General features: G+C 37.4%; 2 protein-coding genes, 1 non-coding gene and 1 pseudogene across 9 annotated transcripts in view; all 4 read left to right on the plus strand.

Annotated features, from left to right (window-relative positions):
- The first annotated feature begins 323 nt into the window (after positions 1-323).
- RFX3 (regulatory factor X3) lies at positions 324-333,798 on the plus strand. Of its 7 annotated transcripts, XM_055144130.1 has the most exons (20): positions 324-554; positions 35,898-35,965; positions 51,769-51,842; positions 136,193-136,317; positions 189,712-189,809; positions 217,820-218,078; positions 235,847-235,921; positions 244,838-245,019; positions 250,785-250,904; positions 269,242-269,363; positions 271,064-271,176; positions 275,929-276,044; positions 276,483-276,637; positions 280,619-280,716; positions 284,225-284,374; positions 293,709-293,917; positions 305,848-306,001; positions 326,864-326,926; positions 327,838-327,880; positions 331,651-333,798. In XM_055144130.1, the coding sequence occupies exons 2-20, from the start codon at positions 35,922-35,924 to the stop codon at positions 331,887-331,889; spliced, it is 2,439 nt and encodes an 812-aa protein (XP_055000105.1). In that variant the 5' UTR covers positions 324-554; positions 35,898-35,921; the 3' UTR covers positions 331,890-333,798. The 7 variants fall into 7 exon arrangements, with proteins under 7 accessions (XP_055000105.1, XP_055000110.1, XP_055000115.1 ...); XM_055144135.1 differs by lacking the exon at positions 326,864-326,926; XM_055144140.1 differs by lacking the exon at positions 35,898-35,965.
- A 53,761-nt stretch (positions 333,799-387,559) lies between these two features.
- Positions 387,560-576,716, plus strand: part of LOC101538484 (histone-arginine methyltransferase CARM1-like) — a 306,619-nt gene continuing 117,462 nt past the window's right edge. Inside the window, exons 1-4 of the mRNA XM_004600332.2 lie at positions 387,560-387,830; positions 500,840-500,965; positions 567,424-567,530; positions 568,795-568,899. Of these exons, the coding sequence (XP_004600389.2) occupies positions 387,665-387,830; positions 500,840-500,965; positions 567,424-567,530; positions 568,795-568,899 (504 nt within the window). The 5' untranslated portion in view covers positions 387,560-387,664. The remainder of the gene's footprint in view (positions 387,831-500,839; positions 500,966-567,423; positions 567,531-568,794; positions 568,900-576,716) is intronic.
- LOC129401441 (U6 spliceosomal RNA) lies at positions 483,390-483,486 on the plus strand (annotated as a pseudogene).
- On the plus strand, positions 552,661-552,764 carry LOC129401027 (small nucleolar RNA U13). Its single transcript, XR_008628054.1, has one exon. It is a non-coding gene; the product is annotated as a small nucleolar RNA U13 (small nucleolar RNA).

Below are 576,716 nucleotides of genomic sequence, written 5' to 3' on the forward strand. Positions count from 1 at the left end.
GGCTCTGGGGCGTCTCTGCTCAAAGCTGACTGGGAGTGGCCGCTCTCGCTCCTCTCTCAAAGTATCCCGCACCACGTCCCTAAAACGTCTCTCGCTTAGCCAGCGCGAGGAGCTGCGTCCCCTCCGAAAGAGTCTGGGGGAGGCGACCCCGGCGCCGCCAGGCTTAAAGGGCCGCTCCCGGAGCCCCAGCCTCAGAACCCGGAGCACGCTCGCGCCACCCAGCCCGAGTTCGGGGCTGTCACTCAGGGCGCCGAGCCGCCCCTTCCGGCGACTCGCCGGGCCCGCCTCCCCCCCTCTTCCCTCCCCCACCCCTCCCCGTGCGAGTGTCTCCCTCTCCCTCTCGCTCCCTCTCTCTCTCCCTCTCTCTCTCTTTTGTGAGTTATAGCAACCGTTGCCTTGTGAATCAAGCGCCATAGTCACCGTAGTCCTGGCGACTGTTACCCATCAACAACAACTACTCCTCTCCTCCTCCTCCTCCTCCTCCTCCTCTTCCTCCTCCCCACCACCACCATCTCCATCACCCACCAACAACACCACAATAATCCACAGCCAAGGTGAATATGCTTCGGTCTCTACATGTGTGTGAATGCGTGTGAACGCGTGTGTCCGTGCGTGTGTGTCCGTGGGTGCGAGCTGAGTGTGGCTGTGCGGGGGGCTCACTCCTGACCCCGGGGGGCTGCCGCTGTGGCGCGCCTGCCGCGGGGCTCCGTCCCCCGGGCTTGTTTACAATGGACCGTGCGCGCCGCGGCTGGGTCGGGGGTGTGGGCGCCGCGCCGCCCGCCCGCCGGCCCCGGCCCTCGGCGGCCGCGCTTCAGGGATGGAGCGGGAGCTCGGGGGGCTGCGAGCGAGCGAGCGAGCGAGCGGGAGAGGGAGCCCCAGTTTTCCGCTGCAGATGGTGGAGCTCTTCCACTGAGGTCTGGTCTGAGGAGGAGGGTCAGGTGAAGAGCGAGATTTCGCCCCCCTCTCTTGAATTTTCCTCTCTGGCCAAGCGGCGGGCTTCCCGGTCTTTCCAGAGCGAAATAGACAACAATGTGCAGGGGGGCGGGTGTGGGGGACCCGAGAGGTGGTGTGTTGTTGTTGTTGTTGTTGTTCACTTGTGGGGCCTTGTTAGGGTTTTGTTGTTTTTCTCCTCGTACAACGGGCAACTTTTCCCACCGCCGATCCCTTTCCCCTTTGGCTCCTCTTTGCCTGGTGCCAAAGGGGCTGCTCGTCTTTGGCCCTCAGCTGCTGCCCGGTTTTCTCTTTCTTTTAAAACTGTGTTTTCTTTGTGCTGCAAACAGTCTTTAATATCCATTCTGCACTCTGCCCTCCCCCCTCTTGCCGCTCCCCCCCCCCCCCGCCACCCCTTCATGCACACCCATGGAAATCGGGGGGCCTCTACGCTGGTCTCTTTCCTGCACTGGGCAAGATCTTTATTTAAAGTGTGTTCCCCCACCCCCCGAGTGAGTGTGTGCGTGTGTGTGTGCGTGCGCGCGTATGATTGCCACCGGACGCAGGGCATCTGTGATACTTGGGTTAGTAGTTATTGACAGTGCTTTATCCTGCTTGCGGGGATGGGAGGGGTGCTGCTGGGAGGTTCCATTTCACTTTGCTGAACCTCCCCTCCCGCCAGTGGAGTGGGAACAATTTTCCCTGTGGTTCTGCGACTTGGTGTGCGATAAATAGGGAAAGGACTTCAGGCAGCTCAGCTCGGCGAGAACTCAGTTTACTGTGTTATTTGTGACAGTTAGGGCACTTGAAAGAGTTTTCCCCCTCCCCTCCCTTCTTCATCTCTGTTCGTTTTCCTTTGAGAGTTGAAATTGAAGTCAAGTTGTTCATAAAGAATGTATGAAGCTTCTCAACTTAAAACGTGTGTATATTTTACTTTCTTTGTGGTTATTAAGATCTAGGCATGTGTGTCCTTAACGTATTCGGTGTATTTACTTTGGGGGTGTTATTTAGACAGTGACTTAAGCCTGCTGGGAGAACTTTCTCCTTTTTAAGTCTGTCTTTGAAAAATCTTTTCTCGCTCTAGATTTTACTACTAAGGAGTCCTCAAATAGGACTTGGTTAGAGGTAACCAAGTTTTAGGGATCCTGTAAGTTTGTTCATTTTTCAGCCTAAAAATTACCAGTAAGAGTTTTGGATAGTGAATGTGTGCTATAACAAAATACAGTGCATTAAAATATTTGCACATAATTTTGAAGCTTCCAATTTGGATTTCTAAACATTCTTATTTAAATAGTTCAACAGCAAACATATTTGATTTACCTGGGAGAGTTGCCTGTGAATAATTTGACAGTATTAATTATTCTTAAAATCTTCAGTAAAACACTTGGGTAATTGTAATCCTGTTAAAAGCTAGTACGTCTTTAAAAATAATAGTTGGAGTTTAAAAAATAATGTCTTTTTTCAAATCATTTTCTTTGATAACTATCTTAAATGAAACTGATAATTTTATTCTAAATTCTTTCTCAGGGCATTCGGATTTCTTTTTGTTTATTCACCCCCTTCCCGACCTGGGTCCCATGCAAATCTCTAATACTAACTTGTATCTTTTTTTCTGTTCAGATGAGTGTCAAATGCCTGAACACTTTTGGATGGTGAAGTTCCTGGGTCCTTTAAACTCTCTCTGAAGTTAAGAGGAGTTTTGCTGTCTTGAGACAGTTTCAGACATCATGCCATTTACATAATAGATTTTCAGTTGAGTAGATTATTAGCTATTATGGTTCAGTATTTTTATTTGCGGTGTGCAATAACTTTTTTGAGGCATTTCACTCATTACAACTCATTATTCATTACGACTAAATTTATATTTTCCATAATTTAGATCTTCATTCACAGCTGATTTGAAAGCAGAACCTAAATTGAATTATTATCGATCCATCCTTCAAAGCACTTCTGTGGTATATAAGTTGTTGTTAGAGATTTGTCTCAAGTATGTTAACATTATTCATATGGACAGGTTAAGTTATAACCAGAAATAACTGATAAGTTTGAAGAGTTAACACAAGATACTTAGCCCTTCATTAAAAACATCATATATTACCTTCGATATTTTTTCCTAGAGAGATTTTACTATGTATATTCTTTTGTGTTTGCAGTTTTTAGACTAATAGAAGAAAGTGACAGCACTTCTAAAACTTCAACTGTTAAATAACAATTTAACCTTAAACAACCTAAACGTATAACTTGTTCTGAGTAGCTGAACATCTGTGATTTATTGCTTATCATAATACCTACCAGCTTTCTTGGATTATTTTGCCTATGAACTTAAATAAATAAATAAATACACATATGTATGTAGTACATAGTGAACTTAATCGCATTCTAATATGCATGATTGAACAATCCATGTTTTTGGTATATGAGGTAATATTCCCATAAATTTAAATATTTCTATAGTATGCAAATAATTTCATACCTAATCCATTCAGGTGATTAAAGATTTTTAATTTATAAATTAAATATACTTAAATACCCAAGTTATTTTATCCTAAATAAATTTAATGTTGATAATTTTGTTTCAAATGAGCACTTAAAAGAATGAATTGTATGTAAGATAGGTGCTATGTATTATAAAATGAAAATATGTGTTGTAACATGTTTCATTATCCTTGAAATGTGGATGTCTTCTCTGTGTTTTTCTCCAAACTTCCAACTGAGTAAATTAGTAGGTGGATATTACTTTTTTCAGACGTATGTATGTTTAAAAGCCTGGATATAGCATTCAAAGGGGTAATATGAGGAACATTAACAAAAAAGTATCCAAACAGTGTAATAGTGTTTCTTTGTTTTTGTGTTCTCTATCTATAGCAAGAACAGTGCTACTACAAAGAAATAAACTTCTGAATTATGGAGAAACTTTAAGAAGTGAACCTTAATTTATGAAGAGTCTGTTGCTTATTTTGTGTTGTTTTTATGTAGAGCCTTAAGTTAAAAATTTGGGCTATTAATAGTTTCTTTTGGGATAATTTGACTAGAAATCGTGGTGTTTGTACACACAAGTAAAGTTACTATCTTAAGGTTTTTAAATTTCCCTCTCTTCACAGGTGCATAGTGTTCCTGTGTTTTGGGAATCTAAGATTAAGTAAATTTGACTAAAACTAGCTTGTTAGGGACTCATGGTTGCTTTAAACAGGTGTCACTCTCATCATTTCTAGTGCTTTGTGTTGGGACTTTTGGTGGTTCACAAAAGAGTTGTCTAAAGCAGGTGGCATCTTTTTTTTTCTTTGTAAAATAGACTTTAGTTATTTTTCTAAGAAGATGCTTTTGTAAAGTAAAAAATTGGAAGTATATTAAATCAAAGTTTGTAATTTAACTAACCTAAGTTATTTCTGAGTCATTCTATTTTCAAGTTGCCAATTCTTTAACTCAACACTTAAGCATTTTATTAGACTTAATGATAAATTCCTTTTGAATCCAGAGAAAGTACACAGGGCACGTTCCATGCTTAAGTACGACAAATTTATCTGAAGCAAAAAGTCAAATAGGATTTGAATAAACTGAAATTTGGTTAAGGTGACAAGTTTCATCATCCCAGTCTTTAAAAAAACCTTTTTTTGCATGGTATTTTAATTTGAATGATCAATGTTTGAATTGGTATTGTTTTTATTCATTGATTATTTAAAATATTTTCTAACATTTTCCTGACTTTTATTGTGCCATAGTTTTTAGAGCTCTATTAAATGTTTCAAGTATTAATGTTTTAAATATGTACTTGAGTAAATAAAGGAGTATCAACCTATTGATTTCTAAGATTTATTTTTACTCTGATCTCTCCTTTTGTGAAAATTTTGTATGTATTATAACAAATGCACCAGAGGGTGCTATGCTGTTTGCAACATGAGATTATCATTACTAAGAATGTGAACTGATTAGAACCCTTATTTAAAGAAAAAATTTGATACATATGCATTCAAGCATATCATAGCCTTATTTCTGAGAAGTATAAATTTAATAAACTTTTAATTGTCAGTTTGATATAAAAGCCTGTTTCTGTACTAGTATATATATTAACAGAGCATAAAGCAATATTAAAGTTGATACCTTTGATACAGTTTGATGTTGACATTAATTCTATAGGCTTGTATACATTGATTATTTTGTTGGAATATTTAATATTAAAAAGTTTAGTTTAACTTAACCATATGCTTTTGCAGGATGTCTTTGTATTCTGTGAATTAGGTATACTGGAACACTTTTGTACATAGTGATTTACTTTCAATGGTGAAATATTTAAGAAAGTGTGTGGTGATATTAGTTATAGTGATGTAAACAATAATATTAAAAATTATTTAGAGAATTCAGTGCCACTTTATGCAAAGTAATCTGGTTTGATTATTTTAATACCACCTTACCTGAAAAATTTTAGTTTTTTTTTTCTTTGTCATGTACTTTTTGAGAGTGATCATGTATTGCTTTTTTGTATCTTACTGAGTACTTGTGGAGTTAGAACATTTTAAGCATAATTATTGTAGCCAATCTTTTGGAATTCTTGTATCATTACCTTTTGGAAAGACCTGGGGGCCTTTGAGCCATACCTGGCAGTGCTCAGGGCTTTCTCCTGGCTATGTGCTCAGGGATCACTCCTAGCATCACTCAAAGGACTACATGGGATGCCAGGAATAAAACCCACGTCAGCCTTTTTAATGCCTTATCCTTGTAATATCTTCTGGATCATATCATTAACTTTTTTTCCACTTAAGTAAATACTCTTAGAGAGAAATACTGAATCTGTGGTATTTGGTATCTCCTCAAGGAAGTTTTAGAAAGGTAAAGTTATAGCTATAAACATTTTCCTCCAAGCAATGGATTTATATTACTATCACACATTTAACTATAATCAGCAAAATGTGATGTTTTGTAAAAAATAAATAAGGCATACAACTTCAGGTTTTGGAATGCCACAAAGAATCTAAAACATCAACGGAGAGATACATTTAAAGTATTAGTCTTGGGGCCGGAGCGATAGCACAGCGGGTAGGGCGTTTGCCTTGCAAGCGGCCAACCCGGGTTCGATCCCCGGCATCCCATATGGTCTCCCGAGCACTGCCAGGAGTAATTCCTGAGTGCAGAGCCAGGAGTAACCCCTGAGCATCGCTGGGTGTGACCCAAAAAGCAAAAAAAAAAAAAAAAAAAAAAAAAAAAGATAAAGTATTAGTCTTGTTTTGTGTTTTTTCTTAAAAGCTGTATTTGCAGTTTATTGCAGTATCAACCACTTAGATTTTTAAATTGTTATGTGAAAGTTGTGTTTCAGAATTTTTGTATTTGAGGTTTAAATTTTTACATCAAAGTATAAGGTTTATTTTCTGAAATAAATAATTTTAAAATTTGAAATATATATGGCATATCAGATAGGTTTGTTTTTTTCTTTAAATTGATATATAAGAATAATTTGTTAAGAATCCAACCCTTGGGACCTGATAGTACTGTGAGATGGCACTTGCCTTGCATGCAACTGATCTGGTTTGATCCCAAGTACCACATAGAGTTTTCTGAGACGATCAGGATTGACCCCTGAGCAATTACTTATGTGGCCCACTGCCTTCCCCCACCAAAAAGACAAAAAAGTAAACACAGTCCTTATAGTCAGGTTTCGGATTAATTTATAGCTCTCCTTATAGTCAGGTTTCGGATTAATTTATAGCTCTCAGACCCTCGAGAAATTAATTGGCTTTATTTTAATCTCATCCCTCTTATCTCAAAAATAGGATCAATGTTACCTGTCTGCCATGTGGAGTTTTTTTGAGGATTAAAGTTAGTAATTCATATAATGTATCTTGGTCCAGTATTTAACGAAAAGAGTATATGTTGAATACAGGGTGGCTACTTAACATACTGTTAGAAAATACCAAGATAATATCTATTCGAACCATTTTACCAGTTAAGAGTTTTTATATGGGCTGGGGGTTTTGAAAAACTTTACCTGTTTATCTACCTTCGTAGCATAATTGTTCCCTTCTCTTCTGTTTGAAAAATAAAACAATGACATGGTGCTATTAATGTTTGATAAGCAGTCTTCTTATTACTCTAAATTATTAGGATGCTGTCCCAGTGTTATATTTTAGTTTAGCTCTGCCGACTTAATGTCATGAATTCTTTCTTGGATAACTTTTTTGATGCAGGGATCTCAGACCGAGGACTAATGATGCAACATTTTATAAACTCTTACAGTTCCTGTTACCTAGTTCATTATCCAATTTTTATTTTCCTTCTCAAAATTCATTTAAAAACTGAGTCCTAGTTACAAGCTTTGTCAAAAGTTTATTTACTAACATATAATGACAAGATAGTCTAGACAGGTATGTAAAGATGAATCTATTAAAAATTATTCCTAATTTTTTAATACACTGCTCTGAATTGTTATTTTACTAAGTGTCAGCAGATATGTGAAGTCACTACTTATATGCCTGCATCAATACCTATCCCAATCTTGAGGTTTAAAATAATCTTGAGGTGCTATCCAATATAACATAAATATAATATAGGATATATTGAGGAAAGATGTCACCTTTGTATTTCTTTCAGTGTTACAGCTGTCTAGAGGGAAATTTGGATTCAATATCTAAGGTTAGTCTTAAGAAGCAGTTTTTCTATTTTTCTAAACATTTAAGAATGAAACATTTTTTTTTTCATCTTAAAAATCTTTAATACCCCCAGTCTTTCTCAGACTGGAAATGTGATTTATACATTTCAGTAGGGATTTTACCTGATCATCTGTCACTTTTTTAATGCTGACATACTATGTATTATACAGACTTTTTGCGTCTTCTCTGTGCTGCTTCTCCTTTCTGTTAAGAACTTAACCATTTTTATTGGTAATTAGCCCCTTACAAGTAGGCTTACTCTTAGCTCAGTTATCTTTTCTTTCTCCAGTGAAATTGACACATTTGTAGAAGAACTTTTGGAAGATGTGTTAGGAAATGTGACTTAGATGGTAAGGTAATAATATTGTTAACATTTCTATCATTGATTATTTTTTTGTATTTCTCTTCAATTTACTCCCCTCTTGAACAAACACATAACCTTTTTCCACTAATGATATAAAATTACACTAATGTAAGTTGAGCATGATTTTGCCTCAGAGGGTACCCTTCTAAGATCTACAACTAAGCATTTTAAGTAAAATCTCTAATCCAAAAATACTTTTATGGTGGGGTGGGGGTGGGAGGGACATACCCAGCAGTGCTCAGGGGGGTACTCTTGTTGGTACTCAGGGGACTATATATATATATATATATATATATATATATATATATATATATATTTCTTTTTGGGTCACACCTGGTGATGCACAGGGGTTACTGCTGGCTCTGCACTCAGGAATTACCCCTGGCAGTGCTCAGGGGACCATATGGGATGTTGGGACTCGAACCCGGGTCGGCCATGTGCAAGACGCATGCCCTACCTACTGTGCTATTGCTCCAGCCCCCTCAGGGGACTATATGGGATGCAAGGCAAGAGCCCTACCTGTTGCACTGTCTCTACATCCCCAAAATACTGTCCTTGAAAGTCACACACACTTGCTCACTGCTGACTTTCTGTGATTTTTTTTCCCCCATTTCTTTTATTGGATGTTATAATGTACCAAAGAATACTTCTTGCCTCTGCTTTACAGTTTTCAGTCAAGACTGCTACAAGTTCCTGGTGTTTCCTATTTATATAAAATTGGACAAGGGATAGTAGAACTTTAGCCCAGAAAAATTTAGAACAAGAAAGCTGGTATGAAAATAAACGTATTTTCAGTGATGAAAGTATGGCGAGACACTGTGGAAGGATAAAGGTTAGAGGATAGTTAGGCTGATATATAAATGTCTTAAAAAGTGCCAGCCAAAGGAAGTCAAGAGGAGAAAAAAGGTTCTGTTCTGGTACTGAGTTGGCTGCCCCCCCCCTTTTTTTTTTATCTTCTTTCTGTCTGTCTTGTTTTTGTGCACACTCTGTACTCAGGAGTCATCCATGGTAGTGTTCAGAGAACTGTGTGGTGCTGGGGATAAGACCTGGGCTTCCAGCATATAAAAAAACTTGTGCTTCAGCCCTTTGTGCTATCTGCCTTTAAAACCCTGCCTTTAAAACTTTAGGTTGGCCACTTAAACTCTCCAAGTCTCAGTTGTTCCATTTGTAAAGTGAAGCTTTAGAGCTGTGTGACAACTAAAATTCCTTTCATTAATAGTTGGTGATTCCGGGGCTGGAGCAATAGCACAGCGGGTAGGGCATTTGCCTTGCACTCGGCCGACCCGGGTTCGATTCCCAGCATCCCATATGGTCCCCCGAGCACCGCCAGGAGTAATTCCGTAATTCCTGAGTGCGTGAGCCAGGAATAACCCCTGTGCATTGCCAGGTGTGACCCAGAAAGCAAAAAAAAAAAAAAAATGGTGATGCCCTGGTTAAGACTGTTGATGGGAAGTGGGAAGTATGCCTATATTATGGAGGCAGGATTTGGTGTTTCTCTCACTGATAGAACTTCAAAGGCAGTATTTTGCTTGCCTGCTCTTTCTTCCTGTAAGAATAACAAAGAAAAAAAAATCTAGAGCTTGGGTCCAATAACCATACCTATGACACAGACTCAAAGTTTCACTGTTTTGTTGGCCTCTTTAGGGAGCTGTGGCCAAGTGCCCTGATTTCCTCACCCACATTGGAATTGAGGGAGTCTCACAGCTTGAGCTCCTGCAGAGCCAGCTCCTGTAGATCTATGTGCCAGACAAATGTCTGACAGTTGGGGTTTCTTGCCTGTTGCTCACCAATGAGAGCAACATTTAAAACAGGACATAATTTCCCTAGTATGTGTGGATAAGATATTTGACAAGGTGGGGGATGGAGGGATATATGGACAGTGTTCACATCAAAAGCAATAAAACTTATCTTTTTCCTCATCTCTTTTCCATTTATTAAAACCATGATTTTTTTCTTCCCTGTATGATATTTAGCTGTTTTTGTTTCGTTTTGTTTTTGGGCCATGCACAGTGATGCTTGGAGTTTACTCTTGGCTCTGTGCTCAGGGATCATACCTAGTTGGGCTATGTGCAAGGCAAACACTACCTGCTGTAAAAATCACTCTGCCCCTATTTACCTGGTCTTGCAAAGGGAGAAGTTCCTGTTGAAAGAGTTGGGGGCTGTTAGAGTAATTGGGGAACCAAGCCTGGGATGCATTGCTATTATTCACATTAGTATTCTTTTATGAATTTCCACTTGCTGCTTTTAAAAAAAGTTTATATTTAGATAAGCATATTTAGATTTGATAAGCAGAAAAATTATTGTGTATTTTTACTAAATTTTATTTTAATGTTGACTTGGCAAGTAGACTTATCAAGTTTCCAGCATTGTATAAAATAAAAGGAAGAGTTTTTACAATTATTTTAGGCAAGTAATATATTCGTCTTATTTCATGTTTCTCACTAGTATTACAGTCTCTGAAAATTGATTATTTTTTGTTTTAAAATTAATGTTATTTTTAATTGATAAAAGCATTTAAACATCTGAAGTACAGTTGACATTTCAATACTTCGTACCATTTGTACGTTTCTGTATAATAGAATGGAGCACATTCTCAAAAATGTATCTGTCCGTCTTCAATCAATATAGTTAATAATGCAAAACCATTTTTAAAACTGTCAATTAAATTCCATGCTTTATTTTGCGAAAGATGAGGGAGGTAGCTGAAGAGGGGCAGGAAGAAAATATATCTTTAGAAATCATATCCTGTTTCTTCTTTAAAATGCAAGTGCTTTGAGTATTCTGTTGACTCGGGGTTGTAGTTTTCCTGGATTGTAAAGTTTTGATGAGGGTAAGGATTGAAGTTGCACTGGGGTCATGAGAATGAGACACTGAACTTACTTGGATGTTTCTTCCATATATTTCCCCCCCCCCCACTATAGTACTCTGCACAAAGCTCATCTTTATGAGTATGGACATTTTACTCCTTTGTATTTCTCAGTGATTCCTTTACTCAGACTGATTGTATTGTATGTGTTCGTCCCTTAAGATATTAGTGGATCTGAAATAATACTTTAGGGGTCCTTTTAAGAATCTTCTAAGTATATCATTTGGTTCTGCTGAAAGAGTGAGAAAATCTACTTGATGTGTTTAATAATGAAAATAATTTCTTAAATCTATCTACATTTTGTATTGTTTTGTGTATATTATGTTTTATTATATTGTACACATAGGATTTATAATATACATTGTTGTTTTGTGTGTAGTGTTTTTTAGTTTTAACTAGGTTTACCTCATGTTTAGACAACATTTAAGATAACCAAAGAGTATATAATATTATTTCATTGTTTCCTTTCATTGATTGGTATCAAATTATATCTGATGGTAATCTTGGGCTGAATTTTAATGAAGTAGAAGTTTATGGATCATTATTTAAAAACATGAAACTTCCTTTGTGATCTGAAAACCACCTTTACTATTTAATTATACAGTATGTATTTTAAGTGCCCAGTGAAAACCTAATTTGAAAAATTAATACACACATGCCAGATAAAATTACTTCTATGTTTTGCAACATGGTTGTAATCCAAGTTTCTAAATAGCTTTTTATAACTTTTTTTTACAAGAACTATATTAGGGTGTGATTATATTAAGAAAAATAGAGGTTAGATTAGATACTGTGTTTTGTGTGTATATGTGTATGCAAGCCATAGAAAGTCATTTCAATGCACATTTTATTTGTTGATATAAATTGCTATCAGTATTACTTTTTTAATTGGTTTTTGCATTATATGTAGTTTAGAGCAATATCTGATCCACCTGAAGGCTATTTTCTTGAAGCAAAGAAAATTGGGGGAAATATCTAAAAAATTCTTTGAATTACTTTTGTGTGATTTTGGGAACGGTTTATAATACTGTCTCATACGATTTTCAGAGGCCACCTTTAGTTAACAAAGGCTGTTAATTCTGAAGTTGAATTAAGTTATAGTTAAAGATAAAAATTGTAATTCATTTTCCAATTATAGTAGGCTAGGATGTTGTACTGCTGGATCAACATTTGATCTGCTTCCTTATTTTTGGAAATCTGCTGAGTTTTGAAATTTAAACCCTTTTAAATAATGTTGAATGAGTAGAGCTACATAATAGATGTGGGTTTATATTTCAGCAAAGGTTTGAGAGCCATATGGCTTATAAGTAAGGTGGGATTTTATTTGTGAAATTGGAAGAAAATGTATTTTAGTATTTTGCTTGTGTTAGACGTGCGTGAGCATTTATTGATGTTGATAGAAATGTGACTGTGGTCTGGGGTGCAGATCATAGTAATTTATGAGACCTCATTAGTGAACATGGTACTTCAGTCACTTAAGGCTGTACATGCTAAACTTGGAACTAAAGACTTCATATTGGACAATATAATCCTCGATATACTTTTGATCATTTACACTGCAGCCTGGAATTCCCAAACATATAGTACCTTTTTGTGTGATGCAGTATCTTTTAATTTTGGAAGTTCTGTTTACCTTTTGGTTTATGGACCTTAGAATGCCACTACATGAAGCTCTGTGCCCACCTCAGTCTGAGGGAAATGGCATATGAATGAGGGTAAATAGGGGTTGGAATATATAGTTATGAAAACTGGAGAATGAATAGCTATTGATATACATACAGAGAAAAAGAAGCTTCAATTTAGGGACTATAAAAAACCCAGTTTGCCTTGTTCAATGTATCTAGTAATGCTACCAGTATTATTAATTGCATTTCTAGTTTCTGATCCAAAGACATCTAGCAAATATGCTTGATAATTGTATATGTTAATCTGTGTGCTTGTCATTTTATGTAATTATCCTTTAGAATGAGGGATTAAATAATTTACATAATACTTATTAAATATGAGTGTATTTAATGGCAGATATTTGGTTAATATAGGGATCCTGAAATGGGTCATATTTCTATTGAGTTTTAAAAAATATTTTTGAAATATTTGAATATTTTGAAAGAAGTAAATGAGATATATTAGATGAAAATTTTATATTAGCTACATATGAATTTACTTATACCTTGGAAGTATGTACTATATTTTTAAGATTTCAAAGTATAGGGGCTGGAGTGATAGTACAGCGGGTAGGGCGTTTGCCTTGTACGTGGCCGACCCGGGTTCAAATCTGAGCATCCCATATGGTCCCCTGAGCACCTCCAGGGGTAATTCCTGAGTGCATGAGCCAGGAGTGACCCCTGTGCATTGCTGGGTGTGACCCAAAAAGCAAAAAAAAAAAAAAAGATTTCAAAGTATAGAAAACTGAAAAATGACATGATTGGAAATCAATAAGGATGGAAAAAGTAGATGGTATTAAGAATATAGTTAAATAAAATTAGATAGTTTAAAATAAAGATAAAATTAGGTAATATGAATCAGTTATATAGTACGAGTGATGAAATAATGGGTGGCTAGTATTGTTTTGCCTTACTCTGTGATTTTAACTAATAAGGTAGGCTGGGGAATAAACTGTACTTAAGTTTCATATGGGCACCAAATAAAAAAACCACTTTTTGTTGGAAATAGTTATAATCAGGCTTTGAAAACTTTGACCTTTATTACATGGGGTTTCATTATTAGTATTTTAATAATAACAGGGAAGCATTAAATTGAGATGCTGTATAAGAAATTTCTTGTAACTGATTACAAAGTTATCATATTAGTATACAAAATGTAATATAGTTGGGATATTTGCTTAGCTTATATGATATTTATTTTGACTTTTGGGTCTACACCCAGCTGTACACAGAGCTTACTCTGCGCCCTGTACTCAGAGATCTCTCTTGGTGGGCTTGGGGACCATAATGGGGTGTGAGGGATTAAAATCTGGGTCATCTTCTCGAAAGATAAGTGCCCTACCTAAAGTACTGTTAATGTAGCCATACATAGTATATTTAAAGACATTTACATTGGGAATGTCCGTATGTAGAGGAAAATTATACCTTAAATTTATATTCTTAAAATTTTCTTAGAACTTTAAATATGTTGAAGTAGAGAAAACAGTATGATGAACCCCAGGTGAACATCAATTTAATAATCAGTACTTTCTTTTTTCTTTGAGAAATGTAATTTGAAATACTTGTTTTCTGAAATAAATTTTGTTTTCTTTGCTTATCTAAGAGAAGTTTCAGTCAGATCATGAATACTTATATTTAAATATGTTCAATACAAAAAAGATAAAAGTGATTAATCCTCAAGTTGTTTTTATTTAGTGCAACATTTTTAAATCAGAATTTTTTTTCCTAGTTGTTGGTGAAATCTTTAGTACTTCTAGATTCTTCTTGAAATCTGACTTAACAATTTACAAAGGAGCAAGCACAGGAACAACAGCCCAGGTTGCAGAATGCTGGAGCATGTAGGTCTTGTGAGTTTCTCTTACAGGTGAAGTAGGGTTACTCCTTTGTAGATCATTTTGTAGAAAAGTGTTACTGGGTAGATTTTAGTGAACTATTGCAGGTTGGTAAGGAAAGAGAGCCAGTATTTTCTGGAAAGTTACCTTAAAGTTATTCTAGTTACTGAGCCGTAAAGAGTAGAAAGGAAGCACTTTCCATAGATAAGAGATAATATTCTTTTAATTTATGATACTCAAAGCAGTTAACTTTTTTTTTTTTTTTGCTTTTTGGGTCACACCTGGCAATGCACAGGGGTTACTCCTGGCTCTGCACTCAGGAATTACTCCTGGTGGTGCTCAGGGGACCATATTGGATGCTCGGGATCAAACCCGGGTCGGCTGTGTGCAAGGCAAACGCCCTACCCACTGTGCTATTGCTCCAGCCCCAGCAGTTAACTTTTTAAAATCAGTTCAGTGAAGGAGGAGGGTTCCTTAGGTTTTATTTACTGAAGTCAGGTATGGTTGAAGCTTCTTTTTGAAAGTTAGTCTTTTGCAAAAGAAAAAAACACATTATTCATGTTGGAAGTTATTCTGTAATGAGCAGACAAATAATGAGTAATGTCATTTTAATAAGTAACACAAAGTGTAGATCTAAATATTTTAAAAAGCTGGTGTTTCCTTGTTGTTTGAATCTAATTAAGCAATTAAGACTTGAGAAGTAAAAACATACACTTAACTAAGGCATTTTTATTTTTTTATGCCACACCTATAAGTGCTCAGAGCTTATTTGTGGCTTTGTGCTCAAAGATCACTCCTGGTAAGTCTCTGAGGGTCATGTGCCTGGGTAATCAAATCTGGTTCGTCCTTTTTTTTTTTTTTTAATTTTTATTAGTGAATCACTGTGAGGTACAGTTACAAACTTATGAACTTTTATGTTTGCATTTCGTTTACATCCCTCCACCAGTGTCCATTCTCCTCCACCAGTGTTCCCAGTATCCTGGTTTGTCCTTGTGCAAGGCAGTTCCTTACCTGCTATACTATCGTTTCCAGTCCTGGCCTATGTTTGTTTGTTTATTTATTTATTTACTTTTATTTATGTAAAGTTAAACTTCTTGACTCTGAAAATTGTGAAAGTTTCCATTAAAATGTATATAACTTAATATAGAATCTTTAGCATTAGGTATTTGTACTCCAGGTTAACCAGCAAAATAGCATAGTAAAGAGGTATAAAAATAATCAAAGTGATGCACTAATTTAGTGAACTTATTTTATGTAACTAAATTACTGTATCTATTTTTAAATTATTATCTTTCTACCATTGGAAATGTTTATGTTACAATATAATTCTGCATATTCTTACATATTTAAACTTTCCAAAAGTAGAAAGAAGGTGGGTTATATACAAGAAAATATCAGTTCAGACAAACTTCTAGTATAACCTTGTAGAATAAAAGATCATGAAATATACAGACTAACCTTCAGTACTATAGAAGATTTTGCTGTGAATTTAATGAAATATCAGTGTAAAGATTTAAAATATTTTTTATACCTTTAGAAATCTTTTTATTTTAAAGAAGATTATTCTCCCCCACACCTGCTGGTGCTTAGAGCTTACTCTTGGCTCTGCACTTAGGGTCTAAAGGCAGGGATTGTGTGGGTTGCCAGGGATCTACCCTAAGTTATAAGGGTAATCCTTATCCTTATAAAGGCTGTGTATAAGGCAGGCACCCTAGCCACTGTACTATTCCTCCAGCCCTAGAAATATTTTCTTAAAAAATTCAGACAACGTTGGTTTACAAGACTGGATATGTTTTAGGGGCATAATCTCACACCTCTTCAAAATAATGTTATCATGCCCAGCCTACCATCAGTGTACCAGCATCCCTTCTACACTGTCTGTTGGTGCACTCTCCCCTTTTCAGGCTTCTCCCCCATCAACATCTTAAGCTTAAAATCAAATTATAATTTTATTTGGCTCTTTGTTATTTTACATTCTTTATAACATTAGTAAAAACTGGTGAATTTATTTTGGTATTGAAAAACATTTGATTATCACAGCACTTATTATTGAATACAATCAAAGGATAAGCTCTTCCAGTGTTATATGGATCTACTTGTAGAAACTTCCAAATAGCAAGTGATTTAATATTCTAGTTTGATACCATATAAAGGAAAGCTTTATCTAAGAACTGACCCATATTTTCAAAATGACCCAGTTAGCATATAGCTAAACTTTTGGGTCTAGAATTAGAACCTCAAATACCCTTTGATAGATTCTACTTTCCTTAGAGGCTGAACTTCAGTCTTTTGCCTTGTTTCTATTCTATTACCATAATTTTCTGATCCTTTATTATATCTGGCTTTATGCAGCTGACCAAAAGGAAAAGTGCTAGTGCATAGTTAAAGAGGTGAAAAGTCTGTTGTGCTTCTAAAAGACACAAATATATTGTATTACAGTAGAGATATAATTAGAATGTTTTAGTAATAGATGTATTGAAACAATTTGGTGATTATCTATTTCAGCCTTCTCTTACTTAAAGAGAGAATATTTTAGATTAAATAATCTGCACAGGCTTTTCAACCAGTGTTCTGTCATAGCTTTTAGTTTTAAAGCCTTCTGTATTTAGTATACTTGTTTATTTTGTCTACAAGTTTGAACCCTTGTATGTTTAAATTTTGCTTTCTGAAAAAATTAATTTTTAAAAGTTTGCATTCAAATCGGATACATTTTTAAATTAAAAATTATTTGTTATAAATATTTGTATAAAGACTACTTTCAGAATGATACAGAAATAAAATTTATAAATAATCATGAACTGTTGTAAAGTAGGAAAACTATATTTGCCCTTCTTAAAAATACTATAATTTTATTCTTTTTTTTTTTTTTTTTTTTGCTTTTTGGGTCACACCCAGCAATGCACAGGGGTCACTCCTGGCTCATGCACTCAGGAATCACCCCTGGCGGCACTCAGGGGACCATATGGGATGCTGGGATTTGAACCCGGGTCGGCCACGTGCAAGGCTAACGCCCTACCCGCTGTGCTATCACTCCAGCCCTTATAATTTTATTCTTAATATTTATATTCCCTTTTGCTGGATGGTATATACACATATATATCATAATTAATATAAAGATAATTCTCAGGCCTGGTATGTTTTCTCTCCCCTCCCCCCCTTTTTTATGAGGGTAAGAATGGTGATATTCTAATGATTGTTAGGAAAAAATCCTTTGAGTTGCTAATTAAAAAAAAAAGCTGGAAACATTTGTTTCTATGGGTCATTCTTTTGTGAAACAAAAGTAAAATAACTGGCAGCTTGACATAAGCAGTACAAGTTGAAGCTTGCCCAGCAGGGCTTTAAAGGTGTTGCAGTGCTCTAAAGTAAGAGAAGCAAAAGAATGAGAATGTGAAGAGACTGCCCTTTATGCCATAGCAACCAGAAGCAAAACCAGAAGTCATGCTAGTGAAAATACTTAATTGAATTTTAGAAGGTTAGCTTGTTTACTGATTAAGAGTTTGAGTCTATGGCAGGAATAAGTGTTTTTCAAGATTTTTATGTCATTGTATGTCATGTTGTTTTGGAATTGGAAGTAAAATTATGAGGTCAGACTTGAAGTTAATTTTTATATCTTGTTTTTTGATAAAGAAGCACAATTTGTGTATCAAACTCATTTGATTATATTATTTGAAACACTTCCTCTAAAAGAGACCAAGAAAATGACAACTGAACTTTCTAATGGTAACTTGATGCTCTTACTAGTCTGGCTTGTGGTACCAAATCTGAAAGGATACACTTATATAAAACAGGAGTACATTTCCTTTAGGAGAAAACCATTTGTCATTCGCTCTTAACAAGGTAAATCCCAAGGGGCAGACCTTTCTTGTAAAAGCATTCCCTTTGGATTTATTCTCACCTTCAATAAAAATGGAGATACGATAAACAAAGGCATGATGAAATATTACTCAGATCTTGCATTTTTGCCTAGAAGTTCCTCATTCTTAGTGCTTATGATTTTATTTTTCTAATCTGATGCTGCTGTTTCATGTAAATTTCAGGACTCAGTAACAATGCATTAAATTGACTTTGCTTTGGATTAATTGGAGAAAAGTGGTTTGGGGGCTAGGGTGAGGGAACGGAATTTTAAATAACAATTTTTTTCAACTAACTATATTCCTTATCTGCCATCATGCCTACTTTCCTACTAAATGAAATGGAAATTATAAATATTAAACATGTAATTTAGGTGAGAAGAATGTGCTAAGTACTTATAAGACTTAAATTGAGATTTGAAAATAGAGGTTCGGTTACCAGAGTAACTAATACTAGATTGCTATATTTATTGGCTGTAAACAAGAATTATCTAAAAAATGGAATGCGGTCTTAATATCTTGTGAATTTATAGTCTGGATAAATTTGTATTAAACAGTTTCTAGATGTGGCTTAATAAGGGGCCAGAGAGATAGTACAGAGAGAAAAGTGCTTGCCCTTGCACTCAGCTAGTCAAGGCTCAATCTCCGGCCTGCATATGGTCCCCCAAGTCCCACCAGGAATGATCTCTGAGTACAGAGCTAGGAATAAGTCCTAATTATAGCCTAGAGTGGCCCCCAAATAAAACAAAACAAAACAAAATAAAAATATTAAATTAATAAATACCATAAAAAGAAGATAATTTGGTTGTCTTCGGAGAGCCCACAGTTAATGTTCCTGTTTTAGAAATATGTAGTGTTCCTTGCTTTCTGTTCATCAGAATTATTTAAGAAATATTTTTGAGTCTTAAGTCTATCATAGGGTTTGCTATTAGAATTCTTACCACCTAATACACATTTTCAAACATTTTTGCCACTCTGCTCTGTAACTTTTTTGAGAGCCTGGCTTATACTATTATGTAATTGAAGCATGAACTTTGGAGTAGTTTAGGTTTAAATCCCAGCTCTACTGCTAACCAGTACTTAAATGATAGGCAGAGACTACTTAAACTGAAATAAGTGTAACAAAATCTACTTTAAAATATTGTTTTATAAGATTATATTAGATGACAGAGGCAAAAAAAACCCCATTTTATTTGGATCATAAGTAAATGGCAGTTGCTATACTTTTCTTTTTTCTTTTTGGGTCACACCCAGTGATGCTCAGGGCTGACTCCTGGTTCTGCACTCAGGAATCACTCTTGGCAGTGCTCGGGGAACCATATGGGATGCTGGGAATCAAACCTGGGTCTGCTGTGTGGAACGCAAACTCCCTACCTGCTGTGCTATCACTCCAGCCCCAGTTGCTGCTATACTTTTATGTATGGTCACTTGAATACTGTGTTTTTTTTTTTAAATTTTTTAATTTTTACCTTTTGGGCTAGAGTGATGCACAGCGGGTAGGGCCGTTGCCTTGCGTGCTGCCGGCCCGGGTTCGAGTCCTCCGCCCCTCTCAGAGAGCCCGGCAAGCTACCAAGAGTATCTTGCCTGCGCAGCAGAGCCTGGCAAGCTACCCGTGGCGTATTCGATATGCCAAAAACAGTAACAACAAGTCTCACACTGGAGACGTTACTGGTGCCCACTCGAGCAAATCGATGAGCAACGAGATGACAGTGACAGTGATATAGGGATTTTTGCCTTTCATTATTCTTAGAATGCATTTCCCATCCTACTTAAATTGATCTCTCTTACAGTTAGAGTAGTTCCTTAATTGGTAAGTTCACTGTAATGAATTTTCTGTTACTGATTGGGAATAGTTATTTCCATTTTTGTTTGTAAGTGGTTGATCTCTCCAAATTGAAAGTTTACTGAGGACAGAGGATATAATTTTTCTAATACAGCACAAAACCCAATGCCTTTTGCTGTTATAAGTGATCATTATATAATGATTAAGCCTCAGAGTATTTAATCTTTAGATCTTATCAGATTATTAAAAATCTGTTTTTGCCTTTTTTTGGGGGGGTCACACCCGGTGATGCTTAGGGGTTCCTCCTGACTCTGCATTTAGGAGTTACTCCTGGCAGTATTCGAGGGACTATATGGGATTCTGGGGATCGAACCTGGATTGGCTTCGTGCAAGATAAACAACCTCCCCACTGTACTATCGCTCTGGCCCCAAGAAAACTTTTTTATTTTATGATTTCCCAACCATTTTTTAGAATGACTATTAGAGCAATGCATTGTTACTGTAAGTGGATTTGTTCACTTCATGTTTTTAAAAATTGATTTTATTACAGTAGAGGTATACAGCAGGTAGGGTGTTTGCCTTGCATGTGGCTGACCCAGGTTTGATTCCTCTGCCTCTCTTGGAGAGCCTGGCAAGCTATCGAGAGTATCTCACCCACACAGCAGAGCCTGAGAAGCTACCTGTGGAGTATTCAATATGCTAAAAACAGTAACAACAACAGTAACAACAGTAACAGTCTCACATGGAGATGTTACTGGTACCCTCTGGAGCAAATCAATGAGCAGAGGGATGACAGTGATGCAGTAATATAGAGGTATTACAGTAGTTAGATATGTGGTTACGTTTGTGATTCGCTTCCCCCCACACACTACCAAGAGTTTTACTGTTGAAAGATACAGTTATCAGCATTGATGCTAACTGTAGAAACTTTACCCTAAGAAAAATTAAAAAAAATGTTAATCTAGCTGTCACTCATAAATATACACATCAAGTTTCTTCTAATCAGTGTATTTCTTTCTGTATCACCTCTTGATGAGTGTTCTACTAGTTGCGGATAGTCATCTTAATTGCACTCTAAACTCAAGGGGTTCCCTTCAATTTCTAGAATCAGTTAAGTTGTTGTAAAAGCTCATTTTTACTTTTTGTATTCACCCATTTATTTATTGAGAAAATACTGCATGCATGTTATGGATTAAACTGTGAATTATTATAGAAATCAACAGTGAACAAAACTGATTGGGGCCGGAGAGAGAGAGAGTAGAGGGCTAAGGCTCTTGCCTTGCATTGTGGCTGACCCCAGTGCGATACCCAATACCCCATATGGTTCCTTGAGCACTCTTAAGAATGATCCCTAAGCACAGAGCCAGGAGTAAATCCCAAGCATCACTGTCTGTGGCCTCAAAATCCCTCTTCCTCCAAACAAACACACATGCACAGCCCCCCACCCCTAGTTTATAAGGTCACTGCTCTTTGGAGCTTTCAATCCAATAATTGGGGGTAAGAGTAAGAAAATAAATTAGTGCTGTAGTAGATGATTGTAAATGCTTATGAAAAAGAGGGCATATAGAAGGTTGATGATAAAGATAGAGGAGGTTGCAATTTAAAATAGGATGGTTAGGAAGACTTTACCGAGACATTTGCATAAAACTTGATTGTAGTAGATTTTTTATATTAATGTGGTTTTATATATTAATGATACTTTGATATTAGCCTCCTAGTGAGTCCTAATTATTTACATTGTTCTTAATACTTTATTTCCTGCCTATTTGCTACATTTTGTTTGTATTGTTTTTCCTAAATATACTGCCTACATTTGTAAATATATATGTGTGTATATGTATATATATGATATTTGGTTTGTTACATATATGTTTAAATATTAAGAAATAAAGACCCTTTTGAAAACTGCTCTTAGTTTATTTTGGGGAGGAAGGAAGGACATAGTGGAGTATACCCTGTTAGCTTCCAATTTGCAGGTTCTTTTGAAACATCTCTATTACTTAAATTTATTCACAAAATCAGAAAGAATTAATACATGTAACCGAACTGCTAGTTATACTGTTTGTTTATATGACTAATTTTAACTGGAGAAAGAATATATGATAACTCTGATTGGTTGCTTTTCAGTGTGTTAGAAGTTAGATTACCATGGTCTATATATTATAGATGTCGTATTTAGTCATCTTCAATCATTAATTTGTAATTTATAATTTAACAACAAATTATTAAACAATATAATATATTGTATATTATAACATATAAGGTACTATAAGTTTATAATATCTTATATGTGAAAAATAAAAATGTGAGGTTATTTAGATAAAAAAATTACCAGTGGAGGCAAATTGTCTTAAAATTTGCTATTTTGACAAATTATGCTTGTATTTTTAGGATGAGATTTTCAGTGTACTAAGAATCACTTTGTTTCAATTCCATGTCAAATATTCAGCAGCATATGCTAGTCATTTATTATATAATACACAGTTTTCTGGTATTTTAGATTATACTGTGTTGAAATGCATGTAAAATTTTAGGTATACATAATGTAATACATATTTTTTTTTAAAACTTGTAAGTTAAGAGTAGAAATTACTTTTGTGTCTTAAAATACAAATACTAGGAATGGAGAGATAGTGGGTAGGGAATACTTACCTTGCACATATCTGACCGAGTTTGATCCCTGTATACAGTCCCCTCAGTACGGCCAGGAGTAAGCCCTGACTTTAGCACCACAAAATGTGGTGCTAAAACATCGCCCCCCCCCCCCCCCAGAAAAAAAGCCCTAGCTTTATCTGTTTGAATTTGTATAATTGTAGGTGACTTTAATCCTGAGTCTGCATCTTTGAAAGTTGGTTAAATATCCAAACTTTAGTGCTTGAAGTTTTGAGTCAGAATGACCACATTTTAGCAAATGATAGGCCAGAGTTTATAAATACCTAGTATACCTGCCATTATAAATTACTATCATCACTGTCATCCCGTTGCTCATCGATTTGTTCGATTGGGCACCAGTAACATCTCTCATTGGGAGACTTATTGTTACTGTTTTTGGCATATCCAGTACGCCATGGGTAGCTTGCCAGGCTCTGCCATGCAGGCGAGATACCCTCTGTAGCTTGCCGGGTTCTCCGAGAGGGGTGAAGGAATTGAACACGGGTCGGCTGCGTGAAAGGTGAACGCCCTACCGCTGTGCTATCGCACCGGTTGGCTATTATAATTATAAATGAAAAAATATATAAGACAAATATAATATTATTTATATTTCTGTTGTTTATGAAAAATGTGTAAGCAATAGAAGACCTTAGAAATTAACAAATCTCATTATTCCTCTTTTCACCTTTTAATGAAATAATTTAGATGTGTAAAAATAGAATTGTCTGATAAAATAATAAAATGATTTCCTATGTACACTTCAGTCTGGTTTAATAGTTCACATCTTGTGGTTAATCTTTAATTTAGCTATAACCCTTCACTTCCCACCTATTCCATTTTTATTCTCCTCACATTTTACCAATGGAGAGAGACCCAGCCTGGATCAGGTTTAGTGCTCAGATTGCCAGTTCATTGCTCTGCTTCCATGCTTTGTTCATCTCCTTTGTGGATGGATGGAAGAAAAAATGAAAAGAACAAAGGGTAGTTCCCTGACACATATCTTTTAAGAATTTGAATTGTAAACTTTTATATTTGTAGTTTCAGATTTTAAGTTGAAATCAAAAACAAACTTTCAAAATTGGTAGCCTCCACTACAAGCTACAAGGACAGTTTGCTAGTACTTTGTGAGAATGTAACATTTATCTCAATATTAAGATGGTTTCTTTTCTTATGCTTTCTATTCACAAAATTTATTTTACTTTCAAAAATTTGTGTAGTATATATTTTTCTATTTTTTCCTTGATCAGGGTCAGATCCAGCCTTGCCTAGAGCTTTCTACTTGGTGCTTGGATTACTCATGGTGGGGCTTGGGGGCCACATGTGCTGGAGATCAAACCTGGTTCTACTGCATGCAAAACAAGTGCCTTACCCACTGTAATATCACTGCAGTCCTAAAAGTTTTTTTTCTAATTTAAGAAGTTTTAAATTATTTTAATTGATACCACTGTTCGAAATGAATATGTCACATTCCTTGTATACATTTAGTATTAAATTTTTTCTTCATTATTAGTATCTGTAAAGACTTGGTTAAAGACATTGTAAACTTAATTTAAACACATTTTGGGAAACATTTTTGAAGGAAGAATTAATATTTATGGCTCTGGTATTTTTTTCTTACAGCTAATAAAACACTACTGACATAAAGAACCTATACTTTTAATTAAATTTAATAAAATTTTGAAGGTTGAATGCAGTTCTATTAAAATACTCATTGAGGATATTTTTAAATAGAGTAGGTATGTATAAATAGTCAAATAAGATGTTACAGGTCCAAGAATTTTTTAGAAAGAGGCATAATATGTTGGATGAATATATTATTCTCTTTAAGTATATAGTCCTATGGTTCTTCGATACCACACTACATACATAATTATTGTAGCTTTGATGACAGAGGAACCCAGAAAACACCAATATGCTCTTTTCCAGTGAGACTTCCAATGTGGGGTAGCTATCCCTGTTGAAAAAAAAATAAATTTTGTTATTTATATTTGCCTCATTGCCTCTTAGTTAATGATGCCTGACCTGATTGGACATTCCGTATTAATTCAACCAATTTAGAGGTTTGATTATTACAATTTAAATTCTAGTTTGAGTACACTTGATAGTCACTGACCAAGTACAGTCTGTTTTAGAAATTCACCTAACACATGTGAATTTGATACTCATAAGTAGAATCAGATGCCAGTAATTTTATGACTGTTGTGTTGTTTGTATACATTTAATGTTTTATTATTTGAAAACTCAGTTTCATTACTTTCAAATAGGTTTTCGAACATTAGTTCCTGAGACTTTTGGTTTATTTTTTCTTTGTCTGAAGTGATAGTTGAGGGATCCTTACATCACTTCATTGTACAATTAAATTGCATCTTCTTGTTACTAATTACTAGTCTTTACGTAATAAATGTTACAAATATCAGAACATTGAAAGTATTTTCTGAGTTTCTGCATGCATTATGGCATAAAAGATGAATTACAGGAAATAAAGTTAATTTATGATTATTAAAATTTTGTATTTGTTTTCCTTTTCACCTTATCAGTATAATGAATCCTCTTGTTTCTCTTTAAAAATGTAATTCAGTAAAATGAATCCTCTGTTTCTCTAAAAATGTAATTCTATTTTTAGAACATTGTTTCTATCATCCTTTTTATCCTGTTTCTCCATTTGCTCTCTTCTGCTCTGCTTGGCTTTACTTAAAAGCTTTTTTTAGTTCTAAACCTTCTTAGCTAACTATTCTTTTCCTGCTAAAATCTCACTTCTTTGGTCAATGTTGCCTTTGCTTCCCTCAGCCTATTGCAGTTCTCTTTATTATTGGACTCTTTGTCTTTCTTTTTTGGACAGTTTTTCAGCATTCCTCTGTTCATTGTTTCTTGGTACTTTTAGATAAATAGTTAATTTTCTTTGCTTCCTATGGTGTGTAATGAGTTGGGGGCAAGAGGGGGAAAACCCATTGAAGCACAGATATTCATGGCTTTAAAAAAAACAAGGTAAAACAATAATATTGTGAAGTTGGCAGATTCTTTAAAAAGTGCTCCCAATTCTGAGTAGTTATATAGGAGGACTAAGTATTGCCATGAGTAGAGAGAAAATGTTGTGAGGTTTAAAAAAAACAACTTTATGCTTCAGCAGTACTAGGATAATCAAAGTACATCATTTCCAAATACAACTTGGAAGGTACTGAGTAAATTTTCATGGTTTATTATAGAACCATACATTTACTTATATATTTGGCACTTATTTATGTGGTCTTTGGAATTTTGTGATAGACATGGTATTTTATCTTCAAATACTTTGTGATAATATACCTACTATACAAAGTGTTTACAAATTTTATTAGAAATTTGCTCTTTCCTTTGCCCAATAAAAAAAATCTTTGTTTAGCAGTATTGTAGATTACCATTCTGTTTTCTTTTTTATATTCAGGCAGTTCTTGTTGTAGTGAATTTATGCAAGTAACTTTTATTGAGTGTAAATCTTTAAAGTTGTAAAATATGGTATCCATGATAGAATTGATTTTTATTAGTATAAAGTTATTACTGACTGAAATATGGATGAATATAGTGAGGGATTGTTTGGTTTTGCTTATGACTTTGAGCTCCTAGGTTTAGTTAATTTTTTTCTATTAGAATTTAAGTTTTATATATACTAATGGATTAGGGTGAAGTTGAAGATTCTTAATGATGCTTGCTTTTTTTTCTCTAGAAACTTTCTCAGTTCACTTATATCCATTATAACCTTTCTGGGACTATATGGAAGAAAAAAAAATCTTGGGAATGGTAGATGGTGTAATTGAAATGTAGATCATAATCTGTTCTTTGTTTGTTTTACCAAATTAGTCAGGGATTCTGAGGATACATTTTGAATATTTGTGTATGTTTAGCATTTTGTTCCTTTGTTAGAAATCTCTCTGTGTGACTTGTTTTTAATAGGATGTGTCTTGAATTGTGGGCCAATCACTCTTGAAAAGTATTAAACCCTTTAAACACTCTGGTCAGACCCATGGAGGGAAGCCTACAGGTTTATTAGCACTCCTTATCCTGAAAGCACAGCATACCCTTCTAGGTTGCACAGCAACAGACTCCTAGCAACCATAATAGATTGAATTTCTCAGAGTGACCAGGCCGGATGTAATAATAAAGCAAGAGGTACAAACAGTTGTCATGGTTTTCTTTTCAGTGTTAGCTAGTTTGATTTTGGGAAGCTTAGCCTTTCAAAATTGGGCAAACTTATTATAAAACTACCACTGTTTGTACATAGGACTTTTGATATTTAAATAATAAGTATAGTACCAAGTTTCAAAAGTTTCTGGTTAAAAAACAGCATGCTTGAAATAAAACAAAAGCTAAAAGGGATTACAATATAAAAAAGTTTTTGGGGAACTTTTTTTTAGTTTGATTTTTATTTTGCATATAAAATTGAACTAGCAAAATTAACACAAAGCATATGCCTTTAACATAACACTTGTGCTATCTTATTGGGATTGTTTAATTTTAAAATAATTTCTTAGCTAATAATAGGCAGTTTTATTAACTAAGAAATTAAGTGGATATTCATATGTTTGAATTTATATAAATTGAAGTTTCTATAAGAAAAACAGTGAACTCCATAAAAAAATTATTTTAATAACTATGATTTTAATGCTTTTATGATAACAGAGCAGAGAAAGGAAAAATAAAGCAGTAAAATCTATACATCTTTCACAAAACTGTGATATTCCTAAATGTGTAATATTGCCCTATAACTTTGTCAACATTTCTTAAGTATCTTTTAGAGTATGTTTGCTTATGTAACCATGAAAAGAAGATTAATTCAGATACATTCACAACCATGTAACAAGATGCCTCCATCAAAAGAAACAGATCCACATATTGCTGCTCCAGTTGGAAGTAGAACTACAGCCTTTGACAGCAATAAGCTGTAAATACACACACATGTTAATACCCTTGATTTGTTCATCTTTTGTGTCAGCATTTGGAAAAGATTGTTAAAGTGGCAGTTATAGTAAAGACTGGCAATTACAGTTAAGAGCAGAAATTAGGTATTTTGACCTATTATATTTCATTAAAAGACTTCCTTATTAAAATGGCACTGCTTACTCTCATTACTTGACAGCTGACCTAAACAGATTAGAAAATACACAGCTTTAGCTAAAGGTAGAATCAACCTCTTGAGTAAGTGCATGGCATAGAATAAGACCTGATATAGTATAGACTATTTTCTAAGCAATGAATTGCTTTAGGTAGAGTTGTTTATCAGTGACTAGGTGGCATGCTTTTTTGCATTTCTCTAATAATAACTTGCCCATGGTGGCATTTTCCCATTGAGATATTTTAATATACCCACTGAATACCATACTGACTTCCTTCTAGAGCTTCTTATTATGAAATATCATAGGTCCAGGGGTCAACATGGCATCATAAGCAGATTTTTTTTTTTTGCTAACAGATGAAAACCCCATTTCATCAAAGGTCTTGTCTGACCTTTGCCAGACAGAATTTGAACTCTTCTGATTTTTACTACTTTATCAATTTCTGAAATATTTAAATGTCCCTTAGTAATCCATTCCAATCATGGTGAATTAAATATATGAATTTAGGGATCACTTCTGTAACATAGTTTTGTCTGCTTTCCCACAGTAAAAAAAGTGATTGTTATTACCTTGAATAGTATGGTAATACTACCTTGTTACTACCTTGAATGATATTAGTGAAGTTTTGCTGCCCCTTGTTCCACTTATATTTTAAATCAGGACTGTATAGTACTTTAAAGGACAGCCCTGTTTCTCAATCTAAATTTTTGTTTTGCAGTTAAGTTTGACTTGGTATATATTCTGTCTGTGTATATCTGAGTTTGAAAACATAGACACAGCTCACTTTTTTTTTGGTGGGAGTTAGGAAGAGGGGGTGGGAATGAGACTCCCAAGCAGTACTCAGAAGCTTGAGGCATGGTGATACTTTGTTAAATACACCAGATGGTTCAGTGCTGGGCCTGGCCATGTGATGCTGCGTGGGTTCAATAGTGTTGGGGACCACCAGGGCTTGTGGTCCTGAGGGTCACCATGGTTATACCCTTTGGTGTTCAGAGGATATCTTGAGCTGTACCATGTTGCTTGTGTGGGAAGGTGCTACGTGGTACTGGGGAATGAAACTTGGGACTTTCTACATGCAAGGTATGTGCTCTTGTGCTCTAGTATTTTTAGCTATCTTAGTCCGAAGCTCACTCTTGAAGACAAAATCAAAGATTCACTATAAAGATTTGTAGGAAGAGTTTCTTCCTCTTGAGCACATTTTTTTTTTTTTTTGGTTAAGTATGTCACAGTTTTGTAGTGTTTGTATGGAACTGTAAACTTTCACAGAGACCCCAAATATACTATGTAAGACACTCATATACCAGTTCTGTATACTCAGATGTCCTTAAATTCTTTAGCATAAATAAAGGAAAATAACTTACTTGCTACATAAGATCTGTTACCATGCAGAATTGTAGGAAAGATGTGAGTCTTAGTCTTTTATAGTAAGATCTATGTGTGATTGCTGGTCTGGTCATTTAATAACTGGTTGTCATTAAATTCCCTAATAACTTTGATCTCAAGATTTTTTAAAATATAGGATTAATAATTTATTTGATGGGGCTATAATACAGTAAAGTGAAGTGTTAACATAAGTTCATATAGAGAGCTCTACGTGGCAGTTTACTGTTAGTGCTCAGATTGTTGTAGCTATTATTGCCATTATTATGTTTAGCTTACTTGTAGACATGAGATGGATTTGCAGGAGAGAGTAGCACTGTAGCACTGTAGAACCATTGTTCATCGATTTGCTTGAGTGGGCACCAGTAACATTTGCATTGTGAGACTTGTTACTGTTTTTGGCATATTGAATATGATATGAGTAGCTTGCCAGGCTCTGTTGTGCAGGCGGGATACTCTCGGTAGCTTGCCAGGCTCTCCGAGAGCAACGGAGGAATCGAACACTGGTCGACCGCATGCAAGGCAAACACCCTACCCGCTCTAGTACAGGAGTGGATGTGAGGGCGTCCCTCCGAAAGCTGCTCGCTCCGTTGAAGAGGATGGCCTTCCCCAATAGAGACAGACTGGTCTTTGGTTGAGGGTATATGAGTAGCTGCGCCCCCCTGCTAGAACCTCTAAACAAGCAGGAGAGAGTAGCCGCTGAAAATAGGAACTTGAAACTACATGTAATTATAATTCTTTTCAAGGAGTGATAGGCCACTTTTTCAGTAGTTCTTTAGAGAACTTTCCTAAAGTAATCCTTTGTGTTCATGAATTCAGATGTTGGGACAAGATCTTTAAACATCATAGGAGCTATAATTGATGATAAGAGTGTACATTTGGGGCTGGAACAGCAGAGGGGGCGCTTGCCTTTCCATAACTGACCTGGGTTCAGTCCCTGGCATCTCATATGCTTCCTCAAGTTCTCCCAGGAGTGATCCCTGAGTGTAGAGGCAGGCGTAAGCCCTGAGAACCTCTGGATGAGACCCCCAAAGAAGCAAAAGTATACATCAACAGATGAAGTAATTATATCCTGCCAGAGGCTAGCATTAAAAGAATAGGATGACTTAGTAAATACTTAAAGACAACCTTATTTAAACATGTAGACTGTCCAGTTTTGCTTCCATGTAAAAAACTATCAGAGCATAAGTGAACCGTTTGTCCGGCCTTTTGTTAGGTTTTTACATTGGTGATATAATTGGAACTGGATATCAGTGACTTCTGTTGAGAAGACCACCGCAGGATTACAAGAAAAGTCTGATTGCTTTTGTTGTTTTAGGTTGAGTCTCAAAAGTGTTCAATGCTAGTCAGGAGAGATAGTAGAACAGGAGAGAGAGAGATAGTATAGCAGGTGAAGAGCTTGCCTTCTCTATGACTTAGCAGGAATGATCCTTGAGCAGGGAGGCAGGAGTACCCTGAGCATAACTGGCTGTGGCCCCAAACCAAAACAGACAGCAAAGACCACAAAATGTTTGATGCTCAATGTTGGTGAGCAAAGCAGTAGTTTTAATTTTAGTGTATGCTTTTTTTTTTTGCTTTTTGGGTCACACCCAGCAATGCACAGGGGTCACTCCTGGCTCATGCACTCAGGAATCACCCCTGGCGGTGCTCAGGGGACCAAATGGGATGCTGGGATTTGAACCCTGGTCGGCTGCGTGCAAGGCAAACACCCTACCTGCTGTGCTATCACTCCAGCCCCCTGTGTATGCTGTTTTTTTTTTTTTATTTTTTTATTGAGTCACCATGTGGAAAGTTACAAAGTTTTCAGGTCTCATTTATACAATGCTCGAACACCCATCCCTTCACCAGTGCACATATTCCACCACCAAGAATCACAGTATAGCTCCACCCGTCCCCCCACACCCCTAGCACCCCCACCACCCCTAGACCCCCTTGCATGTGTAACTGATGAATTTCACTTTACTTTCACTTTGATTGCATTCAATATTTCAACAAAACTCACTATTATAGTTTGGAGAGTCTTCCCCCCCCTAAAGTCAGACCTGCTGAAAAGGAAGCATTTGGCAATTTGTTTTCCATTGCTGAGAATGGAGAGGTATGAGGTCGAGTGACCGCACCTAGTGGCCTCAGGTTTTGGGTTTTTGTATTTTAGTAACTAAGTCCAGAGAAATATCTGCCAGAAGTTGCATCACTGCAAACTTGCACTTCTCAATTATATTATATTCCACATATGAGTGCAATCTTTGTATGTCTGTCTCTTTCTTTCTGACTCATTTCACTCAACATGATACTTTCCATGTTGATCCATTTATATGCAAATTTCATGACCTTGTGTTTTCTGACAGCTACATAGTATTCCATTGTGTATATGTACCAGAGTTTCTTTAACCAGTCATCTCTTTTTGGGCACTCTGGTTTTTTCCAGATTCTGGCTATTGTAAACAATGCTGCAATGAACATAGAAGTGCAGATGCCATCTCTACTATACCTTTTTGCATCTCCGGGATATATTCCCAAGAGTGGTATTGCTGGGTCAAATGGAAGCTCAATTTCTAATTTTTTGAGAATTGTCCATATTGTTTTCCAAAAGGGCTGAACGAGTTGGCATTCCCACCAGCAGTGAAGAAGAGTCCCTTTCTCCCCACATCCACGCCAACACCGGTTGTTTTTGTTTTTGGAGATGTGGGCCAGTCTCTGTGGTGTGAGATGATATCTCATGGTTGTTTTGATCTGCATCTCTGCTGTTTTTTAAAGGTTCCACGAAGGCAGTGATTTAATGAGAATAGTCAATTGAAATTGAATAGCCTTATGTCTTCTTGACCTTTTGGCTAAGATCAAGTGAAATTGAATGGCTAGTAACTAAAGTGGTTATTTGGTTTAGCCAGTAGCTACCTATTTCATTTCTTTAAAGAAGGTTGTTCGAGACTAAGTTTAAGGAAAGAAAGAGGTAGAGAATATGCTTAATATTTCTTTGATCTCCTGTAGGAGGAGATTACTAGATTAAAATGATATAGAGAGGTAAAGGAAACTTGCGTTAAATCTTGTGTAGCCAGTTTTTGAGATAAATTGTCACCAGTAATTCTGCGAATGCTAAACTAAAAAATTTTTATTTCAATTCTGGTTACATACTTACATAAGAAACTTACAAACTGTTTAATGAAATCAGTTTAAGGAATTGCCCAGAACATTGCAAAAATTTTAATTAGAAATACATATTTATTCTGATTGAAGCCACTTAGAAAACATAACTGGTTTTATATAGTGTATTGCGGCTTATGAACATGTAGAACATAATTGTACTCTTACTACTTTATGTTCAGCTCAGGCCCAACACATTAGCTTCATACTGCATAGAACTTTTTCTCCCCCAAATCAAAGTTTTACTTTATAGTTAGTTTTATTCCTTCGTTATTAGTACTTTGAATAGTTATTAAGTAGTTGAATTGTTGGAAGATTTTGTATGTGTACACATATACACACAGACTCATACAGACACACAGATTCTGGCTTCAGTGGTTAGAGAAGTCTACAGAAGAAGCTAATATAGATGATGAATCTTAAATGTTGTTTGGGAGGCGTATTGGGTATGTAGCACATACTATATGAGTTGATGCTGTTTTATTTTAGTATAAAGATTTTGACAAGTTTTTAAGAAAATAATGAAGCAGATGGAGTGGGAATGAAACCAGGTTAAGGATTTGGAACTGATAGTGCAAAACCAATCAATGTGTATGTTACAAAGTGGATCAGTTGTTATGATAAAAGTGATCTTTCTGGGACGTATAATAGCCATGTACTTTAGTAGGGAATGGGTCTCAAGACAGGTAAGCCCTCTCTTGAATCTTCTGAAAGCAACTATAGAGTGAAGAGTATGGGCTTTTAGTGCTGAGGAACTTGGTTAGAAACCTCGTTTTGCCATTCTATTACTTTTACTTTATGGATAAGATATAGATGTCTGTATATTTTTTATAAGGGTATAAAAAGTGCCTAGCATATATAGTTTCTGCCACCACCCTTGGTGCAAAATGTTATTTGTGTCACTTTTATTACTACTACTTTTATGGCTGCGACTACTATTATAATTATTGTTTAATAGGTTCTAATGAATATTGGAGCCCAGGAATTATTTGAATCATGGCTTCTGGTAGAATTATAAGGCCACTGAGAAAGGACAGTATTTGAAAGCAGGGAAGGTTAGATATGAGTGCATAACAATAATATTTTGCTCACTATTGTGTACAGCAGCACCTAATTCCAGCATATTGATGAGTGCAAGAGATTGCTTCAATAAATGTTTAAAGTTAAGATGAAGACATTTGTATAGGGACGTCAGAGATGAGAAGTATATAGAACATAACATAGAAAGAATAAGGAATCTAGTTCTTGTGGGACCTGTGTACATCTTTAAGGGAAGGATTGGCATCTTAATGTGCAAGCTAAGTGCCTTTTTAAAATTAAAAAAAATTTTTTTTAATGAATCACCATGATGTACAGTTAGACTTACAAACTTTTGTGATCATATTTCAGTCATAAAATGATCGAGTACCCATGCCTACATCAGTTCAGTACCGTTTTTATTTACTATTTGTAGCTGTGGTGCTTAATCATGGGGAATATCTCAGTGCAGAACAGTTTGGAGTAGCATTGATGCACTATGTGGCTTCCAAAACAACAATGAACAAAGCAAAATCTTTTTTAAATGAATAGAATATCATTTTAAATGCTCTCAATTTAAAATAAAAAGTAGATTATGGCTCTAAAAGACAAATTGAATTTTAAGGTAAAAATGATAAATGGCAAAGGCAAATTTGTATTACTAATGTACCCTATGGTAACTTGAGGAGTTGTAATTCAGGAAGTAAATGATCCCGAGCAATTTTGTTAGTATGAGTATAAGGTGATGAAAATGTGCTCAAAGAGGAGATTTTACTTGTAACCTGTTGGAAAGAAGTAGATGAAGTCTTACTGTAGATTAACTAGATTTTTGTAACTTGCTTTGTTTTTTCTTTTCTTTTTTTTCTTGGACCACATCTGGCAGTGCTCAGGGGTTATTTCTGGCTCTGCACTGAGGAAGTACCCCTAGCAGTGCTCAGGGGACCACATGGGATGCTGAGAATTGAATCCGGGTTGGCCAAATGCAAGGCAGACTCCCTATCCTTCTGTAATCTCCAGCCCCAAATTTTCTAGTTACTCACTGAAATTAGGTATAGGAGGAGGGTAGTTGGGGAATAGAGTTAACCACTTAAGTAGGTAAAAATTATAATAATTGTAGGTATGTATAGCTCAGTTGTTTCACTCAATTATAAAGTATTTTTTACTTTGTAGTAAATATGTTTGATAAAACTGTTTCAGAAAATACATTTTAGATTTATAATAAAGTCACAATGTCTGACAGTGGGGTTAAAAAATGCCAAGTTCCTTTTTAGTATTCTGGTGTTAATCCTGGTGTGGATTGTTACATTTTTGCTGCATTTGACTTCTAATTGCCTAAATACACAGCAGACACCTGTGATTATTTTAGTGATACCTTGTCTTGTCTTGTTCAGGTAACCCCAAATATGTGTGTTTAGACTGTTTCTGTTCATATATACTCAGCTGTGCCTGTTTGCTTTGTTTCTTCTCTAAGTTTAATGGGCCAACATAAAAATTTATGGCAACTGTCACTTAATGTAGCCTTTACTTTTAAAGAAAAAAAAGAAAGCAAACAAAAGTAAATCATGCTAGGCAGCTATGTTGCTGTAGTTGATTCAAATATGCTCTGTACTCTGAATTTAAAAAAGGCATGATTATATATAAATGAATACATTTAAATATATTTTTCTATTGTTGTTATTGTAAATTTACCTTATTATCCAGTAAAAGTCATTAAAGTGGTCTTGCCTGAGTCAAAGCAACTCTGATACAGCACATGCTCTGTTTGTGTAAGTCTGTCTCCTGGTTTGATCCTCAAAACACTTTCACCCCTCCAGAACAAAGTAATCTTGACCATTCTCTCCAAACCAAGTTACTACTTTTTAACATTTCTATAAAGCTGGAAATGCATTTGTGTCATATTAATTTCCTCCGCTTTGTGAAACAGGTTTATGCATTGTGATTCTTTTCAATTTTTTTTTGTTTGCACTTTTGAACCACACCCAGTGCTATTCAGTGACTGTTCCTGACTCTGTGCTAAGGTCACTCCTGGTGGGCTTGGGGTCCAAATGTGGTATCAGGGAACTAAGGGGGTCAACCACATGTGAGGTAAATGCTTTACCTCCTTTTCTATCTCTCTCGTCCTTTGTTTAATTATGTTTAAGGGATGGATGACCAGAGGTATGTCACCTGCTTAGACACTCTCACTTTGCCTTAAGCTATGTATGTATGTATATATGTATGTATGTATGTGTTTTGTGTCTTGTGGTACTTTAGAACAAACCTAAACCTCATGCATGCAAAGCATGTCACTTTACTACTGAATTACATCTGTGCTCAGTTTTCTTTGTATTTAAGAAATCAATTGGTTGATGTTCAGATTTAGAATTGTGTCATCTCTTAATTTTCACAATTACAAAGTACACATTATTTCAAAAATAACTCATTTTATTTTCCCTCATATGTGTATTTCCTAAGTATTAGAATAGTATTATTTGAATCTAATTCTTTTGAAAAACAAATGTTGTCTTTTTGTAAAATCAAAGCAATATCTTCCTTGTCTAAATGAAGGGAAAGGAAAATGTAGTCAAAGAATTTTTAAAGATTACTTACAAAAATTAATATTAAAATGCATTAATTTGAACTAATAACATAGTTTCTAGATATCAAATTATTTATTTTTATGTTAATTTGATTCTTCTTGCTTTTAATATTTTAGGCCACTTGGTCATTCTGGCATTTTATGGTAGAGAATACATTGATTTTGACTCATGGAAAGAATATGAGGTAATTGATCACATATTATCTATAAATGATGAACTATATTTACTGTGTGTACAAAACAGTATTTTAATGTCAAATATGGTATCTCTTGTCCACATTTTTTTTAGCAGTTTATATGAAAAATAATGAGATTTCCCTTTGGTGATGATTATCAATAGAGAATATACTAAGGATTTTTCTCCTATACACTCAAAAAAATAAGATAAAGTTCTTCAGATTGTGGTTACAATTATTATCTTAAAATGTTTGCAATAGTATATCTCTTTGTTGCTTCATAGAAACCTTTTCTCCTTCTTATCCTTTTCCCCAACCTGCCCCAGTTTAAGGTAAGTTTAAAGACATGCTGCTTGAAAGTAATGGCTGGTACAGAGTATATAAGGAAATAATAAGAAACAGCATTGAAACTCTTAATAATGTGAAATTTCAATTCGCACAACTAAGGGTAGTTTAAAAATTACATACTCATAAGACACCGGTCTTATCTTTTCCTGTCCATTTATTATGTACTTATGGATTACTCTGCATGATGCGTGAGTTTGGCATTCTGAAGTATAGTAAACTAAGTATATGTAACAAATGTGTATTCATAAATGTTTTGTACTCTATAAAATATTTTATAACCCATTTTTTTTCTTTTTGGGTCACATCTGACAATGCACAGGGGTTACTCCTGGCTCTGCACTCAGGAATTACTCCTGGTGGTGCTCAGGGGACCATATGGGATGCTGGGATTTGAGCCTGGGTTGGCCACATTCAAGGCAAACGCCCTACCCAATGTGCTATTGCTCCAGCCCCTATGACCCAAATTCTTAATCGGAGTACATTTATGATAGTAAATTAAGATAACAGATAGTTAAAATATGTAGCTAAGCTTAATGAAATCCAGCCAATAGAATGAAAATCCGTGGTAGGGAATCAGTGGACATAATTAATTGATAGAATAATTTTCTAGCATACTGCTGATGTCATAATTCCTCTACCAAATAATGGATTTCTTATTCAGGGCTCTGTATCAGTTAGGTGTATGAGCTTCTACAACAACAGTATTGTAAAGTGAGACTTTCCATTGACATTCAGAAAGATGAAAAGAGCAGGATAGGGCCAGGTTGAAGGAAAATAGGCAGTGGAAGGGATTACAACTATAGGCTTAGAGTCAAACTACGTGTACCCTATTTACCATTGTCAACTTTTAAGATGTTTGCACTTGAGTTACTTCTTTCTGCGTAGTCGAGATGCAATTACTTGTCCATTCAAGAGGATAAAACGACTATTTTAAAACTTCTTTATTTTCTGCGGGAAGTAAATGCACAGTACGCTGGTTTACAGACTCAGACAAGATTCAAGAGAAATATGCTGGAGGTTCATCTTCTATGGGCTGGAGCTATAGCACAGCGGGTAGGGCGTTTGCCTTCCACAAAGCCGACCTGGGTTCAATTCCTCCGTCCCTCTTTGAGAGCCCAGCAAGCTATCGAGAGTATCTCGCCCGCATGGCAGAACCTGGGAAGCTCCGCGGCGTATTCGATATGCCAAAAACAGTAACAAGTCTCTCAATGGAGACGTTACTGGTGCCTGTTTGAGCAAATCGATGAGGAATGGTATGACAATGATACAGTGATATCTTCTATCTCAAACCTGTGGTCTTGCAAAATTCCTTTCCAGGCCATAACAAAAATGATTGTTTATATTTCCAAAATTTTGGATTCTTTGTATTTCCAAAATTATGGATCTGTGACTGCAAGAAAGTGGTTGAACAGTTTTGTGTTTAGGACCATGGCAATATGAGTTAAAACAAAACATAATTATTCTGGGAGTTATAATTTAAAAGCCATAATAATCTTTATCACTGAAGCTGGAGAGATAATATAGTGGATAAGGCTCGTGCCTTGTTTGTGGTCAACCAGGTTCAGTCCCCAGTATTCCATAGGGTTCCTACCCCTCCCACACTCTTCCTCAAGCCCATCTGGAGTGATTCTCAAGCACAGAGCCAGGAGTAGTCCCTGAGCACTGCCACGTGTGGTCTTCCTCCTTTCCCCAGGAGGAATAACATTGACAAAGATAGTATATTCAAAGGAATTTAATTTTATATTTCTCAAACCATTACCCTTATCTGTATCAAGGGAGTCTGACAGTCCTCTTAACCACTCAGTTTTTCTAATTGAAAACATCTAATGTGGACTTTGATGTCATGTATAATGTAGAAGCATATATGGACCTGGAAAATAGAGTATATATCTTTTGAAAATGCTTACAAATAATGTATGTATGAGTTGTTTGGAGGAACTTTTAAACAAAATAAAACCCAGTAGATGTGTCAGTAGAGTAATTCTCTTAGAAAAGCAGTGGACATGACATTATCATGAATTATCCCAAGGAACAATAGTGCCCTATTGTTACAGTATCTATATTTACTTTTCCCCTCCATTTTAACTTGCCCTTTTAATCTTTTTTAATTTTTATAGTATTAAATCCTTTCTTGTATTTCAAATATAAAAATTGCCTTGGGGAAGGTAGTCGTACGGAAATCTGTTCTTACATATTGCATAAAAGTAGGAAAGTAATTATACTTTAGAGTAGGTCATAATTTAGATGTTATTTTGTATAGTATCTTATTTAATTTCTCCCATCTGATCAGTTACATAAAGTGTAAGGGTTGTTTCCATATTAAGGGACAGGGAAATGGAAACTGAGAAATGCAAAAATGTGATTGAGGTTATACAGCACACTGGTGGAAAATCAAGCATGTAACCCAAATCTGGTAACTCTTATCTTTAATGGTCTCCTCTGCTCTACCAGTAGTTTTTGAATTACATTTTCTAAGCAAATTTTTTCAGGAGCCACCTCAAGGAATGTTATGGTCTGCAAAACAGATCTACTCTGTTTAATTAGTGTAGTTCATCAGAAAATAGGAATTCAGAGTCATTGCTCTTTACTTGCAAGGATTATAGAGTAGGAAGGTATATTTCCTTTTGTTCCTGTATATCAACAAGAAAATGGTTAAGTTATGCATTCTTTTTTCTATTAGTATTGTGAATTTAGAAATAAGAATTAGCATTTTCCTTTGCATCTGCTCCTATTTAGTCAATAAACATGCAAAAAATACACAATTTCTACCAGGTTCAATTGAAATAGTATCATTTAAAGCATAAAATAGGAAAACTGACCTGTTCATTTACCATACCATGACTTGGTCATAAAGTTATATATTAATACGCATCATAATTTTAAATAGAATTTAAAGTTGTATCTATATTCCCTAATCTGGGTGGTGGTTGCTTACATTGTTGGTTTATTTTTTGAGGGGTTTGACTTATGCTTTTACTTATGCTCAGGGTTCTGGAGCATAACTCCTCATAATTTTCATCTAACTGGGCTAGAAAATTCAATGTCAGATCCTACTTACAAAGCTCCAGTACATGTTCCTAGAGCTCCAGTACTTAGGGGGCATGAGGTGTCAGGGGTCAAATTTAGGTCTTTGTACGTGCAAGGAATATATTACTGACTCCTGAGAATCTCCTGAGCCCCTATTACAGTGAATTTGGAGAGTAATTTGTATAAGTTACTTTTGTGTACAGACCTTTGAGAATGTTAGATTTTAGTAGTTTGAGAGAGAGAGAGACAGAGACAGAGTCAGAGTCAGAGACAGAGTTAGAGAGAGACAGACAGAGACAGAGTCAGAGAGAGAGATAGAGACATAGACAGAGTCATAGTCAGAGAGGGAGGGAGAGGGATCAGAACCAAGTTGACTCCAGGCAAGACAAGTGTCGTGCCTGCTGTACTATCCCTTCGTTTTGTGTTTGTGTGTGTATGTATGTATGTATGCATAAATGTGTATCTATAAACAGCAACAACAAATACACATGTATATATGTACATATATATGTATGTTGTGTTTGTGTTGTAACGAATCTGGAGTATCAATAGAGAGTAATTTGTTAGATAATGTCCCTTTAACAATTTTGAAGAACAGAATGGTTATTCGACCAAATTTTCTTTAAGGTCTCTACCATGTTTAATATTCTTCTTTTAAAATTGTACCAGTAAGTAGTTGGAAATGTAATAGCTAAACGTTTAGTTATTTGTAACTAAAAATTGTGTATGTGAGTGTGTATATATATATATATATGTACACATATATATAATTTATGGAGATATTTTTACTTTTGTTGAGACAGTTTGTTAAATTTTGGAAGTGTACTGTACCGTTTTTAAATTAAAATTTTGTTTTTAGGGCAACACCTAGGTATGCTCAGAATTTGTTCCTGGCTCTATGCTTAGGGATCTCTCTTGGAGTGACTTTTGGGATACCATGTGTAGTGTCTAGGATCAAATCTGGCGTGGCTGTATACAGGGGTATTTCACCCACTGAATTGTCTCTGTGAGTGCTCTTTGACCAGTTTTGGTTGTATTTTGGAGTCTTACTTTGTTGTGCTCAGGGTCTACTTTAGGCTTGCTCTTCAGGAGTCTTTTCAGGCAGTACTCAGGGAGGCATCTTGAATCAAAGCATGAACTGCAGACTGTTAAGCTATCTCTCCAACCCCAGTGCAAGTTATCTTTTTAATTTGGGGAGCACTGTAGGACCGTTGTCTCGTTGTTCATTGATTTGCTTGAGCAGGCACCAGTAATGTCTCCATTGTGAGACTTGTTACTGTTTTTGGCATATCAAATACGCCACAGGTGGCTTGCCAGGCTCTGCTGTGCAGGCGGGATACTCTCGGTACCAGGCTCTCCGAGAGGGGCAGAGAAATCAAACCCGCGTCTGCCACATGCAAGGCAAACACCTTACCTGCTGTGCTATCGCTCCAGTCCTAATTTGGGGAGAGAGAACAAAAACATCCTTGATCTGAGACATAATAGAATTTCTGTATCATTTATTTATATTTTAAAAATACTGATGGGTCTAGAGAGATAAGAATACAGTGGTTAAGGCACTTGCCTTACACATGGCCTACCTGGGTTCAATCCCCTGCACCCCATATGGTCCACAACCCCACCAAGAGTGATGAATGAATACAAAGCAAAGAGGAAGCCCTGAAAACTGCTGGGTATGCCCCCCAAATTAAAAATAAAATGGTAAAAAATAAAATGAAATAAAGATACTTGATGAAAATACTAAAGAACATTAAGAATGTAGTAATGTAGCTGTGTGCTTTGGCATATGGAAATTGCTTATATATTTTTGAGTTTGGTCAAACCTGAGTTTTAACCTTAGTTCATCCACTCTGTAATATTGTTATGTAATTACTATGCCTTGTGGATTTGTGAAAATTAAATAGGGGATATTTGTAAACTTTCTAATTCATTACTTGATACTGAGTACCAAGTGATACTTTTTATTTTCCCTGAAAGTATTAAAGTTTCTCCAGGTGTTTAGACCAGGAAAAAAGGTAGAACAAAAGAGAATGAAGGAGAAAGTTTTATTAGAATCTTTTAAGTGATAGAGGTCAATATACTTGCTTTTATTAACAGCTCAAAATTTGCTTCATCCTGCTCAGATAAACAAAAACTTGCTTATTTTGCTACATGAAGGAGAAACCAGTTCGGTTCTACCTTGAACAAAAAAATCTTAAATACCCAATCCATTTTTTTTTATTTCCACAGGAAGAAAGTTGTGTAGTTTTAAGTAGGAAACCACATGTGAAATGTGAAGTAAAAATAGTAAATGTTTTCTGATCTTAACTTCTAGAGACAGTCGCTTTAATCAAAAGGAAGCAGATGTTTATTTAAGAGTTCAGTGTGTCAGGTGCATTATTTTCTTTCATTTGTTTTATGGTCAGTGAACTTTAATTTGTTTCATTTTGGTTGCAGCATTATCTTCAGTTCCCCTTTCACCAGTACACTTCCATCTCCTCTCATCCCTCCATACAACTAATATAAGTCAAGTTACTTTCTTTATTTTGCTCTGTCTTTGTAAATTTAACAACTAACATTTTATAACAATAAGTTTTATTATTAATCCCACCTATGTGCCAGGCACTGTATAAATACTCTTATACACCAGTATCTCTGCATTCCTCAAGAGAATTATGTACTGACTTCAGAATTTCAGAAAACTAAAATCAACCACTTCCTAAAGTAGTAGGGTGTTTTTTGCTGTTGTTATTGTTGTTGCTTTTAGGTCTGATGCTTATAACAGTTTACATATTATTGCTTTATTCTTGAAAAGCTGCTTCCTGTTACATTGCTACTCCCCCCAAAAGAGTGTCTGTAGCCTGCTACAATATCCCAAGGTCCCTTTATTTCTGTGCTCCACTCCACTTAGTGATCTCAAACTCACTGAGGCAATAATTTCAAGGTTTTCAATGTAGCGTCTTAATTCATTTTAATTTTCCCTAAGCTTGGGGAAAAAATAGTTGCAACACCTAGACATAAGTCTGCTTATTCTATGCTTTTGAACATTCATTCAATTTAGAAATGTTTTATATATGATTAAATTGCTGATCTAGATCTACATCTGGTATAACCATATATATGTATATGTATATATGTGTATATATACATACATATATATTATATAGTACTCTTACAATTCAAGGTAATTTTTTTAGATCACCCTGGACTAGACCTATATATATATATACATATATATATATATATAGTATTCTTACAATTGAAGGTAATTTCTTTTTAGTGTTGTGAAACTCTACTGAAGGTACCAGGAGCAACCTGGAATAGACCTACAGTTCTGGGGATCACCTCATGCAGTCCTGAGGACTGAACTCAAGTCCTTTACCAAGCAAGGCATGTGTTCTATCACTCAAGCCATATGTCTTTGGCCTTAAAATTGAAAAAGTTCTGAGTCAGGTTATTTGTTTAGTCTATGGGGTATTTAGATAGGAGATTGTGATTCTATTTTATTATTCCATTTTATAGATTAGGAATCTATACTTTCTCTTATGCTTATCTATATCTTCTCTATACTCTTATGCTTTCCTACATATTTTGGATAGAGATGTTAGATTATAGAATTTCTGATTATAGAATTTCCCTAAGTATAATAGTCACATAGCTCATTGGTAGAAAACTCTAATTTTTCTATTGTCATTCCCTTTTGTTTTATATTGTGTGTATTTCAGGGCTAGAAATTGTTTCTTTTGACTATTCAACAGGTAATTACTTATGCAGTAAGCTAGAAATACAACATTGAACAAAATAGTTATGTTCTATGTCGCCAAGGGTCATTATTGTCATTGCTAATGGGATAGTTTTGCTGCAATAGCCATATTTCAGCTTATTGTAGCACCTGTAGCCAAAATGCCATGAGAGCCATTTATGACAACCAAAATGGCCCCTAAAGCTTCCAGATGGCTCACATGGGGCATATGATGGTACATCTGGATGATACTCAGACTCTTGGTCCCAAGGATAGTAGTTGCTCATTTCTTCTGCTAGATTGAGTAATTGATTTTAAATATTTCCTTTCTTTGTAATCCTGGCTTCATGCAAAGTAAATAATGCTGAGTGATCTACAAAGCAAAGAACCAGAGTGCTACACTTTGAGTACAATGAACAGAATTGAAAAGCAAGCTTAGTTGTGGATAATCTTACCCATGGCTAATTGAGAATTCTTATTATACTGTGCAAATAACAAGCATAAGCTCCCAAGTTAACATACCGAGTGATGCTGGATTTTTTTCTTTTTGACCAAATCAAAGTGTTAAGACTTTACATATGCAAATCATTTCTCAATCACATAAAATAGCACTCATATGCCAAATGTGTTCTTCAGGACTTAAACATTCCTGCTTCACTTAAAAATTTTAAAGGGTACTTTAAAAGGTATTACAAATTCTAAATAAGTAGAAACAAGTATGATTTGTAACTTTGAAATTGTCATTTGATAGATAAAACATTCATTATCAATTATTTAATATTTTTATTAAAATATTCTCAAAAATTTATAGAGCCTCAGGCTTAAAATAGTTGACATTAAAAATTATTGTGTTAGGATTATAAAATAACTTATGAATAGTATATGACTTAAAACAAAAAGCTGTAAAGAGTAAAGTAAAAAAAATAATCGTTTTGTCACATTTCTGGATTTTTCTTTCTGTGATTATATATAATATATGCTGTTTTGGTATTCTTGGGTCTGCTTTTATCTCACATATGCTGTTCCTTCCCTTCCACAAACACAAAAATACTTGTACTTTTTGTTTTGTTTTGTTTTTCTTTTTTTTGGGCTACACTTGGTTGTGCTCAGGATTTACTATTGACTCTGTGCTTAGGGGTCACTTTTGGCAGGGCTAAGGAACCAGATATAATGCTGAGTATCCTGTGCCTATGATATGCAAGGAAAGTGCCACACTAGTTATACTATATCTCCAACTCTACTTGTACTTTCTCAAAAAAATTGATTTATTAATTGATTTTATAATTCAGGCATTTATATCTTTTTTTTTTTTTTTTTTTTTTGCTTTTTGGGTCACACCCAGCAATGCTCAGAGGTTACTCCTGGCTTTGCACTCAGGAATTACTCCTGGCAGTGCTTGGGGGACCATATGGGATGCCGGGGATCGAACCCGGGTCGGCCGCGTGCAAGGCAAACGCCCTACCCGCTGTGCTATCGCTCCGGCCCCGGCATTTATATCTTGAATATATTTTCATGGTAGTATTTCAATATGAATTATTTTTATCATCTTGTTAAGATCATGTAGTTATACATTTAGACAGTATGTACTTTTATTATGGTTGATTATTGCATGCGTATCTGATATAACTGCCTTTTTGAAAAATATGAATTCCTTTTTTTTGTTTGATTTTTGGGCTATAACTGACTGTGCTCAGGTCTCACTCTTGATTCTGCACTCAGGAATCACTCCTGGTGGGTGTGATGGGGGCCCATACCTGGTTTTAGGGATCAAATCTGGGCCAGGAGCATGCCAGGCAAGTGCCTTACCTGTATACTCTCTTTCTGGCCCTAAATGAATTTTTTTTTTTTTTTTTTGGTTTTTGGGTCACACCCCGCGATGCACAGGGGTTACTCCTGGCTCTTCACTCAGGAATTACCCCTGGCGGTGCTCAGGGGACCATATGGGATGCTGGGATTAGAACCGGGATCGGCCGCATGCAAGGCAAACGCCCTACCCGCTGTGCTATCGCTCCAGCCCCTCTAAATGAATTCTTATCAATGAAATTTCTGGGTGGTATATTTTTATCTGTGACCAGAATGATCTTTAGAAAGATGTCATTTTATAATAGTAGTGCTTTAATGCTCTGTTTATAAGTACATTCTCTGCCGCTAAGGATGATCATATCTTAGAATTAAGTTTTTTTTTTCCATTATCTCATTTTTGGAGTTGTTTTATTTAAATTAAAAACCTTAAACGCATATGTATCAGTCGCTTGTATTTCTTTGGGGGAAGGTGAGTGGGGCTCCTGCCAGTGCTCAGTGAGTCCAAGCGCCATACCTAGTGATAATACTTAGAACTGGCTTGAAGTTCAATGCTCAAGGCCTAGTAATGTGGCTTGCATGGTCTGGTGGAGTTCAGGAACCAAGCAGTGCCAGGAAAGTCATGTGGTTCCAGATATAGAACGCAAGTCCTCAGCATATATTTCAACATGTACTTTAACTTCTTTGAGTTATTTTTTAGTTCTGGATTTTTTTTTTTTCTTTTTGGGTCACACCCGGCACTGCACAGGGGTTACTCCTGGCTCTGCACTCAGGAATTACTCCTGGCGGTGCTCAGGGGACCATATGGGATGCTGGGAATCAAACCCGGGTCAGCCTCGTGCAGGCCCTACCTGTTGTGCTATCGCTCCAGCCCTGGATTTCTTTTGAGTGTCAGTTTATATCTTTAGTCTGTTTTTCTGTTGGTCAGTGTCTTCTCTTTTGTTTTTCATATTTTAAATTGTTTCATAGTATGAGAATATGAACTTGTATCTGTTTTATATATATAAAACATAAGTATACATTGATACAAACATCAATATGTATAAAAATATGTTGATATAAACACAGACCAATACATATAAACCATATATATAGCATATATATAAAACAAAATTTTTTGGTAAAAGTATGTTGTTTATATCTCATTGATTTTCTTGGTTTTGTTTTTCGGGCCACACCTAGCAGTGCTTACTCCTGGTTCAGTACCCATATGTCTTACCTGGGATCTAACCTGGGGTTGGCATGTGCAAGGCAAAACTCCTTACCCACTTATTACTAGCTCTCTGTCCCTATTTTTTGGGTAGGGTCACTAATGTTTTATTTTCATAATCTTACATCATAATATGACCATCAAAATGGTTCACTAGATAAAGTATTAGAGGATTTTGGAATGAAGTTAGTTTTCCGTTTTTTTTTGACAGGGTTGGGGTGGGTGGTTGTTGGGGCATACCTGGCTGTGCTCAATCCTTACTCCTGACTGCTCAGGGATCAGTCCTGGCGGGCTCATGGGAACCATATGTGGTGCCAACGATCAAACTTCTCAGATAGTCAGACATGTGCAAGGCAAGAACCCTTCCCATTGTACTATCTTCCAGAACCCAAAATGAAAGTACTTTTAAAATGGGAAGCTATTTTGCAGCTGAGAAAGGTGAATTACACATACTAGTTTTCCAATGCCATTATTATTAAAAAAGCTGCATATAAAAATAAGTAATATTTTATAGTTTGATAGTGTCAGAAGACTGCTTTCAAAGTAGATATTCCTAGCTTTATTTGTCTCTACTATAGGTAACAAATATTTATCAAGAACCTTTGGTATATTAGCCTTTAATAATGGATTTTCTACTTACTAGTATTTCGACCTTGAGAAAGTTAAAGTAGTTAAACTTTTTATTCAGTTTATTTGTTAAAGTTGAATACCTTGAGTTATAGCCTAAGTAATAGTTTACCTGGATTTTATTGGTAGCCCCGACATCTAACATTAAATCATAGTATGTGTTACTATTCTTTATTGTATTATAGCATAATGTAGTTGCTCTGATAGCAATTTAGCATGAGGAACATTTATTATTATAATTTTATACAATGGAGAATGAAACCTAGGTAGGTTGACTATACTTATAACTCTACACTTATTATTACACTTACATATTCTGTTAAGTAAATAGCATTTTCTTATATATGTACAGCAGTTTAGTTTTTAAAGCTAAAGTGGTTTTTTCTTTGTTTTTATTTTAGAGTGATTTTTCCAAGATCTTGTATTATAAATCAGGTTCATATATTTTTCCACCTATAGTGAAAATTCTCAGTGAACTTAGATTGACTCATGCTAGATATCCAGCTTAGCACAAGTGTCACTTACCAGGGGAAGTAGTTGTATGCGTTGCCACATGCAAGGGACACAAGTGCATAACTGGACCATGCCCAGATTGAAAACATAAGTGTTTTTTTTGGTAATTCAATACATTTTAGGGTTTTTACACAGTAGAAAAATAAATGATAAGATGTTTATAAAAATAGATGTTTTTCCAAAAAATTATTTTTACCTAAAAGTAGTTGATAGTTTTTGTCTGTTTTTAGCTTGTCAAATATAAGTCAGTGTTGAGAGAGCTAATAGTAATGAATAACTCTTTCTTTTTACAGGTCAGCTTATTTTTACCTTAATGACACAAATTTGGTTGTACTTGGGTAAAGCTGAGGCAAATGCAATTTCTCTATACTGAATCTCCAGAGAAATCTGTAGGGAGATGGTTGCTTTTTAAATTCAGGTCTTTGTTTCGTCTTCTCTGTTGATTTTTTTACTTCCAGTCTTCTATGACTCTTTTTATCCCTGTCAGTTGAATTGGATTTGGACTAGACCAGTCAAGTAAGAAAAGATGAAATAGCATTTCTGCCTTACTTGAATTTGTTCCTTATTCAATTAAGACTTGGGAGGCCTGTGGACTAGAGAGTAGATCTAATGTCAGATACCACCTTAATTAATTGTTTTGTCATTCATATAGTAATTGCAATTACAGTGAAATAGCTTGTGTGGTTGTCCATCTCACTGGTCAGGCTTTTTCCCTGTGTTTAACCTTAAACGTTATGCTACATAAAATTTTTCTCCAAGTTTTTATTATACCTTGATAGGAAAATTTGTAATTGGAGGGACTCAATATTGTTTATGTGTTTTAGTCTGAGTTTGATACCCAGCAGTGCTTCAACGCCCCCACTCCTCTGCCCCAATAATGAAATCAATAAACCACACTATAAATTTCTAATAAAATATTTTGCTTAAATTTATTTTTTATGTCTTAATAATGGATGAAATAGAGTTTAAAATATTAGTGGTTAATTTGCTTCAGTGTTGGAATTAGGGCCTTAGTGGCCTTTCTTCTCTAAAGCAAAACAGCAACTAGACAACTAGAATCAATCATTTTAGAATTCTGGAAATTAGCCAGAATTAGAGAGTGAACTCAAAACTGCCTAAGGTAAAATGACTGCACCATGCAGTGGAGTCAGTGACAAACTTGTAACTATTCCCATTTCCCTCCTTTCCCCAGCATAGTATTATTGTAAAATCTGGCAGCATTATATATTATACAGATACCTGACCACTTTTGCACATCCAGAAAGAGAACCAGCTCAGAGTACAAATGATATATTTTTTTTCCAAACTTGCAGCTCCCTGGGAAAATGTTATTCTCTGAGTGGTTGGCTATTTGATTTGACTCAGAGCTGAGCGCAGTTGAAGGGAAAAAAAGTATACCCCCAGGGCTTTGCTGAAAACAACAGCAACTATTGGCAGCATTTCCACTGCTTAAGGCTGTGATCTCAGTTGGGTAAAGAAAGCCTGGCCAGAAATTTAAAAAGGAATCCTGGAGCTTTAGCCAGCCACATAGGAACTTTGAAGAGCTCTAACATATTTCCAGGTATCTATTAAGGCTTTCTGATATGCAAGGCTGTACACATGCCCAGGAAAGATCAAGAAATGGAGATGTTTCTGTTTGATTCTGAGACACCGTGTAAGTAGAAATGAAAGACAGCACTGTTTTATAAGCAGACTTAGGTTTGAAGGTGTGATGGCTCATAAATATCCCTTGACAAAGGTGAATGACGTATAGGCTAGGCACTTAAGGAAGTCTCCTGACACCAATTACTAATCACAAAATTATATGGATTCAGGTATGACTCCTATAAAAACGAGGTTTAAAAATAAAAACATGAAAAACAAATTTCAAGAGGGACCAGGGAGATGGTACCGTTCATCATGAATCTAAAGAGGGACCAGGAAAATGGTATAAGTCTTGGGCACATGCCTTTCGTCCTTATCCTATCTCGGGTACTACTTAGCCCCCAGATCATGCTGGGTATAGCTCTGGAAGTTCTTAATTCCACTGGATGTGGAACTGATCATTTCTAACATACAGAGCCTAAGCAACACTGAATCTTTGGGCCTTTTTATTGCTTCTCTGGCCAGATTTGTTGAATTCCTGGACTAAACCCAAGGTCTCCTTAACACCACTAATCAAACCCAACAGAAAAAAAGGAAAAAAACCTAGAGGATTCAGTGAATGAATACTACATTCAGTAATAAAATCTTGTATAATATATAACTGAGTATAGAAGTTCATAACACTGAGTATAGAAGTTCATAAGACTTCTAGGCAAATAGTGGCATTAAGAAAATGTGCAATGTCAGTGAGTTTTAAAAAAAAAACACTTGGTTAAGTTAGGTATGGAGGATTCTAATGAGGTGTGAAAACATCTAAAAGGTTTTCAATAAAAATATATATAAATTTGAAAGTAAACCATATGTACAGAAACAAAACAAAACAAGTAGGTAACAGAAAAATGTCCAGTCAGAAGCCCAGATTTGGACATAATAGACTGTTCTGTTAAGTCAGCTAAAATATGTTTGTTCAAAGAATTAAATAAAGTTGTGTCTCAAGAATAAAGTATGAGAATGTTGTCTCACCAAAGATAACTCAGTAAGCAGACATACTTTTTAAAGAACCTTATAGAAATTATGCAATTTGAAAGTGAGACACTATCAAGTATAGCAACATATGTGTAATGGGAGTCTCAAAAAGAGATGAGAAAAAGTTTAAAGAAACTTTCCAAACTTGATGAAAATTAATCTATACTTTAAAATACTTGCCATATTCTAGATAGAATAAGCCCATAGTGATCTCCCTTAGACATACCATAATCAGATTTTCAAGAGTCAAAAACACATCACATTGAAGCAGCAAGAGAAGACTAACTTTTCATCTAAAAGGTATCCTCAATAAGACAGGTAGCTGATTTCTTGTCAGAATTCATAAAGGCTAAAAATCCTTTTTAAAAGTGTTAAAAAGAGCAAGACTGTCAACTAATAATTCTAGTTTAGCCAAGCATTTAGCCAAAGGTGGAGAAATTAAGAAATTTACAAAAAAATAATTAGGTACAAATTTTGTCATTAGAAAATTAAGAAGTTCCCTCAAGTTAAAGGATATCAGACAACAAACTCATGAAGTTTAAATCCATATAAAGAAATACTGAATAGTGGTGTAGGTATTAAAAGCATTGCATATAAATGCATTTTGCTAACTTTTCCTTCATTTTAAGATCCAGCTGGAGAAAGCAATAGCCATGCAGCTGTGTCCATGGGCTTATAGATGTTTGGTTTGTTTGATAATGATAAGAACATAAAGAAAAGAAGCAGGTATATTGGAGGAAAGTTTTTATATATTATTGAAATTTATAATTTATTCAGGATCGAACACTTAAAGTTAAAATGTTAATTGTAATTTCCAGGACAACCATTGAGAAAATAACTAAAATAATATACTGAAAGAAGCAAGTGAAAGGACAAAATTGGCATACTAGAAATTTTTGATTTAACATGAAGAAGTCAAAAGCTGCAAAATAAGGGCACTGCAAGTTCATATATACCCTTAGGGAATAGAGGTTTAAGTTTGTAATTGCCATGTTGTTGATATGTTTATAAGTTTTTAACTAATACATTTTAAGTAAGTTACTGTTACCAACAGACTGTTAGTTCACAGATACTCTTTTAGGGGTTAATTTTACTATACTTCCACTTACCAATTTGTTTATATATATTTTTTGTGACTTTAAAACAAGTTGTTATTCTATAGTAGTGGAGCTGTTGCACTAATCCTGCATATGGCGTAAGAACAAGTGAAATTTGTGTGAAAAGATTCTGTTAACTTCATAGTTGGTGGTTTTATTTTTTGTGACCATATCTGGCTGTGCTCAGGGCTTACTGCTGACTTAGTATGAAGGGATTATTTTGGTGGGGCTCAGAGGACCACATGCAATCCCAGGGGTCAAACCTGGTTGTCTGGGTGCAAGAAAGTGTCCAAACCACTATACTATCTCTCCAGTTCCATAACCTGGGGTTCTTAAATGATAGCTTGTTTTCCTGAAGATGAAACAGCAATATATGGAAATGAGAGGCATTATTTTTTCTGTAAATTTTGGTAGAAAAAGGGTAATTTTTCTTCCTCTAAGATAGATTCTCAGAGGAATTTGGAGAATAGGAGAGAGATTATGGAAAATGGCATCTGTAGGGAAATGTACATAGGCAAGATCGAAAAGAGAAATGTTCTGGACAGTATATTGCATGAGCTTCAGAGGTATTTCTGTCTGCATTTTCCATATATTGTTGCTTCTTTTTCCATGGGGGCCCAGCCCAGTGGAATTTTACAACAGGGATTGTTCAAAGTAGTTTAGAGCTGTCACATAATGTATTTCATATGCTTTCAGAAAATAAAACAAATAAAACCCATGTTTATCTTTATGGTGTGAAGAAAATTTAATTATATCAAACAATATATGTAATTTCCTAATTATGGGAAAAGTGATTAGATTTTATTTTACTGCTTATTTAAACTATCATTTAAAAATGAAATTCTCAATCTGTTTTCAGTCCCAGCACTGTTGAAGAATATAGCACAGTTGCATCAGTAATGATGGCTCACTCAACTGGGAGCATCTCTCTGGGTGAGAATAAGTAATATTTTAAAAGAACTCCAAATGATTCTGATATGGCATACCTATTTTCCATAATAAATAGCGAATTTAAGAGATTATTTGAATCTTACATAAATTAATGTTTAAAAATTAAAATGCTAAAATTAAGTTGAATATTGCAAGATTACTGTTTTTATAAGCAGAAGTTATATTGAATTTTTTCAATATTTTTCTATTACCTTTCAGTTTTTAAGACATTTTCATTCCTTGTTTTTAAGCCATGTTAATCATTTTTAAGTATATAGTTCAGTAATGTTAACTGTGTACACTGTTAACTGCTGTGCAACAGATGTCTAGAACATTTTTATCTTGCAAAACTAAAACTTGGTACCCATTGAAGAATAACTTTTCTTTCTGGTTCTAAAAGTTTGACTGTTTTAGATATCTCATAAAAATGGAATCATGCAGTATTTGACCATCTGTGATTGTTATTTCACTTAGTTCTTAAGGTTTATCCATTTTGTAGCATATGATATTTCTTTCTTTATTGAACTCAGGTTCATTTATTTTTAAGAATTGAAATTTGATGTATGATTGTGTCCTAGTCTGCATTAGTGTTTCATTAATTTTTATTGTAGTTGAGGTAACATAAACTGAATAATATTCTATGCTGTACACATATCACGGTTTCTTCATTTATCCATTTATGAGTATTTAGATTGCTTCCATGTCTTGGTTACTGTGAACAATGTCACTGTGAACTTGGGTGTACAAATCTTTGAGATCTTTCTCTATTTTTATTTGGGGGACTGTACTTGCAATGCTCAGGGGCCATTTCTTATGATGTCCATATGGTGATGGTGATCAAGCCCAGAGCTCCTTGCAAGCAAAGCTGTTGCATGCTCCAGTCCTTTCAGTTATCTTCTTGACCTGTTTAGACCTGTTTTTTGTTTCATTTTTTTTTATTATGTTCCTTAATGTGGGATTGCGAGATATATATTAATTCTGTTTTTAGTGTTTTGAGGAACCTCTGTACTGTTTTTAAAAATTCCGGCATCATTTTACATTCTCATCAATAGCACACTACGATTTCAGTTTATCTTAGCTTCTCTTGTTCTTGTCTTTTTGCTTTCCAATTATGGGGGGCGGGGGCTGGAGTGATAGCACAGAAGGGTAGGGCATTTGCCTTGCACGAGGCCGACCCGGGTTTGATTACCAGCATCTCATATGGTCCCCCAAGTACTGCCAGGAGTAATTCCTGAGTGCATGATCCAGAAGTAACCCCTGTGCATCGCCGGATGTGACCTAAAAAGAAAAAAAAACCCCAAACTATGGGTATATAGTAACTAATTCTAGGCTTTTAGTATTTTGCTTAGGTCTTATTTTCTCAAGAAATGAGATACTTTAGAAGATTTACAAGATTTTCTCTATTCTTTATAATTCTTTATACTGTGCTCTCAAGCACTATTTGAAATAAGTGCAAACAGAATAAAATAGCAACAACAAAAAGAACAAAGTGCCCTAAACCTATTAGATTGGTTATATAAAACTGGCATTTGAATTTCTTTATAGTTTAACAAATATGATGTTTTGGGGCTGGAATTTCTATGATACTGTGGGAATGCATCACTATTTGATAATGCATATCTAAGATACTCTTTTTGTCACTCCTGTTTTTAAAAGGACAAGCTTGCTGTAATGGTTGAATAATGGGTGATTACCATCTTTGGGTTGGTTCTTCTGCCCTGTTCTAAGCAATCCATAGTGCAGATTATTAGATGCATTAGACTTCATTGTAAGCCTAATGCACTTCTTGGACATAGTTTCAGGAATACAATTTTAAACCCCTTCAGTGTTAATGTATACGATCACCACAAAAGTACCAATTTCTTTCTATCACAGTTCACTGGACCCTTTTCTCAACCTTTTTCTCTTATCCCTTCTTCTTGTTAACTTCAGCTATTTTATTAGCTAGGCGGTTGTTTTGTTTTGCCTTTGTAAGTGGAATATTTTGCATTAATACCCAAATCTTTTTCTTGTGGTATAGGTTTGCTGATTAAACTCCAGGTCTTCCTTAAATATATCACAATAAAGAATTGCCAGTTTATACTTTTCACTGCATCACTGTCATCCCGTTGCTCATTGATTTGCTTGAGCGGGCACCAGTAACGTCTCCATTGTGAGAGTTGTTGTTACTGCTTTTGGCATATCAAATATGCCATAGGTAGCTTGCCAGGCTCTGCCTTGCAGGCAAGATACTCTCGGAAGCTTACCAGGCACTCTGAGAGGGGCAGAAGAATTGAACCCGGGTCGGCCACGTGCAAGGCAAACGCCCTACTCACTGCGATATCACTTCCGCCATACAGTTTATACTTTGTTTATTTTTATTATTATATTTTTGGTTTATGGGCCACATACGGCATTACTCAGGGCTCACTCCTGGCTCTGTATTTGGGAATCGCTCTGCAGGGCTTAGGAACGTGTATGGTATAAGGGGTTACACCTGAGTTGGCTGCATACAAGTGCCCTACTGGTTCTAAAATGTCTCTGTTCTCTATACATTGTATATTCAATGTAGACTAAATTTTAAGGAATTCTGAAGTAATTGTCTTCCAAAAGTGTGGTTTCCAAACAAGCATTATCAGTATCATATGGCAATTTATTTGGTTTCACCCCATCCATAATAGTTCAGAAACTGAAGGAGTGGGACACAGTACTTCATAATCTCCTCATTTTAACTTCGAGGTTTTATGATTTTCCTCCTCCTCCTCATCATCGTCATCACCATCCTGTTGATCGTTGAATTTCTCAAGTGGTCTCAGTAATGTCTCCATTCGTCCTAGCCCTGAGATTTTAGAAGCCTCTCTTTACTCGTCCTTCCCAATGATGCCACATAGGAGGCTCTTTCAGGGTCAGGGGAATGAGACCCAGCATTGTTACTGGTTTTGGCATATGAATACACCATGGGGAGTTTGCGAGGCTCTCCCATGTGGGCAGGAAACTCTTGGTAGCTTGCCAGGTACTCCCAGAAGGAGAAGTAAGCTATAAGATGTTGCTCGGCCTCGAAGTGACTGCTCGTGTCTGGGAGCTTGGTTTTAAAGTCTCTGGATGTTGGCCACTGGTGGGATTACACGGTGCTGGGGGCAGTCCCTGGGTGTGACCGCCTAGCTACTGGAAAATGGGAAATCTGGGTGCAAGAGGCCCAGTCCTGATCCAAGCAGGCTTGGAGGTCTCAGCCTCAGGTCCCACACACCTGGGTTCCTCTGCTGGTACCTTCATGCGTGAGGCTCATCTGAACGTGTGAAGAGAGGCCTTGAGCATGGCTGTGGCTAGGCTCCAGAGGGCTGCTTGGGGCAGGGAGGGAAGTTGGAGCCCACCCCCTCTGAGGGGCCCCGGGGAAGACAGCCAGGCGCACGAGCAAGAGACTCTCTTAAAGATCTATTAAATATATCTCTAAAATATATCTCATAACCATATAAATGTCCTACATCTCTGCAGAGCCTCAATTTAACTTTTTACCTCTGCTATTTGAAAATACTGCCTAAATGGTCTCCTAGTTTCTACACTCTTCTTCAGCTATTTCTTCTTTTCAAAGTAAGTAAAAGCAATCCTTTAAAAATATACTAAACCCCCCCAAAATATACACAAAAAATGATTTTCCTCAGTATTTTATTTTATATATTTCAAGAACAATGTTTAGAAATGGCTTGCCTTTATCAAGTTTTTTCAAAGCTTTTAACTTTATATTTTGTTAGGAGTTTGGGGAGCACACCTAGTGGTGCTCAAGAGAAATTCCTTACTCTGTGCTTGAGGGACCAACACCAGCAGTCCTTGGGAATAAATTTAGGTTATCTGTTCTGTGGCAAGCACTTTGCCTTCTGTGCTCTCTTTTCAGCCACTGGCTCAGTGGTAGAGCACATTCTTTGTATGTAGAAGGCCATGCATTCTATCCCTTCCTACGCAAACACACGTGCAGGCGCACACACACACAAACACAAATAATGATTTAAAATTATATAATGCCTTCTATATTTATTTTCTTGGCTTACAAACTATGAAGTTAACTAATAATTATAAACTCTACACTGAGATTTTTATGACAAATAACACTGGTTCTGAAAGCATACTATTCAACATTTGGGAACAGAACTGAAGATTTTAGAACAAATTCTACAGAGTTTTCAGTGTGCCACAGAAATCTGTTAAAATGGAGTGGAAGTGTGAATTGATACAGCAGGTTGGTTATTAGAGGCTGGTTAGGAGAACTTCCGATATATATGTTACTCTGCGTAATAATCAGTCTTTGCAATCTCTTTTTCTTTATTGACTTCAGTTCAGTATCAGACTCTTGTTGCCATGTAGATAGCCATCTTGGCTGGATCCAGATGTGTTTTTAATTCTCATATTCTTTGGTCAGTATTATGTAGAAAGCAGGAACCTATTTATTAGTTCATTTGGAAGATGTGTGTGTGCCTATCATTGATAACTATATTATTGATAACAGGAAATGATATAACAGTTTATATTTAAAGTGGAAAAGATTTTGATATGCTCTTTTCTAACCCAATAGTAGCTCTTTCTCCAGCATATGATGCCTACTTTGATTTGGAGAAAGTCAGTCTATGTGGGGATAATACCATTTAGCACATCATTATGGCTGTTTCTACCAAAGTGCCAGTAAAATATTAGACCATCATTGATGGGTTACATCTTGCTTGATATTGCTTGATATTGCTATTATTGCTCCACTGTAGCATTCTAAATGATTTTTTTCAACTGAGCTGTTTTTTAAAGTGTATGATATATACATATACATTGGTATTTATGTAGGTTATATATAGTTTGATTTGGGGGTACATGTAGGGGTGGCCAGGGCTTATCCTGACTCTGTGCTTAGAGATCGCTCCTGGTAGTAATCCAGGGGGTTGTAAGAGGTGCCAGGAATAGAATAGCTTTGGTCAGCCGCAGGTGCACGGCCAAGCACCTCCCTGCTTACTATTTACTATCTTTGTCTCTTTGGCCCTATTTGTGTGTGTTTTAAGCACATAGCCAATCTAAACGGATCAGAGTTTAAAGAGTGTGTGTAAATTAATTCTGGATCGTCCTTTAACTGTACTAGTTTGTGCATAGTACTATAGTGAAATATTTTTTAAAAATTACCTTGCTAAGAAACTATTGCATGACACATCAGGATAAACCAACTTTATTAGTCTCACAGAACTATAGATTTGTTACTACTTTTTATTCTTCAGTGACACAAGCCGTCTACTACACCAATAAAGTAATAGCTTATAAGTATTTTTTTAAAGTACTGTGTAAATGATTTAGACTAATGTCCTAGTGATAAGTTTAAATCCAGTTATTTTATACATACCTTATATTGTCAGTCTATATTTAAACTTTAGTTTTCTCTCTGAAGAAATGTCTGTAAAAAGGATGAAATTTTTAGTTTCATGCAAAACTAAAGACAACCAAGAAAAATTCAACAGAAATAGTAATTATTGAATAGGTAATTTGAATTGTAATTATAAGCCAGTGATATATGTTACATCATTTTATAGTTACAATATACTTATGCAGTATCTTTATCTAAGTTTTCTATGTGGGAAAGATGGATTAAGAAAACTGATTACTTTCCTAAGGTCATTTCACTAGCAGTTGGTAGAGCTGGATTTGAACTAAGGTCTTTTTAATACAATAGGCCAAGCTTTTAAATTCTGCTTTACACCTTAATATCTGTTGCTTTAATATTCTTGGCCTGCTTTCAAAAGCTTCTCTTCCTGTCTACTCCAGAGATAACATTCAATATCTTGACAACAGTGACCTTTCTAAACAAATATAGAGTGTTACAGAACCAGATGGCCCAAGATTATGTTTTATTTTTCTGGCTCAAAATAAATTGCCTGTGCTAAGACTGATAAAGTCCCAAAAAGACCCTTCTGTGTCCTAGGACTTCATCAGGCCACATGGCCAGTCATTGCCTTTTATCATGAGCCAGTCATGAGTACAGAGCCTTATGGCTTCATACCATAATTTAGATTAGGGCCTAATGAAAGGGCAAGAAGCTACTTTACTAAATGAGATCAGTTTTGCCTTCAGTAATGGTTGTACATTTGGGTTGAAAGATTCTGAGAAATCAAAGACAGAAAGGCCATAGTTCTGTCAGTTCTATTAGAGTTTGTAAGCCAGGAGAATACCAGTTTAAAATTTAACAAATTATCAAGTTGTCCATCTTTTTCAGTTGTGTTCAGATGTTGGTAGAATTTCAAAAATAATCATAAACCTTATTTGTGATCAACATCATGGAAGGGCTCTTATTGTTGGGTTTAAAGAAATATTTTATGAAATTTATTGGAAGCATTAGTTACATCAGGCATAAGCACATATAAACATAATGTTTTCATTAGCTCATTTACACTTAGTGAAACTTAGAATTAGAGAGTGAGCAAGTTAATATAGAATAGGCATTGGCAAGTTGTAAAGATATATTGTACCAGCTTTTAATTAACAGTGAGGTACAGGGACTGGAGCCATAGCCCAGCGGGTAGGGCATTTGCCTTGCACACGGCCTACCTGGGTTCGATTTCTAGCATCCCATATGGTTCCCTGAGCACCTCCAGGTGTAACTCCTGAGTGCAGAGCCAGGAGTAATCCCTGAGCATTTCCAGGTGTGACCCCAAAAAGGAAAACAACAACAACAACAACAACAACAACAACAACAACAACAACAACAACAACAACAAAACACCACCCCCCCCAAACCCCAGTAAAGTACAGTAAAAGAGGAAACACTCTGGGGGTTGGAGAGATAGTACAGGGTATAAGGAGCTTGCCTTGCTGTCTCTCATTTGAATACCTTGTACCACATATGGTCCCCCAACCACTGCGAGGCGTGGCCCCTGAGAACATAGCTAGGATGTGGGTCAGGAATATTGAGAAAAGGCTTCCATCTAAGGCTAGTTTAAAAGGATAGCTCGATTTAAGAGGATTTAAAAACAATTTTTTCATGTCATTTGATTTTGTCTAGTCTTTTTTGGTGTTTGGTGCTGGGGACAGGAAATGAGGTTTGGATTCTTCCTGGCAGTACTCAGGATTTACTCCTGGCTCTGGGCTCAGGGATCACTCCTGGTGGTGTAAGTGATCCTAAACCCCTGTTTTGGTTCTAACATTTCTTATTTTCTAAGATTTTATTTGCCTTTATTGATTTTATACTGGGTTAGAATGTATTTTTAAAATTCGTGGTAATGTAGAGGGCGTTATTTTAATACGGAATTTTAAAACATTAAGTGTGTTCATATAATAATTTCTCTAATGAAAATTACAAGAGAAAACTTTTGTCACTGGAAACAACTGAGAATATTTAATGTTCACAATCAAGATTATCTTTGTCTAAGTTAGAGTACAATGTTGAGATTCTGTATATATAGATGATAAGTTTTCCTCCCGACAAATGTATTCTTTTTAAAAATTATTTTAAAAGTACACAGATATTTAATCCTTAAATTTGAAAAAAGCAAACAAATTATTTTTAGCTTGTCAATTCTAATGGGACTAGATTGAAAAGAAGATTGGTGGCTAGTAGAATGATCTGTGAGCATAGAAGCAGATGATCAAGATCAGTGTGAACTCTCTTTCTTTGGGACCATTTTTTCTCCTCCTTTTTGTTAAATAGAAAATGTAATACTTCTCAAAGTAGGCAGTAGCATGCCCTGATGGGTGCTGGAACAAGCCATTCTGGGAGTGCCCTCTAGTACCCCATCTGGTGCAACTGAAGGGTGCTTAGTTTGTTCTCTTGAAGAAGGTAGGTAGATTTCTAGGGGGAGGTGATTCCCCCCCCCCCCAAAAGTAAGCAGTAGACCTAATAAGTTTGGAATTCCTGCTAACAAATATCATTGTAAGCTGTATTTTTAGAATATGAATTTTTGGGAAAAGGCTTTTTATCAATCTAAAATTTGAACTAAACAAGTAGGAAATGAATATTAGAAGAAATTTGAAGTTTTTTATGGCATTAGAGTTGCTTGTGAAAAGGGATATAAAATCTGTAGTTTATATTTTTCAACTTGTTTTCACATTCTTTAGAATGTTTAATATTCTGTAATGAAGTTTTGGTTTTTTTCAAAGTGAAAACAAATGGGCAAAATACGAGAAATATTTTCAGTTGTCCAAGGCTAATATTGACTTAAATAGGTCTAGGTCTTCATGGTTGACAGCTGCAGATAATTAGCTTTTTTTTTTTCTTAACAAAGAAAGCAAATGGAGCTGCAAGACTTTCATTGCCTTTTCTGTCACCATAATAATAATGTATGTATTTAACTTCTGCAGTTCCTTAAATTGATTTAGTGCTAAGCTGCCTACATTGCATATAATAGGAGTGACAAGTGAAAGCTGCAGCACATATTTGCTTGGCAAAAGAGAGCAGTGATTGACAGTCAAGTTCCTCTCTACAAGAAATAGCAGTCTTGTGAAGCACAAAAGGGACCGGATACATACATTTTAAATTCGTGGAGCAGATTCATAAAATGAATTTAAAAAAATAATTGTCTCGGTATATTTGTATATCTGTGTTTTTGGCTTTGAGTAAGGGGCACAGACGGACAGAATCTCACGTGACTGCTGATCTTGAGGAATTTCTACTGAAGCTTCTGAATATTTGTAATTTAAGATTGATACTTCCAAACTATAGAATCAAGTTTGTATTCAGTAACTGAAAATTTCAAGAAGTCAAATAATGCATCTCGTCAAATGAAAATTTTAAGACTTTAGGTTGTGCTACTCTGCAATGAAAAGAATCACATTTACTTGTTTGTAAAACTTGTTATTTTTTTAAAAAGTATTTGTATAAGACTTTACTATTCTCTTGCTCTAGATAGTAAGTGTGATTATTTTTCAAAAGTGGTCAAAATTGTCTGTAGTTTCATTGTTCCTACTTCACGTCCATAATTTGTGGTTGAGAAGAAATTTGATAATTATTGTATAATAATGTGCTGTGAAGAATCCAGGATACTGGGATTTATACCATACTAGAAAGGTGCTATTTTGGTGGCAACTCTTCTCTCTCTGTGGGGCAGTGGGGAGCCTTATGTGTTCTTGTACATTGGCAGCCTCTGCTGGCCATTGCAAAGAGCAGCATTGAATTCTTTCCACTCCAGGTTGCACATAATTTTACTTGGGCTAAACTTCTTTGGTTTTAATCCTTTTGCTATTCCCCTTTTTTAAATTGATTTGGGGCATTGCCCAAGTGGTTCTTGGGAGGCCTTAGGGCCCAGCCAGTGATTCTCTGCCCACTGGCCAGACAGTTCATTGCAAGGTCCTGAGAATAGCTACTCAGGTCCTGAGGTGCCAGGGAAACCCAGGCCTACCCTTACGGTGCTGGGGGCCTACAGGGTCACACTTGGTGGTGGTTAGAGGGGTCTTCAGGCTGTATCCAGAGAATCTGGGAGTACTGTGTTGTGGTGGGAATCAATCCTAGATAGGGTGCATGCTAGGTGTTGTACTAACTATATGATATTATCTCCTGATTGTGTCCTACCTTTAATTTATTTATTTATGTATTCATTTTGTTTTGGGGCCACACCTGGCAGTGCTGGGCTTACTCCTGGCTCTGTGTTTAGAAATCACTCAAAGAGGTATTCCGGATTATCACAGTGCAGGTTGCAAGACAAGTGCCTTACCTTTTGTATCTCTGGATCCTGTTTTCCTCTTTTAAAGACTAACTTGTATCTGTTGGGTCTCAATTTATATTAATAAAATTACTAGTCTATCTTGTTGTTAAACATCATAAGTGAATGAAATTCACTGTCATCCCGTTGCTCATCGATTTGTTCGAGCGGACACCAGTAACGTCTCTCATTGAAAGATTTATTGTTACTGTTTTTGGCATATCCAATACGCACGGGTAGCTTGCCAAGCTCTGCCGAGTGGGCTTGATGCTCTCGGTAGCTTGCTGGGCTCTCCGAGAGGGGCAGAGGAATCGAACTCGGGTTGGCTGCGTGAAAGGCAAACGCCCAACCGCTGCACAGCGGAGAGCCCGGCAAGCTACCGAGAGTATCAAGCCCGCTCGGCAGAGCCTTGCAGGCTACCCGTGCGTATTGGATATGCCAAAAACAGTAACAATAAATCTTTCAATGAGAGACGTTACTGGTGCCCGCTCGAACAAACCGATGAGCAACGGGATGACAGTGATACAGTGAACCTGAGAGGGTTCCAGGTCATACTGAGCCACGAGATGGGATATATCTGAAGTGAATGAAATTATTTAGAATATTAGAAGAAGTTTTGAGTATAACCCTACCCTGGGAAAGAATTTGTTTCTACTCTGAAATATAATTCCATCGAAGGAGAATATTAAAGTGACTGTAGATTTCATGTTTTGTAAATTTTTCTTTTTTCACTTTACATTCTATTTACTTTGGTTACATTCAATATTTCAACACAATCCTCACCATTATTGTTAGGAGCACCCCTCTAGAGTCAGATCTGTTGTGAAGGGAAATGAGGTCGCGCGGCTGGGGTTTTGGATTTCTGTACTTTAACAACTAAGTCCAGGGAGATTTCTTCCGGATATTGGATCATTGCAAGCTTGTAAATCCCGTCTGTGGTCGTCATAATATGGCGTCCCCATGCCCTTCATCCCTGGGAAGGGACAGGCGAGAGAGAGAAATACCTTTCCCTTCCTGGGCGGGCATGGGGTCGCGGCTTGGTTCTCTGGCTGGAGACATTCTGCAAGTAGCTGCCCATGTTGAATTTGGTCCAGCTGGGTCTGGATTCACACTCCTGCAGCTGCACATCTCAGCGGAGGGAGGGGCCAGTGCCTCCCACCTTCCCAAGAGCACCCTTGAGTCCTTTTGCTGCAGTTTTTGTCTATAATCCAATCCGTAAAATTTTTTTAAATTTTATTTTATTTTATTTGCTTTTTGGGTCACACCTGGCGATGCACAGGGGTTACTCCTGGCTCTGCACTCAGGAGTCACCCCTGGTGTGCTCAGAGGACTATATGGGATTCCAGGAATCGAACTCGGGTTGGCCGCATGGAAGACCAACGCCCACCCGCTGTGCTATTGCTCCAGCCCCTCATGTTTTGTAAATTTTAAAATACTTTTTCATTTGCACACCCTTGATTAGGCATTTGTTTTTCAGCAAATAACCCTGATCCTCTGAAAAAAAAAGCCTTAACTCAGTAGATTTAATTAAATCTGTATTTTTTTAAACTTTAAACTTAGCTTTATCAACTATTTTAGAGATTTTCAGAAAGTGGGTATAAACTCATACTGACTGTATGATTACAAAAATTTTGATTGGTAGGGGTTCTAGAATATTTTTGCGCATAAATAATTACTAATATGTCCATTAGCAATAAATTGGGTTATTTTGATTTAAGGGGACAAGACTTAAGATATTTGAGTAAATATTTTCGTGACTGGAGAAAAATTTTTAAACAAATTAGATAATTTTTGCAACAAAATAGATGTACTTTTTGACATTTCACTTTTCAAAATGACTAGACTGGTTCTTCAGTTATCTTAGTGTCTATGTATTTTCAAATAAGACACCCATTTAAATTCTTTTGTACTTAATTAAAGACAATGACTTTCATTGCTACAGTTCTCCTGTGTATTCTTAGAGTTCTATAATAGAGTACTGGAACATTTCCTTGCCTTTTATATTCCTGCTATTTAATTCAGCTCATACAACCTGGTTTTATATATTTGATGGAAGCATTACTTTCTCTTTTTTTTCTATTTAAAAAAATTTATTTTTCCCTTACACCTTATAAACACTGTGGTTTAGATTTGTTCATGATGATTTGTTACAGACATTCAATATCTCAATACAAATCCCACCACCATTGCACCTTCTACCACCATTAACTCCAACCATCTCATAAGCCTGTCAGCATAGCAGACCCTCAATAATTTATTTTATATTGGTTGTTATAATCTTCTAAAAGAATGATCAAGAGATGTTTTCTTAAAAGAAAGTCAGTGAAGATTGTTTCTCTCACCAAGGAGCTATTAAGTCCCTATATAAGAGATTACTAGGATGTTGTTATAGGTTAAACTTTCTATGTTGATATTTTGTTACTCAAGATTGGGTGCCATATAAATTATACCCCATCCAATCTGACGTGATACTCTGGGTTTATCAGTATTGTAGAGTTTGAGGTGTTATGTGACTGCAAATGTGACCATGCCCCAGGAAATAAAAAAATTTTAACAGGCTGATACTTTTGGAGTTAAATTTTTAACTGGGTGGTGTTTGGGGGCATATGCATGATTGTCAGGGTTTCCAGAAGTACAGGGAGATGGGGGTGGACGTAGCCCATTCCCCACTCTGAAAGCCCAGAGATTTCAGTCACAAAACCTGCATACCTGAGTTTTTCAACTGATTAATTTCTGAATGAGGCTTTTCTTGAGCAGTGGAGTCCAGCAGAGTTTGGGCAGGTGCTGGGGTCACCTGCCCCACTTGAGGTACCCTGGATGACTCAGTCTTACATGGGGCCTGGGAGAATCTCTGCATCTTGTTGATCACTCTCAAGATTTATTTATGCATCTCTGGATCATGGCTGGTGAAAGAGTTTACATGGCGCTGGAGGTGGTTTGTGGGTGTGACCTAAATTGTAATATTCCTGGCAGTGACTGGAGGAGCCATGGGCCACTGCCCTGCCTCACACATGGAGCCAACACAGGGGTGACCAGCTCCAACTATGGGCCGTGGTGGCCAAGTCCCATCACATCCTAGCGGGGTCAAGATCCCTACTAGGACACCACCTTCTGCCTCAGCAGCACAGCCAGCACCCATGGATGGTCATAATGGACGATGCCAAGAGCAAATTCGGCACTGTGCCGGCAGCCTAGGGACCAGGAAATCAACATTGCTTTCTTAATAAAAGAATTGCTTTTGTAAAGAAAAGGAGCTAAATAGCATGTAGAGATTGGCCCAAGAAAAGGGCACTGTGCTGGAAGTACAAAGACTTTTTTATTTTAGAAAGGTGTATTTTGTGCAAAAGGCATGCATTATATATAAGGTATACTTTTACATAAAAGTATATATACTAAAACTATTAAATCAGTCTATAAAATCATTTATTGTGGAAAATTTTTGAGATTATGTGTATGAAATAACTGAGTTCTTGAGAACTTTATTAGTGACAACAGAGTTGTCAATTCCTAAGTTAGACTATTTCTAAACATATCCATTTCTGTTCTGTACCTGGCATGTAATAAATACTCAATAAATGTTTCTTGGAAAAATGAATCCTCTTTTCAATCTTACCTTTTATTTCTCTAATTTTCCAATTTAAGAAGTCTTTACTCGAGCTATTGAAAATGTTCAGAGTCACATCTATGTGAGTGTTAGTCTCATTCATCTTTTTCAGACCTGCTGCTATGCAGAAATATTCAACTCTCTCCTATTTGTTTTTTGTCTTTTTCTTTTCTTTTTCATAACAATCGTACTGTATCATTTCTCCCGATTTGGTACATATGCAAATAAAATCATCTGTTGTGTTTGCCTTCTTCTCTGGTATGCAGTATAATAATAACTTTAATTTTGTATTTTTCTTCAAGAAAAATTTAAATGTGGGCTTGCTTTTCAAGTCAGTGTTCTCTCTTGAACACTTATTTTGCTTCCTTATCTGTATTTTTCTTTGCCTGCCTCTTTCCACTCTGGAGGAGCCTGTTTTCTCACTTGAGCACACACTTCTACCTTTCTCTTCTTTCATATCTCTCTAAATAAATTTCAATAAAAATTTCTTGCTTCACAAAAAAATGTGATTTGTCAAAATAAAAAATACATATGGATAAAAAATAAGTGTTTTTCAGGAGGTAAATTTTAGAACAGAGCAGACTAAGGTTGTCAGAAGTGGAATACTAACTAAAATTCTGACATACCAGGGCTGGAGTAACAGTAAAGTGGGTAGTGGGTAGTGTGCTGCTTTTTGCACTTGACTGACCTGGGTTTGACTGATGCTATCCTCAGATGGTCCCCCAAATCCACCAGGAGTGATCCTTGAGTTCATAGCTCAGAGGAGTAAGTCCTGAGCACCAGCAGGTGTGTCAGCCAAAAACTGACTAAATAAAATGAAATGCTGACATGCCACCTATAATCTGAAACTCTGATTTATAGTGTATAGATTTCAAATTGTAATGGCTGTAGTAAGATCCCCCCTAGAAAAGAATGCTTTGCATATTATATAAAGAATATTGTTTTTAATCAAATATCTTATAAAATATAAACATTTTAGCATGTTGGTTCTTATAGCTTTTTTTTTTGCAACAGAAAGTGAAGAGGCATTCAATTTATATAGATTTTATTAAAATATTTTTACCTGATTTTTATTATTTGAATTTTTGTATATTTAAATCAAACAACTTGTGACTGTTTCCCAGATAGCAAATTATTAGTTACATATGGGTCAGTTATATTGCATCAGTGTGTCTTTGACATGTCTTATTGCTTTTATTGGTTTTATTAATATATAATTTATAAACAATATAATAAATTTAACTGTATAATTTAATGAGTTATGACAAATGTAAACAGTGATATCGCTATCACAATTAAGATGGTGAGCACCACCCCCAAAAGTTTGTTTCTGTCTCTGCATTCAATCCTCCACACCATCCCCTATTCCCCTAATAATCATACATTAACTTTATATCCCTGTTGTCTTGCCTTTTTGTAGAATTTACAGAAATTGAAGAATATACTAAATAGTTTTTGCTTTTGGCTTCTTTTGGATTATACTTTTATTTCTAAGGCCAATCAGCATATACTTTTATGTCTTTAGCCCCCATCCAGCAGAGGTTGGTCACAGAGAATGAGACAAACACATGGGACAAACACAGGAACTGTCCAGTAAAGCTTTAGGTCACTGGGCAGCCATCAGTGGTCTCAAAGTCTGGCCTTTTATACAATACAGTATCACTCCTCCACAACTTCCCCAGGCTCCCATCTGGTCAGCCTCTGTTGATAGAGACATTAAGGGCGTTTAGCACTTAATGGGTTCGTGAAGGTCAGTGGCTGGGGTATTTTACACAGCTATCTGAGGCCTTCTTAAAATAGAATAAAGTCCTGACAGTTTTCTATTCTATTTTTGCTCATGTTGTCCCTACAAAAGATCCTACGCAGTTCTGTTTTATACTTTGCCTGGCATATTTTTCAGAGGCAGTTATTTGTTGTTCTTTTCTTTCCTACTACATTATTCTTTCCTGGGTGTACATTTGCAAATCCCTTGTAGTCTATTACCTGAACTTTCTTTCTTCTCTAGAAGCATATCCCATGTTACTAAACATGTACACACATTGTGCAAGTTTTTTTGTTTGTTTTTCTCTTTTATTGCTAAGTGTAATTCACTTTATGGGTAAACTAAATCAGTTTATGCTGTTTAGTAGTTAATGGTATTTGAACTGTTTCTAGTTTTGGCTGTTATGAATGAAACTTTTATATGTATTTATTACACATATTTTTATAGGTATATGCCTTATTTCCCTCAGATAAATGAGTTGAAGATTGCTGAGATGTCCGATAAGGGTGGATGTGTGTGCACACACACACACAAACATACACATGTACTTTTGAAACTTTTCAAACTGGCTGTATGATTTTTCATCCGCACTGTTTTTGAGTGTCAAAAGCTCTGCATACTTTCCAATACATGCTGGTTTTTACAGGACTTTTAATTTTGTTATAGTTCTAGTAAAACTGTAATGGTAACTCATTGTAATTTTAATTTGTATTTCCTTAAAGTCACTAATGATTTTAACATCTTTTCATATGCTTATTGGCCATTTGCATATATTCTTTCAGAAAGGATCCAAACCATTTTCCTATTTATCAAACTTTTTATGTGTCCCTCGTATTTAATTTTGTTTAGATATTTACATATTCCTTGTACAAACCTTTTGTCAGAAATGGTTTGAAAACTCCCCATACTTCTTGATGCCTGACTTTTTTCAAGTGTCCTTCATAGCAGAGAAGTCTAATTTTGATTTGATTACTAATTTAAGTAGTCTAAATAGTCTCACTTAAATTATTTTTTATTCTAGGAATTTATAATATTATTCTTAGGTTTTTTAGATATATTTTGTATTTTAAAATATGGTATGAGTTTTAATTTAATATTAGGAAATTATTGCAATACAATTTGTGAAAGATTAATTTCTTCCTTGAATTGACTTGGCATACTGAAAACCATATACATTTGGATGTATTTTTGTTCTAAACTTTATATTATTGTCTTTACAGTGGTATGATACTTTATTGTCATTGCTATATAGTTCAAAATTATAAAGTCTGTAACTTTCCACTCATATTTAAAAGTTATATTTGCTATTTTAGATACTTTCTGTTTTTGTGTACATTTTAAACTTGTTTTATTTTTAAAAGACTTTTGGGGATTTTGATTGGAACTGAATTGCTTTTATAGATTGCTTTTAGGAAAATAAATATTCTGACTATTTTGGATATTTTGATTGTGAATGTGATATATACTTTTATTTAGTTCTTATTTAGTTTCTCTCACCTTAGTTATTAGTACATACTTCTTATAAATGCTTTTTAGTTATGTATCTCTAAGTATATCACTGAATTTAAATACTAGCATTAAAGGCTGGTATTCAGTATGGATAAGTACCAATGTTCTGAATATCAGAATATAAAAGTTTATTAAAATATACCTTAAAATATATGAACTTAAGAACCTTGTAATGTTACTAAATGTACTATTTCTAATATATTTTTTGTAAACTAGGATTTTCTGCCTAGACAGTTTTGTCTGCAATAGACACTTTTGCTTTTTCCTTTCTAGTTTGTCTGCCTTTTGTCAATCTGTCTTATGCCACCTTACCTAATGTATTCATTAGAACCATTGTTGAATAAAAATTGGGAAGGATATATTTTCTTCTTACCCTTAGAAGGAAAACCTTCAGACTGTTTTTGCTGTACACTATTAGTGATAGATGACAAATTTAACTAAAAAGCAAGATTCTTTAGCCATTTGGAGTTTCTGTGTTTGGAAACTTAATGTATGATGCTTGAGTCAAACTGTATTATCTCTTCAGTGTCACTGCATCTCCCTCCCCAACTTAAGACTGATAAGTTGCTTGGTTATTTGGATTTGACTGAGTTGGGTGGTTTTTACATGTTGGGTTTAAAACCATTCTGTCTTCATGCAGAGCACATTCTGTGAGTTTTATTATCAGGATAATAAATGCTATTTATCACCTATTAACATTGTTTTAGAATAGTGGGAAATTGGATTATATGAATAAAAATGAACCAGGCAGTGTATTAAAGAATACACTTTAATTCAAAGACTCAAAACTTAGTTTGTTTTCAGTAAAAATGAGACTTTTACTCTCTTTTTTTCTCTTTTGCTTTCCATCAAGAATATTAATGTTTCAACATTTTGTACAAAAAGACTTAAAATATTTGTTGTTTTGCTATGTAATTTTGTCTGTAGATCCCCTGAGGACAACTCTATATGCCCCATAAATCATCTATAATGAGTTTTCTTTGATAAATATTAGGTGACATTTATTAGAATAATGACATTTCAAACTTAGCTGAAATGTTTAAATCATATAAAGAATTTTATAAGATGTTTAAAAGTCTTTTTTACTTTCCTTCTTATAACAGTTATGATATAGAAATCTCTCCAGTATAAATTTGCTGAGTGCTTACTTTGCATTAAAAACACCTACTTAATGAAATAAGATACAAGAACCAGTAGCTACAACTAAATCATTGTTGTTACCTAGCATGATCATATTTTATGAAGTATCTTGCCCCATGAGTTACATTTATGTTTATTTACTCTCAAATGATATAAAAAGCCAAGTTACAAATTACCCTGTTAAATATAGCAGCAGGACTACTTTAATACACGTTTTAAGTAAATATTAATGGAAAAAAAAGAAAACAAGAAATATTCCATCTCAAGGACGACTGTTATATAGTGCACTGGGAAATGTCAGATTTTGTAAGGTCTCATAACCTGTTATTTTGGAAGAAAAATCATTCTGGGGAATATTAAACATATCAAAATCAAATCAGAATACAACAGAACTGTTAAGCCTTTGTAATTGTCTGTATTTTGTACACATATTCAAAATATGTGTACTTAGGGATAGTTAGGAAATTGGTTATCTATTAATCATGTTTCTCAATCTAGAAATATGTATGTATACTTAAAAATTATAATAAAATAATGAGCAGAGTTTTGGATTTTTTTAATAATGAATTTGTCTAGCTTATAACTGACTGCTGTCATGTCTTTCTGTAATTAGTGATTTAGCATGTTGTTTGATGACCAGTTTTGTTTTTGTTTTGGGGCCACACCTATCTTCTCAGGGCTTACTTCTAATTTGTTTTTTATTGAATTACCCTGAGATATGGTTAACAAAGTTTTTATGATTGAGTTTCAGTCATACAATGGTTGAACACACATCCCTCCACCAGTGTACTCATTCCATTACAAATGTTCCCAGTGTCCCTCCCACCACCCCCACCCACCCCCTACCTCTCTTTCCTTCTTACTGCCTGGGGCCTTATTGTTTGCAATACAAATATTGAGAGGCCATTATGTTTGGTCCTTTATCTACTTTCAGCACACATCTCCCATCCTGAATGATCCCTCCAACCATTTGACTTAGTGATCCCTTCTCTATCCCAGCTGCCTTCTCCCGCAGCTCGTGAGGCAGGCTTCCAATTGTGGAGCAACCTTCATGGCCCTTGTCTCTACTGTCCTTGGGTGTTGGTCTCATTTATGGTATTTTATATTCAACAGTTGAGTGCGGTTATTGTATGTCTCTTCCTCTCTTTCTGACTTATTTCACTTGGCATGATACTTTCCATGTCTATCCACTTATCAGCAAATTTCATGACATTATCTTTCCTAACAGCTGCATAGTATTCCATTGTGTAGATGTACCAGAGGTCGTCTGTTCTAGGGCACTCCGGTTGTTTCCAGATTCTGGCTATTGTGAACAGTGCTGCAATGAATGTACAAGTGCAGATGTCATTTCTACTCTGCTTTATTGCACCCCCAGGATATATTCCCAGAAGCGGTATTTCTGGGTCATGTGGAAGCTCAATTTCCAGTTTTTTGAGGAATGCCCATATTGTTTTCCAGAAAGGTGGACCAGTGTCTGTTCCCACCAACAATGAAAGAGAGTTCCATTCTCTCCAAATCTATGCCAGCACCGGTTGTCTTTTGTCCTTTTGTATGTGTACCAGTGTCTTATGTAAGGTGATATCTCATTGATGTTTGGATTTGCAGCTCCTTGATGATTAGTTATATAGAACATTTTTTCATGTGTCAGGGCTTACTTTTGGTCTTGCTCAGGGATCATTCCTGGTAGTCTCACTTGCATGTGGATTGCTGGGAATTGAACCCAAGTCATCTACATGTGCTTGATCCACTGTTCTATCTCTCCAGCCCCTGTTTGAATACTTTTAAAAAATCTCCCTAATAATCCACTGTCATTTGGGAAGGTGAGAGGTAAGGTATTTAACTCAGAGATTCTGTGAAGTTTCTTTCCATTTAAAGTACACAAAAAATAAGATGACTAAGTGGTGTGAATAAGGCTCTACAATTTTAGTATATTAGCTTCAATGTTAACGAAAAGATTAGAAAAAAGGGGTTGGGAAGATAATACAGAGATCACGGTTGTTGCATGCATGGGACTTAGGTTTGATTCCCTGCAGTATATGGCTTCCTGAGCATCACTGTTTTTGCTCTGGTTGCCATGCACTGTAGAGCCCTGGCTTGGTTACCATCCAGTCTGGTTGGTGGAGTATTACCAGGAATGCTCATCCAGGCACTGCTTGGGAGATCTCTCCTGCTCCCACCCCCCAAGGGGAAGATAACTTGATCATTGGAAAATAGATATTTCAGTTACTCATTTTAGATTCTGTTGCCTTTTATTCACCATAGTGGGCGCCTAGGAGTGGGAGAATGGGAGGATGGGGACATTGGGACAGTGATAGAGGGAATGAGGGTGTGGTGTTAGAACATTGTATACATCAAACCTTATCATTAATAGGATTCTAAATGATGGTGCCTAAAATATCTATGGAGACATAAAGATCATGTCAAATTTATAGGATGTATAAATTAAAATAGACATTCCGATAGCTGATGTAACAAGGAACAGATTTTATTTAGTGCTTGAGTAAAATAAAAGTATATATGTCAATAATTTTTAACCTGTGAATATGTAGTTGATATATGGTGATGATTTTTTTTAATAAACAAGGACTTTTTCCTAATGTTAAATCTGTTTTTATGACTGTTGCTACTAGATTTATTAGCCTTATGTATGTGTGTATGTTGAGGTGGAAAGGTATTTGTTTTATTTTAAATCAGTCTGTAGCAGTTTGCTGAGATGCTGATTTGCATCTCATAAGAAAATTTCAACTTTAATAAATATAAGTTGATATTTTGATTCCAGAAGGAGAGATAGTATCTACTAAGTAGCTGGTAGGCATATCCTATAATAAATATAATGTGTGTTTATTTACATATAAATCGGATTTCTAATACATATAAAGTATAGCTCAACACCTCTATCTACATAGGAGTCCCAGTACCTAAAACCAAAATTCCAACCAGCCACTACAAAAGGACCCTCTCTACTTATTTCTCTTTTTCATTGATATATGCCATAGTTTCATAAGGCAGATTAATGATAGAAAGCAAGGAGAAGATCCCAGGTCAATTCAAGTACTTTAATATGTTACCATTCTTTGAAACTGTAAACTCCTTAAACTTTCAGTATTCCATCATGTCAGTTTATAGTTCTTTAACTTTTTTTATATTATAAAAGCTGTACATATTTTATGAAGAAAAAAGGAATTAGAATCCATATCTTATCATCCATGGAAGGTCTAGATAACCTTTAATCATATTAAAAATAGAATCATGAGAGTTATTCGAAGAGTACCATATTTTAAATTTCACTTTCCATTGAATTATACTTTCTTCTATGTAGTAAGGTGGGTAAGAGAAAGTACCATAGTTTCATGAATCTAGGAATTAAGTTTTTGTTGGTTTACCTGTTTTATATTGTATCTGTGACCAAGGGGCTTCTAAGTGTAATTTTCTTTTAATTCACATAATCACTTAAGTTATGTCCCTTTTGTTTCCAGTGTTAGGGTTTCATCTTTTTTTGTTTCGAGGAGGAAGCGGTATTGCTTTAGGACCATACGGTTTCATCTTTTTTTGGTTCGAGGAGGAAGCGGTATTGCTTTAGGACTATACTTGGTAGTATTGAGGGGCTACACCTGATTTGTGCTCAGGGGAACCATAGGTATGTGGTGTTGAGGATATTGAACCAGGATTGACTGCAGGTAAGGCAAGCACCTTACCCTTATACTGTCTCATTAGCCTCAGTTTCATCATTTTCAGTGGAAAAGTCATATTCTTTAAATTCACTGAATTTATTTACTAGATTTTGTTAACCAGATTTCTATTGATAAGAATGTAGGTTAATTCCATGTTTTGCCTATTGTGAATAATTCTGTTATCATAGGGGTGCAAATGGTTTTGAATTAGTGTTTTCATGCCCCTTGGATACTATATTTCACTACATAATCATCACAGATTTTATATTTCTCATTTTTCTTCATGTGAGATGGTGCCATTATATAAAGCTTCCAATAATTGTGTTTGTGTTACTTAAACTAATTTTTTACTAAACTGTCTTTGTTGCAGTAGGATGCCCGGAATACTCATATGTTAAAATTGAATCATCCAAATTGATACTTCTAGCTTGAAGCCTGGAGAATTGCTTTTATACTTACCCATAAAGAGAACGAAATGCTTTGCACATTAATCTATCACTGACAAATTGCAAGACGATAAGAATGAGTCTTACCTTATCACTTCGCTGGCCTGCTTGCTCACCTCATACCTTATGCTACTTCGTTGCTTTGAGTGACAATAATGTTGGTACTACAGTGTTCTATATAAACTACTCAAGTTGTTTTTAGACAATACACTGACAATACATGTGTCCTAAGAATTCTGTTAGTGGCTCACAGTATTCTAGAAGACAGATGTGCATCCATATGCCACTTGTCAGTATAAGCAGTTTGGAGAAAACTAATGACATAGGGCTGGAACAATGGTACTGTGGGTAGGGCATTTGCCTTGCATGTGGCCCACCTGGGTTCGATTCCTCCATCCCTCTCAGAGAGCCTGGCAAGCTACCCAGAGTATCCTGCCTGCATGGCAGAGCCTGGCAAGCTACCCATGGCGTATTCGATATGCCAAAAACAGTAACAAGTCCCACAAGGGAGATGTTACTGGTGCCCGCTCGTGAAAATTGAACAACGATGACAGACTAATACCATAAGACTATTACATGATGGAAGATTTTAAATCAATTTTTTCTCTGAAAAAATAGGGTACCATGATTATGCAGTAGCAGTGTTTACATGGTAATAAATAAGATAAATATCTAGAAGTGGTATCATTGAATTATAAAGCACTTTTATTGCTTTTTAAAGGACTCACTAAATCATTTTCATAGCTCTTTTTATATTTCCATTAACCTATGTTATCATCATTTTAATCTATATTTCACCTTCATTTATTGTTTCTAATATATTCTGATTTTGCGGCCACACTTGATTGTACTCAAGACTTACTCCTGACTGTGCTCAGGAATCATTCCTGGCAGGACTTGGAGAACCATATGTATATGGTACCAGTGATCAAACCCGGGTCAGTCACATGCAAGGCGAGTGCCCTACCTGCAGTACTATTTCTCTGGCTATTTTCAATATTTTTGATACAGACCATTCTCATTGTTTTAAGGTGATACCTCATTATTGTTTTATTTATATTTCCATAGTAAATGATAGTGGGTAATTTTAGTATGTCTCTGAACCATGTGTATATCTTCTCTGTAGAACTGCCTATTTAGGTCTTTTGCTTGTTGTTTGATTGGGTTGCTTGCCATTTGTTAGTAAGTTCATGAGTTGTTTATATATTTTGTGTATCAGCCCCTTGTTATTTGCCCCTTTGTATGGTATGCAAATGTATTTCCCAGATTGTTAGATTGCTGTTTTGTTCTTGTGGTAGTTTTGCTGTTGTTGTTGTTTAGAAGCCTTTTAATTTCATATAGTTCCATATGTTTTTTTTTTTTTTTTTCTTTTTTGGGTCACACCCGGCTATGCACAGGGGTTACTCCTGGCTCTGCACTCAGGAATTACCCCTGGCCGTGCTCAGGGGACCATATGGGATGCTGGGAATCGAACCCGGGTCGGCCGCGTGCAAGGCAAACGCCCTACCCGCTGTGCTATCTCTCCAGCCCCCAGTTCCATATGTTTATTGCATTTATTTCTCTTGCCGATGGAGTTGTCTCTAAGGCCATTTGATTTTGACGGGTTTTTGTTTTTGTTTTTAATTAGTTTTAGGGCCAGAGCAATAGTACAATGGGGAAGGCATTTGCCTTGCATGTGGCCAACCAAGTTCTCTCCCCGGCATTCCATACGGTCTCCCAAGCAGTGTCAGAAGGAATTTCTGAGTGAAAGCCAGCATTGCTGGATGTGGCCCAGATCTTTCTCCCACCTCAAAAATAAGAAGGTTCAAAAACTATTTTGTGGAACTGAGTTTTGAGTACATGATCTCACATGCAAAGAAAGCACTCCATCACTGAGATACACTGCTGTTTGTGCACCCTATTAGAGTTTCTAATAAGGGTGCCAATTTTGTGGTTTTACATTCTTTAAAATCGTTTTTACATTTTACCGATTGTAAAATCGGTTTTACATTCTTTAAAATTGTTTGTTTGAATGAGAATCATTTGGTAGAATTCTTTGATTCTAGGATAAGTAGATGAATGGTGTTACATAAATCATATTACACAAATAGTTGTCACCTGGCACTAGGGCTTGATGAAATTTTAAAATGTTGACTCTAATGTTCAGTTTTGGTTCAGTAGAAAGTCTGTATAGATAAAGCATAATGCAAGATTTGTCTTGCTACTGATGGGGCTCATCTGAGTTTATTAAAGATGTCTCTACTGTGAGCTCCTAGTACATAATCATCTCCGTTTATATTTTGAATTGTTCGCCCCTTTGTTTTCCCATTGGAACACTTTAAAAAATGAACACCTTAATTTAGTGAATCCCTTATCTGGCATCATTCAGAAATACAAATGTTTTCAGTAATGTTTTTTGAAGAAAGTTATGTTTGCATTGCTTTTATTTGTGCTATCCACTCCCTATTCAATTTTGTCTTTACTTTCATCTGTTACAAAATGTTTTGTATCTATATTTAGTTTATTCTGATTCCTAAATATTAAGTGTCTTAGCATGTTCAGAAAAGCATGTAAAGAACATATGCTCTTTGACTCTCAGTAGTCCCTGTCACTAGAGGGTTGTGTACTTTGTACTTTTTCTAAATTTTGCTATTTGTATTTTTTAAAACTTCTCACGTATAGGAAAACTTTTTTTATTATCTTTTGACCTCAAATATGCATATATTCATTTAAATTTCCATTCTAATTTTCCATTCCACTTTATCTCCCTACCAGTAACTAACACGTGAATATAAAAATCTAAATGCTTTTATTTACAAGTATTTTAAAGCTTGTACATACGTTTTGTGGGCACACACACTGCATGCACATTGTATTTTAATTTTGTATTGCTGGTATTAGACTTTAAATCAGTGTTTTCCAAACTGGGCAGTACTACCCCCGTGGTGTCAGAGCAAACTTTAGATTTGGAGTTGGGTAGATGGAGGACTGGTGTGATTGGGTGATACTATGTTTGTTGTCCTAAAGAAGGTAGATTTCTAGGGTGGCATTGAATGAAAAAAAAATTTTTTTCTCTGAAAAGGGGATGGTAGGCCAAGTAAGTTCAAGATATGCTCTAGATACTAGTTTGTGCTTAGTATTATTTTAGTTTTATTTATTTGTCTATCCTTGGTTTGGGGACCATACCTAGTGGTGCTTAGGGCTTACTCCTTGCACTGCTCTCAGGGATCACTTCTGGCAGGGCTCGAGGGATCATGGGGGGTATCTGGGATTGAATTTATTGACTATCTATGTGCAAGGCAAGTAGACTACCTGCTGTACTGTCCAGTACTGTGTTTAGCACTATTTAAAAGATTTATTTGTGTTGGTGGGTACACATCTTGAGTTCTAGCTTTTGCATAATGTTTTGTAGAGTTTGCTTAGGTTGAACATAGGTATTGAACATTCAGATGACAGTGGCTTTTAATGACCATCCTCATTGTTTTTAAGCTGTCTTAATTCAAATAGCTTAAGTCTCAGATAGATGGAGTTGATCATTCTTTTTTTTCTTTTTTTTGAATCACACCTGGCAGTGTTCAGGGTTTATTCCTGGCTCTTCACTCAGGAATTACTCCTGGCAGTGCTGGGGACCGTATGAAATGTTTGGGTTCAAATATAGGTTGGCCACGTGCAAGGCAAATGCCCTACCTGCTGTACTATTACTCCACCTTAGAGTTGATTATTCTTATATGAAAATAGTATGCTTATAAAATTTTGTTTATGTCTCTGGTCTTGAGATGACTAGTTCCTCTCTGTGCAAGGCTATTTATGGATCATATCCTTGTGCAAGACCTAAGAGGCTATGCATATTTCATGTAGTTACTCTGTACTCTATTCTCACATTCACTTTTTAATATAGAAGTCTCTGTTTTTGCCTTAAAGTGGGATATAACTTATTTATTATTATCATTATTCTTTGCTTGGGCAATACTCCACTATGCTCAGGCTCTGTACTCAGGAATCGCTCCTGGAAGTGTTCAGGGAACCGCATGCGATGCTGGATTTCAAACCCAGGTTGGCTGTATTCAAAGCAAATGCCTTACGCACTGTACTGTTGATCCAGTCCCCAGTTTGAATTTCTATTTTTTTTTATTGAATCACCATGAGAATAGTTACAAAGCTTTCCAGTTTGTCTCCGTCATACAATGATCAGACACCCATCTCTTCACCAGTGCACATTTTCCTCCACCAAGAACTCCAGTATACTCCCCATCCCAACCTTCCCCCTGCCTTTGTGACAGATGATTTCCACTTTACTCTCTCTCCACTTTGATCACATTCAATATTTTGACAAAAGACCCACCATTATTATTTGGAATTTTCTCCAACAATCAGACCTGCCGAAAAGACATCATTAGATAATTTGTTTTCTATTGCTGGTTATGAAGAGCATATGATGTTACGCGTGATTTTGGATTTCTGATATTTTAGTAATAAGTCTGGAGGAATTTCTGCCAAAAGCAGCTGGGTTCCGAGATTGGTTTGTGTGCCTCTGGGATCATGGCCATTCAGGAGCAGGAGGAACCGTTGTGGGCAGTGACTTGGGACCTCTTCGGGGCAGGGAGAAGGGTCGGTTCCACCCCCATCCCATGAGGCCCCAGTCTTGTCACTGCAGTCTCATACCTGGCTGTCCAATAGTATAGAATAGAATTTAAGTACAGGATTCTGAAAAGGTGGCGGCCACGCCACCAGATGGAAAAGGCAGAAGGGACAAACACCTTTCCCTACGTGGGGTAGCACGGTGCCGTAGTTTAATGCTCAGTCCAGATGCATTTCTGCCAGAAGCTGTTGAGTTTCAAGATTGGTTTGTGTGCCTCTGGGATCATGGCCAGTCAGAAGCCAGAGGAGCCATTCGTGGGCACTGACTCGGGGCCTTGTCAGGGCGGAGAAAGGGCCCCAGTTTTAATTTCTTGAACTAGACCTTAGACATACTTGTATTCTTTGCTTTACTTTGGTGAAATTCAGAACTTACTATGAAATGCAGTATTGAGTTAATGAGATGTATTGAGAGGTTCAAAGTAAAATTCTGATTTTATATGAGAAAAAAAAGATTCAAGTAAGGGAAAGTTGAAACATGAATGTAAAAAGTATGGAGAAGAGTGTGGTCGAGATACTAAGGACCACACATATCATGCTCATTTCATGGAAAACAAGAAAAAAGAGGAAATGTTACTTGGGACAGATACTGTAATAACTAGCTTTTGGTGTGAGGACAGAGCTAAGGAACTCCTGGTTTGGTGTCAAATTTTCTATCAAAAAAAAAATTAGTATTCAAAGTTAGTGAAGGAGACAAAAGATGATAGCAAGGGTAGGTATTAAAGTAAAAAAAAATGATGCTGTAGGATAGCTCAATTGTTGATATAAAGGATTTAGTGATCTTTTGGTCATTAAATTATGCTCAGAACCTGAGGTTCCAAAAGATAGTCTCCTTGTGTATACTATTTAAGTTTTTTTTTTTTTGTAAAAAGTAAAAGTAGAATGAATGCCCTTGTCAGATTAGTTGGCATCAAGTCTATCCCTTAATTGACCACTAGACAAGTAATAAAATCTTACTTAGAAAGAGAACATATGGGTTCACTGTGTCATGAAAATGTGGCTGGAGAGATCTTATGGTGAGTAGGGCACTTATCTTGCATGTGGCTGGCTCAGTTTGATTGCCAGCATCCCATCGTTTGGCTCAGCCATCATGTTCCCTCCATCTCTTCTCGTCCTCCGGCACCCCCTTCCCCCATAAAACAAACAAACCTTCATAATTGTTTTTTCATGTAGATGGAGTTAATTGGTTTTAGCAAGTTTTCTGAATGGATGTTTCATGATACATTTTGAAATACATAGTCAAACTAACTGCTGTTTGGTAAAGACAGATTCAAAATGGGTTGAAAAAACTGGATGGTTTGGAGATATTTTTATTAATATGACATGAATTCTTTCACTGTGATTTTTATCACTGACTTGTATAAAACAGGTAAGTCATATTTGGATATTACATAAAGCTGGGAGTGAAAACTAATAGTTTGAGGAAATCGGGTTGGAAAAAAGATTAGTCATCTGAAATGAAAAGTCTATAATAGATATTAGTTAAATTTTTGCTTATAGGTTTGTTGAATTATCCTAATAGTCAGAAATCAAGTAGACTTGTCTGAAGAGCAATTTATGTAAAGATGATCTGGGAATTTGTGATGTAACTGTCACCTGCTATGTGAACTACCTTAGTAGAAGTGCAGGAGATAGCCTCTATTGGTGAGAGAATACCATGTCTTTCAGGCTTAAGATGTGTCTCAGGATTTCCTTATTAAAAGAATATTTCAAAGAATTATAGTGATTTTCTTACTAAAATGTAACATATATTTTATTTTGTTTTATTTTTGTGTCACACCCAGCAATGCTCATGGGTTACTCCTGGCTCTGCGCTCAGGAATTCCTCCTGGTGGTGCTTGGGGGACCATATGGGATGCCAAGGATTGAACCCAGGTTGGCTGTGTGCAAGGCAACTAACTGCCTTACCCGCTGTACTATTGCTCTGGCCCTAACACATGTATTTCTATTACATGTATATACATACATTTGTATATGTGCATTTTGTGTATTTACATATATACTTATTTATGCATATGTTTTGTATATTATATGTTTGTATAAATTTGTATATATACACTTGTGTATATATGCTCTATATGAATATAAGAATCATCAAAATAATAGCCATTTGTAAATATTTAAGGACTTATTCTCTATTTACTCATCTGTTAAAAGAAAGTATTACTGTAGTGCTGGAAATTGTGCCTCGCATTAATGAGATATAATTATCACTAAAACTAGTAAAAGATGACTTTATTTATTATTTGTTCACATATTTAACATACTGCATCCACTCAACAAATATTCACTAAGCAGTTAAGATGTTCATATGTGTTATTCTAACCAGTATTTTAATGAAATTTAAATTTGTATGTTACCACCAGTTTCAAAAGTCTGTATCAATTATATAACAGGCACGTCTGCAGTAAACTGACAAAACACAAGATATTAGTAAGACCTAAAAAATTAATAATGTTATTGCAGAATCTCAAAGATAATTTCTGCTGTTCATTCTGAATTCTTAATTGTGGTTTATAGTCTCATCCTTGAATATTTTACTTTATGATCCAAAAGAATTCAGTTCTAGATACATTACCAGTACTGTGTGATTTCCTAATTTTTTCTTATATTTTGAGACATTACTGTGCAGGGGAAAAAAACCTACTGTTTATCTAGTTATTTATTGTTTTTTTTCTTTAGGGAGTCAGAAATAATAATTGCTGATAACCAGTTGCATTTGAAAACCAGTTGAGTGGTGTTAACGTTTAGAAGTTGTTTCTTCGACCAATACCTAAGTCGGACATCACACACAAGCGAGAAATGAAATATTCCTACAAACTTTCCTTCATACTCCAAATGACACCAATAGAGTAGGAACTATGTTTAAGACTTTTGGGGCTGGAGCGATAGCACAGCGAGTAGGGCGTTTGCCTTGCACACGGCTGACCCAGTTCGATTCCCAGCATCCCATATGGTCCCCTGAGCACCGCCAGGAGTAATTCCTGAGTGCAGAGCCAGGAGTAACCGCTGTGCATTTCCAGGTGTGACCCAAAAAGCAAAAAAAGAAAAAGACTTTATATACATTTTTATGTAATCTTTCCAATACACTTATGAAGTATGGCTGTTGTTTCATATTCTCAAATGAAAAGGCTGGGGTTTAGTGAAGTTAAATAATTAATTAAATAAGTAGCCTAAATTCCATCCCTTTCCACTTTTGATTCCAAGACTGCATATTATTTTACAACAGCTGACGTATTGTAAAAGAACTTAGAGCCAGACTAATCTTCTGGAGCCATGCTTCTTCTTCCTATGGTTCTCTACAAAAAAGGGAGACAATACACAGATAATAGATACAAAGGTAGAAACGAGGAACCTATGGTAATCCCTGACTAATAATTGATTTTTCATTTTTGCTTTTGTGACAAGTTTTTAAATATTTAATACAAATAAGTAAAAAAGAATTCATCTAGCTCAAGAGTATTTACGGTGTAAATCATGTTTCCCTTCCAACTCCAAACTCCTGTTTTCCCAGATAGAGGAAACCACTGTGTCTAATTTCTTATGATTCTTAGAGCAGGCATGAACTAATTTGTTTTTAAGTGACATTTGAACAAATTAGAAACAGCTAGTTCTGACACCAGGTTGGCATCTCAGCGAGGCCAGGCCATAGAAGACTAGGACTTGTATGCAGGTGAAACAATGAGGAGAATGCAGATATAATTGTCTCACTTTATAGATGAGGAAATTAGTTATTTGAGTCACAATGAGAGTTAAGTATAGAACAGAAGTTAAGTACAGGATTCTGTATAGAAAACTCATCTTTCCATTTAACTAAGTGCAAATGATTTTGAATTTGAGAATGTTAGGAAGAGTTATAACATATATATATATATATATTTTTTTTAATTTGGAATAAGCTTAGGTCCCTAGGAAGCTGTAAGGAAAGCTTGTGAAGATTTTAACATTTTTTTTTTTATTAACTGGTTTCACCACTACTAAGTTATGCCTTATCTTCCTTTCTTAGACTTTAAATTTTTGGAAGGAAATAACTGTTCAACTCACATTTAAGGAGTTACATTGTACCTCCTTGGGGATGGAATATCTACACATATAATTAGGGTTCTTTTCTATGAGTTTTTTCCGCTTTTCTTATTTTTTAATCTGTTGTGTTTTATAAAGCATGAACAAATGTATATTTCATTGTACAAAGTTTTCTAATTTTTGCCACTGAAAAGTTTCTAATTGGCTCATGTCACTTTGATAGTCCCTGATAGTTGCATTTGCTTTGTTTGGTTTTATTTTTCAGTGTCCCTGTTTTCTGTCACTACTGGATACATCAGACTCACTGTGGTATTTTCTGCTCCTTTCTTAGCAGTCATTTTTCAACCAGAGAGTCCTTTTATTAGAAAAGGTTATTTGAAACTTAGATCTAGGCACCAAATTTAATGGACAGTCTTTTAAAGGCAAATACTGAGTACAATACAAACTTTTAGTTATTGTTGCAGTTACTGTAGTGCTTTGTTTAGTTTTTAGTGTATTAGTGTATTGTTTAGTTATTGCAGTGCTGAATTAGGCAATTCAAAAATTTATTTGTTAATAATGCTATACTATAAAATTTACTTAAGGGAATGAAATAGAATAATACTAAGATAATATAATATTTGAAGGTAAACTAAGCAATATCAATTTATTACTGTTAAAAATAAAACTGGACTAGAGAAATATTACAGTTGGTGGGCGCTTGCCTTGCTTGCAGTGGACTGGGGTTCCATATCCAGCACCCCATGTAGCTACCTGAGAGCAAATCACTCCCACTAGAGTGTGTCCTGTCACAAAGCCAGTGGTAAGCCCTGAGCACAGCTGGTGTGCCCCCCCAAATACATATATAAATAAAAATAAACCTGTCCTTTGTGACACTTTGATATACCTTTGTAATGTCCTTGATCAGAACCTGAGGCACAACTTCAAAACAGTTAATATTAAGCAGATATGGATTAACTCTTGGATATTAGATAGATCTTATATTCCATTACAAAAATTAGTAAGCATAAAGTATGTGAAGGAAATGTAATTTGTGTTTAAAGACTAATACGTTTTTTACATTATTAAGCATTTTAAATTTGCGTGTTAACAGAAAATAAGGAGAATAATACTATAGGATAGGAAATTATTACAAATGAAAAAAAGTCACCTGGTCTGTGGTATTAAATGATTTAAATTATTCCTCAAAGATATTCCCTATTACATATCTGGCTTTACTAATTTTAGAATTGCGAGTTTCTTAATTTTGAATACTTGCAGGTAAATCAGCTTTTTTTTGGGGGGGTTGAGGGGCTAAAGGATTTATTTGTGTTTATTTGCTTTGTTCATTGTACTGTTGAACATTTCTTGAAAACTTGTTTTATTTTTATTCCCTGCTTTGCTAAGGCAAGTATACTTCTTTTCACCCGTTAACATACACTGTTTCAGCAAACAAGTTGAGTTTCTGTAGCTCATCATGCAACCAGGTCAGTAGAATCACAGGATCTAATCCGTTAATATACAAAGTTTGTTGTGTGTAAAGTAATGTTTTCTAAGATTTAACCAATAGTTTTTCATTAGGGTATAGTCATCAGTATTTGTCCTTATCTTTCATATTTCAGTTATCTCTCATTGTTTAATTATAAAGACTAGACTTTTAAATAAATAAAAAGTGTCAAATCAAGCTGATAGTGTGCAACTGCAATTAGTAAAAAGAACATCACTAATGAGGAAAAGAACCAGACAAGTAAAAATCTGAAGCAAAAGTAAATCAAATTGCCTCTAATGAAGAGCAAACATAACTCAAATCACAGGAAAACAAGGCAGAGATGCCTAGGGAGCCCTAAAATAGCTGGAAAACCTCAAGAGGTATGAAGTTGAGTGTAGAGATGAGAATAATAATAATAATAATAATAATGATAATAATAATAATAATAATAATAGTATAATAGCATCTTGGAAACAAGTTACTAGCAAGGAGTAAGGCTGACAGAATTTTCCAGGGAGGATGTGAGAGGCTGAGTATTTTCATTAGGGTTAAGTGGAAGTTGTGAAGCAAATGAAGAATTGAGAAAAACTAACCAGGGATGTGTTGGAGGGAGATTTAAATGTATTAAATGTTCTCCTATTCTTGATGTGCAATGTCATTTAATTCTTAAATCAGTTCTTTCATGTATTATATTCTTTAATTCTTACATCAACTTTTTGAGGAAAGATGTTATTAGCTATAGGAAAGATGTTATTTGCTGTAGTCCGTTTTATAGGCAAAGGAAATTAGGCATGGGGGGGTGTTGAGAATATTATATAAAGGACGCAGTCGAGAGTTGGAGGCATCTGAGGTGTAGGCTTAAAAATCTGAATTTTTAATTTCAACGAAGTTTGAGGGATCAACAGACAAAACCACTTTAGTGTAGAATATGTGTAGACACTTAGTGCCTAGGCAGTCATCACTTCTTTTTTTTCAGTACTGGTTGAAAGAAGTTTTAAATATTAGCTTTTAGGATTAAATAGTTTAGAGCAGTTGAAGAATGAAGTTATGGTAGGCTCTGTAGTGAAAGTAACCTTGGAATGGATGGGGAAGTGATGGAGATAACTGATAGAGGAATATTAGAGATTGATTAAAAGGATTAGACATTGGTTTAAAGGTGGAGATCATTTTATTTGGTCCACTAAATATCTTTTTCAGATTTGTTTTGAGATTCGAAGGATTTTTGCAAATCAAAGAGTGACTTTTAGCATTTTTTTTATTGTGGAAGGGGGTGAATTTTAGGAGCTACTCTTAAGTTTCTGGCAAATTGGCTGTTAGTATGTTTTTAGATTTGTGAATGGGAAAATAAAATAAGAAAAACACTGTGAATTGTAAAGATGTAATGTTTTTCAAATGGTGTGTTTTTGTTTACAGAATAAATCAGAAGCAAATTAATCATGTCTGTAGTTCTTGAAGTTAAGTAGAGTGAGTGGGGGTAAAGCATGATTTAATCTTGCTTTAATGCTGGCCAAATCTCCTGACTGACTGTTTGTCCTTTTTAAATAAAAATGGCTTTTGTGGTTCCTTGTCTTCCCATTAGCTCATAGTTGAGAGCTCTGTTAAGTTGTCTATGAGATGGAGTGTATTAGGCTTGACTGATTAAAATTGTTCCTGAGAGATTAAGCAGACAAGGGACTTTTAGTATAATTAAAAAGCATTGTTGGCCTTTATAAAGATGATGTTTCAAAAAGTTTTGAATTTATATCCACCTTTTTAGAGAAGTGTGTTTATGTATGTAATTAGAGGCCAGTTCTCTCATGAAACCTTTTTAAATTTATACATGGTATCCCTTTCTTTTATAGACTATTCTATTATGCATGAAACAAGAAATAGTGAGAAGAGCCAGAACTTGAAATTTAGTACTGAAGCATTTCCCTTGAAAGATAACCCCATGTGATATGCTAAACAGTTACCTCCTTAAATTAACCAGTTTTCTTTATAAGAAGTAATGCGTGAGCAGAGTTGAAGGTAGAAAAGGGAAAAACAAAAAACAAATGATATAGCCTGTTTTCAGGCTAATCTGTGAAAAAATTGCACCATCTTTTGGAAACTAATCTCCTTTTATTTAATGGGCATCTTAGCCCAAAGTGTTTTATTTTTCTTTTCATTTTATAGTCCCAAACTTTTCTTTGTTGTTTTTTAAATTGATCAGTTATTATCCCCATTTTACTATCATGTTTCAGAAAAAAAAAAGATTACACTTAATGTGATTTAAATTGGATTCTTCTTTGTCCTTTTAAAGAAAAGTCCATGCTATACATGAGTACTTTATAGAGCACTTCAGAGTTTTTCTTATATGTTTTTTAAAAATACATATTTTAGTTTGTCTTTAGAAAGAAACCTTTCTAGCCCAAATCAAAATGTTACTGTTATTATGATGTGGCATTTTAGAAGAGAAGAAAATAAGCAAGGTGTGAATTTTTTTTAACCTACATGTAAAAGGCATTTGTTTCACAGAGGAACAATTTCTTGTGACCATTTCTTTAGGAAAGGTATTTTCTTCAGTCAGTAAGCAATACTTTGTTTCACTCAGATTATTTTAGAACTTTTCTCATGTAATTAAAATAATTTTTTTGTTTGCTAAGAGTGGTTCTCAAAGCTTCTTGATTTTAAGTTTTGTCATATTTTGCATTTAAAATTTACAGCCCAATTTTAATGTGAAAAAAACAATAGTCAAATTATTTCTACCAGCTTTGGGCAGGAAAAAACTATATAAAAACTATTTAAAGCCCACTAAATCAAAATAACCATAAATTATCCCAGTTACATATTAAAACTTATTTTATAAATCTAATTAAACTTACATTTACTGGTATAAAAGTATTTAAAAAAATTTTACTTTATAAGGTAGTTCCCAATATTTGATTACATTTACTATTCAAACATTAATCCCACCACCATTACACCTTCCCACCACCATATTTGGGATGTTTTCATACCAAACCCCAATCCCTGTCCCAAAGCAGAACCGAAATAATATATTTTGTATTGTTTGTTGAAGAATGGAGCCTGAAATCTTAGATGGTGGGAGTTTTCTGTAATGTCTCATATTATCTGCAGGAGGAGAACTGAACCAGGTTACATCTAGAAGTGGTAAAATCTGTGAATAGTTTTGTTTGTGGGAGGAGGTCACAAAAAGGCTACTCAAACTTTCTTCTTAACAGTTAATCAGAGTAGTCATAAATCCCCTGGTTTCCAGCCATTGTGGTATTTTGGTTTAGTACTTGTATACTTTTTTGTATAAATTACCGTTATAATTTATTGTCAACTAGACAATTAAGTAGACTGAATAATAGTAGTTTCAATTATGACATACATTGGGATGAAATCATATGGTATTAATGATGTGCATACACTTTACATAATTATGACAACCATATTTCTTTCTCATAGGCAGTATGTTTTTTTTTATATGGCAAGAATAAAGGAAAACATTTTCTTTAGTATTTAATTTCAGATACTTCTGAAGTATGTTCATATAACTGGTAATTCATCCTGTCCTTTATTCATCCATTTAGTCAGTAACCTTTGAACTTTTTCTATATAGCAGGCATTGGGCCTTGTGCTGGTGATAAAGAGGTGAATAACGTTTTGAGAGGATTTTTTGGAAGCATATTTCACACATAATTGTCCATGTGAGAATGATGCACTTGCTAAAGAAAGTGCATCTAATTTTTACTAGAATGTTGAGGACTTCAACAGAAGAAAAAAATATTTTTAGAACTATACAAGTTAAAGGATTATTCACCTGACCTTAAAAAAAACATGTATAAACATACAAACAGCAAGTATAAACGCATTATATTTTTTTTAAGACTTGCTATTATTGGGGCTGGAGCAATAGTACAGTGGGTAAGGCGTTTGCCTTGCACGAGGCCTACCCGGGTTTGATTCCCAGCATCCAATATGGTCCCTGAGCACTGCCAGGAGTAATTCTTGAGTACAAAGCCAGGAGTAAACCCTGTCCATCGCCGGATGTGACCCAAAAAGCCAAAAAAAAAATAAATAAATAAAAGACTTGCTATTTTTTTTGTGTATCTGAAATATACAGGAGAAATTATTTGAAATGATGTTGGTCAAGTAGACAGGAAAGTCTCATTTACATGTTGATGAGTTTAAACTAAAGAAGTTACACAGCATTGGAGAAATGCAGTTGGATGAGTTAAAATTTGTAGTTTTGAAAAGTAATTGATCATGGAGTGAGCAGCAGACAACTCTTCAGTCAGCTATCCTGGCATTTAGAGATAGACAGACAGGTTTGATCTCAGGTCCTCAATCTGGAGAGTCTGGTTGCTTCCCTCCATTTAAGATTTTTCAACAATAAACAGATATGATAGATGTCTTGCAGTATTGTCAAGTGTCTGTATTCAAAAACTCCTAAAGTTTCTAGATCTATAATATATTCAATAAATGGTAGCTATAATTGTTATTGAACACTTGTTTAGGGTTATGTAGTAAATATAGATATACTTTTCTCTTAAGAAATGTTTGTTATTCTCTGTAAAAACAAGATACACATTTACCAACTATGTTTATCTTTGAAGTCTTCCTTTCTTCTGCTATGTAAAAGAGAACCCTGTTGAAGATTAATAATGTGCTTATTAACCTTGCCCATGTCTCCCACATATCCATCCACATAACCAGTCAAAATATTTGATATTGATAGTTCTATGGTCTGTGGCTATGGTGAATAAAGTGTCTACTTGGGCAGAAACTGTTTGGTTTTTTTAACCAGTACATTTTAGAACCAGGGTATTATGTCTCATCTTAAGTGGGAATTCTTTAGTACCTCACTTAGCCAAGTGATAAATTGAGTCTCTGTTTAAACTTTTTTTGTGACTGTGAGAAAGCTTTGCCTTAAAAAAAAAATCCATGCACATTTGGACAGTTTGAATTTTCACAATATTTGAGATACAAATTGAGTACCTGACTCAACTTTCTTTTAATTTCTTATTTGTGAGTACTAGTATCTCTAGAGCATATATATAGAATTTAATTAGCTTCATATTTGCTAAACCATTATACCTTTTTTTAGGTTTCTTATTTTCACAATTTTCCTTGCTTTGGGCTTAATTCTTTTTTTGGTTTCTTAAGGGAGAAGCTATTATAGATCTTTTGTGTTACAGATTTGACTTAAGTGCTATCATAGTGAAATTTCACAGATTTTGATACATTTGGTATATTTTCATACTCATTTAACTTACTTCTGAGCTCCACTTTTAGTTTAGTTTTTTAAAAACTCAGTTTCTCTGAACTTCCATCAACTTTTGGTTTAATAAGTATCTTATTAAGTTGTAAAATATTTGGCGGTTTTCTAGAGATCTTATTCTACTATCTTCTAATTTTATTCAGCTGTGATCAGAGAACTTACTTTACATGATCTGAATCCTTTTAAATTTGAAACTTTTTATGCTGACATGTTGCATACCTTGGTTCCTAATGTAAACAGAGTAAGTGCATACTCATTTAAGATTATTATAAACTCTTGATGAATTGATCACTTTGTCATAATGAAATTATCTTGTATATCACTAGTAATTGTTCTGTTATTGAATTTTTAAATTATTATAGTTTTTGTAACATAATTACAGTGGTATTACCATTAGTAGTTGTGATGTACAAAGTTACTAAACTTTCCCCACCAGCAAAGTGCACCAGACTCTCCCTCACTGTATTTATGCCACTTCTAAGTCTACCCTCTCCATCCTTTCCCCAACTGTTTATAATCTTGGTTTTATAATCCAGACAAGAGTTTGTCATTGTTCAATATTGTCTACACCCTTGTGTTGGTTTTTTCCTAGATATCTCCCAGATGATTGTGATCATCTGGTATTTGTCTTTCTTCCTCTGACTGACATTATTTAATATGGCACCCTCCAATTCTATTCAAGTTGCAGCAGTCTGCAAGATTTAATTCTTTCTTAAAGCTGAGGATTTTTTCTTGATTTTGGTAGTTCTGGGTATTAAACATGGGGCCTAACACATGTGTAGCATTTATTGTATCACTGGGACTTATCATCTGTCCTGTAGCTCTAAAATTAGTGCTTTCTAGTATTAGTGTTGCAGGTTATACTAATAAATTTGCGTTGTTTTGACTAGTGTTACTATGCTTTGTCTTTTTATGTCCTTTTAGTATTCACCTATTTGCCTTTATATTTTATTTATACTTAATAAAGGCAGCCAATTGTTGGGTCTTGCTTTAATAGGAACTAAAAATATCTGTTTTCTTTTTCCCCTTTGGTTTTTGGGTCTGTATATAGGGCTTACTTCTGATGGTACTTAGGACTTTCTCTGGCTGTACTTAGGACTTAATTCTTACTCAGCTCAGGGATCACTGTTGGTGGATCTCAGGAGACCATATATGGTTCTGAGGAATGGAAGACAAGTACCTTACCTGCTGTACTACCTCTCTGACTCAATAAATGCATTTTAATGGGAAAGTTTAAATTACTTAGATTTACTATGATTGTTGATCCAGTTCATTCTAAGTCTGTTATTTTGTCGCCCTAGTATTTTTTCCTCTTTATTCCGTGTTTATCCTTATCATTCTTTGGTTTACTTGTCTATTGTTTCCCTCAGTATTTGTTGACTGTTTAAGCATTCTGGTTGTCATCCTGGGTTAATTTAAATTTATTTCAAGATAAATGTAAATATTATGTTAACTGGTCTAAGCCCAATATCTAACATCTCCCAAGTGTTTTTGACTAGGAATTTATAGGATTTATTTTACTAACTCTAAAAAGTTTGATGTTTTATTTGCCTTAATAGTGGTATTAGCAGAGATTAATGAACTTAAGCATTTTTTAGGATTTACTATTGGCCTCTGTACTTTTTGATTCTCTTTGTAAAGAGTTGACACTTCAAGCCTGGAGTTCTCACTCATGAGGACCATGTGGAAAGTGTCTTTAAGGAACGAACTTACCAGTTTTTATCTATTTTGAATCAAGATCAATTTTTTATGTTACTTTTGGAAAGGAAAACGAAAAAAAAATATTGCATGTGGCTGACCCCACTTCAATCCCTGGCATCCCATAGGGTTTCCCAAGTAGCACCAGGAGTAATTCCTGAGTGCAGAGCCAGGAGTAACCCCTAAGCATCACCTGTGTGACCCAAAAAAACAAACAAAAGATATTTATAGTTTTCATCTGTCCATTCTTTGCTAAATAAAAGAATTAATGAAATATTTAGAAGCTGTTGAAGCATTTTCCTATTTGAAAGTATATCCAATTTTATTCATCATAGATTGGGGCCAGAGGGATAGTACAGTGTGGAGGACTTTTGCCCTTCCACACACTGGCCTTGAGTTTGATCTTTGGCAACCCATATGGTCCTCTGAGCACTCCCAGGAGTGATCCCTGAGCAGAAAGTCAGGAGTAATCCCTCGATACTGTTGAGTGTGGCCCCAAAGCAAAAAAACCAAAACATTATAGATAGGTTTTTCTCCAGGTTCATATCATTTCTTTGGAGAAGTGAGTGCCATGAAGAAGGTAGAAAGGAGAGCTGTGATGAGGTATGAATTATTTTGTGTTTATTATATGGCTATTTTTTAAGATTTTGGAATAGACAGATTTCAGGTATGAGATCTATAGGTGACTTCCCAAGAGGCCTGTATTTCAAATAGCTTTATGTACCTATAAATAACTTTCATTTACTTATTTGAAATAGCTGTGTTTGTAATAGCTTCTAAAACTGAAGAAAAGAACTTTTTCAAATTCCTTCTTGTCCATAGTTGCCTTTTTCTTAGAAGCATTCCTTGAAGTAGCTTTGTCACTAGAGGACTTTAATTGCATTAGCTTTAGTTTATAGAAGATACGTAAATCAGAACATTCTTGTTCATTTTGTTTTCTGTCTATACTTTAACATTTCAAAGAAGCAGAATGTGGCACATCCCTATTAAACACAGGTGCTTTCTGCCCTGTTTACTTCAGACAGTTGAGTGTCTACACTGGTTAGTACTGATGATTTGTAAGCTGAAGAACGGATGCCAAAAACTAAAAGTCTCTTGAGTACAGTGGAGCCTATAGTCTAGTCTCCATGAATATTAGGGCATTCTGCCAACTAAAGCTGGCTTAATTCTGCAAGCAGGAGCCCTTTGCAGAAGGATTCATGGTAATTAACCAATTCAAAGTGAAATATTTTCCTTTCATTAATTTGGCAGAAAACAACTGAGTATCTACAGCAAGAATGTTTTTGACATTTTCATTTGCTGCTTGGAAAATAATGGATACTTTGAATTGTGCTATAAAAGAAAACTGTTAGAATTTTGTCATTTCCATTCTAACTCTAACACAGATGTAGATTACTCAATTAGCAATTTAAAAACACTAAGCAGAAATTGTTGGCTCTAGGAATGACCAGAATTGCATGGTATTTTGAGATGATTGAGATGATATAGGAGATGTTTAGGGAGTTTCTTGGATTAGACCCATTGATTTTTGCATCTTCTCTGTATGTTTGAGTAAAAATTCCTGTTGGGTATGATAATTTTCTTCACTTTAAATATTGCATAGAGTTTGTCTTCTCATATTTCTTTTGGATTAAATATTTATTTCAGTAAACATTCTAATATTAGCCTTTTATTTTTAAAAGTAGTTAGCTTAGCCAGCTAGGTTGAAGGAGTTTGAATAAGTTTGAAACTGAGTGTCCAGTGATAGCAAAATTTTCCCTGGAGGAATTATAGAATTATTTATGTTTTAGGATTAATAAGTTATATGTTAATGTTGTGTTCCTTTCAGTGAAAATGCTACTTCATAACAGTCATGTCTTTGATTATTAAGCTTTGATTATGAGATACTTGATTATTCCTCAGTTTAATATCCTTCAGTGATTTGGGTACTTTCTACACTATGTATAATTTTTCTTCTATACAGTCTTTTAAATCAGTAGACATTCATTTTAAATGTTATTATATATGTAATCTTATTTATAAAACAATTTTTATCTATACACAATATATAGACAATATAAATATACAGATGGATACACACAAAAGTGGTTTATATATGTTTCTTTATATATAGATACACATACAAAAATTGCTCTACATGTACATACACATATATACATACATATGTGTATGTATATATACATATATACGCACACACAAACACACACACACACACACACACACACACACACACACACATAGTTTGAAGCCATAGTCAGTGATGGATGGGGCTACTCCAGATTCTGTGCTTGGGTTTTCTTGTGTAAAGGTTTTCTCTCCTTTCAGTGTTGGGGGAACCGTGTAGTGCCAGGACTGAACCTGGGCCTCCTTCATGCAAAACATGCACTCAACCAATTGAACATTCTTAGGTTCTGTTTTTTCTCATTTAAATATCAGAAACCCATTTAAATGTATCTGAAAACTGAAATTTTAATAGATACTTGACTAACTCCTGGCTCCCAAGGAACAGCGTGTTTTTATGAAAAAAATAGGAACTTTTCATCAGAAACCTAAGTAGAATTCTCTTTATCTTTTACATTTGCTTATATCTATATGGCTTTCCCTCCTACATATTCTATAAATTTACTTTTAGTTTCACCTGACCAAATAATTGCCAGCCACTGCCCCTCATCAATAAAGACCATTTTAGACAAAGTTCTTAGTTTCAAAAATCTTGAAAGAGTAACTAAATCACTTTGGGACAAGGTATTCTCTTTTGTTCTAATCAACTGTTGCTGGGAGGGTATTATTATAAAGTAAAAAATTGGTAGGTGTGTCTCAGCTAAAAAAGACCTTTTCCTTAAGAAGTAACTGCTTAGGGGCTGGAATGATAGCACAGCGGGTAGGGCGTTTGCCTTGCACCTAGCTGACCCGTGTTCAATTCCCAGCATGGTCCCCTGTGCATCGCCAGGTGTGACCCCAAAAAGAAAAAAAAATAGAGAAATAAGTAACTGCTTAGTAAAAGTAGGACAACAGAAGAAATCCCTCGTGATCATAAATTATCACCAATCCTTTCAATCCTGTATACAAAGAATATATGTATGTTTATATATTGGTACAATCTATATATTTTTGATTAAAAAATGAATTCAACTTCATGAAGCAAAGGGATCTAAGAAAATCCAATGGTTTGCTCTTAGTATGCTGTCTAACTTTTTGTGCAGCTTCAAGTCAGAAGCTGCTTTTTGTAGCCTAACTATTGAACTTAATTGTAAGATTTGTTTTGAGTGTCACTGAACACTTTTGACTCTGAATTGACACTTGTAGATAACTGGCCCTGGTCTGATCCCTGGCACCACACATGATAATCCAAGAACTACCAGGAGTGATCTCTGAGCACAGGAGTAAGTCCTGAGCACAGAGGGTATGACTCAATAACAAAAAGAAAATTATGTTGCTACAGTGAACATATAATTTCTGTTAAAAGAAATATTCTGTGTTTGAGCAGCCTTGAGTGATAAATGAAAAGATCCTGTGAAAGTAAGTGATAGTGGTAGTCTAAGTCAGCTAAGGAATTTTAGTGTGATCATCTTAGTTCTTCAAATGTATTGTGGGTTGAAAATCCCCGCTTGGAGTTTGTGGCTTTGTAAGCTTCTCCACCAAACTGAGGTCTTTGAAATAGAAAGTGACACTAAGTGGCTTTGAAGTAGAAGTCCATTTCTGTATTGTAGATAGCAAATATAAAACAGCTGTGACACAGCCGAGAAGAGAGCATCTATTACTGGGTAATTTAAAGAGGCTAGCGAGATGTTTAGCTACCCAGAGTACTATCTATCTAGTATTATTCAATTAATTTTTAAGTGAATTCACTTCAAGCAAGCCAAAATGATCAGACAGAAAAGTGTTAGATATGACATTTACATCTCTCAAGAACATAAAAGGAAGAGTGCCTGGTGCCTCACACCTTAAAATTAGATAAAGAATACAGATTTTGTAAGAGACCACATTTCTTAAAAATCTGAAAGTAATTGCCAATTTATGTCCATTTATACATGTCTCTATGCATGTACATATGCTCAGTTGTAATTTATGGCTTGATATTAAAAGTTCGGAAATGTTAAATCTTTCACTGGGTCAAAATTTTTATTCTGACTTTAAAAGTAATTATAGGCCAACTCAATACCCCTATCGCAAACCACAACACCCAAAAGGAGAGAGAACAAAATGGAATACCCTGCCACAGAGGCGGGGTGGGATGGGGTTGGGGGACGGGATTGGAGGGTGGGAGGGATACTGGGTTCATTGCTGGTAGAGAATGGACACTGGTAGAGGGATGGGTTCTCGAACATTGTATGAGGGAAACACAAACACTAAGATGGGTAAATTTGTAACTGCACCCTCATGGTGACTCACTTATTAAAAAATTTTTTAAAAAGGGGGCTGGAGTGATAGCACAGCAGGTAGGGTGTTTGCCTTGCACGCGGCCGACCCGGGTTCAAATCCCAGCATCCCATATGGTCTCCTGAGCACCGCCAGGGGTCATTCCTGAGTGCATGAGCCAGGAGTGACCCCTGTGCATTGCTGGGTGTGACCCAAAAAGCAAAAAAAAAAAAAAAAAAAAAATTAAAAAAAAGGTAATTATAGGCCAGAGCAATGTATACCATGTAGGGTGCCTGCCTTACACCTGGCCGTCCTAGGTTCCTGTGAGATGGTAATATTATCACAGTTTTGTAGATGAGAAAACTTAGGTCCAGAGGTTAAAAAACTTAAAAAAAAATCCCAAATCACAAAACCATAAATGGGCATAATAAGTATTTGAATACTACCTACTGGGCTCCAGCAGCAAAGTTTTAAAGGGCTTTTGTTTTTTTTCTGGTTCTTAACCCAGTTGCATATAATATTAGATACATAAGCATCCATCTTTTCTGCATTTTAACCTATTTTAAGGAATTGGACGTGCTGAAAATAATTTTAAATGCAGTAATTTTCTAAGACATATTATTCTCTGAAGAAAATCTTGGGGCCGGAGCTAGAGTAGTGCATATGGAGCCCTTGATTTGCATGCAGCCAGCCCAGGTTCAATACCTGGCAAGCCATATAGTTACCTGAGCTCCACCAGGAGTGATCTCTGAGCCCCTGAGTGCAGTCAGGAGTAAGTCCTGAGCACTGCTAGGTTACACACACACACACACACATACACACACACACACACGAAAAAGTAATTACAACTGAGACTACATGTAGAGATAGTACAAGGTTAAGGTACTTGCCTAGCCTGTGACCCTTTATTGGTTCAAATCCTGGCACTTTATATAATCCTTTGAATGCTGCTAGGTGTGGGACTTAAGCACTGAGACAAGTGTATTCCCTTCCAAACTAAATAAAACAAAAAGTACGTACACTTGAGCTCAGTGGGTATGTCGGCAATGTTATGTCTCAAGCGATTTTTGAATTAGTATATTAACTAACTGAATTAAGTAACCCATGCTTTCCTAAAAACGTTCTTCCTCTGTGGGATGATTATTGCACTCAGTGTTTAAAAATACTAAGTTGTAAATTTTTTTACTTAATGCTTTTATTTACCTCCTTCCCTTTGTTTTTTATGTCCATGATAGGGAGTTGCGCACACAGTTGTGGCATATGTCCATTAGGTTGGGTGCTCACCAAGGGTCATACACTTCAGCTGTGCTCACACACATACTTGGCACGCTGTTGTGGCTCCAGGGATCTCAAATTTCAGTGCCACTGGTGTTGCACTCACTTTATAGGGCAGTTGTGGGGATAAACCTAGCCTCATGCCTACTTGACAGGCAGGGACACTCTAATTGAACCTCTAAACTTTATTTTGTTTGTTTTGAATTCATGTTTAAATCTTATTTGGTTAACAGGTAACAACTTCCATAGTTTTAAATATAAAAAAAGAAGACCTTTATTTCTCTGTTCTCTGGAGGTTGAGATTAGATCAACTTCAGAAATTAGAAAATAAGAAAAGTTCTAATTCTACTAGTGATCTGTCAATGAAATGATTTATTAAATTTTCTGATTTGTGTCAGCAGGTTATATATACGTACTACTAGCATTTCAGGTGTCCAACTGAGAACCAGAAAGTCCACACTTGGGCCAGAGCCACAGTATAGTAGGTAGGGCATTTGCCTTGTTCTTGACACCTGGATTTGATTCCTGGGTACCCCATATGGTCACCTGAGACTGCCAGAAGTGATCTCTGAGTGCAAAACCAGGAGTAACCCCTAGCACCACTGTGTGTGACACCCTCTCCCAATTTTTTTCAGTTTCAAATTTTCAGCGTAAGGACTACATCCTAGAGTAAAGCATACTCCAAGGTCTACTCTAACTATTTATAACTAGTTAATAATAAAATCTACATGGAATACTGTGCAGGCTAAGAAAGAACAGAATCATGTAGTTTGTAACAACATGGAGGATGGAAGTAGAATACCATGATGAATGAAGTCAGTAGGAAAGGGATGACCTTTTTCATAAGAAGTTTAGAGATATACAGCAAGGTAGCAACATAGGACCAAAGGCCACAAAATGGGAGAACCAATACACACAGTTGAGGTGGGGGAACATTGGAAGGGATTCTTAGGAAAGGAAGGGGTGATAGATATGGTGTTGGAATTATGTGCTTGAGAAACTATCCCCAATGGCTTGGTGTAAATTGCAGAATCTCCATATAAAATGAAATTAAAAACTGCATGTATGGTAAGGAAAGCTCCCCTGGCAAGCTTCCTGTAGTGTATTCTTATGCCAACTACAGTCACAGTGATGGGTCTCATTCTCCTCACCCTGAAAGAGCCTCTAATGCACTGTAAAGCACAATTGGGGAGGACAAGTAAAGAGAGGCTGCTAAAATCTCAGGGCTAGGAAGAATGGAGATGTTAGTGGGCCTGCTTGAGCAAATCAATGATCAATGGGATGATAGTGTTAGTGATAGTGATGGTAAGGAAAGAAAGAATACATACTCCCCTTTTTCCCCTTCTCTCTCTCTCTCTCTCTCTCTCTGTCTCTCTCTCTCTCTGTCTCTCTCTCTCTGTCTCTCTCTCTCTCTCTCTGTCTCTCTCTCTCTCTCTCTTGTTGCTGCCATGATCAGGGGTTATATATACTTGGGTGCAGTGCTTGCACACTTGGTGGTGCTCACTGTGGGTCACACACTTAAGTGTGGTGGTTCCACATGTGCTCATCAGAGGTTGCCCACTTTGTTATAGTGCCAGAATTCCTGTACAGCAGAACTGCAGGGATTTTTACTCAACTTATGGGGGTGTGCTAGAATCAAATTCAGATGCTTTCCCTCTAAGCTGTTCCTGAGCCCTCCAAAGATAGAAATTAGATTCTGCCAAGCTAAAGGAACTCGAGAAACACTTTGAGCTTTACAGAAAAATCTTCCCAGTAAGACATAAAAGAAATTCAAGATGTCCAGCTAGTAATTATACTGCCTGAGAGCAAAGTCATTACCCTTCAGAAGAAAATGGTCAAATCAGTATCCAAGATCTGTTACTCTGTTGTGCTTGCTATATTGTCTGTAGCACTGTTGTCCAGTTGTTTACCGATTTGCTCAAGCAGGCACCAGTAATGTCTCCATTGTGACTCTTGTTGTTACTGTTTTTGGCATATCAAATACGCCACGGGTAGCTTGCCAAGCTCTGCCGTGCAGGCATGATACTCTTGGTAGCTTGCCGGGCTCTCCAAGAGAAGCAGATTAATTGAACCCAGGTCAGCCATGTGCAGGGCAAACACCCTACCCACTGTGCTTATCGATCCAGTCTTATAATTACACTCTTAAGTTTACATAATAATGGAATGGCATAGCGATGCATTCGTAGAATATATTTCTCATATACAGTATGACTTATGATTGTACAGTGTGTCACACTTGGGCACATCATAGTCCAGTGATCATTATGATGGTGATGGGGAGATTATTAAATGTATTTAGCTACTATTTGGAAGGAACAATTAAGTTCATTCTGTGTAACAAAGGATACAGTGGGAGGAATGCAGAGCTATTTTCTAAATTTAAAGGATATTGTTTTCTAAGACAGGTCTGATCTCTACCTAAAATTTTTTTGTGTCTTAAATTAAGTTGTGACTGATTCTTTCTAAGAGAAAAGCTCAATCTTTCTTCCTCCTCTTCCCCATCTTTCTCTCATTTCACTCCCACTTCTCTTTCTTTTTCTCTATTCATAAATATATTGCTATATATATGCTAGCCACATAACCTAGATTTATCATATGCTATATCATCAAGATTTGTGTGTATATTTTATCATGTATATAAAATGTATAAAAATTTTAAGCTAAATCCATTATAGCTGAAAAATAATTCACAGACATGAGCATCTTTTGTAGTACATACTTCTGTATTGTGACTCCTGAATGCCGATTTTTTTAAAACAAAACTGTCAATTAAGTGTTAAAATAGCCAAATAATACTTATTTTTTCTTTCTCTTTATCTTATGGAAAATATTTCCCTGCCAACATTTGTTTTTACAGATAGATGTGTAGCACTGTTATCCCGTTGTTCATGGATTTGCTCAAGCGGGCACCAGTAACGTCTCCATTGTGACTCTTGTTAGTGTTTTTGGCATATCGAATACGCCACGGTAGCTTGCCAGGCTCTGCCACGCAGGCGGGATACTCTTGGTAGCTTGCCAGACTCTCTGAGAGAGATGAAGGAATTGAACCCGACTTGGCCGTGTGCAAGGCAAAGGCCCAACCCACTGTGCTACTGCTGTATTCCGATAGATGTGTAAATTTGGAAAATGTTTTCAATCAGGTACTATTTGGGCAAAATGTAATTAAAGTGATTTTTGTATAAGAAAGTCACTTAAGACAACTTCTATATCTTAGGTTTTGTTTTATTTTTGTTTTACTGGGGGACTGCGCTTGGTGGTGCTTGGGGGCTTCTAGCAGTGCTTTGAATAACATGCTGTGCTAGATATTGAACCCTGGCCTTTCACATGCAAAGCATGCACTCCAGCACTTTGAGCTATTTTCCCTGATCCCATTTAGGTATTTTTGTTTGAGGGACAGAGGGTAGAATCTAAAATGGTGCTTTGAATTCCAAAGTTATGAAGCCTAGTAACTCCTTACTTATCTGTAAATAGATCCTTTATGTTTTTCTTTAATAGCAAAATTTTTAAAAATAAATTTGGCCAGGGGCTGGAGTGATAGCACAGCGGGTAGGGCGTTTGCCTTGCACGCGGCCAACCCGGGTTCGAATCCCAGCATCCCATATGGTCCCCTGAGCACTGCCAGGGGTAATTCCTGAGTGCAGAGCCAGGAGTAACCCCTGTGCATCGCCAGGTGTGACCCAAAAAGCAAAAAATAAATAAATAAATAAATAAATAAATTTGGCCATTCTAAAGCCAGTTAAGTTTCATTTTATGTTTTTTTTCATACTTATGTTTTATTTTTGGCTAAATATCTGATTAAATTTTTTGTTTGTAACATTAGTTTAACTTTAGAAGAAAATTCCACAGCACTTTCTGAATTAGTTGTGCAGTTTTACATTCCCACCACCAGTGTGTATCACCAGTGTGTATCTGCATTCATAGGTTACTGGTTCTTTCTGAGGAAGGGGTTGTTTGAGCCACATCTGGCTGTGCTCAGGGCTTACTCCTAGTTCTCTACGCAGGGATCTGAGGTAACTGAAGAAACATGTGTAGATATCGTCAGTCAACATATATACTATCTCTCCAAACAGAGATGTTTTTGGCAGGAAAGACATGGGATTTGGACCACACCAGCCAATAACTAGGGGCTGTTCCTGGCTCTGTGCTCAGGGGTTACTTCTGTTAGTGTTTATTGTGGGGTCTATGTGTGGTGCTGGAGAAAAATTCTAGTTTGGCTGCACCCAAGGGAAGCACCTTATACACAAACTATTTCCCAGGTCACTCATAAGATTTTAAGTGTAACATAATTCTTTGCATATTTTTTATGGTATTAATTTGAGGTTATGATAGCAATCATAGGTATTCACTCTCCCTTGAGTTTAAATTATCTGGTATACTGTTTTTTGTGGGGAGGGACCATACTGGCCATATCCAGTAATGCTCAGGGTTATTCCTGACTCTCTACTGAGGAATTCTTCCTGGTAGTGCTCAGGGGACCATATAGGATGACAGAGATCAAATCCAGGTCAGCCATGTGTAAGGCAGAAGCCCTACTCCCTATACTGTTGCTTTGGCTCCTGTTTATGGTATAGTCTTATGGTTAAGAAATACCTTGTTTCCATCCTCAGGGATCCCGTCAGCCATCATTGACTTAGTGATGATCCCTTCTCTATCCCAGATGCCCTGTCCCCCAGCTAATAAGGCAGACTTCCAACCAGGGTCAGTCTTCCTGCTCCTATCTCTACTGTCCTTGGGTGTCAGTCTCATGTTATGATATTTTATATTCAACAAATGAGTGCAGTCATTCTATGTCTGTCCCTCTCTTTTTTAGTCACTCCACTTAGCATGATATTCTCCATGACCATCCACTTGTAAGCAAGTTCATGACTTTATCTTTCCTAATAGCTGACTAGTATTCTATTGTATAGATGTACCAAAGTTTCTTTAGCCAGTTGTCTGTTCTTGGGCACTTGGGTTGTTTTTAGATTCTGACTATTGTGAACATGCAGGTGCAGATGTCATTTATACTGTACTTTTTTGCAGCCCTGGGATATATTCCCAGAAGTGTTACTGCAGGGTCATATGGAAGCTCATTTTCTAGTTTTTTTAAGGAATATCCATACTGTTTTCCAGAAAGGCTGGACCACTCTGCATTCCCATCAGCGATGAAAGAGAGTCCCTTTCTCTTCACATCCATGCTAGCACTGGTTGTTCTTATTCTTTTTGATGTGTGCCAGGTGTGAGATGATATCTCATTGTTGTTTTGATTTGATTCTCCTTTACGATTAGTGATGTAGAGCATTTTTTTCATGTGCCTTTTGGCCATTTGTATTTCTTTTTTGAGGAAGCCTCTATTCATTTTTCTTCCCATTTTTTGATGGCATTGGAGGGTTTTTCTTGTACAATTCTACTAGTATCTTGTATATCCTGGATATTAATCCTTTATCAGAGGGGTGTTGGGTAAGTATTCTTTCCTATTCTGTGGGCTCTCTATATTTTGGTCACTGTTTCCTTTGAGGTGCAGAAGCTTCTTAGTTTAATGTAGTCCCATTTGTTTATGTTAGTTTCCACTTGCTTGGTCAGTGGTTTTTCATCCTTAATGATGCTTCTAGCTTCAGTGTCATGAAGGGTCCTACCTACTATTTTCCTCCATGTGCCATATGGATTCAGGTCTGATATTGAGGTCTTTAATCCACTTTGATCTGACTATTGTGCCTGGCATTAGACAGAGGTCAGATTTCAGTTTTTTCAGGGAGCTATCCAGTTTTCCCAGCACTACGTGTTGAAGAGGCTTTCCTTGTTCCACTTCACATTTCTTGCTCCTTTGTCAAAGACTAAGTGGCCATATATTTGGGGGTCTGTGACAGGATATTCAACTCTGTTCCATTAGTCTGTGGGTTCCATGGATCTGTTTCTGGTCCATGTTATTTAATTTGTAAATCACTTAGAAAATCTTTAATTCTCAGTAGCATTAAAGGGCAGAAAAAAGGTGCTTCTGATATGGCAGTAGAAAGGTTTCTCCTTTACTATCTAAATATTAAATATTCACTTATAAACATAGTACTGTAAAATAGAGTAGATCTACTCCATGCTAGGGTAGAAGTGACAGTATTTTTACCTTTGACTTTATCTTTCCAGAAATGATTACAAAGACATGTACCTCCAGTACCATCAATAACAAGACAGTGCCCAAGTTTATTTTCACAGTTAGTTCTGCAATGGTAGGAGAAATGCTTGTGTTGATTCAGTCCTATAGGAATCAACCCTATAGGACTGAAGCAGAACTTCATTTTGGGGTGTGTGGAGGGGTGTTGAGCCACAGCTAGTGGAGCTCAGGGTTTACTCTTGACTTATTACCAGGGATCTGGTACTCCTGGTGGTGCTCAGGGACCTTTCACAGTGCTGGGTAGCCAAACTGGGACCTGTCATATATTGTGCAAAGTCCTCATCTGTACATCTTTTAGGCCCTAAAAGCAGACTTTTGGGGGGATGGCAGGGGAAGAATCTTCATTGATATTCATGGCAGATATGCTGGGATGGTTTGGCTATACAGTTTTTATTTAGAATAAATCTCATGGATTAAGCTTTGTTTCCAACATTTTATTTTATTGATCCTGCAATAAGTATTCTTGCATTCCTTGGCCACCTTTTCTATTCTGTATGGTATCTTTACACCAAATCCCCCTTTTCCAAAAAGTTATTTTTATCAAAGCACTGTCTTTTTGTCTTGTGGAGTGACTAATTCCCACCCACAATACTATTGATCCTGTTGATGAGTTTAAGTTCCCTGCTGGAGATCACTTTGCAGTGGTCTCTGTGTTACTGTGTTGGGATAGAGGTGCAAAGAGGCAGAGAAAGATAAAGTGTAATAGAAGAAAAGATGAAAAAAATACAGGATTACTCTATTTCATTTGTACCTCTCTATCTACAGTAAACAATCTCATGATGAGATCTTACTATCTGTAAATTAGTAATAAAAGTACTTCTTGAATCATTGAATTACTGGGATGATCAAATGATTTCATGTGTAATGAAGGACCTGAAAGGCTGTTTTAATCTATTTATATTCTATAGAATAATAAACAGGATTTAGTGTTTGTCTCAAAAATGCCCTTTTCCATGTCCTTTATTTTCATAAATTAGCTAGAAAATGTTAATAGTGGCTATGTATTGATTGGCTGTGTATGTCTGGTAATTTAGATCTTCCCTTTTTTCGTGTTAAATTTTATTTTGTTTATATGAAAGCAGTTTTAACAGTTACATACAGTTTGGGACCAGAGAGTTAGTATAGTGTTTGCCTTGCATACTTGTTGACCCCACTTCATATTCCCCATACCACATTTGGTATTCTGAGCACCACCAATGGTCTCTTCTGAGTCTAGAGTGGTGGCTGGCTCCTCCTGAGTGTCACCAGGTAAGGCCATCCCCCAATAGTGAAACATATAACTAATCGGGTTTTCTTCCACCTCATTTTGCTAGCATTTTCCACTTGGTTTTGATACAGTTTTTTTGTTTGTTTGTTTCAGTTAAGAACACATTGTGAACACTTGATGCAATTATCTGAGTAGTTCTTTAGAGGTTTATTATTTTGCTTTTATTTGCAGCTAATTTTGCCATTCTCGGTCTCTTCATGCTCAGTCAGTGTAGTCATAGAGCAGGAGACCAGAATCAGGCCTGATTATTTAGTCTGCTTTTTATATGACACAGTTAAGAAACGTTTCCTTCTGATATTTCCACAATTTCAGTTTCTGGCATAGTCATCAATCTTCACAGAGAAAAGGATCCATATTTTTGGTTTCATCATTGACTGAGCAAGTTAGAATATAATGGATTTAGGTGACCAATAAAGTTTTTGATCATGTGGTGAAACAAGGAATGAAAAGAGCTGAGGAGGGAAGGAATGGGACCCTGATTAAAGGAAGTTAGGGAAAATACAATAGTTTACAATGATTTATAGATATAATTACCAACAGTATCTTTGTAAAACCTGCCTCATCTACATGGGACACAGCTATATAACTGAAATATTTGGAAATCGACAGCTATTTTTAAGAAAGTTTAAATCAACTTCCTACTAATATATTGGTAAAGTGTCCTTGAGACAAGTCTCTTAAAATTATAATTTTAAGAGTATGTGTGGGGCTAGAGGCAGTTAGGACCAGCATGACAATAATATTTGGAAATGATCATTTTGGATAGAAACTGAGTTTTGAAAGTAGATGAAAGGATATAACTGTTAACTTTCCATTATCTGTATTGCAAACTATAAGGCCCAAAAGGAAAGAGAGAGATGTGTGTGTGTGTGAGAGAGAGGAGAGAGAGAGAGAGAGAGAGAGAGAGAGAGAGAGAGAGAGAGAGAGAGAGAGAGAGAGAAGAGAGCAGTGAGAGTGGAGAGAGAGACAGAGAAAGAGAAGAGAAAGCATTGAGATAGTAGAGAGAGAGAGAGCGAGAGAGAGAGCGAGAGAGAGAGAGAGAGAGAGGGGGGGGGGAACCTGCCATAGAGTCAAGGGGGACAGGGGAGGAGGAAAACTGGGACCATTAGTGATGGGAAATGGTGAAGTGGTGAAGGGCTGGGTGTTGGAACATTGTATGACTGAAACCCAATCATGAACAACTTTGTAACTATGTATACCACTGTGATTCAGTTAAAAAATTGAATACATAAAATTCTTGCTTAATTTTTCTTGTAAACTATAGTTATTAATAAAAATGTCTGTAACTTCTTCATTGACTTGTTGGGTCAGATAATGTGTGTAAAAATGCTTTGTTCAGTGGTAAAGATCTAGCTAAATATTGAGTTCATCGATTTGCTCAAGCAGGCAACAGTAACGTCCCCATTGTGAGACTTGTTAATGTTTTTGGCATATCGAATATTGGTTAAGGTTATAAAAAATGAAGATCACAATCAGTTTTTAAAAACACCTTAAATTTTTGTTTTAGGCTTTATTTCCCCCTAGTTTTCTTCATTTATTTTTAAATTTTTTTAATTAATTCACTGTGAGGTACAGTTACAAAAATTTCATGTTTGAAATTCGATCATACAGTCATCAAACACCCATCCCTTCACCAGTGCATGCTTTCCACCACCAAAATCCCCAGTATCCCCCCTACCCCCTACCCCCCACCTTTCCACACCTCCCCCTGCCAGTGTGGCAGACAATTTGCAAAATACACTTTCTCTATTTACCTTCAGTATTTCGAGACTAGTCCTACTGCCCCCATACCTGCCGAAAGTGCAATGCTAGACAGTTATGTTTTTTATTGCTTGTTATGGATACAATATAAGATCTAGGAATTCTAAGATTTTAATAATTAGGGTCTGAAGAAATCGCTGCAGCAAGTTGCTTGGGTTCAACATTCCGTTGTGTGTCTTTGGATCATAGCCACGTGGGAGCTTAAGTAGATGGTGGGCGATGTAGCGTCATCTCAGAGTCTTATGGGGATGGGGGGGCGAAGGAGAAGGGCCCACTCCTCCCCTATCCCAGGAGACTTGGGATTTACAGTCACCGCGACTCGTACCTGGAGCTTCTTGCTGGCTTCTATGAAATGGCGGCCGCTGGAGCTCTTAGAGGGTGGGCAGAGGGACAGGACCTGCCCCAGTCTGGAGCAGCCTGGCGGAGAAGGCCTATTGTGAAGTCCCAGGCCATCTCTGCAGCAAGTTGCTCGGGTTTGAGATTCGTTTGTGTGTCAGTGTTAGTCTTCTTTTTTTCTGGTTTCTGCTCTCTTCACTTGTAGGCATTAGATTTAGCGAACAATACTATGTCCCATTAGTATTTTACTCGTGAATGATGATTTTCTTGACCTTGGTCTTTCTCCCAGTGGTGAATGCTAGGGTTTGCGTTGTTCATTTCAAAGGCAGGAAGGCTACGCACTTGATGGGGCTTTAATTTACTTCTGGCAGACTGAGGATTCATGGAAGCAGAAAAGCAACCTAAAGGAACTAGTGTCCTGTGGCTCTCCATGTGCTTTCTGCTTTGTTTAGCTAATTTCACTCATTGACTATGTGGACATTCATGACAAACTTAACTTTTTTACTTTGGCACCATGTTGGCAATGCTCAAGGGTTACTCCTGGCTCTGCACTCAGGAATTATTCCTGGCAGTACTCAGGGAACAATATGGGATGCTGCGGCTAGAACCCAGGTTAAAACTACATGGAAGGCAAGTGTCCTACCTATTATACTATCTCCACGGCCCCTAAACTTAACATTTTGAGCATGAACAGTCCCCGTGTGGCATGAAAAGAGTATGGAATTTATAGGTGAAATTTTACTTATATTATTAAATGTATGAATAATTCATTCACCCAATTCCCTAAGCCTCTGACTTATTTCATAAGTATTACTTAGACTTATTTGATATTCTGTTACCTTGTTGATTGAGGCATATGCTCATTCACTTGATCTTAATGGGGCTTTGATATCATGTCAAAAAACATGCCATGTCTTAAAAACAATAGTTTTTATTAAAATATGAAATTTTGGATTTATTTAGTTAAAACTTGTTTACCCTCTCTAGAACACATAGGAGACATATGAAATTATCTTCATTTATAAAAACTTGTCCTTTTGATACTTGAAGACATTAGAAAGTATAATTATCTAAATTTGGTATTCTTTACAATTTGATAGTACAGCGTCTATTTTTGTGCATTTAGTAATGTATGCAGTGTTGAAAGCATTAAAGTTACATAAAATAAAAATGTGGAATGCATTTTACATTTATTTTGTTTTCTTTATAGCAAATGTTCAAGTGGTATACTGCTGAATTCTGCCTTTTGTCCAAATACAAATTTAGAAGTGTTTTCTCTTTTAAAAGTTATTGTATTTGAATCTATAAATTCTAGCTTAATCAAGCACCTTGTAAAGAATCATTGATAGTAGTAGGATAACACCATACTATCATCTCGTACATGTGATAGTATTTAAGTATGTTGTTTGATACAAAATACTGCATGTAATAGATAATATTTCACTGGATCATTGTCTCTTGCTTTGAAAAGAAATTGCTCCAGCTTTGTTTTGACATGGCTTTCAAAGAACTTCTGAGTTTTTTTCCTTAGCATTTATGAATTGGAAGAAACCCATTTTTTCCTCCTTTTCTGTGCTGATATTCTGTTTTAATTGATGTCACCTAATTAAAAATTAAAACTCATTGTCTTGACTAATAAGCCTCAAGTAATTATAAATCAACACTATGTAATAATAGTTGTCATTTATTGAGCTCTGCTATGTATGCATCAGACAGTGTTGTAAGCCCACAAAATGCATTTACTTGCTTAATCCTTAGAATCACTTTATGAGATAGGAACTATTTATTCTCACTTTACTCCCACTTATATTTGAGAAAACTGAAGCATTGGGAAATTAAGCAATTCGTCCAATCTTCTGATATTGGTTCTGGTCAAGCCAGAATATGAATTCAGGCAATGTGGATCAACAATTTAGTACTCTAGATTATTATGCTATGTCTGCCAATACAGAAAGTAAAATATTCCCACATTACAGAAATCAACTATGTACACATCTGTTTTTTAAATTTGTCTTTATTTAATAGATAAAAATAAACATTAAAATGCATTTGTATAATGTAGATTAACAAAGATTTTTTACTTAAAAATGCTTACTAATATAAACCCTATGAAGCAAATGATATATTCTTCCTGGAACTATTTTCTTTGTTAATTTTGTGAACTTACAAATATTAGATTCCTAGGGTTCTTCCAGTTTTAATATTTTATAATTAAATCATCTTTTAAACATTTATTTTGAGGGATTCCACACCCCAGCAATGCCCAGAGCCTACACCTGGCTCTCTGATCCAGACTTACTCCTGGCTCTCTGCGCAGGGATTACTCCTGATGTTTGGTTCATGGTACTTGGGGGACCATAAGCAGTTTTGGGAATTGATCCCCAGCTGGCTACATGCAAAGCAAGTGTACTACCCACTGTATTGTATCTCCAGCCCTCTTTTAAATTTTTTTTTTATTTTTTATTTTTCTGACTTCTAAAACCAGTTGATTGATTGGCTCATTTAACTTGTTCCCTCCACTCATATTTATTGGATAATACAGCATCTCACAAAGTGTAATATGTTATATGGTCCTTTTATTTGGCTCAAAATACTTTCTAAAGACTATATTTTTTCTTAGAATCATGAATTATGTACAATTACATTTTTCAGTTTTTCTAACATTTTTATTACAGATTTCTACTTTAATCCTATTATTAGACAACTTAATTTATAATATTGACTGGCATTTATTGATAGTTGTTTTGTGGCCTCAATATTGTCTGTCTTTGCTAAATATTCTACATGTACTTGAGGAGCATATGTATTCTGCAGTTGCTGGAGAGTTGTGTAAATTCAGGTTAGGTCAAGTTGGTTTTTAGTGTTTCTGTAGCCTTGCTAATCTCTTGTCTACTTGTTATGTGAATTATTAGCTGACCAGTGATGAAATCTCCATCTGTGATTTTACTATTTTACTATTTGCTCTAGTTTTACTTAATCTGTTTTGTAGTCTGTTCTGATGATAGGTGCATAAACATTTACGATTATTAGGTTTTCCTCTTTTTTCTTTTTTCCTTTTTTGACACATCCAGAGGCACTTGGCATATGCTCGTGGCTGAGTGCTTGGAGAGTCACTTGTGTTGGTGCTCCAAGAATCGTGCAGTTCTGAGAATCAAACTCTGGCCCCATGCATGCCAATAATACCCTCAGCCCTTTGATCTATCTCTCTGACTCCAGTTCTCTTAATGAGTTGATTTTGTTTACTATTACAAAATAATCCTTTATTCTTTCATTTCCTTCTTGGAAATCTTTGCCATTAAAATAGAATGCTATGTCTTTTCAGCCCTTTTACTTTTAACCTAACTTATTATTTTTTAAGTAGATTTCATATTTTTTTTAAAAAAGTTGTTTCTTTTCTTAGTGGGCCCTTTGCATTGCTCTGTGCCCAGGGTTTACTTCTTGTGATACTTGAGCAGATAGTGTGAGCATACTAGTTTGATGCTTGACCTGGCAGTTCTGAGGTCCACTGTAGCTGCACCAGGTGATGCTCGGGGGTCACCAAGATTAGTCATATTGTGTAATGCTGGGAATGAAGTCTGGGACTCATACCTGCTGGGCATGCACTTGACATCTTTGAGATATCTCCCCACATTAGGTTGTTTTATTGTTTTTGTTGTTGTTTAATTTGATAGAATCATATGTAGTGATACTGGGGGCTGGGGGTTGCTGGAAGTCACTCCTAATGCTGAATTGGTGATGCTTGGCCTGATAGTTGATTGCTTCTGACAACAATAGTGGGGTGGCTGGCCTCCAAAGCTGAGGATAAAGCATGCATAATCAGGGATTGAACTCAGGCCTCAAACTTGCACCATATGTGTTCCACCACTTGAATTGTTACTGCCCCTGCCTAGTCTGTGTGTGTCTCTCTTTCTCTCTTTCTTTCTCTCTTCTCTCTTTCTCTCTCTTATTTGATAATATTTCATTTTATTGGTGTGTCTAATTTACATTTTGTGAGTGTTGATATGGTTAGCTTTAAATCTATGATGTTGATATTGTCCTGTTATTGTGTCTTTTTTCCTTTTGCTTTCTTTTATTTGGCTATTTTTCCCTCCTTCCTTTTCCCTTTTTGTTGTTGCAGTGATTGAGAGCCACACACATGCTAGATTGTGGAGCTCACACACTTTGTCATGCTATTTACCATGTCTGGTACATCTGCTTGGGTTCTCACATACTCTAATGCTAACTCTCTGGGTTTCATTTACTGTAATTGTGGTTCTTGTACAAGAGCTTGCTGAGGGTGGAGTGGAGGTAGTTGCAGGGGGTGGGAGTGGGTGTTTCACTATTTATGTTGTAGCTGCTAAGCTTGCATATATGTGACTGTTGTGGGTCAGAGGCTCAATATACTGTTGGCAATGTATTCTGGGGGCCCAGGAAGCAGAGCCTCTGAGATTATACATTGCTTGTGTCACAATGATGGTTGAAGTCAAGGCTCTGTGCTTTCTGGGCAGACTTCTTTATTCTATTTTGTCATCCCCTTGGTTCCTTGAAAATTACTTATGATTCTATTTTAACTTTTTTATTGTTTGCTGTTTTGTTTTGGGGTGTTGTTTGCTGCTATTGTTTTGTTTAGGGGCTACCCCTGGTGGTTCTCAGGGTTTCTGTTAACTGATACCAAAACAGTCAGTTGCAATTGGGAAAATGGTAATGTGGAGGAGAGAACCATACTGGAATCATGTGTCATGTCTATTGAAACTTGCAAAATACCTCATTTCAGGTGCCTTCTTGCTGATTTGTTGCTTCCATAAGAATATGAATAATACCCTTCCTTTTTCTGAACAAGAAAACTAAGGCTTGGCTTAAATTGACTTTAATAAAAATCAGAAACATGCCCAGCATGGTATAATGTCACAAATGCTTGTCTTTATGTCAGCTAGATATAAATTAGAATTCTTACACTATTACTTGCTAGTTGTGACCCTGGACAATTAACCTCTCTAATTTTATGCCTAATAACATGATAACACCTAATTGAGTTGTATCATGTGCTCACATATAGCATTTGTTTTCTACCTTGATTATCAAAATTAAATGAAATATTATTCAGAAAGAGCCTCATTAAACTTGCTTTGAAACATTTTGGTACAACAAAAGTGCTTGCTATATAAGGACTATGGAAGTTGTTGCCTGACTCCCAAATAAGTTTTATTTTTTTAGTTTCACTGTAAATGATGTCTTCTTGTGTCAGTTATACAAACTTAATTGTTTTTGTTTTTAAAAAACTTATTTATTTGGTTTTAGAGCCACATTTGTCAGTACTGAGGGACTAACCTCAAATCTGTGTTTAGGGAACCATATGGTACTAGGGATTGAACTGGAGTCAGCTGCTTGCCTGACAAGTGCCTTACTTCTTTGACTGTATCTCTAGCCCGAAAATTTTGAAATATTTTGCATGCAAAAAAGGGAAGAAGTAGCTAACGTATGTGTGATTCTAAGTTATTGTGATAGTTAAGTAGATTTTGGAGTTTACAGAAGATCTAGACAGTGAGTTAAGTGCCAATAGGACAAGAAGCTGAAACATTCAGAGGTACTTTTTCCTATCTTGTTGGAATTGATATAGAAGTTGAGGGATCGGCACTGATGTTGTGTGAGAAAGAAAATGAGTTTATATAGGATCAGAAAATGTAAAGGAGATGAAAGACCCGGGCTAATTGATTTGAAAGTCATTATACATGTGAATACTGAAGCCCAAAAATGATATCCAATATAGTGGCAGCAGATTGGAGCGAGGAAGGACAAGGATATATCTTAAATGATAATCCTGTTGGAACAAAAAGAGACGTTCAAGGAACTTTTGCTCAATTTTTTTTTTCTGGATATGACAAAACGAATAAAGACATTAACAAGGTAACCTCAGTGAGTGGTATGTAATGTGAAGAGTGTAACAAGGTCGAGGGGAAATTGCTCAGAAGGCTGGTGTGATGTCTGATATGCCATAGTATCACATATTTCTCTGAGCACTGCCCAGGCATCCAAACCATCAAGCCCCTATTGCTTGGCTTCAGTATCAGCAGGAGTAGTCCTGTGATCCCTGAGCACCACAGTATGCTTCTCCTCAAATTAAAGAAAAATTAGAAAGGAAGATAGAGTATCCTGGAGAGGCATGCTATATGGGTTGGCCTGGAGGCCTCGCTGCAGGAGCCATTGACTTGAGAATCAAGTGCTAAGGGGACAGCTTTCTGAGGGCAAAATATTACCCAGGTGGAGGGAATACTGAGTGTGAGCCATCTGTTAGGACTAAGCCCACAGATTGGAGGACAGAAAGGCTGCCGACTTGAATGAAGCAGCATGTGTAGAGAGCAGAGTGGTTTTCCGGACTGGTTAGAGGGCCGTTGTACAGAGTCAGTTTAGAAGTGCCATTTAGGTGCTGTGCAGGGATTGGATTGGAAACCAGGAGATCTGTTGAGAGGCTATAGTTACTGGAGCCAGGAGATATTGTGGCCTTTCACAAGCAGATAGAGACAAACCTGTTTGTTTGGTTTTAGTTTGGGGGGGGGGTCACAGCTTGCAGTGCTCAGAGACTATTCCTAGCTCTGTGCTCAGAAGTTGTCCCCAGATGTGCTCAGGGCACCGAGCAATATAAGGGATCCAACCTGAGCTTCCCACATGCAAAACATGCCCTAATTCCATCGAGCTATCTCTCTCTCCTCCACAAGTAATTATTTCTAAAGTGGAATCACAATATCTGCTGATGGCTGGTGTGGGGCAAGAGGATGAAAGATGTGGTCAGTCATATCAAAGGTTGTGAGAAGCTGAGTAACACGAGCAAATGAAACTGATCCTGTTCACGGTAGTAATAACAAAGATGTGGCAGAAGCAGGAACATGGGGTTAAAGAGAACACTGGAAAAGAATGACTCTGAAGCCTTCCAGAATAAATGAATTGGTTCTCCTGAAAAAACTAGGGCTTTTGATCACTAATAAATCAGAATGGTAACCCTATCTGTGAGGCAGGAAACAAACTTTCCTTGCCAAGAATTTTTAAAAGAGGACCAGAGGGATAGTACAATGGGTGAAGGAATTGCCTTGCATGTGGCCAGCCTGGGTTCTATCTCTGGCACCACCAGGAGTGATCTCTGAGCCCCTGCTTTTCTCATTTAGCCAATTTTGTATTTAATAGTGCCCGCATTTAATGAGAGAATAATGGTTTAATTTATTATTGGTGTGAAGAATACAGGCATAATTGTTTTATTCTTTAATATATCAGGAACTGTTTTTGTACCTATTAAAATATTATCTTAATGCAGTGTGCTCTTTTATTGAGACAGCAAATATGGCTTGGGATCCATAAACTGCTTTGTGTACTGAACTTTCAAAAAATGTTTTACGTCACTGACTTGGTAAGGTTATCTTCTTAAAAGTGTCATTCCAATGTGTCTGTGGTATGTAGAATAACTGCATGAGGAAATGTAACTTTGAAATGTGCCTGTCAAGGTAGCAGGCGGTGCGGGGTGGGAGGCAGCATGGGAATACTGGTATAGGGAAGTTAAGACTGGTGGTGGGATTGGTGTTAGAGTATGCCCAAGACTCAACTGTCAGTAATTTTATAGGTCCTGGTTCTTTACTAATTTTTTTTTAAAGGAAACGGGGAAAAGTGCTATTCTCATAACAATAGAAATTTTCAATTATAGAAACAAAATTTTCATTCCATTAGCCTGGACATAGAAAAAGCATGTGGAAATTTTTAGCAGATAGAATATAGCAAGAACATGGATTTTGTAGGAAATTGGAGTTCTACATGGGCGCTGGTGTTGTTTTACCAGTGGCATAACTGGAAAAATATTTAGGTCTTTTTGGAGTCTGTACATTATAAGAAGTAGAGAACACACATTTTGTACAGTTATTGTGGAGTGAAATATTTGGTTTAGTCATAGGAACTATTAGTAAAATTATATCTGTTTTTTTGTTGACTGTAACTGAATAGATGAAGATGGAAGAAAATAATTTTTATTTATTGGGAGAATCTTTATGGTACATAATACTTTCTTTATACTACATATGGAGGGTGTAATTACTACTTTTTTGTTTCTTGATTTATTGCTTTAGATTCATCCTCAGTAAAATGTCATGCTAAAAAGCATAAAAGACTTTTTTCACTGCAGACTTACAGTTGTTTAAGAGAACTACTGTACAGCAGAACTTCACTTACCAGTTCCTCCAACTATCTCTATTCTGATGGTGTTAAAGCAGTGAAATTGTTGGGTTAAACTCTGCAGTCAGGAGACAATTTGTTTCTTGTCCTCAAAGCAAGAAAGAGGAGCAAGAATGAGTTCATGAGAGGAATTGTGTCCAGGATCTGTAGTCATTTTAGATATATTTTTCTGCTAAGGTTTTTTCGCCCTCTCTCAATTTAAACCTATACGTTATAAAGAATATACTCTAAATACTGAACGTGGACCAGTTAAAACTAAGGGAGCTGGTACTCTAGCTCAGGGTAGAATGTTTTGAATGTGTACAGACCTTGGTTTAGTCCCTGGTGTCTGAAAAAAGAAAAAATTCACTTGAGCATTTCAAACAGATCATAAACTATACTATAATAGTCCTAAAATATTCATTTGACCCCTGTGTAAAAATAATGTCGACATGTGTTTTGCGGAAGAGACACAAATCATCTAAATCATGAATGTTAATTATTATAGTCTTATAATGTTTTACAATACGCTTTATTGAATAAATTAAGTGTAGAAAGTTTATTTTTGTATTAAGTATGCTATAACAAATATTTTAATAACATTTCCTTAAAATGTAAATATTTTTATGTGGGATTTTTTCTTTTAGTAGTGAAACTTTTAAATGCAAGAATTAGGCATTGCTATAGAACGATATTTTGTAGAAATTTAGGTGTATTTTCCAAGAAATGGGATTTTACATATTTCTGTTTTCTTTTGGTGAGGGTATATGCCACGTCCCATGGTGCATAGGGGACCAACTGGTGCTGAGGTAGAACCAGAGGCTCCTGCTTGTGAAGCATATGTTTTAGCCTGCGCCACTAGTTTCCTGCCACTTTTAATTGAGTTTTAAAAATAAATTGACTGGAGAGATAGTAAAGCAAGGAGGGTGCATGTGACTGAGCTGGGTTCAATCCCTGTCACCCTCTATGGCCTTCTGAACACCACCAGGAGTGATCTCTGGGTAAAGATAAGGAGTAAGCTTTGTGTACCACTGGATGTGGCCCCCAAACAAATAATAATAATAAAAACATACAAAAGTTTTGTCTGTAAATCTAATCATAAGTGCTTTTTTTATTTAACCAATATCAAACATGAGAATCTCTTAAAAATTATTCTCCATTTATTTAGCTCACAGTAAACATATATTCAGTATTGTTTATAGCTTTATTAGTATTGTTTGAAGTTAAAATTAAATTATGCTAAAAATCAATCTTTGAGTAGAATTACCAACAAAGATAGTTTGTAAAAAGGATAAAACATTTTTTCCTGAAAGTTCAAATATCATCGCAAAATTCCTTTTATTTCTAATTGTACTATAATAATAAGGTTGGCATACTTTAAAAATGGGACTAGGTTTGGGTTATAATTTAAGTGGTTAAGGCCTACTACGTTTGATCCCCAAGTACCATTGACCTGTGCTGGGCTGAACTGCCAGGAAAGAGCCCTTTAAACAGTAAAATAGGCCTGAGGTGATAAGTACAGCTGATAGGGTTCTTGCCTTGACATGCTGACCTGGTTTGATCCCCTGAATCCCATATGATCCCCCAAGCCCAACAGGAGTGATTCCTCAGCAGAGCCTGGATAAGCTCTGAGCACCATTAGGTATATCCCAAAAACCAAAACATTAAAGTCTGATAATGCTTTAAAATGTACCCCCTGCTTTGGAAATGCCAGTCAAAATGGTGAGCTATCACCTCACATAGGGACTGGCACACATCTAAAAGAACAAGAACAACCAGTGTTGGTGTGGATAGTGGATAAAGGTGCCCTAAGCCACTGCGAGTGGGAATATAGGCTGGTCTAGCTCTTCTGGAAAACAATATGAACATTCCTCAAAATATTAGAAATTGAACTCCCATTTCACCCAGCAATTCCACTCCTTGGTATGTACCCCAAGGGCCCAAAAGTACAGTGCAGCTAAGACATCTGTAGTCCTTTTTTTGTAAATGTTTATAAAATAAAGATGGAAAGAGTAAAATAAGCACTTCAGAAGTTCAGCAACTGTTATCTATGGAAATCAGAGAAAACTGAGTTTTTGAGGTGGCTTCCAGAGATGCAAAGCACCGGTAGCAAAAGCTATTACCTTGTTCCAAAGCACGGGTACATTTTACTTACTTATTTTTAATATTTTATTATATCACTGTGAATTTTAAAGTTATTTGTGAATGGGTTATTCATGATTGATTCCTGAACATAAACACAATCCATAATAGCCAAAATCTAGAAGCAACCTACGTGTTCAAGAACAGATAACTGGATAAATAAACTATAGCTCATAAGCACAATGGAATATTACTTGGTCATAGAAAAGATAAAAGTCATGCAATTAACTATTCTGTGGATGGAAATGGAGAAGTATCATGCTGAGTGAAGTTAGAGGGAGAGAGACCTACACAGAATGATACCTCTCATATGTGGAATGTACAGAAACACAGTAGTGGAATAACAAATGCCCAAAGGCAAAAGAAACAAAACACATGAGAACTGGTCTTCAAAAGGAAGTATGCCACTTGTGGATAGTGTGAAGGGATGGGACAATGAAGGGAACAGTAGTGGAGGAAAGCGTTTAACCAGAAGGAAGAAAGGGAGACGAAGGTAGTAATGTGCATGAAACCATATCAGCAACAGTACTGTAAACCACAATGTCAAAAGTTATAAAAAAAAATGCTGTTTATAGAAGCAGGCCAGTGGGTGGGAGGCATATGGGAGTTAGTGGGGGATGCTTTGCTCTGCTGGTGGAGGGAAGTAGACACTGGTGAAGGGATTGATTTTGGAACATTGTATTACTATCCGAATAACTTTATAATTCATGGTGACCTAATAAAATATTTAAAATAAGTAAATAAAATTGTACCTGCTGTTTGGAACCAGGTAATAACTTTTACTACTGTCACTTTGTATCTCTGGAGGCCATCTCAAAACTTCAGTTTTCCCTAACTTACATGAGTAACAGTTGCTGAACTTTAGAAGTGCCCATTTCACCCTTTGCATCGTTGTTTTATGAACTTTTATTAAATACGTTTACTTTAGGAAAAAAAATATTGTCCTCTTAGGGGGGAGCGATAGCACAGCGGGTAGGGTGTTTGCCTTGCAGCCTGCTGACCTGGGTTCGATTCCTCTGCCCCTCTCGGAGAGCCCGGCAAGCTACCGAGAGTATCTTGTCTGCATTGCAGAGCCTGGCAGGCTACCCATGACATATTTGATATGCCAAAAACAGTAACAACAAGTCTCACAATGGAGATATTACTGGTGCCCGCTCGAGCAAATCGATGAGCAACGGGATGACAGTGATACAATGACTGTCCTCTTAAGAAAGGACAGCAAAATTAATAAATACTTTCTTATTAAGTTACTGCTGGTTTTGCTTGTTTTACTTATTTACTGCTGAATACTATTTATGCACTTGAAAATAAAAAAGTAGATCTTTTATAATATTTAGGGGAAAATAAATATGACCAAGAGTACAGGAGTTAAGGTGCTTACCTGGCCAATGGTGGACAGGTTTGAAAATCTGACACTTCATATGGCCCCCTGAGAATGCCTGGGGTCACACCTGAGCACCCAGACAGCTCTTGAGCACTGCTGGGGCTATTTTCTGTTAGTAATTTTTAAAAAAGAAGCTAAAATCTGCAACTTATAATATCTATAGAAAAAGGGGAATGTTTGTTGAACTTTATCATGAAGATTTAGACAGGTCATCCAGAATCTGAGCGATGTTTGGGCTTCGGCATGAAGGGTCTGCCCAGCCTTAGAGTCTGAATCCACGTTATTCTGAGTACCGGATATGGAAAGTAACACAAGGATAGTGTTAACATTTATTGGTCTTAATATAAATCATCTCTTTGGTAGTTAAAAAAGTATATGCCAGTAATGTTTGCAAGCGACCATTTGATTTCACAGTAATTTTTGTTTTGTGACATCAAATACTTAAACATGTTTATATGTAAAAATTGAAAAAAAATTAGCTTTTTTTATATTTATAATGATGAAATGGTAACTCTTAAGATTAAATCTATAGGAAGGGTCAAAACTAGTTCTCAAGATAAATACAAATAAGTTTGAAGAAATGAAGTTGTTGAAGAAATAAAGCAGTGACATTGTTAGCTCAGCGTTTTAGAGTGGATGTTACATAGTTATTAGTAAACTATGGACTTGAGTAGGTATTTTTTTGGTTAAGTGTAGCAGAGAAGGAAATGGATAGCAACTGAAAAGAAAACTATAGAAACAAATGGGGAAAGAGGAAGAATGACTATTTGATTAACTTCCTTTTTAAAGTAAATTCTACTGTTGTTTTAGCCTGGGGAGGTATCAAGGGCTGGAGCTTGGGTTTCACATGTAGGTATCCCAGATCAGTTCCATCACCAGTACCACATGGTCCTCTGAGCACCACTGGGGAGTGACCCTTGACAACAGCACTGGGTGTGCCCCTCCCCCCCAACAAACCACTGTCACTGTATCACTGTTGTCCCGTTGTTCATCAGTTTGCTCGAGCGGGTACCAGTAACATGTCCATTCTGAGACTCGTTACTGTTTTTGGCATATCAAATACGCCACAGGTAGCTTGCCAGGCTCTGCCATGTGATCGGGATATTCTCGGTACCTTGCCAGGCTCTCCAAGAGGAACAGAGGAATTGAATCCAGGCCGGCTTAGTGCAAGGCAAACGCCCTACCTTCTGTGCTATCACTCCAGTTCCCCAAAACAAACCAAACCAAAAAAATTGTCTTACCTAAATAAAGAGAATATATTATTCAATGTAGAGTAAATTTTTAAAATTTAAAATTTTTTTTGGTTTGGGACTGCACCTGGCTGTGCTCAGGGCTTACTCTTTCTTTGCTTGTGCTCAGGGATCAGTCCTGGCTGTGATTGAGGGACTGTATGGAGTGCTGTTGGTAGAACCTAGGTTGGTAGCATGCATATGTAAAAGCAAACACCCGAGTCAGTGAACAGCTTCTTTGGCCCCTTGAGTAATTCGTATGGAAACTCCATATGAAAATATCTTTTCAGTTCCATTTAGAAAACATCATTCTTCTAAATCTGGTTTGTGAAAAAGAAAAAAAAAAAGATTCCTTAGAATCAGGACAAGTAATCATCCCAAAATTATATATTTTATAATTTTTAAATATAATATGTAAATCTTAGTTTACTAGTTTGTTATAAAAAGTAAACAATTTACATTGGCTTTATAATAAAGCTTATGCATAAAGTAAAAATTTTGAGTAGGTTTTTGAGTAGGTTTTACTAGGAGATACTTGCTTCTAGCTTTCATGTGCTTCAGTATTTCAGAAATATTACTTATATGTAAATTACATCTAGACAATTTATGAGCTAATAAAACCAACTGTATGTATCAGGTGATTAAATCAAGCAGTGTGGTTGCTTTTGGAGTTACATTTGTAAAAACAATTTTAAAAATCTTTTAAAAAGACAACATGAGAATAATATGTAAAGGGGTAATTGCAAAACATTTAAATTTGGATAAATAATACAAGTGTGGAAAGCTTGTAAACCTGCCATCTAAAACTGATTACCTTTACAAGTATTTCAAGCTATTTGACAGTGAAAAGTGCACCTCATACAAGCTGTTACACAAACCATTACGTTTAAAAGATTTCTGTCTCACACCTCAAAATTACACTTATTTGCTCAAGTGAAAATTCAGAATTTGTTCCCTGTTTATTTTGGTGGCAGTTACTGAGGTGTTGAATTTTCCTTTTTCTTTTCTTACTGGCAAACTAGAAATTAGTCTTTTGGGTTTCTTTATTTTATTGTAAACATAGTTTTTATATTGTGGATAATACAATAAAATTCTAAGACATAAGTATTCAGTTGTTCTGTATACTAATAAAATACTGAACCTGGAACATCAAAATGCTCCAAATTCTGAGAGAAAAAATTAAAAGACACCAAAAAACAATTTTGCAAGATGATCCAGAATCCCTTACAGAATTTAAAATCTAGTAACCATTTTAGTTATTATCTCCACAGATACACGGTTTACCTTACTTGAATCTTGTTAAATACCCATACACAGTGCCTTATTCATTTATGTGAGAAAAAAACTTGGAAGCGTCTAAGAAACCCTCTTATTTTAGGATAGCATTCTGCATGTTATGAGAATTTCTCTCATTGTGTAATAAGGACTTTGAGCTTCTGGCAGGCCTTCCTACTTCTTCTTGAGTGCCTGCCTTCTTTCTTCTCTTATAAATCGTGTCTGTTAGAAAGAGCTGTTGACTGAGAATTAGGAATTCTGAGTTCTAATGCCAACTTCAATACTAACTAATGGTTCTGTTTGATATATCAGTCTCAGTCTCCTTTAAAATGAGGGCCTGATCTTCAGTATACTTTAAGATGCTGTAATATTAGGAAGCTAGGTAATTATCCAAAGAACGTATTTGCCCAATTCACTGAAAACTGTCGCACACAATTTATTAGATGTTTATTTTTTAGATGGATAGTTTTCTTAAAAGAAATGTATTGAAATACAAATTAACATAAATTAAAATTTTATTTTTTAAAAATTTCTCCTGTGAACTGCCTGAAATGTTTGTAATAGCTGCATATGGTTCACAAATCATACTGTATGAGATTGTTTAAAATTTTTAGCATTTTCCTGTGTAGTATTAAAGCAATTTTAAGTATTTAATTGTAGTTTCACCTTAGACATTTTGCAACAGAAATATGTATCAGTTTACGTCAGCTAAGTGCCAGATTTATCACTGATAGTTATTATGTTGAATGCTTTGCAATTACTTTAAAACAAAACATATTCATCTAGTTGAACTAATTCATCTAATTAACATTTGCGGATTAAGAGTTCAGAATACATTTAATGGATAAATGGTGCAAGAAACAAACCTTCCCTATTTATAAACCCTACGGTTTTCACATAAATGTCAAAGAATTTACTTTGATTTGCTTGGGTGCAAGCAAATCACAGTGCCCTGTGATGCTTATGCTTAAGGGCTTTGTGCCTTGGGGACCATATGCAGTACTGGGAATTGAATGTGGGTCCCCCGCATGCAAAGCACGTGCTCTAGCCTGTTGAGCTATCTCTCTGACCCCCCCTTTATTTTTTTGTTGGGGGAGCATATCTGGTGGTGCTGAGGTCTTACTCCGGGCTCTGCACTTACGGATCACTCCTGCTAGTGTTCAGGGCTCTGTATGGGATGCTGGGGTCTGTACCTGGGTTGGTATGTGCAAGGAAAGCAGACTGCCCCCACAAAGAAATATTTAAAGGCCTTTTAGAACTATTTTATCCACTATAAATTAAGTCATCATTGTGGATGGGTAGAATGATGACTTTTCAGTGAATAGACTAAATGATTTGGCATAATGATTCTTGAAAAGTTTAACAGTGTTACCATATCCTGCTAGGGGTGGGAACATTGAGGCTATGATGTAAGAGTACCTCTGACTGGAATTAAGTGTTTTATTATCAGCTACACCCTTGGACAAAATTGGAACCACTTACAGTTCCTGTGTGTATGTGTACGTGTATACTTGTGTGTGTGTGTGTGTGTGTGTGTGCATGTGAGAGACTCCTACCACAATTGAAGCATTGTGAGAAACAGTGTGACTCCTACCACAATTGAAGCTTTCTGAAGCATTATAGATATACAATAAAAGGTCTCTGTGAGACTGAGAAAATTTTTACTTTTCTCATCTGATTACTGTAATAAAATATTTCCCATATGAATACTTGACTAAGGAAACAAAACAAATTGATCTAGGAGTGTAATGATTTAGTTAGCATATAGTAAGAAAAGATGTCCCAGTGCTTAAGCAAATAAAGATGGTGGTTGTAATAGAGGATGTTGACTTCATGAAACTGTATGGCACTTACCTTTTCTTGAACACTGTTCTTGTTCTGCAGCCTTCCTTAAAGCTCTCTCTTTTTTACACTTAGTGTCCTTGATTGCAGTGCCATTGGGCAGTAGGGTTAAAGATTTTGCTTTGAGTTACTCATGTCAGTTTATGACTATGTAAAAGGACAGTCTTTGAAACTTATATGAAAGACCCTTAGTTTCACCAAAGCAGTTATTTTTGTGAATGAATTGCTTTTACCCTTACTTTTGTCATCTGAAAAGCTGCTACTAGTCATTCTGTTCTTTTCAGGTAGAATTAATGGTGGGCATCTGAGAGCTCAATTTAAAGATTTAAAAAAATAAAAGATAGTTTGTTTGTTCAATACCTTCTGAGCCTCAATTTAAATTTCAAGAAGCATATTTGTTTTGACAACTCAGCAGAGATTGTATAGCACTCACCTGATTCAGTGTTTTTGTTATTCCTTGCTGAGATCTATAGAATGGAATAGACAGCTATCTCTTGTAGGTGCTGAAAATGAATTTTAGATTTATTTTTTGTTTGTTTTGTGGGCCACTCCCATAGTGGCTTACTGAACCTGGGTTGGCTGCATGCAAGGCAAGAGCCTTATATGCTGTACGATAAGGCCAAAGTTTTTTTTAGGGGATAATATATCTTGGAAAATTATTAGTTGTTGTAAAAAACTAAAGCTCGGCGAGGAGCGTGTGCACTCTTGGGCTCTCCGGGCAGCTCTGTCTCATCGCCCGCATTCGGTGCTCTGGAACCGCTGTGTATGGGCTGGATCGGGATGGCCATTGGCCAAGGACATGCAAAGGAAAAACGAGGACCAAGCTGGTTGCTGATTAGTTACTGTTTATTCAATCTTCCATCTTTCTTACCTCCGGTACTCCCAGCTCAGTCCTCTCTCTGGATCTACTGCAGCCTCTCTCCCATCTCTCTCCTCCCTTTTTCCTCTCTCACCCTTGCCCCTAGGTTACACACTGCCAGGTAGCAAAATCATCATAAGAAAGCCCTTCCTGAGGGCTGTCAGGTTTAAAGGGAACACAACCTAGGGGCTTTCCAAAGCCCTTCCTGACTGCCAGTAGGCAAAATACCTCTTAACGTTTTTTTCTCCTCTCCCCATTCCAAACACTCATTAATATCAAAAATACTAGTTATTTTTGTATGGACATAGCAAGAGATACATTGAGGCTTGCATGGCAGCTCTCCTGACAACATCTTGCCACAGGCTCAGACTACAAGCACTCAGGCCAGATTAATCACTCCTAACCCTAGCAGGGTCCAAATCTGGTTATCACTATTTGGATCATGACAACATTTGTCCATGATCAAGCTCTTAACTTATAGTTAAGCATTAGGCACTTTGGCCAGGCCCATCTCAATGCCAGGGTAGCACACAACTCACTGCTTGCCCTGGGTCCGTCTCGTCCCTCGTTGGGACCCTGCTTTTGGGGGTGCTAGGAAGTAAGGGCAGCTAAGGCTTAGGTCCAGAGAACATATGGCCAGGAGGAAAATATCATGTAGAGTCAAATGACTCCCAGGTTACAAAAGCATAACATTTGCTAAGTCTTCCTGTGTCCATACAAAAAGGACATTGCTCTGAATAAACTATGCAAAGGACTCAAGGAGAAGAGAAAAACATTATTTACAAGTCAACAGAACACTGAGAAAGAAGCTACAAATAAACAAAGAGGAATAGGAGCACTGTGATGGGAGTAACCCAATAAACCTAAACTACCTGAGGCTATGTTATCCTACAAGCTGTGTTAAAATTTTTTTCAGCATGTTCAATTCCTGTGACATAGAAGTTTAAAATGTTGAAAGGATGGATGCTTCATAAGCGTAATATCATATGTGACTGGGTTAAGAATAAGAAAGGAAGAATAAATCTTCAAATATTTGCTCTTGGAACCAATAAGTATTGTTTAAGTTGTTACTTTGCCTATTTATGACTTTGTGACTTGGGTATAGAGTCTTTTGACCTTTGTATCAAAGTTTTCTCATCCATAAAGATGTGGTAATAATCATACTTACCTCATAACATTTCTGGACAGATGAAATAATGTATTTAAAGAGTTTTTATAAGTGTCTTAACTAGTTTGTAACTAGACTTCCTTAAATATCTTTGTGTGTGTGTGAAAAGTTTCAATGATTATTAAGAGAACATAGAAGAATGTCAGTTGAATGTTGCCAAGCTCAAATAAATTTCAAGTGGTTAATTAATGATGAAGTTAGAACAATTACTATTAGACTAATTACTTATTCTTAGCATTTCAGCTATGAGAATTAAAGATCTCTGAGTGCTTCTGTCATATAAAAACAAAAGAAGCATACTAGGCTACCTTTTCAAAGATGACATGATTAGAGCATTGTATCTGAATCCACAACTGGTGAATCAGATATACTTACTAAAACACAGTAAGTGATGTTTCAGGAGATTCAGATCAATTGAAGATTCATTTTCTTACTTGAATTATTTAATCATTGTTTCTTAACAAAAATTTATACACAAAATCTATTTGTGCTTATAAATCTTAGAATATGAAAATTAGAAAATTTTTCATAATGAGTCAAATGTGAAGTTATATTAGAAAATTAAGAGGTAATATTTTTAATGAATTTGATGAAAAATGACTCATAGAAAATATATAGGGAATTTATGCAATATAGCATATACTAATAGAAATGTGTTTCATTGGGGTTTGAAGATTACCTATCTTGTCTATTCATCAGTTCATGCAGCAAATTAAATATCTTTTGTACATTAAGCATTATTGCACATTCATGGGTGAAAAAAATAAAGTGTTTCCCAGAGTGGTTGATGCTGCCACCTTCGGGGTGATAAAATGAACTAGGGGAGCGGAATGTAGTAGAGCAAAATACAGTAGCCTTGGTTGTAATTGGGGGTGCTTTCTGTTTGATGAAAAGAGAATAAAGGGCCCGAGTGATAGCACAGCGGGTAGGGCGTTTGCCTTGCACGCGGCCGACCCGGGTTCGATCCCTGGCATCCCATATGGTTCCCCAAGCACTGCCAGGAGTAATTACTGAGTGCAAAGCCAGGAGTAACCCCTGAGCATCGCTGGGTGTGACCCAAAAGAAAAAAAGAAAAAAAAAGAAAAGAGAATAAGTTTCCTGAATGTGTGTGATGGAGGGGCAGGGGCAGAAGTGGTGGGTGCTAGGTGTTGAGTAATTATTTTTTTCTTCTGAAAGGAGCTGTGGGTCAAAGAAATTTCAGGAACCTCTGCTGAACCATGTGATCATGATTCTTAGAATCTACTTGAAGAGACAATTATACTGCAGTGGGATTATTGCTATACATTTAGTAAAGAATAGGATGCTATAGGAACTACCCAGAAAAACTCACTATGAGCACCAAACCAGGGTTAGACTTGGAGCACTTTTAGGCGTGGTTCCTCCCACCAAAAAAGAAAAAAAAAGTCCCTAGGGAGGGGAAGAATTGGTTCTTTGGCTCTTCTTGAGGTAAAATATATCCTGAAATCTGCAAGATAAAGATACGAAATGGCACATTTTTTTTTTTAAACAAAGGTAACTGCTAACTGCTAAAGGGAAGGATTTAGGGTTGGGGAATTGAGAGTAGTTCCACACATGGCTGGATTGTTTATACTCTTCAGAAAATTGTATATACTCTTGAAGACAGCAGGAACTATGTTCTAAAGAGCCTTATAAGCCTTGTTAAAGAATTTGCAGTTTATCCTGGGGGAATCAGTGACCTGTTGTAGCAATGACTTGAACTCTGAAAAACAGGAGTGCAATGAATCTAGAGTACTGAGATACATGAATAGGTTTTTGAAGAGATGTTGGAAAGCAGGACCACTTGACTTGGTGATTAAGTTGGGAGATGAGAGGAAAACAAAGTTCGGCTCTTACTTTTTACCTTCTTTTGTCCAGGACTATCAATAGGTTTTGAATTAATTGAGGGCAGAACCTGTGTATTCCCTATAACATGTAATAGCAGTTACTGGCAGAGGTTTAAGAAGATGAAGAAAATTTAAGTTGGGATGTTTTAGATTAGTAGGAATGGTTGTATTTAATAAGAAGGCTACTGGGAGAAGATTCAATAACCATATTCAAAATTGTAACTTAATAAAAGGATGCGGATTGACTAGAGTTACTATTTTGTATTATTTTTGTATAGTCAATAATTATTACAGCTGAATTCTTTAAATGGTAATGGAAAAGCAGAAGAGACACCCCAGCTCAACTATCAATTGTTATACGTTCCAAAGAATAGTATTTTAAATTCAGTGTAATTGATTTTAAAAAGTACTACTGATTTTTAGTTTTTTCTCTTAATTTGTTGGCTTATGTTCTTTAATCTGTTCTACTAATTTTAATTTTTTGTCCATATCTTTTTATCCTAGTATACACTAATGCATGTTATAAGTCAGTTCAAAAATGTCTTTAATTAATTGCATCGTTTTATCGTGTTTACAGAAGTTAACGTGTATGTGAATCTATAGATTTGTTTTTGAGCACATCCACACCCATTTTCTCTACATTTACTGGAAAAAAGACAGTAATAAGAATTTAGTTCTTCAGAATGCTATACATTTAAAATGGGGCATATTGTTTCCATTATTAACTATATTATTGTTTTCCTTTAAGATATGTTGGTCTCTTTGAGTCTATAATTAGAATCGTTATGATCTGTAAGAAATTATATTTTCCATTTTTTATAAAAAAATGAAATGACAGAGAAAAAGTAAAAAATCTCTTATGTGGCAAGGGAATTTAAGAATATTGTTATTGGAGCCTTTTATTTGATATAAATAAAATAAAAAATTTCTGTACTTGCCTTCACTCCCTGTAAAATATCAAGGAGTATGTTCTCTTTAGGGCACTACTATTACATGTTTCTTTGTAAATTTTTAAGGATTTTTACTTACCTGTTCTTTTTCTTAGCTCTAATCTCACCTATCATTTATAATCAATCCAAAAGATCAAGTAATATGAGAATTTTCAAGTGTGAGCACAGGGAGAAAAATAGAAAAATTAGATGAGTAAAGTTTATGGTATGTAGAAAAAAAGTGAGCATCCATTACTAGGGCTAGTAGAAAAAAGGTATACTTGTTAGCTAGTGGAACTAAACACCTAAATTCTTTCCCTACAGCATCCTTCTAAATTGGAAAAAATGGCAGAAGAAGCGCTACTCTTATCAGCTACTCTTATACAGTGAAACAAAATTAATGTTTATTTCCAGAATCTGGATTGGGCATTAATTACAGGGCATTGTCATAAGGAAGAGATCTTATTTGGCATTTGAGAATTATTACCATAAATTTTCCTTTTTCATCAGATGTACCAATGAAATTAGTGCATTTGGAGATATGATCTTCAAATATGTATTTTAAATAACCAATTTCATTATTGAAAATGTTGCTTTTTAAAGTTTTCAAGTGTTTAAGCCATTTAGAATAAGAAAGGAAATGAGTTCTTGTCCAGCAACTGAACAGGTCAACATGTACCAAATCTTTTAACATGTATCTAGCTAAGAATTATTTTAGGGTGCAGAATTTAAAAATGATTTCTTTTGGATGGCTTCATTCTGAGTTGATTCTGTAGGGCATGTATTTCTAGCCCTTTGAGCCCTCTTCCTGGACAAGTAGTTCTAGTACTGACTTCTAAATATTCTTTCCGACTCACTCTAGAATAGTGCCTGGCACATAGACTCAAATCAGTTTCCCCTGAAAATGTTTTCTGATCTCTGCTTTGGGTAGGATAGAATGTGGATCTCTCATAATGTGGCTTCTTTGGCTATCATAGCTCTTGGTTCACAAAGTAGCCCTTTTGTTTATTTACCTTTTGTAGTTTGGGGATCATACCCGATAATGTTCAGGCTTTGTGCTCAAGAGTCACCTCTGGTGGTATTCTGTAGATGAGATGTGGTGCTGGTATTGAGCCTGAAGCATTTGCATGCAAAGTATGTGCCTTACCACCTGTACTATATGTCTGGTCTTTCTATAAAATATTTTGTGAACACATAGTACAGCTGTCTTTTAATCCATAATGTGCTTTTCCATACCATAATAATAATAGCTTTAATGACTTTATAAAAATAAAATTCAGTCACTTTCTAGGTTTTGTATGTATTTCCTATTCATGTGATATTTTGTTTTTTTAAATTTAGCATTCCTCTTCAACATCTTAATAGATTTTGTCTCTAAAAGTTAATTTCAGAAAAATTCAAAAAAAAAATAAAATTTTAGTAGTAGCCACACTGCTATTTGTGTGTGTGTGTGTGTGTGTGTGAGAGAGAGAGAAAGAGAGAGAGAGAGAGAGAGAGAGAGAGAGAGAGAGAGAGAAAGTGAGAGCAACTAGGACTTAATAATAAGTGTCATTGCTTAATATTGACTTGAATTCTGGCTTTATCTTTTAAGAATTGTAACTCTAGGCAAGTTATGAAATATTCCTAAACTTTAAAATGGAAATATTTGTCTTAGAGATGAAATTAGGGTCCTGACATCACAAAGTGGTACTGAGTAGATGACATCACTAATAATAAAGGAGGTTGATTTATAATTAAATGCTCAGAATTTTAAATTTTTTTATTTTAAATATTTGGTCATTTAGTAGGTTCTAGTCATTCTTAGCATTGGATTGACCTGAGGGAGAAATACTTTAATGGCTTTGTGTCATATTTTAGTAAGAATATTTCCGAGTGTTGCATTACTTTGTTCTCTGACCTTTTTTTCCAGTGGGAAGAATATAGGATTTCTGGTAGTTTCTGCTTCTTCTTTCTTCTCTTTTAGCCTTTACTAGGAAAACCCTAGATTTTAGCATATGCCATTAAGGAAAGACTGTATGAGCACCATGAATTATAAGGAAAAAATGCTGGAATGGTATTTGGAATTGATTGCACAAACACTAGCAGTTGGTTCTTATTTTTCTCAAATTTCCTAATTTCCTCTGCCTAATAATGGCATCTCTTGGTGACTAGAAATAAATAATTGCAAGATAATTCTTTCATCATTTTAGCAGTTTGATTTTAATAATCTACTGATTGATAATTTAAAAAGTAATTTAACCATTAGAAGTAGAAATTATTGCAGTATTTTGATTTTTTTTTCTCTACTAAAGAAGCAGTTTCTCATAATCTATTCTGAGTCAAGGGAAGAATTTGTTAAGGGAAAACCTTTGTTTGAAAAGTGAAAAAGTTACCCAGGCAACCTGTATATGCTACCAGTGTGCTGATTAATCATCTCCAACATTAATCACTGTCATCAGTTATCACTGGAAGATGACTGCCAAACAGTCTACACTATTATCATTCCATCACTTTTCTACAGATCAATTTAGTACAAAAGATTAATTGTACACAGTCATGAGGATTGCAACACCAAACCTAAATAAAGAGGCAGAGCTTTTATAATATAGAAAATCATGAATTTTCCTTTCACATCCCTTCAGTACTTGATTTATTGATTTGATAAAGGCCTATGTTTTACAGTGAGTACATTTCACAAAGGTGTATTTTAAATAAAAAGGCTGACTACAGTTTATAACTTAACCACTTTCTTTCTTGTGTGCTAGGTGGAATAGGAAAAAGCCAAGTCATGGTGTTTTATATTTTTAGGTGAATGTATTAGCTCAGTATATTTTTGTCAAAATTTCAATACATGAATTAATCATATGACTTTAATTTCTCATGTGATTTTAATATTCCCCATTGTCTTACTATTGGGCATATTAAAATATATATGCCTAATATGTGCTAATATAATATGTATATAGAATATCTTCTTTGAAAGCTATTTGAAAATAACTGTAGAGTTTTTCTTCAAAATTGGAATATTAATGCTTTTTGTTTTCTATTGCAAATAGCAGAAATACATACTTTTGATACTAGTTTTTATCTTCAGAAAATCGGATATCTTTATCCTTCCTCTCCCCAAACCATTGCTTATTTAAATTGTCTAATTTAAGAGATCTTAATTGGAATGCTTGTTATGGGTATGGATACTTATATTTAATGTTCAAAGATGCTGATACTCAGGGTATTAATGCGGTTTTTATGCTGTAGAATTTTAGTTGTGGTTTTGAACCTTTTTTAAAGAGCATGTCAGTGTTAAAACTTTTTTCTAATTGAAAATCACTTTTATTTTTGAAGAATCAATCTTTCTCTTTTATTCCTGTGATATGAAATAGTTTTCCAAATAAATAACTAATAATTTGATGTAACATTTTAGGTACTATTTATTTTTACCAAACCTATTGACTACTTATAGTATTGGCTACTTTCAAACAGGAATTAGATTTAGCATTTTTTGCTTTTCTATAAAGAAATATTGTTGCACTTGAAAATTAAAATGCATGTCTCTTCTCTACTAAATTAAAACCTGTTACATTCTTCAGTGTAAAAAAAAATGGCAATACAGGCAGTTTAGTGGAACTAAACTTTGCAGACTTTGCCTTTTCAAGAGACTGATTTGTTTCTGGATGAGAAACCCAATAAAAATTAAATGGATGCTACCTGTTTTTAAGCTAGCCCAGTTATATAGTTCTGTTTGATAAGTAATTGATTAGGTCAGACTATTAAACCATTTAATTTGGTATGTACATTGTGTGTGATAAAAGGAATCCAACTGTGAATTTGAGTGTATTAAATAATCTTCAAGAAGTTCCACAAAGAACATTTGAATGCCTTGAAACTTGCAATAACGCATGTTTGTTCCAAACACATTTGCTTTGCCTAGGTTTTGCCCATCAGGTTGAAGAAATGCTAATCTTGTTGCATTCAGCAGCTGGGTTTTTGCAATATTCTTTTCCTTCTCCTAGGGGTTAATTAGCCTTCTTTCAAAATGTGGCCTATTTAACTGTAGATTCGCATGATTCAGACAGAGCTGGCTGTACAAAGCAGAACCATGAACAGGCGGGTGGGTCCAACTGCTTAATTAGCCAGAATAAAAAGGTCCTTTGTCAAACAAGCATCTGTTGCTCTTGACACACCTGACAGCCACATTAGGCAAGGATGACTAGACTGAAATTGTGCATGTCTCTCCTGCAAGAATATACAGCTCATTTACATATGGGCTGCATCATGGACAAACTGCAGGGGCTTATTTAACTTATCAAAATGGATTAATGTGACTGTATTTGTGGCTGATAAACAAATATCACTTGAAAGGAGTCTGTGAAGGAACTAAACTAACTAAATTACTCCCAAACATAAACACCACACCAGAAACCACTGCTCTGTGAAAGAGAACACCTCAAATGTATACACAAACCTTCATGCTGAGTTTAAGACAAAGCTTACAAATGAGGCTTGTAAAGAAAATACTCTCATGTGATGATCCTTACTTTGCAAAGCTGTTGGAAAACTACCAGAACAGTCAAATGTGTCTATGGGTTTTAAAAATTTTCTTAGCAAAATTTGGCAGGAGGGTTATACTCCTCAAACATGCTTTAAAGATTCTAATTGAGCTCTCAGATAAGGTCTTCAGAATTAATCAGTTGAAATGTTTCTGAACAAAAAAATAGGTTAAAAAAATGTTTTCAGTAGAGAGAGAATGATTTCTCGTTTTGGTAATTTGGGAGGGAGGTTGGCCATTCATGGTTGTTAAAAATATAAATGCCATAGATTGAGAATCCCAGAGACAAATCTTGGGACTTTAGCTTTCGTCTGGATGCCCTCTCAGTCACTGTCACTTTCATCCTGTTGCTCATCAATTTGTTCGAGCGGGCACCAGTAATGTCTCTCATTGAGAGACTTATTGTTACTGATTTTGGCTAGAGTGATAGCACAGTGGTTGGGCGTTCGCCTTTCATGCGGCCGACCTAAGTTCGGTTCCTCAGCACTTCTTAGAGAGCCTGGCAAGCTACCGAGAATATTGACCCCATGTGGCAGAGCCTGGCAAGCTACCCGTGCGTATTGGATATGGATATGCCCTCTCAGTACGTTACTACAAAGCAGGGAACACATTGATTAACATCATGGTTTTAGATTCAGACAAACCTAGGTTTTAGTTTATTCTCTATGTCTTGTCAACTAATTTGGCTTTATAGCAAGTCATTTCATCCATTCATACCTTAGTTTTTTTCTTTTAATAGACATAGTAACCTTCATTATAGGAATTTTCTGAAGATAAAATGAAGAATATATTGCAGGTACTTAGCATATTGCTGGCACTTGAAATAGGACTTGTTCAATGAAACACCTATTAATGGCTATGATATTTAGGGGTTGTTTCTGATTCTGTTAAGCTATGACATGTTGGTAAAGAGAATTTTTCCTCCATGTTGGGGAAGACAATAAAATCAGAATGAAATTCTAATTGAGAAAAACTGGCAATAAAGCCTAGAGACTAATTTCTTACTAATAGACACGACCTTGTAATCTAGGAACCCAGGACACTGGATAGTAAACTATTTGGGAGTAGACAGGTGTTCTGGGGTAGTTATCTATTGTCCTGAATTTTATGTGACAATTTTCATGTGATAAGTACATAGAACCAGAGGTTGGATATGCATTTACCTGTGACACTTCATGTTCTATCAGTCTTATTTTCCTTACTGTGTGTTCTGTGAAGATTGAGTCTGTTAAGTCATTGAAACTTTTGCCTTCTTTCTCATTCTGAAAGTTAACTAGTTTACTGTTTATTTTTAAAACTTCATTTCTATATGAGCAACACCTGATAAGAAACTCAAAAATTGTAGTGTGGTATTTATTTTAGTGCAGAAGTTTTACTGTTATATCCAAGCCTGCTTTTCCTTCTAACTAGTTATTTCTCTTTAAGTGACTTAACATCTCTGAGCTTTGTTGACTCATACTAAAATACAACTAAGTTTTCCAGTATTCTGGTTACACATTTCTTTTAGTAAAATAGTCAAAGCTTGTATATTTTTGTGCATGAAAGAAGTGAGTCTGTATAAGTGTTATGAGAACTGTCTTAAATCCAAAGAAAGAATGTTCTGTTTCAATCTGAATTTATAGGATTAGTTTGCCATTTATTTCCCCTGCATAACATGGACCCAAAAGCCTAGAGAGACCACACAAGTAAATACATATAGTCATTTCAGTAATTTGTTACTGTAAACTGTAAACAAATTACTATAAATACAGTAAATTGTTACATGATAAAACTATATCATGGCCTTCCCTTTTATAAAAATATAAAAAACGTTTATTTTTCAAGGGAATCTGCAAATTATTTTTTCATTTGTTTTCATTTGAGGGCCACACCAGGTTGTGCTCAGGGCTTAATCCTGGATCTGTGCTAAGGGATAATTTCTGGCATTCTTAGGATACTGTATTGGGTCTTAGGGATTGAATCTGAGTTGACCATATGCAGTACAAGTACTGTACCCATTGTACTATCACTCTGGCCTGGGAATCTGAAAAATTTTAATGGCACATTATCTAATTATTGAGAGTTGGCAATTAATTTTAAATTCTGTTCACTCTGACTAAAAAACCAATCGGTAGCTTAAAATAGTCTATTGGTGACCAGTTTCCAAATCCATGCTTTTTATCTTTCTTTAGTAAGACCCTCTTCACGTCTTTACTAAGAGTTGTTAGGAATTGCTTTAAAAGTGTATTTGGTTTTTATGGGGACTGGAGATACAGTACAGTGTGTAGGAAATTTGCCTTGCACATGGCTGACTTGATTTCAGTCCCCAGCACCCTATATGATTTCCCAAGCCCATACAAGTGAAATAAGCCCTAAACCCCTACCCATTTTGTTTTTAAATAAATAGTCTTTTATTTATATTTTAGTATATCTTTAATTTACAGAAGTAGATGCCAAAGTATGAGTCATCAGATACCAAAAAAAAAAAAAAAAGATATGAGGACTGGTTTGTAATAGACTCTATAGACATGAGAGAAACAGTGTCAGTGTTTCTCTTTAATTTTAATGAGAGCTTTGATAAAGTTCTCAGCTTGCACTGTGAAAGACGGTTTAATTTCAGTTCTTCCCAAGAAACTCATCCACCCTTGACTGAGCAACTTAAGCAAGAAGCCATATTTGGCCCCCTCTATTATTCATCTATACACTAATCAACAAAGGCTAACTGCCATATTGGAGGTGGAAAGTCTAAGGAAACCTCACTAATGAAGATACTGTTTCTGTTACCTATGCTAAGGCATCACTTCACTCTCACTAATAGCTTCTCTGCTATAGCACAAATGTCATCGATAATCTTTAACTATACAATGAATCAAAGGATACCGGCTTTGCTTTTGGGGTGTGTGTGTGTGTGTGTGTTTAGGGTATTTGGACTTATCTGTAAGAGAAAAAAGGAGAGAGGCATAGCCAGTGTTTCCTCATCCACAAAATTTGAGAGCCGTTCAACTCCAGCAAGCTTAATTAGACAAGTTTTCTATAATGAGTATTGCTATTCTCAAATATTTTTAGGCATACCTAAAAATAGTATCTTAGTTTTAGTCAAAGTGCTGTGCCATGTGTAGAGTCTGTATGTTAGGTGCTAGGTTTGGGGTGTTGTTTTTTTTTTTATTTCAAATGAGCCACTCTTTGGGAGCATTTACATAGAAATATGGATTTTCTGTTATAGAAAACTGGAATAGCTGGCTGGTACAGATTAGTTTTCTTCAGATTCACCCTACCCACAGTCATCATCACTTTCCTTTTATTTTTGAAGTCCTTGGTTTTCTATTGTACCAGAAGTTTTTTATCCACAAAGGGAAATTAAATCATGCCAATTACATTGTGTTATTGCGTGGATTGATTTATGAATTAACATTTTGAAAATTCTCATCATGCTAAACACTCAATCAGTACTGTTTGTTACTGCTATATTATTTGCATGTGCTAAGATTTATTCTGTTGCTTTAGAGTGTTGACAAACAATAGAATGAGAATACTCAGTAATGTCAATATCAAGGTCTTGAGGGGAAAAAGTACAGATTCCTTGTGAAAAAGACCTGTCCCAGATCTATTCCTCTCATCTTCAGGAAATCATCACTTCTCACCTTTGGGCTAAGATCAAGTGTAATATCTGTTCACCTTGATCAAGTCTTTTAACCTCTTCTTAGGCTTTCGTTTTCTCATTTATAAAATGAGAAGAGTAAGTTAGATGCCTTAAGTGATTCATTTCTCAAATTGAATGAGATGATAAAAAAGCTTTTGGGTGGGAAATAGAAGATGTAATGCTTTCACAAAAAGGTTCTGAGAAGGGTTAATTTTCTATCTGAAAGAACTGAATACTCTTTCAGAATTTTCTTCAGGAAAAGTACTGCTCACCATACTGGTCCCAATTTTAAACCATATTGCAGTGTTTTTCTCAATTAAATATTATTCCTCCTTCCCCAAAAGAGGAAATCAGAATTCTAGTCCTTGCTTCGAAGCAAAAAAGTTAATATATGTTATTTTGACATATATTGACTATCAGTAGCAAAAAGTATGTCAGGGCTTGGAGTTCTTAGAAATCACTTGTTAAAATACACACTGCAAAGTTTGATCCTGTGTTGGTAGAAGAAAGCTTAAATGTGCCATATTAAATTGTGAACAAGAGAATCAGATTTCATATCTTCATTTAAAAAAATTTTATGTAATAGTGGTCTTTCCCATCTTTTAAAATCTTAAACATTATTGTTGTTAGCTTTATTTCTGTAACAGTGTAATGATTTTAGTATCAATACTATCATGGGAAGAGAAAAATAACTGAGCCCTGGCTAACTTTTGGAGAATGTATCAATTACCCTCCAATATCAGTTAGGTCTTAGATACACTTTTTAAAATGTCATTGAATAATTAGAAAGTTGGTATGGATCATGAAATATTTTTGCACACCTCTAGTGGCATTGGACTGTGATTAAAAAGTATATAGAAAATACTGCTTGAGATTTGCATCCTGTTAGGGTTTGTGTTCTAAGAACTGAGTATTTTGACATAATTTTGAACTATAACTTGTAAATGTGGTTAAAAGTCTATGATGAGGAGTGCTAAGAAAGGTAGATTTCAATGAAGCTCAACCTTAACAGCCTCAAGATAAGGATTCTAGAACCATGGGGGTTAAGATATAGTTTAGAGATATATATTCACTTGCTTTATGTGCCAGAGGCTTAGATTCAGTTTACAGGCACCATATGATTTCTGAAATAGTCCGTGAGCATCACTGGGTTTAGCACAAAAACAGGAAGGAAGTGAAAAAAGAGAGGGAAAAGGGAAGGAAAGACACATTCCTAGTTGTGATTTAAGGAAATATTGCTAAGTAATTTTCAGTAATTCTTTTAGAAACATGCACAGATTAATGTAACAGTAAGCTCGGTTAAGAGGTACTCTTTGAGTTGAAAGTCCGTATATGGATTATTAGGAACAAATAATGCATCTGGTCATGCAAGAGGAATATTTAAAACTTAATTTCTATTTCAATATATTTCAGAGACCATCATGCAAACATCAGAGACTGGGTCGGACACAGGTTCGACAGTGACTTTACAGACATCTGTGGCTAGTCAAGCAGCAGTGCCTACCCAGGTGGTCCAGCAAGTACCAGTACAACAACAGGTAAGAAACTGCTTCTCTCAGACATGGTACCTTGACTTCTGTTGTACTGAATCTCTAATAGAGCTGTGTCCAGAGATGATTTGGATGATTTTTTCTGGACCGATGAGTAGGTACTAAGGTAGGTTTAGTTTAGTTTTTTTCTTTTTTTAATGAATTCAGTGATTCTTATGCATCTCATTGATTGCTGTGTGTGTGTGTGTGTGTGTGTGTGTGTGTGTTAAGCTCTAGAAATGGAAGATGAATGTTTAAGAAGAGTATTTGTTTCTGATCTGACCATCCTAAAAAGTTTTTTTTTTCTTACTACAACTTCCCTTCTTTATCACAACTTATTTCCTCAGTATTAAAATGCCAGCAATCATATTTTCATATGCTCATGGTATTGACAGTTGCATTCTATTAGGATTTGAGTTCTGAGAACTGAATATTATGACAGTTTTGAGCTGTAGTTTGTAATTTTCATGGTTCATGGAAGTACTTACTGATGGAGAAGAATGCATATACATTATAGGTAGGAATTTTTGCCTTTGAATTATCATAAAAAGTGCCTGGTGGACATTATGGTGACTGATACAGTTATGTTTGTTTGTTTGTTTGTTTTTTTGTTGGGGAGCCATACCTGGATGATTTGGTCAGGGCTTACTCCTTACTCTGCACTCAGGAATCTCTCCTGATAGGCTCTGGGGACCATATGGGATGGTGGATACTGAACCCAGATCAGCTATGTGGAAGATAAGTATCCTACCTGCTGTATTAACGCTCCAGCCCCAGATGATAAGTGCAATTTAATGAAAACTAAGTTTTCTTAAAAGTCTGGAGATCTGACTCATCTTTCTAAGAAAACTGAGAATGAATTTATCATCACATGTTTACTACAGGGGCTTATTCATAAAACACTTGGCTTGTTTCGGAAGGATCCTGATAAAATTATGCTATTCATGCCAATTATAGTTCTACATGTAGATTGTGAACACATTGGCCTATAATTTTTCTTCTAAATGGCAAGAAAATGAGTGAGAAGGATCATGTCATAAAGCAGTTATCTTTAGGTATAAGATTTGCCTGTAATTTCCCAGTATCAAGAAGTTTCTAGTAAATATTGCTCTTGAAATTATAAATAAGTAATTAAGAAAAAAAGAAACTCAGAAGAGAGATGTAGAATGGGCTGAAAGTATGCTAAAATTTCAGAAAAGGATTTTTAGTCTCTGTAAGCAAAAATATCTAAAAATTGGTTCATACTTAGTTTTGAACTCTTCTTAATTCTAACATATGTGCATGTGCACACACACACACACACACACACACTTTTCCTTGCCATCCCACACTTATGGTTTATTATGTTAAATTACGTAGGATTGTAATCTATAACAGTTTTAAGCTTTCGGCTCCTAGTCACATTGTGTGTGTGTGTGTGTGTGTGTGTGTGTGTGTGTGTGTGTGTGTGTGTGTGTGTGTGTGTGTGTGTTCTGGGGCCACACCCTGTGGTGCAAAGGGCTTACTTCTGTTTCTGATCTCTGGGATCACTCCTGGTGGGGCTCAGGGGATCATATGCAGTGCCAAGTCTTAAAAAACTCTGAAAATGTTTAGAATGACATATTTTCAGTTTTCTAAAATTTCATGATGACTTACCTTGATAGGTGCATGTTTCATATGTTGTGCTGGAAACTTTAGGGCTTTTTTATTCTGAACATTAATAATCTTCAATTCTGGAAAACCTATAGTTTTTTTTAGTTTTAATTTTTGATTGTCTCCACTTTTATTTTTCTCTTTTTCACTTTTTGGACTTTTTTTGTTCTGTGGCGAAATTCATATTTCAATGGTAATACTTTTCATTTCTGTTTTAAGAGTTTTTAAAAATTGCCTACATATTTTTTTGCTTCCTGATTTTATTCCTGATCATATAAATTCCTGATTGTATCTCTCTAAAGATATTAATTTGGTTTAAGTTGTTGAAATTTTCTAGTTTTTGGATAGGTTTTCTTTTAGGCTGTTTTGTCTTCTTTTTTCTCTTTTATTTCAGAAGATTTTCTCAGGTTTCAAGTGTTTACCTATATTTTGAAACATGGGCAGATATGGTCAGGTGTGTTGCTAAGCAGTAAAGCACAGTCTTGCACATGTATGAGGTCTTAGAACGGTTCCTGGTCCTGCAGTGTCCCCAGTGGTCATGAGCACTGCCTGGTGTGATCCTTGCCACACCTACAAAGGAGAAATAATTTTTTTAATCTAACAATAAAAAATTGACTTGAATATATGAGTGGACCTTGTTCACTTTCATATGGGTCAGATAGACTATTAAATTGAGCACCCTCTGATACTCAGTATTTGTATTTTCCTTCATGGACTGATCATTTTTTTTAATCATTTTATTTAATTAGTGATATTTACATTACTGCTACTCATACTTCTTATATAAATATATCATTCTGACACCACAGCCACCAATGGAGAAGAACCTCCTTCCCTCCACTAGTGTCCTAAGAATGCCTCTCACCCACTTCCCCATGTAAGCACAGTACTGTAGACAAGAGTTTTCAGTTTTTATGATTGAGCATTTGCTCTTCCCTTAACCATAATTCTTTTTAATCTCATATTTGGGATAGATGTTTCTCTCTCTCTCTCTCTCTCTCTTTCTCTCTCTCTCAATTGTGAGGTGGTGGCATCTACACACATAGGTAAATAGAGCTAAACTCTTAGAATTCCCCAATGTTGTCAGTGATAAGTTGAGAAAGTAACTTTTTTCAAAAAGTGTATCTGTAGAGGCGTATAAGTTTTCAAAATTAATATTATGAATAATTTAATGCTGATTAAGTTGTAGTACATTTTAAGATTCACATTAAATAGATTCTACAAATGTAAATTCTTGTAAGAGTGAAGAAGAGAGTTAAAAAAAATTTAAGGGGATAGGCTCTGAGATTTCTGAGATGTAAAAAGTGTGTTTTATCCTAAGAAAGGGAATATTGATTTTGTGTTATAAAATATTGTATTATGTCAAATGTCTTAAATATCTGCATTAATAAGAATTATAATAAGAGTTATCTGTGGATATAAAAAGTACCTGATAAGATATAAAACATTTAATATAAATGAAATGTTGATTAATTATTGTGAATGTATAAAATCACTTAGCAGGAGAGGAGTAAACAACCTTTCTTACTCTAGAAGAGGGCAACCATTAGCGCCATGAGTGAATGCCATACTCAATACCTAGTGCTGAGGAAATTGTCTTTCCTCTTAAAGAAGCTCTTTTAATGCTTTTTGCAAGCCTGGTTTTAAGGTTGTGAATTCCCTAAACTGTTACCTGTCCCAGAAGCTCTTTATCACTCAAATCTGAATTTTAATCTAGCTGGATAGAGTATTCTTGGTGTTCAGATCATTAAGTTTTTATACTATGTCTCTCTATTCTCTTCTGGTTCATAAGGTGTCATTTGATAGAACTGCTGTGAATTTTATGGGCTTTCCTTTTCTAATGTAAGTTCCTTTTATTGATCTTACTGATTTCAATATTCTGTATCTATCTTTGGTTTTTGTCATTATGAATACACTGTGCCTTGGCAAGTTTATTTTCACTGGTACCCTTTAGGCCTCTTGAATCTGGTTGCCTGTATCCTTCAAATCTGGGAAATTTTTATCTATGATTTCTTTAACTATTATATCTATATAAAATTTGCCTTTCTGTTCTTCAGGACTCCAGTGATTCCAATATTGTTCCTTCTGAACTCATCCCATAATTCTGGGCATGCTAATCATTTCATTTAAAGTTCTTTTTTACCTTTATTGTTTTCTAGCCATTTCCCCTATATTTTCTTGGGGCTCCTTGATTGTTTTCTTTAGCTGCTGTCAACTTGCTGCTCATACTTCCATTTTTTTTCTCTCTCTCAAGTAGCATACTCTGTATACTATTTCTGCTTGTAGTTTTTTCATTACTCCATTCATACTTTCTTGTGCTTTGCTGACTAAATGTGCCATCATTTCTTTGAACTCACTAAACATCCCCACAATGATGTAACTGAAGTCATAGTCTAGTCTGCAGATTTACTGAGCTGGTTGGTGCTGGTTGAGATATTTGTATTTTCGTTTCCATTTTCTGAGCTGGTGGTCTTCTGTGCATCTTCCCCTTTGTATTTGCTGTGTTCCTGCTGTGCTGAGTATGAATCCTTGCAGTTATTCCCCCTGGGGCTCTCTGAGGAATTAGGCTGGAAATTGTTCTTTGCCTTGTGTGCCTGTCTTCACCCAGTGATAGGAAGTATAACTGTGAGCAGTGTGAAAAATTTTATGAGGAGCCCTTATGCAACTGTGTGTGTGGCTGCACACTTAAGAGATAAGGAGCTAGAAAGTGTGGACCTGTTGAAATGTCGAGTTCAGGTTCTGAGGGTGGAGATTGTTCTGCCTGGTATTGTGTGGCAGTGAGCAGAAGTTCAGGAGCTATAGAGCTGAGTCTGTTGAAGTTGTGAAGGTTGGGTCTCACTAATCATATTTTTTAATGAATGCTCTTCCACTTTTCAGGTTGGTGGGAGCTGGTTAATGAAGAGAGTCAGTTATTTCTTACTAATTTACTTAATATCTCTCTCTTTTTTTAAGTAAGCTATCACCTGTACTTGTTTTTCTCAGTGCAGAGTTTGAACTAAAAAATAAAACTATAAACTTTCAGTAAAACTAGGGAAAAAGCAGGTTACCTCATCTCCTGAAGTCTGTAGAGTGGATCTGATTGCTTCTTAAATAAAAACTGATTTTTATTTTGATTTTTAAACATCCCCATTTAAATTTTAAACAGCTGGGAGTAAACCTTGAGCACAACCTAATGTGCCCACCTCCACTCCCCAAAAAGTTAAAGTGTTACCAGAAATGAAAAACCACTATCATCAACCATAAATGAAAGATTATAGATTCATCCATATACACACTATGTTTATTTTCTCAGGAAAATTTATCTCAGAACACTTGAAGCACACTTTGGAAAGCATAGTATATGCTCTATAGTTCATTCCTAATAGAAATGTTTTTCAGTTCCTTCAAAGTTTACCCTTTCCTCTAGGACATTCAAGATAGGCAGTATCTTATTTCCCCTAAACCAAGTGAAGAAGGTGAAGATTTTTATTTTCTTTTTTGTCAGCAGTCTTTTATTTCACATAGTGGGTTTGTGTGATGTTTTCCCTGAAGTCCTTCCAGACTTGAATTCTGGTATTGTTTATTCCCACTAGAACGGTTATATTTGAAGCTCCCCAGTGCAGTCTAACTGTCTCTGTGGATGTAAATTGTCTATAACTAAGATTTGTGTTATAATAATTTCTTGCTTTGTATCCTACATTTTTAATGTACTGATTTTATTTCATTGAATACCTTTAAAGCTATAGTAGCTTTTCAAAGCTTCTAGCTTTGGTCACTGAGTCAGGATGATATTGAAATCATGACACTGATGTATAAGATAGACTTTTTTTTTCATCTTCAGCTTTCCAATGTATCTTTTCATTCTGATTCAACTTTCTTTTTTTCTTTAATTTTAACGTTAATTATTTATTTATATTTTTTGGCACTGCTTGGACGACTCCTAGCTCTGTACTCAGGGATCACTCCTGGCACTGTTTGGCGCCCATATGGAATCCCAGGGAATGAACATGAGTTGGCTTACTTGTAAGGCATGCACTCTATCTACTTTCCTGTCTCTAGACCCTGATTCAACTTTTAATTGTGTTTTGCTATGGTTATTTTTACTGTAATTAATTTTCATTTGTTTGTTTCTGGACCATACCTGGCTAGACCTGGGGTTACTCATAGCGTAGCACTCAGGAATCAGCCCTGGCAGTGCTCAGGGGACCCTATGGGATGTTGGGGATAAAACTTGAGTCTGTTGTATGCAAGGCAAGAGCCTCACCCACTGTACCATCTCTCTGGCCCCCAGCTATGAGTAATTTTTGTTACTTTTATTTATGTGATGCTATATGTATTGAAAGGCTGGAGCGATAGCACAGCGGTTGGGCTTTCACCTTTCATGCGGCTGACCCAAGTTCGATTCTTCCGCCCCTCTCGGAAAGCCTGGCAAGCTACCAAGAATATCGAGCCCGCGAGGCAGAGCCTGGCAGGCTACCCATGCATATTGGATATGCCAAAAACAGTAACAGTAAGTCTCTCAGTGAGCGACATTACTGGTGCCTGCTCGAACAAATCGATGAGCAATGGGATATGTATTGAAATATTAAGGTTTTAAATTATAACATATAGTTACGATTTTTAAAAACCTTTTGATTCTGATCTTATTGTATAACAGGTGCCAAATAAAACCTTGTTCTAATTTCTATGATGTTTCATTACTTGGTATAATCAATATTTACCTCTTTTTAGACTTTCTGATTTGGGAATAAAGATTTCTGAGCAAAAATATCAAGGACTTGCTATGTTATAGTTTATCAAACTGGATATCTTAGAGGTTTTTGTTAGATTACAAAATACCACAATCTTAGCTTATACATATAGATATTTTGCCCAGTTTTCTCTAAACACTCTGAAAATCTCTTACTTAATCTTGATTAGAAACTAAATGGAAAAAGCAAAAACAAACGAAACATTTACTTTGCTTTGGGCTGGTGTGATAACTCAAAGAAAGGATGAGCACATAATTTCATGCTGGAGGCCTGGGTCTGATCTGTGGCATTGTATATTTTCCTGAGAATTATCAGGAGCAGCCACTAAGCACACAGCCAGGAGTAGCACTGAGCAGTGGTAGGTTTGATTTCAAAAACCTGAAATAACAACCTCCCCCAAAAAATTTTTTTTGAATTAAGGCATTTCTTTAAACTATGAGTACAAATGAGCTGTCACCACTTCACTTTATCCAGCCTTGAATGATTTTTAAGAGTTTCATATAATGTTGGTCATATTATGTCTAAAACTGAACCTACTTTCCCCAGAACTGAATTGAAAATCTAGGTAATGGAGAATTAAAATACCTTCGTTATTACTCTTTTCTCACATAGACAACCAATTTAAATTATTTTCAAAGTAGAATATAGAAGTCAAACTTTAATTTTTGTTTTAACCTTGAACTCTACAAATGCCACTGACATTGAGAATAATTCCTAAACCATCTTGGATGAGGGCTTGTTCAGCTTTTTGTTGTTGTTTTTCATTCAAATGTCCTAGTTTCAGCTGCCTCCCCAAGGATGGCTATTCTCTCTACTGTGTTTCTGCCTGTGCTCTGTTTTCTAGAAAATGGAAAATATGTCTTTACTCTCAAAGTTGGCAAGTATATTGTCTCTAAATTGCTTTTCCCAAATACAACATATTAGGAGCAATGAAGCCCTGGGGATGAGAGTCTTTGTTACTGCTAGTGCTGCTGGGGGAACCATGAGGTATAGGCATCAAACCCAGGCTTCATGCATGCAAAGTATGCGTTTTTTCAGATGAACCATTTCTCTAGCCCTGGAGTCTTGTGATTACCCAAGGACTCAGTTTGCTTCTGGAAGGTCTTTGATATGTAGCTGGGACTTTCTTTTTATGTTAAATACTGATTTTTTTCAAGATTGTATTAAAACAAGGTTCTTTATTAATCACTAACCTATCTTGGCAGTGACTGTTCACTATTTGCATTTTTAAAAGAAAGGAGTAACTATGTTACTACATTTTCCTGTTTGATTAGCATCAGTTTATCAGATATTTAGAATTTCCATGTAAGTTATGGTATGTCTCAAGAGTAAATATATTGACCCTGTGTTCAGTTAATCTTGAGATACTTTGGCGAAGAGATCCAGTCAGAAATGTGAGATTATAGGCCATGTATGATCTCAAATTGGCTGAATTTTAAACAAATGTTTTCTGATATATCAGTTTTTAATTATAAATCATAGTTTAGATAATATGGTCATAAGAGTGTTCAAGTTTGTAGTATGGACATACAAAGTTACTCTACACCACCATTACTGAAGTGCCCATAATCCTTACACCCTTGTCCAATGTCACCATTAGTCCCAGCTTCCTTCTCTCTTATCTCCTTATAAAGGTTGTCAGTTCTGATTTGGTGTATCTGGGGCACCTTGGTGATGGTAAACCAAGGGGTTATTTTTTTGTGGGTATCTTTCTATAATACTTTAACATTTACAAATTAAATCTTAGGAACTATAGTTTGGTAAGAAGATAGCTAGAATCTTCGCTTGAAACCAAAGTTTTGATAAGGCACCATTTTTGTCCTCATTTCTGTTGCCATATTCTTATGATCTAGCTTATCATCACGCTATAAAGGAAACTTTGATATTTAGCAATGTACCCATGAGAACATTATTTATATAGAAGCAATAAATGGTAATTAAGAGGGTAATAAAAGATTGTCTCTTAAAATTATGTTAAGAAAACATAAAATACATTCATAAAAACTATATAATACATTAAATACATAAAATAATATTCTACTGGGATCAAAATTTGATCAATAGCTTTTTTAATGGGCCTCTTTTTTGGTTTGGAGAGCTAAGCTTGTCTTTATCTTTCTTTCTTGTCAGGGTCAGAGATTTCCTTTCTATGCATCCTAGCTTTGATGAACATGAATAGAATTCATTTGTGAGAGCATTATCTCATATAAGCAATTGAAACAAAGACATTTTTCTTTGGTTTGCTTTTATTTGGTATTTGATTCTCATTGACTTGCTTTCCTATGGGGACAGTGTTCTCATAATTAAGACCATGGCAGACTATTCTAAAAGATGAGTTTATGTTTTAAAATGAATTCCAGTTTAATGTCTTTTTAAAGAAAGAGTAATTTAGAATCCTAAGCAAAAGACCGTTTTTGAAAATTATTATTATTGATTCACCATGAAATACACTTACAAAGCTTTCATGATTGAGTTTCACTCATACAATGATCGAACACCCATCCCTCTCCACTAGTGTACATTTTCCACCACCGGTGTCCCCATTATCCCTCCCGGCACCTCAACCTCCCCCACCCCCTGCTTCTAATAGCAGACATTTTCTCTTTTTCTCTCTACTTTGAGGCCTTATGGTTTGCAATACAGATACTGAGAGGCCATCATGTTTGGTCCTTTACTTTCAGCATACATCTCCTACCCTGAGCAATCCCTCCAACCTTTATTGACTTAAGTGATTCCTTCTCTATCCCAGCCCCCGCTCATGAGGCAGGCTTACAACTACGGAGCAGTTTTCCTGGCCCTTGTGCCTACTGTCCTTGGGTATCAGTCTCATATTATGTTACTTTATATTCCACAAATGAGTGCAGTCATTCTATGTCTGTCCTTCTCTTTCTGACTCATTTCATTTAGCATGATACTCTCCATGACTATCCACTTATAAGCAAATTTCATCACTTCATCTTTTTTAAGAGCTGTGTAGTATTCCATTGTGTAGATGTACCAAAGTTTCTTTAACCAGTTGTCTGTTCTGGGCACTCAGGTTGTTTCTAGATTCTTGGTATTGTCAATACTGCTGCAATGAATGTACAGATGCAGATGTCATTGCTACTGTGTTTTTTTGCATCCTCGGGATATATTTCCAGAAGTGGTATTGCTGAGTCATGGAATCCCAATTTCTAGTTTTTTGAGGAATGCCCATATTGTTTTCCAGAAAAGCTGGATCGGTAGGCATTCCAACCAACAGTGAAAGAGAGTCCTTTTTTCCCCACATCTCCGCCAGCATTAGTTGTTCTTGTTCTTTTTGATGTGTGTCAGTCTGTGGTGTGAGATTATATCTCATTGTTGTTTTTATTTGCATCTCCCTTATGATTAGTGACATGGAGCATGTGTGCTATTTTCTGGTATTAGATGATATCTCATTGTTGTTTTTATTTGCATCTTCCTGATGATTTGTGATGTAGAGCATTCTAGCCGTTTGGTTTTTTCCTTTTATTTTTTTTTTTGAGGAAGTTTCTGTTCATTTCTTTTCCCCATTTTTTAATGGGGTTGGAGTTATTTTTCTTGCACAGTTCTACTAATGAAAAGACCACTTTTTAAAGAACCAGAACCACTCTTAGTATGCAGTAGAAAAGTGAAATGTATAAAATGTATAGAGTATGATCCCCACCACTGAGTATGGTTCCTAAATGTAGCTCAGAGTGATTTCTGAGCATAGAGCTAGGAGGAAGCCCTAAGCATAGATGAGTTTTAACCCCCCATTCATTTGCATATTAAGACAAATGAAATTCAGAATTACTCAAACTTCAATATTAAAAATAAAACCATAGATTTCTGGTCAAGATGGTGGTAGTCCAGTAACAAGCAGAAAGTGGATGAAGGGCTAGCAGCTCTCAGCACTCTGAACAGCAGATGGGGTCACAAAATTTCTCTGTGAGTGAATATGGGCACTCCTTTGATATTCTGTCTCAGGGAGAGTGTCATTCTACTAAACTGGCCAGTCGCTGTCCAAGGAGTGCCAACTGGGAGTGGGACTTGTGAGGATGGTGGTGGCACAGCCGCCTGTAGGCAAAGCTACTGCAGCGTTCAATGCTGTAGGCAGCTGCAGAATTTTAACTTGTCTGAATAGGGCTATTTGGGTCTAACCCGGCACCACCACAGAGTACAGATCCTGGAGTTGAGGGAGCACTTCAGGTTCCTTCTGTGGGGCCCTATCGATATGCCCCCAGTAGGTGGCCCCACCACCGTTTCGTCCTGAACCAGCCCACACCACCCATAGCATATTGTGGAGTAAGACTTCTCTGAGTGCTGTCTGGAGACCCAGGATGAACATGTACCCCTGGTCACCCGGGCTCTGCTGGCTGGTAGCTACAGCGTACTCAGAAAGGTAGCAGCCCTGGCTTGGGTCCTGGTCCCTGCCAGGCTGCTGCTGCTGCTGTCACTGTGGTCCAGGGGGCGCAGGGCTGCCAGCAGGTTAATCTGGAGTGAGTGCATCAGCAGCCTGATGTTGCCTTCAGGCTTCCTGATACCCCCAAATCACCACTGTGCCTCTGACTGTGCACCAGACTCTAGCAACTCAGGACCAAGTTCCTGAGAAATTAAACCACCATAAGTTAGGCTCTTTACGGCCTTGCTTCAGAGACTCATAAATGAATCTCGAAAGAGATCGGAAGCCGAAATTAATCTTGGCCCTGCGCAAGGCTGAACAGACTAGGGTAAATTGAGTGGGTCAGCCCACTACCCACACAAAAAGAGCCCCCAGCAGCCACTTGCTCCCACAGTCCACAATCACCACCTGCCCCCAGCTGGGCTCCACCATCTTGGGATGGATCTCATCAAGATATTAATCTGCTGAAAATTTGGCCATGAGGATTTTTTGACTGAAATCTCCAGGCTTTCTCCAGGTCAGGATGGCTACCTCCCTGACCCCAACCTCCCTGTACTTCTAGAAGCCCAGGAGATTGGTTGTGGGAAATGTACACTGGTTGGGTGTTGGAACATTGTATGACTGAAACCCAATCATGAGTTGCTTTGTAATGGTCTATCTCACAGCAATTTATTTATTATACATATATGCATATGTATATATATATATATATTCATTGTTGTTGTTGTTGTTGTTTACTGGGGAGGGGCTTGGGCCATACCTGATGGTGCTCAGGGTTTAGTCCTGGTGCTGTGCTCAGGGATCACTCCTTGTGGGGCTTGGGAAATCCTACATGGTGCTGGGTTTGAACCTGGGTTGGGATACATGCAGTGCCTTACCAACCTACTGTCTCTCCAGCACACTGAAAATCCAAGTAAGGTATTTTAAAGAACAACTGTAATAAACTTAGCTGTTGTGACCCAATATGAAGCTTCTTTAGTTGACAATCTCTACAGAATATTCATAAAATAAGATCTCCTATTTAAATACCTTAAACATTATCTTTGGTTTTCTATTAAAATATTTTTGAAGTGCTTTCTCATCTGGAGTTAGATCTTTGTGATCAGGTCCGTATACTGTATATGTATATTTTCTCAGTTTGATTATTGGGCTACAACTGGCTCTACTCAGGGTGTTCTCCAGGCTCTGTGAGGGAGTGCCATCTGGGATGTCAAGGACTGACTCCAGTCACCTGCATGCAAGACAAGCACTCTCTATGCTATAGTATCTCTCCAGTCCCTGAATATTAACGAAGAGTAAGTGAAGTTGGTACTGTATTAGATACTGGGACTATAGAGGTAATTTAACATGTCACCTTAATTTAGGAATCCAACTTTTGAGTAAGATGTGTGTTGTTGTTGAATTAGATATAAAGTGGTCAAAAGTAAAGATGAAGATGGTTCATGGAAGTTAGGATCAGTAATGTCTTCACCATCTTATATCATGGCTGTGACTTCCAATCTCTGAGCAGCATGTTGAAAAAAAATGCAGCACATACACATACATACATATACGTAATTTTGATAGAGAAAAGCATGATAGAATTCAAGTGAAAACAGGGACTCTGTATCAGGATAATAAATTTATTAGTTTTTACTTTTATTGGTTTTATTGTTAGTAGTGTTGCAGCAGATCTGATGTTCTTTCAGATTTTTGTTGATAGAGACAAAGATTAACATTCCAACATCTAGATTTCTTCAATGTTAGAAATCTTATTTCATGCTTCACATTGGTAAAGGAGTTCAGGAGCAACCTCTATCCTTAAGGTTGCAACCCCAGCAACTCAACTGAATTCTACAGAGAACCTGTACTTATGTATATTCTATAATCCTGCCCATTAGCCATTTCTGCTATCTGATTTTATTATTCCCTATGTAAATAGAGTTTTGTAGAACTGGCCAGTTGGGTTGCATGTGCCCTTGAGTAAACAGGGTCTGTGAAATGACCAATTGGAGCTCTTGATTTTCTGACCCTACCGTCTGCATTTCTTTGATAACAGTAGTACTCGTATGGAAATTATCAGGTTACTTTAAAGGGAAATTTTAGACTCTGTTCTATGATATGGCCTTTGTTCTCTCTTTGCTGACTTTCATAGGTTTATTTTGTATAGCTATTTTAGTGTTACAGGTAGTTACTTCCATGTTCTCTACTAAGCAATAAATTATGGTTTTCCTTATATTTCTCAAACTCAGTATTAAGTTAGAGAACTTTCAGACTCTAGATTAGAATGTGTGCTTTGTCAGAGCCTCGGGAGTTATATTACTGTTCTCAGTCCTGGATAGACACCTGGTGCTGTTTCCATATTGATCAGAGAAAATGCCTAAAGATTTCTCTAGTGATAAGATAAAACTCTAGTATATTATTAAGTTCATAAAAGATAAGGATTTTGAAGCAACTGTGGTATTGTGATAGGCTGTAAGGCTTTATAAGTCACACTCAATAATATATTTATGTATTCTATAACCTGATTAGGAGTTTATTTAATGAAACTATTAAAAAGGTTCTCCCAGTAGAAAATTTTGAACAGAAATTTTTCTTCTTTAACAAATTATTCAGCTGATTCAATAATGTTCCTAGACATAAGTATATACTATATTTCCCATGGTTATTACCAATTATTAAATTAATCAGTTTCAACATTGGCACTTTTTTCACTTGGAATGTTCAGTATCTCCTATAAAATTTTCATATGAGTAGAAAGTAGAAAATTTTAGCATAACTGACATTTATGTTTACATATAATTTGAACAATTTGAACTTAATTAAGACAGAGTACTTCTCCTCTTTGCCAGCAATCAGAGAAATTCTTTATCTGTGCTAAAAATACACTTGCTGTACTAGATTTGTTTATAGCTAGCCTCTTTATCTCAGTAACAGAAAGAAAAACTTAAGTCCAAATTAAAATGATTATTTATAGTTCAGTATGTTCAGAGAAGTCTTTCCAGGGGAAGTGACTTTCAAGCTGAAGTTTGACTGAGGGAAGTATTCACATAGAGAACTGGTGTGAGAGTACCTGATGACTTTTTGGAAATAAGACAGGGTCAAACCATTTTAGACTGAGACCATTTAGACTGAGAACGGATGGATAGTGCCAGATGAAGGTACATATTAGTTGAATACTAGCTGGCAGAGTGTAAGCTTTTAAGTTTTTCAGTAGTGATTCTTTATTCGAGATTGCACACCATTTGACTTTGTGAGAAATCCAGTTGAAATCATGTGCTGTCATAATAATATTTGCTTTCTACTAAGTAGTATATATTTTGTATATTCTCTGCGCTTGATTCTGGACTCATTATTGCTAAAACTTAAAATAATCTTGAGCAAGAGATGCTATTATCTCCCTTTTATAAGTATGAAAACTGAGGCTCAGAGAATTCTAATAAACTTACTTTGAATAATGATCAATTTGACCTTGACTCTGTGCTTACATCAGGAGTAGTGATTATAAAATGTATATGTATTGAATTGGTGGTGTACATTGGGTTTTTCAGGGAATAAAATGTGTTTTTATTATCTAATTAATCTCATTTTTAAATTGTTTTCTTTCATGGGACAAGTGAAAGCTGGGAGAGTAGTAGGTACTCTCTAGCTTGCTTGCTTTCTTGCTCACTCTCATATAAATAATCCCAAAGGAAAATAAAAAGACAAAAAACTGAGCTCTTCTGATTGAATTATCATGCATATTGGATGGAATGGGACTGGGGATTGGTTAACCTTATCTTCTAGCTTTCTCTTGTCCCTGATTGTAGCTCCTGAGATGTACTTGGCATAAGGTTGGAAAATTTTCACAGTCTCCTTTTACTCTTTTGTTACAAGATAAATTGTTCTTTTTCAAGGGGACTGTTTCCATCAGTGCTTTGAAGACCAGAGTAGCTATTCTCAGCAATCCTAGGCCTGGTGATTGGGTGCTCAGAACAGATACGATGCTGTATGGGGTCCCTGATATTAGGGGTCACTTGGTGATGCACAGAAGCCATGAGAGCACACCGGGTATGCTTGAGTTTTACTAGAGCTACACACTTAGACTTGGGAAATGGTGTGATGTTGGGATTGAACATCACAGTATCAAGGTGTTGCACAAGGTAGGCATGTGGTCCACCACCGAAACTGCATTTTTTTTCTATCATCAGAATCTTCATATTTATTTTCTATATCAGAAGGTTAATTCTTAGAACACTTAATATGTATCTTTTATATTCATACACCAAAAAATAAATATTATCTTGCTTTTTTTATCCAGGGCCAATTCTAGAAATAGACACAGGTAATGACTGTTTTTTTCCAAACTTGTGTTGACATCAGTCAAAGCCATTTCTTCAATGACTGATGATTTGTTTTCCTTATAGTTCTTATGAACTGATTTACTATTTAGAGCAAATCAGAGCTACCCTCTTTATCCCATCTACCTATTGTCTCAGTGTTTAATCTAAACCCAATGTTTACATAATATAATTTTCATGAGCCACATTACTTGTAGGCATCATCCAAGCCCAAATCATCTAACTGCAGAGCTTGAGCTCTATCAGACAGAGATAAAACAACTAAATGAATTATTACAAAACAAGATTTTAAGTGATTTAAGTTTGTTGATGTAAGTAAACTAAATAGTACACTCATGGCAAAGGATGTACATTATGTCAAGGAGTCACTTTAGTACATTATACTTTATAAAATTATTTTATTGTGTATTTTTATATAATATATAGTTAAAATATTTGATATAATATTGCATAATATGTTATATTAGCACATTTTATTTTGAGCAAATCCCATTGGAAAGATTAGCGAGGCAAAATAGAATAATGTATAAAGGGCTATTTGCATGAAATAAATAGCAGCTCTAAATTCATTGAAGCCTTCTCTAAAAATCTACTTTAAAAAACATAATAAATATAGTCCTTAAAAATTGATGGAAAATATTAATGTGAATGTAATGGGATGTTATTAAGATATTCTGAGAAAGGATATTGGGATATTTTGTATAATCCTGAGGCCTTTTTAGAAACTTGAAATTATATTAGAAAACATTTTTTTTTAAATAACAGCAATCTGAATTAAGTGATTATATGTGAGATTAATCCCAAAATCTATCATTAGACATGAAACTTATTTATTATTTTTATTCTAAATAAAGCTCGAAGTCTTGCTCTATGCTTGTGCTTGTGCTAACCAGCAGAGTTCTGTAAAAAACTAAAGCATGCCTAAGGGCATGTGTTCCAGGGCTCTCCAGGTGGCTCTGTCTCACCACCTGCCTTTGGTGCTCTGAAGCCTCTGTGTGTGGGCTGGATCAGGACAGCTGTTGGCCAAGGACAGGCAAAGAAAGAACGAGGACCAAGCTGGTTGCTGATTAGTTACCATTTATTCAATCTTCCATCTTTCTCATCTCCCACTCTCCCAGTTCCATCCTCTCTCTGGATATACTGCAGCCTCTCTGCATTCTCCTCTCTCTCTCCTCCCTTTTGCTCTCTCCCCCTTGCCCCTGGGCTACACACAGCCAGGTAGCAAAATCATCATAAGAAAGCCCTTCCTGAGGGCCAGGCATTCCAAAGCCCTTTCTGACTCTTGAGGTGTTTTTCTCCTTTCCTTAGTCCAAACACTCATTGACATCTTAATACTAGTTATTTTTGTATGGACATAGAAAGAGATACATTGAGGCTTGTAAGGCAGCTCTCCTGGCAACATCTTGCCACAGACTCAGACTACGGAACTCAGGCCAGATTAATTATTCCTAACCCTAGCAGGGTCTGAATCTAGTTATTACTTTTTGGATTATGACAGCATTTGTCCATGACAAGCTCTTAACTTATAGTTAAGCATTAGGCACTTTGGCCAGGCCCATCTCGATGCCAGGGTAGCACACAACTCACCGCTTGCCCTGGGTCCGTCTCGTCCCTCGTTGGGACCCTGCTTTTGGGGGTGCTAGGAAGTAAGGGCTAGGTCCAGAGAACAGATGGCCAGGAGGAAAATATCATGTAGAGTCAAATGACTCCCAGGTAACAAAAGCATAACACTTGCAAAGTCTTTCTGTGTCCATACAAAAAGGATATTGCTCTGAATAAACTATACAAAGGACTCAAGGAGAAGAGAAAAACAATATTTACAAGTCAACATAATACAAAGAATTCACAAATAAACACAGAGGAATGGGAGCACTGTGATGGGAGTAACCCAATAAACCTAAACTACCTGAGACTATGTTATCCTACAGATTTCCTTTAAAAACATTGTCTCTTACTGATGAGTAAATATCTTTTTAAAAGATAAATGTCTAGAAAAAAATGAACATTGAGGATTTTGTGTAATATTTTATGATCCCCACCAATGCTCCATTCTTGATGATTATCAAAAAAAAAAAAAACCAACCAGAAGAGTATGTAAAGTAAGAAAACAGTTAAAATTGATCATACTGGTGAACACTACTTTTAAATTATGGATACACCTGGTGAACTTTAATAATTTACTAGAAAATGCAAACTAAATTATTCTACAGATTTTTAAAAAGTGTAAGGAGTTGCATATTAAATTCAAAAAATAGCCAATTTTCAATTTTTATTTTTAATTACTGTAATACATATCTGAATAGTATGAAGGACTAGGAAACCATTCTATACCAACAGTGAAAAAAACCGGATATGTCAAATCTATTGACTTAAAGGACTGGAGTGGTAGCACAGCGGGTAGGGCGTTTACCTTGCACATGGCCGACCTAGATTTGATTCATCTGTCCTTCTAGAAGAGCCTGACAAGCTACCGAGAGTATCCTGCCCGCACGGCAGAGCCTGGCAGGCTACCTGTGGCATATTCCATATGCCAAAAACAGTAATAAAAAGTCTCACAATGGAGACGTTACTGGTGGGATGACAAGTGATACAAGTGACATAAGTTAGAATGCCAAGCATACTTTGATAAGCTACTTGAGCAAGTTACTTTCATCTCTGTTCTCATTTTCTTGTGTTTTGTGGAGCATATGTAGCAAACAATGTCTAAGAATCTGGTATGTAGCAACAACTGTGCTAGAATGATACTATTCTGATACTAGGATATAAAGATCTTAAGATTAGATCCAAGAGACTGACAGGCAAACAGAAGGTGCTGCAATGATTGATACTTCCTGAAACACACACACACACACACACACAATATTTTAGGAGGAAAGTGCATGATACAGATTTACAATTTAGCAGGAAAGTCACTTGTCACTTGTCACTTGTCATACCCTTGCTCATCGCTTTGCTCGAGTGGACGCCAGTAATGTTTCCATTCGTCGCTGTCGCATTCTAGTGTAGCCCAATGGCATCTGCTCACTCCAGGGACACCAAGAGCCTCAAACCGTTCATTCAGGCTCTTGACGAAGAAGCCTGACCATCTTGTAGATGGGCAGCCACATCTTCTGTTGACATCCCATGGAATCCAGTCAGTAACAACTCTAGTCCAGCAGTCTTCTCGAAATCTAATTATGTGTCCAGCCCATCTGATTTTCAAGGCTTTGGCAAACGAGACAGCATCCCTGATTCCTGATCATCAACGGAGGTTGGTACTCCAGATTCTTTCTCTCACTTGAGTGAAATGTGATATTCCAAGTATAGCTCTTTTGATTCTTCTTTGGGAGACCCAGATATCATTCTTAATCTTGTTTTCGTCGGGCCCAGGTTTCTGAGACATATGTTAGTGCTGGAAGAACAGTGGCGTTGAAAAGATGTGCTGAGAGCTGGAGGTTCTTCGTCCTCTTAAAAACTTCTTTAAAGCTCTTGAAGGCATTCCACGCTGCTCTTTTCTCCCTGCAAGGTCAAGTGTCAGGTCATTCATCATACTGAGTTCTTGACCTAGGTACACATAACTGCTGCATTCGGAGATGTTCATTCCATTGAGAGTAAATGGAACATCAGGAACTAGTCCTTTTTTATGAACATTGTCTTTGTGAGATTCAGCTGTTGTCTGACCTTTCCACACTCATGGTCGAAGTTGGCCAGCATTCGTGCCACTTGGCTAATGTTTGGATGTTATTAGAATGATGTCATCAGCAAAGTGGAGATGGTGTAGTTGCCGACCATCTATTTTCACTCCCATTCCTTCGCTTTCCAGTCATTACATGACGTTCTCAGAGAATGGCACAGAAGAGTTTTGGTGAAATGGTATCGTTCTGCCAAAATCCTCTCTTTACATCAATGATCACTTTCTTGTAGAATGGTGAGATCCTGGTGGTGAATCCGTAATACAGCTCAAGGAGGATCCTGATGTGCTGAGTTTCAACACCCTGTTTAGCTAGGGCTTCGATGACTACTTCATTCTCAACAGAATGAAAGGCCTTCTTTAAATCAATGAACATTAGACAGAGTGGCCTCTTGAATTCTCCTGAAACCTCAATGAGCTTGGTCATGTATGAATATGGTCAGTCATGTTGAATCCTTTTTGGAACCCAGCTTGCTCGTATGGTTGTCCTTCGTCTAGTGTTCTGCCAATCCTATACAGGATGACTCCAGTGAACAACTTGTAGAGGACGGACAACAGGCAGATCAAAGGAAAGTACATGATATAAATTGCAGGTGTACCATTAGATGAAATCATGGGTGAAATTATGAAAAACAGCTGATGATGGTGATACTTTACAGAATTATAACCCAGCTTTAATGTTTTTATTTTTGAACTTGATCATTTAAAAATACTTTATTTTTACTTTATTGATTTGTTGGTAACATCCAGTAATTCTTAGGTCTTACTTTTGACTCTGCACTTGGGGCTCATTTCTGGCTGGCTCAGAGATATGTGGTGCTGGGGATCAAACCCTGGTCAGCCACATGCAGGGAAAATGCTCTGCTGCTGTACTGTTACTCTGGTCCTGAAATAGAAAATTTATCCAGAATTGTTCTTAAGTTCAAATGTGAGTATCTTTGTAATGGTACTAATGTAAATTGCAAAGCATTTTGCAAGTATGAGAATAAATTCTGATTCATGTATCAAATACTTTACTAGGAAGTAAGAAAAATGATTGTAAAGAAAAGTGCTTCTCAGATGTGGTATATGAACATACATATTATTTTTGTGGGCTGGAGTGATAGCACAGCGGGTAGGGCATTTGCCTTGCACATGGCTGACCTGGGTTCAATTCTTTCTTCCATCTCGGAGAACCCAGCAAGCTACAGAGAGTATCCCACCCTCACAGCAGAGCCTGGAAAGCTACCCGTGGCATATTCGATATGCCAAAAAAATAAAAGCAGTAACAACAAGTCTCATAATGGAGACATCACTGATGCCCGCTCAAGCAAATCGATGAACAACAGGACAACAGTGCTACAGTGCATTATGTTTGTGTGGATATTTGCTTGATCTATGAAGAAATCATGTGTGTATATTAGGTTATCTGAATTGCTACGTTATGACAAAGGTGCCCATTCAGTTGTAGAGTGTTTTCATATTTGTTTAAGATTCCTTTCATGCTAAGTAACTTGGGGAGAAATAAAAAAAATACTGGCTAAGGCAAAAGATATTACTAATAGGTTGAATACATAAGGAGCTTTGTAATGGTAGTTGACTCCACATTGTCAGTCTATCATATGTGTATACATGTTCACATAATATTTTATTGAAAACTGAAAGGCAGTAGTCATTGTCCCAGGGAAGCCTATCTTATCCCCAGACTAGATTTTCTTTTATATACTTTCCCATTCAAGTACGCCACGGGTAGTTGGCCAGGCTCTGCCTTGCAGGTGAGATACTCTCGGTAGCTTACTGGACTCTCCGAGAGGGGCAGAGGAATCAAACCCGGGTTGGCTTCGTGCAAGGCAGGAGACGTTACTGGTGCCCCCTCGAGCAAATTGATGACGATGACCTTGACAGTGACTTTCCCGTTCCCTTGGATCTTTCCTTTACAGACTAATTTATTACTATGATTTTAATTGAGTGATTATTGTATCTCTAACTAATCTGTACTATAGCACTGTAGCACTGTTGTCTTGTTCGTGGATTTGCTTGAGCAGTCACCAGTAATGTCTCTATTGTGAGACTTGTTGTTACTATTTTTGGCATATTGAATACACCATGGGTAGCTTGCCAGGCTCAGCTGTGTGGGTGGGATACTGTAACTAAATGATCCTGGGACCATTTCTTCTTTTGCTCTTCTTACAGGCCACTCTAGCACATGCGGTATGACATGATCAATGAATTTTGTTAATTTAATTTGTGAACTAGGCAATATTGATGTGCCTTTTATTAATAGTGATTGGAAATACTTAATTGTAAATTTAGTGTTAAATAGACATACCCACACTCCATTTAAAAATATTAATTTCCTAATTTCATAAAGGATAAATGGTCTCTGTTATTTACGGAGGGAGGTGGGGGACACGTATCTTGTGCTGCACAGGATTTTCTCCTGTTTGTATACTCGGGGATCACTTGGGTGGGGCTTTGGGGACCATATGGGGTGCCAGGGATCAAACCCCGATTGGCCATGTGCAAGGCAAGTACTCTCTGCACTGCAGTACCTCTCCAGCCCCCGTGTCATATGCTTTAAAAGTAATATGCATTCTAGTTTTGTGCAAAAAGATACATTAAAATGAAAGAAAAATTCTTAGAATTTCTATTTCTTAGTTTTCACCATATATATGTATGTATATATATATATAGGATCTAATAAATCATATAGTTTCTTGGTACATCTTCTGTGTTTCTGTTAAGGTGCATTAATGAATAATAGTCTAGTTTAAATTGAACTAAGTGGCTTTATATGTATATGCATATATCACTGTATCACTGTCATCCTGTTGCTCATCAATTTGCTCAAGCGGGCACCAGTAATGTCTCCATTGTGAAAGTTGTTACTGTTTTTGGCATATCAGATACGCCACGGGTAGCTTGTCAGGCTCTTCTGTGCAGGAGAGATACTCTTGGTAGCTTGCTGGGCTCTCCGAGAGGGATGGAGGAATCGAACCCAGGTCAGCTGCGTGCAAGGTGAACACCCTACCTGCTGTGCTATTGCTCCAGCCCATGTGCATATATATGTCATAGATATCCTACAGAATGCATCTAACACTAATTTTTAGTACTAATTTTGCAAGCAAGATGACATTAGATGATTTATTTTAGGATGTCTCTAATCAGTTTGTTTGAGAGATCTCAGATTTTTCTTTTGTAGATAGTATGCTAATTTAAATCAATTTACTAAGCATAAAATGGTTGCAATGTGCCACCGGCCCAGGTAGGCAAGATGAATAAGCTCTAGCTTAGTGAAGACTTACTCTATGACACTCAGAATCAAGATGAATAAATATGTACAGATGATCCTGACACATGTTGACCATGAAGTTTCAACATTCCAGTGTGAGATCACAGAAGAAATTGTCTTTCATTCTAGAGAGAAGTTAAAAGCCTCTAAAAGGAAGGTGACAGGTTTATGAATGCAAGAATGGTTTAACATTCAGAAATCAATCAGCATAATCCATCATATCAACAAAAGAAAAGGTAAAAACCATATAATCATATCAGTAGATGCAGAGAAAGCACTCAACAAGATCCAGCACCTGTTTTTGATGAAAACTCTTTCCTTAGGAACTATTTTCATTTTGCAAAACTAAATGTTAGTCACTTGTATCATTTGTCATCCTGTTGATCTTGGATTTGCTCAAGTGGGCGCCAGTAATAATTTCCGTCCCAATGGGAAACCAGCAGGACTGATCTTGATCTTTTGTTCAAGAAGGAAGACATCCACAACATTGGCAGCTATCGCCCAGTATACCTGTTGTCCGTCGTCTACAAGTTATTCACTTGAGTCATTCTGAATAGAATAGGCAGAACACTAGATGAAGGACAACTGTGCAAGCAAGCCAGGTTCCAAAAAGGATTCAGCATGATCGACCATATCCACACAGTGACCAAGGTCATTGAACTTTTGTGAGAGTTCAAGATGCTGCTCTGTCTAATCTTCATCGATTTAAAGAAGGCCTTTGATTCTATTGAGACTGAAGCGGTTATCAAAGACCTAGCCAAACAGGGTGTTCAAACTCAGTACATCAAGATCTTCTGCAAGCTGTATTATGGATTCACCACCAGGATCTCACCATTCTATAAGGAAGTGATCATTGACATAAAGAGAGGGGTTTGGCAGGGTGATATCATTTCACCGAAACTATTCAGTGCCACCCTTGAGAACGTCATGCGACGACTGGAATGGGAAGGAATGGTAGTGAAGATAGATGGTCAGCAACTACGCCACCTCTGCTTCGTTGATGACATCATTCTAATAACACCAAATATTAACCAACCAGCACAAATGCTGGCCGACTTCAACCTCGAGTGTGGCAAGGTCGGACAACAACTGAATTTCACCAAGACAATGTTGATGAAAAACGAACTAGTCCCTGACGTTCCATTTGCTCTCAATGGAATGAACATCTCCGGATGTGGCAGCTATGTGTACTTGGGTCAAGAACTCAACCTGAGGGAGAACTGCACAGGAGGAAGAGAGCAGTGTGGAACACCTTCAGGAGCGTTAAAGAAGTGGTTAAGAGGACGAAGAAACTTCGGCGCTGGGCACATCTTTTGGATTCCACCATTCTTCCTACACTAACATGAGCCTTGGAGACCTGGGTCCTACGAAAACAGGACGAGAACTCTATTTGTGTCTCCCAAAGAGGAATCAAAAAAGCTATACTTGGAGTATCATGTTTCACTCAAGTGAGAGAAGGAATCCAGGTTCTGACCTCCATCAACGATCAAGAATCAGGGACGCTGTCTCGTTTGCTAGGGCATCGAAAATTAGATGGGCCAGACACATAATGCGATTTAGAGATGACCGCTGCCGCTGGACTAGAGCTGTTACTGACTGGATTCCATGAGACATCAAAAGATTGCATGGCCGCCCACCTACGAGATGGTCAGGCTTCTTTGTCAAAACCCTGAATGAATGGTTTGAGGCTCTTTGTGTTCCTGGAGTGAGCAGAGGCAGTTGGGCTACACTAACACACCACAGGGACAAATGGAGACTGTCACCTGCCCACAAATGTTAATACCCATTGAAAAACCCCTGTTTCTCGTGATAATTTGTACTCAACTTCTGGGCCTGTGGATTTGGTTATTCTGGTAGCCAGATAATTGGAATCATAATAGAATTTGAATCTTGTGTCTTATTTAATTTATCATAATGTTCTTTTTTTTTCTGTTGACAAGTATACTTTATTATTGTTTACATCAGATATATCAAATGACTTTTATTTTTTTTATTAATAGTTTATTTTTAATTAGTGAGTCAACATGAGGGTACAGTTACAGATTTATAAATTTTTGTGCTCATGTTTCCCCCATACAAAGTTTGATAACCCATTCCTTCACCAGTGCCCATTCTCCACCACCAGTAAACCCAACATCCCTCCCACCCTCCCCAGTTCTGTCTCCCCCCACCCCACACTGCCACTATGGCAGGGTATTCCCTTTTGTTCTCTCTCTCTGATTAGGTGTTGTGGTTTGCAATAAAGGTGTTGGGTGGCCATTGTGTTCAGTCTCTAGTCTATGTTCAGTACGCATCACCCTTCCACCACATGACCTCCAACCACATTTAGCTTGGTGTTCCCTTCTCTGAGTTGCCCAGAATGAGAGACCAGCCTCCAAGCCATGGAGACAACCTCCTGGTACTTATTTCTACTATTCTTGGGTGTTAGTCTTATAGTCTATTATTCTATATTCCACAGATGAGTGCAATCTTTCTATGTCTGTCTCTCTCTTCCTGACTCATTTCACTTAGCATGATACTTTCCATGCTGATTCACTTATATGCAAACTTCATGACTTCATTTTTTCTAACAGCTGCATAGTATTCCATAGTATTCCATTGTATAGATATACCAAAGTTTCTTCAACCAGTCATCTATTCTAGGGCACTCGGCTTTTTTCCAGATTCTGGCTATTGTGAACAGTGCTGCGATGAACATATAAGTGCAGATGTCATTTCGACTATGCTTTTTGGCTTTTCTGGGATATATTCCCAGCAGTGGTATTGCTGGGTCAAATGGGAGCTCAACCTCTAATTTTTTGAGAATCATCCATATTGTTTTCCCAAAGGGCTGAACTAGCCAGCATTCCCACCAGCAGTGTAGAAGGGTCCCTTTCTCCCCCCATCCTCTCCAACAGCGGTTGCTTTTGTTCTTTTGGATGTGTGCTAGCCTCTGTAGTGTGAGGTGGTATCTCGTGGTTGTTTTGATCTGCATCTCTCTGATGATTAGTGATGTAGAGCACTTTTTCATGTGCCTTTTGGCCACTCAGATTTCTTCTTTGACAAAGTTTCTGTTCATTTCTTCGCCCCATTTTTTTGATGGGGTTGGATGTTTTCTTCTTGTAGAGTTCAACCAGTGCTTTATATACCATATATTGATATCAACCCCTTATTGGATGGGTATTGTGTAAATATCCTTTCCCATTCTGTAGATAGTCTTTGTATTCTGGTCACTGTATCTTTTTGCGGTGCAGAAGCTTTTTAGTTTAATGTAGTCCCATTTGTTGATCTCTGTTTTTACTAGCTTGCTTAGTTCCGTGTCATATTTGAAGATACCTTTATCTTCAATATTGTGGGGAAATGGAAACATATCCCCTGCTCATGGATAGGGAGAATAAACATTGTCAAAATGGCAATACTCCCAAAAGCATTATACAGATTTAACGCGATCCCTATAGGGATACCCATGGCATTAAAGACCTCAACATCAGACCAAAAACCATAAAGTACATTGAAGGCAAGGTCAGCAAAACTCTCCACGATATTGAAGATAACTCAGATGAACCTTAAGAACATTATGATAAGTTATCTTCAATATCGTGGAGGGTTTCCTTCATTTTGTAGACTGATATCCAACTGTTTATATGTACTGGCCTTTTACTTTTCTCTATTTATGTTGAAGGACATGACTTGCTTCTGCCTTTGACTCATACAAATTGCTGCTGTGAACATAGGTTGGTGTTACAGCATCTATTTGTGACCCTGTTTTTAATTGTTTGTATATATATCAACGAGTGAAGATGCTGGCTTGTACAATATACTCTGGATTCTAAGATTTTTTTAAGTTTCAATCAATACTGCTTGCCTTCGTAGCTATACCATTTTATACTCCCAGTTGTATAAGGGTTTCATTTCTCCATATCCTTGTTACAATAGTTTTTCTCTCCCCCCGCCCTCTCTACCTCCCTCCCTCTTTCTTTCTGTCTATCTATGACCCTCTATGTCTTCTTTACTCACTCTCATCCACTCACTCTCACAATTTCTTTGATAGTAATCATTCTAATAAATGGTGTTTTTGCTAATTAAAATAGATTATTTAAAATAGGGTACTTTTTCTCACTGCCTAATATTACTCCCCCCCCCCACTCTCCAAAAGCAATTTTCTTTCTTTTGTACTTTTTTCTTTTCTTTTCTTTTCTTTTTTTTTTACTTTCCTCCTCCTATTAAATAGGTCTGTATATAGAATGAATCTTCCTAGAACTCCTTTGAAATTACAAAACTGGGAACCTCGAACTTCATATTTACTTATCCATTTTATTTTTTAAAGAGATAAAAATAAAAAACAAAAGCAGAAGCACAAATCTTATTTTGGCCGTATTATTTTAAGGTAAAGTAACAGGTCCAGATAAATGACTGGGCCTCAGCCACACAAAATTAAGACTAGCATTTCTAACTACAAAAAGTTTCTGAAACTGTAGAGGTATCAAAGAAATTTGATTAGTATGTAGCAATTTTTTTCTGAGTTAGACTAATTAGTCTTTTCAGGATTAATCTGTCATGTAGTATAATACCCTCTTAAGTGTGGAATGATATATGTTCTATTGTAATGTGAAGTGATTTTAAGTGGTCTTATAAGTTTCAGGGGTTCTGGGAGAGAGCTTTTAGAATGCCCTGATCACATTGTGAGGAAATTATTTCCTCTTTCGTTCGGTCACTCATTTCGAATAATAAAGGTCAGTTTAATTGTAATTTGTTTAACCTCACAATTAAATATTGCTAATATTCCCTCCTTTCCAAAATAAAAGCACATACACACTTAAAAAACTATGAGAAAGTTCATAATTAGACAAAGTTTACAATTGTTTACCTGATATTAAATCGGTGTTATTTATTTAATTACATGTATTATGGAGCGATAGCATAGCGGGTAGGGCGTTTGCCTTGCATGTGGCCGACTGGATTCAATTCCTCCATCCCTCTCTTAGAGCCTGGTGAGCTACCTAGAGTGTCCCGCCTGCACAACAGATCCTGGCAAGTTACCTATGGCATATTTGATATTCCAAAAACAGTAACAACAAGTCTCACAATGGAGACTTTATTGGTGCCCACTAGAGCAAATTGATGAACAATGGGATGACTGCTATAGTGCTACATGTATTATAGTAATAAAGGATAGAAGCTACTAATTTTTATTTCCAGTTATGGTTTATATATATACATATGTATAAACTAGTAAATTTTAAATAGGGAAATAATTTCAAGATTTGACAATGGGACCAAGTGAGCTTATACATTGTATGAGTATTACATTGCATGCTAAGTCCTGTATTTGATCCTTGGTACCACAAAATAAAATGGAATTAGACTTTAAAATAAAGTATTGTGAATATGTGCATGGTCTTAGTTTGATGCTTAAATGTATAGTCTGATACAAATATATTAGAACACATAGTTTATTTGGAAAGTGACTATTGGAAATGTCATGGGGATATTGAATAAGTGGGGAGTTTTGTGTAGTACAATTTTATTATACAAGTTACAACTCTGGATAATTAGTGATGAACCACATTGGGACATTTTGGGACTCAGAGTTTCTTTTCTCAGCTATTCTGTCTGAGGAATACCTTCCTGACAGGTGTGGATGAACACCAAGTGGATGCTAAGGAGGATTCTGTGAGATCTCTCTGGCAAAGAAATGCAGATACTGTAGCAAGAAGTAGACTGGCACATTTTGAAGGAAAAGATAATCATATGTGGAGGTGGTTTAATCAAACATTTACTACATGTTAGAATGACAACTTTCAGTAATATCTATTGTAGCTAAATATTTTCAGAGCTAAGAATCTTATAGCTATCTATGTTGTAAGGCTGTAAAGTCTTGATACTTCAAAAGAATTATTTTTTGGGGGAAGCATCTACATAGAGCCCATCATTTGCTCTTTTGAGTGCATCTTCTTGTTTGGGGGCTATACAGTTTTGCTCAGGAATTTCTCCTGCCTCTGTGCTTAGGGGTCACTTCTGGTGGTGCTAGGGATTAAACTATAGTTGGCCTTACCCGCTGTACTACCTTTCTGACTGCTAGCTTATCTTCTTAGGTCCTTTTGTATATGGACAGTTCTAGTATTACTTTATCTTTTTGATGAAAGACTTATTAACTCCCATCCTTGCCTTCTATTCCCAAATTATTTTAGGCTTTCCTTGTTAGATTATTTCCAAATTTATAGTACTCACTTCTGGATTTTGTCCAACTTATCTTCATCTTACTTAAGTTGATGAGCCTACTTTCCATAACTGCTTTTTTAAGACAGTACATTTATTGAAGCCTTATACAATTTAAATTCATGGCCAGATATAAAACTTCATAATTTATTAGTAATTTATTATTACTAGAATGGTAATTCTAATGCTTTTGGTTATACAAATTACTGAAATTATCTCCACAGTCAGCATATCTGTATCAATTATTTGATAGCTATTATAATATACTTTAGAGCTATAAAGTAGAAACATTGATTTAATAGTAAGTACTTTGTTCTAATATAAAGTATTAAAATTAAACTGTAGGAATTGACTGTGCTGCAAGGAAATTGAATTAGTTACATTATTTTGTAAGTATCTAAATTCATTTGCTTTGCCTTGCTACTACATTCATTGCAAACCAAGAAATACTCAATTGATGATACTATAAGCAGAAACATCCTTTAAAAATACCGATTCATGGTAAATTGTGAGAGCAGTTTTCTGTTTAGAGAAATCACCCTTGACTGTATCAAATAATCTTCTGTCCATAATATACAGGAATCTGTATATACTATGTATAGTATATTATAGCATGGATATCACATATACTATGCATGTGTACATCTAAAGATATGGGTACACAATTGCAAGTAAATATGATAACTGTTATAATTTCCCCCTTTGAGTGAAATAATTTGCACGTTCCCCCGGAGATCTCTCCGGCCCGCGGAGAGACAACAGTGGAAAGCGCTCCTAATTGGGTGGGTTCTGTGAGCGGTTCCGATCTGAAATAAACTAGTGAGGATAATAAATAGGGGGCCCAAGACGACACATGCCGATCAAGGGCAACTTTATTAACAACCATGCTGGTTTTATACCTTTCTTAGCAGGGGGTTGGTACATAAGTTGTCAATCATCAGGGAAGTGTCTTCTCAGACCAAATAAGGAAAGGTTCGGGGCATTATTTGGTGGGCTTACAACATTCTCCAAGAGTAGATTGAGAAATAGTGGGGAGAGGAAGGCAAGGGTTTATCTGGCAGGAGTATCTGGCAGGAGGAATGCACAAGGTTTTTAGTGTAGAGGAAGGTATTCTACTTTAGGGCTTTATGGCGTCTCTTAGTTAACTGCCCTGGGCTACTTTTACCTCTTGAGTTTGGCTATTCCAGGACAGCCCCAGCCGAGGCCGGTGTTCGGCTCCGGCCGGCCGGGTTTTCGGCCCTGGTGCTCATGCCTCTGCAGAGCTGGTGGATGTGGAACGAGCGGGAACCAGAGACGAGCTTTAGGAATTGGGGTTCCAGCAAGTGCTTGCACCCATGTATGGAGACTGTGAACTAAGCTTTTGCCCCACGCCGGCAAACGGAGGAAATAACCTTCCTTCTTGGTCTCTCTCCCCTCCGGGAGAAGGCGTGGTGTCCAACATTTTGTGGGTCCGTTGAGAAGGTATGAACTTTTGGCGCGGAAAAAAAAAAAAATGTGTGCTTCGAACTTGAAACAGCCGAGGGATTCCGGGGCAGCCCCAGCCAGGGCCGGTGCTCGGCTTGTAATGATTCATTTTCAAACTTAAATCTTCGCGGACTTAATTACTATAATACAGAAATTATAACTAGAGACAGCTTTAGGAATTGGGGTTCCAGCAAGTGCTTGCACCCATGTATGGAGACTGTGAACTAACTTTGGCTACATGCTGTTCCAGGAAGGGAAATGATTCATTTTCAAACTTAAATCTTCACGGACTTAATTACTATAATACAGAAATTGTAAAAATTTTATTTCTTCATTCTCATCAGTGGAAAACTTATTATCAAATATTTCCCTTTTAATAGAGCTATATTCTTAGGGGATAAATTCCAACAAAAATAGTGAGTCTGTTTTGAAACTCTAACATCAATAGTGAGTTATGTGTTGAAATCTGGAATGTAATCAAGGTAAAGAGAAAAGGAACTGAAATTATCACTCACCTACGGGGTGGGTTGGGGGGTGAGGGGTGGGATGTATACTGTTTTTTTGTTTGTTTGTTTGTTTTGTTTTTGCTTTTGTTTTTGTTTTTATTGGTGGTGGAATATGGGCACTGGTGAAGGGATGGGTGTTTGAGCATTGTGTAACTGAGATATAAGCCTGAGAACTTTGTAACTTTCCACTTGGTGATTCAATAAAATAAATTAAAAAAAAAACAATTATTTATTTTATATCAAAACACAATAATTGAAGAATTTTTCTTTAAATTATTCATTGTCATTTCTATAAATGCTTTACTGTTTTATTAAGGCTACGTATCATTATGAGATCATTAATTACTCCTTGCCTTTCTGAGAATAATACCTCTTCTCACTAAATATACACAGTTGGGACCATCACCCCGATCATATAGATAAATGTATAGGAGTTATCTGGACCTTGTGAAAGAGGACTCTAATCTCAGTTTGAAATTCACTGTCACACTGTCATTGTGTTGTTCATTGATTTGTTCGAGCAGGTGCCAGTAATGTCTCCATTCGTCCTAGCCCTAAGATTTTAGCAGCCTCTTTTGCTTGTCCTTCCCAACGGTGTTGCATTGGAGGCTCTTTCAGCATCAGGGGAATGAGACCTATCACTGTTACTGTTTTTGGCATGTGGAATATGCCACGGGGAGCTTACCAGGGTCTGCCTTGCAGGCAAGATACTCTTGGTAGCTTGCCGGGTTTTCTGAGAGGGAGAACTAGGCAGTAAGCTTCTGGGAGCTTTGTTTTATAGTCTCTGGATCTTGGCTGTTGATGGGATTACACAGTGCCAGGGGTAGTTTGTGGGTGTGACCACCTAACTATTGGAAAATGGGGGATCTGGGCAGAGGGGGCCCAGTCCCGATCTGAGTAGGCTTGGAGATCTCAGCCCCGGGTCCCACACACCTGGGTTTCTCTGCCAGTTTCTTCATGCGTGAGGCTCATCTGACCATGTGAAGAGTGCCCCTGAGCATGGCTGTGGCTGGTCTTCGGAGGTCTTCTGGAGGTCTTCGGCTGCTGCGGCTCTGCTCTGGGTGGGGAGGGACACTCAATCCCTCCCACAGGCCCCCGAGAAGACAGCCAGGTGTGGGGGTAGGAGACTACCAGTTTGAAATTAATTTGTTTATATTAGTATGTGTCTTTAATATAATGGAGGAAAAAATATTTTATAGGGGGGCAGAGGAACAGTACAATGGATAGAGTGTTTGCCTTGCACACGGCTGACCAAGGTTTGATCCTGGCACCTCATAAGGTCCCTCAAGCCCACCAGGAGTGCCTCTGAATGCTAAGCCAGAAGTAAGCCTAGAGCACCACTAGATGTGGCCCCCAAACAGTAATAATAATAATAACATTGAGTGTACATCCTTTTTTTTTTGCTGTGTAATTTTTAATGACCTATTTATGATGGGGTTCATAGACCTTAAATGATGCAGTTCAGTTTGTTTTATTAAATGGTCATTTCCATATTTTGGGGTACAAAAGAAACTACCCTGTACAACTCTCTGTTGTATGGTTATTACGGGTATTTGTAAGAAATATCTGTGAAAGGGATAGTAAAACAAAGTATGCAGATTTAATTTAGTTCCAATTTTCCAGGTTTTCACCAATATCCACAAAAAAGGAGATAACTTAAAGGACAGGTTTATGTATAAGCAGTCTTTTTTTAAATATTATGTATTTTGCCTTCCTGGCTCCCCATCCCAACCCATGATATATATTAACCTTTTGCTGATGATTTTTTGAAAAATACAGATATTTGCAGCCTTATGAGTTTTCCCCTGGAACTCTTCAAGAAGTTCCAAAATTTACAAGTTGATTTTAAATGATTTCAGTCTTTCTGTGTCTTGAGAATAGATTACTTTAATTTAGCAATTGTGTTCAAATATTTGAGGCAATCTTATAGGTGGGACTGAAAGTTAGTTTGATAGCTTGCAGCTAAAGAGACATTTTATGAAACTGTTTAAAAGAAAAATCCCCAATATCTGATCAGGAGTTCTGAGGGCAGCCAGTAGAGGAGATTTATAAATGAGTCAAACCATTTTCAGTTGCTAAGTTTTCCTTGGATATTATGTTTTGATGTCCTCAAATATTTAGAAAACAATCTTCAATTACCATGATTGTTCATGAATAATCATTCTGGAAATCTGTCTGAAGTATACATATCTCACTCTCCATCTTCAACCTTCTTATTTTATAAAAAAGCACAGCTTTTTTAATCAATCTGAATAAAAATGATTGGGAGAAAAGCTGTCATTTTTTTGTTTGGAAAGTCATAGTGAGAAAAACTCAGGAAATACTGCACTTCACTGGTAAAAACCTAAACCCTGAAAAATTATTAAGAAGCCTATAACTTGGGTCCTCAAAAAATAACTTTACTGAAATGTAATTTTCTCACCTTTGCTTCGGCTTTACTAAATAACCACTGTCAATTTAATTTTTTTGCAAACTAGATCACATTCTAATAAATTTAGTTATTTTGCATATATATAGTAAAAGCAGAAATAACTATATAGATCTCTTTAGTTTTCTCCCTGAAAATTTTATCAAGAACCTAGGATTGAGCTTTATGGCTTCTTTTGAACTCAGGAGCAATGCTACTCACATTAAATTCCACAATGACTCCTTTGTTTAGGGTTATACCTCTATTCTCAATGGTGTTGCCAGAATGTCTTGGGGTTTCTGGATCTGGCAGGGGGCTACCTTCATTACCTCCTTACTAGACTTTTATGCAACGTTTGTCTATTCTCTACACTGGGTTTTATTAGGTTTAATTATTAAAGGCAATGCAACCATTTATGTCATTTACAAAAAAAAAGAATTTAATGTTGATTTGTGCAAACATATTACATAAAAAATAAAATTATTATGTGTCCAGGCCAACAGATAGCTAAAAGAAGTAGGCATGGTTTAGGCATGTATAGTTTGTATAAATAGAAAAAGGTTTTTAATGGTCATAATTGAGTATCTTCTGTAACATAGTTGATAAATTTATAGCTAACTGTGCTGGTTATTCCAGATAGTCCTTTTAAAAGCACATTTAATTTCATTTTTATTATATTTCTAAATTGGGGCTATGTAGATAGAATTACTTATAGTTAGGCAATCCAGAGACCAAATTAAAAAATAAAGGGGAAGCACTAGGAGAAAACCTGGCATGTGTGAAAACACCTTAAGTTTGATGATCCCCAGCCCTCCATGTACTTTTTTCCAAGTACTGCAGGGTGAGATGGATATATCTGGTGGCCCTTAGCATCACTGGGTATGAGCACAAACTGAGTAATTCACCGCATGTTCTTAGGTGCCTCTTCAAATAGCTTTACTAAATTAGAGGACAATGGGAAGGTAAAGGGAAAGTCAGTCAGTGAGATTAACCCAGGAAGGTACAGTAAAGCAAAAGTATTTAGATTTAGTTCTTAAGGAGAGATTTACTTTATTTTTTTCAATTTTGGTTTTTGGGCTACATCTGGTGATGCTCAGGGGTTACTCTGGCACTGTGCTCAGGAATCACTCCCAGCAAATTTGGAGGACCGTATGGGATGCCTGGGATAGAACCAGAGTTGGCAGAATGTAAAACAAGCACCCTACCCATTGTAGTATCACTTCGGCCCCAAGATTTATATCTTTTTAAAGGTAACAATCCATTTTGCCATTTAGGACCCCCCCACATATCTTCGGATAGCTGAATTTTTTTCATTCTCCCAAAAGATACAGGATATGTTTATCACCCTAAATATTGGGTCTTTGGATCTTTGTCATTGCCCTCTGCAGAAAGCCCTATTCTAATTTACACATTACGTATTAATACATTTACATTTTAAAAAATAGTATACCCCATACAAGAATTTAAAATAAATGAGTAGATATTTGAAGATTGTTCGCATCACTGATAAGCTAAAAAGGTGAACACTAATTAATATTAATATCGTGACACTAAAAATTATTAGGAAAAGTAATTATGAATAATTTTAATCCTACTTTTTGACTTTATATTTTGCAATCTGGATTAATACTAAATTGGACCCTAAATAAAATAAAAAGATACAGTTAATGACCTGCTTGGAGATCACTTAAAATTTTTTATCATTTCAGATGCCCTAACTAGCCATCATAAATACTTGTTTGCAGTCTTCATCGGTCAATAATTCAGTTTAAAATTATGAAATTATTTATTTAAAATTATTTTAAATTAACTTATTTATTTGTTGAGGGGCCTCCCACGCAATCCTCAGGGAGTCCTGATGATTCTAATCCAACAGTGCTACACAGTTCAGCGTTCAGATGGCAGTGTAATGTTATTTTGATTTTTCTGATGCTGGAGGTCACTATATTACACTCCATAGTGCTGGACTGAGTAGGGTTCCAGAGCTATCTCAAGCCATGCTTAAGGTCCCCTTAAGCATGGCTTGAGATAGCTGATACTTGAGGTAGTGATACCCAGGATTTAATTTGGAGCCTTATGCATACAAGCATTTAAAATTTATATAGCACTTTGAGCTATCTTCCTGGCCCCTTAACATCTTAATGATTTATATCTTCAGTAATTTCTCTTAGACTTCAAAATATTTTTGTTTCTGCTAATGTAAAAGCATTCATCTTCTAAATAGTTACGTTTTCTTACATTGTCACTGTGTTTATGACCTTATCTTTTTTATTTTCATGGAAGCAGTCTTTTCATAGTGGAATTTATTCCTCACATTATGATGAATTTTATTCTAGTAAGATAGAATATAGGTAGGATTACTAAAAAAGAAATGTATCAAGTTAGAAGAAATAAAATTGATTTATTTAGGAATGATATGGAAATTGAATTTTTTCTTCTCCTTTCAATATTGTCTTTGCTGTTTTTCTCCATTGGTGTGCTATTTGCTCTTTGCTGCTTTGTGTCTTGGTCCTTGGCAGTTCAGACTTACATGTTAGAGGTTTGTTTGTAATGGTCTTCTTTCCATAACTATATCCTTGTTAAGGATTTTCTTGTAACAGGTATTGCAATATCTAATAAAGAAGAAACACATCATTCCTGCCTTCCTGGAGTTCTCTTTTAAAACTAAATTCTCCCTTTCTCCTCTACATTAAAACTAATTAAATGAGCATTGTTTTTGCAAGCAAGTTAGTATACTTAAGTGTAAATGAACGACAAATAATTTGCATCTATAAACTACAGTGCTTAGCAAAGCATTAGCTTTAAAGGAATCATTCCTCATTGGGAAGTTCCAGGCAGTTTGGCAGGCAGATTGGGAATAGAGTTTAACTTCTTCAATAGCTGACAAACAAATAGACCACAAATCAAAGTATAGGGACACCTTGGTAGTTAGAGCAATAATGCCTTTTGTTTAATGAGTCACAAACCATGAATACTTCAGTAGCCCTTTTTGTGCATATGACTGATAAACTCACCTGTCAAAACTTCAATAAAAGTGCTATTGCTTTTATTACAATTTTCTTATATTTCTAAGAAATTTGAGTTTTAGCAAGAACAGTATTGGATAACTCAGTAAATTCAAAAACTATCTCACTAAAGGAACCAACATTTAATACTTTTTTAGTTACCAGGTAAGCCAATATTTAACTATCACAACTTTATCTTAACAGCTCTAACAAGTAGTTAATGTTTTCTAGTTTTGTTATTTTCCTTTTTTATTCAGGTATAATTGAATATGATATATATTATTTGTTACTGTGTATTATAAAATTTTTACTGCAATAAATCTAGTTGAAATTTTGGTAACTTACTGCCATACATATATATATGATTTTTTGCAGTGATATCTTTCAAGATTTAAGATTTTCTTTCTATAGTTTTCCAATAAATAATATTGTATCACTGTATCACTGTCATCCCGTTGTTCATCAGTTTACTCAAGTGGGCACCAGTAACATCTCTATTCCTCTCAGCCCTGAGATTTTAGCAGCCTCTCCTTACTTGTCTTTCCCAACGATTGGAGGCTCTTTCAGGGTCAGGGGAATGAGACCTATCGTTACTGTTTTTGGCATATCAAATATGCCACGGGGAGCATGCGAGGCTCTGCCCGTGCCAGTGGGATACTCTTGGTAGCTTGCTGGGCTTTCCAAGAGATGACAGTATATACTGTCATTCTGTTGATCAACGATTTGCTCAAACGGGCCCAATAATGTCTCCATCCATTCTTGCCCTGAGATTTTAGCAGCCTCTCTTTACTTGTCCTTCCCAACAGTGCTACATATAGAGGCTCTTCAGGGTCAGAGGAATGAGACCCGTCATTGTTACTGTATTTGGCATATGAATATGCCACAGGATACTTGTCAGGCTCTCCTGTGCAGGAAGTAAACTCTCGGTAGCTAGGCTATTAGGTGTCGCATGGCTGCATCATGGTCGAGTGCTTCCAGGAGCTTGGTTTTGTAGTCTCTGGATGTTAGCTGTTGATGGCATTATAATATTGTATATTAACTATGATCACCATGCTGCTTATTATACTTCTATGACTTTTATAACTGGAGGCTTATACTTTTAGATTTCCTTTTACCTATTATAGCCACCAATTTGTTCTTTTAATCTATACCCCTTATTTTATGTTCTTCCTATAAATGAGATCATACAGAGTTTTGTCATTTTCTGACTTAATTTGCTCAGCATAATACTTATCTATAGAAGGTTTATTTGTCACAAATGACATTCTTTTTAAAACTAGTTTAATAATATTCACACACAAGTGTATGTGTGTAAATTTTCCTTATCCATATATCTTTTGATTGACACAGGTTGTATCTTGGCTATTATAAATAATTCTACAATGAACATTGGGGTATTTTCAAATTAAATTTTTATTTTCCTTCAATAATCACCCAGAAGTAGACCAGCTAGATAAAATGGTGGTTCTTACTTTCATTTTTTTAAAAGTACCTTCATACTCTTCTCTGTAGTGGCTGCACCAATTTGCATTCCCTACAGCACTGCACAAGAATTCCCTTTTCTCCACATCCTGCCAGCACTCATTATCTCTTGTCCTTTTAGATGATAACTATTCTAACAGGTGTGAGGTGCTATCTCATTGTGGTTTAGATTTGCATTTCCCCGGTGATTAATGTTGTTTAATATCTTTTCGGTGTACCTGTTGGCTGTCTCCACGATTTCTTTGGAAAAAATGTTTTTGTTTTTGTTATTGGGTTCTCCGTGTATTTTGAATATTAACTTCTAATATTCAGATACATGATTTGCAAGTATTTTCTCCATTCAGTGGGGTGCCTTTCCATTGTGCTAATGGTTTCCTTTGCTTTGCAGGAACTTTTTAGTTTTATTTATTTATTTATTTTCAGCTTAGGTGCTCCTGGCTTTATTTTATTTTTTTCTCTAGTTTTGGGCATTATGTTTTGCTCAGATGTTCCCACCACTATTCAAGCTTGTCTTCCAGGGACAGACGCTAGATCATTTATTTTTTGCTCACTTTGCATATCAGGAAAGGTTGCGAGGCCGCATCAGTGGCCAGGTGCTTTGGGGAAATAGTCCTAATAACCACATATCAGAGCCAAGCTTGTAGAAGCTCATGGTCGCTGGAATTCTGGAGAAGGCAGGGAGATTGCACCTGCTCTATCTGGGGCATTCCAGTGATATCAGCTTGGTATGGGGCCCAGAGAATTCTCCGATGTTGTATTGTTCACCAGGACTCTTCACTGCTGTGTACGGCAAGATGGCACTGGGAGGCGGGAACTTTTTAGTTTTATGCACTCTTAATTTTTATTCTTATTCCTTTCCTTTTTTAGATCAAAACATTTATCACCAAGACTAATATTAAAGAAGCAATTACTATTTTCTGGAAATTTATGGCTTTAGTTCTTACATTTAAATCCATTTTTAACCATTTTTACTAACATACCTGCTTTACAGTAGTGTTCATTATACTTCTCATGCTTACATCATTCCAACCCCAGAGACATCATCACAGAGCTCACTTCCCTCCTCCAGTGTCTTTACAACACCTACCAATCCCCTTCTATGTAAGTGCAGGTCTGTAGATGAAATATCCAATTCTAATGATTTTGATCATTTCTCATTTCCATGTTATGTTTCTTTTTTTAGCCCACATATGCAAAAGGGTTTTCAAAAAATTTATTGTGGAGGTGAATTCAGGAACTAAACTGAAATTCCATGAGATTGTCAATGATTAGTTGATAGAATATTTTTAAACTAAATATTTATTTTTATAGTTATATGAATTATAAAAGTAGTTTTATGAACACTGTATTGACACATTAAAAATTATATGAAATAGATAAGTCCTGCAAATGTAAAATTTAGTAAAAGTGGGAGACTTAAAGAAATTTTCAGATTAAAATCAGCATAGGCCTATAAAAGTATACAAGTGTGTTATACTAAGAAAGGAAATACTGGCTTTGTGTTAGAAAATGCTATACATACTACCTAAGTGTCTCCACTAAAATGCAAAAAAAAAAAAAAAAAGAAAACTAAATACCTGATTTGACAATAGAACATTCAGTAAAATGTAGTGTTAATTCATTGTTGCATATATATGAAGTCCCTTAGCAAGCTTGGAGTAAACAAACTTTCCTTAATCTGGAAGAGGGGAACCATAAGCACCATGAGTGATTGTCATACTCAGTGCCAAGTGCTGAGAAGTTTGTCTTTGTTTTTGTTCTCTTTTTTCATAAAATGTTCCCTTCTTTTTTTTCCAAAAAAAAATAAAGATTTCTCTAACTTCTACTTTGAGTTTCTTCCCCACTTCTCCTTCATGTTTGGTCAATCAAATAGCAGCCTCTAAGAGCTGTGTTAGTAGCTGTGTTTATAAACTGCTAAGAGCTCTTTCCTATCTCTTATAATTCTGTTAAAATAAGCTGAAGGCAGTTTCTGACAATTCAAAGATTTGAAATGTTTGATGTCAATCAAATGTGTAAGGATTATTCTAAGAGAAAGAAACTGACATCATAATGAAAATTTCACAAAGAGACTAGAATCTTTCTTAGCTAAACAATAAATTTAACATTTATAGATGATTTTATTTGCTTGTGAGGGGGATTTCTGTTTAACAGAAATGTGATTCAGGGGGCCATAATGATAGTACGGTAATGTAAGGTAAGGGTCTTGCCTTACACATGGCAGACCCTAGATCTATCCCTGGCTTCCTGTATGGTCCCCTGAGCAAAGCCAGGAGTGATTCCTGAATCCAGAGCCAAGAAAAATCCATGAGCAGTGCATGGTACGGCAAAAAAAGAAAGGGATGAAAAGAAGGGAGGAAGGGAGAGGAGAGGGAGGGAGGGAGATAAGAAATGTGATTCATTTACATTTTCTTGAAGCACATCCAAAACAATATAATTTTTGTATAAATTTTTCCTGAGTTTATATTAATTGAATCTGTTAAACTGGCACACTTTTCTGGGGTATGTAATTTGTTTGGTATTCACTTCTTTAAAAATGATAAGAATTATTTTAAAAGTACAATTATAGCGTATCTGCACTGCCACATTTGAATTGTAGTAAGAGATGCTACCATTTAAATATTTGCCAATAAGGCCCCTTGCAGGTGACCTGAGACGGAGCCTGGGGATCCTCGAGCTCCTGCCCTGGTGGGACCCGCTGCTGCCTGGGGCGGGCCCTGAGGGCAGTGGAGAGGCGCCCCTCCCTCACCAGCACTGCATCCCAAATGCCCCGTGGGCCTCAGCCCCCTTACACCGCCCTGCGCCCCACCTCCTAGAGGCCGGAGGGTCCGGGATGAGCCACTGACAGCACCTGCTGGGGAGGGCCCAGAGCAGCCAGAACAGGGTTTAGATCTCTCCCAGGTCAAGGGGAGGCCGTCCATGCCGTTGAACCCTGCGCCTCCCTGCTTCCTTGCCCCAGTGCCACACTCTGCCTCCTCTGGAAAGAGACTTCTTCCTCTGACGCCTGCTTTACATGCAAACTGTACTTTCTCCCTGGTTTGGTTTTTTGGACTACACCTGGCTGATGTTGTACTCAGGGGTTACTCCTAGCACGACCAGGGGACCATTGGGTTGCCAGGGATGTGACCCAGGTCATCATGGTGCTATCACTCACACCCCTACACTTTTTCCTTTTAAAGTAAAAGATTTTTATTCCCACTACAATACAAAGTTGTATTAGCATTTGTCAAAATTACTTTCATTTGGAAAATATAGCATTATCCAACAAGAAGGAAAATAAGTTCAAGAACTTAAGATCTGAGATATTTTCATTTTGTGGGTACTTTGAAAGTCTCCCCATTCCCCGGGAACCATCAAATAGACAATGTTCAGCGTTGTAAAAATGAAGGTTTGACCACATAGGCTCAAGAATTTTGGAGAGAACAATGCTCTGGACTCCAGACCGGCCGACAACACCAGGGTGCCCCAGATGGAGAAGGTGCAGTCTCCCTGCCTTCCCCAGATGGAATCCCGGTGACACTGAGCTAACTAACATGGCTCTGGTATGTGGGGACCAGGACTATTTCTTCAAACCGCCTGGGGGTACTGGAACTGAGAAATTCCATCCCAGCTTCTAGTGCGCCCCTTGCCCTGGAAATCACACCCTCAACCTGCCCCTAGCGCCATCTTGCCATACTCGGCAGTGAAGAATCCTGGCTGGTGGGCATTGGAAGCCAGAGAATGCTCCAGACCCCAGACTGGGCTGACAACACCGGGGTGCCCCAGACAGAGAAGGTGCAGAGTCCCCACCTTCTCCAGATGGAATCCTGGTGACACTGAGCTTCTACTAACATGGCTCCAGTATGTGGGAACCGGAACAATTTCTCCAAGCCAAGCAGCCGCGCAACCTTTTCTGATATATAAAAAAAACGCTCAGGAACAGCTCCTCCACTCCTAAGTGGCCATGATCCCAGAGGCACAGAAACCAATCTCGGAACACAGCGGCTGCTGGCAGAAATGCTCCTGGACTGTGAACAAAGCTACGGCCCTGTGCAGCCCCGTGAGTGGAAAGGGTTTTGTCCCTCGGTCTTTTCCCCTTTGTGGCAACATAGTGACTGCCACCTTTCAGAGTGAATTGGACAGAGCCGTAGGAGCTTGCAGTGATGGGGCATGTGGAAAATCTCTTGATGTAGGGGGCAGAACCGCCCCTGCTCCCCACCCAAATGAGACTGCAAGCAGCTGCCCACGAACAGCTCCTCCACTCCTGAACAGCCATGATCTCAGAGGCACACAAACCAATCTAGGAATCCAGCAGCTCTTGGTAGAAATACCTCTGGACTTAATTACTAAAATACCAGAATTCCAAAACTGTGCGGCCACTCTTGTGGCTGTGCAACATCATATGCTCTTCGTTATCAGCAGTAGAAAACACATGATCTAATGATGCCTTTTTGACAGGTCTGATTGTTGGGGGGGGGGGGGGGGACTCCAAATAATAAAAGTTGGTTTTCTGTGGAAAATTGAATGTAATCAAAGTAAAGAGAGAGTAAAGTGAAAATCATCTGCCACAAAGGCAGGGTGTGGAGTGGGAGGGGAGGTATACTGGGGTTCTTGGTGGTGGAGCATGTGCACTGGTGAAGGGATGGGTGTTTGATCATTGTATGACTGATACTTAATCCTGAAAGCTTTATAACTGTTCTCAAGGTATTTCAATAAATAAAAAAATAAATAAATATTTGCCAATAAGACTATTAATTTCCTTAGTTTACCTAATATCTGGACTGGAGTGATAGCTCAGTGGTTAGGGTGTTTGCCCTGCACGAGGCCAACCTGGGTTTGATTTTTTCATCCGTCTTGGAGTGCCCAGTAAGCTACCGAGAGTGTCCCACCCACATGGCAGAACCTGGCAAGCTACCTGTGGTGTATTCCATATGCCAAAAACAGTAACAAGTCTCACAATGGAGACATTACTGGCACCCGCTCGAGCAAATCGATGAACACCGGGATGACAGTGCTATGACAGTGCTACCTAATATCTGTAGACTATAAATGACATTGTTGTTTATATATATATATATCCTGGGGATAATTTTTTTACTTCTTTCGCAGAGAATGGATAAATTTCTCATACAGATATTGTAATGGTTAGATTTCATTACTGATGGCATTCTGTTGTATCTAGTATAATATTTTAGAAATTAGACCAAGAACATTTGTCATCATTGAACAGTTAAAAATATAAGAGAAATTTTGCTTCTTCCTTCTAATTTTATCTTTGTCCATTTCAGTTTCAATTTTGACTGCTTTTCAGAGCTGCAGCTATAGTACAGTGGGTAGGGCATTTGCCTTGCACACGGCCGACCTGGGTTTGATTCCTAGCTTCCCATATGGTTCCCCCAGCACCACCAAGAGTAATTCCTGAGTGTATGAGCCAGGAGTAATGCCTGTGCATCGCCGGGTGTGACCCAAAAAACTAAATTTTGACTACTTTTTATTAGAATTCAAGAGTAGTTAAAATATTTGTTTATTCGCTTCAAAATTGTTTATTTATTTTGGGAAGAATGTTTACATTAACAAAACTTAATTTCCTGTAGAATATATTTAATATTTCCTCCCTCTCTCCTAAGGACTTGAATAAAATGTGCAATAAAATGTGATAGTTTAAAGATTTCACAAAGTTGAATGTAAACACATATTTTGGGCATAATAATAAAATCCCAACAGGATGTTAGTTTCTTTTTCTCTTTTAGCAGTGCTAAAGTGAATAACAAAGTGTCATAAAATTATAGAAACCAAGTTTATAGAATTTTCCTAAAATTATAAATAAAATGACTAGACTAGTAATTCAGTAAAGATATTAACATAAATGAATGTATAGCATAACAATATCAAATAATATCTGAGCAAATTGAAATTGAACAGTTACTTTAGGAGAGAAAAAAATAGCTTGATGTCTTTCTAAATTTTTAGTTTTGGTTTTTAATGATTTATTAAAAGGCAATACAAATGATCCCAACAGTTTACCTATTTTTGAAATAATAATCTTTCCTTAGTGGTTTTATCATATTTTAAAAGTACATTTATCTATATTTAGAAAATATCATGAATTTAAAATAGATTCACTGATAATTTCCTTTGCCATTTTCAGGACCTCATTTAATTTTGTATAATTATTTAATATTAATATTGTTTACAACTCTTTGAGGTCTTTGACAGAGCAGTATGAAAAATGTTTTTGCTCTGACTATGAACTTGAAAAAGGTGGAGGTGGGCTGAAATTCTATTACTCTCATTTTCATTGCTGTGACTGAATTTGTAAGTCTCTTTACATAAATTCTGAAGTAAGAGTTCTTTTCCTATCTCTTTTCTGTCTTTATTCTGAGGCAAAGGGATAATTTCTATGTTTTTCTTTTACAGTTCCTAATAACAGGGCCCTGCTGTCAAAAGGAAAACCAAATAAATAATCCTTCACCTAAAAACTTACTAAGCAAAAAACACTCCAGGATCTTAATTTCTGATTGGTAGCACTGTAGCACTGTCGTCCCATTGTTCCATTTGCTCAAGTGGGCACCAGTAACATACACATGTATGTTAGATGTAGGTAATTTTCTCTTTTTCTTTGGTTTCTTTTTTTTTTGCTTCCTCCACTATCATTATAACATTGAAAAAGTACTTTATTTAATTGCAGCAATTATGTACATTTCTATTTCAAGGAGTTCCCATAACTGTAAATAGTGAATACGTATGAAATTGTAATATCTTCCAAATATGCTGTAATTAATTCAATATTTGTACTATGTAGTTCGGACTGTTCAGTTTGGATTTCTCATTACTTTGTCAGTTCTTTAACTTGGTAGATAATCATGTCTTTATTTTTCCTTGTACTATGAAGTCTCAGTGCAGTGACGGGATATATTTATATGTTTATGTCGTAGATGTGTTATTCAACCTCATCATATTTTTGATTTTCACAGTTTAACTCTATGTTATTTATTAAAACTTTATGAGAGAAATCTTGATATACATGTATTATCTTATTTATGGCTGAAATCAAGTGACATATAGAGATCAAATGACAGATGTAGAAGATAATATTCTTATTTTTTAGTTAATTCTAAAAATTATTCAAGATGTATTGTAATTATATATGGTTACACAGTGCCATTGCATTTGTATTTAATATTTTTGTATGTTTGAAAAAATCCTAGACAGAATAGATGGAATTTTTAGAGAAAATAAAATTTCTCATTTTTATTTTGCACCAATAAAATTCTTACCTAAAGAGAATAGTTCTCATTTAAAAGCTGCTTTAAGTTTCATTGACCTCTTTTTTGTTTCTGTTTTTTTGGACCACAGTTGGGCAATACTAAAAGGCTTTATGCTTAGACACCAGGTCTAGCAGTGCTTGTAGACCACATGCAGTGCCAAGATTCAACCACTGTCACTATAGCTATGGCTGTAGCTATGGGCAAGGCAAGCACCTTAACCTTAGTGCTGTCTCTTGGCCTAGTACAAAGGCTTTAAATTAGGTCTTCTGTTTCCAAATGAACTGATTTTTTTCATTTCACTACATTAGCTCCAATTGAATACAATTCATTGACAATATGTTGATACCAAGCCATTTGCTGTCATCTGTATTAATGAGTCCTAAGAGAAAACAATAAAAGAGGGAGACAGTTCTTCGTGGGGTAAAATAAATAAGACTTCTTAGAGAAACTAAAATTTATCATTTGGTTTTTTTGACATATTTATTATAATTTTTAGTTTGGGGGTCAAACCTGGCTGTGCTCAGGGCTTAGTCCTGGTTTGTGCTCAGGAGTTATTTCTGAGGTTTTTCAGGAGATTATATGTGGTGCCAGGAATCCAATCTGTATCAGCGGCTTGCAAGGCAAGTTTTACAGATGTACTCTCTCCTGACCTTTACTTTCTAAAAAAAATTGAAGTGTTATTAATTTGCCAGTTGCATTACTGTTTTACCATTTTATTTATAGACTGGAGCGATAGCACAGTGGGTAGTACATTTGCCTTGTACGTGGTCGACCCAGGTTCGATTTCTCCTTTCCTCTTGGAGAGCCTGACAAGCTACCGAGAGTATCCCGCCCACATGGCAGAGCCTGGCAAGCTACCCCTGGCATATTTTATATGCCAAAAATAGTAACAAGTCTCACAATGGAGACATTACTGGTGTCCGCTCGAGCAAATTGATGAACAATGGGACGACAGTGCTACAATGCTACTATGTATTTGAGGAGTACAATATACCTTATTTATATTTTTATTTGTTTTCTCAAGGTCTTTTGATATTATAACCATATAATAATTTGTCTTTTAAAACTTATTTTTCATACTCTTATTTTTAAACTGTATATTTAAAATGTATTATAGTGAAGAGAATATATTAGAGCTTAAAATATTTTTACTCATTCTGACCATCAAAATTCAAATTTTCTACATTAAGTAAAATTACTCATATGATTATATTTAATGTAGAATCTTTCTGTTTTCCCTTTTTGTCACTGTCACTGTCACTGTCATCCCGTTGCTCATCAATTTGCTGGAGCGGCCACCAGTAACGTCTCCATTGTGAGAATTGTTACTGTTTTTGGCATATCGAATACACCATGGGGAGCTTGCTAGGCTCTGCCGTGCGGGCGAGACACTTTCGGTAGCTTGTGGGGGTCTCTGAGAGTGGTGGAGAAATCGAACCCGGGTTGGTTGCGTGCAAGGCAAATGCCCTACCTTCTGTGCTATCGCTCCAACCCTCTTTTTTCCTATTGTATTTTCATTTCCTCCACTTTTGTCTCCTACTGAGTACATTGTTTTTTAGTCATTAAACTTTTTTAGTTTGGGAGACACAACTGGAGATGCTCAGGTATTACTCCTGGTTACTCCTGGGGAACCATATGGGATGTCGGGGATTGAATCTGGTTGGCCAGTGCAAGGCAAGTGCCTTACCATCTGTACTGTTGCTCTGGCTCTGAATTGTCAAACCTTATCTATGCTACTGGCTATATATTTTATCATAATTTTAGTATGTTTATTATGTATCTTAACTATCACAACCAATGAAAAAATTTAATACTTAATACAGAAAATAGCATACGAAGCAATATTTTCATAACACATTTTTGCTGCTTTTTTTAAACATACATTTATTTTTCATATTTATGGTTACTCAATATACATTGTAACTTATTCTATGTGGTTAAGGATTACTAACATAGTGGGGTTTTTTTTTTGTTTGTTCATTTGTTTTTGCTTTTTGGGTCACACCTGCCGATGCACAGGGGTTATTCCTGGCTCTGCACTCAGGGGTTAATTCTGGCGGTGCTCAGGGGACCATATGGGATGCTGGGAATTAAACTTCGGTTGGCTGTGTGAAAGACAAACGCCCTACCCACTGTGTTATCGCTCCAGCACCTAACATAGTATCTTTAAGATGAGGAAACCAAAAAGAAACTGAAAACAATAGCAACTTCTCCAAATTTTCTCATTTCATTATATAAAACCATTATTCATCTCATATTATTTTTCCACAAACCATAAGAAATTTCTTTGACATTACCTTCCTTGGAGGTCTGCTTATGTTTGTTAAAAAAATTATTTTTCTTGAGCCAGAGTGATACTACAATAGATAGGGTGCTCGCAATTGACCTGGATTCAATTCCTGGTACATATATGGTTCCTTGATCCCCACCAGGAGTGATCTCTGAGCACAGACTGAGGAGTAAGCGCTGATCACTGCTGGATGTGGCCCCAATGCCTCCCCCTCACTTCTCCAGATAAAAACTTTTCCTTTTGTTTTGAAAGATATTTTACTGGTTATAATTTTTTTGTTTTTATTTTTTAACTAGAGAACTGTGGTGTAGAAAGTTATTGATAGTTGAGTTTTAGGCATATAATATTTCAACACCAGTGCCACCTTCCCTCCACTAGAGTTCCCGTTTTCCCTCTCCACCCATCCCCACATGCAAACTTGACAAGCACATTATAAAGTTTCACTTAGGTCTCATGTTTTTAGTTTTGTTGAGTCTGTTTTTTGACTGTATGACTATACCACTTTCCCATATCACCAGTATAACTGAAGTCCTGATGCCTATTCACCCATTACTTCTATTTCTTTTCTCTCCCCACTGACCCCTGCCCTCACCCCCCAATTTCTTTCCTTCTCTGTCCTTCTCTCTAAATACCGGGTTTAAGGGTGATCTTGACATTCTGTTACTGCTTTAATGATGTTATTTATCTTTTGCTTGATTTTGGACAGTAAGTTTTCTGTCCTCCTACTGTTTTTGTTAACTTGCATATAAATTTTCTCTTTATCACTGGTTTTGGCAGTTTATGGTGACAGTTTACTCTAAGTTGGTGTGGTTTCCTGATCTACACATTGGTTTACAGTGAACTTTTAGAGTTATCTGTTTATAGTCTCTATCAAGGTTGAAAAAGTTTCTACTACTTTATTTTCTATTTTCCCTTTGTACTACAGAATTTTTCCTATAATTCATTTAACTGTTCAACTTTTCACACTTACTCAGACATATAAGTTTTTGTGCTGATAATTATAAAATATTCTTATGGGCCAGAGAGATGAAAGAGGTCTTATGGCACTTGTGTTGCATATGGCCAACTCAGTTTTGATTTTTGGAACTGCGTGTGGTTGCCCAAGCACCACCAGGAGTTACTCCTGAGCACTGAGCAAGCAGTAGCCCCTGAACACCTCTGGGCGTGACCCCAAATGCCCCCAAAACAAATGCACAAGATAAGTGGTAGAAGAATCAAGGTGATTGTTTTGCATGCAGCCAGTCTGAGTTCCCTGAGACACCTCCAGGAATGATCCCTAGACACAGGACCAACAATAAGCCTTGTCACTGCCACATGTAACCCCCAAACCTAAAATAAGAGAAAACAAATAAAAATAAACTTTTGAAAATAATAATGTATAGTAATTCCTCCGGTGATGACTATTTCTGTAGAAGAAAGCACAAAGACATCAAGTAGTATATTTGCCTGTTTGTAAACTGCTTTCTTAGAAAACAATTTTTTTATGTTGATATTAACTCTTAGGCACCAGATAATAGGAACCAAGGACTGTGAAGAACTATTGACTCCATATCTATGAGATGAAGATAGTAGATAGTTCTAGAACATTGCACCAAAACATAAAGCAGAGGTGTTAAGATAGGGTATACTCTCTCTGTTTGAAGGGAGTGCTATTGAATAAAATGGGAATGTTTTAACAAAATAACGACTGTTACTGTGACTGAAGAACATGTAATACATTTAGAAGCCAAGATTCATGAGGGTGTAAGTAAATCAAATCAAGTTAAAAACCACTTTGTTCATTTTGGGAGGGAGCTAGGGCATAAGATTATTATTTAACTGAAGTTGGAAAGACAATAGAGACAAAGACCAGGAGAGTTGGTTCTTGAAGGAATCCTTCGGTATGGAAGGGGAGAAATAGTTCAGGAAGGGAACCACAGTGACAATGAGAGAAGGAAATAATCACTCTAGACCAGAATTAGGTGCTGGAAAAAGATAAAATTTTATGCATGATTGGATAATCAGTAACAGTATTATTCCCATGGTGCCTTAAAGGGGGAACAAAGAACTAAAAGAAAAAAGGAAAAAATGTCATAGAGGCAGGATGGGGGTGGGAAGAAAACTGGGAACATTGGTGGAGGGAGGGACCACCGATGAAGGAATTGGTGTTGGAACATTGTACACCTAAAACTCAGTCAAGAATAACTCTATAACTTTGTACTTCATGGTAATTCAATTAAAGAAAAAAAGGAAAACTTTTTTTTTTTCAAAAAAGATCATCATTTTGAGCAACCATAAAAGATTCAAGGGACTAGAGTGACAGAACAAAGAGTAAGGTGTTTGCCTTGCATGCAATCCAGATTTGATCCTCAGATTCCAGGCATCCCATATGGTCTCCTGAACCCACCAGGAGTAAGCCCTGAGCACAGCAAGGTGTGACCCCCACAACAAGAAAGAAAGAAGAAAAGTCAGGCATTTAACCAACTCTTCCTATACAAGTCATTTTTAAAAGCTACCAGATAATAAGACTTCTTTATAGAAGTTTATGAATAAATAAAGAAGGAATACTGATTAAATTACTACAAGTTAGTAATCTTATTTGAATTATCACTAGAAGATGGTAAATATGTTCTGATAAAACATTAATAGAAATAAAAAGTATAGTAATGGCTCTAGCTGAGAACACTTGACTCCACTCAGAAAAAGAGACAACCAGTTGCTGTATGCAGCTGATATGATGTAATAGAGAAGATGTTGCTTTTCAAAAATTAAACCTGTTGCAGATCCTCGATCAAGATACCAACTTAAAAGAAACTGAGAGATAAACTTAAAAATTGACATTCCAAGGACACTCTCAGAAAAATCTAGAATTCCAGAAATTGTGTGAGTTAAAATAATTCAGTTTCATTAGAACTTAATGATCAAACATTAAAAAGGATAGGAAAATAAGATTAAAAGAGAAAGATAGTAATTGAAATTTTTATGAATCCTGATTTTTTATTTTTTTAAATTATTTATTTAAAGTTTTTGTTAGTGAATCACTGTGATATACAGTTACAAAATTATGAACTTTTGTGTTTGCATTTCACTCATACAGTGATCGTTTACCCATCCCTCCACCAGTGCCTATTCTCCTTCACCAATGATCCCAGTATCCCTCTCAACCACCACCATCTCATCCCCCACCACCCCACCCTACCTCTGCAGCAGGGCATTCCCATTTGTTTATCTCCTATTGGGTGTTGTAGTTTGCAGTAGAGGTATTGAGTGGCCTTCATGTTTGGTCTACAGTCTACTTTCAGCTCACATCTTTCTATCAAATGGGTCCTCCCAACATCCTCTACTTGGTATTCCTTCTCTCTATGAGCTGCCTTTTCCCCCAGCATGTGAGACCAGTTTCCAAGCTGTGGGGCAGACCTCCTGATCCTTATCTCTACTACTCTTGGGTGTTAGTCTCCCACTCTGTTATTCTATATTCCACAGATGAGTGCAGTCTTTCTATGTTTGTCTCTCTCTTTCTGACTCATTTCACTTAACATGATACTTTCCCTTGATCCACTTATATGCAGATTTCATGACTTCATCTTTTCTAATAGCTGCATAGTATTCTATTGTGTAGATATACCAGTTTCTTTAACCAGTCATCTGTTTTTGGGTACTCTGTTTTTTTCCAGATTTTGACTATTGTAAACAGTGCTGTAATGAACATACAAATGCAGATGTCATTTCTACTATACCTTTTTGCCTCTCCAGGATATATTCCCAAGAGTGGTATTGCTGGGTCAAATGGGAGCTCAATTTCTAATTTATTGGGAATTAATAAATTCGTCCATATTGTTTTCCAAAAGGGCTGTACCAGTCGGCATTCCCACCAGAAGTGAAGGAGAGTCCCTTTCTGTCTACATCTGCGCCAACACCAGTTGCTTTTCTTTTGGATGTGAGCCAGTCTCTGTGGTGTGAAATGATATTGCATCATTTTAATCTGCATCTCCCTGATGATTAGTTATGTAGAGCATTTTCTCTTATGTCTTTTAGCCATTCGGATTTCTTCTTTGAGAAAATTTCTGTTCATTTCCATCCCTCATTTTTTTAAAAAAAAATTTATTGAATCACCATGAGAAAAGTTAAAAAGCTTTCAGGCTTAAGTCTCAGTCATACAATGATCAATCACCCATCCCTTCACCAGTGTACATGTTCCACTACCAAGAACCCCAGTATACCTCTCATCCCACCCCCACCCCCTGCCTGAGTGGCTGATAATTTTCACTTTACTTTCTCTTTACTTTCATTACATTCAATATTTCAACAGGAAACTCACCATTATTATTTGGAATTTTCCCCCAACAATCAGACCTGCCAAAAAGGCATCATTTGATAATTTGATCAATTCATTTTTGCTGGAACTTAATTCCTGTAGAATGTTTCCATTGCTGAGAATGAAGAGCATATGAGGTTTTGGATTTCTGGTATTTTAGTAATTAAGTCCAGAGAAATTTCTGCCAGAAATCACATCATTGCAAGCTTGTACCTCTGTTTAGTGGGCTTTATAAGATGGCAGTCCCCACGTCGCCGCCTGGGAAAGGAAAGGCCAAGAAAGAAAAACCTTTCCCCTCCGGGGCGGAATGGGGCCGTAGCTTAGTTCACAGTCTAGAGGCATTTCTGCAAGAAGCCGCTGGGTGCTAAAAGCAGTTAGTTGGCCTCCAAGATCATGAGCATTCAGGAACAGAGGGGCTGCTCTCCATCCCCTGTTTTTTTATGGGGTTGGATGTTTTCTTCTTGTAGAGTTCAACCAGTGCCTTGTATATCCTTGATATTAACCCCTTATCAGATGGGTGTTGGGTGAGTATCCTTTCCCATTCTGTACACTGTCTCTGTATTTTGGTCACTTTCTTTTGAGGTGCAGAAGCTTATTAGTTTAAGATAGTCCCATTTGTTTATCTCTGTTTTCACTTGCTTGGCCAGTGGCGTGTCATCTTTGAAAATACCTTTAGCTTCAATGTCCTGGAGGTTTTCGCCAACCTTGTCTCCCATGTACCTTCTGGATTCTGCTCTGATGTTGAGATCTTTTTTTTTTTTTTTTTTTTTTTTAAATTTATTTATTTTTAATTAGAGAATCACCGTGAGGGTACAGTTACAAGATGTTGAGATCTTTAATCCACTTTGACATGACTTTCATACATGATGTTAGGTAGAGATCTGAGCCCATTTTTTTGCATGTAGCTGATGGATCCTGATTTTAATAGCCAACTGTAAGAAGACATTGGAATAGTCAGAAAAATTTGAAGTGATGGGAATTTCAGTATGCTAGGAATTTGTTAATGTTTTATGTGACACATGAAAAAGTGCTCTACATCACTAATCATCAGAGAGATGCAGATCAAAACAACCACGATATACCACCTCATACCACAGAGGCTAGCACACATCCAAAAGAACAAAAGCAACCACTGTTGGAGAGGACGTGGGGAGAAAGGGACCCTTCTACACTGCTGGTGGGAATGCCAACTAGTTTAGCCCTTTTGGAAAACAATATGGACGATTCTCAAAAAATTAGAGGTTGAGCTCCCATTTGACCCAGCAATACCACTGCTGGGAATATATCCCAGAAAAGCCAAAAAGTATAGTCGAAATGACATCTGCACTTATATGTTCATCGCAGCACTGTTTACAATAGCCAGAATCTGGAAAAAACCCAAGTGCCCTAGAACAGATGACTGGTTGAAGAAACTCTGGTACATCTATACAATGGAATACTATGCAGCCATTAGAAAAAAATGAGGTCATGACGTTAGCATATAAGTGGATCAGCATGGAAAGTACCATGCTAAGTGAAATGAGTCAGGAAGAGAGAGACAGACATAGAAAGATTGCACTCATCTGTGGAATATAGAATAATAGACTGTAAGACTAACACCCAAGATTAGTAGAAATAAGTACCAGGAGGTTGTCTCCATGGCTTGGAGGCTGGTCTCTCATTCTGGGCAACTCAGAGAAGGGAACACCAAGTAAAATGTGGCCGGAGGTCATGCGGGGGAAGGGTGATTGATGCGTGCCGAATATAGACTAGAGACTGAACACAATGGCCACTCAACACCTTTATTGCAAACCACAACACCTAATCAGAGAGAGAGAGATCAAAAGGGAATACCCTGCCATAGTGGCAGTGTGGGGTGGGGGGAGATGGGACTGGGGAGGTTGGGAGAGATGCTGGGTTTACTGGTGGTAGAGAATGGGCACTGGTGAAGGGATGGGTTCTCGAACTTTGTATGGGGGAAACATGAGCACAAAAATGTATAAATCTGTAACTGCACCCTCACGTTGATTCACTAATTAAAAATAAATTATTTATTTAAAAAAATGTTTTATGTGACATCAGTATTGTGTGTTTTTGTCAATAGTAGCTCTTATATCTTAGAAGTTAGTTGGAATATTTATAGTAAAAATTATACAATCAGCAGCTTCTTGTAAATCATGAGGAATAAGTAGAGAGGTCTAATGATTATCTTGAATGATGGGGCTTATTAGAGTATTCTTTCTTCTCTTGTGTGTTTGAATTCCCTGTTATGGATTGTAATTAAAAATTTAACTTTCAAAGCTATTAAAGAGAATTTTATAGTTCCACAAAATATGCTAGGAACTTTCAAATTTTTACTCTACACATGTAAAACGTTATTTGTTCCAATTGTAGATATGTGTCCAGGAATGTATAAGCAAGGGTGTTATGAATTTATTCAGCATAAGTGCTTTTGTTGATCTGTCCCTAATATATACTTTTATTTGAAATGGCATGGATTTAATTTTTTTCGTACAATATTTGTTTTTCAGGTACAGCAAGTACAGACTGTGCAGCAGGTACAACATGTCTATCCAGCTCAGGTGCAGTATGTGGAAGGAAGTGATACCGTCTATACCAATGGAGCAATGTAAGTTTATGTGTAAGAGGTTTTTAAGTATCACTTGGCTGATGAAAACTAATATGCTTTTTATACATTTCACATGCTTTCTCTTCACAATATTTAAGTTGTTTCCTTGCATCACTGTAAATTTTAAAATTAGAAGTTATTGAAATTAGGCTGTTTTAAGCTTTGTGTTTACTAAGAGTATATATTCATTTTTACTGGAACTTAATTCCTGTAGAATGTTTCAGATATCTAAGATTATTGGACTGTGGATATTTTCTCTCATCCATTCGGCTGTCTCTTTATTTTATTTTATTTTATTTTATTTTATCTTACTTTTGTTTGTTTGTGGGGAGCCACATTTAGCAGTGCTCAGGGATCACTCCTAGATGACTCCAGGGATCATTATATGTGGTTCTGGGGATCGAACCAGGTAGGCCTCAAACTAGGGAAACAACCTACCTGCTGTATTATCACGCTAGCCCCTGTCTTTTTATTTTAATCTGGGTTTCTTTACCATGCATAAGCTTTCTTTATTTCTTTATTTTGATGCAGTCTCCTTTGTTTATTTTTTTAATATTCTTTGCTAATGAAGTTTATTTAAGTTTTGAAGATCCCTTTAAGGTCTATACCTGGAATGTTGTTCCTGTGTTCTTCTTGTATTTTATGAATTCTGGTCCAGTTTCAAAGTGCTTATCCACTTTGAGTTAACTTTTGGAAATTTTTGAGATATAGATCCAGATTTATTTATTTATTTTTGCATTTGGCTATTCAGGTTTACTAACACCATTTGCGAAAGATATTCGCCTTTTAGATTATTATTATTATTATTATTATATTATTTTGAAAGAGGCTCTTCTTGGTCTACTTCATGCATCTAACTTCTTTTATTTTTTAATTGAATCACCATGAGATACAGTTACAAAGCTTTCATGTTTGAGTTTCAGTCATACAATGATCAAACACCCATCCCTCCACCAGTGCACATTATACACCACCAATGCCCCCAGTATACCCCACCTGTCCAACCCTCCCCGTCTCCATGGCACACAATTTCCCCCATCTCTCTCTCTACATTGGGGCATATGGTTCATGCATCTAACTTCTTTATCATGAATGAACTGTCCATATATCTGAGTCTTTGGGCTCTCAGTTTTATTGCATTGGTTCGGCTTGTCTTTATTTCAGTACCACAGAGTTTTGATGACTATAACTTTATAGTGTAACATCAGGGAATGCAATTCCTCACATATTTTTTCTCAAAATTGCCTTGGCTATTTGCAGAATTTTATGATTCTGTTAAAATTTTAGTAGTATTTGTTCTAATCCTTGAAGAATTTCATTTTATTTTTATAGGGATTTAATCAAATCTTATCTTTGGTTAGGACAGTCATTTCAACGGTCCTAATTCTTCCAGTCAATGAGCGTGGCATATTTTCTCATTTCTCTTTTCTATTTCTTTCAATTCTGATTTGTAGGTTTCTACACAGAGACTTTCACATGTTTTGTTAGATTGATTCTAGGTATTTGATGCTTTTGAACTCCATTTCAAATGGAGGTGTCTTTTTAATTTTTTTCTCGCCTAGTTCATTTTTTTTTGCATATACAAATGCAGCAGATACTTGCTGAATTGTAATCATCTACTTTGTTGTGTTGATTGTTTCTAAGAGTTTTTATTAGAGTCGTTGGTGTTGTTTGTGTATATTATCACGTTATCTGCAAGTAATGATAGTTTAGTTTATCTTCCAATTTAGCTGTCTTTGATTTTCTTTCTTGCTGATTGCTATAGTGAGCTGCTCAGATACAGAAACATCCAATGTCCATAATTGTGATATATGTACAAAATAGAAATAGTGAGTAAATAAGATAACAGTGAGTACTTAAAATAGTGAGTAACTAAGATACAGAAACAACTCAATGTCCAAGGCAGCTAAACAGGTAAGGTAATTGTGATACATGTGCAAAATTATGAGATAAGAAAAGATCAAATCTTAAAATTTGCTGCACCTTGGCTAGAACTAGAAGTCATTATATTAAATGAAATGTCAGAGGGAAAGCATATGCCAGATTATCTCACTTACCTATGATGTATAAAGAAACTAACCAAGGGAATGGATACAATTGAATGATGATAAACCCTTGACTTATGAGCAAAAAGTGAAACCACAAAGCAATGATGAGAAGAGGGGCTAAAAGAGGTGAACTAAAGTGACATAATAACAACATGAAGGGTCTTGGCATTTTGGTGCTGGTGAAGGTCCAATAAGTAGCCTTGTGCAACAAAACTGTAAAAGTTATCACTGCCTGAACCAGGTTATCTTAAATACAGTAAATAAATAAATAAGGAGAGTTTCTGTACATGTTGCCTGTACACTAATACAATACTAATTTTAAAATGAGGTATTTATGTTAATCTGTAAGTCCCATGAGAGTAGCAATTTTTGTGTTTTGTGTGTGTTTTTTTTTAACTGCAATAAATCTAACACCAGAAGAATATTGGATGCTTTGAAAGAGTTAAATTATTTGTTCTTACTATTAACTAAAAACCTAGAACCTAGTTTATGAACTATTTTTATAATCATGGTCAAAATAATTATTCTAATATCTAAAACAATTAATTCAGGACTTGGTACTAAATACATGATACAAAACAGAAAGCTCTTGTTGACCTAACCCTTACCTCTTTCCTTACCTTTTTTTCTTACTTTTGATTACATTACCACTTCCTTTAAACCTCTAATTCATATTAGAAAAAATTCATTTTCCTACCTTAGCATTTTCCTCATTCCTACTTCTCTAGCTTTATCCTCCACCTCTTTCAGAAACAACCAGTGTTGCAAATGGTCCCCAAATAGTCCCATATCATTCCTTGTATTTTGAAAGCCCTGCTTTTTTCCTTTCTCTTGTACCTAATCTAGTTTGTACAATAATATTTATGTATGTGTGTATACACTTACACACATTCTAGATATATAGAGAATGGGTATTTATATATACTAATATGTGAACACCCAATTCCCTCTGTAGTTAACTTATCCTTCCTCTGTAGGGTAAATACTATGTTCTTTCTGACTTTCACTTCAAGCATGGTGCTATGCATACTGGTTGTATAAGGTGATTGGCACATAATACAGGGTCACTAAATTTCTGTTACTCTAGTGAGCCTATAATTATCTGCATAAAACATACCATAACTATATTTACTTGTGAATAAGCAAGACCACATAGAGTTTACATTTGGGATGTCTACTTAAGCTCAAATTTCTATTGACATTTATAACAGCAACAACAAAAAAATGTGATGCTTACTACTTAGACCTTTGGCTATCAGGAAAAAAATAAATAGATACTAGATACTGCTAAAGGTCATTCTCTTGTATTGTGTTTTTATCCTTGCCTGTGGTATTTCTTTTTAAGGACCCCAGAGGAAAGTTATTAATCAAGCCGATATCACTTCTTACCTAATTTGTTCTCCATTTCAAAGATATTCTAAATAAAGCTTTGCCAATCCCCCTGGGAGTACTTATTTCCATAACTACTGTCTGTTTCCATAACATTTCGTCTTACATTTATTGCTATATTCTATCAGCTGAGAAATATAGAACATCTGACAAATAGAGGTTTCAACAAATTAGAGCTTTTGCTGTTGTTAGTTAAGCAGCTAGGTAGCATATTTTTAAAGTCATTGTAACTATGGTGTTCAAATAAGCCATATGGAGAAAATATTACAAGCTGATATATATAGCAGAGGGAGCACAGCTGGATGGATACATCATGAAAGTTACTCCAGTAGATCTCTGGCGTCATACAATGCAATGTATTTCTAGGGGATAGGGCAGCTGGCTCTATTGTAAAGAAATTAATAATATTGAGAATGCAAGAGTAGGTACCTTGGAAGCTCAGTTCATCAACCTTAAGTTTAATTCAGCCAGCTTAGTTTTTTTATGGTGATTATATATATATATATGTATATATATATATATATATTTATTTTTAAATTAGTGAATCACCATAAGGGTACAGTTACAGATTTACACATTTTCATGCTTGTTTTTCCCTCACACAATGTTCGAGAACCCATCCCTCCACCAGTGTCCATTCTCCACCACCAATGAACCCAGTATCTCTCCCACCCCCCAATCCTATCCCCCTCACCCCACCCCGCCTCTGTGGCAGGGCATTCCCTTTTGTTCTCTCTCTCCTTTTGGGTGTTGCGGTTTGCAATAGGGGTATTGAGTGGCCATCGTGTTCAATCTATAGTCTACTTTCAGCACACATCTCCCCTCCCGAGTGGGTCCTCCAACCACAGTTTACTTGATATTCCCTTCTCTACCTGAACTGCCTTTTCCCCCAGCATGTGAGGCCAGCTTCCAAGCCATGGAGCCAACCTCCTGGTACTTATTTCTACTATTCTTGGGTGTTAGTCTCCTACTCTGTTATTTTATATTCCATAGATGAATGCAATCTTTCTATGTCTGTCAGCCAGCTTAGTTTTAAGCTTCTAGAAAACAATAGAAAATGTACCTTTTAAATAATATGCAATGGCACTTCCTCCAAGTCTGTTGCTGATACTCGTTTAGCAGCTCAAGGATATCAGGAGAACTAAGATTTTTTTTTGGTATGACTTAAGATAAATGCTTCAGTTTAAACTATCTCATCTGCAATGGATTGGTACAGGTCCTAAGATGTAGAAGGGTTGAAAATCAGTGGTCTATTACTTCAGTTGTAACTGCCAAAGAGTGTGTTAGACAAGTGACTGTCAACTGTGTAAAAAAGAATACAGATTAGTTGCAATCATTGACCAGTCCTCCTAAACCCTATTTACCCTGTCCATGGATATTATTTTTCTACTATATATGTTTTTATATGCCACAAATGAATGCAGTCATTCTCTATCTATCCCTTTCCTTCTGACTCATTTCACTCAACATGATACTCTTCATGTCCATCCATTTATAGGCAAATTTCATGACTTCATATTTTCTGACAGCTGCATAGTATTCCATTGTGTAGATGTTCCATAATTTCTTTATCCATTCATCTGTTCTTGGGCACTCAGGTTGTTTCCAGATTCTGGCTATGGTGAACAATGCTGCAATGAACATCGGGGTACATATGGTGCTTCTGCTGTGTGTTTTGTTGCCCCCCAGGTATATTCCCAGGTGTGGTATTGCTGGGTCAAATGGGAACTCAGTTTCTAGTTTTTTGAGAAATGTCCATATTGTTTTCCAAAAAGGCTGGACCAGTCGGCGTTCACACCAACAGTGAAGGAGAGTCGCTTTCTCCCCACATCCATGCCAAAACCAGTTGCTTTTGTTCTTTTGGAAGTGTGCCAGTCTCTGTGGTGTGAGATGATATCTCATTGTTGTTTTGATCTGCATCTCTCTGATTATTAGTGATGAAGAGCAGTTTTTCATGTGCCTTTTGGCCACTCAGATTTCTTCTTTGACAAAGTTTCTGTTCATTTCATTGCCCCTTTTTCTGATGGGATTGGAGGGTTTTTTAGCAGCTCAAGGATATCAGGATAACTAAGATTTCAGCCAGTTCCTTGTATATCCTTAATATTAACCTCTTATCAGAAGGGTATTGGGTGTGGGACTGAGGATAGGTAAGATAGAAAGAGACTGCTATGACAATAATAACTGGGAATGATCATGCTGGACAAGATCTGAATGTTAAAAGTAAATAAGAGATATTCTGAATAACTTTTCAGTATCAGTATTGCAAACCACAATGCCAAAAAGCAGAGAGAGAGAAAGGGAGAGAGAGAGAGAGAGAGAGAGAGAGAGAGAGAGAGAGAGAGAGAGAGAGAGAGAGAGAGAGAGAGAAGAAAAGTGCCTGCCAAAAAGGCAGACAAGGGGGTGTGGGGGCATGATGGGAGGGAACCTGGGGATACTGATGCTATGAAGTGTACACTGGTGGAGGGATGGGTGTTGGAATACTGTATGACTGAAAATCATTAACGGCTTTGTAATACTCAAAAAATGATAATAAATTTTTTAAGAGAAACAATAAATAAAAAAAGAAAACGCTGTAAAAAAAAAGAAGAATGAGAACACTTATTTAGACAGCAAGAGGGAATGTAGAAGAAGAGGAAGCTGTGTGTGCATTTGTCACATGCATACACGCTATGTCCCTGCACACCCATGGAGTATGTACCGGAAACTTACAGCTCCTTTTTGCTTTCATCTCATATCCCATGACTCTGTCAAACAGTAATGGTTGGCTGCAGGGGAATCTGGCAATGTGAAATTGTAGCTTTCATGTCTTTAGAATAATAGGAGGCAGCAAAGGAAAGGGCATTTAGTGTGATTGTTAGAAAATAAACTTTATAGATGCTGAGCTATCGTTAATCCAGAGTAGTTGTGAGAGATACTAGTGTTGTGAAAGATATATTACTTCTTTCCCTTTTTTTAAGCCTCCAAAATAGTGATACTGACCCCAAGTACAATATATGGCATTTGAGAAAGAGTAAGCACTAATATTCTCTACCTCTACTCAAGGAAAATTATGTATACTCTTTATATTTCAATGTTTTCCCCTGTGATTCCAAAGTTTTCTTTGTGAAATTTTTGAACTTCCCAGCCCTAGACTTCCCAGCCCTAGACTTCTAGGTTCTTCTCTTAAACTAAGTATAGTGAAATATATGGATTCATCCATTCATGTAACTTGTCACTTGTGATCCCTGTTGCTCATCAATTTGCTTGAGCGGGCACCAGTCACATCTTTATTCATCCCTGTGGTGTCCTAGAGTAGCCCAATGGCTTCTGCCTGCTCCAGGAATACAAGAACCTTAAACCGCTTAATTAATTCCTAATTCTTAGAAAAAGAGCATCTCTTGATGTGACTGTTTAAAAGTATAGGGCTTGTTTTATGCATAAGTGATTCAAGTTAAACATCTAGTCCAACATGATTTTCTGTGGCCCAGCTTAGTTGTTAGATCATGACTAATGATGCCCGTAGGATATGAGTTTATTTACCATAGAGTCCAGTTATCCTAGGTCTATGTGGACCAGGCTTATCTCTTCAACCCTAGCCAATTGTATGACAGTTGTGTATTTCTTTTTAATTTTTTTATTAGTGAATCGCCATGAGATACAATTAGAACTTACCAACTTTCGTGTTTGCATTTCAGTCATACAGCGATCGTTTACCCATCCCTCCACCAGTGCCCATTATCCCCCACCAATGTTCCCAGTATCCCTCCCACCACCTCCACCCCCTCCCCCACCACCCCACCCTGCCTCTGCAGCAGGGCATTCCCTTTCGTTCTGTCTCCTTTTGGGTGTTGTGGTTTGCAATAGAGGTATTGAGTGGCCATCTTGTTCGGTCTGTAGTCTGCTTTCAGCATGCATCTTTCAACCCGAGGGGGTCCTCCCAATAGCCTTTCCTTGGTGTTCCCTTCTCTATCTGAGCTACCTTTCCCCCCAGCAAATTGTGTATTCTTTGATTGAAAGAAAATTCATCTTTAAAAACCTTTTATTATGAAGTATAATTTTTGATTGGAGAATCTGTAGTATCATTTTCCTTTCATTGAAATTTAAATGTGGAGCCAGAGAGATAGTACAGGGGTTAAGGTGCATGTCTTGTATGTGCCTGATTTTCATTCTAACCCCAGCACCCCTGGATCAACCTGAGTATTTCCAGGTAAACAAGAACCTAACAGCACCACATTCTCAAGCCCTTGAATTGAACTGCCATCTGGTTACCCAAGAATTAATTGGGAAACTCCCAAAAAACTGTATAAATGGACATACTGACATAAATTCTGCCCAAAATTATAGTCATTGGTAGATTGTATATTTGGGGGATTTTCGTCGTTGGTGGTAGTGGTTGGTTGGTTGGTTTTGGGGCCACACCTGAAGCTGCTCAGGGCTTACTTTTGGCTCTGTACACAGGGATCACTCCTGCAGGTTCGGAGGACCATATGGGATACCTGTGATCAAATTGGGTTAGCCATGTACAAGGCAATTTCCCTACCTGCTGTATCATCTCTCCAGACCTACATTGTATATTTTTTCTTAAATATAACAAATCATTTTTTGTAACTTTTTACCTTTTCTGTAATTTTGTAGTGCTGACATTTTGCTACAATTTTTCCCTAATGTTCATTTCATGAACTCATTATGCTTCTTTGATTTGGCACATTTCTATGTGTATTAGGAAAGGGTATTCCACATTTCCTTAGTTGCATACTGAATGATGCGACTGGTGGTTGATACCTAACTTGTATCACAGTAAAATTCTTACTTCTATGTGACAGTACATGCATTTTTTGTTAATGATACTCCTACAATAGAAATATAAATATCATGAACTTTCAAACGCCAAGTACATGGCCATACAACCTATCATACTTAGTAAGGAATGGTTCACATATACGCATTCATGCCACCAACATTCCCATGCTGTGTTGTCATAATTCACAGAGTCTCAGTCAAGAGGTGATGATAGCCCTCGCTGAGATGTGTCATCACTTATGAAAATGTGTAATCATTATAATTTGATGATATTCAAGTGTTTACCTAGTTCTTGCTGTGAAGATAGACAATTACTGCCAGAATAACAGACTTAAAACTGAGTAAGTGAGCATATATTTTAACTGAACAATTGAGACTTTTCATAGTGCCTGAAGTTTGGGTAGAAAACCCTTTTCACTCAAGGGAAAAGAAATTTAGTGAATTTTATTCTTTATGGTATTGTATTTTCTTATGACATATGGTTGATTGACACAAAATCACATCTTTTTATGTTTTTTTTTTAGTTTTTTTTTACGGATAATGATTCTTAGTCTGTATCTCATAGGAATTTCTTGATGGTTTTAAAATTTCATCTTATACTTTCATCGTTAAATTTGTTTTATGATGGTAGAATGCTTTTTGACTATTCATTAAAATCTATAGAAAAGTTTTCAACATCATAGGCTGGAGAGAGTGTAAAGGGCTGAGCATGTGCTGTGCATGACAGAAGATTTGGTTCAATCCTTGGTGCATGATCCCCTAATCACTGACAGGAGTTTCCTTTAGCACTGCTGGTGGCCTCCAAACAAACAAAATTTAACATCACATGTTTTAATTAAATAGGTTTCAAGAAAGAAGGTGATGATTTGACTGCACTCTTTTCCTTTTTATTTTTCCATTAATAAAAGCAAATAATGTACAATAAGACCATATGTTCTGTTGTTTTCATGTTCAGTAGTTTGACATCTACAATAGACACTTCATATTTCTCTTCTTTGTCTTCCCTATTTTTACAAAAAGAATTAAATCATGCTTTTTCGGCTTAAACCAAAGGTATTTTCTTAACTGAAATGAGAATACCTATTAGAATATTTTCTCTCACTGATTAGAGTAACCATATATAACATATCTATGCCTAGTTTATTGGTCTGTAAATTAAGAATTAATAGTTTTAAAGTATTATTTAATATTTAAGACAGGTCCAGGAATGGGAGAGGAGAGAAAAGGGAGTAGGAACTAGAGTAATTGTATTGTTTGAAAAATCTGAATCACTTTTAAGTATAATTATAAAAATAATACAAAAGGTAGAATTTGATTTAAAAAAATCTTTGCCTGCACGAATCTCTGGAAATTAGAAGTCTTTGGGGGAAATATGTATTTGAAGAGGTTGGAAGTCAAGGTATTGCAGCTCACATGCACTGAAAAGTCTTTGAGGATATGAACATAATCCCTTGGCTATAGAAAGTCTAAACCTGATTCACAGGTCTGGAAGGATTTAAAGAGGATGGTATCAACATGTCTTAGTGGAGTGGTCAGGAGGAGTCAGACTAATAGACTTTCCTCTCAGAGAGTCCCCAAACTTCCTTTAGTTTAGCAGTGAGCCTGACTTTGGATATGACCTGTTTGCCTGGACTACGTATATACGTGCTGTAACTGCTTTCATCTGTTTTTGAAAATCCCACTTGACGGTATATTCATTTCTAACAAGTGTGTGGTGTGGTTTTTGTGTTTCTCTTCACAGTAAGGTCTCTCAGGATTGACCACGTATTCAGTCGTTTGCAATCTGGCCTCCTCCTCTGCATTAAAATCAAATTTGTCTTCTTGGGGTCACTGATGACATCTAGTTGTTAAAACTTAATAATACTCTTCTGGATTTCTTAATTTGTTTTTATTTTTCTAATAGCCAGTCAGCTACTCTACCCTTAAATCACTATCTTCTTACAGCTTTTCTAACTGTATTAGTTTGGTTTTTTTTCTTGTTTACTCGATTCTTTATCTTAATATTCTTTATCTTAATATTTGAAGGTAATTTTATGTGAAACTGCCTCTACTCAGAGATCATATTTGTTCCTAAACACGTGTGTTATCTGTCAGTCTTTTAATGTAGAGTTTAACCACACTAGATTATATATTAACATTGTATTTATATGTTTTTATTTGGGGGGTTCACGTATTATTGATGAGTTTTTCTTTTAATTTTTAAAATAATATATTGCAGTGTTTACTACCATATAAACACCACACTGTACATTAGATTTTTAGAAAACTTACTTCTCTTGCAAATGAAGTTTTATACTCGTTGACAAACATCTCTGCCATTTCTCCTACTCCCTACCTTCTGATAATAGCCATTCTAATTTATCTGAATAAACTTGATTGTTTAATGTTCTGCTCAAAATGAGACCATACAGTAATTTTTCTGTCTTAAAAGAAAGTCATCTAGTTTCATCAGTGTTTTACAATGATAGTCTGCAATCCAGCAATTTAAAGTCTCTTCATTTATTGATGGATTCTTTAATTGTTTTCTGATTATTGTGAACACAAGGGTGAAGATACCTTGAGATACTGATTTTCTATTTTTTTTCAAGTTACCAATCTGGTCCCAGATCTGTGGTAGGTCTAAAATATACATAGACCTGTGGAACAGAATGGAGATCTCAGAAATAAATTTGTGCATGTATGACCAACTAATGTTTGAAAAAAATAATCCAAGAATACGTAATCAGAAAAGACATGTCTCTTTAATAAGTGGTATAGAAAAAAAATGATATCCACATGAAAAGATTGGAACTGGATTCCCATCTTAAACCACCCATGCATCTTAAAGGCTTAATTCTAAGACCGGTAATTATAAAACTTGTAGAAGAAATAAGGAATACACTCTTTGGCATCAGTCTTGGTAATGGTTTTTTTTTTACATATGGCAACCAAAACAATAAGCACATTCAAGTACATCGAACTAAAAAGCTTCTGCTAGCAAAGAAAACATCATTTAAAAAAGAAAAGGAAAAGTCAACCTATGGAATGAATAAAATGTTTGCATACCCTGTATTTGATAAGGAGTTAATATAAAGGAACATACAAGTCTGGAGAGATGCACAGTGGGTAAGGTGCTTTACCTTGCACATGAGTGGCCCAGGATTGGTCCTCACTTCACATACCCTAAGCACCTCAAGGAGTGATCCCTGTACACAGGGTGAGGATTAAACACTGAACACCACCAGGTGTGGCTTAATTTTAAGCATATACACAACACACACATGCACACACATATATACACATGCACATATACATATTCACACACGTATTTGTTTGTATATGCATATACATTGTATATATATATGTGTATACATGTATATATGTATTGGCTTTTAGGCCACACCTGGAGGTGCTCAGTGTATACAAATACATGTACATATATATGTATAAGGAAGAAGACAAAAATGGGAATGAGAAACATAGCTACATGAAATATTACTCATACCCATTAGTCTTGAGGAAATACAGATTACAACTAAATGAGATTTAGATTTCAAACCTTGTGGAAATGATTATTACAGAAAAGGCAAGAGATAACATGCATTGGTAAGGACGTAGAGAGAAAGGAGTACTTATAACATTCTTGGTAATGCTACAGCCATTATGGAAAGCAGTATGGAGATTGAATTGCCCTATGATCTAGTTTTGTTTGTTTTGTAAGTTTAGACCAGTGTTTCTGAATCAAAACCTTTAATGAGTGAGGGAGCAGTAGTACAGTGGGTAGGGTGCTTGCCGTGCATGCAGCCAACCTAATGTCATTCTCATTTAGTACCTTAAACATTGCAGGAAGGGTTCCTGAACGCAGAGCCAGAAGTAAGCAAACAGCAACAAAAATTCTTTAATAATGCCATTTCTGCCAAAGTTAATTAAATTCTTTTTAAAAAAATTTTTTTTAATTAGTGAATTACTGTGAGGGTACAGTTACAGATTTACACAATTTCGTGCTCGCGTTTCCCTCATACAATGTTCAAGAACCCATCCCTCCCACCCCCCAATCCTATCTCCCCCCACCAACCCTGCTTCTGTGGCAGGGTATTCCCTTTTGTTCTCTCTCTCCAATTGAGTGTTGTAGTTTGCAATAGGGGTGTTGAGTGGCCATTGTGTTCAGTCTCTAGTCTACTTTCAGCAAGCATCACCCTTCCTGCGTGTGGTCTCCAACTACATTTAACTTGGTGTTCCCTTCTCTATCAGAGCTGCCTTTTCCCCCAGCATGTGAGGCCAGCTTCCAAGCCATGGAGACAACCTCCTGGTATTTATTTCTACTATTCTTGGGTGCTAGTCTCCTACTCTGTTATTTTATATTCTACAGATGAGTGCAATCTTTCTATGTCTCTCTCTTTCTGACTCATTTCACTTAGCATGATACTTTCCATGCTGATCCACTTATATGCAAAGTTCATGACTTCATTTTTTTTCTAACAGCTGCATAGTATTCCATTGTATAGATGTGCCAAAGTTTCTTCAACCAGTCATCTGTTCTAGGGCACTTGGGTTTTTTCCAGATTCTGGCTACTGTAAACAGCGCTGCGATGAACATATAAGTGCAGATGTCATTTCGACTATACTTTTTTGCTTCTCCGGGATATATTCCCAGCAGTGGTATTGTTGGGTCACATGGGAGCTCAATTTCTAAGGTTAATTAAATTCTATATTTACTTCTTTGACTTTGTTGAGAGGGCAAATAACCCACATGCGTTATATACACCTTTTTAGAACAATATTGTGAACCTTTTTACTACAACTCAAAATAATTACACCTTTTTAGTACAACTCAAAACTACTAAAGCAGTGGAAAATTTTGTTATTCTTACATTGCTGCCACAGGACATAAGACTCACTTCTTACAGTAGACTTTGACTTTGTACAACACACACTGTGGCTAAGTATGTGGCTCAAAGTATTGTGTGCATGCCTTACCTGGTGCATTCCTGAGGTTGGATACTTGGCAATATGTGAGCATCAGTAAAAGTGACCTTTCTCATCCCAGGGCACGGCCTAATATGGCCAGTTCTTCCCAGCCTTTCTAGTGTGAGCCTCTTGAAAGAGCTAACGATGTTTTTAAAACATCTTTTATAAAATTAAAAAATTATGTTTTAAAAAATTTTCATACTAAAGGTCAGAGAGAGAGAGAGAGAGAGAGAGAGAGAGAGAGAGAGAGAGAGAGAGGAGTACAACACATAAGGCCTTGCACATCGCTGATGTGGTTTTATCTCCTGCACCATACAGGGTTGCCCAAACCTCTCCTGGAGTATCACTGAGCAGAGAGCAGGGAGTGATCTCTGAGCACTTCAGGGTGTGACTCCATAACAAAACCTAAAACAAAAAGAAAACACCACACCTCACCTTTAATATTCATGAAGTAACTCTTTTCCCCCTTATGATTTTGAAAATTGGCTTTATGTTTTTGCCAATATACTGGTTCTCAAAGAACAGTTAACAGATCATCAGCTGATGTCAGTTAACATCTCCTGAGAGCTCATTAGAAATATCAGTTTTGGGGGCTGGGAGCGATAGCACAGCGGGTAGGGCGTTTGCCTTGCACACGGCTGACCCGGGTTCGAATCCCAGAATCCCATAAGGTCCCCTGAGCACCGCCAGGAGTAATTCCTGAGTGTAGAACCAGGAGTAGCCCCTGTGCATCACCGGGTATGACCCAAAAAGCCAAAAAAAAAAAAAAGAAATATCAGTTTTTGATTCCCAGAATTGGTTCTGCCACTTTAGGAACTTTGGATCCTGCAATCTTATGTTTTCACTAGTCCTACAGATAATTCAGGTGGATCCTGAAGTGTGATAACCACACTGCTTTATTATAGAAATAGGGAATTTAAATGCAGAAATTAAGTATAGATACTTAAAAAAATTAAGCCTAAATACCTTTCTATAGTGGTAATAAGATGGCACAGATTTATTTATGATCCCAATACTTGTATCTTATCAACAGTTATAGAAATAAAATATTATCTATGAATCAGAAAGCTAGTTAATTGTTACAATAATTATTATCAACTTTTACTAATTCAATTTGCATTTTTTCCTTAAGTTTGGCAGTAGTTCAATAAAATTCTTAAGTTTTTACTTACTTTTTATTCAATTAATTTTTTATTAGGGCACAGTGATTTACAAAGTTACTCAAAGCCAAATTTCTGGCACTCAGTATTCCTAAATCAGTCCACCACTAGTGTCAGCTTTCTTCTTCCACTATCCCCAGGTTCCTTCTCACCCCCAGCCTGTTTATTGTTTTAACAATGCAAATAAGTATCTCTTTGGAGACTTAGATCAAGGCACATGTTTTATTAGTGATGTTCAGTAGACTCACTACTCTTAGAGTCCTTTATAAACCGGTCTTCTCACTTTTATCAGGACATATTCCTTTTGCATCCAATCAGACATAGAATATTCAAGAAAAACTGCCTGTCCAAACTCAAAGAAAAAGGGGCTAGAGCGATAGCACTGGCATTAAGGTGCTTTCCGTGCAGCTGACTGGTTCAATCCCTAGTACCATATCATCTCCTAAACAACACCTTGAACCATGGCTTTAGCCTGTTGTCCTGGTGTCTGAAAGTGTAAGGAGGGACTCCCAGGCCTCTGAGCATCTTCTGGAGTACGCCCCCCACAAAAAAAATAATAATTATTATTTAAGTTATACAGGGTGCTAGCCTGTCAGAGTTTATATCATGCATGAATACAATATCTTGGATTCCAAATAATGTTACTTTATGAAGAACTTTGTTCATCCACATTCATAAATTTCCTAATAGGCAAGTAGTTTGTAGTTTAATCAGCAGACACTGATTCTGGCTTATTTAGCTAAACAAAGAATTTAAATATTTTTTAAATGTATTTAGTCACTATAAAATTAGAGTCATTCATGACTGGGTTTCAGGCAAGCAGTAATTCAGCATTGGTCCCTTTACTAGTGTTCATTTCCCTCCATCAGTGCCCGCCTTCATTCCATTTTTCTCCCATCCACTAGTGTGCTTATGTTTTTGCACTGTAGTTTACAGTGATGTTGCTGATAGGATTTCATACGTAACACATTACCCTCTCCTTTTTCCTGTGGGCTAAACACTTTCTTCCACCATAGGCATTGTTCCCTCAATGTCCTATTCCCTAGTCCCCTCAAGTTGCATGTTTCCTACTGAATACCATTTCTCATGTTCTTTGTTTCCATTATCTTTAGGCATTTGTTATGCCCAAAATTATTTTTCACCAGTGTGCTAAAGAATCAGGCTGAGCAAATATATGTACAAGTAACAGGCAGTAGGTGGATAAAAGAAAAAACCATAACATAAAAGTGGTCCACTAACCAAAATGCCAAAAGGAAAGAGAGCGATCAAGAGAACAAGAAGAAAAGTACCTGCCATAGAGGCAAGCCAAAATGGGGGTGGGGAGGGGTGGCAGGAGGGAAACTGGGGACATAGGTGAAAGGATGGGTGTTAGAACATAGTATGACTGAAACCCAATCATGAACGGTGTTGTAACTGTGTATCTCATGGTGATTCAATTAAAAAAAAAAGTAGTCCACAAAGGACAGCACACCACTTCAGTTATCCCAAACATTGTCTACCTTTGCTACCCTTAGATTCTTCAAATGACCGTGATGGGAAAGGGACTGACAGCTAACACCTAACTTGTATGATTTACTTACTGCTGATTAAGTGATGTGATACACCTTTTTCTCTAAATACAGTTCTCCATAGCTCCCTTTTATACACCCAAATTTATACACACACATACACACACAAACACGAACACACACATATATGTATCAAAAACTGCTATTTTTGGTCACTTTCAGTTACTTATTTCCTTAATTTAAACATTTTCATTACACTGAAATACCTTGCAATACTATCTTTCCTTCCTTCCTTCCTTCCTTCCTTCCTTCCTTCCTTCCTTCCTTCCTCTCTCTTTCTTTCTTCCTTTTTTTCTTTCTAAATATATTTCAGAGTGATTTCACATGATCTACCTCCAATTTTGTTTTATTTGCCCCTCCCTTTCCTTATAGCTTCCTGTTACCTCTCTGTCCTCAGTACTTCATTAAAATAGTTTTTTGGCTAGAACATTCCTTTCTAGCTCCCCTCTTTTTATGCTTCCTTACTCTGATTTAAGCATAAAACAAAATCTTAATTTCTTGCCATAGCACATAATAATGGTTTTCTAATTTTGTTAAATAGCATGTATAGCAACATATTGGATATGCATTGTATAAACAGATAAAAATATATATGGCCATGCATACACATGTGTATATCTAATCTGTGATGACAAGTTTCTCAGAATAATTCTTTAATATATATTATGCTCTAATGTTAAGTAGTATTTTTAAAATACTGTTGTGATTCATTAAGTTGTGCATCATGATCTGCAGTTTCAAGGCAAAAATTACCTTCTGACTTGGACTGGGTTTGGTTGCCCTCTTGTTCTTCCTTCCTTTTTCTGTCCTCTGCTATGCCCCTCGTAATAGCCAGGCTAAGTCTAGGGCCCCTGGGTCATGCTGGATCTTATCTGTGGTCAAAGGAGAGGTTTGAGGGAATGCAAAGAGGGTCATACACCCACGTCCCCCATCTTGTGTTCCCCCCACCTTCCCCATGTACTTTCAGAAAGTGTCTGGCATGGAAGAGGGTCCCCAGTTTCCCTGTTGGCTTACTGTTCCTCTGCCTCCTTTTTTTGTGTGTTTTTATAACTGTCACTAGTTTAGCCACTGTTTTAGTTGTACATATTGTTCTGAAGTGCCTGGCCTGTCCCTTCAGTGAGCCATGCCCACCCCGTATTGTAGTGAGAAGCTGTTTTCACAACTAATTTGTCTCTGAAAATTGTTTGTTTCAATAAATAGTTCAAATGATAAAAAGGAAAAATTAAAATACTTGTTTTCAGGGCTGGAGAGATGCACAGCTGGTAAGGTGCTTGTCTTGCATGCATCCAACCAAGGTTTGATCCCCAGCACCATATACAGGAATGAACCCTAAGTATAGAGCCTGATTATGGGTGGGTGTAGAGAGAGAGAGACAGAGAGACAGAAAGAGAGATTTGTTTGTCACAAAGGAACAGAGAAAAAACAAACCCCAAACTAACATGGGGTCTGACTGCATAACCAAGGTTAGTAGAGGGGCATCAAGTAAACCTTGGCAGTAAATTACTGGTAATCTATTTACTGACTTGTATGATACCATATATTTGAAGAGGTGTGTTCCTTGTGTGTGTGTTGTGTGTGTGTGAACTTGTACTCCTAAAGCACAGTGTTGTACACCAGTGTTACCTATAAAAAATTGCACTATCTGCATATTTCATTTTTACTTACTTTCAGTCCTCATTTATTCTGTTATCTTTTTCCATTTTAGCTTTTCATTCTAGACTACCTAAATTCTTCAAAAAACAACAGCGTATTGATTATGTTTTAACTTTTGCACACTATATTTGCTTCCTGATTTGAGTTTCTTCTACTTGTCCATGGGGCTGACTGTTTTCTCACTTTTAGTTTCATTTTAAATGTATTTTCTTCAGGGTTAACATTCTTTGAACAACCATATCTAATACATTGTCTCCTCCCCTTCTTACATTTTAATATTATTTTTCTCTTTCATAGACAAAAAGACTTCAGAGACTGATTGTCTCATTTACTTTTTTATTTTGGGCCACCTACTTCTTACATTCTGTAGTCTTTTTGACAGTAGCGGTTGTTTCTTTTATTCTAGGTGTCGTAATAGATTCTCAGTAAGACTTTCTTAAATGTATACAGAGTATCCTAAAAATAAAACATTGTGAAAAATTATAATGATCAACATTGCTATATTCTGTTTCATAATAGATTTTATGGTGTTAGCTTTATATAATATTTTTTTCATAAACCATTTTCATACCATTTGTTGATTTTTTAGTTGACTAGCTTATTAGTAGGGGGATATTTAAAACCTGGGTAAAACACAAAACATGTAATTTAGAGATACTACATATATGGACTTGTAGATAACGTATCCAAAGTGAGAAACAGAAAAATTGGTTATAGTTAGAGTAAATTATAAAAGGATCCTGGTGAATAAGCAAGCAGAGAATATACAGAATTATACTTAAGGCATTTGCTGAGGCATGATGGGATGCAAACCACTAATTTACTGAATTTAATGAATCATGAGTCCTGACAATATACAATCTTAGAATAGTCAGCTTTGAAGCAGCTTCTATCAGAGAGTATACAAATATCTATGTTTACATTCATTTTTAGATATATATGCAGAATAGAAATATTTCTTCCATGAAAATACTATGACATGTAAAAAACTAAGCACGCTGAGGGGCATGTGCACTCATGGGCTCTCTGGACGGCTGTCTCACCACCCGTGTTCGGTGCTCTCGAACTGCTGTGCAGAGAACAGATGCCCAGGAGGCTGGATGGGGATGGCTGTTGACCAAGGACAGGCAAAGGAAGAACGAGGACCAAGCAGGTTGCTGATTAGTTACCCTTTATACGATCTTCCATCTTTCTCATCTCCCACACTCCCAGCTCTATCCTCTCTCTGGATCTACTGCAGCCTCTCTGCATTCTCCTCTCTCTCTCCTCCCTTTTGCTCTCTCCCCCTTGCCCCTAGGCTACACACAGCCAGGTAGCAAAATCATCATAAGAAAGCCCTTCCTGAGGGCCAGGCATTCCAAAGCCCTTTCTGACTCTTGAGGTGTTTTTCTCCTTTCCTTAGTCCAAACACTCATTAACATCTTAATACTAGTTTGCTTTAGCTTTAGCTATCCATGGGGGTTTATTGTTCCATATGAATTTCAGGAGTGTTTGATCAATTTCTTTGAAAAACTTCATAGGTATCCTTGTAGGGATCACATTGAATTTGTATAATGCTTTGGGGAGTATTGCCATTTAGACAATGTTAATCGTCCTTATCCACAAGCAGGGGATGTGTCTTCATTTCCTTATGTCTTCTTTTATTTTTGAGGTAGTGTATTGTATTTTTCTTTGTACAGGTCCTTTACCTTTTAGTTAAGCTGATTTCGAGGTGCTTGATTTTCTGAGGTATAATTGTGAATGAAATTGCTTTTTCTTCATAGCATTCCTTCTCTTTCATTATTTACCTATAGAAAAGCCATGGATTTTTGGGTATTGCTTCTGTAGCCAGCCACTTTAATATATAATATATAAATCTATTGTTTCTAGAAGCTTCTTGGTAGAGTCTCATGTCATCTGCAACAGTGATTGTAAAAAACTAAGGCTCGCCGAGGCGCGCGTGCTCTGGAGGGCTTTCCAGGCAGCTCTGTCTCACCACCCGCGTTCGGTGCTCTGGAACTGCAGTATGTGGACTGGATTGGGACGGCCGTTGGCCAAGGACAGGCAAGGGAAGAACGAGGACCAAGCTGGTTGCTGATTAGTTACCGTTTATTCAATCTTCCATCTTTCTCATCTCCCGCACTCCCAGCTCTGGCCTCTCTCTGATCAACTGCCACCTCTCTCACTTCTCTCATCTCTCCTCCTACTTCTCTCTCCCACCTTGCCCACTAGGATACACCCAGCCAGGTAGCAAAATCAACATAAGAAAGCCCTTCCTGAGGACAGGGCATTCCAAAGCCCTTCCTCACTCTTAAGGTTTTTTTCTTTTCCTTAGTCCAAACACTTACTAACATCTTAATACTAGTTATTTTGTATGGACATAGTAAGAGATACATTGAGGCTTGCAAGGCAGCTCTCCTGGCAACATCTTGCCACAGACTCAGACCACAGCACTCAGGCCAGATTAATCATTCCTCACCCTAGGGGGGTCCGAATCTAGTTATCACTGTTTGGATCATGACAGCATTTGTCCATGATCAAGCTCTTAACTTATAGTTAAGCATTAGGCACTTTGGCCAGGCCCATCTCGATGCCAGGGTAGCACACAACTCACCACTTGCCCTGGGTTCGTCTCGTCTCTCGTCGGGACCCTGGTTTTGGGGGTGCTAGGAAGTAAGGACAGCTGAGACTTAGGTCCAGAGAACAGATGCCCAGGAGGAAAATATCATGTAGAATCAAATGACTCCCAGGTTACAAAAGCATAGCATTTTCTAACTCTTCCTGTGTCCATACAAAAGGACATGGCTCTGAATAAACTATGCAAAGGACTCAAGGAGAAGAGGAAAACAATATTTACAAGTCAACAGAACACTAAGAAAGAAGCTACAAATAAACACAGAGGAATGGGAGCACTGTGATGGGAGTAACCCAATAAACCTAAACTACCTGAGGCTATATATCCTACAATGACACAGTATTTTTATACAAGTCTGACATAGAACAAAAAGAAACATTTTTTTTCAAATGTGAATTTAGTTCACAAATACACAATCCAAAAATAGCTGCTTTCAATCTGATATGCCAAAAATTGAATAATTTTCTCAAGTATTTGTTTTGAAAGTTAGGCGGGTATGATAGTATATAAGCAGTAACTCATGGAATTCATAATACTCTGAAAGACAAGATGATCTAAGTTACTAGTGATGTAGGCAGGTAGGTAGGGAAAGGCCCCTGGCAAAGAAACTTAGATCATCAAAGTCTCCGGGGAGGAGAATCCTGAGACTGACCCACCCTGTGGACACAGGAACCACACCCGATAAGACCTTCAACAGACTCTGAGGATAATAGACCCCCACCCTGTGGAACCGCACCTGATAAGACCTTCAACAGACTCTGAGGATAATAGACCCCTCCCCAGGAGGTTCCCCGAAAAAGGCTATCACCACTCCCAACCTCCCTGGTAACCTTAGCAACGAACTTATACTTGGAAAGAAACCGCATGTGGGTGGGGGCAGGCTGTAGAGAACCTATAAAAAACAGCCCATTAGTCCATTCAAGGCTCCCTCCATCTTTGGAGGAGCCCGCGTTCTTTCTTGAGCGCGTTACTCCTACTGCTTTTTCCCTTTCCACTTATCTCTTCCTCCTTCCCTAAGACCTTCTAAATAAAGTCTGTTACTTCACTGTTTGTCTACTCCTGAAATTCTTTTCCGCGAGTGAGGCAAGAACCCAGTAACCCTGGGTCCCGGGTGTTTGAGGCGTTGGAGAGAAAGTGACTGTCTTTCTCCTCCCCGCTTCACGAAAGTCACCCGTGGGGCCCACCGACGTCACTAGGACATAAAGAGTCACTATTTCTATCTCCTGGAAACACCTGAATTGTCAAGCAGTTTCATGTTATGTAGCTTGCGCCTGGCTGTCTTCATTGGGGCTCCTCGGAGGAGATGGGTTGAGTTTCCCTCCCTGCCTGGAGCAGAGCCCCTGCATCCAAAGACCTCCAGAACCAGCCACAGCCATGGTCAAGGCCACTCTCCACACGTTCAGATGAACCTCACACATGAAGGAACCGGCAGAGGAACCCAGGTGTGCGGGACCCGGGGCTCAGATCTTCAAGCCTGCTCAGATTGGAACTGGGCCTCTTCCGCCCAGATCCCCCTTTTCCAGTAGCTAGGCCGTCACACCCAGAAATGCCCCAGATGTCATGTAATCCCATCAATGGCCAGCATCCAGACACTATAAAACCAAGCTCTCGAAAGCGACATCTTATAGCCTAGTTCTCCCTCTCAGAGAACTTGGCAAGCTACCGAGAGTTTCCTGCCTGCATGGGAGGGCCTGGAGAGCTCCCTGAGGCATATTCATATGCCAAAACCAGTAACAATGATGGGTCACATTCCCCTGACCCTGAAAGAGCCTAGTGATGTCGGTGGGCCCCACAGGTGACTTACATGAAGTGGGGAGGAGAAAGACGGTCACTTTCTCCCCAACTGCCTCTACCACCCGGACCCAGAGTTACTGGGTTCTTGTTTCTCTCTTGGAAAAGAATTTCAGGAATAGACAAGCAGTTAAGTAAATAGATTTTATTTAGAGGTTTCTGAGGGAAGGAGGAAGGGATAAGTGGGAGAGAGAATAGTAAGAATAACTTGCTGAAGAGAGCTTTAGACACAAAACCGAGCTTTAGACACAAAAGTATGAAAGCATGAAAGTACACAACTCAAGAGCGGAGATGCAGGCGACACATGTGCTCGGCCACGCTGGAGCAAGCAGCACATGGGCTCAGACAGCATATGCATGCCCTTCCTTTGTTCAAGGTGTCTTTTATAGGGTTTCTTCAACCTGCCTCCATGTGGGGCTTCTTTCCATATAAAAGTTCCTTGCTAAGGAGGTTATCAGGGAGGTTGGGAGTGGTGATGGCCTTCTTTGGGGAACTTCCTGGGGAGGGGTCCATTATCCTCAGGGTGGCAGATGGTTTCCTCTGGGTCTTTTGTTTTCTTGAATCTGCAAGTTTTAAGAGTCTCCTTGCCAGAGACTCTGTTAAATCTAAATTTTCATTGCCAAGGGCCTTTCCCTATCTACCTGCCTACATCACTAGGATGAATGGAGACATTACTGAAACTGCTCAGAAAATTGATGATCAATGGGTTGATGATGATGATGATGTAGCTTTTTAGACAGTAAAGGTTTCTCTTTTTTTCCCTAGATATCAGTATAGTTGCTCAGGTAATAAGAAAAGAAATGTACACAGACTAGGATCAGAGAGGTAGCTCAGGGGGCTGGAGTCCTGCTTTGCATATAGAAAGCCTGGGTTTGATCCTTGTCAGTATTATGGTGTCAAGCTTGCAATAGACTTTTAGTACCACCAGGTATAGTCGAAAAGAACTTTCATCCCTTGTTCATCAATTTGCTTGAGCAGGAACCAGTAACATCTCCATTGTGAGACTTGTTACTGTTTTTGGCATATTGAATTTGCCACGGGTATGTTGCCAGTCTCTGCCGTGTGGGTGGAATACTCTTGGTAGCTTGCTGGGCTCTCCAGAGGGATGGAGGAATCAAACCCGGGTTGGCAGCATGCAAGGCAAACACCCTACCCCCTGTACTATCACTCCAGTCCAGTCAAAAAGCAAGTTTAAAAATAAAAGTATACACATTGCCTGATTAAAAAAAACATTGTTAGAAATTATAATGATTGGGGGTTGGTGAGATAGGTAAGACTCTTATCTTGCATATAGTCAACCTAAGTTTAATCCCTGGCACCTTATATGGTCTCCTGAGCCCTGCCAGGAATGATCCTTGAGGCACACACAAGGAGTAAACCTGAACACAGCTGGGTATGGCCCCAAGTGTCCCCCATCCCCCAGGAAAAAAATCATAGTGATCAACATTACTATAATCTATATCCACAATATATTTTATAATATGGACTTGGTAAGACTGGGACCACAATCCGGTCATATTTGGAGATTCTGTCCTTATTCAAGCACCACACTATTTCAGTCACTATGGCTTTGTAGTTTCAGGTTAGGTAATGAGATGTCTCCCAGTTTCTTATTTTTCAGTATGGTTTTGTTTATTTAAGGCTTTTTTGGGATTCCACACATACTGCATTATTGATTGTTCCATATCCTTGAAGAATGCTGTCTGAATTTGGATAGGGATTACATTGAATCTATGTAATAATTTGGGTAGGATGGTCAGTTTGACACTATTCATGCTTCCAATCCAAGAGCATGGAATGTTTTTCCATCTTCTAAGGCATTCTTTTATTTCTTTCTTAAGTATCTTAAGGTTTCATGGTATAGATCTCCCACCTCATGTTAAGTTGTTTCCTAGGTACTTGATATTTTTGGACACTATTTTAAATGAGATGTACACTGATCTTTTTTTCGCTCTGATTAATTATTTGTATATAGGAATGTGACTGATTTTTTTGTGTATTCACTATAGTTGACCACTTTGCTGTATTGGTTTATTGTTTCTGGGACCTTTGTGAATTCTTTAAAGTCTTCATTGTATTTTATCATATCATCTGCAAATAGAGATAATTTGACATCCCTTTTCTGATTTGGGTCCCTTTGATCATATTCTTTCTTTCTTTCTTTTTTGCTTGATTGCTGTTGTTAGGACTTAAAATACAATGTTGAATACGAGTAGAAACAGTGAACATCTTTTTACCATTAAGAATAACTTTGGCTATGGGCCTTTTGTAGATAGCCATTACTCTCTTTAGGAAGGTTCTTCCCACCCCTATTTTATTGAGGGTTTTTAGCATGAATCAGTATAAGATTTTGTCAGAGCTCTCTCTGTTTTTGATTGGTATGATCATATGATTTTTGTCTTTAACTGATGTGATGTGGACTGGAGTGATAGCACAGCAGGTAGGGCGATGGAAAGTGGCAGCACCATGTCCTGCATGTGTCAAAATTTTTATTTTAAAAAATTTGATTGAGATGCTGTGCTTTACAGTGCTGTAAATAATGATTCTTAATGTGTGTAATTCTAAGATTAAATTATATTCTTTTAAGCAATTTAAAGGAAAGTGGAAAGTTATTGTTGTATCACATAGACATAAACTTAAATGACCTTCTCTTTTTAGTGAAATGTGTAACCAACAGGGTTATTTTGTTTCATCAAATAAATTTTATGTAATAAAAGAAAACTGTAAATTAGATTTCCAATGGAAAATATAGAGATGAAGAGAACTGTATCTGTATTTTATGTTTATTTGTTTGTTTGGGGGCCACAACTGGTTGTGCTCAGGGCTTACCTCTTACTCTGTGCTCATGGGTCACTCTTAAGGGACTGGGCTCTCAGGGATCGAATCTGGGTCGACTATATGCAAAACAAGCCCTCACCTACTATATTATCTCTCCAGTCCCTGTCTCTGTATTTTAAATGACATTTTTCACATGTGAAAAAAAATTCTCCATGAATTTTGTTTCTATCATCAACCCAAATTTTTTTTGCAGTGACTCTTTCTGGAAAGTAATAGCTTTCCCCGGTGTTGAAACTTTCAGAGAAACCTTTCATTCTACTAAAATTTGCCTTATAAATTATAATCGAAATGTAAGTTGTAATGAGTTTTAAGTGATTTATTTAAGTGGCAGAAAAATCTTTGTTTAATTTAGCATAATTTTCATCTTTTAATCAAGCAAAAATGTTTCAGAAATTTATGATATTAGGTATTTCAAATATACTTATAATAAGTTGTATTTTTATTTGCTGACTAGTAAGTCTGTGTATCAGCAAGTATAGGTGTATGTTGAAAGTACAGTTAAAAATAAAACATAATTTCATTGGAGTGTAAAGACACATGAGGAAATTAACAAGTGTTCAGAGCTTTATTTTAGGAATATATAAGATATTACGAAAATGTAGATATTAAAAAATAATATCCCTTTGAGGAGTGGTCATGAAGAGCTAAGTGTGTGTAGGTAAATAATTCTGAGATGAGAGGACAGTAGAAGAAAGTTGAAGAAAGTCGTTTTAGTAGAAGGAATCATAAGCAACAAATATGGGGGTTGGCATTGATTCTCCGGGGTCAGTTAGAAGATCAGTGTGAAATGAGTAAAGAAAGTATTTGTGAGCAATAGGGATATGCACTTTGATGGTAGAGTATCCCATGTCTTGGATACATGAGACCTGGGGTAGATTCCCAGAGCCACTTAGCCACCGAGGCAGGAAAATGGCATTGGAGGATGTAACTAGTGCCATGTCTGGAGGTTACATAGCCATGGACCTTGATTCTTGAAAGGCAGACAAAATGTTTTTTAAATTCTTCTGAAGGAGAAAGAGAATCATGAAAAGGCTTATAAAAAATATTTTTATATATATAGCTTAGAAAAAATCCTGGTAGTGAAATTGAAATGGGTAGGGGAAAAAACATTGAGAGTAAGGCAAAAGTAATGGGTAGGGGAAAAAACATTGAGAGTAAGGGAAAAGTAATAATATGTCAAATATTGTGGGTTAGGTCAGTGAGTATGAGAGCTGAAAAGAGAGGTGGAGAATTACTTAGAGGGTAAAATTAGCAGAATTTAGTAAGAGTTAGCAATAATTTCCAAGCCTAGGAATAGGAAATTCTGGAGATAAGGCTGCACAGAAGGGGAATGTAAGAAAAATAACTTTCACAAATTAGTATACTTAAATTTTACATGTAGGGCCTCCTTATCGTATAGAGTACACTACAAGAAATAACCAGAAACTTTAAATTCTGATTTTTTATGCTTACTGTATGGCTATAACTGGTGACCACAGAAAGCTGCTGACATTCAAAGTGTTAGAAAAATGGACCATCCAACAGGTTTATAAGCATTAAGAGTCAAAAATCAAACATGGAAAATAATTGTCATAGGACGTTTGCATATAAGTGGATCTACATGGAAAGTATTATGCTAAGTGAAATGAGTCAGAAAGAGAGAGACAGACATAGAAAGATTGCACTCATCTGTGGAATATAGAATAATAGACTATAAGACGAACACCCAAGAATAGTAGAAATAAGTACCAGGAGGTTGTCACCATGGCTTGGAGGCTGTTCTCTCATCCTGGGCAACTCAGAGAAGGGAACAGCAAGTAAAATGTGGTTGTTGGTCATGTGGGGGAAAGATGATGCGGGCCAAATATAGACTAGAGACTGAACGCAATGGCCACTCAACACCTTTATTGCAAACCACAACACCTAATCAGAGAGAGAGAACAAAAGGGAATACCCTGCCATAGTGGCAGTGTGGGGTGGGGGGAGACGGGACTGGGAAGGGGGGGTGGGATGTTGGGTTTACTGGTGGTGGAGAATGGGCACTGGTGAAGGGATGGGTTATCAAACTTTGTAAGGGAGAAACATGAGCACAAAAATGTATAAATCTGTAACTGTACCCTCACGTTGACTCACTAATTAAAAATAAACTATAAAAAAAAAAAAAAAAAAAAAAAAAAAAAAAAAAAAAAAAAAAAAAAAATAATTGTCATAGGAATGGAGGAACAAGTGAGATTAAGACAAAGAATGTATACACTTAGAAAACGTTTGAAAGCATAGACAACAAATTTACTGAGACATGAGACTAAAGAGAACGACCAACAAAACTGAGAATTTATTGTTTGAATTTTTTAAGATAAAATTTTTAGGTTCCTAACTATAGTTCCTCTTGAGAGTATATAATTATTTCCAAAAAGTATAAACAAAACTTATGTTGAAATGTAAATGATAAGTACATGAAAATGAGAAATCAATAAAATAAGCTCAATTTGATCAGAAAAATGGAGAAAAGGGCCAACAGTTTAGCAAACAAGTACTTCTGCAGATAGATCAGAAAAGATATAGAGTGACAGCAACTTTCTATCTGGATAATAAAGTCACCTTAATTGAATTTTAATGAACTAATTCCAGACACCTGACTACAGTTGTTGAGAAGTGGGACTGAGGGTAGGAAAAGATGACATAGTCACCACACCAAGGAGTAGCTTGGGTGCAAACGAAAGAGTTATAGAAAGGAATTTAGTGTTCAAGGTGAGTGAGCTCTTTGTTCAAGATCCTTCTGCTGTTAATAAAAAGAGCCAGTCAAGTGACCTCAGTCTTGGTGGCTTATTGCAATTTCAGTATAGCGTGGGAAGTTATCTTCTGGATTTTTAGTCACTCCATATAAAACTTTCCTAAAATTGGTGTTTGCAGAAAATTTTATAAGGAGTTGGGGTCACTCAGATTTTTTGGAAGGAAAAGACCTTCTTTGTCAGAGGCAGATGCTTATAGGATGCAAAAACTCTGTAACGCTATATAAACTCTATCACATCAACACCGCATAAAAGTATGGATGTATTTCCTAGAAGAATGTATCTTTACTTTTGAAAGTAAACCCAGCTACTAGGGATGAAGTATCTTACAAAAAAAGCAAACTTTCCACATTCCAAAGGCTAAGAACAACTGATACAAACATTCACAAAAGTTAAAGTGAAATGACATGAATAAGCTAGTAAATTTCTTTCTTTCTTTTCTTTTTTTCCTGAAGCCGAACAACAACTTATCCTTACACAGAAACACAGATGTACAGCCAAAACACTGGAGGGAATTACTTTGATACTCAAGGAAGTTCTGCACAGGTGACTACAGTGGTCTCCTCCCACAGTATGGTGGGGACTGGTGGGATTCAGATGGGCGTCACAGGAGGACAACTCATCAGCAGCTCTGGAGGAACTTATCTAATTGGAAATTCAATGGAGAATTCTGGTCACTCAGTGACACACACTACTCGGGCCTCTCCAGCGACAGTGAGTATTTGAGTTTTTGTTTAACTTGTTGGTAGTTTCTGTTGTACATTTTCCTCTATAGAAAGAAAGAAAAATTTAGATAAGCTTGCACAAGATGTGTTGAGAAGTTCTACTATTGAAGAACTCAGAATGTACAACATGTAATATTAGACCCAGATTAATTGGTCCCCATATGTAGTATAATACAGAATAATTGAACCCAGTATGTAGTACATATATACTGCAGTAGTATATTATACAGTAATAATACAAAAGAGTAATAATAGAGAATAATTAGGCCCAGTATGTAGTACATATATGTACTAGACAGAATGCTGCTGGTATGTATTCAATGATACATGAATTGAGAAGTTTTTGAGATAGGGGATATTCAGTTCATAATGATTTGAATTAAGGTTTCTTCAGCAAAACTCCATAAAATACTTTCAATTTCCACATAAAGAAATGTTAGGCCAGGGTGAAAGTATAGCAAGCAGGGCTCTTGCTCTACATACAGCTGACCTGGGTTTGATCCCTGGAACTCCATATAGCCCCCTAAGCACCTCCAGGAGTAAGCCATGAGCACTGCTTAGTGTGGCCCAGAATAAAGCAAAATAACAAAAACACAAAGAAAGAGATTTTATATTATGCTTTTTTTTACTGGATTTTTCTAAGACAAGAATTAAGTAATAAAGAGGATTAAATGTAATTTAATTTGGAAATTTTACCTCTTTCATCAGTAATATTTTTCCTGACTCATTACTAAAGAATTAAAGAGAACAGCATTTGGAGAAATAGCAATTATCAGACCTTAGGTATTTATATTTGACCATAATCACAAGCCCCTGTACTAATATATATATATATATTTTTTTTTTCTTCCACCCCCCAGTACCAGGGATCAAATCCAGGGCCTCACATATGTAAATCACACATGTTTTTGCTAAGCCTTAGCTTCTAATAATATTCAGCTGATTTCACTTTTAAGATAGAAACCCACATGTATTTTTTTCTAATGTACAATGAAATCCATATTTAAAAGGTATATTTACCCTTGCAAACGTAAAATAAAACTGTTACTATGTAAATTCATTCTGCCAGAGAGAGATTTTGTTAAGTAATGAAGAAGGTAACTTTAATGAAAATATTTGATTTGACTCTAAATCATGATTATGAGCATATTATTTTTTAGTAACACACCTGTTTTTGAGTTTTCAAGTTTTGAATGTGTTGAAATAGTAATGGAAATTGAAAGCTGAGTAATTTTTCATGTTCAAACTCTATATCCTGAGCTTTCCTTTTTTACCTCAAGTAAGGAAAGCATTTAGAATCACCTACCTCCAAAACTAATGGAATAGATTTTTTTAGCTCTTTCTGTAAAAATGGGCTCAGGATATGATTCAAGTGCAAGTACCCCTTTTCCTTATCTTACCATATAGTTTGTTCATACAGTGACAGTTAAAAACAGATGTGCTACAAAATCTTGAGAGGCCTCTCATTTCTCGTTTTACTCATTTTCCTCAAGATGTAACATGCTTATTAAGTATATTCTTTGTATATTCTTTTTATATTTATAGTGATACTTTTTTTCATATTTTCATGATCAGTACCTTTTCCTTAATCTATTTTTAAAATTCTTTATTTTACTATCTAATACTAACATCAGAATACTAGTCATTCTAAATGGAGAGTTTATTTTGTATAATTTTTGTATTTGGTTTTGAAGCACTTTTTATGTGTATTTATCTCTGGCTTTTAATAATACTTATAATGGTATTCTAAATCTGTTAGTCAAACCAGTATTTATATTTATGTAGAATAAAAATGTAGCCTCTCTGAACCTCAATTCTCTTATCTATCAAACAAGGGGTTAGTTAAATGAAACAATATTCTAATTTCCTCCCAGCTTTAAAATCATAGTACTCACAAAAGAATTGTAAAATATTGTAAAATATTTTAAATATAGAAATAGCTTTATATTTACTATAAAAGAAAAAGAGGTTGGGGTCAGAGCTACAGTACAGTGGGTAGAGTGCTTTCCTTGTAGGCAGCTGACTCAGGTTTGATACCCACTACCCCATACTACCCATCAGCAGAGCCAAGAGTAAGCCCTGAGCACTTCTGGGTGTGACTAAAAAAACAAATAAAAGGAAAAATAGGTAACATAGATAACATTACTTTAAAACTCCTGATCGGAAATCCTTTATGGTAAGGAAGGAACTACTTTAAATATACAAGATGTTAAGAAGACAAAAAATATGAAAAATGGGCCTGTTCCACTTTCATCCCACCTTCTCTATGCTGGCATACTATCACTCTAGCCCCAACTCCCTTGTACTTCTCATTTTCTAGGCATTTCTGTTTGTCTTCACACTGTAACCTATTAAATCTCCCATGAAGTGGATACACTTACTAGCTACCTTACTTGCTACCTATTAAATCTCCCATCAAGTGGATATACTTACTATACTAGTATTATCACTAATTTCAGGTAATATAAATATAGTTGTAAGCTTTAAGAGGGTATATTTTATTTCCAGTAAAGGGACTAGGCTTTGATCTTCTAGTTAGATTATGATAAGAGACATTACCCTTTAAGTTGTTATGACACAACTTTGATGTATAATTCTTGCTATAATGGGGAAATTAAGCTAACACTTTAAATAACTGAATTATATTAATTAGATAGTGAATGGTTATTTACAAAGAACCACCAATTCATAGTAATTAATTTTACATGCTAATACTTTTTAAAAACATCAGTATTTAATGTAATTTTCAAGGATTATTTAAGATTAGAAAATCCCCCTTTAGTAAAAAATTAAAAAGTAAAATTAACTTTTCAGGAAAAATCATAAAGGTCCTCTTCATTGTACATTTGACAGTGGAATATGATAGATGCATATTATCTAAATATACACCTATTTGTATTTATTATGTTCCCTTGCATTTATTACTAAATTTTTTATTTCATTTAAATTACCCTCTCTATTGGAGATCTTCATCAGCTTAATTCACTGTGAGGTGGTATTTCTGTTTATAATTTCACATCTGTTAAAGTAGTTAAGTTCCCTGAAACCTATGTAGGAATTTCTTTCATCCTCCTCTTAGTTGTCTACAGTCCTAGAAATCAAGATCAGTTCGATAAGTGCAGGGAATTTTTTTGATTTCATGTGACTTTTTCATTCAGTGTTAAAAACCATTAAAGTAATGTATATTAGCACATTTTTAAACAACTTATTAGTCCAAACTCAAGTGACTTAATCCCCTGCTCCTCCATCTTTATTCTTTTTATAACAAGCCTCACAATGGAGACATTACTGGTCCCCACTCGAGCAAATCGATGAGCAACGGGATGACAGTGATAGTGATACAGTGATATAAATTTTAATTTACTTTTATTCTGAGATAACATGGTTTACAGTAGTAAAAATTATCTTTCAGACATGGAATGTTATTGCACACTACCTACTAAAATCTTTTCTAAACCACTGTGCCAAAGTTCCTCTCATTACCCCTCTTTCCTACCAATATTCCCAACACTTGGTAAACTCAGGTGAAGCAGAATTTTACATTAAGGTCCAAGCAATTTCTTTGTAGACACTGAAACAGATTGTGCCATCTAAGTTTAGTTTCCTGGCTGTTATTATTGTTTATCCTTACTACCCAGAACTTACCTGATACAATCTGATACAACAATTGTGTCTTGATACAACTAATTGTGTAGGAATAAAGCCCATTTTGTGACTACTATTCCTAACTGGAAATAGCCCACTGGAATATGTGGAATGTCTGGTCATTTAGTTCAGTTTATGTGGTACATTTCGAATGCTTAACATAATTACTCAAACAATAGCAACACAAGCAGCAACATAAGCCTGATAATTCTTCAATGAGCAAAGTTCCTACTACAGTTCTTTGAATACTAGTCCTGGCTTTTATGTTGTTTTTCTCTCATTTGGCCTGGCCTGTCTCTGTAGAGATATTTTAAGTTTATTGGAAGTATGTCCTGCCACAACAAAAATATTTGCACTAATGTGCATAATCTTTCTCATACCAATAAAAATATGATCATTAACAAAATTTCTAAGAAAGATAAGTGATTAACCCTTGAAATATCTTACAAAGTTGAAATATTTAATATACAGTGGCCTTTCTTGAAAGGTCTCTATATTGCTAATGGGGAATTTCTGTTGGGCATATTATTTATTTTAATCTTATAAACTTAAATAAAAAATTTACATAAATATATTTTAACCTTTAATTTTTAGCTTTCTCATTTTAAGATACATATAAATATCTTTCAAAAGATGCTGGTAAATTAACTTTTTTAATGAATGTATTATTATATTAAGTAAGCTGCAAAAATTCAGATTTGGTCAGAATAGTTTCTTTAGTTCTTTCATTAAGTTATTAGAATTCAATTTGTAGACGTTATATGTATTTGGATATTTTTATTTATATAAATATATACACACATTTATTTCATGCTGATAAATGTAGTAAATTAAATTTGTTATTAGATTATGTAACTTTGGGAAGGTGCTGGTTTTTTTGTGGTGCTGATGATCAAATTCAGATCTCATACGTGCATGACATAAACTTTTACCTCTAAGCCACACTGCTAACCCCAAAATGCTTTCTCTTGGAATATGAGCTCTATTATGAGCTCAGCTAAGTTACTACTTGAAGAGATGTTTTATAATAAATTAATAGCAAATTTATTAATACTTCTGTAATATAAAGACACTGTGTAGAAGAATTGGCTTTCTCTTATACTCTGAATTCATTATAGTTTGATCCTTTTTCTAATTACATCACCATATTTTCTTATGCATCTTATTAGAAACAATTTTTTCATTATTTTTCTGTATAACAAAATCATTTTTGAATTTTAGAACCTGAAATACATTTTGAATTTGAGGATCAAAAATGTGTGATTGTAGCTAGTGATATTTCCATGCTTTTGTCCACATAGTTTATCTTAAACAAACTATAAAGTAATATTTGTTTTCTTACATTATAAGATAGTTATTTATAACTAGAAATTACTTTGATAACTAGATAAATTATTTTTAATGTGCATCACATTTGTAGTAATAGTCTATATGAACTGTATATAGGAAATAGAAAAGTGATGCTTACATCCAGTCCTAACACTATAGTAGAGAAAAGCAATGCAAAGGAATCATTTAAATATATATATTTATGTCTTTCCAGCTTCATTTTCAATAATTATACATGTTAAATTACTATTGTTGTAATTAGATTTTACTGATAGATATAAGTAAAATGTGTTAAGTAATACTTTTCTTTTATCTACTTTTTTGATGTACAATATTTTAATTTGTATAGATGAAAGTATAGATGTTAATTGCTGCTATGTAAGCAAAATTTGGCCTAGTTTATATAATTTGTACCAACTTAACTCATTTAAAAATTACTGATGCTTTTATTTATCTGTGTACTTACAACACATGTATATAAACCTGATATAAGAGAATGTTTTCTCTTTTAAAAAAAATATGTTTAGTACCCCCTGGAAATTAGGTTGCTTTCTTATTCCATTGTTGTAGTGGGCCAATACCTAATTGGTTTATTTAATTTTTGTTTGTATTTTTGGGATTTTGTACCACCCTAAGTGGTGCTCAGGAAATTCTTTGGGTGAGCTTTAGGGATCCTTAGGGATCATTCTTTTTCATGCTTTGAGAATATGCAGTACGAAGGATCAAACCACGGCTTCCTTAGATTGAATGGAATACATATATTAGCAGGAGGCAAACTACCCATATAGCTTTCCAAAGGAAAAAATTTTTAAACTGATACACGTTATTAGTTAATACAGTTTAGAGATAGAGAAGCAGTGTAGACATATGAGATGAAAACTTCTTTTTCAATAGATAAGTATTGAAAAAATTTTAAGATAGAAGCATGCATAAATTATGCATAAATCAATTATTTAATATGAGAGATAATATTTTGCTTTATTTTATTTGGGGTCCCCATCTGACAATGCTCAGGGCTTACTCCTGGCTCTGCACTCAGGAATCACTCCTGGGGGTGCTCAGGAAACCATATAGGATGCTGGGAATTAAACCTGGTCCAGCCACATTCAAGGCAAGCATCCTACCTACTGAACTATCTCTCCAGCCCCAGTACTTGTTTATTTTAAATAGTTTTCTTAGTCTTACAATTATTCCTAGCCTCAGTGGTTTTAAAAACAAAACTCCACTTATTTTGGTAGAAACTGGTATATCCATTCTGATCTTAGCATTTCCCGTTTTCTGTGTCCTGTTTTCCCTAGGCTAAGCCGAAACCTCAAATGAAATCCCTCAGAGAGAATACTATGAATCTTCTGTTTCTCGCACTAAATCCTAAATTGACTGAAGGTTCTGGGACCTCATTTTAAAAGCACTTAATAAAATAGGAATTTGAGTGACTCGTACTCTGTCACTTCATCTATATTCTATTCAGCTGTCAGTCAGTTCCACACTGCTCTCGCTTTAAAGTTGATAAGATCTAGAGGCAATAATTTTATGGCTAAGGCTGTAAGACATTCCACTCTGAAAAATCTTGATAAACTCAAAGGTTAAGACAAACAGAATAACAGGGGCTTTCAGCCTCCCTTGCGCATAGCCAAATAGATTCCCTTGCATTTATGGAGCAAAATACGATGAGTTATTATATATTTTTAGCTATTTTGTACTAAAACAACATTTCAGAGCACAGTTGTGTTGTAACATGCCATAAATGACTGACTTCTTTTCACATTAAATCTAGATTAGGAAGGTTTAGCAATGTTTCTACATTCTACATATAAGTATGGAAGTTCAGGTGACCTCTTAAGAAATGTCTGATCCTTATGTTTATAAATTAAATTTCAAATTACTAGTTTGAAACTAGTTTCAAATTAATTTATTAGTTTATAGAATTTGATAAGTAAAAGTCACTGATATTTCACACTAACAGAAGTCAAGTAGTCCAATACACCAAATATTAAATGTATTTGGTGGCAAATTAAAATTTAGTATAGTCTGTGAGTTGGTATTAGAACCATGAATTTTAATACTGCCTTGTTCTGAAAAAAGACTGAGACTTGATGCTCATGTCAGCTATAATAGATGCCTTTTTTTAACAAATGCCATCAGGCACAAATATTTCATATTTCAAATACAAAGTTTAAAGGTGTAGAATTGACAAGAGATATTTAACCAAAAGAAGTTTCCAGTTGTAAGTGAACTAATCAGTTTTTTCTAAAAATTTACTATTTTCATGGTCAGGGAAATTGTACAGAGGTTATGGTGCTTACCCTGCATGACCCTGTTTCAATCCCATAACTCAAATACGGTTCCCTGAATGCCAATAGGGCGACCCTTGGGTATATAACCAATAGTAAGCCCTGAGCACAGCCAGGCATCAGCCCAAAACAAACAAAGATTTTTACTGTTTGATAAAAAGAACAAAAGTGTTATTTCTATAAGAAAGTCATTGTGGTGAGGTTTACAGTGACTTGTAAAGACAAAAAGGTGATTATTATATGCTAAGGATAACTTATTCTCTGTGATTAAAATTTATCCATTGAAACTTTCTGTTGCCTTGACCACTTGGAAATCTTCATCATTTTAAAATGAAAGTGATGAAGTATTTTAAGTAATACCATATTTAAATCTTTTCCTACTAGGAAGTAAATCCTGTTTGCTAAACCATTTAACAAATTTAATTTTACTTGTCACATCTCATAACGTAGTTTTATTAAACATTTGAGTTATTTTTACTTGTTCTATTCATGTACTATTTTGATATAAGAGAAATGATGTTGAATTTAGGGTGATAAATCCTAAGTTCATAACCAGTCTCATAGTTAATACCCATGCAGTTTCAAGAAAGTCCTTATTCCTCGAGATATTTAATTTCTAATCTCCAGGGAGATAGTCCTGCTTGATTCTTTCAATTTCACAAAGAATCTATAAAGATGAAATAATAGTGCAAAAAGGTTTTATAAAGCATAAAACATTATCATGTTATTTTTAAAAACAGTTTAACAGTTCTAGAAAGAAAATAATTTATTCTATGAGACCTATTTAAATTATAGTTGAATATCTTGATCTTGACCTTTAGTTTAGAGAAACGGTTTAAAAAGTTATTTAGAGTGAAGAGAATATGCCTCAATATATAATAACTGTTGCTAATCTTTTTTTCCTCTCTTAATATCATCTGATAGGTTAATATTTATATTAAGAGAAAGTATTAATTGCCTATATGTGTGTATGTGTATATTTATATATGTATAATGCATATATATATAAAAATCTCTTTCTGGGTCATTACATTGATGTCCATAAATGTGTACATAAATCACATGTCCAGGGAGCTTAATTTTTGTCACACAATTCATTACAAACACCCTACCACCTCTTTTTTCCCCCCTACATTTCAAACTGAGAGGTTTACTTCATTCTGCATCTTTCAGTTGCCCCTTACATGAACCTTGTTCTCCAAATAGAGCACCGTATAGACTTCAGTAATTTTTATTGGTAATTTTGTAGGGAGGAGAACTAAGATTTCAGCGTCACCAGAGAGCAGTCCTTACTCTGTACAAAATTCTTTTTGCACTGCTTTTTCTCTCAAATTTATCCAATGGTTATAGATATATTTGTCCCAGATACAGATTCTTCCCTGTCTTCTCTTAATTTATCAACCCTTCAGGAAAATTGCTTAACTCTGGTAGCAACTTTGCAGATCAAGGCTCCATACTACAATAAGGGTTTGAGTCCTTTGTTTTTGCTTTGTTTTGTTCTTATTTGGAGGCCACAACCACAGTACTTAGTGCTTACTCCTGTCTCTGTGCTCTCGGATTACTCATGATAGGTTCAGGAAGACAGTATTGGGTGTTGGGTATCAAATCCAGGTGTGCAAGGCAAGGACCCTACTTGTTATTCTGTGCCCCAGCCCCTAGTTACTTCTTTTTGCTTGGGAAATGGGAGCACAAACACAATTACCTATGGAATATCCAGTTATTAATTGGCCCTCTTTTCCCCACTCCCATCCTCTTTACTTAAGGCTTCAGTGGATTTTTCTTTGTGGTCCTTTCTGATTCTTTTAGCTGCATACCTCACAAGATTCAAGGTGACTCATGTGCTTAGAGACTCCCCACATGTCCTTGATTCTAAAACAGCAAATATAGAGTTTAGGGGACATGTTTCTCAGACCAGGTATCTATTTCCCATCAGATGGTAAATGCCCTATTCCCTCTGTGTTCTTTTCTCGGATTTGCTGTATCTTGGTAGAAGCTCAGCGTGCTTTATTTTTCTGTGTCTTCATTGTGAAATATAGCATAGCATCTCCCTGGCCTTTTCTGAATCTCATACTAATTCCTGAAAAATCCTGAAAGATTTCCTTTACTGACACAACCAAATCTTCCCACAGGTATGCATGCTTGAAAGACTCAAATCAATAGAGATTTCTTTTGCTATACAGATCTATCATTTTTTCCCCTCACATCTACTACAGAAACTAAAGTTTTACTTACTACTTTTGGTCACATTTTTATCGTATTGTGATCATGCCACTTTTTGTCACAAAAAATGTCTCTAATTATCACTACAAGCTTAATTTTTTTAAAAAAAAAAGGTAGAAATAAATGCACATATGTCATTCCTTGGCATTCCATTTTTTGAGAATTCTTTTCTTTGGGAATCCTGAGTCCTACCTGTGACTTACTTTAAATCCCCAATTTCTAATGACCCACATTCAAATACTTTTGTGTTATTTTCACTCTTTCTTTTCCTAAATTTCCTCACTTACAACAAAACTTAACATGGCCAACCCATGTTCGATTCCTCCGCCCCTCTTGGAGAGCCCAGCAAGCTACCAAGAGTATCGCGCCCACACGGCAGAGCCTGGCAAGCTACCTGTGGCATATTCAATATGCCAAAAACAGTAACAATAAGTCTCACAGTGAGAGACATTACTGGTGCCCACTCGAACAAATCGATGAGCAACGGGATGACAGTGACAGTGACAACAAAACTTACAGAAATGATGGGGCAGGAATCCCCTTATTCTTTGATAAAGTTTAATGTTCACTTAACTATTCTCTGAGAAATTGCTCAAACCAGGTCTTGGTTTTCAAATTATGTTCATGGTACTTGTGGCATATAAATAACAACACACTGAACAGAGGTCTCAAAGGTCTTTTCATCTTCCTGCTGTGTCAGATAAGTGTGGCATATGAATGTAGGAGATCCTTCATATTACCTAAACTTTAGTTCATCAGACTTTGCTAGACATTCTTCTGGAATAGCATTTGAGGTTTTGAATCCAACTATAATTCTTTGGACTGGTAATTTTTTCACTGATATAGTCACTTTTCTACTTAGACAACTGCCATTCCCCTAGCATTTCAGTGGCCTTTCTAAAGATAGTGCAAATTATCATCTCTGGTTTCTGAAAATGTTCTGCAGTAACACTAGACCCATGGTTCCTATCTTTAGCTGATATCCATCTTTGGAATAGACATATGTTTGTGGGAATCCTGTGTTAACTGTTGAGTTTACAAGGATTTAAGCCATCCTAATTATATTGTTGAAGATCTCCTTTCTTACCCAAAAGTTTGTCTTCTAAGTAATCATATGCCCATAGTATGCCCATAGTTACTGAAAGGTGGTTCATTTTCTCACCTACTATTTCACAGAGAGACTTCATAAATCTTACCCATTCTAGTAATCTCATTTAATGCTCTTCAGCCTATCTTTCCAGGCTGAACATCTAATCTTAAATGGAGAATCTCATTATATGATCTCAAAGGAATTATCTTATTTTGAAGCCATAGTCAGGATCCTCATGAACCAGTCTGAACTCCCAAGCACTGCATGCCCTAGCATTAGAAAATCATGGAGAGGATGGATAACAGCTTGCTCCTAGGTTGATTACTTACTTAATGTAGAACACTTTTTCAGATAGATTTTTCAAAAAATAAATCAATATATTGCCATAGTCTGAAGTTTTAAGAAAAACTGGAAGCTGTTAATTTGTCATGCCCACTTTATAATTCTAAAAATCAACATAGGTACTGAGACAGCACTTCAGGTAGTCAGGGTTATATGTTTCACATGGCATGTATGGTGAACCAGGTTTGAACCATGGCACTAAATGACCTTCTAGAGCCATTAGGTATAGTTCTAATGGTCCTTGAGTACCATCAGAATTGCTTTAGCATCCTCCAGCAATGTCAGGCCCTGGCTAGATACATTGAACTGGGTTCACACATTGAACTGTTGAACCCATTTTGCCCCATATGGGAGTGGTCCCTAGGCAACATGAGCACTGCTTTGGAGTGCTCATATGCCCTCCAAAAATATATGTGTAAAACAACTTTGACTTCTCTAGACATAAAGAAATTGTCTCTGTATCATTAAACAGAAAAAGGCAAAAATGCTTGAAAGACAAGATAATCTCAGAGAAAGTGTGTATATGTATTTGCTAGTCTGTGCTCACATGCACCGGAGCAGCACTCAAGAAGGGGTCTCTGGCACACATCCAAAAAAACAAAAGCAACCGCTGTTGGAGAGGATGTGGGGAGAAAGGGACCCTTCTACACTGCTGGTGGGAATGCCGGCTAGTTCAGCCCTTTTGGAAAACAGTATGGACAATTCTCAGAAAACTAGAGGTTGAGCTCCCATTTGACCCAGCAATACCACTGCTGGGAATATATCCCAGAGAGGCAAAAAAGTACAATCGAAACAACATCTGCACATGTATGTTCATCGCAGCACTGTTTACAATAGCCAGAATCTGGAAAAAACCCGAATGCCCCAAAACGGATGACTGGTTGAGGAAACTTTGGTACATCTATACAATGGAATACTATGCAGCTGTTAGAAAAAAGGAAGTCAAGAATTTTGTAGTTAAGTGGATGGGCATGAAAAGTTTCATGCTGAGTGAAATGAGTCAAAAAGAGAGAGACAGACATAGAAAGACTGCACTCATCTGTGGTATATAGAATATCAGAGTGGGAGACTAACACCCAAGAACTGTAGAAATAAGTACCAGGAGGTTGACCCCATGGCTTCGCGGCTGGCCTCACGTTCCGGGGAAAGGGCAACTCAGAGAAGCAATCACCAACTACATTGTAGTTGAAGGCCATGTGGGGGAAGGGAGTTGCGGGCTGAATGAGGGCTAGAGACTGAGCACAGCGGCCACTGAACACCTTTATTGCAAACCACAACAGCTAATTAGAGAGAGAGAACAGAAGGGAATGCCCTGCCACAGTGGCAGGGTGGGGTGGGGGGGAGATGGGATTGTGGAGGGTGGGAGGGACGCCGGGTTTACGGGTGGTGGAGAATGGGCACTGGTGAAGGGATGGGTTCCCGAACTTTGTATGAGGGAAGTATAAGCACAAAAGTGTATAAATCTGTAACTGTACCCTCACGGTGATTCTCTAATTAAAAATAAATAAATTATAAAAAATAAATAATAAATAAAATTAAAAAAAAAAAAGAAGAAGGGGTCTCACTGAATCCTTAAATTAGCCTAACCTTCAGGTTAGCACAAGACTTCTTGTTAATTTGATTATAATAATTTGCTGTAGAGTTGAAATTTCAATATCAAAATGTCAGTATTTTTAGAATAAAGATCATGCAGCAGAAAAGTGAACAGAAAAACATTTTAGAATCTATTCATGTCAGTGTGTTTAATATGTATATTTGAAATGTTCTAATCACACAGTGATAAAATAAAGGCCGTTGTGTTCAAGTTCAAATAAGTCATTGACAAACTTTGTAGTTTACATTCCCCACATTTAAACATATAATTCAAATATATATTTGCAAGTCATTTCTATTTCTTCTCATTGCTACCTCATTATGGGACTTTCACCTCACTACTAGATTACTACCCTGTCTTTCAAGGGGTTTTTCCTGTCTGTATATTGTTTGCTTTCTATAGTTTATCCCAGATTAGCATATAAAGATCAGATAAGTCCCTTTCTCTGGGTTTTTTAACTATGTTTTATGTCCTATTTAGTTGCAAATTCCAACCGGGAAATCATTTTTCTGACTTAGCTTACCTATCCCTAGAGCAACTTCAGCCCTTAGACAGTTTTGCCCTTCCTTGATTTTACACTATGCTATTTTATATCTGTTCCTCTGTTTCGTTTTGTTTGTACACTGCCTACTTGTGCACTACAAGTTCACTAACTTGCCCTATTGAATGTCATGCATTGTCATTTCCCTGCTAAACAGCCATCTTACCTAAATTTCTTCTAACAGTATCAACAAGAGCTAATTATTCCCCACGTCCCTTCTCGCCTCAATTTTCTGGTAATATTTATTCTAGTTATCTTCATTTAGATATAAATTCCTTTTATATTGGTAGATTCATTTGATCACTTTAAATTAGATTATAATGTTTTGGTTGACAAGGCTATGTGAACAATATTTTGAAAATATTTGTGCGTTTTTCTTTCCATGCTTACTCATACATATAGAGCCAACACTGCATCTTGCAGACAATAGTTTCATGCTTATTTAAATAGAATAAAAATATATGAATTTTTGCCAGTCTAATAATTTCCTGTTATCAGTAAGCTCCATAGTCTTTCTGATAGTTTTTAAGGTCTTATTTTTAGCCTTGCAAGCCCTCATATTTCTTAAGTTTAAATCACTTTCACTTCTAACAATCTTGCCAATCAGCTATTGAATAATTATTATTGCATAATGCTGCTATGATAGAAATCTTTGTTAAGGTTGGAAACATTTCCTTGAGAGGAAACATTTCCATATGTGAACATATTGAACATTTGGACCAATAATCTAATGGATCACTGATCCTACTTTTAAGCAAATTTTCCATCTGCCTCACCTGATTGTCGTTTCCTTCCTTAAATATGACAGAGTACTGTGGAATATAATTTAACGTTAAGTTAAGACATACCCAGGGGAATTTGTAAAATTTCCTAAGGATTCAATTTAGTGTTTAAGAAATTAGCAGTAACTTTTATCTCAATATTTGGTATAAAATGCTAGTGGTGCATTTTTCTTGATATTAATCAATCCCCAGATGCTTGAAAATAATATGCTCAAGTACCTAAAGCCACAATAATATATAAAGTTGACCAGTTGGTCTTAATTTCAATTGTTCTTACAGGAATTTCTTCTAATGAACTAAGGGATTATTAGTTTTCATCTTCATCCCTCTCCCTTCATCCATATACATAACTATAGATCCCCATCCTCATGAAACCCTGAAAAGACTGGATCATGGGATGTTTGATAGGAGTTATATCAGTAATCCATTTAGAATATTGCATATAATTATTCCTTTGTTGATTTCATATCAACATTTTACCTCACTTTTTCTTCTTTCCTGACTTTGTTGTTTCCCTGGCTCTCTTTCACCTTCACTCTCTCTATTATTGTAATAGATAACAATAGATATTAATCTTGTCTGTGGTCTTTTGCCTGAAACCTTCCTCTCAACAAACATTGTTAGGCACATTTTATTCCTTAACTGTTTTAGCCTTTGAACTAGAGGACTCCATACATAATACCTAACAAAACATATGTCAGAGCTTTATGTGAAAGCATATACCACTTATATCTCTTAAAACCTAGTATTGATAAGTCTCCCCTGACTCTCCCACATACCAAACTAATTTCAGCCACGTTTTAGATCTTTGTATATACAACATATTGTACCATACAATCTGGACCTCTTGCTATTTGACAAATACAGACACACCCAGTGCTTTTCTGCCTCATTACTCATTGGGCCCGTCTTTCCTCCTAGAATAAACACCTGCTTCCCATTTCTGGTTACTGAATACTGACATCTTTTAAATATTGGAATTTTAATTTGGTACATTAAAAGTTTTGAGAAGTGAAATCAAAATTTTGTGCATTTACTTTTGATCATTTTCCCATTAGTATTGTTCTTAGTTTTTATCACATCCTCACAAGAGTCAAGAGAAGTTAAATTTTTTGTCACATATGAGCTTATATTTATATAGAAATGTTACCTATATAGCTTATATTTTTATAGAAACCTGACTTATAAGATAGTAATATTGGTTGGGTTATGAAGTTGTTTTCTGTTACTGTGGTTCCCTACAAAATACGATATATGTTGTGATAGGTCCCTGTTAGGAATAAAACCCATCCCTTAAAAAATGTAGTTGGGGATATGATCATTTCATGAGATAATTACTTCATTCACTAGTTTTATTTAATAAATATGTTAAATACATATTATGGGGTTTTGTGGAGCTTTGCTTTGGAGAGGTATGTTTATAAGAAACTTTTATCTAAATTCTGTCTATCCCTTTGGACCAATTAATGTGTCTAAGATTTCATGGATATTTAGAAACAAATAGTCTTCCAATTGGGCTCCAGCATTCTGTTATAAAGCTGTTCATCATATTTTGCTCATTATTGATTGCCGGTATGTCCTGTCATTCCCGCTTTTCCTCTTTTCTGTTCCCGGCCTCTACAGATTTGCACAGACCAAAGTCAGTTAGTTCATAAAATTGCTACAGGGGAGCTACTACATCTTTAGTCTTTATTACAAAATAACTACAGAACTGAAATTCTAAGATCCAGAGAGTTACTTTGCCTCTTGTTAATCCAGTTTGACCCAGATTTTTTTTTCTAGATTTTATACTTTACCCAAAGCTCTTTAAAAAAATAAAAATGAATAAATGACCAGAAATGAGAGAATCATTTCCTAACAACCTGGCCTTCAGGCATTGTTTGAAATCTGGGACCACCATAAAATAAACAATTTTAGCAATAAAAACATAAAATTTTTTTCAGTGGAACTATTGATTCATCCAACTACCAATTGTTAAGACTTCAGAAATACTGAAGCATAAGTCTTTCATTCAGAGGCCCCAAGATCAAGTCCAGCAGTACATGGCCCATCAAGCATGGCCAGCGTGGCCCTTTTAATCCTTGAGCACTAACCAAAGAACCAAACCCTTCATTATTCTGTTATTATATTTCTGACAATATTTTCATATAAACTTACTTTTTATTTAAACTTGTAAAATTACAAAATAAGAGACCAGCTTTTGTTTTTATATGATTGATAGAAATCATATTTAATTTAATTATACTTAATTTCTTAATACTTAATTTCCACACTCAGACTTTAAAAGAAACATAGATATTTTAGCCTGTTACAGTTTTAAACAACTTCTTCATGTGCATGTATATGTGTGTGCCTGAGTTTTCTATTTGAAAACAAGAGCATTTTCTCTTTCCCTTTTATAACATGTAATATTAAGGTCCCTTATCATTTTCACTGTTTTACATTTTGGTAAAATACTTGTTTGCTCATTACATTTACATGACTTTCTGGATCTTTTTTTCACTTCTGCATTATAACTCCCAATTTTATTTTCAAGTATAATGTTAAGCTATATTAACATTTGAGAGATTGATTTTAGAAACCAGTTTAATTTTATGATAAAAATATAGAATAGTCTTATATCATTGTATAAATTTACTGTTTTCAGAATATTTATATAATGTTTAACCAAATATTCTTCTCAGTGTTACATTTTATTAACACTAATAAGAATCTAATTTGAGGAAATAATACAAAAGAGAAGTACATGATTGATTTCCAAGGTTAGAATAAAATTAGGTTTAATGCTTAATTGAACTGAATAGCCTATAGATGGTTACACTACAAAAATATGTAAATTTATTAGAAAAATTAAAAACACATTTGCTAAGGATATATTCTTCTTTATCTTTGTCATTGTTGGGAGGTGGTGCAGTGCAAGTGTCAAGAAATTACCCTAATTTCCATAGCAAATTTAAAACATAAATAAATGAACTGTGTTTTAAAACATTAAATATTTTTTAACTGCCGACTATAGTAGTTGTGGTAAAGTTGTTTATATAAACCAAGTATACGTGTGCAGAACCTGTTTTAAACTTTGTGTTATAATGAAATAGGACTTGAGTAATAGATACCTTTAAATATGAAGTGAAGAGTGCAACTCATTTGTTATTGGCCCCAAGCTACTTCATTAGGTGCTATGATTGCTTGTTGTATGCTGAGATTACATAGACTAGAATTGTTTCTGCTGTTGCCCCTTTTCTTTCTTGGCTCTGAATTTCTTTTCCTCTTCTGTATTCCATTTCCACTGTCATTTCTAATTACTCTGCCTCACCACCACATCCTAAATATAATATAGGAGCCATGATTTAATCTTAATATGTTTGTTCTTACTAATGACCCTCCATTTCTAAATTTTGATACCGGGTTAAGTAAGAGAGAGATGGACATATTCATAAGTTTTCAACATTAATAGAGTTATCTTTGAACATTCACATTAGAATGCTAATGCATGTTAAACACAAGATCTGGAGTATAATTTTTCCTTCATGACAGAATAGAACAAATATTAAATACTCTAAATGAGAGACTATTTAGAGAGTGGTTTCTATCCCACATCTGGAACCTTGAAAGTCAAAATTATTCTCTATAACCAGAAAATTTCACTGGATTCCTGTTCCTCAGGTCTCCAATCTGATTATAATTACAGGATGTTTTAAAAGGTCTACTTTTACGATTGGACATATTATTAGCATGCTTTTTTTTAATTAATTCTTTGTGGTTGGGGGAAATGGGGAAAGTACACATTTTAGTGAAAACTATTCATTAGCCACCATTGAAGAAGAAAACTGAACTTTAAAAATTCTTATTCAGAAATTCTTTGGTGAGCCTTTTATTACTATCTTGTCTTGAGCCCTTTTTTTTTTTAATGACATCTTTATCAGATTGAAATGGCGATTGAGACGCTGCAAAAGTCTGACGGTCTGTCCACTCACAGAAGTTCTCTTCTCAACAGCCATGTAAGTTGCCTCTTCTTCACGTAAACTAATCTCTTGCTTGTTCTGCATGTGTTGCTTGCTTCCTAATGCTTGTTTTATTTATTTATTTTGCTTCTTAACCTTTCTTCCCTAATGAACTCTATCACTTAATGGCTATTTTGTACAATGGAATATATAAAACATAGAACCCCCAGTATATTGCTTTATTAGGTTTGTACTGTCTTTGGGTACATGTATAACATTACCAAGTTAATAACAAGCTGCCGTTTATGTTTAAGAAGTAAAATGGGATTTTAAATATTGAAAATGTAGTTTGATATTTTTTTATTCTGAAACAAATGCTTGTAATTTATATTTCCTGTGTCTGAGATTGAGAATTAGTCTTATTTACTTCTGAAACCAGGAATACTCTGTTTGGTTTTTTAAGGCTTATACTGCCTAACCCTATGATAAATTATTTGAAAATGATCATTTATCAGTAAGAAAATATAATATGGGCATGAAACAGCTACCTAGATAAGCTGAGGTCCTAAAAATTAAAAATGAAATGGCCAAAAAGAATTGATGCTGAAGAAAAGTTTAAAAATTACTAATAATTAAGAATAATCAGGATGCTCTAATTATTTCTTTGAAATTTTTAACCATTAATATATGCAACATTACTATAACATTGGTAAGTGTGGCAAAAGTAATGACTGTTTTGTGAAACTAAAACTATTTTAAGCAGATATTCAAATCTTGGGGCATCAATGAAAATAAGTAAAAATTATTTTGTTGCTTTTATTTCTAAATTATGAGAAAAAGAAAACACACCAAATATTCAATATTCAATTCTATTTAAGATACTCTGGAGCTGGAATAGTAAAGCAGGTAGTGCATTTGCCTTGTACAGCCTACACAGGTTTGATCCTGAGCATCCCATATGTTCCCCAACACTCACCAGGAATAAATCCTGAGTGCAGAACAAAGAGTAACCCCTGAATACCTCTGGGTGTGCTCTAGAAAACATAAGAAAAGATATTCTAATGGTAAACTGTTATTTGTGATAATAAGAATTTATTTTGTCTCCCAACTAACAATGTACTCTTAAATTTAGAAATAAAATTGTCATTGTCAATTAATTCTTCCATAATATTTTGTGACTGAAAAGTTCAAAATTGAATCAAATCAGATAAATGCCATTTTTAAAATAAGCTTTTAAAGGTCTAGAGAGATAGTATACAGATGAAGATACTTGCCTTGCATGTAGCATACCCCAGTTTAATCTGGGCACCTCATAATCCACAAGTACCACATGGTTTCCTGAGCTCTGTCAGGAATGACCCCTGAGCACAGAACCAGGTCTAACCCCCAAACAGCTGCGTATGACCAAACACACCCCCATTTCCAATGAAATAAATAAATAAACCAAAAACCTTTAGTATAAACTACTGCAAGAGTGTTTTCAGTAATCTTTAAAATATTTAAATTTTTTTGAACTTCGTATTCTAGCATAATAAGTGACTTGTGTTCTGACACTTTTTTTTGAAGAATTTTTTTTTCAAGTTATTAAGAAGAATCCTGATTAAAAAAAAAAAAGCAGATTTGCCAATTTGGAAAATGCCTACAATTTGAGTGAAAATCATGGATAGAGTTTTCAAAATATTTTTTGTGATAGCTTAAATATTATTTTCCCATTTAAGAAAATTCATATTAATATGCAACTCTTACATGTTTCATAACTATATTTCTGCTGTATAAGTATGAGTTTATGAGTGTGTAAAATCTGACTTTACTGTATATATTAGGGTGTATGTTTGGGGGAAGGATGGTTCTAGCTGATATTTGTGTTTTGAAAATGACTGGTGAAAACATTCTTCCCTCTTCATAAAGAATATCTGGGACAATAGGAGGTTGAAACCTTGAAATTTCAAATTACCTATTTAGAACTTTTGGATTTATGTGAATTTGGACTTTAATATTCAGTTCACATTTTCTTTACATATGAGATCCGTGGTTTCTTAAAATGTGTGACATTTAATTTTAAGTATATCCATTTTGATTACTCCTTTCATGAACAATACTGTGGAACATGTTTATTTGTATATTTTTATTGATTTGTTGACTTGTTTAAAAATTTTCAAATATGTTCGAGTTTCTGTGATATTGTTTTCCTATTGTCAGATTCATGGAGTGTAGTAGTTAATGTTAATGAATGTGTAAATTAAGCTGCATAAACATCAGATGAATGTTTGTTACTCCCTGGCTTTATGTTTTGTATTATGCAGCATGGCAAATCATCCGTATTGTTTGCAGCTATCAGAAGCTTTTCAGTATATTGAAAAAGAAGGTGTAAATGTTGTAAATTCAGTGGTAATCTTTTCCTTGATATGCTGATACATTTTATTATAACTTGGAGTTACTGTTAAAATTTATTTTAAAACACATTTATAGTCAAGTGCTTAGAACTACTGAGTCTTAAGATACGTGTAAAACAGTGGAGAAAAATCTGTGTTTTCTGCTGCAGTCAAGTTTCTTTTCCCTCAACACTTAAGAAGAGCCTGCTGTCTAATTCTTCTTGGAAAGTTTGTGATGCTCCTGTGTCTTATTAGCCCTATTTAACTAGAGTAAGCTGCTGCGTGCATTCTAGTTGATAAGCACCAGCTAGGGGATCTTTTAAATCTGTTAATCTAATCAGAAATTTTTAGCTCTGTAGAAAAGTAAACATATGTGGAGAACTTTTATGAAATCTTAACTACTATAATTTCCCATAAACTGTGGCAATTTTAATCTTGCTACATTCAACAAAATATTGAAGTTTGTGACATTCTTTGAAGTGGACAAAATTTCAGGTTTATATTGCTAGTTTTCTGATTTACCAGTTTCTGAAAATGATTATTTGATCAATAGATGGGAAAAATGATCAAAAATGGATGTCTAGTATTTACTAGGTTTTTTTGTTATTGTGTTGTTTCAGCTTTTTGAGTGGCCCGGGGGTTGTACCATAATTGGCAGAGCTTAGGAATCACTCCTGTTTCTATGCTCAAGAGTTACAACTGGTAGGGCTGGGAACCATATGTATTGCCAAGGATCAAACTCAGCTTGACTGCATGTAGACAGGTGCTTTAACCCCTACTCTAGCTCTCTAGCTGTGCCATATTTACTAACTTTAAAAGGTGGGCTTCAGTCATAGTATTGGAAGTGAAAACCAGTTGTTATTCCATTTTAGAATATAGAATACAGAATTTTCTCATTATGCAATTGATTATTGCAGTAATTTTACAGGTTCCTTTTAGGTAAAAATCAAATATGCCCTCTCATTAGAATCCCACTGAGTGCTTTTTAAATAAAATCTCTCTGTAGATTACAAGATGGAGTAGGAGTTTTTTAAATCTATTTCCCTTTCTCAGTATAATAATTAAGAGTATTTAGTACTGTTGTTCTGTCTAATACCATCCAGGGCAAAGAACTACTTCTTACCCTATAGTGCCCTCCCATTTGTGACCAAATTTACACTTACACTGATCACCATATTTTATTACATTAATGAAAGTAACAACTGTTTTAGCATTAGGTTCTCATTGTCAAATAATAGATATTAATTAACAGTTGAGTGTTCAAAAAATAAGTCCACCATTGCATCCTTGGTGCATCTTATATAGTAAGTGTTCACTAGATGTTTGCTAAATGAACGAATATAAGAAATAGAATGGGATAGATGCTAAGTGCCTTTGCCAGTTGCATGTGCTCTTCTGTGAAGTCATACCTACATTTTTTTTCAAATGTACTTTAGTGTTTCTGTTTTTGAACATTATTGATAGAATTGGAACTTTCAAAAACTTTTAAAAGTATTCTGCCTACCATTTGAGTTAAATAACATATGCAAACTATCATTTCTCCAGATGTGACCTTCAGTTTAAGAGTGCTAGACAAAGTGGTTTTATTCCAGTTTTATACTTTAAAAATTTTATCCAGTGGTAGTGTTATTCATCTCATAATATTTGATGTGGTGCTTTTGGTTTTATTTGGGGGTATTGAGTCTATTAGTATAATCATTTTTATTTTATAAGGTTTTATATCTGAAGATGCTTTGAGTAAATGATATATAGTCAGCCTACATTAAATTAGAATGCCTTAGTTCTCTTCATTGAAGATTTATAATTATTTCATACTCATCCTCAGTGTAGTTAATGAAGTACATCTATGATAATGTAATATAAATTGATACTTAATGTTTATATTGTTTACAATTTTGGATATATTTGCTTGTAAATTTAAATACAGAATGTTCTTAAAATAATTGTTCTCAATTTTCACATAATGTTCTTCAGCTTGTACATTTGAGAAAAAATTCATTTAAAGTATGTAAAAGGATATAGTCATTTATTTTATACACTTAAAATCTAGCAAATAATTATTTTATAATTTTTGCTGGTGTTAGCTGCTCAAATGTATTCAGCTCACAGCAAAAACATGTTTTATATCCATTCCCCTTTGATTTTGCTGTATTGTAAATATGTTATGATAGAAATAAGACCTGTCAAAATGCATATCATCAGTGAACTGAACTTAAAGGAATTCTAATGGGTAATAATCCATCTGGGAAAAAATGCCAAATGTTATGTTTAGATGTTAATTGGGGAGTACAATCTGTACTTTTTTTTAATTTGTCAATCAGTATTTCCCTTTGGGAAAAATTGGAACTGTTCATTTTCCTTAATCTATTCTGATTAATATAGATTAAATGCAAAGGTTGAAAGATGCAATTATCTTGTTTTCCATCCTTAGATAAATTTATTTCGTTCATTAGTAGAATAATCAGGTTTTAAAGATAAAGGTTAAAAGTTCCTATGGTATTTTATGGGCCTTTAAAACCATGAATGTAAACAAATGTTTTATAAGACATTGTGTAAAGAGTAGCAAAAATTGTAATAGCTTAGTTCTAAATGACAATATGTTCAGGTATTGAATTCTGGTGTTCAAATTCAATGTATTAAAGACAAAAACCAAAGGAAAAAGTTTATCTTAGAATCATCATTACATTTCCTTGGGAAACACATCAAGTATATGGTGTATGTCTTCAGGTTACATTGAACTGCCAAGTTTTCTCTTACAATATAATTAGTCTTTTCTTTGATCATGTTTTAAACTGAAATATCTGATCTACGATTTTATCTCTGTGTCAAAACTTGAAGATTCAATGATGGCATGTAGAATGCAGATTTTTAAAGCCCCTCTAAACCTCAGTATCGTATCTGATTGATCCTAATTCAATTACCATGTATTTAGTAGTTTTTAGGATAACCAAGCCTAGTGCAGTTATTAGCAAGTTTCCTAATGAAACAGCCATGACTAGCAGAGCTACCTTCAGCCTTCAGAGTTGTTTCTTTCTTTTCTCGTGTGTGTGTTTTTAATTTTACAAAAAGGAGAAAAGGAGAAGCCTGGAGATCACTTTGAAAAAGGAGAAGAGGGTAATGTGGAGGTAAAAACTCTGCACTTTTGTTTAAAATTAATTATTGCCACTTTTCAAGAGTAATGTCCTTAAAACTAAGATTTTTTTTTTTGCTTTTTTTGGGTCACACCCGGCGATGCACAGGGGTTACTCCTGGCTCTGCACTCAGGTATTACCCCTGGCCACGCTCAGGGGACCATATGGGATGCTGGGATTTGAACCCGGGTCGGCCGCGTGCAAGGCAAACGCCCTACCCGCTGTGCTATCTCTCCAGCCCCCTTAAAACTAAGATTTACTCTATAGGTCTGTATTCTGCTCATTAATAGAGGAAGGGATGATTGGATTTTTAAAATACTTAGCTGCTTTGGCTTCAATTAGTATGCATTATTGTATGAAGATACATACATATCATACATACATACCTTTGACATTTTTATCTACACATATTTTTCCCATGCTTATAGATTTGGGTTCTTTATTAGATAGTTATAAAATATTGCTGTTTCCAATAATTTATATTTTTTCAGCATATGTGACTTTCTGGAGGTTTTGTTCTTAATTTTTCCTGTTTCTTCCCATATATTGAGTCTATATTCCTTTCTCTAGTCTTTGTTTTGTTTTTCTGTTTAATTACTATATTAATAATCCCATTGGAAGTCTCTCTAATATCTGTAACAAAACAAGAACCAGCAATGTTTTGTGCAGTGTGGTTCACCAGAACTACCCTAATTCCATCCAAGTGAGAAAACAATGCTGTCAAAATCCATTCTTTTATTGGGGTGATAAGATATGCTTGTGATACCCCATTTTGTATGTCATAGGGTTATCATTTGCATTCATAATCAACAAATCCTTAAAATTTAAAAAGAATCACTGAAGAGATTTCTTGAGTGTCCTGCTTCCCACCCCCAACACACACACACACACACACACACACACACACACACACACACACACACACACACACACACCCCAATAGCTGGCAAATTTCTACACTGTCTTAATAACATGTTTCCCTCCTCTGTTTTTCCATCAGTTTTCTCCTCTTTTACACTAAATGACTATATATAAGTGAACTTATTTTGTTTGTGATTTGAAATACTCAGAAGTAATGTATGAATGCGTCTGGAAAAAAATTGTTTACTGATAGTAAGACTACAGATGATTCATATATCAAGAATCTTATCCTAGAATGTTCTGTCATTACAAAATTGAATGTTTATTTTGTGTCACCTTTTTACAAATTATATTTGGGGAGGTTATAACTGTTACAGAGGCAATAGTTTGTGTACTAAACACAGTCATGTTTAAATGTACACCTATAGTTAGGTGCTCCATAGACACTTCCAGAAAATTAATTTTATACAAAAAGTATTCTGCTCTACCATATTTATAATGTTGGAGGCCATATTTTCTCAACTATATGTTTAATTATGTAACATCATGTAGAAATGTTTAGTATGGAAATAGTTCTGAAAAACTTGTCATGTTTAAAAAAGTAATTTAAAAAATATTTTTAATGAATTTTCTTGAGAGTCTGAAGATTCTAAGTCTAATACCAGAATTATGTATGCAAAGTGTAGAAATTCTTTAATTCATTTGAAGGTACATGCTGTCTTTTTTGGAACTTGATTGCAAGTTTTTAGATAACAGGAAGCTATATCATTAATTTTTGAATCACTGTGTGTCTAGCACCTTGCCTACTTCATAAAGTGATTCTCAACATTTACTTGAATTGATTGTAAAACCATCAACTCTAACATTTCTTATATGTGATGTAGAAATTTTGTTGAAAGAAATCATCTAAAATAGTTGCTGCTTTAATGAATATCCCAACTGGTATACAAGTAATTAGAGAACATACTGGAGATCAGACTCAAGCACTGAGACAGTATGTGACCTTATGAAAGTACTCTGAGTCTATTTAATTCTCTTTTATGTAGATCACAAAAGGTTGACAATTTAATTTTGTTAACATTGAACTTGGTTATATATACATACATATCTGTCTATCTGTGTTAAGAGTATCTTAATTATTAGCTATATGTCAAAGAGTATGGGGTTTTTTTTCTTTTTATGGGGTGTGGATAGTGAAGAGGATCTTCCCTGGATGATTTTCTGCCAACCAGAGCCCAGTAGTTCACTGCAAAGGCCTGAAGATGCAGTGTTATTCACACACTGAAATGTTGGTGATTTATTTAGGCTACTATTAGCAGAGTTTAGGGGCCTCCAGGATATCACTTGATGATTATCAAGAGACCAGGTGGTGCTGGGAAAGAAGCCACATTTGGTCACATGCAAGACGTGTAACTTAAACTGTATACTGTATCACTGTCAGCCCATCATTCTATTTACTCGAGCAGGCGCCAGTAACGTCTCCATTCGTCCCAGCCCAGAGATTTTAGCAGCCTCTCCTTACTTGTCATTCCTAATGCTGCCATGTTGGAGGCTCTTTCGGGGTCAGGGGAATGAGACCCGTATTGTTACTTTTTTTGGCATATCAAATACGCCACAAGTAGCTTGCCAGGCTCTATCTCTAAACCGTCTACTATCTCTCCTTATTCTTTAAGTTTTTTTTATTTTTTCAAATAGAAGACCCATAGAAATTTTAATTTAAGAGGTTTTGGTTTGGGGTTTTTTGTTGCTTTGGGTCAGCACCCATTGGCACTCAAGATTTACTCTTGGCTCTGTGTTAAGGTACACTCAGTCCTTGTTGTGCTCAAGGAACCATATGCAGAGCATGTGCCTTATCCCCTGTCCTATCTCTCAGGCCCCACATGATTTTTTTTCTTTTTTTTTTAACTGAATCACCATGAGCTACAGTTAAAACTTTCATGTTTGAGTTTCATACATTGATCAAACACCTGTCCCTCCACCAGTTTACATTTTCACCACCAATGTCCCCAGTATCCCTCCCACCCCCAACCACATGATTTTTTTAAAAACTAGTGCCCAATGAGCTTTATTTCTGGAGATAGAAGTGATTTTTATTCTAATGCCTATAGAATTTTTTTGTAGTAAATAATATTATCTTGCATTTATTTCAAGTAAGAAATCAGATACTATAAAATTGATACAAGACAGCCTGCTATTTGTATGTTGTAATAAACCAACAATTTGAATAAATATAATGTTCCATGCTGCCACCTTTGGTAATATATTTTGTTTCATGGCAATTGCAAACTGTATTTATAATCAGTTAATGGAATTATTTTAATTCCCTGGAGACATCTCCAAATAGCATTCCATATAGGAAATACTAGTATTTTTGCATTGTGCTTGAATGTCTGAAGGAATGGGCATGGTATGAAGTCATAAATGATGTTTGCCTTTTATAGTGTTCCTGAGCATTTTCAGGTCAGATGACCTGTAAATTGCAACAGTTTGTCTTATTACAAGACTTGATGAAGATCTTCTGAGATTTTCGGTGTATTCTGTTTATAGTGTCCTGTAATTTTGGTAAATGATATGTTTTTTTTCTGTGTTTACTGTCTTACTCATACTAGCTCCAGTGGCTGTTGGACAATTATGAGACAGCAGAAGGAGTGAGTCTTCCCAGAAGCACTCTATACAACCACTACCTACGACACTGTCAGGAACACAAACTGGACCCAGTCAATGCTGCTTCTTTTGGAAAACTAATAAGGTCAATTTTCATGGGGCTACGAACCAGGAGATTGGGAACTAGGTTAGTATTGAAAAGCAAGATAATAAAATCATCTTTTTCAAGCTGGACTAATTCAGTTTAGTGTGTGAGCAGCAATGCTTGATTACAGAAAGCATATAAAGGAAAAAATGAAGAATTAGCTTATTTTTATAAAATCCCTCAGAAAAAAAGAAAGGTCATTGTGCAATGATACCACTAAACCAAATGATGGTGTATTGTCCCAGACATCAACTGAGCAAAGCTTTGAAAAGAATTGAAAATCATATAGAAATGAGCCAGAGAAGATTTATGTATGATGCTTTAAAAATAAATATCAGTCTTTCCTTCTTCTATAAATATTAAATAAATGTGAATAAAGTGAAATGGTAAGTGGAAAGCTATAGCTCTTGATTCTAGTTGATTTACTCTGAAATACTATAACATAACTATTCTGTTGATATGCACCAACTAGGAATTTAAGACTGACATTTTTATTTTCATTTCTGGAAACCAAAATGATTTAGTGAACTTGCAAATAAGGTTTTTGAGGATCAAGCAATAGTGTATGGGTAGGGTGTTTTACAACTAACCTAGGTTTGATCTCGGCATCCCAGATCCTGAGCACTGCCAGGAGTAATTCCTGAGTACAGAGCCAGGAGTAAACCCTGAGCATCACCAGGTATAACCCAACAAGCCAGAAAAAATTTATTTTAAAGGAAAAAAATGTTTTGGAAGCTTTCATGACATGGTTTCAATTTGTCTGCTTTAAACATTTAAAAAACTCTTAATGTGAACCATATATGTATGGAAGTTCTCATATAGTAAGTGTAATTCCTTCACATGGAAACCAGTAATGTGAAGAAGATTCTTAGTTTTTCTGTTTCCTTCCTTTTGAAATAAATGAGTGTTTTTGCTAATGAAAAATGAAAATAATATTAAAAACTGTGAAACTGTATATTTGCCTCTCCATACTTTTTACAAGTTATCATAACATCATTAAGTATATGGTAAAGATGAATGTGTTTTATTTCTTAAATATTATAGTAATCTACATTAGCAAGCATAAAACTAAAGATATACTGCAAACATTAGATAATAGACCTGTAATTAATTACAGGTCACAGGTTTGTAGCATCCTAGTAGAGAATTCTTAATATTCTTTAAAAAAAATAAAAGCTTGAAAAACTTCACAATAAATTTATATTGAAAATACAGTGTGTTGATTTTATGATATATGCAAGTCTATGTGTATTTAGAATGTAAATTATTCTGCACAAAATTTTCTTGACTTTATGTGCTTGTACAGTATTCAGGTTGCTGGAGTTCAGTTCTCTCATAAATATGCTTTCTTCTACCTATACTTTAAAAACTAGTGTATTTTAAACTGAGTAATATGATTGTCTTTTCAGACTAAAGGAACTAGCTTCTAATCCCTAGGAAAAAAGCTTTTTGTTTCTCTAGTATTTTTCCCAGAATCACAAAAATTGTTATGTGGAGACCTAACCTACTCTCTCCTAACTGATGGCTCAATAGTTATGCATACCATGCCAATATTTTGAGACTCTGGGCTTTATACAAAATTCTGATAGCTGTATTGTTGTGCACCTTTTGTTACTCAAAGGATTTCAATGGATCCTATTTTGAGACTCCATTCAAACCTTGAAAGATATCTTTGAAACAGAAAGGAACAAAATTGAGGTTGTTTGGGTTTGTGAATGAGTAGAATCCATACTTTAAATACATATTGTGGTATTTTAGCTTTTACCTTTTGATGCTCTTTTCCCCCCTCTCACTAAATAGTAGTTATGTTGCCTGATTCCTTTAAATTTGTATGTAGTGTTTGCAATTAAGGATGGAAAGCAAAGCCTAGAAAAATAAGGAACAAAGAAATTTGATCAAGAAGAATTTTTAAAAAATACAGTGTTATAAAGGTAGTAAAAGCCTCTACTTGGTTCCAGAGATTCTACTACAGAAACTTTTACCTCTTGATTTTTATTGATAAACCAATGAGCTGAAAAATATAAATCATGAGGCAAACTCTCAGATTTTTTTTCAGTTGATAAAATTAGTTTACTGTATATGTTTTAGGCATACAGTTTCCTTCCTCTTAAAAATATGTTACCACAGCAGAACTACAAAGTTAGGTACTTTTCTAAAAGCAAACTATCTGTAGATTGGTTATTTATCTGTCAGTAAAAGTATCTCTCATGCCAGATCTACAGTTTTTCTGAAGTTTGGCTTGAAGTAAAATATAAATCTGCTTTGTTTCTAAATGAAGGCAAATCAAAAGGTAGTGTTTATTAGCTCCCACCTACAATTTTGTTTAAGCAAATAAGATCATGAAACATGCTGATTTCCCCTCACCATCTCTAATGGATTACTAGGAACCACCTCCTCATACACCTAATCAAAATACTTATTTGTAGGAAACTATAAAGAAACTAGAGACTAAAGTCTCACAAGAGGCCTCATTTTGCTTTGCACCTTTGTCATTAGCTATATTCCCTGGTGAATTTCACCTGCTCCTAACCCTTGTCTCTATGCCCAACTATTTTCCAGTTTGAATAAAAGAACATTACTAGTTGGTTTGTGGTATATCAGGAAGGTTTTCTGTGAGTTCTTTTTTCTTTTTTCTTTTTGGTTTGTTTGTTTTTGCTGTATTCTGCAGTGGATTTGGAGACAGGGTCTAATTCTCTGCAAAAAAAAGGGCTTTTCCTTTCCTTTTTCTTTTTTCCTCTTTTCCTTCCTTCCCTCCTTCCTTCCTTATTTCTTCCTTCCCTCCTTCTCTCCTTCCCTCCTTCCTTCCTTCTTTCTTTCTTTCTTTCTTTCTTTCTTTCTTTCTTTCTTTCTTTCTTTCTTTCTTTCTTTCTTTCTTTCTTTCTTTCTTTCTTTCTTTCTTTCTTCCTTCCTACAGTTCTTTCTTTCTTTCATTAATTTTTATTAGAAAGCCATTGTTTACAAAGTTACTGAAAGTCATTCAGTGTTAGGCATACATAATTCAACACCAATCCCTCAACAGTGTCAACTTCCCGCAACCAGTGTTCCCAGGTTCCCTCCCCATCCCAACCCTCACTTCACCCCTGCCTGTCAACTTGAAAGGCACATTCTGAAGTTTCCATGGTTGCAGCTTAGATCCCAGGCTTTCAGTTCTGTTGAATCTGTATTTTGAACATATGGCTATACCTCTCACTCGTATTACTGGTATAACTGAAGCTCTTATGATTGTTAAACCATTACTTCTTATTCTCTTCTTTCCTCTGTGATTTCTTTCCATCACTGTCTGTTTTCCCTCTAAATACTGGGGTCCGGGATGATCTAAGCATACCCCACTTTTGCTGCAGCATTTCCTCATCCAGTAGTCTATATTCCATAAATGAGATCATCCTGTGTTTGTCTTTCTCCTTCTGGCTTACTTCACTCAACATGATATCTTCCAGTTCCAACTACATTGTAACAGACTGCATGATTTCATCATTCCTTGCCGCTGTATAGTATTCCATTTCTATGTACACTACATCTTCATAATCCATTCATCTGTCATTGGACACCTAGGTTGATTCCTTGTCTTAGCTGTTGTACTGATTTAATGTCATTATGAATAATTATGTGCATATGTCCTTTTGAGATTTTTTATGTCCTGGGAATAGATGCCCAAAAGTGGAATGCTGGGTTATATGGCAGTTCAATTCTCATTTATTTGGAACTCTCTATACTGTTTTCCACAGGGGTTGTACCAGATAACATTACAAACAGCAATGAATGAGTTCCTTTTCGCCACATCTCCACTAACACAGATTGTTCCTACTGTTTTTGTTATGTGCCGTTCTCACTGATGTGAGATGGGATTTCATTGTTGTCTTGATTTGGAGTTTTCTGTTTTTTTTATTTAGAGGTCGAGGGGAGGGCACATGATGCTCAGGGTTACTCCTGGCTCTGCACTCAGGAATCACTCCTGATGCTGCAGGAACCATATGGAATGCCAGTGATCAAACCCAGCTCGTCCATGTACCCACTGTACTATCACTTTCACCCCTGCAGGGCCTTTTTCTATAATGATGAACCATGACTTTATGTACTGGATTATTTTTCTAAATTGATGTAGTTATTTTAAATACTGTGTTTTATAAAACTAGCCATATTTGCGTAGTACTATTTTAATGATTTTTAAAATCTGTAAGACTTAATACATGAATATCTTATTTTAGAAGTAGAATCTTATTCTATTTTCATATAAATTTTATTTATATTTTTATGTTTTATATAAGTATTTTCATTAAATGTTCATGTAAATATACTCCTCTTGAATTGTAGCAGATACTTATTAATGGTGCTAAGTACATCAGAATTATAATCATTAACGCTGTTGTAAAACCATCTAATCTAAACTGTAATAATTGCAATAGCAATAAATAAAATATGTTAAAAGAGAGAAAAAGTACTTATTGCTATACGAATATCTATCGATGAGCAACAGGATGATAGTGACAGTGACAAATATCTATATGTGTACATATCTTGCTTTATATGTGTATATTCTTAGATATACTTGCATAAACCTATTTTCTCTTTATAAAATGTAAATGTTTAAAGTGCTACTTTTCAAATTTCATTAAATGCAAAACTTTTATCATTTTCAGTGATAAACATTCTATTCCAATTAGAAATTTTCTATTCTCAAGGAGAAATTTTCTTGTGTCTATTCTGAGCAATTTATTCAGTTTTCAGAACTGCAAGAAAGGAGCCCCCAAAAGAGACTAGGAGATAGTAGCTCCAAGGCAAGAAAGAGGGTGCCCCTTACCTACCAAGGATCCTAAGTTCTACCCACAGCTCTCTGCATAATTCCCAGAGCAGTACAGAACCTTCAGAACCACACAGCTGGGTTGTGTAGTAGCTCAAGAAATGCCCCCCTGTGCTGCCTGGTACTGCTTGGTTGGTTCTAAAAACAAAAGCTACAACAAAAACAGAACACTAATCAAATATATTTCAAAATGAATAGACAAAATGCCAGCATCTTTCTAGGTTTCAAATATTTAGCAATAGTTTTCATTACATCTTATGCCAAGGAAGTTATTTCATTTCACACATCACCCTGCAGAAATAGAAGTAGAAAAATAACAGGCTTATTTAAGACAATAACATTAAATTTTTGTGTTTCGGGGCTGGAGCGATAGCACAGCAGGTAGGGTGTTTGCCTTGCACGCGGCCGACCAGGGTTCGATTCCCAGCATCCCATATGGTCCCCTAAAGCACCACCAGGAGTAATTCCTGAGTGCAAAGCCAGGAGTAACCCCTGTGCATTGCCAAGTTAGACCCAAAAAGCAAAAAAAAAAAAAAAAAAAATGTGTTTCATGTAAACACTTCAAAATATTATATATTTTTTCATGTAATTTATATAAATTTGCTGTGCATCCATTTATCCTGTTGGTAAAGTTTTATAGTAGCACTGTAGCACTGTCATTCTGTTGTTCATCGATTTGTTTGAGCAGGCACCAGTAACGTCTCCATTGTGAGACTTGTTGTTACTGTTTTTGGTATATCTAATATGCCATGGTTAGCTTGCCAGGCTCTGCTGTGTGGGCAGGATACTCTTGGTAGCTTGTCGAGCTCTCCGATAGGGATGGAGGAATCAAACCTGGGTCGGCCATGTGCAAGGCAAACACCCTACACACTGTGCTATCACTCTAGTCCCAGTTATAAATATAACTTTAATATATGCTATGTTTATTATTTTCAAGAAGTTACTTATCCTGTATGATTAATATTAGTTTGACTTTTTATCTCTGTACTGTCTCTTTTCTTTCATAAAGAGGAAACTCCAAGTACCATTACTATGGGATTCGTGTCAAGCCAGATTCCCCTCTTAATCGTCTACAAGAAGACATGCAATATATGGCTATGAGACAACAGCCCATGCAACAGAAACAAAGGTAAACTCTAGAATTATTGACACGATTAAGTTATATCTTTCTTTGGGTGTTCACTCTTGTTATTTGGGGGGTAGAGGGAATAAGACAAATATCTGTGTGTGCAAATATTGGCATACCTTCTCTAGAAATCAAATATGATTGAGAGTTTCAGTCATCTGATTTTTTCCATACACTTTAAATTACTAGTCAGTCACCCTGCCCTTTTTAATTTGTGTGACTTTTTCTTTTTCAAACAGAAACTAAACACAAACATAAGAAGCAAATCTAAGCAAATACCAACTGGAGAAACTTATTTTGACTGTTCATAAGTTTTTTGCTCTTCTACACATTTCTCAAACCATTCTGTTTTATGCAATTTGAATTATCATGGAATTATTGGGTCTTCTATTTTTGATGCAACTTCCAAAGTTATATAATTGTAGGTATTAGAGTTATAAGAGATCTCAAGCATTCATGGATGTATGGATGAATGGATGTATGTATGCATGCGTGGATGCATGGCTGAATAAATGGATAGAGCTTTAGAATAGCTCTCAGGATTCAATGCTACCTAATAATAGTAAAAGCATTAAAAATAAATCTTGCATTTCCAGTAAATTCCAGAGATGTCAAATGATTTGCATAAATTTATACTATTTTATAGCCAAGGACCTACTAGTTCTATGTTACTTATATCACATTTTGAAAAAAAATAAAATAAAAATCCTTCCCTCTTTGCTAGTATAGCATAGCTATCACAGTAATTGTATTTTTTTTTCATTTAAGAAGTCATAATTAAGTAGAAGAGAGGAGGAACATAATTACTTATATGATCTAAGTTTTTAATCTGCTTAATTGGCTTGTCTGGAATAATTCATACTGTGACCAGATCTCTTCATCTGTAGGAGCATAGTCAGAAGCATTAGATCTAAGTCACTGCTGCAGAAAGAAACTTGTTTGTGGGTTTAGTCTACGAACACTTAGTAGGTCTCTAATAAGTGCTGATTGTTGTGTGCAGATGTAAGACTCATGCTTACCTTTGAGGAGTTAGAAATTGAAAAGGTGGTTGGAAGGTATGGCTGCATCAGGATATGATTTGGTGTTAAAAAGCCCTCTCTGTATGGTTCCCTGACTCCATTTCAGGACAATAAAAAATAAATTAAACAGAAGGGGAAGTTCATGGGAATTTTTAAAAATAATTTAATTAGAGAAATGTAAAGAACTATTGAAATATAGAAGAACTTCACTAAACCCTTTGAGAGAAGGAGGGTAAGGGTGTTATGTAGAGAAAGTGCTCGAAGTAAAGACTTAGAAATACTGAGAAAAGCAAGGTACGTTCAGAGGGAATCATGTAGAGAAAAAGCATCTATGGGTAAAGTCTATGATGTTTCTGGTAAAGGGTCCAGAGAATTGATGAGGTTAGTATTTCAGGAGGAGAATGAAGAAGAGGCTTGTGAGTAGTTTAGTGAGAAATAAAATTTTTATTTTTATTTTATTTGTGGTTGGGGGGCCACACCCAGTGATACTAAGGGCTTTCTCCTGATTCTATGCTCAGGGATTACTCCTGATGAGACTCGGGGTACTATATGGGTGCCAGCGATTGAACCCCAGTCAGCTGCATGCAAGGCAAGGGCCTGACCCACTGTCCAATATCTATTCAATCCTGATACATAAAAATTTTAAAGTAATCTGTATCACATATTAAGGAATTTATATATAACGCTTGTAATAAACTTGTTCCTTGTACAAAAATAGCTTTGATTCTCAATGTTTGAAGCAAAACAGTGAAATATTCCAATGTTTTCTATAGAAATTGCACTTTGCTTTGGGGCAAGACATATTAAATAAGAAACAAGAGATAAAGATACTTAAGTGTTTTTACCACAGTCCTCATTTCTAGTGCGAGTGTTCCATATTGAAGAGTCAGTCCCATGATCATCCATTATAAATAGTTTTCGCAGGGATTAAAATTTTGTAATTCATAGGTGTTCAGTGTTTCTTTAAAATTACTGACCTCTAGTATCTGTTTATAGCCAACAAAGACTAGGAAGAGCTTAACAATAATAAACAATAGAGCAGTAACTTTTGCTGTAAAAGATAATGCTTGTATGAGTTATATAATATGTCCTGGATTCTATTTATATATATATTGCACATATATATATAAATATAGATTATGGGCTGGAGCAGTAGCACAGTGGGTAGGGCGTTTGCTTTGCACGCGGCCGACCCAGGTTCGATTCCTCAACCCCTCTCAGAGAGCCCAACAAGCTACCGAGAGTATCTCACCCACAAGGCAGAGTTTGGCAAGCTACCCGTGGCATATTCGATATGCCAAAAACAGTAACAACAAATCTCACAATGGAGATGTTACTGGTGCCCGCTCGAACAAATCGATGAGCAACAGGATGACAGTGATACAGTGATATCACTGTCACTATTATCCCGTTGTTCGTCGATTGACTCGAGCAGGCACCAGTAATGTCTCTATTACACTCAGCCCTGAGGTCTTAGCAGCCTCTCTTACTCGTCTTTCCCAATGATTGGAGGCTCTTTCAGGATCAGGGGAATGAGATCTATCGTTACTGTTTTTGGCATATCGAATACACCACGGGTAGCTTGCCAGGCTCTGTCGTGACAGTGATATATATGATATATATATGTGTGTATATATATATATTAGTGGTAATATGAATTTTACTCTCTGGTGTGGTCTCTGAATTTCTGCAAAGAAGTACTGCACAGTGAAGATGATGGTGAGATAAAAAAAAATATGAGGGGCTGGTGAGATAGTATAATGAGTAAGGTGCTTGTCTTGCACATGGCTGTCCAGGGTTCAGTCCCTGGCAATCCATTCAGTCCCACAAACACTGCCAGGACTGATCCCTAAGCTCAGGGCTAGGACTAAGCCCCAAACAAACAAACAAAAAGGTATAGACCTGCAAGAGAAAGAAGAAAAAATATTAATTAAAAACTTAAATATGAACAAAAACCTTGATAAATTGCATCTAACACAGCTGATAGCTGCTTTTCCAGGGACTTGCAAAGAATCTTAGCCAAGTTTTCATTGAGCATTTTAGGGGATATTTTTAAATAAAAATGTCTTAGGTAAGCAAGGCTCTCGGAAGTTTACTTTTGAAATTGATTCTAGAACTGGAAAGGTTAGTGGTCCACAAACCCTTCCCTGCAGATAACCTTAACATAGTGATCAACATAGTAATAATATCACAGTAGTATGGACATTTTAAGAAGTAATATAAAGTTATCAGTAATGCTAATAAATTATGCTAACTTTGTTTCATACGTATTTGTTTTCACATTAGATTACAAAAAAACAAAGACATTCTGAAACTTTGTTTTTTTACTGATGAAAGTCTGGATCTTGAACTGTTTCTTTTGGAACGAAATTTGCTCACTAATTGTAGTGCTAAGTGCTTTTAATGTAATGAGCCCACATCGGGATTTGTAAGAGAGAAGGTTTCTGTTTTTCTCTGAAGGATTCTATCGATTGGCAGCATTGACAGGTTTAAACTGAAGCCAATTACCCTATTTGCAAAAAATACTTGGACTTGAGAGAACATTTATCTCCCTAGGTACGGATGTAACAGTTAAGAGTATTTTCCAGATGGAGCAATAGTACAGCAGACAGGGAGTCTGCCCCGCACATGGCTAACCCAGGTTTAATCCCGGCATCCCATATATTATCTGAGTACATCTGTAGTAATTCCTGCTGTAGAGCCAGGAGTAAATCCTGAGCATCACCAGGTGTGGCCCAAAAATAAGCAAACAAAAAGTGTTCATGTTCAAAACAATGAAAAGGTAGTTTTGAATAATTTGTCTTTGTAACTTATAAAAGATAATTCTCAACTTTAAAAATTTTTAAATAATTTAAAATAAAGTTTTAAATTTTTATTAATATTTTAGATTCAAAATGTGAATAAAAAGTTTTATTTATTTTATTTTTTTGGGGGGTCACACCCAGCAATGCACAGGGCTCACTCCTGGCTCATGCACTCGGGAATCACCCCTGGCAGTGCTCAGGGGACCATATGGGATGCTGGGATTTGAACCCGGGTCAGCCAGGTGCAAGGCAAACGCCCTACCCGCTGTGCTATCACTCCAGCCCCATGAATAAAAAGTTTTAAATAAAATAAGATTATTCCAAAACTCAAGTGATTCTACAAATATCACTGTCACTGTCATCCCATTGTTCATCGATTTGTTCGAGCGGGCACCAGTAACGTCTCTTATTAAGAGACTTATTGTTACTGTTTTGGGCATATCCAATACGTACGGGTAGCTTGTCAGGCTCTGCCATATGGGCTCCATACTCAGTAGCTTGCCAGTCTCTCCAAGAGGGGCGGAGGAATTGAACACGGGTGGCAGCGTGAAAGGCAAAAGCCCAACCGCTGTGCTATCGCTCTACAAATATATTAGAATTAATTTAAAAGCCTGCCATTATTTTTCACATATAAGCATAAAGTTATAATATAGATTTAATAGATTTAATATTTTATGTTTTAATATGTTTAAATGAGTATATTTATAAATAAATTTCATAGTATATTCTATCACTGTCACTGTCATCGTGTTGCTCATCGATTTGCTCGAGCGGGCACCAGTGACATCTTTATTGTGAGACTTGTTACTGTTTTTGGCATATCAAATATGCCATGGGTATCTTGCCAGGCTCTGCCGTGCGGGCGAGATATTCTCAGTAGCTTGCCGGGCTCTCCGAGAGGGGTGGAGGACTCACACTCTATGAGCATTTAATTTCATTTATAAAATATTTTGATGTTATAAATATGTTTTATATATTCAGTCAATAATTATTTTACTGGGGGCTAGAGCGATAGCACCATGGGTAGGGTGTTTGCCTTGCACGCGGCTGACCCAGGTTTGAGTCCCAGCATCCCATATCGTCCCTGAGCACCGCCAGGAGTAATTCCTGAGTGCAGAGCCAGGAGTAACCCCTGTGCATTGCCAGGTGTGACCCAAAAAGCAAAAAAAAATAATAATTACTTTATTAATATTTAACATTCCCAAAATTCAAGTTGTTTAAATGCCTAGGGTTCTATATATTCATCTTTCTTAGTGTAAATTTAACCTCTTACATGTTCTTTCATTTTAGTAGTGGGTGTGGCATTTGGAGCACACCCAGTAGTACTCTGGGACTGCTCCTGGCTATGTATGTATTCACAGATTATTCCTAGTGGTGCTAAGGGGACCGACCATGTATACAGGGGATGGAACCAGATCAGCTGTATACACGGCAAATACCTTAACCCTGTACTATCTCTCTAGCCCTCATTCTTTATTTTTTAAATTTATTATTGAAGCACCACGCGATACACAGTTACAAAGTTGTTCATGATGAATTTTAATCATACAATGTTCCAGCAACTGATCTTCAGTGTAAACTCCCTACCACCAATGTCACCAGTTTCCCTCTCACTACCCCAACCCAGCCTGCCTCTTTAACAGACTCTCTCTCTCTTATCCCTCTCCCTCTCCCTCCCACACCTCTATTGGGAATTGTGGGGTTTGCAATATAGGTACTGAAAGGTTATAATGTATATCCCATTAACTCCTTTCAGCACTCAGTTCTTGTTGAGAATGATCATTTCCAACTATTATTGTCATAGTGTTCCCTTCTCTGCCCTCCCAGCCCACCCCCACTGGTAGCAAGCTTCCAAACATAGACCAGTTCTCCCAGGTTTTGTTTCTACTGTCCTTGGGTATTAGTCTCATACTATGTTGTTTTTTTTTTATATCTCACAAATAAGTGCAGTAATATGCCTGCCCCTCTCCTTCAGACTCATTTCACTCAGCATGATACTCTATGTGTAAATCCATTTGTGAGCAAATTTCATGACTTATTATTTTTGCAGCTGCTTAGTATTCTATCCTGTAGATGTACCATAATTTCTTTTTTTTTAATACTTTATTTATTTTTAGTGAGTCAGCGTGAGGGTACAGTTACAGATTTATACATTTTTGTGCTCATGCTTCCCCCATACAGATTTCAAGAGCCCATCCCTTCACCAGTGCCCATTCTCCACCACCAGTAAACCCAGCATCTCTCCCACCCTCCCCAGTCCCGTCTCCCCTCACCCCACACTGCCACTATGGCAGGGTATTCCCTTTTGTTCTCTCTCTCTGATTAGGTGTTGTGGTTTGCAATAAAGGTGTTGAATGGCCATTGTGTTCATTCTCTAGCCTACATTTGGCACGCATCACCCTTCCCCTGCATGACCTCCAATCACATTTTTCTTGGTGTTCCATTCTCTGAGTTGCCCAGAATGAGAGACCAGCCTCCAAGCCATGGAGACAACCTCCTGGTACTTATTTCTACTATTCTTAGGTGTTAGTTTCCTAGTCTATTATTCTATATTCCACAGATGAGTGCAATCATTCTATGTCTGTCTCTCTCTTTCTGACTCATTTCATTTAGCATGATACTTTCCATGCTGATCCACTTATATGCAAACTTCATGACCTCATTTTTTTCTAACAGCTGCATAGTATTCCATTGTATAGATGTGCCAAAGTTTCTTCAACCAGTCATCTGTTCTAGGGCACTTGGGTTTTTTCCAGATTCTGGCTATTGTAAACAGTGCTGCGATGAACATATAAGTACAGATGTCATTTCAACTATACTTTTTTCTTCTCTTGGATATATTCCCAGCAGTGGTATTGCTGGGTCAAATGGGAGTTCAACCTCTAGTTTTTTGAGAATGGTCCATATTGTTTTCCAAAAGGGCTGAACTAGTCAGCATTCCCACCAGCAGTGTAGAAGGGTCCCTTTCTCCCCACGTCCTCTCCAACAACGGTTGCTTTTGTTCTTTTGAATGTGTGCTAGTCTCTGTGGTGTGAGGTGGTATCTCGTGGTTGTTTTGATCTGCATCTCTCTGATGATTAGTGATGTAGAACACTTTTTCATGTGCCTTTTGGCCATTCGTATCTCTTCCTTGGGAAAGTTTCTGTTCATTTCTTCGCCCCATTTTTTGATGGGGTTGGATGTTTTCTTGTAGAGCTCAGCCAATGCTTTATATACCATTGATATCAACCCCCTATCTGATGGGTATTGTGTAAATATCCTTTCCCATTCTGTAGATAGTCTTTGTATTCTGGTCACTGTGTCTTTTGCAGTACAGAAGCTTTTTAGTTTAATGTAGTCCCATTTGTTGATCTCTGTTTCTACTAGATTGCTTAGTTCCATGTCATCTTTGAAGATACCTTTATCTTCAATATCGTGGAGGGTTTTGCCGACCTTGTCTTCATTGTACCTTATGGTTTGTGGTCTGATGTTGAGGTCTTTAATCCATTTTAATCTGACTTTTGTGCATGGTGTCAGGTCCAGGTCTAAGCCCATTCTTTTGCATGTGGTTGTCCAGTTGTGCCAGTACCATTTGTTAAAGTGGAGCTTTCCTTGCTCCACTTCACATCTCTTGCTCCCTTATCAAAGATTAGATGATCATACATTAGAGGTTGTTTGGAGGGGTATTCCACTCGTTCCATTGGTCTTTGGCTCTGCCTTTGTTCCAGTACCATACTGTTTTAATTGTTACCGCTTTGTAGTAGAGTTTAAGGTTGGGGAGGATGATGCCTCCCATCATCTTTTTCCCAAGAATTGTCTTAGCTATCCGTGGGCATTTATTGTTCCATATAAATTTCAGGATTGCTTGATCCATTTCTTTGAAGAATGACATTGGTATCCTTATAGGGATCGCGTTGAATCTGTATAATGCTTTGGGGAGTATTGCCATTTTGACAATGTTTATTCTCCCTATCCATGAGCAGAGGATATGTTTCCATTTTCTCATATCCACTTTTATTTCATGGAGTAGCGTTTTATAGTTTTCTTTGTAGAGGTCCTTTACTTCTTTAGTTAAGCTGATTCCGAGGTATTTGATTTTCTGGGGCACGATTGTGAATGGGATTGCTTTTTTCATGTCCCTTTCCTCTGTCTCATTGTTTGCATATAGGAAGGCCATGGATTTTTGGGTATTGATTTTATAGCCTGCTACTTTACTGTACAGGTCAATTGTTTCTAAGAGTTTCTTACTAGAACTTTTAGGCTTCTCTAGGTATAGTATCATATCGTCTGCGAATAGTGAGAGCTTGATTTCTTCCTTTCCAATCTGAATCCCCTTAATATCTTTTTCTTGTCTGATGGCTATTGCTACTACTTTGAGTACTATATTAAAGAGAAGTGGTGAGAGTGGGTATCCTTGTCTTGTCCCTGATCTTAGAGGGAAGGCCCTTAGTTTTTCTGCATTGATTATAATGCTTGCCATAGGTTCGTGATAGATGGCTTTGACTATCTTGAGGAAAGTTCCTCCAAAACCCATTTTGGTGAGAGTTTTTATCATGAATGAGTGTTGGATCTTGTCAAATGCTTTCTCTGCATCTATTGATATGATCATATGGTTTTTGTCTTTACTTTTGTTGATATGATGGATTATGTTGATTGATTTCCGAATGTTAAACCATCCTTGCATCCCTGGGATGAATCCCACTTGGTCATGGTGTATGATCTTTTTGATGAGTTGTTGGATTCTATTTGCTAGTATTTTGTTGAGGATCTTCGCATCGGTGTTCATCAAGAATATTGGTCTATAGTTTTCTTTGTTAGTGGTGTCTTTGTTTGCTTTTGGTATTGGGGAGATATGTGCCTCGTAGAAACTGTTCGGAAGGGTTCCTGTCTTTTCGATTTCCTGGAAAAGCTTGAGGAGAACTGGCAACAAGTCTTCTTTAAATGTTTGGAAGAATTCGCCAGTGAATCCGTCTGGACCTGGGCTTTTGTTTTTGGGTAGACTTTTGATTACAGTTTCGAGTTCCTTGATATTTATGGGCCTTTTCAGGTATTTCAGGTCTTCTTGGTTCAGTCTTGGGAGATTATAGGAATCAAGGAATTCGTCCATTTCTTTTAGGTTCTCTTGTTTTGTGGCATACAGACTTTCAAAGTAGTCTCTGATGATTTTTTGAATCTCATTGGTTTCTGTTGTGATGTCCCCCTTTTCATTTCTGATTCGATTTATTAGGGTTTTCTCTCTTTCTTTCTTTGTGAGTCTTGCTAGCGGTTTATCAATCTTATTTATTTTCTCGAAGAACCAGCTCTTTGTTTCATTGATCTTTCAGATTGTTTTTCGGGTTTCCATATCGTTAATTTCTGCTCTTAAGTTTTATTATTTCTTTCCTTCGATCTGCTTTGGGTTCCTTTTGCTGGTCCTCTTCTAAGATCTTGAGCTGCGAAGTCAAGCTATCAATATAAGCCCTTTCTTCCTTTCTGAGGAAAGCTTGCAGAGCTATAAATTTTCCCCTTAACACAGCTTTAGCTGCGTCCCATAGGTTCTGGTAGTTTGTGTCTTCATTCTCATTTGTTTTGAGGTATCTCTTGATTTCTTCCTTGATTTCCTTCGTGACCCACTCGTTGTTCAATAGTGAGCTGTTTAATTTCCAAGTGTTTGATTTGGTTCTCCGCATCTGTTCGTGATTAACTTCCATCTTCAGTGCATCATGGTCTGAGAAGATAGTTGATACAATTTCTATCTTCCCGATTCTATTAAGGTATAATTTGTGACCCAGAACATGGTCTATTTTGGAAAATGATCCATGTGCGCTGGAAAAGAATGTGTATTCTTTCTTTTTGGGGTGTATAGCCCTGTATAGGTTTATTAGCCCTGTCTCTTCCATTTCTTCCTTCAGAGCCATTGTTTCCTTGCTGGGTGTTGTTTTTGTCGATCTGTCCAGAGGTGATAAAGCAGTGTTGAAGTCTCCTACTACTATCGTGGTGCTAGTTATGTTCTCCTTAAATTCTGTTAGGAGTTCTTTTAGGTATTTAGCTGGTCCTTCAGTAGGTGCGTATACGTTTAATAGTGTGATTTCTTCCTGTTGATGTACCATAATTTCTTTATCCAGTCATCTGTTTTGAGGCCCTCGAGTTGTTTCCAGATTCTGGCTATTGTTTATAGTGTTACAGTGAACACAGAAGTGCAGATGGCTTTTCTGCATTATGTTTTTGGGCCCCTAGGGTATATTCCCAGGAGTGGTATTGCTGGGTCGTATGGAAGCTCAGTTTTTAGGTTTTTGAAGAATGCCCATATTGTTTTATAAAAAGATTGGACCAGTTGATATTCCCACCAACAATGACTTTCTTCTTTCAGTTAAGAAATTCTCCCCTCATCTGTATCAGCACTGATTGTACTTATTCTTTTTTTTTGCTTTTTTTGGGTCACACCTGCCTATGCACAGGTGTTACTCCTGACTCTGCACTCAGGAATTACTCCTGGCGGTGCTCAGGGGACCATATGGGATGCTGGGAATCGAACCTGGGTCAGCTGCATGCAAGGCAAACGCCCTATCCGCTGTGCTATTGTTCCAGCCCCTGTTCTTATTCTTTTTGATGTATGCTAGCCTCTGTCTACCCTCATATGTTCTTATAATAAGAAAATTCAAGCATATGCAGTGATTATTTAACCAAATAAAAGTAAAGTCTTAGACGTCAGTTTGGAATCATAGTAGTTGATAATTATAATGATCATTGTTTCATACAGCATTGTAGTTTTTATATGGTATTTTATTTGAAAATTTGATGGGGCAGTAGAAGAAATTTCCACTTAGCTATAAAATAGATTTCCAGCTCAGCCACTATACAGAACATAGCCATGACTCTGGAAATAGAAACAGCTTCTAATTGAAAAAACAGGTGTCACTTTACCTAGCCTTCTAGCTTAATTGAAAAAGTAAAGCCACCTTCAAGCCATTTACCTAAAACAAAGGAGAATATTAGAACCATTTAATTCATACGTTATAATGAGATGTAACAGTTGATGAGAGAAAATTTAATTGGACAAGACCTTCTATTTACTTTTGGTTATTAAACATAGCAGTCTGTGCACATAGTGGAGACAAACAGAGCTAGGCAATCTAAAAGGCTTTTTGAGTATCACTTTGGTGGCTAAAATATATTCTAACAAAGTTTAATAACTTTTGCATATTGATGACATTATAACTTATTAAGAGGAAGTAACTTATTTTCTCTCCTTAAGGAAAACAGGAGAATTTGTAATAGTTGAGTTTTTTTTTTTTTAATACCTTCAGTTGAGGGCCTGGAGAGGTAGTACAGTGGGCTGGGCACTTGCCTTACATGTAAAGTGCCCAGGGTTTGATATCAGCATCTCATAAGATTCCCCAAGCACTGCATCCCATGTGATTCCCCAAGCGTTGCCAGGAGTAATTCCTAAATGCAGAACCAGGAATAACGCCTGAGCATCGCCGGTGTGACCATCCCACTCCCCCACCCCCATCCCCAGAAGAAAACCCTTCAGTTGAAAATATGTCACATAAAATAATTTTGAGTTAAATGAAGTATATTCTAAGTTTCAGTGAAATTTACTCATGAACTAATTTGCTTATTTTAACGTCAACAATAAATAAGTTCAGATTTTATTATAGAAAAATAGATCGGGGCTGGAGCGATAGCACAGCGGGTAGGGCGTTTGTCTTGCACGCAGCCAACCCAGGTTCAATTCCCAGCATCCCATAAGGTCCTCTGAGCACCGCCAGGAGTAATTCCTGAATGCAAAGCCAGGAGTAACCCCTGTGCATCGCTAGGTGTGACCCAAAAAGCAAAAAAAAAAAAAAAAAGAAAAAGAAAAATAGATCATTTAATTTTAGCTCTATACTGATTTTTGTTGCAGTGTATTGTTTTTAAAAGAATTTTTATTCTTTTGGTTTTTAGGACACACCTAGCTATACTCAAGACTTACTCCTGGGTCTATGCTTAGGGATCACTCCTAGCAGTCTCAGGGGACTATATGGGATGCCCAGGATCAAACCAATTCAGCTGCATGTAAGGCAAGCAATTTGCCCTCTTTATTCTCTTCAGTCCGTATTGTTCATACTTAAAGTAGCACATACAAAGTGTTAACACATATAAGTTTAATTTTTCTTCCAACTCTAGACAAAAGGGGTAAAATAGAGCCAAATGCTTTCCCTAGACTTTCTAAGTAAAACTAGAATATGTAACAAATAGAACTAGTACCCAATCCTCTTTAAAGAATTTTACCTAAAGGATGTATAGTAACCCAAACAGAAACATACTCAGGCAAATTTCTTTTTAAGTTTTAATAAAGTACCATGATTTACCAAGTTACTCATAATACAGTTGTTTCAGGCATTAAATGTTCCAATACCAATTCACCACCAATATGATCTTCTCTCAACCAGCATCCCCAGTTTCCTACCCGCCATCTCAGCCTGCTGTACCCTTACCAGGCACAAACAAATTTAATTCATATTATTATAATAAAAGGCAAGTGGAATTATCAAAACTTAGATAAATAAAACTCAGTTTGTGGTATTGTTATATCTCATAATGGTGTTACTGGAGTTATTGTCTGAGGTTTTTTTGGGCTGGTTGATACAAGTTTTGCCTTTTGTATTATTGTTTTCACTTATTAAGCTTGGCAGTCTTCTACACAACTTTCCTATATATTCACTGGGCTGACAGTCTGGTGAAATTTGAAGGTGTCCTGCAGCCACATTTGCAGTCCAGGATCTATGAAGCTGGAACAATTTAGTGACTTGGCAGCTTGATGAGGCTCAGTTGTAAAACTGGACTGTTCCTATGTTGGAGGGTGTTCGGTGAGGCGGTGCATTACTGTACCTTCAGGTAGAAAGGGGAATATGCCTGCCTCTGTTCTAAGAATGTCCCAGAGTTTTAGCTAGGATCCATCCAACTGGAAATATTTGGCAACATCATGGGTTTTTGTTTTTTTTTTTGAGATTAGTTGTGGAGCTGGGCAATTTCTCTGCTAGCAAGATTGCCATTCATGCAGATGGGGGGAGGGGGAGAGGTCGTACTTCTTTCTAGAATTAGTATTACAGAAATGGCCAGCTATAGTTGGAAGAACTGTCATACATATCTTAGCAAGCATATACCAATTCTATACAATTATCAGTGCTCCATGAATATGTTAATTGAGTGAGTAATTTACAGCTATTTTAGCAAACATTGTTAACATACACCTTACCCTACTTTTCCCAAATTTTTTATTATAGCTGTAATTAATATTAATACCTCAGTGAATACAATGTTTTCTCCTCTCCTTACCCAATTTTATAAATGGAAAACTAGTAAAGAGATAAATACTCAAAAAGTTACCAACAAGAATTGTAAAGATAGAGTTAACTCTCATTAACTGGCAGGACTGATCTTAGAAATCATTTAGACATAGACATGCCTAGCGTGACCTCAAGGAGTCAGTACTGTTCTAAAAGATTGGAAGTCTTTACCTTCACTATTTTCTTTCAGTATGTCCATGTTTATATTATTATATTTATTTCAGACCTCAGGTCAACTGAAGACTTTATTTGGAACTGTTTTTCCAAAAGTAATCTCAATATTCTGGTAGAAAATTCTGACATGGTTTCTCATTTATAAGTTAAGTAATTAGATTTGTTCATGCAAATCAAATGATTATGTACTTCCTAGGGTTATGGGCATAATAATGAATGTATTTGCCTGTAGAGTTCGGATTTTGCATGTGTGTTTTCCACCTGCTTCAAAGGTGCTTTTTCAGATACTTCATTATTATGTTGGAAATTTCTTCCATTTGATACTATTAGTTGAACATAATTGTTAGTATATACCATTCTTAGCCTCTCCTTAAATTCCTTCAGTGCCTGTACATGTGAGATTATTGACAAAATTAGACATTATTTTACAGTAAAGTTACAGCTGTCCAAGTTCTAAATAACAGCTTTAACTAACCCCATGAGGGAAGATGCCTAATAATTTTCCAAGTTTTCTTTGTTAGTGATAGGATTCATGAGAACACTTAGCTATTAAAGCATTACAGTTTCTTTGATTTCTTAATCATTAACAACTTCAGCTCTGATTGCCCATGGAGTTGCAAGCTGTTAAAATTATCATTTGTCTCTTATTAATTTTGAAACCAAGAGCTGTTTCTTCATTTGATATAGCACAGGTCTTTCTCAGTACACCCACAACTCATAAACAGTATGAATCTGGTTTAAAAAAGCTTAATCTAAAAGTAATGAATTTATGAAGTAAATTAAGATACAGTAGAATACCCTCAAAAACTGAAGACTTCCGTTTTCTGAAGGATTTGGCAAGGATTTTTTTTTCAGTAGCTCTCTCCTGTTTTTAAAATTTACCATTTAAATGATGATTTTTTATTAAGATGGTACACATGTAGGAAATTTAAAAGATATGTCCTGACTAAAAGGCCAATTGAAAATAGCTAATACATTTCTGCACTATCATATAATTCAATAGACTATTTCTTATCTTGTAAAAATTTTGTTTATACACAGGCTTTTAGAAACCATATCCCTACTGTGTTGGACCCATCATAAATGCTCTAAAATAGTAAATTGATGTATATTGAAGCCAGTTGGTGATAAAATATATTACCATGAGCATTAATTTATGTCCTCTATTCAAAGCTACTACTATACTCCAAATATAGTTTACTAGGAAAAAGTTGAAAACTAACAACTTAAAAATTTTTGATGTCATTAATATTTGAATGTCCTTCAACGTTGAACTGAAGGAATTTATATTAGGGCAAGGAGGTCCTGTGAACAACTGTTATAGGCTACCTAAGAAGTGTCTTAGATGCTTATTAAAATAAGAAACTCCTAAGATCCATTCTCAAAATTTTTGGTGGACAGATCTTCGGCCAACCTAACATTTAAAATTTTTGGAAGGCTACCCAAATGCTTTTAATACTAATTTAGATACTTTTAATGCTATTTAAATTTTTAAAAAACTACTCAATTTGATATTTTATTTTCAAAATATAAGACAGTATCAATGCTAGCTTTCTAATGACTCTTCTTGGCTTCCTGTTAATCTCCTTCCTTCCAGAAGATCCAGCTCTCTGCCATGGTCCTAGGGATAGGAATATTTCCTTAGAACCAGACTTCAGGAAAATGAAAATGTAGCTTTCTTCAGTCTAATAGTTCTGTGGATTCCTTTTGAATACTAATCCAACAGTAATCAACAGGCTCTGGATATGCTACAACATGATTTATTTCATAGAACAAAACAAGAAAAGAAAAAATGAGCACTGCCTGGAAATTATCTCTTACTCTATAGATTTGTACTTATATTACTTTTATGTATGAACCATATTTCTGTTCTTCCTGACATCATTCCTCATAGCACAAACCCTTCCCAAACTTGTGCAAGAACTTTTTCTGAGGAGGCAGCAATGTTGGATTCTTTGAGATGCTATATACTGATAGGGAAATTAAAGAATAGATACACTTACATATCCTTACCTAATTCATTCAATCCAATATTCACCTTGATATCCATTTACCACTAGTTTTTGAAAAACTCATTTTCCAGACCTAGCTATATATATACATATATACATATGTATATATATATTTCTTCCCCTTCATTTCTGTTAAATTTGTTTTTATGAACAAGCATGGTTTCTCCAAAATCTGTCAGCTTATTTCCTTTTTCACCTACAAACTAATATTGATATATCATTTTATTTACATTGTAGTATACATACAAATAGTGTTTTTTATGCAGTGCATTTTGTTATTATTATTAGTCATTATTATAGCACAGTGGGTAGGGTTTTTGCCTTGCATGCAGGCCGACCCAGGTTCCATTCCTCCCCTCCTCTCGGAGAGCCCGGCAAGCTACTGAGAGTATCTCGCCCGCACAGCGGAGCCTGACAAGCTACCCATGACATATTTGATATGCCAAAAACAGTAACAAGTCTCACAATGGAGACGTCACTGGTGCCCACTCGAGCAAATCGATGAGCAACAGGATGACAGTGACAGTGATATTAAAATGTAAAATAATTGAAATTTATAAGTATTATTTCCATTATCTCTTCACTAGGGTTAATAATTAAAATTCCTTTTTGAATTTGAATTATTCAAGTGTTTTGCTTTTTAACCCAGAGAATCCCAAACTTGACACGTTGAAGCATGTTAAACAATTTGACCTATCTTATTAATGATATAAAACTACATAGCTAAACAAAAGGAATCAAAATCAAATAAAATCTGGAATTGACCAATGAGAATAAAATAGTTCTCTAAATATATTTCCTAAAAATAAAACCTTTCTTCTAGAACATAATGGTTAACTACTCCCTCACCCAAGTGTTCAAGCTACTTAGTCATACATATATGTAAAGGGATGTATGTTCTTTTTTGTAATTTATTTTTTCTTTTCATAGTTCTTTGTGAAATTATAGTACACAAGAAATAAATATAGATATAGCTAGGAGTGATTGCTTTTTTTCAAGTTTAATTTGTCTAAGTTTTTATAGTATTCTAGGTTGAATCATTTTCTGAGGCACCCTGAGCATCAGTTTATGCAGTGTTCCACTAGGTCCATTTGATTCGTATCCTTTGTCAAAGTGCAGGCATTTTTAGCATATGCCGTGCATGATTAAGTGACATTGTTATTCACTGTCACCTCATATTAATGATGTAGTTGTCTTAATAAGCCAACAGTGTAAGAGTCAGTTATCTGGATAGTGAGAATATTAGGTGGTTTTCTTTACAAATATAATTATAAATAAAAAAGGAATGCAAAGTTCAAGAATAAAAATGATAGTAACTAATAATAAATTTATTGTAAAACTTAATTTTCTCATGTTTTATTTTCCTACTCTTTTAAATAAATGAAATTTTTAAATTATAGTTTCTTCTTATTTCTTAATTTGTATCTGCTTATCATTAGAGACTTGTCAAATTTGGGTTTTTTGTTTCATTTTGTTTTAGTAATTGATTTATTTGTATAGGTATAGTATTTATTTCCAAAGTATTCTTTCCTTTTTGCCTATGCTGCTGATGTACATTTTCTTTGTCTTATAAAAAGTACATAAGTTTGAATGACTAACATCTAAGATAAAATCATAAATGCAACCGATTTTGAGTCCTTTTTTAAAATTTAGTAAATTGTGTTTGTAGCTGGATTCTAGCATATATTTTGCTGCAAGATGTTCCTTATCATGTTTATATTTGCAGATGTGGATAGAAGTCAAGGGAGATAAATATGTGTTCAGATGCATAAGAGGTTTTAAGAGATAAGCAATAAGAAAAATTCAGTGTATAGAGTTTGTGACTGAAATATATTTGGGAGATATTTAAATGAATGTCATTTGTCAACATGCCTCAAATCCTAGTACTTGAGTCTTAGTTCAGATTAAGGTCTCTGTATTCAAAATACTATTCTCCTAATCTACAGGTCATTTAAAGCTATGTTCCAGCTGTTTTAAAACCATGATCTTGGACTTCTTTTCTGTTGCTATCCAAAGAAATGTTTCATAACTTTTATTTCTTAGGTAAATTTCTGAATCAAAAAATGATCTTCTGGGGGCTGGAGCAATAGCACAGCAGGTAGGGCGTTTGCCTTGCACTCGGCCAACCTGGGTTCGATTCCCAGCATCCCATATGGTCCCCTGAGCACCGCCAGGGGTAACTCCTGAGTGCAGAGCTAGGAGTAACCCCTGTGCATCCCTGGGTGTGACCCAAAAAGCAAAAAGGAAAAAAAAAGGAAGAAAGATCTTCTAACTCCCTCTCCATTTATTTATTTATTTATTTAAAATTTACTTGAATCACCATGAGATACTTACAAGCTTTCATGTTTGGGTTACAATCACACAATGATCAAACATACATCCCTCCACCAATGCACATTTCCCACCACCGATATCCCTGGTATACCCTCCCCTTTCCCAACCTCTCCCTACCTTCATGGGAGACAATATTCCCCATACTCTCTCTCTACTTTTGGGGCATTATGGCTTGCAACACAGACACTGAGAGGTCATCATTTTTGTTCCATTATCTATTGTCGGCACGTGTCTCCCATCCTGACTGGCTTCTCCAGCCATCATTTTCTTATGATCCCTTCTCTATTCCATCTGCCTTCTCCCCTCCGCTCATGAAGCAAGCTTTCAGCTATGGGGCAATCCTCCTGGCCCTTGTATCTACTGTCCTTGGGTGTCAGCCTCATGTGATATTATTTTATACTCCACATATGAGTGCAGTCCTTCTATGTCTGTCCCTCTCTTTCTGACTCATTTCACTTAGCATGAATACTCTCCATGTCTATCCATATATAAGCAAATTTCATTGCTTCATCTCTTCTAACAGCTGCAAGGAATTCCATTGTGTAGATGTTCTCACCTCAACTTTAAAACTGTTAAAGGAACAATCCTATAATTATCACAAGACATTTAAGAAGATAGGTTAAAATTGAATGCCTTGGAAATTTTGTGTAGCCAAAAAAGCAAGGAATAATTGGTTTATTTGTTTTTTTCCCATCTAATATTTTTAGGTACAAGCCTATGCAGAAAGTGGATGGGGTTGCAGATGGTTTCACAGGAAGTGGTCAACAGACAGGCACATCTGTTGAGCAAACTGTAATTGCCCAAAGCCAACATCATCAACAGTTTTTAGGTATGTTAAGGTATAATATTAATAGATGCTACTAGGATTTTGAAAACAATTGAATAATAGTAGTACTTTCTTCAAGTACAATGTCTACTACAAATGTTAATTACACCAATTTTTTTTGGTGCTGAAATATGCACAGTGAACAGTTTAGTTCACTTTTACTCTTTGTCTTCAAAAGAGCTAATTGTTAAAAAAAATGCAGGGTACATGAGACTTTCAAATGTGTATGAATTAAAAGCTCATTGCTATGAAATTGTTTTTCAGACTTGGTATTAATCAGGCTTTTCTGATCAAAATTGTGTTTATTACTTAGTTGTTACTTCAGGTGCCAAAAATATTTTTCAGTTCCTCTGTTAAAGTTAAATTTGTATTCAGTTTAATGTTAAGTTAAATATTCAGTAAGATTAGTAAAAAAAAATTATAAACTTAAAGTATTCCAAATACGACACAATACTTAACAATTTTTTATAGTTTTCAGATGGTATACATGTTTTTATTGTTTAAGGAGTTAAGACTGGAACTTTAACATTACACATAATTCCTGTCACAGCCAAAAGTGCAAAATTATAATTTTAATTGACAACTCTTTAAGAGATGAAATTGCATAATTTTCATAAGGTACTTCAAAATAAGTGAAAACTATCAGATAATGTGTGTGTGTCTGTGTGTGTATGTGTCTGTGCGTATGTATATTATTCTATGTGTACTTTCTGACAAAGACAACAAAATGGGTGCCCGGGTTAGTATAGCTACTGAAGTTGAAAACAGTAGCAGTCCTTAAACTAAAACTTCAGGTATATTCCTTGGACCCTTGAGCTCTTGATAAGAATTCTTTTCATTATGTGTTTTTATTCTACCTAAAATTCTTTTGAATATGAAGGCATATTCTGGATTACTAGAGTTCTGGAATGAACACATTACTGCAATTTTAATTTCCACCAGTGTATCTGAATTTATGATAGGACAGCCACCATAGTTAGTGCATTAATTGTCCAGAGCAAATGAGAGAAGAACAAAGAGCCGTCATTAAGCCTTCATCCTAAGAGAAGACTGAATGATGACCTAGTGCTCTGTATGGAGGAAAGTTGTACAGCTTAGTAATAGGAGAACCAGACACCATGAACAATGTGTTGGTTAAGGCATGTCAGATCCCCTGCATCCTGTGCCCCAAGAGTCAGTAAGATATTCATGTTTCAAGGGGTGATTTAATTTAGGACTATAACATCATCCATCATATCAGATAATGTTTTTAAGTTTAATGTTATTTTGTAGTTCTTGTTGTATCTTTTTTGACTTCTCTACTGTATGATTATGAGAAGGGTCTGAGTATCATGAGTTTAAAGTTACTTACCTTTTTATATACCTAAGTAATATAGTAATCAGAAAAACTGAAATTAATACTAAGCCAGCTTGAGATCCTTTTCTTCTGATAAGAGTCTTACATTGAGAGACACTGTGATATTATTTTTAGTATAGCTACTGTGAAAATTTTGTTTCTATAAAACTTTTAGTATTCTCTCTGTTTTCTTGTGCTGACAGTGTTGCTAAGTTTTACACAGTATACTAATATGAAAAGTTCTTGTACCTTGGACCTCTGACCTTTAAAATTTTTTTCCTTTTTAGTCTTCTTAAATTTTCCCTCATTAATCTGCAATTGGCACCATCCACAATAGCTTTTTTCTGTTGTGTTGTCATGGTAACAGATGCATCTCGAGCACTTCCAGAGTTTGGAGAAGTTGAAATCTCTTCTCTGCCAGATGGTACTACCTTTGAGGATATCAAGTCACTGCAGAGTCTTTATCGAGAGCACTGTGAGGTAAGTATTTTCAAACAAAGTATAAACACATGCGAAGATTTGCCAGACAACTTGCTAAAACAAAATAATCAAACTTCATCTTAGATTAGTTTCTAATTTCTTTGAGCACTTACAATAAGTTAATTTCTCTTTTCTGTGTCACAGTAGAAAAATGAGGGATATGGGAAAGGGAAAATAAAGTTTACCTTCCATCTTAATATATTCTAGTGTTTTTTTTTTTTTTTTTGGTCTTTTTGGTTCACACCCGGTAATGCTCAGGGGTTACTCCTGGCTCTGTACTCGGGAATTACTCCTGGCAGTGCTCAGGGAACCATATGGGATGCCAGGGATTGAACTCAGGTTGGCCCATGTGTAAAGTAAGTGCCTTCCCACTGTACTTTGTTCGAGCCCCAGTGTGAATATTTTGATGCATCAATTCTAGGTAGCTATCCTGGGTGAAACAATAAACATAAAATGAAACATGCAAATAAGAGTCATGACTATAATATCTGTATTAAAGGTTATGAATTTTGTATCTAGTATCTTTATAGATTCTAAATTCATGAAGGTTGTAGTATTTTATAGATACTAAATTCATTATCCTTGTGAATTTAGTATCTATAAAGGAACTGGTAAAATATGATATCCTATAGAAAATAGTATGCAGCCATTTAAAAGAACAACCATCCTTAAATATGCGATTACGGAACAAGCTCCAAAATTTATTTGTAAGGGAAAATGGAGGAACAAAACAAGTGTGTGTAGCATAGTATCTTATTTCTTCAGAAGAAGTAATAAGAAATTACCAGCAGTTTTCATTGCCTCTCTGAAGAAAACTCAGTCTTTGGGACTAATAGTTCAATATATCCCTTTTATCTCCTAAAGTTTGCACCTTGAGTGTATATTTATATAAAATATTTTTTTTAGCCAAAGATTACGGTGGTTAGAGTATTTACCTTGTATGTGACCAACTCAAGTTTAGTCCCTGGCACCATATATGGTTCCATGAGCCCCCACAGGAGTGATCTCTGAGTGCAGAGCCAGGAGTAAGCCCTGAGAACCAGATATGGCCCCAGAACTACACTATAAATACTTTTTTAAAAATATATATATAAATGTTTAACAAAGCATTTTATGGGTTCTTTTTAGGCTTCCTTAGGACTCTAGCCTTTTTGTTTTTGTGGTTAGTGTTTCTCTGGGCATGTTCTTTGCTTTTTTGGGGGGGGTTCACACCCAGCGATGCTCAGGGGTTACTCCTGGATTTGCACTCAGGAATTACTCCTGGCGGTGCTTGGGGGAACCATATGGGATGCCGGGGATCGAACCCGTGTCGGCCACGTGCAAGGCAAACGCCCTACCCGCTGTGCTATCGCTCCAGCCCCTCTCTGGGCATGTTCTATCCCCACTCCTATTTCCTTTCTTCAGATCATTCATTCAAATTAGCTACACATTGTCTCCAAGAAGTGCACTCAGTCCAGGCCAATAAGGTAATATATCTACTGCTCACCTTATAGAAGGAGAATAAGAGATGCAGTAAGAATTGTTCTAGTGTCTCTCCTTCTGAGAGAAGAGTCTGTTTGAAATTTAAGTAGTGTTGTTCAGGTACTATCTGTGATGTGCTTAGTAGTAAAAGATAATCCTTTTTATTTCCTGGCCAATCATCCTGATTGCTGACAATGCAGTGTGCATTGAGAAATCTCAGCTCATAGCATCCACAAATTTTTTCCCACTTTAGAATAAGAATGCTTTAATGAATCTGAGTGCTTGTCAAGGGTGCTGTATTATTAATACCGAAGAACAAGTTATCTTTTTATTAACAAACCTTATGCCAGAAGTATTCTTCAGCATATCTTGTCCATTTTTTCCCAACATTTTTATGATGATGAAAAATACTTAATACTCATTTCTCATTGATAATTGTGCCTTTCTGAATATTTGATAATTCTTAGATAATCCTTATATTTCTATATAAATATCATGTATATTAAAGAATATATAAAATTCTCATGCATTTTTTCACTAGTCTGTGTTCAGACGAACATTGCTTTAATCATACCAACCTGCAGACAGATAATTTGTAGTTCTCAGGCTTCTCATATTCAAAATATAAGTTGGATTTAGTTGTTTAAATTATTGAACAATGTACAGTATGATTTATCTACTTGAAAACTCTCCCCAAATTTTTGTTGGCACTTGGCAGAATGATCCCTATTTAATGCAGAGTGACCAAAGTTCCTGTCCTCTCCGTTGGTGCAAAGTTACATATGTTAAAAAAGAAAATTCTGTTATTTTTTTTCTTTTCAACTTCACCCCAAAATTGGGGAGGCACCCAGAGACTCTTAAGGGTTACTTCTGGCATTGCACTCAGGAATTACTTCCGGCAGTGCTCAGGGGACCCTCTGGGATGCCAGGGATCAAACCATATCAGCTACATACAAGGCAAGCTCCCTACCCACTGTACTATATTTTCAACCCCTAAACTTCCAAATTTTTGAAATACAGGTGTCTGAATCTCATATCCAGAGCTGTAAAATGATTTATCCTAAACCAATAGAATAAGTATTATTTTGAAATACACTTACCTATATATTTTAATGTGAACATCTTTTGAAGTGGGTGTACAAACAATAAAATGTTTTATTCACCTGTTAAATTGTCTCAAATGAGGGCCTAAAAATCATTTGAGGTAATTTTATTTAAAGTGATTCTGAATCTTAGATGTCTCAGTCTTTTATTTGCCATATTTCACTTTACATTTCATGTTGGTATCTGTTTTCAAGGAAAATTAATATACCTGTTTTGTATATTGTTTATGATTCTCACAACTTTATTATAACATTTGTAAGTATTATGAGTTCTGTTAGGAAAAAAGCCTGAGCTTATTCTATAAAACTCTAATCTGGATTTCAGTTTGTTCCTCTGTTTACTGCCACACCCGGAGGCACTCCTGGGTTACTCCCCAGTATAGTTCTTGGGGGTTGGTTCCAGTGGTACTCAAAGAACCATGCGTGCCAGAGCTTGGTCCCAGGTCTTGCACATGCAAATCATACATTCCAACCCCTTGAACCATCTCTCCAGACTAGTCTTTTTCTTTTAACATGTGTGTAATATTCCTAAAGCCAAGCCAGAGATATAGTATAGCAGGTAGGGCATTTGCCTTGCATTCAGCCAACCCAAGTTTGATCCCTGGTGCCCCATATGTTCCCCTGAGCTGTGTCTAGTGTTGGCTCCTCCAAAAATATCATTAAAGTGTTATAGAAGGTATTAATAATTGTTTCATGTCTCTGGAAATATCTCTAATAATGCACCTTAGCCATAGCTGAGAAAGTAGGTATAATTTGCTCCTTGAGACGATTTTGGGTTTGCTTAGGAGGAGGAACATCTCTATGCATTTGGCTTTTAGTACTTGCATACTGCATTTTTTCCTGATGTTAATGAATGGGGGAGGAGTGTTAATTAACTTGTTCCTTATTCCACTTTCATGATCATACTACTTGCGCTATTCCTACTGGTTCCCAAAAAGGGCCTTCAAAAGAATTTAGCTGACTATTTGATTTGATCTTAGAGTATTTTTGTATTGCAGTTTAGTTTTCTCTATACTATGTATCTGGCCCTATCTACAAAGGTAGATCACACTTCTATAGGTTTTCTTTTTCCTTTTTGACTGAAATGCTTCAAATGACTCTCAATTGCCCGTTGTCTTTTAGCTCTTGTGAATTTTGCAGATCTTGACAAGGGCTGTTTTATACCTGTCCTCATTCTTAATGCTGACACATTTTTTACTGACTGCTTCTTTCTTTTATGCTCAAAATAATCTCAGAATCACATATTCTTTGCACAAACAAGTTATTCTTTGATTTTTCTGACTGCCTTTTTATTTGAAGGCTAATTTACAAACTAATTGCGATGACAGAGTGAAATTAAATATGATCATCAAAAGTTAATGAAAGTAGCAAATTTTAGCACGATCCAAAAAAAAGTCCTTGATACAGCTGGCAAATGGTTCTGAGAGAGAAAAATTATGAAGGAGGTGAACCCCATGTCCCCAAAGTTTGTAATAGGGATAGTTTTGAAGCTGCTCTGTGAAGTGGATATGCGGAGACAGGAGTAAAGGATGTTATTGTCAGACCAACCTGAGGTAGGTGCTTGTGCCCTTTATCCCTAGCCACTTGCTGTCCTCTGAAGTCAGCCTGACTATAGTTTGTGTCCTCACTTTTGCTTCCTGGGAACACTCCTAAACCCAGGTCAGCAGCCTTAGAACTAATTTAGTTTAGCACCCACCTGCAACAAGCACCTCTGTATTCTTCACTGTTGCCCTCTTTGATAGCCAGTGGACATATGGGGCCCAGAAATGACTTAATGTGAATGAAATCTGTATTCTCTGCCCTTTTGGGTCTGAGAATAGGAAGATGGGCAGCAACCAAAAAAGGTAGAAGGAGGTAGAGTATAAAGGAGTGGAAGAAAAGAAGAGAAGAAAATGGAGGGAAAGGAAGCAAGCAGGAAAAAAAAAGATCAGAGATCAAAATAAAGGTGGGATATAAGGCCTTTAAGGGAGAAATATTCTGCTTAATTTTTCAAGTCATTTTCCTCTCCTTTTTCCTAACTAATCTCTTTTGTTTCCCTATTTCATGAGACAAAATATGATCTAGTTTTTCCAAGATTATTTAAAGTGTCTTTAAATTCCGTTTTAGTTCCATTACATTATGCTTTCTTCACACATCTCAAGTGGGAATACTGTTGGAAGGTGATACTAATTAGAACTTTACTTTTTAGGCAATATTGGACGTTGTTGTGAATCTTCAGTTTAGCCTAATAGAAAAATTATGGCAAACATTCTGGCGCTATTCTCCCTCTACTCCAACTGATGGCACTACCATTACTGAATCAAGGTCAGAATCAGTATGCTTTTCAGTCTATGTTCATGGTTGAGTAGATGTCACAGCTAATAAATTGGAGATATGTATACCAGTTGTGAACCTTACCTGATGACATTAAATGAATAGATTGAAATAAACCACAAACTGCTCTCTTGAGGATTCAGCGTGTATATTATAGCTCCCATATTTATTGATTTCGGGGACTGCGGTAGAGCTATTTCATCCTCATGGAATTACTATCATATCTGCCTTTCATGCCGTCAGAAGGTATTAATGTGCACAGGCAGCTCTGGGGGAGTATTTTATGTATCCAGCTGTATCGCACCAGTGCAATGGTGGTATAGTTCTAACCTCAGTAATATTTGATGAACTAAAACTATTTTTAAAAGTCCATTTTCTTTTTTTATCCTCATTTGCCATCTATTCATTTGCTACATTTATTCACACCAGCAATCTGAGTGAAATAGAAAGTCGACTTCCGAAAGCAAAGCTGATAACTCTGTGCAAACATGAGTCTATCCTGAAATGGATGTGTAACTGTGACCATGGGATGTACCAGGCTTTGGTGGAGATTCTCATCCCCGACGTCCTTAGACCTATTCCTAGTAAGTTAAATGCAGACAAATACGGATGCTTTTTGTTCTCGTACATTCCACCCAGGAAGTTTGGGGAAGTGACATTGCAATCTATACTGATTCTTATCTCATTTAAATTTGCCAAATAGGAAACATGCAACACAGTATTGCATGACAGCAGCCTAGAACAGAACTGCAGTAAATGGGGAATGCTTATTTCCAAGTTTTCATTTTATTTTTGAAAAGAAAAGTGAGCTTATGGGTGTGACGACCCCAATGACTGATTGCAAGAATATTTTAGGCCTTTTAAGCAGTATTTTGCCCAAGGACACATTTTTTTTTTCTTAAAGTCAAAAACTTTTGAAATCTGTAATTGCGAGCCCTGCCTCTTTTATGGTTGCTTTTGATTTGAAATGATTTGTCTTGGATTCCACTGAAGTTGAATTCCTTTATAAAAGCGTTTACTTTGTCACCTACATCATGTTAAAAACTACAAATGCAGTTTCCATTAACAATAATGGTTAGCTGGCATTTTAAGAGAAAAAAATTCTATGTAACTTCACAAGCATTGTGTTCCCACCATGAAGCAAATAGAAATTATACAGATAAGTTAGATTACTTTTTGAAGTGATGATGCTTTTAAAACTACCTTGTAGCAAACAAGCTATTTTCTGCAAGTTTCAATATAAATGCTTCTAAGGATACTTATGTTAGAGGCAGTTGAAATGATGTGATGCCTAAATTTTCATGATCATATTCTAGTGACCTTAACTTTTTAAGAAATAGGAGTTCCATTCTACAGTGACACTGATAAAGTAAAAGCAGTATTTTTGCTTTTGAAATTGGCAACCATTTATGTCAGATACACTATTCAGTTTATTAATGTTAAATATTTGAGTAAACATTTAAGAATTTAGTAGAAAAATGTTGAAAATACTAACATTTATATGTTTTTATTTTTTCTAAATATGACAAATAAGAAAAGATATGAGTTCTTTGATATAGTTACCTCAACCTAAAATATATTGCTAAGAAATGCATGCTCATATAATATACATAAGTTTGTGTAGGAACTGATTTTTTTTTTAATCTAGCTGCCATGATCTCATTTTTATTGTTGCTTTCTACTCTATCTGCACCATACTTTCTTACTAAAGATTTATTTTTAATGATGTTGTCATGGAAAATTTTGATGTATAAATTCTCTGCTGATTTGTATTCCTGAATCTGACTTTCCTTGTTATTGTCTTGCTCCCTGTGCTCTGAATGATAATCTCCAGAGATATTTAAGAGAAGTTGCATAGGGCAACTCATTAGCCTATAACATTTTACCACTGACATAAAATTTCTCTAATGAGATACAAGCAAAGATGTTATTGAACACTTTAATTTCTAAGACAAACCAACAATATCAATAATTTTTAATTCAAAACTATTTTGCTTCTATGCTAACATCACAAAATTTTACTCTTGCAAGCTCAATAGTTACCTAACTATCATGTCAATTTTATTTGACTTAAGCCCCATGGATTAAGTACATACACATAACCTTTTGCAACTTTTGACTTAAAAATCAACCTATTCTAGCAAGGAGTTTGTCTTACATTCAGCAGACACTTCTTCTTTTCATGCAAATATAGTTTTATTGCATCTCTGAAATTATAAGATGAAGCAATGTGCTATCCTATTATGTAATTTGGACATTTAATTACCATTCTACAATAAGACCTAACAAAAATAAAGCTTAAAATGCAGTTTTGTTGACTGTCTTCTGATTGTATGCATTTTACTATTAATTATGTGCACGTTATGACAAGTTAACTTTGGAATAGTCTTAAATTTCAAACCACCCATTCATAAGAAATAGTTACCAGAGCCAATCGGCACAATTTGATCTGACATGAATCCCTATAAAGAGAGAAAACTTAATTTTATTTCTAAAAAATGGTTTTTTTTCTGGTACTAGTCCTTCACTCACCATTTACTATCCAGATGGGATTCCTTTTTTTAGCCCCCAAAAGAGTCTGCATATCACACTAATTTAAAGTCAGCTTGAAGCTACTATATTCTAAACTACACTTAACTGAGTTTTTTTAAATTCAGTGTAAAGAATTGTATAAGAAATCAACCATTGGTAACAATTATGAGCTTAATTTAAGGTGGCCAAAATGTCTTTTAGTACCCCCCCAAAAAAAGAGATAGGGAACAAGATATAACTATTTATATGAAAGATATTTTTTATTTTAAAACCTAGTTTCAAATTGTTGTAGATAAAATAAGACTCCTACTAATTTATTGTCAAATGCAGCTTTTTCTGATGTTTTTTTCATATTAAATATCTGTCATGTATTTGTTGTAAAAATATGCATAATACAGGTAGTCAAACTGAATCTGTAACAATATTTTGCTGAGTTTTTAAAAGAAGTGTTAATTTTTTTTCACTCTTTTTCATTTCCATTCATGCCTGTCCTCCATGGTTCTAGCACACAATATAAAAGGATACTATTTCACTTTTTTTGCTAAAGTTCAAAGTTTTGGAAATTTCAAATTATTAGTACTAAAGAGATTTCTGTTTGGAATTTCCATGTGTTTCAAAGAGATGCTCTTGTGCTTGAAAGTCTGCATTTCTTGAGTGTTTTTCTTAATCCAAAGTTGGCCATTTCAGTTTCTTATGTCATCTGACTACATTTATATAGGTTCTATAAAATTAGTTTTATCATTGAATTAGTAAAGTTGATATATTTTGCCAAGTAACTTGAGTGAACTAAATTATTTCTCGCCCTACTTTTTAAAAAAGTAATACAGAAACATGCCAGACTTAGTTGAGCACAGAAAGTAACACCAAAGACTTGGATCCCATCAGTAACCTTAATATTCTTGGGAGACTTGGGTAAAAGATATAGCTTTTCTTTTGTTATATGATAGACTAAAATTTTAATGCATAGCAACATAATAAAGATTAATTTTATGTTGTGGGTGCCTCAGCATTTGCTTACTCAGTATTTAAAACAGCCTACTATACTTGTGGGTCTTGGGCACAAATGAAGTAAAAGACGTTGGCTAGAGTATTTGATTAATAGAATAATTTTGTTTATTACACAATAATCTTGGTTAACACATGCATTCTTGTAAAACAACCATAGTCATCCCTGATAACTAAAAATGCTTCTGATCATCCTGTGACAACCATAGAAGATGTTCTCATGGGTCTTATCCCTATTTCAGGTCTTTTTAAAAATTTTTATTTGGGGGGAAGGCCACACCCAGCAATGCTCAGAGGTCACTCCTGCCTCTGCACTCAGGGATCATTCCTGGTGAGCTCAGGGAATAATATTGGATGCTGGGGATCGAACCCAGGTTATGCCAGGGATCAAACGTAGGTTGGCCACATGCAAGGCAAGTGCCCTACCTGCTGTACTATTTCCATCATCAGCTATTTCAGGTCTTACTAGATAATGTAAAGGATATGTAATGAACTAATTTTGAATAGCAGTCTTATCATATTGATATTTTATCTCTGCATAGCAAGTATATCAGAGAATAGTTATTCAAAATTTTCAGATCAGGCAATTTTAGTTTTTACCTTTCTAATAAGAGTGAGAGATAACTACTCTAATCGATATGTTCTAGTATAAATAGATGCAGAAAGAGAGAAGCTTTGCATTCTCATTTTAACTAAAGAAATGAAAATAGATTTAAAAACTTGACAAACCAGAATGAAGAATTTGTAAAGGCAATACTTAGCTTTTGAACACCTAGCAATTCATGAAAAGTGTTTATCTCAGATAGAAAATTCCATAACTATTTTCACAACTGGTATATGTTGCTATAAGCAAAATTCTCATACTTGAATGCTTTCACAGTTAGGAATATTATTAAAGTTTTGGCAGTAATGACAATATAAGTTCTGTGCTACTTCAAATTTTGTATACATCTGTTTTCCCTCATTCTGGCATGAGGATTAATGTTCTTTGGTATCTTTTTTTTCTGCTTTTATTTTTTAACATTTAGGTGCCTTGACCCAAGCCATTCGAAATTTTGCAAAAAGCCTTGAAGGTTGGCTCTCCAATGCCATGAACAATATTCCACAGAGAATGATACAAACCAAGGTACACCTTAAGGTCTTAAGTTTTCCTTTGTGTTTGGGAAAATGTTAATAACAAGGAAATTTATATCTTCCCTATCAGATTATATTGTGTTCCATGCTGATATAATATTTATATAGAACATTCTAAAACCAATATTTATATTTGTAACTTGTAGTCATGAAGCTCTAATAAAAAACTTTCATGAGACATTTGGTAATGCTTCTTTTTAAGAGACAAGAGAAGCATTTTAAACATAGTATATTGATAAGACCTTTTCTAAAGGATATATTTTATGTTATTTAATTTCACATACTAAAAAATTTTCAGATGGGTTCCTATATAAAGAAAAGTGTAGATTTTCTGTTGTGAGAGCCATTCCCATTAGTGTGTGGAGAAGCCACTAGGGCCACCTGTGGCAATGCACCTGTGGTGATACCAAGAGGTTGAATGCATGCATGGGATGTACTCAAACATTTCCGCCCATCCTCAGCCCAAGTTTTATATTTTGTTAAATCCCATATACATTTACTACTCACTGAAAAGCTCCTATAAATGTAAATTAGTATTTTTGCTTTTCGGTATGTTTACTTAATATAATGGTTCTGTAAAACATTTGTCAACCATGGCCATTGGGTGCTTTTTAGTACTTCAGAATATTCCAGAATGGGCACAGGTGAAAAGCACGTAAATGAACAGAGGTCATGGCGTGACACTAGGAATCCAAATGGTAGCGGAGTTAGGAGGGGGCATAGGAAAGAAACAATTTGGAAGAGGGCCACAGTCAAAAAAGGTTGAGAAGCATTACTTTTGTAAATCAAGTAATCATTTCTTAAAGACCAATTATGAGAAAATCACTTTTCTCATAATTGGTCATTACTTAGATGGAGATAGGAATTTTTTCTTCAATTTTACCTCCTTCTGTATCCCTTTTTATTGCTTTTAGGAATTTTGCCCATGGCAAGGTTGGACTAATCCTATATAAACTTTAGCAAGTCCTATTTGTGACTTTTTATCAGTGATTATTATTGGAGTCTTAATTACTTATCTCTGATTAGTAATTAGATTCTAATAATATATTACTAATCTGTGATTAGTAATTTAGACTCCAGTTTTAAGCTTGAGCTTTTGTTTTGGAGACATATTTGATAGATTAAAACATTTTAAGTAATAAGTCAGTGGAATCACAGGGCACTCCCAGTTCTTTAAAGCTCCTTAGCTTAAGATTTGTAATAATACTTTTTCCCTCTAAAATATTCTCTCCAAAATTCATAGAAGGAAATATTTCATTGATATACTTTCTTTAGACTCTTGCTTTAGAGCCATGTTGTTGATGCAGTAAAGCTAGCACTGCATTTGACTCTTTATCTACAATGAAAATTAATGGAATTAAGCACTTAATTCCTCAGTCATCTCATATAACTAAAGTCACCATGGCTGACATTACTGGGCAACATTCACACAAAGCATTTCCATCATCGAACAAACTTGTCCATGGTGGATCTGTTCTAGATTACCCATTGAGCTGAGCAATAAAAGGAGGTGATACTTGATTATGATGAGGAAAGCATGCTGGAGCCATAGCACAGGGGGTAGGGCATTTGCCTTGCACACAGTCGACCCAGGTTTGATTCCTCTGCCCCTCTCGAGAGCCCGGCAAGCTACCAAGAGTATCTTGCCAGCATGGCAGAGCCTGGCAAGCTACCCGTGGCATATTTGATATGCCAAAAACAGTAACAACAAGTCTCACAATGGAGACGTTACTGGTGCCCGCTCGAGCAAATAGATGAGCAACAGGATGACAGTGACAGTGAGGAAAGTATGCACTGCAACTTGCGGTAACTTTTAGTCATAACAGCTTCCAACAGCTGGAGATACCTCCCTTCTCAGTGTCATCAAAATAGATATGGCAGCGATCCAGCTACAATGACTGCCATTTCCTTGGTCTCCAGAGTTGATCTGGATGCGTTACCTCAGTAACTGATGTCTTCTGTTATTCCTCATCACTGACTTGCTGCCTTTCTTCAACTGAATACATATTAAATGAAGATGTCTGTCTAAGGAAACAACATAATTAACTTATGACTCTAAGTATTGTTATCAAAATGCATGGGCTTATGTACTAATTACGTGGACTATCCTTCAAATATTTTCTGTATCATTGAGTAAGCTATGTAATATCAGTAAGTCATGATTCACCTCTACTACTTAGTCAATTGATACTCAATCAGATGGCTCTTACTTTCAGTGATATGATGCCATGTCATACATTCCTACAAATATAAATGTTCCTCAGATCTAAAATATTTTCATGAGCTCATGAGAGATATTTACCTAGCATTTTTATTGGGTTGAGGGCATTATCTTTGATTTTTTTAAACATCATCTGGTTCGTTCAGAGCCCATCCAAGGAGAATTTGAAGAGAGTTTAAGAAAATTGAAGAGAGTTTATGAAAGGTTCTGCTTCCAAAGGTGTTAACAGAAATAAGAAAACCAAGGAGAAATGGTGAAGCACCCCAAGACTAGCAGTAGTGGGGATTTCTGACCATCCCAGTACATTAAGGGGAAACAGATGAAAGCTCTGGCGATAGAAGATCCACTCCTATTCATGTGACTGGAAACTTAGAAAAGCCCAGAAATAATTAGAAAGTTCTTCCAAGACTGAAAGAGAAAGCAATGACTAAAGGGGAATAAAGACCTCAGCCATCTTTTTGTTTTGTTTTGTTTTCATACTTTAGTCTGAAAGTACCTGTCATTCACCAAGCCCAACTGAAAGCCATGGATGGCATCACAAAGGCTGCCAGTATCATCTATTCAGGCCTGTTCTCCTAGCATATAGCAGTAAAGGACAGAAACTAGAATTTGAGGATAGAAAAGAGGAAAGAAAAAAGGGCGAATGAAGATTTCATGAAAATTCTCAAAAGAGCTTGTTGCTTGTATCTGATAAGTACATTAAGCTATACATTTTCAAATAATACCTTTGAACACTTTCCTCAGATGTCCATAAAATAAGGTATATAAAACTAAAATACAGTAAAGTAAAATAAGGTATATAGAGTGAATCGAAATGACAATTCCCTGAAGATTAGTAACGGTGATTTTTCTTTAATATAGTGTGGGACAGCGTAGTTTGGTTTCCTATTTAAAAAGAGGGAAAAAATGTATTTGCCTAAGTTTTAGTTAACTATCCTGCAGAGAATATAAAAGAAATGAAAATCAATGTTTCTCTTACTTCCCTAGACAAGATCATTTCTTGCTATGGATGAGTGGTTGCTTGCAAGATTGGTTTAATTAATTCTGCACTTAGGTGTCAAGAATGTGGGAGTTTGTTTTAGTCCTGACCTCAACCTTTTCAAAAGGAAAAATAATACTTGGTTTAGAGATTTAAATGCTACAATTTATGAGTAAGCTCCCTGACCAATTTTCAGAAAGGGAAGCATTTAAAATTTAGCTAAGGAAAAAATTAGGAGATTTCAATGGTCTCTCCAACTGAAGGGGGCAGGGATCCCAATTTAATTGGATTTCTTTGCAGGTTGCCGCTGTAAGTGCCTTTGCCCAGACTCTGCGAAGATACACGTCGCTCAATCACCTGGCCCAGGCAGCTCGTGCAGTGCTTCAGAACACTTCTCAGATCAACCAGATGCTCAATGATCTCAACCGTGTTGACTTTGCCAATGTCCAGGTACTTTTATATATTTTTTTTTCAAAAAGAAATTTTTTTAATGAGGAGATAAAGTTTTTTTTTTCTTTTAGACCTTGGATTTATTCTCATCACTACATGTGGCAGTATTTGTGCTTACAGTATCCCGATAGAGGAAAGTTTATTCATATTAAACACTGCTTCTCTGCTTTCTGGTTAAACTCTGTTAAGATTTATAGTAGTGGACAGCAATATAATATGTCACCAGAATTTGCTAGTTAGTGGAGTGAAGGCAGTCACAATAACTGAAATTAGATGAGATTAAATTCTTCCGTCTAGCTGTTGCATCTTGATCAAGTTACCATATAGTTTCTATTTTAAATTATTGCTTACATCTTGAGTAATGTAAAGACATTTGCACTATGACGAACCCAGAGATACTTGTTTTTAAAAGTCTCTTCCCTGCCTGCCTCATGAGCTGGGGAAGAAAGCGGCTGGAATAGAGAAGGCATCATTAAGTCAGTGATGATTGGAGGGATCATTCAGGATGGGAGACATGTGCTGAAAGTAGATAAAGGACCAAATGTGATAGCCTCTTGTTATTCATATTGCAAACCATAATGCCCAAAAGTGGAAAGAGAGTATGAGGGAAATTGTCTGCCACAGAGGTAGGGGAAGGTTTGGGAATGGAGTGGAGGGGGATTGGGAACATTCATGGTGGAAAATGTGCACTGGTGGAGGGATCTATGTTTGATCATTATATGACTGAAACTCAAATATGAAAACTTTGTAACTGTATCTCACAGTGATTCAATTAAAAAGTCTCTTCCCACCTTTCTTGAAATAACTAAGAACAAAGCTGCTCTAGTTTAGAATTTACTGTAGATGCTTAGGACAAACTTGATCATTTGAAAATAATTAGGTAGAGAGAGAGATAGTTCTATGCGTTGAGCACATGCTTTAAATGCTGGAGGTCCAAATTGCATCCCTAGCTGTGTAAACACAAAAAAAAGGAGGCACAGCGCAGTGATGCACTATCTCTCTCCTGCAGCCTGCGTTCAGTAGTCTCAAGCCGCTTCCCCCACCCTGGGGAGGTTGATGATGATGGGCAGGCGAAGGAAGGAACAAGGACCCAGCTGGTTGGTCTCAGTTGCAGTTTATTCCATTCCCATCTCCATTCTCCTCTGATTCTCCTCCTGCTTATTCCTTCCCCATGCTACTTCATTCTTCTCCTCTAGATCTGGATCTCCATCTGGCTTCTCCAGATCTGCCCCACCCCCACCCACTTTTACAGCCTAGTTAAATCCCAAAGCATGAGGTGTTGGGGTTTACACATAGGTGTGGTCACAGTCAATTGGGGTAAAGTTCTTTCCCTCAGGGGATTCTGCTTCTAGGACAGATTCTCTTTTAGTAGGGCACCACCCAAGAGCAGAATCTCATGGGTATGTTTCTCCTCTCCTTGTCCAACAAACATATAAGCATTCATAATATTAATCATTTTGTATGGACACAGTAAGAGGTGCATTAAGCTTATAGAATTGCTCTCCTTGGGCCATTTCAATCTCAAACTACAGTACTCAGGCCAGATTAGTCTTTTCTATCCCTAGCAAGGTCCTGGTCTTATCATTACTTTTGAATCATGACAGCATTTGTCCATGATCAAGCTCTTATAGTTAAGAATCGTGGCGCTTTGGCCTGGCCCATTTTGATCCCAGGGTAGCTCACAGCTTGGCCTGGGGCCTTTCAGTCCCTCTTTGGGACCCTGCTTTTGGGGTGCTAGGAAATAAGGACAACTGAGGCTTAAGTCGAGAAAGCAGATGCCCGGGAATAAATAATATTCAAAGCCAATTAAATCCCAAATTACAAAAGCATAATATTGTCTCCCTTTGTCCATACAAAAAGGACATTGCTTTAAACTAAACTATTCAAAAGACATAAAGAGAGGAGAAAGACAATATTTCACTCATACGTATAAAATCATAGATTTCTGAGGAATCTGACTTTACAAGTTAACAGAGTCAAGATTGGGGGGAAAAGGTGATAGACCAGTTGGGGAAGAAAGCATGGAGAGGAATTTACAGATAAACGCAGTGGAATAGAAGTGACTCGGGAGCACTGTGATAAACCTGACCTTCTGTGGCAAGGGGAACAGGACATACCAATGTTGTCTTACAATGTTCAGAGATTATTACCAGATAAACCTAAATTCTTTGTGGCAAGGGAGAAAGGACAAACCAGTGATATCCTACACCCCGTACCACATGGTCCCCTGAACACTACAGAGAACCAGCCCACAGTTAGTATGGTCACACTTGATGTGGCCTTCCCCCATAAAGAAAATAACTAGGGATAACGTGCTTAACTATTTTGATAGTTAATGAAAAAGATTATTTTTAGCTTGATGGTAACTAAAAAAAGTAAATTTTTAAATAGCTAATTTAGAAAAATTATTATGGAATCCTTGCATATATTTTATTTTAGATACTAAAACATGAGACTAATTATTACTTTACAAAAACAGTATCATTATTTACCTAGAACACAATCAATGAAAGAAAAACTACAAAATCCAAATCAAAATTTAAAGTTTTTGTGCTTCAAAAAAGATCACCTAGAAAGTGAAATCACTACTCACTCATAGAATGAGTAGGACTTATAAATTACATATCTGATTAAGAAGTTGTATACAGATTATTTAAAGAACCATTACAGCCCAATAATTCAAAAAACAACCCAATTCAGGAATTACTATGTGAATAGACATTTCTCAAAAGAAGGTACATAAATGCCCAATAAGCACCTGAAAAGATGCTCAGACTTCATTAGCCTCCAGGGAAATGCAAATCACAGCCACAGTGAGATACCACTTCATATACACTGAAAGGTATAATCAAGATAACAGATAATAACAAGTGTGATGAGGATGTGAAGAAATTGGAACCCTCAAGCACTGCTTGCTAATTGGAGTAAAATGCTGTAGCCACTAGGGAGAACGGCCTAGCATTTTCCTCAAAAGGTTAAAATTTGAGTTGTAAGACTCAGCAGTTTCACTGCTAGAAATATTCCAAGAGAATTTACAGGTACTTAAAAAAGTTTAGATGCATGTTCATAACAGTCTCTTCACCTTAACTGCATAAAAGTGGAAATATCCCAAATATAAACTAACTGATGAATATATACACAAAATGTGGTATGGCCATCTGATGGAATATGGTTTCACATCAAAAAGAAATGTTTGCTAGTCGGGCCCGTGCTCGGCTCCGGCCGGCCGGGTTTTCGGCCCGGGCGCCCATGCCCCTGCAGAGCCGGTGGGTGTGGAACAAGCGGGAACCAGAGACAGCTTTAGGAATTGGGGTTCCAGCAAGTGCCTGCACCCATGTATGGAGACTGTGAATTAAGCCTTTGCCCCACGCCGGCTAACGGAGGAAATATGTAATTTCTGGCAGAATTTTCCCAGGACTTTATACAGAAATCCAAAACCGCGCGGACGCTGCCGCGTCCGCGCGACTTAACATTTATAATTGTCATCAATGTGAAAGGGTTCCATTTGAACAGGTCAGACTTGGGGGGGAAACTCCAAATAATAACAGTAAGTTTTTGTTGAAATATTGAAGGTTCTTAATGTAACAGCCACCTCTGGACTATGAGCTAAGCAAAAGCCCCACGCTGGCCAACGTGGCGTGGAGTACACCATACTATGAGGCGCAGGAAGGGGGATGAGGGGGAAAAATTTAAAAAAAAAAAAAAAATGGAAAAGGAAAAAGAGAAAAAAGAGAGAGAGAGAGAGTTATGTCAACTATAGTGAGTTTTGTGTTGAATTATGGAATGTAATCAAGGTAAAGAAAAAAATGAAGTGAAATTCATTAGTTATACAGTAGGGGGTAGGGGGGTGGGGGCGGGGGGTAAACTGGGGTTTCTGGTGGTGGAATTTGGGCACTGGTGAAGGGATGGGTGTTTGAATATTGTATAACTGACATATAAACCTGAGAACTTTGTAACTTTCCACATGGTGATTTAATAAAAATTAAAAAAAAAAATGTTTGATACATGCTGCAGCCTGGGTGAACTTTGAAAACTGTTAAAGGAAACAAATCAGATGTCAAGGATCACATGGTTCATGATTACATTTAGATGAAAATGTGCAACACAGAAAAATCTATGAAAGCAGAAAGTAGATTAGTGTTTGTAAAGTTCGGAGAGATTGGGATATTGGAAGATGACAGGAAAGGGATATATACAGGTTTCTTGTGGAGAAAATGAAATCAAATGTTTCAGAATTTTGTGACATGGATATAAATTGAATATACTAAGAAAAACTATTTTGAATAAATTATATGCTGTGATTTATATCACATTAAAATATTTTAAACAATATGAATTCTTAAAAAATTTAACTTTTAATCATTCCATGTCCTTGATCTCTCAATCTGCAGCCCTGCTCTTGTTTAATCACCAAATATATCAAAATATAATATTTGGCCTCAGTTCATTTTAGGATACTCTAAAGTTAGTTGTTTATTCTCACTTACTGATTAGGCTCAAACAACTGATATCTGTAAACTTAAAAAAATCTTTTTATATATTAATACACAAAGGCATGTGTAATCATAAATGCCAAAAACATAACCTTTCCAAGAACAAACTGTCTGGTTTTCAAAGCCATTACCATATTTCAGTGGAGTTTACATTAACTAATTCTAGTGAGAATAGTGAAAGTTTACTTTGCCTTAAAATGTGTACTTTTTTTTTCATATCTGTATTTCAAGACCAGAGCAATAGTACAGTGGGGAGGGCGTTTGTCTTACACGCGGCTGATGTGGATTCGATTCCCAGCATCCTATATGGTCTTCTGAGTACCACCAGGAGTGATTTTTGAGTGTAGAGCCAGGAGTAACCCCTGAGCATTGCTGGATGTGACCCAAAAAGCAAAAAATTTAAAAAATCAAATCTGTATTTTATATTTTTATTTCAGATTTTAATGAGCCTTATTTTGCTTGTCTGTTCGAGCAACACTCACCAGTGCTCAGGGCTTACTCCTAGGCTCTTCACTCAGGGATTCCCTCCTGGCAGGGCTCAGGGGACCATAATAGATGACAGGGATCAAACCCAGATAGTTTGTGAGCAAAGTAAGCATTCTACCCTCTGCTTACCCTCTGTAAGTCCCTGAGTGAGATTGACTTCAAATAAATCAAATAAAAGTGCCTTAAAGACACAAACCAATCTCGGAACACAGTGGCTGCTAGCAGAAGTGCTCCTGGACTATGAACTAAGCTACAGCTTCATGCCGCCCCTGGAGGGGAAGGGTTTTTGTCCCTCTGTTTCCCCCTTTTTGGCAGCATGGCAAATGCCACCTTTCAGAGCCTAGACAGAGAGGTAGGAGCTTTCAGTGATGGGGTGCGTGAGAAATCTTCAATGGGGGGATGGAACCGGCCCTGCTCCCCGCCCAGACGAGACCCCAAGTTGCCGCCAACAAACAGCTCCTCCACTCCTAAATGGCCATGATCCCAGAGGCACACAAACCAGACTCAAACCCAGCAGCTGCTGGCAAAAATACCTCTGGACTTAATTACTAAAGTACCAGAATTCTAAAACTGCGCAGCTGCTATCGCAGCTGTGCAACATCATATGCTCTTCATTATCAGCAATAGAAAACAAATGATGTCTTTTTGGCAGGTCTGATTGTTGGGGGGAAATTTCAAATAATAATAGTGAGTTTTCTGTCAAAAATTGAATGTAATCCAAGTAAAGAGAGAGTACAGTGAAAATCATCTGCCCACAGAGGCAGAGTAGTGGGTGGAATGGGAGGTATACTGGGGTTCTTGGTGGTGGAACATGTGCACTGGTGAAGGGATGGGTGTTTGATCATTCTATGACTGAGACTTAAACCTGAAAGCTTTGTAACTATTTTCACAGTGATTCAATAAAAATAAAGTGCCTTAAGAAAAATTGGGGTAATAAGTCAAATTGGGGTTTTAAAGTGCAATTTAAGCTCAATAATATAAATTCATATAAAATTATTTCTGAATATACTTGAGAAATATATAAAATTTTGTTACTGTATGTGTGTGTGTTTGGGCTGGAGTTATAGCACAGCGGGTAGGGCATTTGCCTTGCACATGGCTGACCTGGGTTCGATTCCTTCGCCCCTCTCAGAGAGCCCGACAAGCTACCGAGAGTATCTCTCCCACACAGCAGAGCTTAGCAAGCTACCCATGGCATATTCCATATGCCAAAAACAGTAACAAGTCTCACTATGGAGACTGTACTGGTACCCGCTCAAGCAAATCAATGAACAACGGGATGACAGTGATGTGTGTGTATTTCTTTTCTTTTCTTTTCTTTTTGTAATGCTGAGGAATAGTTGACGGTTGGTTGGTTTGGGGACCATAGTCAGCTATGCTCAGGCATTGCTCTTAGTGGTACTTGTGGGACCATATGTAGTGACAGGAATGAAGCGCTGGTTGACTGTATGCAAGACAGGTGCCTTGCCAGCTGTGCTATCTCTCCATCTCCAATAATGCTAAATATTTATGTTCACACCTTCACACATGCAGAGCAGGTCATGTACTCTGAACCATACTCCTGGGCCTTTTAATATTTTTATATGCCTGTTTATCTGCAGTTCTATAAAGTATTTATTTCAATTAATTTATACCTTTGAGTTTATTCTAGGTATAAATACCAACTTTGACACTATCTTTGCATATTAATGGTAATTTATATACTTATTTTCTACTCTTTCCAGACCTACCAACTATAAGGCAGTTTTTTTCCCCTCTTTTTATTTTGGCCATTTCCTGGACTCTTAACACAAAATTTCTGAGAATTATTTTGACAGCATATATTGAAGTCTACTAATTATTCTTAGATAATTTCATCATATCAAAGTAAATACATGAGGCTTGGGAGATAGTTTACATGGGTTAAGGCACTTGCAAATTGGCAGCCCCAATTCATTTGGCACCACATATTAACCCTGAGCACTGCTAGAAGTGATCTCTGAGCACAGATCCAGGAGTAAGTCCTGAGTACCACTAGATATAGCCCATAAAACAAACAAAAAAACCAAAGGTAATTTCAAATAAATTCTGCAACAGTTCATGCAGAAAAGAGAGCAAATAGTACAATGGGTGGGGCATTTGCTTTGTATACCATTGACCCAGGTTTGATTCAGGCACCCTGTATAATCCCTGAGTCCCACAAGGTATGGTCCTGAGCAAAGAGCCAGGAGCAAGTGCTGAGTACAGCCAGGTATGGCCCAAAATCAAAATAAAATAAAATGATCCATGTGAGTAATTATCTTATTTTGAGAATTTGAAAAAAAGTTCCAGTGGAAGTTACATTTTAGAATTTAACATAAAAAACAATCATTAAAGTATGCAAACTTATAGGATCTTTAATTATGGCATTATTTCTAACTGAAAATAAATGTAATAAACACTAATCTCTAACTTGGACTTTATTATGTAAATAACCATGTATTCATAACACTAAAGCACATTCAACCGTTGAGCAATAGATAAAACTCCAAAATTGCTTACATGGTAATTAATTTAGCATGTATAGTTAAACTAAATATACCATTAATTAGAATAATAATGTGGTCCTTTTTCTTTTTAAATATTCATATACAGTAAATATTTAAAGGCATTTGAAGGGTTAAACTAACATACCATTAATTAGAATGATAATGTGGTTCTTTTTTTAAAAAAATATTCATACACAGTAAATATTTAAAGGCATTTGAAGGGCAGTTATGTTTGCATGTTGTGGTTTACTCAGTGCTTGAATTTTAGATCACTGTATCACTGTCATCCCGTTGCTCATCAATTTGCTCAAGCGGGCACCAGTACTGTCTCCATTGTGAGACTTGTTACTGTTTTTGGCATATGGAATATGCCACGGGTAGCTTGCAAAGCTCTGCCGTGCGGGCGAGATACTCTCGGTAGCTTACCCGGCTCTCTGAGAGGGGCAGAGGAATCGAACCCGGGTAGGCCATGTGCCCTACCTGCTGTGCTATCGCTCCAGCCCTGGATTTTAGGTATACTTCAAATTTTGTTCCTTATTAATAATTGGAAACGTTAAAAGAAACGTCAAAGGAAATAAAATGAATTGAGTTTATATTGTACTTGAAGTATCTTCTGTTTGAAATATTTCTTGAACAGGTAAACTTCATAGGATCAAGGTGTACTGGTACCCAAGGCTAAGATTAAGGTTTTATTCCATTGAAATAATAAATTTGGACCTCAGAATACAGAGTTTTTCTATTTGTTTTATTTTGAACTACACCCACTGGTACTCATGGTACGTTTGCTCCTAGAAGTGCAGAGCAAGGGGTGAAGAACCATGTGTAGCTAGGGTTCAGACCTGGGCTTCTTGTTTGCAAAGCCTGAATACAAGCCTTTGAGCTCTCTCTCTGGCTCAGTAGGTTTTTAAATCTTTAAATACAGCATACTGTTGGAAATTTGAAATTCAGGGAGACGTCTTAAAAGTAGGTTTAGAATTTCCTACATTCATTGCTATTACCAACATGAAACTTCTCAGTCAGAACCAGAAGGAATGCTATTGTAATTCAATTTCTTGGCAGGTACTAATCTCCAGTTTCTCAATAGTATTATTTGTTGTTAGTATTGTTTTTCAGTTTTATTAATTAAACTGCATTTTTATCCTTGCCTTGGGTAGCCCTTGAGATTTCAAGTTCCCAATACATAAATCTTGCATGGCAAATGCTTCCTCATAATACTATTCAAGTCTGTTTCTGTTTTAATTCTGAGAGATTACTTTAGGCAAATTGAATCAATTTATCCATTTGACTTATTCCAAATACTCTTAATGAATGGTCTTTAAAGTGTTGTCTGGTGGAAAAATTGAGAACTATTGAAGGAAATACAAAATATAACTGAATGTAAGACCATGTGTACCATAGGTTCAGGTTTTATTTTCCTTAAGTGCTCATATATTTTAATCATCATAATCATCATCATCATCTTCATCATCATCCCATTGATTGTCGATTTTCTTGAGTGGTCTCAGTAACGTCTCCATTCATCCTAGCCCTCAGATTTTAGAGCCTCTCTTTTACTCGTCCTTCCCAACAGTGCCACATTGGAGGCTCTTTCAGGGTCAGGGGAATGAGACCCCTTACATTTTAATATACTAATTAATATAGAAAAATCAGGTCAAGCTTCTATGTCACTTTTTCATAATCAAAAGCACTTTTTATTACTTTCTTTATTAACTGTCAGATTCTTAGTGTTTTATTGTTTAAAGCTATCACTACAATTTCCTATTCACTCATACGTATGGTTTGTGTGATCACATTCAATGAAATGATGCTGAGTTGACCTTTTTCTCTGCTTTCTGTGGACTGTGCCAGGAGCAGGCTTCCTGGGTGTGTCAGTGTGATGACAACATGGTTCAGAGACTAGAAACAGACTTCAAGATGACTCTTCAGCAGCAGAGCACCCTGGAGCAGTGGGCTGCATGGCTTGACAACGTGATGATGCAAGCACTGAAACCCTATGAAGGAAGACCCAGTTTTCCTAAAGCTGCCAGGCAATTTCTGCTAAAATGGTCCTTCTACAGGTATCATCTCAATTTTTTCTAAAATTTGTTTTACATATTCTATTGATAGTGGTTACTTCATTCAACGCAACTCAATGATTCCGTTATGAAATTATACTAAGACATTGAAAACAAAGTTTTTGTTAGGAAGAGAAAGCCTCTTATTCAAAATTCTTCAATTGTCAGTCTTGACCATTTGAGGTTTCAGTCTAGATAATGGGTTTGGCCAAAGTGAAAAAGGAGCTACACTCCTCCCTCTTGCAAACAAACATTTTCTAGGCTTCTTTTTGTAAGGCTTTATCAACACTTTTTTTTTCATTTCTCTAATTCACTAATTCTCAAACTGGTGTGTAGACTAACAGGATAATTGTGACTTAGAAAGATATTAGACATGTGTGCCCATTTCCAAACTCTGCTGGAATCAGAAACTGTGGAGGTGATGCCAAGAAATCTCCACTTTTTAAAAAGTTGTCCACATTATTCTGAAGTATGCTTAGAACCATTTGGTTAATTTTCTAATTTGTCAGAATTAATTTGCTTATCAAAATTAATTTGCAGGGTTGATTTTTGGGCCACACCTGGTGGTGCTCAAGGTCTACTCTGCTCAGGGGTCACTCCTAGCGTTGCTCAAGGAGTCACTTATGCAGTGCCAGGAATAGAACCAGAGTCAACCACATGCAGGATAAGCACTTAGACCCTGTATTATCTTTCTGGTCCCCAGAGTTAACTTATTAAATATTTTTAAGGCACCTCTCCAAACCCCATTAACTCAAAATCTTAGTTATAAGGAATATAAGTACTGTAAGTTCTTTTTTTTTTTTTTTCAAAAAGCCTCTGTCCCTCAGAGAGCCTGGCAAGCTACTGAGGATATTCCTCACATGTGGCAGAGCCCTACAAACTACCCGTGACATAGCTGATAGGCCAAAAATAGTAACAGTAACAAAAACATGCTTTTTGTGTTCCTGGAGCGAGTAGATGCTGTCAGGCTGCACTGACATGCAACAGGGATGAATGAAGACATTACTGGTGCCCACTCGAGCAATCGATGAGCAGTGGAGTAATAGTGATAGTGATATTTTTTCTTCATATATATATATATATTTTTTTTCAAAGACCTTAGTTCTGGAGCCCTAGAGATAGTATAGGGGTTAAGATATTTTCCTTGGGATGGGGCTGACCCAGGTTTGATCCCCAGCACCACCAGGAGTAAGCCCTGAGCAATGCCAGATTTGCCCACAAAACTAAACTGCACTGTAGCACCATTGTCCCATTGTTCATGATTTGCTGGAGCGGGCACCAGTAATGTCTCCATTGAAAGGCTTATTTCTGGTAATTCTAATGAATAATCAATACTTAGTAGACATCATATTTTATCAGTTTTTGACAAAATAATACGATATAAATATGTATGTTGAATGTAACAAAAACCTCTGAAAAGTCCTTCAAGTTATATGTGAAAAAAATTATTGAGATGAGCTATTGACTGGAGGCCTACCTCAAGAGTTAAAAATTGTGTGTGTTTTCAAGCATACAGTAATGCAGTTTTTATTACTTAGTATGTGCTTATGCTCAGATTTAAAAGCTCATACTTTTCTAAGCTGTTGATGTTTTATACCAATAGGCTGGTTCAACTCTTCATGCCATTCATTCTATTCGATAGACCTGAACTCTATGTCTTAAAATCTTTTTAAAATGAAAATCATAATCAGGGAGAGATGTTATAGGGGTTAAGATACATGTCTTACCTATAGTCAATCCTGGTTCGATCCCCATTTCCCCTGAGTGTTGCTGGACACAGTGCTTGGCATCACTAGGTGATGTGGCCCTGGCATCTCAGAGTCCGAACAGCACATCATCCTCAGGTCCTTGCATTGAATCACCTGTCCAGTTGCTGCAGTTGCCTTCCTAGGGTCCCTCAGCACTGCTTGGGAGTTGTGTCATTCCCCACCCCCCACCGCCACCAAAAAAAAACAAACACTATTAAGACTAATAAGCATAATAACATCTACTAATACAAATTCAGTATTATCCCCATCTCAAGAAAGAGATAAAGGCAAACATAAATAAATTGTGTAGAACTGTGAAGTGGAGGTATACACACTAAGTGTGTCATTGGGTTTCACTATTGTCATCAGAACATCAGTTGAATCTACAGCTTAGCTGTGAGAAGAGAATATAAATGAAGAAGTAACAGAGTTTAGGAAGTAGTAACCTGTGAATCCAGAAAACCCAAATTGTAGGATTTCCAACTTGTTAGACCATCTTTGTAAGAACAAAACCAGTTTTTGTTGTTGTTATTGTTTAGTGGTGGTAGTTGCTTTCTTTTTCTTATTAGTGAATTCATTTTTTCTCAGAAGGTTTGGTCCAATTTTTATTTCTTAAACTGATGTAGAACTATAGATCTACTATGTCCTGCAAATAATTTTCCTGTGTTTACCCCAGAGTCAACAGCAGTGAAAAAAACTACAAGTTTTTTGTTGCTTTTTCCCCATTTTTTTTTTTGGAATGGAACATTTTCATAATTCTCTCTTACCTGTTTAATACCTTTGTTCTCAAAAGATGCTATCTTGTTTGCTCTGTGACCACCTAGTATGCCTCATAAAAGCCATACTAAGTTTGGATCTAGCTGTTAATAAGAAATCAATTAATGGGAAATAATGTTTCCTTTAATATGTGGGAAATAGTTGAAAACCACTCCTCAAAGTAGATGCAAAAATAATAATGATAGTAATGGAATATCTAAAATTCTTAATTGGGGAATATTTCTTTAGAAGATTTACAGGTACTCCTCTTGTGCCTCACCCCTTCAGAAAACCATAGAGATGAGATATATATTTTATGAATGATTGATGAAAAAGAGATACTAGCTTTTTTTTTTAAATCCTCTGTGTAGGAAAAGAAAGTTTCTTTTTTCTTTTGCACTACTTTTTTTATTTTTTTCAGACTCATCCATATTCCTTTTTATGTTTTTCTTTTAACCTATATTTACTTGATTTTGCTTTAGAAATACATCTGGACCCTTTGTCTCCATCAAGGTTTGTTGTGGTTATCTTTAAGAGAAAGCAAACTACTTGCTTGTATTTCTTGTTCTCTGCAGATATACAGATCCAGTAGATGATCACTTGCTTGACCTCTGTCCTCCACTGAGTTGGGGATAATTGGTTTATTATTAGACACATTATGAGTATGATTATTATTTTCATTTCAAAAAAACTTTTAAGGTGTACAGTTCAGCGCCTCAGAAGGAAAGGTGCATTCAGACAGATTATGTATCTCCTGTTGGTAGACAAAGTCAATAACTCAGAAATGTAAGAGCCTTTAAAATCTAAACTGTTCTACTGAGTCCCAAGAACAAAGTAGTGAAAACTACACAATCAGAGAAGCAGAATTAGAGTATTTTTTAAATGTTTATTTATGTTAGAATAAGAACTAGGTACTTTCCATCATTAAACCTGTTGTGTTCTGAAGTCAATTTCTCTTACAATTTATTTTTGTTCTCTGTACATATTCACATGTACGCAGATATCAAAGTGAACTCACAGATAATCATGACAGAAGCAATTGATAAATTGCTACAAACAGTTGGTGCTCTATGTAATCACAAAAGGGCAGCAGCACTCTATCTCTCCCGCCTCCTGGCCCATGCTCCGTAGTCTTATGCTGCTTCCCCCACCCCTGGGAGGTAGATGGCGATGGGCAGGTGAAGGAAGGAACAGGGCCAGGCTGGTTGGTCTCAGTTGCAGTTTATTCCAATCTCATGTCCATTCACTCCTGTCTCTCTCTCTGCTTCTCCCCCTGGCTCTGGATCTGGATCCCGAAACCCCCAGCTCACTCTTACAGCCTAGTTAAATCCCAAAGCATGAGGGGTTGGGGCTTATACATAGGTGTGGTCATAATCAATAGGTGTAAAATTCTTTCCCTCAGGGGATGCTTCTTCTAGGACAGATTCTCTTTCAGCAGGATGACCCACCCAAGAGCGGAATCCCATGGGTGTGTTTCTCCTCTCCTTGTCCAACAAACATATAAGCATTCATAATATTAATCATTTTGTATGGACACAGTAAGAGATACATTAAGCTCATAGAATTGCTCTCCTGTGGTCATCTCAATCTCAGATTACAGTGCTCAGGCCAGATTAGTCTTTCCTATCCCTAGCTGGGTCCTAATCTTGTCATTGCTTTTGGATCATGACAGCATTTGTCCATGATCAAGCTCTTATAGTTAAGAATCGTGGCGCTTTGGCCTGGCCCATTTTGATGCCAGAGTAGCGCACAGTTTGCCCTGGGTCCTTGCAGTCCCTCATCGGGACCCTGCTTTTGGGGTGCTAAGAAATAAGGGCAACTGAGTCTTAAGAAAGCAGATGCCCGGGAATGTACTACCTGAAGCAAATTAACTCCCAAGTTACAAAAGCATAATATTAACTGTCTTCCTGTGGCTATACAAAAAGGTCATTGCTTTAAAGTAAACTATTCAAAAGACATATGGAGAGGAGAAAGGCAATATTAACTTATAATACAAGTTTAGTGTCCTAAAAAGATCTGACCTTAAAAATTAACAGAGTCTGATTAAGGGGAAAAGCTGATTAACTGGTTGGGGAAGAGTGCATAGAGAAGTAGTTACACATAAACAAAGGAATGGGAGTGATTCAGGAGCACTGTGATGGGTATAACCTGATAAACCTAAGCTCCTTGTGGCAAGCGAGAAAGGACAAAGCAATGGTATACAACAGTGCTCCAAATAGAGGCCTTTCTTGCTTAACCCCTCTGTAAAGGCCATTGATGGTTCTCAGGAAGATGAGGGAGAAAAATGCCACCATCTTTCTAGGCAAAAATAAAGAAATAGTGGGGTATTTGTAGGTCTGTGGACAGCAGAATAGAACCTTCCAAATATCCATTACAATCTTATAATTCATTGTAGTTTTGGTAAGATGGTGACATAGTGTTAATTTTGCTGGCATTGATGTACATAATTGCACACCTTCACCATCACAAAGTGCCCAAGACTGTCCACCATTAACCTTATGTCAGTTCTAGTCTGCCTCTTCCTTTTCTAAGAATGGAATTTGTAGCATGATTTTGTGAGTTGCAAGGAGGCATAGGGAATCTAGTTTACCTGCAATTGGATAATATATAAATTATCACAAAAATGAGAGTCTTTGGAATGAACTATAATCATCATGCAAAAAATAGCAGCTGGGCCCAAGTGACAGGTCAGCAGGTAGGGCTTTTGCCTTGCATTTGTCCCACTCAGGTTCAAACCTCGGAACACCATATGGTACCCCCAGCACAGCCAGAAGTGATTCCTGAATGCAGAGCCTGGAGTACCCCTTGAGAATTGCTAGGTGTGGACAAAAAACAAACTGTAGCACTGTCATCCCATTCATTGCTCATCAATTTGCTTGAGCAGGCACCAGTAACGTCTCCATTGTGAGACTTGTTGTTACTGTTTTTGGCATATTGAAGATGAAACGGGTAGCTTGCCGGGCTCTGCTGTGCAGGTGGGATACTCTCGGTAATTTGCCAGGGCTCTCCAAGAGGGACTGAGGAATTGAACCCAGGTTGGCTGAGTGCAAGGCAAACACCCTACACCCTACCCGCTGTGCTATCGCTCCAGCCTAAAAAAAAAAAAAAAAACTAAAGGAAACAAAATAGTTAGCATGAGGGAAATAGGGAAAGGTGTTCTCAGTTTTCTTCTTAAGAAGGTTATGATATATCCCCAGATACATGAGAAGCAGATTGAGAAATGCATGTTAAAGTATATGTTTCAATTTCCAAACATGAATAAAAAGTTAACCACACAAAGGCGTTTCTCATCTATTACAACCTAGTTAACATTTATAATTCTAATTTCAAAAGTAGGTGAGTTCATGGTAGCTTAGCAACATGAAATTCAATGGACTCAGTTTCGTAACATATTTTACAATAGTCTGAAATGGACAATAGATTTCCAATTAAACTGGTAATTGTGTCGCTTAATATTTGGCTTGTAGGGCAGCAGTCCAATGCAGAAAGAATAAAAGAGACTGCATTTAATAATATAGCTTAACTAATTCTTTTCTTTAATTTATGACAATAATTTTATGGTGTGCTTATCCTTTTTTATTATTACAACTGAAGACCATTACTATTTTGATTTTCCAACATAATTTTATATTACATATGCTGAAATAAAGTGAGTGTCAAACTCTCTAGAGGTTTTGAAGTACCTGAAACAAAATTTAAAACCTTAGAATGGTGTATGTGCACCTTCATTGTCTCTCTGCTAGTTGTCTCTAGATTCATCCAGAACTCTTCTCTTTGCTGACTCTACCCACACTAGCCTCCTGGCAGGTCTTTAAACACATCAGGCCTTGTTCTGCCTCAGCTTATATTTGTCTTCTTCCTGCCACAGAAGCTCACATGTTCTCATGACTCACTCCCTTTACTTAAATCAAGTTTCTGCTCTGATAGTCCCTGCTTAAAAATAATTTCCCTGGAGCTGGAGCAATAGCACCGCAGGGAGGGCGTTTGCCTTGCACACAACCGACCCAGATTCGATTCCCAGCACCCCATAGGGTCCCTTGAGCACTGCCAGGAGTGATTCCTGAGTTCAGAGCCAGGAGTCAGCCCTGAGCATTGCTGGGTATGACCCAAAAAAGCAAAAAATAAGAACAATAATAATTTTCCTGACATCTTTACTATTTTGTGCCTGCTTATTTTTTTGCAATAGTTTTTCCTTTCATAATGTGAATGCTATTGAATTTTGTCTGACTTGTCCTAGAATAATGTACCGGGAAACATTAAGGACACAATAAATACCTATTGTGTGATTGAGTTAAAATTCTTTTGAAAACAATCTCTTGTGCTATTAAGAGAACTTCATATTATTAATATATTTACCTTAGTTATGTCTAGGACTTCAGGGTTATTGCATTTGGAAGAAAATATAAAGGCCTAATTTTAATTTAGAAATACATGTGTAATTTACTATTCATATCTGTATTTACCCTGTAGATACATTGGCATTCAAGTGACTGGGGATTAATTTTTCTATGTTAAAATGAATATCGGACTGGAACGATAGCACAGTGGGTAAGGTGTTTGCCTTACATGCGGCCGACCCGGGTTTGATTCCTCCGTCCTTTTTGGAGAGCCCAGTAAGCTACAGAGAGTATCCCGCCTGCACAGCAGAGCCTGGCAAGCTACCTGTGGTGTATTGGATATGCCAAAAACATTAACAACTCTCACAATGGAGATGTTACTGGTTTGCACTCGAGCAAATCGATGAACAACAGGATAACAGTGACAGTGACAGTGAAAATGAATATCAGCTTTTAAAATAAGCATTTCATTATAAAATACCCATTCACTTTAGAAAACATAGGAAATACAAAAACTATGATCAGAATAAGCTTGAATATCTGTCACTGTCATCCTGTTGCTCATTGATTTTCTCAAGCGGGCACCAGTAATGTCTCCATTGTGAGAATTTTGGCATATCGAATACATCAGGGTAGCTTGAGTATACTATACATTTAATGCCCAGAAACAACCAGTAGATTAAGTTTTTAAAGTGTTTTATATAATCAAAATATGGTTGTTTACCATAGTTTATATCTATGTATTTCGCTTAACATATCTTGAGCATTTCTTATCATTAAATATCTTTGGATGTTTATTAATTAAATTAAATAATTAAGTAATATTTAATTTCTCATAAAATTCCACTGTATGTCTTGTATATTTTGTTTCTTTATTTTAGAGCCCTTCGGTGGCATGGCATTGTGAAATAATATTTTTAAGTACTGTAATGATTACTTTGTATAAAATTACATATGTATCTTTAGACAAATTCTGGTAAACTATTTTGAACTTTTTAATATGGCTGATAAAAATTTAATAATGTGAATGTGTTTTCTCAATCCTAATAAACTATTAAATAATACCATATGCTTTAAGCCTTAAGTTTTCATGTTAAGTAACTCCCACTATGTATTTTACTTCTTTAACTTAACATTATAACATTATTTCATGTTACCGTCTCATGTCCAGCCTACTTCATTTCTTCAGACTTATTGCATAACATTTCATATAGAAATATATCTTAATTTAATTAGAATTCTGCTAATGGACATTTCATTTCCTCCCATTTTTTCTCACTGTTGTAACTTCTGTTTCACTTAAATTATCTCTCTGACATTTTAGGTAAATTTCTAGAATAAAAATTTCAGGTCAGTAGGTTTATACATTTTTTTGACATGCTGCCAAATTATCTACCACAGATTTTTTGAATTTAAACTGGTAGAAAGAATAAATGAAAATTCTTGCCTGAAATCTTCTACAACATTCTAATCTTTTGATTTCTTACAGTTTGAAAGATGATATATGTTGTCTTAGTTAAATTTCCTTAAAATTTGAATAAAATCAGATATGTTTTTGATCTCATGGTATTAACCATTTATCTCCTGTAGGTTCTATTTTAAATATTTGCTGTCTCTTTAGCTGTTCAGCTAAAGAGATATAATCAGGAACAAATTTTTGCTCTGCTTTCTTAATTTTTCAAAATTATTGACTCCAGGTAATTAGATTTGAATTAGACTAAAAACATTATGCTATAACTTTCTTGGGGGCGGAGAGGGGGAGCCGCACCACCCCAAGAGATACTCAGGGGTTACTCCTACCTGGCTCTGCATTCAGGAATTACCACTGGTGGTGCTCCAGGACCATATCGATGCTGGGGATTGAACCCAGGTTGGCTGCATGCAAGCTAAACATCCTGCCACTGTACGATTTATCCAACCCCAGCTTATTATTATTTTATGCTGTTTTTTCCAAATAACAGCATACTCTTTTCTATAAGAAATGTTTAATTTTAAACAACTATTATATTTTTCATATTTCATTAATAAACTTTTTAATTAAGGCAGCATGATTTGAACCAACGATACTAAAAGCAGGAGATCCAAACTACAACTGCCAAACTTAAAAAAATATATAAAAATTAGTTTACACGGGGCTGGAGCAGTAGCACCGTGGGAAGGGCGTTTGCCTTGCACGTGGCCAACCCGAGTTCAATTCCCAGCATCCCATGTGGTCCCCTGAGTACCGTCAGGGGTAATTCCTGAGTGCAGAGCCAGGAGTGACTCCTGTTCATCGCCAGGTGTGACCCAAAAAGCAAAAAAGAACCCTAAAAATTATGTTTTCAAAATGGGTGATGATGTATCTATGAATTTAGGAAAGGTATACATTGAGCGAGAAACAATTTTGTCATATATTTTTAACATAAATTACTATATGTATAATACACACACACACACACACACACACACACACACACACACATATATTGGCTTGGGAAGTCCATCTCATCGTGTTCCAGGCTTACTCCTGACCCTGCAGTCAGGAAGCACTCCTGGTAGGATTCAGGAGACCTTGTGGGATGCCATGGATTGAATCTGGGTCAGAACATACAAGGCAAGTGCCTTACCTACTGTATTACCTCTCTGGCCCCATATGTTAATATATTTTAGTAATTCATTTATAAAGTTCCAAACTAAAATATCATCCACTAGAACTACTGTTTGTATAATAAATATTAACATAATTATTACTTCTATCACTTGTCATCCTGTTGATCATCGATCTGCTCGAGCGGGCGCTAATAATGTAACATAATTATATAAAGTAATATAATACTGAATAGTTTTCTAAGAATTCCATATGCATTATTTTACTTGACTCTAAAGCTCATCTTGAATCTCAAAAAGTTGACTGATATGGTCATAATGTCATCTGTCACTGTCACTGTCATCCCGTTGCTCATCGATTTGTTCGAGTGGGCACCAGTAACATCTCCATTGTGAGACTTGTTGTTACTGTTTTTGGCATATCAAATACGCCACGGGTAGCTTGCCAGGTTCTGCCGTATGGGCAAGATACTCTTGGTAGCTTGCCGGTCTCTCCGAGAGGGACGGAGGAATCGAACCCGGGCTGGATGTGTGCAAGACAAACACCCTACCTGCTGTGCTATCTCTCCAGCCACATAATGTCATATTGTGATAAATATGAGTCTAATTTCCAATTCATGCATTATTTTCTTTTTAGCAAAGAAATTCAGAGAAACTCATCGTTAAGATTAACCCTCTGTTATCTAGATAAATGAGGAACTATGTTTCTTGTTTCTCATTATTTTACAATCACTTCCCTTATTTAAGGCCATATAATTCAAGTATTCTAGACATACATTTACTTAATTTGAAATTGTTAAATAAGACCAAAAGAATTGCTTTTATTTTCACCCAAGAGGAAAAATTTAGGGGAAATTAATTGAGATCAGCAGAGAATTTAACAAAGATCCAGAATCAGTATCCCAAGCTTCAGAGTTTTAAATGTCCATTGATGATGCTACAGTCAGCTATTAAACTCAGTTTACACAATAGCACTGTAGCACTGTTGTCCCATTGTTCACCGATTTGCTCCAGTGGGCACCAGTAACGTCTCCATTGTGAAACTTTTACTGTTTTTGGCATATCAAATACACCACGGGTAACTTGCCAGGCTCTGCCATGCAGGCGGATACTCTTGGTAGCTTGCCGGGCTCCCTGAGAGGGACGGAGGAATCAAATCCAGGTCAGCTGCATGCCAGGCAAACACCCTACCTGCTGTGCTTTAAAACATATATATATACACATATATTTATTATATTTTAGTAACCCTTAAGTAAATTAGCAATGAAACAAACCATAAGTATACTCTTTCTTTCCTTTCCCTGATATTTTACAATTATTCTGAGTTATAAATACTTTTAAAACTTATTTATATTGAAATAACAGTTTACTTGGAATTTATAGCAAGTCAAGGTTAGTAATACTCTTTTATGAGAATACTCTCTTCCTTCTGAGAATATAATGACTATTTAGTTTTCCAAGTTAAAAAAATTCTAGGAAAGGTTACTACATAAAAATTACAAGAAGGCATATATACACACATGCACACCATGTTCACACTTCTTATGCTTCCTAGAAACAAGTTTGCACTGCATGGACAACAGTTGATGCATCTTCAATGAGACCATATTTTACTCGGGATTCATTTCTATTTAAAATATATTTAGTTAAGTTAATCCCTAATACATATCTCAGTGTATTTTGTAAATTTAATGCTCTTATTTAAGGATGCATTATTTTTTATGGGCTCTTTTTGGGAGGGGTGGTTCTCACCTGGCAATGCTCAGGGGTTACTCCTGGCAGTGCTGGGGGACCATATGGGATGCCGGAGATTGAACTCAGGTTGTACATCTGCAAGGCAAACACCCTACCCACTGTACTATTGCACTGGCTCCAAGGATGCATTTCTTAATCATTTTATCACATCTATTATGGAAAATTAAAATTCCTTCTTACACAGAAAACTGGAATTATTTAATAAATTTGCCTCCAATAAAGTGTTCAGGCACTTCTGTACATATTCTCTTCAATATTGCCTAATCTGGGAGTATTACTTATTATATTCGGTGACCTTAGTATGGCATATTTTCTCCAAAATGTATTTCCAGATTATCCTCAGTAGGGAGAGAAATAGTGTTTTCTTATAAATAAAAATTTCCTTGTGAGTTACATTTTTTTATAATAGTGATGAGTTGTCAATTTTTAAAAGCCTTTTTAAAAAAATTCTGACCCATTTGTAAGTTTTGTGAATTCAACAGACCTGCCTATAATAAAATGTCTTTCTCGGTCATGACCTTTAAGATTCTAATAAAGCTTTAGATAATACTCAAGTGAGATTTACCTCTTGACCATCTTTTCTGAATAAATTAAGCCAGCTGCTTCCAATAATGCAATTATTCTGTGGCTTATTGTACTCTAAGAGGAATGCTGTGTGTAGAATGCCTTCCTCTTTTAAGAGAAATTTTAAATTAAGCTCTAATCTTGGTCACTAATATTAGCTACATATCTATCTTTTCTCTTGAAACAGCTCAATGGTTATTCGGGACTTAACCTTACGCAGTGCTGCTAGCTTTGGCTCCTTCCACCTGATCCGTCTACTCTACGACGAGTATATGTTCTATTTAGTAGAACATCGTGTTGCTCAGGCAACGGGAGAGACCCCCATTGCTGTCATGGGAGAGGTAAGAGAGGCTAAAGGAGCTATGACCCCCGCCCCTCCAGAACTTTAAAAAAGAATTATTTAAGGCAAAATTCCTAACCAGTGAATCTTAGACCCTGAGTGGAGCTGTGGTGTTATTGCAGAGATCCCAAATCCCTCTGCTCCTTTGTATTTTTAAAATGAGAATCCTTAAAGTGTAGACTGGAGTATGTCAAAGTCCATGGGGTTCTCATGGTATTATAAAGGCATCCATGCAGAAGAAAAAGTCCTGAAAATCAATGGACTAGAATGAATTATTGAATGGAAAATAAGGATACTTCTTATAAAGCTAAGGACGGGGAATATACAAGGGAAAGTGAAGTTAATATGTATTTATACTCTTTTTTCCAAATACCCCAAAACAAGATGAGTGATTCTGTTTCAGAAACATAATACTTATGATCATGAAGATGATGATAATGGTAGCTAGACCATTGGGACAGTGCATAATATTCTTAAGAACTTTGTATGTAGATAAACATTTGTCACTACAACTCTGCAGTTGATGCTGTTTTATATTCTTTTAAGATAATTTTCTGAGATTCATGTAGAAAACTAAGACACAGAGACTAAGTAATTATATAGTTAGTAGTAGTGAAGACCTGTTTTGAGTACCATCTGATTTTAAAATCCATGCTTCTAGTCACTAAAGATGTGGCAGATGCAGAAATTTTATTCCTCCCAATCACTGTACAGTATTCAAATACCTCAACAAGTGTCAAAAAAACAAAGTTCTGAGGTTAATATTAATAACAGATTATTAATATCATGTAAAATAAAGCAAATGTTTAGATGATTCAGAAGTAGTTCATTGTATTGAAATCAGGATACTTTAGATCTTGCCAGATTATACCAGTTTAGACTATAACACAAATTACCCAGAAAGAAAAATAGGAGGTCTGTTCATTTTTCAAGTTATGTGTATGTGCCTATTTAAATTTAGAAATGAAAATAAATATTAGATGCTTTTCTAGTTAAATAAAAAATGATAATAAAAATATTATTGATGGAGGAGAATGGGCACCGATTGAGGGATGGGTACTCAAGTATTGTATGACTGTAACACAGGCACGAAACTGTAACTGCACTCTCATGATGACTCATTAATAAAAGAAATAAAATAAATAAAACATTAAATACCTCAGGAACTTCTATAAGTACTCATATTAATATAAATAAATAAAGTTCATGTCCTATTTAAGAATGTCAGTTAAAGTAGTCCTCATTCCCTCTTTTTAAAAATTCCTTGATGTTTGACAAATTATATGTGTCTTTGTGTGATGTTGCTTACTGGTGATTGTACTTAAATGATACCAATTATATATGTGTGAGTTTAAGCAAGAATCACTGTAGCTTTTAAATTATAGGCAGGATCTTATGTTACCAAAATTATCTGGACTTTTCTTAAATTTGGCTTCCCATCACTGCCTATTACTTTAGTTCTTTTATAGATTCCTGATTGCAAAATGCCCAGTTGGCATATATATTAAGCACTAAAATTTTTTCTTAACTCAGGGCTCAAAACTTCTGAAATAAACATGCCTTTTGATATATTTAACACATTCCTATCTACCTCATCTGTTCCAGACAACTTGAATAGGACAATAAGGATAATGACAACAGTGATCCTAATTAACAAAATGTGGCTAATCCTCATGTATGCTTATTGCTTCATTGTATCTCTAGGGAACAAAGGCTGTGTGCCTGAGCTGGTCACACAGTGTGAAGGTATAGTTAGTTGTCTCATATGGTTGTACAGGAAGTACTGATCTACCAGAATTTATATGCTTACATGGGAAGTACTGCCAAGTGATTATACATCCTTTAAGTTTATTATTATATGTAACTATAAAATAATAATTGCTTGCCACAGGAAGCAAAAAAATATGAATAAAGCATAGTTCAGAAAATGAGGCATAAAATGCTTTCTGTAAGCTGAAAGATCTAAGCACCTCCACTTGATTACAATTAAGGCTAATTTTATAGTTTTGATCTTCACATAACAATAATGCCTCCTCACACACCTGCTGTGCATGATAAACATGTTGGCGGTGGTCATATTATCATATTTTTAAATTTCTTGGTTTTTAAAAGAAGTAGATGGAAATTCAAGGAAAAGATAGGCTGTTTTCTCATGTGCCCCTCACATATTACTCCAAGATTACTCTACAAATCAAACTGGAGATAAAAAGGATTTTACATGTTTAGTCTCAATGCATTCTTTGATAAAAATCACACTTACTCTCAGTTTTAATAAATGGCTTTTAATCAACAATAATAATAGCAACCACAAAATAATAGTTATAAACACTCTTTATTGGGAACTCTTTATATACTTAATGACATTAAGTCTTGATATATTTTCTTTCTCGGGAAATAGTTCCGTGATCCTTCCTGTTGAGTTTGCTAGACACCTTGGGATCATCTTCTTACATGTTTTTCTATCTTGACCCCCATAACCAGCCAGTTGCTAAGTTTGATGTTTTCTAAACCCTCATGGTATCTTGTCTTATGAAAATGAAAACCTAATTGTTTTATCTTTACTTGATAACCCTTCAATGACTTTCTTTTCTTTTTTAGTTAAAGAATAAAATTCTTTACTTCTTTTTTAAAAAATAATTTCTTGGGGTCTGGAGTAATAAGATAGGTAGGGAGCTTGCCTTACATGTGACCAACCCAGGTTCAATAGCATCCCATATGGTCCCCTGAACCTGCCAGGAGTGATCCCTGAGCACCACCGGGTGTGGCCCAAAAACAAACAAATTCTTGATCTTGCATCTCTTGATCCTATCCTTCTGATCAACTTCAACATCCTCCCTCATCCTATTCCATATTTCCTAATCACAGTGTCCTCTTTTATATTCTTACTCATGAAACATTTCTCTTTATTATACCACTTGATAAATACCTGTTTCTGCCTGGAACAACTCTGTTTTGCCTTAAGAAAGGCCCACAAATACTTTAGATACATCGGCCCTAAATACCTTAGATATATTGTCTAATTCATATTCGTGCTATTTACTTAGAACCTACACAACTATAATTGTATAGTTCTTTGTATGAGATGTATAAGAGAAGATTTTAAATCTAGGAACAGTAGAGAATGCTGCTGCAGAATAACCAAATTCCACACAATTTGTTTTTGTTTTTAATTGAATCATCGTGAGATAAAGCTGTTCATGATCAGGTTTATCATGATCCAACATCCATCCCCCCACCAGTGTCGACTTTCTACCACCAATGTCCCCCTCCTGCTACCTGCCCCTGCCCTCAACTGTTTCATTGACAGGCACTTTCCTTCTTTCCCTCTCACCTTTTGGGCATTATGTTTTGCAGATACTCCACACAGGTGTTTTACTTGGCACTTTTGTGATCTCCTGACTCTCTAGGAATCTTTTACAGAGGAAGGAAAGATCCACATGACCTGCTGACATTAGGCACTATAACAAGACACTGAGTATTAATCATTTCACAAGAATTGTGTGGCAGCTTAAATTACCTTATCCACCCTTTGGTGATTGAGTATGCATCAGGTCACAGAAAGAGAGGAGACAGCTTATATACATATTGTTCCCATCCAGTAAGATGACTAAAGGAAATCCCAAGGTCCTGAAAATAAAACCAAAACTAGAGTCAGAGGATCTCCTAACAGGGGAACAAAAAATGTTTATAATAAAGCACAAATCCTGTGACAGAATGAATAAGAAAGAGAAATATGCAAAGATCACATGGGACCGGAGCAATAGTACAGTGGGCTAGGCTTTGCACAAAGCCAACCCAAGTTCGATCCATGACATCCCTATTATCCTCCAAGCCCGACAGGAGTGATTCCTAAGTGCAGAGCCAGGAGTAACCCCAGAGCATCACAGTGTGACCCAAAAACTAAAACAAAAGAAAGTCTAACGACACAAAATTAGGGAATCAAATGGACAATGAATTTAAAAGAATTACCAAGAAAATCAGTGAACTGTATCAAAGGCACTTAACATGGAGTAAAACATTAATGAAATAAAAAAAAAAACAAAATTCAGGAGCATATTTTTTCACCAAAGATATTAAAACTGAAAAAATGGAATAGATTCTATATATTAAAAACTCGGTGAATAAAATGAAAACTTCTATGGAAAGCATAGCATGCAGTCTCAATCATGCACAGGAAATAAGCAGCACGGTTAAAGATAAAATTCCTTTGGTGACTCAAATGGAAGAGACAAGAGGAATGAAAATCAGGAAAAAATGAAAAGCCTTGTGAAATTACCAGGCTGTGGTTGAAAAGAGTACAGGAGGGCAATGAATTTAACAGAGGGTGAAGAGAGAGTTTATTCAAAAAAATGATAGCAAAGAACTTCCCAAACCTAGTGAGAGATCTAACATAGACTCCATGAAGCTAATAGAAAACAGATTTTTAAATGCAAAAAAGAATCATGCCAAGACACATAACTTTAATTTATGAAAATTAATAATAAAGTATTAAACCATAGTTGGGGAAATAGATACCTAACATAACAAATACACCATGAACTGGCACCATGAACTAAATTTCACAACAGATACTCTACAAACAAAGAGACAAAGTATGTCACACTTCCAATTCTATAATTAAAACCTACCTCTTGGGAACAAAGGACAAGAACAGTGGGCAGGACACTTGCCTTGTATGTGGCCAACCCAGGAGTGGCTGACCCAAGTTCGATACCCTAGTATCTAATACGATCCCCTGAGCACCACCAAGTGATCTCTGAGCACAGAGCCAGGAGTAAGCTCAGAGCAAAGCTGGGTGTAGCCCAAAACCAAAAGAAGAAAAATAAAATCTAGCAGCCAATAATATACTTTCAGTAATTTAAAAATATCTCTGAATTATAGAAATAAAGGTATTCCCAGAAAAGGAAAAGCTAGTGAAGTTTAGGACTTTTACTGTAAGAAATGTTAAAAGGAATTAGAACACTTTGAGTTAAGTAATAATTAGTAAGGTAGAATCAAAGATATAAACAATATAATTAGACAATAAAAAACAAAAGGGGATGAAGAAAATGACAGTTTCTGTAGACTAATGACAGTGTATTGGTAGCAACACAAAAAACCTGGTTAACTCAGAAAGACTGATTATATCATCATGGCAACCACAAAACAAAATAGAGATACTTATATTGAAAAAATGAAAGAATTGTCAAGAAAGCTATTCAAGTGAGATATAGATTAAAGCTCACAGTAAAAGAAACACCAGAAATAGAAAACAATCATAAAATAAAGATATAATTATAATAATTGAACCCATATATAAATAACCACTCTAAGACACAGAGTAGCTAGATAGATTAAAGAGAAAAAAAGCAGAATCTCTAGAAAAATCCTTACCAGATTTAAAGTCAGACATAAACTAGTAATAAAATGCTGAAGTTAGTATTTCAGGCTTAGTGATACAGAGAAAATGGCAGGAACTTCTACTACCGTATCTAATAAAACAGACTTTCAGCCAAAAAGTTTATAACAGACAGCAATTGATACCATATTAGGAATAATCCACCATAAAATTATAATTAATTTATATATACCAAACATAAGTACATATAAATACCCAAAAAAAATGCTAGAGGGAGAAAACAGCAGCTACAAATACTCGGAACTCTCAACACCACTTTATATTAATAGATATATCATCAGACAAAAACTTAATTATAGGAGCTAGAGAGGTGTCACAGTGGGCAGAACACTTGCCTTGCACCCAGCTGACTCAGGTCTATCCCTGGTCCCTGTATGATCCCCCCAAGCACAACCAGGAGTGATCCTGAATGTAGAGCCAGGTGTAAGCCTTTAGCATCTCCAAAGATGGCCCAAAACACAAAAGCAAAATATGTGTGTAATACATAATTATATATAATGTCCTTAAAATAAGCAATCAGATCTCTATACACATCAACTCCATTCCCCCCAAAATTAATACATATTCTTTTCAAATGCGTATGGAACTGTACATGGGTATTTTTTAAGTTGGCACACAAAATAAGACTCAATAAATAGGTGAATATTAATATCACTACATTTTGTCCAGTAACATTACTATGAAGTTAGAAATCAGTCACAAAATGTAATAGTAATGACAACAATAGCAACAAAAATGCTGGAAAGTTCTTAAACATGTGGAGATGAACAACTATTGGATCAACAGAGAAAGAATAAAAATTACTTTGTTAAGAATGAAAACAAAGATGTGCTATTGGATCCTTTGAGATTTAGCAAAGAGCAAAGAGGAACAAACAGGACCACATCAGTAAACGAGAAAAAAAAATAAACAATCAAATTAGAATGAAGTAAATAACCAAAATTAAAGCAGAAATGAACTATAATAAGAAGATACAAAGCAGCACAATGAAAAGGTACTTTTTTGAAAGGATAAACAAGATTGATAAACCCTTAGCTAAACTAAGAGAAATTAAAAACTAATTACAATGAATTAGTAAAGAAAGACATGAAATTCTAATACTACAGAAATCCAAAACCTCAGAAGAGATTAACCCAATCATCCATATGCAAATTAGACAGCCTTGAAGAAATGGACAAAATTTTAGAATCTTAAAGATTTTCAAGACTGATCTATTAAGAAATAGATTATTTGAACAGACTTGTTACAAATACAGAAATTGAAACGGTAATCAGAAATCTCCTTAAGAGACAGAGTACAGGAGGTAAAACGCTTGCTTGCCTTGCATCCTACCAACCCCAGTTCAAATCCCTGGTGCACACCAAGGGTCTCTCTGAGCACAAAGCCAGGAATCTCCACTGAACACTGATGGTTGTAGCCCAACTTGCCTCTCCCCTAAATCTCCACAAGAGCAATATCCCAAGTTGCAAAAAAATAATGTTATGAGTAGGGAAGAATGGAAGGGGAAGCGAGGAAAGGGGTCAGTCTGATTATGGGAACACTAGAACTTTAGTGAAGCTATACTCCCAGTATTTTATATAGTGTCAGAAACCAATGGCAAATCAGTAAAATTTAGTTTAAAAAATAATTTTCAAAAAAATAATAATTTTCACTGAAATCTTGCAAGAGGTGTGTCATCATCCCTAAAGATCTAACTTTAGAAAGCAGGAGTATCACAGAATAGCCAAATGGGCTAACTCCACATTTGAATTTTTTTCCTCCTAAGTTTTTTTTGGGGGAGGGCACACCCAGTAATGCTCAGGCTGCTGGTTCTGCACTCAGGGATTTCTCCTGGTGGCCACAGGAGACAATGTGGGATGCTAGGGATCAAACCTGGGTTGGCTACATGCAAGGCACGTGCCCTCCCCATTTTACTATATCTCCAACCCTGCCTTACACATTATAGGCACACTAAGAATAAGGAGCTTGTTAATTTTTATCTGCTGTATAAATCTACCAAGCGCATGTGTGCACACCAGTCCATACATTAACAGTCGTTACACAAACCAGATAACTCACATGTAAGTTTTCATTATTTTGTTCCAGGCATCTTTTCCCTGAAACATGTTGCATCTTGATAGAACTTCCACCCTTCTGCTTTTCACATTTTGTTCGATATTCAGAATATGTAGATAAATGGAATATTACTCTAAGTAAATGGTGGTTAGTATGTTAAATCTGCCAGAAAACAACAACAAATTACACCCTTCAACTCCTTCATACCCACCCACAGATCAGACTTAAATCAAAATTAATTTTTTTAGAATTTGTAGTTTGCTTTAGTAGTGAATCTTTAGCTTTAGCTGCTCTGTGTTAGGACAATTCTGACAGCTTGAAAATAAATTATAATTCTAACCCCCTAGAGGAGAGGCATGGGAGAAGGTCTACAGAACTTTTCTACATCTTCATTCTCTGGTTAATCTCCTGTTTTTCTTTGACTCTCCTGTTTATCCTGTTCCTTCCTGATATGTCACTGTGTTCACATCTCTGCATACACTTATGAGAGTATTCAGTAGCCCATGGCCACCGTTCTTTCCCTCTGGAACCCCTATTGATTAGGTTCTTCTTTTTGATTCCTTCTCTGCTTGGCTCTGCTTATAGCTTCTCATTTTCAGGGAATGGTGTGCTGCTAGTAACTCTGGTTTAAACACAATCCTCCAGTAGATGCTCAAAAAAGTGATCCTTGAAGGAAGGAGATACAAAAGAATGATAGACACTCAAATTATAGGAGTTACCATTGATGATCTGGATTTCCATATCAGGAAAATAAAGCACCTTCACTGAGAGTTGCAGAATTTGCTTCAGCAACAGTAGTTTTTAAGCACTTACCAGTCGCAGTTTTCCAAAAGAGTGAAATTGGGGGGGAACGAAGAAAACTGAATCTTGAGATTTATCTATTTAATCGGGGGTGGGGGGAGGAGGGTTGAGCCACACCCAGTAAGTGCTCCAAGTGCTAGTTCTGGCCCGGCCTGTTTCAATTCCAGTGGTGCCTGGAGAACATGTGCTGGGGCTCCCACATACAGAGCACACACCCCACCCTGTAAGCTGTATTTTAAGCTTTCTTAACATATTTTAAGAACTAAGATGGATGCCCTCAATGTCTAGGAAAAAATTTCAGCACATAATTCTCTTCTGTGGTTAAGTCTTCCACTGGGATATTTGCCCAAGAAGAGTTCCCTGGCAGTCCCAACTGCAAGGCAAGCTGTGAAAGATTCCCTGGTCTGTTTAAGCATGACAACTCCCCCAGCTGAACCTTTCATCACTCTCTTTAACATGTACCCAGCCCAAGGGATGCTGCCTTTGCCATTGCCTCTCTGGCACTTTTGATTAGAGCCATAGGTTGCTGGTCCTAAGAAAGCGCCCTTGTTTGGGATGGGCAAGTTTCTCATCTGACAGGAATAGCTTCCTGCTCTTCACCATCATGGTACCAAGATCACATTGTCATGAAAATTTTTCTGTTAGTGTTAAGGAGCTTGTGTTATGATAATACAACATCACTGCAAAAAACGACTCATGTGAATGGTCAAGTTGTTTTCACTACTAAGAAAACACTTTTTAACCCCCTCACCCTTGTGTCCCCAGTTAATAGTTTCTTCTCCCAAATAAGGTGATACAGTTAATATTATTTTGGGTTGTGTATATGTATACATTCACACCACACTTTCTTTGCCCAGTGATTAATTGGGGGGCACTTAGATTATCTCTTACTACAGTGGCAATTATATAACAATGCACAAATAAATTAAGTGAATACAATGTTATATGTCAAACATTTTCAATTTTAAAATACTGTTAGAGTGGGTAGGCTGCTTGCCTTGCACGTGTTCAATCCCAACACCTCCTACGCTTCCCCTGAGCCCACCAAAGCACAGAAAACCAAAGCCATATATGGGTTAAGAATAGAGATTTTTTTTCTTGATTTAGCTTAATGGTGATATTAAATGTCCCTGTCTTGAAATTTATTTTCTTCTTAAAAGCAATTAATGCCTGTTTTCTTACTATGTTGCACCACCAGCTTTCTCCTTTTTTAATGCTACTACAGATTTCAGGGTTATATAAATATACATGCTTTGCTGTATCCTAGAAGGAAGAAGAGGACAAAAAGACTGCCTGATTACCATTGTAATGCAAGTCAGTTCCCTGTGTACAAAGTACATAACACACACACACACACACACACACACGTTAGCTGACTCGATCAGAGTATGGTTGTAAGAGCCGAATTAGCCTTTGTGTGATGTAGACTGGAAGAAACATTAACCTTCTTAGCAGGCTTTAGTAAAACTATTTAGACTTACAGAAAACTGTAATAATAATCAAGGAACACAAATTTTACCAAATGGAACATTAGCATTCATAATAAATTTTATAAAATTAGAAATCACTTTATAGTCAGCAACTTCTTTTCTCAGCTGTAAAAATATTGTACCAATGCTAAATGTAAAATGCTTTGATTAATTTGATTTCATTTAGAATATATTTAAAGAAAATACTAATGCTTTAAAATCCCTTGTGATCAAAATTTCAAGATATTTCCATGATGAAAAGGTAGAAAATAGTCGCCACTGCTTTTTTTTTGATCATTCTTTTTTTGATCATTTCAGATAACATAAGTTAATAACTGAAATCAAAGGTGTTGCTCAACCATGTAATATTTATAAAATCTTAGTGTAATTCAGAACATAAGGATGTTCAAACTAATTGTAGAATGTTGGAAATATTAGAAGTGGATTTTGAAATTCCAAATTCACATGTAAGCAGTCTTTCTGCTTTTATACGGAAACCATTAAGGAATTTTTTAATTCTTCATTGACTTCTCAGCAAAGCAAAGAGAAGCTATTGGTTAGGACAGTGTTTGTGCATTTTATCTGAACTTACCAGTGATTTCTGACTATGTAAGTATCCCTATCCTTCCAGACACCACATAGACATTTTACACAAAACACTCTCTCTCTCTCTCTTTCTTTCTTTCTCTCTCTCTCTCTCTCTCTCCTTAAGCTAGTCCTTCTTGTGGTAATTTGTTTTCTTGGTCAGTACATAAACTTACTTAACTCTAATCTTCCTCTGTCCCTCTCAGAGAGCCTGGCAAGCTACCAAGAGTATCCCGCCCGCATAGCAGAGCCTGGCAAGCTCCTCGTGGTGTATTTGATATATTCCAAAAACAGTACCAACAAGTCTCACAATGGAGATGTTACTGGTGCCCACTCAAGCAAATCCATGAACAGCGGGATGACAGTGACAGTGACTCTCAGTCTCAGATTGAGTTATAGTATAAAAAAATCCTTAAGTCAGAAATCTACCTTTCTCAGTTTTCTATGAAATCCCACACAGCTTGAGGAATTTTATTTTAAAATCACAGTATCATGGGCTTATAATTGAATAAAATTCTAGGACTTAATTATTTGAAAATTAAGTTATGAAGACTATCTTTCTCAGGGAGAAGCATTTGAGGTCTTTTTGCAAGTAAAAGAACATTCAGTTCTCATGTTAACCTTGCCTCTTCATATGTAAAGAAATCTAATTCTCAGAGTTTAACTGACCCCAGTCACATAACTGGTAGTATGTAGAGTCATGATTCAAATTCAGATTGTGCTGGTTCTAGTATTATCTACTACTCTCTGCTCTATATCTGAGATTAAATTACCTATTTATCATTTAATAAGTCTTATTTTGTTTTTACTTGATTTGGAGATTGCATTCAGTTGTACTCAGGGCTTAACTATGGCTCCATCAGGCTCAGGGATCATTTCTGGTAGGACACATGACCATATGGGGTGCCGGGAATTGAACCCTGCTTAGCCAAGTACCTACTGTGCTATCTCTCCAGCACTATCATTTAATATCTTTGAAACCTGGAAAGATACATACTATTTTAGCCTTAGAGTTTTATTACCAAATAAGTATATGGAGGACTGGAGAGAGAATACAGTAGTAGCAGGTAGGGACTTGCCTTGCACAGCAGAGCTGAGTTCAATACCCAGCACATCTTATGTTTCCCTGAACCTGCCAGCAGTGATCCTGGAGCGCAGGGCCAGACTAAACCCTGGACACAGCCAAGGTAAGCCCTGAGCACACCCAGGTGTGGCCCGAGAACCAAATATATATATATATTCAATTATATAATATGTTATTAAATTATAGTGAATAATGATAATCATGAATTATCAAATAAAATTATGATTATAATATTGAATTATAAATATATGATGTTGTGTGTTTATGATTTTATATATAATTATACAATTCTTTATATATAATTTAGAGTAAGAGAGAGTTAGAGATCATTTCTTAAAGTAGTTGTGAAGATTACATAGGTAAGTTTGAAGTTGATAGGCAGGTAGACAGACACATAGTAGGTCCCCATTTTTGTTCCTTTTTTTTTTCCCCTTTCTATAAACATGTAAATATCTAGAGCTACTACATTGTATTATTCAGGAAGACTGTAGTTGGGTTTTTTTTTCCAAATGTTTTCTAGCCATACCTGGCAATGCTCAGGGGTTACCTGGCTCTGCACTCAGTAATAGTTCCTCATAGTGCTGAGGGAACCATATGGGGTGCCAGGGATCGAATTTGGGTCAACCATGTGCAAGGCAAGCACCTTATCCATTGTCCTGTCTCTCTGGTCCCAGGACTGTTGTTTCTCTTCTTAGTTATGCATTAGATTTTTTTTTATTTTTTTTTATTTTTTTTTTAATTTTATTGAATCACCATGTGGAGGGTTACATAGTTCTCAGGATTATGTCGGTTATACAATTCTCAAACACCCTTCCCTTCACCAGTGCCCATCCTCCATCACCAACCCCCCCAGTATACCTGCCGCCCCCTCCCACCTCCCCAGTCCCCACCCTTGTACTTGATAAGTTTCACTTCATTTATGCCTTATCTCGATTACATTCCATGTTTCAACACACAACTCACTACCGTTGTTGGGGTTTCCCCCAAAAAAGAAAAGCAGTCCTATTGCCAAGGAGGCATTTGATAGTTCTCCACTGCTAAGAATATAGAGATATTAAGTCCCGCTGTTTGTTACATAACTTTTCTTTTTCCCCCTTGCCCCGCGCCACCGAGTTCACGCCTGTTTAGTAATCGCCACGCTGCCTGACAAGGGAAAAAAAAAAAAAAAAACCGAAAAGGATGGTTATTTCCCGTCATCAGCAGACGTGGGGCTCTGGCTTAGTTGATAGACTAGTAGAGTGTCTGGAAGCAGTTTCTGGAACCGAAGGTCTTGCGCTGGTATCGGCTCCGGCTCGAGATTCCACCAGCGTCCCACTGTTCCATGTACATAATTTTTCCCCTTATGTCCCATTCCCACGCCACCAGGTCTGTTTGCTTAATGGACATCACACTGTAGTTGACGACATGCCACGTTTCTTCCCAAGAAAGAAGAAAATTTCTTCTCAGCTGGCGTGGGGATATAGCTTAGTTTAGTCTAGAGAGATGGCTACCGTTTTGATTGCCTTCAATATTTCAGCAACAGACTTACTATTCTTGTTAGGATCTCCCACAAAAGTCCGACCCATTAAAAGCGAACCATTACATATTGCTGATGCTAAGATGACATTAGGTCGCGCGGCCGCAGCAGCGGCCGCGCGGTTTTGGGTTTCTGTATAAAGTCCAGGGAAAGTACAACCAGAAATAACATCACTACAAACTTTTACCCTTTTATGGTGCTCATAAGATGGAGAAGTCCTGCGCTGTGCTCAGGAGGGAGGAGTTGAGAGAGAGAGACAGGTTAAAAGAATTGGGGGATGCCCGGGTCCCACTGTTTCAGCGCACCGTGGGGTCTCTGGTCCCATGCCGGAATTAGTTCAGTGGGCTGCCTGGAGTCCAAGGGCGCTCCCTTGGGCTCTTCCATCATGTTCGCTCCGCAGCCGGATCCAAAGGGAAGCACACGTGGGGGAGGTGGGTTTAAATATCTATCTGCTGTGGGCGGGGGTCGCCGCCCCCGCCCCCTGGGGTCTCCCGCAAGCGCGCGAAAGCGTCCTGTTTCAGCTGGATCGCTGGCTCCATTTTGCGCTCAGGAAAGCCGCGGATCCTGCGCTGTGCTCAGGAGGGAGGAGTTGAGAGAGAGAGACAGGTTAAAAGAATTGGGGGATGCCCGGGTCCCACTGTTTCAGCGCACCGTGGGGTCTCTGGTCCCATGCCGGAATTAGTTCAGTGGGCTGCCTGGAGTCCAAGGGCGCTCCCTTGGGCTCTTCCATCATGTTCGCTCCGCAGCCGGATCCAAAGGGCTAGATTTTTTTTTATTGATTCTGCACTGATAGTCCAAATAACAGTGTACATAGTTAGAATATTTTTCTTTAGTCATATACAAAGATGAGCTAAGAAGTTGAAGATAACAAAACAAGTAACACAAAAATACCCAAGCGCTTGAATAATGACAGTGTAAGGAGAAAAGAAGCCTAGAGATCATTTTGAAATGTTGAATTAAATGATTAATAGAATCACAAAAAACCTAACAGAATCCTCTGGGATATAACCAAGTGGTAATCAAAGGCAAACTACTTCATTGTTTTGAAGAATAGAGCCAATAAAACAGAATGGGGAAATAGGCTGTCTAGAAAATAAAATTAAAGCATTAAGGAAGAAATATAAATTTAATTAGCTCTAACCTGGACAGTTGTAGCAATGCTATACTTGTATTAAATCTAGTAAGGATGAATGAAAGGCCTTCTAAGTACTGTGAAATGAAATGCTCTCAGGCATATACATGTTTTATAACTGCTTTCAAGAGGGTAAGTTGTACATGGCATTGAAAGCTTACAAAAGAAAAAGTATAAAATGCTTAAGTGACAAATAATGATTAATTTATTCCTATATCCTAACCCATCACAGTAAAGAAAGCAAAACTCCTGAGCACAGAGTTAAGAGTAAGTCTTGAGCACAGGTGTGGCCCAACATTCCTCCCCCTGAAACAAAAAAAGACAAAATTAAGAGGGAAATTACTGTGTTCTAGACAGATTGATCTGAAAGGTTGTTTTCTACAATACTAGGGGATGGGTGCCTGGTGGGGGCCAATAGGGAGAGGCATTGTCAAATAGTCCTACACAGGCAATCTTAAAGTTTTATTTTGCTTTCAAATATCTTAGATATGTGTGGTAGACCTCCAGGAATGTCTTACTGGAAGGCTTCCTAACAGGCTTCAGGAATGGCTATATAGCCTGTGAATATATTAGGTTACAGATAATATCATTAATAGATATTAAGAAGATTATCCCAGATTATCTCTGGACACAGTGTCTTCACAAGGATCTTTTAAAATGGAACAGAGTGAAATGATAATCTATGTCAGAAAGATGTAGCAGAAGGACTTGACTTGGCATTGCTGGCTCTCAGTTGGAAATGGACTACAGCAAAGGCTGTAGATAGCCTCTAACTGTAGAAAAGCAAAAAGCTTCAGGAAAGAATGCAACCCTGCCAGCACCTTGATCTTAGATTAGTGAGATAAACTTGGGAATTTTGAGGTCCTAAATTGGAAAATGATATGCCTGTATTGTTTTTAGGCACTAAATTTGTGGTAATTTGTTACAGCAGCAGTAGGAAACTATTACCACATGAAAGCAGTAGTTACTCTGAATGAAAACCATTATTGTAAATTGTAGAGTCTCCTTTCTCCTCTCCTGGACCTAAATGTCACTGTCATTTCTCCAATGATGATTGCACACTGAAACTGCTCCCCGCCCCTAGAGAGTCTTGCCCCCTTGCAATCCATGTACCCTTTTCAAACCTTGTCTCTTCTCTTCTCTTTTCTCTTATCATGGATATCATCCCTCTTCACCCACATCATAACCAAACACCTCTGTCTGTCACTATACATGCAAGCTTCCAGAGAACCTAAAGGACAATTGTTCTTCCAACTGACTTCCATCTTTTAGAGTTGAACAGTGTTTCTTTCTTTATGGTTTTCATTGGTTGATACCCAGGTGTCTGAGCTGTGTTAGCTCTAAAGCCTCTAGTTCTATATGCTTCTTTGGTCAAAAGTCTTGACCTTCTGTAAAGACAAAATCCATCCCTTTGACTGTTCATGACCTGAAGCAGATATTCTAGGGCTTAAGCTTTCTCCTAGTCAGCAATCAGCCCATCATATTATTTTATGCATAGAGATTATGAAGCCAGTGCAGGTACAACAGGTACAGCGCTTGCCTTGCATGTGACCAACCCAGATATAGTTTCTCCAAGCACCGTCAGGAATAGTTCCTGAGCATCACCAGACGCAGCCCAAAAATAAAGTATATAAACAAAATTTCTTGGGTCACAATCACATCAATTTATTTATGTGTTGTCTGTGACTATTATTTATACAATAATGGAAAAGTTGAGAAACTGCAGCAGTACCTCCCTATCCTAAAACATGTTTGTTTTGATGCCAGTGTATAAATCAGATATATATTGTGTGTGGACTGGAGCAGTATCACAGCGGGTAGGGCGTTTGCCTTGCACTCAGCTGACCCAGGTTCGATTCCTTCGTCCCTCTCGGAGAGCAAAAGTATCCCGCCTGCTCAGCAGAGCTTGGCAGGCAACCCATGGCGTATTCAGTATGCCAAAAACAGTAACAAGAAGTCTCACAATGGAAACATTACTGGTGCCCACTGAAGCAAATTGATGAACAAGGGGACGACAGTGCTAACGGCGCAGTGCATATTGTCTGTTCATGGTAACCTAATTAACACAGGAATAGCACAGAATACACAGAAGTAGCTATTGTCAGTAGAAAAATATTACATATGCATGTGTATGCTCATTCAAGCATGATTATATCTGTCTGCTTACTAATCCGTAAATCTGGCTAATCAAACATATTTTATGTAAAATGCCATTTCTGTGGGGGAATATCTTCACAAGATAATGTGATTATAATTACCACTAATCCTTTCTCCCTAGGATGGGGTAAACTTTCAGCAGAAATGACCCTGAGAGTTAGGGTGCTCCTGGTCCCCCACTCTGTACCCCACTATGTATCCTCACCTGTTTGCTATATCTCTACTCCTTCACTTTGTACGTTTCAGGAGCTAAGATTGCAAGACCTCACTCCTTTGCTGTGGAAAGTTACCCGTGGCTGTGCAGAACGTGCAGCAGGCTCTTGAATTCACCTGTGGGCTGTTTCCCCACTGCAGATCCAGATTTCTCTCTCTTCCCTTTGATTCGTTTTGCTTTGGGGGCCATACCTAGCCGTGCTTAGGACTCACTCCTGGTTCTGTACTCCTGCCAGGGCTCTGGAGACCATATGGAATGCAGGGTAGGCCCCTTGTAAGACTAGCCCCTCACCCACTGTGCTGTCACGCCAGCCCAAGCCTCATTTCTTTTGCAGCGCCCTCTCAAAGGCAGTAGCTCACAGATGAGCTACTACTCAGGGTTACATTCAGGGTCTGTCATAGGCCTGCCCATAGTTGCACTGGCCGTGCTGTCCAGTTGTCCATTTATGCTTTAGAGCCATTATTAATTCTCAGGAATTTGTGGTCTTAACAGCCTCCCACAGTGTTCTTCACAATGGTCTTAACAGCCTCCTTGACAACTTGTTTGTCTGGAGAGGTTACACCTGGTAGTTCTCAAAGCTTACTTCCCCTGACTCTGCACTCACGGATCAGTCCTGGCTGGGCTGAGGGGTCCATATGAGGTGCGGGAATTAAACCCAGGTCAGCCAAATGCAAAGCAAGCATCCTATCCACTGTACTATTGCTCTCGTCCCAAAACCAGTTTTTAGTCTGCTCTTACCCAGGAGGGTGTCCCTTACTATCAACCCTTATTCCGACTTGCCGGAAATGCTTTGTGGGGTAGGAATCTTACTCATCAGATGTTTTCTCTGGTACATTCCTTCTTTGTCAGACTGACAGGGTTTAATTCCTATGTACATCAAAGTAAATCTGCTTTATAACCGTGGTACACATTTTAAATCTCTTAATTGATAGTATTCCTCCATGTGTGACATACAGATATTCACTGGCTCTACTTCCCCTTCCCAGACTCCCTCCCCTTTGCCCTTTCCCTCTTGCACTCTGATTCCTAAACTCAGTGTCAGAATATCTGGCCTCAAGTCTGGCACCACCATTTTTACTATGTAATGATCAACAAACCAATTAATTGCCTCCAGTAGCTATGTAAGGTTAAATCTAAGCTCTCTACATTGCCAAATTGATGGTTTTTATTTGTGAAGTTGATATGAATCATTGCAGCACTAGAATCTAGAGTATAATTAAAAAGATAAAGGGGGTCCTTAGTCCCATATCACTGGCATTGGGTTGGGAAGACAGATTTCAAATAAACAGTAAGTATTGTGTAGGTGGTTTGAAGGATCTGATTGGGAATGACAGGGAAGCAGGTACTTATGCTGTCAGAACAAACCTTTCTGAGGAAGTGATGTCGAGAAGGGGATACTTGAGGTCATAGGATTTGGAGAAAGCCTACCTGTACTAACAGAAATAGCCTCGGTGAGTAGGAGCGCTGATGCAGTTCCCTGCACAGCTTGGCAAGGTAGAACACAGTCAGTTTTCCCATTTCTGGAACTATAACTTTCTGTACTTTTTTTATGAGCTTCGATTTTTTTCACCCAAATCAATTATCTCATCCTTCTTTTCTGTTTCTCATTTATGCTCGTCTTCTCTACAGACTTTCATCCGCCCCCATTCTGTGATTCTGTGGCCTTTGTGTTCATGCTCAATCGTCCCTGCCATTATTTGTATCCCTCCTTCCTGCTCCTTTGACCAGCTGCTCACCCAGCAAACCCTGCAATTATTCCCCCTTCTAATAACCTTTGTTCTCAGGCCTTATCTAAGATTTTTCTAGGCTTACTCATTTTTCAGCCAAATACTCATCCTTAATAAAGTAAGCAGCTGCTGAAACCTCCATAAAACGGGAACATTTGCGAACTGCTCTGATTGGATCTGGCTGCCATGAAATCTAGCACCTCAGTTCTCAGGAAATCATTGATTGAGTGAATGAACTGCTTCTGATCATAGACTAGCAGGTTAAAGTGCCTTCCATAAGCACCTGTATTCTTTTTTCTCACATGTGGAATACATTTTTTTAAGGTTTACTCAGATATAAAGAATAGCACAATTTTATCTCTATTTTTTTTATTTTATTATTATTATTTTTTTATATCACCGTGAGATACAGTTACAAACTTTCATGATTAAGTTTCAGTCATACAATGATCGGGCACCCAGCCCTCCACCAGTGTGCATTTTCCACTGCCAGTGTTCCCAGTATCCCTCCCACCACCCTACCCCACCCCACCCCCTGCCTCTGTAGCAGGCACCTTCCTACTCTCTCTCTCTGCTTTGCGCCATTATGGTTTGCAGTACAGATACTGAGAGGCCATCACGTTTGGTCCTTAGTCTACTTTAAGCACACATCTCCCATCCTGCGCAATCCCTCCAAGCACCACTGTTCATAATAGCCTCTAAATTTTTTGACCTATTTTTTAATCTATTTACTATATAAAGAACTTACTTGCCCTCTGTCCCAAAGACATCTAGAGGCATTGAGACTCTGAGTTGTTTTTTGTTTTGTTTTGTTTTTTTGTAATAGGGTACAGCTCCTGCTTAGTTTGCTTTGCCACTGGCACACAGCACTTCATGTGCAAATAGTTATTTTGTTTTACAACCAACAGTCATCCCCACTCTGCTTTCCCCCTTTCCTCCCTGCTCCTTCCCTCTCCTGTCTCTCCTCTCTTTCCCCTCCTCTCACTTTACTCTCCCTTCCCTTTCTTCTCTGCCTTCCTTCTCTTCCCTTTCATCTCTTCTCTCCCCTTTATTCCCTCCCCCTCCTCTCACCTTTCCTCTTCCCTTCTCTCCCCTCTCACCTCCCTCTCTCCCTTCCCCTTGCCTTCCCTTGTTACCCTCATTGGGAGGGAGGGGTCATGGGGAGCATCTGCTTGTCAGACATTGTGCACTGCCCGCTGGGGGGTTGCCCTTTGCTTCTCTTGGCTGAGTTCTGTGCTTTGTGAGAAGGTACTATGCCCTCTCCCACTGCAGGCATCCTGTTCCGGTCCCCAGAGCACCCAACCCCCACCCACCTCTGGGTCAGTCACAAAGCCTGGTCAGTCCTGGCTGAGTCACTGTCATCTATGATGGAGGTGGGCAATATGGGGAAGGCATTTGTGTTTTGTAATAAAAGATAAGAGGGGTTTCAGGAAAAAAATTTAAATGCTTATTTCCTATTATTCTCATTCCTATTGTTCCTTTTTTCTTCTATTTCTTTTCTTTCCTTCCTTGGTACTTGGAGTGAACTAAGACCCTAATATGTACATAAAGCATTTTTTACTTCTGAGCTAAGTCCCTCCTACCTGAGTTTCAATTTGTTTTGGTATTCTCAGCATTTCAAATAATCAGTTGAAATCAGATTAACCTAAAGCCATGTAAAGAGATCTTTCTGTTAAGACCATTGCCATATTTTTATAGTTAACTGGTAATTAAAAGTGTGTTTCTTTTGAAGAAAATTTTCAAATACAGAATTTGGTGTTAGCCACTTTGTACGATACTTTTGAACAACAATGGCAATGATAATTTAGGCTCAAGCAACTGTCAGAGATTTTCCAAAATCATTTGGAATATTTGTTTACAATAGGTATGAAGTAGATCTACATCACTGCCAAGATCAATACATAATTGGATCTTAAGTATTGTTGAGTTATAACTTAAAACAGAAATCTTACTATATGTTGCTTCATTTAGAAATAATTTATTAATGATCCATTACCTTTGGACATTTTCTTTATAGTTCTAAAATGTTCAGATAATACCAGAAATGGTTTAAAAGTTGTCATTCTGTTGCTTAAATTATAACCTTAAACTCAAGAAATCTTATATGACTTGATTTTTATATAGATTAATATAAAAAGTCTGACCCTTGTGATCAGGAACAATTTCAAGATAATTCAGTGTTTATGATTTGAAATTGATGCCCATAGGATGTAACTATAAAGTAATGGGACCTTCTTTGAAACAAACATACGAGGAGTGTTATGTCAAGGAGATCCTGTCCCCTTCAAAGCAGTCACCTAGGAATGCTACACATTTGTTCCAGTAACGCTGCCAGTGCTTAAAATGTTGTGGAATGCCTCTTTTTAAAAGTATCTCTGAACTGCTAAGAAACACCAAAGAGTAAACTGACATGCTGTGGTGAATATTCTGAATTGTGTCAGAGATGTACTCCATTGTGGTGTAAAGTCAGAAGTCATCCCAGAAACAAGTGCAGTGAATAAATTTGGGATGTTGTTTGGAGTAATAATTAGATATAGAATATCAAGATGGGCTTTTTTAAGTGACACACAAAATAACTCCTGAAATTGGTTGTCAAAGAGGAATTCCAGAACCTTGGAATAAATGTATAAGCTCCCGAGGTAGCTACTATGAAGAACAATACGTGTTTAGGTTTTAAAAAATGTGTGTATGTTTGCAAAATAAGATCAGTTTTATTACTTTATAGACATACCTTGTAGATGAAAAAAATACTCCTATCATGGAACTCTTTATAAGCAAACTTCCGAATGTAAGTAGAATTTCTGTCTCACCCTTTTTAAGCCTGTTGAGAAATCTGCATTACTGATAATAACTTACTCTGAATCTTCAGCTTTAAAAATATTGTTTAGAGAATGGATGCATCTAGGTTTTACTTTTACACTTTCTCAATTAGCTTTGTTACCTGTGTTGTTGAATATTTTATTTAGTGTGAATACCTTTGTATACTTCAAAATGTATTTTCTCACTATTATATACCATCAATCAATCTCTTGAGCCAAGATCAGAAATTAAATCTAAGGTGAAGGCCATTGTTTTATATTACTTTACACTCTTTTTTTGTTTGCAAGAGTAGTGATCCAATAGATGCCTTTCATTTATAAAGAGAGACCCTATTAAAAATGATAAGGGGTTTCAAATTAAATATTTTATAAAAACAGCAGCCCTCAACATTGGGGTTCCTGTTATACTCTTTGTACAATTGAAATCTTGGAAGACAGTTTGACCAAGAGGTTGAACCATATTTCTCTATTTATAAATTCCAGGTAGACTCATGGGGCCGTGCATGAGGGATGGAACTAAGCGTGTCTTCCTTCATCAGGCTTTTCCAAATTTATTCCAACACATCTATCTTCATCAAGGCCATCAGCTCCGGATTTCTTTACAGTTAACTTGCAATAAGACAAAGTAAAATGGAGCATGGAAGGCAGAGAAAATTGTAACCCTTTGCAAAGAAGCTAAGACAGCTAAATTGTGACATAATTTAAGCTGTTCAAATTCGACAAGTGTGATTAGAAAATTATGTGGCCTATGTAGGTAGAGATCAAAATGGTCACTAGTTTACAGTTTTAAAAGTCACAATGTGGTATTTTTACAGCAGGCTGATAAAGGATTTTAATCTCCCTGGTTGTAACTGTTGCACAAATGACTGTTGTTTTGCAGTTTGGTGATTTAAACGCTGTGTCTCCTGGAAATCTGGATAAAGGTAAGAATTGAAAATAATGTAGATTTTTAAGGACTTTTTTGACAGATAAATTCTAATTGAGGGGAGAAATGTAGTATATATTCACAGAACCCTTATTTTGTGAAAATAGCATACAATTTAGGATGAATGTGACAGTTATGTCTTTTGGAATCCTTCATTATTTCTCCATTTCTGTAACTTCTTTAGTGAGGAATATTAAATGCAAGAAATGAATTTAAATGTAATTACAAACTCTTTCTACTTTTTGCCTTAACTTCATTACAAGTAGAAAGAAATTATTTCTGACAGTCTCCAGAGCCCTAAAGAAAATGATAGAATTGGTCCCAGTATTTTTATTCAAGATTCACCAGGCATAAGAAAAGATTTTTCAGTCTACTTATATCACCATTTCACACTTTTCAGTGGAAAAGAAAGCTCAGAATACAATAAAGTTTACCATACTAGCATGAGCAGGAATGGGTGTAGGTTTAAAAGATAACATACATGCTTCTTAATTGTAATAGCATCCTTGCCATTCTACTATGGCCACGTGAGAAATACTGCTTAAGAAACCCAGTATTGGACCAGAGAAATAGTACTGCAGGTAGGGTGTTTGCCTTACATGCCCTACATACCCAGGTTTGATCCCTGCCACCACAGATTGTCCACTGAGCACAACCAGATGTGACGACCCCACCAAAAAAAAAAAAAAAAAGAATATCAGGATCTACAAAACCACATGAGAATAGGAACAGGGCTTGTAGGGAAATAAATTTGAAATAGTGCGTGTACAAACAGAATCAATCCTGATGAAAGTATCAGGTCATATTAAAAATGAGGCAAAATAAGAAATGTAAAGTTTCAATTTGAAAAAACCTGCAGACTGGGGCTGGAGCGATAGTACAGTGGGTAGGGCATTTGCCTTGAACGTGGCCAACCTGGGTTCGATTCCCAGTATCCCATATATCTCCTGAGCACCACCAGGAGTAATTTCTGAGTGCAAACCCAGGAGTAACCCCTGCAATTTTAAAACCTGCAGAAAATATAGGTCTTTAAAACAAAACTGCAAGTATTTTGAGGTTTTAAGTAATTAAATTCAGGACACAGGTACAAAATGCACAAAAATTGAAAATTAATAATTAGCCCTTCCAGAGCAGCACCAGAGTCGGTGGGGAAATTTTAGGAACAGTTGGGGCTGAGGAGGAACTTGGGGAATTTGCATATGTAAAACCACACCATTCTCTGGAGTCCTATACTAGTGTTGCTTGGCGTTCAGCTTCTCTTCCTCCTTGGTGGGGGAGACATTAATACGTTGGGGAAAGTCATTCACAATCAATACCACTCCCACATCATACTCCACCAGACACTGTTTACCAACTGTGCAGGAGTTCATTTCTGTTTTAGTAATGTGTATATGAACAAAGCAGCAAAGGTAGAAAATTATAACCCCAAAATATGGTTACTGCAAATATATACCCTGGAATTAGCAGTGTAACCTTCAGAAAAGCAAATAATTTATATTAACTTGTACTTTCAGAGCAAGAAAGGTGACAGTTGAAATCCATGGTGGCATAAAGCAGCTTGAATGATGCACTGATACCAAAGTCTCATAACCCACTTTTGGGAACTTTGTCCCGGGGAGGGGGGGGCGGGCAAATGCAGCAGGAGTGTTGCCAGTTGGCCAAAGGCTGACTGGCATTCTCCTTTACTGCCAGTAAAGTGCTAGTCTCCAGTAAATTCAGTAACACCTAATTTTAAGTTTTGTGTGTCATGTTTACATAAGTTTGAATAAATTCCTGGAATACGTCTTTGAGTTTTTATTAGAAGTGTAAATATAAAGAATTGGATCCAGTTGTCCACTGGACGTGGAAAAGGACTTGTGCATTGCTTTGTGGCCCACATTTCTTCTGCCCACCATTCCATTACCATTTTATGTATAGTCGGGCAGGTGAAAGGACATTCCCCAATCTCCAAATAGGTGTCCAAAAGACCTGGGAATCCCTCCAGTGCTTCTCAGCCAACTAGGCAGGTGGTTCAATGTGAGGGCCCAAGGATGTGGTGTCGAGGGATCAAACCAGGACCAGCTTTGTGCAAGGCAGGTACCTTAACTCCTGTGCTATCTCTTGGCCCATTAAAATGGTTCTTTCCTAGGGCTGGAGTGATTGTAGGGCATTTGCCTTGCACACAGCCAATCTGGGTTCAATCCCCGGTATCCCATATGATCCGCCAAGCACAGCCAGGAGTAATTCCTGAATGCAGAGCCAGGAGTAACCTGAGTATTGCTGGGTGTGACCCAAAAAGCAAAAATAAATAAGTAAATAAATAAATAAATAAATAAAGTAGCTGCTCTAAAAATATAGAAAAAAGTTCTTTCCTTTTAGTGTTACCCCTTATTATGTACATTATGCCTCCAGAGCAGGAAAGTTGGTGGAAGGAACAAAGAAGCAGTCACATTTGTCCCTAGATGTGATGGTTTTTTGAGACAACTAAGCTGGCATATTCAGACCCTAAAGCTGGAATGTGAAATAGCCAAGTTATTTTTTTTGGGTGTGTGTGTGGCCTCTTGAGTATTTTAATTTTTTCTGATGGAAAAATAAAGAGAATCTTGGGACTGGAGCAATATCACAGCGGGTAGAGCATTTGCCTTGCATGTGCCAACCTGGGTTCAATTCCCAGCGTCCCATATGGTCCCCCGAGCACCGCCAGGAGTGACTCTGAATGCAGAGCCAGGAGTAACCCCTGAGCATCGCCAGGTGTGACCCAAAAAGCCCAAAAAATAAGTAAATAAATAAAGAGAATCTTGCTCAGTACTAAAGCTTTGAGGCTTTGAGAGCATTGTTTCTGACTGTTTTAATAGTGCATACTGGAAAAATGAAAGTTTTTAATTATGAAATTATATATTATATTCCATTACTCTGATGTTTTCATTCATAGAAATATACAGAACCTTGGAGGTAATCTTGACTTTTTTTTTTTTTGCTTTTTTTGGGGGGTCACACCCGTCATTGCATAGGGGTTACTCCTGGCTCTGCACTCAGGAATCACCCCTGGCGGTGCTCAGGGTACCATATGGGATGCTGGGATTCGAACCTGGGTTGGCTGCGTGCAAGGCAAACGCCCTTCCCGCTGTGCTATTCCTCCAGCCCCTAATCTTGACTTTTTAATATGTTTAATTTGCAGAAGTGAATTTTAGCTATTGTGTCAGTGTTAGCAGGAATGGATGGTCTTAGCACAGGAATAGTACAGCGGTAGGGCACAGGCCTGGCACAGGCCTTTCCCAGCTTCAAGCCCAGCTCCGTACATGGTCCATCAAGCACATAGGTCTTCTTCAAGGAACTATAAGTGGTATCAGTCACAAATTAGCCAAAAATAAATGGCGTTTGCTATGTTTTTAAAGAATTAGTATTTTAAGAATAGAGCACTGATAAAAGTACAATGAGCTCAAAGAAAACCTGTAAGCTTTGTCCCTTAGCAAAAACTTTGTCCCATTGTCCCTTAGTAGAATAAAGTTACTTTCTCCTTGTTTTGGAGCCACATTGAGCAGTGCTTAGGACTTACCCCTGGCTCAGTGCTGGGTGTCATTCCCCAGGGATGCACAGGGGACTCTGGAGTGCCAGAACCAAACCTGGGCTTTTCAAGCACAAAACTCGTGCTTCTGTCTTTTGAGCACTCTCCTGACTCCAAGAAGTTGCTTTCTTAAGATGCTGCCTTAAAGTGTTGTCAAAGCACACACTGATTACTGTGTTCCACTTTTCCTCTGCTAATCATTTTGGTGTTACTCATTTGCGCAGATGAAGGCAGTGAAGTGGAAAGTGAAATGGATGAAGAACTAGATGACTCTTCAGAACCTCAAGCCAAAAGAGAGAAGACTGAGCTGAACCAGGCGTTTCCAGTGGGCTGCATGCAGCCTGTCTTGGAGAGTGGCGTGCAGCCAAGCCTCCTGAATCCAATCCACAGTGAGCACATCGTTACGAGTACTCAGACTATCAGACAGTGCAGTGCTACAGGAAATACCTATACTGCAGTCTAAAGAATATTAAAGCGTATTTTTCCAGCTAACATTACCCTGTTGATATTGGGCTTAAGTTGAAAATTTAATAAGCCTGAAGGTCGACTGTTGTCAAATTCTATCTGTGCTGAACATTACTTTTTGGAGTTGTGAAATGGAATGGGTGTATGTATTTTGCCAGACTTTTTTTTATGTAAACAAATTATTTGCCTCTTAATAAGAGTTTTTCCCCCTTAGTTTCAAGTGTCAAGAAGGATTTTTACAACACTTAATGTCAATGTTTTTGTTTTCCTATAATTAAAAAGTAATTTACATTTTTGTAGCTTAAAATATTTTATTGTTGATTGTTAGTCTTGGTGTATGATTTCATGTATAAGTTTTTAATTAGATGCACTTCTGTGAAATATCAAAAGAAATGAATTTCTTTGATTTACACTGGAGGCATGCCCATTTGGCAGCAGATGCATCAAATTTCCTTTTGAAAGGTGCTTTTCATTGGACACAACCAAAAGACACTATTTTGATACATTTTGGAGTATGGAGAAAGAATACAGAACATTTTTATTATAATGCTAGAGGGTTGGGAAGGTCATCTATTTTTCTCTGGAGAAAAATTGAGCCATGCATTTATTAGTTCAGAGTAAATGGCAAAATTGCAAGAGATTATGCTAATATGTACATAATTTGTGTACATAATTATTAGACCATGTTAATGTAAGCTTCCATTAAACATTGAATATTAACTGTTATCTGCATACCAATTCCTCTGTTTAAAGACTACTGATTCTGTATTTGGGACCACTGCACAGATGCATTCTGCTGTTGAGTGGGGCTGTTATAGTTAGATACTGAAGCTGAAAAAATGACTTGACTTTTTTTTTTAAGTGTACATGCTACTTATGCTGAGCTGGACATACAGGAAACCATTCCATTTGAATGACTTTCTTTTATTCCAGGTCGTTTTCCTAATAGTAGTTCAATATGCTGCTATTATATAAAAAAAAATTATAGAATGCAAGGAATGTAGCAACCTGCATATCATTATTTCCTTCAAAAATATTTCCTGGTTTCTAAAGTATGTGGATTTAAATTTTAAACAGAACCTGAAGGCAGTGTAACTGGCACGCCATACTGTTGCTTATCCCCAATTCTGTGGGATCTGGATAAGTGACTGAATGGACCAGTGCCATTGAAGAATGTACATCAGGGATCATCGTACCTCGGCTATTACATGGTGCCTTAAAACAGAACTGAAGCTAAGGTTTAGTAAGGCTTATTTTGTTCATGTGAATTCCTCTTCAATCCATTTGATAAGGAGTGCCTGTCATTTTCAGACTCCCAAAGTAAAGACAGGTTACATGTTCTTCAAAGGAAATTTAAGGAAAACAAAGCAAAACAACAACAACAAATTTCAAAACTCAGTTCCCCTCTTTGAGTGACCATGAACCTTTATTTTGTTCTTAGAGCTGATAATACTTGATAACAAATCAGATTGCTTAAGGGTGTGGCTAGTTTTAATTACCAACTTGTTGCATTAAAATCATACATGTTTTAGATTTTCCTTATCTAATTATAATTTAAGGAAGTTACAAAATAAGCAGGTACTTAGCGAAGTGCATCTTTTCAGTCTGCTTGTTTGTCTGTGTCTCAGTGTCTGTCCTGGAGCACACACCAGTGCCCTCGGGCAAGAGTCAGCTATAAAACAGGAAGGTGAGATCCTAGAGAGGATACACCCGTCCCCTTTTTTTGATTTACATGACAAGGCAAGGCTCTTTTAAGCACTCAAATTACTGTAAAGAAGGAAAAAAAAAACCCAGACACATCCATTGAGTTAAAACATGTAGGATACAAATAAACAAGAAAATAAATTAATACATAAATAAAGCCAAAAGAAGGGAAAGCACAAAATGATTTACAGATTATTAATGAGGCCTATATTAAACTCAAGATATTTTATCTTTCAGTTTTCTGGGGGAGGTGGGTGGGGGGAGGCGGCAGGGGGAGGGGCTGGAAAGAAGAGGGTGAGCCAAGTTAAAAAATACCAAATGGCTTATTGGGTAATCTACAGTGTGTTCCAGCTGTTGTTGCCCAATTGCCTTAGACTACTCAGATAACGAAGACCAACAAAGTTTCTTAGTGAACTTTAAATGTTTTAGATGTAATTTTTTAATTGATTCAGATATTGTATTATACATTCATATATTTTAAAGTCTTCACTAGCATCCTAGCCTCACCTTCATCTAAATATAATTTAAATAACCATCCCCTGTTTTCCTCCCCAAAAGGCAATGAATTTGCACCATAACATACACATGATAAAGAGATAGAATACCTTAAGCTGCAAGACCATGCATCTACTTATTTGTGTATAAGCAGATTTTTATAGATAAAATTTGGGGAGCGGGGGAAGAGCACTCTCCATTTCAACTCTGAATTTTTTTACTTTCCTATTGCTATCCACTACTCCCAGGACTATATTTCTATGTATCAGACCAAATGTATTTACCTGTTTAATCTTGTTTACTGGAGATTTTAAATGTATTTATCATCATTGTTTAATGTTGGAAGTATTTGTATCATTAGAGGAATCTGATAATAATAGGTAAATTTCGGTTGATGCAAATTAGGGTTGGGGACCCTCCAGGATTCAGCATTTCTTCCAATTGTTCATGGTTTGTTCTAAATGGGAAGATATTATGAATTAATAAATATCAAATTTCAATGTGACTCACTAAAAGTATCTCCTTATGAACAAATTAGGAATGTTAAATCTTTGTGAGTAGTGTGGATTGTTCTGACCAGTAGACAAAAATCACATATATATGATCCATGCTCTTCCAGTTATTTTTAGTCCACAGTAAGATACACATTCGTACGCAATCACATATAAACATCTCAACCAACTTCAAATTGGAATTGTGAAATATATTAGAAAATTAAAACATCATAATTTATAGATTTGAGCAAAGGGGCAATTTCATTTATTGCCCTTATGGAGCATTTTTTCCATTTTTTTCCATCACTGAGAGTGACTTTTCTAAATGATAAGCACTAATGATCTGAGTTATTTATTAACATGTGATAAGTAGTACACATTCTACAGCCTTTTTTCATTTCTTGGTATTTTAATTCAACACGACATAAAATAGCTACTTGGACTAAATGCTACACTTCTCCTTGTGGGAGAACCAGAAGGATGGTTTGTTGCCTACATTTGCTCTTCAGAAAAGGTATTTTCAAACAATAGGGTTGAATGTCATGATAGTCATTGGATCTTTGCATGTACTTTGAGAATCAGACCCAGAATCTTTACATTCTTGAAGCCAGTGAACAATGGAGTGAAATGGGTGAAGCCACCTTCTTGATAAACAGGGGCCCAGTTTTTAATTTTTTCTTTGAGTATCAAGTTGCTGGTCACTTTTTCAGGATATCATCCAAACAATGTTTGGACCAACTGTATAAGTCTTACTGCCTTTTCAGAAATCTGCTTTCCTTTTTTGTGCTTTTTCCTGTACTGTATAGCACGGTTCATGCACCTCTTTTTAGATGGTGCCCTTTAAAAATGAAAGTAAATTTTAGAAAACGGTTTTAACACTGCATACCTAAAATGAGTACTGTGCGACATGGACTGCCTTTGATTTGTAGTAGACGAGCAAAACTGAACACATTCTTGTAGAATGCTGTAAGTCACTTAGAAAACAAGTACAGTTTTCCTTACTGTAATCATGAACTTTTTTAGTGCTGAACGCAATGCATTTTCAAATTTAAAAAATTCTTCAGATGATATATTTGAGATGTTTAAAATAATGCTGTGCTTAAAATATTTAGTGTAAAAAAAAAAATGTGTGTGTCACTGTGAGTGGTTCCTCCCTGTGTGGACGCAGGTAGAAAGTAAAGAACTCTGGCGGGTCACCTTTGTGTACAATTTGAGGCAGTGGTTATATCCAACAAATTGACCTTTGCTATAACATCCCTTCCCCCAAATTCTTGGTGAGAAAATAATAACCTTTCCAAAAATGGAGCTCGGAATTGAGGATTTGTGAATCACACTAGAACATGGGGGAGAGGGGTTGACATGCAGTGCTATTAAAAATTGGGCTTGTCACTAGAGCAGAATAACCTCCATGTATATGGTTACAACAAATCAGTGAAAGGAATCCTAGTATTTCTGCAGTTTGGTGATTTACTGAAAGAAAAAATAAAACTGGAATAGAAGCATTAATTCAGTGCTTAGTTCTAGTATTAGAAAACCCCTTTGATGTAATGCCTTGTATTAACCCTTTGAGCATTGTAAGATATACAATGGGGGACAAAAGCCTTTCAGATCATTTATTTAGACTTAGACCGGTAAAATATACTCTATATCCAAATGTCTAATTATGCTGTTTTTTTAAAGGGGGGGTAGGAAGAGAAAGTGTTTCCACGCTGAACACTTACATTTTATATACAACTCTTAATTTTCTTCAAGAGGGCTTGATATATTTATTCCCAAATATTCACTGCCATCTAAGTGTACTGTTTACAGAAGAGAAAACAAAAAGAAACTTTTCTAGCATCACATCGTAACTCTAGAAAAAGAGGACAAATACATAGGCCAGTAAGTCTATGTCATAACCGATCTCTGCACATTGAAAGTACCTAGATTGCCTTTAAAAGGTATGATTTAAAAAAAAAAAAAGGGTTACATTTCTTTCTCTTTTTTTTTTCCAAAACAACACAAAAATCACATTTATTTATTAGCTTTAGAAAGTACAGTTGTAAGTAAAGCCTTAGAAGAAACAAGTTCAAGTGGATAAAGAAAAGCTGAACTTTTTGAGGGCAGGTAGGCTATTTGGAATTATATCTCTCATAAAATATTGTTTGGGAATCTTGTACAGGGCATAATTTTATCTGTGCTCCAAAACTTTAATACTCTGTGAGAAAGATTATATAGAGGTAGAATGAAGAGCAAAGCACTTGAGTTTTAAGCTCATCTGTCAGGAGATGCTATGACTGCTGTTCCGGATATCCATAAATGCCAGTCTGCTTACACAATTGCTGACTTTGTTCAGTGGACAGTCTGCGTATTCTTGACTCCCTTTGTCCCCTGTGTGATGGAAAATGAGAGCAGCGTCCTCTGCAGATGTACTTGTGCTGCCCAAGCTGGGCACAATAAGAGTGTAACCTATTCTGATGTCTGATGAAAGGACATCCATAGCATAGTGCAAGTTTGCCGTACACGTTGCTTTTTTAGGCAGTTTAGGAAGTCAAATCATGCAAATTACTCGTGTTAACATGCAATACTCAAAGGGTTTTAATTTAACTCTCTTCTTTTTGAATTCTTCATGATGATTTACTGTAAATGCTTCTCAGTTTGCATGCCTTGATCATTGCTGCTAGTGATTTTATGTGCCAGTAGACCTGAGTTTAGTTTACCAATTTTACTTAAATAGTAAAAGCCACTTACAAAGTGACTGCCTAGGATTTTTTTTCTTTTATTTGAAGTAATTGGTAATGTGTCTTAATTTTTTTAGCGTCTGTTGTCTCTTTGATTCTGATATCTGATTATTTTATCCCTATTTCCTTTTTTTAAAAAAAAATAATAAATTATGATGTTGGGATTGGAAGCCCTGAGTAATGAAATCTTTGGTAAGAATTGTTTATGTAGCTCAGTATGAGGACAACAAATCTTTGTTAGAAGAATCATGATTCTGGGGAGGGAAGAAAAAATAAAAACTCCCATTGACTGTTAATAACCAAGTAAATTTTTCCTTCAATTAATTGTTTTGAACAAATGATTGCCTTGTTTTAACCTGCTAAACCCAATTTTTAAATGACCCAATAAAGGAGGTATTGAATTTTATTCGTTTAAAAAGCATCTTTTGTACCAAAGCAAATTTTTTTCTCTACTCATCTCCATCATCGATTGGGACTAATGGTGGTGACCAGCGCATTGGTTACAGAAACTTTAAGTGAGTGCCTTGAGAAAACTTGGAAATTTGTGCCTGGGGTGGTAAACTTTTAATTAGGTTAATTGTAGTGCTTACCAATCAGTAATTCTACTATCACTCAGGGCTTTCGTACCTTCTAGGTAAAACTTCTTTCATTGTGTTTTTTTAAGATACTGTATTTTTTTTTTAAGTGCCATCATTTAAATTTCACTTAGTAAGTGGCAGATTACATTATTCAGTCCCACAAGCACAGAAACATAGTAACACTAGGAGATATTTGAACATTTATTTTACAATCGACTGAATATATTATGTAAATGAGGTAAGCAACTTTTGTAGAGATTGTATGTGTGAGATAATGTAATGTTCTTTTCCAGTTTTTGGACTACAGTTGAATAAAATTTTTAATTATTTAAAAACATCTTTACCGAATAACATGTGATGGTTTTTTGTATAATGTATTTGATTTTGTAAATACGTATTTCCGATGTGATTTTTGTGAGAAATGCTAAATCTTTTAGTATATCATGTCCTCTCAAAATTGGCAGGAGCTAAATAATAGTTTGTGGGCGATTTGTATTGTGTACTGTACAATAACTGGGGAACTTTTATAATTATAAAAATATATATTAACTTTTAGTGTGTTGTTTAAACAAATGACTGGAACATACTAAAGATATTAGTAGGATTTTTCTGAATATTTCAGACTTGAACTCAGGCTAGCTTTCTTGTGTTTTTCAAAAAAAAAAAAATGGTGTCTTGTCTTTTAAAATCAATAAATTTGTTTCCTTGTTACAAATACACTTGAAATGGCTTGTTTTTCCCCCTCCTCGGAATCATTGCCAGAAAATATTTATTGCCTTCCCTTATCTAAAGGATTGTCTCTGTCATTCGCTAGCTTAAAAACAAAATTGAGTTGTTTTCCTTTTTGTTTGTCAAGTGAAATTGGCAATATTTACACAAGTACAGCACAAAAAGAGAAAACAGAATCATATGCCCAGCAGGGTACAAATCTTACCCTCAAAGAAAATTAGTGACTGAGTGCTATTAATTTCAGAGGCTGTCACATTTCCATTATAAATCCAGATTTGGGGGTGTTTGTGTTTGTTGTGTATCACCACATTGATATTTAGAACCCATTTCCTGGCTTAGATAAAAGAGCTTATTAAAATTTCTATTAATGCACTTAAGAAGGAAGATGTCCTTTTCGTCTTCTCCTTTGCATTACATAGTAACCTAACAAAAACTTCACCTTTCTTTGGTGTACATTGTACATTTCTTATATGAGTTTTGACAAGTACCCAAAGTCACGTAATCCCCAGAATCGAAATTGAAAGTATTTACTTTGTAGACCTTTTATTTTCAAATCATCATGTACATAGATACTCCTCCTGTTAATACACAGGAGGGCCAATACATTTCAGGTTTCTTTAATAGTTAGGGGCTGGAGCTATAGCACAGCGGGTAGGCGTTGGCCTTGTACGTGGCCGACCCAGGTTTGATTCCTCCATCCCTCTTGGAGAGCCTGGCAAGCTATCAAGAGTATCCCACCCGCAAGGCAAATCCTGGCAGGATACAAATATGTGGCGTATTCGATATGCCGAAACCAGTAAAAACGTCTCACAATGGAGAAGTTATTGGTGCCTGCTTGAGCAAATCAGTGAATAACGGGGTGACAGTGCTACAGTGCTTAATAGTTAGAAATGCAAGATGGGTCTGTGGAGATGGCTCAGAGAGCTGGAACGCATGCATAGCATGTGGGATCCCCAGGTTTAATATCCAGTACCACGTGGTCCCTAAACATGGTCTGGAGAGACATGCCTGAGCACAAAAGCAAATGAAAGGAATGCAAAATAGAAAATACCCTTTGGAATCTCCAGGCTAGTACTTACAGAAACAATAAATTCTATTTACATGATGAATTACAGTAATCTGTATCAAGTAACACTTCCATTAATAAATGGAAGGAAGGCAAACAGAATAATTCAACTAGAAAGAAAATGAGTTGGGGCTTTTTTTATGCTACAGTCAACACTTGTACATGTAACTTATTGTACAAAACACTTCTGAGTTTCTAATCTTATTTTTGTACATAGGTGCTCTTGAGAACCTGAAGTCTTTCGAATAGATCCTATAATCCCTGTGCTTGCTCGCTGTCGTAGTGTTCTCACCATAGTGTGCTCGCAGGTTCTTCATATTTTCTCCTATGAGCTTAAACATTTCGAGACTCTGCTTGAAAAAGTAAGTGGTTTAATGATTCCAAACACCAACTATATTTTTCCTTCATTATGACCTCAGAGGAATGCACGCAGAAATTTGTCATCTGAGGCACATGTTTTGAGGGGAGTCACTGTCATCCCATTTCTCATCAATTTGCTCTAGCGGGCACCAGTAATATCTCCACCGAACCTGGGTCGGCAGCATACAAGGCAAATGCCCTCCTGCTGTGCTATCACTCCAGCCCTTTGAGGGGAGGGGAGGGGAAAGGGATACTGTAGGAAGTACCATGTTGCCGTATTGCCATTGCGGCTGAAGAAGGGAACAGCATTGCTCTCTGATCTATGTTCTGCTTCTCTTTGAAGGAGAAGTTACTTACTCTTCTTACAGGGGCTGGGCGGCAAGCAGAGTATTTAGGCTAGAGAACCCTAGATATTACAGCATCCCTCTGCTGACAAGCTCTACATCAGTTTGTCATTGGTAGCCCCAAGATTGGAAGTATTCTGTGCAAGATTTGGGATAGAAGTTAGATGTGAGTTGACAGCATAAATACATCCATAATGAAATATAAGTATACTTTGTATTCCAATTAAAAGGAAAATGTACTCAGAGAACTAGTTGAACAGAGTGAGCACATACTTCTGAGTTAGGCCCTGCTACTGTATGGTTGTCTGAGCGCTGGGGGCAGCCCCTGAGCATTAAGGCAGGAGTAGCCACTTTACACCATCAGCCAAACAACAAAACATCTATACTGTTGACAAGTAAATGTTTCAAAAAGATTGAAAGCAAAAGAGGGAAATAAGGGTGATGGGGATGGGGTGGGGGTATTGGGAGGGATACTGGGAACATTGGTGGAGGAGAATGGGCACTGGTGGGTGGATGGGTAAACGATCACGGTATGACTGAAATGCAAACACGAAAATTCATAAGTTTGTAACTACCTCATGTGAGTCACTAGTAAACATTTTTTTAAAAAAGGGAAATAAGAAATTCTACCTGTGAAACTCAGCAATACACCTGAGATGCCTATTAATTCCTGAATACTAAAAACTTTACTATGAGCAATTAAAGACTTAATTGGGAAGATACATTATATTATGGGAACAGAAGATTAAATATTAAGATACTAATTCTCCCAAAATGATTTACGGATAGATCGCATTCCCCTGGCCTTGAAAGAGCCTCCAATCTTTGGGGAAGACGAGTAAGGAGAGGCTGCTAAAATCTAAGGGCCAGGAGGAATAGAGATGTTACAGGTGCCTGCTCAAGTACATTGACGAACAATGGGATGACAGTGATACAGTGAATGTCAGAACTAAGAATTTTTTTTTCTAGAAAATGACAAGCATAGTTGGAGAGGTAATATCACAGGTAAGGCATTTGCTTTGCATGTCTTCAATCTCTGGGATCCCATATGGTCCCCTGAGCCCGCAGGGGTGTTTCCTGAGCACAGAACTAGGAGTAACTCCCATGAAGACTGGGAGTGCGGCTCAGTAGGTGGTCTGTGCAATACCCCGGGGGCGCCACTCTGCTAAACACTGCCCCCTAGCGTTATCACAATGTCACCGGATTAGAAGGACAACCCACCCCGCCAGGAACAGCTTCCAGAACAGGCTTTTGAGCACTGCCACACTTCACTGCAGCTAAGCGAGTTCAATCCCCCACACCCCATATGGTCCCCAAGGCCTGCCAGGAGTGAGCCAGGAGTAAATTCTGAGCATCACCAGGTGTGCCCTGATCCTCGATTCGCTCCCTCCCCCCCCCCCCCCCCCCGCACCATGGAATGTTTCCAGAATCAATGTTGGAAATGACTGGGGTTAGGGAGGGTAGGAGGGATATGGCACCTGAGAGCTGAAACACAGCAGAGAGATGGAGGGAGGTGGGGGAGGAATGCGAGAAGAGGGGATAAGGGGTGGTGGCCCTGGCAGCTTCACCCAGTGAGTAGCACATGGCCCAGCAGCTCCCAGGTGTGTTCTGGGAAATTGGATGGTGGCTGGGGGCTCACTCACTGATGCCAGGTGTCTGCACACGAGGCTGAGTGTGTAGCCCATACAAGACGTTTCTGTTTTCCGGTACTCATGGATCTCAAGGCTGGGGCTCTTGGTTTTCAAGGCTGGAAACTGTCTGGAGGTTTGTCTCAGATTCTCCAGGTCTCACTGTCTTCTCTATGTGGACTGCACAGCCAGGGGTGAGTTCGTGACAAAGTTGTTCAGCCTCTGCCCGCTGCTCTCATGCCGTTTTCATCTGAGCCTAATGTGGAGGAGTTCCTGGTTGAGTGGAATTGTCCATATGTAGCTGGAGACTGGTGCGAGAGGAGATGTCACCATTTTTAATTGGGACCCAGGAATTTCACATCTTTTTATTTATTGGCAGAGATGAAGGGAGGGGGAAATACCCAGCAGTGCTCAGAGCTTACTCCTGACTCTGTATATGAGTGGGCTTCAGGAAGCATTGTATATGAGTGAGATGTGCACAAGACAATCACCCTGCCCTCTTACTATCTATTAAACTATGTACTCGTCTAGTGCTGGTTTTGAGAAGTATGAATTTCGGGGGTGCATTGTCTCTCAGCATCTGTATATATGACATTATGATCACCACAAAAGAACAAAGTTCTTGAGCCGGAGCAATAGCACAGAGGGTAGGGCGTTTGCCTTGCACACAGCCGACCTGGGTTCGATTCCCAGCATATATGGTCCCCTGAGCACCGCTAGGGGTAATTCTTAAGTGCAGAGCCAGGAGTATCCCCTGTGCATTGCCAGGTGTGACCCAAAAAGTAAAAAATAAATAAATAAATAAATAAATTCTCACATTCCACCATACAACTGATTCCCTTTACCTAGGTTCACTGCCCCCACCCCCTTTTCCTCCAGACTACCATTCTGCTCTCTTATCTATCTGATATTGATTTGTTGGCCAGTTTATCTGCTCTGTAAGTCGTGTCATATGGTATCCATCTGACTTATTTCACTAAGTGCAAGACCTTAGTTCATCAATGATGATTATCATACAATGGTAAGGTTTTATATTTTAGATAACTGAGTAGTATTTCATTGTGTAAATATAATATCTGTTTCAAATCATCTGCTAATGAATCTCTAGGTTGACTTTATAACTTGGCTTTTGAAAATCATGCTGTTATGTACATTGAAGGATATAGGATTTAGGGGTATTTTTTGAATTTGTGTTTTTGTATTCTTCTGATAAACACTACTATGGAATAATTGCATCTATGGTATTTCTATTTTTAGTTTTTTTGAGAACTGCTATAATAGTTTCCATACAGATTGCTCCAGTTTACATTGTCACCAACAGTGTTCCTTTTTATCTGCATCCTTTCTAACACTTATTTTGTATTTTTTGTTATGTTTTTAATAACCATTGCCAGAGGTATGAGATTATACCTCATGGTGGTCTTTTTTTCCCCCATTTTCCCAGTAATAAATAACATTGAAGATCTGTCCATTTCTTTGAAATAAAAATATTTTATTCAGAGGTTTTTGAGGAAGGGGAGGGAGGGAAAGAGATAGAGTAATGTACTCGAGAGAGAATACAGATTTCTCCAGAGGTAGAGAGAGCCCCAAAATACATCTCAGCATTAGACATGAAAGTATGAAAGGCCACATCTTAAGAGGGGAGATGAGGGTGACACATGTGCTTTGGTACCACATGTGCTCAGCCACAGGACATGGGTATGGGCAGCATGACCTTGGGCAACATATGCGTCCATTGAATATCTTCATTGTACCCATTACACATCTGTTTGTTTCCTTTGCCTATTTTGAACCTCAAATTTTTAGTGTTCAGTATTTAGTTTTTATGAAGCTGTGTGAGTTCTTTCTATGTTTTGGATATCCTCTTGATGGGTGTGCTATATGTGAATAATTTATTCCATTCAATAAGATGCCTTTGGGGTGGGGGTGATACCAACTAATACTCAGAGATCCTGACGCCCCTCCTTACACAGAAGTACAGTAAGGGCCTGGGGATGTGGTATTGCCCTGCGGTGTTGGGGATTACATGCCAGTAGTTTTCAGGAGACCATGTGGTGCCAGGGATTGAACTGGGGCTGACCATGTGAGGCAAATGTCTTACCACGCTGTTTTCTGTCTCCAGCCCAGGGTGACTTTTGTTCTTAGGATGGTTTCTTTCACTGTGCAGATGTTTTATTAGTTTGATGGATTCGCATTTGCTTATTTTTATTTTTCTTTCTTTTGTATGAGAAGCAATCCACAAAGATACCCATAAGGTGCATGTCAAACAGCTGTTGTCTGTGTGCCTCTATTTCTGTGGTTTCAGGGAATCTCTTTTTGTCTTGATTACCACAGAGTTCCCATCGGGTAGCATAGAACTTGGTGTGTAATTCATTCACAGATTTTGTATCAATTAAGGAAGCAATTATCTTATGATTATGTGTAATAATCATACCACTTAAAATTGTTTCTGCTACTACCAATAATGATTTTTCTTAAACTTTGTGTGTACATTTATCTTGTTTTTCCTGCATATTCTCTGCGAAACCATATTCTCTGCATAAATTTAGAGGGGCAAATATGTTGTAAAATATTGGTTGATGGGGGCATGTCGCTGAACTCTGCTGTTCAAGTTGAGCCAATTTATAATTTTGTAGCTCTGAATGAAATCACTAGAAGTCAATTGACTGAAAGGTAATATAAAAGCATCTAATATTTAATGCAGGTTTGTTTGTGATTTTTAAGCAGGAAAAAATCAACATGTTAAAAAAACTAGATAATCTGGTGATTACTCAGAATTATTGATTATTTGGAGCCCTTTCCTCAACAATTGCCATATTAATTATAGATGCACATTGAGAAAATAAATATTTTATACTCCAAGTGATCATCTAGAAGTTAAACGTGGAATATGAATTGCAAATCTATCACTAAGTACTTATGTTAACATATCTGTCATTACATCTCTGTCATTTTAATTATAGCCTGTTAAATATACCTACATAATCGCAGAACACTTCATTATGTGTATTAAGTAAAGGAACTGTTCTTTAAAATATGAAGAAAAATTAAATCCTGACCTAAAAAATGACTCATAATCTCACCAACTGAAAAAAAAAGAAATAATACCTATTTCCTTTAAGAGAACAGTAAAGAAATGATGGGCTACTCATATAACAAAATAGCATACATCAGTGAATTAAATCAAGTACAAGTCAAAACCTGATAAATCTCACACAAATTTTACACAGGAAAAAAAAAGACAAACACAAAGCAATACAGGTTAAATTACTCTTTAATGATCAAAGAGGAGAAAACATTTGCTCTTAGCAAAGGGTTCAAGGCTTTGGATGCTAGTAACATTCTATTTCTTGATGTGTATTTGTGATTATTTGTATATTTTCTCAGATAAATTATCAATATAATAAAAATATAGCTAAAAGTACTCTGGTTTCAGGCTAACCTCTCTAACAGAACTCAGGTTTTAAAATTCCACACCCACTTAAGAATTTTTTAAAGACTGGGGCGCATTTAGCTTACACATTTGTATTGAAAGGAAATGTGAATATTAAGTTCCTGCTTTACTTTTAACACATTATTTTCATAATATCTTGTACCAGAGGAAGCCATGAAATGTTCATACTTTAGTAGTCAGAAACCACTACCTGCCCGACTTAATATGGATGGATATGTTTGTTAGAGTTGATTTGAGCTAAGGAATTCAAATATTCATTTCATACCGTCTCTAGTTCCTAATAGTTAAGGGTGGGATATAAGATTTAACATGCTTATCTTGCACATAACCAATTCCAACACCATATGTGGTCTCCTGAGCCCTGCCAGGAGTGATCCCCGAGCATAGATCTAGTATAAGCCCAGAGCACTGCCAGATTTGACCCCCCCCAAAAAAAAAACAATAAAAAAGGAGTAAGGAATAGGATCAGGGATATGGCTGGTGATCAAGCACATGCCTTGACTGTATGAGGCTCTGGGTTGACTCTCTGGCACTCTGGGCATCAGGCAGGGGTGGGTTCATAGGAAGGCCAGAGTAAAGGATTCAAACTATCACCAAAAAATTTGGGAAATTCTTCAAACTTGCCAGCATTCTCTAGGCTACATAAATATATTTTTTTGCTAAAAGAAAAGATATATTTCTTTAATTTTTTATTAGAGAATCACTGTGAAGTACAGTTACAAATTTATGAAATTTTGTGTTTGCATTTCACTCATACAGTGATCGTTTACCACCAGTGCCCATTCTCCTCCACCAATGATCACCACCCCCACCCTATCCCCCACCACCCCACCCTGCCTCTGCAGCAGGGCATTCCCTTTTGTTCTCTCTCCTTTTGGGTGTTGTAGTTTGCAATAGAGGTATTGAGTGGCCTTCATGTTCTGTCTATAGTCTACTTTCTTTTTTTTTTTTTTTTAATTATTTACTCCATTGAATCACCATGTGGAAAGTCACAAAGTTCTCAGGCCTATGTCTCAGCCATACAATGCTCAAATACCCATCCCCCCACCAGTGCCCACACTCCACCACCAAAAACCCCAGGATACATCCCACCCCCCCACCCCCCACCCCCGCCTGCGCAGCCAACAAACTTCACTTCATTCTCTCTTCACCATGATCACACTCCACACTTCAACACAAAACTCACCATTGTTGTTGGAGTTCCTTCCCCCCCCCAAAAAAAAAGCAGCCCCACTGACAAGGAAGCATTCGATAATTAATTTTCCATTCCTGAGAATGAAGAGACACGAAGTCGTGCGGCCACTATCAGTTCAGGATTTCTGCACCTTAGCATTTCAGCAACTAAGTACAGGGAGATTTATGCTAGAAATTGCATCACCTCCCCTCCTGGGGCAGCATGGGGCAATGGCCTAGTTCACAGTCCAGAGACATGACTGCAAGCAGTTGCTGGGACCAAAAGTAGTCTCGCTGGCCTCTGGATCATGGTTGATCAGCAGCAGAGCGGCCGCACAAAAGTGTGGCAGAGTACGCGCCGGTATCACCTCTGGCCCGAGACTGCCCAAGTGTCCCGCTGCTTAAAGTTCACAACTCTTTTTCTTTTCTTCTTTTTTCTCTTTCCCGCGCCACCAAGCTCGCACCTGCTCAATAGTCCTCACAATATGGCGGACGCCACCGCTTCTCCCCAAGAGGGGGGAAAAAAAAAACGAGAGAGAAGGATATTTCCCCTCCTTGGCCGGCATGGGGCTATGACTTAGTTCATAGTCTAGAGACATGGCTGCAAGCAGTTGCTGGGACCAAAAGTAGTCTAGCTGGCCTCCGGATCGTGGTCCTACATAAATATTTCTTGATGGTCTAGAGTACCCAGTATTTTTCCCACCTTGCCCAGATGGCTATATGGTAGATAGTCTACTGATTCATGTCAGTAGGCCCTGCGCATTGAAGAAGTAGCCCTATGATCTGTATCATACAGAACTCCATGTGACATCTGGTGTCAATTAAGACCACAGGATGTATCTGAGGGAAGAAAGAGCAGCTCTTATGGGCAGGAAAAACACTGTGTTGCAGAAGTAGAATGGTTGATTTGCTTGATAGGAGTAACACCAAGCCACTGCCATATGTCCGGTACCAGGCAGTTCATCTAAGGAGGCCGTCTACCCATTCTGAATGATTTGCAGAATCCAAAATGCCACACAACTTAGGACCAGTGAAACATCAGTCAAGCTCTCACAGGAAATGGTTTGCAAAGCAGCCTCATACAAATGAACTAGACAGGGGACACTCCCAGGTTGTCCACCTCTCTATCTGCCTGCCTGTCCTTGTTCCGGCTAGTCCTCCATGAGGAGATACTCAATACCTGCCTCCTCTGTTTCTACCACTCAACTCTCAGCTTTCACTGGGCTTTATTTTCTGGTCCCAGAGCATTTCAGTATCATTTCAGAGACACGTTTTTCTTGACTGTAGTTTGTAGATGCATCATTTCTAACATCTTGTCTTACAAAATGACTTCTGGAAGACTTACAAGGTGATATGCCATATGAGTAGGGAACCATATAGATTGGGGGGAATCAAACCTGGGTTGGCCATGTGCAAGGCAATTCCCTACCCACTCTGTTATCACCCTACTCCTAAAAATTTAGTACATTTTAAAGTACTTTCTAAACATTCGTATATCAGACTTTGGGTGTGGGGTACCCTGAATGCATATCTACAGTACACATTTTGCCAAGAGAACCTTGACTATTCTGAAGAATTGCCATCAAAGAATTTCCTTTTTATGGATGACAGAATTCATCTGAGTCTGATCCAAAGAGAATTATCTTCAGCAGTAAGGAAAGATGAACCGTTTTAAAATAAGAAAAAATGGGGCTGGTAGTGCATTTGCCTTGCATGCACTGACCTGGGTTCAATCCCTGTTTCCCTAATGATCCTCGAGCACCACCAGGAGTGATTCCTGAGTAAAGAGCCATAAGTAATCCCTGAGCATCAGCAGGGATGGCCCTAAACGCAGAGTAAATAAATAATAAACAGTAAACTCATTCAGAAATACTAAAGGAAAAAGTCAAAGCTCCTCCTCCCAACTTAATTCTATTTAATTGTTAAGTTTTCTGATGACCAGAAGAATAAAAACTAGAAAATCAAATTTAATAAATAATGTCATCTTTATTGTTATCTGGTCTGGAGCATAGCACAACGGGTAGGGCATTTGCTTTGCATGCGACTGACCCAGGTTCGATTCCCTCTCAAAGAGTCTGGCAAGCTACCAAGCGTATCCGCCCACAGGGCAGATCCTAGCAAGCTACCCATGGCGTATTGGACATGCCAAAAACAGTAACAAGTCTCACAATGAAGACGTTACTGGTGTCTGCTCGAGCAAATCGATGAAAAACAAGACGACAGTGACACAGTTCTATTGTTACCTAGTATTATTAAAATATTTTTGCAATAGTTGAGTTTCTGTGTTTTGAAATGTGTTACCACTACACTAAATTGCCTGGGAATGATCTGATATTTCTGGAAAATGCACACCTACTCTCTAAAATTCAGCATATTTAGGGGTGGGATTGGAGGGTTTGAGCACACCCAGCAGCAGTCTCTGTGTTCATGGATCACTCCTTGCAGACTAGGGAGATTTATGGGTTACTAGGGATCAAATCTGGGTTGGCCACATGCAAGGCAAGTACCCTACCTGCTGTGCTATCATCCAGTTCCTAAATTCATTTTAAAGTGCTTCCTAGACATTCATATATCAGATTTTGGCAGTGGGGGTAACCTGAATGCATCAATAGCTTCTTTTGTCTGACATCAAGCTTGTGTTGGGGGCCCTGCTCCTCCGGTGATTTTGTTTTATTTTGTTTTAATTAGTTTTATTTTATTTTTATCGTACTTGAGGGGACATCATTATAGCAGTGTTAAGTTTCTGGTGTTGATGGTCAAAGTTCCTGCCCACCCCTGCCACCATAGAGCTCATCACCCTCCCTCCCTCCCTCCCTATGTAACCTCTATTCCAACCATGCCTTCTCTTCCACCCTACCCCCCTCTATTTGTTAATTGACAGTTATGGGGTAGTTCCTATTATAGATCCCTGTTTTCTGAAGATAATAAATATTTGTCAAGTGCTATTTTAAACACCTGCTACGAATATGCTGACTGCCTGATGGTGCATGATGGCACAAACTTCTTAATATCGGCATCCTATAAATAGCGAGCCAAAGGTCAATTCTGGGCACCATATGCCTCTTTAAAATCGTCATCACTGGCTTATCTGTGCCAAAGAGGGGGTGTTGTTGTGGGAAAGCAAACATTTCTGATTGATCCCACTGGGAGACTTCGTGGAAGCACTAATAATATCGTCAGGAAGGAGAGGCAAAGGATGGGAGTTTTCCAGCCAGTGTGCCTGTCTCCTGTTCCAGCCATGCCATCTGCTTACTAGGTGGCCATGGAATCACTTTGCTAAGTTCATTTTCATATTCTGAAAATCATGATAAAAAGTAGCTGTCTCACAGGAAGAAATCATACTCCTAAACGTATATGCACCTAATGAGGGACCAGCTAAATACTTAAAATAACTACTAACAGATTCTTAACAAGGACATTGCTAGCAATACAATAGTAGTTGGAGACTTCAACACTGCCCTATCACCACTAGATAGATCAACAAGACTAAAACTCAGCAAGGAAACACTGGCGCTGAAGAAAAGATAGAAGAGAGAGGGCTAATAGATCTATACAGGGCTTTGCATCCCCCCCAAAAAAATACACATTTTTTCCAGTGCACACAGAACATTTTCCAAAATAGGCCATGTGCTGGGTCACAAAACATACCATAGAATCAGGAATATAGAAACTGTATCAACTATCTTTTCAGACCATGATGCACTGAAGATAGAAGTTAAATCAACCACAAACATGGAGATCCAAATAAAACACCTGGAAATTAAACAACTCAATGTTGAACAATGAGTGGGTTAGGAAGGAAATAAAAGAAGAAATAAAAAGATACCTGGAAACAAATGAGAATGAAGACGCGAGTTACCAAAACCTATGGGACGTAGCTAAAGCTGTGTTAAGGGAAAAATTTATAACTCTGCAAGCATTTCTCAGGAAGGAAGAAAGGGCCCACATAGATATCTTGACATTATAGCTCAAGATCTTAAAAAAGGACCAAAAAAAGGAGCCCAAACCAGGCAGAAGGAAAGAAATAACAAAACTTAGAGAAGAAATTAACAACTTGGAAACCCAAAAAACAATCTGAAAGATGAATGAAACAAGAGCTGTTTCTTCGATTAAATAAACAAAATTGATAAACCACTAGCAAGGCTCACAAAGAAAGAGAGAGAACCCTAATAAACTGAATCAGAAATGAAAAGGGAGACATCACAACAGAAACCAAAGAAATTCAGAAGATTATCAGAGATTATTTTGAAAGGCTATATGCCACAAAACAAGAGACCCTAGAAGAAATGGATAAATTCCTGGATTCCTATAATCTCCCAAAGTTGAACCAATAAGATCTGGAATGCCTGAATAAACCTATTAATATCAAAGAAATTGAAACTGTAATCAAAAGTCTTCCAAAAAAACAAAAGCCCAGGTCCCGATGGATTCATTAAAGAATTCTTCCAAATATTTAAAGAGGACCTAGTTTATCCCTGAGGTTTTTTCAGCCTCTCTTTGCTCATCTTTCTTAACTCTGCTGTATTGGGGCTCTTTCGGTGACAGGTGAATGAGGCCAATTTTTGTTACTGTTGTTGGCATATCGAATAAAAGACAGGTAGCTTGCTAGGCTCTGCCGTGTGAGCGAGATACTCTCGGTAGCTTGCCTTGCCGGGCTCTCCGAGAGGGACGGAGGCTTTTAGGGCAGCCTCCAATCGCCATTAGAGGTGTTACCATGGTTCACACCAAATTTGAACCCTATCAAATATGGTGTGGGAATAATAGGTATTAAGTGTTTTATGGTTGTTAATAATAGGTATTAAGTATTTTATGGTTGTTAATAATAGGTATTAAGTGTTTTATGGTCCGAAGAGCAACCTGGAGGGTGGCGGTGGCTGGCTAGTGGATGTAGTGGGGGTCGGCCAGTGAGGTATTTATCATGAGTAGGGTGGGGCGTCTGGGCTGGACCCTCCCTCAGATGCCGGAGATTGGAGGAGGCAGACAGAGGATCTTGTTTCCAGGTCTCCTTGAACCTAGAGCTAAGGTCGCAAAGTTCTGTTTACGTACCTGGCTTTGCGGGGCTTCACTCATTTGTGACATTTGGCCCAAGTGTACAGAGAGCAACCTGGAGGGTGGCGGTGGCTAGGTAGTGTATCGCTGATGACATCGTTCTCATAACACCAAACATTAGCCAAGCAGCACAAATGCTGACCGACTTCAACCACGAGTGTGGAAAGGTCAGATTGCAGCTGAATCTCAACAAGACGATGTTCATAAAAACAAACTGGTCCCTGAAGCTCCATTTGCTTTCAATGGAACGAACATCTCCGAATGCAGCAGCTATGTGTACCTGGGTCGAGAAATCAATATGAGGAACGACTTGGTGCCAGAACTGTGCAGGAGGAAGAGAGCAGCGTGGAATGCATTCAAGAGCGTCAAAGAGGTGGTTAAGAGAATGAAGAACCTTTGACTCCGGGCACATCTTTTTGATTCCACCGTTCTTCCTGCACTAACATATGCCTCAGAGACCTGGGCCCTACTCAAACAGGATGAAAATGCTATTTGGGTATCCCAAAGAGGAATCGAAAGAGCTATGCTGGGAATATCATGTCTCACTCAGTGAGAGAAGGAATCCAGAGTTCTGACCTCCGTCAGTGGTCAAAAATCAGGGATACTGTCTTGTTTGCCAAGGCATCAAAAATCAGATGGGCCAGTCATGTAATGCGATTCAGAGACTAGAGCTGTTACCGACTGGATTCCACGGAACATCAGAAGACCTCGTGGCCGCCCACCAACTAGATGGTCAGATTTCTTCGTCAAATCTCTGAATGAACGATTTGAGGCTTTTCCTGTTCCTGGAGCGAGCAGATATCATTGGGCTTTACTAGCTCGAGACAGGGACAAATGGAGACGTTACTGGCGCCCGCTGGAGCAAATGGAAGATCAACGAGACTACAAGTGATACAAGTGATTTAAAGAGGACCTATTGCCAGTTCTTCTCAAGCTTTTCCAGGAAATTGAAGAAACAGAAACTCTCCCAAACAGTTTCTATGAGACACATATCTCCCTAATACCAAAAGCAAACAAAGACCCCACTAAAAAAGAAACTACAGGCCAATATCCCAGATGAGCACAGATGCAAAGATTCGCAATAAAATATTAGCAAATAGAATCCAACAATTCAACAACTGAGATGGTATATAAAAAGATCATATACCATGGTATATGGTATATATATGGTATATAAAAAGATAATATATATACATGGTATATACATGGCATATACCATGATCTTTTATAACATATATATACATGGTGTATATACATGGTATATATACCATTTTATACATACCAAGATTATATAACATATATGCATGGTATATAAAAAGATCATACGCCATGACCAAGTGGGATTCATCTGGGGATGCAAGGATGGTTTAACACCTGGAAATCAATCAGCATGATCCATCATATCAAGAAAAGAAAAGATAAAAACCATACAATTATATAAATAGATGCAAATAATGCATTTGACAAGATCCAGCACCTGTTTATGATGAAAACTCTTGCCAAAATGGATATAGAAGGGACTTTCCTCAATATAGTCAAAGCCATCTACCACAAGCCTGTGGCAAGCATCATCTTCAATGGGGAAAACCTAAGAGCCTTCCCTCTAAGATCAGGGACAAGACAAGGATGTCCACTCTCTCCACTTCTGTTCAATATAATACTGGAAGTACTTGTAATAGCAGTTAGACAAGAAAATGATATTAAGGGCATTCAGATAGGAAAGGAAGAAATCAAGCTCTCACTATTCACAGATGATATGATACTATACTTAGAGAACCCTAAAACCTCTACCTAGAAACTATGGGCTTGTATAGTAAAGTTGCAGGCTATAATATCAATACGCAAAAGTCCATAGCTTTCCTATATGCAAATAATGAGAGAGAAGAAAGCGTCATGAAAAAAGCAATCCTGTTCGCAATTGTGCCTCAAAAAATCAAGTACCATGGAATCAGCTTAACTAAGGAGGTGAAGGACTTGTACAGAGAAAACTACAAAACGCTACTTCAGGAAATAAAAGAGGGCATGAGGAGCTCCTTTGCGGCCCCGCGCGAGATCGACCCCGGAGGCAACTGAACCACTTTGGACACGAACGGCGCCCCCAAAATGCCTCCAAACTGTGTGCTGGGAGCTTCTGGCCCAGGCGCTGCCGGCAGGGTATGCTCTTTTCTCTCTCAACTTTTTCTGTTTGAACGCAGCGAGGCTATAGCCGGTTTTTAGACTCTACAGGAAGCCCGGGAAAGCCGATGGGCGGGACTCCCGGATCCGCCCTGTGCCGGCCGACATTTAAGCACAGAGCCATGTGGGGACGCTCTCTGCTTAAATATCTTCCAAAAGATATTAGGAAGACCTAATATCTTTTGATTGTTTGATTGTCAGCAACGTGTAAATGTTCCTTTTTGGCAGGGCTTAACGTGGGGGGAAACTCCAAACAATAGTACTAAGTTTTTTGTTAAAGGGTAAAAGATTGTAGCGATAGAATTTTAGGCAGAATTTTCCCTGGATTTTAACGGGTCGGACTTTGGTGGGAAATCCTAACAAGAATAGTAAGTCTTTTGCTGAAATATTGAAGGCCACCAAAGTGGTAGCCATCTCTATAGACTGAACTAAGCCATATCCCCACGCCGGCTGAGAAGAAATATCCTTCTTTCTCGGGAAAAAACGCGGCGTGGCGTTAACCATAGTATGATGTCCATTAAGCTGACACGGACCTGGTGGCGTGGGAATCGGATGCAAGGGAATAAATTATTATGTACTTGGAACAGCGGGACGCTGGTGGAACCTTGAGCCGGGGCCGATACCAGCGTATTACTATTGGTTCCAGAAACTGCTTGCAGACATTATACCAGACTATCAACTAAGCTAGAGCCCCACGCCGGCTGATGACGAGAAATAACCATCTCTTTTGGTTTGTTTCCCTTTGTCAGGCAGCGTGGTGATTACTAAACAGGCGTGATCTCGGTGGCGCGGGACGAGGGGGGAAAAAAATAGAAAAGTTATGTAACAAACAGCGGGACTTAATATCTCTACATTCTCAGCAATGGAGAGCCATCAAATGCTTCCTTGACAGTGGGACTGTCTTCTCTTTTTTGGGGGGAAACCCTAGCAACAATAGTGAATTATGTGTTGAAACATGGACTGTAACCAAGATAAAGCGTAAACGAAGTGAAACTTATCACTTACAAGGGCGGGGACTGGGGGGGTGGGAGGGGGCGGGAGGTATAATGGGGTGGTTGGTGATGGAATATGGGCACGGGTGAAGGGAAGGGTGTTTGAGTACAGTATAACTGACATAATCATGAGAACTTCGTAACCCTCCACATGGTGATTCAATAAAATTTAAATTAAAAAAAAAAAAAGAGGGCATGAGGAAATGGAAAGATATCCCCTACTCACGGATTGGGAGAATTAACATTATCAAAATGGTAATAATCCCCAAAGCATTGTACAAATTCAATGCGATCCCTATAAGAATACCTGTGACATTCTTCAAAGAAATGGAACAAACCCTGAAAATTCATATGGAACAATAAACCCGCATGAATAGCTAGAGCAATTCTTGGGAAAAAGAAAATGGGAGGAATCAACCTTCCCAACTTCAAAATCTACTACAAAGTGGTAATAATTAAAACGGCATAGTACAGGAACAAAGGCAGAGCCACAGGCCAATGGAACAGGGTTGATATTTCTGACACATACCCCGAAATATATGATCATCTAATCTTTGATAAGAGAGCAAGAAATGTGAAGTGGAGCAAGGAAAGCCTTTTTAAAAACTTGTGCTGGCAAAACTGGAAAGCTACATACAAAAATATGGGCTCAGATCTCTACCTAACACCATATACTAAAGTCAGATCAAAATGGATTAAAGACCTCAATATCAGACCAGTATTCTTAAGGTACATTGAAGACAAGGTCGGCAAAACCCTCCACGACATTGAAGATAATGGTATCTTCAAAGATGACATACCACTGACCAAGCAAGTGAAAACAGAAATAAACAAATGGGACTATCTTAAACTAAGAAGCTTCTGCACCTCAAAAGAAACAGTGACCAAAATACAAAGACAGTCTACAGAATGGGAAAGGATATTCAGCCAATACCCATCTGATAAGGGGTTGATATCAAGGATATACATGGCACAGGTTGAACGCCACAAGAAGAAGACATCCAACCCCATAAAAAAATGGGGTGATGAAATAAACAGAAACTTTCTCAAAGAAAAAATCCGAATGGCTGAAAGGCACATGAAAAATCTTCTACATCACTAATCATCCGGAAGATGCAGATCAAAACAACAATGAGATATCATCTCACACCACAGAAGCTGGCCCACAACCATAAGAACAAAAGCAACCAGTTTTGATGCGCATGTGGGGAGAAAGGAACTCTCCTTCACTGTTGGTGGGAATGCTGGCTGGTTCAGCCCTTTTGTAAAACAATATGGATGATTCTCAAAAAAAATAGAAATTGAGCTCCCATTTGACCCAGCAATACCACTCCTGAGAATATATCCCAGAGAGGCAAAAAGGTATAGTAAAAATGACATCTGCACTTGTATGTTCATCGAAGCATTGTTTACAATAGCCAAAATCTGGGAAAAACCCGAGTGCCCAAGAACAAATGACTGTTTAAAGAAACTTGAGTACATCTACACAATGGAATACTATGCAGGTATTAGAAAAGATGAAGTCATGAAATTTGCATATAAGTGGATCAACATGGAAAATATCATGTTAAGTGAAATGAGTCAGAAAGAGAGAGATAGACATAGAAAGATTGCACTTATCTGTGGAATATAAAGTAACAGAATGGGAGACTAACACCCAAGAGTAGTAGAGATAAGAACCCACAGCTTGGGAACTGGCCTCACATGCTGGGGAAAAAGTAGCTGAGATAGAGAAGGGAACACCAAGTAGAGGATGTTGGGAGGACACGTTCGGGTTGAAAGATGCATACCGAAAGTAGACTATAGACCGAACACGATGGCCACTCAATACCTCTATTGCAAACTACAACACCCAAAAGGAGAGAGAACAAAAGGGAATGCCCTGCCGCAGATGCAGGGTTGGGGATGGTGGGAGAGATACTGGGAACATTGGTGTAGGAGAATGGGCACTGGTGGAGGGATGTAAACGATCACTGTATGACTAAAATGCAAACACGAAAGTTTATAGGTTTGTAACTGTACCTCACGTGATTCACTAATAAAAAAATTTTAAAAAATAGCTGTCTCGTGTGCTTGACCATGGCCATAGTGAATCCTAGGAAAGGGCTGAGAGTATGTTTGTGGAGAATCTGTACCCCTCAAACCATCCCTCAGATGCCCCTGTGCAGTTTAGGAAGAGGGGCTTTGCTCTGATTACACGAAGGGAAAGATATTTCCCTAGAACTCCTGTCTTCCCTATTTGACTACTAGTAAAGCTAATAACCAACTTTTTTTTTTTTGAGTACTTATCAGAAACAGTAACTTAAGGGCTTAACTTGACCTTGCTCCACTTCACATAGTATTAATTTGACCCTAAACACTAAGTATGGTCCCAGAATTTTTTTTTAAAGAGAGAGAAAAAAAGACAGGATCTCATCAAGAGGTTTTCTATTGTTTCCATTCAGTGGAGACAATCAAGATTGCCTATGGTAGGGAAGCTACATTTAGGTTCTATGCGTTGTAAGTCCAAAGTTTGTGCTCTGTCATTGACACCCTGAATTCTAGGCAGTGATTCTTACTGAGGATGATATTGTGTCCTATAGAAAACATTTTACATATCTGCTATTAGTCGGGGTCATTACTGGGGATTACTATTGGCATGTAGTAGATGGAGACCGGAGATGCTGCTGAACATCTACTAACACACAGAATATTCCCCCCACCCAGATAATCAATTGATCCAAATGTCAGTCATGCCAAGTCAAGAAACTCTGTTGGATATACCTGTATACTCATTTTTATTTATTATATTGTTTACTAATACACTGGGCTGGAGCGATAGCACAGCGGTTGGGCTTTTGTCTTTCACGCGGCCAACCTATGTTTGATTCCTCCGCCCCTCTCGGAGAGCCCGGCAAGCTACTGAGAGTGTCGAGCCCGAAGGGCAGAGCCTGGCAAGCTACCCATGTGTATTGGATATGCCAAAAACAGTAACAATAAATCTCTTAATAAGAGACATTACTGGTGCCTGCTCGAACAAATCGATGAGCAACAGGATGACAGTGACAGTGACTAATACACTGTGATTTACAAACTAATTCATAGCTGAGTTTCAGGCATACAAAGTACCAGTCCCACCACCGGTATGAACTTCCCTCCACCAGTAGCTCCAGTTTCCCACCACTCCCACATTACCTCCTGGACAGGCACATTTTAGAGTTTGGTTGTTGTAGTTTGGATCTCATGCTCTAAGCGTTGATATATAGATATACCACACCTCTACACCACCAATGTGTCCAAGTTCTCTACATTCTGCCCATTACCTACCGTTCACTTCTTGCTTCTCACCTTAATTTCTTTTCTTCCCTGTATTTTTCAGTCAACCCAGAATAATCTCATTATCCCCCTATGAACCATTGCATTTTATATACTACAGATAAGTGAGAAAATATGGTAATTTGTCTTTCTTCTACTTCTCTACCTGATGAACCTGAGATTCTCTAGTTCCAGCTGAGTTGCAGCGAGATGCATGATTTCATCCTCCCTTGAGCTCCATAGCATTCCACTGTATCCATATACCACACCTTCATTGTCTGCTCATCTGTCTTTGGACAACTAGTTTGATTCCAAAGCCTGATATGTAAAGTGCTATAATGAATAAAACTGTGCACAAAGCACTCTTTAAATGACACTGTTCTTCCCAGCAAGAAGGCTCTGACATTTTAGAATTTTATAGTGAGGAGACATCATAAAGGTTGTCTGTCCTACTTCCAATCTAGAGAGAGATTTTATTCTGAAGAGTGCCTGGCACAGGACACTGAACTACTCATTGGGCTTTTCAGCCAATGACTAGAGATTCCTTCTCAAAGTTTAATCTGATCAGCATGCTTCTGAAGAATTTATTCATTCATACTTATTCACTTAGATAATTGTATTTCAGGAGGTTAGCTAAGCATGACAAAATTTCTAAATCATTTTTGGCTATCTTTCTGGGACCATATTCTCTATATATTCACTGCATCCTTTTCTCCATCCTTTACATAACTTACTGTGACATGTGTTCCTTACATATCTGTGGTCTCTCTAAATTCCTTGACACCCTGGGTTATACTATTTCATTGGTCATAATGGACATTTTTATCTTTACCTAGAAATATTCAGCTTCTAGTTAAAGTTAGAAAATTATACATATATACATATATAATAAAACATAAAATACACATATAATGTCTTATATATAACTTTTATATACATAACTTTTATCCTCCCATATACATATATATAACTTTTTATTCTTCTAAATATATGCTTATAATCTCCTAATGCAAACCCTCTAAAATAAGAGTTAAAAATGTGTAAAGTCTTAAGTCCATATTTAGGTTACCAACCATTCAACTCCTAACACAAACCCAGTAAAATAAGAGTTAAAAAAGTGTAAAATTGGGGCTGAAGCAATAACATAGTGGGTAGAGTGTTTGCCTTTCATGCGGCCGACTCATGTTCGATTCCCAGCATCCCATATGGTCCCCTGAGCACCGCCAGGAGTAATTCCTAAGTGCAGATCCAGGAGTAACTTCTGTGCATCACTGGGTGTGACCCAAAAAGCAAAAAAAAAAAAAAGTGTAAAATCTTAAGTCCACATTTAAGTTATCAACTATTCAGCTTACCAAGGACTGAAGGAGTTAATGGTATCCAATAGTTTTGGAGCTAAAACTTGGAAAGTTCTAGCAAACTGGGTCTAGTTGATTTCCTTAGCCCAGAAGGAAAAGCATGCTTGCAAGGAGAGAGTAGTAATAAGATTTAAGGAAATGGTAAGAACAAATATTAAATGATTTGATAGATCAAAAAATAGTAAAATGACAGTGAGAAAGTTTAGAAACCAGGAGTAAACACTAAACATTAAGTATGGTCCCCAAATTTTTTTTAAAGAGAGAGAAAAAAAGACTTGATCATTTAAAAATAAAGTAATAAAATATCTTCTCCAAATTATTTGGCATTTTATTATCTCATTGACCTATTACTGCTGTGTACTGTTGGACAGTGTTTCTCAACCATTTTGCCAGGCCTTTCCTGACCTTGTTCCCTTCCTGTGACCTGGTCCCATTACCAGTTGACGCACTCTCAAGCCAACACCCCCTGTTTATGTAATTTTCACCTGTGGACACCTTGAAATAGCCTGGTTGAGATATGCTGCTACAGAATATTGACTATAGAATTTCCTATATAATAAATGGCTGAAGACAGTCTTTCTTTCCTGAATTTCATTTAATGGCAATGGATCAGACAGTTTACTATGATAAACAACATATTCATGGTGTTTGATAATCATTCATCAGTGAAGAACATTCCCTTCCACCACTTGAATTTGTTAGTACCCTTTGTCTTAGGGAGAGTATGGCGGGGAGGGGAATTATTTTTTTGGGGGGTTGGACCAAACTCAGCAGCTCTCAGGGCTTATTCTTGGCTCTGTAATCAGGTGTCACTCCAGGGGATGCTCAGGGTACCAGGTTGGATGATTAGAGGCTCAGCAGGTAGTGTGAGCCCCCTGCAGCACTTGGGGCCATGTGCTAGGTATGGTACTCCAGAACTCACATATAACCATGTCTCCAGCTCCCTCATATAAGTTGATTAACTTATTGTTATATATTGGTTACAGGATTTATAATAATAAATTAATAAGTACATAAATTTATTTACAATGATACATATAAAGAAGTATGACACTAAACCCCAATAATTCCATGAATTTTGCAAACCAACGGCAAGGCAACTTAGTAAGAAAATTAAAAAAATTACTGTTAAAGTGTTCAAATTTTATAGGTTTATTTTATAAATATTGTATGCCATAAATGCATTATTTAGTACTGTTTAAAGATTACATATATGTAATATGTAATATGTACACACACATCCTTTTGTTCAAGTTTATGTTTTTCATTCTTTCTACATTCACACTGGTATGTTTTTTCTATCTACTCAGACAAACTCAAAGGTCGATTTTAATCTCATCTGTGGATTTGTCTGTTTCTCCTTGTAATTTTGATTATCCTTTTATTTAGAAGCAATGTAGTTAAGAGTCTGGAAAAAAGTAGTTTGACATAATTTATTTTCTTTTGGGATTGGGTCTTTTACTGAGATGATACAATCTTTAAAAGACCACAATCCTTTTGGCTTCTCCTTTTCATAATTTTACTATCAACTTTATGTATTTCAATATTTTAAACGTGCTTTTTAGTGGATTAAAGTTGGATTTTTCGACATATTATGGCTTCTAGCTGGAGCATTTAGTATATTAAGTTGAAGGAACTGCTGATGAAATTAGTTTTTATTCAGCTTTTTCGGAGTCTTTACTTTTTCTGACTACTCAGTATTTTCTCTTTTTTTATCTGCCCCCTACACTGGGTTAAATAATTTTTTTTTAATTCCACTTTTCCTTTTACTGGTTAAGAAGGCACTTCTTATTAATATAGAAGAAATAATATATATTAGTATATAATATTGTACATAATACATGTAATTATAAATTATTGTCTAATAAAACTCTGAATATGGAAATAAACAATTTTACTTCACTTACCGCCTTCTCACTTGCATAGATTACATGTTAGACATTTTAGGACCACACCTGGCAGTGCTCAGGGCTGACTCCTGACTCTGTACTCCGGGAGGGTGACTCCTGGCAGTGCTCAGAGGAACATGTGATACTGGGGATCAAACTGGGGTTCACTGAGGAGAGTTTCATATTTTAATTTTAGCTGTTTAAGCTGAAGTTAGAACTTACTGTATCAAGGAACTTTGAATTGTTTCAAATAAATATTATTCAGAATCTTTGTATCCTTATTAGAATATAGCCTAGCCACCACCTCTCCTCTTCCCCTCCCCCCTTCCTGTGTCTGTTCACTTTTACTCAAGTTTCCTGTTACCTTATTCCTTAAGGTTCACCACAGCCAGTTCACTGAGCGGGAGCAACACTGGTTTATCAAGTTAGCTAGAATACTCTGGAGAGTTGTTACTGTGGAATGGGGATGTAAGGTGGCAGACCATCAAGTGGATGTTGCTCTGGACTTTGAAGGGGGCAGCTGGACTGAGATTCTAGATGCTGGCAGCCTACCGAGTTCCAGGTGCGGTAGGGAAGAGAATGCAGACTACAGCACCCCAATTGTTAAGGCCAACTTGGAAACAGTTTCACACTAAGAGCTCTGCAGGTGTTCAGAACCAGCTGACTGAGAGGAAGCAAAAGCAAGGGAAGGAATGTGATCAAGTAGTTTGCTTAATTGTTTGCATAAGCACCAGTTCATTTGCATACCCATTTTCTCACTCAGTATCAAATAGAGACTTTCAAGGCGGTGCTTTAAACCCGAGGAATCCCCAAGTTTGTTTTATCTAAGTACACGGTCCCCTACACAACCTCCCCAACCCCCACGCCCCACCCACCATGTATTTAGCATGTGGGCAAATTGAACAGAGTTGAACATTTTTGTTAGCTTAATTCACCATAATTTAGTCATCAGTAGATGATGGAGAATGAAACTCAGATGCGCATCAGTATAGACACAGAAAAAACATCAACGTGGAAATGCGAATTAATTTATAGGAAAACTGAAAGAATTCTGCAAAACTTGATGGATTGATTTTTCCCATGCTCTCTACAAAAAGAATTTTTCTTTGCTTTCTTGTTTGTTTGCCTTTTTGGGTCACACCCGGTGCTGCTCATGGGTTACCCATGGGTCTGCACTCAGGATTACATCTGGCAGAGCTCAGGGAACCACATGGAATACTGAGGATCAAACCCTGGTCGGCTGCATGCCAGGCAAATGCCGTACCTCCTGTACTGTTGTTCTGGCCCAATACTGGTTGTTTTTTGTTTGGGAGACACACCTAGGTGGTCAGGGCTTTTTTTCTGGCTCTGGGTTCGGGGATCAGTTTTGGGATCAGTTCTGACTGTCTTCAGGGGACCGTACGCATTGCTGAGGATTGAATCCCGATGGTCAGCACACAAGGGAAACGCCTTTTCTCTGTGCTTGCTCTGCACCTTTTTTTTTTTTTAAGAATGTCTGAAAACCTTTCACGCTTTAAAAATTGACTGAGTAGTAAATGCCCTAATTGCTAAAAATTGGCTTACTTTTAAGTTGCTAAAACTCTTTGCTTTTCTGACCCTAAATTACTAAGAGATAAATCCATTCTCATAGGGGTGTCCATCTTTATTTTTAAAAATAGAAGTCCTGCCTAAGTTTTATTCTTTCAAATATTTTTTTTTTAAATGGCTTTTTCTTTCTGCCAGTGTTAATGGCTTGAAGAAAGAATTTGAAACAAACTTTGAAGATTTCTGTTTTCACTTCTGGGGTCCCATGTATGAGGCCACCAAAGTTGTGGAAGCTGTGACCAGCAGTCAGGCTGGCAAGCCCCTGCCAAGATAAGTGCAAATAATGCCGGTCACTGTGATTCTAGTTGCGTCTGCATGCACACAATTGATATTAGGACTATTTAGTTTAACAAGAGTTTGTTATATTCCACATATATGGGCCATGTCTCATATCTCGGGCCATACATCTGGGGTCATTTTTCTCCACCTGAAATAAATCCTTTTGAGCATTCTCTGATGTATAGTAACCCAGTTTATTATTGCTCTGGTTCCTTTAAACACTCAAGTAGAAGCTTATACAAAATGACACATGTCCACTGTAGAAATTTGAAAAATACAGTATAATCCAAAGCTGAACAACTATCACCCAGAATTCCTGCAAGGAGAAACAACTATTCCAAAACATCACAAGTATTTCTACTCTATGTATATACACTAACACATGCACACATATGTTCAGAACTGTGCACATACTTAATTCTTAGTATATATCAGATAGCTTATTTCTATGATATATATGTTGTCCTTTTATAAGCAGAAATATAGTGTACATATTTTGTAAAGGGCCAAAAAAATTTTCCTTAACCCTCCCAGGTTCTCAGCTTAAGTTCAAAAATTAAACAGAAAAATTCCAATTAAAGGAGAGTAGAGTATATTGTAGTTGAGTTTTTTGCTTTTATATGGGGGAACTTCATGGAAGAAGGATGATCTGGGGGTCTGCGAGATTATATATCATATAGTGGTACAGAGTTCAGGCCTGCAGGTGACTTGGTTAGATCCCAGGCACTGCATGTTCCCCAGAGCAACTCTGGTGCAAAGCTGGAGGTCTAAACACATGGGGGTAGGGGTAGGGGGTGGGGTGGCCCATTAGGCCCCAGCACTGCAGACCTGGACAGCCCTCATGTTGAACCACCTGCCAGACTGGCTGAGAATTGCTGAGAGAGCCACCAGGACACAAGCCCTCCTTCACCCAGGAAGGAAGGAAGGAAGGAAGGAAGGAAGGAAGGAAGGAAGGAAGGAAGGAAGGAAGGAAGGAAGGAAGGAAGGAAGGAAGGAAGGAAGGAAGGAAGGAAGGAAGGAAGGAAGGAAGGAAGGGAGGGAGGGAGGGAGGGAGGGAGGGAGGGAGGGAGGGAGAGGGGGGAGGAAAGAAGGAAGACCTAAAGTGGCTGGAGTAGAAAGTTATATTAACTTTAAAGCAATCAATATATTTGTGAAGACTTAAGGCAAAGGGCTTGCAAGTAGAGGTAGGAAATGGTGCTGAAGAAACTCGAAAAGAAAGGGGGAGATTAGCGATGCTGGCAGTGGTATTTTCTGGATGTGCAAGTGCCCAAGTCCCCAAGTCCCCATCTCTGGAACCGGTTACCCTCCCCCCCTCCCCAACCTAGGGAGGGAACTTTCTATAGCATTTTGATGACCTATTTCAGGGAAGTACAATGCTGGATGTGAACTGCCTGAACTTCCTGTTTCTGTCTTTATTAAGCTTCCCTCTGCTTAAGGTATTTCATATGCTAAGGATCTGGTCCTTGGGGGTCTTTTCTGAAGCCATTTGATCCTTTGTTTTTAAACAAAAACAAATGCTTTAATTCTGTTTTTGAAATAAGATATCACCTGAATTGGATTTAGAAAGCATAACGTTAGGAAGTTTGTTTTTCAAGAAACACAAGGAAAAGAATTACCCTTGAATAAGTTCAATAACTGTCTGCATCTTCTTGCATTAAAAGCTACTTGGGGGGGGGCACTGTTGCCCCAAAACACCTGGTTTAAGATCCAGCTCCTCTCAAAGTTCCCCAGAATTGGAACAGAGTCATTCTGCTTTACTCCCAAGCCCTTCTTTCAGTCTTTCCCGTGGGTATTAAAATAGAGGCTGAACTAGTGACCAGAAGTGACTTGAACCTTGTGTCCACCGTTAGAGGCCTCCAAAGCACCATCCCCAGTCTCCAGGACAGGTCACCGCCTCGTCATTGTTCGTATTGGCTCTGAAAGAAGGAGTCAGTGTTACAGTCCGGAGTCGACCACCCCTCAAGGACAGAGAACAGAGCCGATAATCACATAGCAAAGCTTATTGTCCCAGCTAGCTGAGGCCCAAGTATCCACCCGGTGCAGTGGGCTTCAACAAGGACCCTGAGCACTAAATTCAGCAAGTTCTTATACTTTCATTTATCAAGTAAGCATTACTCAGCAAGAATACATATATTTTGTTGTTGTTGTTGTTGTTGTTGTTTTGGCCCACAACATCCAGCCCAATCCCCAACAGTTACGTTCCAGAGACCTAATCTTATTCCGGGCTTGTAATCTTTGACAAAAGCATCTGGTTTTCCTGCTATTCTCGTTCTGGAAGAGGTCTAAGTTACTCAGAGCCTGCCATGGCAGTTCTCTGGCTAAGTGGGTCCTAACACCAAAGGAATTGGTCCTTAACAGGAATCTAAGCCAAATATAGAGAGGGAGACGCAGGACTACTAGTGTAGGTTGTGAAAATGAGGTGCGGGGACAGGAAAAAGAAATTCTTACAGCTATCCTCCTTTCATTGCAATGCAGAACAAGATGCTTTATTTTTCAATTCTGCAAAGCCTTTTCCTATAACAAAAAGAAGAATCACATGAGAAAAACATACACATTTATTTTTAGTAGACATTTTCAGTGACCCAGAACTTTCATGAGACAAAGGAAGATCCATAGCAGTATATATGCATTTGTCTTATTTTTTAGTTAGTTTTTTTTTTCTGTTGTGTGGGCAGGATACTCTCAGTAGCGTGCCGGGGTCTCTGAGAGGGATGGAAGAATTGAACCGGGGTCAGCCGCATGCAAGGCAAATGCCCTCTTTGCTGTGCTATCGCTCCAGTCCCACAATGGAAATGTTACTGGTGCCCGCTCGAGCAAATTGATGAACAATGGGACGACAGTGCTACAGTGCTACAGATATGTATATATGTATAGCTACAGATTTTCTTTTTCCTTTTTTGGCTAGTGGGTCACACCTAGCTATGGTCAGGGCTTACTTCTGGTTCAGCATTCAGCAATTACTCCAGACAGGGTTAAAGTGGACCAAATGCAATGCTGGGGATCAAACCCAGGTTTGCTGAAAGCAAGACGAGTGCCTCACCACCCCCCATACTATCTCCCTGAACTCTGCACATGTATATTTAATCTGCAGCCATAGAGCTTATCTGTTACCAGAGTGGGTGAAAATTAAAAATTTTCTCTTGTCAATTAATTACAAAGGAATGATGGTGAGCACCCCAGTTTGTACGGGAAAATTGATTTTGTCACTGCCTCCTGTCATCTATGATAAGTCTAATAAAAGCGTTTCTGGAGGGGCTGGGATACAATACAACAGATGGACATTTACTTTGCACAGTGCTAAACAGGGTTTGATTCCTGGCATTCCATTTTGGTCCCCTGAGCACCACCAGGAGTGATTCCTGAGCACAGACAGAGCCAGGAGCAAAACCCTAAGCAGCACTAGGTGTGCTCTAAACAACAACAACAACAGCAACAAAAGAACAAAAAAAAGAGAAGTATTTCTGGAGATTGTGATGTAGTTTATTGGGCAGAATACAAATGTAAGGCCCTGGGTTCAGTTCCTGGCTCTGTACACCTATTTCCCCCAACGCACCCCTCAACACACCAAAAGCCTGTTTCTTAAGTGTTCTGGACCTAAACACAGTGCCAAGTTTGTTTCTCTCCAATGTTAGTGATTGTAGTGGAATTAGGAGTTGGGAAGAACTTTATGTATAGTTCCCTCCAACTTCTTTATTTCCATCATTGTGGAAACTCAGATCCAGGTAGACTCATTCAAAAAAGAATCAGAAGAATCAGTGAGCCCAAGCTCTGACTAAATCCTGTTATCCAGATGAGGTACTAAAGCTTACTTAGTATTTCCCACCTTTTTCATTACAGGCCACTCATCGATAGTTATTGTACAGTGTTCTGGGAAGGAGTTCATGGCTTGAACCAAGTAAACAAGGGACTCTGTCCAACCTAGGCCTTGGCATATAACATTGTGCTGTCATAGGTCTATTGGAAAACTCTGACCAGAGAGTTGAAGTAACATTTCCAGGACAGCAAGTAAGAGATTCAACTGTAATTACAATCAGTTTGCTCTGAATTAGAGCCTTTAGCCGTGGCGCTCTAAAGCAGTATTCTTTCTACATATGTAGACCAGAACCAGCCTGTGGACTGGTGGGTTAAGACCTTTGTTCTAAAGGCCTAGGCCTCTATTCCGTATCTGGCAGACTCTCAGGTGCCAGCACATTTGTGGAGAATACCCTGATTTGTTCTACTTTACAGCAGTCTACTACTCTTTTTTTTTAACCTTTTTTTTTTTTTTTTGATGCTCATGGTTTACTCCTGGCTCCGCATTGAGGAATTATTCCTGGCAGTGCTTGGGGAACCATAGGAGATGCCAAGGATTGAACCCAGGTTGGCTGCATGCAAGGCAAACGTCCTACCTGCTGTACTATCGTTCCAGCCCCCTACTCCACTACTCTTTCCATGTGAGTGTGATAGATGATTTGAGCACCCATCTATTTTATGAGAATTTCTATGCCCACTCTCAGCATATTCTCTACCGAACCCAGACAAGGTCACCAGAAAAGATAACATTACCCCACAGAGGTTTTTTAGTCTTAAAGGACAACCTAAAGTGTCCTTTAGGACAGTTAAAGTTTCCACTGTTATGGACTGAACATTTGCATTCTGCACCCCTACTCCAAATGCATATGCTGCAGCCATACTCATCCCTACATGTTTAGGAAGGGAGATGGAGCCTTTTGAAGAAGTAACTAAGGTTTAATAAAATAAGGTAGGTGAGTCCAGAGATACCAGAGAATTCACTACCTCTTGCTCTCTCTCTCTGCTGACATATACCAAGAAATAGCCATGTCAGGACATGATCAGAAGGTGGCCATCTTCAACCAGCAAGGGCTCTCATAGGGAACCAAGTTGGTTGGGAACTTGAACTTGGCTTTCTTTTCCTTTTCTTTTCTTTTCTTTTCTTTTCTTTTCTTTTCTTTTCTTTTCTTTTCTTTTCTTTTCTTTTCTTTTCTTTTCTTTTCTTTTCTTTTCTTTTCTCTTTTCTCTTCTCTTCTCTTCTCTTCTTTTCTTTTCCTTTCCTTTCTTTTCTTTTCCTTCTCTCTTTCTTATTTTTTTACTTTCAGGGGTCAACAACAGGACGACAGTGCTACTTCTTGGGGTCACACCTGGTGATGCTCAGGGATTATTTTTGGCTCTTCATTTAGGAATTACTCCTGGCCATGCTTAAGGGACCATCTGGGATACTGGGGATGGAATCCCCATTGGCCACATGCAAAGCAAACATCTTACCTGCTGTGCTCTCACTCTGACCCCAACCTTGGATTTCTAGTCATTTCTCGAACTCTGGGAAAAGTCTCTTGTTTAAGCCACTGAGTCTATGGGGTTTTATTATGGCAGCCAAAGAAGACTAATAAAAGCAACATTGTTAAAGCCATATTTTATAAGATAAACTTTATCAAATTCTTATTAGGGCTGCTCAGATAAATCCACCACAATATATCTAATACTTTACTCTCTCAGGTCTGTAGCACCTATATTAGAACTACTTTTTTTTTCCCCCTTGGGTGGGGCCACACTCAGTAGTGTGGGGCCTACTCCTGGCTTGGTGTTCAGGGAATTCTGCAGTACCCAGGATTGAACCCAGGTCCCTCCCTTGCAAAACATTCACTCTGCTCATTGAGCTATCTCTTCAGTTCCTATATTCAGAATTGAAGGTAATTTCTCAGTTCAATATGAAAACTACTGTAGGCTTAGACTTTGATTGGAGTCACTAAGTGTCCAATTTTTATAGTATTTCTAAGATAAAAAAAAAATCTCCTTTAAAAGGAACTGGATGCCACTTTCAGCAGAAGAATTGTCAGCAAAACTCCACAGGGCAGAATCCTCTCCTTATAAACAGCAACAATAACAAAACCAAACTCTTCCATCATCCGGCACCCAACTGTTGCAGGATAATTTCTGGGTTAGTGAGTTCTTCTTACTCTGCAGTAAAAACAATAATATGATGCAGCTGAACTTTGATTGGTTTTATTTGGAGTACACAGATCATTCAAACAGAAAAAGCCCAGGCATTTGCTCTAAAGGCACCAGGGGAAGGTGGGAAGGTCATGGGTTCAGGTGTTGGAAAATGGCATCCCTGCATGGAGGTTAGTTCACTTCCTTTCTCAGGTGACTCCAACAGTGATATAGAACTTAGCCAGTGATATAGACTGCTATATGGTCCTTTGGGATGAGCCAGGGGAGACAACAAGCCTTAGGGTTTCAAAACTTCGAATTCACTTTCCTGCCTAAAGTATCTCTCCAATAGGGATGAACTTCTGACCTAATTCTTGAGAAATGACAAGGGAGGAATATTATAGAGGCTAGAATTCTCCCTTGCACACAGACATCCTGGGTAGATTTCTGGAACCCTATATAGTCTCCTGAACTCTGGCAGGAGTGAGACCAGAGTACAGAACCAGGAGTAATCCTGAGCACTGTTGTGTGTGGCCCCCAAATAAGCAAAAAGATTAAAGGGATAGAAAACTGTACTAAAAACTCTGCTATAAATAATATAACAAACCCCAAATAGCACAAACTTAACTACACAAAATAGATGTGGTAAGGTAACAATCTGGTTGCTTCTTTCAGTTAGTGTGAAAGATGGTATAAACAAGAATCCAGCATAAGGTGAATCCCAGCTACTAGGAATGATTTGTGATGATTAAGAACAAAGTATGAAAAAAAGTTAATGAGCACAATATATCACTGGATAATTCACAGATTAAAAACAATTTAAATATCTACGATCTATAAAAAAAATACCTGGAGGATCTGCATCAGAATATCTATAATAACTGTCTCTTGGTAGACGTATTTTAACTTATATTTGCTTGATTTCACTTGTACACAGGTTCTATTTTTTTTTCACAATGCACATGAGTATCCTGTAATTGTTGAAAGTTAAATCCTCTTAACAACAACAACAAAAAAAACCCATATACTTAATCCACTGTGCTCTCACAAAAGAAGAAAAGACATACAGTACTGTGAATATGTAGGTCTGTTCATATCTTTGCCCTTCTGAACATGGACTCCCCTCCTGTCACTATTGTGTTCTAGTGATGGTTTGTATTCCTTGCAAATTCCCCACACCAGTCCTCCCCCAGCACTGACTGAAGCAGCCCCCAAATTTCAGTCATTGTGACAGGACTTTCTTCCACCTCTACTTTATTTTGCATTAATGAGTTGTCTTCTTACAGTGTAGTAATTGCTATGAGTTCTCTGGAGAGCAGCCACCAGCCTGGTTTTATTTAGCTCTGAGCCTCTCAGTTACCTGCAAGAGACTGGAAAGATTTAAGAGAAGATTGCTAAAAAGTACTTCAGGGGCCCTGGAGGCACTGATTTAGGAAGAGTTTGAAAGATATGCAGGAGACAAGATCAACTCTGCACTTATAGAGGGGAAGTGGAGAAAACCACCTTTTGATTTATGAAGAGCATAAACACCAGAGCTGTGAGATTCTTTGGGGCAGTATGGCCAAGAGGTTGGGCTTGGGAAAATATATGACACAGATGTCTCTATGCAGGAGTGCCTGGCTTCAAATGACCTCTGGAAAAGGGTATTCACATTCAGCTTGGCAAGCTATTACCAAAAAAAAAAAAATCAACAACAAAAAAATGATGAATAAGAAGGGAAAGGATTTTAGTTGATGACACAATGTAATGATTTTACAAAGACCATTTTAAAGGGGCTGGAGCGGAGTGATAGCACAGCGGGTAGGGTGTTCGCCTTGTATGCAGCCAACGCAGGTTTGATTCCTCCGCCTTTCTCTGAGAGCCCAGCAAGCTACCGATGGTATCTCGACCACATGGCAGAGCCTGGCAAGCTACCCATGGTGTATTTGATATGCCAAAAACAGTAACAAGAGGTCTCATAATGGAGACGTTACTGGTGCCCACTCAAGCAAATCAATGAGCAATGGGATGACAATGATAATGATGATTTGAAAGAGTCGCTCTTATGCCATGCAACAAGGAGCATTAGCCTGTAAAATCACTTAAGGGAGAGGAATGTGGTCAGGCAGAATGAAAAGAGAATGGAATTTGGAGATAAAGATTTTTGGCTTTTGAACACTGACTTTCTGCTGAAAAGTTTTGACTTATATCAATGACTTCGTATTCTCTCTGTTTATGTCTATATATACAATTGGTCATTTGTAAAAATATGCTTCCAGGGATTTCTGTTTGAGTAGCTAACAATAAGTTCTGCACCTTCATTTTTCTACTTACTACACACTGTGGAGCCTCTTCTATGAAGTGTGAATTTACGTTCTTAGGAAAATGGTTCTGTTGTGTTCCATTGTGTGATGAACCTTTTAGAAAATGTGTGCGGTCTCTTTAGGTTAATGACTCTCATCTATATAGATGTATCTGTATGGAAATTTTGAAATGGAATCACATCAAAGGTCATTTGAGTTGGCACATCTAAGGAGAATAGGGATTTCTAGACACTTTAAAGAAGATGGTTTATTCTATAACCATGATAAACAGGACCCACCAAAATGTTGTACCCTGATGAGTGAATCAAGAGGGTGAAGAGATAGTGCAGCAGGTAGGGTGCTTGCCTTGCATGCAGCAGTCCCTTGTTCAATCCCTGGCACCCAGTGTGTTCCCCTGAACCCCACTCAGAGTGAGCCCTGAGTGCAGAGCCAGGAGTAAGCCTTGAGCACCAGCGAGTGTGGCCCCAAGGCAAAAACAACAAAAAAGAGGAATACAATAATACAAACGCTTTTGCATGTTAACCAATCAATGACCACCCAGCTTTCTAAAAGCCAGCCAAGCAGGATTGGGACTCACTCCAATAAACACGCCTCAGGAGCCAAGCAACCCTCTCCTGGGAGTGACCAGATGTCTGTTAGCAAGTTAATCTATTGCACCTTGAAAGACAGCTGCTCCTAAACTCCAGGCTTTACAAAAACCAAAACCAAATTCACTATCCTGTTTAAGTTCAGTAGTCTGTGCTACATGGAGACAGTGGGCCTGAATATTACTGCCGTTTATTATAAATAAACAGCATCAATAAATTCAGTTTTGTCTTTATGGGGATGTCTCTCAACTGGGACTCAGTATGCCCGGGGGCCACTCCCAAGGATACTCTACCAGGTAGCTGAAAGGTCACTGCTGGGTCACAGCTGCGGATAAGACCTTGTTGAGACTTTATGGTGCCAACACCCTCCTGTTGCTTAGAGACCTCCAAGGCTGCACCCGCAAATGTTTGGGAGGTCACAGAGTGCCCAGGAGCTAACCTGAGAAGCATATACAGGCCTAAATGCTCGGCCCCCAGCTTTGTCTTTTTTACTTCAAATATTGAATGATGCTTTAACGTCATGTGTTGCCAGGAACACTGTGAAATTATATTTTGCATACATATCTCTACACATGTACATCTTTGTTACATCTCGATTACACTGTAACTCTAGAGAGAGTGCTGTACTTTGAGATGGATCAAAAGAATTTCAGGATAAATTTAGATTATGACCTAAAGTTATGGTCTTCTCCTAAGTGTTGACTCTAGTCCACTTGCAATCCATTTTTCGAAGTGAAATTGCTAAGTAATAATAGATAGGAGCTTTATTCTCCAAAGAAATTTGCCAATTTTCATGACCAACATAGTGATCAGTATGCTTATTTCTCTGCTCCAGCACTAATAGAATTTAAAAAATAAAATAAACTCACAATTCCAGGGCCAGTGCAATACTTCCTGCTGTGCCAGTACAGCAGGAAGAGTGCTCGCTTTGCAAGCCACCAACCTAAACATGTTCCCTGTATCCCATATCATCTCCTGAGTCCCAACCTTGAATGCAGAGCTGGAAGTAGGCCCTGAGCAAAGCTGTATGTGCACCCTCTCCCCCACCCTCCCCACCCCCAAACCCTTACAATTCCATGAAATGAAAAATGCTGCTTTTTAAAGACTTTTACCTGGCATTTTCCAAGTTGAGTTTGAACATATTATTCTACATCTAATAAACATTTGCATTTTTTTTTGTCTGTGAATTGATGGTTTACAGTTTGGGAACTAAATGATCATCTTCAAGGCAGGTTATTACTCTCAATTGCCATGATGTGCATAAAGAAATTGGGAAAGTAATTTGGGAAAGTTGGTTTAGCAAAGAATATCCTATTTGACCAATTCATTTCTAATTTGCAGAAAAATCTATTTACAATTTGAAGACAAGACAGATTTTTTTGAGACACAAAGGAAACTCTGAGTTGCTCAGGTTGAAGTAGTTTTCTGCCCCCACTTGTGTTAAGCCTACACAAGTGAAAGTGGTTTTCTATTTTTAAAAAGCAGAGCGTGCAGCTGTTTCAGAGTGCAGCCCCTCTTAGCAGGTACCTGGAGTAGATAATTGGCAGGTACCACTGAAGGTCACTGCAAAGTACTGTGCTTTGCCCTCTCTGAAAAGCCTAAAGAGGTGTAGGGCCCACAAATCAGAGAGGCTCTGCTCACAAGTGACCATACAGGGCTGTTTTTATCAAACACCAGTGTTTCTCTTGCTTCCTTTCTTGGAAAAGTATGCAGAGTAATATTAATAAAATGTGTTGTATAGTTCTTAGTAGTACTAAGCTCTTCTGCCTTTGTTATTTTGCTTGCATTATCTATGCTATGCTTGTTAGGGAGATGAAGTAAACTTTTGCTTAGAGAAGTAAGAATTAAGCAGATAGCCCTGGCCCTTACTTCATGAGCTTTACTTTATTATTATCCCCTCTAATAAATGGGGAGGGCAAACAGTTGGGTTGCTGAGAGATCAAGGTGTACTGAAATGTGAAAGTAAGTTGGAAGCAGACTTCCGAGACTTGGAGCCCTGACTCCTGGTACTATCATGCACTGAAAGTACAGACATAAATACTCAAAAATGTTATCTCTTAAGCATGTACTGTAAATCCTTTTCTCAGTATTAAAATTAATGATAAAAGAAGGCAAGTGGGCCCTTGCTGCCAAACTCTGGGAGATGGATCTTTTTGTAAAGTTTGCCAAATGAGTATGTCTGACAAACAGCACAAAAGCACTGCAGGTCTAGCTCTGATTGCAAAGCTTAAGGAAGCTGTCGAAAATGCCCACTTTGCACTGATATTAGGCAAGAATTGTTTAAAGAAGTATTTTTCCTGTCTACAATGTGTTTGTATGTGTTGTCTCCTTCTGCAACTTCTGCCTTGGAAGCTATTTATTTCTTCTGATTCCAACAAATAATTCCAACAAACAATAGAAAACAAATAAGAAATCTCCAGACTTTCTCCAAGTTGGGTTGGGCTATCTTCCCCACTTCCCTGTACTTCTGGAAGCCTCAGCAGTCACATCCACACCCCAAAGCTGCCACCCCATTAAAAAATCAACTATAGCTGTACCTTCCTGATAAAAATACTAAACCTTCCGACAACTCAAATGCCACAACACTGATAAACCATTAGTAGCACACCAAATGGGAAAAGGCAACCAATCTCGATCAACAAAACATAAACACATAAGACTTAACCTGTGACAACACTATGGTAATCTCTCATACAAGGACTTAATGTCTCTATGATGAGATAAAACAAGTTATTGGTCCGTGGTTGGTCGGAAGTCTGCCCCAAATCCTGGGGTAGAAGGCAGCTGGGATAGAGAAAGTACAATTTAGGACAATGATAGGTAGAAAGGGTCACACTGGATATGATCTGTGTGCTGAAAGTAGGTAAAGGACTAAATACAATGACGTCTCAGTACCTGTATTGCAAACCATAATGCTCAAAAGGAGAGAAAGAGAAAAGAAAAGTGTCTGCCATGAAGACAGGCTGGAGGTGTGGGAAGGAGGGGGATGGGCAGAAGGACAGGGTAGCTGGGGTGAGGAGTGGGGTGGCAGGAGGGAAACTGGGGACATTGGTGGTAGTAAATGTACTCTGGTGGAGGAGTGGGCATTGGAACATTGTATGACTGAAACTTAGTCGTGAATAGCTTTGTAATGGTATATCTCACAGTGATTCAATAAATTATAAATAAATGCATTTCAAAGAAAAGGAAATCAAATGAGCAGAGCACCTTGACTAAGAATTAAGTGTCTTTGTCCTGTGATATAATTTCAGTTTTTAACTTGCACAGAAAAGCTGGAAGTTTTAAGGTTAATCATGAATCATTTATACCGATAGAGATATTAAGCCATATAGATGAATTCTGTTGTATTGTAAGCCAATGATATTATTAAATAGAGGTTGGGGTCAGAGAGTTTGTACAGCTAGGAAGGTGCTTGCTTTGTCCGTGGCTGACTTAAGTTCGATGAGCAGAACCACATATGGTTCCCCCACACCCTTAGCACCTCCAGGAATGATTTCTGAGCAGAGTCAGGAGTAAGCCCTGAGCACGGCTACTGTGTCTTAACCTACCCCACCGCCCCACAACCAAAAAAAAAAAAAGAGAGGAAAGAAAAAAGATAATGCAAAAAGATTAACTGGTGAAATAACTTTCTTTTATGTTGAAGAAATTGAAAAGTGTATGAGTGTTTCCAGAGCAGAAAAAAGAAAAGCCTGCTTGGATCGAGACTGGGTCTCCTCTACCCAGACCCCCCATTTTCCAGTAGCTTGGCAGCCACACCCACAAACTGCCCCCAGTGCCATGTAATCCCACCAACGGCCAAGATCCAGAGATTATAAAACAACACTCCTTGGGGCTGGAGTGATAGCACAGCGGGTAGGGTGTTTGCCTTGCATGCGGCCGACCGGGGTTCAAATCCCAGCATCCCATATGGTCCCCTGAGCACCGCCAGGGGTGATTCCTGAGTGCATGAGCCAGAGTGACCCCTGTGCATTGCTGGGTGTGACCCAAAAAGCAAAAAAAAAAAAAAAAAAAAAAAAGCTCCTAGAAGCTCACAGCCGCATTTGCAGTCCCGTGACCTCTTATAGGCCAGTTCTCCCTCCCAGAGAACCTGGCAAGGTACCAAGAGCATCCTGCCCCCACGGCAGAGCCTGGCAAGCTCCCCGTGGCATATTCAATATGCCAAATACAGTAATAATGATGGGTCTCATTCCCCTTACCCTGAAAGAGCCTCCAATGCAGCACTACTGGGAAGAATGAGTAAAGAGAGGCTGCTAAAATCTCAGGTCCAGGATGAATGGAGATGCTACTGGTGCCCGCTCAAGCAAATTGATGATCAATGGGATGACAGTGATACAGTGATACAGTGATGAGTGTTTCAGTGAATATAACTTTATGCAGTGTTTTGTAACATTCATTTTATTCTTTCTATTGCATATTCTAATAAACCAGTCAAGGACATTTTGGTTTATGGTAAACTTCTGGGAATAAAAGGTAAGTTTGTTTTGTAAACCCCTGCTTGGAGATCAAGAAAAGAACCTTGTGAGAAATCATGAATAGATCTCATATGAACACATTACCTCTCTGGAAAGAACTCCAGGCTGATGATCAACAAAGTAATTTCTTTGTCACTGACTATTGAAGGGTTCCTCTGAATTTTAATGTGGATTGGCAGGTTAATCATAATCACATTTGCTTTTCAACATGCCCCTCCCACCCTACAACCCTATTTTCAATTTTCCAGCTTGTCTTCCCAAATCTATTTTTTTTTTTTTTCTTTTTGGGTCACACCTGGCGATGCACAGGGGTTACTCCTGGCTTTTCACTCAGGAATTACCCCTGGCTGTGCTCAGGGGACCATATGGGATGCTGGGATTTGAACCTGGGTCGGCCGCGTGCAAGGCAAACGCCCTACCCGCTGTGCTATCTCTCCAGCCCCTCAAATCTATTTTTTATGTTCGCTTTCACCTCCATACAAATGGATCTGGAAATATAGCTGCTGCTTATTTATTTGTTAGTTTACAAAACATGCCAATGTGCCTCTGGGCATGAGTACAATATAAATCACAAACCATAAATAAATGACAGAACAACAAAAACAAAAACAAGTGAAAGCTGAAACACATTTTTTTGGAAAGTCTTTTTTTTTCTTATTGGGGGGAAAACAGTCAATCCTATATATGTCTCTTGTATGTGGAGCTATTTTTTTCTTCCAATAAAAAAACTCAGTGAAATAATTTTTCTCAATACCAATGATTGATTTCAGATGAGGATATATGGCTTATTTATGCTTTTGTCATCTTACTTTTCCATATAGTCTTTTATGAATAATAAGACCAGTGATAACTACTATCTACCAGTGCTTGTTATATAGCACATTTAATTTTTACAATAAAATTATAGGATCATTGTGGGTTTAGTGTAGAAGACTTGGCAGTTTCAAAGCATCAGAATAACTTGCCTGGGTTACCCAGATGAGTCATTTGGTTGGGACTAGAACCCGAATATCTCTTTCTCTCAGCCTCTCAGTATACTCTGCAGTGATTTCCTTGCTTGCAGTCCCAAACTCATGGGCTTCATTTCACTTGTTCTTGATAATCATGGGCACAGTCTTTTATCAAAAATGTTTCATCTGGTCAAGAGGCCAACAGAGACATAAATGTGAGAGAGTCCATTTCTCTTGATCTTATCCCTCATCCTGTCTCAACCACATACTAGCTGTAGAGGCAGAACTGACAGACTGCACCGCTGAGATGGAATCATTACAAGACATTGTGCCTAAGATAGGAAGCCCTGCTTGCCAAGTGAGACTTTCTTCAGGCATTAAGGGAAACTTTTGTGGATGCCTTCCCCCGCCCCCTCCCCACCCCCCAAGATTTTCCCAAGTCCTCATCTTGCCTCATTTACCTAAGTTTCACTTCTCCCTGCCAGACCTGCTCCTGGAAGGTATGAGCTTACGAGCCCAAGCACTCTCTTCAGGAAATCTGATAGTGAGGAACTTAGTTTTATCCACAATTTTCTCCACATTGGAGTTATTCCAGCAGGAATTATGTCCCCAGGGACCTCAGCAGACCTTCCTAGGCAGTCCCTGCACTCTGGTTTCCACTGGCAACTGAGGGGTGAATGAAAAAACTTTAAAGAAACACAACCCCCGTCTTCATCAGAGGGAGATGTGGTATGGCTCTTCCTTTTGACTAAGTGTTCAATTTTGAACACTTGTTTATAATAAGTCAGTTCATTTTTGAACATTTATGCATCCCTAAAGGGGTTTTATAAAGTTGTGGATGACTCATGTACATTTGTTTTTAATTAAGAAAAATATTGGGCCACTCTCTGCGGTGCTCAGGGGCTAACCTGGAGGGTCATGTGGTGGACCACATAGTGTGAGGGACTGGACTAGACTTCCAGCACACAAGGCATACGCTGAGCCAGTTGCGCTACTTCTCCAGCATCTCACACACTTTCTTTTAAGTAATTTAGGTATGATTACAATAGTGTTAAAGAATATATACAGATGTACTCCACCCCACTGTCACCAAAATGCCCGTGAGCCTTCACAACTGTCTTATGCCATCTCTATTCCAGTCTTCATTCCCCTTTTCCCTCTCCCCAACTTCTTGGTAATTGGTTTTGTAATCCAGAGCTATTTGTCATTGTCCAATACTATTTCCTTGCTTTTTCTGTATTTATAGATGTGGAAATTCATCTGGTATCCCTGATTCATGCTGTTTAGCTGATATGCCCCCCATTGGAATGAACTGTGATATTTCAACTTTCCTTATAGTTGCTCAGTATTACACAGCATATACACACCACAGCTCCCTAATGCCTTCATCTGTCATTGACTATTTGAGTTGTTTCTAAATCCTGGTTATTTTACCAAACACTGCCATGAACGTAGGGTGCATATTAAAGACTGAACACTTTTATTTTATTTATTTATTTATTTTAAGAATGAACACTTTTAAATAGACACTTTTTTTTAATGGAATCATGATTTTGAACACTTTCATATGGAGCTGTTTTTATTACCATTTTCTCATTCAGTTCGTTAATTTGCATATAGAAACACCACTGATTTTTTTTTTTGGTGTTGATTTGGTAATCTGCTACCTTGCTGTATTGATCTATTATTTATCCTCCTCCTCCCCCATCCCCACCCTTTAATTCAGGGATCACTCCTAGCAATGCTTGGGAAACCATCTATTGAAATCAAAAGCACCATATCCACTGTACTTTCTCTCCAGTCCTATTAAGATCTTTTTGTGTTTCTGAGATGTTTGTAGCAATTTCTCTCTTTTCATCTCTGATCAGATTAAGTGGGTTTTCTCTTTTTTTTCCTTTTTTTTTCCTCTTTTTTTCCCTTTAGCTTGAGGTTTGTCAGTCTTGTTTATTCTTTTGAAAAACCAGCTTTTGATTTCAATGACCCTTAGTATTGATTTCTTGATTTCTATGTCATTGACATCTGCCCTAATTTTTATTTCTTTCCTTCTACTTACTTTGGGACTTAGTTGCTCTTTTTCTAGTTTCTCAAACTGTGAGTCCCACACACACTTTAAAGCTGACATCTAAAATGTTTCAGGTTTAAATATTCACAGTGATATTATTTCCAGTTCATTATTATTATTAACTGTTAAAAATAAAAGATGACTCACTTTTTAAATGAATCCAGCAATTCTAAATTATAGGGTTATTTGATATTCATTATCATTCATTGAAAAATACAAGTTCTTTTTTTCATCAAAAAGTGTATGCATTTTTTTAATCTTTTAAAAATGTTATTTCCATTATACTTCCTCCATAGAATTTTATTCTAGTTGTAACATACTTTATGCTTAAAAATCCTCTATGCTAACTTTACCATGACTTTTAAATTTAAGAATATATAAATATAATAGCAACTTAAATGTTTTCCTCTCTTGCTTAAGGAAACTCTTGCTTATATTGTTGTACTATATTTTAAAAATAATTTTAATATTGTAAGCATGTGGTTTACAATTCTGTTCATGACAGATTTTCATGCATACAATGTTTCAATACCACATCCTCTACCAGAATTCCATAAATACCTTGTTCCAATACCACATCCTCCACCTAACCTTTCCCTGCCCTTATGACCCTCCACATGGTAAGCTCAGTTCTGTAGACCAGTTCTCAGGTTCTGTTGCCCTTGGCCATTTATTATTCCTTTAATATTTTCTTAATATCCCACATATGAAAGAGATCATTTTTCATCTGTCCCTCTCCTTCTGCCTAACTCCGCTCAGCATGATACTCTCCAATCTATCCATGTAGTAGTTAATTGCATGATTTCATCTTTTCTAATAGCCAAGTAAAACTCTGTGTGTGTGCATATGAGCACACATGCACGCATTAGTTTCTTTATCCGATTGTCTAGCCGTGTGTTTTTAGGCATTGGGTTATTTCCAGATATTAGCCATTGTGAATATTTGCAATAAACACAGCATGGAGATGTGTCTTTTTAGTACTTTTAGGGCACTTGAGGTAGATATCAGGAAGTGGAATTGTTGAGTCATATAGAAACTCAATTTTACTTTTCCTTTTTTGAGTGTTTCCCTATTGTTTTCCAAAAAACAATGAACCAGCTGACATTCCTACCAGCAGTGGAGGGGGTTTCTTTTCCTCCACGTCCATGCCAACATTGGTTGTTTTGTTCCTTATGATATGTGCCAGTCCCTCTGGTGTGAAGTGATATTCTATTGTTGTTTTAATTTGCATTTCCATGATGATAAGTGGTGCAGATAATTGCTATACTTTAAAAATAATTATAGATGAGGATCATCCATGAAGTTAAAGAGGCCTAAGCATCAACCCCTTACTGTATATTTCTGTTCCTGTTCAATGTTGCCAAAGATCACATAATAATTCATCATTAAAAATGAAGTTTACACACCTGAGTGTGCCCTCTCCCCCCAAAGAATCAACCCAAAATTATATTTAATAATTTCTTGGTTGACAGATCCATTTAGAATCCCTCAATTTCATTTAAATCAAAGCACTCAATATTATCTGTCTTTTGAAATAATCGCAGATATTTATTTTATGTTTACCTACAGCAATATTTTGAATTGTCTGTTAGTTTAGATGCTTTTATGTCAATTAACCATGCTTGGTAAAGGTAGGTTAGGATGAGGTAAAGATATTCCTTCCCTTAATAAAGTGAGCCATGGATAGGGGGGATCTGCCTCTATATTATGTGCATTTCTCAGGAAGATCAATTTTAGGAAAAGGGAAAAATGGAAACATAAGTTCTGGAAATTCAATCCTTTAAAATGTTCTATGCTGATAGGCTGTTTCTTCACGTGGTTCAGCTTGAAGACTGCAGGTTTAAGAGTAATTGTGCACTCTCTCTCTCTCTCTCTCTCTCTCTCTCTTTCTTCTCTCTATATGCACATATACTGGAGAGCCTGGCAAGCTCCCCATGGCGTATTCATATGCCAAATACTGTAACAATGACGGGTCTCATTCTCCTGACCCTGAAAGAGCCTGCACCCTTGGGAAGGGCGAGTAAAGAGAGGCTGCTAAAATCTCAGAGCTAGGATGAATGGAGACATTACTGGACCCGCTCAAGCAAATCGAGGATCAATGGGATGATAGTGAAAGTGATAGTGATATGTATATACATATATATAGGTGCATATATAGAGATAGATATAAACGCTATTCTGTAATGTTCCTGGTATTTTCATTGAAGACAGTTCTTATATTATTCAGACAATTTAGTTTATTTTCTCTTGCAACTCATCACTCTAGCACCTTGTGCCCAGTAACTCTCTAATCCCTTCTGTCAAATTACCTCCGCTCATGCCCTGAGGTATAGGAAGGGAGTCTACTACCAAGTGGTTCAGATAAGGAGCCAAAGCATTGAAATGTCATTTTCACAGGAATCTGGCAGTTACTGAGTTCTCTTTGATAAGCTCCATTATAATGCATTATTTTGCTTTACTTTATAAAACCTAGTTGACTTTTATTTTTCACAGAAGGGATGTTCTATGAAGCTGCTACTAAAACTGAATGAGCAAAAATACTGATCAATTGCTCCTAAGAGAAGTCGTGGTAGCTCCATGACTGAAATGCAAGCCTCTGGGCATAACACTTTCATTGTCATATAATATAATATGATCTTCTTTTATAGATAGTCTATAACTATTGTGTGTGTGTTTCTGTTTAACAACACCTATTTAACATTTCTACTGATTTATTAACATTGAGCTAACAGTCAACGGCAGCAAAAATAATTTTTTGGTTTTTTTCTTTTTTTTTTTTTTGGTGGGTTACTTCTGGTGATGCTCAGGGTCACTCCTGGCTCTTGACCCAGAAATTATTCCTGGCGGTGCTCTGGGAACCATATGGACGCCAGGGATGAAACCTAGGTCAGCCGTATGGAAGGCAAATGCTCTACTTGCTGGGCTGTCACTCTCTGGCCCCAGCACCAAAAGCTTTAACTGAATAAAGTTTGCCCATTTTTCCCTGTGAAATATATAAAACATTAGAAATAATTTGAGACTGTTTTAAACAAACAAAAAAAAATCACCAATTAACCACATGCAAACTGTGGAAAAACATTAAACAGGGCAAAAATTACACATGTTCCCAGTATAAAAGCTGAAGCAAAGTGGCAGAGAAGTTGACTTGTTCGGCTTCAGCTAGGAATGTATGAATCAGGTGACTTTTCATCTCCCTATCCTTGTCTGCATATGATCATGATAGTACTTGTAGCACTGACATGAGGCTAACTCACAAATACAGAATCTGTAAATTAGGATTACTTCTGTTTAATGGGTCAGATCACACTTGTCGTTTGAATTACCCTCATTAAGCATGACATACGAAGATTCATGTTGTGTAGAAATTTTTTGACTGAGATCCAGATTGTGGGGTGTGTGTGTGTGTATGTATACGTGCTTGAGTAACACACTAATAGCATGGCCACCACATGCTTAGGGAACTGTACTTTGAAACCAGGTGAAGGCAGCAGGAGGGGTCACTTGCCAGGGTCTCTCTGGGGCAATGCCTGAGGTAATGGTAAGTGAGGTCTCTACAGGATATGAGGGAGAGCTCTCCGGGTTTGAGAAGTCTCCTAGAGGCCTCAGGCTTCAGGACAGAGAGCCCCCTGTGGGAAAGGGTGGGTGCTCTCCCAGGCCAGTTCTGGTTTTCTTTGTTTCTCAGCTGTGGTCTGGTCTGTTAATGTCCTTTTGGATGCTAAAATTAAGCTGAATTTGCTCTGACATGACTCTGCAAATGATGATGGCCAGAGATCCTTCTTCATGTGTTAGGCAGGAGAGAAAATATCGACCAGGAGTGAGATATAGGGAGTCTCTTTGGGAAAGCACATATCAGGGGCTTCCCTTGTTTCTGAGAGGCTAACTCTTGAGGAGAAGTGGAAAGGACTTAGAGCATAGCCTTGGTCTCTCCAGTTTGATCACCGGAGCTGGAGGAACAGTGTACGCCCAACAGATGCTGTAGCTCAGGAGCTAAGACAGCCCAGATGCTCTCAGGCATCATCATTCTGCGGTGGACAGCAGACCCGCTTGTCTTGACACTAAGTCTCCCAATTCTTAAGAAAATTGGGGGGGGGGGGGGGGCTGGGGCGATAGTAAATCAGGTAGGGCACTTGCCTTGTACACAGCTCACCTAGGTTCTATCTCCTGCTTCCCATATGGTCCCTCGAGCATCACTAAAAGTAATTCCTGAGGGCAGAGCCAGGAGAAAGCTCTGAGCATTGCCGGGTGTGGTCCAAAAACAGACAAAAATTGGTAGCCCTGAAATAAAAAGAGGTGGAAGACAATGATGTCTTTTGGTCCCAAAAGAGAAGTTTGGAATAAACTTTATTTATTTTTATTTTTTATTTTTTTTAGATTTTAAGCTTCTGTACTTTTTATTGATATGTGATTGTATTCGAAAACTGTATTTGGTTTTTTTAAAAGTTTTTTTTAATTGAATTACCGTGAGATAGATAGATTCTCAAAGGCGCTTTTCTTTTTCTCCTCTCTGTCTCTGTCTCTGTCTGACTGTCCATCTGTCTGTCTGTCTGTCTGTCTCTCTCTCTCTCACTATATTGCATTGTGGTTTGCAATATAGTGACTGCAAGTTTATTGGAATTAACTTCCAATAAGAAGTCAAATTCAGAGGTATTCAAATGGATGATGTGAGTGAAGTTCCCTTATGTTAATACAGAAGTAATAAGAAATGATTTATGGTACTTTCCACTTGCGCTCTAAACACTGCTGGCAAGTAAATAAAACTACAAGGTGAGGTGACGGTTAAAGAAACAAATCCAAGGGTTAGTAGTGTACAAGCTTTGCATGCAGGAACCCTGGGGTTTGATTCCACACAATATGGTCCCCAGTCACAGAGTTGTAAACCTTGAGCACCATCAGGTGAGGCCCTAACAGGAAAGGAAACAAAACAAAACAAAACAGGAAGCCAAAATGCTTGAAAGAGGGGAAGTACAAGGACGAGTTTAGCTGTGTGAAGTAAGGGGGATGAGAACAAAGCTTAATCTTTGAAATATTTCAGAGCTCCCAGTTCTGGAGACTACTAAGGACCTGATTGAGCTTTATTCATTTGAAATATTAAGGAAGAACTCCACTCTTTTCTCTAAGAAGTGGTAGTAATGTGGGGGCTGGAGCCGTAGTACAACAGGCAGAGTGTTTGCCTTACATGTGGCTGACCTGCATTCCATTCTCAGCATCCCAATATGTTCCCTGAGACCAGACAGGAGTCATCCCTGAGTGCTGAAGCAGTAGTCAGCCCTGAGCACTGCTGGGTGTGGCCCAAAACCAAAATAAGCAAAGCTAAGTGGTAGAAAAAACTATTCAGGGACTTAACTTCATGGTCAGAACTATTGTAGAAGACTATTATTAGATTGTGTTTTGGGCATGCTAGCTTTAGTGCTTGAGCTTCATCATCAGTTAAAAATGGAGGTAATGGTGGTATCACTCTAGGGGTGGTCAGGAGAAGTAAATGAATTAGTATATGTTACTCGCTTCAAGTCAGGCATGCAGTAAGCCCTCTGTGTCAGAAGTTGCAATTATTACTTGCTTTGTCACCTCGGCTCCCTTCTCTCTTTGGTTGTCTGCTCACCTCTCATTCCGTGAGATGAATTGGGTAAGGATTTCCATTTCCCTGCTCCCACTTGGATATTCCTAGAATTTTCAAGATGACTTCGTGCTAGAGAAGAAGTGCACTTGCCTCTGTTTAAATAAAGATTATAAATCAGAAACTGACTGCTCCTAGCATGAGACTGAGGCCTATCTGTAAGGCAGGACTGTGTTCACCATTATTTCAGTCCCTAAATCTAGTCATGATTGAAGATTCAAGTTTCTGGTTTTGTAGTGAGTCATAGTAGTTTGATTTTTTTGCTCATGTTAGCCTACATTGGGTTTCTGTTCACTATGGTTCATTCTCTGGATTAAATTGGGGAAAAGATTGCCACTGTGTTTTCATTTTGTTCTGTTTTTGTGTTGACTTCATACCCAGCTGTGCTCAGGGCTTACTCTTGGCTCTATACTCAGGGGTCACTCCTGCCAGAGTTCATGGGACCGTCAGGGGTGCTGGGGATCAAACTCTGGTCAGCAGTGTGCAAGGCAAGTGCCCTAAACTCTGTACTATCTCTGACCCCTCCCTCCCTCCCTTCTTCCCTCCCTTCCTCCCTCCCTCCCTCCCTCCCTCCCTCCCTCCCTCCCTCCTTTCCCCTTCCTTCCTTCCTTCCTTCCTTCCTTCCTTCCTTCCTTCCTTCCTTCCTTCCTTCCTTCCTTCCTTCCTTCCTTCCTTCCTTCCTTCCTCCCTTCCTCCCTCCCTTCCTTCCCCTTCCTTCTTTCTTTCTTTCTTTCTTTCTTTCTTTCTTTCTTTCTTTCTTTCTTTCTTTCTTTCTTTCTTTCTTTCTTTCTTTCTTTCTTTCTTTCTTTCTTTCTTTCTTTCTTCCTTTTTTTTTCTGTCTGTAACAGAACTTCAGGTTTCTTGCAAGATTCTGGAAAAACTAAGATCAAGCTTAGGAGTCTGTAGAGGTATTTTAGGAGTCATTTTCAGTCTATTAATTTTTTGCAAAAAAATTAATAAACTTAATAAAATTTTAAAAAATTAATAACATACTCCCACCCCAATTTTACTTTCCAGTTAACAGTCAACAGCATATGACTGCTGAACAGAATTCTCTGACAGGACAAAAAGGCCCAAGAGCTACTTTGGGCTCAGATGACTGAGGGCCATCTAGCCAGAGCTTGGGTGAGAGGAAAGGAGTGGGGAGGGCAGGAAAATGCTTTGAGGTGGCACAGGCAGGAGGCCCATGTTACACTGAAGAGTGGGGATGGGCAGGGGCAGGATGCCAGGTTCACCAAAACCCTCTCAAAGACTCAGACTCTTTCAAGACTGATTTCTCAAGAGTTTCTAGGGCACACATCAAAGCTATGAAGCAGTGGGAAGTAAGAACGGGATCAAAGGAAGAGCAGGATGCTCTGATGACAGAGAGGGACTGGAGGAAGAGAAGGAAGTTTAGAGAAGCCTCTCTAGGAAGGAAATAAAGAGAGCGGGGACGGGAGAGGGACCTGGACAGGACACCAGGGAGAGCGAGAGAGGGGGAGGAAGACTAAGGAGATTTAGCAGAACAACGCAGTTGGAAGCCCAACTGAAGTTGCAAACCCCAGTATCTCTCGAAAAGCTTGTTCTCTTAAACTCACCCTGGTGAGCTCTGACCTCATGGAACAGGGATTGATTTAAAATCCCGGTTTCCCCTCCGCAGTCCTTACTGTCCGGACGTCACAGACAGAGGACACCAGAAGTTGGTTCAGAATCTGTAGATACGCACACGATTGTGGGTGTGCAACAAAAACCCTAAAACGAAGTCATTGCGTATTCGGCCATTCCCCTGCAGCCCTCCGAGTCCTCTGCGCTGAAGATGAACCTTGTGATTTGGCTGCCCAAGGCTTGGAGCTTGGCCCTTGGACACCGGAGCTAACTGCTCAGGCCAGAGAGATTCTCTGGCCAGGTAATTATTTGGGCCCAAAAGGTCCGGTTCTTCCTCTCCCAAGGCCATGGAAATGGCTCGTGAATCCTGTAGTCAGTCGGTTTCCCACCGACTTGACATGCCCCTCGGAAGCCGGCCAGTTGCCCAGGGTGCCCAGGTGCCCAGGTGCCCAGCGCCCCGCTGCTGCCGTCCCGCCTATGACAAAGGAGCTGGGTACCCGGGAGGGTGGCGCCAGAAGCCACAACACCTCCAGCTCCCCCAGCAAAAGTGCCGGGCCGGGGCCCCTCCAGGCCAGCACCCAGGCCGCTCTGCGGGTCGGGCGGACAGCAGGTGTCACCCTTCTGCTTCCCAAACCCCGAGCGCCTCCAGGTGCCTCGCGCGCGCCCCAAACTTGAGTGCGGAGAGCGGCCGCCGGAGAAGGTGGCGGCGCCCCAGAGCACGTCAGCAGCGCGCTCGTGGGGGGCACGCGTTCCGGGGGTCCCGGGAGGGGGGCGTGGACACGGAGGGCGGCGCGCGTCCAGCAGAGGCCAGCGACCCACCGCCGCGGCTGCTCACCGAGCTGAGTGCGGCGGGGAGGGTGGTGGTTAGCGCTCCCGGGTCCCCGAGGCGCCGCGGGGGGCGCGCGCGCACCATGGCTGCACCCCGCGGCCCCGCGGCCCAGCGCCACCGCGTGCAACTGCGCTTCGTGACGGAGGAGCAGCTTTTCGGGCCGGGGCCGCTGTCGCCCCCCGACTCGAACCCTCTGCTTCTGGAGGTGCGCCCGGCTGGGGAGGAGGCCGCCGCGACTGTGACTGACGGTGAAGTACCGGGCGCGGGGACGCGGGGAAGTTTGAGGGCCTCTGCGCGTCGGGGGGTTCGGCTGGGCGTCGGGGTGCGGTGCGGGGTGCGCACCGCGGGTGTCTCTGAGCAGGTGTGCACCACCAACGTCGCCCCCACCCCCACCCCTGCAGTGGCTGGCGGAGGGGATGCGCGGGGGAAGCCCCGAGCTGCGTCTTGGCTGTGCTCGGAGGAGTGGGGAGGACCAGGCGGGCGCTCTCGGAGCACTAGTCGGGGCAGTCACTTGGACGGGCCGGGGGCGAGGCGCCAGGTGGTCCTGCCCGGCGCCTTCTCGTCAGCCAGAGGAGCGGGGCGGGCCCCCACGTGGCCGGCCTTCCACGCGCGTGCGTGCTTCTCGGCCCCGCGCCCCTCGCGCCCACGCTCCCCGCCGGGCGGGCGCAACTCGGAAATCTGGGGAGATCTGGAATGGGGTGGGTGCAGACAGTCCGCGAGCAATGGGCCCCGGCAGTGCGGCGCCCACTTGGAGTTTTGACTCAAATGATGACCTGTCCCGAGGACATGCCGGAGCGGCCCATTGGGATTCCCAAACTGTGGATGTGTTAAAGAAACGATTCCAGTTTGGGTGCGGGGGCGAGGGGAGCGGTCTTGGACTTTTGAGGGGAAATCGAGGAATCCTTTAGGCAGACAAATCTTTGCATGTAAATCCAAGGAGCTCTTCCTCCTCTCTGCAACTTAACAAATTCGAGCAAGTGTAGCGAGCAGAGTCTGCGAAGAGACTGCGTTTGCTCGGACCCTCATAACAAAGTTTCTGAGCAGAGTTTAAAACCATTCTGGGCTGCGCGAGTACACTCTGCGGCTCAGTGCGAAGTAGAATATTCGTTCGCTTCTGCATTCAAAGCCTTAGAACAGTTTCAGGCACTTCGTAGACACTCCTCTGTGCTTGTGATATTAAATCAAAAACCTTTAAAATAATGTCTTTGCAGAGTTAAGGCTTGCTTGGGAAGAGATTAAAAATTTGGTTCAGGGGTCAGAGATAGTCCATTGGCTGGGGTGTTTGCCTTCTCGCCATGTATGCTGCCAACTTGGGTTGGGTTCTTCCAACCATTGCCAGGAGTGATCTCTGAGCCCAGAACCAAGAGCGAGCCCTGAACACTGCCAGGTGGGGTCCCCAAACAAAAGCCAACTCAGCAATTTATCGGATGTCTTTGGGAAAGAGAAGTCGCTTTCAGGGTTTCCCCTCGGGAATTCTGGGCGTTGAGGTGCCGTGAAAAGAGGGCATTATGCCACCTGGTAGCCGTTTAATCTGTAGCAGACATGTAGCAAACAAAAGAACAGATTTGAGGCATTATTTGGTATCCTAGGCATCTCTTTTTGCACAAATACCTGTTAAGAGAAAAAGATAAATCTAAATTCCAAGGTGATTGAAACCATACAATCCTCAATGCTCCTATAGAAAGCAATGAGCCTCCCTCAAAGCAGGGAATTGAATGTGGAGATGAGCTCTATGGTAAGGATTAGACCAGAAAAGTGGAACTGGAAAGAATAATTAAAGTTATGACAGGGGACTGTCATGAAATTTTGATTCAGTTCCTTGGGAAAACTCACTAACAAGCATGGAATTCTCTTGCGACAGCTTGAGTCCTGAATTGTGTTCTGTATATGAATACAGTTATTAACACTTGATACACTTTTATGGACAACTTCTGGAGAGAAACTACCATTATGTTTTCCTTTTTTTTTTTTTTTTTTTGCTTTTTGGGTCACACCCGGCGATGCACAGGGGTTACTCCTGGCTCTTCACTCAGGAATTACTACTGGCGGTGCTCAGGGGACCATATGGGATGCTGGGATTTGAACCCGGGTCGGCCACATGCAAGGCAAATGCCCTACCCCCTGTGCTATTGCTCCAGCCCCTTTTTTCCCCCTTTTTAATAAGATATCTTTGATGTATTACTGTGTGACTTCTAAAGTGGATAGCCATTAATTTGATACTTTGAATATACTGTAAATCAATTGCCTTTATATTGATATTTTGTACCTTTCAGATTACATAATTATCTTCTGGTTGGGATAATTAAATTTAACCCCTCACAAGATGGATAATTTCAGTATAATATTACTCTCATTCATTATCCTTTACACTTTTATGTATCTATGATTTACCAGTTGTTACAAATTTGTACTCTTACCTCCCTCCTCTCACCCATCTTGTAACCACCATTTAGCTCTGTTATATGAGTTACTTTTTCATGGATGCATAGTATTCCACACTATCTCCAGGCTACATATATCACAATTTAAAATCCATTATTTTTGGGTTTTCTTTTGGGGGGGGTGGCTACACCAGGTGATGCTCAGAGATTTCTTCTGATTCTGTACTCAGGGACCACTTCTGGCAGGCTTGGGGAATGATATGGGTGCCAGGGATTGAACCTGGATTGACTGGCAAGGCAAGTACCCTGCCCACTGTACTATCACTCCAAACCCTGCTGTGATATCTTGACAGTTGTAATACTGTAGGAAACATGAGACTGAACATATAGTTTCAGAATCTCTGGCAGAAGAATGCAGTAAAAAATGATCCCTAATGCACCATAGATGGAAGTCACTGGTACTAATATTGGTGGACTCCACAGGTGGCTTATGTGAAGCGCGAGGAGAAAGGTAGTCACTTTCTCCCTATTTGCCCCTGTCTTGTCTCGTCTTGTCTCGTCTTGCAGAAAAGAATTTCAGAAGTAGACGAACAGTGAAGTAAAATGGATTTTATTTGGAGATTTTTGAAGGGGAGGAGGAAGAGAAAAGTGGGAGAGAGATGGTCAAGAGAGAGCACGGGCTTCCCCAGAGATGGAAAAGCCCCTACACACATCCCACCATTAGATGGGAAAGTACACATCTCAAGAGGGAAGATGCAGGCAACACATGTTCTTGGGTACCACATGTGCTCAGCCATGTGGGCTCCCTTCCTTTTGTTCAAGGTGGCCTTTAATGGGTTTTTCCAAGCCGCCCCCATGTGGGGCTTTCTAGCTAGATAAGAGTCTCTTGCTAGGGTTGTTGCTAAGTAGGTAGAGTTCAGAGTGGTCATCTTTAAAACTCCTTTTCTTGACCTTTGCTCCTGATGGATCTTCTCTCAGAGAGTCCAGCCTTCTCTGGTCTGGGCTTGATGTGGGTTAATCAGATTAAAGGAAGGAATTGAGGGTTCTCTAGTAATTTACTTCAGGCTCTTTCTGTAGGGAGGGGTCCAGTTCTCCTCAGGGTCCACTGCTGAAGAAGGTCTTATCAGGACTTACTTTCTGTATCCACAAGGTGGGTCAGACTTAGGACTGGTGGCTTTTACCTCCCAGAAAATTCATGGAGGTAGGGGGGTGGGCCCTTCCATAACCTACCTGCCTACATCAGTGCAACTATTATGGAAACAATATGGTGATTCTTCAAAAAATTAAAAACAGTTTTAGATAACCTAGCAATTCCACTTCCAGGTTTGTACCCAATGTGTTTTTAAAGTAGCTCTTTTATTGTTTCACAAACTAGATCCTAGTGCCTGATGACTTTGTATTTGAGGGATCACACCTGGCAGTGCTCAGGGCTTACTCCTGGCTCTACACTCAGAGATCACTTCTGGTGGGGTTTGGGGAACCCTATGGAGTACTAGGGATTGAAGCCAGGTTTTCTGCATTCAAGATAAGCTCATTACCTGCTGTAATCATTCCGGCCCCTGAAAATGTGAATTCAATCAAATGTTTGTCTTTATCGCATATTTATAGAAAAGTGGAGGTGCATCAAAGTAAATGGATATGGTGATGATTATCATGGAAAATATACCCTTATTACTCCATTTCCAAGAGGAGGGGGCACACGGCACTATGGGGAGATTTCAGGGTAAAACCCCCATGTCAGTTGTTGAGTTCAAACTGGTGGCTGAAACCCTCCTACCCAGGCCCACCAATAAGTTACTGACAATGATGGAACAAGAATGAAAAAACGGGGTCACGGGCTGGTTTGTAATCAATGACCGTTTATTTAATTCTGTTTTACTTCTCTCTTATAGTATAGTTATATAGAAATCTTAAAGGGTTTGGTAAACATAGGTAGGGTTGAGCATTATAATAACAATAAATAGAATTTCAGGGGAAGTTTTCTAAGAGATTAACTCAAGGACAAAATCTCATCTGGGGGTTTAGCACTCTAGATAACTAGGGATCTGCTAAAGGGTGTGATTCCATCTAAGGGCTATCGCTTTCTCCTTCCTTAACTAGTAATCCATTTATTTCTAGTCATTTTGTATGAACACAGTAAGAGATATATTAAGCTTAAAGGTTGGCTCTTCCTGGGGACTTCTCACTATGTATCCTAGACTACAGTCCTCAGACCAGATTAGTTTTTCCTAACTCCAAGAGGGTCCATCAGTTACTTCTTTTTGGGTCATGATAGAGTTTGTTCCATGACTGTATTCTTAACTTAAATTATAATTTTTTGTGGGCTGGAGTGATAGCACAGTGGGTAGGGTGTTTGTCTTGCACATGGCTGACGGGTTTTGATTTCTCTGTCCCTCTCGGTGAGCCTGGCAAGCTACTGAGAGTGTCCCGCCCACACAGCAGAGCCTGGCAAGCTACCCATGGTGTATTCGATATGCCAAAAACAGTAACAAGTAAACAAGTAAACAAGTCTCACAATGGAGACATTATTGCTGCCCACTTGAGCAAATTGATGAACAATGGGACAATGGTGCTACAGTGCTATGGTGCTTGTCACTTTTCAATACCAAGGTAGCTTACAGCTTGACCTGGGTCCATCTAAGTCCCTCATTGGGATCCTCCTTTTGGGGGTGTTGGGAAGTAATGGCAACTGAAGCTTATGTCAAGTATGATGGATGCCCACAAGTAAATATTATTCAGAGTCAATTAACTCCCATCTTATAAAAGGATAGCATCAACTGTCTCCCTGTGTACACAAAACAGACAGTACTAGACCATGCAAAGGACATAAAGGAAGAGAAAAGCAATATAGGATTATTAGTGTCTAATGGAATTGGGTGTGCCTTGGGGGCACTGTTAGTGGGAGTAACTCAATAAACCTAAACTCCCTGAGGAAGACAAAGCACAAACCAATGTTATACAACAGTCAGTCAGAGCACAGAAGGGAGCTATGTGTGGGCAAGAGTCTTTTCTGCAGTTTTGGATCAAAAGAACCTGTGAGGCAGATATGCCGGCTAGTAGAAGCATTGTAACAGATGGTCCACTGAACGGGCTGTGGCCGTCCCTAACTGTCTGGTACTTGCTCTGGAATGGTAAGGCTGGTAGATAGAAGCCAGGGCTATCACTAAGTCAGTGAAGGAGGGGATGGCAGTGTGGAGATTGGATTGATTGCTTCCCATTTGGAAAGCACACCGGCTGGGGAGTGGTTTCCTCTAGGAACAGACTGACAAGAGAGAGCAAACACTGGGGGGGGGGGTCATTTTGGGGGATTAGCGAAAGGCTCCCAGCGTCAAAGCATCAAAATATTGAGATGAAAGACATGGTTAATACACGAGACAATTAGGGTATAAGGTAATTGGTAGTATAAAGTGGGAGCATGTGTAGGATGAGCTTGTGGATAAGGCCTTGACTCTAGGAGGAGGAAAATATTTTTTGAAGTTGCAATGTATGCAAGGGGAAACAAAAATGGGGGTGGAGGTTGACTCTACCTCTCAAAGAATTTGGTGAGGGGCTGTCCTGGAGGGACAGTGCAGAGATTTCTATATGGGACAGAGGCCAAAGGGAGAGAGAACATTCTTCCCTTTCTTGGTTTGGAATTATTTTTTAATTAATCTGGAAGAGTTAGGAATATATATACACATACTATGTATACACACAGTATCACACCCACAATCACAATATCCCGTTAATCACCGATTTCTCAGGCGGGCTCAGTAACATCTCATTTCATCCTTTCCCTGAGATCTTAGAAGTCTATCTTGACTTGGCCCTCCTAAGGATGTTGCACTGGGGGCTCTTCAGGGTCAGGGGAATGAGATCCATCTTGTTACTGGATTTTGCATATGAATACACCATGGAAAGCTTGCAAGGCTGTCCCATGTGGTCAGGAAACTCTCAGAAGATTGCCAGTTTCTCCTAGAGGGAGAAGTAGGCTAAAGATATTGCGGGGTCGCTTCTGAGAGCTTGTTTTTATGTCTTTCTCTGGATGTTGGCCATTGATGGGATTACACACACTGGGTTCCTCTGCCGGTACCTTCATGCATGAGGCCTGTCCGAACGTGTAGAGAGGAACCTCCAGCATGGCTGTAGCTAGGTTCCGGTGGTCTTCGGCCACTGGGAGCTCTGCTTGGAGTGGGGAGGGAAGCTGGACCCCATCCCCTCCGAGGGGCCCCGGGGAAGACAGCAGGCGTGTGGGCAAAAGACTCTCTGCATCACTCTTTTCTGAGAGCTTGCCTTTAAGTCTCTCTCTGGATGTTGGCCGTTGATGGGATTACACACACCTGGGTTCTTCTGCCGGTACCTTCATGCATGAGGCCTGTCTGAACGTGTAGAGAGGAGCCTCCAGCACACAGTATATATATAGTATATATGTATGTATATGTGTATATACACATATACATACATATATACATATATACATGCACTATAATATATACATGCACTATATATGTGTAAAATATATATTCCTAAGCTGCATAGATAATCAGGTTTAAAATGCAGTGGTTTTTGTCCCCAGGGCATTCTGAAAGGCCGCTTGTTTTTGTTCCCTGGTGGTTGCTCATCTCATTAGATGGGCAAAAATGAGCAGAAGAGAAGTCAGAGAAAAATATCTTTGGTATCACATGGGAGTAGTAATCTTGCTTCATTAACTTCTGTGATAACAGAGGTAGTCTGCTGCTTATGGGCTGGATCTTGAAATCAGTTGCCTGAGAAGCATATAAACTTCATTGTTTTTTATTCAACAAAATGTTATTGAACACTTATAGTGTACTAATCACTGTGCCGGCAGCAAGTCAGCTGAATAAAGACCAGTATTTATGGAACTAATATGAACTAATATTTTCTTAGGGAAGACAATGGCCAAAGACAGAGAAAGATGATTTCAGATAAAGATAAATATTTCTTATACTGGTGGGAGAAATGAATCCCAAATTTATAAAGGAAAGAAAGGAAAGAATCCCAAAACAGAGACATCAGAGGGAGGCCAGTTACAGAGTATGGCCAGGGATGGCTTCTGTGTGTGATGAAATTTGATCTGAGGCAAGAAGGATGAAAGAAGCCAGCTAAGCAAAGAATTGGAGGAAAAATATAGGAGAAGGCAATGGAGAAAGGCCCAAGGCAAGAAGTTGATATGTTTGAGATAGCCGGAAGAGCTGATGCTTGTTAAGAGAAATGGAGGGGGGGGGGGACTGTGGAGTTGCAGTTCCTGTTCTCATTATTACTGAAGCATAGCAAGCTACCTGAAAGCTTGGTGACTTAAAAATAACAATTTTCTAGTGTTCTCCAACTCTGTGGGTTAGGAAACAAGCAGAACTTGGGGAGATGATTCTTTTGTTCCCTGTGGCATTGGTTATTTTTAAGTGTTTAGCTGATGCTTTGTCTTGTGGTTTGAAGAAAGTTTCATTTGTCTGGCTCACTTGACAGCTACTTTTTTGGTTTTGTTTCTGTTGCTCTTGTTGATTGTTTTTGGGGTCATTTTGGTTGATGCCCAACTAATTGACCAAAAGTTATCTTGGGATGTCTCTATGAGGTGTTGTTGGGTAAGATTAATATTAAAACAGATGAATGGACTTAGAGGGTCTGGTGAATTAATAGGGGGAATAAAGCACTTGCTTTACATATGGTTGCTTCCAGTTCCTGGCACCAAACATGTCTTTCTGAGCACTACCAAGTGTGATCCATGAGTGCAGAGCCAGGAGTAAACCCTAAGCACCACTGGGTGCATTTAGTTGAAAACCTTAAAACAAAAGAAGACTGAATTTCCACAACAAGAAAGAATTATGCCAGCCAGTGATCTTTGCACTTGATCTACAACCCTTTTCTGGATCTTTTTACTCTGCCAACCTGCACTAATAATTTTACTCAGGCTGATCTCCCTGATCATTTAGGCTTATTCTTTACACAAGGAATTATGAGTATACTTTTCTCTCTCTCTCTCCTTCCTTCCTTTTCTGGCTTCTGTTTCTTTCTTTCTTTCTTTCTTTCTTTCTTTCTTTCTTTCTTTCTTTCTTTCTTTCTTTCTTTCTTTCTTTCTTTCTTTCTTTCTTTCTTTCTTTCTTCCTTCCTTCCTTCCTTCCTTCCTTCCTTCCTTCCTTCCTTCCTTCCTTCCTTCCTTCTTTCTTTCTTTCTTTCTTTCTTTCTTTCTTTCTTTCTTTCTTTCTTTCTTTCTTTCTTTCTTTCTTTCTTTCTTTCTTTCTTTCTTTCTTTCTCTCTCTCTCTCTTTCTTTTCCTTTTTGAGGTGGGGGGTATACCTGGTGGTGTTTAGAGCTTACTCCTGTGCTCTGTGTTCAATGGTCTCTCCTCGTGGACCTCTGAAGACTCTATGTGATGCTGAAGATTAACCTCGGTTGGCTTGTGTGAGGCAAGCGCCATACCTCCTGTTGCTCCGACCTGGTGCTCTGCTTTCAGTGTGGCCTCAACAGTCAGCTTGATATCTACATTTGGTTTCTCAGTCCTGTTGAAGTTTCCCAGTGCTCAAAACAGAAGCTTATGTTACTTGGATCCATAGAGGAAATCAATTAGTATTACCTCTGTCATACTCATGTAGAATTATTCACGTGATCACCCATTTACTCATTCAAAGGAAGAATTAACATAACAGCCTCTTCATCACAATTATTAAGAAGCCTAATCAGAGAGCACAGGTTTAATGTGGAGGAGAGTGGACCTCCTTATTCTCCATTCCCAAAATTAAACTGGTCCCAAACTTCAAAACATTAAATCTCCTAGGCTACTTTCTCTGTGGCATAGTAAGCAGGAAGGAAGGAGGTGTCCCTGCTGAACAGATGCCTGTCCTTTTCCCAAAGGCACTAATCAAAGGAGCCTGAGAAGAAAGGGTGGAGGTTGGAAAAAGCAGCTAGAATTATCTTACAATGAAGCATGAATAGAGTTTTCACTGTAAAAATATTCTTTATTGTTAGAAACATTGCAGGCTGGCTATACTGTTACACTCATGACCCCTTGGGAATCAATGCTCAGAACCATTTCTCTTGAATTCCAGTTGCTATCTAAAAGAAGAACAACCTTCATGCATTGCAAGCTGAACTTCCTTTGCATGGACACATGAAGGAGAAGAAATGTAAACCTCCCCTTTGCACACCCCCCTCCCAACAATACAAAAACTTGGAATGTATATTCAGATGTTCTGAAAAGCCTCACACATATCTTTGTTCAATAATCCCCTCCCCACACTATAGACCATTCCTTATATTTGTACAGTCAGATTTAACCTTGCTGCTATTTTAATTCCAGCAACTATTTAGATGTTATTGTTGCATTGAAGAATTGTTACAGCATGTGAAATGTAGAACCTTGCTGAGTAACTTCTCTTTCTTGTTTTTTAGTGTGATTTTTACAAGGCGTAATGCATTCATGATTTTATTATAACTTTCCAAGAAAGAGCTTTAATACAACTAAATTGAGATGATCAACTAGACCTGGTGTTGTGTTTTTATTTTGAGTATCATTGAAGAAAAACATTTCTTCCCTCAGAAAGACAGTAATGGAACCTTGAATCACTGATAAATGGAAAACTGTTGAAGGCCTTTGCATAGTTGAGTATAAAGATATCAGCCATGGGTACACATGACAAGATTTGTTTTCCTTGTTAAATAAAGACTCTTTAAGTTTCTTTTCTTCTCACTATTTTCCATCATTGAATTCAGTTATGGTCTTTATTAACGTAAAAAGCAATCATTATAAGGATGAAAGAAAGAACTTAATTTTTTTAGAGTTAAGGCTCAAGGCTTATCTGGGAAAGAGTCTGCAAATATACAGAGAAAGTTGTATTCATCTGCTTCTTCCCCACAATGTAAATTTATAAACGTGTTATATATATACATATATGTATACACATATACACACAAGCATACACATATGCACATATGCACACTTTATATATACATAAAATACACATATGCACACTTTATATATATAAAATTGACAGGCAGAAATAGAAGAAAATAAAAGTTTACATTGCATCAATATTTTATAATAACAAAGCATTTGTCTATTAGTGTATATTAGAATATTAGAGATATCAGAATATATGGTAATCACTAAATTTTGGCTAACTAAGAACTGATGGGTCAGGGATCAATTTCTGATTTATATTGATCTGAATGGCAGAAGCCATTCTGAATGTGAGAATATCCAGATTAAGTGACCAAAAAATCCGTCATAAGGTATTTTTGTTTTTGTTTTGGAGCCACAGCCTGGTGGTGCTCAGGGAACCATATGAGGTGCCCAGGGAGCAAACTAAGGTCAGCCATTTGCAGGCAAGTAGCCACTTGCTGTCTATCTCAGCACTTGAGAGCATGTCTGACGCCCCAGTTTTAGAGCTGCTCTGCTTAGTCCCCTTGTACTCTCACAGCCTGGGGCAAGAACAGAGCTGGGTGGGAAACCACCCCTTCTTCACAGCTAGGAGGGAAGGAGTTACTTCACTATCTTGTATTTCCATAAAATCAAAGAAAATGAATTCAAGCTTCTGCAACTTCGTCTTCTCTGTACTCAATTTTGCCAACTTTCTTTCATATCTGTATTTAGTATTGATGAATCAGCCAGTTCCAAGATAGGCAATGCATTTTGTTGAATGCTTACAATCAATGCCATTGAGATGAGGAAAGAGGTAGAGAAAAGAGACAAACTATAGTTGTCTCTTCATTTTAAGAGTTCCTACTCCAAATGGAGGGATTATTGATGCATTCAAGAAATCTCACTGGCTTCACATTTGTGCTTTTTTTATTTTGGATGGTCACAGGGTAGCTGAAGCTATCAACTACTTTAAAAGATGAAGGTCACAGGTAGGGTCAGGAGGTAGGGGGGTATGGAGAACAAGGAATAGTGGAGGGGGAGGGAGAGGCAATGTAAGCATAGAGGTTTGGGACACTTTGGTTGTTGGAGGGTGCAGTGACTTTGTTCATCCAAATCGTGCCAGTTTACACTATTGTGAACATATTACCAAAATTCCAATAAAAAATAAATGAATGAATTGTGAAATAGATGGACTCAATAAAGATGTCCCACCTTAGCTCCATGTGATAGAAAAGGATTCTTCCTAACCCTTTCTCCCCACCTTCGTGACTTATTCAGGCAATTTGAAGAGGAGGTGCAGGCTGCACTCTGTCCTCATTCTCCTCCTCCTTCTCTTCTTCCATAGACTCTGGGCACCAGGAGCTTTTACCAAGCCCCACCTCCCCGCAACACACACATTTTCCTCCACAGCCAGGGTTTCATCCAGGTGTGCTGACTGAAGCTAAACAGTTTAGGGTTCCCTTATTGAATCTGCATTTAGTTATAATTTATTGTTTCCTGTTGGAGCCACACCCAGCTGAGTTCAGGGCTGGCTTTGGTCGTGAAGCTGGCAGCCTCTAAGACAATAACTAAATCTTTGAAATAGTGCTTTAAAGGTAGACAGATGCTTCACTTGGTGGAATAACTGTGTATTCTTGAATTCACTACTTTTGTGTGTGTATATCTGTCTGAGGGATACTGGATAATCTAAGTCATTCTCTAATCATTAAATGTCCCTCTGTTTAGCCTTTTTATTTCTTTGAGTTAACCACTGGATGTATTATTACTTTTCAGTCTTGTAGTAACTTGGATGCAGATAATAGTGACCTTAATTTATTGGTCCATTCTGTCCTAGATATAGTGTCCTCCAAATCTTACTACTTACCTCTTTTGATGATCTCGGATTGTGTTTTGTTACCTTCCTCAATCCTATTGAGGATTCTGTGGAAGGAAGAAATAATGCAATGAATGGGTAGGACTCTTGCCTTATAGGGTCCATGATAATCTATATGGTCTCCCAAACCCTACCATAAATGATCCCTGAGCACAGAGCCAGGAGTAAGCCCTGATCACTGCTGGATGTGCTCCCCTCTCCCCCCCCCACTCCACCCCCTTCAAAACAACAGTAACCAAAACGTGAACTTCCAGCCACAAACCCAAGAATTTTTTTCATAGAATGAAGAAGTGTATGTGCTCCCCTCCCCAAGGTAATAGAAACGTCTGTAGTCCAAAATGCTCAGGAACAACTGTGTAGAACAAAGAGCTTTTATTTATATAAGAAACAACTTAAGGTGCCAGAGCGATAGCACAGCGGGTAGGGCAGTCGCCTTGCACGCGGCCGACCCGGGTTCGATCCCCGGCATCCCATATCGTCCCCCAAGCACTGCCAGGAGTAATTCCTCAGTGAAAAAGCCAGGAGTAACCCCTGAGCATCGCTGGGTGTGACCCAAAAAACAAACAAACAAAAAAGAAACAACTTAAATTGGGAAGGTTGCCTCACCAGCACAGGCTGGAGAGCAAATAGCGAAATGAAAAAGTGAGGTCTGGTTTTATACCTATCAGAGCTAAGGTGATTTATAGTTTAAACGGATTCTAATAGTTTTTCAGGTAACACATATATTAATGAGGAAAAAGTAAGTATGCTCAGTTGAGGAACATACAATGAATATACATCTCATGTACAGAAAATGGCAGAGAATTTTCAGGGGTTTGTTATTTTAGTGTTGTCACGGAGAGAAGGGTGATTCTAGGGCCAGGAGGGCCTCTCTGAGCAAGTCTGCAGGCTCGTGCCATCCAGCTTGGGACCTGGGCTCCGTATAGTCGGAAGTGATCTAAAGACACTCTGTTGGCCTGTCAGTACCAAGAGTATGTAATAACAGAACTTCTCTCAGGGAGAGGTTGTCACAAGCTCCGTACTACAGGTTTCAGGCCCATCCATTTTAGCTTTTCCTAGCTTCAACGAATCATTCTCAGTTTTAGAGCAATAGAAGGGCAAAGTTGCAAAAGCTTTGACTTTCTAGTGAGCTTAAAATCCCAGTGATGAGGTTTGAGTGATACTATAGTGGGGAAGGCATTTGCCTTACATACAGCTAACCTGGGTTCAGTCCCTAGCACCTGTATGGACCCTGAGCACCAATAGAGTAATTCCTGAAGGTAGGACCAGGAGTAAGCCCTGAGCACAGCTGGGTGTGGACCCCCACCCCCCAAATCCAAAAATCCTGTGAAAAGGCAAGGCACTTCACAGCATTGGCAAGGTTTTACTGAACACAGGGCCAGCCATCTAAGTTGACTGCTTAGAAATAATCAGGTTATAATAAAATCAAGAAAGTGTTTATTTCAGAATAGGGATTATATTCAGTGGTTATTCCTGGGTATTTGCTTCTGGGATCAGGACGTAGGGGAGTTTGAAAGAATCGAGAGTGATGGGTATTTGGGATTAGGGTCAATATGAGGTCGTCTGTATTGGACTTACTTTTGGATTGTTTGACAGGAATCTCCAAACAAAAAACTGGGATGCGGAATCTTTTCAAATAATTAGCAAATGGTTTACTGGGTCTTTCCTTATAATTGATAAGAAGCAAAGAGGCTCTTGCTGTTCCTTCTTAGTCATCAGTAAGGAAGTGTCAAAGATTGGGTAGTTTTGATGCTGTGGGTAGGGAGTTGAGTCACATTAACTGGATCAGGCTACTCCTTTCCAAAGATTTCACAATACTCAGCTTAAAGGTAAGACAAAGTTTGCTTGGTTCAAAATATATTTTGCAAAATAACATTGCATTGCTTACATTTAGTTTATTCTCACATTTTAGCATCTTTATGAGTAGGCTGGCAATGTGGTGATCAGGCAGATTAGATTATTCCATTTACTGGCTTTAGGACCTTGCACAGGTTCACAAAATCTGCCTGAAGCTTTCTTTTCTCTCTGGGAAACTGAGATAATGTTTAGCTCATAAAGTTATGGGGAAAATAACAAGAAGAGTGAAAAGTGAAAAACATTTACAGACAACTTCTATTATTTTTCAAAGTACACAATTTAGAAGTAGAGATATATACATAGGAAAGTGAATATAGAGAAATGAATAAAAACAGATATCCAAATAATGCAGAGGTATTTTATAAGCAAAGACATAATTTTCATGGAGCATATACATTTTATTATTTGGAAAGTATTAGAATATTTTGTCTATGCTGGACTTCCTGCAGGACAACTGGAGAAAAATAGCATGTTTCTAACAGCATCCTTATCTATTTTTTCTCACCATGGCAAACAATTGATGGTGATACCAACCTCACTGCTGAGGAAGCTTTCCTCAAGGCCTTATCATGTGCTGTTCTTTCTGTTGGAATGCTGTCCCATGTTCACATCCCATATTGCCTTTGTATTTTGGGATCCTATTTGAAAGTCACGTTCAGAAAGAAAATCTCTTATTATGCTAAACACCACTTTCTTACTACATCCTCTGCCACTGATGTCAGTTCACTAGCTTTCATAGCAATTATCACAACTTGTAATGAGAAATTAAAAGAAAATATTTATCCTTGGTTAAAAAAGGAGCCTGGAGTCATAGGCTACCAATCACAAGATTGTTTAACATGAAATTTTAAGCTCTGAAGTTCAGTAATGGAATCCAACCTTTCCATTCATAATTCCAGGCCACAGGGATGTAGAGGTTAACAACTACTAGCTGAGTGGGTACAAACTTTGCGGCTGATGCTGAGCTTTCACTGGCATTTGGAAAGGTGAATTGATTCTATGTCAATGTATATAGTTGTTGGATGAAAGGAAGAGGTTAATAGATGCTTTGGAGAATGCAAGTTGTTGAAGCATATTTTTTTTTCCATTTTTGTTGAGGAAACGAAAAGTCATAAAAAAAAATAAGGAGTCCTGGCCAAGTCAGATGAAGTAACTGTGCATGTTAGAACTGTGCATATTTTGCATTTTGACTTCATGAAACTGAGTTCATGGTCAATCTCTCTACTAAGAAATGGTAGAAAAGCTTCCAGTAATATTGTGTTTTAACTTAGAATGTTTGTTGTTTCCTCGTGGAAAATACAAGTCAACCTCGAGCCTGTTATAACTATTGAAAAGCTTGTGAAACATGTTTGTTATGGGAAATTGTATTTACTCACTACATGTTTATTTTTTAAAAATTGCTTTTGTTAGAATGTTGGCTGTAGAAACTCAGTTCATTCATCTAGTTGTGTTGCACACAGCAGTTATCCTTTTTTAACCAAGGATAAATATTTTCTTTTAATTTCTCATTACAAGTTGTGATAATTGCTATGAAAGCTAACTGTCCTGTGTTTAGTGACACTCCTGTATCTGTGACAGGGATGACGTTCATTTATTAATTCATGCGATCCATACTGCACATCTACTACGAGTCAAGCACAGTTCAGGGCAGAGAGGAAATAAAACTGGTTTCTACTGCCTGCTGCTGTGTATGAATAACCACTAATGTAGTGACTTAACGCAACATACATGGATTCCTTCCTCATTTCTGTGGTCAGAAAAGTGGAGTGGCTTAGCTGGATCCTCTGCTCTGAAGCTCAGCAATGGATTCCAACTTTTCCATTCATAATTCCAGGCCACAGGGATGTAGAGGTTAACAACCACTAGCTGAGTGGGTATAAGCTCTGGGGCTGATGCTGAGCTTTCACTGGCATTTGGAGAGGTGAATTGATTCTAAGCCAATGTATATAGTTTTTGGATGAATTCAGTTCATTGAGTCCTGTTATCAAGAGCCTCAGTTCTTGCTGCCAGTTTGCTGGAGGTTACCCCCAGTTCCTGGGCTCATAGCCTAACAGGGCAGCTTGCTTTAACCAAGCCAGTGAAAGAGAGTGAGTTTAAGCAAGATGACAGTTGTTGTCTTGATCATGGAAACATCATCCATGTCCTGTACTGTAGTCTAATTATAAGTCGTAAGACTTATAGGCTGTGCACGTGCTGTGAGGGGAACAGTTGCCACTTTTACAGAGCATGTATTCTAGGAAGTATTAGTCTTTTGTCCATGATAGCCTTCCCATAGACCAAAAGGAAAAAGCAGAATGTTCTTTATTTGCTTTTAGACCACATTTGCAAGTGCTCCGAGCTTACACCTGGCCCTCTGCCCAGGGATCACTCCCAACATTGCTGCGGGGATCATATCCTGGTGGGGATCAAATTGACGTTGGCCCATGCAAAACAAGCTCCTTCACTGCTGTACTATCTCTCCAGCTCCCAGAGAATTTTTAAAATATTATTTGTTAGAGCTAATCCTACTCTGGAACCCTGAGGCAATTTGCAGTTAAAGAACAAAAACATGTATGGAAGCATATACAGCATCTCCTAGCAGAGCTACACTGAACCAGAAACCAGGGAAAACAGCTGCAATGAGATTCTGACTTCCAGGGCCTCTACGCTGTTTCAGCTGGCTAGATGGAAGGGACTTACACTGAAAAGAAAGAAATCCTATTGAGACAACTTCAATTAGATTTTAGGCAACTTTCCTTTCTCATGACTTCATTTGTTTGTCTGGAGGGCTCAGCTGGTTTTTCTTCTATGCAGGGGAGTGATGTGTTGGAAATAAATTTTATCTTGTGTTTAAATTCAAGCTTAAAGTTATCAGATTGCATGACTTTATCTTTTCTTATGGTGGGGTTTTATTATGTTTTATAGTTTCTTCATCTAGTTACCTATTCTTGGACACTTGGGTTGTTTCCAGATTCTGATTGTTGTGGATAGTTCTTTAAGGCACATAGGGGTGCAAATGTCTTTTCTCCATTTTGTTTTGGGGTCTGGGTAATGTATTATGAGAAGTGGGTTTGCTGGGTCAAATGAAAGCTCAATTCCTATATTCTTTTTAGGAATGTTCATATTGTTTTCCAGAAAAGTTGGACCATTCAACATTTATTAAGTCACTCACAGGTGAGATGCATTTTAAATATGAGAAATTTCAATTAAGTTTGAAATGAAGGAAAACAAAGAAGTAAGTATATATTGAGAAAGGAATCAGAAAGAGAGGAACAAATAAAGAAAGGAGATAAAAGAGGACAAGAAGAAAGGAATGGAGGAAAAATAGAGGATGTTGGAATCCTTACTGTGGATTTGCTTCTTCGGAGGTAAAAAATAGTCCCCAATATTAGTTTTTATTATTTTTGTATAGGGCTGGATCGATAGCACAGCGATAGGGCATTTGCCTTGCACGCAGCCAACCCGTGTTCGATTCCTCCGCCCCTCTGGGAGGACCCAGCGAGCTACTAAGAGTATTGCACCCACATGGCAGAACCTGTCAAGCTCCCTGTGATGTATTCAATATGCCAAAAACAGTAACAATAAGTCTCAGAATGAAACATTACTGATGCCCTCTTGAGCAAATCGATGAGCAATGGGATGACTGACTGTGACTGTGATTTTTGTATTAGCCATGTCCAGTGACTTGAATTAATATCACTTCAAGCACAGATATTTGCATAGGCATAGGCTTAGAATTTATATTTTATAATATCATTATTATTAATGTTATGTTACTCTTTTATACTTCCAAGTTGAAAACTTGGAGCTGGGGAGATAGTACAGTGGGAAAAGCACTTGCCTTGCATGTAACTAACCTGGATTTAATCCCTGGGTCCACTGAACCCTGCCAGGAGTGATGCATGAGCACTGAGTTAGGAGTAAGCACTGACCTCTACTGGCATGGCTTCCAAACCAAACTAAAACTACAACAGAAGAAGAACAAACAAAATTACTATTTGGGAATATATATATCTTTTTTGATAGTGCTGCCTTATTCTGTCTAATCATTATTGACTCTGAATCATAGACTCTGACTTGAAATTAGTTTTTTTATTTAACATGTTTTTCAGGAGGAATTTAACTGGATTAATTTATTTTATTGAGATAATATGGTTCGCGATGGTTTTCACAGTCTTGATTTATTCTTGCAATACTAGTCCTCCCCCACTCTGTCCCCACCAGAATGTCTGAGGTCTCTACCCTTGTCTTAAGTCCCTTCTCTCACCTACCTCAGTAGGCTGATCTGTTAATTCACATATATATATACATATACATATACATATACATATATAAACATATTTGCATATATATCTGTATATATGTATCAGTTTTGGGGACACATCTGGGAGTGCTCAAGTCTTACTCCCAGTTCGGTGCTCAGGGATCACTCTTGGCAGGTCTTAGGGGACCATGTGGGGTGCAGAGGGTTGAACCCTGGACAACCATGTTCAAGGAAAGCATCCTGCCCTCTGTTCTACCTCTCCAGCCATAGAATTTATATTTTAACACAGAGATAGGTTCTGGAGAGGTTTGAGAGAAAATGGGTTCCTCAGATTTTGGGAAACCAAAAATTGAAGTTTAATGAAGAATCCATACATTTGAATAGAGAAGAAAGTGGATCTGAATTGTGTGTATTGGTTTTATCTTGACTCTTAATGATACCACAAATCCCAGGGTCTTTGTCAATATTTCCAATTAGTGTCACTGCCCTGTTGCACTTGGTTAAAGTCTGAGGAATGGTGAAAGAACTGACAAAGAATTCAGAGGAAAGTACTAAATGATGTAAATTTAGTCAGATCTGGAAGTGAGCACTCAGAACCCTCCTCTGTGCTTGGAAAACCAAAGGTTTGTGTAGTTGTTTCATGGATTTCTTCTGGATAAAGCTGGCTTTTTCTTTACAGAGAAATTAATTTCCAATTATTTTTCTCCTCGGAGAAGGCTGTTTCCCCCCCTTTTTTTCTTTCATTGTTCCAATGGCCATGTTTGGCTGTGGTGCACCCACTTGGCCCCTGAGCTCATCAGAGATGGAACACATCAGCTGTCCTGCTCATGCCCATGCTTCCAGGGTGTAAAATACCCGTGCATTAAAAAACAAATTCACCATGAAATTACAAAGTTATTCATGATTGGTTTTCAGGCATACAGTGTTTCAACACCAATCCCTCCACTCGTGTCCACTTCCCTTCACCAATGTTCCCCCATCTCATTTACCTCCCACCCATCAGTTTGCTTTTAGGAGAGCCATGTTAATATATAAGTTTTGCACTGTGGTTTAGAGTACCGTTGCGATAGAATTTGCCGCATACATTACCCCCTTTAGCCTCCCTCCTCCCAGTTGAATGCTTCCCTCTAGCATACACATTGCCCCATCCTGTCCTTCAAGTGGCATGTTTTTTACTGAGTACCAGTTCTCATGTTCTTTGTTTCTATTGTCTTTGAGTGTTCATTATCCCATCATTATGTTTCCTTATATCCCATACATGAGCGAGATCAGTGAGATCAGTCTGTATCGGTCTCTTTCTGACTAACTTCACTTAGCATGATATGCTTCAGGTTTCTCTGTGTAGTAGCAAATTGCATGACTTTATCTTTTCTTATGGTGGGGTTGTATTATGTACCATAATTTCTTTATCTAGTTATCTGTTCTTGGACACTTGGATTGTTTCCAGATTTGGGTTGTTGTGGATAGTGCTGTAAGGAACATAGAGTGAAAATGTCTTTACTCCATTTTGTTTTGGGGTCTAGGTAATGTATTACAAGAAGTGGGTTTGCCAGGTCAAATAAAAGCTCAATTCCTAGATTTTTTAGGAATGTTCATATTGCTTTCCAGTAAAGTTGGACCAGTCAACATTCCCACCAGCAGTGAATAAGAATCCCTTTCTCCCCACTACCAGGTCAGCACTGGTTGTTCTTAAAGTTTTTGATGTGTGCCAGTCTCTGTGGTGTGAGATACCTCATTGTTGTTTTGATTTTCTTCTCCCGGATGATTAGTGATGTAGAGCATTTTTTTCACCTGCCTTTTGGGGTCACACTTTTTACTGTAGTGCTTGCACATTTTTTAGCTGTGCTGCTTGCACACAGAAGATTTTACACTCTGTTGCAGCACCAGATGTCCCAAACAGCAGAGCTGCATCTATATATGTGGGCAGCCCTAGGGACTGATCTAGTGGCCTTTTGCTTACAACGCTGGACTTTTGTCACTGAGTCATCTCCAGACCCAGCAGTTTTGTTTTGCTCCACATATGACAGATCTTCTAGGATATGAATTTTATTTCCTTGGCTGTTTTGGAATCTCGTATTAGAAGAACAGAGACCATGTCAACTATAGGTTTTACGTTTTACATCCATGGAAAGAGAGCATTAGAAGAGATTGTAGTTGAAAGAGGAAAATATACATCCCAGTGCTCACCAAATGCCTACATGAAACAGCTGATGGGGAACTTAAGCCCCATGTTTTGTTCAAAGAATGCTTCCACTAGCCAACTTATATGAATTTCGGCTCTTGATTCTAGGAATAGTTGTGACTTTGTTGTTTGTTTGTCTTAAGTACAAGAGGATTGTTTTTTGTCTTCCTTAAAGCATTTCATTTTCTGTGTTCCAATTGTTCTGGTGAGAAGTATTTTTGTGTCTTTGTTTCTGTTTCCCCAAGTTCTGATGTGGTTCTTTTGATAGGTCAGCTTCTTGGATTTGGAGATCAGGTAGTATTCATTTCTGTATTTTTAAGATGTGCAGTAGATAACGCAGCTTCTAGAGGAGGAAGTTAAATTTTTCCTCAGAACTTAAAAACCTAGAATCTTTGTCAAATTTACTCAGTCACTATAACAGTGAGCTAATTTCCACAAATGTTCTTGTAAATTAATCAAGTTCTTCCATGTTTTTATTAATTTTGGTCCTCTTTAAGAAAATTCGTCTTAATCAGATCATGTACCTAATCTTTAAAGTAATGAAAGTGAGGGAAAGTTAACTAAGCTAATTTGCAATGCCTATTTCAGCAAAGCACCTATTAATATTTTGGAATCTTCTCCAGGTTTTTCATTTCTCTTGTTTTGTTTCCTTGCCAAGTGATTGCTGTGCTTTCACTTAGCTCAATTTACATGGACCAAACATATTTTCAATTTATAGATAACAGGTACCTTTCAAAAATGCCTTGAAGTTTCTAGCAAAAGGAGTATTTCAGGAAAACAAAACAACAACAAAAAACACTTTCTTCTATGAAGCTTAGAGTCTAAGAAACTGGACTTTGTATTATTTAAAGCAAAAAGTAGCCTTAAATAAAACCCTTTTGAAGTAGAAATGACATCTGCACTTGTATGTCCATTGCAGCACTGTTCACAATAGCCAGAATCTGGAAGTAACTCGAGTGCCCAAGAACAGACCACTGATTAAAGAAACTGTGGTACATGTACACAATGTAGTACTATGCAGCTGTTAGGAAAGGTGACGTCATGAAATTTACTCATAAGTGGATGGTCATGGAGGGTATCATGCTAAGTGAAATGAGTCAGAAAGGGAAAGACATAGAATGACTACACTCATTTGTGGAACATAAAATAACATAATATGAGACTGACAGCCAAGGACAGTAGACACAAGGGCAAGGAATATTGCTCCATAGTTGGAAGCCTGCCTCAAGAGCTGGGGGAGAAGGCAGGTGGAATAGAGAAGGGATCACTAAGTCAATGATGGTTGGAGGAATCGTTCGGGATGGGAGATGTGTGCTGAAAGTAAATAAAGGATCAAATGTGATAGCCTCTCAATATATACATTGCAAACCATAATGCCCCAAAGTAGAGAGAGAGTATGGGGGGAAATGTCTGCCATAGAGGCAGGAGGAGGGCAGGAAATGGGGGACATTAGTGGTGAAGAATGTGCACTCATGGAGGGATGGGTGTTTGATCATTGTATGACTGAAACTCAAACATGAAAGCTTTGTAACTGTATCTCATGATGATCCAATTAAAAAAAATTCTTTTGCAGTACATTCAGATGTGATATTAAAAAATAAAATAGCAAGAGCAGAGACAATGACTGATAAAAACAGATTTCTTAGTTAGGTTCTGACTATAGAACTGAGGTTACCAAATATGAGTAAAGGGTAGGGTTAAGAGGGCCCAATGAGCTATGGTGGAGAGATACTGGCATTTGGTGGAGCATGTGGTGTGGTGACATCACGACCCTAAAACATGTAAACATTTACAGTCTTGACATTTAAAAAATGACAGTGCATTCTATCATTGACAAGCAGCAAAATTAAAAAATGTCAGTTTTATTATTTTATCGGTATGCATACATGTATAATTATTCAGTCCCTTTCTGTAATTTTAAAATTATCTGTAATTTTAAAAAATTACAGTGATTTAAAAAAACATGTGAATTTTAAAAGTCAGGGCTTTTTGATGATTTTTATTCTTGATCATCTCTAAACTTATTTAAAAAAGGTACATTCTCGTTCGACTTAGTCACTCTGGTTGTTTTTGAGGAGACTACCTGCTCCTTAATTCTTAGAAAGAAAATTCTGTGAAGACATCAATAAATACAACATTAGCAGAATAAAAGACAAGAGTTAAATAACTTGGAAAAGGTGAAGAATGAGAGATAGAGTAGGGAGGGTTAAGAGAACTATGAACTCAAATTCATCTTTTGTTTTTTAGCCACCAGAAAATAACTAGCAATATCATATGTCCTGGACAGCACAAACGTCTTTGGTGGGGGAGGGCACGTCTGTGCCATGAAACTTTGTCCCTACATCCTGATTTTCTTTCATCTCACATTTTCATCTTTAGAGTATTCACTATTGGTAGGAATGGGGTGAGTCCATCTTTTTGGGAGACTTTAAATACAGTTAAAACTTTTGAGATTTGGAGGTACCCAATGTTCCTGATTTTTAGGCTTATCAGAGAATACCAACAATTTACTGTAGATTGAGCACACATGTTTTGTGTTATATATATCTTATGACAAGATAGAAAACTGATGATGATCTTAGTAGAAAGCTAATAGAAGGGTTTTATGTGGTGGCAAAATATTACTAACACTTTTAATTTGTTGGGTAGATGAAGAAACAATATAAACTTTAATCTCCCAGCATATCCCCTCCCAAACAAAATAGCAAGAAGAACTTTGACTCATGTTCTCAGTTTAACAAAAAGAGCAATGAAATCTAAACTTCAAAACACCCTCAACTACAAAACTAAACAGTCTCAGAAAATCCTCTTTTATCCTCCTGTTGTAAACCCTTGATGACAATGGCAGTCCTTGAAAAGCTGAAAGAGAAAGAACTAGCAGTAGACACGATATTGATCTAAAGCTATCATCATCAAGAGAAAGTCTATCAGAAGAGTGAAAATCCTGAAAATAGAAAACATCCCCCAAACCCAAAGTGATCTTGCAGATCAGGAAAGTGATGATTGGCAAGAAGCTTAACAGTTGTAGTGTATCAAGAGGCACTTTGGGCGAGGCGACACTTGAGTAGAAGAGAAGTTGAAAATGGAGAGGCATCCTTTGAAAACCAGAGAAAAATAAGAGAGTCCAATTGTGATCCTACAAGGCAAAAGGACAAAGTAAAGAACAAACAGCCTCACTTCCATGATCTTAGTTACAAAAAAAAAAAAAAGAAAAGAAAAAAAGAAAGTTCATCCTGTCAGTCAGCCAGATTCCACAGCCCTGCTAGCAGAGCCCTCTTCTTTCCTGGGCATCTCTCCCACGCGCCACTCTTCCACCATCCCTGCAGGAGCACCCAGTCTTCCTTTAAACAGAACTTACCTATAGCTTGTATAGTATAAAAAAAGAACATATACATATTATATATAAAAACCGCACACATATGTTTTCCTTGCTTTTTGAAAGCGGTGTGCTTATGAAACTTTTCATAAATATTTTTAATGGTAAAAAGGGAGGAAGCAATTATTAACTTATATCTAAAGTTTTCTCTCTTTTTATCTTTTTTTTCCCTCCATTTTTGGGCCAGACCTGGCTGTGCTCAGGGTCTATTCCTGGCTCTGTGCCCAGGGATTACTCCTGGCAATGCTCATCGGAACATATGTGGTGCCAGGGTTCGAATCAAGGTTGGCCACATGCAAGGGAAGAACCTTAACCAACTCTCTGGCCCTATGTTTACAGTTTTTTACTGTTCCCAGAGAAATGAGTTTACCAAATCATGCATATAACACACAAGCCCATAAAGTACTACTGAGTACCACAGTGCGGCTAGGACTGATAGAACACACATCCTGTCGGTTCGTGCTTTGGGGGAAGCGTGGATATGGCAGTGTAGCTGCTGGCTGCTTTAGCACAGCTGTGGCACAGCCCAGACTCAGAGCCTTTCTGCAGATTGCTTTTTGTTATCAAAATGAAAATCCTCTTTGAATTTCTTTTACCTATTGAAAACTGATGCTACTAAAGGTCTGTGAAAAGCAGAATGGTGATCTTCTGGAAGTGGAGGAGACCTGTGCTATACAAACACAGTGGAAATGAGAATCATGTTCATTCAATGGATGAAAAACCCACCACTAATGAAGCAAAAGGAACTCTTTCTTAAATAAGCATTGGGAGATTTGAGAAGGAATCAGACTCCCAATGTTGAAACAGCAAGTTAAAGACCAATAATAAGAGGTCCCAAAAATTACCCAGAAGCTCAAGGTATCTGGTAAGCAAATTGCTGCCTGTTCAAACCCTGGTGCTACTCATGTCACAGGCTGAGATGATTCTGACAGTTGCTATTAGGTATCCTCAGTGAGAGCGGGCCCAGAAGATGGCTCATTAGTTTAGAAAGCACCCGTGTAAGGGTGAGTTGCTGATAATTGTCTGAGTAATTAATGTCTGCACCCAGACACTGCTGATTGTTCCAAGGTTTGGGTCCCTTGCGAGGGAAAAACCAACATAAGAAAGTAACAAGTATGCACATAAAATTCAACAGACTAAAAGATGGATAGATTAAATTTAGGAGAAAATGAAGAAAAATGTGAACTAATTTTACAGTTCCACAGAAATAAGAAACTCCAATGAAAATCTAATAAGAACAACAAACAAAATAAGAAAATACCAGGGAGTAAAAACAAGATTAAAAAAGAAATTATGCTTTTTTATTATTGGTGTAAATATAGCAAAGACAATCATTATGCTATGAAAAAACAGTAAGAAAGGGTTTTAAATGGAATATAGACTAGATGATCCAATTAAGCATATCTCTGAAAAACATAAAAAACAAGAAAAGAAAATTAACATTTAAAATTGTGATTTAAAAGAACGCTTCTTAAAAATAAAAATCATGATATAGGTATTGTAAGGACTTATTTGGTACTAAGGAATATTGACCTCTAACAACTAACTGAAACCTGTCTGAATGAAACTTTTAGACATTGTAAGGATATATATTTGAAGCAAAAATATTTTATTGAAAAGAAATAACAGATTTATGTATGCAACAGAGAATGTGGACTTCTTCACATAGAGGGGAGAACTCTAGAAATTAATGAAGAAATTACTCAGCCGAGTTGGGAAGTTAAGTCCCCTGATAAAACTGACAAAACTGATAAAACATGTTACAAAGGTATGAGTAGTACTAGGCTGGCTTTAGACCTAAAATATGGCGTTGTTTTATTTTAAAAATGTGTTAAAAATTGTTTCTATAATATAGTAACATTCTTGTGTTTTTTTTTTTTTTTTTGCTTTTTGGGTCATACCCGGCATTGCACAGGGGTTATTCCTAGCTCTGCACTTAGGAGCCACCCCTGGCGGTGCTCAGGGGACCATATGGGATGCCGGGAATCGAACCGGGGTTTGTCGCGTGCAAAGCAAACTCCCTAACCGATGTGCTGTCGCTCCAGCCCCAATTCTTGTGTTTTTAAATATGTTAGAACTCAAGAATTTCTATTTGAGAATCTGCTAAAATTCCAGTAAGAAATGAATGGATGGCTTTAGAAAAAGAAGAAAAATGAATGATGAAAATTCAGTGTGCTTACTTTTGCATATAACATTAAGTAAAAAAATTAGATGAGGATAGAATAATAATATAACAAAATAATGCTTAGAGAAAATCATAATCTAAACATTTTTATCAATAAAAACAAAATACTGAAAATTAACATTTAATTCAAATGAAGCATAACAAATTCTCACATAACAAATGAATATGCTAGAATCACTTGTATCACTTGTATCACTTGTCCCATTCCTCATTGATTTGATCAAGCAGGTGCCAGTAACGTCTCCATTTGTCCCTGTTGTGTGCTAGTGTAGCCCAATGGCATCTCTTCATTCCAGCAACATGAAGAGCATCAAACCATTCGTTCAGGGTCTTGACAAAGAAGTCAGACCATCTCCTAGGTGGGCAGCCAGGCATTCTTTTGACGTCTTGTGGAATCCACTCGGAAACAGCTCTAGTCCAGTGGTTGCCTCCAAATCAGATTATGTGTCCGGCCCATCTGATTTCAATGCCTTGGCAAATGAGACAGTGGCCCTGATTTTCGATCACAGAGGTTGAACTCCTGATTCCTTCTTTCACTTGAGTGAAACATGATACTCCAAGCATAGCTCTTTCAGTTCCTTTTTGGGAGACCTGAATAGCGTTCTCATCCTGTTTTCATAGGATTCAGGTTTCTGAGGTGTATGTTTTTTTTTTTTAGAATAAAATATGTTTAATGAAATTCTGGAAAAAATAAACCCTGGGGAGTTATCGATTACCACATTGTGTCATGGGACAATCTTTTTTTTTTTAATTTTATTGAATCACTGTGAGATAGTTACAAGCTTTCATGTTTGGGTTACAATCTCACAATGATCAAACACCCATACCTCCACCAGTGTACATTCCCCACCACCAATATCCCAGGTATACCTGCCCTTCCCCACCTTCCCCTGCCTCTGAGCTGTATGTTAGTGCAGGAAGAACAGTGGAGTCCAAAAGATGTGCCTGGAGCTGGAGGTTCTTCATCCTTTTAACTTCTTTGGTGCTCTTGAAGGTGTTCCACACTGCTTTCTTCCTTCTGTACAACTCTGGTGCCAGGTCATTCATCATGTTGAGTTCTCGACCTAGGTACACATAGCTGCTGCATTTGGACATGTTCATTCTGTTGAGAGCAAATGGAACGTCAGGAACTAGTTCATTTCTCATGAACATTGTCTTCGTGAGATTCAGCTGCAGTCCAGCCTTTTCACACTCACAATCAAAGTCAGCCAGCATTCGTGTCTCTTGGCTAATGTTTGGTGTTATAGTATGATGTCATCAGCGAAGCAGAGGTGATGTCGTTGCTGACCATCTATCTTCATTCCCATTCCTTCCCATTCCAGTTGTCACATGACATTCTCCAGGGTGGCACTGAAGAGTTTAGGTGAAAGGGTATTGTCCTGCCGAACCCCTCTCTTTACGTTAATGATCATTTCCTTGTAGAATGGTGAGATGCTGGTGGTGAATTTGTAATATAGCTCGTGGAGAATTCTGATGTACTGAGTTTAAACACCCTGTTTGGTGAGGGCTTTGATGACTGCTTCAGTCTAAACAGAATCAAAGGTCTTCTTTAAATCAATGAACATTAGACAGAGCGGCATCCTGAACTATTGTGAAACCTTAATGAGCTTGATCACCATGTGGATATGGTCATGCTGAATCCTTTTCAGAACCCAGCTTGCTCGCATGGTTGTCCTTCATCTAGTGTTCTGCCAATCCTATTCAGGATGACTCAAGTGAACAACTTGTAGACAACAGACAACAATAGTTGCCGATATCGTGGATGTCTCCCTTCTTGTACAACAGGACGGTCATGCTGGTTATCCATTGGGACGGAACCATGCATTCAGACAGGTAGTGTGTGAAGAGCTGATTCAGTGTATTGATGAGTACTGGCAGCAGATTCTTCAGGTGTTCAGGTCTAACCTTGTCTGGACCTGGTGCTGTATGCTTCTTTGCCAACAAAATGGCATGTCGGATTTCTGAAGAGAGAACGCTGGGAACGACATATGCATCCTGCGGAATTTGGTATGTGGCAAGTGGATGTGGCTATTGAAAACATCTGAGTAGAATTCATGAGTAACCTTTTCCATTGGCCTTCTGGAAAATGTGATAGATTCATCAGGACGTTAGAGGGCAGTCATCTTGGTCTTGTAGTTGGCAAAGGAAAGGCGAGTGTTGCAAATACTTTTCCCGGCTTCTGTTGCATTGGCCAACACTGCTGCTCTTCTCTCTTTGAGGTCTTCCTTTATCGCTTCTCTGTACAGCTTTGTGAGCCCAGACATTAGCTTGTGATTGCCTGAGGCTCGCACCAAACCATGTTGGTGAATGAGCTTGAGAGTTTCCAAAGACAGGTGTCTTTTTGTGGCTTTTTCACTCTTGACATTCCTCACAGTCATTGAGGTGCTGAAGCAGTTGATCATATTCCTCATCGATGTTGTCAACAACGGCATCTTCCTATATTGCCGCAATAGTCCCAAAGAGCTCCCAGTTGGTGGTCATTCTGGGAGTTCTCTTCTTAAACTTTGCAGCCCTTTCTCCCCATTCCATGAAATAGAATTTCGCATGAAGGAGACGTGGTCTGATCCTGTTTGGAATTTTGCGACAACAACAACATCAGTTAGGCAAAACTATCAATTGAATATCACTGTCACTGTCACTGTCACCCCATTGCTCATCGATTTGCTCGAGCAGGCACCAGTAACATCTCCCTTGTGAGACTTGTTGTTACTGTTTTTGGCATATCGAATATGGCATGGGTAGCTTGCCAGGCTCTGCCATGCGGGCAAGATAGTCTCCATAGCTTGCCAGGCTCTCTGAGAGGGACGGAGAAATCAAACCCGGGTTGGCCACATGCAAGACAAATACCCTACCCGCTGTGCTATCGCTCCAGCCCAGTTGAATATGATGTGGTCAATTTTGTTGTGGAACTGTCCACCAGGAGACTCCCATGTCCAACATTTAGATTCGGCCTTCTGGAACTGCGAGTTACCATGGATGGTCTTGGTCAACATGATGAACTCAGACAGTCTGTTTGTTCCATTCTAGGCCATGGGTCCTGATGTGGAGTTCTTCAGTGTTCCTCTCGGTTCTATCTTGGTGTTAAAATCACCGACAATGACCTTGTAGAAGGTATGGTCTTCTTTATAGAACTTCTCCAGCCTTATGTAGAATTTAATTTCTCCTTCATTGTAGTTGGATGTTGGTGCAAAGATGACGAAGATAGAAACTGTTGGCAGTGTCCCCTTGATAGTTCACTGCCTCCCCCTCAATGTACACCGCCTCATCGTGGTGAGGGGGTGGCGATGTTGCCAGCCGGTGAATTGCGAAACAACAGGTGCTGCTCAAAGACGCAGGCAGGTGCAGGGCTGGTCTCCTTGCATCGATTGTGTCGATCTGGCCAGTACTTTCTGTAAGTGAGCAGCACATCCATGCACAAGGTGTGTGGCGTGTTTGTCAGCGTGCACATAGTTACAACATGCTAGTTGACTGAAAGCTTGCATTTGGTAGGCTGGGAGCACCTGTAAGGGCAATTAGAGGCCGCCCCAAAGGCCTCTGTCCCTCTTGGAGAGCATGGTGGGCTATTGACAGTATATCACCCGCATGGCAGAGCCTGACAAGCTACATGTGGCGTATTCAATATGCCAAAAACAGTAACAATAATGGACCTTATTCCCCTGATCCATGGAGAGCCCTCAGTACAGCAGCATTGAGGTTGAGCATTGAGCAAGGAGAGGCTACTAAAATATCAGAGCTGAACTAGGCTAGCAAAAAGGAGAACTAATTGGAAGTTAGTTCATCAGAAGCATTCATCGAGGACCTGATGTTGTAAGCACAGAAGATCAAGTATTGGATTGACTGAGACAAGAAGGCGTCGATCACATCACGTCATTTTCGACACTGGAGAAGAACTGTTCTTCAGAACATGCAACAGCAGAGGCATTGGTGGTGTCGGTGTCCTTGTCAACACAAACATGGCCATGAGCATTGATCTGTTTGAATGGCTAACAACCCGAATCAGACGCTTACGCTAGAATGTAAAAAAAAAAAAAATCGAATGTCATTTTCTCATGTGCCTTTTAGCCATTCGGATTTCTTTTTTGAGAAAGTTTCTGTTCATTTCATCACCCCATTTTTTTCCTTTTGTTTATTTATTTATTGAATCACCATGAGAAAAGTTACAAAGCTTTCAGGTTTAAGTCTCAATTGCATAATGATCAAACACCCATCCCTTCACCAGTACACATGTTCCACCAACAAGAACCCCAGTATAGCTCCCATCCCACCCACCCCCCGCCTGTGTGGCTGATGATTTTCACTTTATCTCTCTTTACTTTGATTAAATTCAATATTTCAACAGAAAACTCACTATTATTTTTTGGAATTTTCCCCCAACAATCAGACCTGCTGAAAAGGCATCATTTGATAATTTGTTTTCCATTGCCGAGAATGAAGAGCATATGAGGTTGCGAGGTCGCAACAGCAGCCACATGGTTTTGGATTTCAGGTATTTTAGCAATTAAGTCCAGAGAAATTTCTGCCAGAAGTCGAGTCACTAAAAGCTTGTGGCTCCCGTTAGTGGGCTCTATAAGATGGTGATCACCACGTCACCACCACTGCCAAAAGGAAAGGCTGAGAGAGAAAAACCTTTCCCCTCCGGGGTGGCATGGGGCTACAGCTTAATTCACAGTCTAGAGAGATTTCTGCGAGAAGCCGCTGGGTTCCGAAAGTAGTTAGTGGGCCTCAGGGATCATGGTTTTTTAGGGGCAGAGGTGCCATTCGTGTGTGGTCTCGTCTGGGCAGAGAGCCACATCACCCCATTTTTTGATGGGGTTGGAAGTTTTCGTCTTGTGGACTTCAACCAGTGCCTTGTATATCCATGATATCAACCTCTCATTGAATGGGTATTAGGTGAGTATTCTTTCCCATTCTGTAGACTGTCTTTGTATTTTGGTCGCTGTTTCTTTTAAGGTGCAGAAGCTTCTTGGTTTAAGATAGTCCCATTTGTTTATCTCTGTTTTCACTTGCTTGGCCAGTGGCATGTCATCTTTGAAGATACCATTAGCTTCAACATCATGGAGGGTTTTGCCTACCTTGTCTTCAATGTACCTTATGGATTCTGATCTGATGTTGAGGTCTTTAATCCATTTTGATCTGACTTTTATACATGGTGCTAGGTAGAGATCTGAGCCCATATTTTTGCATGTAGCTGTCCAATTTTATCATCATTTGTTAAAAAGGCTTTCCTTGCCTCAATTCACATTTCTTGCTCCCTTATAAAAGATTGGATGATCATATATTTAGGGGTGTGTGTCAGTATATTCAACCCTGTTCTATTGGTCTGTGGCTCTGCCTCTGTTCCAGGACCATGCTGTTTTAATTATTACCGCTTTGTAGTAGAGTTTGTAGTTGGGGAGGCTGGTTTCTCCCATTTTCTTTTTCTCAAGAATTGTGTTAGCTATTCGTGGGGGCTTATTGTTCCATATGAATTTCAGGTGTGTTTGTTCCATTTCTTTGAAGAATGTCATGGGTATCCTTATAGGGATCACATTGAATTTGTACAATGCTTTGGGGATTATTGCCATTTCGACAATGTTAATTCTCCCAATCCATGAGTAGGGGATATATTTCCATTTCCTTGTGTCATATTTTATTTTGTGAAGTAGCATTTTTGTAGTTTTCTTTGTACAATTCCTTTTCCTCCTTAGTTAAGCTGATCCCAATGTACTTGATTTTTTGAGGCACAATTGTGAACAGGATTGCTTTTTTCATGTCACTTTCTTCTCCCTCATTATTTGTGTATGGGAAAGCTATGGAATTTTGGGTATTAATTTTATAGCCTGAAACTTTACTATACAAGCCTATAGTTTCTAGGAGTTTCTTGGTAGAACTTTTAGGGTTCTCTAAGAATAGTATTGTATCATCTTGATGAGTTGTTGGATTCTAATGCTAATATTTTGTTGAGGATCTTCGCATCTGTGTTCATCACAGATATTGGCCTGTAGTTTTCTTTTTCTAGTGGTGTCTTTGCTTTCTTTTGGTATTAGGGAGATATGTGCCCCATAGAAACTGTTTGGGAGAGTTTCTGTTTCCTCAATTTCCTGGAAAAGCTTGAGAAGAACTGGCAATAGGTCCTCTTTAAATGTTTGGAAGAATTCTCTAGTGAATCCATCTGGACCTGGGCTTTTGTTTTTTGGAAGACTTTTGATTACAGTTTTAATTTCTTTGGTATTAATAGATCTATTCAGGTATTCCAGATCACTAATCATTAGGGAGATGCAGATCAACACAACAATGAGATATCTCACACCACAGAGATTGGCCCACATCCAAGAGAACAAAATCCACCAGTGTTAGCACAGATGTGGGGAGAAAGAACTCCTTCACTGCTGGTGGAAATGCCGACTGGTTCAGCCCTTTTGGAAAACAGAATGGATGATTCTCAAAAAATTACAAATTGAGCTCCCATTTGACCCAACAATACCACTTCTGGGAATATATCCTGAGAGGCAAAAAAGTATAGTTGAAATGTTCATTGCTGCATTGTTTACAATAGCCAAAATCTGGAAAAAAACCCAGTTTCCCAAGAACAGATGACTGGTTATGGAAACTTTGGTACATCTACATAATGGGAAACTATGCATCTGTTAGAAAAGATGAAGTTATGAAATTTGCATATAAGTGGATTAACATGGAAAGTATCATGCTAAGTGAAATGAGTCAGAAAGAGAGAGACAGACATAGAAAGATTGCACTCATCTATGGAATATAAAGTAACAGAACAGGAGACTATCACCCAAAAATAGTAGAGATAAGGACCAGGAGGTTTTCTCTATGGCTGGAAAGCCAGCCTCACATGCTAAGGGAAAAGGCAGCTCTTATAGAGAAGGGAATACCAAGTAAAGTGAGGTTGGGGTACCCGCTCAGGATGGGAGATTTGTGCTGAAAATAGACTATAGGCCGAACATGATGGCCACTCAATACCTCTATTGAAAACCACAACACCCAAAAGGAGAGAGAGAACAAAAGGGAATGTCCTGCCACAGAGGTGAGGTGGAGTGGGGGGGAATGGGATGGTGAGGCTAGAGAGATACTGGGATTATCAGTAGTGGAGAATGGGCACTGGTGGAGGGATGAGTACTCAATCATTGTATGACGGAAACACAAGAACGATAGTATGTAAATCTGTAACTGTACCTCACGGTGATTCACTAATAAAAGCTTTTTTAAAAAATAAAATGTCAGGAAAAGTAAGAATGTGCTTCTAAAATATTAAAATGCCAATAGTTTCAATTCAAGTGGGGAGGGAAATTAAAAGTTGGAAGAAACAAACAAAAAATATGGTGGTGGAAAGGTCTGGGGTACTTTGGTGGTGGTGAGGGGCAGGAACTTGTAAATAAAAGCCATAAACTTTAACACTATTATAACCAGGTTGTCTAAGCACAATAATAATAATGAAAAATATAGTAAAATTCAGTTAATATTAAGAATTCAGTAAAGTTACATATTCCAAAATTAACATAAGAAAATTTGAATTTCTAGTCTTTAGATACAGGAACAATAACCAGATTCCATACGTTGAGTAAAATATAGGCAGATCAAGTGAAGATTTGGACTTCAAAGGTACCTTTAGTGATCTGATACCACTGGCAAAGGCAATACAATCAGAAACAAACGGAACTATATAAAATTAAAGAGCTTCTGCATGGCAAAAGATACACAGGCTAAACCTAAAAGACAGCTAATTGAATGAGAAAAAAGTTGTATCCAACACATCAAATAAAGGTTCTTTTTATCCAGAATATATAAAATCTTTTTTATCACAAAGATAAAAAAATTCAAAAATGTTATCAAAAATGGGGAAAGGAAATGAATAGACAGTTCTCATAGGTAGACTATGTAAGATAAAAACATGCTCATCATCACTTATCATAAAAGAAATCCAAGTCAAGACAACAGTGAGATACAATCTCACCTGAGTGAGAATGGCACATATGAACAATAGTAAGAACAATCTATGTTGGTGGAGATGTGGTGAAAAAGTAACTCCTATCCAATGCTGGTGGGAATGTTGCCTGGTACAACTTTTGTGGACAATAGTATGGAGAGTTCTTAGTAAGCTTAGAATTGAACTGCCATATGATTCAGCAGTTCCACTTTGTGTCATCTACTTCCAGGATATAAAAATACTCTCTCAAAAGGACATGTGCACACCATCATTCATTGCTGCATCAGTACAATAGCTAAGATTGGAGTTAACCTAAGTGTCCAACGACAACTAAATGGATTATGAAGATACAGTGTACATACAGAATAGCACACTATGCGGCTGCAAGGAATGATGAAATCATGCAGTTTTCTACAATGTAGTTTGAACTGTAAGGTATCATGTTGAGTGAAGTAAGAAGAAGAAAGACAATCAGAGGATGATCTCACTTATCTGTGATATATAGAATAACTGAATGAGGAAATGTACTGTAGTAATAGGGATATGCCTTGATTACCCTTGACCCCAATGTTTTCAGATGAGAGAGAAAAGGAAAGAAATCACTGGGTAAGAAGAGAACTGGCAGTAATGAGGGAACAGGCATCCAGGCTTCATTTATACTGGTAATATGGGTGAGTAGTATAGCCATATATCCATAACAGAGACTAACAACACTGAAAACATGAAATCTATGCTGCACCACTACAACTTTTAAATCTTAACAGATGGGGATGGGGCACTGGTTTGGGGGTAGGAACACTGGTGCAGCGAAGTTGACACTGGTGGTGGGATTGGTCTTGAAATACTATGTTCCTAAAACTCAACTATCAATAACTTTGTAAATCACAGTTCTTTATTTAAAAAAATAACCACATTCTGTATCATAATAGCAGATAAATTCTATTTAAATTTCACAAAGGAGATTAAATTCTTAAAATTAATTTAATAGATTTGCAAAACTTAAGCAAGGTTTTAAAGGTACTCTTTAAGACATTCTTGAAAGATACAAAACTGTGTGACTAAATGACAAAAAGCAAAAAATAAATAAAAAAATCTTTAAACAGTTTTTTATTTGAATTTTTTATTGAATCACTTGTTTTGGTCACTTGTTAGAAAGGAAATTCTATTAAAGAAGTAAGATTATGGTAGTTTCAGAAGGGATAGAAAAGGGCTTCATGCATTCTAAAGTAAAAGGTAATAAAAGTGATAAAATGACATGCCAGGGATAAAAATGGCATTCTAAAATTAGTGTAAACCCAGGCAAATTCACCTGATATAGACAATTTGATCATGTGGTGTAGCTGGTCAATTCAGTGCTTCAGATTATTATTTTTTTATGGTTTTTATTCTGTTAAACAACAGTAAATAATTAAATAACCACATTAGATAAATGTAGCATTTAAGGGACTTTAAAGAAGAAATAATTTAGATATATTGAGATAACACATATGAAGGCATTTTGTAGACATGTTAAGGTAACAATTTCTTAGAGATTATGAAAGAAACTATTGTACTCCAATTTCATGGGTTATATAGCCCAAAATATAATAGGCTAAGTAGATATATCCAACAGATACATCCCTGTTCCTGATTCCCAGAACCTGTGAACATTACCTTCTATGATAACAAAAAGAGTGAATATTACTTTTATCAAGTGAAAGAGTAACTATTGCCATGTATAACAAAGTATGTGATTATGATACAAAGATCTTGGAAGTAGGAGCTAAGGTTGAATTTCTGGGAGAGTCCGGCACCTAATCAAAAGTCCTTTTAAAAGGTAGACAAAGAGCTTGTCCACAGAGAGACAAGGAGGAAATGGGAAGTGTCACCATAGAGACCAGAGAATGGAGTCATGTGACTTCAGGTCAAGGCACTGGTTCCGTTGAGACTGGAAGAGGCAAAAAGTGATTTTTCCTCTATAATCTCCAGAAGGAGTACATCCCTGCTGGCCTCCAGAGCTCCGAGATAATACTTCTGTGCTTTAAGCCATTTAATTTGTGGTAATTTGTTGCAGCCGCCACAGAAAACTAACATATTAGTCATTAGAGAACACACATCTAAGCTTATTCATTCTTTCAATTTAAATCCATTAGTTCCTGAGTGGCCAGAGCCAATACTACTAGCAGGGAGTTTGTGTTGCATTATCTCAGTGTAATTATGAGCAGTCAAATTTTATTTCTCTGAGACAGAGGAAAAAAATCTAGCTCAATATTGCTTTGGACCTTGAAGTTAAATATAGATCACCTAATGATTGTGGCTAACCACAGAGAATTTGAAATCTAAGACGTGTTTGTTAAGACAAGGATGTAGCATAATAATAATCACACTTTTCTTTGAGTAGACATTAAAAGAAATCTGAGGATGACCAAAAAAAAAAAAAAACCTCCTGAACATTTTAGTACAAAAAAACTCAGCTGAATAATTTGAGGTCATTTAAACTAAATTCTCCCTTAACTTGTAGGTGAAAGAAACAACATAACATTGGGAAGATTACTGAGAGAGGCAGCTTACTCTTTGCATTCAATTTTTTTCTAGGTTATTTTGAAGAAGTTTAAAAACATACACATTCATCTTTATATTTATGGTTAAAATGGGTTTGAATAATATCTCTTGTTCCACAGAAAATGAACTCTTCAAATGGAAGTGGTGTTGTTCTAATATTTAGAAGGTATATATTATTGGGATGCATAATCCTAAAACTGATGGAACAAAGCTTTGACTGAGAGAGAAATAGGGAAACTGAAAATGATTTGGAGTTGAGTGAATTGTAGAATTTCTGATCAGTTGGAAACCATGGACAGATGCGGATGCCAGGTAACCATCCCTAATTTGGCATAAAGAGAAAGAATGGTGAGAAGTTTCATTAGTTGTCTATCTTATCATAAGGAATTTGAATGATTTGGTATGTGGCATAAATGTTGTTTTGAATAAACGTTTGACTTTTTTTTTGCTGTTATTTTTTCTTTTTGAAAGAAACTGATCTAACTTCTCATCAGGGAAGAATTATTTAGAGATGTGAAAGTGAAGGATGCTGTGAATAAAAGTAGCCCTCTTACAGAGAAGCACAGAGGAGCATTGTTTGGAAATAGGTATTCTACATTTGGGAAGTGTGTATAACTATTGTCTAAGATTCAGAATGTGAAGATTGCCCATCACTATTGGAATGTTAGAAAATGTGAAATTCTCGTGAGAAAATTGTGAATAATTCCAAGGAGAACAAAGTGGCGGTATCTTTAAAAGACTGTGTGACTATGTGAAGAAGTCTAGTATATAATTTAATAATTAATCATGATTAAATAGTATATAATGAAAGTACATAATGAAAGATAAGTAAATGTGTGATATAGACTAAGAAATTAGAAAATATATACTATAGTATGGTTATACCAAAATAATGCAACATGGATTTTTAAATGTTTGACTATATGAATTATAACCTTGGGGCAAATATAAAATATTCATTGCAACCAGAAAACAGGCTTTTTTGCTTCTTTAATCTCTAGTAAAGAGGACCTGAATTCTCTTGTAGCAGAAAGGTAAAATGAGTTAAATTCTGTGATTCTTAAATTTGGATCTATAAACTTCTAACTAAATTATTTAATTACGATAATCCATAGACTTGAATGGGGGGAAATTCAGTTCTGTTTTTTACTGATCTGTAGCTTAAGTTTAATATTTCCATACATTTGGAATATAGACAATAACCACTTAATGTTAACAATAATATAATTTTAAACTATCACTAATAAAATATTTTATGCTATGTACTATATATTCAGAGTTTTCACACATCACTGAATTACTATTTATTATTTATTCACTAGTATTTGTCTTTTTATTCAGTGTGCTGAAAAGAACTTAGGTCCTCACATATGCAAAACATGCATTCTGCTACTGAATCACATGCCTGGTCACATCAATGCTTTAAAAATATGGTATAGTTAGAACTACAGTTAGATCTTATACTAGACTTCCTTTCCCCTTACTTTCCTTCTCTTTGTTGTCCTTGTCACACATAAATTGATGCTGGTGCGTGCTGGTAGCTGCACACCTAGCTGTGGTGCCTTTGAGTGGAGGGTAGTTTAGATAGAGGATGGTTCATTATGGCAATTTTAGTAGGAAATGATCACTCTGTACAAGAACTGAGTGTTGAAAGTCAGTTAAGGGATATGCATGAGGGGCCGGAGTGATAGTACAGTGGGGAGGGCATTTGCCTTGCCTCTGGCCGACCCAGGTTCAATCCCTGGCATCCCATATTGTCCCCCCTGCACCTCTAGGAGTGATTCCTGAGTGCAGAATCAGGAGTAAACTCTGAGCATCGCTGGATATGACCCAAAAAGCAAAAATAAGGGATGGATATACATGAGAACCTTTTAGCATATCTATAGCAAACCATAATGCCCAAAAGAAGAGAGAGAAAGAGAAAGAGAGAGTAGAGGTGCCTGCCATAGAGGCAGGTGGGGTGAGGGCTAGGGAGTGGGAGGAGAACTGAGCACATTGGTGCTGGTAAATTACACTGGTGGAGGGATGGATGTTGGAACATTGTATGACTGAAACCCAATCATGAACAGCTTTGTAATGCTCTATCTCATGGTGACTCAGTAGAATGAAAAATTAATATTAAAAAATCCACTCTGTATTCCCCCCTTTTCTCCCATCTTTCAGAAATACAGAGGTTCATTGCTTTCAAAGCTTTTTATTAGCATACTTAAATCCATATAATGTCATATCATAAAAGAGGAAATTGGGAACAGAATTTTGAATACATAGCGTTCTCTCAAGAAGTTTAAACAAAATAAATTAACAAGGTATTAGAAATCTCTTAAGCCATATGGGAATTCACAATAAAGTAGAAATAATTAAAGTGGAAGCATGACACCATATTTTTGTAGGACAGAGATAAAACAATGGTAAAAGAGAATTTATAGAATTCAATTATCAGAGCAATTAAAATTTTCTTACTCAAAAGTTGTAATGGATGGGGCTGGAACAATAGTTCAATAGGCCATTTGGCTTGCACTTCACCAACATGAGTTCAATCTCCTGTGCACTGTTAGGAGTAACTTCCCAAGTTCAGGACCAGGAATAACCCTGAGCATTACTGGTGTGCCCCTCCAAAAAAAAGTTGTAAAGTAGCATTAATGGAAAACAAAATATACTAAAGAAATTAAACTAAAAGTAACATTGAGTTTAAAGCTAAAATTAAGTAGAACTTCAAAATTTTGTTCTTTGAGAGGGTTGGAACAATAGCACAGTGGGTAGGATGTTTTCTTTGCACGCGGCCAACACTGGTTTGATTCTTCTGCCCCTCTTACAGAGACCGGCAAGCTACTGAGAGTCTCTCTCCTGCATGGGAGAGCCTGGCAAGGTACCCATGGTGTATTTGATATGCCATAAACAGTAACAAGTCTCACAATGGAGACATTACTGGTGCCCGCTCGAGCAAATTGATGAGCAATGGGGTGACAGTGATACAGTGATAGAGTGACAGTTCTTTGAGAATGATCAACAAAAGAAATAACTAGCTTCTTTAATCTAGGATAAAATGAGAAAGCACAAAAAAAACAAAAGTTGACAAGGGGAAATATGAGTTAAAAGATTTTTTTTTATAAAAAGAAAATTAGGAGACTACTACTTTATGGGAACAAACCCTGAAAGATAAATACAATAAATTAGTTTTTGAAAGACAACTTACAAAATTGGCCCCATTAGTAGCAGGAATTCTCCACTGAGAACTTAAGAAAAGAAAAAAAATTATTTTTTGTTTTTGGGCCACAGTTGGTGGTGCTCAAGATTCACTCCTGGCAGTATTCAGGGATCAAACTCAGTTCAGTTGCTTGCAAAGCAAACACCTTCCTTATGTACTATCTTTCCGGTTCCTGTTGCACTATCTTTGAAAGACATTGAGTCTGATCTGTTCCCCTGAATCAACCTTACAGCCACGTGCATCTGTAGAACTCCCCACTGCCCCCCACCCTCCCACCGTTCAGTACTTAGTGTTCTAAATTGGAAGAGGATATAAGTTCTATTCCTCTTGATATTCTATAACCACTTCAAGTTTTTCTAATGTCTACCCAGAACATAATTTGAGGTCAATTTATGTCTCATATTTTCTCATTCAGACTTCTTTTTGTGTTAATATATCTAAATTATGTTTGTACAATGAGGCAGAGGAAAGGGACATGAAAAAAGCAATCCCATTCACAATCGTGCCCCAGAAAATCAAGTACCTCGGAATCAGCTTAACCAAGGAAGTAAAAGACCTTTACAAAGAAAACTACAAAACGCTACTCCATGAAATCAAAGAGGACATGAGGAAATGGAAACATATACCCTGCTCGTGGATAGGGAGAATCAATGTTGTCAAAATGGCAATACTCCCTAAAGCATTATACAGATTCAATGCGATCCCTATAAGTATACCCATGACATTCTTCAAAGAAATGGATCAAGCAATCCTAAAATTCATATGGAATAACAAACGTCCAAGTATAGCTAAAACAATTCTTGGGAAAAAGATGATGGGAGGCATCACCCTCCCCAACCTCAATCTTTACTACAAAGCAGTAACAATTAAAACAGCATGGTACTGGAACAAAGGCAGAGCCGTAGACCAATGGAACAGGGTGGAATATCCCTACACACAACCCCAAATGTATGATCATCTAATCTTTGATAAGGGAGCAAGAGATGTGAAGTGGAGCAAGGAAAGCCTCTTTAACAAATGGTGCTGGCACAACTGGACAACCACATGCAAAAAAATGGGTTTAGACCTTGACCTGACACCATGCACAAAAGTCAGATCAAAATGGATTAAAGACCTCAACATTAGACCACAAACCATAAGGTACATTGAAGACAAGGTCGGCGAAACCCTCCACGATATTGAAGATAAAGGTATCTTCAAAGGTGACACGGAACTAAGCAATCTAGTAAAAACAGAGATCAACAAATGGGACTACATTAAACTAAAAAGCTTCTGCACCGCAAGAGATACAGTGACCAGAGTCCAAAGACTATCCACAGAATGGGAAAGGATATTTACACAATACCCATCAGATAAGGGGTTGATATCAATGGTATATAAAGCACTGGTTGAACTCTACAAGAAGAAAACATCCAACCCCATCAAAAAATGGGGCGAAGAAATGAACAGAAACTTTACCAAGGAAGAAATACGAATGGCCAAAAGGCACATGAAAAAGTGCTCTGCATCACTAATCATCAGAGAGATGCAGATCAAAACAACCATGAGATACCACCTCACACCACAGAGACTGGCACACATCCAAAAGAACAAAAGCAACCGCTGTTGGAGAGGATGTGGGGAGAAAGGGACCCTTCTACACTGCTGGTGGGAATGCCGGCTAGTTCAGCCCTTTTGGAAAACAGTATGGACGATTCTCAGAAAACTAGAGGTTGAGCTCCCATTTGACCCAGCAATACCACTGCTGGGAATATATCCCAGAGAATCAAAAAAGTACAATCGAAACAACATCTGCACATGTATGTTCATCGCAGCACTGTTTACAATAGCCAGAATCTGGAAAAAACCCGAATGCCCCAAAACAGATGACTGGTTGAGGAAACTTTGGTACATCTATACAATGGAATACTATGCAGCTGTTAGAAAAAAGGAAGTCAAGAATTTTGTAGTTAAGTGGATGGGCATGAAAAGTTTCATGCTGAGTGAAATGAGTCAGAAAGAGAGAGACAGACATAGAAAGACTGCACTCATCTATGGTATATAGAATATCAGAGTGGGAGACTAATACCCAAGAACCGTAGAAATAAGTACCAGGAGGTTGACCCCATGGCTTCGCGGCTGGCCTCACGTTCCGGGGAAAGGACAACTCAGAGAAGCGATCACCAACTACATTGTAGTCGAAGGCCATGTGAGCGAAGGGAGTTGCGTGCTGAATGAGGGCTAGAGACTGAGCACAGCGGCCACTCAACACCTTTATTGCAAATCACAACAGCTAAATAGAGAGAGAGAACAGAAGGGAATGCCCTGCCACAGTGGCAGGGTGGGGTGGGGGGGAGATGGGAGTGGGGAGGGTGGGAGGGACTCCGGGTTTACGGGTGGAGGAGAATGGGCACTGGTGAAGGGATGGGTTCCCGAACTTTGTATGAGGGAAGTATAAGCACAAAAGTGTATAAATCTGTAACTGTACCCTCACGGTGATTCTCTAATTAAAAATAAATAAATTATAAAAAAAAATAATGTTTGTATACTTTCAGACTTGATTTATGTATGCATGTCTTTGGTGAGTCATTAGTGGGTAACTTATTTGTGGTCTGACTCTGTAACCATTCTGTTTCCTCAGTACTTTGTAAGTTTAGCACAGGCAAAGATGGACATTTAGCTTATCTTTGGGCTGGAGCATTAGTACAGCAGGGGGGCCACTTGTCTTGCATTTGACTGACCTGGGTTCCATCCCTTACACCTCCTGTATTTCCTGAGCCTGTCATGAGTGATCCCTACGCACAGAGCCAGTAGGAAACTCTAAGTACCACCGGGTGTGGCCCTCCAAACTAAATAAAATTTAGCTTATCTCTAAACTTTAGAACAAGTCACAATATTGTGTTTTCTGGGAAATGCATTAAAACATTTTATGGTTATGGTGCTTCGTTATGAAATGTAACTAATACATAAGCCGATATACACTCCCATAATTGTTTGGAACCACTTGGATTTAGATGTGCTAGTGATGGTAATGGGATATTAAAAAAATCAATCTTGTAGGATCTGGGGAAGATGAAACATATAGCAGGCATACTATAATGATCTTTTCCTCTCATTATCTTTTTTTTACACCTTTTGGGGTGACTAAAACAATCATGTTCAGACTTATTTAGCCACAAAGGTCCTTTGATCATTGACTCACAGTATAGGAGACCTATTCTGTTTAAGTAACACATTTATTGTGACAGTTGACAAATGTTCAAAATATACTGCTTGATCTCTTGCTTTCAAACGTGTTAGTTCAGGTCTGCTATTTTCTGAGTGGATAATGCCAACACGAGAACATATGCCAACTCTATCTGTTTTTCTGTCTTTGTCTTACTAGATTTTCTCAACATTTGATTTTTTGAAAATTTTCTCTTTTCAACTCTTTGAGGTGATGAATGTCTTAGGTTGGGCTGCTATATCATGAATGCCACAGTTAGTTCTGTATAGGTATGGAACCAGAAATTTATTTCTCACCGTTCTGGAGGCCAGAAATCAGAGCTGAGAGTCACATGCTGGTGAGCACCCCCTCTCCCCCCCATCCCCTGCCCCTCGGCCTGGTGGCTGACTTGTCATTCTTGCCTCACACAGTGGAGTGAGGGAAAGACCGACTCTCCTTGTCTCTTATATAAGGACACTGATGCCGCTCAGGAGTGTCCCATCCATAGGACTAAGCCTCCACCTGTGAACCGCAGAGCTCAGCGCAGGGATGTGAGAGGTCTACAAACACTCACAAGTGACAGATGTTATATTTGGTAATCTCTGGACTCGTAGCTGACATATTAAACTTCAAATATCTTTGAAACAAAATTGGCTCAAAACTCAGCGGGCCAGATACCTCTAGATCCATTTTTTATTGCATAATGTAATTTTTAAGATCCTGGTGTTTTGTTTTTCTCAATCATGTCATGTCAATTTATACTATAAAAAGTTTGCTGTGTGAATTAAGAACAGTGTTATTTAGGAAAGGCAATTATTTGATTACCTCCCCTGTGCTAGTCACAGCCTGGCATTTAATCTGGCTGGGGCCCACAGACCGCAATTTGAACAATCAGGGTAGTTTTCTGTAATTGCAATAAATCATATCATTAACCATGACAGACTTTCCCTCCCACAGATTTTTTTCTGCAACAGTTAACTCCTGAACTCCTTATGAAAGCCAGATTTCACTGAGTCAAGTGAATTTCATAGTCAGTGGGCAGAATATAAAGGCAGAGTCTGAGTTGTAAAAATACTGATGTCCCGAGAGCAGAGCCTAAAGAGGTCACTGACCATGAGAGATCTAAGGCTTAAGTGGATATACAAAACACCAAGGCCTTCTGAAAGAACAATTTGTGAAAGGATTATCTGCAGCAAGGCTGTTTAATTTTCTACAGGAAAACAGATGGAGATCAAGATGTGAGGCATACTTATATTGTTACATTTTTGTGATTTTTGTAAAATACACCTGCTACTATATCAACGCTTCTTGGTATGAAAATTATGAAAAGAGAAAGTATTTTAAAAGGCACCTTTATTGCCACCTTATATAAGCTTAGTTTACAGTATGTCCTCTCTAAATAGAAATTGTGAAAGTGTGCACAACTACCTAAGATCTTCAAAACTTTATTATATATATATAAACATATATATATATATAGGTTTATTAACAAGTTCCTGTTAAAACTATTGGTATTCACCTCTGGAAGTTGAGAAGTTTAGAGCACTTTTACCCTAGGGTGCCAAACATGAACTACATCCATTGAGCTGCATCTCTGGCCCTTTGACCATGAAAAAAGGATATCTTTGTGTGTATGTGTGTGGAGGTGGAGGACAGTTAGGATAGAGAACAAGCCACAATGACAATGGTAATTGGAAATGATTACTTTGGACAAGAACTGAGTGCTGAAAATAGGTAAAGGGATATACATGATAACCTTTCAGTATCTGTATTGCAAACCATAATGCCTGAAATGAAAGAGAGAAAGAGAGAGGGAGAGAGAGGGAGAGAGAGAGAGAGTGAGAGAAGGAGAGAAAATCACAGACACAGAGACAGAGAGCAGTGTCTGCCATAGAGGCAGGTGGATGAGGGGTAGCAGGAGGGAAACTGGGAACATTAGTAGTGGGAAATGTGCACTGGTGAAGGAATGGATGTTGGAACATTATATGACTGAAACCTAATCATGAATAACTTTGTAACTGTGGTCTCATGGCAATCCAATTTAAAATTAAATAAATCATAAATAAATAAATAAAAATAAGATATGAAAAAGGATATCTTCCCCAGAATTTAATGGCTTTTTATCTTTTTAATCTTTATATGTATTTCTTGTAATAATTCATTTTTATTTCAGACTTATTTCTTTTTTTATCCCTCAGAGTATTTTGCTTTATTTATGCAATATACATTTGCATATTAACATCTCATAAATATTTTGAATACAGAGAAATATTGGGCTTATTGATCTTCAGCTAGATTCAGCCATTGCAAACATTTTCCCTCCACTCCTGTCCATTCTTCTTGTGATAATCAATGGTCACACTCACTTGGTCATGGAGATAGCCAGGGCAAGAGTTCAGGATTTGACTGCCTCGTTTGGTATCTTGATGAGAGCATTTTGTTCCTATGTGATTTGGAAAAGTCTCAGTGCTTCAGTTTGCTCTCCTGTGCCATGAAGATTATGTTAGTACCTGTAGGATAACATGGGGTTTGTCCTTTTAGCCTTGCCGCAGGGAATTTAGTTTACCTTAAAGCAATGTCCTTTCTGTATGGACACAGGAAGACAGTTAATATTATGATTTATAACTTGGGAGCTGATTAATTCCAATAATATTTACTCCTGGGCATCTGCTTTCTCAACTCAGTTGCCCTTAGTTTCTAGAACCCCAAAAGCAGGGTCCCGATGAGGGATGGGATGGACCTAGGGCAAGCTGTGAGCTACCCTGACATCGAAATGGGCCAGGCCAAAGCACCACACAATACTCAACTATAAGTTGAGAGCATGGTTATAGACAAATGCTGTCGTGACAAAGAGACTAGGACCCTGCTGGGGTTAGGAAGACTAACCTGGCCTGAGGACTGTGGTCTGGAATATATAGTGAATGTCTTAAGGAAGATCCAAACTTTAAGTCTGATATATCTCTTACTGTGCTCATACAGAACGACATTGCTAGAGATATTAGAAGTAAATTTACTATAACTATTTAAGGGGATTACTAGCTGAGGAAGGAAGAAAGGGGCACACCCTGACACACCCTTGTTTGGATCCCACGCTTGAGCAGATCTACTAGTAATCTGGAGTAATCTCCTTAGATGAGATTTTGTTAATCTCCTTGAGAAATGGCCTTACCCTTCTTTGTTGATTTGTTGATGTTCAACCCACCTTTGTGTTACCGTCCTATGTGATTGCTATATAAACTAACACTGTAAAGGAAGTAGGGGGAAGATACAGAAGCGAGGAGGAGACAGCAGAGACAGAAGAGGAGACAGCCGAGACAGAAGAGGAGACAGCAGAGAAAGAAGAGGAGACAGCAGAGACAGAAGAAGAGGCAGCAGGACACAGACAGAGGCAGCAGGACACAGACAGAAAAAGACACAGCAAGAAGAGGCAGAGAGAAGACAGAGGCAAGAGAGAAGACACAGAAGAAGAGAAAGAGACTACAGAGACAGAGACAGAGATAGAGAGACAGACAGAAGAGAGCACAGTGGCACACACAGGAGCAGAGCACAATGAGTAACCATCCCAATCCGGTCCATACACAGTGGCTTGAGAGCACCAAACGTGAACGGCGTGATAGAGCACCGCCCCGAGAGCCCTGAAACAACACAACACACATCACTACATCACCCCTCCCATGCATATGCCTCTTGTAATTTTTACAAGTACCAACCTCAGAAGACTTAGAGTATGAAAGCATTTATAATGTTCTTAACTCATAGCAATGGTCAGCCATCACTTCATCTTTCCTTAGGATATTACCAAAGTAAATATGAAAAACATTGTATGAAAGGAAGTACTTACACTATTATGGAAATAATATATATGCAATATCTATCATCATAATATGTATTCATCTATATATCAGAGGTCCCAAAATTATTTGACCTATTGCCCCCCATTCCAGAAAAATAAATTACTCATTGCCCTCTGAAAACTTACCTTATTTATTTATTTGTTAATTATTATTGTAGTTTAGGTAACAGAGTTACAATAGTATTAGCATTTATGATTTCAGTGAGCATAGTGACTATTTATCACTATGTCTAAAGGGTCCAAGACCCTCTACTAGTAGTTTTTTATGTTGCTTCATTAAGAGACCAGACAGTGCCCCTACTACTACCCCTTATGGATCTTTCCAAAGCCCTCCAGAGGGTAGAAATAAGCACTTTGAACAGTTGGTATATATGTATAATTGTAGTTTCTATATTTCAGGTACATGATAATATTTCTTACACACATATATAATTGGAGACGTTACTGGTGCCTGCTCGAGCAAATCGATGAGCAGCAGGATGACAGTGATATAGTGATACATATATAATTAAAATTTCTGTAGCTAAATACAAATATATCCAAGATTATAGTCTTGCTTATGTTTATTTTTTTAATGTACCTGGAAAAGACATTAAATTGGAAAGTGAAGAAATAAGAAAATTAAAGGTATGTTTCTCTAATTTCCATCTTGTAATTTTGAGACTTTGATATATTTTAAAATATCTGTGTAAAATACTAGTTTTTCTTTCTATTGTTCCTCTCTATTTAAGAGCAGGAGGAACTCAGAGGTAGTATTTTTTATTCTGCAAGCTTAAAAACAATGTGCACCAAGCTCGATATATTGATTGAATACCTCTTGACCTCTTTAGTTGAAGTAGATGTGCAGTAGGACAAGTGTCACTGATAAAAAAAAAAAAAACCAAAACAATCTTGTCAGATGATTATCACGTAGTAAGACATACTTTTGTAAATGGCATAAAGGTGTTTCATTTTAAGCATCAAGGAATTATGAAGGTAAGAATTACATGCAATTTATTGCCTTGGAATAAATGGTGATATTTTTAGAGGCCCTTTTGTAATTATTTTGATTTTAACTGAGTTAAAACAACATACCAGGGGCTGGAATGATAGCACAGCAGGTAGGACGTTTGCCTTGCATGTGGTCAACCCAGGTTCAATTCCCAGCATCCCATATGGTCCCCCAGTACCGCCAGGAGTAATTCCTGAGTGCAGGAGTGCAGAGCCAGGAGTAACTCCTGTGTATTGCCGGGTGTGACCCGAAAAGAAAAAATAAGAAAAAACCAAAACAACATACCAAGTACAAATAGATGAAAAATAGTTGTTTCACTGTTTCATTTAGGACTCCTTTATATTTAGTACCTGCTTTGTGCTATTTAGTAAAAGTGGAACGTTTGTGTGTGTGTGTGTGTGTGTGTGTGTGTGTGTGTGTGTGTTCCACAAGTATCACCAAGCACGGTGTGTCTTACAAAATTCTAGGTTTTTAATATATTAAGACCATGAAGCAGTTTCATCTTTCTCTCCTTTTGTCATTGTTAATTTGGAAAAATTACCAGATCCCCCAGTGGTAGCATGTCTAATTTAATAGCCTGGGATCTGATGCTTGAAAATATAATGAAATGTACTAAATACCGTGGCTGCTTTATAATTAGTGATACAAAACATATTGTAACTAATTTTTACTGATTAGAAAATACTTTTATAATGTGCAGAACATAGATGAGAAATACTGCAAGATCTGCATAATTTAATATAATTATGAATCATAAATTGTTCTTGAGAGCATGGACTAGTGGGATAGAAGAAGAAAATAGAGAATATAACTTAACAGGTTCCAGGGAAGGAGTATGGGGGCCATGGTTCATGTCTTTTATTGGCCTTAGCTGGGTTGTCTTACTTGGAATACTTCTGAGACCCAACAGCATCAGTAAGTGTTGTTCTAGAACTCCCCTTACCACTCTGGGTGACCCTGGTGGCCCCTAGCACTGCAAGGGCCTGTGTAGCACCAAACCCTTGGGATCTCATGCCTAGCCTCTAGCCCTGTTGACAGAGTACAGTCAAGAGCGGTTCCCAAACTTCTTGAACAACATTTGGGAGTGCTCCCACCTAAAGAATGTCAATCAACAAATCACATGGCAGATATTTTCTTTATTTTGTGAAAAAAAGCCTGAAAACATTAAGAAATAAATTTAGTAGGTTTGTCCTTTTTTTTTTTTTTTCACCGCCCGACCCGCAGTCAGAACTGGCACCCAGAAGATAACCAAGAGCCGACTTGTATTGCAAGGCGCTGTTCCGCTGACAAGGTCAAGTCTTTTCCTCATGTATAAAGAAAACTGGAGTGGAGCGATAGCACTGTGGGTAGGGCATTTGCCTTGCACTCAGCCAACCCGGGTTCGATTGCTCTGTCCCTTTTGTAGAGCACAGCATGCTAATAAGAGTATCCCGCCTGCACAACAGAGCCTGGCAAGCTACCCGTGGCGTATTCAATATGCCAAAAACAGTAACAAGTCTCACAATGGAGACATTACTGGTGCCTCTCGAGCAAATTGATGAACAATGGATGACAGTGCTACATTTTTTTTTTTTTGGTGGAGTGGAGAGGGAGAGGTTCTGTCATTCTGTCATTTGCTGAGTGGTCATCCGAACAGAACTGTCATTTTTACTTGATGGTTTGGTATTTTGACATACTGTCTGACCAGATTTTACACATTCAAATAATTTAAGTCCTGTCCGGTATTCTATTTATTTAGAAAAATAATATAGGGGTGGAAGAGATAGAACAAAGCATAACGTGCTTGCCTTACATGTGGCCTACCACAGTTCTATCCCAGGCACTGCAAGGGATATGGCCTCTGAACACCATCAGGAATGATCCCTGAGTACAGAGCCAAGGGCAAGCTCTGAGCATTGGTGGGTGTGCTCCCTCCCCCAATAAACAAACAGGAGGTAGCGTGGAAGTAAAATTTACATGTGTTGAATCTCAATTGGAGCGTTTTCTAATTGTATGGACTAAATAGTGTGACAGGTAGTAAAGTCAGATTCCCCTGCACCCATTTAATAATCCTAACATAGAGATTTAAAACCAGGAAAAATTTAAAACGTAGGTTTTTCCAAGACAAAGATGACTCCATATTTTTAGTAATGATAGTGAAAGGTTACAGGAATATCCCTTACCTACTTTTAATCCTCAGATCTTGTCCAGCGTGATCGTTCCCAGCTATTATTGTCATACTGGTCTCTTCTCTATCTTACCTACCCTCTACCCCTCCCACACACACTTATGGTTGATTCCAACCATTAACCAATACTCCTAGCCCCTGGGCACTTGGAAGGGTAAAATAGTATTTTCCATGTAATACTTGCTATCAGGACTGAAGCGATAGTACAGCGAGTAGGGCGTTTGCCTTGCATGCGGCCGACCTGGGTTTGATTCCTTTGTCCCTCTCGCAGAGCCTGGCAAGCTACCAAGAGTATCCCGCCCACACAGCAGAGCCTGGCAAGCTATCTGTGGCGTATTCGATATGCCAAAAACAGTAACAAGTCTCACAATTTGCTCACTGAGGTCCCCTTGAGCAAATTGATGAACAATGGATGACAGTGCTACAGTGCTACTTGCTGTTAGAATACCTCAAATTGGTAATTTTCAAACCTAGGACTTTCTGAAGCTTAACATAATGATACAAATGAACTTGAATATGTCTTTTGGTGAGGCCCAGATTTCTGAAGTGCCTAGAATGTGAGTCTAAGATCCCACGAATGAACATTTCCAACAACCTTTTTCTTTCCAGCAGACTGCCAAGTTATGAAGGAGCCAACTGTAAAATGATAATGACATTCTGAACCAGGAAATATGTTATTTTTTGCTTCAGTACATTTTAAAAGAAAATAGATTTAATAGATTTTCTCAGATATCCAGGTGCCTCCGACTCCCTGAGTTGTGCTCGGTGATTACAGAGCAGGTAGCTTGATTGTGAAGACACAGAGGACCTAAGTATTTCAGTATTTTCAGTACAAGAAAAATGTTGATTTTACTCCTTGAAATTCGAGGATTTTGTAGAGATGTTGTGTAGGCATATATTGGGGATGGCATCAGAAGGTAAGAGGAAAGAGTTAAGTATCTACCTCAAAGACACAAAAGCATTCATTCAAAAGGGCATGAACACACCGTTATTTATTGTGTTATTTAAAACAATTGCTAGGATATAAAATCAACCAAGGTGTCCAATAGCAGATGTGCAGATAATGAAGGTGTCAAATATATACGAATATACATTCACTCACAGTGGAATGCTATGCACCTGCACAGAATGTTGGAGCCATGACATTTACCATAACTTGGATAGAACTGGAGGATATCATGTTAAGAGAAGTAAGTCAGAAGAAAGACAAATACTAGATGATATCACTTCTCTGTGGTGTAAGAATAACATAATGAGGAAAATCAAGGTATCAAGGGTTTGGGGATACTTATATTACCCTGCTCCCTAGATTTTAGAACTGAGAAGGCTAGGGAAGGAAAGAAATGAAAGGGTGGAAGTAAGAAGAGGCAGACAGGAGGTAATGGGGGAGAGGGAAAGGGTTTCAGGCGCATAGAGTTTTGGTGTACATGGAGGCAACAATTCTGTACACATGGGCCCCAAACTACAATAACCAAACTTGAAAATGTGTCTGTTAAGGAGGCAGGCTGGAAGTGGGAGGGAACCTTGGAAACACTGGTGAAGCGAAGTTGACACTGTAGTGGAACCGATGTCGAGACAATTGTGTGCTTTAACCTTTACTATAAACAACTTTGTGACTCATGCATGGTGCCTTAATCAAAAAATTCAAGAAAAGAAAAGGATGGGTTAGACTGTTTCTCTCCTTTGAAAAGGAGGAGCATGTGAAGATCCTCAATACTGTGCAGCCTACTCAGAATCATTTACTTGCTAGAATTGACAAAATCATTTGAAATGCTTGATTCCTGTGTCAGCTGCCTGTCATTTGGAAGCCAATCTGCGGTGCAACTTTAGTCAAATGTCTGGATCTCTCTGTGTCTCTTGTTTTTTTCTATTTTCTGTTTAATGAAGCTTTCAAACCAGAATTTTAAGGTGGTTTTTTTTTTCTCACCTTTAACGGTCTGTGAGTTTTCAAGTATTAACTATGCTTCAGCTGTTGTGAAGAACGCTTTTGTAGCTTTATTCTGATTCACAACTAACAGAAACCACGCAGGTGACCTAGGAGAGTCTAGGTTTTTGAACTGAAAATCATGAGGAGTGTAGAATAGAAATGGCTTTATAGAAATCCACTTGAGTGGTTTCAAGGCAGATCATCTTGACCAAGAGACCTAATTCATCAACTTGAGTCTTTAGCTGGGACACTTAGCCCAGTCTTCTCTTGGGTTGTTAATGTTGGCTTTTGTTTAGTAACTAACATTTTTTTAGTGGAATCATCAGAAAAGAGTTATTTAAACTCATATGATGAATGTTTGAGTTATTTACATCTAAATGCCCGAAATCCAAGCCTTTCTTTAGACTCTTTTTGGTTAAGTAGCACCCTCATCATTGCTGTGCTTCCCACAGAAGGATCCAGAAACTGTCCAGCTTGTTTATAATTGTGTACTGCTTCTCTGTCTCCATTAAAACATCAACATTTTTATTAGGTATTTGACCTTCATTCATTTCAGGCATAACATCGCAGCTAAATAATCAAGCTCCATTACAGAGCAATGGCTCTGGGGTTCTGCTGCCATTGCCTTAGTTTACCTGGGTAGATTCTGTGGTTATTTGCCAGTGATTTAAAATGTTTTCTCAGACTTGTTGGAATGAGATTTGATTTATGCTCATTTGGAATGTAGTGGTTTGTACAGATGATCTTTGTGTCAAAGAGAGATATGGAATGCACTGGGGGAAGAGCAGAGCCTAGACACCTTTATATAATGTTTACAAAACTGCATGCTGGCAGAGATATATGCTTCAAAAACAACCTTGGGACGAAAGTATCAGCCTCACCATCATCACTGATCATAGTATCTCATATGCATAGTTGAGGAAATCAAAGCTTAGAGGGATGAAATGTTATATAAAGTTTCAAAAACTCATTTCTGTTCCTTAAGAAACTCAGTTAACTTTGTCTTGGTTGTTGGTAGACATTTTATAAAGATTTATGGCAATTTTTTCGATATTTGTTTACTTTTGTTTTTACTTCTATAAGGTAAGAGCTGAGATTTTGGTAATTTAAATTGCAATGAGAGTGCATGACTTTTATTAGATTAATTCACATTGAGGTTTCATGAAAGGCTTCGGGTACCAGGTGATGTGTGACTATGATTTTGGAAAAGCTTTCGCTGTGAAGCTGGTATTTTCGTGGCTTACTGCTAATGCGTCCATCTTCCAGGAGTGGCAATGGAGCGGGCAGCCTGACCCATTGCCTCTTTCTACTGAATGCTGGGTCACTGGTGTCTCTCATTTATGTTTTGTGATTGCATGGTAGAGAATACCCTATCTAGTTCCTTTCCTTTGTTGCGCCTGAAAGCTGCTAGGAAGCCTGAAGTCTGTGTCTTTCAGAGTGCTTGCAGACCAACAGTGAGATAAAAGGAATCATTAGACAATTGTTTTTCAGCCTGTCTAACAAGGGAGTAAAGCAGATAGATGGGTTCAAGTGATGTCAAGTATCAATGCTGGTTTGTTTTGATGGCTCAATACAATTACTTTTATCAGAAGATTGTCAGTATTTAACATTGCCTTGACTTAGAAATCTTCAGTTCTCAGAGTTGCCAGTATTTGCAGGGACAGTAAAATTGCACATATTAACGCATTGTGGCTGATGCACGCCAAGTGCTCCTGTATTTACCAGAAGTAGGTAAGAATGTAAATCATAAATAAATAATTTCCATTAACTACAATCTTTGCTCACTGTCTCCCTGCCTCTGAAAGCCTGTACTTCAGTTTATGCTAATATCTTGTGTCACCACAAAAATGGATTTATGCCTAAGTTTCTCGGTCCTTGAGTGCTGTATCAAAGTTTTGTCTACAAAGTTCCAGCTGCTTGTGGATTTACAGTTTATTATATAGTTTAAGCATGTGGGTTTATGTCCTTTATGCTGATAAATATTATCAGGTTCCTCCTTTTTACCCGTGAGTGACATCCCTTGACCTGCCCTTTTGCAATCTCAGTCCAGAGTATGACCTCCTCGTCCTGTCCCTTCACTGACTACTTCTCTCCACTAATTGTTTGATCCTGTCCCCATTACAGTCTCGGGTCAGTGCATGCCTTCCAGGTCAGCAGTCTACATCTGGAGCACTGGACACTGTGCCCCCATTGCTGAGGCTTGCTGCACTGTAGTTTGTTGCTGAACCACTCCACATCCTAGCCCTGGGGCTTGGCTTGCTGTTGCCTCAACTTTTCTTGTTGGGCAGCTACATACTGTGTGTGTGTAAGCACTGTGCCCTGCTGTCAGCCCAGACTCCTGAAGAGGTCCAAGAGGAAGTTGCCTCGATGGGGCAGATAACTTACTATTCCTAACTCTACTCTCTTACTCTTTCCCACCCCTATCCATCCCATTATCTATTTTGACTGGCCACCTTTCTGGTAGGTTGGCTTTTAAAGTGATCTGTTAGATCAAATACCCTGAAACACATATGGTCCCCGGACACAGCCAGGAATCAATCCTGAACTGGGTGTCATTAACAGTCCCTGAGTGCCCTGGGTGTGCCCAACCGACCCCCTTACCCAAACACACACAAATTTCACACATAATGAGAAAAAAGAAAATATGACTATGATAAAAGAAAGTCAATGATAATGCTTAAAAAATATAAAGTGATCTGTTAAACTAATGGACTGGAGCAGTAGAACAGTGGGTAGGGCATTTGCCTTGCACGCAGCAGCCAATCTGGGTTTGATTCTTCTGTTCCTCTCAGAGAGCCCAGCAAGCTACTGAGAGTATCCTGCCTGCACAGCAGAGCCTGGCAAGCTACCCGTGGCATATTTGATATGCAAAAAAACAGTAACAACAAGTCTCACAATGGACACGTTACTGGTGCCCGCTCGAGCAAATCGATGAACAATGAATGACAGTGCGACAGTGCTACAGTGAAACTAACAAGGTTCTCTGGTACTCTTCCTTTCCCCTATGCTTCCACCATAACAGGCTTAGGTTTTACAGGTTTCTCCTTCATTATTTTAATTTTCTGTGTGTGCAAACTACACCTTGAACTTTTGGAGAACACTGAATATTTACCAGCATAAAGTGATTTTACCCCTTGATATAGAAGTATAGCAGATTTATGTAGCAAGAACAGAAAATTATTAAAGGATGTAAAGCAGGCAAAGCCAAAATTGCCCTATAAATAATCAGCACAATCAGCACAATATATTGTATTTCTAAGTCTCTTTGTTTTATATATTTGTATGTATATATATATACATATATATGTATGTGTATTCTCACTCACATGTTTGCTTTTATAATATACATAAAATTGATAGTCTTGTTTTTTCTTTATCATAATGTTGGATCTTGGAGAAAATCCCTCACACCCCAAAATTCTTCTGTAGCTTAATAAATTAAAAATTGGTATCAGAGAGATGGCTGGGAGAATAAGTCCAAGTTTCATAACATATATCTGGAGAATGTACTGGCTATGAATTCTAAATTAAGATGGAGCTACACATTTACACACACACACACACACACCCACACACACACACACCCCTCCTGTGATAAGTAACCTGAGCACCAAGTTAGAGCAAGAGAGGATAGAGTAAATTCACATGACAGGGAGGAGATGACTTACCATGAGAATACAGAAAAGTTAAACCTGCACCTGGACCACAGCTGCTGACTGCATTCTTCTAGGTTATAAAAAAAAAATAGAGCAGTGGTTGTTTTTCCCATTAGGGAAAGGACAAATATTTTGATGATCTGATATTATCATTAAGAGGACAAAGGAAATGCCCAGATATCTCTCTCAAGACGTCTAGAAAAGTCCTTTGAGATATATTACCCTGGTATGTGAATTATTTCAAGTTAAAGTCTTTGTAGCCTCTTGGTCTCAGAAGAAACATAAGAAGTTTAAAAATGGCAGTATTCTTCAGAGTTAAGGTCATCTCCAGAATTCTTCTTTTCATATCTATATAGCAAGACAAGCATCTGGGTAGAAAACATTGGACTTTTGGTCAATGAGTCACCTACTTTTCACTTGAAGCCCCAACCCTCTGTCCTCTTCATTAGCTCAGATTAGAGATACTTGCTTTGTGCCATTTACTCTAGATTCTATAACCATGTAGATTCTCCATAATCAATAGAGTATTAAAGTCAGTTTTCTCCTACTAATCTGTCAGGTAGTTATTTGATTGTTCAACTGGGCCAAGAAGAACACTGAGGAGAAAGAGGAAAGCTTTTTCTACATAGAAAGAAAGAACGAGAGGTGCAAAGGGGAGAGATTATTTTTTTTAATTTAATTTTTTGTTTCTGTTTTTTGGGCCACACCCAATGATGCTCAGAGGTTACTCCTGGCTCTGCGGTCAGGGATCTTTCCTACCTTGCAGGGCTCTGGGGACCAAATGGGGGACCAGTCATGGAACCCAGGTTGGCCATATGCAAGGAAAGTGCTCTACCCATTGTACTATATCTCTATCTGCTTTTTATCTCTTTTGATCTGGATTATTTTCCCGCTTAAGTATCTCATTAATTTCATCATTAATATATACATTAACTACCTTTAGTGCAACTTCCAGAGGGGGGCAGGTGAGTTCCCCTCCCCGCCCTAACAGAACTAGCCCCAGCAGCCAAAAACCTCCAGAACTCATTTGCCGCCATGCTCCACACCCCTCAGATGAGTCTCAACTATGAGCGAATCTATTCCTGGACTACATGGCCGAAAATGCTTTACACAACTGATATACCAAGAGTAGCACACTACACTTGATGGGGTTTAAAGTAGATGGTAAACAATTTTAGGGGGAAATACATACATACATGCATATATATATATATGCATATGTATGGACTGGAGCAATAGCACAGCAGGTAGGGCATTTGCCTTGCATGCCCCAGATAAAACAGCCTGGCATGGGGTCTGCAGGCATCTCTATGGCCAGTTTGTTTTGGTTTGGTTTGGGGCCACATCTGGCTATGCTCAGGGGTTGCTCATTACTCTGCACTTGGGAATTACTCCTGGCCATATAGGATGCCGGGGATCTGACCCAGGTTGGCCGTGTGCTAGGCAAGTACGTTACCCACTGCTCCAGCCCCCTGAATGAATTTTAAATGTAGGTCAGATTGGATTTCTGATGGATTAGGAATTGAGAGTGAACAAATTTAGATTTCTCATTTCAAGGAATTTTTTTCTGAGTATTATCTGCAAATGTTTTGCATGTTAAGCTTTATTGACGTATTTTTAGCCTCACGTTGCTATTCTTAGATAAGATCATTTTTATTCTCTAATATTGCCTTTTAATTATTGTTATGTGTTTTTTTTTTCTTTTCGGAGAGCCCCGCAAGCTACCGAGAGTATCTCGTCCACACGGCAGAGCAGGCGAGATACTCTCGGTAGCTTGGCAAGCTACCGTGGTGTATTCGATATGCCAAAAATAGTAACAAGTCCCACAATGGAGACGTTACTGGTGCCCTCTCAAGCAAATCAATGTGCAATGGGGTGACAGTGATACGGTGATACAGAATACAACTTCAATAAAAATCTCAACCAATATCTACTTTCGGCACACATCTCCCATCCTGACCCATTCCTCCAGCCATCATTTTCTTAGTGATCCCTTCTCTATTCCATCTGCCTTCTCCCCTCAGCCCATGACGCAGGCTTCCAGCTTTGGGGCAATCCTCCTGGCCCTTATATCTACTGTCCTTGGGTATATTATAGTATAGAATAATATAAAGTGAGGTGTCAGTTGACACCTCACTTTATATTATTCTATTCAACAAATGAGTGCAATCCTTCTATGTCTGACCCTCTCTTTCCGACTCATTTACTTAGCATGATACTCTCCATGTCTATCCATTTATAAGCAAATTTCATGACTTCATCTCTCCTAAGCCTCTCAGTGTCTGTGTTGCAAGCCATAATGCCCAAAAGTAGAGAAAGAGTATGGGGAATATTGTCTGCCATGGAGGTAGGGGGAGGGTGGGAAAGAGGGAATATACCGGGATATTGGTGGTGGGGAATGTGCACTGGTGGAAGGATGGGTGTTTGATCATTGTGTGATTGTAACCCAAACATGAAAGTTTGTAACTATCTCATAGTGAGTCGATAAAATTAAAAAAAAAACTCAACCAAACTTCATAGACACTTAGCACGATCATTCTAAAGTTATGAACAATAAGAGTAGCTTGAAAAAAGAGTTTCAGAAAAAATTCAGGGAAATTTTATTAAATATGAAACTGTTTTGTTAAATTTCTGAAATTAAAATTGTTTTGTGCTGGCACAAAACTGAATAGTAGATTTGAGGTCTCATAGATATCCCAGAAACAATTTAAATTTGAGAAAAAATTTTATATCAATGGAAGGACACATTATCCACCATTTTTTTCTTGGATAAATTTATAACTTGTAATTTTTTGCTTTTAGATATTTTTTTGACATTTCTGGCAGCACTCAGGGCTTGCTCTTTGTGATGCTAAGGGGACCACATTGTGGTGTTGGTGACTGAACTGGGGTGGACTGCATGCAGTGCAAGTGCCTTACTACTGTATTATCTCTCTGGCCCAGTATCTTAAAAATAAAAAAGTTAAAAATATCTCATGTTAACCTCTTTACCTCTTTACAGTTTTAAAATTAGGTACCATGGTTGTAGTTTTTATTGCAGGATTAGGAAAAGTCTTATATTTTCTAGTAAGTCTTGATTATTTATTTACACAGCTCTATATGTTTTTTAATTAAAAAATTATATTAAATCACCTTGAGATAGTTATAAAGATGTTCACGGTTGGGTTTCAGTCATACAGTGTTTCATCATCTGTCCCTCGACCAGTGTGCATTTCCCATTACCAATGACCCGTTTCCCTCTGGCCCCTCCTCCCCCAGCCTGACTCTACGGCAGGAACTTTTCTTCTCCCTCTCCCTCCCGCCCTGCCTCTCTTTCTGCTTTTGGGCATTATGGTATGCAGTGCAGTTTCTGAGAGGTTATCATGTCTGTTCCTTTACCTACTTTCAGTACATAGTTTTTACCCGGAGTGATACTTTCAGCTAGACTTTCGGGCTACAATTCATACAATTCCAGAATGCATACTACCACATTGCAACCCCCTCCAAGGGCCAGCATCCCTCCACATTTCATTAGATACTCTTGCTTCCTCATTTCTCTTTCCTTACTCACCGTCTTGTACCTCTGTGTTCAACGGTTCATTGTGATTCAGTTTTGTCTGTTCTCTTGTTGGTGGAAATGTATAGTGGCCCAGCCTCTATGGAAAACAGCATGGAGATATATCAAAACATTAAGAATAATTTGTTTTATTTTCAAAAGGCAGTTTCTTCTTTTAGCTTATTGAAAACTGGAAATATGTAATTAATTTTTTTCATACAGTAAGTCTATTTTAGAAAGATAACTTTTATTTGAGAGCATCATAAAATTTATTATGCTTCTGTGTGCTAAAATAATTTCATATGCCTATGACAGTTTTTTCTCTTTACTTGTTTTTATAGAAAGAGCAGTATTTTTTTTGCTGTAGAAGAGTAAGTTTTCTGTGCTCTGTAGAGGGTTCCGAGGAACCTCTAAGAAGAAGTCAGAGGGTCCGCATCAGAGCATACATTTAGTTGCATATTCTGACTTATGTTGTTTTATTTTATTTATTTCACACTGTATATAATGTTTGATGATGTTCTCTTCTTGATACATTATCATTTGTTTGTACTAATTTGAAGTTCCATAGATCCCTATATTAAAATTTTGATTAAAAATTGTTTTATAAGTTAGCAAATTGAAATACATGTAAAGTTTTCCCACTTATCTTAATGTTTCCAAGTTCTGTAACATTGTAGTGTGTATCAAAGTTGAATTTTTTCTAATAAAATATTTAATTTTATTTGAATCACTGTGAAAAAGTTACAAAGCTTTGTTGATTGATTTCAGTCATACAATGTTCCAAGACCCATCCTTCCACCAATGTACATTCCCACTGCCAGCATCACCCCATATCCCTTCTGCCATGCCCCCCAGCCTGTCTCCATGGCAGGCCCTTTTCTTCTCTGCCTCTCTCTCTCTCTCTCTCTCTCTCTCTCTCTTTCTCTCTCTCTTTCTTTCCTCTCTCTATCTCTCCCTCTCCTTTTGGGATTATTGTTTGCAATACAGATACTGAGAGGCCATCGTGTTTGGCCCTTTAACTCCTTTCAATACACACTTCCTGTCCAGAGTGTTCCCTTTCAACCATCATTGTCATAGTGGTCCCTTATCTATCCCAGATACCCTGTCCCGAAGCTCTTGAGGCAGGCTTCCAATCATCCTGGCCTTTGTTTCTACTGTCCTTGGGCATTAGTCTCATACTATGCTTTTTTAAAAATATTCTTCAAATGCCTCTTGGAGAGCCCAGCAAGCTACCAAGAGTATCCTGCCTGCATAGAAGAGCCTCGCCAGCTCCCCGAGGCGTATTTGATATGCCAAATACAATAACAATAATAGTTTTATTCCTATGACCCTGAAAAGAGCCTCCAATCATTGGGAAAGACGAGTAAGGAGAGGTTGCTAAAAATCTCAGGGCTGGGACCAATGGAGATGTTTCTGGCACCCGCTCAAGTAAATTGATAAACAATGAATGGGATGACAGTGATACAGTGATTCTCCAAATGAGTGCAGTCATTCTAGTCTATCCTCTTTCTGACTTATTTCACTCAGCATGATACTTTCCATGTCTATCCATTTTAAGTGAATTTTATGACTTCATTTTTTCTAACAGCTGTATAGTATTCCATTGTGTAGGTGTACCATGGTTTGTTTAACCAGTCGTCTGTCTTGGGCACTTGGGTAGTTTCCAGATTCTAAACATTGTAAACAGTGCTGCAGTGAACATACAAGTGCATATGTCATTTCTGTTTTGTGTTTTTTAAGCCTGGGAATATATTACTTGAAGTGGTATTGCTGGTCATATGAAAGTTCAAAATTTCTACTTTTTTAAGGAATGCCATATTATTTTCCAAAACGGCTGGACGAGTTGGCATTCCCACCAACAATGAAGAAGAATCCCTTTCTTCCTCCATCTGTGCCAGCACTGGTTGTTCTTATATTTTTTGATGTGTGGCAGTCTCTGTTTTTTTTTTTAATCAAAGCTGAGAAAAAACTATTACACTGTATGCATATGTTACATTTGTTTTTTCATTTGATGCTGCACATTTGGATTATTTCTATTTTTTGGTAAGGTGAATAGTATTCCTATAAACATTAATAAAAACAAAGGTATCTTTTGAGTAATTATTTTCAATTATTTGGGTTACATATCTAAAGTAGAATTGCTCAATAATATTGTAATTCGATATTTTGCATTAGAGGAACTATGAAACTGTTTTCCATCATGTTGGCACCATTTTACAGTGCAGTGTCCCAGGTTTTCTACATTCTCACCAATAGTTATTTTCTGGTTTATTTTTTTGCTTAAAGTAGCAATCTTTTTATTTTATTTTATTTTTTTAGTTGAATCACTATGTGGAAAGTTACAAAGCTTTCAGGCTTAAGTCTCAGTTACACAATGTTCGAACACCCATCCCTTCACCAGTGCACATATTCCATCACCAAGAACCACAGTAAGCCTCCCCCCCACCGCCCCACCCCCCAACCCCCCACCCCGTAGCTGATAAATTTCACTTTACTTTCTCTTTACTTTGATTACACTCAATATTTCAACAAAAAACTCACTATTATTGTTTGGAGTCCCCCCCCCGCCCCAAAGTCAGACCTGCTGGAAAGGAAGCATTTGATAATTCGTTTTCCATTGCTGAGAATGAAGAGATATGAGGTCGTGTGGCTTCAATAGCGGCTGCAAGGTTTTGGCTTTCTGTATTTTAGTATTTTAGTAACTAAGTCCAGAGAAATTTCTGCCAGAAGTTACATCATTGCTAGCTCGTACCTCTCTGCTACATTATATTTCACATATGAGTGAAATCTTTTTATGTCTGTCTCTTTCTTTCCGACTCATTTCACTCAATATGATACTTCCATGTTGATACACTTATATGCAAATTTCATGACTTCATCTTTTCTAACAGCTGCATAGTATTCCATTGTGTAGATGTACCAAAGCTTCTTTAACCAGTCATCTATTTTTGGGCACTCTGGTTTTATCCAGATTGTGGCTATTGTAAACAGTGCTGCAATGAACATAGAAATGCAGATGTCATTTCTGCTATACCTTTTTGCCTCTCCGGGATATATTCCCAGGAGTGGGATTGCTGGGTCAAATGGGAGCTCAATTTCTAATTTTTTGAGAATCGTCCATATTGTTTTCCAAAAGGGCTGAACAAGTCCACATTCCCACCAGCAGTGAAGAAGAGTCCTTTTCTCCCCACATCTGCGCCAACACTGGTTGATTTTGTATTTTTGGATGTGGGCCAGTCTCTGTGGTGTGAGATGGTATCTCATTGTTGTTTTGATCTGCATCTCCCTGATGATTAGTGATTTTGAGCATTTTCTCATGTGCCTCTTAGCCATTCAGATTTAGGCTGTCTTTGTACTTTGGTCACTGTATCTTTTAGGTGCAAAAGCTTCTTAGTTTAAGGTAGTCCCATTTATTTATCTCTGTTTTCACTTGCTTGGCCAGTGGCATGTCAGCTTTGAAGATACCATTGACTACAATGTCATGGAACGTTTTGCCGACCTTGTCTTCAATGTAACTTAGGGATTTTGGTCTGATGTTAAGGTCTTTAATCCATTTTGATCTGACTTTTGTACATGGTGATACGTGGAGATCTGAGTCCATTTTTTCGCATATAGCTGTCCAGTTTTGCCAGCACAGTTTGTTAAACATGCTTTCCTTGCTCCACTTCACATTTCTTGCTCCTTTATCAAAGATTAGATGATCATATATTTGGGGTGGTGTGTCAGAATATTCAACCCTGTTCCATTGATCTGCAGCTCTGCCTTTGTTCCAGTACCATCCTGTTTTAATTACTACTGCTTTGTAGTAGAGTTTGAAGTTGGGGAGGTTGATTCCTCCCATTTTCTTTTTCCCAAGAATTGATTTAGCTATTTGTGAGGGCTTATTGTTACATATGAATTTCAGGAGTGCTTGCTCCATTTCTTTGAAGAATGTCAAGGGTATCCTTATAGGGATCGCATTGAATTTGTACAATGCTTTGGGGAGTATTGCCATTTTGATAATATTAATTCTTCCAATCCATGAGCAGGGGATATCTTTCCATTTCCTCATGACCTCTTTTATTTCCTGAAGTAGTGTTTTGTAGTTTTCATTATACAATTCCTTTACCTCCTTAGTTGATTCTGAGGTATTTGATCGTTTGAGGCACAACTGTGAACGGGATTTCTTTTATCATGTCGCTTTCATTGTTTGTGTATAGGAAAACCATAGACTTTTGGGTGTTGTTTTATAGCCTGCAAATTTACTATACAAGTCTATTGTTTCTAAGAGTTTCTTGGTAGAGGTTTTAGGGTTCTCTAAGTACAGTATCATATCGTCTGCAAATAGTGAGAGTTTGATTTCTTCCTTTCCTACCTGAATGCCCTTAATACCTTTTTCTTGCCTAACCACTATTGCAAGTACTTCCAGTACTTTATTGAACAGGAGTGGAGAGAGTGGGCATCCTTGTCTCGTCCCTGATCTCAGAGGGAAGGTAGAGTAGCAATCTTTTGAGTGTTGATTTGGATTCTGGTACTACACTCTAGGTTCTTAGGGCAATTCCTGGCTCTGTGCTAGGGAGTGATCCCCGAAGTTCTCAGGAGACCATGTGTGGTGCTGGGGATTTGAGCTAGTGCTGCAGCTGCTGCAGCTGCATGAAAAGCAAATGATTTACCTTTTACACAGTATCTCTAGCCCTTTGGTAATTACCTTAATGGGTGTGAAGAAGTATAGCAGTGTGACATTTATTTTCAGCTCCCGAGTGGCTGTTGATTTGACATCTTTTCATGTTCTTACTTCATATCTTCTTAGATGTGTTTATTTAGGTCCTTTACCATTTTTGAACCAGATGTTCATTATTTTGCTATTAAGTTATGTAAGTTCATTTTATGTTCTGTATATTAGTCCATTATCAAATGCATGAATCACAACTTTTTTCTTTCTTTTGGTTGCTTTGTTACTCTATTGATATTGTCCTTGGATGCATAATATTTTAAATTTTGATAGAGTCCACCTCTCCCATTTTTTTGTTACCTGTCTGTAGTGTTAGCTGTGTTTTTATTTTAAAAATGAATTTTTATAGCCATCCTCTTTCCCAAACATAGATAAATTTTTCCAAAATTTATTTTAATCCTCCTTGATTAAATTTTTTTAATCTGGTTTCTGAATATAATTTTTTCTTTTTTTATTAGTGAATCACCGTGAGGTACACTTACAAACTTACAAACTTTAGTGTTTGCATTATAGCCATACAGTGATCATTTACCCATCCCTCCACCAGTGCCCATTCTCCCCCACCAATGTCCCCACATCCCTCCCACCACCCCCACCCTAACCCCCCACCCCACACCACCTTTTATTCTCTCTCCTTTTGAGTGTTGTGGTTTGCAATAAAGGTATTGAGCAGCCATCGTGTTCGGTCTATAGTCTTTTTGGAACACGTCTTTCAACCCGAACGGGTCCTCCCAACATCCTTTAGTTGGTGTTCCCTTCTCTCTATGAGCTGCCTTTTTCCCCAGCATGTGAGGTGGTTTCCAAGCCATGGAACAGACCTCCTGCTCCTTATCTCTACTACTCTTGGGTGTTAGTCTCCCATTCTGTTACTTTATGTTCTACAGATGAGTGCGATCTTTCTATGTCTATCCCTCTCTTTCTGACTCATTTCAATTAACATAATACTTTCCATGTTGATCCACTTATATGCAAATTTCATGACTTCATCTTTTCTAACAGCTGCATAGTATCTATTCTGTAGATGTATCAAAGTTTCTTGATTAAAAAAATTTTTTTTTGTTTTGGCACCACATCCAGTGGCATTCAGAACTTACTCCTGGCTCTGTGTTCAGGGATAGATTTTAGAGAAAGATGTAGGTGTTAGGGATCGAATCTGGGTCAGCCCTGTGGAAGGCAAATACCCTACCCACTCTACTATCACTCTAGCCCAAAATAAATTTATTTCATGAGTGAAGATAATATAGTACAGCAATTAGAGCATAACTCAGGTTAGACTGTCTATCTGAAGTTTGTTCAACCACCTGTTAGTTGTAGGACTTTGGGCAAATTTATATTTTGATCTTCTGGTTTGTCATCTTTAAATCCGGGTTATAAATGAGGCAATAATTGTCTAATACCTAGAACATTTATTTTCTAGTAGTATGAATTGATGTATGTTGGATATTATACTAAAAAAAAAGCATATTTAAGTATATTTATAGCACAGCGGGTATGGCAGTTGCCTTGCACGTGGCCGACCCGGATTCAATTCCTCCGTCCCTCTCGGAGAGCCCAACAAGCTACCGAGAGTATAACGCCTGCATGGTAGAGCCTGGCAAGCTACCCAGGGTATTCATTATGCTCAGAACAGTAACAACAAGTCTCACAATGGAGACATTACTAGTGCCTGCTCGAGCAAATTGATGAGCAATGGTACTGCAGTGCTACAGTGCTACTTATATCAAACTAGACCCATTAATATATTATGCTTCAATAGAGAAATGAGTCATGAAACCCCTTATTTTTCTAGATTTTCTCATTGTTATTTCTTCTATTTTTGAATGCATGTTGTAAAACAACCTGCTTAACAGTTATAACCACTATCTGCAGATCTTTATATAAAATTTGAATCTTCGTACATCTAAAATAAGAATGAGAAGAAAAGAATCTCCTGATATGAAGATACTAGTTCCTTATGCAAGAAAGCTGGGGAAATTTTGACTAAGTCTTCTTTTATTAATCTTAGTAACATAAGTTTTTGAATTACATTCCTATTTGTCCTAAAATTCAATCAAATTAGTAGATGTATGAAATTTATTCTAGTGTGATTGTATGTTAAGAGTGTTATCCAGCACTTCATTTTATATTCTCCTCATGAAATTCAGAGACAGAGAAGTCTTCCTATATTTTGAAAAGAAATTTTTATATTAAAATAATTTAAAATAACCTTTTCATGAACTTATCAGTGGTTTACAATATTATGAAATTTAAGGGGTTTAGCTGCATATCTCTACATGTGGGTAATTGTAACCACTCTGAATGCCATCAAAATTGCAGTGCAGTCCCACCACCAGAAAGAAAGGAGGGTTTACTTTAGGTGGTTCAGATTTGCATAAGTAACTGAGACATATTTGCATCTGGATACTGTGATCCATACTCTGTGTCCACCTTTTTGTATAATAAACTTATAAACCAGATAATTTTGAGGCAAACAACCTATTTTTAGCTAATACGCAAGACAGTATGATATATTTCTGTATTTTTCTACCTTTATGCATAGAGGTAAAGCTGCATCATATGATTAAAAGGATGGTCTCTGAACCTGAACACTTGGGTTCTACTCACGTGCGTGGACTCTTACTAACTTCTTGATTGGGGGAAATAAATTTCTTAACTTTTGTGTTTCATTTTTTCTCTCTCGTGGAAGAAAGCCAATCGTATCTTTCTCATTAAATCAGATAATTAATTAATATCATATATCAGTTGATTAAAACAGTTTATAGAAAATATAAATTTTCTACTTTACAAGTAGAAGTACTACTTTTACTTTCCCTGCATTATTGTCATTCTCCCTCATTTTATCAAGTTATATAAGAACTTTTATTAGAGTAAAAATCTATTTCTAGGGTTTCTTTTTGTTGTAGATGTCAGAATCACATCTTCAACTGCAATGTAAAAAATAGTAATGGAACATTTCAAGAATGAACTTGCTTTAAGTACAGCAAGATTCCAGAAATCAGTTTTATTGTTTCTGAAATTTGAATAGTGCTGGTCAAAGTACCAGTGGGGTCAAAGATTACTTCTTTCCATTTTATCAGTCTCTTATTTGCTTAATTTGTATAAAAACTTATTGAATCAAAATAGCTCAATTCTACCATCTATAACAGGAAATTCCTTATTTAAAACAATTTTAGAACTCCACCCCTCCATCTTGTATTATATATTTTGTCAGGACATTCAAAGCCTTTTGGAAGTGGCTTTGAATAATAAAAGTTGCTAAATAAAATATTACCAGTGTCTTCAAATTGTATTTCATTTTGAGAATGTAATTTTTAATGTTGTACATATTTGTTTTGCCAACAGAAGAGCATTGTTTTATATATTCTTCTCATAGTAGCATCAGAAAAAGTTTTTAGTCACATGGTTTGAAAATTCCTTAACAATGTGGCTCGTGCTTCCTAAGAGTCCTCCAGTCAGTAGTTACTAGACTGATTATGTGGCTCTCAAGTTATGCTGCAGTAAATATGTTCTAAAGACCTAAAGATATCCATGGTCCAAGGTCATGTAAAGAGAAGCTAGGATCACTCAATATGTCTTCCTTTTCTTTCCTTAGCCTCCTTCTCTTCCTCTTCTCATTTATTCTCTCTTTCCCGCCACCTCCTTCTTCTTTCCTTCTCTTCTCCCTCCTCATCTACCATTTTGGGCCACAATCAGTGGTGCTCAGAGCTTACTCCTGCCTGGTTCTATACTCAGGGATCACTCTTGGTGGGTTTGGGGGCTCATATGTTGTGCCAGGGTTTAAATCGAGGTAAATCATGTGCTAGGAAAGTGCCATACCTATGCCTCCAGCTCCCCAGTTTCTTCTTTTATGTGAACTTTCACCTGTTAGTAATGCCTTTTTGCCACAATGTTGAGGATAGATAGTACAGGGATAAGGTGCTTACTATCACATATTGCAACTCCAATTTTATTCATAGCAGCACATAGGGCCCCCCTGAGCACTATCAGGAGTGATCCTTGAGCACAGAGCCAGGAGCAAGCTAAGGATACAGCAACAAACCCTGCTTCCTTTCCCCCAACAACTCTCATAGACTTGCACCTCACCACCTCTTATGCCCAGAGGCAATTAATACTCTGTTACTTTCCCCTTTGAATTAGCTTTTACCATTTTATGTGAAGAACAGTATATATTCTTTTGTGAAAAGTTTCTTTTATTCAACATTATTTTTGAGTATAATATTTTTTAGTATAACCATGCTATTTTGAACATAAGTAATTTGTTTCATTTTATTGCTGGTTTTATTCCATTTTAGCAATTTACCTGTTTATACTTTTTATTGTTAATAGTTTTTCTTTTTAGTTTCTGGTTTTTATAAAGAAAGATGTTATAAATATTTTTATACAATTATTTTTATGAACATGAGTTTTCTGGGTTTTTTGGCATCTGATCTTTTATTCTTTTTTATTAAAGCACTGTGATTTGCAAAGTTATTCATGGTTGAATTTTAAACATACAATATTGCAGTACTGATCTCACCACCAGTGTCAGTTTCTCTCCATCAGTGTTCCTAGGTTCCCTCCCATACTTCATGTGCCTCTACGTTCCAATCCTGGTGTCCCACTTGACAGACATCTTTCTAAGTTCAACTGAACTTAAAGTCTAGGTCTCTTGATTTCAGTGTTGTTGACTCCGTGATTTGAATATCTGGCTCTATCATTCCTTAACACCCTTGAGTACCTGAGTCCCTTGACCTGACACTCTTTGCCTCTCATCTGTTTCTTCTCCCCCCTTTACTCCATTCTTTCTATCCTCTGAAGCACGCTGATCTGGGCATCTTCCCTTTAGAACACTGTATTCTCCTCATCCAGTTATTCTAAACACCACATATAAGTGACATCCATCCTGTATTTATCTTTCTTTTTCTGGTGCATTTATCTTTCTTCTTCTGGATGACTTCATTTAGCATGATCTCTTCCAGTTCTATCCATGTTATTGTGAATTGCACGATTTTATCTTTCCTTACAGCTGTGTATTATTCCATTGTGTGTACGTACCACATCCTGATGATCCACTGATCTTGTCATTGGATATCTAGGTTGATTCCAAATCTTAGCCATTGTACTGAGAGCTACAATGAATAATGGTGTGCATATGTTCTTTTTAATGAATATTTTTCTGTCCTGGATATAGATGCCTAAAAGTGGAATTGCTCCGTCATATGGAAACTCAGTTCTGAGTTTACTGAGTATTCTCCATACTGTTTTCCAGTCTGTTGGACCAGACAGCATTCTCACCAGTGGATAAAAGTTTCTTTTTCTTTTCTTTTCTTTTCTTTTCCTTTCTTTTCTTTTTTTTTAAACACATCCTCACCAACAGAGAGATTTTTCTAGTGTTTTTGATATGTGCTACTCTCACTGGTATAAAACGGTATTTCATTGTAGTCTTTGTTTGATATCCCTAATAATAAATGATGATGAGCATTTTTTCGTGTGTCTGTTGACCATTGGTTGGTTTTCCTCAGAGTAATGTCTGTTCATTTCCTTTTCGCACTTTTTTGATGGGGTGTATAGATTTTTTTGGCTGATCTTTGTGAATATTTCCTGAATAGTTCTGTAAATAGATCCTGAATATCAACCCTTTATCTGATGTGTTGAGCATGAATATCTTCTCCCACTCATCTGTCATTTAGTTTTAGCCTGTGTTTTGTTTGCCATGCAGAAACTTTTAAGTTTGATGTGGGCCTATTCATTTAGTTTTGATTCTGTGGCCTTTGCCAATAGCATCATATCATTGAAGACTCCTTTGAAATCTAGGTGTTGGAGTGTCTTCCTATATTTTTCTCAATGTACTTAATCAGTTCAGGTCTGGTCAGTTCAGGTCTGGTCTCAAAGTCTTTGTTCTAATTGGAGTTAATTTATGTGTAATACAGGTATAGGATGTGGATCCAGCTTTAATTTCTTGCACGTAGTTATCCAATTCTCCCAACACCATTTGCTGAAGAGACTTTATTCTATTTCATGCTCTCAGCTCCTTTGTCAAAAATCAGCTGATCATTTATATGGGGGTTTATCCTTGGATATTCTATTTTGGGTGTGTCTATTTTTGTCAGATTTTGCCTAATGTATTGAAACTCTCTTACTAGACACATCAACTTTTTTCATTTTCTTCCTGATGACATGGCCTTGAACATTATAAAACAACTCTTTTCTCTTAATCTTTTTCTAGAATTATGCTTTCTCTAATATGTGTATATCTATTCCAACCATTTGGATTACTATCATGTGTGTATATACACATATGCATATTTAAACATGTTTTATGCAAATATATCTTGGTTTTGATTTTCATTTTGATAATGTACCTTTTATTTAGTCTTTAGTTCATGCAATTTATTGCAGTTGTTGATATGGTTGTATTTAGGTCAGCCAATTTATTATTTCTTTGTCTGCTCTGTGGTTTATTCCTTCATTGCTCTCTCCGGAATGCTATTTGAATATTTTTGATATCTATCTAAATTTATTAACTTCTTAGTTTTACCTCTTTGCTGTTTTTAGAGGTTCCTTTAGTAATTATAATGTGTATCTTAACTTTTCTTAGTGTATTTATAATGATCATAATATGGCTTTATGGAAAATGAAGAAAACTTGCAATTCTGTATGTAATTCCATTTACTTTCCTATTGTTCATATTTCATTATATATATTTCATCTCCATATGTTATAAACCTAGAATACGAAGTTACAAATTTTATTTTAGAACTACCATGCATATTTTAGCACTCATCCAATTTAGAAATAAAATAATCTTTTTTTATTAAAACATAGATTTATCATTTCTGGTGCCTTCTATTTCTTCTTAGTCATCTGTTTCCATCTGCTGTAATTTTGATCAGCCCTTATAACTTTCTTCAGCATATTTAATACCCCAAGTCTGTTAGAAACTAGTTCTCTTAATTTTTATTATCTGAAAAGTCACAATTTTTATTTCATCCTTGGGGAATATTTTCTCCAGATACAGAATTTTAGTTAGTAGTTATTTTCTTCAAGTAATTTGAAGATGTTCTATTCTTTTAACAAATGTTTTCTTACAGATAGAAGTCTGGTTATTAAAATTATTGTTCCTCTGAATGTTATTTTTTTCTGGATACTTTCAAGATTTTATTTATATATTTGTCTTTCAGAAGATTTACTAGGTATGCTTTCTTATTTACTTCTCTTACTTAGGGTTTGCTGATATTCCTATATCCAAAGCCTTTTATCTACAAATTTAGGAAATATTCAGATATTCAGTATCTGAATATAATAATATAATATATAATATAATATATATAATATATCAGATATAATATATAATATCTGATATCTCTCTTTTTATATAGGATTCAACTAACATATGTGCTTCTGAAAACTTGTTACAGTCTTTTTAATAATTGGTGTGAAATTATCTTCCAAATTAGATAATTTTGATATGTCTGGAAGTTCATTAGCTTTTTATGTCATATTATTTCATTATCCCAGTCTATAAAATTTTAACTTCAGATATTTTGTTTTCAGAATTTCCTTTGATTGGGGCTGGAGTGATAACACAGCGGGTAGGGCATTTGCTTGCACGCAGCCATCCCGGGTTTGATTCCCAGTATCCCATATGGTCCCCTGAGCACGGCCAGGGGTAATTCCTGAGTACAGAGCCAGGAGTGACCCCTGAGCATCGCTGGGTGTCACCCAAAAAGCAAAAAAAACCCCAGAATTTCCTTTGATAATTATATTATCAAATTATATTATATTATAATGTCTAAAAATTACTTTAGACATTATAATATTTACTTTTATGTCTTCAGTACATGTACGTATATATCTGCTTTAAACTTTTTGTCTGTTCCTTTTCCTGCTTGCCTAGTGGTACTCTTTGTTGATTGTATTTTCTGCAAGAGAGGATTTTATTTTCTGCAAGAAAAAGTTTTCTTCTACTTATAAGTAAAATAATTTTAGATTATATTTTGAGCATTATGAATACAATGTGTTAGAGATTCAAATTTGTAGGATTCTTTCAAAAACTACTTTTTTCTTTTTAAAGCAGGAAGACAACTTAATTGAACTTTTAAACTATAATTCTGCTTCTTGGCTCAGTTCATTTTGCTTCAACTTAGCTGTTTAACCTTTGTCCCATACATATGTGCTTTAACTTATGTCAACAAGTATATGCACCAAATTTATTCACTGAAATGACTCTCCTTCTCTATTTTGGGGAATTATATCTTTCTATTCTGCAGATATGATGACTTTAACTTGTGCCCTGTTACTCAATCTAAAAAGATTGCTCTTCATTTGCTTTCAAATTCTTGCCCATATTTATGGCATAGACAGTTTATCCTCAATCTAGAAGCTTGAAAAATAAGGACTTATTAGAGTATCCTTCCTTCTCATAATCAGTTGTTTTTTTGCCTGTGTTTGTTCATTCTCTAGAGTCTTTAGATAGAATGTAAGGGGACAGAAAGGGGTGGAAAACAAGTGTGCCCAGGCCTTATTCCTGACACTGTGCTCAGGGATCATTCCTGTGATGCTCATGGAATCATGTGCCAATCTTGGGATCAAGGTGGAATTGGATGAGTTAGTGCAAGGCAAGTTTCTAAATCCCTGTACAATCTTACCTTCCTGGACTTCAGAAAAGTGCCACATAATCTATTACTTAAAGTCTTGACCCAAAAAGGTTTATTTTGAAACCCTTAATCTTTTTTTAATTTTATTGAATCCACAATGGTTTATAGTAATTTCTTATATATAACATTAATAAATTAAAAACTGTGTAAATTATATCTATCACCGAAAGACTAGCTTCCATATTTCACCATTATATTGACTCTGTTCACTGTATTTCCTCACCTCTATTTACCATACTTCCGGTTAGCTCTATTTTATTGTTAGAGTCAAGGTATTCAATTTTGGACTTTTGCTTGTTCACTATTTTTGCTTCTTTCTTTTACGGATAAGTGAAATTGCTCCATGTTTGCTTTTCTCTATCTAACTTATTACACTTAGACCTAATGCTAAGTCTGTCCGTGTTTACACTTTCTAGCTCTATCTATGTTCTTGCAGATGGTAAGATATCATCTTTGTATAGCTGAATAGATTTCCATATGTACACATACACATTTTCTTTATCCAGTCTTTGATGGTGACCATTTAGGTTGCTTCCAACTTTTGGCTATAGTGAAGAATTCTGTGACGAACATAGGTTTCCTCAGATTGGTTTGAATTAGTGGTTTTTTTTTTTTTTTTTTTTGTGTGTGTGTGTGTGTGTGTGGCGAGCGGGTTAGGGGTGGATTTTGAGCCACAGCTGGCAGTACTTGGGGGCTACTCTCAACTCTGTGCTTTTTCGTTTGTTTGTTTTCATTTGGGGGCCACACCTGGTGGCGCACAGGCCTACTTCTGGTTCTACACTCAGAGATCACTCCTGGCTGGCTTGGGGACCATATGGGGTGCCAGAGATCGAACCTGAGTAGCCACATGAAAGGCGAATGCTCTACCTGCTGTACTATTGCTGTACTGTTACTAGTCCCATTGACTCTGTGCCTAAGGTTGCTCCTGGTGGTGCTCGTGGAGTGATGGAGATCAAACTGGGGTTAGCTCATGCAAGGCAAGGACCTTAACCCCTGCACTATATCTACAGCCCCACTTTTGTAATTTTGTAAATATGAAATATCCAATAAATACTTAGAAGCAGAATAACAGGATTATATGAATTTGCTAAATTTTTCTTTGTACTCTTTTCTATATGACTGCACTACATTTGTTTCCAGTGTCTTAGGTATCATTTTTGTCCACTTCTTTCATACCTGTTGTTAGTTTATTGCTACGCCATTTTAATGGGTGTGAGGTGATAAATCATTGTTGTGCTGATTTGCATTTCCCTCATAATAAAAAATGATGAGAATCTCATGTGCCTGTTGTTTGTGTTTCTTCTTTAAAGAGTGTCTTTTCAGATCCTCTGTGCATTTTTCAATTGTGTTACTTGGTCTTTCTTGTTATCAATTATTCATATATTTTGCATATTACCTCCCCATCAGATGTATGATTTTCTGATATCTTACCATTTAGTAGGTTGCTCTTGTATTTTGATATAGTTTCTTTTGCTGAAGACGGGATTTTTTCAGTTTGATGTAGTACCATTTCTTTATTTTTGCTTTTGCTTTCCCTGACATAGTCAAAATACTGGAGACAACGTTAAGGCTGATATCAAGGAGCTTATTACCTATGGTACCTATGTTTATGTACTTTATGATGTCAGGTCTTAAAGCCAAGTCTGTTATTCACATTCAACATTTTAATTTATCATGTTAGTGATCAGTTTTATTTTTTTGCATGTGATTTTCCAATTTTCCTAATACCATTTATTGGATCACTTGCTCTGCTGTGTACAGTTAGACCCATTTTAATAAACTAATTGTCATATATGTGTGCATTTATTTCTGGACTCTTAATTCAGCTAGTATATATGTGTTTTTATTCTGATACCATCCAGTTACTGTTGCTTTGTATTGTATTTGAAGTCAGGTGTATGGCATCTATTCTCCCATTTCCCCCTCAAGATTATATTTGTTATTCTGGGATTTATATAGATCTAAGTAAAGTTTATGATTTTTTTGTTTTATTTCTTTGAAGAATGACACTGGTATCTTGATATGTATTTTATTCCAGCTATATATTTATTTAAGTAATATGACTATTGCACAGTGTTAATTTCTCCAATTAGCACGATGTCTCTTTTTTAGTTCTTGGTGTGTTCTACTTCTTTCAGCAGTATTTCGTATAGATTTTGTCTTTTACATCTTGGGTAAATTTATCCTGTATATTATATACTTTGTGATGAGATTGTAAATGGAATTGCTATCCTGATATATTATTCTGTTGGTTCTTTATTTACATAGAGATATGCATATGCAGACTGTTTCTGTATATTGGTTTTCTAGCCTGCCAATTTTTCTATATTTTTTTATTATTTCAAGGAGATTTAACTGGAGTCTTTGGCATTTTATGTACATGTCATCTGAAAGCAGTGATAGATTTATTTCTTCCTTCCAAATTTGGATTAGTTTTATTTCCTTTTCTTGTCTAGTTGTTAAAACTTGAATTTGAATACAATGCCGATTAATAGTGGTAAATGTGGACTTCCTTATCTTATTCCAATCTTAGATAAAAAGTGTTAAGTTTTGGTCACAGAGTATAATTTTGGCTTTGGGTTTGTCATGTGTGATCTTTATGATGATGACATATGTTCCTTCTATCTCTGTTTTATTGAGAGTTTTTTCGGGGGGTGGGGATGTAGGGTGTGAGCATACCTGGTGGTACTCTGGGAATACTTCTGGCTCTGTGCTCAGGTTGTTTCTGACAGTGCCTGTGGATCCATTCAGTGCCAAGGATCAAATGCAGGGTGCCAACATGCAATGCTTATGATTAACTGGTTGCTCTGTGTCTCTTATACTGGCTGCTCTGTGTTTGTTATAATCATAAATAAACCCTAATATGAAATATTTACTAATAAAGGTGAGCATTTATACTATAACTCTCTGATCCAGTGGTTTTTTAACTTTTTAAAACCTGTAGGATAACTCCAGTCTATATAGGCATTAGTAGTTGAAGGTCACTGAGATCCTATTTGACTGTGTTCTCTGTATGCTTCATTGTACTCATGAGGACAATTTTTTAACTTTATTTAAACACCATGGTTTACCAAGATGTCCATAATACAGTTGTTTTAAGCATTTAATTTTCCAACCCCAATCCCACCACCACTGTGACCTTCCCTCCACCATTGTCCCCAGTTTCTCACCCACCTCCCAAACCTGTCTCATTGGCAGGCACAAAATAATTTATTTTATCTTGCTTGTTACAATGAAATGGGAAGTGGAATTATCAAAAAGTAGTTCAGTAAAAGAAAGCTTGTGAAAATTGTTGTATCTCACAATGGGTGTTACCTTTATTATTTTTGTCTCTATTTAGGTCACTTAAATGTGTCTGGAGCATTATAGATAGTAAATAAATGTAAGTTGAGTTGCTTATGCTTTATCATTGTATTCTATTAAGTTGACTTTTGTAATCTCTCACTGTTTTTTTACCTTTTCTTTATATTTTCACAATATTTTCTTTATTATTCTTAGTTTATTAATGATATCTTTTCCCCATACATACCTTGTGTATTTTTCATACAACTTTGTCTTTAATACTTAATCAAAAACTAAGTATGAAGATTATAATTAATCTATATTCTATCAATAGTTGCACAAGACCTTATAGTTTATTAAGTTAAGATTGGCATTTTAAGTCAAAATCTGGATAAAATCTAAGTGCCTGAGAACAGACAACTGGTTAAAGAAACTTCGGTACATCTACACAATGGAATACTATGCAGCTGTTAGGAGAGATAAGTCATGAAATTTGCTTGTAAGTGGATAGACATGGAGAGTATTATGCTAAGTGAAATGAGTCAGAAAGAGAGGAACAGATATAGAAATACTGCACTCACTTATGAAGTATGAAATAACATAACACAAGACTGACACCCAAGACAGTAGATAGAAAGGTCAGGAAGATTTCTCCGTAGTTGGAAGCCTGCCCCATGAGTGGGTGTGGAGAGAACAGTTGGAATAGAGAAGGGATCACTAAGAAAATGATGATTGGAGGAATCGGTCGGGATGGGAGATGTGTGCTGAAAGTAGATAAAGGACCAAACATGATAACCTCTCAGTATCTGCATTGCAAACCATAATGCCCAAAAGTAGAGGGAGAGTATGGGGAATACTGTCTTCCATTGAGGCAGTGGGAGGGTGGGAAAAGTAGGGGTACACTGGGGATATTGATGGTGGGGAATGTGCACTGGTGGACGGATGGGTGTTTGATCATTTTGTGATTGTAACTCAGAAATAAAAGCTTGTAACTATATCTCATGGTGAATCAATAAAATTAAAAGAAAAAGATTGGCATTTTATATGACAAGTCCATTTATTTATCCATAAAAGGCTTTAAACCTTCTTCACTAGCATTAGTAGTTTACTAAGTGGAATTCTATTGCAAAAAAGACTTTGTTGGGGGGGTGGGGGAGAGGTATACTGTGATTCTTGGTGGTGGAATATGTGGACTGGTAAGGGATGGGTGTCCGATCATTGTATAACTGAGACTTAAACCTGAAAGCTTTGTAACTTTCCACATGGTGATTCAATAAAAGAATAAATAAAAAAAGACTTTGTTGACAGTTCATTGTATAGAAAGATACTTCACTTTCAGAAGATACTGATTTACATGGAGCATATATTTAGAACCAGTATTTATATAACTATCAACTTATATAGTTAGCATATTGCGCTATTTATTGGTTCATGATTTTTTTAGATTATATTTTGAATTATGCCAGTCTCATGCTAAAGTCTGGGGGAGCAAATATGAGGAAAGGAAAGTTCATAAACCAATGATTCTGTTTCCTATCTCATTATATTTCTTGTGAATCATTTCTCTTAACATTGTCTTTAATCTTGAATTCAACATCTTTTGTATTCTTTTAAATAATTGACAGGTATTATTATAAAATACCACTGCTCTGTCTTCAAACACTTTTTTGCCAATGAATTCTGGTGAATACAATTGTAATCTCCCATGTATGATTCTCATAAAATATCAGTGGAATTCAAGACACATGAAGACATTTTATTTAATATTCAGACTTTAAGATTTTATGTGAATTAATCCTAATCTATCTATAGATATCTCTATGTGTGCATATACTTCAGATGACAGTTATTCTCTGCATGTCGCTGATGATGAAATCTTAAGGAAGGGAGAATGAAAAACCTTGCTAGTCAGCATTATAGCATAGAGCTGTACTTAGCACACACACGGAAACACAGAAGACCAATTTATTCCAAATAGATTAACCTATGTTATATTTGGAGTTTATTGAGTATTTTGGAGGTTAGAGAGATAGTATTGGGGTTAAGGTATTTGCCTTGCATGTGGCTGACTTTTTCTGTTCCTGGTTTTGAATATGGTATGGCTGCAAAAGCCCAAATCTCTCTCTCTCTCTCTCTCTCTCTCTCTCTCTCTCTCTCTCTTTCTCACGCACATTCACATAGCATACACAATAGAGAGAGAGAGAGACCCACAGAGAGAATATATTGCTTTTTTCCTGTAAAAAATGCTGGGGGGTTCCAGGGATGATGAAGTCTTAATAAAGTCCAAGAAATAAAGAAAATTTAACTAGAAAATGAATGAGATATTGTTTTAAGATTTTCACCACAGCGTATGTTGTACAATAAGTGCATGCTAAAACCTTTTATTTACCAAATCTCTGATAAGAAATTTTGGGAAAACAAGACATCCTAGTTTGGGTTTCTCCAAATGCAGACCATGAAATGAGGAAAGGGTGGAGGATCTGACCCTGCTTCAATCCCTGGCACTGCACAGCCCCTGATTATTGCTGGGTGCAGCCCTGGCAGTCCCTGATCACTACTCCGTGTGGCCATGGAAAATGTGAGCGCCACAGGGGTGACTGGGTAATCCCGGGCACCACATGAACAGTAAATACCAGGGGTCCTAGTGCTGAGCCATTGGCCAGGTTGACTGAGACCCTCTTGAGAAGGTCTCCCTCGGCCTCCTGGGCACCTTTTGGGACACTCCCATTCCCTCAAGAGAAATGGGTGAAAATACTTTATTTGGGATTTGATGCCAGGTTAAAGCACAGCTAGATGATTTGTAGGTTAAAAATAAGGGACGTGGGAGAAGAAAGCAGTAAAGCAAATGGAGTATTTGTGACTCAGTTCTCTTGTGTCTTGGACATGCCTCAGCATTGTCTCACTATATATTGGCAAAGATAGATGACTTACCACCCTCTCTTCCCTCAGGTTTGTGAGAATTCTTGTACACATTCACTGCATCCAGTGAAAGTATCCTATCTGGAATAAGTAAAGAGCTCTGCAGACCAATAAGAAAAAGGCATCCTTGGCAAATAGACTTAGCTGTAAGTACATAAAGGATGAATAAAAATTAGAAAAAACTTAATTTAATCAAATAGTAGGCAAAAAGAAATGGGTGAATATGAGGTGACTATATAATTTTGAGACATCAATAATATAAATATTCCATAGTGTTTATTTTATATAATTAACTATAAGCTATTCACACTGGAACACGTCCTTATCTTTATCAACATGCAATTTTGAGTAGCTTTCAAGTATCTATTATTATTAATAGATGCAGAGTTCATATAGCACAACACAATCTATGGAGATGCAAATACAATTTACTTAGGTACAAACACTTATGTAATATGGGCACTTCTCCATTTAGAAGTGAATAAAATGCACATTGTTATCCACTTGATATTCACAACCATGTATTTTTTTGCTCAGCTTGCTAAAGCAATCTTTGAATCTCCACAAGACATTAATCATTAATCTCCTTTGTTACTTTTGTCTGGATTTTTTTGATTTAGATTACTTATATTTACGAGATTACTTATACCATTATTCATTTGGTCAATTGTTCATTCATTTATTCAAATATTAGCAAGTATTTACTGAAAGCTTACTCAATACTAGTCATAGTTTAGCATCCTGGAGATTAAACTATAATGAGGTCATGTCCTTGGTCTTTCGAGAGCTCCCTAGCCAGAAAAAGAGGATACTAATAAATGAATATGTATTTGTAATTCAGTGAGCTAAGTGTTATAATAACGGGACAAAGTATAGTGGTGAAAGAAAGAAAGAGTTGATTCTTTTAGTTTATAGAAATTATAGAGTAAAGGAGGGGTTAGGAAGACCTCTCTCTCTTTCTCTCACACTCACTTATCTCTTTAATTTTTGGTGACCACACCCAGTAGTTCTTGGGTTGTAACTTCTGTTTTTATGGTTAGGGATCACTCCTGGCAGTGCTCGGGAGGGACTATATGCAGTGAGGGAATTGAACCACGGCTGGCCATGTGCAAGACAAATGCCTTAACCTCTCCTACCTCTATGCCCCCCATATCTGTTCACTTGTTATATGTCTAAGTGCTGATCTTAGCTTCTTGAGTAGGGCCGGGTAAAAGAAAACATGACCTGGGGGTGGGGATGTAGTTCAGTGACAGAACAATTTCCTTGCCTGTGTGAGACCCTAAGTTCAGTCCCTGGCACTACCAAAAAATAAAGATTAACTGCTGGATTAAATGGCAAAAGGTCGTGGGGGTTCTTAACATAGAATATTATGGGAATTATTTAATAAGTAGAAAACTATAATAATTTATTACGAACAGATCATAATGAGTAAGGGAGTAGAGACAAATAATAATAGAAATATGCTTCAAGAACTACTAAATCTTGATATATTACTAATGTTTTACATGTAGCATTACTTTTTACCTTCCCAACAACCTGTGTTTATATGTTAGTTACACTCATAGTCATTTCATAGATAAGGAAACAGGAACAAATGTGGTTAAATGTATACAGTCATCAGTGTATGGTGATTGGTAAAGCAAGGATTTGAATTCCTGACTCTTTGTTGCATTGCTTCCTACATAAAAAATAAGAGTTTAGAGAAAGGCCTTTGGAGACCCCAAGCACTTTGGTGTCAGTTAAGTATATTGTGTTGAGTTTTCAGAAATATTTAAGGAAGGCAGTAGCATGAAATAAAAGTGTGTTAGAAAATTCATTAAACATACATGGAAACAATAAACTTTAGGAAAGAAAAGTTTGGAAGTAGATGGAAGTAGAGAGAGAAACTTTTTATCCATTTCTTATTTAATTCCAAAATTAAATAATTATAAAGACTGAATAATCATAATGGGGCTGTAGAGATTCTACTGTGGATAAGATGCTTGCCTTGTATGCAGCTGATTCAGGTTCAATCCCCAGCACCACTGAGTGCCCTGAGTCCCAGCAGAAATGATCTCTGGATGCAGAGCCAGAGTTAAGTAAGAGTGCAGCCAGGTATACTCATACTTTGGTTTGGCTCCAAACCAAAACAAAAGGAAGATAAAAGAGAAGTAAAGTGGTAAGGAAACAGACATATAATGTTGCATTATGTACTTGCTAAGACTGTACTGTAAGTTTAATTTTAAATCACTGTCAGGAAGATTGAAAAATAATAAATTTGCAGTTTTTTCCTTTTTAATTTTTTTATTTTAAAATGAATCACTGTGAGGTACAGTTACAGACTTACAAACTTGCGTGCTTACATTTCAGTCTTAACAAAATATATATGCCAAATGTTGAGGAAAAGAAGAGAGGCAGAAAAAGAAGGATGGGTATATTATACTATTTGTGTGTGTGATTTGGCTTACAAAAGTGGTAGATATTAGTATATCAGGGTTGGCACATACTTTGATAATACTGGATAGAAAGACTTTTGAATCATGTGTCTTAATAGGGTCCTTCTGTACAGCCATTTACATAGCTACTCGAATAGAGTCATATGCTTTAACTATCAACTGAGCTAGGCAAACAATTGGCAGTCTCTTAGGAAAATGGTGATGGAGGAAAGGATGCATGCTTGAGTAGAATTAGTCACGATGCCTTCCCTGTTTCATTGCTCACTCATGCAGCCATGCACACATAGTCTGCTTAGAAGCAGAGCAAGGGTTGAAAGTAGTGAACTGAAGGCAGGATCAATATTATCATAAGAAAAAATTCCATCTGTGCTAACATAGGGTCGGTGTGTACAAACCAAGACCAAGAGTTCTACTCCATGTAGCATGACCATGTAAATTTTATTCCGAAAAAATTATTAGAGTCAGTGCAACTCAATATTCACCGCAATAATACTCATTAAAATCTCCAGAATTCCAGGTTTAAAGTAAATACACTCCTGTTGTGTCTTCCAATATTAATTATTTGTAACGTATAAACCAGTGACTGAATTAAGTATTATACAAAATGGCTTTATTTCTTATAGAACAATTCATAGCTTTTCTGCAGACCTTAGTGACAGCATTATTTAGACAGTAGGATAAGTCTCTGCTTAAGATTCAACTTGCTCATAATTAGGAAAGAAACCATAAAATTCTAAGTTCATTGATATCAAAGTTGGTATCTGATTATTGAAGTATAAGCTTAAAAATTTTTAAAAAGTAGGTTAAAATAAATATTTGATTATGGTAAAGTATTAATGGAATTGATTCCTCAGAATTCCAATAATTTTGGTAGCTGAATGGTTGGAAACTTGATAAATAATACAAATAGTGGGTCTACAATGAGAATAAGAATAAGTGCCTCTGAGTTTGTATGTTTGTGTGTGTGTGTGTTTATGTGTGTGCTGTTCTTGGAGAGTGAGTAGCATTTAATCTGTACCCAAGACCTGTCTATAAATCTAAAGAGCAAGCATGTGAAAAGAGGAAAAGTCACAGATAATCTGGGCCTGATGCTTTCAGGTCTATCCAGAAGTAATTTAAAGCAGTATAATATAGTTTGAAACCCTTACCACTTTTCTTGTTTCCCACCCTTATTCTTGTTTGGGAACATTTGTCCTAATAATCCTTGGTTTGTAATTTTATTTATTAAGGAACTAGCACATGATTTGGAAAGCACAGAAAAAAAGAAAGAAAAGAAAAAAAGAGAAAGCAAGGGAACTACCTGCTTTTACTGGATGGAGTAACGGGCAATTTATGAAATTTAAGAAAGAGATAAACCTAATGTCATTAAATTGATCTAATAATAGATAAATAATCTAGAGTTAGATTATTTAAGTAAATTTCTTAATGTGCTATATTAATTTTTATCTATTTTTTAAATTGATATTTTTATTTGGTTTAGTTTAGTTTTATTATTTTATATTTGGAATACTCCTTCACCACCATCACCACCAGAGATGTCAGCCACAAACTACCACTAACCAAATCTCCCTTCCTCTGCCCCTCCTATTATCACAATCAGTTTTGTTGGTGCCATCTCAGCACTTTTCTGATTAGGGACTATAGTCCCTTGGCTTTGCTTCTTAATATTATTCACATATGTGTGAAGTAATCCAGTGATTATCTTCCCCTTCTGACTCACTTTTACTTAGCATGCTTCCTTCGCACTCCATCTAGTTTGCAGGGAACTGCATGATTTCATGTTTTTCTCACTGTATGGAGAATTATTGAGTTATATGGAAATTCTTTCCCTTCCTTCTTCCCTTCCTTCCTTCCTTCCTTCCTTCCTTCCTTCCTTCCTTCCTTCCTTCCTTCCTTCCTTCCTTCCTTCCTTCCTTCCTTCCTTCCTTCCTTCCTTCTTCCCTTCCTTCCTTCCTTCCTTCCTTCCTTCCTTCCTTCCTTCCTTCCTTCCTTCCTTCCTTCCTTCCTTCCTTCCTCCCTCTCTCTCCTCCCTCCCTCCCTCCCTCCCTCCCTCCCTCCTTCCTTCCTTCCTTCCTTCCTTCCTTCCTTCCTTCCTTCCTTCCTTCCTTCCTTCCTTCCTTCCTTCCTTCCTTCCTTCCTTTCTTCCTTCCTTCCTTCCCTCCTCACTCTCTTCCTCTCTTTCTTCTTCCTCCACACTCATTGGTGCTCAGGGCCTAGTCCTGGTTCTGTACTTAGGAATCACTCTTGGCAGGACTCAGGGAACCAATGCCAAGGATAGAATGCCAATCAGTGGTGTGCAAAGCAAGCATCCTACCTGCTGTACTTGTTCTACTATCTCTCTGGAACCTCCACTCTTATTTTTCTGAGGATTCATCATAACATTCTCCCAAACATTTTTCAAATGGTTGGATAAACTATCAGATTCACACACAGTGATGAGGGGTCATTTTTTGCTACATACCTGCCAACACTGTTTTCATTCTTTTTGCTGAAAAGAATGATGGGGCCATTCTCACCGGTAGAAATATCTCACTATCATTATGATTTGCATTTCTCTGATAACCAGTGATGATAGAGACTTTTGCATATACCTGCTGGCTATCTCTCTGTCTTCTTTGAGGAAGTATCTGTTCATCATTTTTCAATTTTTAGTGGAATTATGCTTTAAAAGCTGAACTATTAGTATCTCCAATATTATAAAAAATCAAACCTATCTTTTCAGTTTCCTGGAAAAGCACTCATCTGTGGAATATAGAACAACAAAGTATGAGACTAATACCTAAGAATGGTAGTATATAATACCAGGAGGTTGGCTCCATAGCTTGGAAGCTGGCCTCACTCACTGGGGGAAAGTCATCCCAGATAGAGAGGGGAACACCAAGTAATATGTGATTGGAGATCCTGCGCGGGAAGGGAGATGCATGCTGAAAGTAGAGACTGAACAGGATGACCACTCAATACCTCTATTTCAAACCACAACACCCAAAACGAAAGAGAGATATCAAATTGGAATGCCCTGCCACAGAGGCGGGGTGGGGTGGGGGATGGGACTGGGGGATGGGAGGGATACTGAGTTCATGGGTGGTGGAGAATGGACACTGGTGGAGGGATGGGCTCTTAAACATTGCATGAGGGAAAAACAAGAACAAAAATGTGTGAATCTGTAACTGTACCCTCACTGTGACTCACTAATTAAAAAATAAATAAATAAAACAAACAAAACAAAAGACAGTATGGGGGAGATTGTCATAGAGATTGCCATAGTGCACTGGTGGAGAGTTGGGTGAGGGATTATTGTATGACTGAGACTCAAACAGGAAAGCTTCATAATGTATCTTATGGTGATTAAAAAATAAATAGTGATAAAAATATTAAAAAAATCAAACCTATTATGAGTTGTTAATCTTGATGGGTAAATTTAAGAATTTTTGGCAAATAAAAAAATGGGCTCAGATTTCTACCTAATACCATGTACAAAAGTCAGATAAAAATGTATTAAAGACCTCAACATTCAGACCAGAATCCATTAGGTACATTGAAGACAAGGTTGGCAAAACCCTTCACGACATTGAAGCTAAAGGTATCTTCAAAGATGGCACACCACTGGCCAAGCAAGTGGAAAAATAAATAAACAATGGGACTATCTTAAATAAGAAGCTTCTGTACCTCAAAAAAAAAAAGGATTAAAATACAAAGACAGTCTACACAATGGGAAAGGACATTCACTCAATACCCATCTGGTAAGGGGTTGATATCAGATGTACAAGGATATACAAGTCACTGGTTGAACTCTACAAGAAGAAAACATCCAACCCCATCAGAAAATGGGGTGATGAACAGAAACTTTCTCAAAGAAGAGTTCTGAATGGCCAACAGGCACATGAAAAAATGCTCTCCATCACTAATCATCAGGGAGATGTAGGTCAAAACAACAATGAGATATCATCTTACACCACAGACCCACATCCAGAGGAACAAAAGTGGATGGGGGGAGAAAGGGATTCTCCTTCACTGCTGGTGGGAATGCTGACTGGTTCATCCCTTTTGGAAAACAGTATGGACACTTCTCCGAAAATTAGAAGTTGAGCTTCCATTTGACCCAGCAATACTACTCCTGGGAATATATCCTGGAGATGCAGAAAAGTATAGTAGAAATGACATCTGCACTTGCATGTTCATTACTGCACTGTTTACAATAGCCAAAATCTGGAAAAAAATCGGAGTGCCCAAGAACAGATGACTGGTTAAAGAAACTTTAGTACATCTACGGAATAGAATACTATGCAGCTGTTAGAAAAGATCAATTCATGAAATTTGCATATAGGTGGATCAACATGGAAAGTATCATGTTAAGTGAAATGAGTCAGAAAGAGAAAGATAGACATAGAAAGATTGCAGTCATTTGTGGAATATAAAGTAACAGAATAGGAGAATAACACCCAAAAATAGTAGAGATAAAGACCAAGAGGTTTGCCCCATGGCTTGGAAGCCGGCCTCACATGCTGGGGGAAAAGACAGCTTAAATAGAGAAGGGAACACCAAGAAAAGAGGGTTTGGAGGAACTATTTGGCCTGAAAGATAAATGCTGAAAAGTGCAGCAAAGTTTGTAAGTCTGTTACTGTACCTCTCGGTGATTCATTAATAAAAAAATTTAAAAAATAATTTTTGGCAAATATAGGGCTGGAGTGATAGCACAGTGGGTAGGGCGTTAGCACTGCATGAGGCCGAGCCTGGTTCAATTCCTCTGCCCCTCTAGGAGAGCCTGGCAAGCTACCGAGAGTATCTTGCCTACAGGGCAGAGCCTGGAAGCTACCCGTGGCATATTCCACATGCCAAAAACAGTAACAAGTCTTACAATGGAGATGTTACTGATGCGTGCTTGAGCAAATTGATGAGCAACGGATGACAGTGATACAATGATAAGTCAATTATTTTGGTTTACATTTATGTTTTTACAAAGTTTTTGTGGGGTGAGAGGTGGTTTGGGTCACACTTCACAGTGCTCAGGGATTACACCTGGCCCTATACTCAGGGATCACTCCTGGCAGAGTTTGAGGGGGTGTTGGGAGAGGACCATATGTGGTATAGGGAATCAAATCTGGGTTGTTGCATGCAAGACGAGCACCCTGCTAGACTCCGGCCCCAACATGTATGGTTTTTAAGTACACAGTTACCCACCTTACCACCACTAAAGTATCCTGTATCACCTTCCAATAACCTAATGTTACTACTAGTTCACCTTTCCACCATCCCCACCCCACCCTTATTGGTGTTTTTATGTTCATTACCCAAGGTTATCATTGATATCAATGTTGAACATTGGTTATCATTGTTCAACAGTGTCTATTTCTTTGTTTAGTTTCATTGTATAACATAGATGAGTGATATAATCTGGTATTTATCTTTCTCCCTCTGATTTACTTTACTTAAATACTCTTCATTTTTGTGGAAGTTAAAATGAACTGCAAGATTTCATATTTCCTATGAGCTGCATAGTATTCCATTGTGTTTAAATATAATATGTACTGTAGCATTGTAGCACTGTCGTCCTATTGTTCATCAATTTGCTCGAGCAGGCACCAGTAATGTCTCCATTGTGAGACTTGTTGTTACTGTTTTTGGCATATCAAATATGCCACGGGTAGCTTGCCAGTCTCTGCTGTAAGGGCAGGATACTCTCGTTAGCTTACCGGGCTCTCTGAAAGGGATGGAGGAATCAAACCCAGGTTGGTCGCATGCAAGTCAAATGCCTTATCCACTGTGCTATGACTCCAGTCCTTCTTAGCACAGTAGGCAGCGCATCAATCTCATAAATATAATATGATATAATATAATATAATATATACCTCATTATTCATTTATACTTGGACATTGGATTGTTTCAATATTCTGTCTATTATACTAAGAAATTGCAATGAATAGGTTACCCCATATTCATATTTATGAGGTTATCGTGGCACTGATTGCCAAGTATAACGGAAAAGAACAAAGCAATGGTGGATTGGTCTTGCATAGGAATAAAATGAAAAATTACTAAACTTAGATGAGTGTAGTAGCTTATTAGAACAATGGTTGACACTATTCAAGCCAGTTTAGCAAAGAAATTTAGAGATATTTTAACACAGAATGTCTGTGTAAACTTTGAACTTGGTACATTAGTAGGCTAAAGAGGAAAATACATAAAATGGTAAAAATTAATTTAACAAAGTTTCTTTTACAATACAATATTAGGAAAAACACTAAAGCGTCCTTAATAGGAGGCCAAAGAAATAGTACAGTGGATTGGGCATTTACATTGCATTCGGCCAACCTGGATTTGATCCCCAGAACCGCATATGGTCCCTTGAACCCTGCCAGGAGTGATTCCTTAGCATAGAGCCAGGATTAAGGCCTGAGCACTGTTGGATGAGAGTGCTAAAGTTTTAGGGAATTCTAGCTCAGACAAATAAACAATCTGGGAGACTTAAAATTACTGAATTATATAGAACTAATGATAATAAGGAGTATAATGGAATAAATCATAAGTGCAATGAAAGTGATCAATCACATGAAAGATTTGGGACTACTAGGACATTATTATTTTCTACAGTCCCTGGAGGTTTGCTGTGGATAAAATTTAAACATGCATAGTGAAAAACAGCCAGATATAAAGGTTACATGTCATATGATTCTGTTTGTTTTCAAATACCCATAACATGCAAAGATGTGAAGAAAGGAAGGAGATTCATGATTAGCTGGGACTAGGAGGAGGGAAGAATAACTGGTAATGGGCAATTGATTTTAGGTAATGAAAGTATTCTGGAATTACACAGTGATGACGATCACACAACTGTATTAATATGAATAGAAATCCACTTAATTATAAAATCTAATGGGATGTGTAGTATATCTAAAAAAATCCATGATAAAACCTAGACCCGTTATCATGGTATGCTGAGGGTCATAGTTTTGATGACCTCAGTCCTATCACCTATAGCAAGCCTAGTTGCATGCTAGAGGTTGGAGAGTTTTGGTCAAGCTTGCAGGCTGAGTATATTTTTCAAATACAGAAATTATGCAAAGGCAACATTTCAGATCTTTCTGTCATGAACATAATTTGTTTTTAAAATTTGTTATGGTTTATGGAAGCAGGGGCATCAGGGTTTTTTCCTAGAGACCAACTCTTAGTTTTATGGACGTTGAGAAGCAGGTCTGAAACATGCATTTTTCTCTATCAATTACAGGTGATATTTGGGTCTAGAAGCTTAGCAGAAGCTTCTAGATTCTCTGATATCTGATTCTCTGATATCTGATTATGGTTAAGGTGGAGTTGGCAGATTTATTGTAGGGTCATTTGGGGGTAGAGGATTGTTGTGGAGATCACTACTAAAAGAACAATCTAGAAGTCATTTGAAAAGACCTTCAAAGTATTTTCTAAGCCCTTGTCATTCTGTTTAGTCTAGCGAGAATGATTTCTCTTCTTTTGACTAATCCTGCTTAAAATAGTGAAAATGGTGTGTAAAGCTCCTGCCAGCTTTCTCCTCCTGTCTTTCCTCATCACACTTTCTGTATTCTAGTTATATCACACTTGTTTTCTCCATTATACCCCCTTTTTAAAGTGTTTTGTGCCTGGATTATTTCACTTCTATGCCTATTCATTTTATTTTAATAATGTAAAGCGATAGTGCAGTGGTAGGGCGTTTGCCTTTCATGTGGCCAACCCGTGTTGGATTCCTCTGTCTCTCTCGGAGAGCCCGGCAAGCTACCGTGAGTATCACGCCCGCATGACAAAGCCTGGCAAGCTACCCTTGGCATATTGGATATGCCAAACACAGTAACAATAAGTCTCACAATGAGAGACGTTACTGGTGCCTGCTCAAACAAATCGATGAGTAACGGAATGACAGTGACAATGACAGTGATTTGTTCAGATATTGATAAAGCTGATTGAATTGGGCATGAAATCCACATTACTTTTTAAAAATTCTATTCTGAATGTTAACTTTATTATTTTATTATTATTTCCCCCTCCCTTTTTTGATTCACTGTGAGATATAGCTTTCATGTTTGAGCTTCGGTCATATAATCATCAAATACCCATCCCTTCACCAGTGCACACTTTCCAGATGATTTTGTTTTGTATTGCAGGTTATGTATAGAATATAATGTCCAGGAAATTCTGTGTCATTCTCTTCCGGAAGCTTTAGTTTATAGTCTGGGTCTTGGCCATTGATGAGATTACATGGCACCAGGGGCAGTTTGCGGGTATGACTGCCAAGCTACTGGGAAACTGGGGACCTGTGGGGAGGAGGTCGAGTCCTGATCCAAGCGAGCCTGGAGCTCTTGGTCATGGGTTTCCTCCTACCTCTGTGCTACAGGCCCTAGCTGCATATTTTGATCTCTTTCGAGATTTATGGGTCTCTGAACTAAGACCAATAAATGAGCTTATATAGCTGAGCCAGAGGTGGTTTGTGGGTGTGTCTCCTACATACCTAACTTTTGACAGTTTAATTCTTAGTAAACCTGGCCCCAAGTTGTTGGGGTCTGGCCAAAGGCACAGCAGCAGTTTTGGGGTATCTGGAAGTCTGAAGGCATCATCAAGCTGCTGATGCACTTGCCCCACAAGTACAGGTTTACCTGCTGGCGACACCATACCCAAGTCTATTCATTTTTAACATGTGAATATAGACTATCTTCTGGAAGTTTCTTAGAATAGTCCTCCTCCCTGTTAAATCTGGCAGCTGTTCTTCCTCTGTGTTCTGCACCAAGTTATAACAAAATGCTTTACTTAGAAGTTGTACACTTCCAGCAGAGAACCACGTTTTAATTTTTCTTATCCTCTTCCTTAGACCTTGGAACATTATAGTTTCCCTAAGTGCTTGCTTTTCAGGTTTGAACTTAAGTATAGTCCCACTATTATTTTTTTGGTAACTTGGGATTATGCTTAAATAGGACTTAATGTAAACATAAGGAAATAAAGATCAGTTTGAGAAATTTGTGTGACTTGGATAGCAGATACATTGTAAGTTAATATTTTTTCCTTTTTATTATCAGCTAACACTTTAAAACAATATGCAATTTATATTGAACATTTTTTAAATATAATGTGTCATATAGTTTATGCAAAGTATTTGAAATTTTACAGACTCTGTCTGAAGATTAGTCCTCACAGAGTGATGAAAAACCTAGATAATAAATATGACAGATGAGAGAACAAGGGAGAGAGATTTTGACCTGTAGTGTTTCAGAGCATGGTCTAGTATATGGCACCTAAACACTCAATTACACATCTGGTTAAGATATAAAATTTTGGATTTACTAGGAAACGTTAAACACAAATAGCAAGTTAAGATGGGAAGGCAGGTGATAGTCAGGATATGAATGCACATTCAGACTCAAAATACAATTTGGAGTTTTTTTCACTAATATGAGTTAAGAAAAAATGCTTATATATACACCATATCATTTTTTTAGGTAAGCAATTTTTATTTTTATTTTTTAAAAATTTATTTATTAGTGAGTCACAGTGAGGGTACAGTTACAGATTTATACATTTTCGTGCTCATGTTTCCCTCATACAAAGTTCGAGAACCCATCCCTTCCCCAGTGCCCATTCTCCACCACCAATAAACCCAGCATCCCTCCCACCCCCCCAATCCCATCTTCCCCCACCCCACCCCACCCCCGCCACTGTGGCAGGCTATTCCCTTTTGTTCTATCTCTCTAATTAAGTGTTGTGGTTTGCAATAAAGGTGTTGAGTGGCCATTGTGTTCAGTCTCTAGTCTACATTCAGCACGCTTCACCCTTCTCCCACGTGGCCTCCAACCACATTTTACTTGGTGTTCCCTTCTCTATATGAGCTGCCTTTTTCCCAGAATGTGAGGGCAGCTTCCAAGCCATGGAGTCAACCACCTGGTACTTATTTCTACTATTCTTGGGTGTTAGTCTCCTACTCTGTTATTCTATATTCCACAGATGAGTGCAATCTTTCTATGTTTGTCTCTCTCTTTCTGACTCATTTCACTTAGCATGATACTTTCCATGCCGATCCACTTATATGCAAAGTTCATGACCTCATTTTTTCTAGTATTCCATTGTATAGTTGTACCAAAGTTTCTTCAACCAGTCATCTGTTCTAGGGCACTTGGGTTTTTTCCAGATTCTGGCTATTGTAAATAACGCTGCGATGAACATATGAGTGCTGATGTCATTTCGACTATACTTTTTTGCTTCTCTGGGATATATTCCCAGCAGTACACCATATCATTAATGAAATCACACTTATTTTTTTAAAGTTTTGTAATTTTCAGGTAAATGTGAAAAATGAGAATTCCAGGCTTGATGTGGTCATTCTTTATGGTGTACTTAGCAAACTCAATGTGAATGCATTCTTTTTTAAAATATTATTTATTCTACTAATTGGAGCACCATGAGATACAGTTACAAGCTTTCATGTTTGAGTTTCAGTCATGCAATGATCAAAGACCCATCCTTCCACCAGTGCACATTCTCTACTACCAGTGTCCACAGTATACACCCTCCCCTTTCCAACAACCCTTCCCCAGCCTTCATGACAGACAATTTCCCTCATACACTCTCTTTACTTTTGGGCATTATGGTTTGCAATACAGATACTGTGAGGCTATTATTACCTTTGGTCCTTTATCTACTTTCAGCACATGTCTCCCATCCTGAACGATTCCTTCAATGATCATTGACTTAGTGATCTCTTCTCTATTCCAGGTCATGAGGCAGTCTTCCAACTATGGAGCAATATTCCTGGCCCTTGTGTTTACTGTCCTTGGGCGTCAGTCTCATGTTATGTTATTTTATATTCCACAAATGAGTGCAGTCCTTCTTTGTCTGTCCCTCTCTTTCTGACTCATTTCACTTAGCATGATACTCTCAGTGACCATCCACTTATAAGCATATTTCATGACTTCACCTCTCCTAATAGCAGTATAGTATTCCATTGTGTAGATGTACCAAAGTTTTTTTTTTTTTAAGAAATATTGTATTGAACCACCATGAAAAAAAGAAAAAAAATACAAAGCTTTCAGGTTTAAGTCACAGTCAAATATTGATTAAACCACCATCCCTTCACCGGTGCACCCGTTCCACCACCAAGAACCCCAATACACCCCCCTCCCACCCCACCCCCCCATCTAAGTAGCTAATGATATTCCCATTATTCTCTATATACCTTGAGTACATTCCATATTTCCATCAGAACTCACTATTATTGATTGGAAATTTCCCCCAACAATCAGGCCTGCTGAATAGGCATCATCTAATAATTTCTCTTCATTGCTAAGAGTGAAGACTTTGAGTCCGCGCGGCCGCTATCACGTTTCTAATATTTTGGGTTTCTAATATTTTAGCTCAGTTCACAGTCAAAATGCATGGCTGCAAGAATCTTCTCTGGTAACAAAATGGGTTAGGAGACCTCAGGATCACAGTCTATAGGCGCGGAGGGTCTGTTTCTCCTGTACCAAAGTTTTTTTAACCAATTGACTGTTCTTGGGCACTCAGGTTGTTTCCAGATTCTGGCTATTGTGAACAGTGCTGCAATGAACATATAGGTACAGATGTCATTTCTACTGTGCTTTTTTTTGCACCGTCGGGATATATTCCCAGAAGTGGTATTGCTTACCTATATGTTCATTGCAGCACTGTTCACAATAGCCAGAATCTGGAAACAACCCAAGTGCCTGAGAACAGATGACTGGCTAAAGAAACTTTGGTACATCTACACAATGGAATACTATGCAGTTGTTAGAAAAGATGAAGTCATGAAATTTACATATAGGTGGATCAACATGGAAAGTATCATGTTATGTGAAATGAGTCAGAAAGAGAGGGACAGACACAGAAAATTGCACTCATTTGTGGAATATAAAGTAACAGAATGGGAGACTAACACCCAAGAATAGTAGAGATAAGTACCAAGAGGAGTACTCCACAGCTTGGAAGCTGACCTCACATGTTAGGTGAAGAAGCAGCTCTGATAGAGAAGGGATCACCAAGCGAAGGGTGCTAGTGGGCCCACTAGGGATGGAAGAGCACAATCACGAAATCCCGTTGATCGTTGAATTTCTCAAGAGGTCTCAGTAACTTCTCCATTCATCCTATCCCTACGATTTTAGAAGCCTGTCTCTACTTAGCCTTCCCAACGATGTCACATTGGAGGCTCTTTCAAGGTCAGGGGAATGAGATCCAGCTTGTTACTGGATTTGGCATATGAATACACCATGGGAAGCTTGCAAGGCTCTCCCATATAGGGAGGAAACTCTCAGTAGTTTGGTAGTTTCTCCCAAAGGGAGAAGTAGGTTATAAGATATCGCTTCTGGGAGCTTGCTTTTAAGTCTCTGGATGTTGGCCGTTGATGGGATTACACACACCTGGGTTCCTCTGCCAGCTGGGAGCTCTGTTTGGGATGGGGAGGGAAGCTGGAACCCATCCCCTCTGAGGGGCCCCAGGGAAGACAGCCAAATGTGCGGGCAAGAGACTCTCTGCCCAGAGGGATGGGAGATACGGGCTGAAAATAGACTATAGACCAAACATGATGCCTACTTAATACTTCTGTAACAAATCACAACACCTAAAAAGAGAGAGTGAGCAAATGGGAATGTCCTGCCACAGTGACGGGGTGGGGTGAAGCGGACAGGGTAGGGGTGGTGGGAGGGATGCTGGGACCATTGGTTGTGGAAAATGGGCACTGGTGGAGAGATGGGTACTCGATCATTGTATGACTGAAACATAAGCATGAAAACCTGTAAGTCTGTAACTTTGTCTCATGTTGATTCACTAATAAAATTTTTAAAAAAATTAAAAGCTAAAAAAAACTGGTATTGCTTGGTCATATGTAAGCTCAATTTCTAGTTTTTGAAGGACTGTCCATATTGTTTTCCAGAAAGGCTGGACCAGTCGGCATTCCCACCAACAGTGAAGGAGCGTCCCTTTTCCCCCACATCCAAACCAACACGGGTTGCTTTTGTTCTTTTGAATGTGTGTTAGTCTCTTTGCTGTGAGATGATATCTCATTGTTGTTTTGATTTGCATCTTCCTGATGATTAATGATATGGAGCATTTTTTTCATGTGCCTTTTGGCCACTTGTATTTCTTTTTTGAGGAAGCTTCTGCCCAGTTTTTGATGGGGTTGGAGTTTTTTTTCTTGTATAATTCTACTAGTGTCTTGTATATCCTGGATATTAATCCCTTATCAGGTGGATGCTGGGTAGATATTTTTTCCTATTCTGTGGGCTCTCTTTGTATTTTGGTCACTGTTTCTTTAGAGGTGAAGATGCTTCTTAGTTTGATGTAGTCCCATTTGTTTATGTTTGTTTCCACTTGCTTGGTCAGTGGTGTTTCATCCTTAAAGATGATTTTAGCTTGTGAATGCATTTTGCATTCTAAAGATTTAATGATTCCCTAGAATCCAGAATCATTGTCATATATATACATATATATTTGATGTTACATATATTTATATGACAATGATTCTGGACTTTAGAATTAACATGAGTCATATTATATGGCAATTATTCTGGACTCTAGGGAATATATATATACACACATATATATATACATATATATGAGTCATTATCTCTGCCTTCCAGTTCAATTCTAATAATTATTAGCATTTGAAGGCATATGAGATGCATTCTATGTTTCTTTCATTAAAATGACTCATATTATTTTTATTAAAAAGTGATGCATATTAATTACTGGAAAATTTAAAAATGAATGCAAGCCAAGGAAATATTCATATTTCCACTTACCAAAAAAAATACTTTTCAAGTACCTAAACCTCAACACACTTTTTTAAGTGTATAATTTTTTTCCTGATAATGTTAGGTTTGTGCAAATAATTTGTTCTCAGATAACATGAAGTATAACTATCAGTGCTAAGATTATTTTTGTCAGTGTCATAGTGTTTCGTTATGTGGATATGCCATAATCTATTTAATTAATCCCCTATTGCTTGACATTTAAATTGTTCCAATTTTTGAAAGGTATAGGCAGTACTTTTGATGAATAGAAATATAATTAAATCTTTCCACAGAATTTTTATTCTAAGGATAAACTCACCAAACTGAAATTACTGGGTCAAAGGCCATGATTATTTAAACAGATTTTATGTAAATTACTGAATTGCCCTTCAGAAATATTCTATCATTTGCAATTTCATTGTATGAGAGTGTTATTTTTTTGTATCTTAATCTACATTCACTAAAAACATTGCAAACTACCATCATAAATTTGCTAGATGAAAGCGTTATTTATCTCTTTGTGGCTTTAAAATGATCTTACCCTTTTGTTACATATTGTAGCATAATTCCAGTTTGGAATTTGTTTTAAGTTTGTGTGCTTTTAAAGATTAGTTTGTCAAATGTATTTCTCCTTTACAGTTTTTGTCATTAGTATTATGCCTGGAAAAGTGCACAGATATTTCATGACCTGATTTTATATAGTAATGCATCCATGTTGCCTTCTTTTACTTTTCTGCTTTCATTTTGATTTGAACATAGGACTTTAATCTACTACTAATAAATATTTTTAGTCCTCAAATACTTATCCAATTATCTCCACATATTTATGAAATAAAATATTCTATCCTCTGTCCTCACTTCCTCTTTAATTTGTTTTCTTTCTTTTTTTTTTTTTGGTGGGGGCACACCTGACAGTGCTCAGGGTTACTCCTGTCTCTCTGCTCAAGTATCACTATGGTAGTGCTTGGGGGGACCATATGTGGTGCAGGGAATCAAACAACCTGAGTCAGCTGCAAGCAAGACAAGCACTGTACCTGCCATACCACCACTCCAGCCCAATCATTTGTTTTCTAAAGTAAAAGGTAAGTTAGATCACTTGGAACTTGCATTATTTATAAAAAAAGACGGATCACATTCAGTTCAATAGCACATATACTAAACTTGGAACAATAAAGAGAAGATAAGCCTGACCCCTGCACAGAAATCATCAAATCTGTAAAGTAGTCCATATTTTTAAGAGTGTGGCAGGTGAAATTAAGAAAACTCATTGGAAGACCTTGGTGTCTGAGTTAGAGAAACTGAGGAAAAAAATCAATGAACTCCAAGATTAGTTGCAGTAAACCTTTAGAAAACAATAGATGTGAAAAACTCTGTGGGATGAGTTCAAAAGGAACAATATAAAAATTATTAAAATTCCTGAGGAATAGGAAGGCAAATTAAATAAAGAACCACTTGTCAAAGAAATCATAAAGGAAACTTTCTCATAGTTGATTAATGCATGACTCAGATTCAAGATGCCTGAGGGTTCCCACCCAAGATAAATGCAAATAAGAGCACTCCAAGACATATCATAATTAGAATTAAGGGAAAGAAACCCACCAAAGATAGAACAACGAAAGTATCAAGACCAATGAATGAGCATACACATAAAGGAACTCATAGAAGTTTCACAGAAGATTTATGAAGTGTGATTCAATGGGCTAGAAGAAAATAGTAGGTAGAGTTTAAAAAATTTAGTGAAGTGAATACCTCACAATGAATACTTGATCAAATGGATTATCATTCAAGATTGTGGGTTCTATGGTTTAGATATAAATATATCACTCTCTGATATACGTGGAAGCCCTGGCCCTGACCCTGTTACCTCTTCATCCATTACCTATTCTTTCTTTCCCTCTCAATTTCTTTTCTTCAACCTCATTTCTATAATGTAGGACCCAAGGGAATCTACATGTCTTCCCTTTGCAAAGTTGCATTCTCTTCTATTATGTCTGGCCATTTTTTAAAGATACAATAGAAATAACTCACTTTCCAAAACATATATGAACCTAATAATGACCATCAAAATATTTACAGCATGGATGGACATGGAGAATATCATGCTGAGTGAAATGAGTCAGGAGATAGACTGATATAGAATTCTTGCACTTATTTGTGGCATATAACAGAAACCTTGTTTGAGATTAATATCCAAAGACAATAGAAACAAGGGCTAAGAGGAGGATTGGTTCACAGTTGGAAGTCTACTTCAAGTGCTGGAGGAGAAGGTTGTTGGGACAGAGAAGGGACCACTATGACAGTGATAATTGGAAATGATCATTCTGCATAATAATGCATGCTGAAAGTAGGTATCACTTGTATCTCTTGTCATCCTGTTGATCTTCGATTTGCTCGAGCGGGCGCCAGTAATGTCTCCATTTGTCCTGTCACAGGCGAGTGTTGCCCAGTGATATCTGCTTCCTCCAGGAACAGGGAGAGCCTCAAATCGTTCATTCAGGGTTTTGATGAAGAAGTCTGACCATCTCATTGGTGGGTGGCCACGTGGTCTTTTGACATCCTGTGGAATTCAGTCAGTAACAGCTCTAGTGCAGCGGTCCTCTCTGAATTGTATTACGTGTCTGGCCCATTTGATTTTCAATGCCTTGGCAAATGAGACAGTGTCCTTGATTCTTGATCATTGACGGAGGTCGGAACTCCAGATTCCTTCTCTCACTTGAGTGAAACGTAATATTCCTAGTATGACTCTTTCGATTCCTCTTTGGGATACCTGAATAGCGTTCTCATACTGTTTGCATAGGGCCCAGGTCTCTGAGGTATATGTTAGTGCAGGAAAAACTGTGGAGTCAAAAAGCTGTGCCCGGAGTTGGAGGTTCTTTGTCCTCTTAACCACTTCTTCGACGCTCTTGAAGGCGTTCCACTCTGCTCTCTTTCTCCTGTGCAGTTCTGGCGCCAAGTCATTCCTCATCTTGAGTTCTCGACCCAGGTACACATAGCTGCTGCATTAGAGATGTTTGTTCCATTAAAAGCAAATGGAACATCAGGGACTAGTTCGTTTTTCATAAACATTGTTTTGTTGAGATTCAGCTGCAGTCCGACCTTTCCACACTCTCGATCGAAGTCGGCTAGCATTTATGCCGCTTGGCTAATGTTTGGCGTTATGACAACAATATCATCAGCGAAGTGGAGTTGGTGTAGTTGTCAACCGTCTATTTTCACTCCCATTCCTTCCCATTCCAGTCATTGCATGATGTTCTTGAGGGTGGCACTGAAGAGTTTCAGTGAAATGGTATCACCTTGCCAAACCCCTTTTACGTCAGTGATCACTTCCTTGTAGAATGGTGAGATCCTGGTGGTGCAACCATAATACATCTTGTGGGGGATCTTGATGTAATGAGTTTGAATGCCCTGTTTGGCTAGGGCTTTGATGATTGCTTCAGTCTCAACAGAATCGAAGGCCTTCTTTAAATCGATAAACCTTAGACAGAATGGCATCTTGAACTCTCGTGAAACTTCAATAAATTTCGTCACTGTGTTGATATGATTGATCGTGCTGAATCCTTTTTGGAACCCGGCTTGCTCACATGGTTGTCCTTCATCTAGTGTTCTGCATATTCTATTCAGGATGACTCGAGTGAACAACTTGTAGACGACAGATAACAGGGAGATTGTGTGATAGTTGCCGATGTTGTGGATGTCTCCCTTCTTGTACAACAAAACAGTCCTGCTGGTTTTCCATTGGGATGGAACCTTGCATTCAGACAGGTAGCATGTGAAGAGCAGAGCCAGTGTATTGGCAAGTACTGGCGGCAGATTCTTTAGGTGTTCGGAGAACTTTGCGAACGTGGACTCCAGGCTCAACGAGACCCAAAAACAACATCCTCTGTCTGCCTCCTCCAATCTCTGTTGTTCCAGAGATCAAACCCAGATGCCCCACCCTACCAGAGCCAGATAAATACCTTATCGGCAGACCTCCACTACCTCCACTACCCAGCCACTGCCACGCTCCAGGCCGCTTTTTGCGGCCGCGCAACACAGTATAGGACACATAATTTTTGCACCATATTTGATGGGCTTCAAATATGGTATGGACCATGGGAACACCTATAAGGGTGATTGGAGACTGCCCTAAAAGCCTCCGTCCCTCTCGGAGAGCCTGGCAAGATACTGAGAGTACCCCGACCAACGGTAGAGCCTGGCAAGCTACCCATGGTGTATTCGATATGCCAAAAACAGTAACAACAATGGGCCTCATTTGCCTGACACCGAAAGAGCCCCCAATACAGCAGCATTAAGAAAGATGAGCAAGGAGAGGCTGATAAAATCTCAGGGACAAACTTGACTGCCAAAATGAAGAAAGATTAAAATGATTGTCTGTACTTTTAACGGATGTACACTGGCATCAGAAGCATCCATCGAGGACCTGATGGTGCAAGTGCAGAAGATCAAGTACAATATCATTGGTCTGACCGAAAAAAGAAGGCATCAATCACATCATGCCATTTTCAACACTGGAGAAGAACTGTTCCTCAGAACACGTGACAACAGAGGCGTCGGTGGTGTCGATGTCCTTGTCAACACAAACTTGGCCATGAGCATTCATTCATTCGAATGCCTAACAACTTGAATCAGATGATTACACTTGAATAGATGTGGCTCACTGCTGGCAGTTTCTATCTTCATTGTCTATGCACCAACATCCAACTACAATGAAGAAGAAATTGAGAAGTTCTAACTGGAGCTGGAGAAGTTCTATAAAGAAGACCACACTTTCTACAAGATCATTGTTGGTGATTTTAATGCCGAGATAGGACCGAGAAGGTCGCCCGAAGAACTCCACATTGGGTCCCATGACCGAGAATGGAACGAACAAGGTGAGAGACTGTCTGAGTTCATCATGTTGACCAAGACCATCCATGGTAATTCACAGTTCCAGAAGGCCGGATCTAAACGTTGGATATGGGTGTCTCCCAGTGGACAGTTCCACAATGAAATTAACCACATCCTATTCAATCGAATGTTTTGCCTGATGATGTCATTGTTGTCCCAAACGGGATCGGACCTCCATCTCTTTCGTGCAGAATTCTACTTTACATAGCAGGGAGAAAGGACTGCAAAGTTTAAGTTTAAGAAGAGAACTCCCAGAATGACCACCAACTGGAAGCTCTTTGGCACCACTGCGGCAATGTGGGAAGAAGCCGTTGTTGACAACATCAACTCGGAATACGGTCGACTGGTTCAGCACCTCCATGGTTGGAAAAATGCCAAGAATAGGAAAGCCATAAACAGACGCCTGTCTTTGGAAACTCTCGAGCTCATTCGCCAACGTGGTTTGGCATGAGCCTCAGGTAACCACAAGCTAATGTCTGAACTTGCAAAGCTGTTCAGAGATGCAATAAAGGAAGACCTCAAAGAGAGAAGAGCAGCAGTGTTGGCTGATACAGCAGAAGCCGGGAAAAGTATTCACAACACTCGCCTGTCCTTCACCAACTACAAGACCAAGATGACTGCCCTCCGATGTCCTGATGGATCTATCACATTTTCCAGAAGGGCAATGGAGAGGATTATTCACAACTTCTACTCAGATCTCTTTGATAGCCAAATCCACCTGCCCACATACCAAATTCCGCAGGATGGATATGTCTTTCCCAAAGTCCTGTCCTCCCTTTTGAAATCCGATATGCCATTTCATCGTTAAAGACATGTACAACACCTGGTCCAGACAAGGTCAGACCCGAAAGTAGGTAAAGGAACATAATCTCTAAGTATCTGTACTACAAACCATAATGTTCAAAAGGGGTAGTGGGGAGAGAGAGAGACATAGAGAGAGAGAGAGACAGACAGACAGACAGACAGACAGACAGACAGAGATGAGGGAGAGAGTGGGGAGAAGGGGAAGGGAGATAGAAGAAAAGTGTCTTCCATAGAGACAGGCTTGAGAGTAGGGAGGTGGTAAGAGGAAAACTGGGTACATTGCTGGTAGGAAATGTACAGTGGTGGAGGGATGGGTATTGGAACATTGTATGACTGAAACCCGATTATATACAGCTTTGTAACTGTATGTCACAGCGATTAAATTAAAAAAAAATTAAATGGGGTTGGAGTAATAGTGCAGCGCTAGGGCACGTGGATGCTTATGACCAGGGCTTGATCCCTGGCATCCCATTCTAAAGCACTCAATAAAATGGAGATAGAAGGGAAATCTCAATTAGTTAAAGCCATCTAACACAATCTCTCTCACATAATACTCAGTAGAGAAAAATTGAAAGCCCTCTCTCTGAAGTCATTCAAAAGACAAGTTTTCCCACTTTTCCCACTATTATTCAATAGAGCATCAGAAGCCCTGGGCCTAGAAATTTGGCAAGAAAGAGATAGCAAAAGCTTTCAGATTAGAAAAAGAAGTCAAATTGTCACTATTTTCAGATAACATGATACTAAGAAAACCCTAAAGACAAGCAACAACAAAAACAACAACAACAACAACAACAATAAAAATTTCCATAACTAGAAGCAATAAACCTGTACAGTAATGTGGCAGTCTACAAAATCAAGACACAGAAACCCATGGCATTCCTATATGCAACAATAAAAAAGAAGAGAGAGATAAACCCACTTTGACAACTATTTTATGTCTTAAGTCTTTACCTTGATTCTTTTATTATTTGATTTTATTCGGAGGGGCTCCAAGCAGTACTCATGAAGTCACTGGTTCACAAAGTTCCAGTTTAGTCTCGCAGTGCTCCTTGGACTCAGTTGTTTTGAGAGCTATCAGGACCCCTCTTCCCCCCACCCCCCACCACTGGGTGGTGTTGGTGGAATATGAAGTGTTGGAATCAAACACTGTGCCTTGTGCTTATAAGGCATCTATCCCTGACTCTTAAAATGTCTGCTGGTTTTCTTAATTCTTTTAGATTCAGAAGAAATTCCCCACCCCCTTTTCTCCCAAGGGTCATAGTGATAGTACAGTTGGTAGCATATTTTTCTTGCAAACTCAGCACCACATATGGTCCCCTGATCCCCACCGGGAGTGAATCCTGAGTGCAGAGCCATGAGTAAGCCCTGAGCACCACCAGATGTGGCCCAAAATATCAATTCACCTCTTTCCTATATTTAAATATTTACTTTTATGCTTTAATCATTAGCTAGAACTATCATAAGAATGCCAACTAGAGCACTGGAACTATAGTATAGTGGCAGGGTGTATAGTACAGCAAGGCAGGGTGTTTGCCTTGTATACGGCTGACCCAGGTTCGATCCCCAGCATCCCATATGGTTCCCTGAGCACTGCTAGGAGTAATTCCTGAGTGCAGAGCAAGGAGTAAACCCTGTGCATTGCTGGGTGTGACCCAAAAAAGAAAAAAAAAGAATGCCAACTAATTTTAATCTGTGCAGATGCTTTGATCTTATTTGTGACTTTAACATACTTTCAGATTTAAGCTGAATATTAATGCTTGATATCAATATAGATACTTATTTTTAGAATGATTTTCACCCAGCCAAAGAAATTTTTTGAAAGCTTTTGTCTTTCCCTCTTTTTTTATGTTCTATGTTAATGAAATGTATCATATATTTTCCTTTAATAAGATAATGTTACTAATAACTAGAGGAGCTATATGTAGATTGAAATCAGGAGCCAGAATTCCTGGGTTCAGATCTTGTCTCTACCATTTGAAAGTTGTGTAACTGTTTACTCTTATTGCTATGTTTTACTTTACAGGCAAAACTTAGAATAATACTACTTCAGGGTTGTTGCAGAGATTAGATGTCAATGCATATCAGGGTCTTAGGATAGTGTCACGAAAATAGTAAAGTAAGCAGCATTGTTTTTATTGAATATAGATGAATTCTATATTATCAGGTCATGCCATTTTAATTTACTATATTGTTGTGAATAAAATTAATGATTATAGAAAAGCTAAAATAATGTTCCTAAAGAAATAAAACTAGTAAGTGTCTAAGCAAAGTCATTTTTCATTTGTGACTCTATGGTACTAGTGGAATTTACTATTTATTTGGGCTGTTTATCAGTTTTATTACTGTGTCATATTGACTTTATAAAAGGTATAGGAAATGTTTTATCTTTTCTTTCTTTCTGGAGCAGTTTAAGTAGGATAGAAATGACCTATTCCTCAAATATCTGGTAAAATGATGCTTATAAGATCATCTGGCCTCCACAGTTCTTCTGGAGGAAATTTTCCAGATTATTTCAAAAACTTTCTTAGAGTATAATTGGTGAGTCTTGATCTGCACTTGGAAAATCAATGTTTAGTTACCATGTATTGCATTGAAAGCATTGAGTTGAGAGTCATTAAAGGAAAAAATGAATAAAACATCTGAAGGGCTTATTAAGAATGGCACAGGGTTATTTGTTTTGTAAGTAGCAGAAAAACAGTGCATGACAGTAAATAATGGTAATAAATAAGGCTACATTTGATTAATTCCTGACAAGTTTGGTTTTTATGAACTAGAGTGATACTAGATTATCCTTAAGAATAACTAAAATTAGGTGGTAATATGTGAAGGATATTTATATCTGATTATTTTGAAAACAGGATTTTTACTATACTAAGTTCCTATACTAAGAAAAATTTAAAAAAATTTATTTTCTGTTTCCCTCCTCTTCTTTGTTGATCATGGGAGATATATAACAGATTATGTAATGAAAACAGATTTTTTTTAAGGATGTCATGCTAAAGTGAATTTAAGCATCATCATCATCATCATCATCATCCCATTGATTGTCGATTTTTCTCGAGCAATCTCAGTAGCGTCTCCATTCGTCCTAGCCCTGAGATTTTAGAAGCCTCTCTCTACTCGTCCTTCCTAATAGTACCGCATTGGAGGCTCTTTCAGGGTCAGGGGAATGAGACCCATATTGTTACTGGTTTTGGCATATGAATACACTATGGGGAGTTTGCGGGCAGGAAACTCTCAGTAGCTTGCCAGGTTCTCCCAGAGGGAGAACTAGGCTATAAGATGTCACGTGCTTCTGGAAGCTTGGTTTTATAGTCTCTGGATGTTGGCCATTGGTGGTATTACACGGAGCCAAGGGCAGTTTCTGGGTGTGACCGCCTAGCTACTGGAAAATGGGGGATCTGGGCGGAAAAGGCCCAGTCCTGATCCGAGCAGGCTTAGTGATCTCAGCCCCAGGTCCCACACACCTGGGTTCCTCTGCTGGTTCCTTCATGTGTGAGGCTTGACCAAAGGTATGGAGAAGGGATTTGAGCATGGCTGTGGCTGCCCAGCCTCTGGAGGGTCTTCGGCTGTGGGGGCTCTGCTTGGGGTGGGGAGGGAAACTGAACCCCTACCCCCCTCCGAGGGGCACCAGTGAAGACTTCAGGTGCGGGGGCAAGAGACTCTCTGAATTTAAACATATTTCCTAATTATCCTGAGACTATGACTTATAGAGGATGTTTTCGAATCCCACTTCATCACAAAGCAAACACTAATAAATGAGGTGAAGTATGTGAAAATACCCAAAAATGGTATTTGCTACATGCTCACTTCTCTTTCCTGAGAGCAACTGTTGTCAATAGATATGGCAACATTAATTACAGAATACAACACCCTTTGGAACCCTTTCTTCAATATCTCCCTGTGTACATACATTGCTCCAGAGCAAACCACGTAGAAATACCTCTCATTTCCAGATTTTCATTTCCACATTTTCATTCATGACATGTTCATTAACTATCCCCTTATGTTAGCTATTTCCTCAGCCTGGAGTGTTCTTTTATTCTTTGCTTTCTACTTGGCAAGCTCTAACCTCTCTTCCAGGGCTGACATCCACATTAGTTTCTTCTCTGAGAGATCCCAGGCAAGGTTGTTTCTCTAGGATACCAAATAACTTTAACAGATCTCCTCCTGTAGTGCAAGCTCTCAGGCTGTGGTTATACTTTATTTGGTTTTACACCTTCCCCAGAGCTGATCAGCAGTTGACTGACTTATAGCAGACGCTCACAAATAGAAGATGTGTGTGCACCTATGAATAAATCCCCAAACCATGGCCTGCAGACATCTGGCTCCACCACATCTGCTTTAGAGGAAAAACAGAAATGAATCTCCAGAACAGCTTTCGACAGCAAAGTTGTTATTTGATATTCTTTGACTATAAGCAACCATCTTTGTTGTTGATTTAGCTGGTGAATCTGCACTGGGGCAATTATCCCTGATGGAGTGACTTCCAAAAGATAGTTTTTTTTTGTCCCAAAAACACACCGTGAAATCTGGTAATCTGAGAAAACTCTACTGGTCATACAACATTTACTAATTCTAAAGTGGTTTTCACAAAGAAATTAAGTTATATCTGACAGGATCAACTTCTATATGGAAAATAGGAAGAATTTTTCATTCTAATGGAGAAATGAGAATTACACTTTTTCTTTAATTCATAATACACCTGGAAAAAATTTATAAACCAAAAGACCCAAACCACATATAAAATTAATACTTTAACATGTGCAGTTCTCTGAGGATTGATTTATGTTTTTATGTGGTTTAGGTGGTGACCAAAGGCTTTCGTGACTTTCTTGCTTCGGTTGTTTAATTCAGTAAGCATTCTATGTGCTGACTGCCAAAAGTAAAGAGTAGACATGTATTTGATAGAAGGGAGTCAGGATTTATACAAATAGGAGAGGTGCTATGGCAGTTACGGAATTTTAAGTATTAAGTAAAGTATTAAGTATTAAGTAAATGTTGATAAAATACTTAAGTATTAAGTATTAAGTAAATGTTGATAAAGTAGGTAATAGTCACAGTGCTAAAAGGGATGTTATATCACTTCAGATATCCCACTTTTACTATTTGTATCTCTACCACCATCATAGTTAGAAGCTCTGTCTTGAACATCAGTGGATAGTTTGTGTGGAATATGGTATGTGATTAGGGAATAAACTGGTGAAGCTACTTAGTCTTGGGATTTTGTTCTTAGGGAAATATTTACACACTGTATCAATTTCTGTTCTCATGATTTTCTGTGCTTCTGTAATATCAGTGATTACTGCACTTCTGATTTTTTTAATTAGGGTTTTACCTCTTTTTTATGTTTAGCAAAGGTTTTACTTACGTTCTTCTAGAACCAGTTTTTGTTTTGTCTTTTAATTTTTATTTTGTTCATTTCCATTCCCATTATAATTTTAATTCTTTTTTCCTTCTACTGATTTTTAATTCTATTGTTAATCCTTTTCAAGGTTTTACATATATAAGATTACATTACTTGATTATATCATATGTCTGACTGCCATTCTTTCATTTTCTTTAGTTTTATAGTTCTTCTGCTTTTACTATTTATTTTTGTGTGCCTTTTCCTTTTTAAATTACATTAAGACCTTTATTTTGATGGAGATGAAAGCAACAACTGTTGATACAATTCTAAGGTTGCAACTGATTAGATAACTGCTGCATTATTAAAATCAATAAGTACTAAAAGTCAGCTTTTTAATTTAAAAGTTGTTATATCTGATCACGAGGTTGTTAAGTTCTTGTCTAGGAATTTATTAAGCTGTTTGTTGCTAGTTGAGACTTCTGTGTTGATTGCTTTTGTTTGTTGAGTTTACTTGGCGTCTATGTTAGTTTCCCATCTAATTTGGTGTGCTCCTTCTGGAATTTCAGTATTGAGGAATTGGGAGGTGCTGTGCACTTGGAGACTTCAGGGGCTGTGGTCTGGGGCAATGAGCTGAGATTGTGGCCTCTGTGGAAGGTGGGCATAGCTGACATGAGGGTGTGTGTGTGTGGGGGGGGTTGCCTTCTCTGATCCAGAGAAATACCAGAGAGCTCAGCCTGGGCACCAGAATACCTGAAATTATTTATTGTTTAGAGTCTCTGCAGAGAATATTTGTGAAGCGGTTGAGTTGAGCCCATGGCGGCTGCAGTGGTGGGGTGGGGGTGTGGCTGCTGGGGTTTCGTAGGGCATGGACCAGCTCTCCCGTGTCCCAAGGGTGCTCCAGAGGTTTCATTATGTGCCTTTTCATGTGCATGGTTTACCCTTATGATACTTTCCATATATTAATTTCCCTGTTTAATGTCTGTTTCAGATTTTTTTTCTTTTTTCTTTTTGGGTGAGACCCAGTGGTGCACAGGGATTATTCCTGGCTCATGCACCCAGGAGTTACTTTTGGCAGTGCCCAGGGGACCATATGGGATGCTGGGAATCGAACCTGGGTCGGCCACATGCAAGGCCTTCGCGATCTAGTCCACACACTGCGGTTCCAGGACACCGAATCCAGTCCCTGACCCTTGTTCTATCGCTCCAGACCCTGTTTCAGATTTTTGATTTATGCTTCTCCTGGTGATTATAACATCCTTCCTATGTCTAAAAAGTCTCTTTTGCATGTATTAGTATTAACTTGTGATTAATTGACTATATCAGTTCTGTTCTTTTTCCTTTTTTTTTTTTTTTTTGCTTTTTGGGTCACACCCGGCAATGCACAGGGGTTACTCCTGGCTCTGCACTCAAGAATTACCCTTGGCAGTGCTCAGGGGACCATATGGGATGCTGGGATTCGAACCCGGGTTGGCCACATGCAAGGCAAACGCCCTACCCGCTGTGCTATCGCTCCAGCCCCTGTTCTTTTTCCTTTTTTAAAAAAATTCTTTTTTGTTTTCCCGCAGTATTGTTATTTTTGGTTCTGTTCCCCTATTACTCCTTTTGTTTTAAGTGGAGCAAGATAGTTTTTATTGAACAAAAATACTTTGAAAGACAAGTGGGGAGAGAAGAGAGGAAATATGGGAGAATATGAGCTTCTCCAGAGAGGGAAAGAGCAAGCAGAGACAGAGACGAGTCAGACATGTGCTCCTCACACGTGAACTTGAAGAGCAAACAAGCAAGCTAGTATGCAAAGAGAAGTTGAAAGATATGTGTTCAAGGGAGAACATGGGCCTGAGAAGGCAAGCACCCTGTATTACTTTTATCCCCTTGCTCAAGATATTTTGATCCTGGGACCTGAATGATCATACAGCAGGTAAGGTGTTTTCCTTGCATGCAGCTGGCCTGGGTTCGATCTCTGGCATTCCGTAGTGTCCCCTAAGCACCTCCATGAGTAATTCCTGACTGCAAGATCCAGGAATAACCCCTGAACATCAGTGGGTGTGACCCAAAAATCCAAAAAAAATTTTTAGCCTTTTTATTTTGAAATGTTGAAGAACTTCCAAAATTTCTTGCTGTGAAGAAATATAGATGGTGGAGCTTTGTTTTCCTTCTGCTGATGCCTGTATTCTCTCTTGAGAACTCTCTTTTCTCTCACATCTAAGAGAATGTCTTTCAATAAAACTATTTCACTTCACTTAAATATATATATAAAGTATATATACATATATGTATATATATATATATATGTATGGTGGCAAGCTCTACTAGCTTTTTTTTGTCTGAAAAAAAGACACTATTTCTCCCTAATACTTGAGATAATTTTGCCAGTAAAGTATTCCTGGGTAACCCTTGTCCCTTGCACTTCAGAGACAAGCACCATCACGTCCTCAGACCCTTGTGCTGAACCAGTGGCCCAGTTGGCCAAGAATCGTGAGGAAAAAAAAGAAAAAAATCCATCAGTCTTTTACAGTGGTGCCAGGGAGGGTGACGTGAAGAGCGATCTAGAGGAGAGACCCATCCTGCAACCCTCACTGCCCTGTTTCTGCCAAGAGCCATTCTCACATTCCTTACCTCCTGGTGTGCTACATGGCTGTTCTGCTCCTTGATGGAGGAGGAAGGAGACTCAGGCTGTCTAGCTGCTGCTTGGATAAAATTTCTGACTCAGTTTTGTTTTGTTTGATCTTAAATTCCAGAGTTTGGGTTTCTTGCAGTGCAGTCTCTCACTGCAGAGGGAAAGGGGGATTGTTATTTCTGCATCTTGGTATCTCTCGTGCCAGGTCATGCCTTTGGTAAAGGTGGCTGGTATGTACCACACTCTGGACCCTCTTCGGTGCTCAGTCCCTCCTCTTTGTCTTCATCCTGTGTTGTGATCACATGCCTTCAGATGTGGGATATATGTGTCTTGAGGCAAACTTGGCTTTGAGTAGGTAAGGGTGTGTGTGTGTGTGTGTGTGTGTGTGTGTGTGTGTGTGTGTGTGTGTGTGTGAAAGAGAGAGAGAGAGAGAGAGAGAGAGAGAGAGACAAGTAGTTTACTCTTGCAACAGCATCTATTTTAACATTTCCTCCAGAAATCTTTTTTTTAATCGAAATATAATTTATTGGATTGCCTGAGATACACAGTTACAAAGTTGTTCCTGATACAATGTTTCATTCCATCATCCAGTCCTTCACCAGTGTACATTTCCCATCACCAGTGTCCCTAATTTCCCTCTCATCCCTCTCCCTCACCTGTATGGCAGGCATTCCTCCCTCCCACTCTCCCCCCACCCCTCTCTGCCTCTCTCTGATCTCTCTCTCTCAAACTCTTTCCTTTTGGACATTATGGATTGCAATACAGAGGGAGACGTTATCGTTTGCAATACAGAGGGAGGGCACTTCACAAGTGATACTCAGATGTCTGGAGCTAATCAGGTGGATGGTTAATGTGAAGACTCAAAATACAGTGCCGCCCAGGCCCTGTTGTGCTGCAGATTACCCAGGGAACCTGGACAGTGGTGAGGGACCTCTGGAGTCGCATCTAGTGCTGTTTGGCAAATCTGTGGGGCCAGCAGCAGGATCGGCTGCGTGCAAGGCATGTACCTTGACCCCTGTTCTATCTATAGGCTCCTAATAGATTTTTTTCAGTGAAGTATTAATATGTAGTAAAAAAAAAGAATGATCAAACCTACTGATGATGAGAATGTAGTTGAATGTAGTACCTATGATGACATGTCTTTTGTCTTTCACCAAATAAAAAATTCCAGATTTTGTATTTTTTCTGATAATAAAGTAAGTAGCTCCATAGAAAATTCAAACAAGGCAGGAGTCAATAAAGAAAACACATAAAGGACTTCAAACCTGTCCATCCAGGAAAGCAGAGATGACATTTTGGTGGATACCTTTTGAAATAGATTTCTATGAAGAAAAATACAACACTAACTTCTTATAATAATATTACACATACTATTCTAAAATGTGAATATGAAGTTTCAATGTTAGATTTAACCAGCCACATAAGTGATTCTGATCTTTGTGTTTTTTAGTTTAAGTAACAAATTTAAGATAAATATTCTTGAATATGCATTCATCTATGCTTGATAAAGTATTTCCCAGGAAAAAATGTTATAAATAAACTACCTAGTGAAGAATACATAAATTTTGAAATATTGACCCATTTGGGAAAAATGTGTTTCAAAAATATGGAAATTTACATTACTAGTAACTGACATTTATTTTCAATAATTTCTATATTGACAATATAAACTTTAAAAAATGTTGATGAGTGATAGATGCAATAACCTCATTATGTAAATTATTAAGGTTCATTTTCATATTTTATTGACACATATTATTTACCAAAAACAGTAACAACAATTCTTACAATGGAAATGTTACTAGTGCCTGTTCGAGTAAATCGATAAGGGAGTGACAGTGACAGTGACAGTGACATATTATTTACCATTAATCCTACAGACTATGTTCCAGAATACCTATTTTTATTAAGATTTTAGAACTTTTTATCTGTTGGTGATATTATATCTCTGTTATTTTTACCATTAATGTTGCAGAATGCCTAATTTTATTGTTTTTAGAACTTTTTAATCTATTGGTTATATTATATCTTTGTTATATTTGTTGAAAATATTTTCTCAGCTTCTTGCTTTTCAAATTCTTAAGTTATTTGGACAGTTTTTCATGTGCTAATCAAAAAATTCTGACACTTTATTAATACTTTTCTAGATTTTGTGACAGGTTTACAAAAGACAGTGTTCACCCCCATTTGAAGAAGAGTTGGGAGAATATGAAATATAATATATAATATATATTTTACAATTTATAAAAGTAGGGGAAGACAACTCAATATAAATCCTATTAACATTACAGCAAAATCAAACCATGAAAAAATTATGAACCTACTTTGATAAGGAAAATTAAGCCAGATACATTTAGAATTTTTCAAAATCAATTCTGGAATGGTATGCAGTCAGTGCAGAGAAAATGCTTTCAACTGATCTAGTATTTTTTTCAAGTACTGCTCTAGGTTTTGATTCAGAGAGAGAAAGATACTGATCGTGAAGATTATCTCTGCCCATGAGTCATAACAGCCTGGGACTACAGAAGGCTAGAATTCCCTTTCCTTCTTTCTTCTTTGTCTTCTAAACCACAAGAGAAATAATTAGTGCTAAAAATTTCTGCATCTTGAGAAAAATTTGTTTCAATAAAACTTATCATCTAAAATACCCAAGCTGCTTTTACATCTACACTCAAAATTACCCTGCAGAGAGGTCCTGATGCCTTCAAGACTCTGATGGGACTATAATAACTAAACCTGTAATCATATTTTACATATTTTATGCCAGGAAAATGTTTTCAAAACATCTACACTGTTTAATCAGTCATGATGTTTTGTGCGAAACATTACCATCATTAAGAGATGAAAATATTTGGTTATCTCACTCTGCATGTGATTTGAATGCGTGTGCATGAATGTACATATGCTCATGTATATTAGTAGAATTTGAAGTATAATCATGTTTTAGTATATCCATTATATTCAATTTTGTAAGAAAAAGGAAGGTATTAGGATAGGACCTAAGATCTACTTTATAATGAGAGAATAATAGTTATTTGTTTTTTGAATTGGATTTTAGAAATTATCTTCATTATTCAGTCTAGACAGACACCTGTTAGATAAGCAGTTTCATTCTACCAAGAACAAGCCAAAAAACAAAACCCCCAAAATTCAGTATGTTTAGGTGTTGAGGGTAAATCAGAGATAAGTCAGCAATAAAAGCAAAACCACAAGTTTATTGCAATTTTGACCATATTACAGCACCCTAATGATAAAGGGTGGTTTTATCTGTAAACTTAGTATTAGGATTAATTCCCAACTCTCTATGAGTGAGAGTTCATCAAAATCCTACTTCCTTTCCTTACCACAAGTCTTGCTTTCAGAAACTAAACTTTCACCTTTATCCAGGTTTCCTTGGTACACTGTGATTCAAGAAAGATGGAAATTAGAGTCAAGTACCTGGGTGTGAGTTACTAGCCTGCCAATTTTTACCTGGGCATATTTGGAAACAAACTCTTTCTGCCTTGTCTTTAGGAGTACTGGCCATAGTAATATTTACTACAGAGATTTGTTGTGCTATCTCTGGCACATGGTTGGTGCTTAGAAAATAACCCAGAGGGTTAGAATTGGTCTTTCTTGATAGGATTTTAAAAAAGAAAATATTATTTTGGAACTACATAAGTTATTGGAAATGGGGTGGCTGATTGTGAAGACAAGAACAAATTAGAGTCCATATCGAGCCGAGTGTTAACTATGGTTTGATTCATCACTTTTATGTAATTAATTAATTAATTATTTATTACAGATGAATTTTATTTTTATTTTTGGTCAATATTTAACATTTTTTTTATTAGTGAATCAACGTGAGACACAGTTACTGACTTACAGGTTTTTATGCTTACGTTTCAGTCATACAATGATTGAGTACCCATCCTTCCACCAGTGCCCATTTTCCACCACCAATGGTTCCAGCATCCCTCCCACCACCCCCACCCTGTCCCCTTCACCCTACCCTGCCTCTGTGGCAGGGCATTCCCATTTGCTCGCTCTTTCCTTTTGCGTGTTGTGGTTTGCTACAGAGGTATTAAGTAGGCATCATGTTCAGTCTGTAGTCTATTTTCAGCCCATATCTCCCATCCCTAGTGGGCCTGCCTAGCACCCTTTGTTTGGTGATCCCTTCTCTATCAGAGCTGCTTCTTCACCTAGCACGTGAGGTCAGCTTCCAGGCTGTGGAGTACTTCTCTTGGTACTTATCTCTACTATTCTTGGGTGTTAGTCTCCCATTCTGTTACTTTATATTCCACAAATGAGTTCAATCTTTCTATATCTGTCCCTCTCTTTCTGACTCATTTCACTTAACATGATACTTTCCATGTTGATCCACCTATATGCAAATTTCATGACTTCATCTTTTCTAACAGCTGCATAGTATTCCATTGTGTAGATGTACCGAAGTTTCTTTAACCAGTCATCTGTTCCTGGGCACTCGGGTTTTTTCCAGATTCTGGCTATTGTGAACAGTGCTGCAATGAACATATAGGTGCAGATGTCACTTTTACTATACTTTTTTGCATCTCTGGGATATATTCACAGAAGTGGTATTGCTGGGTCAAATGGGAGCTCAATTTCTAATTTTTTGAGGGTCATCCATACTGTTTTCCAAAAGGGCTGAACCAGTCGGCATTCCCACCAGCAGTGAAGGAGAGTCCCTTTCTCCCCATATCAGCGCCAACACTGGTCGCTTTTGTTCTTTTGGATGTGGGCCAGTCTCTGTGGTGTGAGATGATTCATCACTTTTAACACTGTCCTTCATATTCACATATACCCAGGGAGATATCCTTTATATTAAGAAGACTGAAATAAGAAACTTTTAGAAATGAGAGAAATGTTGGATGTCATTGAAGTCTTTATAAAGCTCAAAATGGATTTTCCTAATTCTTTTTCTCTCTTGTAGCTGATGGTGCCTGTGTTTTCAAATGCTTACTCAATAGAGACACCGAATGTTGCCGAATTGGGAAAGAGTCCATCTTGATTACTCTAGGATACAGCAGTGCTTTACTGAAGTTTGAGTCTCATGCGGGTGAGTTATGTTTCTTTTTGTTTGGGGGCCACAACTTTTGGTGCTCAGGGATGTCTGGTGCTCCTAGCTCTGTGCTCAGGAATCAGTCCTGGTGGACTTGAAGGACCATATTTATGGGCTGCCTAGGGTTGAACCCAGGTTGGCTGTGTGTTTAGGAAGCACCTACCCACTGAACTATTGCTCTGCTCAAACCCCCACCTTCATTCTGTCTTTTTTGATGATGATCTCCTGGGTTCTTGCTGGTATGGATTGGTGGGCTACCAGTACTCTGTTTGCTGATATGAGGAGCACTGTACCACTGAACTGCATCCAGGCCCATCATTATAATCTTAATTTTAATTTTCCTGATACCTAATATAAGTTATTTTTCATGTGTTTATGAATTAAAACTTTATTAAAACCTGTTGCCTATTACTGTTTATGGATTGTTCTTTCTGTAGTCAAATACTAGGCATGTATCAGATACAGAATTTATGACTGTTATCTCCTAGTTGGGAATTTACTTATTTAGTTCCATATTCATGTACTTCGTTGAGCAGAAGTTTTGAAATTATGAAGACTGCTCTATCATTTTTTCTTATTTGTTTATTGCATTGTGTCCTAAAAAGCCTACTATCTTTTTTTTTTTAATTGAATCACCATGAGATATAGTTACAAGCTTTCATGTTTGGGTTACAATCACACTGTCTTTAACCTTAAGTGATGTCTCCTATATTGTCTCCTAGACATTTTATGGGTTTAATTTTAGATCTAAAACTTATATTAACTATTGTATGAGGTATGGAAATGAAGGTTATTCTTAGACCATATGAAGAATCAGTTATTCTAGCTCGGTTGTTGAAAAGACTTATAAAGTGAATGGTTATATATTTATACATACTGGTGCTATTTTAGAGTTCTCCCTTCTGTTCAATTGGTCATCTTTTTGGCAATAGCACATTGCCAGTGTCACTTTTAAGGTAACATATCAAGTATGGGTAGTTTTTTTACTTTGTTCTTCTCTCAAGATTGTTCTGAACATTCTTAGTGGTTTGCATTTCCATTTACATCATAACTAGATTGTTTAAAAGTGCTTGGTCTATATGATTGAGATTGGTAAATTTGGTGAAGAATTCCATTTTAGCAATATTAAGTCTTTCAAACATTGGTAAGCTACAATTCAGGCTAAAATACAAGAGACTTATAAAATTTTTTGAAATTTAATTAGTGACGGGATAAATTTATATAACTGGCAAACTCTGCACTACTTATTTTTTTCTTTTAAGGGAAAAAATCAACTGTTAATTGCTTACCAGAATATTATTTCTTCTATGCCAGGTAAATGCTGTTTCCCTTTATTGGTTTAGGCCTTTAATATTCCCCCAGAATTATTTAGTAGCTTTTAGAGTAGAGGTCATACACATACTTGGAAAAATTTATTCTTAAATGTTCTATGGGTCTGAAACAATTATAAGTAAAAGCTCAAAAAGCCACTATTATTTGTTGATGATTTATAGTAAATTAAATTGCTTCTAATATTAATCTAGATGCTTCAGTTCTTTAATTTACTTATTAGTTCTAGTATGACAATTTTAGAATTTTACACACTAAAATGCATTATCCATTAAAATGTTTTGACATAGAGGTTTTTTTTAACTGGTGGATAACATTTTTATTTTATTTTATTTTTAATTTTATTGAATCATCATGAGATAGTTACAAGTTTTCATTTTTATGTTACAATCACACAATGATCAAACACCCATCCCTCCACTATTGCACATTCCCCACCACCAAAATCCCCAGTATATTCTTTCTTTCCCACCCTCCCCCTGCCTCCATGGCAGACAGTATTCCCCATACTCTCTACTTTTGGGCATTATGGTTTGCAAAACAGACACTGAGAGGTTTGGTCTATTATCTACTTTCGGCACACATCTCCCATCCTGACTGATTCCTCCAGCCATCATTTTCTTAGTGATCCCATCTCTATTCCATCTGTCTTCTCCCTTCCATTCATGAAGCAGTCTTACAGCTATGGGACAATCCTCCTGGCCCTTATATCTATATACTGCCCTTGGGTGTCAGCCTCATGTTATGTTATTCTATACTCCACAAATGAGTGCAGTCCTTCTATATCTATCCCTCTCTTTCTGACTCATTTCACTTAGCATGCTACTCTCCATGTTTAACCATTTATAAGCAAGTTTCATGACTTCATCTATCCTAATTGCTGCATAGTATTCCATTGTGTAGATGTACCAACGTTTCTTTAACCAGTCATCTGTTCTAGGGCACTTTCGGTTGTTTCCAGATTTTGGCTACTGTGAACAGTGCTGCAATGAACATATAGGTACAGATGTTGTTTCTTCTGTGCTTTTTTTGCATCCTCGGGATATATTCCCAGAAGTGTATTGCAGGGTCATATGGAAACTCAATTCTAGTTTTTGAGGGACTGTCTATATTGTTTTCCAGAAAGGCTGGACCATGGCATTCCCACCAATAGTGAAAGAGAGTTCCTTTTTCCTTACATTCACACCAGCACTGGTTGCTATTGTACTTTCAAATGTGTGCCAGTCTCCGTGGTGTGAGATGATATCTCATTGTTGTTTTGATGTGCATCTCCCTGATGACTAGTGATGTGGAGCATTTTTTCACGTGCCTTTTTGGCCATTTGTATTTATTCTTTGAGGAAATTTCTGTTCCTTTCTTCTGTCCATTTTTTGATGTAGTTGGATATTTTTTCTTATACAGTTCTACTATTGTCTTGTATATCCTGGATATTAATATCCTTATCAAATGGGTACTGGGTTAATATTCTTTCCCATTCTGTGAGTTCTTTATTTCTTTTGGTCACTGTTTCTTTTGAAGTGCAAAAGCTTCTTAGTTTGATGTAGTCCCATTTGTTTATGTTTGTTCCCACTTGCATGGTCAGTGCTGTTTCATCCTTAAAGATGCTTTTAGCTTCAATGTCATGGAGAATTCTGTCTACATTTTCCTTTTATAGATAGATTCACGTCTGATATTGAGGTTTTTAATCCACTTTGATCTGACTTTTGTTCCTGCCATTAGACAGAGGTCAGAGTTCAATTTTTTTGCAGGTAGCTATCCAGTTTTCCCAGCACCACTTGTTGAAGAAGTTTTTCTTGTTCAACTTCACATTTCTTGCTCCTTTGTCAAAGATTAAGTTGCCATAGATTTGAGGGTCTGTGACAGGATATTCAACTCTGTTCCATTGACTTTCAGGTCTGTTTCTAGACGAATATCATGCTGTTTTAATTACTACTGCTTTCTAGAAGAGTTTGAAGTTGGGGAAGGTGATGCCAGCCATCTTATTTTTCCCAAGGATTGCATTAGCTATTTGTGGGGATTTATTATTCCATATGAATTTTAGGAGTGTTTTGTCTATTTCTTTGAAAAATGTAATGGATATCCTATAGCATTAAATTTGTATAGTGCTTTGGGCAGTATTGTTATTTTGATCATGTTAATTCTCCCTATCCATGAGCAGGTTATGTGTCTCCATTTCCTAGTGTCTTCTTTTGTTTCGTGAAGTAGTGATTTGTAATTTTCCTTGTATAGGTCCTTCACCTCTTTAGTTAAGCTGATTCCAAGGTACTTGATTTTCTGAGGTACTATTGTGAACAGGACTGTTGTTTTAACGTCTATTTCTTCTCTTTCATTATTTGTATATAAGAAAGCCATAGACTTTTGGGTGTTGATTTTGTAGCCTGCCACTTATTATATCGACCTATTGTTTCTAAGAGCTCTTCTGTAGAGTCTTTAGGGTTTTCCAAGTATAGTATCATATCATATGCAAATAGTGATAACTTGACCTCTTCCTTTCCTATCTGTATGCCTTTGATATCTTTTTCTTGTCTAACTGCTATGGCCAGGACTTCCAGTACTATATTGAATAGGAGTGGTGAAAGTGGGCAGCCTTGTCTTGTGCCCGATCTTAAAGGGAAGGCTTTTAGTTTTTCCCCATTGAGAATGATACTTGCCATGGTCTTGTGGTAGATGGCTTTGACTATATTGAGGGAAGTCCCTTCAATGCCCATTTTGCTGAGAGTTTTCATCATAAACGGGTGCTGAATTTTGTCAAATGCTTTCTCTGCATCTATTAATATGATCATATGGTTTTTATTATTACTTTTATTGGTATGATGAATTATGTTGATTGATTTGCAAATGGTAAACCATCTTTGCATCCCTGGTATGAATCCTACTTGGTCATGGTGTATGATCTTTTTGATGAGTCATTGGATTCTATCTGCTAATATTTTGTTGAGGATCTTTGCGTCTGTGTTCATTAGGGATATTGGTCTGTAATTCTCTTTCTTTGTGGTATCTCTGTCTGCTTTTGATATCAAGGTGATATTTACTTTGTAGAAACTGTTTGGAAGTGTTTTTATTACTTCAGTTTCCTGGAAAAGCTTAAAGAGGATTGGGAGTAGGTCCTCTTTAAAGATTTGGAAGAATTCACTAGTGAATCCATCTGGGCCAGGGCTTTTATGCTTGGGGGAAACTTTTTATTACTGTTTCAATTTCCTTGACAGTGATAGGTCTGTTCTGGTATTCCAAGTCTTCTTGGTTCAGCCTTGGGAGGCTATAGGAATCTAGGAATTTATCCATTTCCCAGAGGTTTTCCTGTTTTGTGGCATAAAGATTCTCAAAGTAATCTCTGAGGATCCTTTGAATTTCTGTAGTTTCTATTGTAATGTCCCCCTTTTCATTTCTGATTCGCTTTATTAGAGTTTTCTCTCTCCCTTTTTTTTGTGAGTCTTGCTAGAGTTTTACCGATCTTATTTATTTTCTCCACAAACCATCTCTTGGTTTTGTTGATCTTTTGGATTGTTTATTGGGTTTCCATCTTGTTAATTTCTGCTCTGAGTTTTATTATTTCCTTCCTCCTGTTCGGATCGGGCTCCTTTTGTTGGTCATTCTCCAAGCTCTTAAACTGTGAAGTTAGGTTACTTATATGGGTTTGCTCCTCCTTCTTGAGAAATGCTTGTAGAGCTATAAACTTTCCTCAACACAGATTTTGCTCTGTCCCATAAGTTTTGGTAACTCATGTTCGTTTCCAGGAATCTTTTGATTTCCTGTTTGATTTACTTTCTAAGCCACTCATTGTCCAATAGTGAGCTGTTTAATGAGCTGTTTAATTTCCAGGTGTTTGAATTCATTTTCTTTTTGTGTGTGTGATTTATTTCTAATTTCAGCACATCATGATCTGGGAAGATCGTTGATACAATCTCCATCTTCTTAATTTTATGGAGGTATGTTTTGTGGCTCAGCATGTGATCTATCTTGGAGAATGTTCCATGCATACTTGAGAAGAATGTGTATTCAGCTTTTTTAGGATGAAGTGTCCTGTATATATCTAAGAAGTCCCTTTCTTCCATTTCTTTCCTCAGATATAGTATGTCCTTGCTAAGCTTGAGTCTGGTTGATCATTCAAAAGGTGATAAAGCAGTGTTGAAGTCTCCCACTAGTATTATGTTACTCTCGATGTCTTTCTTCGAGTCTATGAGTAGTTGTTTTAAGTACTTTGCTGGTCTGTGCCTGGCTGTCTTCACCGGAGCCCCTTGGAGCAGAGTGGGTTGAGTTTCCCTCCCCGCCCCAAGAAGAACCCTGGCAGCCAAAGACCTCTGGAACCCAGCCACAGCCATGCTGAAGGTCTCTCTCCACACATTCGGACGAGCCTCACTCCTGAAGAAACCGGCAGAGGAACCCATGTGTGTGGTACCTGGGACTGAGATCTCGAAGCCTGCTCAGATTCGTACTGGGCCTCCTCCACCCAGACCCCCCATTTTCCAGTAGCTTGGCAGCCACACCCACAAACTGCCCCAGCACCGTGTAATCCCATCAGTTACCAAGATCCAGAGACTTTCCCTGAAGCATGCGACCTCTTATAGCCTAGTTCTTCCTCTCAGAGAACCTGGCAAGGTACCTAGAGCATCCTGCCCACATAGCAGAACCTGGCAAGCTCTCTGTGGCATATTCGATTTGTCGAATACAGTAACAATGATGGGTCTTATTCCTGTTACTCTGAAAGAGCCTCCAATGTGGCATCGCTGGAAAGAATGATTAAAAAGAGGCTGCTAAAATCTCAGGGCTAGGACAAACAGAGACATTACTGGTGCCCTCTTGAGAAAATTGATGATCAATGGGATGACATGATGACAGTGATACAGTGATACTTTGCTGGTCCCTCATTAGGTGCATATATATTTAGTATTATTAGTTCTTCCTGTTGTACAGATCCCTTTATCAATAAGAAATGACCTTTTCTGTCTCTTGTGACCTTCTTCAGTCTGAAATCAATATGGTCTGATACTAGGATGGCTACTCCAGATTTTTTTATGGGAGTTGTTTGCCTGTAGGATTATTTTACAGCCTTTGACTTTGAGCCTGTGTTTGCTCTGACTGTTGAGGTATGTTTCTTGCAGACAGCAGAATGTTGGGTTCAATTTTCTAATCCATCCTGCCATTTTGTGTCTTTGGTGCATTTAGCCCATTGACATTGAGAGAGACTGTTGTTATGGGGGTTTTGTCCCATTTTCTGCTGAAATTTGGTGTATTTGAGGGGCCTGTCTTATCTTAAAGTAGCCCATTCGGTTGTTCTTGTAATCATGGTTTTGACTCTATGAAGTTCCTGAGCTGTTGCTTATCTGTGAAATTGTGTGTTGTTCCTTCTGTTATGAATGAGAGTCTAGCTGGGTAAAGTATTTTTTGTGAAGCATTTATTTCATTGGGTTTCTTCACTATATCTCACCACTGTTTTGGGGCCATTAGGGTTTCATCAGACAAGTCGGCTGTAAATCTTAAGGATGTTCCTTTATAGGCAATTTCTTTCTTTGATCTTGCTGCTTTCAGGATTTTGTCTCTATCTAAGGTTTTGGTCATTTTGATCAGGACATGTCTTGGGTATTTTTATTTGGATTTCTTCTAGCTGGTACCCTTCGGGTCTCCTGAATGTGGTTGCATGTTTTCTTCAGCTCTGGGCACATCATAGCAATGATTTCTTTGACAGTTTCTTCTTCATCAGGATTTTCTTTCTTTCCCTCTGGGACTCCAATAATTCTTATGTTACTCCTTTTGGCTTCATCACGATCTTCTCTTACTATCTGTTCCTGGATTGTGAGTCTCTTTTCCATTGTTTGCTCTTTTATAGAGAGTTTCTGGACTTCATCTTTGAGCTCACTGATTCTGTCCTCAGCAGCTGTTACTCTGCTACTGAGGCCTTCCACTGAGTTTTTTAATTCACCTACCAGGTTTTTCAGGTCTGACATACCCGTTTGTAATTTTGTTTGCATTTTCCACATTTCTACCTTCAAATCCTCTTGTATTTTATTGGCATTGCTTTCCATTGATTCTTTTAGCTCCCTAAGCATCCTCAGTACCTCCCTTCTAAATTCCCTGTCAGAGAGGTTGTCTAGTCCTTCACTGCTGTTGGGGTCTTCTGGGCTAGCTTCTTCAATAAGTAAGCTTGGTGGGTTTCTGTGTTGCTTTACCATTGTGACCTATGTGGTTTAGCCCTTCATGCTTACTCTTACTATTCTGCTTGTGATGCAGTATTAATTGAGGTGAGCTTACTGAGTTATGGGCTACTGTGTTTCTGGTGGTGAAGCTAACCTACTGAGAGTTCCAACTAAGAGGGTAACTTATGGTTCTATGGGATGTGGAGGGGGGAGAATAACTCACGGCCGCGTGAGCAGCCACAGCTCCTGGAAGGAACCCTGATACTAGCTGGGTACCTGTATGCGATGAACAGAGGGTGCCCCAGAACATTGCACCTTTGAGTGCCCGTGGTGTGCCTCAATACCTATCCCCTACAGATCAAGGATGAAAACTGGCTTTCCTGGGGTTTAGATAGAATCGCGGCTCTGGGAAGGAGCTACGACAGGGGCCGGGTACCTGTATGGGATGAGCAGAGGGTGCCTGACATACAGTTTTATGATAGTAAACACTTGGACCTTTGAACGCAGAACTGAGATTCCCAAGCAGTGGGAGTATGGGACTTGGTGGGGTAAGGAAGAGATAGGCTAGAAGTAGTATTAGGGCAGTGGTGGAAGGTCTTTGCACTTTGTTTGTGGAGCTGTTGTAGCTATGTGCATCAAGAGGATCAATTTTGGCACTCTTACAAACATGTTACTTCAACTACCATAAATAATAAATACAATAGTTTTGTCCTCTGCAAATAGGACAGCTTTATTTCTTTTATGATATCTTTTAAATTGTATATATGCGATGCTGAATGAGGAAAATATCAACCTCTCAGCATTTTTTTAAAAGAGATGCATATCCAGCAGTACTCAGGACTTACTCCTGGATCTGTGCTCAGGGATCATTCCTGGAGGTGTTCAGGGGACCAAATACAGAACCAGGTATCAAACCAGGGACAACCAGGTGCAGGGCCAGCACCTTACCCTGTACTATCTCTTGGCCCTCCTCTCAGTGCTTTTTCTTAGAAAAATTTCTTTTTAGTCATTGTATTTTTAAAATGCTGTTAAAGATAAGATTGTATGCATATAATGTTTCAACCCTATAGCCTCCAGCTGAGTGTCTGCTTCCTTCCATTGTTGTCTTGTCTCAAGGTTCCTCACTTGAATTGTCCCACTATCCCTGCTGTCTCCCAGGCTACTTTTGTACACCAGTTTTCTGTTTCTGTTGCTTCTGGCAATTTGTTATTCCCTTACTGTGATTCTTTATATCACACATAGGAGAGATGTAATTCTGTATCTATCTCTTTCCTGGCTGACTTTACTCAGCATGATACTCTTCAGTTTTACTCATTTTACAGCAAATTGAAAGATACCATCTTGTAGCCAAGTAATATCCCATTGTTTGTATATATTATAGTTTCCTTATTTAGTTGTATGTTCTTGGACATTTGGGTTATTTCCATATTTGGCTATTATGAAGAGTGTTGCAGTGAACAGAGAAGTGCAGATGTCTTCTCTGAATAGAGTTTTGGGGCTCTTGGTGCCAATGAGTGGAATTTCTGGCTTATATAGAAGCCCAATTCTTAGTCTTGGGAGGAGTGTCCAAAATTGTTTTCCCAAATGTTTGAACCATTTTTAGTAATTAAAATGGTGGTCTTGACCATAGAACAGGGTTGAGTACTCTGACACACACCCCCAAATATACAATCATCTAATCTTTGATAAGGGAGCAAGAAATGTGAAGTGGTGCAAGGAAAGGATGTTTAACAAACTGTGCTGGCAAAACTGGACAGATACAGTAAAAAAATGGGCTTAGGCCTCCACCTATCACCATGTACAAAAGTCAGATCAAAATGGATTACAGACCTCAACATCAGACCAGAATCCCTAAGGTACATTGAAGACAAGGTTGGCAAAACCCTCTACGACATTGAAGCCAACGGTATCTTCAAAGCTGACACGCCACTGGCCAAGCAAGTGAAAACAGAGATAAATAAATGGGACTATCTCAAACTAAGAAGCTTCGGCACCACAAGAGAAACAGTGACCAAAGTACAAAGACAATCTACAGAATGGAAAGGATATTTACGCAGTACCCATCCGATAAAGGGTTGATAACAAGGATATACAATGCACTGGTTGAACTCCACAAGAAGAAAACTGCCAACCCGATCAAAAAATGGGGTGATGAAATGAACAGAAATTTTCCCAAAGAAGAAATCCGAATGGCTCAGAGGCACATGAGAAAATGTTCCACATCACTAATCATCAGGGAGATGCAGATCAAAACAACCATGAGATATCATCTCACACCACAGAGACTGGCCCACAACCCAAAAAACAAAAGCAACCAGTGTTGGTGTGGATGTGGGGAGAAAGGGACTCTCCTTCACTGCTGGTGGGAATGCCGACTGGCTCAGCCCTTTTGGAAAACAATATGGACAATTCTCAAAAAATTAGAAATTGAGCTTCCATTTGACCCAGCAATACCACTCCTGGGAATATATCCCAAAGAGGCAAAAAGGTATAGTAGAGATGACATCTGCATTTCTATGTTCATTGCAGCACTGTTTACAATAGCCACAATCTGGAAAAAACCAGAGTGCCCCAAAACAGATGACTGGTTAAAGAAACTTTGGCACATCTTTACACAATGGAATACTATGTAGCTGTCAGAAAACATGAAGTCATGAAATTTGCATATAAGTGGATCAACACGGAAAGTATCATGCTGAGTGAAATGAGTCAGAAAGAAAGAGACAGACATAGAAAGATTGAACTCATGTGGAATATAAAGTAGCTGAGAGGTACAAGCTTGCAATGGTACAATTTCTGGCAGATATTTCTTTCGACTTACTAAAATACTAAAATACAGAAATTCAAAACCGTGCGGCCGCTAGTGCAGCCACTCGACCTCATATCTCTTTATTCTCAGCAATGGGAAACAAGTTATCAAATGCTTCCTTTTCAGCAGGTCCGACTTTAGGGGGGAGAAACTCCAAACAATAATAGTGAGGTTTTTTTTTTTAAATATTGAATGTAATCAAAGTAAAGTTAAAGTAAAGTGAAATTTATCAGTTACACAGGCAGGGTGGGGGACTGGGGAGGTGGGGGAGAGGGGGAGGTATACTGTGATTCTTGGTGGTGGAATATGTGCACTGGTGAAGGGATGGGTGTTCGAGCATTGTATGACTGAGACTTAAACCTGAAAGCTTTATAACTTTCCACATGGTGACTCAATAAAACAATAAATTAATTTAAAAAAATAAGAAAGAAAAGAAAAAGTAATTAAAAGAAAACCATACTTATATGTTCCAAATTCAAAACAGTGGCAAACACAAAATTCTGGAGAAAATATAGGACAATAAAATGTTTTATATATTTCAAAAAAATATTTAAAAATAATCATATAGAAATTATAAAATAGCTTAGCTACAAACATAGCAGTCTAAAACCAGAATGGATATATCTCCTATATATTTTTTATAATTTTTCACTCCCTCCATTTTATAAAAATAAATGGAAGCATGTCACATAAAAATAATGGTGGTCTTGAAATAAGGACGAACTCTCTGATGAGGTGGAATAGAATTAAGAGCCCAGTGAGAGAGATCTTTAGGTATATGATCATCTAACCTTTGACAAAGGATCTAAGCATATAAAGCAAAGCAAGGAAAGTCTCTTTGACAAATGGTAGTGGGAAAACTAGGCAGTTGCATAAAAGAAAATGAGCTAAGATCCCTGTCTCACATTATGTAGAAAAGTCAATTAAAAATGAATTAAACACCTTGATATCAGACCCGAATCCATAAATTATATTGAGAAAAACATAGAACACTTCATAACATTGAATCTAAAAGTACCTTCAATCATTCAGTGCCATTGGCGAAGCAAATGAAAAATGAAGATAAACAAATGGAACTACATCAAATTGGGAAACTCTTGCACTGTAAGAGAAACAATGACCAGAATACAAGACACATCACAGACGGGGAGAGAATATTTGCCTACCACTCATCTGACAGGGGGTTGGTTAATATCCAAGATATCTAAAGCACTTGTAAAACTTAACAACAAACAACCCTATAAAAAATGTGGAGAAGAGGTGAACAGAAATTTCCTCAAAGATCAAAAGCAGATGGCTATAAGTATATGAAAAACTGCTCCGCATCACTCAACGACATACAAATTGAAACAACAACTTAACTGACTTTAGTGAGATTGGAACACATCAGAAAGAAGAAGAAAAGGAGAGGACAAGGGGAAGAAGGAAGAAGAGAAGAGGAAGAAGAGAAGAGGAAGAATTAGTATTTGTGTTGTATGTGGGACAAAGGATCCCTGTAGTAATTTTAATTTATTAGAGGAAACAAGATATCCATTAAATAGAAATATTTTAATTAATTAATTAATTTTGGTAGAAGACACACCCTGAAGAGCTCAGGACTTACATCTGGCTCCATGCTCAGGGATCACTCCTGGTGGGCTGTGGTAACAGGGATTGACACCAGATCAGCCACATGCAAGGCAAGTAAATGCCTTACCCCCGGTGCTATCACTCCAGCCCCCAAAGAAACTAGGGTTTCTTTTTTATTGAATCACCATGAGATACAGTTACAAGCTTTCCTGTTTGAGTTATGATCATACAATGTTCAAACACCCATCCCTTCACCAGTGCACATTCCCTACCACCAATCTCCCCAGTATATCCCACCTTTCCCATCCTCCCCCTGCTTCTCTGGCAAACAATTTCCCCAATATTCTCTCTCTCCTTTTGGGCATTATGGTTTGCAATATAGATCCTGAGAGGCCATCACTTTTGGTCCTTTATCTACTTTCAGCACACATCTCCCATCTGGACCGATCCCTCCAACCATCATTTTCTTAATGATCCCTTCTCTATTGCAGCTGCCTTCTCCTCCAGCTCATAAGGCAGGCTTCCAACTATGGAGCAATCTTCCTAGGCCCTTGGGTCTACTGTCCTTGGGTGTCAGCCTCATTTTATGTTATTTTTTTACTCCACAAATGAGTGCAGTCTTTCTATGCCTGTCCTTCTCTTTCTGACTTATTTCACTTACAATGATACTCTCCATGTTTATCCACTTACAAGCAAATTTCATTACTTCACCTCTCCTAACTGCTGCATAGTATTCCATTTTGTAGATATACCAAAGTTTCTTTAACCAGTAATCTGTCCAAAGAAACTATTTTAACTAAACCTAGGGCAAAAATAAAATTAAGTATCCCCCCCAAAAAAATAAAACTAAGTTAGAAACAAATTCAATAGGTATGAAATCACTGTTAGCACATAGACTAGTTCCAGAAAATATGAGAGGTAGGCTGGACCCAAATGACTGGTTACCTTTTTCAGGCGATACAGCTAAAGTGCTAGTGGACAAGTCCATGTTTTCATCTTGGTACAACCTTCATGCTAAAAGTTGAACCAAAAAATCCAGAAATTTTTTGAGTATTGAGTAGAATTTAATTTACAATCCCAAATTATAAATGAAGTCCTGTATTCACACTGGGTCCCAGGTATAAAGACAAAGCTATATTTGTAGGTCACAAAGAGAGGCTGCAGTACTGATTGGATAACTTGAGTAAGTTTATTTTTTGAATGCAACTATTAGATCATTACTGTCCCCTCAACCTTATTTCTATTTAAGAGCTATGAAACAACAATTAAAACCTGTTGATGGCTATTCCCACCCTTTCAGAGGCCTGAATGATGGGAGGTATAGAGCACTCTTCAGTGGCAGGCAGGACATGACAGTCTGTACTTGTACAGGGAAGGCTCCTGGAACACCTTCAGACCAGCCTGAACCCTTCAATTGAGGATCTGTAAACTCAGAAGCTAGAGAGCTGTTCATTGACTCTGAGACTCCTCCTTGCTCACAGTTATTTCAGAAGTAACCCACTCTCCTCTCAATCTCTTTGGAACATCTGGATAAATAGTATTTCTAAGGCATTTCTGCCACCCACCAGTATTTATAGTAGGAACGTACCATAAACATACAGAGCATCCCAGACCAGCATTCTGCATATCAGACTGTGTTGTGTTCTTGCAGAATATGACACTGACATCTGCTGTTTTTTTTGTTTATTGTGCAGAAAGAGTTAAATGTGCTCAAGAGTCATACCCAGTGGTGCCCAGGGACCATGGGGTAGCAGGATTGAACCAGACCTCTGACCTGCAGAGTAGTTTTTCAGCACTTTGAACTCTCTCATTAGTCCACTGCAGGGTTTTCCATGGCAGCTATTGTATGAGCTGCCAATAGTAGCTTCTTCTTGAACTCCCATTTGGAAGCCATGGTTGGTGTCATATAAATAGGCTTCAGCTGGAAGGAATTTTCATCCTGCAAATGAATTTTTTTATTAATTTTCAGAGCTTCAAGTTCTCCAGACATGGTTAAAATGTCTCTTTATGTTAGAACAGGAATCCAGAGTCCCAGCCAGGGCCGGTGCTCGGCTCCGGCCGAGGTTCGGCCTGGGTGCCCATGCCTCTGCACAGCCGGTGGATGTGGAACGAGCGGGAACCAGAGACAGCTTTAGGATTTGGGGTTCCAGCAAGTGCTTGCAACCATGTATGGAGACTGTGAACTAACTTTGGCTACATGCTGTTCCAGGAAGGGAAATGATTCATTTTCCAACTTAAATCTCCGCGGACTTAATTACTATAATACAGAAATTGTAAACCGCGTGGTCGCTACCGCGGCTGCATGACATTTTATCTCTTCATTCTCATCAGTGGAAAACTTATTATCAAATATTTCCTTGTTAATAGAGCTGTATTCTTGGGGGATAAATTCCAACAAAAATAGTGAGTCTGTTTTGAAACTCTAACAACAATAGTGAGTTGTGTGTTGAAATCTGGAATGTAATCAAGGTAAAGAGAAAAGGAAGTGAAATTATCACTCATGCGGGGGGGGGGGTTGGGGGGTGAGGGGGTGATATATACTTTTTTTTTGTTTTTGCTTTTGTTTTTGTTTTGTTTTTGTTTTTATTGGTGGTGGAATATGGGCACTGGTGAAGGGATGGGTGTTTGAGCATTGTATAACTGAGATATAAGCCTGAGTGAGAACTTTGTAACTTTCCACTTGGTGATTCAATAAAATAAATTAAAAAAAAATAACAGGAATCCAGACCAACACCAGTGGACCCCTCTGTAGCTGTGTGGAGAACTACAAATTCCTATCTTTGATAATGAAAATCAGGATGTGGCTTATCTCATGATGTGAATGTTTTTGTAGTTAATGACTTTCAGGAATGTGACCCTTTAAGAAGTGGAAAAATTTTCTGTGCTGTGTAACAGGACATAATTAGAGTAAGAGTAAAGTATCTTTTATAAATTTGTAATACATCATTTAATCTGTTGCTCAACTAATACACTATATACTTGAGGAAGAATTTAATATAATCATTCTGCTAATGAAAAAATAGGGAGTTCAGGAAAATTAGTCATATTCTCAAGCAATATATAATAGTTAATTGACCAAAAATTTAAACTTAGGTACACCTGAATACAAAGCTCATATATGGGTTCCCATGTTATCATAAACACTTCCTGATGACCCATATATAGCTTATTTTTTGGCTTTCTGGGTCATATCTGCAATGGTCAGGGGTTATTCCTCATTCTGCACTCAGGAATGACTACTGGTGGTGCTCAGGGGACCATATGGGATGCCGAGGATCAAATCCAGGTTGACTGCATGCAAGGCAAACACCCTCTCCGCTGTACTATCACTCCAACCCCAGGCCCATATACAGCTTTAATAAATAAAAAAGACAATGTAAGAACAAGGAACAATTGTGTAATGACACTGAATATTAAAAAATAAACTCTTTGAAATGTGTTCAGACTTTGGACACTACAATTCAAGGAAGCTGTACTGACCAACTCTATATAGAATGCAAAGCATCCATGTTTCAAATGTAAGGTGCTGTTCGGTGCTGTTATCAGTAGTCTGAAGAGGCCTGGAAAATTTAGTTTGGGGCTTATCAGAATAGGGTTTGCCTTCATTTTCTGGATACACAATTTTTTTTTGGTGAGTCTTTATTGTAGTTTAAAAAAAGAGGAAAGTTTGATATTTCAATTAGACAGAGTGCAAAGAAATTGGGATGCCATTTGTCACTGTAACATCAGGTGGCTGGTGATTTCCAGGAACTATTTGCATTGAGTCCAACCTTCTATCTGAAGTGGTGAATTGTAAATATCTGGGATAGGATAGGTCCTGAACCAACATGGCTCATTAGTGTTGAGGGCAGTGACAAGAGTCTGTTGCCCTCCTCTACACCATTTCTCCATAAGTAGTGTTTGATAACTTTTCTGAAAAAGAGGGAGTATACTCACTTATTTTTCAACGTTCCCCAAGACAGAAATTGCACTCAGTGTTGAAATCTAAATTTATTTTTCTTTTGCCTAATTTAGATGGCAATGAATAATACAGTCCTTAATCTATTTATAGCAACCAAAAGAGTAAGATGGAAAATTTCTGAATAAGAATCCCTTAGTGGAACTAATTCTGATATTATAAATGTTTTATTGATTTTTATGTAATCTGTATTTCAGGGATCATTACAAAAACCTTAGCTCACTTTGCTGTAAAAACTAACTGTAAACTGTTAGCTTTATTTGTCCTGGATAATGGGAAAATGTTTGATCCTGGTAGCTTTAGACTTGATTTGAGAATTTTCTCCTAGGATGCACCCTAATACCTTCCTTCCTTTTCTGGACTTGACATGTCTCTTGATCTCTGCCAATAGAGAACCCCAGTACAGAAAGCTGATCCCTTGTTCTGGATCTGTCGAGGCAGGATGTGCTGTGAAGGAATATAGTCCATAGCTGCAAGAAGGTGGTAGCGAGGGAGGAAAAATCTGATTGAGACTCACATGATTGCAGATGGCCCAGATCCCAGATGGCAATGGGACCTTGGTTGTCATTTGTCAACCTGGGTGTTTTCTGCCTGCTGGTGCCACTCACTACCTGTCAGATGCAGTTGCTGAATGTTGAAGATGTGCTTTGTTTTTCTGGAATAAAGGATGTGGAATTTTAAAGATGAGGCTGCTATTTTATATTTAGAAGTGAGTGAATAGCTGCCAATTATCTATAACTTGGGTAATAAAGAAAACCCAACTTTACCAGGGAGTTGACCTGTGCTGTCAGTTAGGTGGTACTACACTCGAAATGCTGAATGTTCGATTGTGTCTGTGTGAGGAATATTTTATTCTCTCCCTCTTTTCTTTCTTCCGATTTGTAGCAGTGATTTCTCCAACTAATTTGGGTATATGTCATATAATCTTCAGTAATCTCAAGGAGCTCTATGAGAGTTAATACATTTTTACTTATTGTACTTTAGAGCCACTATAGATGTGTAATAATGACTGATTTTAGCACATCAAACATTTGCTAAATAGTCTTAAGTCGTAATTTATAAAAAATCTGACTTTTTAACATGCCAGATATTTAAATGGTTAGTTTTTGTTTACTCATCCATTTGTATGTTTAACAAATATTTATTGCTATCCTGTTACGTCCAAAGCACTTATTTATCTGAAGGAAGAGGACATAATAAACAAACATTCATACAATTATAAAAACTGACATTATAAGGGCAAGAGAAAAAAATTAACATGTAGTGGGCTGTGTGTGATAAATGCTAAAAGAAAAACAAGGATAGGAAGCCAAGATATTTGGGGATTAAGTTGAATATAGCTTGTAGGTGATTTATGTGAAAAAGTTTCACTGATACGGCATCTGAGTAGCAAACTGCCCTTGAGGGCCAATGATGAGTGTGTGTGTGTGTGTGTGTGTGTGTGTGTGTGTGTGTGAGACTGTGTGTGTTTTGGGCGGGAGTGGGAGTTAAGAGTAATACAACAGGAGGAAATAAACTACAGAGAATCTGGGGTAGGATGTTTTTTTAAATGGCACTAAGACCGTACAGCCTAAAGTGAAATGAAGAATAATGCAAGATCAGAGAACTAGAGCCAGTTCAAGTGAGACATTAGAAACCCTGTGAGGATCTTGGCTTTATTCTGAAAACTACCGAGCTCTTCAGAGGGCTGGTCTCTCTCTCTCTCTCTCTCTCTCTCTTTCTCTCTCTCTCTCTCTCTCTCTCTCTCTCTCATACTTTTTGGAGGTATGGATTTATATTTTATTTCATTGTAATTCTAACAGTAGCCAGATAAGATTGGTTTGTTATTATTGTTTCCATTTTCTTAAAGGAAAGTCATTAAGGGCATGGCTATGATGAAAACTGCTCAGTGGCAAAATCAAATGCAGGATTCATGTTCTTTGAACACCCCTGAAACAGTCCCTTTGCTCTTCATGTATTTTTTATGTGTGGTGCCTACCTGGTTGTGCTCAGGTTTACTCATGGTTCTGAGCTCAGAGATCACGCCTGGTGGATTGGGGAACTTTATGGTGGTGCCGGAGATTGAACTGGGGTTAGCCACAGCATACTAAGTAAATGTCCTACCCACTGTACTATAGCTTTGACTTTCCCTTTGCTCTTTGTTGGTTCATATTTAATCTAGAAAGCTGGTATCCTTAATTAGAGTAATCCCATAAACACGGCATGCCAATTTTCATCAACGTTTTAGCACTGAGGAAAAAGAAATAAAGCGATGGGTGAATTTTATTTTTGGGTGTTCATGGTTGATGGGAAACTTACTCCATATTTTTTATTAAAATATTTTTGACTTACAGAGATGTTCAATAAACACAATAGAAAACTTAATAATTGCATACTTTCATAGAAATTTGTTATATTTATCTCTGTGTGCATATATAAACATATATAAATATAAATGTTTTTTATTTATTTATATTTATAAATGAATCATTCATTTATTTCTGAATGATTTGAGAGGATCTTGCATGTGTTATATCGCTTTACTCTTTAGTGCATCATAAGGACTAGCAATGGTTAGGACAGTTCTATTAAATAACCAAGGCACAGTTAACAAAGTTAGTAGTTTATCATCTATATAGTGTTTATAATTCCAACATTATTGTTTTGGGCTGCACACCCAGTGGTATTCAGCGCTTATTCCTGACTCTGTGCTCAGGAATCACTAATAGCAGTGCTTGGGGCACAATATATGTGTATGTGTTGCGAGAATGTAACTAGGATTGGCTGTGTGCAAGGCAAGCACCTTAACAACTATAATATCTCTCTAGCCCCAGTATCTATATTTTATCTATTGCCTATCACTACCACTATCATCCCGTTGATAATCAATTTTCAAAGTGGGTGCCAGTAACATCTTCATTCGTCCCTGCCGTGAGATTTTAGCAGCCTCTCTTTATTTGTTCTTCCCAGCGATGCCACATTGGAAGCTCTTTCAGGGTAAGGGGAATGATACCCATAATTGTTACTGTATTTGCCATATAAAATATGCCACAGGGAGCTTGCCAGACTCTGCTGTGTGGGCAGGATGCTCTTGGTACCATGCCAGGTTCTCTGAAAAGGAGAACTAGGCTATAAGAGGTCGAGGCCATGCGCTTCCAGGAGCATTGGTTTATAGTCTCTGGATCTTGGCCATTGATGGGATTACATGGTGCTGGGGACAGTTTGTGGGTGTGGCTGCCAAGCTATTGGAAAATGGGGGATCTGGATGGAGGAGGCCCAGTCCCAATCCGAGCAGGCTTGCAGATCTCAGCCCCGGGTCCTGCACACCTGGGTTCCTCTGCGGTTCCTTCATGCGTGAGGCTCATCCAAACCTGTGGAGAGGGGCCTTGAGCATGGCTGTGGCTGGGTTCTGGAAGTCTTCGGCTGCCCGGGTGGAGAGGGAAACTCAACCCGCTCTGCTCCGAGGGGCTCCGGTGAAGACAGCCAGGCGAGGGGGCAAGAGATCTATTGTCTACAACCATTTTTTAATTTATTTTATTGGGGGAGAGGGGTAGGGCACACCTGGTGATATTCAGGGGTTATTCCTGGCTCTGCACTCAGGAATTACTTCTGGTAGGTTTAGTGAACCATATGGGATGCCAGGGATTAAACTTGGTCCCTCTGCATGTCAGACAAGTACCCTACCCATTGTACTATTTCTTTGGTCCAATTGTTTCAATCTTGAATACATGTTTGGTGAAATGCTTTTTCTAAATATATGAAGATGTATTTATTGTTTTTATTTTTATTGTTGATATGGTGTTAAACTTACTGATTATTTTTGGATATTAAAAATATCTTTAAATTTCTGAGTTAAACTTCATTGTCATGATGAATTGTTCTTTGAATTTTTTGCTAGCTTAGACTTTGTGGAATTTTATACCCAATTTCTTAAGACTCATTAGGTATTCCTTTGTATTTTTCTTGATGTCTTTGTATGGTTTGGGTATTAGAATAACACCTGTGTTAGGAAGTTTAGGCATGTTTCTTAATCTTCTATTTTTTCAAGTTATTTGTATAGAATATGACATTCTTTATTTCAGTCTTTGTTAGACTTAGCAACTTAAGCCAAATAGATCTTGAGTTTTCTTTGTGAAGAGATTTTTAACTACATCACTATCACTGTATCACTGTCATCCCATTGTTCATCGATTTACTCGAGTGGGTGCCAGTAATGTCTCCATTTGTCCCATCCCTCATATTTTAGCAGCCTCTCCTTACTATCTTTCCCAATGATTGGAGGCTCTTTCAGGGTCAGGGGAATGAGACCTGTTATTGTTACTATTTTTGGTATATTGAATACGCCATGGGGATCTTGCCAGGCTCTTCCGTGCAGGCGGGATACTCTCGGTAGCTTGCCAGGCTCTATGAGAGGCATATATATATATTTCCCTCTATGATGATGTGTCATGAGGCTGCACGTGTGGTCAAGGAATATGTTCACTCGTGTGTGAGGCTCAGCCTGAGTGTGTAGAAAGCAGCCTGGAGCATGGTGGCGGTTGGGTAGTGGAGGTTGGGTGCCAGGGCTGGGTCCCTTGGGGCGGGGAGGGCAACACTCAATTTATTCCATACTCATAAATTTCTTTGATGTATTTCTGTCAAATTTATTTAGTGTACTACTGCTTATTAAATGAACATTATATCATTCACGAAATGTATACATGTTATCTTGTAAACTCAAAGGTCTGGTTGTTCTGCCATTTGACAGGGATAGTCAATAAAGATCAGTGGTGATGAGTAGAGAAAGAGTTTTATTAATAAAAAGCTGTCAGGAGGTTGGAAGATGATGGACTTATGTCCTAAATCGCCATCTTACCTATATGGTCATGTGAAGCAGCTTATATATGAGAAATACAGGGAAGGCAATTTATAGAACAGGCAGGTTGCAGAAATTTCATCATAATCTGGTTCTCAGATACATTTGTTCTGTCTTGTAGCACCTTGGGTTTTTTAATTTTTTTTAATATTATCTATAAGTGAATTGCTTAATATCATAACATTTGGCAATTTCAAGATACCAGTCTGTATTCTAATTAATTTATGATATGATCAGAGAATATAGTTTTTATCCATATATTCTTCTCTTCTCTTTCTTTCTTTCTTCCTTTCTTTCTTTCTTTCTTTCTTTCTTTCTTTCTTTCTTTCTTTCTTTCTTTCTTTCTTTCTTTCTTTCTCTCTCTCTCTCTCTTTCTTTCTTTCTTTCTTTCTCTCTCTCTCTTTCTTTCTCTTTCTTTCTTTCTTTCTTTCTTTCTTTCTTTCTTTCTTTCTTTCTTTCTTTCTTTCTTTCTTTCTTTCTTTCTTTCTTTCTTTCTTTCTTTCTTTCTCTTTCCTTCCTTCTTTCCTTTTTTCTTTCTTTCTCCCTTCCTTCCTTCCTTCCTTCCTTCCTTCCTTCCTTCCTTCCTTCCTTCCTTCCTTCCTTCCTTCCTTCCTTCCTTCCTTCCTTCCTTCCTTCCTTCCTCCCTCTCCACTCCTTCCTGTCTTTTTTATTCCTTTATTTTTGTTTCTTTGGGACACACACAACAGTGCTCAGTGGTTTTCCTGGCTCTACACTCGGAGATTAGAAACCAGGCAGGTTTGGGGTCTATGTGGGGGTATCAGATCAAATCTGGGTTGGCCACAAGCACCGCAAGCACCCTAACTGTATACTATCACTTCAGCTCCTGTCAGTGATTTTAAATTTTTTTATAGTTTGATTTTATGTCTTACAGTGTGATTCCCTTTGGTGAATGTCTCTCACACACTTGAAAGTAATATACAATTGTCATTGTTGGATTGTAGGCTGTCCATGAATATCTGATTTTGGTTTCTCTGGTTCTTCTCTCCTGCTTAACAGGTGCACCAAATATCTGTATCTCCCGATTTATTTATGGATGAATTGACATTATGTCTCGAATTTGCTTAAATTCCAGCCAAAGAAACCAAAAATTCATGGTACTAGGAATATATTTAAATGTACAAACTCTTCATAAATTTTGAATCTTAATTATGGGAGTGTATGTATATTAGTCTATGAACTTTCTATACACTTGAAAATATCTGAAATTGTGATTTGAATTATGTGCTGTCGGCATTTCTTTAGGAAACAAATCTTATTTACCCACAAGTTGATTTGATTGATAATCTAAACTTTACTTATTGAAAGTTTTGGAGTTATGTTGAAATCGCCTCTTCTAATTTCAGCAACAACAGCAGGAAGCTGGAGAAGCAGAACAAAAATATGGGATTCTTTATAATTTTGATTCTATTGCATTTGGCTAATAGCTCCTGGATAAAGTAGAACATGATTGTTTAATTTAGTACAATCTGTGCTCAGCTTTACCAGTTATATTTCGGTCCCTCACCCTCATTCTTGTTTAACACATTGACGCTGGCACGTACCACCAGTGGCTCACTCTTGGCTGTGGCTTAATTAACACAAAGTACAGCTCTGAAGTCAATATGTTAACATATTTTCCAATACTTTAGCTCTCCTGGGAGTGTGAAGAAAGTTAGGTCATGTAATGTGTAAATACAAAAGAAAATGTTGAGATATTAACTATTTAAGTTAATTCTTAAATAAAAATTACTTATACAATATGTCACTGATGGTGTGGGGAAAGAAATATTTAAACACAGCTTTATGGTATATAAATTATTACAGTCTTGAGAGAGGGTCATTTGGCAATATACTTCAAAACTAAAATAAACTTATCTTTTGAAACCACATTTAAAATCTTATCCTATAGATGTACCGATGAAACGTACCAATGAATGGGAGAAATACATTGTAAGAAAACAGGAACTTAAGTTTGTTGTTTATAATAGCAAACCTATGCCCAAACCATGAAATGTCCATCATTATGTGATTAATGATTTGTCATACTGTGCAGGTGTTAAAAAATATCTTTTCAAGGTATTGATCACCTGTACCAAATGCCCACCCCTCTCCCCCTGTTACCCCGAGCACAGACAGGTTTAGCCATCAGGCCCCTGAGCACTGCCACAGTGGCCTTGGTGGTCCCTGAGTCTGAGCAGCATTTCATCCTCAGGTCCTGGTGTTGAATAGCTAACCCCAGTTGCCAGAGTTTCGAATGACCTCTGATCTTTCTGAGCCACTAAGGAGGCACACCCGCAGGAAAAACTCTTTGCTTGGACTGGAAAGTTTGCACAGGGGTTAAGGTACATGCCTTGCACACAGCCAACCCCAGCTCGATTTCTCTTACCACATATGATCCCCTGAGCACTAAGCCAAGAGTGCTCCCTGAGCGCAGAGCCACGAGTGAACCATAGGCACCACCGAGTATGGCCCCAACACCTCTCCTCCAATTATTATTTTTTTAAAAAAGAACATTTTGATGTATGGTTAAATTAGTTGTAAGTGGTAAGTTGTAAGTGTCATCCATCCTTCCATTGAAAATGTTTCTTTGGTATCAAAGCCCTCAGCTTCAAGCACTGTGTCAGGAGGTGCTAGGAATATAATTTTTAGTTTATATTGTTATAAATTTTGAGGACTTTATTAGCAAGTAAGTACCTTTCCCATCCCTTTGACCTTCTGTTTTCAAGAAAAGTCTCCGTGTCATGTAGTGATTCCCAGGTAGTGTAGCGATGCCCAAAACCATTCGGTTTACTAGCATCTTAGATGTTAGTGTATCCATACAGAGTTATGCACCATAAAAGAAGAGCCAGTGTGCTATATTAAAGTAATCTCAGTGAAGAAAGTCCCTGATAAAGAACTCCTAACGAGATATGATCAGTAGAACTGGAAACTGAGGAGACCGTGGAGTGGGAATGGTGAAGGCCCGTGGGATAATGGTGAAGGGATCTTGAAAACTGTGAGGGATTGGTGTAGTAGCTCTGCAACTCTAAACCAACTTCAGTAGTACTAAACAATGGTTACTTAATAAAAATAAATTAATAAAAATTTGCTAAGGAGATCATATATTGTCTCTTGCCCATTTATAGAACTGCTACCTATGCTGGGTAATCAGAGGCAATCTTAGATCAGAATAGGCTTCCCACCTGTTTCTGGTAGTTTGAAATTTAAAAAACATTCCTCTACTGAAATAACTTGCAGGGAGTATATGCTCAAGTAAGCTTTTAAATATTGTATACCTGAAGCTCAGTACTCATCCTCTTTATAAACAAATAACATTATATATAAGAGTGTATCACCCATCCTGTCCACACATTTGGACAGGCCTCATGCATGAAGGTACTGGCAGAGGAACCGAGGTGTGTGTAATCCCATCAATGGCCAACATCCAGAGACTTAAAAGCAAGCTCCCAGAAGTGCATGGCCGCTTTGAGGCTGCACGATATCTTGTAACCTACTTCTCCCTCTGGGAGAAACTGGCAATCTTCTGAGAATTTCCTGCCCACATGGGACAGCCTTGCAAGCTTCCCATGGTGTATTCATATGCTAAATCCAATAACAAGCTGGATCTCATTCCCCTGACCCTGAAAGAGCCCCCAGTGCGACATCTTGGGAGGGCTGAGTCGAGATAGACTTCTAAGATCTCAGGAAAAGGATGAAATGAGAGGTTACTGAGCTCGACCGAGAAATCGGTGATTAACAGGATTTTGTGATTGTGATCGTGATCATCCATATTCACAGCAGGAGGGGCTGGAGAGATAGCACAGCGGGTAGGGCGTTTGCCTTGCACGTGGCCGACCCGGGTTCAAATCCCAGCATCCCATATGGTCCCCTGAGCATGGCCAGGGGTAATTCCTGAGTGCAGAGCCAGGAGTAACCCCTGTGCATCACCAGGTGTGACCCAAAAAGCAAAAAAAATATATATATTCACAGCAGGAAAGACATGGGTAAAAGTGTCTCTGAGAAAAGAATCTAAGAGGTCAAAACAATAGTTCATGTACTCACAAAGCATTTTTTTGCCAACTCACACACAATAAAGATTTCTGTATTCTTTATATGCTATGCAATCTATATATGAGATTACATATGGCACAAGTTTGTAAACAAAAAGAGAAAGGAGGAGAAAAATGGTGTTTCCTTGAGTCCCCAGAATGTAGAGCTGGAGCACCCACTTGCCTTGGAATGTCTATAGTGTCTGTTTTTTAACATTCCAGTTACTCCATTTCACTGTGTTGGATCTAGAAGTTGACTGATCCTTTTGCATTTCTACCATCCATACCAGTAGTTACTATTTAGTTTGAGAATCTTCATACCGAGATAGTGGTATGAAGATTTTCTTCTTTTTATTTTTTCAATCCTCACACAACTACTTGGGCCATTTTTTTCAACAGTGAGACCATTGACTAATCTTTTGTTTGTATTGGGACCAAACCCAGTAGTGCTCAGGGCTTACTCCTGGCTTTGCACTCAGGGGTTACTTTTGACGGGACTTGGGAACCATATGGGATACCTAGGATTGAACCCAGGTTGGCCTATGAAAGGCAAAGACTCTACTGGCTGTATTATTATTCCAGGCACTATTGACATTTTGGACCAAATAATCTTTTCTTGTGGGAGGCTGTACTATGCACTGTAGGATACACATTAGCAGCACCCCTGGCTCTACCCACTAGATGACAATACACTCATCCCTCGTCAACTGTGACACTGATTTCTCCAGAAATCGTCAAGTGTTCTTTGGGCAAAATAACCTCCGTTGAGAAACATTAACTTGGAAATGTTATTTGATTTCCACTTCTCTGACTAGAAATAGGATGAAGATTAAGACTTAAGAAACAAATGGGTTTGAGCATTGTATAACTGAGACTTAAACCTGAAAGCTTTGTAACTTTCCACATGGTGATTCTATACAAGAATAAAAAATTAAATAAAAAAGAAATAAATGGGAGACTAACACCCAAGAATAGCAGAGATAAGTATCAAGAGGAGTACTCCACAGCTTGGAAGCTGACCTCACATGCTAGGTGAAGAAGCAGTTCTGATAGAGAAAGGATCACCAAGCAAAGGGTGGTAGGCGGGCCCACAGGGGTGGGAGACACAGGCTGAAAAGAGACTATAGACTGAACAAGATGCCTACTTAATATCTCTGTAGCAAACCACAACACCCAAAAAGAGAGAGCAAGCAAATGGGAATGCCCTGCCACAGAGGCAGGGTGGGGTGAATGGGACAGAATGGGAGTGGTGGGAGAGATGCTGGGACCATTGGTGGTGGAAAACGGGCACTGGTGGAGAGATGGGCACTTGATCATTGTATGACTGAAACATATGCATGAAAACCTGTAAGTCTATAACTTTGTCTCACAGTGATTCACTAATAAAATAAAATATTTTTTTTAAAAAAAAGAGAAAAAAGACTTAAGAAGTAAATTGCATTCTATCCTTTATCTTAGTATGTGGTGGGGCTGGAGCGACAACACAGCAAGGGCATTTGTATTGCACGTAGCCAACCCGGGTTCGTTGGAGAGCCTGGCAAGCTACCTAGAGTATCTCGCCCGCACGGCAGAGCCTGGCAAGCTCCCCGTGGCATATTCGATACACTAAAAACAGTAACAACAAGTCTCACAATGGAGACATTACTGGTGCCTGCTCAAGCAAATCAATGAGCAACGGGATCCTTTATCACTTATTTAACCAAGAAGCAGTTTGTGAACTGATAACCATAGGAGTGAATTTACTAGGTTACATTTAGCCTGCAGGATAATACTATTAATACATTTTGCTTCAAGGCATTTAGAATAGGTCTGTACTTTCTCATCCAATTTGTTACTGTCCCCACTACTTTTTGCTAGTCCCAATTCAGGAATAATCTGTCTAACTCTTGAAGGCTTTGAATACTTCACCTTTTTTTGGGTAGAATATAGAGTAAAAGGCAAGGACTGACATGTGTGCCCATGAAACGTACTTTAGGGCCCTATTGGTCTTCAGAGTGCTTTCTTAAATTAGTGGGGAGTACTAATTTAAGAAAGTATCTTAAAGATTAATTTATAAAGCCTCCTCTCTCTCTTGCTCACTCATTAAGACACTATGATTTACAAGGTACTCATAGTTGAATTTTAGGCATACAATGATCCAGCACCAGTGACACCTCCACCGTCAACTTCCCTCCACCATTGTCCTAGGTCCCCTCCCATCCTCCCACCTGCCTCCTTGACATGCACACTTTTAAGTTTTGCTGTAGTTTGGATCTCTCGTGTTTAGCGTTCTTGGCTCTCTAATTTGAATATATAATGATACCACCTCACTACACCACCAACCACCAATGTACCTGAGGGCCTTGACCTCTTCCCTACCCACACCCTCCCAGGTATTTCCTGTCCACTTCTTAAAAAAAAACTGTTTGTTTACTTATTTTTTAATTTTTATTGATCAAAATTGTGTGGTTCACAATACTATTAATATTAGGTTCTCATGCACATAATTCCAACACCACACCCCTTACCAGTTAACCCACATTCCTCTCCCAAGGACTCCAATACCCTTTTATCTCAAGCCCCAAACTCAGTTATGTATGCCCTCATTTCTTTTCTTTTCTATCCTTTTCCTTCATATGTTCTGGGTCAAGGGTGATCTAGTTATTTTCCCCTTTGATAACCTGCATTCCATTGTCCACTTATTCTATTTAGCACAGATAAATGAAAATCTACCTTTTCTGGAAGGAGAGCCACACCCAGTGGTGCTCAGGGCTTCCTCCTGACTTCACACTTACGGATCACTCTTGATGGGCTTGGGGGACCTTAAAGTGTGCCCAGCTAACCGTGTGCAAGGCAAGTGTCTTACCCACTGTACCATCACTAAGACCTCCCTTAAAACAGTTTTTCTTTTATATTTTAGAAATTATTGACTTGCTAGGAAAATGTAATTTATTGCTATTCACTAAAGTATTACAATACACGAATTTATATTTTTAATAAGCAGTGTTGTTCTTTGGTTGTCTGAAGTAAATTCTGTGCAGACATGCTGTGCAGTGTTTCCTAAGATCTATCTTTTCCTTAGGGAAACCTAGATTTAGACTTTGCTGGGAATTTCACTAAATTGTGTGAACATAGAGCAGATTATTAAAAGAACAGAGCAGTTCAGACAGTTGTGGTAAGATCACCATTCTCCAGTGTTCCCTGGGGCTGAAGATAAGCACCTACATTTCAGACATGCAGTGCTTCCACCCTCTCCTGCTCAGACCCTCTCCTGGGCCAGTTTTGGAGAGGGGCGGGGCAAACTCAGTGAAGCATGGTTGAAGAGTTGAAGGAAGGTAAAACACAGTAGACTCCTGAGTTATGGTTCTCTATTGAGGGGGACAGGGGTGGCAGGTGGTAAACTGGGGACATTGATGGTGGGAAATATGCACTGATTGAGGGATGGATGTTGGAATATTGTATTACTGAAACTTGACTATGAACAGCTTTGTAACTGTGTATCTCATAGTGATGAGAGAGAGAGAGAGAGAGAGAGAGAGAGAGAGAGAGAGAGAGAGAGAGAGAGAGTTTCAGTACTGTTCAAACCTTCTTGGCTAACAAAACTGACTGATCCTGGGAAGCTATTTTTTGTACAAATACCACTCTCATTAAACCACTCTCATTAGTGATTCATGCAGCCTAGCCAGGATTCTTAAATGAGATCATCTCTTCACTTTTTCAACTAAATGTTCACTTATTCCTGAATAATTTCTGAGCACCTGCTATGATCTTGCTTTACAATAGAGTCCAGCTCTTATGGAGAGATTCTTTTTTGAGTGTATATATGTGCTGTGGGAGCAGGAGGTGATTTCGAGTGCTGCTGGGGTGGGAATTGGGGCAGGATCACTCCCAGTGGCTTTTTTTTTTTTTCAACTTACTGACAGTTCAGTGCTAGCTCCCAAGGACATGATGCTTCTGGAGTTCTCCAAAGCCAGGGACCACCAGGGCCACCAGGGTTTTTCTTGGAGGACTCCAAGGATACACACAGAGGTGCTTAGTAGACCATGTGGTGCTGGAGAGCAAAGCTGGGTCATTGTATGCCTCGTGTGTATCCTTATTCTTCTATAGCCATATACTATTTCCCTTTCCCAATAAGCCATAATAAATTATTTTCTTGGTTTATTTTAGGCCACATTTATCTGTGGTGCTCAGGACTCACTCAGAGCACAGAATGCCATCTCTAGTGCCAGGGATCGAACCAGGGTCAGGGCCAAGCAAGAGAAGTACTATACCTACTATACTATTCCTGGTTTTAAGACCACATTTTGAATGTTATTCTCTGTCTAAGCATATATTTCAAAAGACTTCTTATTTTTAGGTTCCATTGAAAATATTATTTTTCATTAATGTGTTTATGAAACACATTAATGAGGCAAAATTATAATATTTTTTATTATTTTTACAATTTTCGTGTAGTTTCCATTTATAAATAGTTGGGACTATGATTTGCATTTTATTTTTCATATACTAAATTTTCATTTATAATTTCAAGGTTTATTAGGGTTTAAAGAATCATAAAAACATGTAAGTAATATTCCACAAATGAATTTCTGTAGTTTACTTAATTTGATAGCTATATTCAGATATCTAAATTGTTTCTTCTTTGGAGCTGGGATGTGGCTCAGAGGAGTGCATCATTCATGCATAAAGCCCTATATTTCTATCTCTATAACTCCAATGTTTTTGGATTGTTTCTGCTTTTAAAATATTTTTGATATTGATTTGTAGAGAGCAGGTAGGGTACTTGCCCTGCACATGGTCAGCCTGGGTTTAATCTTCAGCACTCCGTGTGGCTCTTAGACCCTGCCATAAGTGATCCCTGAGCTAACAGTATGCTCTGAACAATGCTATTGTGACCACAAATCTCCCCCAAACACATATTTGCTATTATGTTAGTAATAGCAACTTAAAAAATACTATAAATAAAGAAGTAGGTGTCTTTAGGCCTATGAATTTTAGATGATTTCTTTTTTTTTTCCTTTCTTTTGTTTTTTGGGTAATACCTGGCAATGCTTGGGGTTATTACTGGCTCTGCACTCAGGAATTACTCCTGGCGGAGCTTGGGGGATCACATGGAATGCTGGGAATCAAACCCAGGTCGGCTGCATGCAAGGCCAGTGCTCTACCCACTGTACGATCTCTCTGGCCCCTACATGATTTATTTTATTTCAGTTCTCAGAAGTTGAACAAATGTGCTAAAGAAAATCAACTTTTACTTCTTGCTCTGATACTACCAGATTTCTTTCCCCAAACAGTTTCCCGTCCAGAAAATATGTCCTGGTTTATGATCATTCCAGCAGTGTTTGAGTATATCATTTCATTGATGCCTTACCAAATTTTGTTATTTTTCTAATTTCATTGTTCTTTGATGTTGGAACATCAAAAGCCCATAACAACTGTATTTGAACAACTTTGAAAACCAAGGTATTTAAATAAAGTTTAAAAATATGTAAATCATTTCAATTTACATTTGCTTTCTATTGACATGATATTGAGGGGAATTTGGTCAAAATAGCAGAATTTGGGCATGTAGGAGGATCTGGGGACACAGGTTGGCATTCCTTCTCTGACACCTTTATTGACCTAGGCAGTGACAATCAAGTGGTCTTCATAGATCATTTTTCTATTTGCCCTTTTTAAATCATGTGGTAGCATTCTACTTGCCTCCTGTGAAGGTAGGCATGGGCCTGTGACTTTGTCTTAGGTAGATGCACGAGAGAGCTGTGACCCATCTAATACTTTTCAAGGCAGTTTCAGAATTACCATGTTTTCTGTTCTTTCAGCCCCCTTCTAGCTCAAGTCCTTCATATGAAGCAGAGGTCCTGCCCGGGATTGTAACGGACACGTAGTTTATCTGAGCAGCAAATTTTTTTTTTTCTTTTTGGGTCACAACCCAGCGATGCTCAGGGGTTACTCCTGGCTTTACACTCAGGAATTACTCCTGGCGGTGCTTGGGGGACCATATGGGATGCCGGGGATCGAACCCGGGTTGGCTGCGTGCAAGGCAAACACCCTACCCGCTGTGCTATCGCTCTGGCCCCTGAGCAGCAAATGTTTTAAGCCACAGTTGCGATGTGACAATATTGTGTTCAGAAGAATAGTCTGCCTGACCCCTCTGATCGCCAGTGCCACTGGCCCATCTGCCCTTGCTGTTGTACCATCATGCCAGCACTCAGGGCCAAGACAACATCACAGAACAAACGGCCAGTCATGGAGTCAGGTGCTATTCAAAACAAGGAGAGAGTTCGGTGGTATTTATGCACAATCCATTCAATTCCAAGCAACAAAGTAGGTGACAACACCATGCCATCTGCCAACTCAAATTATTTTTGTCATCTCATATTAAAAATTCTGTTCTAATATTCAGCAGGGAATTGATTTAATGTGGGTTGGCTCCAGGCAACTTTTAAAAATTGCTTTTCCTTCATGACAAGCCTACAAAAACTAATGAAAAGAACTAACACTTATTGATCCTTCATTGCGCATCAGAGACTCAACCAATAGAAGCCCCTTTATTTTTCTTTGCAACATAACGAAGTTGGTTCTGTAATCATCCCTGGTTTGTAAATGAAGAGAAGGAGGCTCAGAGTAAATGTTCCCTATCAAGGTCATTTGTGAGTTACTAACATGATCAGAATCTGAACTGAGGTCTGCATGGCTGTGAGCCAGTCATTTTATGAGTAAGGCCACATTGTTAATTTGTGTGTGTGTGTGTGTGTGTGTGTGTGTGTGTGTGTGTTTGAGTGGGCGGGACAGTGCTCAGGGATTACTCCTACCCTGCACCCCAGGATCACTCCTGGTGGTGCTTGAAGGAGTCATATGTCCTCATGCATGAAAGTACCGGCAGAGGAACTTAGGTGTGTGTAATCCCATCAATGGCCAACATCCAGAGACTTAAAAGCAAGCTCCCAGAAGAGAGTGATGCATTCTCTTGCCCACATGCCTGGCTGTCTTCCTTGGAGGGGATGGGCTCCAGTGCTAGGTATTCACATTTTTTTTTTCAGATATTCTGAAGGCCCTAAATTTGGCTCATTGTGGTCCAAACTTTTTTTACTAAAGAAACTAATAAAGGTCCACACTCTTCGCTATCATCACCCTTTCCTTTCATATGCCTTTTCCATATTGTGATCAAAGATTTTATCCACTATATGATTTGGATAAAATCTGTGCCAAACATATTCTAACCATTGCATGCCAAACGTGCACTGCCTAGGCTTGTGACACAAAAAATGAGTAAGATTTCACTTTTTGTTTTTTTTTTACTTTCAATAGAAATAAACCATGAACCACAAATGGTCACATTAGGCTATTAAACATAGTCTACATTTTTTATTTAATAGTTTACATAACAAAGTTAATCCTAACCATCACCCGGTTTACAGCTTCATAATACTAAATACTACCATATTGTTACTCAGCTGTCACTGCCATTCACCCCCGGACTCTTTAGTAAATGCATTTTTTCAGAGTTGCAATAAAATGGAGGGAATTAATATTGAAAATAATCTATTAAATCCAAAATTTTATCATTTAAATATTAACAGGCATAGGAAATTATTTGAATATTTTACAGTTAAAATCTTTTGTAATTAAAAAAAAATTTTTGGTTTTGAGGCCACACCAAAGCTGTGGTTGGGACTATTCTGACTCCATGCCCGGAAATTCCTCCTACTATTGCTTGGGCTACCATATGCTCTACTGGGGCTGCGACCCAGCATGCACCGTGTGTGCTCAGCTGACTCATTGAGCTTTGTTTCTGGATCTGTATGTTAAAAAAAAATGACATTGATTTTTGTATTTAAAACATGTCTGAATTGGGACTGACTCAACACTAAGGACTACTCCATTGTTCTGTGTGGCTAGCAGCTATTATACCATTATGCTATTATGCCATGAAGTTCAGTGGGAAGATAAGGGGAGAGATGATAATTTCTAGATTACGAGTGAAATGATGGGATAGAATGTAAGCGGGATACTGGGAGCAAGGCAGAGGATGCTTGGTTCAATCTGATGTTCTAGGAAGGCTTCTGGGAAGAGAAGGCAATCTGAATTGGATATAGAAAAGTAAGAGAAAAAGATGAGATCCAAGGCATGTCTGTACAAAGATCATGTAAAGAACTGCCAACAATTTGTGAGGGAGTGCGGGAAGTGTATAGCAAGGAGGAATGGTGAGAAATGTGTTTGATCAGATAAAATGAAAAGGACCATGGGTCAGAAACCAGGAGTGTGAATTTTATTGCATGACCCTTTGCAACTATACAATGTCTTTCCGTATGCATTTGGGCACATCAGTCACTGAAGTAAGAAATTGTGGCTGACCACATCCCAGAAAACAAAAGCAACCGGTGTTGGCGTGGATGCAGGGAGAAAGGGACTCTTCTTCACTGCTGGTGGGAATGCCGACTGGTTTAGCCCTTTTGGAAAACAATATGGACAATTCTCAAAAAATTAGAAATTGAGCTTCCATTTGACCCAGCAATACCACTCCTGGGAATATATCCTGGAGAGGCAAAACGGTATAGTAGAAATGACATCTGCATTTCCATGTTCATTGCAGCACTGTTTACAATAGCCACAATCTGGAAAAAACCAGAGTGCCCCAAAACAGATGACTGGTTAAAGAAACTCTGGTACATCTACACAATGGAATACTATGTAGCTGTCAGAAAACATGAAGTCATGAAATTTGCGTATAAATGGATCAACATGGAAAGTATCATGTTGAGTGAAATGAGTAAGAAAGAAAGAGACAGACATAGAAAGATTGCACTCATATGTGGAATATAATGTAACTGAGAAGTACAAGTTGGCAACGATGCAACTTCTGGCAGATATCTCTCTGGACTTAGTTACTAAAATACTAAATTACAGAAACCCAAAACTGAGAGGCCGCTAAGTGTGGTCACTCGACCTCATACCTCTTCATCCTCAGCAATGGAAAACAAATTATCTAATGCTTCCTTTTCAGCAGGTCTGACTTTAGGGGAGAGACTCTCCAAACAATAATAGTGAGTTTTGTTGAAATATTGTATGCAATCAAAGTGAAAGTAAAGTGAAATTTATTAGTTACACAGGCGGGGGGGGCTAAGGGTGGGGGGCTAGGGGCGTGGGGGGGGTGTGGTGGAGCTATACTGGGATTCTTGGTGGTGGAATATGAGCACTGGTGAAGGGATGGGTATTCGAGCATTGTATAACTGAGATTTAAACCTGAAAACTTCGTAACTTTCCACATGGTGACTCAATAAAAAATTAAAAAAAAAGAAATTGTGGCTGAGATTTCTAATTATCTTTACTCTATTCTTGCATTTTTAAAATACTTTTAAAAAATTTTAATTTTTAATTTTTTTATTTTTTTAAATATCAGTAATCCTTTATTATTTAGGGTTGGTGATATAGCTAAAATGGAAATTCTCCTTAACAAGGACTAGTTCCAATGAGAAGTACGCCACTTATCCATTGCTCCCTTAATTTTTTTGCTTCTAGGAATATAGACATGGTTGCTGGAGTGGCAGTACTCACTTTGGGACTGTGAGACACCCTGAGGCTTGAAGTAGGTTTTTAGGACATCGGAAGATAAAATACATGATTTCTGGGACTGTAAAACTACTGTACTAATGCTCAGATGCCTATTTCTGGACGTATTTTATGTGAGAAAGAAATTAATTGCGCTTGTATAGAAGTAACTATTATTTGAATTTTAAAGAATTTAGTCTTCACTTATAATCATATTAACCCATAAATTACTAGTTTATTTTAGCTTCCTAGATCAGATAAGATCAGGTGCGTTCACAGTGGTGTGGCCATAGACAAATGACTAGTTTATTTTAAAACTGTTTCCTAATTACCTCCAAAATTAAGTACATGATAATAGTGATCATGCCGGAAATACTACTGGCAGAAGTGGTGTCAAATAAATGGAAATACTGGCCCTGAAGCATCTGCTTTATTTATTATTCTGCTTAAATTTTCAACAGCTTTTGTTGCCTCACTTTCTTTTATTGCACCACATTTTCAAGACAGTTGACAGTCCAAGAATGACTGTGGAGTAAAAAGATACAGTTAGCTAGGTATCCCAAACTGGTTATTTGTTAAGAACAGGTGTGGTGACCACTTTGTCCTTTCCTCTACTTGTGCATAGCGGTGCTTTGCTTTGCCAACTGGCATGAGGTTCATAAAACAAAGGGGCAAGTAATAACCAGAATTCCCTGTTCTTAAGTCTCTAGTTGAGGCAGATGTTTTGTCTTCTGGGACCCTTCTGGCTGCTTTTTCTGTGTTCTACTAGCTGGGTAGAGGAAAAGTTAGTTGAACTCTTCTCAAACTGCAGGTACAGGATTTTGCAGGCAGGATCTTCCTTGCACCTCTTTCTTACTGGCTATGCTATTACTGAGTTAGCATCATCTGCAGAGGACAGTGGTGCTCAAATCTGTCAGTTTTTCACTGTTTCGCACCTCTACAGTGAGCTCAGTAGGGGAGGAGTTGCTGACTCAAGTATAAATGAGCTCTTCGTATCTGCAGAGCTCATTCATCTGCAAGACCCATGCTACTTGCAAGTCGATGAAGTCAAAGGTTTATTGAGCATCCTTGCTGACCTTCACAATAACCATCATCCCACCTTCTCTGCCAGCAAATGGACCTAAGCCAAGTGCCTTTGTCTGCCTCACTGGTTCCAGGTGTGGCCCAGCTGTCGGCATGGCCTTCAGACATGGGTTGCTTCGAGACTGATTGATGCTCATCATTCCATGATTTCTCTGACCTTTGCACCAGTCTGCCAGCTCAGCTGGGCTGAGAAGCCTGTGCTTCTTAGTTATGCATCAGAAGATGAGGTGGGAAAACTTGTTCCAACAAGGTCTAGCTAATATTTTAGACATCCCGGGCTTTACAACCTTTGTCACAGTGACACAACTCAACTCTCTCCTGGAAGCAATGATGGACTATGGGTAAAAGAGGGAGTGTGTCTGAGTTCAGCAGACCCTTGCTTCTGGAAACAGTGGAATATTTATTTGTCGAAAATTTTTTTCTGACTTTGATTATTTGAAAATGTATAAACTTACTGCTTTGGTCTTACAAAACCAAATTGAAGACCAAATTTTGCTCATGGACTTTTGTTTGCCACCCACTAAGCTAGAGACAGGGTAAAGTCATTAAAAGCATGACATTTAAGGCTGAAGCAATATAGTGCAGTGGGTAGGGCACTTGCCTTGCATGCCTTGCATGCAGCCAACTTGGGTTCAATCCCCAGCACCACATGTGATCCCCTGAGCCCTCCAGGAGTGATCCCTGAACTCAGAACATGGAGTAATCCCTGAGCACTGCTGAGTGGTCCAAAAACAAAAAAATGAAAGCATGACATTTTAGAATATCAGTCCCTGTGTTGTTACTAATGATCTCTGAAGGCTAAAAGTCATATTTACTTCATCTTTCTAAGCTTCATTTTCCCTATTTGTGAAATGGGAGTGATTGCAGTGCATCCATGAGAGAGTTGCAGGTTAATAAGAAAATGGAGAGAATGTATGGAATTCAGCATGCTTTACATGCCTGTGGTGGCACAGGGCTGGACTAGTCACCAGGGGAGTCTGAAAAGTAAACCAGACATGGCTGCATTTACCAGGAACTGGGACACCAGCAGGGAGGGATCTATGTGCCACAATAATTGTCACTCAGATGGCAGTGATCATGGCTGAATGGGAAGCAGAGTAGGATCAGTTTTTCATTTCCATTTCTGCAGCACTACTTTTAGGACTTTGGAAATGCTCAGGGTGTTTGTCTGAAGACAGAGCAGAGCAGCCCGGGACAGTCACAGTAATGCCAGTCCTCGCACTCCATTCACGCCCTGCAGCCTACAAAGGAATTACAAAGGGCATTCAAGTCCAACCTCCCAGCACTCTGGTCAGCACCAGCACACAGATCCAAAGCTGCTACTTCCCACCTTTCCAAATGGAATCCAGTTGAGTTGATGACAAGTACCACCTTGAGGTTATTCTAATAAAAAATTTGGCACAATTTTTAACAAGTTATTTTGAATAAAGGTGAAATATGGCAATTACTGCCTTTATATGTTCATATTAATGTCACTTTAAAAAAGTCTTATTTTTACCACATTGTAAAATTACTTGTTCTGCCCAATGTAACCACCAATTGGAGTCTTAACTTGGCTTATCATATAAGCATCATCTAGACTTTATTCCTCACCTTAGTTAGGGGATTTTTTTAACTCCCCTCTTAAAGGTAAAAAGACAGAAAACTCATTGTGAGTTGTTGTGACCTTGGCATAGTTCTAATGGCATACAGTTTTCTAATTGCTCTATGTGACACATAAGTTATAAGACAAACTTCTGGGATTATAACAATAAATAGTGAAAGTCACATAGTAATGGCTTATTTCACCCCCAGAAAGAATTGGTAAATTCTTTATAATCAGACTAAACCAACCAACTCCTAAGTTCATTTCCCCAATTCCCCTGTATCTAAATTATTTATGTCTCTATTTTATGTTTTGTCTCCTTTACGGTTCTGTGCCAAATTGACCCATTATGTCTTTAAGTCAGGTACTTTTTACTAATTTGCAAAACACTCTCTGTATTCCAGTTCAGACATTTAAAATAGCAAGTTTCCATTCTTCCTTTTTGCAAGCCCTTAAAAAGGGCCCTTTTCTTCCAATACACTTAACAAATGCCCTCTGCAGCTGCCAGTTACCTTGAGAATTACTTCCCTTATTTTGATTTTGGTTGCTCTCTGCTCTGTTCACTCTGATCTGCCTTCTGATGTGACAGTGGAAAGTATTTTTGAAGGTATTACAGAATTTTGAAGCATGATAGTCACTTTAAAGTAGGATATGACATAGAGAGCTTAACTTCTTAGTGCTACTGTGTCAAACAACCCTGGACTACACTATATTCTTTCACAGTCTCTCTGAAGATATTGTGTAATATGCAATCTTCATGGAAATTCTCAACTTCTCTTACCCAATGGAAGGATTCATTAAAACTATGACGTACACTGTGTATTATACTGCCTTACCCATGAAGAGGGACCAGATGGAGATGGATGTGTAGGTAATGGTCATGGAGGAGGAGGAAGAGGAGGAGGAGGAGGAGGAGGAGAAGGAGAAGAGGATTGGTGGTTATATCAGTACTCTTGTAGGGCTTATCACTAGGCACATTCTTTCTTTTTTTTGCTTGCAGGATTTTATTTAGTCAACATGAAATTATAATTAATGCTTACTGGGTTTCAGGCAAACAGTGTTTCAACAATGATCTCTTGGCCAGTGTCCACTTCCCTCCATCAGTGCCCCCACCCTGCCCTCATTTACCTCCCATCCACCAGTCTGCCTCTATGGGAGGTGCTTTTTCCTAAGTTTTTGCACTGTGGTTTACAGTACTGTAACTGAGAGGGTTTCATAGCACCACCACCTCCTTCTGGTTGAATGCTTCCCTCCACTATAGTCATCAGTAGAAACATTTCTAAGAACTTTACTTCTTCAGTGCAGAAGTAATAGACTCCCGAGATATACCTTTTCTTCTCTTGCATAGCTGTAAATAGACTAGAGACCAAATAGGTCAAATTCCTTCCCTCACACAGCTTTCAGCCTAATTCACTGTGCTAGAATAAATTACAATGTCAGCCATGATATCAGTTTCAACACCAAAGTTCAATGCAAAGAAACTTGCTAAAATTATCATTAAACCAGAAGTCCACATAGGCTCCCTGTTGTATGAAATGACAAATCCAACTCTGCATTTAGCATTAAACCACCAAGAGGCCTTTCTGTTCAGCTTCAGTATTTTTTCTAACTCATCGCTTGTCTCCTCCACACCAGAAAACCAGAAAACCACCTCATCTTCTTACAGTGGAACCCTAAAATCTCCTGGTTGGGAATGTCACCAGAGGTGCTCATTCTCCTCCTTGTCTCTGTCTGTTCGAATTTCCCCTTCTCTGTCTGTCACATCTTAAAAAGCCCTCTCTGGTGCAGTGAACACATGGAATTCGCTGGCCTTAGACTGGTGAGTCCAAAACTGGCCTGTTTCATTTTGTGTATAAAAATGCATTGCTCTGTGGCACTTTTCATATGTGTTGATGTATGTGTGTGTAGTTGCACATTCCTTACTTCTAATTTTGTTTGTAGCCACCTATAAAGCTCCTCCTCCTGTGCCTAGCACACACAGCAGGTGATCAATAACTGCTGTTTAATAAGAAGTTGACTCACTGCCAGCGCTCTGGCCCCCATAGCGCAGGTTGTTCTAAGCCACGCAGCCATCCAAGAAAATCTCGCTTCCTTGGCTCCCTTCCATTAAGCTGGTGTGAATTTCAATGTAACATGTCAAGGGGGGAAAAAACTCAGAAAGGGTCATCCTTTCCTTGGGTAATTGTGAAGGAAAAAGACCCCAATGGAGAGGTGCCCGAGATGCCATTTAGATAAAACCTATGACTACTCATTTTCTTTTGGCAAAATAAAATAATTTTCCATCTGAGCTAACACTGCCTTATTGCTGTAGGACTTGTGTGTGTGTGAGTACATGTGTGTTTATTCAAACAACACACACTTGTATGTGAGTAAATATAGATACGTGTACATCCCAAATAACCTTCTGGCTAGGTATTATTATTCTCATTTCACTAAATACAAAAGGCACAGAGACACCTGTCCAAGGTCACAGTGGAGTCATAATAGATCCAGAACTGGATGTCAATCGGGTTAACTTCAGTTTGAACTCTTGATTTTTGTTGTTTTTATAATTGAAACAGACCCATTTTAAGAAAATCCCTGGGGGGCCTACTATACATTATACCTGTAATTTTGCATTCTTCCTATTGATACTATGACTTTTGGATGAAAGAGAATAATAAGTACTTTTGTACAGAACTCTGTATACACAAAAAGAAATAAATTTTAAACTTGATAAATGTTATGCTCTGTGTTTTATATAATTTTGTTTTGGATTACCTCCCACTTTATCAAAATACTATTTTTATGTAACATAGCATAGGTTTATGATATAGGTGTATTTGATTTGATAAACTTGTGTATTATCAAGAAATGACCTCAGTTGTGAGCTGCACCTCCATCACCACATGCAAGTATTTTTGTGTGTGATACTATTTAAATTTTATTCTCAGCAAGTTCAGGTAGATAAAACCATAGTGTTAATTGTAATCATCATACTGTATATTAAAATCCCAGCACTTGTTCATCTTATAAGGTATAGCCTGAACCTTTACCAACATCTCTTCATTCTTCTGACTCAACTCCTGGTAACCAGTGTTTTAAGTTCTGTTGCTGACTTCAACTTTAGAAATTCATGTTCAGTGTTTAAGTTATGTGGAATCTGGTATCTGTCTTTCTAATTCTGACTTGTTTCAGTTTTTTTAAAGGCCTCAAAGCATTCATGTTGTCACAAATAGCAGTGTTCCTTGTTTTCATGACTGAATGATATTTCCTTGAATGAACATGCCCATATCTCCTTTCTTCATTTATTATTAGAGACACTGCAAGTGTGTCCTTATGTTGGCTATTTTGAGCAAAGCTACTATGAAAATGAAGTGCAGATATCTCTCTAAGGTATTATTTCCTGTGGGTACATATCAGGAAGTAGGATGACGAATCATATGTAGTCATCTATTCCTTTTTTACAAATGTTCACTTTTTTCCATAATGGCTGTTTATAAAATGTTTGTTTTATTTTCTGGCCATTCCCCCTCATGCTCAGGACTTACTCTTGTTTCTGCACTCAGGGATCACTCCAGGTGATGCTGGGGGACCATCTGCAGTTCTGGGGATTAACCTGGATCAGCTGAGTATGAGGCAAGTGCCTTACAGTTGCACTGTCTCTGGGCCTGTGGCTGTGGAAATTTGTATTCCCACCAGTAATGAGTAAGGGTACCCTTGTCTGCATATCCTTGACAACATTTGTTACATCTTTCGCTCTTGTTAATTTTCTTCTGGAAGGTGTGAGGAGACATCTTATGCATCTCCCTGATTACTGAGACGATGTTGTTTCTAGTCTGTTGGTTATTTGTATTTCTATATGGGGGAAATGTCTTTTCAGGTCCCCTCCTTGTTTTTAAATCCAGATTGTTTTTTTGACAGATGGGTTCTGTGAATTCTTTATGTATTTAGGATGTTAAACTATTCTCTGATAAATTACAAAATGACTTCACCCAATCTGTGGGTTGCTTTTTCACTTTGTTTTTCTCCTCTGTGAAGAAGCCTTTTGACGTAATTCCACTTATTTAGCTTGCTTTTGTTGCTTTCTTTTCTTGTGTAGCATATTTAAAAAAAATTCATTGCCAAGACAAGTGTTACATTTTCATCTTTTATTAAAGGACTTCCTTAAGTTCCTAGTAGTTGCTTACAATATATTTCAAGTAAATTTTGTAGACCGTATGATAGGAGTCCAGTGACATTCATCTGTATGAAGTTCAGTTTTCTCATTTCTTTTCATTGAAAGATTATCTTTTCCTCATTGAATGTTCTTGGCTCCCTTTCCAAATATTAGTCAACAATATATATGTGCGATTTAGTTTTGACTCTTTATTGTTCATGTGTGTCTATTTTGATGTCAATACCAAGCTGTCTGATTACTGTATATGTATTTGAACTCAGAAAATATGAAGCCTCAACCCTATTTTTGTCTTCAGGATTGCTTTAGCTATTTGGAGACTTGTGGTTACATATAAATTTTAGGATTGTTTGCATTATTTATGTGAAAAATTCTATAGGAATTTGGCTAGAAAGTTCATAGAATAAATGGGCATTATATCCATGTAGATATAGATATATCCATTTTTGTGGATAAAACACAAAAATCATATATTCTTTTACTCTATTATTAAAGTCTTATATTTTGAGTGTATAGATCTTTCACCTTCTTTACTGAATTTATTCTGAAGTCTTTTACTGTTTTTGATGTTAGCTAATAGGTTTGTTTTTAAAGATACTTCTTTTTAAATTAATTTTTTTCGTATAGGCACCATGATTTATAAAGTTGGGTTTCAGACATACAATTTTCCAACACCTACCCTATCACTGGTGTCATTGTTAGTGTAGAAAATTACACCTGATTTCTGTGTGCTATTTCTTATCCTTTTGCTTTACAGAATGTATTGCTTACTGATAATAGCTATTTTTGGTGGTGCATTGATTTTATTCTTAAATTTTTGAGCCACTCCTTACAGTGATCAAGGCTTATTTTTGGCTCTGTATTCTGGATCAATTCTGTGAGGCTCAGAGGACCATTTGTGGTGCCTGAAATCAAACCCTGGTCAGCCATGTGCAAAACAAGCACCTTACCTGATGTACCTTGTTGCTGTCTTTAAAATTGTAAGATCAGATAATCTGTAAAGACAGTTTTACTTCTTCATATCCAGTGCATATTCCTTTTTCTTTCTCTTTAATACTTTCCTCTTTTTTCTTCTTTATTTCTTTCTATGACATTGGTTGTAGGATTCCCACATATGGCCTTCATTATTATTTTTTAAACCTCATTTTATTTTATTCTTTAATTTTTTTATTCTATTTTTATTGAGGTAATATTAAAGATACTATTAATGATAGTTTCATGCATGCATCATTCCAACACCACATCCACTACCTAGAAACATTTTTTAAAGTTTATGAAAGCATCCAAGAAAATCGTGTGACTATAATTTACCCAAGCACATTAAGTTATGTTTTTTATTTTATTTTATTTTATTTTATTTTGGGGCCATATCCAACTTACTCATGGCTTTGTTTGCAGAGATCACTCCTGGTAGGTCTCAGCGATCAAACCTGGGTAGTCCTCATGCAAGCCAAACTGTATTACTTCTTTTGCCCATCACTGAGTTATGGTTTTTAATATTTCCATTTTGCAGAGTTTTTAACATGAAACATTTTAAAATTTTGTAAGATAACTCTTTTGCATTAGAGGTAGTCATAATTTTTGTAGTTGTTTCCTATTTATATCTAATATCACATTTATTGATTTTTATATATTGAACGACCCTTGTTTCTGAGGGGTAAAAATTTTAATGCACTGTTGAATTTTTAAAGACTATTTTCTTGAGAAATTTTACATCGATATTCATTGACATTAATGCCCTGTAGTTTTCTTTTCTTGTGTCCTTTTCTGTCATTGGTAGTAGTATGATGACTTTATAAAAAAAGAATTTGTGTTCCTTTTCCCAATATTTTGGAAGAGTTTGAGAAGCATTAATTATCCTTTAAATATTTAGTAGAGCTTACCAGAGAAACCATCTGGCCATGAACTTTTTGTTATTGTTGCTGTAAGGGTAGGTTTTTGAGTGATTATTATTTTTTTTAAATTCACTGATTCAGCCACCTTATGCATTATTGGCTGTTCAAATCTTCCTTCTCATTCTTCCTAATTCAAGCTTAGAAGTTTGCATGATTCTGGGAATTTATCTTTCTTCTATTTCTTCCAATTTGTTGGTGAATTAATAGTCTTCTCATGAACATTTGTATTTCTGTGGTATTAGTTGCAATGTTCCCCTTTTTGGTTACCTACTATATTTATTCAAATCTTTTGCCCTTTAAACTATAATTTGATTAAATATAAGTTTTGAAGATCTTTAAAAAATCAGTTCTTAATGTTGTTGATATGTTATGTTATCTTATTTTTCTGATTTCAAAAGTGTAATTACTGTTTGTTCTAATCTTAATGTTGTCCTTCTGCTAAATTTGTGTCTGATTTCTTCTTTCTTTTATAGTTCCTTGAGGTGTGAAGTTGTTTACTCTTTTAGATTTTTCTTTTATGTAACTGTATATTGTGATAGCCATTTATTTTTGAACTATTTTTGTTATATTGCTTAGGTTTGGGTGTTACATTTCTATTTTTCATCTTTCTACAAGCATTATTTTCTTGACCTGTTGATTGTGAAGGAGTTGTATAATTTACATAGTTCTGTGAAATTTCCAACTTTTCTCCTGTTAGTAGTTTCTCATTTTTTTGTGGTGATTTTTTTAAAAAATGCACACATATGGGTATGATTTCAATCTTCTTGAAATAGCTAAAGTTTGTTTTGTTATTTATCATTTCTTTTATCCTGGAGAATGTTTCATGCACTTGTAAGACAAGTATGTATTTTGGAGTGTATGTCTATTATGATCCAAAGGTTAGTTTATACCTACCATTTCCTTGTTATTTGTCTGGGTAATACATTCATTGTTGGTAATAGAATAGTGGAGTTCCCTACTTCGGTTGTATAGTTGTCTATTTCTCCTTTCAAAACTGCTTAATAAATATGTTTAGGTGCTCCAATGTTAGTATATGTGTGTTTATGACTGTTTTATCTTTTTGGTGAATTGACCGCTTTAACATTACATAATGGCCTTTAAAAATATTTTTGCTTTTTAAAGTAATTTTTCTGATATAAGTACTATTATATCTGTTCTCTATTGCTTCATCATTGAATGTCTTTTTTATATTCTCGTTTTGAGGCTATCTAAGCCTGACGCTGAAGAGAGTGTCTTTTAAGCAGTTTATTTTTTGGTCTGTTTCAAAAAATAAAATAGTCAGGCACTCTGAGTGCCTTTTGATTAGAGAGCTTAATGCATTTATATTTAGAGTCATTTTGATAGTTCAGGATAAAAAATATTATCGTCTTGTTTGACAATGACTTTGAAGTTTTCTTGTTTCTTCCTTTCCTGTTATTTTCCTTTGTGAATTAATCTTTTTCTGGAATGGTATACTTTGATTCCATTCTCTTCATCTTTTGGGGTAAAGCTTGTTTGCCTGTGTAAATCTTGCCTTTGTGGTTAGCCCAATACATACATAAAATACTTCGTAACTAGCAGTCCATGCTATACTAATAATAAGTTAATTTTCACTGTATCACTGTCATACCAGTTGCTCATCAATTTGCTCTATCGGGCACCAGTAATGTCTCCATTGTGAGACTTGTTAAAACAAAAATTTAACCCCTTTACTCCCCCATTTTTTTCAAGTAGCTTCTTCTAAATTAATGTTTTGTAGCTATAATTATTTTAATAATATTATATTTTGATGGTTGGAGTGATAGCATAGCAGGTAGGGCATTTGCCTTGCATGTGGTGACCTGGGTTCAATTCCTCCATCCCTTTTGGAGAGCCCGGCAAGCTACCAAGAGTATCCCGCCCACACAGCAGAGCCTGGCAAGTTACCATGGTGTATTTGATATGCCAAAAACAGTAACAAGAAGTCTCACTATGGAGACGTTACTAGTGCCCACTTGAGCAAATCGATGAACAACAGGAAGACAGTGCTACAGGGCTATATTTTGGTACTTATAATTTTGATTTTTATACCACCATATTGCATTGTGACATTTTTCTGATTTTTATTTTATCATTATATTACCTTTACCAGTTTGTTATATATTTTTGTATGCTTTGATGTTTGTTACTTACTAGTAGCATCTTTTCTTTCCATATTAATGAACTCCTTTCAGTACTCATTAGGCAGGCTTAGTTGTCATGAGCTTCTTCAGTTCATCTTTGTCAAGAAAAGTCTGTCTCTCACTTCATTTCTGAAGGATGTCTTTTGCCAGGTAGATTATTCTTGATTGATTTTGTTGTTGTTTTTGCTGTTTTACTACTTTGAATATATTATTTGACTCTCTCCTGGCCTGTATGGTCCTGCTGAGAAACACAACAATATATTAATGGGGCTCCCATGCAAATCACAAGGTTCTTTCACTTAATTTTAAAATTCTCTCTGACCTTTGAATGTTTTAACTTTCATTATATATAGAGAGGGTCTCTATAAGTTGAATTTGTTTGGTGACCTATGAACTGGTCTTAAATTTGAATAACCAAATTCATTTCCACATTTGACTGGTTCTCAACCGCTAGTCCTTTATTTATTTATTTATTTATTTATATTTTTGGGTCACGACTGGCAATGCACAGGTGTTACTCCTGGCTCTGCACTCAGGAATCACTTCTGGTGGTGTTCAGGGGACCATATGGGATGCTGGAAATCGAACTTGGGTTGGCCGCATGCAAGGCAAATGCCCTACCCGCTGTGCTAGCGCTCCAGCCCCAACCACTAGTCCTTTAACTGAGCTTTCTTTCCCCTTTTGGCTTTGAGCTTCAGGATTTGAAAATTGTCTACTTTATGGTTTTCCACAGGGCACATATAATTGTTAATAGTTTTTCATCTTTTCCTTTGTTCTTTTCTGGATTTTTCCTATTTCTCCAAACTCACAAATTTCTCTCTCTCTCTTTTTTTCCATTTGACCCATTTGAGGTTGATGTTCTGTGTTGCATCCCCCACCCCACTCACCTGTTTGGTTCATGATATTCCTCAATACCAGAAATTCTTTTTGATTCCTTTTTGCAATTTCTATCTCACTGTTAAACTTCTTCTGTATGTGTTGCTTTCCTGAATTCATCGAACTATCTTTTTTGATTTTCTTTTAGTTTCCTGGGCCTGCCTATGTGCCCGCCTGTCTGTTTGCCTGCCTTTCTACCTCCCTCCCTTCCTCCCTTCACATGCAGTAGTCCCTTCTCCTGCTCTACTATATCTTCAACTTTCATTCCTTTCTTAGAATAGCTATCTTGAATTACTTGGTAGCCATGAATCTCCATGTCTTTACAATTGGTGACCTTCTAGTAATTATTGTGATTCTTTGGTAATGTCATCTTTCTTTTAAACGTTGAGGTTCTAGGCTTACATTTGAAGCAGGATGACCTTCAGTTTTTTTACTAACTTGGAGTGAAAAAAACTTTTATGTGGATTCCTTTACATCAGTGGATAACAACTGCTTTATGTTTCTTGCTCCCTCTTGTGGCAGACATCTCAAATTTGGTTGTCTCTTTCCTTCCTGTGATGCCCTAGTGCCAAGTGATGACAGTTCCCTCAAAGCTTAAGGTTATAAATTTGTGCCAGCTGTGGATGTGCTCACTGCTTGTCTGCTAAATCTTCTCCATGCCACTATCAGTAATTCACAGAAGAAGCTTCTCAGATGCATGGATGACCATAGTTATGGAGAGTTGAAGGTGAGAAGTCCCCACTAGCTCATTTGTGTCAGGTATTCACTCTTACATTCCTGCTCAGTACCAATCACAGGTCAATAGTATCTTCATTGACACTATGCTGTACTACTTGTGAGAGGAAGAAAGTTAGGGAAAGTCAAACTGCTCCCCTCCACCACTTCAATGTGTCCGAATTTACATTTTTCCCTCCACAGGTATGATGGCAGTTCTCCACTGGAAATCTGGAGTAGTTAAAAGAAAGTTCTTATTCGTGGGTAATTTTGAAAAGTTCTTTTCAAAGATTTCTGACCATTGCTAGAAGGGGCGGTACCCACTTCATAGTCCACTACCAGGTCCAGAACAAGGACCATGATCTATGTTTTACTATCAAGCACACAAGTGAGTGAAATTCCTTCTGGGTCCTTTGGTACATGGTGCTGCATCTTATGGTGTCCATAAAGGCACATTTATCTGTGGTTAAATATCAAATTGTTATCATTGGGTGTGAGGGAAGGAATGAATGATGAATATCTTATTTGGCTATGATCTTATCATCACTTTAAATTTGATGTTACTGTTGTGATCATTTAATCTAGCATTGATGTTACCTGTTTTTTAAAACAGTGAGATCATCTAGAGTATTTTAAAAATTTATATAAAGGATTTTGGAAAAATTTCGCAAGTCTATAATAATAGATAAGTTTTCTTCAAAGAAGTGTCTCTGAAGAAAGAAATTCTATAATTACATACCCACAGAGGACCCTTTGCTAACATGATTTTGTAATACATAGAATTAAAAACTTTTTGACATCTAGCCAATTTCTGGTTTCAGCTGAATTTGTTTCTCTGCCATTTATGTTACAGTGATAGAAATTTTGGTTTTCTCCCTCTTCTTTGCAGTCACCTTCAGTTAATACATAGACAGCTTCTTTTTTTTTTTTCTTTTTGGGTGGGTCACACCGAGCAATGCTCAGGGGTTACTCCTGGCTCTGTACTCAGGAATTACTCTTGGCAGTGCTTGGGGGACCATATGGGATGCTGGGAATCAAACCCGTATTGGCTGGGTGCAAGGCAAATGTCCTACTTGCTGTGCTGTAGAATATTTTCCATCCAGCATTTTCTGGGTTTTAGAATTTTCAGCTCTCTGTCAGGTAGATTTTGGTGCCAAAATGGGCATTGACCTTGCATGTTTGTCACTGAGCAAACTGTATATGTATCTTTCTTTCGTTATCATGATGTAAAGTACAATACCTATTGGAACTGGAAGTTTAATTAAGCGACACCATAAATATGAAAATGTTATTAAATTGAGCTGTTCATAAATGTGTACTTGCTTTTAGCCATGGCTGAGAGTGGTAACAGGAAGTATCTCTTCTGCTTCACTACTGATTGCTCTTTTGTATTTCTCTCCCCTCTTGCTCTTTCCCCCACCCTCCTCCTCTTCACATTGGTTCCTGGGCAGCTGCTACTGTGAAGACAGTGTAGCTCCCATCTGCTTTCAACATATGGGACCAACACTGTTGCTTCCAAAGTCCTTGTATTTGCTGCTCAGAGCAGGGTGGGTTATTATGTGGAAAGTGAGGCAGAAAATTGCAGAATGATTTAACCAGTCTTTGTTAGACCTTCATGTACTAATTATGGGATCATTAGATCACTCTTTCTGTCCATCATCCATCTATGCATCCATCGCCTAATTCCTTACAGTGAGAAGCTATTTCCTTACATATTTACCACACAGAATAAAATAGAATAAATGTTAAGATCCTGGAAAATACAGAAAGGAAAGGAAAGAAGACTGAGGTCAAGATGAAATTAAAAGTTGCATGTTATCTCTTATTGTTATTTATTTAAATTATGTTGAATGCATCATATTAATTAAATTAAATTTAGTACATATTATTTAAATGCTCACTCACTACATGACAGGCACCCATGATTTTGACCCCAAGCTCCCTCGCATCCAAGCAAAAAAAAATGTAAGTATTCAAATTTATCAATGTCTGTAGGAATATAGCAGTGGCAGGAGGGAAGAATATATTCAGCAGTTCCTCTTTGCATTTAGATCCGAGCAAAAATTTTCAAGTGGTTCTTATTTAATAAAATTTGGATTATTCTTCATACCATAGTATCCAAGACTTTACAACCAAAACTTGTTTTAGAGCTAGATTATAACTAACATTTCAGGTAGGGTCACACATATGAAACACTTGCTGATTGTAGTAATGAAAACATTGAATGACAACAATATTCTTGGATTTATTTGTTGAATTAGGATTCATGTTAACCACTACCATTCTCTATCAAAAAAAGTTGATATTGGTCAACCAGGAGTTTGTCCAACTATTGCTAGGTCCATTGGTTGCTTGTCTTAGTAGTAGGTGATCAGGTGGATTTGTTGGGGGAATTTGATAATACAGAGCCTCTTATGGGCATCCTGAATCAAGTTTCTCTTTAAATTATAGATTCTTACTCCTGAGTCCCCTTGATTATCTCTAATTACAGGGAATGTTATGGGTGGTAGACAGTCTAATAATAACTGACTTTTTAGATGAATCACATTTGGATCTGCCAACAGATTCATATTCATATGAAAGTAAGATGTTTGAAATTTATATACTGTTATTACCAAGAAATGCAACACTTTTATTTTATAGCTTTAAAATAAAACAAACATTTGAAAGGATACCTTGGTTAAGTGTCTCTCACCATTATTTTTCTTAACCTTTATAATTTCATTGTACTTTATGATTTCATGATTTCATTTCATTCACTTTCATTTCATGGAAGTGAAAACGTTGATATTTTAAGTTTCAGACTTATTTCGCTGTTTTGTCATGGATTTTTGAGAGTCTGGGGTCAGAGATTCAAATGTCCACTGGGCTCTAGAAGGGCATAGAAATGCATAAATTAGGCTACTTATGTATAAGGGAGAATGATAGCAGCAGTGGTGGATGGAAGACCTTTTATTCATTCAAATGTTGGCTGCAGTGACTTTCCTCACACTAATTGCTGCAAAGAAATTCAGACCCAGGAATACAATGCTGTTCAATTTCAGCCAGAAATCTTTTAGATTTCCTATGAGATTTTATTTTCAAGACACATGATGGCCAAATTAAAAAGTGACTTTGGGACACTGCTCAATTATTTTGAACCCCAATGCAACACCAATGGATGATCAGTATGAAAGAGAAAACAAGAGAAAAACAAAAGAGATTGAGTTAAGTAGACACATGCATGTCCATATATTTATCAAATTATTAGAGAAGTACATCATGAGAACTACAATGAATGCAGTTTGCTTCCTAAATAATGAAGATAAAATTAATTTCTTGATGAGGATTAAGTAGCACAGCTGTGTAGTATTATTGTCAAATTCACGTTGAGTGGGAAGAGAGCTAGATCTTAAAAATTGTTTTGCAAAACCAGCAAAGATGTTACTTGTCATCTAAACTGTTTTATTTTTTAAGTGTGACTTGAAATCTCAAGCCTTCCAGGTACAAAATGTTATCTTCCCTTTGTCTTGCAATGGTGTAGAATTTTTCGACTAAGTTTATGTGCATTTTTATCTCATTCATTTATAGATAACATGTAAAGAGAAAACCCAGAGAGAGTATTATGTTTACCTATTAAACTAAATATTCACTTGGCAAAATGAAGTGTCCCTATGTATTATACACTGAAATCGCAGGCTGCTGTTTCAATTCTTTAAACTGTATGTGAGATTATATTAATGCTTACCCAATGTTGACTGTTTGGGGAATTGGGAAGTATGGCATAGGCTTTCATAATAATGTTGATTTCAGTCATCAAATATCCTGCTTACAATTGTGTGAATCTGGGGCCAGAGATACGGTATAATGGGTAAGGAGCTTGCTTTGGATGCAGTTGACTTGGGTTCAATCCCCAGCACCTCATATGGTCCCTTGAGACTTCCAGGAGTGCTCCCTGGGTGGAGAGCCCAGACTAAGTCCTGAGAAAGGTGGGATGTGGCCCCAAACCAAAAAAATGAGATAAAACAAAAACCTGTAAATCTAATCTCATTGGAAATGTGCCTTTAAAACACCTCTTTGGGAGTGACCTGCACTGCTTTCTACACTGGGAGACACACAGAGTCTTGGAAAGTCCTGATAACTAATTGAATAATGGCTTATGAGTTTCTTTGTTAATACATACTAAGTGCACTAGTAGGCCTATACTTTGTGAATGGAGGTACCAGTTCTGCAAATCTGGTCACTGTCCAGTGACTAGATAATTTGTGGAATTTAATATTGATTCTAAGTAATGCAAATATAAAATGATCTTCACAGTAATAGGTTAAACATAGTTGTAAAAATGAGCTCAATTGCAAATAAACGGGTTCGCTTCAAGGATAGAAGAAAGTTTGTGAGAGCTTAAAAAGCTGTTGCAAGGAGTTCAAAATAAAAATGTTTAAAATTGTTAGGAAGTGGAAGATGCAATCTGTAGCTAGAGAAACAGCACTGGAGTCTCAGGAGCCTGGAGCCTTTTTGTAATGACATCCCTAGCACCACAAGACCTGAGCAGCACCACGTCCTTTGACTCTCACATTGAACCAGCAGCCCTATTGGCAGAGAATCTCTCACAGTGGTCCCCCAGTCTCCTGAACACTTCTGGGGAGACCCCTGAAAGTAAAATGAAATTTAAGATAATAAAACCAAACCCAACAACCCTCAGCAGTATTCTCAGAAAACAGGAGTAAACTAGCAGTGACTCAGAAAATAGAAGCACTATTGTAAAGTGGGGGAGATTTCTATTTAAGTCTTCCTATCCAAAGTCGCTGAAGTCAAAACTGGAAAGTCACTGTAAGAAAATGCTCCATGCATTTAAGGCAGAGGCTCAGCATGCTTTGAACCATCAGAGGGAACCAAGTATTTCTTGGCAGTTCTCCCTCATCTCCATCTTTCTGTCTCATTTTCTCTCTCTGCTGACTTGCCCCATCATTGGTCAACTCCCCTAAGACCGTTTCCTTATATAGCTATGACTTAATTACCATAAAGACAGGACTTTTTTTCAATGTAAAGGATATACACTAAAAATGTCTCCAGGATCCTTTTCCAGTTCATAAGCATGATGATTGGGTGTTCACATGTTTGTGTGACATGTACCTTCCTTAAATCTCGTTATGCATTTGGCACATTACCCATCTGATATGAACTTAAAAAAAAGTCTCCAAACACTTAAGGACTGGGAACAACCCCCTTTAAAGGTTTCAGCTGGTCTCCATTTACTGCATTGTTTGGATCTCTTCATTCAGGAGGGCTGACTGGCCCTTTGGCTATCAGCTCTTTCTTCTCTAGTATACTAAGTAAGATAGAGTTTCAGTGGTTTAAACAGAACTTAAGGAGCTATGAGCAGAACAGACATGTGTGGACATGAAAAGAGGTGACTTAAGACAATGCCTGGGATTCCCACTAGAGATGATAGATTGCTTTGTAGTGCCTCTTACAACAGCAGCCTGCTTGCTGGGCTTAAGCTAACCTGTGCTCAAGGACATTAGAAGCCAAGAAGCTGAATGTCTGTTTTCCATGGCTCATCTTCCTCTAGTTCACCCCTTGAAATACATAAATTTTTCTCACTGCCTTTTTTTCCCTATTTCAGTTTACCTCATGCAAGAGTGGTCATTTGTGGCTTGGCCTATCTTAAGTCTACTGCCCTTCTGATAAGAGAAGCCCGGTTTTCCTTTGAGTTTAGATAGGGCTGACATAAATGCAGACAACTGGAAATTATTTCTGACTATAGCAGCTGATTATTGCTGAATCTGGTAGAGGGAAAGAGAACTTACCTCTTACCTTTGTAGGTTCTTTCTGCTGGTTTAGTAATTACATTAGCATAAGACATTTTGGCTGGAGTGATAGCACAGCAGGTAGGGCATATGCCTTGCATGCAGTCGACCCGGGTTCGATTCCTCCATCCCTCTCGGAGAACCAGGCAAGCTACTGAGAGTATCCTGCCTGCATGGCAGATACTGGCAAGCTACCCGTCCCCATATTCGATATGCCAAAAACAGTAACAAGTCTCACAATGGAGACATTACTGGCTCCTGCTCGAGCAAATCAATGAACAACAGGACGACAATGCTACAGTGCTAAGACATTTAGAGGAGAAAAAGATTCTGCATATGTGTAAAGGCATAATAGAAATAGAATTAATAAGTGATAAAACTTGTAACATATGTACTTCTCAGACAAATAATCCATTATGAAGGCTTGATAAGACAAAAAATACTGAGACTTTTTTGTTTCTCTGGGATATATTCCCAGAAATGGTATTGCTGGGTCAAATGGGAGCTCAATTTCTAATTTTTTGAGAAGCATCCATATTGTTTTCCAAAAGGGCTGAACCAGTCAGTATTCCCAACAGCAGTGTATAAGGGTCCCTTCCTCCCCACATCCACGCCAACTGCGGTTGCTTTTGTTCTTTTGGATGTGTGCCAATCTCTGTAGTGTGAAGTGGTATCTCATAGTTGTTTTGATTTGCATCTCCCTGATGATTAGTGATAAATAGCATTTTTTTCATGTGCCTTTTGGCCATTTGTATCTCTTCCTTGAGAAAGTTTCTGTTCATTTCTTCAGCCCATTTTCTAATGGGGTTGGATGTCTTCTTCTTGTAGAGTTCAACCAGTACCTTATATACCCTTGATATCAACCTCTTATCAGATGGGTATTGGGTGAATATCCTTTCCCATTCTGTAGATTGTCTTTGTATTCTGGTCACTGTATCTTTTGCAGTGCAGAAACTTCTTAATTTAACATAGTCCCATTTGTTTATCTCTGTTTCCATTTGGTTGATCAGTTCTGTGTCATCTTTGAAGATACCTTTAGCTTCAATATCTTGGAGGATTTTACTGATCTTGTCTTCAATGTACTTTATGGATTCTGGTCTGATGTTGAGGTCTTTAATTCATTTTGATCTGACTTTTGTGCATGGTGTTAGGTCGAGGTCTAAGCCCATTCTTTTGCATGTGATTGTCCAGTTATGCCAGCACCATTTGTTAAAGAGGCTTTGCTTGCTCCACTTCACATTTCTTGCTTCCTTATCAAAGATTAGATGATCATACATTTGGGGTTGTGTGTAGGGATATTCTGCTCTGTTCCATTGGTCTGTGGCTCTGCCTTTGTTCCAGTACCATGCTGTTTTAACTGTTATCGCTTTGTAGTAAAGTTTAAGGTTGGGGAAGGTGATGCCTCTCATCATCTTTTCCCAAAAAATTGTTTTAACTATCCGTGGGCATTTGCTGTTACATATGTATTTCAGGATTGCTTGATCCATTTCTTTTTTTTTTCTTTTTGGGTCACACCTGGCGATGCACAGGGGTTACTCCTGGCTTTGCACTCAGGAATTACCCCTGGCCGTGCTCAGGGGACCATATGGGATGCTGGGATTTGAACCCGGGTCGGCCGCGTGCAAGGCAAACGCCCTACCCGCTGTGCTATCGCTCCAGCCCCCATTGATCCATTTCTTAATGACATCTACACTTACATGTTCATCACAGCATTGTTTACAATAGCCAGAATCTGGAAAAAACCTGAGTGCCCAAGAACAAATGACTGGTTAAAAAAAGTTTGGTACATCTATACAATGGAATACTATGCAGCTGTTAGAAAAGATGAAGTCATGAACTTTGCATAGAAGTGGATCAACATGGAAAGTATCATGCTAAGTGAAACCAATTAGAAAGAGAGTGACAGACATAGAAAGATTGCGCTCATCTGTGGAATATAAAATAACAGAATAGGAGACTAACACCCAAGAATTGTAGAAATAAGTACCAGGAGGTTTTCTCCATGGCTTGGAAGCCAGCATCACTGTCGCTGTCGCTGTCGCTGTTATTGCTTATCAATTTGCTCGAGCAGGTACCAGTCACATCTCCATGGTGAGACTTGTTGTGACTGTGTTTGGAATATCGAATGAATACACCACGGGGAGCTTGCCAGGCTCTGCCATGCGGGCGGGATCCTCTCTTGCGGGCGGGATACTGTCGGTAGCTTGCTGTGCTCTCCAAGAGGGACGGAGAAATCGAACCTGGGTTGGCAGCATGCAAGGCAAACAAACGCCCTACCCGCTGTGCTATCGCTCCAGCCCGCCGTCATCACATGCTGGGGAAAAGCAGCTCAGATAGAGAAGGGGACACCAAGTAAAATGTGGTTGGAGGACCTGCTCAGGAAGGGAGATGCGTGCTGAAAATAGACTATAGACTGAACACTATGGCCACTCAATACTCCTATTGCAAACCACAACACCCAAGAGGAGAGAGAGAATAAAAGGGAATGCCCTGCCACAGAGTCAGGGTGGGGTGGGGGGGATGGGATTGGGGAGTAGGAAGATTACTAGGTTCATCGGTGGTAGAGAATGGGCACTAGTGGAGGGATGGGTTCTCGAACTTTGTATGACAGAATCACAAACACGAAAATGTGTAAATCTGTAACTGTACCCTCATGATGATTCACTAATAAAAAAATAATAATAATATAAAAAATACTGAGACTTGGGTATGAACATTATAAAGCTAAATAATGTTACGGGCACATGCTGGTATGCTTTGAATTTTCCAACTAATGTGATAAGGATGTCTCTCTACCTTCTGGGACAGGGCAGTACTTTTCACCTGGGAGACCTGTTTCCCAATTTCAGTAGGACAGGGGAGATTCACAGTGTTCTTCTCATACAGCCATTTCTGAATTAACTTTGATTCAAAATAATGAATATGCCAAACCCTTAATCTTATCAGTCCTTTAATTTATCTTAGTTCAATGAAGCTTAATATAGGGGTTTTCTGGGATAGTTTGGAAAGATTGAGTTTGTTTTAACTGATAACAAAGTAGCTTCGGACATCTGGATGGCCATCTTTTCTGGCGAGGGATCATTTTTGGGGGGACCACACTTACTGGTGCTCAGGGCTTACTTTTTGTTCTGTATTCAGGGTTCACTCCTGTTAGTGCTCACCCTACCTGCTGTACTACCTTTCCAGTCTCGGTGAAGGATGATTTTGTCTGCTTCAGCATGAAGCTAATATATGTATATATATATATATATATTTCTATATCTATATAAATGCAAGAGATATAGATAAACATTCTTGGAAATTTTATTTTAATTCTGACTTTTGTCAGTTTTGTTGATTATAAAGTTTTCATTTTTAAGCTTAGTTGAATTTCTACCTCTTTAAAACATAAGAGTTCACTCATTGCTTTTCTTAGACTCTTGATCCTGCTCTGGTTCAATAGATCATCCTTCTATCCACTGTCCCTGACCTTTCTGATTATGGGAAACTAGATATTAACTACTGGATTTCCCTTGATGGTCAGTAGGATGTCAGAACAATTGATCATGGATACTACAAGTACTTATGACTCAATATCCAAACAAATGAACCAACTCTCCTTAACTTCCAACATGTTGAAACTCAGTATTTAGCTAATGTTAAAGATTTATGTCATCATTTCTCATTGCAGCATTTAGTTTGCTTTTAAGGTATGCATTGAAAATTGACTCTGAAAATATATTGTGGTCCAATTGTTTTTCATAAGATTCTTGACAATTAATGATATGAGAAACACGAAAGATACGTTTCAATAACTCTTCCCCAGTACTTTTTACTAATCTTTTGCTTGGACAAAAATAATGTTAAGTATTACATAGATTGTGAATTATAGGATTGACTGCTAAATATAAGATGTCAAGGTAATCCCAGCAATACTTTCAGTTTGTTTTTTTTAATATTTTCAGTTTTTAAGAGCTCATAAGTAACTTTATTTATGAGAGATTGAGTTAGCAATTGCTTTCAGGGAATTCTGACAAATTCTTTTTAAAGAGGAGACAGACGCACCAAAAGGAAGAGATTACCTTTGAAATTTGCTAAGCCTATCCCTTGTTTTTTGCTTTTACATAAATGCAATCATACAAGGCTTCATAATACTGCTCTCTGTATATCTCCTACTGCATTCTATATGTCTTCTTACTGTTTTACTCAGTTAAAAAATGTATATATTATATAGAGATGCTATCGTTAATATTAAATTTTATATAGCATCAGACTCATCTGCAAGTTTGGGATGTATTTATTTTTCTGGAAGTAAGCAGACAGACAGACACACACACAGAGACACACACATGCACTCATAAACATATAAATATTCACTATGGAGTATAAATATATATCTAAACAAAAAATTTCCTAAAATTCAGTTTACATTTAGTTAACTATAACAGTTGTGGTAGAGTATAAAAGTGTTCTCAGGCAAATAATATATCCCTATCCCTCAACATTAAAAAGAGAGAAAGATAAGCTCATAATATTGACATTGAGGTATTTGATTTTTGAGTTAAAATACACCAGATATTTGATTCTGCCATGATACCTAGATATAAAAATTTTGTGATTAAATTTCTTTCTAGTAAGATAGAAGAACTGAACCCAAATAGTTAATTTTACACATCTCTGATTAGGATATAATTTAGTCAGTGAGGGAAAACAAAATACCCCACCTGATTCTAAAGTAATTGCTTGGGAGAACTGGACCAGTCAGCAGATGAAATTATTAAAGGAGGAGGAGAGGGGAGGAAAAAACAGAAGGGAGGCAGAAAGAAATAAGGCAAGTAAAGAAACAAAAATAAATAATGCTTTCATGCATTCATTCACTTTTTCACTTGATATTTATTGGATACTTACTGTGTGCCACTTATAATAAGCACTCTGATTTTAATGGTGAGTAAATCTTTTTCTCTCTTGCATCATGCATAGATTATGCCCTCTATTGGACAAGATGGAAAAAATAAATAAATAGATAAGATAGCAATTATTCTACCATATGTTGTGCAGAGAACTAATAAGCAGCTGACAGAGAAGATCAGCATTGCAGCTGTTGGATTCCATCTACCCTGCCTGAATGATACCCTGAGATGCAATTCTTTTCTCCAGCTCTGACCTGATGGGAGAGACAAGGAATCAATGCAATCTGTCCTAAGTCATATTTATTGAGAGGAGCAAACACCCTGACCATAAAACCAAGCAAAGGAGAATTGAATAGGGACAAGTGTCAGTAGTATTCTGTTCTTTGTTAGTGGTTACAGAAAAACAGATAGCTTTTACTTCCTTCGGTAGCCAGCAAAAAGAACGTAATTTGGTCAATTCAAGCTGATGGAATAGCAAGAACTGAAATGATTTGTCTGTAAATTATTCAAGATAGTTCAGAAGCAGTTCTGCAACCACATCTTGAGTCCAGTGTATTGTTTTTTAAACCTCACCACACTGATTATATTGTCAGTTGTGTATATTCAGTGTAGTTTTATGACATGTGGCCAGAACAGCTGAGGCAGTCAGACAGGTATTACCCTTTCCTAGCAAAGAAAGATGCTCTCATCTTGGTAAATAAACTGTGTGGAAAGCACTGCAGACAGTATCACATGGAAATAGCAGCTATTTAAGAGAAGCAAGCAAATAAAAACAGATCCCTTCAATCTGGTCTTTTAGGAGTAAAAGAACAACAAAAAGTAGTGTGTCTGAGTCATCTTTATTGATTCAGAAGTCAAAAAATATTCTAAAACGGAAAGTAAGAGTTTACTAAGAAAAACCTAAACCAAGAGAATCCAAGGGAATGAATTACAATCATGGCAGTAGCATGGAAAAAGAGTCAATCAGCATTTGTGTGAAAATGACAAAATATGAGGATGTACAGCTAGAATAGATCCACAGGAAGTTCCAAAAGGACCTCTACAGAAATAGCATGGATAAATGTCTTGAGAAAAGTTTCTATCATCCTCATAATCCATGCTCTATCAGACAGACTTTACTAGAAAATTTAGTTTTTTCACATCTTTATACTACTTCCCCGCACACACTTTGGGGAAAATACCCGCAAAGAACTTATTTATTCTAGAACTCAGCTTCTGACCCCTATCCTCCTATCTTTGTTTTGTTTCAAGGGCATATGTAGCAGTGCTCAGGGCTTACTCCTGACTCCCTCCACTCAGGCATCACTACTTGTAGGGCTCAGGGGACTATATGTGATGCAAGGGATTGAACCTGAGTCAGCAAGGTGCAAGGCAACCTGCCTCACCCACTACTGTAGCTCTGGCCCCTCCTTTTATCTCTCTTTGTTGAGCAGCTGAAGGAGACAGTGTGCAAATCTGAGCATACTTTCAGGTCTCGTGCACAGGTGCACAGCCGGCCTTTCTTTCCTTTTCTGGAAGAGTCATCTTGGTTTTACTCAGTGATATCATTTAAACAACTGGAATCCTGCAGATCAGACTTCCTCCACCCCAAAACTGTACTTCAAAGGCAGAGTTGCTTGTTAGAGTCAAAGATTCCTCAGGCCCTGAACCCTCAGTTTGGAGAAAGAGTACCACTGAGTGTGACCTCAAAATATAAATAAGTAAAAATAAAAAGAAGTAACGGGCCTAAAGAAAGAAATTACTGGTCTGAAAGGTCAGGAGGATGGGCCAGCACATGCAGAAGCCAATCCTTTCAAACACCCTGTTCTTCCCAGCCCCCTTTGTCTATTGCTCTGCATTATCTTAAACCCAATGCAAAGTGCTTACTGATCCCAATAATTAAAAAGATATTAAGGAAAAAAATTTTTTTTTACCTCTCTCAGGATCTTTTTTTAAGGTGACCCTTACTCTGAACTTCCTTTTCTACCCTCTGTCTCCAAAAATACAGCCTCAAACTCAGCTGTTTATTTTCTGGGCCCCTGCTTTCCGCTGGCTGTCTGAGCACAGGAGCTTATCTGCTGTAGCAATGACTCCAGAGAGCTTTCACCCAGAGACTGAGGGAACAGAAGGTCAGAGCTCATTTTTTTCCCTTTAAAGGATGAGTGGTTATTGGATATTTTTTTACAGTCTATGAAAACACCAACATTTTATATGCAGATATTTATTTTCCTATTAAATTAAAATGAGGGTGAGCTTCATTCCTCTGGTAGTGTCCGTTTGTGACACAATTAACCATAGATAGGACTTCATTTATGCTGATTCTTGAACTGGCCAACACATTCTTGGTTTCCTTAATGTCATAAATATATCTCAAGTTTGTTCCTTTTGGGGGTCTGTCAAATATGTTCTCTGAGTCAGAATTATCAGATTGGGAGTATAGTGTCTAGAAGACAGTAAGATTGAACTTCTTAAAAATATAACAAACGGGGCTGGACAGCTAGTGTACAGAGGATAGGGTGCTTGCCTAGGACATGGTCAACACCCACACTATATGTAGTCCTTATCACTGCTGGGAATGACCTCTAAATACAGAGTCAGAGTGAGTTCTGAGCAGAGTTGAATTTGGCCTCCAAATCACCCCTTCCCCTTCAAACAGCAAACAGTACACTTATACTTCAAAAGTGGTATTTGTTATTGGAAGCTTACGCATGGCTGTTAGTGTGATACACAGCTTTATTGGAGCTCTTCTTTTACATTTTCTTCTGGAAACAATTGGTGATCTTCATAAAAAATCCGGCTGTTTTGCAACATTCTTTTAGGATCTAGAAAAAAACAATAATAAAACTTGTATGGATTCAGAAAAGACCACCAATAGCTAAAGCTATACTGCACAACAAGAAATTGGGAGGTATTTCATTACCTAATTTGGGGTGGGGAGGGAATAAAGGGACACTGGTGGAGGGAAGTTGACACTGGTGGTGGAATTGGCGTTGAAATATTATATATCTAAAACTCAGTTATCACTGCTCATGGGAATGTTTTCTGACACAAATCCTGTGGAAATCTGTATTGAGAGTTCTTAGTAAACTTAGTAACTTTGTTACTAATAATTTTGTAAATAACGGTTCTTTAATTAGATAAAACAAAAGCATATAAAAATCCAGCTGTGTCTAAATCTTATTTTAGATGGTGTGGTATTGGAATTTAAATATGCACACAGATCAAAGGAATAATGTAGAGAGCCTCAAACAAAATCCTCACATATATGAAGGAAGAATTAAGTTATCACCAAGAGATCGTGAGCATAAAATAGAAGGGAAAAAAATCTCTTCAAAAATGGTATTGAGAAAACTGAATAGCCACATAAAAAAGAGTAAAATTAAATCTCTATCCTACCATAAACAAAAGTTACTCAAAACAGATTAAGAACTTGGATATTAGACCTGTAACCATAAGATGCGTTATATAAAACAGGCAAAACATTCCATGATAATGACTTAAGGGATATCTTTCAGGGATGTGACTTCATCATCAAGGGAAACAAAACAAAGATAAATGAATAATGTTAGACTAAAAAGTTTCTGTACTATTAAAGGTCACTTCTACTAATATGATTAGATATCCTTTTGAATGGGAAAAATACAGAAAGTTGTCACAGAACTCAACTATAATAGCTAAAGTAGCCCCCTCAAAAATAAGGGGAGAAAAGATCAACAGATGAGTCACCAAAGAAGGTACACAAATGGCCAACAGAATTAATGAAAATATGTTCTTTATAACATATTATCATGGAGGCACAATTGATGATGAGGTATCAGCTCACACCTGTGAGAATGACCTACATCAAACATAAGAACAAAAGTTTGTAAGTCTGTAACTGTACCTCATGGTGATTTATGTAAAAATTAAATTTTTTTTAATCCAGAAGCCATTATTATTGGGAGTGTGCAGAAATAGCAGTCCTCCTTTATGCACTGTTGGTGGGAATGTAAACTGGCCTAGGCTCTGGAAAACAGTATGAACATTCCTCAAAATATTAAAAATTGATGCATCATGCATCTGAGTGGATCCATCATGTCGACTCATAACTTACCTGTCCAATGAATACATACAAACTAATTTAAAAACTATAAGTGCATTCCATGTTTGTTGTAGTACTGTTTAAAATAACCAAAATATGTGAACAAACCAATTGCCCAATGACAGATGGGTAGACAAAAGTTGTGGTCCAAGTGAAATGAACACCTCATCCAAATACTCTATCCAGTTCTTAAAAAACTTTTATTCAGATTTGAAGGAGCTGTACAGATCTTTGTGAACAGGCAACAGCTTAGGGATTTCATGGCCTTGACACCAGGTCTGTAAGAAGAATTAAAAGAGCACTCACTAGTGATGCATATGGTTATCTTTGTCCTCTTCTAGACTAAGAGAGGTTAGTAAATTCTATCAATTGGTCATCACAAATTTATTTTTACTGATTATTTTCTGATAATTATATTTTTTATTCGTTTAGTTTTTTTAACCACGTAATATGAAGTTATTATATATGAAATATAATGTGCCTGCAATAATGATTACTGCAATATAATCCAAGTACAAAATAAAATGTAATGCAATATATTTTAGAAGCCAGAGTTGAAACTTAGTTAAGTAAATGAGAATAACAAGTATACTATATTATATTAAATTATTTTAATTTCTTTACATAGGTTAAAATCATATAACTGTCAGTCACTACAAATTGACTTTAGTTGATTTATTTTCTGATAATTCCACTTGCCATTTCTTTAAGTTTTGTTGGAATAAACAATTTAAAGTAAATTTGTTTTATGCCTGTCAAGGGGTAGGCTTGGGGACAGGGAACCTGGGGACTCTGGTGGAGGGAAGGGACATTGGTGGTGGGATTGCTGTTAGAAACAACTCCATTATGAACAACTTTGCAAATAAGGTGTCTTAATAACTTTTTAATGAATAAATAATACTTCCAACTTTTAATAAAAACTGGTGATCTATACACACAGTAGAATACTATTTAGCTATAAAAAGATAAAATCTTGTGTCTTGCAATAACATGCATGAAACAGGAGAGAATCAAGTCAATAACATGCTAAATGAAGTAAGTCAGAAGAAAAAAGACATATATTGATGATTTCACTTATCTGTGTGATATAAAGAAAGAAAATTGCAACAAGTTTCACTATCAGTCGTTACTGGTGCCTGCTTGAGCAAACCAATGAACAACTGGAGGACAGTGCTACAGTGCTATTTATTTATTTATTTATTTGGCTGATCTTTGTGAATATTTTATATATTCTCAGTATCAAACCTTTGTCTGATGTTTTGAATGCAAATTTTTCCCCATTTATTTAGCTCCCATTTAGTTTTAGGCCATGCTTACTTTGCCATGCAGAAGCTCTCTAATTTTATGTAGTCCTTCTTGTTTATTTTTTTAATTGTGTTGCTTGCCAGTGGTATCAGATCATTGAAAACAACTCTGAGGTCCTAATCTTGAAGTAGTCTACCTATAGTCTCCTCAATGTACTTTATAGTTTCTGGTTGGATCTTAAGGTCTTTGATTTACTTTGAACTGACTTTTGTGTGATGTCTAATATATGGATCCAGCTTTAATTACTTACATGACATTATTTAGTTTTCCTAGCACCATTTCTTAAAGATGCTACCTTTAATCCATTTCTGTTCTCAGCTCCCATATTGGAAATTAATATATGGGGTTTTGTCATAGGGTATTCAATTCTGACCCATTGATCAAAGGGTCTATCCATAAGTTTCATTTTTAAAACAGATTCCACATTTAAATGTAATCAGCCTTTTATGTTCTGATTTATTTCATCTCCACCGGATTCCTTTTTATTCATCATGATTGAGTAGTGTTCCATTATTCACATATTTTATACCACAGCTTCATTCTTGAGAGATGCTATTTTTATAAATATTTGGACTGGAGTGAGAGCACAGCGGGTAGGGTGTTTGCCTTGCACAGGGCCAACCCAGGTTCAATTCCTCCGCCCCTCTTAGAGAGCCCGGCAAGCTACCGAGAGTATCCTGCCTGCATGGCAGAACCTGGCAAGCTACCCGTGGCGTATTCGATATGCCCAAAACAGCAACAAGTCTCACAATGGAGATGTTACTGGTGCCCCCTCGAGCAAATCGATGAGCAATGGGATGACAGTGATACAGTGATTTGGCTATTGCAAATAATGCTACAATAAATGTGAGAGTGCAAATATCTCTTCAATAACTTGTCTCTATTCCCTAAGCATATCTGAGAAGCAAGATTACTTGATATGCTAGCACCTTACTTTTTACTTACGAAATTTCTGCTGTTTTCTGTGTTGTACCAATGCACTTTCCAACAAATAGTTAGCAAAGAGTCTCTTTCCTACACATTCTTTATTCTTCACAATGTATCTCCTGTCTTTGTGTGTGTTTATGTGTGTGTATGTGTATGTGAGTGTGTGTGTGTGTTTGTGTGTGTGACAGTGGAGGGTGAGGAAGCCACCACAACCATTTCTAAGCCAACCCAGGGTCTGATACTATGGTGTTGCTCAGGCGCTTGGGATCACCAGAATTATACCTTGTGGTGCTCAGGGATGAGGTGGGCCATGTGGCATTGAGACTTGAACCACAATATCTCTGGTCCTCTTCTCTTTTCAATAACAACCATTTCTCATTGTTGTGAGGTAATATCTCATGTGAATTTGCATTTCCCTGATTAGTGAGACTAAGATATGTACCTACTAGCCATTAAAATACTTAAAAAAAATTTAACAATAGAATCAATATTATTTTATTTTTGCAGTGCTGGTACACCTCATTGTTTATATTTGACCACTGTTATTTGCAATTACAAAATTTGGTTCTTCCAACTTTTCTTTCTGAACATTGTTTTTGCCATTTAGGTAGGATCTAAGTGTGATTTCATATAGATTTTAAGATTACCTTTTTGCTATCTTTGTGGAAAATGCCAGTGAAATTTTGATAGAGATAGAGTAAATATGTTGATTTCTTTGGGTACTATGTATACTTTGAAATGTTAATTTTACTATTACATAACCACAAAATATCTTTACATTTATTTTTGCTCTCAATTTCTTTCATCAATGTCTTACAATTTTCAGTTATGTAGGTCTATTACCTCCTTGGCTAAATTTTTTTCTGGTAGCTTATTCTCTTTGATGTTGTTAGAAATAGTATTATTTTTTAATTTCTCTTTATGTCAGTTTATTGTAAGTATACAGATATACAATTAATTTTTGTGTGTTTTGTATCCTGTAAATTTACTGAGTTCATTGATTAGCTCTAATATATATTTTTGGTGGCATTCTTAGAGTTGACTCTATGTAGTATCATGTCACCTACAAGTAGAGACAGTTTCGCTGTTTCTTTTATGATTTGGATAGATACATTTTTTTTGTCTAATTGCCCTGGATATGATTTTTGTTACTTGTTGAATAAAATGGAGAGAGTATGTACCCCTTGTTTATTACTAATTATAGGTGAAGATAAGATTTTATCTTATTTTTAAAAGAAAAATTATCAAATATCAGAAATTTGTTTGACAGCATTTTTTTTACCTTTAGTAGAGTTTGACAAGCAAATAATTAGATGCAGAATTTGAAGGAACATAATAAGAAACTTGCTGAAATTATCTACTGTCTCTGATATTTTCTTTAAGAATAAGTGTGGAAAGAAAATTTGTGTTCAGTGAAAGAACTTTGTGTGTCATTTATGTGGAAGATATTGACACATGGAAAACTAACACTGTATTGTTCAGTGAAAAGGCAGGTTATAAAATAATAAGTGTATTACTCACATCATAAATAATATAGAAATAGATTTGTTTGGTTTTTGTCGGGGGCCACACCGAGTGGTGCTCAGAGATTACTCCTGTTTAGAAAGTAATTAGCTTAATTAATTAATTAAGCTTTGTAACTATCTCACGGTGATTCAATAAAATAAGACTTAAAAATGTAAATTAAATAGAAGTGATAGAGAGTTAAGTGTCAAGAAATCAGTCCACGGGCTGGAGCAATAGTACAGTGGGTAGGGCATTTGCCTTGCACTCGGCCGACTCAGGTTTGATTCCCAGCATCCCATATGGTCCCCCGAGCACTGCCAGGAGGAATTCCTGAGTTTATGAGCCAGGAGTGACTCCTGTGCATCATCAGGTGTGACCCATAAAGAAAAAAAAAGTGAAACCAAGTCCAGAACTGGGTTGACTAGAGAATCTGTAAGTGCTTCAGTGTGGCAGGCTGGCATATAGTAGCTTGTACATACACAAGAAGAGAGGAGAGGGGAAAGAGATGGTATCTATGCAGGGGCAGGTAAAATATGTTAGGCCTGAGCTTATAGTGAATGTAGAGTATCTGTGAGCATTAATGATGCAATATGAGGTACAGGACAGAGACCCAGTCACAACCCCAAGGTGAGGAAGGAAGTGCTGACAGACCATGAGGAAGACAGGATAAGATTTGAGAGATTTTTCTGAGGCATAAGTCACAAAATTTGAAAACTGTGCATGCCATGTTATTTCTTAGTATAGCACTTCTGGGACTGTTTGAGCCTTCTCTTCATATTATTTTCCTCAAATAATGGAGAAAGCATTCCCCTGTATTCAAATAGCTAGGGAACTATTTATTTTACCTTTTCTATATGTGCCTTGAGAATACTAAATGTGAAAAATAAAACTCTGTAACTATGATAATAGAATGATATTATATGTGTGTATTTATTTATATACATATACATTTGGTATTCACATATATAGAGATAGATAGATAGATATAATTTGTTTCCTATTTCCAACCTTCCCCAGCGTACTTACTGAGAATAAAGCTGTGAACTTTGCAAGCACTGTAACAGGAGATTTCAATGAACCCCAGCTCTCTCTCTGCTCCATTATGCTCTCTCACTTGACATTTCTGAATGCAAATATGGATGACAAGTGTAAATAAGGGTGTCACACCTCGGAGCAGTACCCATTTCCACCTTGCCATTCTCTATCGTGCATGTGTTGGGGGATGAATTGCCATTTTAATCTTCTAATATTTTCTCAGTTGGAATTTAGTGGAGTGCAATGGTGACTTCTAGTTTTTAGTTTTCCATGTATAGAAATGAATCTGCTTTCTCTCCTTGCAGAATTCTGCATATTTTCAAATACCTTAAAAAAATGCTGGAAGGAGAAAAAAGAATACTCAGTATTCAGCCAGCGGACTGAAGAGGCGTCAGCTGCACAATACTTCCAGGTCAGGGAAGTTGGCCCGGATTAAATTGACTTGTTTCAAGGGGACACACACAGAGACACACTCAGACACACAGACACACAGACACACACATACACACACACACATCTCTGGTTATATCTAGGCCAGTTGGTAGATGGAGGGAAGATGATCAATGTACTGTGTGTTCTCAGGGTATGTCTCCTACCATCATGATTCCAGCATGTGAAATGAAACACTCTCTCAGTCACTTACCAAGCTATCAGGACTTGGAAGCATTGTTATATCTGTCTAAGCCTCAGTTTCTTCAGCTGAGGAAGAGAATTCATCTGAGTGTTGTGGTGATTTAAATTTATTCGGTAGGGCTGGAAAGGTAGTATAGCGGGTCAAGGCACTTGCCTTGCTCTTGGCCAACCTGTGCTCCACCCTGGTACTGCATATGGTCCCCCAAGCCCCACCAGGAGTTATTCCTCAGCACAGAGCCAGGAGCACTGTCAGATGTGACCCACAAACAAACAAAAATTCAAGCATTTGAAGCACTTGACACAGTACCTGTCTGGAACATAAATACTGATACCTGCCTGGAATAACAATACTGATAGTTATTCCTAAAATTATCAGTGCTCATGGATTTATCTGTACTGCATATATCACCAAATGACTGGAGTCAGGGGAATTGTCACCATCCCTACCTTCTGCCCCAGGCCCACCCTCTCTAGTTCTCTTTTCCTCTTCAGATTCATGAAGCCCATTTCCCCCCTCCCAATCCCTTTGGCCCTGGCCATTTCTTTCTTGACTTTCTTTTGATCTGTGCCTTCTCACACTGTCTGGTTTGGGAAGGGACACCCTAAATACCCATCTGGTCAATTTCCATGCCTAAATATATTGGATGGGTGAGCTGTCAGAGTCTGGGATTTGCTTAGATTCTAAGTATTTCCAGAAATTGACAATACTGCATCTTACCAGCCTCCAGGGTAAAGGGGTGCTATAGCAATCCAAGGGTCACAGTAGCTTTGCATAAAGTTGGGGTGCTCATACTGTTTGATCCATTAAAGAAGGTATATTTCAAAAGGGCTGCTGAATAATTTTTTTCGGAGAAGCTGGCAGTAGACAGGATAGGTTTGTAGCCTCCAGTTAGAGTTATAGTATATAGAGTCCACTGCATCTCTCAGAGCTGCAAACTTTTCTGCTAGTGTTGCCTCAGTCAAAGTCATTGTATAAAGCAAAAGCTCAGCAAGGAATTGTCTTATAGGTTGTTGACTCTTTCTCCTCTTATCTTTCCTTATAGTTTTATGGTTGCATTTCCCAGCAGCAGAATATGATGCAGGATTTTGTGAGGACAGCTACTTACCACAGAGCCATCCTCCAGAACCACATCGACTTTAGAGACAAGGTAATGTTGGCAGTAGGTTATTAATCTCTAGCCACTTTTAAGAAACATTGTCAAGATAGGGGGCATGGGAAAAATAAAGAAAAAAACACCCTTGTTAGAACTTAGAATCAGAATTAAGTCTTGATAGATGCACATTACCCAGTTATTCCATTTCTAATTACATAGCCAAAATAATTGAAGGCAGGTATTCAACTACTGCTACTACAACTACTAACATGAGAATGTTTATAGTAGCACTATTTATAGTAGACAATAAAAATTGAAATGATTCAACAACTATTCACTGTTGAATAGGTAAAGAAAGTTATTCATACTTATTTTACGCAAACATACATAAAGAGGAATGGAATGCTAATATATGATTCAGTGTGGGTTACCCCCCAAAGTGTGCTAAGTCAAAGAAAGTCAGTTACATCAAGCTCATACACATGGTTCCATTTATACTAAACTCCCAGAATAGTCAAATCTGTAAAGAGAAATATGACTTCTGGTCTCCAGAGGCTGGAGAGGATGGGGGAGTGGGAACTGGATGCTTCGTGGGTACTGGTTGCATTTGAGGTTATGAAAATATCTTCAAACTTGATAGAGATGTTGGTTGCACAACAGAGTGAATATACTAAATGCTAGTGAATTGTGCACTTTAAAGTAGTAAATGGTTCATTTTATGTTATGTGCATTTTACCTCAATAAATAAATTAAGCTTTGATTGCCAGGAGCTGAAGAGATTGAATGCACTATATTTTGGTGCATGTAACAAGTTAGTGGTTTTATTGCTAAGTAATGAATAGCTTGTACTGAGTCACTTTACTGATTTTTTTTCGTGGATTCCACAAATGCCTGAATTTATTTCCTTCACACAGATGATCTGGTTGGTAAATGATTATACAAATGCTGCCCATTATTCTCCTGCCTATTAAAAGCCAATGTTCAAAATACTAAGCAGCTAGTATTTTGACACATTATACAAATGCTGCCCATTATTCTCCTGCCTATTAAAAGCCAATGTTCAAAATACTAAGCAGCTCCTCTCAGAACAAGAGCATTGATTAATGGAATCAACATCTTGGGATCTAGTTTCATGTATTCCTACTAACTAGATCTGTGTTAGACAAAACACCAATCTTTTCAGAGACTCACAATCTATTTGCTGCCATAGTAATTGTGGGTTCATGCCCTTTGAAATTTGCAGCTTGATTTCCCTGGGAAACTTCTGGGAGACCATTCAGCTAATGAGCCCAGTGACTCGTGTTTCCCCATGTCTCTGATCATTTTCAGAGCCAGGGAGCTGTTCATCAAGTGAAAGTCCACATTCCACATTTTTTTTGCCTTATCTCCATGTTCTCTTTGTGATGTGCTTTAGCCAGTAGAATTTGAAGAAGAGACAGTGTGTAAGTTTCAGAGCTAAGGACTTTTATGGAAGCCTGTGATAACCATATATAAAAAAGTAGGTTGTAAGGTCACGTGGAGAAATGGCATCCCAGTTAATAGCCTGCATCAACTCCCATAGTTATGAGTGAGACCATTTTGGACTTTCCAGTCCAAACAATCCTCCAATTTCAGTGGGAAAATAAAGATGTGGGAGTCTAAACCTGCCCAGACTTTCCCAAGAATTGAGGGAAAAACTTTGGTTATCAGTCCAAAGATAGTCCTATGGTTATCAGTATACCCAACAACATTTAAATATGACCTTCGATGCAGCAACAGATAGTTAAAGCAGAGAGCAGAGTTACAAAGTAGTGATAGTCCTTTTATAGAAATTCATTTGCTAAGGCTTCTTCTCCCCACCCATGTCATCTCTGTCTTTCTACTGAATCCTCTATAAATATTTGTTGGGAGAGGTAATTGTACTTTTGAGTTCCAAGATTTCTACTTGACTTTATATTATCTACTTCTGAGTGGAAATTTCCTTTTTTTCCTTGGTTTTATATGTACATGATTTCTGGCTGGAATTTTATTTTCATAATAGCTCCTTGAAAGGTTTTGTCAGATTATTAAAACATCTATGCCACTGCTGTGCCAGCTTAAGTACATTGGCTCTCTTCTCCCAGGAATTTGATATTTTCATTATACTTCATATTCCAAGAAATATTTCACGCTGTTGCAGGTATTTTGAGAATTATGAGACTTCCAGTCTTGTTGAAACTTTTGTTTCCATTATCGTGCAACCTGGTTAGTTTCATATTGGAAGTTTCATCCCACCAGTTGGTCTTCAGAGGGCAGTGACTTATATATTGATCCAGTTTTTAAAATCTTGGCAAGGCTATTTGGATCCTCTGCATGTGTATGTTACGCAGGGGGCAATCCAGCACCTGGGTGGATATTTCTGCATTTTGATATGCTATTTAAGTTCAGACTCATGCAAGCATGGGTTAAAAGGATGCCAGGAACTTAGTTTAAAAACAAAGCAAAAACTCTATGGGATTGTTTTTTGCTAAGCTTTCCTTTTATGATCTTCCTAGTAATTCTTCTTCACACCAATCTCTGACCATGAAACTCACTTTGCCACGCACCCCCACAATTTTACCTATATATATGCTAGCACGGTGGACAAAGAGAGGCAAGAAGCAGTGGCCATTGACCTCAAACTTTGGGAACAACGATACCATTGAATACAGAAGTAGATACCCTTCCTCATGCTTTTGCGGCCTGTAGACTGATGCAGTCAGGTAGGTAGGGTATGAAAAAGCCAAAGTGGAAAAGGAAAGGAAAGAATGAAAGGAGACAGAAGAAGCAGGAAAGGGAGAAAAGAGAACAAGAAGAAGGTGGAAAGAGAAAACAGGATTTTTGCATTCTGAGCATCAGTAATTCCTTTTCCTGATGCTGAAACCACCCTAGAAATACTTTCTTGTCTAAGCTTTGTTGCCCATTCCTGTTGTATTGAGTTCAAGATGTGGGTGGGATGAGCGAGATGGTTCCCTAATATTTTAGTTCTGGTTTTCTCCCCCAGTCCATTGCTATTATTTACTTTCCAGAGTCTCTAAGTAGTTTTCCCAGTGCTGTGGGCACAGTCTTTGGAAAAGACAGAAATGGTTGGGTGAAGCGGGATTTCTCTGACTTACGCAGAATTGGCCATTTTTGAAAGGCCAGATCTTAACACACTGGTGGGTGAATACAGAAAAAGGGTTAAGGCCAGAAGTAGCCATGTTTGGCCAAAGGGTCTCATTTTTCCTGCATATGTCTAGTGTCCAGGAGCCTTGCTTTGCCATGGGTGCATACTTGACCATATATGAAGTGGATATCCCTAATTAGGAGAATCTGATTATGGTTGGTGGGCAGAATGAAGATGTAAAATTTTCTTTTCACCAGTACTTTGTATTCAGAATTGTGGTTAAGTGGGTTTTAATGATGGCAAAATAGATTTCTTTCTAATTAAAAAAATTTTTCCTTTAAATCTTAACTGAACTATCAGATACTTTTTTGTTGCTTGAGAAAGTTTCCTGGGGTGTAATATATTTTTATTTAGGGCAACCTATTTCCCTCTAAATTGGCTTAATTTTAATCTGAAATCTATTTTAAAGTTGGATTATAACTTCTAAAACCAGGTTCCCTAACTAATAATTCTACAAATTAGCCTGATATGCCTCACAGAATTTCACATGGATCATGTCACTTGACCATTTAATTTATGTATCTTTTAATCTGTAGAAACCAAGGTATTAGACCGTCCTTAAGGTTGTTCTCAGCCCTAACCTCATTTGAGTCTACAAAATACCCTTTCCTGCCAGCATGAAATGGGTTTATTTGCCAGTGAAATAAAATAGGCATCCATCTGTTGGGGTTTATGAAGGTGATAATTAATCACATGGTTCATAATTAATTATATCCCTTTCCCCCTCTGAGTTCTGAACCAATTTAGAAATAGACGCAGATGTCAGGTAGAAATCATGATACCAGCTTTATTATCTGTAATATTGTTTGGAGAATGAGGCATGAATCTGCAGCCAAACAAGGTTTCCTACCATTTTCCCCAGAACTGAACTTACCCACCAGCTTCTATACTGAACAACTGGTGTCACAGACAATTCTAGTGCATGCACAGCCAGACTCCATGTGGAGTACTGGGCGGGGGGGAGGGGTGTGTGTGCTTGACTAGGTGGTAGGCAGGCGGTCTCTCCACAGCACCTGTGCTCTGTATACAAGGTCTTATCTCAGAGTGTCACCTGCCAGTGAGGCTATTTCTACCACTGGGGTGGAAAGTAGGAGCTAATTGCTCTTACTAATCTCTCCTAGGAGTAAATATCTCTGCCCCTCTGAAAACTGAAAGCAAAGTGTCAAAGAATTAACATCCTTGACATTCTTTCAATTCCAGTGAAATTTAAATGGTTAGTCCCCTAACCACAAATCTATCAAATTTATCAGAGATCCAAAAGCTTAATTTTTTGCTTTGCTTTTTCTAGTGAAGACTATTTTCTTTGTTCATTATCACCATCACCATCATCCTGTTGATCATAGATTTTCTCGAGCTGTCTCAGTAACATCTCCATTTGTCCTAGCCCTGAGATTTTAGAAGTCTCTCTTTACTCGCCCTTCCCAACGGTGCCACATTGGAGGCTCTTTCAGGGTCAGGGGAATGAGACCCATCATTGTTACTGGCATATGAATATACCACAGGGAGCTTGCCAAGCTCTCCCATGTGAGGAAACTCTCAGCTTGCCAGGTTCTCCGAGAGGGAGAACTAGGCTATAAGTTGTCACGCATTTCCAGGAGCTTGGCTTTATAGTCTCTGGATGTTATTTAGGCACTGTGATTTTCAAAGTTTTTGACAGTAAAATCTCAGTAATACAATGTTTCAATTCCAATCCCAACACCCATGTCAGCGTCCCTCCACCAATTTCCCCAGATTCCCTCTTAGCTCCCAGCCTGCCCTTGAATAGCATTTTTAAGCTCAATAATAATAAGTTTGAGCAACATGCTTATAATAGTATGTTGGCACTAATGCTTTAAATATTTAGAGATGCTGAGGACCCTTTTTGAGTAAGGTCCGGAGTCTATAAGGACCCTCTATATTTATCAAACCCTTAATTTTTTTCTTCTTAAGAAATTATTGTCTAAAAATATATGATTAGGTATAATTGCCTAGAGAGGAGTTAGAATGACTGTGGTTTTTTTGGCCAGTCACTGATTTATTAAGGAATCTGGTACGTGCAAACTCTATGCTAAGTGATTTCCATACACTGTTTTTGTCTCAGTTAAAACTAATATCAGAAAAATGCCATGAGGCGAGTAACTTGTACACCAAATACTTCTCTCAGTGCTTGGAGACTGAAAGTTCAAGTTTAAGGTGTTGAAGGAGCCAGTATCAGGTGAGGGTTTGTTTCTTGGTTGCAGACAGCAGTCTTCTTGCTGTATGCCCACATGACCAAGGAGACACTTTCCTGTCTCTTCATCTGTGGATACAAGTCCCATTATGCACATTCCGTCTTTATGTAAATTGCCTTCTAAAGGCCCTATCTTCAAACACCATCACATCCAAGATTAGGGTTTAAGCATGAGTTTTGAGAGGGCATAATCATTTTGTCCATAGAAATTTTTGTTATCTTTATAATAACTTCATGATCGTGAGTTTCCACAGAAAAAAATGTGGGGGCATGCGAGGAACTCGAGTGTTCAGTGTCTGAGAACTGTTCCTCTGCCCGGCCGATGGCAATGGATGGACGAAAGACCAGGGGAACAGAGAAGCAAGACCCCAGGCTGGTTGGTAGATAGTTTATTTCTCTTTCCTCCCCAGGGTAGTCCGATCTCTCCCCTAATGGTGCAATTGTAGTGGTAGTTTTGGTTGTAGTCCCAGCCATCATAGTTCCATCATTTTAGTCTCCTCGTAGACCTCAAAGTCATCTCCTTCATGATCTCCTTCCTAGTCTCCTCATAGTCCTCAAAATTCCAAAGTCTCTTCCTTCCCCTTATAGCATAGTTATATAGAAATCATGAAGGGTGGGGTACACATAGGTGGGGTTAAACATTGTCATAACAACGAACAAAGGTAAAGCCACTTCTTCAGGTTTCTAGGAGATTAACTCAAGGAGGAAGTTCTAGGAGATAAATTTAAGGACAAAATCTCATCTGAGTGTTCAGCACTCTAGATTACTAGGAGATCTGCTCAAGGGCAGGATTCCACCTAGGGTGCATTGCTTTCTCCTTTCCTCAGCTAGTAATTCAGTTAAACAATCAATCTAAATTTATTTCTTATAACATTTCTAGTCATTTTGTATGAACACGGTTAAGAGATACATTAAACTTAAAGGTTGTCTCTTCCTGGGGACATCTTACTATATATTCCAGGTCACAGTCCTCAGGCCAGGATAGTCTTTCCTAACCTCAGCAGGGTCCTTATTCAGTTACTACTTTATGGGTCATGACAGAGTTTGTTCTATGATCATGTTCTTTTTTTAAAAAAAATGTATTGAATCACCGTAATATAGTTACCATGACCATGCTCTTAACTTACTATACTTATGGCGCTTAGCTTGTCTCCTTTCAATGCTAGGGTACCTTATAACTTGCTCTGGGTCTATCCAGTCCCTTTGTTGGGACCCTGCTTTTGGAGTGTTAGAAACTAAGGACAACTGAGCCTTCTCCGATTTTATACAACTAGTAAATAAAAAGGTCAGGATGACAACCTAATTAGCACTACATAGGAGCTCACGCATGTAACTCTAGAAGGGTACTGCCTAGGAGAAGTTTGGCTGACATTGTTAAAGAGATTTGTTTCTCTGAACCCAAGAATGGGTAAAACCCCATGAAGGGCCAGAGTAGTAGTTCATCATGCAGGGAACTTGCCTTTCATGCAGTGGACCCAGATTCCATCCCTGGCATCACATACAGTTCCTAAGCCCTGCCAAGAGTGATCCCTGAGCATAGAACCAGGAGTAAACCATAAGCACCTCTGGGTGTTGCCAAAAATTAAAACAAAATAAAAAATAAAAACAATAAAATGCACAAATATATGAGGCATCATTGAGCACATCATGAGCACTGGATCTAGAGAACTGAGTTCAAATCCAGCTTAAGAGCCAAAGAGATAGGAACAGTGGATAAGGCACTTGCCTTGCATGCAGTTGACCTTGCTTTGCTACCCGGCACTCCATATGGTCCCCAGAACCCTACCAAGAGTGATCCCTAAGCTTAGAAATCTGAGCAGAACGAAGTGTGGTCACACAACCAGGAAAAAAAAAAGTTGGAGCATACTGAAACTCCAACTTGGCCACTTCCCCTGCACCTGGTGTTGAATGTTATCTGGTTTGTCTTGAGGCCGTGGGCAGGCTCTCAGCTAACTTTGTGCATCTATGTTATTTCCAAGTGTACTGCCTATTATTAGAGTCTTATGAAATGTCCCATAACATGAGCTCAGCATACTTGTATTATTATGATTGTTATTATTATCATTTGATAGTCCTGAGATGGCTCTGATGTTTCCCCTCTGCTCTAATTGTGAAATCATTTAAATCTTGATTTTTGTTAGGATTTTGCCTCCTTCATGCAGTTACTTTGTTTTGTTTTGTTTTTTGTTTGGAGGCCACGCCCAGCAGTGCTCAGAAGTTAGTCTTGGCTCTGCACTCAGGAATTACTCCTGGATGTGCTGGGGGGACCATATGGGACCATACCTTTTATAAGGAGCCAACCGAGGATCGAACCCAGGTTGGTTATTTCTAAGGCAAGAGCCCTGCGCACTGTACTATTGCTCCAGCCCCTCCTCCATGCAGTCTTAATAAAAACCCGTTCTTGGCCAGACCACTGCTAGCTCAGAACTCCAGTTGGAAACCATCCATGAAACTGACCCTGCTGGAACCCGTTCCTGCTCCCTTCCTCAGAGTTTCTGT

This window comes from Sorex araneus, chromosome 1, assembly GCF_027595985.1.
Source record: "Sorex araneus isolate mSorAra2 chromosome 1, mSorAra2.pri, whole genome shotgun sequence".
NCBI lineage: Eukaryota > Metazoa > Chordata > Mammalia > Eulipotyphla > Soricidae > Sorex > Sorex araneus.

What these genes read in the sequence shown, in the direction of transcription:
- RFX3 (XM_055144130.1), top strand. Translation starts at nt 35,922, where the DNA reads ATGGTAGAGAATACATTGATTTTGACTCATGGAAAGAATATGAG. An exon ending in GTCTATACCAATGGAGCAAT is followed by an intron (nt 189,810 to 217,819) that starts GTAAGTTTATGT and finishes TTTTTCCTGAAG; the next exon opens with CCGAACAACAACTTATCCTT. An exon ending in ACCAGGAGATTGGGAACTAG is followed by an intron (nt 245,020 to 250,784) that starts GTTAGTATTGAA and finishes TCTTTCATAAAG; the next exon opens with AGGAAACTCCAAGTACCATT.